Below are 540,133 nucleotides of genomic sequence, written 5' to 3' on the forward strand. Positions count from 1 at the left end.
TTACTGACCTGAGGTCATCTACATTAATGGTTAAAACCAGCATACACTGGTTTGTCTCTGCCCTGCTGTCCTCCTGTTGTTGGCCTCCACTTTCCCCCTTCATTCAGTTGCCTGTCCTGTTTGGTGATCCTCCTCTGCTGCTGTTCCTGGAAACATGGTCATCTTTATCTCTCTCTAGAATATCCTTTAGCACTCTCTGTAAGGCTGGTTTGGTAGTCATGAATAACTTCAGTTGTTCTTTATCATGGGAGTATCTTATTTTTCCATCAATTTTGAAAGATAGTTTTGCTACATAGATCAATCTGGGTTGGAAGTTGTTTTCTTTCAGGGTTTGAAACATCTCACTCCAAACTCTTCTTGATTGATGATTTGTTTTGACAAGTCTGCTGTGATTCTGATTAGTTTTCCTTTATAGGTGACCTGTCTCTTTTCTCTGAGAGCTTTTAATATTCTGTTCTTGTGCTGAATTTCTGGGATCTTGATTATTATATGTCTGGGTGTAGATTTACTTTGGTTATAGCTAGTTGGAGTCCTGTATGCCTCACTTATCTGCATGCCAGATCCTTTTCCCATGTTTTGAAAGTTTTCTTCTATTACGTCTCTTTTTTATTTTAAAGAGAAAAAAATAGCAATAAAACAGAGTTTCAAAACAGATTAGCAAGAGAGTTAAGATAATTAATATAGTGTGTATTGTTGCCTTCATAGTAGTTATTCAAAGTACAAGATACATGCATGACATCTGGTCCAAACAATATTAGCACACATCTTTCTTTTCAGTGAACTAAGAGAAACTAGCAGTATAATGATCTTTTAACTATTTTGTGTATAAATATATACTTTTTCCTTTTCCCTTTCTTCCTATCCCATTTCCCTCATCATAGTTTGTCTTTTCTTTTGAACGGTTTCTCCCCTATTCACAATATCTGTTGTATATTTTTTAAATTTTATTTAAAGAAAGACTAAACAAAACAGAAAATAGGTAGAAATAATGCATACATTCAGAGAAAAAAATAAACAGTAAGAAATCACTAGTTGATGTTTACATTTTGTTGTTTTACAAATAGTTGTTCAAGATACAAAAATGGAACATGTAAAGTGGGAATTCAAACAACGAGACCGCAAACAGTTCTGTTCAACTGTCCAACAAAAACTGAGTAACATGGTTGTCAATCCTATACACTTAAACATACATGCAGTTATCCATATTTTCATTTATATTTAGATTAAACAAACTAAAGCAGGTTAAAATCATTCTGAAAAAAGAATAATAGTATTGTTGGATTTCACATCATGACACTCCGTGATCAGCACTGGGTACTGTAGTGTCTTTTTTAAAATTTAATTTAAAGAAAGACTAAACAAAACAGAAAATGGGTAGAAATAATACATAATTTCAAAGAAAAAATAAACAGTAAGAAATCACTAGTTGATGATTATAGATTGTCTTCTTACAAATGGTTATTCAAGATACTAAAGTGGACCATATAAAGTAGGGATTCAAACAGTGAGATTGCAACCAGTTCTGTTGAACTATCCAACAAAAACTTAGAAATATGGTTATCAATCCTATACACTTAAACATACATGCAGTTATCCATATCTTCAATTATGTTGACATTGAATAAACCCAAGCAGGCTAATATCACTCTGAACAAAGAATAATACTATTGCTGGGTTTCACATTATGACACTCCAGGATCAGCACTGGGTATTTTAGTGTCTCTTTTTCTTCAAAGTATCTGTTCATTTCATCATGTGTCAAAAGATCAGTTCTTGTAAACTGTTTATAGAGTCTACACATGCATGAGTCTTAACATGTATTTCTATGCTTTCTATATTAGAGGGAGAAACAAAACAAAGCAAGGCAAAACAAAACATATTCCTATAAATCCATGAAATGAAAAAAACATATAAGACTGTTGTACAAAGAGTTCTACCATGGTTCCTGTGTTGTCTCTTGTTATCTCCAATAGAACTGGCTATATTATCAGACATAATATAATTGAATACATCAGTAAATAACAGTGTTAATAAAAACACAATTTTGTATATAGTGTAGAACTTCAAAAACCAGTAGTTATTAAACCAGAATGTGTATCATAGAGTCTTGTCATCTTCATTGTAGTTGCCTATACTCTCAGACTTGATACTATCAATCACACCAGTTTTGAATAAAATATTCTCTGCCTCATTTCTGTTGTGCTCTTTTTTGCCATCAGTTGTCTGCTTATCTTCTTCATTCTGTTTTCTGCTCCATTCATTGAGGCTTCTCTGCCACTGTTCCTGAAATCCTAGTACTTTTCTCTCTCTCTAGAATGCCCTGCAGTATTCTCCATAGAGTTGGATTGGTGGTTGAGAAATTCCCAAGTTCCTCTTTGTCTTAGAAGCATCTTGTTTCTCCATTAATTTTTAGAGACAGTTTAGCAGGGTATATCAATCTGGGATGGAGGTTATTTTCTTTCAGGGCTTGGAATATTTTGCTCCAGGCTTTTCTTGACTTGATGATTTGTGTTGAGAAGTCTGCCGTTATTCTGATGGGCCTTCCTTCATAGGTTATCTGTTTCTTGTCTCTAACTGCTTTTAATATTGTGTTCTTATATTGAATTTCTGGGATCTTTATTATATGCCTGTGTGTAGCTCTGTTTTGGTTGTAGGTGGCTGGAGTTGTGTATGCCTCATATATCAGAATATCATTTCCTTTTCCTATGTTTGGGAAGTTTTCCTTAATTATTTCTGTGAATAACCTTTGTGGTTCCTTTGTTTGTACCCCAGCTTCTTCATTCACATTCTTTATTTTCAAGTTATAGATCCTTTTGTCATCTTCTAGCCTTTGTATTGTTTGCTTGTTTCCTTGTTATTTTTAAAAAGTTTTCCCTTTCATAATCCCACATTGCAAAATTGTCCTCCAGTTTGGATAATCTATCCTTGGTTTCTTTCAAGCTGATTTGCCATCTTTCCATAGAGTTTTTAATTTCTTGGTAATCTCTTTGAATCTGCTTCATGTAGTCTATGTTTTTTATAATCTTCATCAAATGGTTCTCTCCTTTGTTTGAGCTCCTTCCTTCTTCCCTCTATGTGTCTGCTTGAGGAGTGCTTAGTATCTCTTCTATTAATCTTCTCATATCTTGCTTTATTTGGCTAAATATTTCACTTTTGAACTCATCTATGAGGTCCCAAATATTATCTCTTTATGTCCACTGGTGCTATGTCTGATATTGCATGTTTGCTGTCCTCATTCTCCTTTGTATTTACTTGTCCTGGGTCAATGTTCTCAGGTTGGGACTTGGGGACTTTTTGTTGTTGCTTCCTCTTCTCATCTTTTTTGCATCTTCCAGGAGGTCCTAGTTTCTTTCTTTGTTGGTTACAATTCTTCTGAAGCAAACTGGCTTGATGACCCTTCTCATTGCCATGTGCTAGTGAGTTGCAAACAGGGAAAGAGTATACTGGCCCTTCCCCTCCAGATCAGCCGAGCTGCTGTGGCCTGCACTGTATTACTGTGTGCCATCTCCCCTCTGGGTCAGTCAAACTTCTGAGACTTCACTGGGTTAGTGTGGTTAGTGTGCACCACCACTGTAGGGACTTGATTTTTGGATAACCTATTGGGTCTCAGCCAGGTCATTGACCCAGGCCTACCTCACTCCACCAATCTATTCAGGAAAGGAATAATTGACTGAAGTCACTGCTGCCCCTTGTACTTACCAGTCCTGCCCGGTCCCAGAATGTCATCCGCCAGAGCCCCCTTTTCTGTGAAATGGCTCCACTCCCGTCACTCACCACAGGTTGATGCAGACACCCCACCACCTCAGCTTTCTGTTCAGCTCGCCGACCCCAGAACTCAGTGTAACTGCATTTCCAGTGAGTCGAAGCAGCAGAACCTCAGACAGCTTGGCAAGTCGCAGTGGGACCTCGAATGGATGGCAAGTTGCCCACTGTGGCGAGAACACTGAACCTTTAGCTGTTCCAATAATAGCACCAGGATTGTATGTTTGGGTGGTTCTTCTCACCTTACTTTCTTCTTGGGACGAGAGAATTCATCTCCCTCTGTTCAAGGCTCCCCACTCGGTATTATATTGAATTCTAAATTGACGGTCTCAGGGAGCCTCTGTAGCCAGTTGTTATCTATCTACCATCTTTGCTCCTCCCTCTCTTCTATTACTTCTGTGAATATCCTTTTAATTTCATTTGTGTTGACCCCTGCTTCTTCATTGATACCTATCACTCTTTAATTATACTTCTTTGCCTCATCTTACAGCCATTGAAATGTTATTTCCTGATTCTGTGTTATTTTTAAGAGATCTTTCACAATCACTAGCTGCAATCCTGACTTCAAGGTTTGAAAGTCTATCTTCTGTCTCTTTCAAGTGGTTTTGCCAGCTTTCAATTGAATTTTTAATTTCCTGCATCTCTCTTTGAATCTGTCTCATGCATTGTAACTCCTTTCTACATTCATTCAAGGTTTCCATCATTTTCCTGTGCTCCTTTTTATTGTCTATGTCTTCTTTAGATCAGCTGAACAATTCTTTCAGTATGTTTGTGATTTCTCTTTTACCTGAGACATTATTTCTGATTTGACTGCTTTTACAATCTCATGAAGTTGTTTCCTTACTTCAGTTGCTGACCTCAGAGATTTCAGGCGCGTGATTTCCATTTTCTTCCATGACTGCATCTCCCAGACTTGTTCTGTGGGGGCTAGAGGTCTGAGTTTGCCTTTTGCTCCTTCATCTTGACATTCTCCTGGGTTCCTCCCAAGAAGCTGGCTGTGGGGTCCCAAGTATTTTTTATGCAGCAGTGTAGGGGATGGGACAGGCACCTGGGTTCCTCTAATTGCAGATTTACAGGGAGGTGGAAGGGTGTGGAGTGGGCTTCTCCAAACCTATGCAGCTACACTGGGGCTTCACAAATGATCAGGGTACATGAGGTGGGGCTGCTTCTCTCAGCCTGCGTGTCCGCACTGGGACTCCCACGATGGTGGCAGACACACAGGGGTGTGTTTGTCTGATTCTGCTAGTGGATGATGGCTGTCTGAGGGAACCAAGGGCTTCAGATGGTGGCCTATGGATGCACAGGGCTTACCTGGCTGTGTGTCCCTGCTCCTGCTGGCTGCCTGCAGGAAGGAGCCTTCTGCTGACAGCTCCCTGAAGGTGAAGGATCTGCTGGTTCTCCCTGCCCACACTGGCCACCTGTAGGATGTGACCTTTTGGTGATGGTGCACTGCAGGCAGAGGTGGATCTGTCTGTCTTCTTCGGCCGTGCTGGGAATGCAGAGAAAAGGGCCTCCTGATGCCAGCACCCGGCAGGCAGAGGTGAGTCTTCTCCTGGTTCTCTCTGCCAGTGCTCTCTGCTCATTGTTTTATACCAAATGATTTTTTCAAAAATGCTTTGAGGGTAAATACCATCAACTCCATTCTACACACAAGTACATGGGGGCTCCAGGGAGGGAAATCACTCTCCCAACTCATGGCAAGGCTAAACTGAGAATCTGAGCGTCCTGATTCTCACCCCAAACCTTCCTTCGTTCTTTCCCAGGAGCACTCAGAGGAGAAAGAGCCATGGACACCAACACCCAGAAGGGTATGCTATCCAGGGACATCCACCTGTCTTCATCACTTTTCTCATCACTGGGACAAAATACCCCAAACCCACAACTTTAGGAAAAAGAAGTTATTTTGGCTCATGTTCATCCATGTCTGCTGGCTTCAAGGCAGGACAACATGGCAGAGGGGCATGGCAAACAGTAAGCAGAGTGAGCCAAGGGAGGAGCCAGGAAGTGAGATATAACCTTCTGGGTCATGCCCACAATAACCCAGCTCTTTTGACCAGGCCCCATCTCCTAACAGCAAGTCAGCTATAAGCCCCACAATCTGATCATTTTCCAAAGGTCCCATCTATTATCTCAGAAGGTTTTAGGGAAACATCTAGATATAAACCATAACATTACCCTACCCACAACCCCAACTCAAGGCCCTTTCTGACCTGGCCCTCAAGGCCCTCAAAAAAATTCAAATGTTATGGCTTTTGTTTAAATGTCCCCTCAAAGTCTCATGCAGTCATAGGTGGAGCTCTTTCAGAGGTGCCTGGATCTAGAGTGTGTGATGCTGGAATAGATTCATGGTGCAATGCTAAGATCAAGGGCACTACGATTAAAGGTGCAAGTGTTGCCCACCCTAAGGAGCCTGGACAAGACTTAAAGGATGGAAAGACCTGTGGAGACCACTTACTTTCTCTGCTACCTTCTGCCCACCATGAACTGTTTCTCCTTTGCAAAACTTGTCTGCCATGCTACCCTGCCTTAGGGTCAGCCAATTACAGACTTTGTCTTTGTCTCTTTTCTCTCATTGCTAAAACAAAATAGCAACACTCAAAGTTGAAGGGGGAAAGATTTATTTAGCTCAAAGTTTGTAAAGGCTTTAGTCCATAATCAACTGGCTCCAAGGCAAGATGATGCATGGCAGAGGTGCAACAGTTCTTTGCAGAAGACAGAAAAAGCAACAAGAGAGGGAGACCAGCCTCTTTCCGTCCCCTTATACTGTATGCAGACAAGCTACATACCCCAGGGCAGGTACAGCACTCACACCCTTAATCCCAGCACTGCACTGTGAGTCAGTCACACACACACTAGATTCAGCTACCTCAGGAAAAAAACCCTATGACCTCATGAGGCTTTGGGGAGACAACTAGACACAAACCATGAGACTGAAAGCTCTACAAATGGTGAGATAAATAAACCTTTCCTCCTTTAACTTTGAGTATCAAGTAGCTTGTCTCAGCAATTAGAAAAGTAAACACCAAACTAAAACCAAAGAGAAACCAGGAGACACAAGTCTAAGTGTCTGTATGCCAAAGGACTCTATTTGTTTTTTCCTCCCACACCAATGAAAACAGTCATTGTAGCTATCATAAGCCCTTAGCCAGCTCTAAAGATATCCTCAAATGTCTCTTCCTCTGGGAAGCCCTCCCTGCTTTCTACCACCCTCTTTTCTGTGGCCACAGTCCTGGATTCATGTCTGCTAACATTGTATAATTTGTTTTGGCAATAATTTGTTTACAGGAGGCCTCTCCTATCAAACCACAAGCTCACCAGGCAGAATATTGGGTTAACATCCTAGGTCCTCTGAAAAGCAGGCCACAAATTCCTCTCCAGCCTCAGGCTGTGTATCCCGGTAGCCCTCTTAGAACCCTGATCTGCCATCTGCTATGGCATCTCCCTGGAGAGCTCAAGATCTGGAATGTGTCCCAGTTCTGCCCTGTAGCACATCTCCCAACATAAAGCCCTAAGTCCCCATGATGAGCCCACTGGATCTCAGGGACAACACAAGAAAGACCATACCATCTGTCAGTGCCACTCAGAGGACCATCTCCCATCTCGGACCTGTCAGCCAGTTCAAAATGATGACAGAGGCCCCTGTTAGGCTGTGTATTATAACAGGATTCTACCTGAATCTTTTCAAAGTCCAAGCAGACAAAGCACGTGTGTCTATCAGGGACCTCACCATTCAAGGTCAAAGGCAATCTGTGTTCCTAGGTGTGATGGATTGATAAATGGCAGTCAACTTGTGATATCAGCCAAACTGAATCAGCCTGGTATTGAGTGTGGATGGCCCACCTGAGGATTGTTGCTAAGATAAAAAGGCTGGAGAAGAAGAGGCAATGTTATTGGTTCTCTATGGTGTTGTTGGTTCTCCTGTTGCCGTTGGCTCTCCTGAAAGAGCCTGTCAAATTTCTTTCCTGATATGAACTCAGCTGTTCTCACATCAGAGGGGGCTTGGGACTTGTCATGGAGAATGGCTGTGGTTCACTTTGGGGGAGCTCTGGTCTTGTCTTTACTGCTTTCTCTCTCCAGAGTGGAGTGCTGCTCAGTCTCAGGGAGAAGCCTGTCACACTGGCTTCTTGATATGAACTCAGGTGTTCTCATCATCAGAAGAGCTCAGGACCTCATTGTCACTGAGGATGGCTGTGGTACTTTTGGGGGAGCTCTGGTCCTTACTTTGAGCATCACTTCCTGGCTCCAGTGCAATCTCTCAGGCTGCTGGCACAGATTCTTCGTCCCACTGATACAGACTTTCTAGCTTCCACTACTGACCCTTGGGCCTTCCCAGTGCAGATCCATGAAACAAACTTGCAGAGTCACTTTCCTGGGCTCTAGGCCTCCAGCTGGATTTGTGGGGGGCAGCGTCATGGGCTCTAGGTCTTCATTGGACTTATGCAGGACATTGTTGTGGGACCCAGGGCCTCAGTTACATTCCTTGGGTCTTAACGTATGAACAGATTTCCTGCACTTTCTTTGTATGTGACTCCTTGGATGGCCACTATAAATAATACTATAAATTATGTGTCTTGTATTGTCTTGTTCTCATTGTAAACCCTGACTGCAAAACTAGGCAAGGATGGAGACTTGATTATTGGCAAGTGACCCACACATAAATGATGCCCAATCTATGCATGTTTGACGCATGAATGAAGAATGAAAGAAATTCCTCCCCTGAGACCAGGCTGAGTGCTTCTGCAGTGGCCTGGCACCCAGAAAAAGAAGACAGACCCTGGGATTGGACAGAAGTGGCCCTGACCAGTGTAAGAACAAGAGCACTGCCTGGGCTTATTGGGCAATCAATAAGGAGGCAGACCCAGCCTGGGCAGGCTGACGCGCTGTATACGGGCCTTCCGCAAACACAATCATCTCCTCAGTTATTAATGGGCCATGCTCGCTGCCTCTTCATTAGTGCTCAAATATCAACAGAAAACCGTTTGCTTACCATGAGCTCCTGCTCGTGCCGAGCAAATTTGGACAGGGCTAGTCAAACAGGAAGCTTCTTGGGCTAATGACAGAGCCCAGTGTAAAGTTTAGCAGTAGCAGAAGCAGGCAGACAGGGTACCAGCCTGCACCTATCCCCAGGAGTAGCTGGCAAGAGCAGGGTGGAGGGGAGCTGTGCCAGGGAGAGGCTGTTAGGTAGTGCTTCACCTGAGTCAGGCTCTTGGGGGTGGGGGGCCCTGTCCCACAGCACCCTCCAGTGCTCTCTGCTGCAGCATGCAGCCCAAGAGCCCAAGGCTGCCCCAAAGATAGCATCCTGCCTGAGCTGCCCTGAACATTCAGAGTGAATCAGCCCAGGCTGACCACACCTGGGGACTCTCTCCACACTCCTTTGTCTGCTCTGTATCTCTGTGGAATGTGCTTTGAGAAGGGATCCTCAGGGTCACCTCTCCCATCTTCAGTCAGTCTTAGCCTCTCAGAAAGTCTCAGATCTCCCCATTACAGTCCATCTGTCAGCTGGGTGGAAGGAGCCTTGTAAACTTCCCAAGTGACCCAAGTCTGAGGTCCCTGTGCCTGGTAATCCAGGCTTGGGGAAGGTGCCACACCAGTTATTGCCCGGGCTGACATGGGTTCACCTGAAGTCTGGACGGTCACTCATTCAATATCTCCTCCTGGGGAAGCCAGAGGATCTCAAGCTGAGCCCAGCAGTCACCTGAACCTCTGAGCCCAAAGTCAGTGGGGCAGTGGTAAAGGAACAGAGTCCACTAGTCACCACCAGACCTCCATCACATGTCTGCTGTGAACCATAGCAGGCACCTCTTGGGGACCACAGTGCCCCCCATAGCAGGCCTGGGGAAACCAAGTAAAGCCTTGTCTCTGAGAAGCCTGAGACCACTTCAGGGAAATGCAGCAAACATAGCCACAGTGATCAGAAGACTACAGGCACCTGAAACAGGACCTCCAGGGGCAGGAACAAAGGAGGCCTTTGTTCTGCCTGGGGAGTTGAAGACTTCACAGAGCATGAATATTCAGCTGCTGCCTAGGAGGAGGAGAATAAGTAGCCAAACAAGGGAGAGAGGAGGAGGGCTGGCTGAGGGTGTAGAGTGGTAGGGCGCTCGCCTGCCCAGCACTGCAAAATAAAAAGAGAGAAAGGGCCTTTAAAACCACAACGAAAGCACATATACACGGGCAGCCATGAACAAATAGGCCACACCTACAAGACGGTGATGCTGGGGAGGCCTAACCCGGCCAGTTCTTGATGACCTGTGTACTGCACAAGATGGCCCTGGGTGGTAACCCATAGATGTGGGCAGCCAGCAGTGTTCATTCAGTCTCTGCCTGCCTCTGTGACCAGGAGCTCAGCCCTCATCAGCCAGGATGTTCTAGATCATGGTGCCCACAGCATGAAGCAATAACCCTACTGCCCCAAGACCCAAGCAGCTCTGGAGCAGCTCAGGAACTCAGGTCATGTATCAGTCACCCTACAGAGTATTTAGAGCCTGAGGTACCCTGCAGGGTATAAGGACTGGCCTTGCTCTCAGGGCACTGCCTGCTGCAGGGGCAGAAAGACACTATTCCTACACACAAATACACGCTGAGATGGTTTTCCATAGAGACGCCACTTCAAAGCAACAGAAGCATGTGCTGTAATGGAAAACACATGTGCAGGAGAGAGGACCATTCTTTTGACTGAAGTAATTAAAGAAGGTCTATCTGATGGGGAAAACATTGAATTTAAAGACAGAAGGAAAAAGTCAGGTATGTTGGTGCACACCTGTAATCCCAGCACTCTGGAAAGCTGAGGCAGGAGGATTGCAAGATCAAGCCCACCCTGGCCAATTTAGTAACCGAGGGGGGCCCTGTTTCAAAATTTTATAAAAGTTTGAAAGGGTTGGGGATGTAATTCAGTGCAAAGGCCCTGGGACTGATCCCAGCACCACTTAAAAAAAATTGGCAAGAAGAAGGAGAACTCCTGGGCTTGGTGCCTGGGAATCAGCATGCCTGACGCCCCTTCCTGTAATGGGGAAGGCTGGGTGGGCGGTAATGTGCAGGCCTCAGGGGCCTGCTCTCTAAGACGGCTATCTAATAATGGCTCAGCTCACTGGGAAACGGGCGTAAGTGAATGAGTGCCTGCCTGCACACACACTCGTGCACACCTGCCCGCTTCTCTCTTCGGTGTGCACACACACGCGCGCACACACACACACACACCTGCATATGGATCTTTCTCTGTGCATAATGAGTGCCCTTGGAAAGCTCACTCCTGCTGAGCCTGTTACCCTGACTTGTCATTCTCAGGCACAGAACAGCTCGGGCCCCTGAAACCCACTTACACGCGTGCTTCTGTTTTCTCTCGCATCCTCACACTCCACCCTCTGTCCTTGCTCATCCGCTTTTTTAACCTCAGCTAATGTGCGTATCCACCCCAGGGTGACGGGGCTGCATTTCTCTCTCAGGGGGAAGGAAATCTTGATGCCTAAGTCATTTGAATCTGTGGCACTAAAAGGTCTCCTGACCAGAAGGAACAAGAAAATGTCACTGGCTGATGGGGACGATTTTAATGCAAAATGCCACCTTCTAATGATTGTTACCTTTTGCTGCAGCTGCCAAAAGACACAGCCCTTTTCCAAGGGCCAGACTCTGTCAAACAGTTTTGTACCTCCCTCGGCCTTCCCTCCCCCAGGATCGGTCTCTTAGGACCAAGCTCTGGCTCCTCCGCACCAACCAAAGCTTCCTCCTGAGCGAAGATGAGACAGACCCAAGCAAGCACCTTTCAGGGGGCCTTCACGAGGGCCTCTGCCACTCATCAACCTCCAGCCCCCTGGGCACTTGCGGTTAACCTGTGTTAGGGCCCCACTTACGGCTCCCGTAACTCTGTACCCCCTCTTGTCACCGTATTGCCCTCTGCGTGGGTTCCGCTCCCCCACTTCATCTCTCCTTTCCCAGTGATAGAGGAGGTGGCCCACCTGCGCCCCGCTCTGTCCTCGGAGGATAGCATCAGCGGCCTCATCCGAGGTGCTCCCTGATAACTGCTGAGTGGATGAGGACCGACGGAGAGAGGGAAGAAAGGAACCCCATCCTCCTCAGGAAGGCAAAAGAGAAGAACATTTCTGCTTTTCCTAGATACTCTGGCCCAAAGGCCCCCAATGATGCCCCATTTCTCTCTTCCTGAGCACCCCAGGTGGTCATTCCCACCCTTCAACACCCACCGAGGACCCCCCGGGGAGCTTCAGCACCCCCAGCTGCCCTCAGCTTGCTTCCCCACTCACACGGCCCCCGCCCCACAGACAGCCCACCCAGCGCTAACAGGGCTCCCACCACCCCGTTACTTACACCTCCCCTCGCCTGTGCCTTTGTATCTAGGCTCTCTACCCCGAAACCCCCAGTCCCCATTCTAAGGACACTTCCCAAGGGAGGCAGATTTCCAAACCACCCCCCAAGATTCTCCATCCCTAGATTCAATCAAACACCAGCCTAGAGTCTACTGAAAGGAATCTGACAGGTGTATTTAAAGTCGCAAATCAGTTGATCATAAAAGAAATGATCCAGGTGGGCCTGAGCTATCTATTGAGCCCTTTAAAACCAAAATTTCTCAGCTGGGGTAGAGCTCAGAGGTAAAGCACTTGCCTCACATGTGCAAACCCCTGGGTGGGACCCAGTACCACAGTGATCAATCAGCGCAGTGCTTTTGTGGCTGATCTTAAAGCGAAACCAGAGATTGAATGAATAAGGATTCCACACCTCTTGCTGGCAAGCAGGGAGTGGGGTGCACCTGGTTCTGAGGGTAGCCTCTGGGAACTCCAAGTCACTGCCACCAACAGCCAGCAATCAAGCTGGAACCTCAGCCCGCAACCAGACACCAGGAATGAATTTAGAAAGGGATTTGTTTTCCAGAGCTTGCAAGCAGGAAGTGAGCCCCATGCCTGAGCCCTGCCGTGAAGGTACTCTTCATCCACCATGCCAAACCCCCAATTCCCAGAGCAGGAAGATCGTGAAAGGGTGTTGTGGGTAGTGTGGATACTGTTGTTTTCATTCTTTCTTTTTTAATTGTGGTTAAAAAAAAAAAAAACTAACTAAAATTTATCATCTTAAGCATTTTTAAATGCTTAAGCTCAGCAGCGTCAAATACATTCACGTTGTCACCCATCCATCATCACCACTCATCTCCAGGCTCTTTTTATCTTGCAAAACAAGCTACATTTACCAATTTGTTAAGCAGATATCCTGCGTTGTGATAAAACCCTCAACTCATGTATGTTCACCAAAAAATAGCTACATGGTCAAATACATAAGGAAAATGATTTAGAGCATGTTAGGTATCAAGCTCTGTATTTCTTATATTTGTTCTCATTTAAGCCCCCACTACCTTATTAGGTCAAAATTATGTATTAATGGTGGTGACACATGTCTGTAATTCCAACACTATAGGTGGCTGAGGCAGGAGGATTGTACAGTGAAATATGGGACCCCAAGGTAGGGTGAGAGTAAGAAACAGGCTCTTTTAGAGGGGAGGAAAAGAAACACAGCCTCTGTGAGTAATTAAAGTCCGTGAAGAGATAACCCTGGGCTCACTCTTGAAATTGCTCCCCTCAGAATGCAGGATATTTGAGCATCCTGCTCAAATTCTAAACTGAGTTGTAATTACTGTGAGTGTCACCACTGGATGACACTGGACCCTTAGCAATGAACCTGTTAACCAATGAAGTGCGGCCCCTCTGGGTGGGTGGGGCAGCCCCTACCCCATCAGACAGAAACACTGCCCTCTGCTGTGTTCAGCAGCCACCCGACTCCGGAGCGCCCCCTCTCTGTGTGGTTTTGAACTTCTGCAATAAACTGACTTTCTCTTTGCGCTGTGACTTCCGAGTCCTCCTCCTCCATCTGAGATGAGCCTGGGAAGTGTGAGTGTGGGCTGGTGATCCCCAGATCCACCGATGCAACAGCTGCAAGATTGAGGCCAAGACCGATGTAGCAAGACCACATCTCAAAGCAAAATTTAAAAGGGGAGGGGGCCGTTGGGGACACAGCTCAGGAGCAGCACACTTGCCTAGAATGGGTTCAGTTTCTAGGACCGCAACCAAAAAAGATAATGAAACAGACTCAAGGAGATTAAAAATAACACAGTAACTTGCCTGGGGTCAAGGCAGTGAGCAGCAAAACCCGGTCCTTACCCACCAGACTGAGCTCCACACTGCTCTACTGGAGACCGAGAGAACAAAGCTCAGAGGCCAGCAGGGCTGGAGGGGATGCTGGGGCTCTCTGGAGACCTGGCAGGACCAAGGGAGGATGCAGGGAGGGCGCTGCAGGGAGACCAGACCCTGAAACTCCATCCAACCAGATAGAGAAAAAAGAAAGGAGCCTAAAGGGGGGCTCAGCCCCCCACATCCTCACACTGCAGCACCCCGTTCCCTTCTTCAATCAGTCAACTTCTCGTTTACCTACTTTATATGTTGCCGTTCACTCAATAAGGTCGCATCTTTAAAAGAGGTTCTACTGCTAAAATAGTCTGAAAATCATTGATGGGTTCCAAGTCCTTCTGTTATAAAGGTGGATACCAACTGTAGAGGCTCTGAGAGGTAAGGTCACCTGCCTCCACTCACACGGCCTTCTGTGATCAAGCCAAGAGTAGACCACAGCCTTCTCTCCTATCTCCCTTTGGGTGACTGGGCAGATGACCAAGACCCCTAAGTCCCCTAGGGTCCCGTGCTAGTAGACTTGAAGCTACATGGAAGCCAAGAAGATTGGTGAACAATCTCCCCTCTCCTCCAGAGACTGAAGGCCAGTGTGGAGGTCAACACACTCTGCCCAGGTCCCAGATGTGTTCTTCTTCTGGTTCCCAGTTCCCCACCTAGGCAGGTGCAGGCTGGGCATCCCTGTGAGTTTCCCAGCACTGACAGCTGGGAAGCAGCTTGCCCAGGGCCGTGACTCAGCATTTCCTTCCTGCTCTCCACCGCCAGACCCCCACCCAAAGACGCTGGGAGACCCTCAAGTACAGAGCAGCCCCCAGCAGGGAACGTGGGGGCAAGGTACAGAGCCCGAGAAGTAAGCAGTGTCAGTATGGGAGGAAGTAATTTAATAAGAGCCCGCTTGGCAATTATATCACCCCGAATAATATAATAAACCCTAATTTACTCACATTCATCTCCCAGAGTTTTTTGGGGGGAAACGTAATCTTGCCTGCTCTACAGTGATGGATTAGCGCAATGGAAACTCCACCGGGAAATAAAAAAAATACATCTTGTAGCTTTGACGTGCTATTATTCAGTGTTATCTCATATACCTCATTCCAGGCCCATTACTCATGTTCACTTTTTTCTTTCTGGTGTGTGTTTTTTTTTCTCTCTCTCCCCTTCTTAAAAATCAGAGCCAAAAGCAGGCGCTTGGCATTTCTATGAAATCCACCAGCCAGCGGGACCCAGTGTCAGGATTTCTTAGGCTCAGCAAGGATGGAGGAGAAAGAGGTGACCCTTCAGGAAGACTCCCCAGTGCGGGGTGACGCTGCCAGCAGTGTACAGCGAGGAGGGCCCCCCTACAGCTGTGCCCCCTGCCCCGGAAGGCTGAAGGTCACTGGATTACACTTGTCCCCTGCTGACCACCAGTGCTGACCTCAGAATGGCTGAGGCTGGGCTTGCCTGAGGGCCTGGGGTAGGGAATCCTCCAGAAAGAGGGAGACGTCATTGTGATGAGAAGGGAGCCTAAGAGCCCACAGCCAGGCCTGCAAGGGGGTGGAGAGTTCACAGCAGGGAGCTGTTTTCCAGGTCTCTCTGGGGCCTCACATCCTCCTCCCCTCTCCCATCCTCACTATGGCTTCTCTCTTCTCCCTTTCTCTCTCTTTCTCTCTCTCTCCCTTTCTCTCTCTCTCTTTCTGGACACATCTATCTCTAGTGTGTTACTAGTTCCCCATCACCTGTGTAGCCCACCATCCAACTGACTGTGTCCCAATTTTCTATTTCCAGCCCAACAGGCGATGCAGCCTGGCCCAGGTAGCCATGGAGATGGAGTGAGGAGGTGAGTGGGCTGGAATCCTGTGGAATTTTCATGACAGTCAGGCCCAAGGCCTCAATGGGTATTCCATTCCTCCACACAGAGAAAAGCAGGCAGACACCCTGAGATTTCTGCTATCACTTAGCCTTTCAGGGCTCAGTCTTCTTGTCTGTAAAATGGGGGTGGTGGCAGGAGGAGAAGAGACAAAGAAAGCAGGATGTTTTGTCAGGGGCATCGCTCTGCAAGCATCCCCTGGGGACTTTCAATTTGCTTTAATGGTCAGTTCTGCCGTTGCCTCCCTCTGAGAATCGGACAACCCTCTTCAGTATGAAGCAAGGCCCGGCTCAGAAGGGAGCAGTGGGAGCCTCCTGTGGGGAAGAAAAGAAGCAAGCAGCCCTCCAATCTGCTCTCCCTGGGAGGAAGAAGAAAAGGGAGACTCCATGTGTAATTGCTAATAAGTAGGCATGACCGAGTCTTAACAATAATTAAAGTTACCAACTGAAAACTTGTCCATTTCAGGGTCTAATGGTTTTTCAGCACATTAAACATTAAAGGGGTAATCACCTCGCATGCACCGGTGCCCAGCTACCCTGTGTTCTGCCTGGTGCCGGCAGAGATCTATAGACAAAGCCCCAAGCAGAACCTGGAGCTCCCCCTACCCTGGGATCCAAGGCAAAATAGTCCAACCACCCTGTTACTGCCTGGAGAGCTGGCCTCAGCTAGGTCTGCAGGCTCCTAGGCCAGGAAAGCCCCCTCAGTCCCCTGGTTAGCCCTTCTGTGAGAATTTCCTCCAATAAGGGACTGTTCCCAACACTGCTTTTCTGGTATATCACTTCCCATAGAAACAGAACAGGTTTTGGACATCCACGGCAAACCAAATTCCCTCAGCTTGGTATAGCATGTTAAGTCATTTGCGTGTGTCCTTTTTAAAGCCACATAATTTAAGAGATAAGTTTTGTTGCCCTTCTTTTGCAGCTGAGAACTGATAGTCTCAGAGAAGCTGATTAGTTTGCCCTCGATCACCACAGCAACGAGAGGAGGTGCCCCCAGGTCAAATCCACATCCCTGAGCTCTGTAGAGAAGCCCACCCAGAGGCACTGGCCTAACTCCCCAGGTGTCATTTTGGGCCATAACTCAGAGGCTGCTCAATGACCAGCTTCATCTGAGGTGCAGTAAGGTACCCCTTGACCTGGAACTGACAGATCTGTTCCTCAAGTCTCATCTCAGATCCTACTAACAATACGACCTGGGGCAAGCTGTTGAATCTTCCTGTGCTTCTGCTTTCCCATCTGAGAAATGGAAACAATATGTTCTGCTTCACAGTACTTTTAGGAGGGATCAAAAGAGACAGTACATAAGACTGGGGGATTATCATGATCACCACCATCATCTCTGTTCCTAGACTTTGGAAGCCACCCAGTGATGACCAGCAGATAGAGGCTCTTATACATCCCTGTGCACGTTAGCAATGTGGATGCCCATGTGCGTTTATTCCCTCCCTCCTGATGTGTCCCTGGGTGTCTGTGTGACTCCTGTCACAAATTTCTCAACAATGGAGAGTCTACAGACCAACACTTCTGTACCCACCCCGCCCCAACATCCACAACAGGTTTTGCCAGAAGCGAAAATTTTGAAGCCAGTCCCACTCTGTCCCAACTGCAATTGGCCTTCTTTGCTGACCCCCAGATGCCACAGGGCCCCCTACTCTGGCACACTCCAGCCCATTCCTCCTGGGAGGTGGCCTTTGTTCCAGACCTTTCCAATCATCGCCCTCCGTCAAAATGCACCTGACCTGTGATGCTTCTCCTCTCAGTGACTGTGTTCACATTTTTCAGGGTCGTTAAGCTTGTCTCAGCCTCTCAAAAGAATGTGTCTTTGGGATGATGGGGTCAAAACAATCTGGAGCTCCCTAGAAGTACATCTGTTAACCCCCTCTGCTTGAGCAGATCTGTCTTCAAGCACAGCCGTCACAGAGCAGCCTAAGGGTCTGAGCTCAGCCTCATTTGTATCTCAAATTACATCACTTACAAACAACAGTGTCCGCTCCACAGGGCCTTGGGTTTTGGAAAGGTACTTTATTGGCAATAGCCCTAAATTCCAGCACATTTTCGGCCACTTGGACTTTGACCGGCGCCCTTGGCTCTGTCCATGGTGCCGATGTCACACCAGGTCCTTTCATGGGGACCAAAACCGCCACAATAAGAGGACCTATAAACCTTGAGCCTGCTCAGTCTGTGGATTGGGGATGAAAAAGACACAACTTACCTAACCTTAACTAATACTTAGATAACCGTTCGTGTTTCCCCCTGTGATGTGGGCATCTGCTCCATCATCGGGAGACTGGGCAACAGTTACCCCTGGACACAGGGCACACTGTGTCCACCCAGCACTGACTCAGCACTTTGCGTTACATTTACCTGATCCTTTTTTGTATTTTAAAATGAAAAAAGAATAAAAACAATGATACAGAATTTCAAAGCAAAATAATAGGAGATTAAGAATGATAAAAAAAATCAGTCCACCCCCCAAGTTCAACGTCATTGGTCATTCAATAAAAGCAAATTAAAGCAACAATGAGATTCCATCTCAGTCCAGGAACAATGGATATGATCAAGAAATCAACCATAACAAATGCTGGAGGGGCTGTGGGGAAAAAGGAATCCTTCTCCACTCTTGGTGGGAGTGTAGACTGGTGCAATCAGTGTGGAAATCAGTGTGGGGTTTGCTCAAAACACTAAAATAAAAGGTTCCATTTAACCCAGCTCTTTTCCTTCTGGGTATTTTCCCAGAAGAATTAAAAATATCAAAAAACAGCAATAAATGTGCACCCATATTTACAGCAATTGTACACAATCTGTATCAGCTAAATCTTGAAAGCAATCCAAATGCCATCAACTGCAGAATAAATAAAAAAGATGTGGTATTTTTATACAGTGGAGTACCACACAGCTAGAAAGAGGATAAAATTGAGGCTTTTATAGGTTAAATAGATGCAACCTGAGACCATACTTATAAGTGAAATAAATCAGACTTGCATGTGTAAGCATTGTATTGTCTCCCTAGTGTAAAAATCTGAAAGAGTAAATAAGATTCAGAATGTACAATAGATACTGTGAGAGTGAGTAAGGAGACTGCTCAGAAGGAAAGGCCAACTAGGTTGGGGGAAAGGAGAAGGAAGAGAAATGTGTATGTATGTGTGTGTGTGTGTACGTGTGTGTACATATATGAATATATATATGATAGATAATTGTACTGCTAATCCCTGTTGGTCATCAACAAGAACAGTTTGTGCTTTCACTGTTTGATCATTTTTCATGTCTATGTCTTATGACGAGCATCTATGGACTTCTCATTTGCTCTCCCTGCTGAGGTACTGAAGGCCAGGAGCTGAGTCTTACTTCTGTGCATGCCCACACTCTGAGTAAATAAGAGACGCATGAACACATGAGTCCAGAATTTTCCATCCAGCCCCACCACCTCCCTGCCACTGCTTTTGTCCCGTCCCTGCCTGTCTCAGCCTGTCTGTGCCAAGCCCCTCATTGACCACCACTGAAGGCTCAGCTACAGCTTTTCCCATCATAAAATACACACAATTTTAACTTTCTGTTGGGGGCTCTCAAGGAAGGTTTTAGTTCATAAATAGTACAGGTTGTCTTATAGATGCAATCCCACCAAGTCTACTCCTGCCATTTCTCATCCAACTTGCCCTTCTCCCAATGCCTACAGCCCTGTCCACATCCTTCCCTTGAACACTCTGCCTTCACTGTCTGATTGGGCTAGCTGCTCCTAGAGAAATTCCAGGCAGCCTCTGCATCCCTCCCCCAAATGGAGTAGCGGTTTTTGAGAAGAACACTTACTGTCTTAAGGCCTTCTGTAACCCAGTGCCTTAGACTGAGAATTTTGCAAACAACAGAAGTCTGCAGCTCACAACTGTGGAGGCTGAGAGTCTAAGATCAAGGCACCAGGAAGCTGGCTGTCTAGTGAAGACTGTTCCTCCTGGATGGTGACCTGTGGCTTCTTTCCCACATCATGCACGTGACAAACAAAAAGAAGCCAACATGTTCCCTCTAGTCTTTTATAAGGGCACTTATGCGTTTACAATGGTGGGGCCCCCTTGATTTAATCACCTCGCAAATATCCCACCTCTGTACACTATGATTTTTGAGACTAAGTTTCAAGGGGAGGATAGATACAAACTATAGCAGAAGCCTGGGGTTATACTGACTTCTGTGCAGGAAGGGACACATCAGAAAGCAGGCCCAGGGCATTCGGAGCCTCCTTGAAGTCTCTGGCAGGCAGAGCCACTGCAATGTCCTGGTGTCACCTCCCTTCACCTCAGCAAGCTCCCCTCAGCCTCTTCACTCTGTCTCTGTGACTCCCTGCGGCTGCCGCCACCCCTCCTGCTCACATGGACCCAGGTCAGTTAAGTCTTCTGCTCTGACCGCCTCCACCAGTCTCTGGCTGCCAGCCCTTCCCCCTGCATTCGTCCCCTCATCTCTCCCTCTCATGCAAAATCCCTGTCTTGCTCCCAATGCAGAAGTGGAATTATCCGCAAGGATTTGAAAGGACAAGTGTTCCAGGAGCCAAATGGCACAAGGCTCTCTTCTCTTTCCTTTGAAAAATTCTTCGCCTGATCCAGCAGTCTTTCAATTAGGTGGATTAAACTGTAACAGAGCATTTTAGGGGAGGGGACACACTGCTTGGGAGAGATAGGAAGCTCCTCGGGAATGAGCTGATCACTCCAAAGGAGGCCATCCCTTCTCAGGAGACTGGGCCACTAGCCCACGTCAGAGTCTCATGTCACCTCTTATGTACAGCATTTATAGCTTGCAATGTCCTTTGCACCGGTTGTTCTTAACTACAAACTATCTATCACTGTGCCTGTTTCATCAAAAATAAAAATGAGGCTCAGAAAGTAGGTGACTCACCCTAAGTCACACAGGAGAGCCTTGGCTCCATGCTGGGCATTTAGGGTACTCCCCATCCATCTCAGCAGCCCTACTACATAGGACACAGAAGTCCCAGGGCCAGGGAGAGTGGCGTGTCCAAGAACAGACCTGTCCTCTGGCATGAAAAATGGGATTTGGACAGATAATTCTATGAGGCTTGAGAAAAGAAGACATTTTTTTCAATAGAATTCTCAAGCAGTGAAGCCCTGGGCTTTGCAGAGAGGGTGTACCCAGACTCTAGTAGAGGGTACAGTCATAGTTGGCTGAAAAGTGGCTCATGACCTGCGCAGTGCAGCTGGCCATGTTGTGGAGAGGAATCTTTCCAATGTGCTCTAACCAGATCTTCATCAATGAGATTTCTGCCCAGAGAAGTGTCCCATGGGAGCAGATGACTGAGACAATTAGGTCACCACACCGGTTCTTGGTTTCTTTACTCTGTCTTCCTACACTCTCTACCCTGCAGCTCCTGCACTGACTCCTTCTTGGGGGTGGGGAAGAAGCTGTACTTCCTACCCTGGTGCCCCCAGAGCGAGGTTAGAGGAGTTCTGCCAGTGAGACCCTTGCTACAGCCCACCTTGCCCCCGCGGTGCCCCAAGGCTCTCCCCTACAGCCCAGCACAGAAGGACCAGGCGCACCTCTAAGACACCTTCCCCAGTTTCTATGTGCATAGTTAGCTTGTTCCTAAGGGGTGCACAGTGAAAGGGGATTCCCAGATGCAGATGACAAACTAGCAGAACCACAGTGAGCCCAGAGCGAGTGAGGCCTTGGGGGAGCTTGGCCGCAGCCAGGCAGAAGCCTGCAGGCTGGATTAACATCCTGAGCAGTCCCCCACCTTGCATGCATGCAAACTGAGGCCCAGAGCTGGAGAGTGACTTGCTCAGGCCAAAAAATGGAACCACTGAAGATCTGGAAACAGGATTCACATCATCCAGCATCCATGTAGGAGGCCAGCTTGGACTCTTCCAGGTGTCGGATCACCAGTGCATCCATCAGCTGTTGGGGCTCACTGCCAGGTTCTGGGGGAGGGAATCTCACTGAAGACCTGGGAGAGAAATCCTCAGGGGGTATCACTTAGTTGAGATCTTTTAAATACAACTTTATTAGATATAACGTCTCTTCCAGAATGGCAAGGACACTTAGTACTTAAATGTATTATTAATTTTAAAGCATTCATTGCATGCACAGTGCTGTCGCAAATATTATGAGAAGCACACGAAAAGAAAAACATTGTCTAGTCCTCACAAAGCTGACCCTCTAGATGCACACTTACGCACCCCCTAAGCAATGAGATTCTACCCTGTGGTGGCCCAGTGCATTGTCTGAGGGGTGCTGAGATGGCCACCATGTGTACACGAGCCCTGTTTTCAGATGCTGCCATCCCAGTGGACAATCAGAGCTTCTGAAGCACCCACTCTGCTCTGGAAATCCTGCCGAGTGTTTTACCTGTATTTATAGGATCTCGATAAGAGGCCAGCAAATGCTTACTTCACAAATGAGGAAACTGAGGTTCCACAACTCTAAAGCTGCTCCAGTTCAGTTGCTGCTTAGACCTGCTTGACTTCAAAGCCTGTGCTTTACTTGCTATGTTACTGCACAAGCAGCCACACACACCCCTCGCCCCTGGGCTGGCAGAGACCCTGGGGACCTGGCCAGCAGCAGCAAGCTGTCTCTCATCTATACGCCTGTCACATTCAAATTTGGCTTCAACCCTCCATGGTCCACTCTGCCTTTCTCCTTCATTGTTTTAATTGAGACTTTATTTAGGTAAAACTCAACTCTGCAAGCACAAGAGTACCCAAACCCTCCCTGATTCCTCTGTGTGCAACTACGGCTACAGAGTGACAGAAGCTGCAAGCTGTCCCAGAAGGGAGGGACTCACCCCTCCCCAAAGACAAATGGCCTTGTGTTCTGTGGAGACGGCTCTGATGCCCAGTGGCCTTTGGGTTAGTGAGTAAGAAGGATGCCCAGATAGGTCAGCGCTGTCAGGAGGAGGGACGGGGAGCACAGAGGCCCGGGTGGAGAGAGGTGACCTGTCACTGCAGGGGAACAAGCCTGTGACAGCAGTTCAGCAGATCTAATGAGCAGCCCAGCTCCCCCACGTCAGCCCTGACATCTCTGTTTCCCCAGGCAGCAGCACCTGTCCATCTACAAGCCAGGGCTACCCCTTTCCACCCCCCTCCCGGGCAGCCAGTGCCAAAGTGCCACACGGCCTGACAGGAGAGCGGAGGAGAGCAAAACTGGCCTGCCCTGCCACCTCTGCGCAGTGGTAAGACCATAGGGAAGGCTCAAGACAGAAGGCAAGGGTCGCCCTACTAAACCCACATTTCCCAAGGACCTATGACCTGACCTGTGAGTCCTGGGCCAGGCCACTTGGGGGACACAGGAATAAACAGAGCTCAGTCCAGCCCCTCAGATGCTCCAGTCTGTCGACAAGCTGAGACAACCACAGAGATAACAATTGTTCCAGGCAGATCCTGACAGCAGCGTTCAGCATGCCCCGGAAGTACGGAGGAGACGGGCACAGCTCCTGGGCTGGAGGTGCTGGGGAGGCTGCCGGGAAGGAGCAGTTTCAGATGACCCTGGAACAATGGAGAGAGTTTTGACAGGCAGGACAGAGGATCAGGGACTCCCCACTGAGGGAATCCTGGTGAAAAGGGAGATGTTTTGGAGTTCCAGAAATTAACTTTGCAAAACCCCAAGGTACAAGAAATTAAGAAGAGAAAGATAAACTGAGCCAGGTGTGGCAGCGCAGGCCTGTCATCCCAGCACTCAGGAGGCTGAGGCAGGAGGATCATTGCAAGTTCGAGACCAGTCTGAGCTACAAAGTGAGCTCAAGGCCAGCCTGAACTACATAGTGAGATCCTGTCTCAAGACCAAAAAAAAAGGTGAAACCTAGTGATGCAAGGTTTTAGATGTCAGGGGAAGGCACTTGATCTTTATCTAGAAAAACTGGGTATCTATTAAAGGTATTTGATTTGGGTGACCAGATAATCACAACCATGGGAACTTACAGGAGAATACAAGAGGCACACTAGAAGGTAGAGAACTGACTCTCTTGGCAAGGAGCAGAAAGAGGAGTGTATCAGTTAGGGTTAGAGACAGCTGAAGATAATACACATCTGAGATAAAGTGTCTCATGCCTAAATTTGCAAGTCTGCCGGAAGCCAGTCCAGGCCAGTCAGGCTCCTTTTCTGCTCTGTCATCCTACAGAATGGCGTCTATTCCCAAGATCACTCATGGACCAAAATAGCCACTGGAGCTCCTGCCATCATTTCTATAATTTAGCAGCAAAAGTAACAAAGTGTTTAATGAGCGGTTACACCTCACTAACCAGAATTTACACACTTGGCCTACATGCTAAATGCAAGGAAGGGCAGGAAATGTCTGTGCCCTGAATATGTTCAGACTTCATTAGCAAGGAGAAAGGAGGGACGGCTTTTGAACATCAAGCCTTATTCTCTGCTGCAAAGACTCAGAGACAAATCTGAGGCTGTGGAGGAAGTACCTACAAGGATAAGGAGTCGAACAGCAAAAAGCAGAAAGTCCAAGGAAAGAAGGGGTTTGGGGATAAACACGAAGCCTGGTGCTAACGCCAAGGAAAGAACCTCTGCTGCTCAGGCCCTGCCTCCCCAGCACCAGGGACCCCCAGCCCCCAGCCGTGGGAGCCAAAGCTTGGAAATACCCCTCAGCCACAGAAGGTGAGTGGAGAGGACAGAATAGATCCAGGGTGCATCATGTTGGTTAGAGAGTGGAGGGGACATAGATTGATACCACATGTCAAAGCCCATGGCAGCAGGAGGCAGGCCAACGGGCCTCTGGGGCCAGCGTCACTACTAAGGCAAAGACTGTGCACAGAATGGGAAGCTACATGTGGCCATTCCCACGCTTCCTCCAGGAAGCCTCAGAGCCTGCAGGTTGCTCTCCTGACTGATAAGGTGCCCACGGGGCAGCCTGGAAATCCCCCATCTCAGGACGCCAAGCGGGTCTCCCATGACAACCCACACGCCATCCCTACGGGGAAAACTGCGACGTGAAGAAGCAGAAGAATCCTGGGTAATCATTCTCACCTGCTCCCCTCTAGCCGGGGACCAAGATTCGCAAGTATCTTCCAGCAAGTGTGTTTTTCTAGCGTAAAAACCAGTATAATGAATGCCAGCTTCTCCAGTTCCCATTCGGATCGGCTACTTCTGATCCAGGGAAGGTCTCATCCTGAAATGTGTCTGCTGCCCTCCACAGCTTGGCTCACACCTCACATCTGGGTTTCCCGAAATGTCCTAACGCAGGGGTGAAGAGAAACAGACTTCATCTCACCAGCCAGGGCCAACAAGCTGGCTCTCTGGAATTCTGAGGATGCTTCTTGACTCAGTGGGAAAGAATATTCTAATCAATGTGTAACATCGGCCACGGGAAATCAGGAAAGGGAATGGAAGAAGCCTCAGCCAATTGCTGCCTCTGGCTGAGCAGCACACAGTAAGCTCCAGGTGTGTACTAACACATGAATCCCAGGGGCCATCCACTTCTGTCTAATGCTCTCTCCCTTTAGGGTCAGGAATGACCACCTACGGCACTGTCCTTCACAAACCATGGCCGGTGTCTAGGCAAGGTGATCTCTAGAAGGCTTTGGAGCCACACAAGCAGCACTCTCAGCAGACAGTTCATCTTGGTCCCTCTGAGAAGTTTCCTTCTTGTGATGAAGGCTCCAGAATTTCATGCCATGCTGGGGGAGACAAAGGACAAAAAAGGTGGTCACAAGGAAGGAAGGCAACGCGCCTCTGTGCCTGAAGTGAGGTGTCTCGGGAGCACACAACCTGCAGGTCCGGGAGGACCCCTCTGAGGACAGGTTAACTCCTGCATCCATATCTAGCTTGAAAAAGCTATTTAAAATATTGCCAGTTTGCCATTTGCTTTTCCCTAAAAGATTCCGAGAGAGATCCCACAGCCAGCAGGGTGCTGCTCCTCCACACCCCATGCTAGCCACCCACCTGTGTCATGGACGGAGTGTGGCTGGTCCTCTGGGACAGGCGGGCACACTCCTCACACTTCCCCAAGCCCCGAGACGTTAGCGAGCTAACGAGAACAGATCTGACAGAGCAGGATTACCCACTCAGAGGGAGCCGCGGTGATTGTGTTTACTCCCAAACCTGGCCCTGTTTAGTGGGCTGTGCGCATCATTAATCTTCTTCCACGATCCGTTCCCCATCTGCTCCCACTTTTTAATGAACTGCCACTTGTCGCACTCAATAAAATCAGTACTTTGCACGAATTTCAGCAACGATGGACGGACAGGAGAAGGCAAGAGACACCCAAAGAGGAGATGGGGGAAAATAGAGAGTCCTGAGCAGGGAAGCTGCAATAGAGATATCCCCGTGGGCTCGGGAACAGCCTCACACCTGCGCGGGCAAATGAATCACAGCACGCCTGGTGCTCTGGGCAGCCTTGGCCCCAAGCAAGGTATTAATAACCACATCAGATCAGGGTCCAGCAATTCCTACACTGCGCCGTGTCAGGCCGGGTTTGATCGGAGCCGGCCTGCTTTACACAATTATTTTTCTGATCGCGAATGGTGCAGGCTGCATGAGGATGGAGTTTTCCAGGCCTGGCTGCCAGCTCTGGGGATTCTTCCGCTACCAAGCTATTACCTTCTGATTACTTGAGTTGGCAGTCAACCCACTCTGAGCTGCAAATCAGCAGCAGGAAGGGTGCGTGGGGAAGCGAAGGCTTCAGATCGCCCTTTTCAGCCGTGTGTCGCCCCGAATCTATAGTGAAGGCTTCATCCAGGGCTCCAAAGATGGAGCAGAGCAGTGTGAGTGGACAAGGAGAGCTCGTCCTCCACTTGGGCACCTCAGGGCTAGACTTGGGTGCGGGTGCAACAGGGATCATCTAATTTGAGGTACAAAGGGGAAACTGAGGGCAAGCGTTTAAGGGCCTTCCCAGGATCATGCAGTGACACTCAGCATGGAGGGCCTTTGGGGAGGGGTTGAGCCCGGGACAGATCCTCTGGTCTGGAAAAAACCAGATGCCTTTCTAGGGAATCCTCTCTTCCAGGTAGGAAGCTCTGAGGGCCTCTACGTGTCCACCAAGCCTAGAGCTGCTATTCAGGGCCAAGCTGCTTCTGTCTCCTTTGGACAGTGAGTCAGGGGGTCCGTGCTCCAGTCTGAATACCTGCCGTACGGAAAGACACAGTATGTCTGTCAAAGTATTCTTTGCCCCTATTGAATCCGCGGTTCAAAGTATTTCCACTCCCAGAACTTCAGCTTCCCACCAGGACCAATGCCAGCCTTTCCCTAAGGAATAACATCCCGCTCCATGAACCCACCCATCCCCACAAAACACTGCATGAACCTGTCCTTCTCCATGAGTCCATCAGCTCCTCCGGTGATAGCAGAACCTCCCACACCCAGAATAGTTCCTGATGGAAGCTCTGTAAATACTGAACGAGCAGATGCACTCATGGATGAAACAAAGGTACAGAACCCCTCGCTTTGTACGGCATCTGCCTTTGGAGGCTCCTTCCTGCCCTCTCATTCCTTGGCATCTCAGGCTGCTCAATGCTTTTGTCCATGTCAAGAGATAAGCATGGGCAGGATAGGGAGAGTCCATTGGCCCAGCCATGACGTTGTATGCATCTCCCCTGCCCCTGCCTTCCTCAGGCCACTTTCTCTGCTGGCTGACCCACCAGTGTTCCTAAGGTCCCCGTCACTCAGGGCCAAGTCATCAGACATGGGACTGAAGAGTGACTCAAGCCTTTGCACTGGGTCCACTTTTCACAGCCCCCTTCCTGTGGCCACTCAGAAACTGTGTCCACCCCTAGAGGTTGTCCTTCCTGCAAAAGATAATCCATTTAAGGTGGAAAGGAAAGTCAGAATGCCACTTGCCCTTTGAGTAAGGTAAGTGAGCTGTCAGAGACCCGTGGCTCCCTCCCCAAGCGCCACCCTGGGAAGCAGGAGGGAGAAAGGCAAGCAAGAAGGACAAAGGTGACCGTGAATGGGTAGGGAAATGGCGGGCAGAGGAAGGAAACCTCTGGTCAGGTCAGCTTGTCTTTGGGCAGAAAACAACAGCACAAGTCCAAGGAAAATCAATCAGCAGAGTTCATCCGGGTAGAGAGGACCAGCCAGAACTTGCGAGCATCCAGCCTGCAGCCCAATATACCCCATCCCAACACACACACACACACTGTAATGGCTTGTTCCTACATGTCCCCCCAAAGCCTCATGCACTCACAGGTGGGGCTGTTCAGAGCTGGCTGGAGCTAGAATGTGATACCAGGATTAAGAGTGTGCGATAACTAAATTAGTCAGCTGATTGGAATTAGCATAGTTCTGTGAATAATGGAAGGGTGTGGGTGGTGTCAATCAATAGGCTTATAGCCTGATGGGACATAAAGGGAGCGCGGGAGTGAAGCCATTCTTCACGGCCTCCTGCCTGCCATGCCATGGACTGTTTCGTCTCCACAGTGCCCCTCTGCCGTGCCATCCTGCTTTGGAGCCAGTCAGCTATGCACTGAAACCTTTGCAAAATGAGTGAAATAAATTTTTCCTCCTTTAACTTTGGGTGCGGTGTATTTATCTCAGAAACAAGAAAAGTAACTCAGACACACATACACAAACACACATGCATGCACATCCATACTATGAAGACTAACACGACAATCTAAGGCAGCTTTCCTGAGGGTTAGGTCACCTCGTATAGTATAAAGGAAGGGGTGACAGGTTCCACCAGCAATGGTCGGACACCACAAAAGTCCTGCACACTGAGGCCCATGTAATCACTCCTACCAAAGAAATCCAAATTCATAGGAAGGGACATAAATTGAGCCCCAGAATTCATCTGGTCACCCTTAGTCTGTATAACAGCCCAGAAAGCTGACCCCTCTAGGGAGTATCCATACACAGGAAAAATAAAACATCTGAAGAGTATAGCCTTCATTTTAAAAAGATAAGAAATTTCAATCAACAAAAGTGGACTTGAAGAGCAAGAATTTAAAATAACTTTATAAAATAATGATCCTCAAATACATAAGGAGGATACTGGGACTCACAGTGGAAATGTGTAGATATAAAGAAGAGGCTGTTGGAAATTTCAGTATGGAAAATATCGTTGGGGAAAGAAAGAGTTCTATAGATGGGTACAACAGCATAAAGGTTATAACGGGTCAAGTCAAGAATCAGGTTGATGCAAAACAGTATTACATCATAGAAGAATAAAGAATTATACAAAAGCTAACCAGTATGATACACAGACGTAGCAATACCAATATAGGTTTAACAGAAACCCTAGAGGAGAAATGAACAGAGGAAAAAGACATGTCAAGGAATACTGACTGAGAACTCAAAATTTAAGTTGAAAGGCCTCAGACTGAAAAGGCTTGTATGTGTTAACAGAATGGACTTTTTTTAAACAGGATGGATGTTTAAATAGATAGATACATTATAAAGTAACCTAAGATCAAAAGGAATAGTAACATTTTTAAACTTCCAAAACAAAAGGCAGATAAACTACATTTCAGCAAGAATCAGATCAACAACAGACTTCTCAGTGATGAGCTTGAGACACACACACACACACACACACACACACACAAATGCAATAAAGCAGTATTTTCAGTGTTACAGGGAACTAAAACTTTATACGTAGAATTTTATATTCTAGTAAGCTGTATTTAAATATAAAACCAAAAACAAGATAATATGAGGTAGGGAAGATCTCAGAATATTCTCTCTGAGCATAGGATATTTTTTTTTCAGTGCTGAGGATCGAATCCAGGACCTTGGCCATGCCGGACAAGCACTCCACCCTGAGCTACACCCCCAAACTAGAATATTCTCTTTGAAACATCCTTGGAGGAAGTACTCTGGCAAAAAGATAAATAAATTAAGGAGTAGGCTGGGAAATATGTCAGTAAATAGGAAAAAATAAGAAATAAAAACAACAGTGCACCCACAGTAACAGGAACAAAGATTTTTAAACAGATACAACCTAGTGTGACACATTGAGAATCATCATGAAAATGAGAGGTCCATCTCTTAGTGACCACCAAGAATATAAAAACAGGACACGTTGCTTTGGCAGCTTACCCAAGGCTGCGTCCTGGTAACAAGCTGCCCATCTCAGGGCCTGGCAACAAAGGTCTATTTCTCATTCAGATGAGGCTACGAGCCAGTGACTGCAGATATGTTCTTGTGCCCTCTCATCCCACCACCTGGCTCGAGGAGCAGACCTTATCCCAGGCTGAGGGAAACAGGTGAAGAAGAACCCCATGATGGTCCCTGACGTTACCACAACGCAGACAGATCTTTTGACCTGTGTTCCATTTGTCTAGCAAATCTCAGGCCATGCGTCAATAGGGGCACACTGCAAGCCACATAGAAACAGGAAGCCAGGTACAGTCCGCTTGTGGGGAGGCTGGAACATCTCTCCTAAAAGAAACCTGACTCTGATTACTGAAACCCATAAAGGTGGAGAAGAAAATTATGAAATGTAGAATAAGATAGCAGAAAGGAATACTCATGTAAATCAAACTTCGAGACCAGAAAAATTGGGCACATACTGAATTTGCTTTAAAACTCCAGCAATGCATTTCCTGTATGACACACATTTAAAAACAAACCTCGGCTTCAGTCTGAACCACGTGGCGTCCTACCATTTGCTGCTACTCCACACGAACTGCAGCCATAAACCTATACTGCCAGAATTAATCAAAAGAGAACTCTGAAGTGTCCTAAGAAAACAAACTGACTTGTAGCGTAGGACCAGAGAAGCAAATACCAGAGTATCCTACACCCCGCTCTGCAATAAACAGTCACGTCATACAGACCTCAAACCCCAACCCAGCATTCGTACCCACAGCAGAGAAGTCCTGTGACAGCACCCTGTAGGATGACTAAAGGAACGTCTTCAAACAGAAAGAAAATGACAAAGGGACGTTGGAGCCTCAGGAAGGAAGAGAGAAAAATAAGACCAGAAAGTTGGTGCATATAAAAGACTCTTCTTTTCTCGTAAGCTTTATAAATCGTATTTAATGACTGACATAAAAACTACACTGCCTGATACTCAAGCTCCCAAGATGTGATTTTATTCAAACACCTAAAGAATAATTGACATCACTTTTACACACTCTTCCAAAACCAGAAGAGCAGGAAGGGTTTCCACACTTGTTTTAAGAAGCCAGAGCTATCCTGATAATAAAACCAGATAAGACAGCACAAAAAAAGGAAAGGTCCAGCATTTCTCACAAACGTAATAGAAAAAAAATTGTCAAAAAAAGAGTAACTTAGGGGCTGGGGATTTAGCTCAGTGGCATAAGCACCATTTGCAAGGTCATGAGTTCAATCTCCAGTACCAAAAAAAAAGTATCTCTGAATCCAAAAACATATGCAAAGAATTATAATCATGGTTAAGTGGGATTTATTCCAGGTATTTAAGACTGGTTCGACATTCAAAAATCAAGCAATGTAATCTACCATGCCTACGTTCATAAGCTAAAGGAAAAAAGCATTTTATCATCTCACTTGATTCTGAAAAAGCATTTCATAAAGCCCAACACCCACTCATTATAAAAATATTTGGCACTTTAGGAATAGAAGACAATTACTCAACCTGATAATAAGCATCTGCAAAAAAAAAAAAAAGTACAGCCAGCATCACATTCGGGGAAGTGGCTGGGTGTTCTCTCATAAAGAGCAGAACAGGCAAACATACCCACTATTATCACATTTATCCCCACAATGCTGGGAGCTCTATCCTTCACAATTAGGTAGGAGAAAGAAACAAGTGACACTCGGATTTAAGAGGAAGAAACAAAATTGCTGTCTCTATTTACAGATGACATGATTGCTTGTATAGAAAATCCCAAGGAATCTACAGAAGAAAAATTCCTACAACAATAAGTGAGTTTGGCAAAAACTGATAAGAGATAAAACACAAAAATCAATCATATTTTTATACACTTGCATGAATATGTAGAAACAAAAATTTACAACACGCTACCATTTATAATCACTCCAAAGAAAATGAAATATTTATGTATAAGCATAACAAAATATGTACAGGATTTTGTGAAGAATTACAAAATGCTGATGAAATAAATCACTGAATGCCTAAGTAACTGGAGACGCACACTGTGTTCAAGGCTAGGAGAGGTGACAGCAAAGATGTCAATCCTCCCACAACTGATCTATGAGCTTAATGCAATTCTCATCAAAATTCTGCCCAGGTTTTCACAAATGGAGACATATTAATCAGTGTTTTCCAAAGCAACAGAGCTAGTACAATCTCTAATTATAAGTCAGGGATTCCTTGGGAGGAATTGGCTTGCATGGTTACAGAGGCTGAGAAGTGCCCGTATCTGCAGTCAGCGAGCTTGAGACCCAGGAGGGCCAACAGTAAAGCTGATGTCTCAGCCCAAAGTCTGAGAAGGAGAGCGAAGGGTGTGAGTTCCTGCCTCGACGCAAAAGCCTGAGGATTAAGGAGTTGATAGCATATGATCTGCTCTGACTCGGCAGAGGAAGATAACTAACAGCCCAGTGTGAAGACAGCCAGTCTGAGAAAAAGCAAAAGCTCACTTGCTCTGCCTTTCTGTTCCATTTAGTGGATTGCATGACACCTGCACATACAACGGGGATGGGTGACCTTCATTATTCAGATGATGGACTCAAAAGTTAACCTTCCCTCAAAAAAAGTTAACTCCATCCAAAGCATCTTCACAGGCACAACCTGAACTTTTTTATCCGGTACCGGGGATCAAACTCATGACCTTGTACATACTGTGCAGGCATTTGTGTCACTGAACTAAATCCCTGGCCCCTAACAATTTTTAATAAAATGTTTGGTCACCTCATGACCCAGCCAAGCTGACACATAAAATTAATCATTGCAGTAGGCAAGCTTCTTCCACACTTAATACAGAAAAGTGCAGGCTACGAACGGGCAAAACAATTTTAACAAAGAAGACTAAGGTGGAAGAAACTGCTTCATCAGATATTAAAGCTTACTCTACTGTCTGAAGACATAGCTCAGCGGGACAAAACGGAAACCTGCAGAAATAGAGCTACACAAATAAGCTGATTTTTGAAAAGAAGCAACCCAAAGGAAGGAAAATAGTTTTCTCAGTAAATGATGCTGGAGCAATCGGATGTCTCTAAGCAAGACATGAACCTTGACTAACCCTCATGCACTGGTCTCAGAGTTACAAAAAAAATTAAGAAGGGTTGGGGAAGCAGCTCAAGGCAAAGGCCAGGGGTTCAGAGACCAACACTGGGGGGAACATCTCAACATGAGCCAGGAATGCAAGTATAAAATTATTAAAGTTTCAGGAAAAAGTGAATGCAGGAGCAAATTTTCTGGTATTGGCACTGTATAAAATGTTTTTAGGTTTAGTAGCAAAAGCACAATCCGTGAAAGAAAAACATCATAAGCTGGACTTCACAGAAATTTGAAACTTTTATTTTTAATGTGAAGAGCATGAAAAGATAAACTACAGAGTAGCAGGAATATTTGTAAACCACACATTCCAAAAAGGGTTAGTGCCTAGAACATGTAACCATTCTCAAAACAGTAAGAAATAAAAATTAAAAAATTATAAAAAGGAGACCATGAACAAACACTTACCAAAGAGGACAGACAGAAGTCAAATAAACGTGAAAAAGTGTCCAGTGTCATTAGCCATGAAGGAAACACAAATTAAGACCACACTACGATATCACCATACAGCCTTCTGAACGACTAAACTTAGAAAGGAAAAGAAAAAGATCACCAGAGGCAACACCAAATGCTAGTGAGGATGCAGAGAAATTGGATCGTGCGGCAACTGCCGATGGGGGTGTAAAATGGTACAGCCACTCTGTAAAACAGATATTTATAAAACTAAACATGCAGTTACAACACAATTACACTCCGGATACAATCCCGAAGAAGTGAAAACTTACCTTCGTAAAAAGTGTGCACATCAGTGTGCATATAAACATTATTCACAGTAATCAAAAACAGGAATCATCTTCAACAGGTGAACGGTTTACATACTGCAGCACATGCGTGCTGAGACACTACTCAGCAGGGAAGCAGGATGTGTGGACACAGACAGCTGGGTGGATCGCCAGGTAACTAGGAAAAAGTCCACCCAAAATGTTACATGTGGCCTGATTCCTCTTATATTACATTTTTAAAACAACAGCCTAAGGGTTGTCAGGTAGGATGCAGATAGGGATGGGAGCGGGTCACCAGAGGGCAAAGAGACTCTTGTGGTGACTGAACTATTTGGTATCTTGACTCATGGAGCGCACACAAACCCACACATGAGACAAAACTGCAGAGAACTACATATACGCACCTGCGTGCAAACACACATATGCGTGAGTGTATGATATTAATGTCTTGGGTTTTGCAAATGGTTACCATGCATTTGAATGTACAATTATGTCCATAAAATTTCTGATAAAAAAAAAACAAGATCTACAACAAAAGTTGAAAAAGGAGATAAGGCAGAGACAGGAAATTGGTTGGTGATATTCATTCTTCCTTTCTTCCGGAGAACACCATTTTTAGTTGGCTACATGGCTTCATAGAACAGGGACTACATTTCCCAAGCTCTCTTGCAGGCAAGAGTAGCCTCAACCTAAGCTCTAACCAGCATGATTTAAGCAGCAACTTCTAAGAAGTGCTCACAAAGAGCAGGGCATGCTCTTCCTCCTCCCCTTCTTCCTCCCTGATTGTTAAATTAAGAGGATAAAGAACACACACAGTTGAGAGCTGTGGAAGGATAATGTGGAAGTCCAGGGGACCCTTCAACCTGGTGGAGCTGCCCAAATAGCTCTTGTCTGCTGGGCCTTATTAAGAAGAAGTAAGTGTCCACCATGTTAAACCACACCCAACTAGACTTCTTCTGGACTTCGTCATAACTGCTATTTTATTTGGAACACAAGTATTTGGATTTTCTCCAATCAAAGTTGAATCCAAAGTTAACTAAGAGGAGTAGGAATGGCAATCCGTGTAAAAAATAAAACACAGTTTCATTATCAGGCCATGTGAAACTCCAGACCAAAAAGAAAACTACAAGGAACAAAGAAACAAACTATAAAAAGCAATAGATCAGGATGATGTAAGACCACAGATACACACGTGTTTAGTAATATAACCTCAAAGACCAGAAAGTAACTCCTGGCAGTGCCACAGAGGAAAAAAGACACACTAAAAACTGTAGTTACAGAGCTTACATACCCCTCTCCATACTGGTCAGGAAGGCAAAAGTGAGCGAGGATAGATGTGAGCAGCACAAGAATAATCTTCAACTGAAATACATTAAGGAACCACACCCAGGAAGACACGAGGGATATGTATTATTTTTAGCTTAGTTGGCGCATTCAAACCAATCCACTATGGACTGGGCTACAGAGGATGATTGGCCAACCATTTCCAAATGGTTGTAATACAAATAGGAATCTATAACAAAAAAGACAGGTTTTATTAACCCGAAGGAACAGAAGCTGAAAAACCAAGCTACGTAATAGGACTTGCATTAAAGAGGAAATCATCAGGGAAATTACAAATACGTAGAACTGAATGACAATAAAAACACTACATGTCAAAATTTGTGGGAACTGGCTGAAACAGGGCTGGAAAAATAGTGGTCTTAACTGTATTCATCAAAAAACAACAAAGATAGAAAAATAAGCTCAATGTTTCACTCAGGAACTTGGAAAGCAAATCACAGAACAAACCTAAAGAGAATAAAAGGGGTAGAGTCAATAAAATCAAGAATGAAGGTCATCCCAGCACTTGGGAGCTGAGATCATTACACATTCAAGGTCAGCCTGGGCGATATAGTGAATTCAGGGTAATTTGAGCCACACAGCTCAAAAAAAAAAAAAAAAAAAAAAAGAATAAAAATACATTATATTAAGATGCTACCATTTTAAATTCCAGTGAGTGAACTGACCTAGCCACTGATCATCAAGCTTAAGTAACTACTACGATCACTAAACGTGGGACGACCGGACATTGCACCCTGATATAAGGAAGAACACAACCCATTTATGAGATAGTCATTGCAGAAGTGCTCATCGAGACCTACTTCTAGCAGACTATATAGATGGGTATAGACACAGACCCCTGATTTGATCAAGCCTCTAGATTAAATTGCAAATTTATAGGAAATTCAATAAAATTTCAGTTATCTCTACATTCACTTGATATTCATCAATATTCTAGCCTTTTAGGAAATTCACAAATTAATTTCAAATTTTATATAAAAGAAAGTGAAGATTTAAAGTCCACAAATAACTAAATCAACTTGTTACGAAGAAGAACAAAATGTAGTTATTTGTGATACCTGCTATTAGAAGGTCAGAGCTTTATGATTGATAAATTTTGGTACTAACTAAAGAACAGATATATAAATCCAAAGGAACATCTCTGGGGAAGACATATATAATCTTGCTATATAACAATGGTGGCCCCACAAACTAATGGGGAAGCACTAAATACATTGATGGTTCATGCACCTAAAACGCATTAAAACTTTTCATACAAAGGTGAATTTCAAGATTAAAGAATTCCAGGTAATTTGAAGTAGAAATGACAGACCTAATAAAATGAAAATGCATAAAAACTCTTTGTAATCCTGAGCAGAAGTGAGTTTCACAGCAAAACCCAAACAGCAAGAACCACAAGACATAAAAAAAATGATTAAATATCTCTAATAATTGAAAGAATATTGTGTTAGATTTTTTTTGAGTTTTTTGTTTGTTTGTTTTTGTTTTGTTTTGTCTCTTTGCAAAGATCCTCCTGCCTCAGCCTCCTGAGTGCTAGAATTATACAAAGGCCCCACCACGCCTGCCTAATATTGTGTTAGTTTTGTAGAGCAGTTGTTAACAAGTACCACAGGCTGGATGATTTAAAACAACAGAAATTTATCCTCTCACAGTTCTGAGAGCTGAAGGTTCAAAATCAAGGTGTCTGCAGGGCCATTTTCCCTTTGGAGACTCAGGGGAAGAATCTGCTTTAGTTTTGGGTGGTCCCAGGCATTCCTTGGGTGTAGTGTATAAATTCCTTGGATGTGTAAATTTCCAAGGGCTACCATAACAAATGCCAGAAATTGGGTGGTTTAAAGCAGCAGAAATATATGATTTCACAAATCTAGAGGCTAGAAATCTAAAATCAAGGAATTAAGACCTGGACGTAAGAATCCTTTGCCAGCAGTCTTGACATTGTTTGGCTTGGAACTCCATCAGCCATGTCTTTACCTTCATCCTCATAAGGTCATTTTTTTCCCTAGTTCTCTTTTCCACTATAAGGATGTCAATCATGCTAGATTAAGGCAAATCTTAGAGACCTCATTTTACCCTGATCACATCTGCAAAGATCTTATTTCCAAATGAAGTCATAGTTACAGGAATATTAGTCATTTTTCCACCCATGGGACAAAATACCTGACACCCAAAATTTAAGGAGGAGAAGTGTGCTTTGGCTCACGGTTTCAGAGTGTTCAGTCCATGGACAGCTAGCTCTAGGGCAAAAACAGCATGATGGAAGGACACTGCAGAGGAAGACTGCCCAATCCATGGCATCCAGGAGGCAGGAAGAGCCAGACAGAGAGGTGCACTCTTCGAAGGGCCGTCTCTCACAACCCAGCTTCTCCAGGGGGCCCCACTCCAACAGCACATTCAGCTATGGAATCACCAGTGAATGCATCAGCGATGAGCATAATGCCCCAATCCAGTCACCAGTCACCTTACACAGGCTCCATCTCTGAACACATGAGACTTTTAGAGGACAATTTATATCCCAGCCATAACAACAGACACTGATATTAGGAGCGATATTTGCTCACTTTCACCAACCAGGTATCATTTCCAGTTTGATCCTCGAGATTCCTAGAGACCCCCTCAACCTCAGAGACATTCCTCGCATCTCATGTTCAGGAAGTAGGAAGTAGATTTGTAGAGACTGGAGGAGCCAGACAAGAAAGAGCAAAGCAGCTGGACATGCTAGGTACCACGCCTTGGACAGCCCAGCAAGTGCCCTACCCTGCTAGGGCCACCACCCCTTACCCACTAGGTCCCCACTCCTGTCCTTCTGCCCACTGGTCCTGGGGATGTAACATGGCACAGCCATGCTCCCTGGGGGCCAGATTGAATAACCTGGGTGTCAGGAAAGAATGCCAGAGAAACCATTTGCAAGGACACAGGTACTCTGTACACTTAGAGAAGAAGAGAAGGACCAAGGAAATGGATGAACAAAGAGAAAAGTGGAGAGATTCCGAGAGCTCCGCCCACTGACCACCACTCCTAACAAGCCTGGAGCACCCTTCAGGGCCCACCTCTTCTGTGGTGCCAACCCTGACCGCAGCCAGGACGGTTGGCAGCAAACCAAGGCTGAGGACCTTTATCTCTGTTCCACTGTCTTAGGAAGAGAACCTTGCAGTGGAAGTAACAAAGGCACAAGAAACTAAATCTGGGTTTTATCTCCATTCTGCCTTGCCTAGGTGAGTGACCCTGGACAAGATACTCATCCTGAACAAGCACAGCTACTCATCTGCCAGTTGTGACCTGATCAGGGGACCCCCTTCCAATATGGAGTGAGTTAAATATTTGTAAAGCCCCAGGGCCCAGGAGACTTTGATAAAAGTGCTTCTGCAGTAGTACTGCTTCGTTTTAAAGCACATGCCTCATCCTTACTTCATCTTTACCTGATGTCTCCTTACCTAGGTTGCAAGCTCCAGGAGGGAAGTTTTTTCCCAACACACTGGGACAGTTCCTAGCCTGTGCAGCTCAGTACGCACACCTTGGAAACAGCCATCCAGACAAGAGGCAGGCAAAGGAGGCAGGAGCCTGGGAAGGTGCAGTGACCCTCAGGCAGACACGAGGCTGAGGCTCACACTTCACATCGAGTTGTAAAGCGCCTGTGTTCATCATTTTAACAGTTATTCGTGATCAAACAACTTGGTGTTAATGTGGATCTAATGTATAAATCCATACGGGTCCCACAGTCGTTTAGCATTAATTAAACGAGGCCATTATAAGGCTGGGATTCCACTGGGTTTATTGTGCTTAGCAATTAATGACAATAACCACTTGCCCGTTATGCTTTCTGTTCCTGCTCCTGCCCTGTCCCTTCTACCTCAGGAGGGCAGAGGCAGAGTCAGCTCACCGCTGCCCTGGGGTGGAGACTGCAGCACGGGGAGACTCCTGCCTGGGGTGTGGAAAGATGGTGAGGAGGGGGCCTTTGGTGGAGCCCCAAATTTCCCAGGAGGAACTATACTTTGTAAGTAAGGGCTATACTGGCAGAGCATTAGCCTGAGAATCCAGATAACAGGGCTCTGGTCTGCTACTGCTGGCTCATTCTGCAGCTCTGCACAAGATATCAGTTCTCTGTTCTTTGTTAGTTAATTAAGGTGTGGATAAGCCAACTTTCTTCCCCCTGCCTGGAACACATCTCCTCTCCAGCATCTTTCAAAGACCAGCTCGTGTCAGCTCTTCCAACAGAAGCTAACCACCGTCTTGTGCTGTCCTGTCCCCACCATCCCGGGCACTCGCCAGCATCTTGGCTCCACTTCATCTTCTTCATGAAACTTACCACTGCCGAAACTGTCTGCCCTGGCGCTCCTTAGTTAACTTGTGTGTTATCTCTGTGCCCACCTTACTTCACCCATCTGATCCATCCACTTAACACCAGTTCCCAGAACAGTGCCTGGTCTGTGGTAGGAGCTCAAAAACTAATTTGCCCATCAACGGAATCATTGAAACCTCTCCACGATGGGCATGCACTTGCCCATGATGTCCAGAAAGCGAGGGCAGTGTTGGGGAACAGGTAGAGCCGAGTTCACCAGGAGGATGGGAAGGGGTATGCTAGGGCCCAGCCCTGAGGGACAGAGGAAAGCTGGCCTCGGGAAGAGGAAAAGGTGGTTACTGCAGCCTTGAGAAGTCAGACAGGAGCCACAGTGGCACCAAATTCTGAGGTTCAGCAGCGGCTGCACCTTCAAACTTCCACCCAAGTCACTTGGTGAAACTGTATTAATAGTTACCATGCAAGAATTCCTCGTGATTGCACACTTCCCCTTAGGGCTTGGCTCATCCTCCTGGCATCCTGTAGCTACCGGGCTGGAGGGGTGGGCCGCTTCTGCTTTTCTATGTATAAAACTAATAGCAAAACAATTAACTTGATAGCACATTTCAGTTTCTAGAACACACTTTCCCAGGTAAAAATGATAGTTTTTGTTTCTGTTTTGCAGAGAGTCAACGCACCCTTCTGACATGAGCAGTACAGTGCTAGCCCAAAGCTGGCCCTCGGTGACTGTCCGAGGCAGGACCAGGGCCTGCATGCAGACGGGCATAGCAGATCCAGAGTAGCATGTGGCTTTGGCGCTCAGCCTCTGTGTTGGGGGAACAGCAGGGGGTGCTGTGGCCTGAGACAAGCTGGGCCACCAACTCCTGCCTCTTGGGACTTAGAATTGCACCCAGGACTTCACACTGAGCTACGCTCCCCACTACTTTGTATTTTGAGATAGGGTCTCCCTAAGTCAGTAAATTACCCAGGCTGATCTCAAACTTGCAATCTTCCTGCATCAGCTACCCAAAGTGCTGGGATTACATATGCACACCATGTGCCTGGACAGCTCTTAGCATTTTTGGAAAAAGAACAGACATGTGAATCTCTGCTGGAAATTTTGGAGTTTTAAGTGTCAGCACTTAAACGTAAAGCACTGTATAGGCAAGCAAAATAAGCCTTACAGAAGGATTTTGCAGTTACTATATGCTTTATTGAGGTAATATTGATATACAAAGAACTGTATGTATTTAATAGGTATACTCTGATGAGTTTAGATACAACGAGCACCGAGACACCATCACCACAGTCAGGAATGGACATATCCAATTCCTCCCAAAGTGTGCTGTGTCTGTGTGTGTGTGTGTGTGTGTTTGTGTCTATGTGTGTGTGCCTGTGTGTTAAGAACACCTACATGAAACCTACCCTCTTAACACATTTTGAAGTGCCCAATACCACGTCATTAACTATGGGCATTGTGTTGCTTAGCAAAGCTCTAGAAATTTCTCAGCCAGTGTGACTGAAATTCTGTACCTCTGAATAATAATTCCCCATTTCTATAGCTCAGGCCCTGACAACTAGCTCCAAATTGGGTACAGCCAATTACACTCACTGCTTTTACGAATTTGCCTGTTGTATGTGTCTCATGTAGGTGGAATTATGTGGTATTTGTCTTTTTATTCCTGGCTTTCACTTAACACAATGTCCTATGGCTTCATTCACATTGTTACAAATGGCAGGATTTCCTACTTTTTCAAGGTTGAATAATATTCCTTTGTGCATATATACCACATTTTCTTTACCCACTAAGAGTAAGTTCCTATCTGCTGTCCATCAATTTGACACTTCTAGTTAAGTGAATAAATTAACCCTTTTCAAACCCTTTATTGTAAAGATGAGACAGACCAAAGACTTAAACCATGTCCTTGAGGTCACAGAGATCAGGGGTAAGTCTAGAGCCCAAGCTTCCCAATGTCCCACCTAGTTCTTAAAATGTTGTTCCAGGGTTCCAATGAGTGAGAGAAATGGTGCTGGGGACACAGAATTACATAGTTTTATGTTCTGAATCCACATGTTCTACCCAGTCCAGACTCTGACCCAAAAGTTAGCCCCACTCGGCTGAAAGGTCCCCACAGAATGTCATGGGAAGCCAGCCCCTCCTGCCCCCTCCATCCAAAGAACAAGAGCCCCTCAGCCCCCTGGACGCCTATCCTCAGGCCACTTAGCATGCAGTACCATCGCACAAGCCAGCTGTCACTTAGGCACTTACAGGCAGAGCCGTGGAAAAACCAAACCACTGTTATTACACTTAATAACCAGTTTCCACATCATCAACTCATTGGAGTCTGACAGGCACTGTTAGGGTGTCAGCTCCTTCGGCCTAACAAGTCAGCACTGGCAGGGGGCAGGGAGTCCCAGGCGGGGCTGGGCACCAGCCTCCAGGAGTTATCCCTTCCCCTTTCTGCCCTGCGTGCAGGGGACATGTCCCCAAAGACAGCAGAGCCTTTGACTGGCCTCTGCCCCACGTGCTCGGGTACCTCGCAGCTGCACCCCAGCAACCTGGGTTCAGAGCAGGGTCAGCATCCCAGAGAAGGGGGCTCAGGGACCTGACGGGTATGTGAACAGAAGAAAGTGTCCAGCCTGGCAGAACAATGACCAAGAGCTAGGAAGGACAGGAGGCCAGGGCAGGGGCTTCTGGGTGGACCCTAACTGTAACACATGACTTGGACTAAGTGACTGTCATCCCCAGCCTCAGTTTCCCTGTTAATAAGAGCTGGTGACTCAGAGGAACATTTATACAGCGCCAAGCATGTCATTTGCGCCCAGGAAACAGTAGGTACTTCTGAGCTCCTATGGAAGGGAAGGTCCAGAGGCTAAGGACCCCAAGGGACACTGGGACAGAACGAGCAGTGATTCGAAAGGGAGACCGCTGGCGGGTGCTTCCACACTGACTGATAATCCAGGGCAGTGGACGTCTTTCAGACTGTCATTAAAAGAAGCCAGTAATAATAAAACCTAGCACTATTCTCAAGGTTCCCCTTTCAGAGATGGAAACTCAGAGATGAAGTTACTTACCCAGTCGGTGGCACTGGGCTTGGAGGCCAGGCAGTGGGAACGTGGCCTGGGAGCTTTGCCACCTGGCTCTGCGGTCCCCTTCCAGCCTGTGTATCTACAAAGGTGGGCGTGAGCAGGAGGCCAAGCTCGGTTACCCCAAGGTCTTGAGTCCCAGGTGAGACTGCTCCTTGCAGGACAAAGGCCCGAACCTACAGTGGTCCACCTGTCACTTAAGGTCGAGATCTCAGAAGTCACACCATCCACTAGCCCACCCAAAGTCCCCAGAGACGTGGAGGAATAAGGCAGGTCCCCCAACCAGACGCCCGGCCACAAGTCTACCTGGCACCCCTCTTTGGGCAGCCCAGGCCTGAGGCAGTGTAGTGCTGCCATCTGTCGGCCACACTGTGCACTGCTTTCTGGCGGCGCAGGTGATGAACCCAGCCCTGGTCCCCAGGAGCGCCCGCAGCCAGCCTGTCCAGCCTGCGAGCCTGGCGGGGCCCACGAACCAACGCCAGCAGAGGCAGCCACCACCGAGTGGTCTTCTGCCCCTGGAAAGAGACCACATGCCATGACCCCAAAGGTTCCAGGGTGCCTGAGATTGCCCCCTTCCCTGGGCTGGGACGGCAGATCAGAGACAGGGAGACAGGTAAGCAGGAGATATGCTGCCTCGGCCACCACTCTGGAAATACCAAGAGCAGGTGTCCCTGAGAGGTGGGATTGTGGGTGGAATTGTGGGGAATTGCTAGGTTGTCTGATTGTTTGTTGTGAATATTCTCTTTTTCTCTCTTTTTTCTTTGTACTTAAATGGAGTTTCATATTTTTCTACAATGCCTATCTCAAGAAATAATTTATGTTTTTTAAATCTGTCAGAAAAAGCAAATTTGCTTTTAACAGAAACACCGTAATTCTAGAACACAAACAAAGCGTTCACGGATGAGAATCAGTTCAGAAATAGGTGATATGTCCAGTGTCACAGCGCAAGTTAGCAGTCAAGACGGGCCAGAACTTTCCCCCTCTGGACAGATGTCCAGACATCTTGAGAAGCCCTGGGCCCTTCCCTGACCCTCTGGCCTGATACTGGTCACTAGCAATACCTGATTTTCTGTCCGGTCTGTTTCTTCTACATGCCTCGCAGGGACAGATAGCTCACCCATCGTGCTCACTAAGATATTCCCAGTGTCCCTTGCAATGCATGACTCATGTCAGATACTCCACAAATGGAGGTAGCAAAGCTTCCAGGGAAATGAGGTGTACACTCCTTGTTGAGAAGGCAGTGGTACTGGATCAGTGGAGAAGCTCAGGCACATCCCAGAGAAGATGGAATGGCCTAGCGCCAACAGGCATTAAATATGCGCCCCAGAATACTTGTGGGCGAGGTGAGTGGCAGAAAGGCACTCTGGGACCAGGGAGGACCCCGTGAGAACTGCACCCCAGTCCAGCCTCCCTGAGCCTGGACCTGATGGTACTGGCAGAGGCCTGACTGGACTGGGCTGACCAGATCTGGCCAAGTCGAGCTGCACTGGGAGCCTCTTTCTTGTTCCTGAATTCAGGAGACCCCAGTACCTGTCATGACGGCTGAATTAGCAAGGTTCTAATCTAGAGATAGGTAGGGGAGAAAATCCAGAAATATTGAGTCTGAGAAAAACACGGGAGGGGCCCAAATTTATGCAAGGTCTTGTTTTAGCGCCCTCTACGTTGTCGCTGTTACTTTAGGGACACGGAGGTGCAATAGGATGTAATGATTATGCTAAAAGATGGAAGCCATTTACTATGTCCAGATACAGATATAAGAGTCTGAGAGAAAAACGGAATTTTGCAGCAGGGTGGGGTGGAAAAAACTCTTGAAAGGGAAAAATTCTTGTCTAAATTTTTTTTTAAGTCTCTCAAAAGATTCTTGGAGAAAAGCGTTATTTCCCTGAGAATGTTATGTAATATCTATTTGTCAAGGAGGCCCAGAGGCCTGGACGCCTCCCTGCAGCCCCCATCTGGGAGGAGACGCACTCACACTGAGCACCTGCTGGCTGCCAAGCTCTAGGCTGGCATCCTCGTGTGTATCAGCCGGAAGATTAAAAATAGGACCACCGGGGGCTGGGGGTTTAGCTCAGCGGCATAAGCGCCTGCCTTGAAAGCAGGCAGTCGTGAGTTCGATCCCCGGTACCGATAAAAAGGAAAAAGACAAAAAAAAAAAAAAAAAAAAAAAAATAGGACCACCTGTAGATGACAGGCACACCCAGCTGCGGAAAACCCAGCCCACCGACTGCATTCACCCAAACATCTGGGTGGCGGGGGTTCTCCTCAGGCCGGGCTTGTCTGTACAGGGCGCTGGACTGTCCTCAGACCTAGCAAGCGTTTGGAAAGTGGGGTACACACGCTACTGTACGGCCCCTTCTTCTCCCCGCCTCCGAGCACTCTGTGAATAACACTGAACAGAACTCAGCCCTGCACTGGGTTTCCCACCTTGTTCCCGCCTGCCAAACCCTAAAGAGTCAGTCAGGATGCTGGTGAGGGCGCCTGCAGGAACCGGGTCAGGGATAATCGTTTATTGTTTCCAAATGCATAACAAAATCCCGGGCACAGGGAGGGGCACTGCCGGAAGGGCTGGTGCAGCCCTCCATGGTCCAGGCTACCGGGATAGGAGGCGACCAAGGCCAGTGACTCGGATGAGCCGGGGGAGGGAAAAGAGACAAAAGGTGGTGGAAACAAGCCAGATAAAGGAGATTTTACTGAGAATGGGTTTCAGGAAGAGAGAGCAGGGGTGGGGTTAGAGTGGGGGGAGCCGGGAGGGAGGCGGGGAGGGGGCATCCCAGACAGCCACGCTGAAGGGAGGTGGGGTGGGAGGTCGGCAGCGCTGGGCGAGGGGCACAGGTGGAGATGGTCAGGGCACACCGACCCCCGGTGTGTGACCTGCTGGATTCAACCCGGAGGGCCCCACACCAGGTGAGGACACACAGCTGTGACTCTCAGCTTGCTGCTGGGCAAACTTGTTCACTCACTGGGGCCCACCTACTTGCTGTACTCCAGCTGTGTGCCAGGAACTGCACGGGCACCAAGAGACAAACACGTGCTACCATGGCACGTGTGAACTGATCAGGAAAACGTGGAACCTGCACGAACCTCACAGTCCAGGATCGCTCACAGCCAGCAGGAAGGACCCATCAAGGAAGCCAGTCCTTGGGGGCCATGCCCAAACCAAGTCCTGAAGACTGAGAGGGCTGAGACTGAGGGGGGCTCTTAGCAAGAGGGGGAGCAGCAGGAGCCCAGCAGAGGCAGAAGAGGGGAGTCTCATTTGAATCCTGGGTCTGCCACTGAGAAGCCACATGATCTTGATCAAGTCGCCTGGCCTTTCTGCACCTCTTTCCTCATTTTGCAGAATTTTCTAAGGATTAGGGATAATGTCTGTGTACTCCCTATCCCGTAACAGGTGCTTAATAAATAGTAGTTGTTGTTGTGGAGAAGTAGTACTCATGGGACAGAATAAAAGGAAATGGTTAAAATGAGCCGGGAAGTAGGTTTAACCCACAGCATAGAGGCCGGCAATGCCAGGAAGAGACGTACTATCGCTGGGCGAGCCTGCCCCCAAAACATTTGGCAGAGCCACAGATGAGATCTGATAGAGTTGGATGGCTTATTTTTACAAGAAAAATAGAATACTTCAGAGTGTGATGGTTTTTAATGTGTGCACATTTTCTTTTAAACAACTTCTCCTTTGATGAAGGAGGAGGAAGAGGAGGAGAAGGAGCTTATTCCTGACATCACAGCACTTTGGGAGGCTGAGGCAGGAGGGTTACAAATTCACATCTTGCTTAGGTACCTCCGTGACTTAGTTGAATCCAGTCTCAAATAAACAATAGAAGAGGGCTGGGGATGCAACTCAGTGTAAAAGCTCTAGGTTTCAATCTCTAATACCAAAGGGAAGAAAAAAAGCTTCAAAGTTCTAACAGGATAAATAAGTTCTGATGTTCTGACGTATAGTGGGTGACAAGAGCTAACAAGAATGTGTGTTTCAAAGCAGTGAAGAACCAGGCATAGAGGTGCACGCCTATAACCCCAGCATAGAGAGGCTGAAGCAGGAGGATCGCCGTGAGTTCGAGGCCAGCCTACACTACTTAGGGGAACCCTAGCCCTAACAAATAAACAAAACAAAACAAAGAACACTGAAGGGAAGTCTTTGAAAGCTCTTACCACAAAGAAATGAGAAGTGTGTAAGGTGACAGACATGCTGATCACTGATTTGGTCATTGGGCAGCATTTACATGTATGCAAAACATCACCTTGTGTCCTGCACGTATGTAGCATTCAAGGTGTCCATTAGACTCTGTATGTCATAAAGTTAAAATAACTTTTCTAAGTGAGCCTTCATTCTTCTTCACGAGTGGGACCAAATTTGTGACTCTAATAAAAAGCAGCAGAAGCAACGGGGTGAAGTCACCGGATCCTAGGCCACAGCAGACAGCGGCTCCTTCTGTGCTCCCCGCCGTGGCTCCCCATCTCTGGGGAAAGCCGTGTGCGTGGCGAGGATGCTCAGAGTACAGGGCACAGGCCTCCCTCACAGCCTGTACCAATGTGCAGACCAGGCAAGCAGCCGTCTTGGAGGTGGCTCCTGCGGCCACCGTCAGACCTTCAGATGCAACCACAGCCCCAGGCAACATCTCAGCTGCACCCTCCGAAGAGTCCCCAAGTCACAACCGTCTGGCAAAGCCATTCCTGAGTTCCTGTAAGCTGCTAAGTGCTGGGATAATTTACCACACTGTGGCTTGGAACTGGCTCTGAAGCCACATCTACCAACAGGGCCTCCCACCTCCCGGGAGCCCCTGCTAGGTACCAGCAGCTCTGAATGACCCCAGGCAGCCTGGTCGTGTGGGGCCAGGCAGGATCTGATGGCTGAGCACCCCAGGAAATGCAGCAGCACTGAGTGAGTCCTCCTTGCCTGACCCTGCCCACACTGACACAGCCATGCGGCTCGCCTAGGCCGGGGCAGTCCAGGATAGAAGAGCACACAGGTGGCGCGGACCTCGCCTGGCCTCAAGCCCCAGTCCCCCCTCACGGGGTCATCTTGCTTATGTGACCTCGACCCTCTGTGTCCACTGAGGTGCCTTTGCTCTGCTAATCTCTCCAAACCACGGTCTCTTCCTCTCTGAAACACGGCTAACTGTGAAACACTGGATCCATGCGAAATGGGATCACGGGGGCGATGGAGCTTCCAGCCCTCCTCAAATGTTCAGGACAGTTATGACAGTGAGGACGCTCTCACTGAGGGCTCAATATTAAATATGCTCTTGTAGTATTGAATTTAAACAACTCAAGGATCTCAATTTATTCTATAGAAGGAATTCCAATCTCTTTCTGAGGTCTTCTCATGAATTAATTGGTGTTTGTTTGTCTTTTTGAGACAGGGTCTCGCTATGCCTTCAGGCTGGCCTTGAGCTCACCTTGTAGCCCAGGCTGGTCTTGAACTTACAACGATCCTCCTGCCTCAGCCTCCTGAGTGCTGGGATTACAGGCATGAGCCACCATGCCCAGCTCTCATAAATTAATTGTGGGAAACCCCAAGAAAGACATTTTGGCACGGGGCAAAAATCCCTTCCTGTACACCTGCTACCTCGCTTCCTTCAGCATCCTTCATCCGGGTTCCCACCTGTGTCAGCCATGTCAGTGTCCTGTGCATGTACAGAAAGTGAAGGACACATTGGATGAGGGGAAAATGACGGGTGGATGGGTGCATAGCATATGAGTTAATGGATGAATGGATGCACCCCTGCATGTGTAGATCACATGTCGGACCGCACTCTAGACATCTCTGGGGCTCAGTGTAGACGAGACAATTCCTCTCGTGCAGAGAAAAACCATTTTACAAGTAATTCTCAAGGCATTCATCAATCTCACCTTGGCACCACCTCTGCCTCAGAGGATGCTGAGGGATGCTGAGCTGTTCTCCCAAGAAGGCAGGGCGAGAGGAGGCCTCGCCTGATCTAGAAGCCTACACTCTTCATGGTTCAGGGGCCAGCAATTGGAGGGGAGGATACAGCAGGGAAGCAGGCTCCTTCCACCATGCTCCTGGTGCCTCCAAAAGCTTAGGGTTTTCCGTGACGAGCACAAGGGATGGGGAAGAGGAACAAAGATTCTACCCAGGACTTCCCCAGCATCATCACCAACGCACCGCCCAACCTTCTATCTCAGAGGAAACAGCTGTGTAGGAGCCGGAAGATTATCCTGGGGTCACAAAAAGAGGCCTGCACATAAGTCAAAAGCTTTGGACTGAAGATTCAACTCTGACATCCCCTGGCTGTGTGACCTTGGGCAAGGTCATACATGACGTCATATAGGGAGGATATATTAGTGATATTATAAGATCCCTCTCATCTCTTAAGACTCATTTAGCCTAGAAGATGAGCTTCCAAGTCATGTAGGAACTTATGACCTACACATGGAGATTGAGTCAGGAAGATTCCACCCAGCAGCTAGCCACCCTGAGGGTCCTGGTGAGCCATGGAAGCCTCCTGGGACCCCTCCACAAGAGTATGACTGTGGTGTCAGAAAAGACCCTACAAAGCCCAGAGCCCCAGACCAGGGGCTAGGGTTGGCAAGGAGCCTGTGGCAATGGTGAGAGCCCTAAGCATGCTGTGTGCCCTGCCACAAGGCAGCTGCCCTGTGGGGAGCAGGTATCCTGCCCGTCCCAACGCTGCAAGGTGGAGAGCCAGAGCCACTGCCTTGTGCATCAAAGGGCTCACGGCCGCATCCTCACCACCCCAAAGCCTCAACAGCCCAGCAGATGCTCCAGCTAGAGGTGGGGCTGAGCTGCCTATCCTTCCCCAGCCACCACCTTGAACTCTGAACCCCATTATTCCTGCCGTGACGCCACCTGGTGAGCCAGGACAGCCTTGGCAGGTCCCCAGCATGGGCAGTGACTGGTGGTGCTTCAGCTCTGCCAGGCCAGACTCCAGGTCTCTGGACCAAAGCAGAGCCAGAGGAGAGAGAAGAAGGATGTGACTGCAGCCCTCACCTGCTGCCAAGTCCAGGGAAGGAAGAGGGCTGGCATCATGCGGGCGCTTTCTGAGAAGCATCCTAGAGACAGTCTCGGTGTGAAACTTTGCCCCAGTCTGGGCTGCAACCCAGCCCATGCACCCTGTAGTCAAAATCATCCCTGGTTTCCATCGATGGCTACGGCACCCGAAGTCAGCTCATTCTGCTGAGCTCAGCGAGGGAGACACCTTTCTCAAGCAGCAGCAGTGGAGGGTCATTCACAGCCGAGCTGTCCCGTGGCTCTAGGGTATTCAGACAGCAGAGGAGGCTCCAGGATCTGACCTCTGACTTCCCCTGGGGTTCTGCAGATCTTCACAGAACACCCCAAAAATGGAGGCCTGAGGACTTCTGGCTTATAGACTGGCTCCGCCTGTCCTCAGGATGTCCCCACCACTAATGTACCAAGTGACCTTCCAAGCAATCTGGCCCTTCTGGGTCTAGGTTGAAACAGGATCGTCTTTCTGGGAGGTGCGTGTGAGCAAATACTCTGCCTCATTACAGATGCCAGAGCTGCAAAGCAACCTGGACAGCAGCCACCCCAGCCGCCTGGTTTCACAGCTGAGGAAGTTTAGTGACATCCCCTAGGTCACACGGTTAGGTCCCACAGGAGGTAACTCAAACACCCATCACTGTGCAAATATAAAGTATTAACAACCGAAGCACTGTTTACAGAGCAGATGGTTGCACCAGTGATAATCTGATGAAATTTACAGACTCTCTCTGAAAAATACTCACACACATCAATATGTAGACTTCTCCAGGGGTCTAAAGGGCCTGACTCCCGAAGCCCATTCGTTGAGCAGCTGGTGGTCAAGGATTTCAGCCCTACCGCTGTGTGATCTTTGACAACATAGTTAACCTCTCTGTACCTCATTTCTTCAACTACCAAAGGAGACACTAGTAATACATACCTTGTAAATTGTTTCGAAGATTCAGGAGTTACATGTTAAATATTCAGAAAAATGCTTGCCACACAATAAATATTAAGTGAATGTTTGCTGTTATTACTCGCTGAAGAACCTCTTGACATCCTGGAAGTCCCAGGCGCCAAGGTAGGCATCCTGCAAGGGATCCTTTCAAATGTCCAGGTGTTTCAGCCAGACTCCAAGCTCCCAGATCCTCTTGGCCTGGGTCAGTGAATTCTGTGAGCTGAGGACCCCACACACCTCTGCCTCCCCCCACCACAAGGCAACTGCCCTCCCTCGAGCCTTGACCGTCCCCCCCCCCACTGCCCACTGTCCACCTAGCAGCTCCACCACAGTTCCAGGAAGCCAGCTCTCCTCCCTGCCCTGGCCTCCCCACTGCCCAGGAATCAATGCAATCCCCTAAAAGCTCATAACTCGGAGGTAATTATAAGAAGCATCAATTACCCAGCAATGTGGATTTCATGAATTCAATTAATTTGCATGGCGATCGATACGGGCGGATTCGCTAGGGTCCCCAGGGGAAGTTAGGACATTGTTCTGCACACTATTGATTTTACAATGTAAAACAAAACCTCTCTCCTCGAATTCATAGATGCCCATTCAGCCATATTAACTTTCAGATCATTTATTTTTGTATGTCTTTCAACTCTGTTTGTTGCTATCACACAAATGCAGAGTATTACATTGTAGGGAATAATTGAATCAATACAGTCGTGCTACGCCAGGCCTCCCCGCTCTAGAGGAGGAGCTGGCTGGCAAGCTGCTCTTCCTGCTCCTGCCCTCGGCCTCCGGGCCACCTGGCCCACCAACTCCAAGCCCAGACGGCCCCTGCCAGCCAGGCCGAAGTCTCCGCTCCCTTTCTCAGATCCAAGGACTTCATTCCAGGTAGACTTCAAGTGTAGCTGGTGAATGCGGTCAGACAGTAGGAATAACTGCTTTGCTGGCAGCTGGGAGCTTAAGGAAGGCTGCAGAAAATACGGTTTTGGGTAAGTCTGGAAAACCAAAAACTTCAAGCCAGATGACATTCAGTCAGTATTGCTGGCTCAGGGACTGCTCAGCAATCCTGGGTGGGGCATGAGGGTGTCTCCTTTCCCCTACAGCAGTAAAATTAGGGATGTGGCTTTTGCTAAAATTCACCTGCTCCCTTTCTCTCAGACAGTGCCAAGTTTAATGGGAGGAGTGGTCATCAAAAAAGTAAGGGCCCACAAACCACAGACAACCCTGGTGCCCAGCTTGGATATCCATTCCTGCTCTGTTCTCAGTCCTGCGCCCTGTTGACCCAGTCAGCTTTTCCTGGAGTCCCCTTGAGGCCACACTGTGCTCTAGACAGCATCAGAAACTTCTGCCCATGCACACACACGCACACGCACAGACACACACCAACACAGCAAGTATACAGAGCAGTCTAAATGCAAACCAGGACCACAGTCCAGCCAGTCTCACAAGATCTGGGACTACCCCACCTTCCCCCCTAATACCCATCTCAGCACAGCCCCTCAGCTCCCCACACCTGGAGAAGGGGAGAAACCTGTTTTAATTTGCCTTCCCCCGCCCATCAGGATATTAGACAGCTAAACAGTCCAGCGCCTGTTCCCTTCAGATAACCAGTTCCTGACGAGCCCCCTAATTGTCCCTGGAATCTCAGCGCCAGTGTATAGAGTAGGTCATTTAACCAACAGTACACACAACTAAATAAAAATCCATTTTCCAAGAGAAAATTCTATTCTTATCAGAGTTTTGCAAGAGGGTTGCAAGCGGCCCATGTTAATTGAAGCTTTGATGTTTGTAGGAGGAGGCCTCTAATCAACGCCACAAAGGAGGCTGATTCACTGCAGTGTGCCCCTTGGCCAACAGCAGACTCTGGGGAGCCAAGATGAGGGGCAGGGGACGCAGAGGGCCAGAGCTAGGACAGAGGACTCTGGCCAGCCACTAGGCACAAGATGCCTGAGAGGCAGGGAGCTGGGTTAGGAGGCCAAGAGCCCAGGGTGCACAGGAACCCAGGATCAAACCCACTGTCAGGATCCACCTAGAGATTTAGTCACTCGGCAACCTTGGGCAGCCACTTGATGTTATGAGCCTTAGTTTCTCCTCCGGATGACCATAATCTTCTTTAGCCACCCTGAAAAGCCATTAGATGGTGGCTAATTAAAAATAAAATCAGAACGTGAAGTTTAGCTTTCGAGAATGTTCTATGAGCCAGGCTACCGTCTAATCACGTCCCAACCAGCATAGCACAGTGCGTCCTGCACCTTTGACACTGCCTGCTGATGGCTTCACAATACTCTTTAGCTTACAGCATCTTCAAGACAGAGAACCTCTGCCTGTTTTGAATATAAGAAAACTGAATTTCAAAGCAGCTAAGTTTCTCGCTCAAAATGGGAAGGGACAGAGCTGGGACTCCACCCTGCTCTTAGATTCCAGCTCTCTAGGAGCTGTCTCTTAACTGAATTACTTTTCCCAAAATGAGGTGGGAGAGCCTGCCCAGCCCTTCCTACGCCCCCGCCCTAACTCTCATCATGATCAGCACCCGACACCCACAGTGTCCCATTTCCTTGGTCCTCACAGCAGTCTCCCAACAGGAAGTTTGGTACCTGGAGAGAAGAAGGGGGCCTCAGGAGTGCGTGGGGGTTGAGCAAGCTCCATGTGGGCCACCGCAGGCTCTCAGGAACAGGCAGCTCCAGCACTGGGATAGGAGGATGAGGATGCTGTTCAGCCCCTGCAGAGAAAAGGTGGGAGATGCCAGTGGTACAGTCATCGGTCCCATTCTCCACATGCAACACTGGAGCTCAGGGACCCTCAGAGACCCTCAGTGAGTTCCCAAGCTCTGGTCAGTGAGCAGCGGCCGTGGCAGGTTATGTTGAATGGAGCGATCAGTACCAAAACCATGACCAGTCCCTTGTGTCCCCATTCCCCTATGCTTTACAAAAGCCACCATTGAGTCGGTGGATTGGGACCGAGAGAGGGAAATCCAAACAAGGGGTGGCCAGGAAGCACTGACAGTACAGCTGTGGCACTCAGGGCCAGACACCTGGTCCCGGGCACCCCCCGGGATCCAGCAGTGGGACCTTCCCCTCAGCTCTCCCAGAGCCAGAAGCAGGCAGGAGGCCCCCTGGAAACTACAGGCCACCTCAGGCCCTGGCCACAGGGGCAATAATGGCTCTAGAGGGACAAGTGCCATGTAAACCTGGCCATGTCACTGCCTACTTGCATCCCCGTGCTTCTCACCGCCCTGGGGACAAAATGCACAGGCTGGGCTTATAGTTAAGGACCCTCCCTCATCTCCCCATGCAGGCCCGGCTGCTGAATCCCCGGGGGTGCCTGGGACCAGGTGTCTGGCCCCGAGTGCCACAAATGCACTGTCAGTGCTTCCTGGCCACCCCATGTTTGGATTTCCCTCCCTCGGTCCCAATCCAACCTGGGTACATAGCATTGTCACACGCCACTGAGACAGTGTAGATGTTCGTTATGAAGGGTACTGGGGGAGTAGCTGACTGATATGTCATTTAATGTGAATTATTTCTATCTACTTATCAGATCTCAGCTGAAATAGATGTCATGTCTTCTTGCAAGTCTACTCTGAACCTCTGCCCTCTTCCACAGTTCAGGGTTAGTTGCTTGCTGTAGTTTGAGTCTTGAATATGTCCCCAAACGCCCACATGGTCCCCAGCCCATGGTGGGATTAGGAAGTGGTGGGATCATTAGGAGGTGGGGCCTAGTGGAAGAAAGTTAGGTGATGGAGGCAGTGAACTTGAAGAGGATATTGAGAGTCCAGCTACAAGAGATGTGTATGTTCCTCTGCCATGAGGTGGTATTTCCACACAGACCCAACCAACCATGCACTAAAACCTCTGAAACACAAGCCAAAATAAACCTTTCTTCCTTTAAATTGATTGGGCCAGGCATTTTGTCACAGCAACGGGAGGCAGACTAACACTTTGCACACCTTGGCGATTCCACAGCAACAGCATTCACTGTTTCTGCAGCACTTGGCATCCACTGAATTATGGTTGCTGTTTCATTTCCCCGCCCCTCTCGCTGGGTTCTGAGCTGCATGAAGTCAAGGATTGAATATTATTCATAATTTCTGACACAGAGGAATATGTGGGAAGACTAATTGTGGAGCTGATCTGCTCTACAGAATGAAAGCAAAGAAGACATCTTATTTTTCCACCCCAGCTCTCTTCTGTCATGGAAAATGCAAAAGCAGGAAGAAGGTTGGTGTGGGCCCCTCACTTCCTGCCAGCCACCTGCACACACGCACACGCACACGCACGCACACGCACAACCTGAACCCACCCTTCCCGCCTGCACCTTCCTACTCGCCTGTTTGCTTGGTGACAGAGTATTTTTTGAACCACTTTGCTCCATCTTTCTGCAATATCCTCCAGCAAATCAAGCATCCCCTTCTTGGGATGTTTTCAATCTGTTTTATGTTGATTTTAATTAAAGAATTTGAAACTGAACAAACAGTTCCTAGCAGGTGGCCATACAAGTGTGAAATCAGCAAACTGTTTTATCTGCCACAAACTCTGCTAGTAAATTTCTTCAAATTAATCCCAGCCTCCGAGAGTCTGCTGATTCCAAGGAGAAAGCTAAGCAATCTCAGCCTCCAAATATTTGCTTTCGTTACAGCTCCTGGAGCAGTGACTGGTGGCGCCCCCTTTGCTCCGCCCTCGTCCGCCTTGTTTCCCAGGCCCATCTCTGCTACCCCATTGGCCCAAACCATCTGCCCAGCGCAAGGTCCAGGCAGTCCTCCCGTAGGGTGACCAGATGCCCAAGGAGAGGACCCAGCCTTTCTCCCGGGTACCGTCCTTCTGCACCCTAGCCTCCCCTCCCAACCAAGCCAGACCCATCTCGCTAATGCTCACACTCATCAGGCAAGAGCAGGCTTGGGGACCAAGACAAGGCTTGTGTCCCTTCCTCTGGTACAACTCATGGGCAAAAGGAGCCCTGGGAAAATACCACCCAGCCCTAACCACGGGGGTGAGGAAAAGGACCACCTCTGTCTCCTCTGATAACAGTGAAACACAGTCATTCTGAAGGGCAGTTTGTCAGTCCATATTAGTTTTGGAAATCTTACTTTCGGTCCCAAAACTCCACATGTAGGACTTCATTAAAAAAATTACCAGGGCCAGGGATATAGCTCAGTGGCACAAGTGTCTGCTTGGCAAGTACAAGGTCCTGAGTTCAATTCCCACTACCAAAAAGATATTAATGTACAAATGTAAACATTTACCTTTGCAACATTTACTTAACAGCAAAAACTGGGAATAATTTGTTTTTCAACAATAAGGAGTTGATTAAACAAATTATGGTTCCAACGTATAAAATATTATAAAACAATATTTAATAACATGAGAAGTAATCTTGTGATTTTAGTGATATCTTGTGATTTAATAAGATAGTTTATACAGCATGAATTCATTTTCTCATCAGTGTTTGATGTGATTATGTAGAATATATTATATTCTTTATATAGCATTATACATTCTTTATGTGGTATATATTCTACATTTATATGTATATCATTTTTCTTTGTAGCATACACACTCTATATATTTATATGTAAATATCTTACTTATAGTATTCTGCTATATGTAGCAAAATATTGCATGAGGATTATTCTAGATGTATAATGTGTGCACACATCAGAAAAAAGACTGAAAGTTTACAAATTAAAATGTTAACATTGGCTGCCTCTCTAGGTATTGGGAAGGTACTTCTTTTCCCCCTCTGTTTTCTTTTTAAATCATCATTTTGCTAGCTTCATAATTTTGAGAACCATGGCAGGGGAGAGAGGAGACCTTGGCTGTGATTAGCAGTGACACTGGTACACATAAGTATTAGGCCAGCTTCTAGCCTAACTCAAAAGCCAGCTGGAACTGTCCTCAGAGGACAGTGGTCCTTCTGGCTACATGTGGAACTGGAATCATATATGTTCCGTCCCAGCTAAGGTCCAGTTGGCTACTACCCCCTCGGCCAAGGCACCACCACTTCTCCGGTAGCCTCCCCACTGGTCCGCTTCACCCTCCGAGGCCAGCACTGCTCTCCGGCCGTAAGTGCCATACCTATATGGCAGCTGGCAGCAAGAGAGCAGAACATCTCTGTATCTGTTACAGGAACTTTAACTGCCTTGCGCATAAACACCTAAATCTCACTGGACTAACAGCAAAATTTCATCTCTCACAGCACAGTTCATAAGCTCGGTCTCCTTCCATCTGGTGGCTCCACCCTCCTTTAAGACTGTAGAGTCTGAAAAATAAAGGACTTGAACAAGGTTAGCAGCAGGGATGTTCTAAAGCGGCATAGCTGGAAGTGCCCATCACCTCTGCTTCCCTCCCATTGGCCAGGATTCAGTCACATGGTCACATCAAACTGCAAGAGGAGCTGGGAAATGTGGTCCAATGTGTGTGGCCAGGAAAGACGAGGCTGTGTGGGTTCTGGTGAGAAACAGCAGGCTCTGCCCCAACCTCGGTCGCCAATTTTTAGGTGCCTCTTGGAGGCATCTCAGGTGTGCTACCTCACACCAATACTATGTGCACTTTCTCATGTTGTGGCTCTTCCTTATCACCATGGCTACTTTCCCTGAGCTCCAGACAATCTTGGGGGTGAGGAGTGGCTAGGGATGGAGCATAACAAGGATCACAGTGGCCTCTCACAACCGCTGTCAAGAAATAAATAAAGGTCCCCTTAGTCTCTCCCAGAGAGACAGAAACTCTAGGGGTCACCAAAGACCATCAAATTGCCAGAGATGACAGCTTTGGGGCCACCTTTCTTCCGTGAACTTCTCCAAGGTGTCTGACACCAGTCACCTCCTAAAATGCTCTCCTCTCAGCTGCATGACCTTGTGCTTGCCAACCTTTCCTCTGTTTCCCTGACTCCCCTCTGCCTCCTGAGGGCGCCTTTCCTGATTCCATGACGGCTGCCTCATCCAGGCAGCAACTTGTACCCTCTCTTCCTTTCTTCTCATCCCTTCCACATCCTTCTCTGGGGCACTCACCTGTTCCCTGCCTCAGGTGCCACTTTTGGCCAGGGCCATACATTTCTCTGCTGGAGAGCTTGGACCTGCATTGCTAATGTCTGTGACCACGTGCACTGCCGAGTTCCCACCCGTCATGGACCTGCTCCCCTCTTCCTGAAATCTCCTTCCTGCCTTCCCACCATCCACCTGACCATGCGGTGAGAATCCTAGGCGTCCCAAAGTCCTGCTCTGCTTGACCTTACAACAAGGTCACAACACACCCCACCACGTGGGGCTCCCAGGAGCCTCTGGGCACCCCTTCTCCAGCGTCTCCTCCTCCTCTCTGCCTCCCGCCATCTCTCAGTCAGATTCCCATGAGACATCTCCCCAGTTCTTTTCCCAAGCTTTTCTAACTTCTCTCCAAAGAAGCCAAAATGCTCTTTCTAGAAACTTCTTTGCATCACTGCTTCCAAACGTGCAGGGTACAAGGACCTTAGAAAGGCCAACTCCTCAGACATGCAGGAAACACATCTCCCCTCTGCGCACCTCTCCTCCACTCTAACTCACCTCCAGCCCCCACACCCCAATATTCTGACCATGCCCTTGCTTGCACGCACACCTCCATGTCCGCATGTGAGACCCTCTCCTTCCTACCCAGAAGAATGTTCTACATCTTTCCTGAGCACATACTTCCCCCACCACCATCCAATAAAAACCATGGTGAAGTGCTCCCACCTCTGTGGCCTTTGAAATCCCGTTTTCCTCCCTGAGGCCACTCTGCCCACACCTTTTCATACCCACTAGTTTCTGTATGAATTGCTCCACCAGACAAGGGGCTCCTTGAGGCCCAGCACAGGGACTGGCACTTGTAAAGGCACAGAGGTTCCTTGGAGATCGGGTCCTCGCCCCTCCCCTCCTTAGGCATGGGCACTGCTGAGAGACTCACAGACTGAGAGACACAAGAAGCTCAGGTTTCCACACTGAGGTTCCCCGGTGGACCTGGTGGGGCCTGGCCAGCAGCCGTCTCTGCCAGCGTCTGTGCTCGAGCCAACTTGCCGGTAACCTTGAAGGCACAAGGCCAGCAAGATCCCTCTCCGCAGCAGCAGGTGCTGCATGCTGATGAGGCAGCAAAGGGGTGGGAGGGTCAGGTGGCTTCATGCGCCCCTCCTCGCCTGTGGGGAGATGGGAAGAAGGGGTCAGACAAAAGAAGTCCTTCCCCTTCTCTTCCCGATCTGTGTCTTCTCTCAGAGCTGCTTATCAGCATCTTGCAATGATCCCGCCACCACGGCTCTCCAGGAATCCCTCCCAGGCACAGTGGCGGCGTGAACTTGCAGCCAGATGCGCCACCTGTAGCGGGATTTCTGACTGCCTTCCAGCCAGCGGAGCCCAGGGCCTGCCAACCAGAGGGTAGGATTCTGCCTTTCTAACCCGGGGGGTCCACTGGGGCCCCAAGAGCTGCACAGGCACACAACATCACCCACTCACAGACACACGCTGGTCCCCAGATGCGGCCACTTCCTCCACTCGTGCAGAAACAGCATTCACAGAGGCAGATACACACTGCAGAGGTGATGCCGTCTGGCCACTGCGGGCAGTCGGGGGAGCCACTGTCTTTGGCTCCCTTTCCTTCTCACACCCTGCATCCCATCAAGAAGAGAGATCAGTGCTTGCTGTAGTCTAGCCCAGAGCTAGATCCAGGAAGCATAGCTCTAAGCCAGGGCAGTGAGATCCAAAGGAGAAGAAGAAAGTGGGTGGGAAGCAAGAGGGAGCCAGCGGGTGCACAGATGTGGCTAAGAGCAGAGATGGGGTGCTCACCCCCTTGCTCCTAAAATCTCTTCTCCACTCATTCAGGGACTCACCTGTTCCCCGCCATCCCTCACCCTTTCGTGGGGTGCTCCTGGGCCTCGACTGCCTTACCCTCCTCATGCTGGGCTGCAGGGCACTTCTCCTCCTCTCTCACTCAGGGCAGAGGACGGGGGCTTGCTCTCCAGAGAGTAAAACAGAAGTTCTCTGGAGCAGAGCCCATCGGCACAGCTGAGGGGCGAGAGCCAGACCACAAACCTGGAAATTAGTTAGTGTGTAACACTAAGCACAGAGCCTCTGACCTCACTGCCCGCTGGGCTTCACAAGTCTGGCAACCAGAACTGTATTCTTCAGGGAAGAGCTGGCTGTGCTGCGAATGTGACAGTCCGAGAGGAGAACCTCAGACCCTGACACCCCATTAAAGTGGCCAAAGGCACCCACGAGTTCAGACTTCTGCCCGCTCCCTGTTCTGCTGTTCAGCCCATGAACTGACAGTCAAGAATTATAAGGTACTTGAGGGAAGAAAGTCACTAACTTGGGAGACAGAAGGCAAAGCAAACCAGCAGGAAGAAGTAGCTTAAAGGGAAAAAAAATACATAGGGGGAAGAAAAAAATTGTTTTTAATTTAACATCCTCAGAATGATAAGCTTCTACATCCACAAAACAAAAATGGATAAAAAAAAAAAAGAAAAGAAACTCTAGGGAATTTATGATAGCAAAAATGAAAAACACAATAGAAAAGATATGAGATAAATTTCGGTAAATGTCCTAGAAAAGAGAGGAAAAAGTTAAAAATAGGAAAGAAAAATATTAACTAGCCCACTAGCTCAGGAAATGCAACATTGGAAAAGTAAGACCTGTGGCTCAGTGACATGGCAATTGTCCAGCATAGCAAAAGTCTTAGTTTCATTCCCCAAAAGTATGAAAAATAAAAAGGAGAGGAAGAAGAGGAGAACGAGAGGGAAACAAATCATCAGTAAAACCATTCATGAGATTGCCCCAAAATCTAAAGGAGAAAGGACATACCATGTGCTAAGCATAATTGAAGATAAATTTCCACTAAGATGCAACACTGTGGAACTTCAGAAGAATAAAATTAAAGAGAACATCTAAATAGAAAACAAGATAAGGATGGAGAAGTCTCAAAGAACCTAGAATTAGAACAGTTTTAGATCTTTCAGTGGCTGCTCTAACCTGAAGAAGGCAAACGAAGAAACGGATTTGAAACATTCTGGAGAGAAACAATTTACAAATGAGAACCCTGTATCAGTCAGGATGGACTTGGTTATGCTGCGGTAACAGACAACTCCACAAGTTCAGATGCTGTCAGTACAGCAGGTAACCAGACTTTTGAGGCTTCCAGTTATTTCTATAGTTGAAAAGAAAACACGAAAAATGTTTCACCAGCTCTTTCAAAACTTCTATCAGGAAGAGGCATACGTTTCCTCAGGCATAGTTAACTATGCAGACTTGCGTAATTTCTAGACAAGCGAAATTCTACCATGTACCTGATGGGATGGGTATGAATTATATATCTGCCTCTCCATACTCTGGTACCAAAAGATTTAACTCACTGTCCTTACCAAGCATCATACACTCACTTTCTTCCCCAAGCACAACAACCCAAAACTCCATCTAGTTAGAGCAACAAATGCAAAGATCAGGATTCCTGGCTGATGCGCCCTGGAGGATACACTAGCTCCGGATGTGGCTCTCTAAACCTGGGACCCTATCAGCTAAAAGTTTTCACAGCCAAGACACAGTGTGGAACAGGCACGGGATAACCACCCAGCCAGTTCCATTCAGAGAGAGGAACGGTGAGAGCACACGTAATCCCTGAGACGTAATCCCTGAGAGTGGAACGTCACCAGATGATGCTTCGGCTATGCTTCCTGGGTGCAGCTCCCCTCAGTGCCATCCCCTGCTGTGCCCGCTCTTTCCTCTGGGTACTCTCTGTTTTGCATCATTCTTTTTTACCATGTCTGAAGGGAACAGTACAATTGAGCTTTTTTCTTACCACTGCCTATTGATAGGTAGGGTCATTTTAGGTCTTGAATGCTCTGTCCAGTGCAGACTGGTGATTCTCTTAGAAACAGAACTTTCTCAGTATCTTGTCTTCTTATCTGTTAGTTCTTTCAACAATAGAATCCAGAAGTTGTATCTGTTTCTTATGGAGACATGATTCCCAGAACCATGTATGTGTAAGTTCTCATCCATCTTCTCTCTTCATCTAAAGATCAGAGTACCTTGAACCTATGAGCCTATAAGGGAATCCAACAGACTTGGCCTTGTCTTTGAGATGTTTGTCCTATTTAAAGGGACAACTGAATTTTATATTCCTAAAGACAGCTACTCTGAAACATATTATCCTATGTATAGTTTATAACATTTCCAAGAGGACCCTACCCTTATTTTGACCACAAAAATGAATCTGAAGCTGGCTGTTTAATTTTTTTTTTAATATATAGTTCGAGCTGACCTTAAACTCACTGTGTAGTCCAGGTTGGTCTCAAACTCACAGCAATCCTCCTGCCTCAGCCTCTGGAGTGCTGGGTTACAGACATGCACCACCATGCCTGGCCTGATGTTGGTCATTTAAAACCTTTCTCAATTTTATCTCCTACCATTTGGAATCTAAAATCATGGCTTTCCACAATATTTCAAGCCCCTAAAGTTTTGGAAAGTCTCTATTCACTTTCATTTCTGCTTGTATTCTGGCCAATTCCTTTCTGAACACAGTTCTTTTACTACCCTGCCAAACACAGTCAATAATCAAACATATGCTAACATACTGTTTTCTCATAATGTCATTTTGAGTTACAATTTCCTTAAGAATGTGATCTGACGCCCAGGAAATTTTAATGATACTTCCCACTTCATAATACAAGTTTCCACGTATACAATACCCAACGAATTTTTCCGCCATTCGCTACACAGCCCCAGGCTTTTTGTTTCATTCTGTATCGTTGTTCGTGGTCTATCTTGATATCAGTTGAGGTGAGCTAAGTTATGCAGTAACAAAAAAAACTCTAAATCTCAATGACTTATGACAATCAAAGTTTGTGTAATTGGGAAGGGTAGGTCCCCAGACATTTTCACTCAGAGATCTAGATTAATAGACTCCCCCAAATCTCAAGTATACTCACCATAGGAGCAGAAAGAAAACATACTAAATTACACACCATTTATTATAGCTTCCATCTAAGGAATATTTTTTTCATGCTCACATTTTGTGGGTCTCATCGTAATGCCTAACTTCACAAAGATGAGAGTGATAAAAAAAGATGAGGATATATAATCTCATCATGTGCCCAGAAAAAAAGAACTAGTAATATGACTGAATGACACAGACTAGCATCGATTCTATACCCAGCTAACCTATCTTAAATTATGCAGTAGAATAGACTTTTCAATTTTAAAAGATCACAAAAAGTTTATCTCCCCCATACTTTTTGTGAGGCTATCAAGCATGTCTTCCACCAAAATAAGAGAGTAATCCAAGAAGGGGAGGCATTGAGAGAAACTCCTACATGAAGATAACAAGAGGTTCCATAATGACAACTATTTATAACATATAAAAGACCACCAGTGGAGCACTGTCACTCAAGAAATAGAAATGCCATCACCAGGCTTCTGTATTTATACAAACAATGCAATGAAGCTATTGAAAGATGTATTTTACCAAAACACATAAGAAGAGACAAAGACATAAGGTTTGTAAACAAGAAATCCATGAGTTTTAGAAATAAGAGGAGAGGCAAGGGAAACCCAAGAATGGAAGCAAGGGAAAGCCCTGGGGTAGAGCCGTGCAGCAAGGCTCGGAAGCAATCAACCCTGGTAGAAGGAAACTGGATGTAAGGATTGGTGGCTCTAGTTTTTGTAAAAATGAAAATAACAGATTACCCCATGAAACTGATTTTGTGACAAGTCGTATTAAGAGGCTGTTAGGAGATATAGGAAAATTGTCAGTTATTATACATAAAACTGAGCAAATTAAAAACCAAGACAATTATTAACTTTAGAAAAAAAGGAAAATGTAGCAAATAATACATATGGCAATTGCTGAGTTATGAACATTTTCATTGGCATAACCAGGTAAAAATGGATGTCGGTATATCTCAAATGATAATGTAACTGCTGTACTGGGAGTTATGATAACTACATCCTGACCTCTCATAGGCAAAAACAGCTACCTGGACCTGATACTCAAAAGCTATGATACGTACTTACCAAAAGGTCCCAGTGTGTATACACTGTTTAGAATAATGGAGATAAGAGGTACTACGGCCACAAGAGCTAACGTGAAGTTTCCTCTGGGAACAGAGAGCAGGCAGAATGAAATCAAAGAGAAGAAACCACTGCATTTGTGACAGGCCACTGAGTATGCTTTGCACATATTCTAAGCAAATGTATATATGACCTTCAAGACAATAAAAATTAAAATAGTTTCCTAAGTGACTCTGATACTCAGGAAATTCTGTTATGGAGAACTCCTTGCTGTAACATTCCCTGAGAAGTGGTGTCCAACTGTAACTTGAATATCTCCACACTAAAGATTCACTAATGAGAGTACAACTCCTATTTCTTTGTAATTCTGGTTCTTATGATACATCATAACAGGTATTAGATGGTGAAAATGCAGACGTCCTCGGAGACTGTTCTGGCCCAGTCCACTCCGGGTAGGAAAGTAGTTGGAAATAAAAAATGTCTAATAATCCCCAGAAATGGGCAGCAGTCAAGAGGGTGACTCTCTTTACTGTGTTCCAGCCTACTGCCCTGGCAATCCCTGAGGAACAGATTCTCCCTCAAAGTGGAAGAGAAGGCTCAGAATCCCTGGGATCCTTCCTACCTCTAAGTCTCTCTCCCTGGTTTTGATCGGGGGCACCCCCTATGCCATCCTGGAGACAAACTGAAGTTGAGGTGGTCATTTCTCAGAAGAGAGGAAGCCAAGGAAAAGAGCCAAACACGTTGTACCAGGATTCTGAATCCAGATAAAATCATTTTTCTCAAGATTTGAGGCACATTTTTAAAGAATCATATCTTGTACTATATCCTCAGGCGGCCCACTCTGTCCCTGGAAGCCCTGTTAGAGAGTAAGAGAGTGTAATTAAAACTACTGACTTTCAATAGTGCAGATAAAACAAATTACATTTTTAAAAGTTCAATCCAAAAGAAACTAGAAAACTAGAAAAAAAGAACAGATACAACTAAGAAAACATAAAGCAAGGAGGTAAATTGAAACCCAAGCATGACAATAATTAAGTTAAATATAAATGGATTAAACACCCAAATTAAAAAACAGAGATGATCCAACTGGATTAAAATACAAGATCCAGATGGGCATGATGGCACATGCCTGTATCCCAGAACATTGAGAAGCTGAGGCAAGAAGATGCATGCTCAGGACCAGTCTAGACATCTTAGCAACTCAGCAATACCCTATTTCAAAATTTTAAAAAAATTTAAAGGACTGGGAATATAGCTGAGTAGAAGGTTCTGGGTTCAATCTGCAGTACTTAAAAGAAAAAGCATCCAATACTTGAAACATAAAGATACAGATTAAAAGTAAAAGAGTTGAAGATATATATCATGTTCAAAAGAAAGTAGTGATCTATTAATATTAGAAAAAGTAGTTTGGTTCCGGGAAAACATGGTGAACAAATAACAGCAGCCACGGAGGCTCTCTGAGATTACCAGCTTAGAATCCAGGAGCGGTGCCATGTGAGAAGTCCTAAGCAACGGGAGATGTACCCTGCTGACCCAGGAACAAACTAAGCTGAGAGAAACCAACTGGAAATGCAATCCTGATGCTATAACAGGAACAGATAAAATCTCAGTGCAGAAGCTGGATCCCAAGCCATTGGAAGCCGTGATTTGAATTTCCTGCTGCTGCTGCTGCTGCGTCCCAACCGGCACGGCAGGGAGAGAGACGCGCAAAAGCTCTGAGAGTGGGAATCAGCGAACCAAATGGCGTTGAGAGCGGGACTGGCAGGGAGCTCTGCATCAACCTGCGGTGAGTGAGAGAAATGGGGACCCTTGCAAAGACTAGGAGGCTCCACCAGAGGACATTCTGGGAACAGGCAGACTAGCCAGAACAGAGCCCTGCAGTGAATTTAGTCGCATATTCCCCTCTTAAGCGGGAGTGGTAGGGAGCGCTTGGCCTGGTGACGCCACGGACTAAGATCCTGTAGGCTAGACCAAATCAGGTCCCAGCACCTGGAGGTGCACCCTAGCAGTGAAACATTCAGTAGGCTGACCTGGAGGGGCGGGCCCAGCAGAGGCTGCCCAGGTCTGTGTCTCCCTAGTACACTGCAGTGGGCGGGAACACCTAGCCCGTAGATTCAAACAAACTGTAACAGACAAAGAGAAAAAAAAAAAAAAAACTGGGCCTCCTACATACACTTGTATGGAAGGAACAAAAAGTATGGGAAAAGGGAGCAACAAGAAAGGGTCCTCAGTCCCCAATCCTGAGAACACTGATCCAGGAAAGGTAAATGCAAAAGAGAATGAAGACAGAAAACATGTAATATCAGACACGGCACCAATAGACATAAAGCGATATCTCCAGAGCTTCATAGATGAGTTCAAAAATGAAGTATTTAATGAAATAAAGCAAGAAATAAGTAGAATAGTTAGAGAAATGCTAAGCACTGCCCAGGAAAAAACAGATGGTGGAATGGAAGAACAGAAAAAAAGGGGAGAATTGTTTGATGGAGAAAATAGAGAAAACATAGAATACGTGAAGCAGGTTCAAAGAGATTACCAGCAAACTAAAAACTCTACTGAAAGCTGGCATAACAGCTTGAAAGAAACTAAGGATAGATTATCAGAACTGGAGGACAGATTTGTAAGGTGGGAGCATGAGATGAAAAACTTCTTAAAAATAACAAGAAAACAAACAGCAATAATGCAAAGGCTAGAAGATGATAAGAGGATCTATAACTTAACAATTAAGAACATAAAAGAAGTAGGGACACAAACAAATGAACTACAAAAGCAATTCACAGAAATAATCCAGGAGAATTTCCCTAATTTAGCAAAAGATAAAGATACTCAGATGTATGAGGCATACAGGACCCCAGCCACCTACAATCCAAACAGAGCTACACCCAGGCATATAATAATCAAAATTCCAGAAATCCAATATAAGAACAGAATATTAAAAGCCATCAGACACAAGAAACAGATCACTTACAAGTGAACACCCATCAGAATTACAGCAGACTTCTTGGCACAAACCATCAAATCACAAAGAGCATGAGGGGAAATAATTCAAGCTTTGAAAGATAATAATCTCCAGCCAAGATTGATATATCCTGCACAACTGTCCCTAGAAATTGATGGAAAAACAAGGTGCTTCCAGGATAAAGAGGAACTAGGGGAATTTGCAACCACCAATTCAACTCTACAGAGATTACTGCAGGATATTCTAAAAATGAAAAATACCAAGATTCCAGAAACAGTGGCAGAGAGGCCACAATGAATGGAGTAGAAAGTGAAATGAAGAAGACAAACTGACAACTAATGACAGAAAAAGAGCTCAACAGAAATGAGGCAGAGAAGGCTGGATGGTAGGAACAGCTATTTTGGAGAAAACAAGACATCATAATAGGTAGTGCTGATTTAGTGTCATCTTGTTTTGAAGTCCCATCAAGCTTTTGTTCTTCTGTCTCCATCGGTTTTAACATGTTGTATCTTATTGGATTTTATTATATGTGATAATATAAACAAAAACTTTTATAGACAAGGAGATTATACAGAAACCATTGTTCATTTTCTGTTAGTTGATTCTAAATACCCTGAAATACTGTCATTCTCTTGAACGGTTTCACATTGTCTTGATATGTTTGATGCTACAGTATATGAAGTTATACCCAAAGATTTTAAGGGAAGAAACACTATGGTAACTACTTTTATGTCGAGATTATCTTGTGGTGAAACACTATTTTGCTTAAATGGCTATGTTTTGACCTGCGCTGTTTTGTTGTTATGCCCTCTTTTTTATCTCAATCTCCTTTTTATTATCTACTTTTTCATTTTTTTCCTTTTAATTAAGGGAAAAATAAAAAATAGCAGGATATATTATAGTAACCCACTTTGATTTCCTATTAACTTTTCCTATTAACTAACTGATTTCCCTCAGTCCACCCTGTATTGCTCTCACCATCTTGTTTTGACTGATTTTCCTCTATTCTGTTATGCTTGATAGTACCAAGTTTGAAAGTATAGGCAACAACTATGAAGACAATAAGATTCATTGTGATGCCCATTCTGGTTGACTATTATCTTCTTTTGAAGTCCTCTAATGTCTCCAATGTTTTGGTTTTATTGGTCTTGTTCTTTACTGTTTTGTTCAATTTTATTATAACTGATGATATAGGCAATTCTTTTTAAGATAGCAAGAGGCATTATGGTAACCATTGTTGATCACCTTGTATTTTGTTTTTACATTATCTATTATGTCCATCCTTTTGATTTGACTGACTCTGCCCTATTATGTCACATTTGGTTTTACTTTCTTCAAAAAAAAAAGTAATAAGAACTGTGGGAGTAATAAAACCCAAAATGTGTAATTGTCATTGTACAAAAGAAAGGAAAAGAAAGTGCTCTAAAGGATATAACTGCATGTATATTTAAGTGTATAAGATAGATAACCATATTACTGAGTTTTGTTGGATCATTGAACAGAACTGTTTTCAGTCTCACTGTTTTAAAGTCCCTTCTATATGCTTTAATTTTGTAACTTGAACAACTATTTCTAAGATGACAATATGTAATTAACTAGTGATTTCCTACTGTTTATTTTTTCTGAAATTCTGTATAACTTGTACCCTTTTTCTGTTTTTTTTTCTTTTTTCTCCTTAAATAAAATTTTTAAAAAAAGTAGTTTGTAGAACACAAGAGTACCATTTCATAATGATAAAGAGATCAATTATTGAAGAAAACATCTCATCCTAAACATGTATGCACCTAATAACAGAGCATCTAAATATATAAGACAAAGCTATCTTTTCACCATAAAACAAACTACAGGCAAAAATAATGTGATCACCTCAATAAGTATGGAAAAATCACTCAAAACTTATACATTTTATGATTTAAAAATTTTCAGCAAATTAGAGGAGAACATGCTTAACCCACTAAAGAGCTTTACTAAAACCTTGCTGCTACATCGTACTAGTGTAGAAGACTGAATTTCTTTCCCCTAAAGCTGGGAAAAAATAAAGATGTCTGCTCTCACCATTTCTGTTTAGCTTCACTGAGGTAGTCCTAATTAGTGCAAGAAGGAGAGAAAAAAATGATAAATATATTTGAAAGTGGTGGTAAAACTTTTTTATCACCCAACACAATGATCTCTACAATATTTCCAAAGAATCTACCAAAAGAAAGTGCTAGATCTAGTAAATAAGATACAAGTCTAGTGTCTCCAGTTTTACAGGGGTGGTGTTTTGCAGTACTAGGGACTGAACCTGGACCTTTTCACTAAACTGTATCCCCAGGTTTTTGTTTTTTGTTTTTTCTTCTGGGGAGAGTCTGGCTAAATCACTAAGTTTTTCCCACGTTGGGCTCCAGTTTGTAATCCTCTTCCCTCAGTCCACCACAGTGCTGGAATTAAGAGCTAGTATTTTTAACTGTATTTCTATATATTAGTAAAAAAATTTAGAAGTGAAATTTTAAATGAATAGCATTATAACAAAAAATAATAGTGGTTAAAAAAGCAATGATCAATTTAATAAAATTTATAAAAGGTTTATACACTGAAAATTACAAAACATTGCTAAACAGAGATGTGGCATGTTCATATATCAGAATGCTCCATATTAAGATATTAATGCTCTAAGAATTATCTATAGAGTCAATGAATAATCAAAAGAACAATACATTTTCTTTTTCTTTTATTTTATTTGCTTTCAAGAAATTGACACTAATTCTAAGGGAAACCGCATTTCCTTTAGAGGGGAGATGTTTAGAAGTGTCACACTCCTTAATTTTTTTTGGTGGGGTAGCAATTTTAAAACAGGGTCTCAGTATGTACCTCGGGCTAGCCTCCACCCACCAAGCTACAGTGATCATATCAGGGCAATACGATTAATGAAACAGAGGGATCCAGCAATACACTCAACATGTAACCATATCACACCAAATCAATCAACATGTTAGTAAATGATTTTGGTGAAGATTCCAAGGTAATTCAATGGGAAAGAGAAAATTTTTTCAGAAACTTGTAGTGGAAACTTGGATAACCTTATACAAAAAAAGGAAAGATTTTCAAACAGGTATCTTATAGTTTCTACAAAAAGTAACCTAAAATGAATCAGAGACCCAAATGGAAAAGCTCAAGCTGTGAACTTCTAGGAGAAAATGGTAGACGAGTTGACTACCTCCAATCAGGCTAAGTATTCTTCAGACACAAAATCTAAATCCCAAAAGACCATGTCCCACATGAACCAAGGCATGTTTTAGTGCATCCGGTTGACCGTCAGGCCCTGTGCTCTCCTGGGATGCCCCACTCTCCTGAGCCCAGGTCCTGAGGATGACCGCCTCTTAGGTATTTGTGCTGTGGCTCCTGCACCACTTCCTGCAGGAAGCCTGACACCTGCCCACTGCCCCTCCTGAGATTCCTGTCACTTCTCCATGTCAGCAACCAGCCCCGTCTACTGCAGTGGCCTCCGTCAACCCCGGCCAGGAACTGGGACGGGGTCTGACTTGTCCTCAGTAGATTTTATTAAATGAACAACTGTGTCCTCTCATCCATTACTCATTTCCACCAGGAATCAGGACCAGCCTGAGGGGCAAGACAGGGGAGAATCCCTGTTCTCTTTTTCAGATGAAGAATCCAAAGCTCACAGAAGTAAAGTGATCTTCTCAAAGCCACAAAGAATATCCTGGCTCCTGGCATACAAGGAGGCTGACTAGAGATCTAGTCTGTCTGTCTCTCTGTCTGTCTCTTTATGTCTGTGTCTCTGTCTTTCTCTGTGTCTCTGTCTCTGTCTCCGTCTCTCTGTCTGACTATCTGCCTGTCTCTCTCTCTCTCTCTCTCTCTGCAGATAAACCACTCTCACCTTTCTTAATTAATAGGAGGTCTAGAGGTGCAGTGATGCAGGCAGATGTGGTGGGTTTGAATCACACCACATTCACTGGCTGTGTGACCATACACAGGAGCTTTTATGAGTCTCTAAACTCTAAAATGGACCACAAATAGTGCTCAGCTCCAAGGGCACAGAAAGGATGTGGCACACATGTATGTGTGCATATCAGCTCTGGCTACCTGCTTTTACTATCAATCCGACACTCCCATCTTTCTGTCTTTCTGTCTTTCTGCTCCTTCTACCTTCTATTGGCCTGTCTGTCTTACTATGTCTGTCTGCCCATCCATCCATCCATCTGTCTGTCTGTCTGTCTACTTACCTCCAAAGCAAAGTCCCAGGCAAGGCGTGAGGGACCTTCAGGATTCCGGACAGATGGAAGAAAGGCCTGGGAAAGTTGGAGAGGGCGGAGGGGCTGAGGCTGGGGGTGAGGACAGTGCTGGAGGTCTCAGCCCAGGACGAGAAGACCAGTGACACGTGGCGGTCAGCACCCAGCACCAATGACCTGGCTCTGAGGCAGAAGCAGAGAGAACTTGGCCACTCCCCAAGGCTCCCATGGCAGACACTTATCAAGGTGTCTCCTGTGCCGGTTGACATCAGACAGGAAGACATAGGTGCCACCACTCACCAGTTCTGGGCGTCCTAGGCAGATGGACACCAAGTTCCTCTACAGATTGTATGGGAGCCAGGCCTGGTCTCGAACCTAGGTTTGAGAGACACGTGATCACATCTGGCCATATAATTTGGGAAAACATCCTATAACCCCTCTGAATCTAACTTCCTCTTTCATGAAATGTGGTCATACTATATGCCTACAAGCTTGTGTAAAAATTCAGTTTGACGGCTGGGGATTTAGCTCAGTGGCATAAGCGCCTGCCTTGCAAGTATGTGTTCCTGCGTTCAATCCCTGGTACCGGTAAAAATACAAAAAAAAAAAAAAATTCAGTTTGGAAACGCCAGGTAAAAAGGCTCTTGATAAAATTCAGGACTCTAGGGTGTGGAATGTGATGGGCACGGTCTGGATGGCAGAGCTTCCCCCAAATGGCCAGCCCACCCCTCCTCTCCGTGCCCCCACTGTCTGGGAATTCCTTCTCAATGGTCACTCCAGGATGGTAGGTAGACACTCCAACACAGACCAACAGCAGGGTCCCGCTGAGCCCACAACCACCTCACATTGTGACCTTGAGTTGTCCCCACCTTGGACTAAAGTCCCCTCTTCTTACTGAGAGGGACGGATCACAGTGCTACGTGTTCAGGATGTCCTGGGCCCATCAAACTTGTGTTGGTAGCTTGACATCAGCCACCATGGGAGTATTTACACCATCACCATAGGCCAAGCTGACAAATCAGGAGACCATGCCTGAGCTGATGTTCCCAATCTCCTCCCTCCAGTGGGCCACCAAGAATAAAGCAGCTGGCCCAACCAGATTGCTCACACGCTCCAGCCACCAGCTGCTTCCCAGGGTAATAAATATGGATGCACACCTGGCCAGCATCAGGCCCACACACTTTTTTTTTTTGTCTTTTTTGTTTTTATCAGTACCAGGGATCGAACTCACGACTGCCTGCTTGCAAGGCAGGCACTTATGCCACTGAGCTAAATCCCCAGCCCCCCCCCACACTCTTCATACACACACACACACACACACACACACACACACACACACACACATTGTGCCTGTGCCTGGTGGACCCCTGAGCACAGAGAGTGAAGGAAGGAGGCAACCTGTGTACCCAGCAATTACAGGGACAAGACTCCGGGCTTGAGTGTTACATGCCACCCCTCTTCCCGTATCTAGAAAACCTGTTGGGAAGGTTTTCCCAGTTGCTATACTTCAGGAGTATAGGGAGTCCTTAAAATACTAAAGGGAGGAAAATGGTGTTTTTTCCTTTAAATTTGGGCCTTAGTTGTTGTAGTCAGGGTTTACAAGGAAACAATTTAATATGAGACACATAATTTATAGGATTATTTTATAATATTTACCTAAAGAGACAGACAAGAGTCCACACTACAAACCCAAAGAATCCAGCTGAGGGCCTGAATTCCATGGCAACGTCCTGCATGAGTCCAGCTGAAGACCTAGAGCCCATGACAATGCCTCACGCAGGTCTGTATCAAGGATCTACTCTGGGAAGGCCCCAAAGTCAGTGGTAGAAACTAGGAAGCCTGCGCCAGTGGGATGGAGGATGGGAGCCAGCAGGCTGAGGGATCTGCACTGGAGCCGCGAAGGTAATTCAAGGTAAGGACCAGCCATCCTCGGTGACAGCAAGGATCCCAGCTCCTCTGAAGATGGGATCAGATGAGTTTGTATCAGAAAAACCGTCGCAACAAGCTTCTCCAGGAGAACCAACAGCACCATCTTCCCCTCCGGTTCTGTTTTTATGCCGCTGGCAACAATCCTCAGGTGAGCCTTCCACACCCAGCACTACGGTGACTCAGTGTAGCTGGGTGTCACAAGTTGACTGTCAGTTAATCCACCACAGTCTCTCCGTCTTAATCTAATGTGATTGCTTATCATAAGAATTACAGCGAGCACCTGCTCTATGCCAGACATGGCAGCATTGAGTCTTACAATAACCCTACGAGGTGTGTATTACAATCTGCTTTATGCCAACAGGACCACCGAGGCCAGAGATGTTAACCTGTTTAGTTTCACTCAGCAGCTAGGTAGAGACGCCGGGATGCCAAGCCGGCCACCTGGCCCCAGAACCTTCTGACCTTCATAACATGCACCAACCTTTTTCGTAAAAGGCACTAAGTATTGTACACATTAAATTTTTACATAAAATGCCTTTTACCCACGGCTTTAACATTTCAAGAGAGATTCGTTAACTTGGAACTAAAGGATTCTGGCACTAGCAGACCACGACACCGAGAAGGAGCAAAACAAGCCCCCGCGTTTCCTGTGCAAAGAACCCCTGCCCCACAGCTCCGCCCTGCTCCCCACTTCCATCCCCACCCATTTCCCCGGTCTTCCCTGGGCCCTTTGCTGAGCAGAAAAGAAACACGAGCCTGGACTGCCCTCTGGTGGGCGCGGGGCTAATACCAAGCAACACCACCCACCAGGGCCAGAGGAGCCTGAGCCCTAGGGAAGGGAGAACTTTTCTCTGCCTGCTGTGGGCACCCCTACTGTGTGCACAGACCCCCAAGTGTCAGGCACTTTCCCCAAGTGCTGGAGCTGAGAGGCGTGGACACTGTGGCCGGAAAGGGCTAAAACACCCGATCCAGTTCATCCCTCTCAGCTCACCCATCCCCGCCCTTCCCAGCAGAATCAGGAGGAAAATCCCCCTGGAAGGCAGGTGCTGGCCCTGGGTTCCTGGGCAGAACTCTGAGCAGATGTTCACTCCCCACACGTGGCCATGGCCTCCTCTCATCACCCACGCCTCTCCTGTGCACCCACAAGCCTCTCTGATCACCCTCCACACCCTCTGGAGGTGTACAGGGACCACTCTGTGGGCCCAAAACATTCCTCAGGGCTCTCAGACTTCCCCTCTCCCCCATAGCCCCTGAGCAGACGGAAAGCCCTGGGCCAAGGATTCCGCTGTAAGTGACTCCTGCCCACCTGCAGCATCTGGCCAGGCCAAGGCAGGAGCCTGCTCATCTTCTGGACCAAGTCCAGTGAGGCTCCACAGTGGCTCACATGGGAGGCCAGACCAGCACTGCCCTTGGCGAGTCTTCCTGTCCTCTCCTGCACCCACCCCTGCCCTGGGTGTCTGCAGTTGGCCCCAGGGCAAGACAGGGAAGACACCAGGGAATGTGCAGTTGCATTCTGAAGCCAGGGGAGGAGACGGCCTCCTAGAAGCAACACTGATGGCACGGTGAACACCCACAGGGCTCTCCACTGACAGGGCTGAGGTCTCCTGTGCCTGAAAGCCCCATCAGAGCTGAAGAACTGCAAGGTGGGACAGATCCCCTGGCCTCCTCCGCCATCCCCATCCCCACCTCAGAAGCTGGCGCGGGGTGTGGTTCTCCCCGCTGGCCGGAAGTCCCCTCAGAATCAAGCCCTCCTCCTGCTGCCCCTCCCCAAGGATCCAGTGCCTGAGCTGCCTTCAGCCTGTCAGGAGCAATTCCAAATGCCCCATTTATATTCCTAAGTAGAGGCCTTGTTGATATGGAGCCTGCCTCTGGGGAGCTGGGACTGTGCTGGGTGAAGGGGGACCAATCACGCACGGCCCACGGGCCAGGCTGAGAGCACTAATAATCACATCTCATTCTTCAAGCCCCTCACCAGCCACTGGTCCTGGGTACCACCGGGCCAAGCAGGTAGGCTAGAGCAGCTCCTTTGGGCTCCAAGAAACTCAGGTATGGACAGGGGGGTGGCAGAATACACTGTCTGCTGGCAAAGTTGAGAGCCCAGTACCAAGAGGGCCCCCAGCCCTATTCAACAAACAGGGCATGAGTGAGACCCAAACCAGAACCTTCCTTGAGACAAAACTATAACCTCCAGCTCTGGGCTGGAGAGAATCAAAGGCCCAGACCAGCATTGGGTTCACCTGGGCTGCACTCTGCCTCTGTCTGGAGGAGGGATCAGTCAGACCACTGAGCAGGGTGGCTCCTGCACTGGCTGCAGCCTGGAGGACAGGCTGAGGGACCTCCACACACGCACCCACACCCACACATCACAAGGCAGGAGCCCACACTGCCTCCTGCTGTGGTTGTGGCTGGGTCCTAGGCAGGCCGGGTGTGCAGCGTGAGTAATGGCGGGTGCGGATGCACCCGAATCCTGATAAGGGAGAATAATAACTTGTCAAAGATATATATGATATGTGTTTGCTTTCCCAACAGAATATCTATGGGGCTAATTCATCAAGCCAGCGGGCTGGCTGGAGACCCAGGGAAGGAAGCGAGGAGGAACACGTGACAGCCAGAGCCCGGCAGCAGTGTAGGAGCCAGTGTGGCCTGTGCAGGTCACCAGCCCCTCAGGCTGGAAAGTCTCCGATACCCTGGCAGACACTGAGCCCAGCCCTGCCCCTGGGGCTTAGCGGATCCAGCGTTCATCCTAGGCTCCAGGTAAGAGCAGGCGGCCTCCTCGTTCTCTTCCTCCGTCCTCTGACTACAGTCTATGCAAAGCCACTGCTTTGGGAGCTGGAGGAGAGCTACAGATCTCCCCTTAGTAAGACAAAGCTGACAGTGGCTTGCCCTGGTCCACACCTCTCTGTCAGTCTCATCCTGTCCCACAGTGTCTCCCAGATGCGGCCCAGTCCTCCTAGATCTCAGCAGAAGGTGGGAAGAAAGGAGACAGGCGGCCTGTAACCTAGACCCAGGTCATTGCAAGGGTCCGGAAGCCAGAACCTCACCTGGGAGCACTTGGAATCCTCAGGAGCCACAGGAAGGCCCTGCATCTCTCTGTGCCTTGATGACTGGTCATGGCATAAAAATGATTGTTTAATTGAAGTGCAGTGTCATAGGCCTCCCTTACATCTCCCTGGTACCCACACCCTGAGCCAGGGACCAACCCTCAGAAGGGCTCTCAAGATCCCAAAGTGTCTCCAGTGCACCCTCCCGGCACTGCCCACTTCCAGACTCTGCCCCCTTCATGGTTCCCTGGCCCCACAGGCCCTAGCTGGACATCTTCCCTCCGTGTGCACCAGACTCCCCCTGTCGGTGCCCCCTGACAGCTATGCCCTTACCCAGTCTGCTCCAGCAACAGTCACCGCCAACCTGACCTGCTCATCTGGCAAAGGGCAGAGCCCCTACAGCAATGCCAAGGACACACCAGTGAGCAGAGCCAAGGAGGAGCCCGCCCGGGCCCGTGTTGGTAGACTGCTGAAACCATCACCTGCTCCTCACTCCTCTGCCCTCTTCGGCCCAGTACTGGAAGGTTAACTCCCGGCACAGCTCAGAACCTAGGGCCCTGCCTGGTCCCCATCCCCGTCAGTCAGGGCTGGCGCCACACTGTGGTTAAATGCTTGACTCTTACCCCTGGATAGTACCTCTGTAAGTCCGTCTTGTGGGAATTGAAAGAGAGGGATCTGTGCAGAAGTTTCCATTGGCTCCCTTCCCCTCTCGCTCTCTTTCTTCCTTTCTGCCTTCTCTCCTTCTTTCCCTCCTGCCTTCCTCCCTTCCTTCCTTCTTTCCCCCCTCCTGCTCAAGGCCTCGTCTCTGTCTCAGCGTAGTACCCTCTCCCTGGCCTCAGGTCTGGGCACAAAGCTGGGAGACCCGCGGTGCTCACAGCCTCCCCATCCCCGCAGAGGCTGGCCTCTCCTGGATCCTAAAGGCCAGGACATAAGGAGACCAGCCTCTCCCCTCGCCCTTCTGACTCGTGCTCCCTAAAGGACACTGAAAGCCCACTCCCCTCTTTGCTGCCCCCACGCCCTCGCTGACCCCTGCACCACCCTGTGCACAGAGAGCCATGTGTCTCTGGGGCACTGGGCTGTAGGGCACAGGGAAAGGTAGAGGAAAGGGGGGGCAATGCCTCCTTCCAGTGCAGCCTGGAGCTGGAAGCAATTAACTTGGCATTTTCAAACAAGGGGCAGAGGAAGCGGGAGCCACAGGACTGAGTCAGCACATTGGAGAGGCAGGCGCCAGGCGGCTGGCTCAGCTCGTTAGCAGGATGGGCTGAGCCGACGGAGAAACAAGGTCAGCGGGATGGGGTGGGAGCCCCCAAATGGAGATGGAGTGGTGACAGAGTCAGAAAGATGGCTGCAGGCCTCTACCCACCCTCCCCTGCAGCTTGCCTGGAGACTGTCCTGAGAGCAGCTGCCAAGACAAGCCCGCACGCTCTCACTCCCCAGGGCCACCTCCACCCACCAATCAGCAAACGCTCCCACTAGCTGCTCCACTGTTGGGACTAACAGAGGAATCAGACTCACATCCCCCAACCGGGAGTTGGCCTATCAGGAAGCCAAGGCCCTGGTGCCTACGCAATAGTACAGAGCCAGGGGATGGGGGAGGAGGGCTCTCAGCAAGGAGAGACTTCACTGGGAGGGAGTCTTTCCAGCAGCTGTTTAAAGTAAGGTACGGACATCCCACTGTTTTCCAGAAAGAAGAAGCTGAATGCAGCCATCTGCTGAGTACTTGGCCAGATGCTGGGGACCCTGCGCACGCCATTCGTAATCCTCCAGCCTCACTCTAAACTCTTCTCCACCTCCACACACACCCCGTAAGGAACAGGATTAGGGGCGCTGGCAGAACTGTCTCACCCGAACTCACACACTAAGAGACAGCAGAGCTGAGATTTGCACTTGGGTCCATATTAGGAGCCCAGAGTCTGGGTTCCTTCTCACTGGGTGCTTCTGCAGGTAGGCTGAGACCCAGAGGAGTGTCGGAAGGAAGGAGCCAGCTAGAGCAGAGGCCCACGTGAGACAGGGAGTGAAGTGATTCCTGCAAGCAGGCTACACCCCAGCTGGCTGTGAGACTAAGCATGTCCCCAGCCCCTCAGCCCAAGACAGGCCCCCGTGCTCTGAGTGTGGCAGTGCTTCACGTGCATGCCACAGCTCTGGGGGAACCTCCTGAGCCACCCCATAAAGTATCCTTGCAGACAACAAAAATTTACCAGAACACCATACCAGCTCATCATGGAGAATGCCAATTCTGCTGGTCATCTGTTTTGTTTTGGTTTTTGTTTTGCTTTGCTTTGTTTCTTTTTTTTTATTTTTTTATTTTTTTTTTAAAGCCAGTCAAATTTAGCAGTGGGGGGGTGGTATACCAACTTTAGTGACACTAATGTTAATAAGTTCTGATAACCCACTGCCATCGGACCAGCCTTTGCTTTGTTTCTTTTCATTTTGGTTTGATTCCGTTTGGTTTTTCAGAATTGGAGATTGAAACCAAGGAACACCAAGCTATATTTCCAATTCTTAATTGGTTACGTTCAGGCAGGGATTCAATAACCGACCCAATCTGGCCTCAGACTCGAAACCCTCTTGTCCCAGCCTCCCAAGGAGCCAGGATTACAAGTGTATGTCACCATGCTTCATCTTTAATTAGTTCTTGACCTGGGAAGCACATTATTTTTTTTTCCTTGACACGGGGTCTCACTAGAGTTCATCCTGACCCAGGCTGGCCTCAAACTTGTGTTGATCCTCCTGCTTCAGACTCCCAAATGCTGGGATTATAGGTGTGCACCACCACACCAAATTTAGTTCTAGACCTTTGGAGAGGTCATGCGTGGTCGCCTTTGACTCTGATGTTACTATTCTCTTCTGAGCAAAGAATATTAGAGGAAGGCTCAGGGAAGGGGCTACAGGCTAGGGGCAAATGACAGTCAAGAACTCTGTAAAAGGGCTGGGGATTTAGCTCAGCAGCATAAGCGCTTGGCTTGCAAGCAGGCAGTCATGAGTTCGATCCCCAGGACCAATAAAAAGGAAAAAGACAAAAAAAAAAAAAAAAAAAAAAAGAACTCTGTAAAACTTGGAGTCATTAACATTAAGCCGAAGATACTGGCCCCCAGATGGGTTGAGGATAGTCCATGGAGAAAAGACATTCCTTGCTGTGCTGAATTCCTGACCTGAGTTTCCCATTAACATCAAACTCAGAAACCGCCTCCTCATGGGGCTGGGGATTTAGCTCAGCAGCATAAGCGTATGCCTTGCAAGCTTGTGGTCGTGAGTTCGATCCCTGGTACCGGTAAAAATACAAAAACAAAAAACAAAAAACAAAAAAAAAAAAAAGAAAGAAACCGCCTCCTCCCAGACCCCCAACCCAGCCCTGCTGCTGATGCCTCTGCAAACACCACTAGCCCTGGTCTCATGCTGTGACCTGCCCCCAGCCTCCCACTCCTGCTGATCTCAGTGCAGAGAGATTTTCCCTTTTCCTGGTGGCCTTCCCAAGCAAAGTTAGGACATTATGAGAGTGACTTTTATTCAAAAACAAACAATAGATAACAACTGGCTACAGAGGCTCCCTGAGACAGTCAACTTAGAATTCAACATAATACAGAGTGGGGAGCCCCAAACAGAGGGAGATGAATTCTCTCATTCCAAGAAGAAATTAAGGCGACTTGCCGACCATCCTGTCCTGTCGCGACTTGCCAAGGTCCTGTCCCGACTTGCTGAGGTCCCGCCGCGACTTGCCGAGCCATTGGAGATCCTGCCGCTTCGACTCACTGGAGGTACAGTTACATTGAGTTTGGGGGTCAGTGAGCCCCAACGGAGAGCTGAGTTGACAGGGTGTCTACATATACCTGTGGTGAGTGACAGGAGTGGAGCCATTCTATAAATAGAGGGGCTGCGGCAGAGGACATTCTGGAACTGGGCAGGACTGGCAAGTATAAGGGGCAGCAGTGACTTCAGTCAATTGTTCCCTTCCTGAACAGGATTGGTGGAGTGAGCTAGGCCTCGGTCACGTGACCTGGCTGAGACCCAATAGGTTATCCGAAATCAAGTCCCAACAGTGGTGGCACACACTAACCACACTAACCCAGTGAAGCCTCAGAAGTTTGACTGACCTGGAGGGGAGGGGCCAGCATATGCTGTCCCTGTCTGCAATTCACTAGCACACAGCAGTGGTGAAGGATCATCTAGCTAGCATGCTTCAGAAGAATTGTAACCAACAAAGAAAGAAACTGGGGCCTCCTGGAAGAAGCAAAAAAGATGGAAAGAGGAAGCAACAACAAAAAGTCCCCAGGTCCCAACCTGAGAACATTGACCCAGGACAGGTAAATACAAAGGAGAATGAGGACAGCAAACATGCAATATCAGACATGGCGCCAGTGGACATAAAGAGATATATTCATTATTTTCAAAAATAACAAGGAAACAAGCAGCAACAATACAAAGGCTAGAAGATGACAAAAGGATCTATAACTTGAGAATAAAGGATGTGAATGAAGAAGCTGGGGTACAAACAATGGAACTACAAAGATTATTCACAGAAATAATTAAAGAAAACTTCCCAAACATAGGAAAAGGAAATGATATTCTGATATATGAGGCATACACAACTCCAGCCACCTACAACCAAAACAGAGCTACACACAGGCATATAATAAAGATCCCAGAAATTTAATATAAGAACAAAATATTAAAAGCTGTTAGAGACAAGAAACAGATCATAGAGGAAGGTCCATCAGAATAACAGCAGACTTCTCGACACAAAACATTAAGTCAAGAAGAGCCTGGAACGAAATATTCCAAGCCCTGAAAGAAAATAATCTCCATCCCAGATTGATATACCCTGCTAAATTGTCTCTAGAAATTAATGGAGAAACAAGATGCTTCTAAGACAAAGAGGAACTTGGAAAATTCTCAACCACCAATCCAACTCTACAGAGGATACTGCAGGGCATTCTAGAGAGAGAGAAAAGTACTAGGATTTCAGGAACAGTGGCAGAGAGGCCTCAATAAATGGAGCAGAAAACAGAATGAAGAAGATAAGCAGACAACTGATGGCAAAAAAAGAGCACAATAGAAATGAGGCAGAGAAGATTTTATTCAAAACTGGTATGATTGATAGTATCAAGTCTGAGAGTATAGGCAACTACACTAAAGATGACAAGACTCTATGATACACATTCTGGTTTAATAACTGCTGGTTTTTGAAGTTCTATACTATATACAAAGTCGTGTTTTTATTAATACTGTTATGTACTGATATAGTCAATTATACTATGTCTGATGATATAGTCAGTTCTATTGAAGATAACAAGAGACAACACAGGAACCACAGTAGAACTCTTTGTACAACAGTCTTATATGTTTTTTTTGTTTGTTTGTTTCATGGGTTTATAGGAATATGTTTTGTTTTGCCTTGCTTTGTTTTGTTTCTCCCTCTAATATAGAAAGGATAGAAATACATGTTAAGACTCATGCATGTGTAGAATCTATAAAGAGTTTATGAGAACTGATCTTTTGACACATGATGAAATGAACAGATACTTTGAAGAAAAAGAGACACTAAAATATCCAGTGCTGATCTTAGAGTGTCATAATGTGAAACCCAGCAATAGTATTATTCTTTGTTCAGAGTGATATTAGCCTGCTTGGGTTTATTCAATCTCAACATAATTGAAGATATGGATAACAGCATATATGTTTAAGTGTATAGGATTGACAACCATATTTCTAAGTTTTGGTTGGATAGTTGAATAGAACTGGTTGTATTCTCACTGTTTGAATCCCCACTTATATGCTCCACTTTAGTATCCTGAATAACTATTTGTAAGAAGACAATCTGTAATCATTAACCAGTGATCTCTCACTGTTTATTTTTTTCTTTGGAATTATGTATTATTTCTACCCGTTTTCTGTTTTGTTTAGTCTTTCTTTAAATTTTTTTAAAAAAGACACTATAGTACCCAATGCTGATCTCGGAATGTCATGATGTGAAATCCAGTGATACTATTATTTTTTGTTCAGAATGATTTTAACTGCTTCAGTTTGTTTAATCTAAACATAAATGAAGATATGGATAACTGCATGTATGTTTAAGTGTATAGGATTGACAACCATGTTACTAAGTTTTTGTTGGACAGTTGAACAGAGAACTGTTTGCAGTCTCACTGTTTGAATTCCCACTTTACATGTTCCATTTTTGTATCTTGAACAACTATTGGTAAAATGATCTTATGTAAACATCAACTAGTGATTTCTTACTATTTATTTTTTTCTCTGAATGTATGTATTATTTCTACCTATTTTCTGTTTTGTTTAGTCTTTCCTTAAATAAAATTTTAAAAAAAAGAAAAGCTAAAAAAAACAGCAGATAAATGCAAAGCTATACAATGGACAGGAGCCCCAAAAAGGTTTGGTGGGTGATAAAAGTATCCCACCAGATTCCACTGGAGCATGTTCCTTGGAGACAGGTATTTTGATTTCTGCCTACTGCATCCCTGGTAGCTAGAACTGTGCCTGGCACATAATAGATGCTATGTAGATCTTTGTGGAATGAACAAATGGACGAAAGGATGAATGGGTCAAATGAATGTCCTGCCTGGTGCGCTCCTCTTCCCCAAAGCTCATCTTTCTCACGTTAGGCTCTGCACAGCAGTGACCAGATGAAATGCAACATAAGACTCCCTGCTGCCCTCAACAGCAAGCCTCCTTATGATTCCCCTCCTGTCCAGAGCCATCTCTCCACCCCTCTATCCTGCACTATGCCCCCCACCCTGCCAGCCACACCAACACACCAGATCTTGCTCCATTCCTGCTGCCAATGGCAGATAACTGGTGCGCGCTAAGCGTCCTGTGTGGGTGGTCTCATTGGACCCTCATGGTGCTGCACTCATGAAGAAACCACTGGAAATACAAGACTAGGACCCAGACCCCTAAGTGTCTGTTTCCAAAATGCAAGCTCTCTAACTTGGAGAGAGATGGTAGACCTCTGACACCCTCCTGGAGGCCTCCTAAGTACTTCATGAATCACCATTTTCAAAAATATCAATGACATTAAATTTAGATTTGCCCCAAAGGTGTTATTCAGTAAGTGCTGAGCACCGACTTTGTGTTCAGATCTTTTCCTGGGAGGTGGCATGGTCCTTAGGCTAGACATTAACTTTACCTGGCTCTGTGGTCTTTATTAAGCCCTTGCATCTCTAACTCTGAGTTCCATGCATCCAATAATATAGAGAAACCTCCTCTCCTTTGGTTTCCCAGGGACCCCAGGATCAGGTAGCCTGCAGTTTCCAGCTTTCTTGCAAAGCTTACCTGCCCTTTAGGCAAGTCCTACACTCTGAAAATAATCAAGAACAGGTAGTTTACCTGGTTTCCCTGGGGGCTCTTGAATGACTGATTGCCCAGGGGTCCCCCAGGGAGGTGGTATTCTGGAGCCCTAATGCTATACTCTTGCAACATCAAAAACATTTTACACACTTCAACAATGAGAAACACCATCCCCACCAAGCAAAGCAGTATGATTTCCTGACAAAGAAAATTCCTAAGTGATTACTGACACACCAGTCCCTACTTTAGAAACAAGACTAACTAAGACCTGGAGAGAAAGTTAGACTTATCCTCCTGCCTAAGAGATGGAGCCAGGATGGGGACCCAGCATTGCAAGTCCCTGGTCAAGGATTCTTTCCCTCACTACCATGTGCCTAAAGTGACAGTCAGGTCTGCAAGGGTGCTAGGGGCACAGCAGGGTGAGGCGAGGCCTCATCGTATTAAATAATATCCTGTTGGCACCCAAAAAGCCCTGACCAGGGCTATTCTAGCCCAGGGAAATTTTGAGAAAGTACTTCTGCACATCCCCAAAGTTGGCTTGCTTTGGACCTGCGTGATCTGTGAGGGATGGGAATGGAAGCCTCAGGCAGCCCAGGTGCACACGGTGATCTTTCCTTAAGGTCTGGGCCAGGCCAAGACCTGGGGAGGCAGCCTGGGTTATCAGGAGGAGCCCAAGGTCTTGAACATCAGGGTCCAGAGATCCCGCATGTCTCTAGGAGGTTGACAACAGCACCAGGAACCTTCTCTCCGCCTTTCCCTGCCCCTCCAAAGCTGAACAAACTGTCTCCTTCTTGGCCAGGCTGGCAGAGTTTCTCTTTTAACACTGAAAGACTCCTTCCTGACAACTGATCCGTACCCAGGGTCTCCCTTCCTGCTGTGATGGGATGCTGCTGCTCCCCAACACCTCCCAGCCCTTGCCCGCATGACACCCCACTTCTATCACTCCCTGCTTCCCAGTCCTAGCTAGGCAAAGTCTGGCCCATCTTCTAGGACCCAGTCAGAACCGCCCTCCTTCTCTGTCCCCGCCAGAAGTCTGTCTCACAGCACCCACACACACAGCCAGCATGTGATGAGCCCTGGACTTCGGGGATGGTTGTACTAACTTTTCCTAGCACAGTGGCTGGCACACATACAGCTCGAAATTGTGTCACCAAGAAGGAAAGTACGTCTGGGAGAGACTGCGTAGCCACCCCAAGTCACACAGCCAGGCTCCAGAACTCACTAAAATGTGAGCCCTGTCTTCTTTCCCTGATCCCACACCACCTGTTACCACCTGAATCAAGCCAGAGGCCATGAGCTCAGGACCAGTGATTTTATTAATTGCCATATGTACCATAAGCACAAGAATGTAAGGAAAAAATTATATGGAGATATATATAGATATAGATGAACAACAATCACCTATATCTGAACCACGAGGTCAAGACATCACATGTTACCCACCTATCCTTGAAATCTCCATTACCCGCTACATGCACACGCGCACACACAGCTGCTCACCCTCTCACCCCATCTCCCCAGAGTTCACCACTGTCCCCCTTTTGTGTTAATCACTGTCTCTTTGCTTCCATTTGGGCCACTTTCGTGTCTCCCTAGCAATACACTGCCCTTCGCTTACGCAGCTAGGTTTGTGCTTGTTGCTTGATTCTTCAGAACTAAACAGGATCTGTGGTCTCCTCGGTGCCTACCACTGTGATGTTCAAGTTTTCCCGGGGCAGGGAACTCTGAGCAGATGCCTATTAGAGAACCAGGCCAAAAATTATCCAGAGTCCTCCCATCAGATACCACCATCTCACTCCTAAAAGCCACTTTATTTTAGGTGCTGAATTAATAGTGTACAAATGACATGCACAATAACGTGGAATTAGCATATGTCTTGAATTTCTTTTCAGGAAGAGATTGTGTGTGTGTGTGTGAAGCAGTCAACGGCTCACGCCCTTTCTGACAGAGCTGTTTCAATCTAGCAGCCCTCAAGTTTGGAGGCAGAAAAGAGGCCCCAGGGGGGTATGAGAAGAAACAGGCTCAGAAGGTCCCCCAGATCCCTCCTCCTCCTCTCTTCCCCCTGGCCAGCCCGCACCACAGTGGCTTTGGCCCACAGCTGCCCTAGCCCAGGAATGGTGGCAGACAGAAGCAGACCTACTTTGGTTTCCATGGCAACTGCAGGCATCGGGAGGCTGGCTGAGTGAGCCCGGCCAACAAGGCAGCTGGTTTGAAGGGTGTTGATCTCTCTGCGGACCAGCAAGGCAGAACCACCAGGGACCTGTGGCAGCAGCCAAGCCAGGAAGAGCCACAAGAGCTGGGCCTGCGGAGTCCACTGGGACCTGTCCACACATCTCACCCACTCGCCTGCCACCTCTTTGGTGCACCCACCATGACAGAGGCACCTACTGAACAATGTGGTCCACACTTGGCTGTGAGCACACATTCACACCAGGCACACCCCAGATTTATATCTAGACCTGTTTTCATGTGCAGAAATGCAGACCCCTGCCAATAAATGCTCATTCACACTCAATGAATAAGATTTACGCCCAGAAAGGCCCACATTCTCCAAAACACACGCTCTTTTAGACACACCCACACGCAGACACACTACACAGGTGGTACACCGAGACACTCACCTCACCCTCACACAAACCTGTGTTTACCAGAGAAATGCACCACACTGCCACCTGTGACTCATGGTTCACCCCCAGACACACACACACACGCAGAACACAGCCCCGAATGCTAGGACTCAAGCTGAGGAGCCCGGGCTTGCAGAAACAGCTCAGGGGCCAGATGGTGGTTCCACTCCGGGCTGCGGCCCAATCACAAACCCAGCAACAACCTCCCTGGCTCGAGGCCTGTGGCCATGCCCACCGCGGAGGCCTTTAACTCCCTCCGCTTGTTTACTCGGAGGAGTTCTTTTTTGTGTTCTCCATAAATGCTAAAAGGACCACGGCCCAATAGTCCTTGTCATGTCATTTGGACTTGAAATTAAAAATTGTGATAAGGGACTCACAGAATCCCCACTCTTCCTCAGTTCCCCCAGAGGTGTCCCACACTCCTCAGCAGGCTCCGGTGTGTCCACTATCTGCTGTCCCCACAACACAAGGACAAGCAGCTTGCTTATCCTGCAAGCAGGGCCAACGCACAGAGCCTCGGGGTCACCCCACTCTTAATTCACTTTCCTCACGTGGCCCCTGTTACAGGTCATCTGGCGGGGACACTTGACAGGCTCAGGCTCCATCCACAGAAAAGTAAAGGTCACAGAGCACTTTGGGGGAGACATCTCATTCATTTCACTGAGAATCTCTTGAAGCGCATTTGAAGATTAATGACATTGTTTCAATATTGTCCTAATTGTAACTTGTTAATTAATGACAGAAATTGAAAGATGAATGTAGAGGCACACAAATGTGTCTCCAGGCCTGTTATGATAATAATGAGACTTAATGCTTTCCGGACACAAAAGGTCAACACATGTTAGCTATTGTTATTTTTGTACTTTCACGTTAATAATGAAAATAATGTAGAATTTAAAATTAGGAGGTTGTTGAGATGCACATGCTTTACCCCCTAGGGTTCAATTCACTAAGTTCTTTTCAGTTTTATCGGTATTAGCATTGCGAAGCACTTGATGAACGGATTTCACATGGGCCACCTCGTTTGCGTACCTGAGCATCTCCAATACGTGGGAGGATGCTAAGGGAGGGGACAGGTCATAGATTAATGTCTGTGTCCTGAAGAGCCATAGCCTGGGGAGGAAGTCCTGGGGGGCACACCGGAACTAAATACCACTTTCCGGGGTCATCACACAGGGCACACGGCAGGCACTGAAGACCAGGCATGAGTTACTCACTGACGGAGAACAATCAATCAGTTGACTTGGAAAATCAAAGAAAGCTTCGGGGGAAGTTGCATTTGAGCTAGGCTTAAAAGCACAAGTAGATTTAACCAAGCCTACTTCAAGGCTGCAGAAGGCCAGTGCAGTCAGGGCCACAGTGCAGACCAAAAGGTGGGGGGCTGTGTAGCTCCGGGAGGGAGCAGGAAGGAGCAGGGAGAGGTGAAGCCCAGAAGGTAGACTGAGGCCAGGTTCAGAAAGCCCTCGCACCACCAGCCAACGAGTTGACCCGAGACTGGCCAGGTGTGCGATCCATCAGGACATCTTGGGTAGTTCAGCCACTTCGGCTCCAAACAGAAGTTATGACTGCACCCTTGCAGGAATAGAGCCTGAGCCCTGGTCTAACCCCTGCGTCTAGCTGGGGGCCTGACCCACAGAGGGCTCTCCATAAATGTTTCCTGAGCAGAATGGCGCTGCGGGGCCACGTGAGGAAAGTGGAATTAAGAGTCGGGTGACCCCAAGGGCTAGTTCAGGCCCGCTATTGACTGAATGCAGGACCTTAGACTGGAGATTTAGCCTCTCCGGTTCTCGATTTCTAGGCTAGTAAAACGAATCCGATAATGCCCTGACCTCCCTCACTTAGCTGTAACAAGGCTTACCAGGGGCAGCAGACTGAAGGCCAAGAAAAGACGCAGGGGCCAGTCCAAGCAGAGAACCACGCGCTGCGCAGGCTCTGATTCCCACGCGTGCTGAGGACTCGCGAGGAGAGCTGGCTCAGCCATCAGCAGTTACCTGTGCTGCAAACCCAATGCCTGCACTCCACTTCTGCTCAGGCAGATGGTGCAACCCGGCTGCGCTATCCATGCCCCAAGGCCCCGTGCTGGGACAGCCCTGCGATGTCAGTGGCACACAGCCTGGCCAGAGGAGGCTGCACCCCAGAATGTCGGAGTCAGCTGTAGCCGTGGGGCCCCACACAGCGGATAAGACTGTTCCCAGCAGTCGGCGGCAAGAAGTGGGCTGCATTTCCCTTCCTGGAGCTCAGGGTAAAGACACTGGCTCCCTGCTTTCCACAAAAAGAAACTGGGCCTTAGGAACATTAGTGGACTTTCATGTTAAAAGACAGAGCCAGAAGGGCTGGGGACTTAGCTCAGCGGCATAAGTGCCTGCCTTGCAAGCAGGCAGTTGTGAGTTTGATCCCTGGTACCGATAAAAAAAAATTTTTTTTTAAGTTTTTAAAAAAGATAGAGCCAGATGAAAACCCAAGTTCCTCGGCCCCAAGTTCACTTTTTCTTCCATTTCCTGGAGCCACTGTGGTTCAAAGACCACTGTGGTAACAACAGGTAAAGAAGAATTCTTTGCAGGTGTGAACTCAGCCTCCCTCCACCCCAGCGGCCTGCCGCCCACCTCACACAACCAACGGTGAGTGAGGGGTGAGCCAAGCATAAATCAGGACAAAGTCGTGAAACACACACAGCGAGCACCTTAAAACATGCATGTATTATCTGACCCCCTACAACCACCCAGCTCTTCTCCCCCTTTCCAGGAAGGATGGGGCGCTGACTCTACCTCTCACAGAGTTTTAGACTTCCTACATGGAAAGAAGGGACTCTGAGGAACTCTGGTGTGAATGTCCCGTGGGGGGAGGTTGCCGTTTCCCCTTTGCCCAACACTGGCCATTAGAAAGCTCTCGATTCTCTTTAGCTAACTTCCGCACCCTCCGTAAGGGCCCTGCTGTCCCTGCTGGGGCCACGGAGCGTAAGTCAGATCTCCGCCTTTTCACCTTCAGCCTATGTTAGGGGGCAGCCCACGCCTTCCTAGGGGGCCAGTCCCTCCATCTTTCCTCACAAGTCCTCCTTTGGGTCTAGTCCCACGCTTCAGAGCTCTGCACAGCCCTGAGTTCTTCCTCTGAGTCAGGGCACCTACTGCCCGCCCTTCCCGTCTCGTGTCCTCCCTAAGCCACCTGAGGAAGGTGGATGCTTGTTAGTCCCTTCCCCAAGTGAGGATGCTGGGCAGGGCAGGATGAGGACGCCAGGGACCACCGCCACAGGGACAAAGGGCACATAAACTCTCCAGCCACACCCACTAGCCTGTTACCCCTGAAGTAGGGTTTCTGCCTTTCCCTCTTTTGACCGTGTATGGTAGGGTTCTTTCCCTTCCCTCCAACTCCTCAGACAGATTCTAAAGACCCGATGCACCATAAAAGCCAGTCTGCACCCCAAGGACTAACTGACCTCTGATCTCCATCGTACACAAGGAAAAAAATCCTTCAAACACCACACGCACAACCCGTGGAAAACTATCAAGCCTAGCTCTCTCTGGCAACGGGATAAAAAGTCTACCCCTTTCTCTGTCCTAGGAACAGCCGGATCACCCCCACTTTCTCCCCTCCTCCAATTATAGCTCTGTGCTCACTCCTGTCTGGGTTTGATTTCTATTGTCACCAAGTGAGACGATCCCTCTCCAGCACCAGGAACTTGCTAAGGGATACATAGCAGTGGCAGCGTGGGTTTTGTTCCTCTCTGCTGCCCTGCATGGGTGCAGGGGGGCAGGTGCGTTCCTACCCAGCAGCTCCAGCAGAGGGACAGGAGCACCGCATGGGGAGCCAAAACATCTGGCTTTGCATCCCACTTGACACTTGTTTATTATCTTGTGACCAGGCAAGCCAACTACCTCTGTCTCCTGGCCTGTGAAATGGGGATAATTATGGTGCTCAACACCTAGGCTGATGAGATGAAGACAGATTTGTCTGTGTGACCTTAGGCCCCCTGGAGGCGTCCCTTGGGACCCGATTCACAGGAACCACAGCAAGAAAAGGGCTTGAACCACACCCTAGGCCTAGAGGCTGGGGCACCTTCCAGGTCAGGAAGCCAGGTTCAAATCTTCAGGTCTCTCACCCAGCCTGGAGTCACTTTAAAATGATTTGTCAAGTGACAAGCAAAAATATACTACCAATTTAAGAGTGTGATTTGCCTGCAACTTTTTAATCCTCGGGCTGTTGTTGAATAGATTAAAGTGTCTGTTTTGATCCATGCATTTAGATGGAAACATAAATATAGCCATCACTTACTCTCGCAGCCTGCCAGGATGGGTGTCATCTTGCGTCACGCTGGCTTCCGACCCAGCTGGGGTAACGCACGAGAATGACCTTTTTGCCATTCAAATCCCTTTTGCATTTCAGGCCTGACTTCTCTGCTCCAGCCTGCTCCGAGCAGCTGCTTCCTAATTGGACCACAGCTCACGCTGGGAAATGGTCGCTAGGCAAAGAGCGAGGGCAGCGAGGTCGCCAGCGGTAGCCGCGGCCTCCCAGTCGCCGGTGCTGAGCACTGCCTCCAGCTCAGCAGAGCCCTGCAAGAATAAATCTCTGGAGAAATAGATTTTGAAGAGGAATTTGGTACATAGATCTTCTGTCAACGGAGCAGACTCCGGCTCAGCCGTTTTTTCAGGCTCGCTGCTTATCCTGAAATACATCTATTTTTACATGGCTCTCCGGTGAGATTTCCTCCTCCTTCGCGGGCTGGGAGGCGACCGTTGGGAGCCCTGGGCTTCCCGGGCCTTTCCCACCCCGGACCGTCCTCCCTCCTCGAGCTCCAGCCTCGTGGCACGCAGCCTCTCACACTGCTCTGACTCCCCAGCATGAAGTTCCTCGAGGGGCAGCACCTGGGCTGGGCTCGGCGGGGCTCAGGGGGGCTGTGACCGCCCCAGCCGTCCCCAGGTGACACCACTCAGCCCGGCTGCCCAGCTGCGCGCGGTCTGCTCCGGCTCTCCAACGGTGAGGCCCAGCTCTGCTGGACACACGCTGTGTGTTTGGTGCGCAATTAGACCTCCAACAATGCCAGCGAAATGTCTCAAGTGGTGGGAAGCAGATACACATGAGGCGTGAGCACGTGGAGGGGACGGAAATGACCCCGTGCTGATGGGCCGGCAGCACTAGGGACATGTTGGCTTGCTCCCGTAGACCGTTTTAGCGACCTGGACACCCATATGCGTCCTTTCCCCAAACTCCCTTGAAAAAAAAAATAACTTCTTTCTGTCCACTAATATCTGTGTTTCGGAGATCTAGCCCGCCAAGATAATCCCAGGAAAGAAAGTCCCATGACAGCAATGACCGTACAGCGGCTGGTCGGCTGCCGGACAGGCCTGGTCCCTCTGCCCCTGCCCCATAGACTATTGGCCTCCACCTGCCATGGCTTCCTGTGCTCAGGGCTCCGAAGTCCCCCGTTCTACTGAAGCGGCCAACCCTGCCCTGCCCTGCCCTGCCCTGCCCTGCCCTGCCCCACCCCTTCCCGTCTCCACCGGAGACTTCCAGCCAGGAAGCGCACTGAACCCAGGCACAGCCTCCACTCCACAGCCAGGTGCCGGGCCCTGCCGGAGATCAGCCCTACCGCCAGAGCACATGGATCTCCTGCAGCTCCACCCTCAGCCTGCTGCTCTGGGTTCCCCTCCCTTCCTTCCCACTCTGCTAATCTCTTCCTCTGCCCCCTTTTAAACAAGCCTTCTGCCCACATGCTCCCCGCAGGATGGCACGTCCCGTGGGCCCTGCTGAGACTCTGTCTTCTTGCTTGCTCCCTCCCTCCCTCCCTCCACACCACGTGTCTTCCCTCAGCCTCCCCCTGGGACAGACAGGCTGCCGGAGCCCTGCCTTCCTAACCCCAACGCCCGCCCTCCGGCCTCTCCCCCTTCCTGTGCTGGGCTTTCTCTCCTGGCTCTGCCTCCTCACCCTTGCTCATCCCTCAGGGCTCTGCCTAACTCTCCAACTGGTCAGGCGTTGCTGGTTACGTGTCCTCAGTGGCTCCTAAGCCATTCCAGGTTGGCAAGAACTCTGCTGTCAGCACGCTGTCACCACTGAGGCATCCTTCCTGAAACCCGTGTGGCATCTACCCTCAATAGCTAGCTTCTCTTCCTGCCATGACCAGTGAGCTTCTGCGTGTCGTTTCCTAGCCCTGATCCCAGACAAGTCCTCTTTCCCTTACGCCTGCCTGCCCCCACAGCCAAACCCCCTGGTCATCAGCCCATCAGTGAGCAGGCGCTGGTTTTCTTTGCAATGACTGGGCACCTCCACAACCTTTCGGTTCTAGTTCACCCCTGGTTCTAGCCCTTTCTCCATCTACAAGGTCTATGTAGGAACCAACTCTTCAGTCTGGCCCCATATAGCTGACAAAACAATGCCTCCTCTCAAGGATGTCTCAAAGGTCCCTGGAAACTGTGAGTGTGTTACTTTATAAACAGCTAAAGGGACTTCTCAGATGTGACTGACCTGATTGACCATAAGATAAAGAGACTATCTTGGATTTCTGAGTAGGGTCAGTTTGATATTGGCCCTTAAGAGCAGAGAACTTGTTCCAGTTTGTATGTGCAGCAAAAGAGAAAAGAGCAGAAAAGATGGGCAGAAGGGGAAGCCAGAGAGCTTTCGGCATGATGGAGGGCCGCAGGCCTGCAACCACACCAGCCCTGGAGGAACCTGGACACACTTTCTTCCCAGAGCCCCCCTGAAGGCCCAGCTAGCTGACTCTTGGTTTCAGTCTCACATAACAGGACAGAGAAACTAGTCAAGCCAACTTGAGTCTCTGACCTTTAATTCGTAGGATAATAAATTTGTGTCATCATAAGCTGTTAATTCTATGGTAATTTGTTACAGTAGCAATAGAAAACTAATTATCTTAGCCTTCAGCTGCTGTTATAACAAAAATACCTTGGACTGGTGAGCTAACGCAACAGGACTTTATTTCTCACAGCCTAGAAGCTGGGAAGCCCAAGACCAAGGTGCAGGCAGTCACAGAGTCTGGTGAGAGCTGCTTCTCATAGAGGCACCTTCTCTGGATCCCCAAGGGGCAGAAGGGCTGAGGGGCAGAAGGACAGAAGGGCAGAAGGGCAGAAAAGCAAACTAATCCCATTCATGAGGGCAAAGTCCTCATCACCTTGAGAGTTAAGTTCCAACAACTAAATACGGGGGAGGGACTCAACATTCACACCATAGCACTAATACACCCCATCATTACCCATTCAGAAAACTGCTGCTCTAAGATCAGCCTGGCATCCAGTGCTTCTCAGGATGCCCAGCTGCACAGCACATATACCCTCATCATGACCCTCAAGTCTGCCTCCAATTTTCCTTTCTAGCTTGTCTGCCATTGAAATCGCCACTTAACATATACAGGTAAAATACACCTTCCCAATCCCTCCAGCAGCCCACCTCCAGGTCTGCACTCCACAGCCTCATCTGGAATTCTCTCCTTTCTCCTCTTCTCTGCCAATCCAAATCTAAGCTCTGTCAAAGCCTCCCACCGATCCCTCCTGCAGGAAGCCTCCAGGACAACCGGTAGCCTGTACAGGTCTCTCCTACCTCACCCACCTGATACTCAGGGGACCCGGCCTTCTGTTAGATCCTGTCTCCCTCAAGCTTCCCAGTTTAAGGACAAAATCCAAAGCTTTTGTTTCTCTTGTCCCCCCCCCTCCCCCACTGTGCTAGCAGCACAGCTCTGAGTACAAAGAAAGGGGTCAGAAGAAACCTACAGGGTTACAAACAAAAGGAAAATGGTTTGCACCCACTGTCCTATCAAGCAGTAAGTCCCAAGTGTGAGAATCCCATCCAGCCTAGGCCCAGCTGCCAGGGGTCAGGAACCAGGAGATGGGCAGAGCCTCAGCCAGGAGGCCCCTCTGAGTGTGCTGAGGTGGTAAGGGGGGACAAACAACCCTGAACCCCACAGCAACAGAACATACAGAGCAGGGCCCTCTGAGCCAGGCCAGAAACAAACCTGGGGCTGGAGCAGGGAGGTCCAGGGAAGGAGAGGGCAGCAGAGGGAAGCTGAGGGAATGTCCAGCCTGGGCGCAGGCAGCAGGAAGGTTCTGCCAGGACCTCCAAAGCAGCCCTTCCCAGGCTCCTTGGCAGTGCACAGGGACAGTGCCAGTGCCCATGTCAGACGATCTGAGGATTTGGGGAAGGGCTGAGAGGAGGTGGAGATGGCAGGGAAAGAAGGCTGGAGGGGCGAGATAGGGGGTGTGAGGAGAGAGAAGGGGAGGGGAGGTAGGAATTCTTCTAGTGGCCACCCTGGAGTGTCAGTCCCTAGACTGCCCTTCGCCCACCGGGGTTAAGGTGAGGTGAAGATACCGCACCCCACCCCCATGGCTACCACAAAGAAATTATGTAGAGTAATTAATCAAAAGCTAATGAGAAATGTGTTTTTTCTCCGAGCCTAGCCCCACATCATATTCTTATTAGCTGAGGTTATTACAATAGTAATCACGCGTGCTCCAGGCGCAAATTGGGTTTTTTGCTCCACTGCCACCAATTTAGAAAACCATTAGTGGCAAGATAAAGGCCCATGGCTCACACCAGGCCATGCTGGGTGAACCTGCTGCTGATCCCTACTCTACCAGCAACAAATGATTGTCCAGGGGCACTCCCAGAGCACCCTAGAACTCTCCTGGGGGGACTGACAGGCCAAAGGGGCCACACAGCACTGGAGGGGTGGCAGGCACAGGCCTGGGCCGGGAACCTCAGATTCCATGGCTTCTCCCTTGCAGGCGCCAGGCAGAGCACAGCTCATGACATCATTCATAAAGCTGAGTTTGCCTCTAGGGTCCAAGGCACCCTGGTTTCTCTTAACCCCTCCCCTCAGAACCTGTCTCTGGAAGGAGATAGCTAACCCTGGCCTTACACACAGATTTGCAAACAGGAGCTAACCTTTAAAAAGTTCAGCTTATAAAAAGAAGGGGACCGTAGTAATCTCATTAAGCTAAATGTACTCGGCTTTAACCATGTTGTTAATCCTGAAACTGTCTCTCCTATTTTGTTTTATATACATACATGTGTGTCAGGTATGTGTGTGTATATATTTATGTTTATTTTTTAGTACACATATGAACTTACATAGTAATTACCCAGGTCTCTTCCAGTTAGAGGGGATGGATTTAAATTGCTATTGCAAAATTGGAGACGTGCTGTTTTGGCTAAGTAGGAGTTACAGAGGTAAAACCAGAAAGTCAAATAACGCCTCATTCCGCCTCTCTTTACACTGCCTTTGTCGTTTTTTACTGGGTTTGAGCTTCCTCCCTTGGTGTGTCGTGGGAGGAATGCCCTTCGGGTCATAGCCAAAGGCTGCTCTGGGCTTCCATTTTCCCTGGAGAGAGCTTTCCAGGCAGCAGTATCTTGCATCCCCTTCCACATCTGCCAACAGTCTGGAGCACGCTCTGACTGTCCACTTTGGTGACACTTCTGTCTTCCTCCCCGATCGGCACAAGGGAATAGAGTCCCAAAGGAAGTAGAGACATGGAACTAAAAGAGAAGAACAAAGGATGCTGGGGAGAGGAAGACGGCGGACATTGACTGACTGAGCTTTGCGACAGGGGGAGGCGGAATCAGGGATGCTTACCCTGAGTTCCCTTCCTCCTTCCCGTCGCAACTTCCTTTTTCCTTTCCCAGTGCGTGCAAAAAAAGTTCCAATCAGCTCCTTGCACCTCAGCAATGCCCACCCGCGGTCAGAGGTTACATCCCATTCCCCATGGTCCGCTCACTCGGAGGAAGCCAGGCCACCTGTGGTCATCAACTCCTCTCTGCATCCTTGAAATAAAGGCTACTTTTACTTTACATTTCATTCTTTTATCATGCTGAAAACTCTAACATTCATTACACCTGGAAAATCTAAGCAAATAAGATGTGCACCGTCCACTTGCCTCTGCAAAATTCTTTTCTGAAAGTCTTGGGCATAACTAGTCAAATGCTGGCTATCGGCAATGGGAAAGTTCATTTTGTCCAAATACCTCTTCCAGAATTCTCACAAGAATGAAGAAAGCCGCTGGTCCCTAAGTCAAGCAGTGAGTGAGCTCGGGACGTACACCTACCAGTCTCATTGGCTGAGCCAAACAGCAGAGTCCGTTACTGAAATTCTGCACTGAAAGCCAAATCAAAGCCTTGGTGCTGAGGGTACAGTCATTGGGCAGCAGTTCCTGTAAAGAGGCAAATTCCAAGGGACTCAAAGACCTGATAGAAATCCAGGGAAGAAATCTTATACACACTTCCAAAATACTTGGCTCTTTGGGCCTCATCGGCCTCAGTGTCAGCTCCTCCAAATCAGTAAGTGAGAAGTGCCCTGCACAGCCTTCCCACAGGGGCACAGGCTTGGTTATCGCTAGCATTTATTATTAGTCAGTTCTTTGAACCTGTTGTCCACAGTAATTGCCCCCTATAATAAACCGCCCCATCTGTAGAGAGAAGGATTTGAACAAAATGCATCCAGGTGCCAGGCCAGGCAGAAGGAGTCATGTTAACGGGTTGCCTGAGTGGTGGGGAAGAAGGCTCACTGCTAGAGGGTTGACAGGGGTGGGGAAGTCTTAGTGGATGAGGTTACTGCTCAGTCTGCAAAAATGGTTGCAAACTGATGAAGAAAGTAAGAGGCCTACAGGGGCGACGGCGCAGTCAAGAAGGCTAAGGTAGGAAGCCACCTCCCTGCATGTAGGGAAGGCCAGAACTGGAATAGCTTCCCTCGGGCCATCGGCCTCCTCTTCTGCTAGCATAGCGCTACCCTCTCTACCATGCACTTCTAGGTGCTTGTTACTTCAGGATGGCATGTGAACAGCCACAGGACCTCAGGACTTGTCCCTGGAGAAGCCTATGACACCCTCAGCAGGGCCGTTCATGTCATGTCCCCTCCTCCTGCCACCTCCCTTTATCTGCCTCTCCAGCTTGGCCAAGGCTCGGCGCTGCTAATTAACAGCAATCAGCTCAGCTCTCCCAGCCCCACCTCTGCCAGGACGAGGCTGATCACTGAGGCTTCCTTTCCCCCCTGCAGGGAAGGCACAGCAGGAAGCTGGAGGCAGGGGCCCAGGGAGAGAGCAGCAGCTCTGGGGGTTGGATGAGACGGAACAGAGAGGAAATGGAGGTGTCTGAGAGAACAGTGAAGCTCAAGGAGCTTTAGGCCTCTCTGGCTCCTGCTTGGGTGGAGCCTCTGCAATAACAAGAATTCCTAGCAAGAAACTGCTTGTAAAAGCCCTTTTCCCATAGTATCTCATTAGTTTAGGCCCTGAACAGCTGTGGCAAGCAGGTATCTGCAGCAGCGGCAGCAGCGGTTAATGTCTTTTCTCCTTGCTCAACTCTAAGACTCACAAAGGCAGGGACCGTGTCTATCTTGTCACTTTTGTGTATCCTCAGCATTACATAACGTGCCTGGCACGGAGGGGGCATTCAATAAACACCTGCTGGATGAGTGGGTGGATGGCAGGATAGGACAGGCAGATAGATAGATAGATAGATAGACAGACAGACAGATAGATAATTGATTATCCCGTTCTACAGATGAAGAAACTGAGGTAGAGAGAAAAAGTGACTTACCAAAGAGCAATCAGGCAGCCAGTAGCAGATCAGTACCAAGACCCACTTTACCACCTCCCCATCCGCCGCACCTCCCAACACCCAAAACCATCTCTCCCCTTTAACTTCTTAAACGTGCTCTGTCAAGAAAAGTCCATCCTGCTGCAGCTCTGATTGCCAGTGCAGCTCCCACCGTAAGAACAGCATCCCCAGAGCCCAGTGACCTCGGATGAGACACCAAGCAGCCTTATTTGGTCGTCAGCATTCTGAAACACCCTGATTACTGGCTGGAAAGAGAGGGGGTACCGAGGCATCTGAGCAGGAGCCCCACAGAAGACTGGTGTAGGGGCAGCCCAGGACGTGGAATCACATGGATGCTGACCAACAATCCCAGGTCCTTCCCTCCATGAGCCCTGCTTTTGCCCAGTGGTCAGTTTACTCAACTTCCCGCCTCTTCCTCCTCCTCCTCCTCCTCCTCCTCCTCCTCCTCCTCCTCCTCCTCCTCCTCCTCCTCCATGTCCAGCTTCCGGCTCTCCAGTCCCAGGGTCCTGTCACCGCATGGATGAATGTCGCAGACTACACATGTTCCTCTGGGGGTTCGATCACATGGACAGTGAGCAGAGCCCCAGCTTTATCCCAGGTCTCCCTGGACTCCCTGCCATCTCCAGTGCTCTGGAACCTGACCCCCCAGCGTAAACACACACCAGGTGCCAGTCAGGTCCCCTCCCACCCCAACTGGAAGTGTCCTTGCCACGGGCTCCCTGCTTCGCCTCCCACCGTGCCTACCCCTCGTGTAGGGCCAGGAGCTCTTCTGAGCACCTAGTTCTGCCTCCGCACTATGCCCAATGCCAACACCTTTACTCTTCCCAGCAAGTCCTGTCACCTCCCGGAGGCTGGTCTCAGGTCCCCCACACAGACCAGGCAGGCCATCTGGTCCCTGCTGCACCTGCTGTCCTCTTCCCTTCAGCTTTCTAAAACCCCAGACTTCTCTGCCCAATTCAAGCAGGGCTTTTACTTGCAGCCAGCAACCCCATGTAGCCCAAATACATTTCTGGATTTCAGGGAGCATGTGCATTTTTCAGAAAAGGACCCATAGCCAGAGGGGCCCCTGGGCTTGGGATGCTTGAAAGTCACTGCCTGGAGGTCCCATCCTACCTTCCAGCCTGCCTTTGACAGCCTCAGTCTACTGTGACTCAGTGTGAATTCTGATTCCTCCTGCCGGGGCGGCCATGGATATGAATTTCAAGGGCTTTGTCACTTCAGTCTCCTCAACATCATAGACTTCGGGCCCTTCCTCTTCAGCACAGGCATGGCCTCGTCACCGCACATCTCCCCAAGGAGCTTAGCATTCACCCAGGGACAGCCACTATCCGTCACGCCAGCCTCCTCCAAAGCAGCCTCCCCCTAGGCTGTGGCCTCGGTAGCCCTCACAGATATACTCAGTGACAGCCAGACGCTACACACAGAAGATGCCATGTGAGTGCCATGACCAGTTTGGGGTCAGAGAGCCTGCGGTCATGGAAGGTAGAACTGGGAACCCTGGTAAAAGTGGGGCTCCCCAGAATCCTAGAGTGAAGGGACCCAAAGAGACCATTTGATTCAGCCAGTGGTTCAAAAAACTACGGCTTTAGCCTCTTCCGGGGGAGATACAAAAAGAAGACACAGTCCCCTGCGGTGACATGAGATTCCCTCCACTCTGCAGAAAAGGCAGCTGATGCCAGGAAGGTTGGTGTCTAAGGTCAAACAGGTGGTAAATGCAGGAGCGGAACTAAATGAAACTCAAGTGCCCTGGCTTTTAGGTTGGTTGAAGTGTCCACCGCTGCGTATGCCTCAGTATAGTGGTCCCCAGTGTGAGTCCACAGGCCACCTCAAGGCTGACCTCTGTGTCCTCTAGAGGTGGCAGGAAGGACTGCCTGTGAGTAGGCAGACACTAGCTTTATCCTGTCTCCGTTTTGCCTGAGGCATATACAGGTTCCTAGCAGAGAAGCGGGGAGCCACAGCCTGTGCATGCAGATGAGGCAGCTACATAATTAATTAACATCAAACAGTTTCATTAAGAGATGGAGCTTTGCGGCTGTTTGTCTTAAAAAAGAAAAAAAACTGAAACAGCAGGAAGGGGACAGAGAATGAAGGTACAGACTCCTCAGGCCCAACTCAGAAGCTAACAGTTCTGCCCTCTGACAAGATCTGTTAGCAGAGGCGGTTTGAGATGGCTTCAGCCCCCATATTTCAGGCTTGGGCTTCCTGGGGCCCCTCTTAACCCTCCGGGCAGGGATGATGAGCCCAAAACTGTCAGCTCCCTAAGAACGGCACCAGCCACCTCCCTCTGGGCCTCTCCAAGAGCAGCAGCTTGGGGAGAAAGGTAGGCATCGTTAGCCCGAGCAGCAGGGCCAGAGCCACTGGGAACAGATTCTGGGCATTAGAGCAGTGGCTTCTCTAGGGAGGGGACAGGTGTTGTGTATAGTCCTGAAACTCAGAGGCTTTGCCTCCAAAATGGGCGCACAGCACTAGGGAACAGAGAAAATCTGTCTGGAAAACCAAACCAGGGGATCTGTTATCTCTTAGTCTCCAGCTGCAACCCTCCACCCTACTGTTTTTCTCTCAAATACAAAGCGGGAGGCAGGAGGATGGGGGTTCCTTGCTAGACCTTCTGGGACCTAATGCCACAGGCTGGAGCCCCTGGGGGTACCAGGCATGGGTGTGCCCCCGTACTTGTCCTGGCTAAGTTCCTATGGGCCAAAGAGTCAGCTCTCAGCAGAAATCCTGCCAACTCTTCGTGATCCAGCTCGCTTCTCCCTCTAGCCGTTCCCTGTACTCCAGCCGCAGCACCCTCTGCTCCCCAGAAGCCACGGCCTCTCACACCGCGGCAGGGATGGGCGGCCTCCTTGGCCTGTCTTACAATCCGGCACCTCCTCATTTTCAGTGCACACTGTAAAGCGCCCTCTGAGGTTCAGTCTTCCTTCCCCATCTCCTACCCTTCCTGCCTGTCCTCTCTACAAAACTAAGTATTTTCTTCCCCCATCACCTGTGTGGTCATTATGTTTCCTTGTCAGACTCTGGCAATAAAAATGCACTCCTTGGGGGCCGCTACGGAATCTTGCTGTATCTCTGTATCATTAAGACCCAGGCTAGACTTTAAAGTTTGTGATCACAAATACCTCATCCAAATGCCAAACTCTTGATAAATGTCTCAGTCATTCAGAACAAGAAATTTATTCTCTTCCTGAAAATATATCAGATCCCTGTGATAGACGTCAGGGGTGAGAGAAATGACCCTCAGTGGGCTGGGTTTTCAAGGTCATGAACCCAAGGACAAGTGCCAGTTCCCATGGGGATGATGCCTTAAACTGGGCAGCTGAGCACAGGGTACCCCACAGACTCAGGATACTGGGGTGAACCCCAGAATCCTCTTCCTGAGCTAATGGGTGCATTGTCCAGAACAGGGAGTGACCGAAGGGATCCTAGTGCTTCCAGACTTGCTACTCAAGGGCACCCCACCCCGATCCCGCGCTCAGCCAGCTTCTCCCCAGACCTGCCCTCTGGCCAGGAACCAGGAGGCACCAAGCCTCCACGCTCCGTCTGTCTAGCCAGGGCCTCTGCCCAGCACCCTCCCTCCCGCCCACCTGTCCTCTTCCTTCTTCCACACCTGCTGACCCTTGTGCCTCCTGTCTTCCCCGAGATGGCCTGAAGGGAGAGGATCTATTCTGAATTAACAAGGTTATTAGCAATTAATTACCTGAGGTATCATTGTAATTAAAAAGAAAAAGAAAGGAGGCTCATAAATGCTCCCATCCTCCCATTCTGCCTCCTGTTTCTGGGGAGGCAGTGAAAAAAAAATGCTCTCCCCCATACAAAACCCTGCCTGGACCATGTCTCTGCTCTGTCAGCTCTCTCTCTCTCTCTCTCTCTCTCTCTCTCTCTCTCTCTCTCACACACACACACACACACACACACACACACACACTCTTTCCTGGGGAGATCCAGCAGCTGAAACCAGACCCAAGGAAAGCCAGCTACACCTCCATGGACATTCCACAGAGGCTCAGCAGCAGCCATAAAGACACAGAGAGATTTATTTCATATTGGGATTGTGCAAGGTGCAGGAACAAATCTGAGACCTCACATCATTATTTTAGTGATTTTTATCTCAAATTGTCTTGTTATTCTACAATTAAGGATGGTGGGTGTATGTCAGCAATATTGATTTTTTTTTTAATACCAAATTTGCTGCCACCAGAGATACATGCAGTCAGGGACCATTCCCCTTTCCTCCCTTCCTGCCAAGGCTACAGACTTAACAAAGCACTGCTAGGTGTGTGATGTGAGCCACTGGCACTGGCAAGACAATGCACTGAGGGTGGGCTGAGAGTTCTGAATGAGCAGGACGCACCCAGCTGCTTCAAGTCTTGGAGGCGTGCCAACATCTGCCAGCCTCCAGCCACCCTTCCTGGACCCATCCCTGCCCCTCTCCTCTCCCTAGGCAAGGCCTGGCTTCCTCTGCCTCAAAAAAGGCCCTCTTTCCTGCTGCTACCCTGAGCAGTACCTGGGGGTGTTCCTAGGGTACTCTGGGAATTGGGGAGGGTGTGATGGAGTCACCTGGGGCCGTTTGGGACTACCAGCAGCTCCCTGCAGGGCACACATGGGTTCCACAACATGCTGCATTCCAGGTGGCTCTGCCTCTAACTTGGCCCATCTCTGCACTGCAGCTGAAATGCTCTTTCTGAAAATAATTCCAGTCTCCCAAGCCCCCTGCATAAAGCCCCTCCATCCCTCCTTCCATCCATCCTTCCTCCCTTCCTTTTCTTTCTTCCTTTTTTCTTTCTTTCTTCCTTCATTCCTTTCTTCTCTATTTTCTTTCTTCCTCAGGGCCTATAAAATAGTAGTAAAATCCCATGGAACAGAAGATGCTTCTTCCCTATCACCCTAGTACAGTCTACCTTCCCAAACTCATTGCCAGTCTCTGAATTTCTAGTCCGCTCCTCCTCTGGGCCTCTGTACACGCTGTTCCTCTCTCCATCCCAAAACAGCTCAAGCTCTTTGAGACCATCTGCAGCTTTGCATCCCTAGCACCCGGTGTGCAGAAATGATGCCTTGTGTGAATGGGTGGTGGAAAAGGGAAAGACAATTGAAAAATACCATCAGGTGAGGCAACTGGCCCACAGTCACACAGAATCAGCACCTGGATGCCTCAGAAGAGCTCCGGAAGACCCCAGCCAGAAGAAAGGAGAGAGTGAGGACCCAGGATTGGTCTGGGCGGCACAGGGCAGAAGCAAGCAGTGGCTGGAGAGAGGAGTGGGAGGAGGAAGTGATGGGGTCAGCACCCCTCGGGAAACAGCTCCCAGTGAATGAAGCCCCTCAGGCTCCAAGTCAGAGGGATGGACCTGATGGGCCTTGGGTCCTGGTGGAAAAGAACTTTACTCCTCTGGGAATCAGAATGGTGCTAGAGAAACCTTAGGCCTGACGTGAAGACAGGATACGGGTGAGCAGACCAGTGGCTATGCTGCTATGCTTTCCCGAAAGACTCCCATGGCAGTGGGGTGTCTTTTGGAAGGCGGTTAGATCATGACGTGCTACCCCACGGGGGACTCCCCCCGATGCGTTCACAGCTGACTGTGCCCTTAGGGGCAGACCCTGGTTGGGAGCACACTGCTGCTGAAGGGGTTTTCCTGGGGCTCTTTCTCTCTCTCCTCCTGCGTCCTGGCTGCCATGAGGTGAGTGGCTTTCGTTCACTATTCCCGGCCACCGTGACTTTTCTGCCGTGGAGCCAGCCTCCTATGAACTGAAACTACGAGCCAAAGTAAGCCTTTTCTTTTAAAACTGTGTCAGGTATTTCGCTCCAGAAGTAGGGAGATAACTAACACGCATGGTGACAAGGCTGCATGCAGGGCGGTGGGCCTGGGCGAAGTTTGTGACCCTGAAGCAGGAGCAGCCCTTTCTCATTCCCAGAAGCCACGCTGGGGGGAAAAACAATCACACGTCACAGTCTCAGGAACAGAAACTTGAGGACAAGGCCTTTGCACTACGAAAACCTCAGCTTTCTGTCCCTATTGGGAAAATCTGAGGTCCTTGGGGAGAAGAAAAAGGCACCGATAACCCTATTCTGCCTTGGCCATCTGTCCACAGCCCAGGGGACTACGGGAGATCAGGAAGGTAAGCTTTGCTGCATCAGCCACCTGGCCCTCATCTACACGGTCCCAGGGTTCAAGCACCTGGCAGGGTGTAGCTGGGCTGAGGGGCAGGTATGTCTTGTCAACAAGAGGATGTCAGCTGTTCCCCTACCACTCCCGGCAAGACCCAGTGTGGTTGCATGCCCTGGAATGTGCCAGAACAGCTGCTGGGCCAGAAGAGCTTGGCTTCCTCAGCCCACAGCCTTGCAGCAACCAAATCGACCCGAGCAGAAGCTGTTCCCTCACCTGCCCCGTCGTGGGAAGCCTGAAAGCAGACTAAGATAAAGACAAATCACCAGGCTCAGAACACTAAGCTACTCCATGTCCCCAGGAAACTCAGGTCTGGGGGAGCCAGGAGGCCCCAAGCAAGGTCCCAGCCCCGCGCACTCTCACTGTAAACTGGCAGCACCACGCAGGCTCCGTGTGTCCCTTCACCAGACCCCGAGGGATCTGCTTGCTGGACCGGGGTAACCCAGGGGCCTCCTCACCATGGCTCTGGCTGAGACCTGAGGACTCACTGACAGGTGGCAGCTGGTGAAAGCCAGTGGGAAGCAGTGGAATTTTGCCACCTGCCTTCAGAGTGACAGGCTTCCTCTCTCGACTCACCTCCTCCTGCCCAGGCAGCTCCAGCCCAGCCACAAGGCAGTGAGGAGGAGTGGAGAGGGACAGGGGATCCAGCACAGACGGCCTGGGCCTGGCCCCCACTCCTCCACCCCTGGCAGCATGAGCCCCATCATCAGACGCTAATTAAATCCCCCTAATGAGGAAATAAGGATGCAGGAGCCGGCTCTGCCATGGCCTCCCCGGCCCACCGCCCTCGCCTCTCCATCGGACTTATCACTCGTCACAGGATGTTTACAATAATTTTTAATTTGTGCAATTATTAATCACTTTTCTATCTGCCTCATTTGCATAATAATTAGTCATCTCGCTGTTTGGCATGCCTGTGAATGACAGTGTTTTAAATTGAATTAAGATTTTAATATTCTATTTTCCTGCTTTCTTCCCCTCCACACGCTAATCAAAGTCAGATTTGGCAGCCAGAGGGAGGGTGGGGAGGAGGTTGGCAGGCACCGGACTTGGCCCGCTCTGTGTGCTGAGAACCGTGCTGGGGAGCGGGCATGTGTGAGAAAGGCAACAGCAAGCTCCCCGCACCCCAAGCCCGGCGCTGACAGGTCAGGCAGCCGAGGTGACTGAGCTGAGGTGACGAGTGGGAGTGGGCAAAGGCACAGGGAACGGAGGGGTCACACCGGCTCGGCAGCACCAGGGATCAAGAGAAGTGCTTTCATTTACTGTCTTTCTCCAGATAAGCTGCCTTTTGCAAGGGGAAGTTATAAAGCACATTACAGGCCCGTAACTGATCCCCATTCCGGCTAGGCTAATCTTGATGGCTTCACGTTCCCCAGGTAGAAAGGCAGGCTGAAGCAGTCCAAAATCCACTGCGATTCCCTCGCTGTGTGAGAATACTAACGTCTGCAGGTGTGTGTGAGTCCTCTTGCCCTCCTCACACCACCAGGCCATCTGCCCAGGCTGGATGCCTCTCAGGCTGGTAACAGGAGTGAGGGCTCCCACTGACGAGGAGCAACAAGCAGGGACACACTGCCCCGTGCCGGGCAGGCCTGAGTCTCTGCATCTCTATTACCCTAAAGCCCCTCTTCCGACGTCCCCAGGAGTGCACTCCAGCCTGGAAAGGGCCCGCTCCAGCCTCCCTGCTGGTACTGCTGTATTGCCTCACATGTTGCCATGACAATCCCTGTGGCTACCCGGGATACCCAGGCTGCTCCAGAATTCTCTGCTCAGGCAGGGCAGCTCTCCCCGCAGCCTGCTGAAATATTTTCATATTGTCAGCAACACATAGCCTGCAAAGCCTGAGTCTGGCCTCCCCCTCCAGGTGAGTAGGGAAGGAAGACAGGAACAAGAGACTAGTGCTGGACAGATAACCTAGGGTCAGGCCATCTCCGTTTGGGGAGGTCACCAAGGCTTTCATTTAACCAGAGCAGGGAAGGACCCCATCCCAGGACAGAAATCCCTTTCTCCCACAAGGAGCATAGCCTCCCAACTCTGTACTTGGAGACTAAGAGAAAAAAATCCCCTAGATGGAGAAGAAAGTGGGTCTTACTGGCAGAGTTAGAATCTGGTGGCAAGAGGGAGGACTGGTGGTTTCCAGGAGCCTTTCTCCTTCAAAGGACCCCAAGGCTGGTGTGAGCGCACCACCTACAAGCCATTCAGCAAGTCAGGAAGAGAAGGTACTGGTATTCCTCAGGTCCCCTCTGACTCAGGGTGTAAGGCCGCCTGCCAAAGCATCCCAGAGCTGATGTGCCTCACAGGCATGCCCCACAAATCAAGTAGTTCTAGGAACCCATTTGCCTACACTTTGCCTGAAGGGACATTCACAAAAACTGTCAAAATTAAGAAAGTCAGTCCAATCCAAGAATGATGGTACTTCTGAGAAACCATGCCCCAGGAGTTATGGGCTGTTCCCAACCCAAACTACAGGAAGCCACAGCCTTCTGATCCCATCACAAGCCAGGCCCAGGGAGCCGAGACTACAGTCTCTGATACATCATGTCTCACAAAGGTCTCTCCTACCACCAACTTCAACCCCAGAGCCCTCTTCCTCCCATGGCCCCTGGATGGCAAAACGGGTCTTTTAGGTAATAAGAGACATAACTAACGCTGCAGCAGCCTCTGCTGGCCACCTTCTCCTCCCACATCTGACCTAGGGATGAAGAAAAGGCCGCGAGATCCCCCAAACTGTGCTTCCCGTGAGTTCTAGCTGACCTGTGACAATGCTTCTCTATACCTGCTGACCTGTCCTAATTACTAACACACACACTCAGAAGCATCCCAGTGAACGACAAGTTAAATGGCCTCCATCACAGCCAAGTTCAGAGTCTCAGAGAGCTCGGGAGAAGGCGGAGACACTGAGCGTGGATGTGAACTGCCCTCTCCCAGGGTGGAGTTCTCCTTTTAGCCAGAGCACAGAAGAGAATTCAGAGTCCTCTTCCTGGGCCAGGCCAGAGGTGTCTTGTCTGTCCCACCTGAGGAAAGAGGAAAGCAGATGTTGGGAAAAATATTTGACAGAAGGAACAAAACAAAGAAGATGGAAGAGCAGACGCAGGTTGGGGAGGAAGCCTCAGACGAGGTGCCGGCCTCCCCGTGTCCAGCAGACTATGGCAGCACCACGCAGCTGCCCGTCGCTGCACAGCAGGGCAGCCTCATCCAGCAGTGGCCCTGGGCGCGGTAGACATGGCTCCAGGTGTCCTGCAAAGCCCCTCTCCCTCTTCCTGCTTTCACATGCTTTCCTCCAGATGACTCCCTAGCCTAAGTTAGAAAAACCTCTCACATCAGGAGCCATCGGCTGGCATTTAGAGGTCCAGGATAGCAGCCACTGCCCCCTCCCTGCAGTCCTGTGACACAGTGAAAGGAGAGAACCCAGCTGGTCTAGACAGGTATTGCTGAACTGCCTTCCTCTCCCCTGCCCCTCCAGCAAAGAAGGGCCAGCCCCCGGGAGACCTAGGTTGTCACACCCTAAACTCAAGCAACTGCCATCTAGTTGATTGACTTTGGGGGCTCAGTCCCAGGCATCCTCCCAGATTGTCTCTCTGGGCTCATGCCAAGACTCTCCCCACACATAAGGCCAAGTTGACCCCCTTTGCCCCAGACCTAAGAAGATTACTATGAAAAGGAAAATTAAGGCCTATCAAGTCGTCAGGAGGATTTCCAACAGCCTCCTGCCTACCTCTGCACATGATTCCCAAGACAGATGCTACTGAGTCCTGGAAGTTTCCCTTCCCAGTTCTTACCTGCAATGAATCCTCAGCCTAGTGTTTAGCTGAATTCAACAAGTATTTAGTGAGTGTCTTGTATAGGGCAGGGTTTAGGGTGGACATTGCAGACTGGCCTCTGTCTTTAATAAACTCTGAATCTGGCAGGGAAAAGCCTATCACAGTTCACTGTGCTGGAGGGAGATCTGTAGTAGAGTCAGGATGTGCAAGTACTGTAGGCGTGAGCCCAAAGAGAAGGCATTTCGTTCTGCCATTCTGCCAGCTGCAAGGGACTGGGACTCCATGAAGAAAAGGACATTTGAGCTGGGCCTGGAAGTCTCTGCGAGCAAAAAGGAGGGATGGGGCAGAAACAGAGCCTTGCTGGACATGGTGGAGCTCACCAGTAATCTAGTTACTTGGGTGGCTAAGCCAGAAGAATCACAAGGTCAAGGCCACCCTGGGCAACTGAGTGAGCCCATGTTTCAGAATCAAATTTTAGAAAGGACTGGAGAAGTAACTCAGAGGGATAGTACTTGCCTGGAAGGTAGGAAGCCCTGTATACAATTCCCATTAACACAAAAAATTCTAAAAATGTAAAAGTGCAGAGACCTCAAAAAGTGGTGTTCTGCCAGGCCAGGTGTGAAGTTCGGACAGTGCAGAGAAGAGGCACATGCGGTGGCGTGTGAGGGCCTTGAGATGAAGCAAAGAACACATTCACACCGCAGAGAAGGGCTTTCCTCACACCGCTGGATGACACTCCTGTCCTCAGCTTCCCCCGCACCTCTAGGACAGCACACATCCCTCACCCTGTTCCTACAAAAAGCTAGACTCCCTGTCCCTGGGCCTGAATGAGATGGCTGGACATCTACCTGTCAGGAGAGTTCTATGCGTTAATGAAGCCTTCAGGTGGAATTGCAAATGTGACCATCAATTCGCCTGGCTGACTAAACAGCCTCTCGGGAGCTGGGTCTGTCTCCTCCTTCCCAGGGTAGAATAATCATCCCAGATCCCTGTGTTCATTTAGAGGAAAAAGTGCAGGCTTTGGTAGTTCTTTGGTCTTTAGCCTAAGGTTCCTCCTCTACAAAATGCCAATATTAGCAGCAAATTGTATTGTGATAAATCCGATGCATAGAGAGTACCTGTACCTCGTGCCCAGAATAGTGCTTAAAAAAAAAAATAGCTACCACTGGGCATGGTGGCACACACCTGTAATCTCAGCAATCAGGAAGCTAAGGCAGGAGGATCGTCACAAGTTCCAGGCCAGCCTGAGCTACACAGTAAGTTGAAGATCAGCCTGGACTACATAAGCAAGACTCTGTCTCAAAAAATAAAACAATCAGATTTTTAAAAAATGGCTATTAATTAGCCTTGGGCTTGAGGTTAGAGATCTGAGGAGTAGAGGAAGGTTGCTGGTCACAGGGTCTCATAACCCACAAAATAGCAAGATAAGTGTCTTCAGTGTGCCACAAAAGCTCAGGAAAAGGCTCCATCAGTAGCAGACCCTGCAGTGGGAGCAGCAGAAAGTTCCCAGTAGAACTGGGCAGACAGAGCCCCGCTGTAACCTGCCCTGTCCCCCTGCCTCAGATGGCTGCTTGAACAGTGGCTTCGTGCTGCCAACACTTCCTCTTCAGTTCACGTCTAGAGACGCTGCCAGCTGTAACGCAGAAGCTAAGAACTTTCTACCATGTTGGTCGGCTAATCTGAGCTCAGGAGAATGGGTCCCGGGAATCCTCACTGAAGACTCCTCTCATGCACCAAGAAAAACCAGGACACGATCCAACATTTTACCATGTTTAAAGTTGAAAAAGCATGGAAGGACAAGAAAGCAGGATTTCTAAAGGAGAAAGGTAACTACATGGGGTCCAAAACCAACTACACAGGAAACAGATGGGACCACAGGGCTGCGTGTCCTCTCTGTCTGTGGACAGGAGACAGCGGAAGCCATGACACAGTGAGAACCAGTGGTGTGACCTGGTCACCATGAAAGTGAGTTCAATCGCAAAACCCCTGCTCCAAACAGAAGTCAGGCAGATGGCTCAGAGCATCCTCAACATTATGGTCCAAGCTCTCTCTAACTGGAATTCTGTGAGTTAGAAGAGTTAGTTTGCTTTTTTAGCCTCAAGATGGATTACTGAGGGTCTAGGGATGGTTCTCAGTAGTAGGGAACTTACTTAACGTGCACAAGACCTGGGTTTCATCTCCAACACCACATGCAAAAATGATTTTTAAATTTTTAATTAAAAAAAAAAAGGTAGCTTCCCAGCATTTGGGAGGCTGAGGCAGGTGAACTGCTACAAGTTTGAGGCCAGCCTGGGCTATACAGAGTTCAGAGTTCAAGGTCTACCTAATCTATGTAGTGAGACCCTGCCTGGGGGAAAAAAAAAAACCAAGGTGGCTTATTCAGACAAATGGTGAAGCCACTGAGAAAATGGCTAGAATGGCTTAGGAGGGGAATATTCACGTCACAGAGAGCAACAGAGGGAGAAGTGTTCAAACACGGCAGGAATCGCACTAACGGAAGCTTGAATTACCAGGAGGTCCCAGTAAATTCCTTGTCCTTGGAGACCTTTGTTGGGGGTTGGGGTCAGGGCAGGAACTGATAAATCTCTGCAGGGCCAGCACCTGGGCAGCGTTCATCATGAGGCTGGCCGCACAGATAAGACTTGAGTGTTTCCACTGTCACCCACCCTTTCCCCAATGGTCACAGCAGTCTGTCGCTGGGCACATGGATGCTTCTACCTCATGCAGTGACTTTCACATTCACAGAAGGCCCACGGCAACCTGACTCTGACTTCAGAAGTGACGCTGCCGTTTGCCAAAGTGCAGGCACCAACTCAGAAGCTGAGAAAGGGGAACAGAACTGAGTGAGAAGCTACTGCCAACACAACCTAGGCCAGGGGCCAAAGTGCTGCCCTTCTGCCAGCTCCATGCACTCTGTACCTGTGGACAAGTGTCCCGTGGTCACCCTCCTACCCAGCATCTCCCTGGTTCCTCCCCTCTCCTCCTTCGAGTTCCTGGGGCTTTCCTCTTTCTAATGCGGGGTCAACGAGTAGAGGACGCAAGATGCTTCCTGTCTGGGACCTTGCTCAGGCCTCAGAGGCTCCAACGTGGCCCTTTCTACAGGCCCTTTCTACACTCCTCCCCACTAAAACACAGCCTCTCACATCCACAGCAGGTACATCAGCCCAGACCAGCTGCTGTCTCCTCCCTGGGGACGCTGCACTGTCACCTACTCCACTGCCTCCACCTGACAGGCAGCCAGTCAAAATGCCACTTTCTCCACCAGCCATCTGCCCATCCTCCCGATCGCGTGGCCTTGAACTTCAGACACCAAGTCTGGCTCTACTCAGGTCCCAGATGTGACCAGGTCAGAGGGCTGCCCTTTTCTCCAGCTCTATGCAGCACTGGAGGCGCCTTCTCGAGGCCCTGGGTGTACAGCCTTGAAACTTCGGAAGCAGGGAGGGTCAAACTCCTGACCCGGCTCTGTGTGCTCCTGGAGACTCTCCTTTCCCTGCCCAAGCCCCGTTAGGAGACATACAGGTTACCCGTGCGGGTGGGGAGGGAGAGACACCCTCCTGACTGGAGCTCCACCTGCTTACCCAGGAATCCACCACTGACCACCTTCATCACAAGCCTCTCTACCCCACCTCCATGCCCAAGCCCTATCCCAACCAGCAGTGCTTTCAAGAGCAAAAGAAACGTCAAAAAAGACTCAAGTGTAAGACCCCAGAGCTCAGTGCTGGGTTTGAAATGCCATGCAATACTGAATGCAGAGAACCATTCCCCAGTGCCAGTTATTACTGAGCTGGCCTCAAACAAGCTCTACGTGGGTCCTAGCCAGATGCCACCACCTGGCCCCTCTGCCCCTGGTGGGTGGGAGGTTAATGGGTAGGGAAGGCTGCCATGAGGCAAGCAGGCAAGAATCACTGGGCCAGGCAACCACTACTCTTTGCCCTGCTCTAGACACCCCCTCTCCTGGGGACAGAAGACCATACCAATTCTACTCTTCTTCAAATACTGCACCCTGCTGCGGGGGAAAAAGGAACTCTCCTGAGCTGTTGGTGGGAGTGTAGACTGGTGCAACCACTGTGGAGATCAGTCTGGAGGTTCCTCAAAAAGTTGGGATTGGGAATCCCATTTGACCCAGGTATCCCACTTCTGGGCATATTCCCAGAAGAACTGAAAACATCACACCACAGTGATATATGTGCACACATTTATAGCCACACATTTGTAATACCCAGATCGTGGAAACAAGCTAAGTGCCCATCAACTGAGGAATGGATAAAAAAGATACAGTATTTTTTTTACAATGGAGTACTATTCAGCTATAAAGAATGATCACATTGAGATATTTATAAATAAATGGATGTAACTTGACCCATACTCATAAGTGAAATAAATCAAACTCACATGGGTAAATACTGTATAGTCTCCCTAATATAAGAAATGGTAAGAGCATATAAGATTTTATGGTTATCATGGTTTCCTATTATATTGCTTTGAAGTCTTATGTTTTCATTCATTGGTTGAAATGGTTTTATTCTGTTTATTATGTGTGATGATATGAACAGCTACTTTGAAGAAACAAGACATCATGGCAACCAGTGCTGATTTACTACCATCCTGCTTTTAAGTGCTACCATGCTTTTGTTCTTCTGGTTTGATTGGCTCTATCCTGTTGTGTCTTACTAGATTTTATTATGTGTGAGAGTATAAACAAATTTTTAAGGAAAATGAGATATTACGGCAGCCATTGTTCATTTTCTGTTACTTGGTTTTGAAGCCCTGTAACGCTTTCATTCTCTTGAATGGTTTTATACTATTTTATTATGTTTGATATTACTGTGTGTGAAGGTATGCTCAACTATGTCACAGAAAACAGACATTATGGTAGCTACTGTTGCTGTTTGGTAGTCTTGTTGTGAAGTGCTGTGTTGCTTGCATTGTTCTGTTTTCATTTGCTTTGTTCTGTTCTCTTTTGTTTTATTCTCTTTAAAAAAAAAAAATACCGCAGCCCTGAATCCCACCCAGCAAGGAACTCTGGCTCCCCACACAGAGTATGACAACAGTGACCCTGGTGTTCAGGTAAGACGGCGGGTGCCACCGGTGCAAGAATCTCAAAATATCCTAGTATTTTAAGAAAAGACACTGTTTATTAAGCCCCTACTGTATACTAGCTATCATACTAGATTCATTTGGGATCTTCTCAATAACATCCCCAGAAAGGGATGTATTATCCTGATTTTACAAGTAAGGGAACCATAACTTGTTCCCCTGTTTAGTCCTCTGAACAAGTGAACTTCCCGCTAGCAGAAGTGGCAGCAGGGTTTGCTTTACAGAAGGCGGCCCAGGAGGAGATAGCCCCAGAAGATGTGAAATACCGCCTGGAGCCCCTCGTCAGGGCTCCACTCCAGATGCAACCCCCAAGATGCCCCAACCACTACTTCAAGACTCAGTGGCTCCCCTTCGGTACAACCTGCAGAGCGTTTTTCCAGCCCAGGAAGGGGCAGCCTGTGACGTACTATAGGATGAAACCTTCCCACTCAGGTGACACTTAGCCCAGCAGGGTACAAGTAACGGGACAGAGGAGTATCATTCTGCATAAAGCAAAATCTGAACCTTTGTTCCCTGCTCACTCCCTGTACCCATCCAGAGCCAGTCCTGTGCCCCAGACAGACCTCAGTGGTGGAAGCTTGCTGGCCAGCCCTGCAGTCTAGGCTTCCAAATTCAGGTGGTCCAAACAGGGCAGGGAGGCCATTCTGGGATTCTATACTAAAGGTCCTTTGATATGTATCTTGGAGAGGCAGCCCAGAAGAGTGACATGAAAAAATGTTGATATAGTTCGGCCTACTATCCCCAGTAGACACAAGGAGGAAGAAAGGTCTAGAAACAGGAAAAGGCTTCTTTACCCGGAGCTACCCAAGCAGGAGCCAAAGACTGGGGCTCAGATTCCTTACTGTAACTTGACTCCTCGCAAGGGGAGGCCCTCTGCATTCTTCCTCCCCTTAGGTGGCCACAACATGGACACTGCTCATCACACTTCCTTCCAAAGTCCTGTTCTTGGTCACTTGATACTTCCAGGTCACAAGCAGGGCAGAAAAACAGCACCAGTAGTGCACACGGGCCATGTGGCATATGTCAACCAGTGTCTGAGCAACTTCCAAACCCCAGTATGGAGTCAACTACTCACCCCCGGCTCAGACAAGGGGAGCCAGGGGATCAGGTGAGTAACCTGAACTGTCAGCGAGCCACCGGCTTCTGTGGGGGGTGGCAGGAAGAGGGTCTGATCTCTGAAGACAGAAGTAATCACTTCAGATCTTGGCTTCCCATCTATTTCCAAGACGTCACTCTGGAAGCGCAACTGCAGAGAACTAAGTGCTTTGAAATCTCCAGTTCCCCCAGCTCAGCTTTACTTCCCACCTCGCCTAACATTTGCGTAAATGCAAACTTCATGCTGTTCGTACTGGGGGTCAGGTGCTTCCTCTGTGCATCCATGGGAAATAAAACCCCAAGTGCAAGTCAGGAGGTGGAGGTGCCAGGTTTATCCACGCCCATGAAAACGTGGGGACTCTGGCCTTCCACTTGGCTGCCTGGGGCAAAATGACCCTACATCCTCTAACTCATTTCTATGCGGTTAGAATGCCCAGCTCAAACCCAAAGACAGAAATCTGTGCTCCACAAATATTTCAGGAACAGCAGTCCTAATTCAGAGTTACAGATAAAGAGAGAATCTTCATCCCAGTGACCAGGACACCATCCTAGTGACGGCGACAGCCACTCTCCTCACCAGCAAGCACACTTCCACATTCCTATTTCCCAAGAATTCTCTAGGCTACAGCACCTAGCTGTCTAGTAGAGTGTTTAAGAAACACCCTCCAGGCCCTGTCCTGTGGCTGCAGGTATCTCATCCTCTCTGCTGAGTTGCAGCATGATAACTGAAGAGTGAGAAAAGAAACAAGTAAAATAACAAAAATTTCAGAGAAGCACTAAAGAAATTTTAACTTCAAAGAATTTGAAAACACACAGCCTAGTTTAGGCAAACCCCCACATGCAGGCAAACCAGCAAGCTGAGGACATAGCGCCCTTCTGTTTAGTGACATGGACTGGCCCCAGGGGTAGATCCCAACCTACAGAGGTACTTGTCTCCATGCAGCAAATACCCCCAGGGGGTACAGAAGGAGCTGGCTCCACGCTGGCAGCCCGGTGCCCCAGTGCGTCAGGAGCTGAGCTGGTCAACGCAGGAGACGCAAGTGCAGGATGGGAAGAGCACCGTCAAGTCCGATGGAGACACGGTGACCACAGTAAAGTGCCCAAGCTCTCTGTCAAGAGGTTCAGCACAGGGCCCTAACCCCTTCTTCAGGGGACCAGGAACAAAGGAGAGACTTTACCCAAATCTCACTTTTCTTGGGAATCTCAGAATTTGACTTTCTCTAGTCTTCAGCAATTCTCCATCTCTGATGCACAGGAACTGTGAGTATGCACTTAACATGTACTTGACACATAATATTTAATAAAGAACAGCAAGTGAAATATTAGCATTTCCCCAAGCAGGCATTCCTCTCTTCCCAGATGTTCTCTCTACCTCTTCCCAACCCCCTGCTAGAAAGACTCAAGGGTAAGTACCGCTCTAACACGTTTGCCAAGCTCCAAACCCAAACTGCCAGGAAGCCGTTCTGCCAGGACTGGGGAGCTCAGCCCTGTGTGCACCGTGGACTTCATTCCAGACCCCATGGGAAGCCTCCGGTAAGAACTACAAGGGCAAAACGGTCCTCACATCTCCCCTTGCTACTAGCACGAGGATGGGCGGGGAGAACTCCAGGGAGAAGAATGAAGTTTAAATTCTTCCTTTCTCAGCTCAGCAAATTTTGAGCAGGTTTACTCTCTCCACACAAATGTTTCCTCTCCTGCCAAAAGAAAAGAAAGAAAACAGGCCTTGCTAAGAACCAGGGAATACAGTCTTACTGGGGACAGAAGTGACACTCCTTGTAATTTCTCAGCTGAATGTGACGTGCAGAGATGGGAGGGTAACTTACTTCATCAGCTGTTTGCACTCTGCCCCCTCCAAACTAGGTGGGTTCACAAGCACCAACTGAGGACCAAACCACCAGGACTACCTACATGCCCTTGTTTTCTGAAAAGGTGGAACTGTGTAAACCCAAGGTCAATGACATTCGGTTTGACACAGGCAGCTATTCAACTGAGCACAGGAAATCATTCAGGTACGAAAGAGAGAATGAGCCACTCCTCTGCATGGTAACTCAACATGTGTGGCAAACAAAAAACAAACAAACAAAAAATACCCATGGCATAAGCGAGATGTGGCTCACTCTAGCCCAGCACCACAACCTCTCTGCTTAATTTCACAGGGCGGCTCCAGAATGTGGGCTTCAAAAAAAGTACATCAAGGGAAAGACACTGCCCAAATAACTTCTGTAAAGATACACAGGTAAGAACACACATCTCCCAACTGAAGTCTCACAACAGCTCGCTTGGCTTAGCTCAACCTCCTCGGTGGGTTGCTCAGCTCCACCCTGACTCTGACCCTGCTGCTGGGGACACTAACTGGGCAAGGCTGGGTAACCACTTCGGAAGGAATGACACACTGTGTGTCCCAGGGGCCACTGTGTTCCAAGAGACCCTAGGGAAGAGGAGGACAGAGCAATTCCCTCTAACCAACAAGTCAATCCCAAGGCATGAAGGCTTCCTCAGCTACCACTAACAGTTATATTCTGTGTGAGCCAGAGTATCTGCTTTCTATTTTGCATTTTTAATCCAAATGTAATTCATATACCAAAGGGTTTACCCTTTTAACACATACAAGTCAGTGTCTCCCAGTTATTGCTCTCTCCTTAAGCCTAACCTGATAGTAGAGGAGAAGGCACAAGAAAAAGAGCCAAGGTGGTCTGAATTTGATCAAAAGAGAGAAAAAAACATCAGGTACAAAAGATTTCCAAAACCCAAGAAAGAGTAATTCTGATCAAAATCTAAATACATTATCTCTCTTGAAAATCTCTGCTACATTGGAGATAAGGCTGTGTCTGTGAATCTGAAGTGGAGACAGAAGAGGAGAGATATGCAACTGAATTTTGCCACCTATATCCTTAAGGGAGTCCAAGATCCACTATTTTGAAGTATGCACGTATAAATGTAGGCCCTGTTCTCCCGAGTTCAGAATAGCATGTCACACTGCCCTCTAGTGGCCACCATCGGGAACGACAGCCACAAACTGGACAGACCTGGGTCTGCCCTACAGGACTCGCCTTACTCGGAAAGGGAGAAAGCTGGAGGAAGACAGACTTCATGCGCTTTTACCTGGAATAGAATCCGTCGTCTTTCCTTACACCTCAGTCTCTGCTGGAAAATAGATAATGAAGTACTTCGCAAAGGAAAAAAAAAAGCAATTTAAGATTTCTAAAGTCCCTGAGCCTAAGAAATAGAATGGGAACCCAGAAAAATGAAGTTTAAAGCTGGGCCTCTAGGAAATCAAAACTTTCCGGTGCAGAGGGGTTGAATATACTTGCTTCCACTTCTGCTCAAGGCGAGACGCCAGCCTGCAAAGCAGCTTGCGATAGTACACTCTCAAAAGTACTAACAGCAGAATCCAGGGTCCAGCATCTCTGTTTCTTGGGCCATTTCTCAAAAATAAGATTTATTTAGTTAGAATAATTTTGTACTTATAGAAACTTAGAAAATAGTATAGTCCTCACTCAACTCCTTTAATGTTAACGTCTTATAAAGTACGGCACACGTGTATGTTTCTGAACGGCAGACAGTATCCGGATGTAACAGCTTCATTGTTGCCTAAGCTTCCTCCTGTCCCCCACTTGCCCCGTGGTACTGGGGACTGAACTGAGGAACTTCACACAGAGCTCGGTCCCAGCCCCACTTTTTTTTATCTTTTCATTTGGAAACAGCACCCAAAGGTCTCACTAAAGCATTCAGTTCTCCAGGCTGGGCTCAGACTTGCAATCCTCCTGCCTCAGCCCCCCAGCGTACTGGGACTACAGTATACACCACTCCACCCAGCTATTTTGGACCTTTAAAGCTTTCCAAAAAGAGAACAGAAGGCAAAAATGGAAACAAACCTTTTATAAATGAGGGGAAGCAGGGAGGGGAGCGGGAAAAGAAAGAAGCAAGATGTATCACCAAATTCCATGTGAAGGAAGGTCGCATTATATATATATATATATCTAAAATGTACTAATAAAAAATGTAAGTTACTGCAAAAAGTTTTTAGCAAGGAATAAAAGGACAAGCCATGCACATTTAAAAAACCCGCTAGGTTTTACACCCAGCTCTGTGAAGTGCTGACTGTGGGGTCTCAGTTTACTTTGAGCTCTTATTAAAGTGGGCTCTCCCACCTCACGAATACCAGCTCTACACACACCTCCCTCCAGGCCGATCTTTGCCTTCCCCTTCACTCTCCATTCTAGTCCTGTTCTTCCCCAGACCCTATTCTAGTCAGTTCACCCTTAAAACTCATGTTCCCATGCCCGGCTCAGTGGGTGGAAAGCTCACCTAGCATAAGTGAGGTCCTGGGGTCAGCCCACAGCACCCAAAAATAGTCATTTAGTGTTTGTTTTGTTGTTTGTGGTATTAACCCTCCTCACTGAGCTCACCTCAACCCTTTTTAACCTTTTAGACACTGCCTCACTGAGTTGCCCAGACTGGGCTCAAACTTGCCATCCTCCTGCCTCAGCCTGCCATTGCTGAGATTACAGAGGTGTGTGCCATCACGCCCAACTGTATTTGATCTACATAGCTGATTTTTGCTGTATTTTGTTCATCTCTAAGTCTATTGTGTCAGTAAGTTCCTAACAGTTTACATCTGACTTTAAAAAATAATACCACGATATATATGCCCATATAACATTTCAGTTATCATCCCTTAGTGATGGCTATCTGAGTTGTTGCTAGTTTCTTCTATCCATGAACATACTTATACATTACTTAGAGCTTGTATATGTTTCTCAGGGTATAGCCAGGATCTGCTTTGATATATTTTAGTTATATACTATGGTATAACATAATACCCTACCCTAAATGCAAATTATCTAAGAACTGTATAGGCTTAAAAACCATCAACAACTCAAGAATAAAAGAAAACACTTGCGGGGCTGGGGATTTAGCTCAGCGGCATAAGCGCCTGCCTTGCAAGCAGGCAGTCGTGAGTTCGATCCCCGGTACCGATAAAAAGGAAAAAGACAAAAAAAAAAAGAAAACACTTGCAAATCATGTATCTGGTAAGAGACTTGTCCTTGTATATAAAAGTTTTGTTTTTGGTACTGGGGCTCTAACTCAGGGCCTCACACATGCTAGACAAGCACTGTATCACTAGCTACATCCTCAGACTCATATAAAGAATTCTTCACATCTTCTGCCAAAAAATACATACATCAGGAAAAAAATTTTGTCTAAATATTTAAATACTGTTTATTGAGACAGCATAGGATTGATGCACGTTACCTTTGCTTCTGAAATTCTAAGGTGTTCACAGTGGTGCCCACCAGCTTCCAGACATTTACTAGTAAGACGAGTTGCTGTGTACTACATACACAGGCTTTGGGCAGGCTCCCCCCATAGGATGCATGACATACATGTGTGTGCCTATCAGCTTTTCATCCCCATGACAAAAGTTCCTAGGAAAGTAAACTCGGAGAAGGAAAGGTGTACCGGGCTGTTTCAGAGGCCGCCTGCGCACCGGCTGCTTCCACCGTTTCTGGGCCCGAGGTGTGGCAATGTATTGTGCCAGAAGGCTGTGCAGGAAGGAGCAAAGCTGCTCACCTCACAGCAGCCAGAAAACGGACAGCGCCTGAGCTGCATGTGCTTCCTCTTCCACCTCTGTCCATCTGAGCAGCCAGCCTCCTGGAGAGTGCGGCCTAACTCGGGACAAGGCCCCCAGAGGGCACTGTCCCGTGTGCCAGCTGGCAGTGGAAACACATTCAGAAGGGCCCTCAGTAACTTCACGGCTGTGTCTCAGTCCACTCAAGCTGACAACCAAGATTAACCATCACACAGTTGGGACGTCATGTGTACGAAAATGGGCAAATGATTGAGTAAGTAATAAAACACACAAAAATGCTCAACACATCATTAACCGTTTGGAAAGTGAAAACCAAAGCCACCATTGAGATACACAGTCACCTCCACCAAGACAGTGATAATCAAAAGTCAGATATAAAAGTCCTGGCAAAGACGGACAGAAAACTCTCAACGTACTTGGAACAGCCTGGCAATTCTTCGAAAAGTTAAACATAGGATTACATACAACTCAACAGTTCTACTCCTAGGTAGTGTATATACCCAAGAAAAACAAAAGCATATATCCAAAAACATGTACATGAATTGTTTATGGCAGCATTAATCATAATAACCAAAAAGTGGAAACAACTTATATGCCCACCACATTACGTATGGATAAATAGAATCTGTATATCCCCCCAAGGGAGTATCATTCAGTCATAAAAAAGGCAAGCAACACATATTACAACATGGATGAAACTGAAAACCTTACAAATTATCTGAAAGTTCAGCATGCATACATCTAGAGACAGACTGGCAGTTGTCTAGGGCTGGGGGAGATGGGGGGGGTTGCTAATGGTATTCACAAGGTGATGAATGTATCTTCACAGTAGTTGTGGTAAGCCGGGCGTGGTGGCTCATGCCTGTAATCCCAGCACTCAGGAGGCTGAGGCAGGAGGATCGTTGCAAGTTGGAGACCAGCCTGGGCTCCAAAGTGAGCTCAAGGCCAGCCTGAACTGCATAGAGACCCTGTCTCAAAAAGACAAAAAAAAAAGTAGTTGTGGTAATAAAACATCGAGAGAGAAAACAAGGGAACCCTTGCACATGAGAAGGGGGTCCAGGAGACAGGCGAGGGAAGGGGAAGTCAGAATTAAGATGCCCTGTGCTCAGGAACCTGGTACCTCCATAAACATGAGCACTATTCAGCGTACACATGAGGGAAGAATTCTAAGAATAACCAAGGCTGGAAAGGAGGACAGGTGGAGGGGGGTGTGAGCTACAGTAAACAAGAGGGACAAGCTGTAGCACGCACATGCATGCCCTCCCCAGACAAATGTACTACAAACATGCACTGATAAAGGAGAGCGGGGCTCCGCGGTGACAGCTGCACCTCTGACACACCGTTACACAGAGAGCTGTACACTTTAAAGGAGTGAACTGGATGCTGTGTGAATTGTACCTCAATGAGGCTGTTTTCAAAAACAAAAATACTAACCATGTCACCTCACAGTTTTTTGAGTCAAGCGTACCTGGGTGTTTCTGGCTCAGGCTCTCCCCGCAGGTTGTGGTCAGTGTTGCCGAGGGCTGCAAACATCTGAAGGGCTGAGCAGAGCCGAAGGACCCTTCCGAGGTGGCTCACTCGTGTTGGCTGTGGACCTCTCTGGGGCTGCTGGCTCTCCTCCGTACATGGAGTTTGGCTCCCTCCAAGTGAACGCTCAGGGAAGTAACGCGGCAGACACATCGGCATCTTCCATGACTCCGCTTGAGAAGTCACACAGCTCTAACACCTCGGCGGATACAAAGGCCAGCCCTGCTCACCACAGGAGAGGACTACACACGAGCTCAAATACCAGAGGGCAGGGGTCACGGGGCCACTCTGAACCTGGCTACCATACTCTGGGATAGTGCTAACATCAACAGCTAAGAGTTTTGTGACATTTAATGTGTTCTAAACTTACGATGAACCCACAGGACAATTATCTCTATGTCACAGATAAATAAACTAAGGCACAGAGAAGTTAAGATGCTTACCAAAGGTCACGCAGCTAGCAAATGATATAGCTGAGATGCAATTTCAGGCAGTATAGCTTGAGAGCTCACTCTTAAAAACTATACAATATTGTTTCCCAAATAATCCTTAATTTCTGTTAATCTTGCCAATTTGTACTCCAAAATAGACAAACCAGTAGAAACTTCTCCGTGAGTTTTCACACTCTATGAGAGTTCAGTCACTGTCTTTGCCAAACTAATAGTACTAAAATAGAAACTCAGTGTTTTAATTTTCATTTAATTACTAGTGAGGTACTATACTTACTAGGCTCTGGATTTCTCTTTTGATTTTTACCTATTCATATTTTTTGTATATTTTAATTTCATGTTATCTTTTTCTTTCTGATTTATAAGAGTTCTTTCTATATTCAATCCCTTATCAGGCAATCCCCAGTCAGTTTTAAATATTCCAAGTAATTTCTATTTTTTAATCTATGACTATAAACTGCTTTAATTATGAAACAGTCAAAGCAATCAGATCTTATGAATTGTAAAGAAATCCATCATCACCCTAAGGTCACAAACATCATCATAATTTGTTCTCACTAGCCTTACTTGATTTTTGTTTTCACTAGGGATCAAATTCAGGGCCTCATATACACTAGGCCCATGTCCATCACTGAACTACATCCCCAATCCCCTACTAATTTTACTAAGTTATATCACACTTAGGGCCTTAATTATGTTAGGGTTTTGTTTACATGGTATGAGGCAGGGACCCAGCTTTATTTTCATCCACACACTAAGCCAATTTTCTGAGCACCATTACCCGTCTCCTTCCCACTAATTGGTGACACCATCTTTATCACATACCATCTCTCCAATATTGCTGAATCTAGTTTAGTACTAATTCTTGTTTTCTCAGAAGATGACTGAGAAATTTTTCACTCATTACCAGCTAAATTAATCTATCATCATTCATTGGCCACAAGATCCCCAGGGAACCAATGTTAGCTGAAATTCTTCCCCAAACACAACACCCAGGAAGGAAATGACTTTAAAAAAATAAATGTATATTTATTAAAAACAGAAAAAGAAAGACCCTAGCCAAACAAACCTTGGAATTCAGAAATCACCACTTCCTGCAGAAACCAGCTACAGAGCCGTCACACTTCAGAAGTGCAGGTGCCTCAGTCCATAGAGCAGGTCTCAAGTATTCCTTTGTGGTCAAAACTGGCATTCACCAAGTTGCTAGTCTGTGAGGGCCCCAATTATTAGCACGGGCAAATGTACCCCAACCCACAGCCTCCGGGAGCTACATGTCTTCAACACTCCACTTGTAGGCAAGCTCCTCCACTGCCTTCTTGCTGGCAAGCCTGGCAAAGCGCTTCTGTTCAAACCCATTGGATCTGTAATCGAGGTGACATAATTATCAGTCAGAATCCTCCATTGCACATTTGTTTTAAAAGAAAGAGAACAGTTCACAATGAGCAGGGAGAAAAGACATATTTAAACTATATGCAAACAGAATCAAACTGTCGAAATACATAATTGTTCTTCTTAGTTGTTTCCTGGACCCTTCTTCCACTCTTTGACAACTATCAAACCCTCAGTAGTCTCTAAAGGCCCAACTAACTCGTAGCTGACGTTCACATCTGACATTTATCCACCCATTAAACAAATGTTTACTGAATTCTCGGTGGACACGAAGCATTGTGGTACACACTGTGGGAAAATTAAGTGTGACACAGTGCCTGTCCTAATGAATTCACAGGTAAGCAGAGCTGTTTAAAGAGACAGACAGCCAGTGTGGTGGAGCACGCCTGCAATCTCTGTACTCGGGAGGCTGAGGCAGGAGGATCACTGTGAGTTTGGGACTAGCCTGGGTTACAAAATGAACTCAAGGCCAGCCTGAACAGCATAGTAAAAACCTGTCTCAAAAAGACAAAAAAGAAGAGAGACAGAGATTTAAATAATAAAACAAAAGGCATAATCTACAGCAGAAATATGCACAGGGAATCACAGAACAGAATGGGGACTTCACTCTGCTTAGAGGAGGAATGGTAAAAAGATGGCATGACACATAGACAAGAATGATCAGGACAGGAGTCACAGGAGGGACCCTAAGCTAAATCTGAAACAAGAGTGACTTAACCAGAGGGATGGAGGTGACAGGCAGGGGACAGAAGGGTCAGGAAGTCATTTCAGCTCAGAGTACAACACGAAGGATAAAAGCAAAGGCCCAGAAACAAGAGTTATGCTGGTATACGCAGGGAACCAAAGGCAAACTCATGGGGCTACAACCTTAAGGATGACCAGAGTGGCCATGAGTCAAAAATGGAGAGGCCAATCTTAGTTTTTTAAGACATGGTAAAAAGTTTGATTTCATCCATAAAGGATGGGTTAAAAGCACAAGCATAAACCAAATTTCAGAGACTACTCTGGCAGATTACTCTGCACAGGCTGTGGCAACAGATGATAAAGGAAAAGGACAGCAAGAGGGATAACATGAAAGGCAAAACCAGTAGAACTTACTGACTGATTAGACAAAAGAACAAAGGAGAGTAAGTCTGCCTCACTGGTTAGTAATCTGAGTGAGCACATGAATGAGACTAGAGCAGCCAGCCAGGCTGGAGCAGAAGAGCAGCAGCAGACTTCTAATAGGAGAAGCAGTGAACGCAGGCTGGAGTACGCTGTATTTTAGAAATCTAGAGTACATAAGAGAAATTCATGGAGTTCGATGCCCCAAACTGAGCTGCAAAAACACTTGGAATCGGGTACATATTCTTCTAGAAGATAAATTTCAGTACACCAGGAATAGAAGGGAACTTCATTAAGTCAATAAAGGTATTTACAGAAGAGGGGGAAAAAAAACATTTGCATTTAATGGTAAAAAAAAAAAAATGAACGTTTTCCTGCTAAGATTAGGAAGATAGCAAAGATATCTGCTTTTACTGGTAGCTAATCCAACAGGGCAAGAAAATAAAAGGCATCCAGAAAGAAAGAAAGTAATCTGTATTTGTAGATGGCATAATCCTCTAAATATAAAATTTGATGGGATCTATAAAAAGAGACTGTGCAAAGTGAGTCTCTCTACCAATAAAAGGAAACAAATGACAATATTTGTTGCCAGGAATAAAGTTCAAGTTTTCAAGTATAAATGAGAATTCTGAAAAATTGTATGTATCACCATGAATTTGTCACCTTCCCATTATTTAAAGACTTTTGCAATAAAACCAGAGATGATATTATCAAAAGGAATTTCTTGGTATTATACAATTAAAATATATCAACATTCAGAAAGTCTGAAAAACTCAACAAACCAGTATTTTACAGATGAAAAGTTCTTTGATATGGTTTAACTAACCTGAAAGGAACTAGCACTTGTTTAAAGTTTTTCTATAGCATCAACAAATACACCACATCTTCTTTTTCTACTACCTATATATATGGCAGAATTTTTGTTCTACACTTCAGCTAACAATATTTCACAATAGACAGTTGCAGAATCCAGCTATTTACTACTAACCTAAACATTAAAGAGATATGCAAAAATGAAAATCAACATTGTTATGGTTTGTGCTTGGATGTCCCTCCACAGCCTCATGTGGTCATGTGGTCAGATGCTGCAGGCTTTTCAGAGGCAGCTGCATCCAGTTTGTTATTGGTTCGCTGTCTGTGCTGGGACTGGAGGTGTGAGTGCTACACCCGCCACAGGGCAGGTAGTCTGCATACAATATAAGGGACAGAAAGAGTCTTCTCTCCTTCTCTTCCCTCGCTTGCTTTTGCTGTCTTCCGCCACCCTAGCTGCCATGTTGCCCCTTTGCCCTGTGCCACCCTGCCTTGGAGCTAACCAATTATGGACCAGACGTCCACAAAATGTGAGCCAAATAAACCTTTCCTCCCTTAACTTTGGGGATTGAGTATTTTGTCTGAGCAATGAGAAAAGTAACTAAGACAAACATCATCCTTCTATTTTTTTGTTTGGAAAAGTTATTTTTCATTTAAAAAATCATAAACATAATAATGTAATGGCTCTATTATTTTGTAGAGTAAATTAATACTTTTTAAACATAGTTTAAGTTCCTCTATGGTAAATATTAATAGATATATACCATGTAAACAAAAGCTTTTTCTAGTACTTGGTTTTTAAAGTGTAAAAGGATCCTGAGATTAAAACCATTGACAACTACTGTGCTAGATGCAAGAACAAGAAAATTCTTTAGTAGGCAGAGATGCGACCCACTATGTGAGTAGAAGGCCTGACACTAAGTAGGAACAAATATATTTCATCCGCCCTAACAGACAGGAAGTTAGAGTATATGGGTGCAGACCCTGGTAGGTGGATGAGGTGGCAGGAATCTGCGAGATATTACCTGAGACTTACTCCAAAAACCAGGAAGAGAACTATGGTTCAAGCACATTTTAAACCAACAGAAGTCTCCAGATCACAACATATTACTCAACCCTTCCAAACTTTAGAAAATACTAAAAATGACCAATCTCCAAACACAAAGGGAACCCTATTTGGACCATGTCAGTTGTTTGTCTGGAGTAGGTGGCAAACCTATGACACACATGCCACAGTGGGCTGTTTGTAACATTAAAAGCTCTAAAAGGTTTGTCATTGCTGCCCCAGAGCTTTTGAAAGAGAAACAAAAAGAGGAGGAATAAAAGCAAAAAAAAAAAAAAAGCCAGGGATTTAGCTGAGTGGCATAAGTGATGCCTGTCAATAGCAAGGCTGTGAGTTTGATCCCCAGAAAAGCATGCTATTCACCTTATGATTGCAGCAGAAAAATCAATGTGGAGTAGTTTATGAATGGCAGTGAAGGTGAGGGTCAGAAGAAAGAAAGTGGGGAAAAAATGTAGGAAGCAGCCTTACCTGTCTACTCCATCCCAGCGATATCCAGGCCAAATATTGAATCTGTTTGGAGGAGGCGCTGGGCCATTGTATCGGGGTCTCACTAATGAGGGGAATGAAAAAAAACAAGTTACTTATGTAATTTATTCAGATATGGGTAGTGATGGGGGGAAGGTTTCTGTATTTTACCCCAGAAAGAATATCCACCATCAAGAACAATAAAAAGAAATGATGCAGGCAAGGCTGCAGGAGGGAAAAGGAACCCATCTACATTGTTGGTAAGAATGTAAACTAGGGGCTGGGGGTTTAGCTCAGCAGCATAAGCGCCTGCTTGGCAAACACAAAGTCTTGAGTTCCATCCCCAGTACCAAAAAAAAGAGAATGTAAACTAGTACAACCACAGTACAAGTCGGTATGGAGATTCCTCTAAAAACTAAAACTAGCAATTCCACTTGACTAATTGTCCTCTTTCTTGGTCTCTTCCTGAGTTAAAGACACCATATTACACATACACACCCAGCAGTATTTATAGCAGCACTATTCTTAACAGCTAAATCTTGGAAGCAGCCTACATGCCCACCAACAGATGAATGGATAAACGAAATGTGTTCTTTACATACAATGGAGTATTACTCTGCCATAAAGAAAGGTAAATGGGTCATCTTTAAGAAAATGTGTGCACCCTGAGATCGTAATGTGAATTAAATCAGACACACAAGCTTAAATATCAGTTTCTCCTATATAAGAAAAAAACCCAAAGTATAAGAGGAAAACAAAGGACAGGTAATAAGAAGTAGGGAGTAGATCTTTCTCAGTCAGGAAAGAGATCAAGAGATGGAGAGAGGAGGGAGGGGGGAAGGGAAAGGGGATGAAAACGGAGTTAAAGATGTGTTACGTACATGCACCAACTCCTCACAAGGAATATAAACTTACATACTGCAAACACATACTAATTTTAAAAATAGAAGAAATCCCTACCAGTTGAGCTCAAATCCCCAGATAAATACAAAGAGCTTTAACTGTATGGGAGCACCCTGTCGGCACCAGCTAAGTCTCTTCACTGAGCCAGCTCCGGCTCTGGGACTCCCGGTCTCACCTCTCTTGTTCTTGTTTTCCTTGGCCTTATTTTTCTTGATAAAGTTGGCCATCGGGTCTCCCTCTCTTTCCTGTTCTCTCAGCATCCGATCCAGATCCTCATCATCAATATAGCGGGCCAGAGGCTTCTGCATCTCCTTCATTGCGTCCTCCACATTCTGTTGCTGTTGCCGGCTCTGGGCAAGCCTGGGCAGAAAAAGAACATTGTTTGATGCTTTCACTCCTACATGGAGATGGACCACAATGCCACACTTAAAGAACCTCTTTCTGGCAGTGGCCTACGCCAAATGTTAAAAAGGGTGAAATCCCCAGAATGTCAAATACAGGATCTATCAGCTTTGCAAAAGAGACTCATAATACTGAATCTCCATTCCTAGTAACAGCTTTGAAGAAAAGCAGAGAAGCAACTTGTCCCAGACCCTGCAATCCTGCTTTCACTTCCAGGGAGGCCCTTACCCTTTGCCCCACTGGGCATACAGCTCTTCTCGTTCCGAGTCCTTCTCTGCTTTTCTCCTCTGCTCTAGACGTTCCAGTTTCAAATTTCTCTTACGACCAGACTTGTCACGAAACACAGTTTCAGCAAACTGGAATTCAGCTGTGAAAGAAAAAACTTTTTTAAGACAAATGCCTGAGATCAAAATCATAAATAATATTTTAACAGATGAAACCAACTGCCAGAGATTTTGATGGTGGATTAGGATATCTGCAGCCAGATCACAAGTAGTTCCTACCAACATTTAGGTGTCTATTGAGTAGGGGCCTACGAACTGACATTTTCAAGATGGAAAGAAACATCTCCTGAAAGATTAAAATGATGCCTAAACACTAGAGCTCGGATCTGACAGCAATTAAAAATTTAAATGATCAGGTACAATAAGCTACATTAAAAAGGAATGAAGCGACAGGAGGCTGGACTCCACCTTGCACGTCCATTTTTACCTTCAAAGGCCACGTTTTCTTGGTCCCGCTTTTTGAGCTCCTGCTGTTCTTGCTGTATGTCAGTTAGCACCAACTCAGTTTTAGCCCCAGAATACATGTGCGCAGCCTGTGCAATGGAAAGGAGCAGCCAACATCAATGAGACAATACAGCAACAGGCTCCGCGGGTCTACAGTTAGTTGCATTTTTGTCTGCAACAACCACACCACAAACACTGGCTTTTATTCTCTTATAGACCACAGGATTCACAACACAGAAAGACGGCAATCTAATTTCACAGCAAATATGATAGTACTACCCACCTTAGAAGTAAACAGAAACACATAGCCAACAGTTCAATAGAGGGAGAGCTAAGCACCTGCATTTTTGACTTTCCACACTGCACATAAGAAGACTCACTCTCTCAGATCCTCTCACTGGAAACCTGTATCTACCTCCAAGCCATCCACTAGAAGACCCAGTAGATAGACGATTTCATTTAAAGTGTAAATTTAAGCAAACTTCAGATCTTCAAATTGAGGACATGTAATATAGATAATAACAGAAGACATAACCATGTGAAAACTTTCCACAAATCTCCACTTTTTTTGGTTTTTTTGGGTTTTTTGGTTTGTTTCGGTACCAGGAATCAAACTTAGGACCTTGCACTTGCCAGGCACAAATCTCCACTTTGTATCAAGACAACAAACAAACCACAAACCATAAATGGAGTATATATTAAACTGCCCAAGGACTGCATGGGATACATAAACTGTCAAGGGGTCCAGTTACAACAGGGGTCTTACTCTTCAAGAGGGTTAGGGACAGGCTGGGTTATGCTGCCAGGAACAATCTTCTCACACCCTTCTCCATAAGACTTACCTGAGAGGTCTGCCTTGAAAAGAAACATGCTATCACAGGCTCTATTCTTCCACCCAACTCATGAGTAACATTCCTTTACTACTGCTTGTGTTCTTTATAATGTAATTACTCAGAGTTCATGTGTGTTTTTCTTTTGTCAATTCATCAAGCTTTATCACAGATTTAAAACAAAATACTATCATCCCAAACAATATAATTTGTAAAAATAATTTTATATTTTAAGTTCCTCTCTTTAGATTGTAGATACAGAAACCAATAGCTCAATTTATTTTATTTATTTATTTATTTATTTTATCGGTACCGGGGATCGAACTCACGACTGCCTGCTTGCAAGGCAGGCGCTTATGCCGCTGAGCTAATCCCCAGCCCCAATAGTTCAATTTATAATAAATCATTAATACCAAATGCCTACTTTGTACCACTTTGCTGTTTTAATTACACTAATTCATATTGTATTCTCACAAAAATCTGATAGAAACTAAATTTCTTCACATTTTACAGATGAACAAGAAGAGCCTTAGGAGATATCAAATGTCTTTCCTAAATCTCAGATACTATCAGAACTAGGATGCAAATCTGCATTCAGTATGACACACAGCTGTGCCCCTAAGCCCACAGTGCAAAGGACAGTCCTCAACTTGTTCTTTAAAAAACAAGTTTTCCTTCAATGATAAAGTATACCAGTGTGTACAAGAGTCTAATTCATAGCTGATTCTTGGAAGCAGCCTATATGTGTATAAACAGATGAAGGGATAAAAAGAGAATGTGGTCTTCATAAACAATAGAGTACTACCCTGCCACAAAGGATAAACCTGAGTCACCTGTAAGAAAATGGTTGCACCGGGCTGGGGATTTAGCTCAGCGGCATAAGCACCTGCCTTGCAAGCAGGCGGTCGTGAGTTCAAACCCTGGTACCGATAAAAAGTTAAAGTTAAAAAAAAAAAGAAAGAAAAAAGAAAATGGTTGCACCTTGAGACCATAATGTTAAATGAAATAAATGAGATACAAATGTTATATATTACATAGTTTTCTTATATGGGAAACCAAAATATAAATAAAGCACAAAATAACGATGAATAATATGAAATACAGCCAGGCATCATGGTGCACCCCCGTAACCCCAGCACTCCACAGGCTCAGGCAGGAGGATCACTGTGAGTCCAAGACCAGCCTGGGCTACCAAGTGAACTGAACTGCATAGTGAGACTATGTCTCAAAAAGACAAAAAATTAAAAAAAAAAAAAGGACCTAGGGAGACAGAATAGGAACTAGGGAGATAGATCTTTTCAAATGGGAAGGGGATCAAGATGTGGAGGAAAGAGATAAGAAAAACAGAAGAAAAAACAATTCAGATGTGTTAGGTACAACTCCCCAAAAAGGAATGCAATCATTTTGTTATGCAAATGTATACTAATAGAAAAAAGAAAAAAAAAAAAAAAACCAGAAACTTTTCTGGATATGTTAAAACATAATTAGTGGAATTATGAAGTTGTAAAGTAGAACCTCCTGTCAAATATGGTACAGGTTCAGCATCCCTAATCCAAAAGTCTGAATTCCAAAATTCTCCAAAATCTGAAACTTTTTGAGCACTAACACAATGTTCAAAAAGTTTCAGACATCAGACATCCCAAGCTTAAATATCGCATGATTCCTCTCACATGAGAAATCCAAAGTATAAATAAAGAGCACAATAAAAAACAATAGGAAATAGAGAGATCGATCTTTTGTGCAGAAAGGGAAGAACAAGAGACAGAGGGAAGGGAGAGGACCAAAGGGGATGAAAAAGAAGAGACACATTCTGTACATGGGCCAGTTCCCCACAATGAAGATAATCAATTTCAGGTTTTTTTTGTTTTGTTTTGTTTTGTTTTGTTTCTTTTTTTTTTTCATTTTTATCGGTACCGGGGATCGAACTCACGACCGCCTGCTTGCAAGGCAGGTGCTTATGCCGCTGAGCTAAATCCCCAGCCCCTCAATTTCAGGTTTTAATACGCACATACCCCAAAATACGTATGGAAGTCTATGCACATATTTCAAAATCCAAAACAAGCCTGATCTCAAGCATTCTTGGTAAGGGATATTCAACCAGCATTTGCAAGTCTATCTGTGCTGTTATAGCCAGCGCTGCCTTTACAGAGACAGCTCCAAAAGTCATTTTAACTAAGACTTAAGGTACTAGTGAGAGCTGCTTCCTACTCTTCTGGCTTGATTCTCAGGGATTTACATAAAGCTTAAGAGAAGGAGATGACACCTGAATATCTCTACCTTCTTCCCAGGAGGTTGACTCCTTCGAGGCGGAGACAGATCTGAATCAGAAGATTTGGTCCTCGGTTTTCTCCTTGGGGGAGAGAGGTCAGAATCGGAGCTCTGGCGTCTTGGTCTGTTCCTTGGAGGTGACAAATCTGAATCAGAAGCCTGATGCCCTGGACTCCGTTTACGCCGTGGAGGTGAAAGATCTGAATCAGAGGCTTTCTGGCAGTCACCTGGGGAGAAAGAGTCCATCATGTGACACTGACGTCTCCTAGATGAAAGGCCTGTAAGAAATATCCTATGGCTGGGGGAAGAGCCTAGAAATTAAAGAGTAAACAAGGACTGGGGGACATAGCTCAGTGGTATAGTGCTTGCCTAGCAAGTGTGAGGTCTTGATTCAATTTCCAGCATGGTTAAAAAATTAATTAATCCACTTACAACTTTCCACACAAAGTAGCACATCTGTTTAATCCTCCTGTGAAGAACAATCACTAACCCAATACAAGTATGGATGGCATGAGAGAACAGCAACGTCAGATCCAACTTTTACGCTACAGGCAGGATACGCAGGTTCTACTCCCTAATGACTAATGAACAGATGAGATGTCCACACACTAATCTATGTATAGTTACCTCCTCCTCTCCAGGACAACAGAATGGATAAAACAACTTGAAGTCAGCACTCTAATCTGTGGCACAACTCAGACACACCTAGAATACTGTATATTCTGATGTCTTCAGACAACAAGACAATAAAGTACTTTAACTTAAGAGTGCTTGGGAACAAAGGATGAGGCAAAAGGCTTATATTCTAGATCAAAAGATCACAAATCACCAGGATGTAGTATGCATTAATGGTCTCAAAACATCCACACCTTCTGAGCTAATAAATCAACTTCTTAGCTTTCTAGGAAACCCATATATAAGTAAAATTTCCAAGGACTCTTTAAAGAAACAGAACTGGAAATAACCCAAAATCAGGACAACAGCTTACATATAAAAATGTTCACTAAAAGAATTAAAAGCAGGACCAGAGATACAGCTCAGCAGCACAAGTGCCTGCACAAGATGCTGAGTTCAATTTCCAGAAACCACACCCTTAAAAAAAAAAAAAAGAATTAAAAACAAAAGCGCAGAAATAATCAAAAACATGTAATAGGGAGATGACTGAGGAAATTTTTGTAACCCAACATCATTAAAACTTATACTACTGGCCTTGAATCAAGCCCAGCAGTTTTCTGAAGCTGTTGGTTTCAATCAAGAGACTAAAGAGGTATTTTTCGATGGTCTGCGGGCCATCCGAGAACTTTAGAAATGTAACAGTCAATTCATTAGAAAAAAACAAGTATCCCTGTGAACCTGCTGCCAAGGACCTGCAGAAGCCACCTCCCCTGGTTAGCCTGCCACAGTGGGCCAGGGGAGGAGAGGCTGCACCCCTCCACTTCATGGGCCCAGAAGACAGGAAGTCATGCCCATGCTCCCAACCCTCCCACACAGCCAGAAGTGGCCTCTCTAGGCCCAAAGTAGAGAAAGCCACATCCCTGAGGTTCTGCCACCATTAGGGAAACATTGATGAGCTGCTGCCCTGCACCTCTGCCATCCCAGAAACCTCGGATCGGAGGAACCCAGGTCTGTCACCCAATACCCTGCATAGAAAACACCCACATCTCAGCAACCAGCTGAGTCAGAGGAACATAGGACAACGTCAAGATGAAGGAGCAGGGTGTAATCTCAGGCCTCCAGCCCACCCAGAATAAGTCCAGGAGACACTGACACAAAAGAAATTAGAAGTCACACACCTGAAATTTCTGAAATGACTGCAACTGAAGAGACAACTTAGTGCTTATAGTGTTTAATTAATTTTGCAAGCCTACATCTTACTCAGATTAAGTCCAGGAGACACAGACATAGAGGAAATTAGAAGCTACAAACCTGAAATTTCTAAGATGATGGCAAGTAAAGTAAAGAAACAACATAGTGCCTGTGCTGTCTGACTAACTTTGCATGCCTGTGTCTGGTGGTCTTAGCTTCTATTTAGAGAATAACAATATGCATAACATATGCAATAACAACATAGAGAGTAACTATGGTTGATTTCCTACTGTGTTGTTTTTGAAATTCAATACTGTTCCCATTGTTTTGTTTTGTTCTCTTTAAAATAAAAAATAATTTAAAAATAAATGAAAAAAATACTTAATGCTAAATAGAGGTGTTGGGCTGGGGATGTGGCTCAGTGGTAGAGTTCTTGCCTTGTGTGCACAAGGACCTGGGTTTGACCCCCTGCACTACAAAAAAGAAAAAAGTAAAACTAAACAGAGATGTTTTTAGAACTAAAAATTATGTGAAAAGGAAAGATTACACATATGGGAACACGTGTTCGGCATACTCAGGAGTCAACTCCATCAACAGCACATACCTAAGTGAGCTGAAGAACATTTGTGACAGCCCTAAGATGAACAGCTGAGTGGAGTTCGTTGTGCCACACTTTTTGTTCTTCATTATATGTACATTTCCATATAGTCTAAAGTTTTTGAAATAAACATGATCAAAAAATATGAATTTATGAAAGTAAAAGAGCACTGCCGCACTCCCTTAACGTACTTCCTCTCCCCTTGCTTCAGACACATTTATCTGATCTTTCCTGTCATTTTATGAAGCAGAACTAGAAGCTCTTTCGTGAGTGTCTAGTTGTGCTGTCAAGAATCCTTGATGTCCTGAATTGATTGAAAATGTTTACCTTTCATGGTCATTTTGACTTTGAGGAAAAACTAGAAATTGCACAGTGCCAAAGAAGAGATAAGAGGAAAAAAAAAGAATAGAAGAAAAGAAATGGAAACAAAACCTTTGTAAATAAGGAACAAAAGAGGGATAGAAAGGAGGGGAGAGAAATGGGGAAAAAGAAGCAAGATGTATCATGTACGGTGTACAGACACAGGGAATTTGCATGTGTTATCATTACATATACAAAAATGTACCAATAAAGGTAAAAAAGTAACAAAAAAGTTGTTGCACAGTGCAGATCCAATGAATAAGTGAGTAAGGACACACCATAATGTTTTTGACAGAAACTACAATTTGAATTGATTCAAAGCATCAAGTGAGGCATCGTGGCACACGCCTATAATCCCAGGACTCAAGAGGCTGAGGCAGGAGGATCACTGTGAGGTCAGGGCCACCCTGGGCTACAAAGTGAATTCAAGGCCAGCCTGAAATGCATAGTGAGACTCTGTCTCAAAAAGAAAACAAAAGGGCATCAAACAGCCATAAAAAAGACACTCACAAAAAATTTCTGGAACTGCTTCAGACAGTGGCATAAGTATATTCAAATGAGGGGGAGTATGTTAAGCGGGGGTTAATGACGATGTGTCTTCTTCTGGTCTTTTTCGTTTTTTTATCGGCACCAGGGATCGAACTCAAGACTGCCTGCTTGCAAGGCAGGCGCTTATGCCGCTGAGCTAAATCCCCAGCCCCTATGTGTCTTCTTCTGTAACAAATTTTAATTTAAATATTCACTGTGTGTTAATTCTCCCCTCTAGTATATTTTTACCTGGGGCAGGAAAGGTAAATACAGACATATAAAAACTTTCCTTCTTGCCACCGTAATTTTTAAATTCTGCTGAGCCCAGCCTTTCACTTGACAAAATTTTCCAAAGAAATTCATGTTCAACCCCTTATAAGCAAGTAAAGATCCCAAGGAAAGCTTCCAGAGATTAAGTCTCTCCCATTGTAGTTATAATGCTCACCTTTAGAATCAAGATGCTTCTTATCTACAAAATGGGATTTTGCTTGCTTTTTTCGTGCAGGAGAGAGGTCTGAGTCATATTCACTTTTGATGTTCTTCAGGAGGGACGGATGAGTGGGTCCCTTCCAGTGTGAAGAAGTCTTGGAGGAGGCTCTTTCTGGGGTTCTGCTACTTTTGGTTCTGGGCAATGAATGAGCAACATCAGGGGCCAAGTCAGAGGAGTCATGATGGCCCCTCCTGGGATGGTGTGTGTCTGAGGAGTCAAGAGTCCTCCTAGGTCGGGACGTGTCAGAGGAACTGCTATGAGGCCTTCTGGAGGAAGACACATCTGAGGAATCACAAGGAACTCTTCTGGGAGATACATCTGAAGAATTATGATGAGACTTCCTAAGGGGGAACGCATCTGAGGAGCCACGGCAGACCCTCCTGGAAAGAGATGTGTCAGAGTCTTGATGAGCCCTCCTGGGAGGAGACAGATCCGGGGTGTCATGACGGGCCCTCCTGGGAGGAGAGGGATCTGGGGTGTCGTGACGGGTTCGCCTGGGAGGAGACAGATCTGGGGTGTCATGACGGGCCCTCCTGGGAGAAGACAGATCCGGGGTGTCGTGACGGGCCTTTCTGGGAGGAGAGGGATCCGGGGTGTCGTGACGGGCCCTCCTGGGAGGAGATGGATCTGGGGTTTTGTGACGGGCCTTCCTGGGAGGAGACGGATCTGGGGTTTTATGACGGGCCCTCCGGGGAGGAGACGGATCTAGAGTTTTGTGATGGGCCCTCCTGGGAGGAGATGGATCCGGGGTGTCGTGACGGCCTCTCCTGGGAGGAGATGGATCTGGCGTGTCGTGACGTGTCCTCCTGGGAGGAGACGGATCTGGGGTTTCACGATGGGCCCTCCTGGGAGGAGATGGATCTGGGGTATCGTGACGGGTCCTCCTGGGAGGAGATGGATCTGGGGTATCGTGACGGGCCTTTCTGGGAGGTGATGGATCCGGGGTGTCGTGACGGGCCCTCCTGGGAGATAAATCTGGAGTATCATGATGGAAATGACTATGTAAGGGTGGGTCTTCACTGTGATCTATAAAGAACAAAGAGTCAAATTCCCATGAATGCTCTATCCACTCTTCGCACCCCAAATTTCATAAGATGCCCTAGCAGCACACACCTTAGGACCACTCAGAAAGCCCAAAGGTATACACAGCTCTCTTTTGTCTATGGGCAGCAACAGCATTCAGGAGTATCTTGAGAGTACTTCTTTGTCTGTTTGCAGAGCATCTTAAATACACCTTTCAGATTCCTGCTTATAGTAAACTCTCCCAAAAGTCCTGCCTTTATTCTAAGGCCTCTCCTATGCTGAGCCGGAAAGGAATGAATGCTGAAAGGACCCAACTGGGTCACTTTCTCACCTCAGAAACCCAAATGGAAGAATTAAGGGCAGAAGGGGCACCTGGATTGGAATTGCCTGTGCCCTCCCACTTCTGAAGAAGTTCTGAGTTCTTTTTCCCACTGTAGTTTTCAGTGACACACAGAAACAAACTATGCATTCTAAAAGAAAACCATAGAAAAGGACAACTTCTCTGTACTCGGAAATTCCGATCTCTCTGCTGCCAGAACTCACCTCCCAAAAGCTTCCATTTGGTGCTAGAACGAAAGGCCTCCATTTGCTTTACCTCTTCCGGCCGCTCGTCCACAAACTCCGCCACCTTTGAAAGGAGTAAGGACACTAAGCTGAGGAAGAACACAGCATCTAGCCAGGAAGCACTGCTGTCTAGAGAACGCGCAGCTACTTGCTATTACGAGTGGGAATGACTGCCAGCCATGAGGCTGCACACCTGTAATCTCAGCATTTGAGAGGCTGAGACAGGAAGACCACTGTGAGTTCAAAACCGCCATGGGCTACACAGTGATTTGGGGGTGTGTACCAGGGATTGAACTCACATCTCACACTTGCCAGGCAGGTGCCTGTACCACTGAGCTAGGTCTCCTAGCTCACACAGTGATCTTCAAGGCCAACCTAAACTACCTAACAAGAGCCTGTTTCAAAAAAAAAAAACAACAACAACCTAAGAACTGTCCTTCCTAATACACACAGGGCACACATACCCGGAGCAGCCGTGAAGAAGTATGCAACAGTCCTTAGTTACATTTGTTCCATAAAGCTCCGACTGGCACCACTAGCTCAACGGTAGATCTTTCTCTAACCAATCAACTTTTTAACAAAGACTAATTTCTTTCATTAGAAACCTTTCTTACTAACCCTTCAGCTATACAACCACCACTTCTAAGCTAAATTCCTTTTATAATTTACTTTTATATTCACAGTGAAAACATAAGCTGCCTTCCCGTCACACCTATCTCTCATCAAGGACTTTGGGCCCATGAAACCTTCTTTGTTGTAAACAGTAACAACGGTAAGTTTCTGGAATCCACCAAAGGGAGCAACTGAGATGGTCACAGACTCGTAGGGTCTTTCTTATTCTCCAAACTCCTAAACAAAGTAGTTTTACCTCCCACCCCATCCCCACAGTAGGGCTGGAACTGAACCCAAAGCCTCAGGCCGACCAGACAAGCATTCTCCCACTAAGCTACATCCTCAGCCCTGCAATCTCCTCTATAGCATCTCTAATAAATGATCACTCACCCAGTCCCTCCCTGACAAGGATCTCACTGACAGGGAACTCATTCTCCTACAAGGAAGCCTGCTGCATTTTTTGCAGTGCTAAAAATGTCTTAATACTACTGGACTCATGTTTACCTTCCTATAACGTCTTTCCTTCCATCCTAATTCTGACCTTTAATACAAAAGATCCCCTTTCTACATGACACTTTCAAAGATGCCTGGCATAATAAATTCTAGTTACAGAGTAGCAACTGTGTTACTGCGTTTTGTCCCTTACTTTTTATCTCTCAATCCTCACAACAATCCCCCCCCCCTAAAAAAAGACTGTAAGGTACTTATTTACCAGCAAACTGACTCAGAGAATTTAAATAGTTTCCTCAATGTCACAAGCTCTCATGCTGCAAAACTCTGGAATTCAAATCCAAGTTAAGTCCCCTCTACCACTTCTATTCTCCCAATATCTTATCATCAGTCTTCACACAATCTACTTCTGAGATCTCCCTCTGGGCACTGCATAGGATTTCACATACGATGAACTGAGATCCAAAACCCCAATTCTGCCAATCAGAACTGTGTGACCTTTGGCAAATCATTCTAAGCTTAGTTTCTTCATTGTAAAAGTCAGACTCAAAGGACTGCCATGAAAATTGAATGATACTATTCATGTAAGCTTAGGAGTGCTTGATACATGATAAATGCTCAACAAAATAAACTTATTAGTTATTGTTAGATCAACTATTATCATAATTATTTTTTTCATCATTACTTTGGTGATTATGGTAATTTTGCCATAACGATAATGTACTCAATATTCAAGATCAATTTTAATCACTGCCGAAAGCAATAGACCTAAAGCCTCTTTTGTTTAGGGTTTTGGACCATCACAAAAGCAAAAGATAGTATTGCAAAGGAAAATTAATAGGTTTGATTATATAAAAATTAAAATTTCTAAAAGATCAAAATTTGTAATAAGTGAAAAGGCAAATGACAAAACACACCCACAATATATAAAATGTGTGTACTCTTATCCTATAAATATCAAATAAAACAATGGAAAACATCAAAATCTCCTGTACTCTAAAACACTTGAAGCATACATGGAATATATCTTCAAACTTTATCTTATTGTTGAAATTATTTAAAATTTGTTCTCTTGTTCTGGGGTATAACCACCAGAGCACAGATAGTATCTTTTATTCATATCTATTCATCTCCAAATCTTAAAAGAGTATACATTATTTTTTTTTTTTTTTGCGGTACTGGAGATTGAACTCACGACCTTGTGCTTGCCAGGCCACTGAGCTAAATCCCTGGCAAGCATACAATTTTAAAGCTCAGTTAAATCAAAGGATAAAATGGGTTCTTAATAAGTTCCTTTCAGGGGGCTGGGGATTTAGCTCAGTGGCATAAATGCCTGCCTTACAAGCACATAGTCCTGAGTTCGATCCTCAGTATTGATTAAAAAAAAACAAAAAAGTTCCTTTCAGTTAAACTCAAACATTGTTTTTAAGGAAGATTCCACCAAAATGAACCATGAATAATTCTAATCATGGCTCAGTCACCGTGTTGAGGCATCTTGTCTTTGTTCTGATTTGCACACTGACAGATCCCTCCATACACAGAGATATCAACCAATGAATATTCCTCACATTATGGTGGGGATATACCCATTAAAATCATCATAAATAGAAAACATCACAAGCAAACATGTGTTTAATATGCCCAACATGGATCAGCCAGGAATGGTAGGGCAGGCCTGCAATCCTGGTGGTTGAAAGCTAAAGCAGGAAGATCACCTTGAGCTCAAGACCATCCTGGGCTACAGAGTGAGTTCCAGGACAGCCTGAAGTAGGGAGTGAGACCATGTTTTATACATGCATACAGTTTCACCTGAACACATATTTCTTTCACACTGCTGTAAAATACAAATTAAAAAATCAAAAATTAAACCATCAAGTCAAGACCATCTGTATAAGTATCATGAAAGAAAACAGCTCTTTAAAAGGTGTCACTTCTCTGTGCTCAGCTCTTCCTCTTACAAATTTATGCACTGGAAGTCAAGACTGAGAAGCTTGAGCCATCTCAAAGTTCTGACAACAGGACTATCCAAAAGATACCTACCACAGGCAAATCCCCATCATCTTCCTCCTCTTTTTCTGGTTTTGAGGTAGAGATAGCTGTCCAGCTCACGTCATCATCAACAATCCGCATTCTAAATGGGAACAATAAAATGATCAAAAAGGAAAAGAACACTTACATATTGGTTTAAAGGTGACACTAAAAGTCCTGGTCGGTCCGGTCTTTGTTTATAGGAACAAGCTCATCCCACACCACTCCCCTCTCAGTTCACCTTCAACGGTCAGCTCTGGGGGCCTGGAATGAGTCAAGCTCCTTACCACATCAGTTTGCTCCTTCAGTCTGCTGATCTACTTTTCCTCTCGTTCTTTATCAGGAGATTCTTACTCATCCTTCAGGTTCTAGCATAAATATGATAAATTCCTTGTACTTTCCTTGCCTACCCTCTCCCTAATCCCAGGATAAAGAACCCTGCAGCAGCACACTCTTGGAATACTTTCATTGTATCTATCACAGAACAATTAAATCAACTAGTTATACAATTAATTGTGTTAAGCTTATTAAACTATAAGCTCCATCAAAAAAGCAGTAAGTATTCTTGTTCAGAGAGGCATCCTTGATATCCTGCCATAACTAGCATGGAAAGTAGTCAGCCACCCACATCCGTGATTTCTGATGCATAGATTCGACCAACCACAGACTGAAAATATTCAGAGGGAACAAACTGTATCTGCATTAAACAGGTACAGACTCTGTCATTATTCCCCAAATAATACAGTATAAATACTGACAGAGCATTTATATTGTGGTAAGTATTATAAATAATCTAAACGTGATTTAGAAGATGAACATGAGTTATATACCAGTGCCATGCCATTTTATATATGAAACCCCAGGATCCACATTCTAATTCAGGGACCAATCCCTAAATTACTGAGGGGTGACTGTATTCAATAAATCTTTGTTATTGGACGAATGTTATATGAATAAAGTTATATAAAAAGCTAGAAGAACTTAAAACATCTCTGATCACAACCAAGCATTTAATACTGTTATGGTCTGTGTCTACATGTCCTCCCAAAACTTTAGGTAGTCATGAGGGATAGATAGGCTTCTCTGAGGTGGATGAATCTAGTCTGTGACTGATTCATGGTACAATGTTGGGATTAAGGCTGTGAGTGTTACCCCCACCCTAGGGAAGGTAGCACTACAAGAGACACAAAGAGGCTTGTCCTCTCTTGTTGCCTTTGCTGTCCTCCTTCACCATGAACTGTTAACCCCCCTGCCATGGAGCCAGCCAATTATAGACTAAAACTTACACAAACTTGGAGCTAAACAAACTTTTCCTTATTTAATTTAGGTTCCAGGTATTTTGTCTCAGCAATGAGAAAAAAACTAAGACACAATATGGTACCAGAGAAGTGGGGTGGTTGCTGTGACTATACCTGATCATGTGGTTCAAGAGCCTTTGGAAATGGTTTTTGGAAAGGTTTGGAGATCCCAGTTGAAAAAGTAGCACTGAAACACCTTAAGGTGAGCGATTCTGGTCAAAACACAGAAGACCAGAAGTCTAATAAAAACCCAGCTAGTAAAGACCAGGCACCAGGTTTTTGCTGGGAAGAAGACTACACTGGTTTTTGGACTCCAATGTGTGTTATGGTTAGGCAGAAAGTTTATCTGCATTTTGTTTATGTGGGACTTGGCCTGAGACTAAGATTAAGAGTGGCAGACTGTTATGGTTGAGACACTGTGTCAATTTGAGATGTTTAGAAGTCTGAGAAACTCAGCAGGGAGCCAGAGTCCTCTCTTTGTAGATTTCCTCATCCTGTGCAACAAGAGGGCCAGAGATTTCCTGCTAACTACATCCACTTGGAGAGGGGAGTGGCCTGTGTACAATATAAGGGAGGAGAAGAGGCTTGCTCTCCCCACTTTTCCTCCGGCTGCTTTTGCTAGCTGTTGCCTTGAAGGGTTGCCCCTCTGCCAGGCCACCCTGCCTTGGAGCCAGCTGACTACAGGCTGAAACCACCACAAACAGTAACATAAATCAATCTTTCTTTCCTTCATTTTGGGTGTGGAGTATTTTGTCCCAGCAACAAGAGAAAAATAACTAAGACACGGACTAACAAATCTGGTAGAAGAAATTTCAAGGCAGTCTAATATTGAAATGGTAGCATAGCTACTGTTGGGGCCTTTTAGCCATATTTATGTGGAGAATCAAGAGCAAAGAGTCCAGAAGAATGATTTAAAACATTGTGAGTTTGTTCAGAAAGGAAGTTCTGATAAAGCTGTGGACTGTAAAGACAGAGAAGAGATTTTGATTGCTAAAAACAGAATACAAAAGATGGCCTGGGGCATCACAAGCAGCAGCAGGACTCCACTCTTTATAGCCTCAAAACTACAAAAATAAAAGATCGCTTTGAGAAGAAAGCCCCACAGCACCATGTTTCAGGATGGTGGTAGCATAAATTCCTCAGAATTGGATTCAGAGTGCCCAGTGATCCTTGCAATTGACCCCTACAGCTTAAAGAGAGGGATGCTTGACTAATGCTCCAGTTAGCAGCAGATCTTGGCATCATCCACACGACACTGGTTTTAGGTGCATGCAGAATGGAAGAGTTGTGGGTAAGAAAGACTTCTATCAGATTTCAGAAGACCTGGGAGGTCAGGCAATGTGCCCCAAAGAGAGTAGTGTGCAAAGCTTTCAGTGTGAAGCAAAGATGCAGTGGAGACCCCAAAGTTTGGAGAAGCCAAGAACATGGATTATCTGAGGAAAACTGCAAGGAGGAGCAGAGTGGATCCAACAGAGAAGCCAAGGGAGCTACAAGCAGTGGAACTGCCCTAGGGGCAGAGCCACCCAAGTCCTTTGGAGTTCACCACTTCCCACAGATTGTCTCAGATGCTGCACATGGAACTATAGGACTTAATGCTTGTCCTGCTAGATTATGGATTTGCTCTGGTCCCATTCCTTTGTATCCCTGTTTGTAACTTTTGGAACGGAAATGTCTATCTTGTGCCACTGAATTTTAGAAATGTCTTTCTTTTCATTTGTACAGGAACTCACAGCTAAGAGTATGTCTTAAATCTCAGAGAAGACTAACTTGGACTATTCAGCAATGCTGAAACTGCTAGGACTTTGGTAACTCTTGGAGATGGACTAAATATCTTTTGCATAAAGGAATGTACATGAGTCTCTGGGAGAGCTAGGAACACAATGTTATGGTTCATACTGAGATGTGCCTTATGCAGTGATATGGAACAGGCTGGGGAAATGGCTGAATCTGAGTTTGTGACTGACTCATGGTTCAATGCTAGGATTAAGGCTATGAGTACTATACTACCCAAGGGCACATACCCTGCAAAAGAGACAGAAAAGAGACTTGTCCTCTGTCTCTCATTGCTTTTGCTGTATTTGGCCACCATAAACTGTTGTCCCACTGCCATGTGCCACCTGCCTTGGAGCCAGCCCATTACAGACTAAAACCTCTATAAACTGTGAGCTAAGTAAACTTCTCCTCCTTAACTTTGGGTGTCAGATATTTTGTTTCAGTAATGATAGAAAAGTAACTAAGACAAATACAAACACTACTGTTCAGCACTGGATGTTTCCTAGGGCTGCCTACAAAAAGTACCTCACTTTGAGTGGCTTCAAATGACAGAAGTATATTCTCTCACAGTTTAGGAGGGTAGAAACTGAAATCAAGGTATCTACAAGGCCATGCTCCATAAAAAGCCTGTTGGTGCTTTTTGTGTTTTTGTTTTGTTTTTTGAAGCAGGGTCTCACTAAGTCACTAAATTGCTCAAGTTTTGATTGAACTTGTCATTCTCCTGCCTCAGCCTCATAGTTTTATAACATTACGAACTTGCACCCTTGTACCACCTGTCTAGGCTCTTTCCTTGCCTCTTTTAGCTTCTTGCCTCTGGTGGCTCAGGGAAACCTTATCTGCAGCAGCATGAATCTAACTCAGTTTCCACCTACATATGGCAGTTTTCTCGGTGAAAATTTTCCTTCTTATAAGGACAATCACAGTCATATTAACTCCAGTACCCACCTTAATCAAGTATGATCTCATCTTAACCAGTTACATCCACAAAGATCTTATTTTCAGATAATATCATTCTGAAATTCTGAATAAGCAGGAATTTGGGGAAGGAGAGCACTTTTCAACTCAGGACACTGAGTTGTTAAGTATTCTCATTTGAAAAATGGGAACGATAATATCTATTTCATGGTATTGGGACGTTTTAATAAATTCATGTATAGTCAAAGTCCTCAGAAAGGACGCTGGCACACGACAAGAGCTGTATCAATGTTAGCTGTTATGGTCAGCAACAGTAGAAGTGACAGTCACAGGACACGTTCATGCATCTCTGGTTAAGGATCTGAGTTCCTGAATTTGGGAGCCGCAGGGGCTGATTCTGTACCCTAAAAATCTGCGCACAGAGGCTTTGAATTGCATTCCTTATTTTCGGGGCCCGAAAGTCTACCCCTGTGAGAGGACAAAGTCTACAAAAGTGGGGGGAAAGTAAGGAAAGTTACAGCCTGGCTTTGACACACGGTGCTGCTCAGAGGCTCCCCTCCTGAAGAGTGGAGACAGCAACAGTAAGCAGGAGCCTGGAGCGCTATGAACGGAAGAATGGCCGAGGCAGAGTCGGTGTAGCAAGCAGGGGAAGGAGCCTGACCCACCCGGAGAGCAAAGCCCGCAGCCGAGGGCGGAGTTCGAAGGGAGAGGGGCGGCGAGCCGCCACGGCCCCGCCCCCGCCCGGACCAACTCACCCCTTACCGCCGGCCCCTTCAGGCTTCGGCCGCTTTTTGCGCCGCTTGCGACCGGGCGCGGGTCCCCCGTCGACGATGGCATCCATCCCGGACAGGTAACGTTTCAAGTACTCGGCCTTGGAGAGCGGCGGGGCTGCCGCCATAGCAGCAAGGAAGGCGGGAAGACGGCTCGGCCTTGGGGACAAAAATTCTTAAACGCGAAACGGAAGTGGACAGTGGCATGGGCGGGGCCAGAGGCGGAAGTGGTGGAGGTTGCTCAGAAGCGGCGGAAATACTAGTGAGATTAGCTCGCAACGTGTTCGTACTTCCGCCGTCCGGTTTGCATTTGACGACGAGGCAATCACGTTTCTTCTTTGTCCATCGTCCAAGGTTCTTGACGCTGTACAAGCTGACCCAAAGAAGTCCCACGCCCTTAGCAGTTTCAGATCGCCAGTGTAAAACACAAAGTAGACTCGGGTTTTGTTTGGTTGGTTTTGATTTTTTGAAAACAGGTCTCCTCTGTAGGCCAGGCAGGCCTTAAACTTGCTGTGTAGCCCAGGCGGGCCTACAACTCGCGATCCTCCAGCCAGTCTCCAGAGTGCTGAGATTACAGGCATGCACCATATATTCTCTAGCTGTACAATCTCTAGTGAGGTTTTTTCTTTTTAAACAAACAAGAATAATAAATGGCACCTAACTTGGGATGGTTTCAAAGACTGAGATTACTGTACCACTCATTTTTTTTAAAAATCCATATAAACATCTTTAGATGGATGGGAATAGCTTTCTCTACACTCAAGACAGGAAGTCACGAATGCCAAATCCAATGACTATGACAAGCTGTAGGTTTCTCAAATCTGTAACTTCCTCGCACTTGATATTGCTGACATCCCCAAAGTTACCTACTGAAGGACACTTACGTAAAACGTTCCCAAGGAAATGGTCACAGATTTGTTTGCAGCATAACAGGAAGCTAGAGACAATTCCAGTATTGAAACTTTGGAGGAGAAAACTGGGGGACGAGGCAACAGTTTTAATAGTTTCATCTTACAATTTTAAGATAGATTTATTATCCTTACTTTATCAATGAGAAAACATGCACACTGCCAATTTGAAGTATATTTTTTTTCCTTTTTTTTTTTTTTGTTTTTTTGTTTTTTGTTTTTTTTTGTATTTTTACCAGTACCAGGGATCGAACTCACGACTGCCTGCTTGCAAGGCAGGCGCTTATGCCGCTAAGCTAAATCCCCAGCCCCTTGAAGTATATTTTTCAAATAGTCATTGTTGTACTGTATACCTTGGGATATATGCTCAAAGATTCTTACATACAAAATTCAGCTTTGAAGCATGCATTTTTTCAGTGCGGAGGAGTGAACCCAGGATCTTGTGCTCTACCACTGCACATAATTTTTAACCACTGGCTGCAGCACAAGCCAAGAAAACAAAAGTGTACTATCTCCAAGGGCTTATGAGAGGTACACACTGGGTGAAAAACAGGGTTTTTCCACTTGGAGGACTCCACAGGTGTCCAGTAAGTAACCCTGACTTGGTTTCTACTTCACACTGGTGTCAATGGGCAGTTAGGAAGGTTCATCGTTGCGCCCCAGTGAACATCAGTACAAGCTTACTGGCCCCCACTGGCCAAACTCCTAACTGTCCACCTTCAGTTTTATTCCCCCATTGAGGGCCTCAGCCTGACACTACCCAAACCACATCCCAACTCCATCACGAAGAGCAGGTAGGCAGAATCAGATGAGCATGTGCTCAGCGGATAGCCTGAGCTTTACCCTTTCCCTGGAGTTGCTATAACATGTATAGTAATTATGGGCTTGAGTTCAAAACACCCAGAGCTGGGCTGGGTTTGAAGCCTGCTCTGTAACTATATTTCCTTCTGGAAATTACCTAGCCTCTTTTTATTATTTCCTTATTACAAAATGAGGATAACTTATAAATTTTTCCCAGAAAGGATTTAAAGCAGAAACAGGCACTTCAGAATTTTTTGTGAGAATTCTGCAAGAAATTTTCACAGATCCCTTCCCAACATCACCCTCACAAAATTTCTACAAGTGATGCCACTAGTGATCCCATTTTACAAACCAGGAAACAGAGGCATTAGCGATGCCCAACTAAAGTCTGTGGACACCTAAGGAACAGCTCTGTTCTCTTCACAGATGAAAACTGTCATGTGCTGTAAGGAATATAAAATGTTTTTAAAATGAGAATAAAGCCAAGGAGTTTTAAATACCACTGCACTAAATCTAAGTACAGGCTCCCTTTCCTGCAGTGTGCCAACAGACCACTGACAGGCCACAGGTACACAGCATGGGAGAGCGTTATAACAAGTCTTCCTGTAACCAAAGCTTTGAGTCCTCCAGGTCAGCTGCCCCATCTCTCACCGTGACAGGTGTATGTGTATCCAAACACCTACCTGTGGTTCACAGGGCTAGTGTATTACCAAGCTTGGTAATGAAGCTTTAAGCAGGAGGCACAATCTTAGAAATGAACTCATAGTATAATCACAAAATTTTCTAATTCAATCTTATTTGCAAAGCTAGAACTATCTCCGTGTTCTCAGGCAAGCACTTTTGACTGTCTCACCTTCCCTAACCATAGAGCAGGACTTTTTTTTAACCTTATTACCTACATACATTACTTTCAGTGCCTTAACAGGGCTCTGTCCAAAACAGATGATCCATAATCTGGGGACAATTTTGTACTTTACAACAGGTTTTATTAGCCATATACCATACGCTAGGGACTGTAGGGGACGACAGCTAACCAGACACAAGCTCCCGTGCTAACAAGCTTTGAGAAATGAGAATGAGTTGAGAAATGCTTCAAGACAATGTTGTGAAATAAGGATCCCAGGCCCTGGCCCTGTCAAAGATCAGAAATCACCTTTGCTGGGTTATTCCCACTCTGGCTCTAGTCCTCAGGCTGTGCAGCTTCAGAAACTCAGGTTATCACTTCCTGGTAACTGGAGAGTGTCTGGCAGTTATAAAACAGTACCATTTTGTTCCTTCATAATGGGAAACCCAGCATCAGGGGTCATCTTCATAAAGCCAATGTCCCTCTGGGAAAACCCATTCAAAAGACCAAATGAAAGATTAGAAAGCTGTTCAATAAACTCAGATTCTCGAGTCAGGAACAAAGTCTCAAGTCTTAAAATGGACTATCCACACATAAGTCTAATTAGTCCTGTAGCTTTAAAGTTTATGACTTCCTAGCTAACCCAAGTCTCTCAACTTTTTGAAATACCTATTCTTTTTGAGTGTGTGTTTGAAATAGGATGTTGCCATGCAGTTCAGGCTGGCCTTGAGCTCGCACTGTAGCTAGGACTGGTCTTAAGGATCCTCCTGCCTCAGCCTCCCAAGTGCTGGGATTACAGGGGTGCACCACTACACCTGACTAAAACACCTACTCTTGAAACACCTTAACAAAAATTAGATGCACAGGTAAGGGAACTAGCCCTAAATGATAGTAAGATGTTAAACAATCCAAGATGGACAGGTACACGGAAGGAGAATCTTAGGAAATGAATACTTTTGAGGAACAGAGGTGGCAGATTGCAAATACGGAATGATCAAGGTGAAAAGAAAATCAAGAACTGAGGAAAGGGGTACAAAAGCTAGTACAATGAATTCAAGAGAAACACACTATTAACAATGACAACATTTTCCAAGTAGAAAATACCTTGAGACCTTGGTGTAAGAGTAATACATGACTGCCAAGTCATCTTGATAGTACCTCAGTTACGTGGCCTTTACTGCACACACACCGGCAGCCAGCACAGCAGGCTGAGCTCTGAGCCCTGGCCCCTCACGTCCTAGCACACAGCAGGTAGTCCCCAGCTTCTCAGACAGAAAAAGCATCATTTGCAGCTCAATGCCTGGAAATCTCTTCCTCTGGCTACATGGGTAAAGGACGCTTCCCTGACTTCCTCCACTGCTCTGCCTAAATGTCACAGTGCCACCTTAATGTGCTCCTCGCTGACGCGCCCAGTCAGTTCAAACACCCAGCCTCTCCTCCCCACCACCACCTATATCTCCTTGCCTTTCATTTCTCTGTAACTGAATCACACCTGACACACTCTTCTGCTTATCTTTTCACTCTCTCCCCCAGTTTTTAAATTCCATGAAAGCAGATTTATTTTGCGCACTGTTCTGTGATGTGCCTGGCATAAAGCAGGCAGCAAACACCTGTTGAACAACTGAGTTAAATGCTAGCTCCAATGCCCACATAGTGGTCACACTGGGGAAATTTTCCTTAGGAGGCTGAACTCCAACAGCATGATGTTTAACAAGACAGTGATTGAGAGCCCAGTGCTGCCTGAAACCCATACAATAACTTCTTCACCTGTGTGGACCTTTCCACTCAGAATTCCTTCGGAAAGACAGGACTCTGTATGCCCCAAACCAACTCCCAACCCCACCTTTAACTCTTCTTCATCTTTGCCAGCTTCAGAGTTCCAACCCCAGAGGACGGAACACTGCAGGGAAGGTGAAGAGTCGACAGAAAAGGGTGACGACAGGCTGCACGGTTCATTTCTGGGTTTCTTCCCAGACCAATTAGAAACCTCCAAAATAAGGTCAAGTAACACAACAGGCTTGCACTTGCATCACAAGTGGTTTAGAAAGTCTTCCTAGATCTCTGACACCAGCCAGGGGTGCTCCCCACCACGAGGAAGGGAGGGAGGACACTCCCAGCTTCACTCCACAGTAATAAACAGCCCTGCGGCATGAGCAGCACTGGAACCAGCGAGGAGCAGCCCGCTACCGCTGCGGGGACAGGCCTGCCTCATAGCCCTCCGTCTTCATGTCATTGAGCCCTAGCTCCTCATTCTGGTCAAAGGTGCGCTCGTAATGCTCCACCTTCATCTCTGGATCATCTTCAGGTGCATACACGTTCTGCAAGGCCAAGGGCAAACACGGTCAGTGCCTGCGCCATCCCGCCGCTCCCCCGCCCAAGGCAGCTGCCGACCGCTACTTTCCCGGGAACTCAGTGAGTTCTGTTCCCTCTTTCCCAGGGCCAGGCTGACCCAGTGGGGAGAACAGACTAGGACAGCATCAGGGAATAGTTATCGGTTATCCTAAAGCATTTTATAAGTGCACTTTTCTTAAGAAAAGTGTGACAACTGTCTTGTGTATTTACTTCACCCACAGTAAATCCTGACAAATGTTACAGTTACATCAGTCACTAGACTCTCTCTTCCGTCTGCTTAAGCCTCTCGGTTTTCCTGTCTCAGCCTCTGGACAGGATACCACTTCTTCCCATTTCACAGTCAGACTTGCGGAATGAAAACTCTAGAGCTTGAGTACAGAAACAAAGAGGCTCAGAGGGATGCTGCTTTTCCTTCTTCACACACACTTAAAATCCCTCCCACCCTGCCTCCTTTCTCCCTCCTCCTCTAACTTCTCCCAGAAATTCCCTGATGGAGAGCGCTCCATTCGGCCCCAATCCCTCCATTTCTGGGGATAATATGTTTGAGGAAGATCAAAAACTTGATTCTCCACGAACACTGGGAAGGGGGACCTTACCTGCAGGTAACTGTTTCCTGCCGGATCGTTCATAATGAAGTGGGCCTTGACGCTGCCCTCAATGATCTACAGGAGAAAGAAAACAAACGTTACAAAGAGGCTAGGACTGTCCAGGGCCACCCACCTCATCCTGCAGAATCCTCATGGTTTAAGAACTGGCAAAAATCGGATGCCACAGGAGAAAGGATACAATGTAAGCCTGTTCAAAAGCTGTTCAAGTAGCAATGCAACATCTTCAGTCTCATCCCCTTCTCCAAATGACCAACAATTTTTTGTTACTCTGAAGAAGTTACCACAGCAAGCTATGGACTGGGAGGCATTGGGCCAGCTGAGAGCAGAGAAACCAAGGACAGGGACACTGAGCAAGTGCACGTATGGGAAACAAGCCCTCTTTCCACACAGTTCCCAGGACAGTGCCAGCCACTCCTTCCTCGGGACAGAAAGGGAACAGCCACTGATGGAAATCTGACCAGCCCGAGGAAAGTCCTAACGGTGCTGGCACTTGGGCTTGAGTGGAGCTGCCTCAGCAGAACAGCTGAGCCAACACCCTGCTCAGTGAGGCCCATGCCAGCGAGATTCGTCCTCGCCGGGCTCTTCAGGCCTCTTCTTAACAATCAGTGACTGCCAGATATCTGGACAAGGTCCCAAGGACCCCAGGACTTCTAGAAAATCAAATGGGTTTAAAACAAAGGCAAATAACTTAAATGGAAACTGGCCAAGGAGAATGGAAGAAAATATATCAAAATAAAAACAAAACAAACAATCCAAAAAAATCCAACATGCAGAACACTGCATCTAAAAAAAGAATGCTATTTGAAAAGGGTATCGGGAGGATATTCAGAGACAAGGGGGAAAAGGTTCTTAGAAATAAAAACGTAGGGGCTGGGGATTCAGCTCAGCAGCATAAAGGCTTGCCCGGCAGGTGCCAAGCCGTGAGCTCAACCTCCAGTACCAAAAACTAAAAATGGAAAAATAAGTGAAAACAAAGTTGCAGAACTCTCCCAGACTAGAGTAAAATGCCTAGAAACTGAAACTGGTGTTAAAAAAACAAGGAGAAATTAGAAAAAAGGCGATCTTCAGGAGTAATGCAGGAAAGCTTATTAATTACTAAACTGATTCACATGAGTTCTCCAGACTGAACGAAGCCACCAGGTGCTTACACAGTAGTTGAAAACTCACACATATGAAGGCACATCTTCAGTTTCACAGAGGACAAAGAGGTCTTAAAAACAGATCACACACCAAAAAAAAAAAAAAAAAAAAAAAAAAAAAAACCAGATCACACAGGGGCTGGGGATTTAGCTCAGTGGCATAAGCACCTGCCCTGCAAGCAGGAGGTCGTGAGTTCGATCCCCGGTACCAGAAAAAAAGAAAAAACAAAAAAAAAACAGATCACACAGTAAAGGCAAGGAATCAAAATGGCTTTAGACACCTCAAAAGCCGCAATAAAAAGCAGACAGTAGTGTGTGCCTTCAAAGTTCTGATGAAAAATCATTTTTCTCCTATAATTGTAATTCCAGCCAGTCATCAATCTACTATGAGAACAGAATAAAGAAATTCAAGTAATACCATCACTCTGGGAGGCTCATGCAGGAGGATTACAAGTTCAAGCCCACCAAGATCCTATCTTAAAACAAAAATTTTAGAAGGGCAGGAAATGTAGCTCAATACAAAAGCTCTGAATTCTGGCCAGGAACATAACTCAGTGGCACAGTGCCTGCCTGGCAAGCATGAGGTCCCGAGTTTGATCAGTACAAAAAAAAAAAAATTTAAATTCAGTCTTCAGTAAAAAGAGATAGAGGCAGACAGAAAGGGAAAGGAAAAAGCAAAGAGATAAAAGAAATTTTCAGACACAGACCCTAAAAACTGTATTTCCCATGCACTCTTTCCCAGAAGGCAATCTGAGAAAACTAAGAAAAAGATGACAGGGTACCTAAGAAACCAAAAGCGCCCCCAGCATGAGCACTGGACGTTCAGAGCGGCAGGTGAGGGATTCATCGCCTTTTCACAGGCGCAAGGGGACAAGTACCACCTGACCAGTGTCCACTCACCTGGTCCAACTTCTGGCTAAATTCCTGCAATTTCTCCGACTGGCCAGGACTGGAACTGTCACCCAGTGTGAAAGGATTCTTGGTCACCTACAATAAGTAACATGCAAATTGCTAGAATACTGTACTGGCTTTACAGTTATTGAGTTTGACCACCAGGCAGGGAATGGCAGCGGACACCCAGCTGGAGAAGTCTGGCCTGCATTTACCCCATACAGCCTTGCTGACCTAGGCAGCCACTCTTGAGGAGGGCAACACTGCCAATGTGAAACAAAATCTAGAGAAGTACTCTTGCGATATCTAATTTAGAAAAAAAATGCAAAGAAAAAGTTTTTTTTAATGCTGATAATTAAATCAATTAAATGAAATTATTCATCAAAAAATTAAATACAGGGCTGGGGATGTAGCTCAGTGGCACAATGCCTGCCTGGTAAGTGTAAGGTCCTGAGTTCAATTCCTAGTACCAAAAAGAAAAAAGAAAAAAAAAAAAAATTAACTGTTCTAGGATACCAAATCCAGATACTTCCCAGATAGCTCCCAGATCTCAAAATCCATGAATGCTCAAGGCCCTTATATAAATGTCAAAGTATATACACAGAACCCAGACACCCTTCTGTATATTTTAAATCATCTCCGAATTACCCGTTAACACTGAATATACTGTAAATGCTATGTAAACAGGTTCAGTGATAATGACAAGGAAGTCAGTAGGTGTCAAGAGATGTGCTTTCAGGGGCTGGGGATTTAGCTCAGCAGCATAAGCGCCTGCCTTGCAAGCAGATAGTCGTGAGTTCGATTCCTAGTACCAATAAAAAAGAAAAAGACAAAAAAAAAAAAAAAAAAAAAGAGATGTGCTTTCTTTCTCTGATATTTTCAGTCTGTGGTTGGATATGCAGGGCCAACTCTACAGGCTAAGCGAGAACACACATGCATGTGTGTTAGGGAGTTTCAGGTGCAGAAAGGGCCCTAACCCCCTATTTTATAGAGAAGTAAGTGACTTATCCATTACCAGAAAATAACTACACTATCCAAGAGCTCTACCTGGGAATTTCCACTCAAAATTTCTCACCAACTCCTCATGATTCAAAGTAATATTTAAGTCTCAGAAGGCAGCTTTAAGGCAAAGAAACCTCTAGTTATCAGCACTAAAACCTAAGGTCTAAGACACGCGAGGTCTTCTAGCCTTCCCCACGGCGGAACTGCTGAAGGCAGCTGTGCACTAAGCCGGGACTCACCAGTTCCCGGATGTCTTTCAGGAGTCCTTCCAGCGTAGTGAACTTGCCCCCAAGGACAGCCATGCCCAGCTCGAATTCCAACTCTGGGATTTCCACACTACATGTTTCAGACTGCAAAAGGGAATGTCAAATTACGATTTAAGTCAGGGGCTGGAGGTATATGTAGCTCAGTGACACTTGTCAAACGTTCACAAGACGTTAGCTGTGGTCCCCGACATCACCAAGAAAAACAGAACAAGAAAAAAGGAAAGAGAAGAAGAAGAGAAGGAGAGGGAAACAGGAAAAAAGAAAATTAAATCAGGGACAAAGAAAGGCAATCCGAAAAATAAATGGGGGAATGGGAAAAGAAAGTCAGTCAGAGAGCTTCTGCCAAATTACCACCACCAGAGCCCCATAACAGGATGAGGACATCAGCTGTACCAGTTTTCTGACTCCCCAGGCAAAATCAGAGACTCACTCCTACCCATCTGAACCACCGAAATGAAATCAACTTAATAAAAAGAAATGCTGAGTCAAAGCCCCACACCATCAGGCAGCCTCTCAGAGGTCAGAGCAAAAGACCTGCGTAGTCACTGGAAGCCAAAAAGCTGCTAACTAATCAGTGAGAAGAGCCTTTGGGCTGCCTTCTGACTCTGCAAATCCAAGCACATATTAATCTACTCAAGGACCCTCAAACCCAGGAAAGTAGCTACCCTGTGTCCCTGGGTGTTAACTTCCCCCAGACAACTGTATGAGGACACTTTCCCCAGCAGGCTCTTACCTTGAGGAGGTCTCTGGTCATGTCTGAGGGATCTGTGATGTGGAGGGTGATCTTGGTCCCCAGGGGCTCCACTGCTCCTCCAGATTTCACCTGCGTAGACGACAGTCAGGAGCAGCAGCAGGGAAAGCACCCTGAGCCTCACCTGGTGCTAGGCAGCCCAGGGACTTCCACAGGCCTGGACCTCCTCCTTCACAGTTCTTTCAGCCTAAACCAACAGGGGTAGCAGGGACCCAAACCACAAATACGGAGAGCTGACAGGAGCAGAATGGCCAGCCCCTCAAGCGCGCCAAAACATAGCCCAAGAAACTCTGAACTTGTCTTTTTTTTTTTAATAGATTTTTTTTTTTTTTTGCGGTACCAGGGATTGAACTCATGACCTTGCATTTGCCAGGCAGGCGCTTATGCTGCTGAGCTAAATCCCCAGCCCCATCTGAACTTGTCTTTTAAAAAACAGTATGACTCTTACATGTTGCAAGACTTTTAAGCATTTACTGTACTCTATCCAATGCATTACCCATTCGAGCCAATGTATGGATCTCCTTTGTAACATTCTGATCCAAGAATTTAATCAGTTCATGCTCAAATACGTATCAGGAAAGCCCAATGTTCAGACAGCTCTATTAAATTCATTATGGAGTAAAAATATGCCTCCCTCAACTTCCACCCTCTGAGAAGTGGGACGAGGGCTTCCGTCTTCCACACGCCAACTTTTCACATGTCTAAATTAGTTCTGGTACCTCTGACCTTTCTTCCTTGGAGTAATTCTCAGTTCTTTCAAGGATTCCTCACCCTCACTAAGCCCAAGTGAAAGCCCCAGACCACCCCATTCCATCATCCTGAAGCAGACTTAGGAAGAAGGTACAAAGGGGTCACCTTTAAACCAGTCTTCTTTCCAAACGATGGCATTCACCCACCTCATTGGTCCGATGACCACAGTGCTCACAGATGGTGGCCATGATGACAACCTCCTTAAAGTGGGGAATTTCTGGAAGATGGAGTTAAGGAAATCTGCTTCTAGGATGGCAAGACCCCCTCAGGAAAAACAGTACCAAAACCCACACAAACATGCTGGTCCCAGACTGCAGGAAATGTATCACAAGGCATCCTAAATCTGAGAATTCTCTAGAAGACAGCTCTCTTCCTTGCTTATAGTAGCCTCTCTTTACAAATGTTTGAAGTCACAGTTCAGGGCACACACGAGCCTCAAGATCACAGCCTAGGTTTTTCATTGAACTCAACAGCTGAGATACATGGTCTAATCAAAGACAATTTCCTCCTAATCACAGGGAATAAAGCGTTGGCTCCGTTGAAAGGATGCTCCCAGCCTATATATAATCTCCATGCCTGAGTCAGAAGCAAGCAACTCAACTGCTTGACAAAAGATACGCACTAGCTTCATGTTGGTCTGAGCTGGGGCGTTGCATTCCGGGCAGTTTGTGTTGAACTGCAGCACCTGCGATATAATATGGGAACACACTATGAGCCCTCTCTGGCAGGACACTTAGGTTACAGGCATTCAGTTGGCATGCTGGTGGTCACCCATGCAGGTGATGACAAAGAGACACTGGCAAGCACCAGTCTCAGCCCACAACTCTGCTTCTTCCTCAACAGCAGCCAAGATGACTCACTTCATTTCTGAGATCTTCTTCTTCCAGTTTTTCTTCTGGTCCTTCGGCCTAAAAGAGCAGAAATGCAAATCACAAGCTGGCAGGTGAACCTCAGCACCCCCAACACCCTGTCCTAGAGTGGGAAAAACATCTTTGCTTAATTCTACAAGGTGTCATCTCATCGGCTACACAGAAAACCGAAAGCAATGCCCCAATCAAGCAAATAAGGCTCAAGACAGGATCAGAGCCACTGCCATCCTTTCGATGACCTTCACCCTATGTCCTGAAATGAGCTAGAAGGCAGATACAAACAGGCTGAGTGTTTGCACATAAATAGGGCAGGAACAGCAACTGAACAATGTTCCACTGGCTCCAAGTAACCCAGAGTGCAAGGTAGTTCTGAGCCACTCTTCCGGCTCTTTAGTCCACTTACTTGGAGCCCCAGCATCTCGTCCTGCTGTAGGGTCCGGCTGTAGTGTGTGATCACCAGGGAATCATCTTTCTGGGGAGCATGTGGATTTTCTACAAAGCTATTCCCCGAGGGGTCATCGATGATCTACACATGAGTGAACACATATTCACTGCAATAAGAACTCATGCACAAACATCTACCATCAGAACAGAGCACAAAAATCCCAGCAAGTCTCAGTTATCTCTGCCCACTTAAACCAAAAGCAACTACAGTCCCTCATTACTCACCAGAGTGAAAGGGGAGGCCACTTGCTTTAGCTCCTTCAGTTTGACAATGAACTCATCAATTCTTTCAGCTATGGCTTCTTCACTCGCCTGCCATAAACAGAATAAAAGTCTCCACCCTGGTTGTGTACATCATGCCCAAGCCCATCATGCCCATGTCAATTCCATCAGAAGGTCCCATGTCAATTCCATCAGAAGGCCAACACCTGTCTCAATGAGTGGAAACCAAGTACCTCAGGCTTCACAGACACAATAAACAAATCTGAAGAAGATGCCAGGAGAGCCTCATTTTCTCTTATTCTACCAGTTAAGCCCTGCACTCATGCCAAGTTAGGGGCATAAGCGTAAATAAAGCATAGCTTTTTAAGGGTGCTCCCTAGCCAGTTTGGAAAACAGATGACTAAACATGCAATGATATTATTTCTGTAATAATAAGTATCAAGACACAAATAGTGGAATATCCAGGAAGCACAGATTAGCCAAAGGGAATCAGGAAGAACTCTCTGGAGTTAATGTTACACTGACTGAGATGAGCCTGGATATACTCTTAGGGAAGGGAGAGTAAGTATATTTCTAACACCCTGGCAGCTATAAGACCACCATATTCTTTGCAGAAAAAAAAAAAATGCCCGACAGTCATTCAGACAGGAAAAGCTGAACACTCATTCAGGCACATAAGCTGTTGTAACGAAAAAGCCCAAGCCCAGCTCACCCTTCGTGTAGGCTGGTCCTGTTCCAGGCCAGAGATGGCGCGGGTTATCAAGCCTTCAACAGTAGTCAGAGCTTGTGAACAAGAACAAAAGACAAATGAGTCTTAGCTCTGCTATCCAGTGGCTGTATGACCCTGGGCAATTTACCTCAACTCTGGGCCCTGATTTTTTCATTTGTAATAGGAGGCCAGGCACTAGATTTAACTAAACTTTGATAACAGTGATGCTAAAATTCTAAATTATCTCAAGCTCTCTGCTCATGTTAAACCAATGAAAAGCTCTATGAGTATAGGGTCAAACCCATATGCGAGCCACTAGACCTGACACCAGGAGTTTTGCAAGAAAATGGGTAAGATTCCAGCTCTATGTGAATGGCTCAAATAATCTGACCTTAAACTTACCTCCCTTCTGGGTGAAAGCTGGAATTTCAAAGTCCAGCTCAGGGATCCTTGTAGTGGCAGAATCAGTCTTCACCACTTCTCTGTTCATGTCCTGAGCACAAAGGAAAACTGGTCCAAAGAGCTTCTCCTCAGGAACCAACCAGACATCTCCTCCTACCCATTACAACTCCATTCTGCCATTTCTCCCTCTCCCTTCTGGCGCATTTAGACGACTCTTTCAAAATAATACAGTTTGTATACTTTCCAAATGAATAGAGTATCCAAAGTAACTCCGGATCATTCCACAACCTCTGACAAAATTCACAAAGCACTTTAGCAAATCGTATCTCACTTGAGCAAATGACTCTTTGGAAACCCCATTTTACAAAGAAGGAAACTAGGGCTTAGCCATGGGTTCCGGCAGTCTGGACCAGAGAGGGATCTCAGGGGCACAGGAGCATCTGCTCTGGGCTCCTCTTACCTCCAGGCCCCTGACGGTCAGAGTGTAGCGCACTCCCTGGTCCTGGATCCTGCCTGCCGATTGGATCTCCGTGTTATTCCAGCCACAATGCTCGCAGGAAAAGGAGCTCACGATTATTTCCCTGAAGAAGGGGATCTTGGTGAGCAGGAGGCGCGTCGTGCCCTGGGGAAGCAAAAAAAAAAACCAGAGAAACAAAAACTATCAATGAAACTCTCGTTCCCTGTCCTAGTCCAAGAAGACCTGGGTGACCGACCCCAGCACCTTACCGCCTAAACCCTCCCTCCCGGCCGCCCCGGCCGCGACCCAGCCTTACATTGCGGTAACAGTTCATGCATAGTGACTCGATCTCGGTGGGCTGCTGTTCCTCGTCCTCGGCGCTGATGGGTCGGAACAAGTGCCCTGTGGCTGGCGGCTGAGCCGGGGCGGGTGGAGGAGCGGCTGCAGCCCCCAGAGGCCCGGCCTCTACCGCCCCACTGGCCGACATCGCCCCACGGGTAGCTCAGACCTCGGCTTCCGGCTGGCGCTGCTCTCGAGGTCCCGCCCCTTCCGCTGCTCTCGAGGTCCCGCCCCTTCCGCTGCTCTCGAGGTCCCGCCCCTTCCGCTGCTCTCGAGGTCCCGCCCCTTCCGCTGCTCTCGAGGTCCCGCCCCTTCCGCTGCTCTCGCGACCCTACTTCCGGCAGCTGCTGCCCCGCCCCTTCTTTAAAGGACTGTCGCCTCTGGACCTTCTCCAGACAGTATGTGGCAGGGGTGGTGCGACCTGGACATGCGTAGCCAGCCCAGCTTAGCCGTCACATCCCAGAGGACATGCTCTCAGATCCTGAGTTTTTTTGCACCTTTGCAATTGCTCCTCCGCACAGGAAACCTGACTTCGGTCCATAAATCTGTCTTTGACGGAAGGGGACTGAGGTGTCTGGGAATCCCAAGGAGGTGCTTCTGAACTAGGCTTGCTTTGGCCCACTGCTGTGCCAGGCGCTGTCGGGCTAGGTGGCCCTGTCCAGGTGGCTCAGCCCCTCTCTCTCCCGCCGCAGTCCCACAATCCATCTCTCCCTTTCAGTTTCCTGTTTCGTCCTCATAATCAACTCCCCAAATTCTACGTCAGATGCACAAGCCATATTTTTTACTCTCACTCTTCATTCCCATCACATCTGACCTCGGCTGATTCACCTTCCCCAGTTTCTAACAACAAGAACTCTGCTTCGATAAACTTTTCTTTCTCGTTCGTCCCCCACCTCCCAGCCACGATTCAATCCTGTCACTGAAAGGGGATAAATTCAGAGTGTCAGGAATGACCTGTCTTCAGGCATGAGAAGTCCAGATCCACTTGGAGTCTGTGCTACAGAAGGCCCAGAGGAGCCCGTGTAGCCCAGACGGAGCCCTCTGAGCTGGGGGACAGGACTGTCCAGAGGGAAAGGCGTGTGCTTACTTGTTCCTTTTCCTCCTACCCAGCACCAATTTCTGTTTCTAGGTGATTTTTTATGCCCCTCAGTGTGTGCAGGGTGATTTTGGGTCCCAAGAAAAGGCTAATCAAGAGTCTGAAATAGCAAGAACAAATGGAACAGGCCACTGCAGGAGTCTCAGGTCTGCCAGGCCACAGCTCCTCCAGAGAAGTGTGTGTCCTGTGCACACCATCTTGTACCCAAGCTGTGGGTACAAGATGGTGTGTATAGGACACACACTGTGGGTAAATAATATGGATGCAGATAAGGTTCACCCACACACACACACCTCGTGTGACAGACAGCTGTTGTGTAGCCAGGAGCCCTGAAGCAGAGTCCAGCCAGAGTCAGGTCTTTGTGACCAAGTAGCTGAGGGAGAGCAGCAGGGGACTGCAGTGGGTGGCGGGTGTGCTTTAGGGACAGTGGCCTTGTTCTCAGACAAATAAGAATCACACCAGGCAGAGAAGCTTCCATCATAAGCATCTATTTCATTTGGACGGAAGTCTAGACTTCAGCCTGGGAATCAGGAAGGAGAGGCTGGGGTGGGGAGGGCACCTTATGCTCCCCAAACAAGGACCTCCCACAGCTTGGAGGGCTTGGTTTCTTACTTAGGTGCATGGCTATATAAGGAAATATGGATCCTGCCCCGCCCAGCACTGTCCCCACCCTTCACACCCAGCATCAAGCCAGCAGGGATAGACACCTATCATCACATGTTCTCTCCATGTGTTTTCTTCCTTGATCTCTTCTGTTGGGCCAACAGAAGCTGTCATGGTGGCCCCAGAGAAACAAGAGCTTCTCCATATGGACCAGCTGTAGCAGTGACCATCAGGCATCCAGAAGCGACAGGAATCACACTTTGGGATAAAGTGGCACAGGCTTCCGGGACCATCCCACACAGATTTGCAGACATGGTCTTTCTCCCTCTCTATTTCTCCCACCCCTGAATATCCTGAGAGTGACCAAATGAGCACGGGAAGCTCGGTTTGCAAAGCCTGGTGAGTGGAAGGCATCCGGATGGGGGAGTTGAGGATGGTTATTCAGGCACAGCAGTCCCCTGGGTCTCACCTATCCTCTGCAGAACCCTCCACCCTAGCCCAGCTGGGTCTTGGGCCCCTCAGACCGGAAGCTAGGGAGTGAACCGGGACAAGTCAGCCCTCAGGCTTCTCCCAGATCGCTATGGCTCTGGTCCTGAAGGCTGTAGTTGATGTCTTCCCACAAGTCATTCAGACGCGCCTGTAGCTTGCTCAGGGCTTTGCCACGGTCCTCTAGAGAGAACTCAGGTGCGAAGGCGCTATGGCCTGGTGGGGGTGGCGCCAGCTGCTGCTGGATCTCCGCTGTCTCATGGTCGATGGCGCGTGTGAAGGCAGCGATTTGCACAAAGGTATCCTGGCGGAAAGCCTGGAGTCGCTGGCGAACCTCCTCAGAAAGCAACTGAGAGTCTAGGCTGCCCCCCTCCTCAGCCCCGTCTGCGCTGGTGTGGACAAAGGCACTGAGCCCTTTGCCTAGCTGGTCCAGATTCTGCTGGATGCCCGCGTGCAAAGCCGTGGCCTTGAGTGTGAGCTTCTGCGAGAGTGCTTGCACGCAGCGGCTGAGCCGGGCCGGGCTGGCAGCGGCATGAGGGGCCACACGGCGGTGCAGCTCCTGCACATGGTGTCCGATGCCGCTCACCAGGCGCTCGGCATAGGGGTGGAAAAAGTCTTTGACTCGGCCAGTGTGGTGCAGCACGCGACTGGGCATGTCTTGCAGCAGGCCCAGCGCCTCATCCATGCCACCCAGCACCTGGGCCTTTGTTCCTTCCCCAACCACACGCAACTGCTCCTGCAGTTCCTGGACGCGCGAGGCCACCTGCTCCATTAGCTCCACCGTGTAGGGCCTCAGCTGCTGCCGCAGCTCCTCCAAGTTCCAGCCCACCAGCCTGTGTACCTCCGCCATATAGGGCTGCAGGCGAGCCCGCACCTGCTCTAGCTCCTCCTGCAGCTGCTGCCGCATGTCCTCCTGGGTCAGAGGAGGAGGCTGTTTCCCCTGCCCACTCAGGGGGCCCAGCTTCTCCAGGAATTTGTTCATATCGCTGAGGTCCTGCTCTAGGCTGTCTTTCAGCCTCCTGGGGAAGAGGACAGACCATCAAACCGCTAACCCCATCATCTCTTTTTCCCTGGGGATCTCAGGCACTGATCTAGGGAAACTTAGCATATGGGGTTGGGCGGTGGCTCCCAGACCCAGCCTCTCTAGTCCTCACCCCACAGACAACAGCAAGTCCACATGGAGAAGCACAGACATTACAGGTGCACTACAGAGCTGGGGAGAATTGGAGCAGCTCCAGCCGGCAAGACAGCAGCCATAGGAAGAGCAGGTGGAGGGGCAGAAGCAGGGCTTGGGGCCCAGCTGTCTCCTCGCCCTCACCCCCCTCCTTGCCCTGGCTACTCACCCGTGGTCCTGGGCCTGCTTCTGCTGCTGGATCGGCCCCACCACACTCTTCTCCCTGCTGCTCTGGCTGAAGTAATCCCAGAAGCCTTTCTGTGCCTGGGTGGCTGAGCATGCTGTGGAGAGGGTGGGCTGCTCAGAGACCCTCAGGGCAATCGCCACCCACGTGCCCACATGCCCGTGTGGAAGTCAGGTTGTGGACTCACCTGAGAGCAGGGCCAGAGCCCAGGTGAGGACTGCAGCCATGTTTGCAGTATGGACTCTGAGAAGGAAGCTGAACGGAGGCCAAGTCAGAATGAAGAAGCAGAGGCAGGAATATATCTCAGTGTTACAATGCCTGTTGGTGAGCACAAGGTCCTGAGTTCGATTCCCAGTACCCCCCCCAAAAAAAAATGAAGAAGCAAATAAAAGAAGAAAAAACTTTTTGTAGGGGCCATTTGCCCCCAAATCCTGTTAACCCCTCCCTGAGGTGTAGGGAGCAGAAGATTATTGTTGCTCAGAGACTGACCTCGGTGGATCAACCTAGGTTGGAAAGGAAGAAGTGTCTTCCTCAAACATGGGGGCGGGAGCCTCTCCTTTCTCATCTCTGTCACAAAGCCGGGAGGATGGAGCTCCAACTGTCTTCCAATGCTCCCCCACCACTCTGCTCCCCAGAACCTAGAACCCAGATACCAGGATCAGCTCTCTTGGTACCTCACCTGTGTTCCTGCCTCCCATTTCATAGCCAGGAAAACTGAGGCCCATGGCAGGGAGCAATTCTGCCAAAGTCCTGAAGAGGATGCCTTAGTTCCCACCCCCAGCTTCCCGGAGGCCCCCTGCAGTCCCCTCCTTTAGGACTCCTGTCCCCACCCTCAGCGCTGGTGCTTACCTGCTCAGTTCTGGGTGCAAAGAGCAGATATTCGGCTTTATACTCCCGGGTACCAGCCTCTGGCAAGAGTTACTTTAAGCAAATACCTCCTATTTGCCACGTGGAGGTATTTGCCACGTGAAGGTTCAAAGAAGGATGACCTCAGTGGCCTCCCAAAACTTATCTCCTGCCCTTTTCTTGGCATCCTGAGGAGTAAGCAGTTCCCTGGTATCAAGCCCCTGTAGAGAAATGTTTCCTGGACTCTTTCCTAGGAATGGGGCTAACCTCACCCAGTTCCCCACAAACCCATGACCCCCAACCTCCTACTGACTTGCTATCCAGCCCACCAAGAGACACGAGGCTGTTTGTCTGCCAGGAGGCCCACTCTTACTCAACTCCCCAGAGCACTCTGTCCCAGCCAGCCAGAGGACAGCGCTCAGCTACCAGCCAGGCCCAAGGACTGCCTGACAGCTCCTGCACAGCTTCTAGGCAGAGCCAGCAGTTCTGGGGTTAAAGACTGTCCCATCTCCTGATTTAGGAAATCATTTTGGGTCTTGCAAAACAAGCCAAGCAGGGTAAAGATGTAAGCAATACATGGGCCCGGGACTGTGGGCCCAAGGGACTGAAGCAGAAGAGCTTCTCCCAGAGAAAAGACTGGGCTCTGAGGTGGGAGGCCCAAAGGCCCAGCCCCTTCCGTGATGACAGGCTGCATCCCCACACTTACAAAGCAGATTCCGAAGCTCCCCCTTCTCACTCCAGAGGTACCTTGAAGGATCCCTTCCCCTCCACTGCCACCACCACCACAGCCCAAGCTGCCCCTCTTGCTTGCTTAAACTCACTCATAATCCCCAAACGAGCTTCTCCCAGTCCTGCCATTCGTCCATCCTCTGCTGTTGCTCATCCCAACTCACTTCCAGTCTCCTCCCACTGGACAAAACCGTGGCGTTCCTCAAGTACACCACCTGTGCTCCGGCACACGGCGTTCCACCTGGTTGGAGTAGCCAACCTCATGATGGGATGCATTCATTTCTGCCAGACTTCATTTGTATTAGGGTTAGTTTCAGCTGTAAATGACAAAAAGGAGGTGGGATAACTTAAATAGACTGGAATCTCTGTCTCTCCCTCTGTCTCTCCCTCTGTCTCTCTCTCTCTGTCCCTCTCTGTCTAATGTGAGCTGGTGAAAGCTGCTTGTGTCTTACTGTACTATCTTTCTCAGCAAATGCTCATGTCCAAGTTCAAGCTGTTCCCCCTCTACCCATCATGGTCACGTCTCAGCCAGCAAGAAGGAGAACTAGGAGAAGGACATATTCCCTCCCACTGAACACATATCCCACATATGGCACTTACCACTTCTACTTACATTCCATTGGCTACAACTCAGTCACGTGGCTGCCTTTAGCCATACAGCGTCTGGGAAATGTAGTCTTTATTCTGTCCAGCTGTGTGCTCAGCTGAAAAGGACCTCTATCATTCAGGAAGAAGAAAGGAATGAATGCAGGGAGACAATAGTAGTCCTTGCTGCTCAGCTCCAAGATCATTGCTTGTTTTTGCAGTACTAGGGTGGTGGGCTTGGCACTGAGCTATATCCCCAGCCTCCTCCAATTTTTTTGAGCAAGGGTTTCAATAAATTGGTAAATTGTGCAGTGTAGGCTCAAACTTGTGCTCCTCCTGCCACCACCTGTAGTCTCAGAGTCCTGTGATTACAGGTATGTAGCACCTTGCCCAGATTCCAAGATCATTCTGAATACCTGTTTGGTCTGGAGCCTTCCCTGCTCTGGTGACAGATCGGTTCTGCATTAATCACATAACACTTAGTATATTACCGTATTGCTGCACTTAATCTCCCAGTAAAATAATTTGTTGACATGTTTGAGAGTTTTTTTGAGAGCAGAGAATTTGTCAAATTTATCTTTATATTCTCCACTTGGACACAAAGCTTACTATGCAGAAAGTTAAGAATTCAAATTCACTCATTCAATTGCTTAAGTAATCGAGGTTTGAGCAGATTAAGCGACTTGTCCATCATCACACAGGGCAGTTACCGCCAGAAGTGGACTCACGTATTCGGCTCTGGAAGCTCTGGGCAGCAGAAGATGAGGCTAGAGGGGAAGCAGACCATGTCCAGGTCATCAAGGACCTTGTGTGAACAGTCACTCAAAGGTACATGGTGCAAAGGCCCCCTGGGAGAGGCCAGAGAGACTGGACCAGGCGTCTCAGTGATTCCTCAGCGAGAGGCGATGAAGACCCGAAGTAAGTCATGCTGTAAGGCGGGAGAGGAAAATGTTTACTTGAAGGATACAAAAGTAGTAGAATCATAGCATTTGGTGACTGGTTGGATGGAGATAAAGTCAAGGAAGGATTCCCACCATTCCTAACTTTACAGGCAAGTAAGTGGATGATTTTTTCCCTTATCAACAGTGGGCGCTAAGGGCAAAGTGAACAATTTGGGACAGGAAGTGAGAGTTTGGGTGACTAGGAGTCCTGGCTGGAACCAAGGTGGGTTTTTGCAAGCACAGGACCACTTTTGCTAAGTGGCCTCCTGAGAGAAAAGGCATTGGAAAAGAAGGAAGCAGCAGGAGTCCCAAAACTTTAGTCATTGAAAGAAAAGGCAGGCTCAGTTTGGAGAAGAATGTATTTTCAGAGAATGGAAGACATTAGGAGAAAGACGCACTGGACTTTAGATTTGGTTATTATTTTACCCATCGGCTGGTGTGGCCTTGTGCCGGAGATGTTATGGCAGTTGGACACAGATATCAAGAGCTGAGGAGAAAAATCTAGGCTGGACAATGAGTTTGGGGTCACCTAGCAACAGTGGAGATCACCCAGGGGCGGTCCATGCAAAAAAGGAAAGAACCCAGGTCAGAAAACACTGCATTTATGGGAAACCTGAAGAGAAAAGATCTTTAGAGGAAAACCTTAACAGGAAAAAACTACTGGTCTCCAAAAGTCCAAGTATTTTCCTGCATTTCCCAACCTCTTTTACGATTATGTTGGAGCCATAGAACTCGTTCTGGCCAGTGGGCTGTGAGCAAGAATAAGCAGGTCATTCCTGGTGCAGAGCAACAGACACTAGATTTGAGCCAGGTACAGTAGTGTGCACCTCTAGTCTCAGCCCTTGCAAGCCTGAGTAGGAGGAGCACTTGGGCCCAGGGGTTCAAGACCAGTCTGGGCAACATAGCAAGACACTATCTCAAGAAAACAAAATAACAAAAGGGTATGTGTGAGCTCTCCATGCTTTTCATCCCCAAAAGCAGAAGCAAAGCCCTGTGCCAAAGATGGCAGTGTCTCAAGATGACAAGGTGGAACATCTGAGTCAGTGCTTGGAGAGGACTCTCTCACTAACCTGCATTAGATTTCGCATGAGTAAGAAATGAATCTCCATTGCCACTAAGATTTGGAGATTTGTTTGCTATGGCTTTTAACTGGAATGTCCCCCAAAACTCTTCTGTGCTCAATGGTGGGGCTTTGGAAGGTGATTGGACCATGGGCACCAATGGATTTGCCCATTGATGAGTTTATAGTTAAATTGAGGCCTGGTGAGAACAGAGGAGTCACTAGGGGTGTGATCTGTGAGGGTGTGTGTCTCCCTGCAGCTCTGCCCTTCTCTCTCTACTTCCTGGCTGCCGTAAAGTGAGCAGGCTTCCCGGCCAGCCTCTTCTGCCACGCTGTTCCCGTCTTGGAACCAGCTGACCGTGTGTGGACTGAGACCTGAAAGTGTGATCCAAAACACACCTCCCCTCCTTCAAAATGCAGGTGGGACACACTGTGTCTTGGCGACAGGCAAGTGACTCAGACACACTGTGTAGCTGAACTTATCTTTACCAATATTAAGGGAGCCTAAAAGGAGGCAGGCAGAAAACTGGAAATACAATCAGAAGACAGAAGGCTCACAGAAGGCAAGAACAGTCATTAAGGTATAAATTTGGCTCTGAGAGAGTTCCAGAACAACAGTGGATTAGAAACTACACGTTAGAAAGTTATTTCTCGCTCACTTAAAAGTCCCACTTAAAGCGAGAGGGACAGCACAGTCCTATGAAGGTTCCAGGCTCCAAATTCCTTCTGCGTGAAGTTCCTCTGCCCCTGTGTGCGCTCCTGGGCACATGGCCCCGTGCAGCTCACTGCTGTGTCCACATCCAGCCACTGGGCGGGCGGTGTACTGTCCTTTAAGTGAAAAATTTTAGCTTCGCTCATCCAGTTAGTCAGCTATCACACTAGCTGTAAGGGAGTCTGGGAAAGGTGAACTTGATTTTGAATAGCCATTACGGTGCTCCATTAAAAATCAAGAACTCTACCTTGCTGGTGGAAATGTAAAGTGTTTGAAAAAGGAGTCATCTAATGGTTAAATGTGGAGTTAGTCTATGACCCAGCAATTCCACTCCTGGGTATAAAGCCTAAAGAAACAAAAACACATGAAAACTGAGATCCTAAATAAACCTTTCTTCTTCTTCTAGGCTGTTTTTCTCAGGTATTTAGTCACAGTGATAAAGAGCTGACTAACACACGTATACATCACATTTCCTTCACTGTTTCATCTGTTGATGGACCTGTAGGTTGTTTCCATCTTTAAGTTACTTTTATTTTCTTTTGAGCTTAAGAGTAGGAGAATTTATTGGATAATAGGAATAGGGATGGGGAATAGGAATAGGAGAAACAGGAGGGGTCCCAAACAGGTACCAATGAGTCCACTACTCAAAGAAAGTTTCATAGAGCAAAATTATGAGGTAGGTACAAAGTGGGTCAAAATTATGACTGACCAATAAAATTGCAAGTATAGTTGCTAAGTAACATTGATCCAATGGTAGCAAGAATATATGAGTGACATTATTTAACATGGTCGATTTTCTATATAGTCTTGGCCTTGTCTTTAATCTTCAATCAAAGCCCATTAGGGGTTGCTCTAATATTGCATTTCAAAGATAACAAACCACAGCAGTCAAATAAGTCAAACAAGTAAAACCAGGAACACTAGTAAATTCAGCAACTAAGTCCAAAATACAGTATACACAGAACAAGAACAAAATGCCCCAAAGAAACAACAGAGTCTTCTCATGTTCTCAACTTAAATTTATCACAATTTTAACAAAAAACAATACATAAAAGAGACAAGGCCTAAGCAACTGGCAAAGACAAGGCATAAAATTCAAGGATGACAATGTTGATTATCTAAGCAAGTCACGATCCAGAATGTAGTCAAAATACATTAGAGGTGCCATAAAACAAAAGCAAGCTCTTACTTCCTTTCAAATATCTCGGTGGAACCCCGAGATGATCCTAAGGGAAGTGCTAGATGTCAAATACACCAAGTTTGTGTTCCCCGAAGTTGAAGAATGAATTCCAAGGTCCTGGCTTGGATTCTCACTATCAAAAAACAAAACAAACAATATAGATAGATAGATAGATAGATAGATAGATAGATAGATAGATAGATGGGTTATGTAATGCTGCTATGAACGTGGGTATATAAATATCTACTGCATTTCCTGGTTTCTAGTCATTTTATGTACACCAAGAAGCAGAATTGCTGGACTATATGGTAGTTCCATTTTTTCTTTTTCTTTTCTTTTTTTTAGTTTTTCAAGCAACCACACTACTGCTCACCAGAGGCAGCACCATCTTACGTTCTCACCAGACACCTTCCTTAGGATGCACAGGATGAACTCGGAAGTCCTTTCCTCGGGATTTTCTTCCCTCTGTGGGCCCAGGTTAGAGTCAGCCCTTATGAGATGAAGGAGAGAGGCCGTTGTTTTCCCTGCAGAGCTGACGGAAGCTTGGGTAAACACGGGGCTTACAGCAGCCTCTGTATCTCTGTATCCTGTTTCTTGCCCTCTCTGCTTCACGTGCCTGGGTACTGCAGACTGAGATAATCAGGGGGCTTCCCACTGGTAGCCAGTCAGAGCCAAACCTAAAAGGAATCAATCTGTCAGCACCGTAAGCCACCGTGGTCATTTTCTCCATCTTTTCCTATAGTTTTATAACATTTGAATTTTCTCCATCAAAGCTTTTTTTAAATAAGTATTGGCTTCTGTTTTCCTGAGCCCACACTAATGCAGTGACTAAATGTAAGGCATCCTCACACTTCCCTATTCCGTGGCATCTTAGAGTTTTGGTGTTTAACATGCTTGAGCTTATGGAGGTATGTGTTATATGCACTTATGAAATTAGTTTTTGCAAATAAAGATGGATAAAATAGTAACTTCCTGTGAGTCTAGTAAATGAAATATATGTGTGCAGTATAATCTCTCTGTGTTACAGTTGATACACTGTGTCATCTGGAATTTAAAAGTTTAACTGGGAGACTCAGCAGGGATGTTTACTTTGTAAATATCCTCACCCTGTGCAAAGGAGGGCAAGGAGATTTTTCTGAGCACTGCATCTGCCCTGGAACGGGTGGGGGGGTGGTCTGCATACATTCTACAAGAGACGAGGCGTGTTTCCCCCCTTTTTGCTCTGGTTGCCAACTTGAAGTGTTGCCCCTGTGCCATGCCACCCTGCCCGGGAGCCAGCTGATTATGGACTGAAACTTCTACAAACAGTGAGATAAACAAGTCTTTCCTGCCTTCATTTTGGGTGCCAGGTGTTTGTCCCAGCAACAAGAGAAAAGTAACCAAGATAGTCTGTTTAATTTGCTTTTATATTCCCAGTGCCTAGACTGTGCTTATAAAACAGCTATATATAGTATAAATGTCATTCACTTTAAAAATGTTATATACTATACATACACATGTATGTGGCTGAAGTGTACGGTGAATGCTTAAATTTCAAACATTTTAAATGCTTCAATTTTAGACATTTATTACAGTAAAGATCCCCTAAAACGCTCCGTCTCACTTTCAGACATTTAAACTTCTGTTCCGGAAGTCTTCTTGAGTGACCATTGTGGCTGACTTGATGTTTTGAATTAATTAAAAATGTTTACTTTTCTAGTTGTTGCGACTTTGGAGAAGAGTCACAGGTTGCACAACGCCACATCCAGGGAACAAGGCAGAGAAGGACACATTATAATGTTTGCATGAGCCTGACTTTCGATTGGATGGCGCTTGTCTGCAACAGTCACTGTATTTTTGATCACACCTCCGACAGGCACTCATGAAGAGGACTTCCAGAACTACTTCAAAAAGTACAAAAACAACGAGATAGCCAGAGATACAGCTCAGTGCAAAGTGCCCGCCTGGCAAGTGCAAGCCTTTGTTCAGTTCCCAGTACCAAAAAACCCAAACAAAGCAATGAGATAAAGGTGTTTAAAGCAAAGGGGGGATATTTGATAGACAGTTATTAGCAATGTGTTTTTTACCGTAAAACATTTTTAGTTTAAGTATTCACCTTTCATATTAATCACACCTCATAGAACTAGAGAGCTACGTACGTAGAGAGCTACTCATATAAAGAATATAGTTCTATACAGAGCTAGATGTAGATGGAGACTGACCACTGACTGTTTTGCACCTAGATATGATGGTGCATTCCTGAAATCCAGCCTTTTTTTTTTTTTTTTTTCTTTTTTGGTTCTGAGAATCAAATTCAGGACCTTGAGCCTGCCCGGTGCCACTGAGCTGTATCTCCAGCCTGGGACTGACTACTGTGAAAGCGGTGTCCGAAACCACTGGTAGCTAACATATTAGACCAAAATAACGTGGAAAGATGGAGGCAGTGGCGCACATCCGTTATCCCAGCCCTCTGGGAGGCTGAGCAGTGATTTAGCAAGACCCTGTCTCAAAATTAAAAAAGAAGAGCTGGAGATACAGCTCAGTACGAAGGCCTGGGTTCAGCTGTCAGTAGTGCGAGAAAGAGGAAAAGAAGTAACAGGAAACATGGAGAAGCAGAGATCAAAGTTAAAACATTGTATGGTCTATGCATTATCTATCAGGAAGAAAAGAGTGTCGATTACCTTTAGACTTGTTAGATAAAGTGAAAATATTAAAATTTTAAGAATGATCAAGAGTAAAGAAAGTGGATAACTTTCAAACTAGTATGGGGGGAAAGAGACTAAAAGGCATCAGATCGACTTTAGTAAAGGACAGTGGATTGATCGTACGCATTAGCTGCAAAAGTCCTGAAATGCCAATAAAATAACATTAAAGTGTACTTCTTAAAAAATGAATAAACCCACAAGCAAAGGAGAAAAGGAGAAAGAAAACAACAGTAATAACATTTTGGAAGCTGAAATTCTCTGCGCTGTTGAAAGGTAGGAACTGGGCACAGCTGAAAAGATGCCTTCAAACAGCAGCAGAGAAAGCCTAGTACCCCCTGACTTGCGCACCCAAACACCCCAAAAACTCAGCAACAGCGGCGACAAATTCTACTGGAGGCACAGATGACACTGGAGGTACAAATGGAGATTCGTTGAGTGTGTTTAAGAAACTGCTGTCCTTTTTGCTTAGTGGGGCCACTGTCCCTCCTCCCAAGCAACAGAAAACCAGAGGTACAGAGTGAGTGAACCTCTGGTCCATGGAAAGCAGTGTATTGCTGGAGATCAGAGTTCTTGTATTCAGAAAGAAAATTTTACACACCAAACTTTGAGAGCTTTCTCTCCACAATCTTTCCTGTCATCCAAAATGCCTACCAGTTAGACTTTGCCCTCTGGTGGTTCGTGTTGTTTGTCAGCTTGATTGGCCTGAGAGGTACCTAGCAGATTAGGCAAGCGTGCTGCCGGGTGGGTCGCGGGGTACTGACCCTGGGGGGGGGACTCTACCCTGCCCCAGGTCTCTTTCTCTGCTTTTTGCCTTTCTCTGCTTCCTCACTGGTATAGATAAGCAGCTTTCCTCCAAAATGCCTTCCTTCCATTGTGATATTTTGCCCTCACAAATGGTATAACAGCTGTGGGTAGACGGCTCAGTGGCACATCAGCCACCTGGCAAGCCCAAGGTCCTGGGTTCAATTCCTGATACCAAAAAAATAAAATAAAATGAAAGCAACGATGCCACCCAGCCACTGACTGCAACTTCTGACACCTTTCGTCCTTTAAATCGTTTGTCAGGTATTGTGATTCACGGTCAGAAAGCTGACTAATTCCGTCTCAGAGACAGAGGCTGGAAGAAACTTCCTCCTGGGAAGCTTGACTATTCCAAGAAAATGACTTACAGAAACAAACTTTTTGAGTGTTACCTGCAATTTGGTCATTCTCAAAACGACCCAGGGACTCCAGACTGCATATCATCTTCTTTTTTCTTCTACATTAGTATGAAATTTTTCAAAAATACAGAAAAGCTGAAAGAACATACACAGTACGATGATCACGGTTAGACTCACCACCCAGGTCTGTGATTGCTAATATAGGGCCGTGTTTGCACTCTGTCCCTATGTAAATATTTTAAATGTATTTCTAGTCATTTGGAAGTTGTAGATAGCACTCAGGTACATGCACATAATTTCAGTTTTCGCACCCTAAAAAGTATTCTTTTACAAAACCACAATGCCATTATACTAAGAACATTAACAATTCCATAACATCAAATACATAGTCTGTGTTCGACTTTCTCCATTTGTTATTTTAAACTTTCTGTTGTTCTAAAAGTATAATTACTAATGCATATGAACTGTGTTTCAAGGCTGGGGCTATCGCTCAGCAACACAGTGCCTGCCTAGCAAACCAGGTCCTGAGTTTGATTCTCAGTACTGTCCCCCCCTAAATTGGTGTGTTTCACTGTGACATTTGCACACGTGCGTAAATCATGCTTGGATCACGTCTGCCCTCGTATCTTCTCTTGCTCTTTCCTGCTCCTCCTTTTTTCCTTTTTTTCTATTACTCTGTCTTCTGTTTCTAGGTCTTTTTGTTTGTTTTGTTTTTATATATTAGAAAAAAACACTATACATGTCTTTCTGCATCTGTCTTATTTTGCCTAACATGATGTCCTACATTCCACCTGTTCTGCAAACGACATGATTTCATTCTTCTTTATGGAAAAAGTTGGGCTGGTTCACAGATTGCGTGCCATACACCGCAGCCTTACTAATCTCTGTATCATTCCAGTTTAGTGCGTGTGCTGTGAAAGAGCACATCTGCTAGTTTTTCTTTTGTTTTATTATCTATTTATTGTACTGCTGCTGCTCAAATCCAGAGCCTCACACGCTGCCAGGCAAGTGTCCTACCACTGAACTGCGTCTTTTTGAAATTACGATCTAATTAATGTTTGTGCATCCAGTTGGTTGTTAAACCACCACTACAAAGCATTCCTACGTTCTTTATTAATGACATTAACTTTTGGAAAAAGACCAGGTCAGGTGTCTTATAGAATGTTGCATACAATCAATTTGTCTGATTCTTTCTTTCTGTGTCATTCGCCTTAGCTCTCTGTCCTGTTTCTCATTGTTATGATTTAGGTGGGAAACGTTCCCCAAACACAGCTTGTGTCCTCAGAGTGTGCTCACGGAAGGCTGAAGGTGATCAGATCATGAGGTGTTACCTCTTCAGCAGATTAACCCACAAATGAGCCACAGCTGGAGGTGCTGTTGGGCGGTGAGGCGAAGTTCTTGTCTCTAGCGTCTTCCCCTCTTTCTCTTTGAAAAAGTCTCTTCATATTCTCTCTGCTTCTGGCTGCCACAGGGTCAGGGGCTTTCCTCTGCCATATTCCTCTACCATATCTGCACCCTAAACCACCCCCAAAAAAATCCTTCCCTCTCAGTCACATATCTCTTTTGAGATCTTCTCATGGGGTCTGGAAAGCAAATACTTCTGTGTTTTCCATGTTTTTTAGAATACACAAAGTGTATTTAGCATGGCAGGTACATTTTCCTGTTTACCTGTTTCATTTTTATACCTGTAAAATGAAGAAGGATTTGATGTATTTGGCACTATTCCATTCATAGCTGAGTCTTCTTTTTTCTTTCTTTTTCATTGCTCTGCTGGGGATTGAACCCAGGGCCTTTTCGTGGAGCCGGACCCCGGTGCTTTTTGATTTTTTTTCTTTTGAAACAGGGCCTTCCCGGTCCACTCAGGGGTCCAGTCTGTCCTTGAAGTTGTGATCCTCTTGCCTTGGCTTCCGGGAGTGCTGGGATTATGTAGCTTGAGTTTCAGGTCACATCGTACATTTGCATTTTGACTTACTCTGTCCCCTGAAATGAAGCGTGAGTCAGGCATTGTCCAGGCATTTTGTCTCAGCAGTGGAAAACTGATTAATTCACCCATAAACTGGGGTCAGTCCAGGTCTAACGACTCTATTGTGTTCAGGTTGTGTTTAAAGTATTTGTGGCAAGGCTAAGTTAAAGGTGAGTGTTGCATCTCTTCGGGAGGCACAGGAGGCTGCTGCTCCTGCTCTTAGGGACCCTACATTTTGGTACGACAGTCACAGTCAGATTCTTGATTGACAAGATACACTACTGCTCTATCATTTGTCAGTAACAGTATCGCGATCCCTTCATACCCTGACACGCCTTAGCAATCTAACAAATTAGGATACGAAAAGTGTTCTCACAGAAGCCTCCCTTACGTTCCCATCCCTCTCACTCTCTTTCCCCGGGCAGTGACTATTTCTATTCATTTCTAGTTTAACTTAGCCTTCCAGGAATTCTTTACCCCAAAATAAATAAATACCCAGATACATTTCCTTTCCTTACCCACACAAAAGATCAAATAGCATATATGATTTCTACATTTTCTTTCTCTCTCTCTCTCTCTCTCTCTCTCTCTCTCTCTCTCTCTTTTCTCTGTACTGGGAATTGAACCGAGGGCCTTTGCACTGAGTAACATCTCCAGATTTTTTTTAAATTTTGAGACAACTTCTCATTAGGTCACTAAATTACCAGATGAGGCTCAAACTTGAGCTCCTCCTATTTAACCTCCCAGAGCGCGGGGGTTACAAGCCTGTGCCACCATGTTCAACTACACTATCTTTTTCTTTTCATTTAAAACAGTATTTTGGTGATCACTCTATATCTGTTGAGAGCAATTTATTGCCAGACGATATGCCGTTGTGTGAAGGCAGAATAGTTTGTCTAGCCCTTCTTTTTTAGTGATGGCCACTGAGTTGTTTTCAATCACTTGCTATACACATGGACTGGTCACCTTTTTTGTTACTGTGACAAAATACCCAAGAGAATCCACTTTAAAGGCAGAAAGATGTATTTTGGCTCACGGTTTCTGAGGTTTCAGGCCATACTCACTTGGCCCTGTTGCTTTGGGCCAGTGGTAGAACAGTGTAACATGGCAGCAGCTCATGGCAGAGGAAATCTATCTGTAAAAAGCAAAAGAGAAAGAGGCGGGGGTCCCCAAGCCCCTCCAGTTCACACCATCAATGACTCGGTTTCCTTCAACAAGGCCCCACCTCCTGGAGGTTCTCCCACCTCCCAAGAGCTTCATGGGCCGGGACCAACCCCAGGCTCATGGGCATTCAGGGGGTATTTCTGATGCCAATTTAAAAAAGCAAACATGGTGTGCTATGTAAAGGAATATTTGCAGGGAGAAGAAAAAAAAATTTGGGGGTATCAGAAATTGAACTCAGGACCTCACGCTTGCCAGGCAGGCACCATGCCACTGAGCTATCTCCCCAAATGGAGGGGGGAAAAAAACAAAACAAACATAAGAGTAATGTAGGAATAAGCATTATAACTACGCAAGAAGAAGAAGCTCACACTTACCAGGCAGGTACTTGAGGCGCTGAGCTAAATCCTCAGCCTGTAAGATGCTCTCTTAAATGACAAAAAGAATGATCAAAGAAGAAAAAATGTTTTGAAATTAAAAGGCATGGGAGCAGAAACTGAGCACTTCACAACAAGAAATTCATAAGAAGGCCTAAAAAATAAAGTTTGAAAATAGGAGTGAAAATTAAAAGTCCAAGAAAAAAAGAGATAGGGGCTGGGGATTTAGCTCAGCGGCATAAGCACCTGCCTTGCTAGCAGGCGGTCGTGAGTTCGATCCCCAGTACCGATAAAAATGAAAAAGACAAAAAAAAAAAAAGAGACTACTAGGGTTCAAATAGTGATGGGTGGGAGGTGACTCCCTGTTTTCTGGGAACTAAAGAAAATGTGCTTCTAGATGGAAAGGCCCAAGATAGACCTTCAGGACCCAGCCCCAACATGAAAATAGACACCCACAAAGCACAGCGTGGCGACTTGTGGGAACCCCCAGGAGGAAAGAGGGGCCAAAGACCTTCTAGAGAGAATAGGGACAGCAGCAGTCGCAAAATCCTCACACAGAGAATAGCCTCAGTTCTCAAAGCAACGCTGGAGGCTCAGGTCAGTGTGAGTAGCGCTTTCCAAAATATGAGAGGAAATTTATTTTTAGCCTAAAATTCTATGCCACGGTACCCGTAAGAATGAGAAGAAAGATACTTTGAAAAATGCAAGACCTCAAAAAAACTGCCTCTGACCATCCTTGGTCAGAGAAAGTACAGGGTGTGCTCCACCAAAATAAGGGGGTAACTGTGGCAGAGGGTTTGCTGGGACTCAGGGCCCCGGCGATAGAGGGGTGAGACCTGGCTGGCTGTCAGCCACCAAGCCCCATCATGCAGTTTCATCCACCGGCACCTCTAGGAGCGTCTGTGACACTGAGGTCTGGAACCCAAGGCCTCGCAAACATATGACTGAGCTGTATTTCCTGCCAGACCTCTTGGATTTTATTTTAGCATTTTTATAATGAAATATTTTGAGTACACATTGATGTACATGTGAAAGTACAACTCACATCCATGTACCTGCTACCAGGACTTACCAAGTATTAGTAGTGTTTGACATTTGCATCCTGGAATCATTTTTTAAAGAAGTAAAATGTGACTGGTAGAATTCAAGCCTCCTCCCCTCTCTCCCCACTCGGCTCCTCCCCTCTGTGACCTGCTGAGGTCAGTGAGTCTCCAGGGCTTTCTTCTTTTATATATATATTTATGTAGATAAAATGATATATGATGATAGGTTGCATTACACTTTATAAAAATGTATATACAAAAAGCTGTATCCTTTGGCTTGGCTTTTTTTTCACTTTATGTTTTGGGGACCTATCCATCTACAAACTACCAAGTCTGCCTGTTCTTACCAGTTATGTGTTATTTCATGTTGTGAAATAATTTATCCACCAATGGGCAATATTTAAGAATTTTTGTTTGTGTGTTTGCTATTCAAGCAATACTCGGATTTCTTTGAAGCGAGTATGTGCTCAACAGTGGTAAATATTTTCTGTTTCCTAGAGTTCTCTATATATCGCTTGTTTGGTTTTGTTTTCAGACAGGGTCTCACTATGCAGCTCCAGCTGAACTGAACCTACTATGTGGCCCAGGGTGGCCTCAAGCTCAAGCTGATCCTCCTGCCTCAGCTCCCAAGAGCTGGGATTACAGGCATGCACCACCCTACCTGGCCTAAATATTAACTTTATTAGCTGTTGTTCAAATCTCTTATTTTTTCATGTGATTGTAGATGTTGAGAAAATAACATAAAAATCTCTCACCAAATTTATCAGATTGTCTCTGTGACTCCAGATCCTTTTGGTTTATATCTTTTGAGCTGTGTTGTTAGATGCAGAATTGTATCTTGGTGGTGAATTTTTCTTTTGTCATTGATTTTCTTTTGTGACTCGCTTTGTCTTTTTTTGTTTGTTTGTTTTTTGTTTTTTCTTTTTGAGACAGGGTCTCTGTGCAGTTCAGGCTGGCCTTGAGCTCACTTTGTAGCCCAGGCTGGTCTTGAACTCGCAACGATCCTCCTGCCTCAGCCTCCTGAGTGCTGGGATTACAGGCGTGAGCCACCACGCCTGGCCGCTTTATGCTTATTGATCTTTTGTACTCAAAGCTCATTTGTTTGGATGCCAGATAATTTACTTGCTACCTTTTCATTAATATTTGTCTGTTATGTCTTTTTTAAATTATTTTTTAAAGTCTCCCCCACCTCCTACTTTTTAGTTTTTTTACTGACATTATATTTTAGGTATGCCTTTTATAAATAGCAAAAAATGGAAGTTTTATACAATCTAACTTGACACAACAGTAAACTCATAGAGCAGCTACTATGTGTCAAACACTTCGTGTGCTTTTTAAAGCTATACCAAAGTGTTACTTTTCACGGACCCTTGAGGTGCGAACAGCCGTTATCCTTGCTTTACACATAAGGAGATGGAGGCACAAACACGTTAAATAACGTATCCAAAGCCATGGAGCTATGAGAGGCAGATTTTCAGCCCAGCAGTCTACTTTTCCGTGCTAATTTAATCTGTTTAAGCTCGCTGTGGTGACTGGCGTAACTGTGTCACACTGCTTCTTATTTTCTATTTACTGTGATATTTCTTTGCTTCTTGCATCTCCTTGCTGTCCTAGAACTGCTTTTCTGTTCCTTTGAAGAAAACAGTTATTTTGAAGTGCTGGTTATTGAATTCATCACTTCATGAATTGTACATGCTAGGCAAGTGTTGCCACCCTAAGCTGCAGCCCAGCCCTCTTTAAAATTTTGTTATTTTGAGACAGGGTCTCATCAGATTGTCCAGGCTGGACTTGAACTTGTAATTTTCCTGAGTGGGTGGGATTATGGACATACACTGCCATTGGAAGCCTGGGGTTCCATTTCTAGTATCATTAAAACAATCAAAGAAGGAAAGGTAAAAGATCACTGACATCAAATCTCTGGAGAAATAATGCTGGCTGCTGCACTCCAAAGACCCCGGGGGAGCTGCGGGAGCAGATGCAGCGCGTGGTGGCCATACACACTGCAGAGTGAGGAACTGGAGGAGAAATGAAGGCCGAGCTACTGAGACTGGGCCTGTCACAGGGCCGGGGCTTGGAGTGCGGAGGGACACATGGACCAGGTGTACCAGGCCCTAGCCACAGAGGTTAGAGACCTTGGATTTTAGTGACATAAATCAGACCATCATTTTCCCTAGCAAGGCTCCACTGAGTGAGGCCGAAAATGCAGAGGCCAGAGGCCTCCTGGTGAGAGTCTGGCGGTGAGCAGAAGGGAGGGACTGGGAGACGTGTGAGAGCCCTCTGGTCAGGAAGGTTCAAGGCGCATGTCCAGCGCAGGGAGGGAGAGGAAGAATGGGGCAGCCTGGGCCTAGGCCTGGGGAAGGAGAGGTCCGGCAGTGGGGTGCCGGAGGCGGAACCATCTGAGGCCTGCAGTGCACATGCGTATGCTGAATGGAGGCCAGAAGAGGGCCACTGACTGGAGTTAAGCGGCGAAGGGATGGGTGGTCTTTCCCTGTGGATTGTGAAGTCATTCTGGGAATGACAGTCATCAGGGAGACAAGAGAGGGGATCAGCCAGGAGCCAGAAGCCCAAGGCTTCAGTGAATACAAAGTCAGTATTATGGTTTGGATCTGGAGTCCCCCCCCCCCCAAGGCTCCATGTGCTAACAGGCAGGACTCCTGGGAGCCAGCTGGACCATTAGGGTTGATATAGGGCAGAGTCCGGTTGGAAGAGATAGGTCACTGTGGTGGGATCTGGAAGGGTTTGTCTCCCTCTCTGGCTGTTCCCCTCTCTCTCTCTTCCAGGTCATCATGACCTGAGCAGCTTTTCTCCCCCAGACTCCTCCACCATACGGGGTCTGCCTTGGAGCCAGCTGGCCACAGACTGAAACCGTGAGCCAAAATTAACATCTCCTCCTTGGGGTGTCAGTATTGCATCTCACAGCGACCAGGAGAGTGACTGGCAGGGGCAGCCAGGACAGGGAGGAACCAGCCTCTGATGGAGGGAGCAGGAGCGGCCAGAGCCCCGGCCAGGCCTGGGGAAGCCGGGAAATGGAACGAGGCGGAAAGTGCAGCGGAGTTAGTCCCAGAGCGCAGTGGGGAACCGGGGGAATAGACCTGAGGGGTACAGCACAGGGAGCAAATCAAAGGAGGACCAGGGACCGGGAGGGCGAGTCTTCCTGCTGGGCCTCCCGTCCTGGCACGCAGAATGACCAAGAAGGGAGGGCAGCAGCTTCAGATGAGAGGATCATGTTCCACTCGACGCCTCCGAAGCCCCCAAGGAGCTGAAGCCCATGTGGCTGAGACCTGGAGGGACGGGGCTCCTTACTGCAGCCTGGAGAGAAGGAAGATAAACCCTGGAAGGTGAGTGGCTCCACGAGGCGAGACTGTGGCAGGGAAGAGGTAAGCCGGGAAGGTGGCCTCAGGATTTCCCGAATCTCTCAGCCTTCCTGAATCCTGCCCAAGAGGAGCTAAAAAGACTGAATTACAATCATTTCTCTATTGAGCACCAACGGCATGCTGGCATTCACCTTTATGACTGTTGTCCTCTTTCACTGCCAGAGAAACTGAGGCTCAGAGAGGCTAGCATCTTACCCAAGACCTTGCTCTGGGCCAGTTCCAGGTCTGTCTGTCTCCACTGCCCACACTCAGAACACTGTATTATGCCCTGGAGCTAAGTAAGGATTCTGTCCTTGAGACCAGAGCCCCAACAAAACCTTCTTGGCTTCTTCCTGAGGGAAGCCAGGGGCCCACCATGCTCAGGAGGAAGTGGGGTCCTAGCCCTCCTCCCCCAGATTGTGTTTGTGGTTGGGGAGAGGAGGCAGGTGCAGGGCGGGACAGCCAGGTGTACGTATCGATTCATCTGGGCACAGAAACAGCAGGTCAGGGTCAGCTAAGGGATGGCCTGAGCGAGGTCCAGCTGCCGCGTCACTGGGGTGGAGGTCACCTCTCCCTCGTTCCCCAGCCTGTTCCTCAACATGACCCGCAGGGCCTCTGCATCAGTAGAACCAGCCTAAGGAAAGTCAGAACACAGCGTCCTCAGGTCCTGGGGCTTGTCGCTGTGCCCTGCCTGCCATGGTTCTTGGAAAGCACTCACACTCGCTGTTTGTGGAGGGACACCTGCCCGTGTCGCAATGCTGGGTGTGACCAGTGACATGGACCATAGCACCACGCCATGTCCTGACATGCTGAGTCAACACGGCGGTGTGCCAAGCCAGATAAGGACCGTGATTGTTTATTTATTCAGATTTTACTTCTGCAGGCCGTTGTCCCCGCCAAAGATTGGAAGCTGCTGGAAATGGAAATAAAAATAATGCCGAAAGGGAGAGGTGAGGGGAAGAGGGAGAACCTTAGGACCAGGGAGAATGAAAAAGAGAAGAAAAATATGACTGGGGAAACAACACGTTCATAAAAACAAGGAGAGAAGATAAAGTCACAAGAATTGACCTTCGTATTTCCTGGAAACCCACAAAGTGGTAAACCTGGTTATCTAACTGTTCTACTGAGAAAAGCGGAGGCTTGCTAGACTTACAGGGCAAACAGAGCTTCTCCAAACACTGAGCTGCAAAATAAACATCTCTGTGGCTGTGGCCAGGCTCACCCCCAAACTCCTGGACTCCAGCAATCCTCCTGCCTCAGCCTCCTGACTGATTAGGACTGCCGGCATGTGCTGTTGTGCGTGGCTCTCTGTGGGGCTTTATGTACAGGGTCCTCTGACTTATATTACAGTCACTGGCTGGAAATGCGGCTCGGCGGTGGAGCACATGCTTAGCAAGTACAAGGTCCTAGGTTCGACCCCAGTGCCAAATAGAGAGTCTCTGAGGGAAGGGAGTTTTGCAGAAGACCAAGATAAGGAAGCCCAATGGATAAGCGTCTGCCTGACAGGACCCGTGGACAGAATTATGCATGCCCAGCCATTTCGAGTATGAAGTCTCATTTATTAAAATATTAAATATTAACTAAAGTTTGTGTCTCTCTTTTTTTTTTATCGGTACCGGGGATCGAACTCACGACTGCCTGCTTGCAAGGCAGGTGCTTATGCCACTGAGCTAAATCCCCAGCCCCAATATTAACTAAAGTTAACAAATAGCTTTATATTTTTTCATATTAAAAATAATACAGTATAGAAAAAAACAAAAAAGAATACAATATAGAAAAAGTATAAAATGCAGATAGGCAAATAGAAAATAATCACCCATAATTTCACTATCAATACTTATATATTTGTCCACGTTATCTAGGCCTATTTTTACACACTCACATATGCATATATTTTTTTTCTTTATGTACTGGGACTTGAAACCAGGACATCTTCACTGGGTGTCCCCTGAGCCTTGCTTTTATCCCTTAAAAAAAGTAAAACAAACAAACAATGTCTTACAAAGTCACTAAGATGCCTCGGCTGAGTTTTGTTTCCATCCCCTAAAATGCTGAGGTCACTGGTATGCGCCATAATCCGGACAGCATACATTTATATGTTTTTATTTTTATTTATTTATTCTTTTGGTCTTTTTCGTTTTTATCGGTACCGGGGATCGAACTCACGACTTCCTGCTTGTAAGGCAGGCGCTTATGCTGCTGAGCTAAATCTCCAGCCCCCATTTATATGTTTTTTATAAATTTATTTTTATGGGATCATATGGCTCAGAAACCTAAATTATCACTTAAAGAGTATGTTATACATATACATTCATGTCAATAAATTTTCATTCACTTTATACTTTTAATGAATGATAACATGAATATATGGTGTTTTATGTAATAATGTCCTCCTCTTGTGTACTTTTTTTTGGTACTGGGAATCAAATTGAACTCACAACCTCGTGCTTGCCAGGCAGGCGCTGTGCTGCTGAGCTACATCCCCGGCCTTACGTTTCTAATGTTTAAGTTATAAATAAGACTGCAGTGACCATCCTTATAGCTAACAGCATGCATTCCATGTTACTTCCTTAAAATGACTAAGTGGAAGAACATCTTTCTGAACAAGCACATTCCTGTCCACAAACCCTCTGCCATAACACACAGACCTCCCAGGCCCTGGGGACTGGTGGCTCGGGGTCAGGGGAATGGCGACCCTTGCAGTCTTCGGCCACCTGTGCAGCCTTCTGCACTCTTCCAGACACACATAGCAGGTTGAACACATGTATTTTTTTTTTTATCAGTACCGGGGATCAAACTCACAACCGCCTGCTTGCAAGGCAGGTTCTTATGCCACTGAGCTAAATCCCCAGCCCCTGAATGCATGTATTAATTACACTTTTCTGAAACATTCCTATAGCGAAGTCCCCATAAGAGCAAGGAAAAAAGATTCACAGCAAAATTTCAGAAGCTAGAGAGCGGATGGACCAGTTACTACTAACTTAGCCAGGTTGCGGATGCTAGTCATAAGCTGGTAGCAGGAAGATGTGAGTTCCAATACGATTCATCCCACTGGATTCTCCACTGGACTCTCGATACCTCAAGGGCTTGTCGTAGAGCTGCTGCTAGCTCAGAGTGCACCTGTATCAGGATTATGAATAGCCTCCTTTCCCAACACGCTCTTTAGCTCAGTGTATTAGTTAGCTTTCGATGCATAACAAATCACCCCAAAAATTGGTATCTTAGAATAATGATAAATATTCATGATGTCTCACAATATCTGGAAGTCAGGAGCTCAGCTGTGTGTTTCCAGTTCCACCTGTTAGGTTGCAAACAGGATGTTGCCTGGAGCTACTGTTACCTGAAAGCTTGGCTGAGGAGGGAGAGCTTTTTCCAAGGCTGATCACTACCGGGCTGTCGGGTTGGTGTTAGCTATTGAGGAATCCACACCTCCGTTACTCCCCACCAGGGCCTTTCCACAGGGACAACATACCATGACTTCCATGGCAGGGATTTTTTTTTTTTTTTTTTTTTTTTTTTTTTTTTTTTTGCAGTGTAGCATTTAACCCAGGGCTGCTGAGCTACACTCCAAGACCCATTTTAATTATTTAATTTAATCAATTTGATTTTTACACAGGTTCTCACTAAGTTGTTGGGTTACCCAGGCTGATCTTGAACTTGCAATCTTCCTGCCTCAGCTTCCCAAGCATTGGGGTGGCAGGCAAATGCCACCACAACTCAGCACAAAATCGCTGGAGGAGGTCAGTCCTCAGTACAATGGAAATCACATAGCCTGTGAATACTAGAGGTGAGGATCCTGGGGCCATCTCAGAGGGCATCACCACACTGTGAAGACAATGGCGAGCAGATGATTGGACGGCCTGCACACTGGAGCTTGTCGGTCTTCAGTTGTGAGGACTCATTAGGTCACAGGAGCTGGGCAGAGAGTGAGACAGTTCCCTCCAACATCCCGTGATTCTCGTGGCACTGATCAGTCTCAGAGCCGGCAGCTCACGCCCTCCTCCCTGACCTGGTACTGCTGGAGTCTCGTGTCCTCTCCATTGTCAACTACTTGTCATCACATGGTAGGGCAGTCAAGACCCCACCCTACACTCTCCCAGACGTAGGGCTATAGAAGTCCCCAGCTAACACCAAGCTTGCTGTTTCTGTCCTGGGAGCCCAGGGTGCCCTGTGATAAGGGCAGAAAGACACAGTGTCACCACGCAGGGGCTGCTCCAGATCCTGCTGGGTAATCCCTCCAGAGCATTAAGATGCTTGGGCTCCCTCCCTTTGCCCTGATCAGGACCACTCGGGGACACCAGGACACCAGAGACCTTGGGGCAGACCTTGTGTTCTCAGAGGACTGCTGACCTTTGAGCTTGGGTGACAGGTGTGGGAGTGTGACCAGCACCTCATCTGACACAGCACCTCAGCTTGGGGACTCCTGGCACCCAGTCTCCCGCAGTGGCCCAGTGCTTCAGTCCTGCCTGTGGCAGGCTGCATCCAGGAGGAGCCCAGGTGGATACTTACTTACGGCTCTCTGGTTTTTAAAAGTAATGCTTTCCAGGTGGCTAACATTCAAAACAAAACAAAACCAGACAACAACAAGGCTTAGAGAGGACATAAGGAAATGGGCCCTTGTGCATTTCTGCTGGGGATGTCAAATGATAGAGCTGCTACAAAAAGGGCTCCTTTAAAAATCAGGCCTAGAATTATCACATGATCCAGCAATGCCACTCTGGATATAAACCTAACAGAATGGAAACCAAGGTGTGCAACAGACTTGTGCACAGCCAACTGGTAGCTGCATTATCCATGAAAATAGCTTAGTGAATCAGAGCTTTGGCTAGGGCTGATGAAACAGTTTCAGAACTATGTAGTGGTGTTGGTTGCACAATCTTGTGAATAGAACTAATGCCAGTGAATTGTGTGTAAACATGACTTAAATGATAAATTTATGATATACAGATATATGTCTACATGTCTATGTATCTCCACAATTGAAAAGTAATGCTAGCAGGTTGGAATGTGGCTCAGCAGTGCAGTGTGCACCTGGCTTGCCCAGGGCCCTGGGTTTCGTCCTCAGTGTGGGGAGAAAAAAACAGTAAGACTAGAAGATTTGTTCTTAAATCTCAACGCTGTATGACTATCTGCTGGCAAATGAAGCCCCCGCCTTCTGAGAGGGAGCCTGGTGCAGTGGCGGCCTGTGCTTGCCGATGTCTTTCTTATATGCAAACCAGATACTGCGATTCCAGGATGACCAGGCAGAGCCCCAGCCTGACCCCCTGCTCTGTGAGGGTTCCCGCTGTCGCAGATCAGGAGGTGAGGAAAGCCATGCAGCTGGATGGCTCAGGGTCAGGTCCCAACTCAGCTCTTGTTAGGTAAAGTCCCTCGCCATGCTGAACAGGCTCTCCCTCACCTACAGCGTTTAAGATGTCACAGCCTGCAGGAAAGATTACATGAATCTGAATCATCCTTATAATGTGTTTCTTACAGCAGCTCACACTAGAGAGTTTACATCAGCTTGATTGCCACAGCGAAGTTCTACGAGCCTGGCACTGGGCTGTCAGAAGGGAAAGGGGTCACACACTCCCCCTTCATCCTAGGCTTCCCCTTCTGTGACTCCGCCTCTCCCATTCTACAGATGCCTGAGCAGAGAACATTTCGTGGTCTCCCTGTCACCAGCTCCCGCCCTGTCAGGGTCCTCCCCAGGAGATACACAGGTCTGATTGTGCCAGGTGCCTCCGCACCTCCTGACATACTCACACACAAGTGTGCAATGCGTCTTCCTATTCCCAAAACAAATATCTGCAGTACATTAACTGAAAAGGAGCAAAAGTTTGTTTTGGTTCACAATTCCAGAAGTGTTGGTCTGGTTCGGTGGAGAAGCACATCCCGGTGGGAGCACACAGCAGAGGAAGCTGCTCCCTTCACAGCAAAAAAAGCACCGGGGAAGAGAGGAAGGAGTCAGGGGTCCAATATTATCTTCAAGGACGCATCCTCAGGGGTCGATCTCCGTCCACTAGCCCCACACTGTCCACCCTCCAGTAGCACTGCGAGCTGGGGCCAAGCCGAGCCAAGCTGTCAAATGCACCAGGATCTGAACTCTCACACAGCTGTGTACTCATCAGAACCTTGCTTTTTTTTTTTTTTAATCTCTTGGGCATTTTGTCATAAATTTGATAATAATAATAATAATGAATTTTTTAAAAACTCCTTGAACAAAATCAGGACATTTGCTTGACCTCAGGACCCCACAGGAGGGCTGAAAGAGGCTTTCAGAATGCCTCTGAAAATAGCGGGTGGGACTGGTCACTGCAGCAAGGACAGATAGTCCTTTCTCATCTCCTCAGCTGTCCCTTGATCTTCCCTGCTAGGGACGACCCTAAGCTTAACTGGGTCACAGGCAGCTGGAACGCAAAGGCTTAAAACAAGAAGGAAACTGTCTTTCCTGAGAGACAGGCCCAAAGTTAACGATGACAAAGAATGTCTCAGCCAGCTAGAGCAGCTCGGGGTAAGGGTGAGCCTTCCGAGGGCCAAGGCAGCGAAACTTCCCCAAGACACAAGGGCTGCCAGTCGAAGCTGTGAAGACCAGATACCTACTCTGGAAGATAAACACAGAAGCTGAATTTATTGAACTGTTTCCAGGAATTTCAAGAAAAGCTGGAGTACCTGGCTTGGAAAATAGGTAATAAGGGAACCTACAAAAGTAGACCAGTGGGGACAGCTGTGTCCCCACCACTGGGCCAGGAGAGCCCAGGCCGCCTAGTAGCCACTGCCAGGACTAAGCCATGGACAGAGGCTCCAGCCTGGTACAAACTGCCCGTCCCAGAAGGGACTCTCCACCAGCCCTGTTTCTTTACACCAGCGAGGAGAAGTTATGTCTAATTTGCTGAGCAGCAGCCCGGGACAATGGCTCAAGGAAAGTGAGGCTGTGTGGCAAGTGGCTGGCATTGTTAGAGTCTCTAATGGGGGGCAGCTTCTGACTCCCCTTAAAACTCACAAGGCAAGGAAGGTCCCGAAGCTCATGGCTGTCTGAATCCATTCAGCTTACGCTATCATGAACAGCGTGGCTTATAAACAGATTTATTTCTCATAGTCCTGGAGGCTGAGAAGTTCGTGATAAAGGCTCCAGCTACTCTGTGTAAGATGAGGGCAGCTTCTTAGCTCATGGATGGCCTTGTCCTCCCATATGAAAGGGTGAGAGGTCCCTCTGCGGCCTCTTGTTTAAGGACACTAATCCCATTTGTACAGGCTGTGCTCTCATGATCTGGTCACCTCCTAAGAGCCTTTCTGATAGTGTCATCTGGGGGGTTCAGATTTCAACAAATGAATTTGGGGGATGGAAATATTAATTCCACTGCCACAAGCAGCGTTGTTACCAGGAGACATCTTCCAGGTCAGTGACCCAGAAGACTGATGACCAGATGCGAGTAGATGATGACCAGATGTCCCATCCAGCTGGAGTAGGACCATGGCAGGACCCTAAGCGACTGTCCTGGAGTGGTGGGAAAGACTCGGGAGCCCCATCCAGGATTCATACTAAGAACCAAGCCCTGGGGCGCTCTGGGGGTCCTGGAAACTGTGCTCAAGCAGGTGGCCTTCAGGTGAGTCTTGCAGCACTTCTGAGCTTCCAGATCTGCTCAGAAACATACCCAGCCCCTGTCCAGCATCCTGGCAGTGCCTCCCTGCTCTGTGTGGCCCTGTCTTAAAGCAGCCAGTAAGCTCTGGGTTCTGCTGGGCTCACTGAGGTATGTTCACATGTAGAATCCTACCATGCCACTGACCAGGAGCAGAGGTGGCTGTGGCAGCCTCACCGACCTGGAGGGCAGGACTGAGGACGGCTGGAGACCACAGTTACTGGCATTGATTGTGCTACAGCAGTGTGAAGTAAATCAGCCATTGCGTGTCCACTCTACGCACAAGCCCCAGTGTCCCTAATCCCCAAGGATACATCCCTCCCAAGAGGCAGGCACCCAGGCTGGAGCTAGGAGCTAGAGCTTTTGCTGCCATCCTGAGAGAACCTGGAAAGGGAGAGATGGAGGAGGTCCCGAGACTCCCTGGAGGGGGCCTTGCCCACAGCAAATTCTAGGCCTCTTCCAGGGCTGCCTCCACTCTGGGGAGGAGAGAGCCAATGGCTGAACTCACAGACCTGGGTCAGAGCTAACAGTCAAGGGGCAGAGTCCTCCGGGCTAGTCCTCCTCTGAGTTTCCCTTCTGGGAAGAGTGTGAATCCCCCAGGTTGGAGGAGGAGCTCATTCCAGAGGCTGCAGCTGCCCAAGCTGGCTGTGCTGATGAAAGCACTCGGGCCCCTAAGCTCTTGCTCGGCCCATCACCTCACAACTGCAAGCTCCACCCTGACATGCAGGCAGAGCACCCTGGGGCTCCCTGGGCTCTGTTCCAGCCCTGCTCCCTAAATCTGTCCATATCTGAAGGTCTCGTTTCTCAGTTCTGGAGCCCATGAGTTTAGTCAGGAGTTAAGACACTCGTCAAACAGGCAGGAATCACTTTTGCAATGAGGGGCTGGGTTAAACCCAACTGTTCATAAAAAAGCGCAGGTGTTACAGGCCGGGTAAGGCTGGCTGCTGCACCGTACAGGGGGGATCACCTCTAGGTGTCCTGCTCACCTCTAGGTGTCCCTCTCAGTGTGAGGTGGCAGGGCCTGGCTTCAGGAAAGCTATTTGGTCATTGGTGTCTAGAACAATGTCTTGCACGCAAAGAGTGTCGGTAATTATTTGCTGCCTGAACAACTGCAGGGTTGCGTATTTTTGTCTTTAGAAGATGTGTGACACCTTTCTTTTTTTTAACCTCCTCTTAGAGTGCTCCCCAACACCCCCCTTCAACATACTGGTTCTCCCCCCTCACACAGTCACATGGCTCAGGCCTCAATGTCCCCCCAAGTGTTCTGCCAGAACCTGCTACATTTTGTCAATTAAAGTGTCTCCTCCCCAACAACCAAGAGTCCCATGACAACCACAGGGGCTAGTTTCTCAGCGACTGTATTGAGTATAGAGAAGGGGCATTACCACCCACTGGGCATGTGTCCTTGAGCTCATACAGGAAGTGCTTAGGGACTGAGGGGCAGACAGGGGGCAAGGCAGGGCAGATGTCGATGGTGATGGGGAGAGGACACCAGGGGCAGCTCAGTTCTCCAAAGGGGTGGGCTCCTGCTCCTGGAGCTGCTCCTGCAGCTGCTCCTGGGGCTCCTCCTGGGGTTCCTCCTGCAGCTGCTCCTGGGCCTCCTCCTGGGGCTCCTCCTGCAGCTGCTCCTGGGGCTCCTCCTGGGGCTCCTCCTGGGGCTCCTCCTGGGGCTCCTCCTGCAGCTGCTTCTGGGGCTGCTCCTGGGGCTCCTCCTGCAGCTGCTCCTGGGGCTGCTCCAGCCCTGCTCCAGGAGCAGCCTCCTCTGGGAGAACAAGGGCCAGGGGCTTGTCCTGGTTCTCCTCCAGGGTGCTGAAGAAGGAGCTGACCTGGTCCCGCAGGTCCTTCTCCAGGAAGCTCAAGTGGCCTTCTGCATCCCTCGCATGGGGGCCCAGCTTCTGTCTGAGCTGCTCCATTTGCTGCACCAGGGCTCTGTTGAAGGTCTCCTCGTAGGGCTTCATGTTGCGCTGGAACTCCTCCACCTGCTGGTCCAGATAGCTGCTCAGCTGCGCCACCGACTTCTGCAGGCCCTCGGTGTTGCTGATCAGCTTGCTGCGGACATCCTCCACCATGGGCATCAGCCTCTGCTGCAGTTCGTCGGCGTTGGTCGAGATCTTACCCTGGAACTCCTCTGCGTTCTTCTTCATCTGGACAGCCAGGCCCTCCAGTTGCAAGTTGAGCTTTGTCTGGGCGCCCTGTGCATAAGGGGCCAGGCTGCGGCGCAGCTCCTCCATGTTCTGGTCGATCTTGGCCTTGAGCCCCTCCACGTGGGGCATGAGGCGCCCTTTGAGCTCCTCCATGTTCTTGTCAAACTTGGCCTTGAAGTCGTCAGCATAAGGTATCAGGGAGGCCTGCAGGCTGTCCATGTTCTCCTGCAGCACGTTCTCCATGCGCTGCACATAGGGAGTCAGCTGGCTGCGCAGCTGCTCTGCCTGCTTGCTGACCTGGGAGTGCAGCTCCTTGGCGTAGGGCCCCAGGTGCTGCTGCAGCCCTCCCACGTGCTCCTCGATCTTCTGGCTCACTTCCTGGGCGTGGGGCAGCAGGCGGGCGCGCAGGTCCTCCAGCTCCTTTTGAATCTTCTCCTTGACCTTCCCCGAGTCCTTGGTCAGGCGCTCATAGAGCTTCGTGGCAAAGGGCAGAAGCTTCTTCTGCAGGCCTCTGGTGTAGGCTTTCGTATCCCTAACCTTGCCCTGGAAGAGGATGCTGCAGGGCAAGGGCACAGAGAGCCACCGTTATACACGTGGTAACACTCGCCTTCCACACACCTGCCCAGTTGGGGTGTTTGGGTGGGGGGCCCCAGCTCACCCAACCTTTTCCCTTTCTAGCTGGGGCCCTGATACAGGGAATAGTAACAGACTGTTACTACATCGCATTTGTAGCTCCGAATCTCCCATTGAGTTTGAGCATCAGTGCCCACCCATCTCAGGACCTCGAGCTGTCTGCTCTCCCTCTTGGGCTATAAAGAAGGGAGGTGGACTTGGAGCCACCCCCACGCACACACACATACCCCAGTCCCCAGCCTGGCTGTGCTGGGACAGAGGACCAGGCGTGTCTCAGAATGCTTTTGACCTCCGCAGCACAAGGTGCTAATTTCCCTGGGTGTGCCAGGAGCTTCCTAAGTACCCCCCCCCCGGCCCGCTCTGATTTCATGAGATTCCGTCTATAGAATGTATTAGAAGCCATGTGACATGTCCCTCCTTTCTTTTCTTTCATGAGCCTCAGTGATAGGATATGGTCAGACTCCAGAACATAAAGGCAGGAAGACGCCTTAGGGATTGTTTGGCACAGCCCCCTGCTTTCATCTGGATCCAGAAAGCCCAGGATCCCCCGTCAGCAGCGGGGCAGCGAGAATCCCAGCACCGCGCCCCGCCTCTGTGCTCCCCTCGCCAGTGCTCAGAAGGGTCTGTGAGGGGCCCTGCACTGTACACTGCACGGTGCACCCCGCCGCCTTACTTGAGTTCGTGGTTAATGTCTGACTTCCGCAGGTCTTCCACAGCCTCCTTGGCATTATTGCCCAGCTGGCTGAAATAGTTCCATACCACAGTAGCTACCTGGTCAGCACTGACGTCTTCCTGGGCACCTGCAGTAAAGAGACAGCGAATCACACACCCCAGTGTCTCCCCTGGCTCCTCAGCGCCAGCCCCAGGTACAGACTGGAAGACGGTGAGGGAAGCCAGCCTGATTTCCCTCTCGGGGCTTAGCCCAGTAACACCAACACTAGTGGACCTGTCTACTGCTGCGCATGTGCCAGCCCTCCTGCCAGCCATGTGGCAGCTGGGTAGTCCTTGTGTCCAGCCAGGGACTGACCGGTACTCTGAAGTACCTTCTGGCCTTGGCCAGGCCTCTCCACTCTGCCCGCACACTGACCCCGTCCAAATGCAGTTTCTACTCACTGGTGACAACCAGCAGGGCCAGGCCCAGCACCACAGCCTTCAGGAACATCCTGGGCCCCATGCTGGGCTGGGAGCTCCTTTGGCGTCAGCGGAGGACAGGTCCTTGGCTCAGCTGTGCTGCTGTGCGAACTGACCAGTGCTCAGTAGCAGCCAGGCATTTAAAGCTCCTTGGAGGTGCCCCCTCCGCCTCCCTCCCGTGTGATTCCACGCTGGAAGGTGACACATTCCCAGGAGGCCTCTTGGACTTTCCTGACCCTAAGATTACGTGGAAGCTGATGGCAGATGGAGGCTTTGGCAGCAGTGGGAAGTGGCCACCCTGGGCTGGCCCCACCCAGTGCAGAGGGCAGGTGGGGGGGGGCATGAGCTGTGGGAGAAATGTGGCCAAGAGGAGCCCCGAGAAGGTTGATGTCCCAGGGTCCCTGCAGCTGCCCTGGGGCTGAGCCAGGCTAGGGGGACAAGGTCCACATCTCTTTCTGTCTGGCCCAGTCGAGACAGTAAACCCCCCCCCACAGGTGCCACCTCCAGACTCGATCCCTGAGCAGCAGACTGGACTAGGCCCCTGCATGAGGCAGATGGCGTCCTGTGGGGCTGTATCTGGGAGGTGCCCGTGACAGCCTGTGGGCAGGGCTCTGTGCTGAAGGGGTTAATTATGAGTGTGTTGGTGCTCTACTGCCAAACTGTGCTGCCTTGGGCAGTTAACTCTTCCAAATCCCAAGCCTCAGTTTCCCCTCGGGGCAGTGATAGTGTTCCACACATTAAAGGAAGCGGGTGGTAGGTGTGGTGCCGGGCCCAGGGTAAGCTCTGGAAACTAATCCTGGATATTAATCCTCACGGTGTCTTCCTGATGGGGACCAAGACCTCAAGTGAAACAGAGGGCCCACCCTCTCTGAGGGTGACCAAGTGGGCTAGACGTAGGTGAGAGTGGAGTGGGGGGCGGCCTGAGGCCTGATTGCTGCCCCCGGTGACACCCCAGGCCTGTGCAGATGGTGAGACCTGAGGCCGCCTCCAGCCCCACCCTGGGATGGGGCATGGCGGTGCTTTGGGGTCTTCTGCAGCAATGTTTCCCGCATCTCTTGAGAGCAGGTCACACTGGTCACGCGGGGGCCCCATTGCAGTTCCCAGAAACGTGCGCCCCAATGACCAGATGAGAGCTCTGCTGTGCCGCACTGCGGGCTGCTGTGCGGGGCACCGTGCCAGGCCCAGGTGGGCACCACTGCTGTGCAAAACGAAGCCACCAGGGCGGAGAGCAGATGAGCTGGGCCCGATTTACCATTTGGCCTCCTCACCCCTCCCATTCTTTTCCCTTTCTTTCTTTTTAAAAAATTTATGTTCTTTTTTATTTTTTTTTAATAGCAGGAATAGAACTCACAACCTCCTGCTTGCAAGGCAGGTGCTGCACCACTGAGCTATATCCCTGGCCCTCTTCTTTTTTTCCCCCTCATGCTCTTCCCCTCATCCGCTCCTCTTCTTTTTCCTCTTCTTCTCTTCCTTTTCTTCCAATATTCCAGAAGTGGCTCAGTGTCTCATGAGGGTGAAGACATTAAGCTATTATCCCTTATGCTGCCCATATCACTGTGGTCACCTGTAGGCTAAGGAGGTTTTGAGTTCAGATTCTGGCATCTGAATCCCTCAGTCTGGGCTCCCCGTGTCTGCCTGTGTTGCCCTGGAGTCTCAGGTCCTCTCGTGGAAGGAACCCAGGACCTGCTTCCTGGGCTGTCAGGCCAGCGAGACGATCCACATAATACTCTCGATGGTGCCTGGTGCTTTTTAAGTGTTGACCGTTTTTACCCTCAACTTTCCTGTGACATTGACACATTGGGTCCATCGTGTTGCCAAATCAGGCCAGGTGCAGCCTGAGCTGGGAGACGAGGTCAGTGCTCAGAGCCCCGAGGTTGGGTGAGGTGGGCGTGAGTCACCAAGGACTGCTGACCTCACCTGCAGTCTGCTGATCTCCTGGACTTGCAGGCACTGCCAGCGTGCGACAGGTCCGGAGGTGCCTCTGTGTCACCCACTCGCCAGGTGTGCTCGAACCCAGAGGGCCTGGTTCACTGGAGCGTGCCTAAGAGTACTTGCCAGGGCGAGCAGAACGTGTGCAAACATCCAACTGCCTGCAGCACAAAGCTTGGGGTCAGGGCTGCTGCCACAGCTGTCTGCACACACCCACGGCCGGGAAAGTGGCCACCTTGAGCCCTGTACCCACCCCAGTGCCCAAATCTCCCAGGACTTAACCACCTTTCCTCTCCCCATCACCATGTCTGTTCCCAGGAAGTAGGCTGGGATGCATTGCTCCGTGGAGTGCGGGGCTGTTCAGTCTCTGGGAGTCTCACCCCTCCAGCCTGTCTGAGTGCTCCCAGCCTGGGTGTTGAAAGACCTGATTCCTGCCCTACCATTTCCAGCGATGTGCATGGGGGTGGGTCTCTTTGTATTTGGCTCTCACATTTCTTACCTGTAAAACGGAGTTAATGTTTAACCCACAGGGTTCTGACTACTTGCATTTTAACACAAAACAAAGTCTTCAGCAGCACAGGGTTCCCACTTTACAGAGGAGAATGTTGAGTTTCTGGAATTAGATTTCCAGCCATGAGTCTCACCAATAAGTGACAATATTGGAAGCTAGAATTTCCTGGCTCCAAAGACCCAGGAGCCAGAAGGAAATGTCCCCTGCTACGGTCATCCTTGCTGTGGCTCTCAGTGTGAGCTCTGGGAACATCTTAGCTCTAAGAAGATAGGGTGACACCTGCACCTAAAACCTCCTCTGTGCCTTCCCTGCCCTGGTCTGCCCCCACTACGCTCTTTCCAGAGCAACAGGCCAGAGCTGCAGGAGGAGCCTGCAGTCCGGGGAGGGGACTCTCCTGACCACCTGCTGGGAGCCCCACTCCTGCCCTGGGGATGTTATCAGTGGGTCCAGAGGACAAGGTGAGGGGCACAGGAGGAGGGGTGGACAGAGGCCTTGGGCTCAGAGTGCCCTTTGCCCTTCTGCAAGTCAACCCCTGCCCTGGATCGGCTGCTGGGAACACAGTGTGACAGAACTCTGAGGCAGGGGTGCTGGGCAGCCAAGTGTGCCTGGCTGTTGCCTCCCACGCAGGCCCTGCCCCTGCTCCATGCCATGCTGCACCCCAGCACCCCTGCTCCACCCTTTGGTGGCTCTCAGGTCTGAAGAAGCCCATCACTCGGCTCCAGGCTGCTGCGGGGAATGGTAGGGCGGCTGAAAACTTACATGTGAAGGGCTGAGGTGCTCGGGGGCCCCAACTCATCGCCCAAACCCTGTGCCTTCTCAGCAGCCTCCTGGGAGCCAGTCCGTGGGAAGGAGTGGGGTCTCCCGGGCCTGCTCCAGGACCTGGCCGTATGACCAGGCGGGAGGGTTAGGGTGAGCAGCGGGCATGGCCCCAGGATCCAGCTACCCTGGCGGCAGGTGCAGCTGCTAACCCTGCCTCAGGCCCTGCTCTCACCGTCAGCAGGTGACCTTTGCTCTGCTCACTGGCCCCTCTGAGTCTGCTGTCCAGCCCTGGGGACGGTATAAAACAGCTCAGCACCCTCCCGCCTGCCTGCTCAGTTCATTCTTAGAAGCAGCTACTCCAGGTAATGCCCTGGGGACCGGGAGGAGGGAAGAGGACAGGGGTGGCCAGGGAAGGCTCCAGCCAGCAGACCTAGAAGACAGCCCTCAGGAGCCCAGGAAGCCGTCGTCAGTGGCACAAGTGTCCCCCATCCCAGAGGCCCAGGAAGGGGAGGTCAATTGCCCAAAGCCACATAGAGGGTAGTGGCCACGCTGGACTGGAACTGGGCCCCACACTGTACATCTCTCCTCTCTGCTTGCTGAGGGCTTGAAGGAGCCTTGGACACCCAGCCCTGACCCAGACGGGAAACTGAGGCCTTCCTTCCCAGTCTGGAGGGTTTCTGTATATCCTGCCTGACCACCCCTGCTGATGGTCCATGTTAGGCTGACCCACCCTGAGGGCTCAGAGGTGGGGGGACGTGGAGTGGGAGATACGGAGTCCTCACAGGACTCTTCCCTGCAGGAACAGAGGTGTCATGCAGCCCCGGGTGCTCCTCGCTGTGACCCTCCTGGCACTCCTGGTCTCTGCCCGTAAGCACTTTCTGGGGACCGAGTTGGGGGCAATGTGGGAAGTGATTTGGGGCTCTCGTGCCTTGTGGGTGGTGGCCAAATGGGAACCAAGAGGACCCTGGGGGTCAAACCACCCCTGCTCAGCCCTGCTGTCCCTGCAGGAGCTGAGGAGATCCAGGAGTCCTCCCTCTTGGGGGTCATGAAAGATTACATGCAGCAGGCCTCCAAGACTGCCAACGAGATGCTGACCAAGGTGCAGGAGTCTCAGGTGGCCGAGAATGCCAGGTACGCCGCCGGGCCTCTCCTCCGTGCCTCTGTGCCAGCTCCCTGTATCCTAGCTGGTCTGCCCCCCTGGCAGGAGCGACTCCCAGCCCAGCCCGGGTCTGTGCCGCCCTGAGCCTCCCTGCACCCTCACAGGGCCAGAGCCCAAGGGAGAGGTGACAGAGGCAGGATCCCCTTCCTCACTGTCCTCTTTTTTCCCCAGGTGGCCCACCCGAGCCCTCACTGCCATTTTCTTCTCCTGGGGGGGCTGGAGGGTCGCCAGCTCCAGCCTGGAGGGAGGGATCGGCTTCACTTTGCCCCAGGCCCTGAGACCAGTGGAGGGGAAGTCTGTCCCGGCCTGTCCTACCCAAGAGTCCTCAGCTCTCTCTATTGCCTGGCTGGCTTTGTGTGGCAGAGGCCTTTGCAAATACTGCTAGGCCTCTGGATGGGCTGCGGAGTGGGCATTATTTCCCCCAATTTGCAGAAAAGAAATTTGAGGCTCAGAGAAGTTAGGGGGCCTGGCCCAGATTATATAGCTAGTCAATCCCCCGTTATTTTCCGATGGGAGGAAGCTGGCTTCCCTATCTCTGGGTGACCCCTGGGGTAGCAGCAGGGGACAGCATTTGCCAGGAAAGCAAGGCAGCCCCGACCTCACACATCTGCCACCATTTTGTGCCAGGGCCCTTGGGATGGTAGGAGTGGGGCTGGGACAAAGAGTCTGACCCAACCTGAAGAAATGCGGGCTGAGACTGTGCTGGCCGCCTCTGCATTTCTTCCGCTTGGGGTGGCAGCTGCTTGTGGTCTGCCTGAGGCCTCAGGGGCTCTGCTAGGTAATGGGGCTCTCACACCCAAATCTGTCCCTGCCTGTCTCTGATTCCCACAGGGAGTGGATGACTGAAAGCTTAGATTCCATGAAAGGCTACTGGACCTCCTTGATTGGCAGGCTGTCGGGGTTCTTGGACTCCACCCCGAGCTCCTAGGACAGCTGCGAGTTCAAGGTTCCAAGTGCCTGTCCACCCATCCCGCCAGCTCTCGGGGTCCTGTGATCCCCAGGGCCTCCCCCCGAATTTGCTTGAAAGGGACAATGCTCTCAGTGCCTCCCAGCCCTCCCCAGACCTGGCCACCTGCAATCTCGCTGCCTCCCAATAAAGCTGGATGAGAAGCTGCCGCCAGCTGTGTCCCTCCGCTGCCGCATGCGTGCGTGTGGGCAGGGGAAGAGGCTGGGGCCAGGAAGGGCTCGCTCGTCCTGCTGACCTTGGCAGGCTCCTGCGCAGGGGCACGCTGAGTGACAGCTTTGAGGACACTGTTATACACAGCCAAGTGCTGCGCAGTGTGACCTGAGTGTGCGCTCTCTGCTGAGCTGGCCCTGCCCACACACGTCATCGTCAGACTTGCGATTGTGTCTGTTCACCAACAGTGAGACGCTGACTCCAGTTCCCCAGGCCACAAGGCCCCTGAGCACCCCGGCTGACGGAAGTGGGATAGGGGGAGCGAGGTTCAACCGGGTTCGGCGTGGCTGCCTCACTTCGCATCAGCTTCAGTTTCTGAGCTGTCAAATGGGCACCATGATGCCCCTGAAGTCAGGAGTGATGCTACACAGCTGTTATGCCAGCCCTCAGGAGGTGGAGGCAGGAGGATCACAGGCTTAAGTCATCCTGGGCTACATAGTGAATTCAAGGGCAGTCTGGGCTTCCTCAAGAAACAAATTATAACAGTAATAATGATACCGCTCCCTCCACTGTGGGTTTGTGGTGGGAATACAATGGGGCAGTGTTCAAAAGCCTCTGCCAGAGATGCCTGATAAGGGATTGTCGGTGACAGCTGGCCTGATTGGCTGCCTAGGGACAGGACTGGAATGGGACCCACTATCCCGGGAACAGGGAAGGGAGACACAGTCACCCCAGCAGGGGTGTGTCCCCACCACTCCACAGATACACACAGCAGAGAGTTTCAGGACCACAAAGTGGCCCGACCTGCAGCGGAACTGACTGAGGTTCAGGGAGGCAAGGGTGGGTGCACAGTGTCACAGAGCAGGCAGGCCGAGCGGGAGCCCTCAAACCCTCGGGTCAGCGGCCCGAGCTGTTCAGCTGACACGGGAAGGAAAATCTGTGTGCTTCCTCGGCCAGCTGCCGGGCTCTCCTCCAGGTCCGGCGGCACTAGTAAGACCAGCTCCATCCGGGCTGCCTCCTCTTTGGGAATCCGCCTGCTTTCTCTTCCCGCCAACTACAGCCAGGGGTCTCAGGGCCCCACCCAAGGGTCATAAGACACCCTGGGGACAGGGAAGGGGCAGAGGCCTGCACCATGGGGAGAAAGGCCCTGCCGCTGGGGAGGGGAGAGGAGGTCTCTCTGGCTCTGGGGAAGACATGTACACGCACACAGGGACACACGGATGAGTGTGTGAAGAGGGAATGGCGCCAAGATGTGCACGTGAGTGTGCACACCTGAATGAATGTGAGTGCCTGGCCACACATTACAAAAAAGAAAAGTAATGGTAGGCCAGGCATGGTGGTGCGCACCTATAATCCCACTTGGGAGGCTGAGGCGGGAGTATCGCTGTACATTCAAAGACAGCCTGGGCTCCATACTGAACTAGGGCCGACCTGAACCACATAGGGAAACCCTATCCCACTCCCCCCAAATAATAATAGATGCCCATAGGTCTCACGTGAGTAACCCAGCCCGTCCTGCCTTCACTCAGCAGTGACTTCCCATCTCCAAGTTCTGCTTCACTATGGGGACCTGGGTCTAGTGACAGCTGACTCAGACTTGGGGAAGGACCCGCCCCCATCCTAGTCTGGGAAATGCAAGTATGTTAGATTCTTGCCAGAGGTGGCGCTTATGTTTCTGACTTGGGCCAGAGTTGGCAGAAGAGGGCTGGCAGCGCCTGGGGCCGCATGGGTACCGGGGTGGCTTCCAGAGCTGAGCCTGTTTAGCTGTCGGGGTGGTAGGAAGGGGGCTCTGCTCTTGTGAAAATGCTTAAGATTTCAAATTAATAAAGGAGGAAGGAGCAAGCGCCAAGCATGTCATTTGTACCCACCCAAATCCTTCAAGTTCCAGCGGCCCCTTGAGGTTCATTGCACGGGGCTTAGCGCCAGAAAGCTGGCCGAAGACCCTGTCTTATGCTCAGGTGGACGACTCCACCTCTGGGGCAAGGGACCACTTCTGCATGCAGAGGCAGGTTTGAACAGTTAGGAGTTGAACCTCACAGGCCCTTAGGATTAGAGGGACACATCAATTTGCCTGGTCCTGTCCCCTCCTTTTTATCAGAGCCACAGTGGGACCAGGGGTCTGCTCCTCGCTGCTAACCAGCCAGGGGCCCTGCAGGACCTCCACGGTGGATAAAGGCCCTGCAGAGGCTGAGCCTGGTTCACCCCTGCTGAGTCCAGCCAGGGAGGCCCTGCTGCGGGTGTGAAGTCTCCCACCCCATCCCAGCTCCCTTGTTTGTCCCCTCCAGGGCCCCCCACCCTATTTCCATTTCCCCCCAAAGAAAGAAGCTGTTTTCCACTTCAGAAACGTTTATTCTAAGGAAGTGAACGCTGGGGAGGGGATGAGGCAGCAGCAGCGGCGGGCACCTCACTGGGCGGCCAGCTGCTTGGAGGCCTGGTCGATGGAGCTCAGGATGCTGGCCTTCAAGTTCTCCAGCACGGGTAGCAGGCCCTGGCGAAGGTCCTCCAGCGCGGGCTTGGCCTTCTCGCCCAGCATTTTCAGGTGCTCACTGGCCTTGGCGTGGTAGTCGGCGAGGGTGGCGCTGTCCTTGAGCTCCTCCAGCCGTTTGGCCAGGCGCTGGCGCATTTCTTCGCTGAAGGGCGCCAGCTGCGTGCGCAGCACATCTACGTGCTCGCGCGTGCGGTCACGGAGGTCCTCGCCCAGCGGGGTCAGCTTCTCCTGCAGCTCCTGCAGCTTCTGGCGAGCACCGTCCCGCAGCTCGATGCCCAGCGGCCTCACTTTCTCGCGGTAGCGCTCCACCTCTTCCTGCACCTTCTTCTGGAAGTTCTCCAGGTAGGGCTGCACCTTGTGCTTTACGTCCTGCAGGTCCTCGCTCACTATCTGCTTCAGCCACTCTGTTTCTTTTTCCAAGGTGTCCCAGAACTCCTGGGTCGCCAGCCCAAAATCTGCCTGCAGCTTCGTGAGGATGGTGCTCAAGGTATCCCAGTTATCCGAAAGCCTCAGGCTGCGGTGGGAGAGAAGGCAGCCGGCTGAGGGGCAGGCGGCCTCCCAGGCACCTTGGACTGCCTGGGGTCTGCCAGCCCTGGCCTCAGCTGGGCTGGGTGTGCAACAGCTGTGTTTCTGGCTTTCCACATGCACACCTGAACCCAACACTCCCACCCTGTGTGTCATCGTACAGATGGCCTGAGTACAGAGAGGAGCTAGATGGAGCCCCAGCTGGGCTTGACACTCACCCTTGAAGGACACTCCCTTCCCTCCTAAGACAGCCAGCCCAGGGAGGTGCAAAAGGGCTGGGCTCACTACTCTGGCAGGCACAGTGTGGTGCTGGGGTTGCTGTGAACCTGCATGAGGACCCTGCATCTCCATCCACACACGTGCTCTAAGGCCCAGCACACTCAGTGACAGGGGAGGGTTTGGCCAGTCTGGCTATATCTTCCCGCAGGCCTTTCTGCCTCCTGGGCCTTCCCCTACCCCGAGCCCAGCCTAGGTCCTTACTTTAGCTGTTGGCCCAAGGAGGAGGCATCCAGCTGCTCCACGTAGCCTTTGCCACTCTCTTTGACTGCATCCACATACTTGTTAGCAAATTCTTTCACGACATCCCAGGAGGTCTTGGGGTCATCTTGCTGCCAGAAGTGCCGTGCCTGGCTCCCTGGGGCTGGAGAGGGGACCCAGGTCAGATGCCAGCTCTCTGCTGGCGTCTGGGACTAGGAGGGGGCAAGCGAGAAACTCTGCTCCCTAGACCCAGCAGGACAGGCCACGAGGGCCTAGGGCGAAGGCCCCGGTGGTTGATCCCGAGGGTAGGGGCACCTACCAGCCAGGAAGAGCGCAGCCACGACCAGCAGCACCGCTTTCATCCTGCAGTGTGGATGACCTGAAGGAGAAGAGGGCTTGGCTAAGGGGTGCCTCTAGCATGAGGAGCTTCGTGCTCCTCACACATTCCAGCCAGAGAGGAGGAGGAACCTGAGTGGGACAGGGTCGCAGGAACCCAGATCTCTGGCTGAACCCAGATCTCAGAGCCAAGCATCAGTTTCCTGGAGCTGGGGGGCCCGCAGAGCAGCCTGGCGCAGGGGGCCGCACTTACCTCCCTGGAGCCCTTAGGCAAGTCTCTGAGCTGGTCTGAGCCTGCTGCCCTTCCCTGGCCTATTTATGTCTCCAGGCAGGGGCTGGGCTGCCAGGCTGATAAGCCTGATGAGCCCTGTCACTGCTTGCTGGTTCTGGCGATGTGGAACTGAGGGTTCAAGGATCAGTTTTGTCCCTGGGGCCGGGCAAATAGAATGGGCAAACAGGAAACTGGGGGCTGCAAGGCAGGGGTCAAGGAAAGACAGGGTTGCAGGTTTGAGGGTCCCTATGGGGTCAGTCTGGGAAGCTGTACCCATCCCCCATCCCCGTGGGAGTACATGCCATTGTTCCTTGTGGTGGCAGCAGGGAGAGGACAAGGGACCTGGACTCCTCCACAGATCTCCTCCCCAGCTGACTTCTCGCATTCCAGGGAGGTCTATTGTTTTTTAGGTATCAGGCCCCGCCCTGCCCCTGCACCCAGTGGGGGGGAAGGAGTGGAGTGGACAGCTGTGAAAGGAGTGGGCGGCAGTGGCTGCAAAGATAAGAAATATAAAATATAAGTAACCTTTATTTCGGGAATGCGGGGAGAGACCCCCCCCCCCCCCCGGCCCTGGGGCGCAGCATCTCCACCCCGGGGCCGGCGGTCTCTCTCTGGAACACACCCTCCCTTTCTTCTTCTTCTTCTGTCCAACACGTGGAGTGAGGCCCATAAGTAGCCTCTGTCTGGGGTGGACCCCAAGGGGCATTAGGGATGCACAGGTATTTCATTGGCACACGTTTGGCGCCAGGGACAGGTTCTTAGGGATGGGGGTATAGGGTTACAGGTAAATCTATAGGGGTGGGGGAGGCAGGAGCCCCCTAACTTGGCTGTGGCTTTTCCTGGTTAAAGTGTCTGGTCTGGGCCAGCAACTCTTTCACCCTCCACAGGCTTCCCAAGCCCTAAGCCAGGGAAACTGGGGTGCCAGGGAGCTGCTGCTGGGGAGAACGCAGGCCAGAGGCTCAGACCACCAAACTGAGATCACAGACACTCACTTCAAAACAAATGCTAGAGACCAACATGGAGTGGCCAACTTTCAATTCTGTCCTGCAAAGATGGCATCCCTGTCTTGCCCCCAGGAGGACCTCGCCATGACCTCCGCTTCAAAAAAGACATCCAGCACCCAAAAAAGGCATCGTCCCTGATAGAACTGTGGGGGAGGACTGTCGGCGGCTGAAAAGGTAAGAAGTATGAAATATAAATAACCTTTATTTTGAGAATGCAGGGAGAGACACCCCCGACCCCCCTAGGGGCATGCCATCTCCACCCCGGGGTCTGCGATCTCTCCGATCTCTCTGTGGAACGCGTGGAGTGAGGCACATAAGTAGCCTCCGCCTGGGGTGGACCCTTAGGGGCATTAGGGATGCACAGGTAGCCCATTGGTCTTAGTTTGGCGCCAGAGGTAGATTCCTAAGGGAGGGGGAGATAAGAGCTCCTTGGCTTTACTGCTACACTATCCGGCTACACTATCCGGCCTGGGCCAGAACCCTTTCAGTCCCGGAGTAAGTAGTAAAGCACAGCACTTCGGCCTCTCAGCTGAAGACTTACGCATTTTCATGGTTTGTATGAACATCCGATCTCACACGGGCAGGTTAGATACCAGCCCCTGTGTGGGGAAGGACTCTGGTGGCAGGAGACTGGTGTTTTATTTCATTTTGCTGGCATCTTGGAGGTGGACCTGAGCAAGTTTTGTATTCTCTCTTAGACTCCATGTCCTCTCAGCAAAATAGACTCAAGAATGGTGGGTGGTTTTGGTGTCCCTGAGGGAGCCTGTGAATGGAAGGCGCTGTGTGCTGGTGGATGTTAGCTGCGCCATCTTGCAAAGTTTCTCTTTGAAAGCCGCCATCTTGCAAAGTTTCTCTTTGAAAGCCGGGGCACTCTCACCAGGTCACTGGCAGGACGACCTGGTCATGGAGTCTGTAAATGACCAAGCTGAAATTACTCGGGCTTGTCCCATCAGATGAGAAACTGAAGGGATTTTCTTCACATTTTCTTCCCAGGTCAGTAGCCTTGGAACCCAGGGCAGAATTGTGCCCCCCACCGTCTTTCCAGGAAACTCCCTGACTCTCTCTCTTGTCTGCCACGTCTGGGTGTGGCTGGCCTTCAGGCCTCTCCGCCTGCTGTTCTCATATCTTTTGTGTGTGTGTGTGTGTGTGTGTGTGTGTGTGTGTGTTTGTGTGTGTGTGTCTTTTTCCCTTTTATTGATACCGGGGATCGAACTCACGACTGCCTGCTTACAAGGCAGGTGCTTATGCCACTGAGCTAAAGCCCCAGCCCCTCTTTTGTGTGTTTTGATCAGAAAACCCCAGGTTTGAATCCTGGTCTGTGTGACGCTTATTAGCTATACAATCCTGGGCGAGTTACATAACCTCCCACATCTGCTTATCTGCTGAGATAATGACAGAACATGCCATGTCTTAAACTCGTAACAGGGAGTGTTGTGTGACAGGCAGAATGGCCCTGCAAAGATGTGCACATCCTAAGACTTGAAATCTGTGACTGTGATCTCATATGGCAAAAGGGTGTTTTGGTCAATGTGAGGAGGAGAGAGGCACGGGGGTCGCTGGAAGGGGCACAGCCGCGCTGCCCTAGAAGGTGGCAGAGGCAGAGGAAGGACCACACCTCCACTGACACCATGATTGTAGCCTAGCGGGACCCATTTTGGACCTCTGATCTCCAGAACCATAAGATAATAAATGTTTCGTGTCAAGCATGACATTTGAACGTGTATGCAGAATGTCAGAAAGGTAGTTGGGAGGGTACCTTTACCGGTTTACTAGGTAAAAAGTAACTATTCTGTATCCTGGGTCTTGCTTTCTGAACTTTTATTCCCTTGTTGCCACAAACTCTCTGCAAGACCTCAGCTGGCTGCCCGGGATCTCAACTCCCAGCAGCACGGGTCAGGGAAGGCAGGGAAGTCCACACTTCTGTCAGGCCTTGCTTGCAGGTGCCAAGATGCGGGACATCTTTCCCAGGAGGGAACCAGCCCCAGCTCTCTGTGGGACTGTGCCAAGAGGGAGGTGGCCTGCTGCTGGCTGTCAACCTGTCTGTGACTTACAGAGAGGCCCCAGAAGCTGACCTCCTATGGGCAGTTTGCTGGATCTCAGGCCAATAGTTTTGTCTCTTGAGGGTCAGCGCTCACCCCAGCAGTGTGTGGAGGACCTCAGCGGCTCACTCGGTTGACTATAGGACTATAGTCATATAACAAGTCATATAGTCATATGCTTTTACCTTCTCTTTGTCTTCCTATTGAAGATATTACGGCTAAGCTACCCAACGTTTGCCAAGACTCGGTGGCTTAAGCACTTTCAGTTACCGTCTGATGGTCCCGTAAGGCCAGGGGCCATTTCCACTTTGCTATTTTGGCTGTCATCAAAGTAGCTCCGAGCCACTAAGGCCTTCTGACATCCTTCAGCGGCTGGACTGGGTGCTGGCAAGGCTGGCAGCCAAAAGGCCTGCCTTCGGGTTCTTCGATGGTGGCCTGCTGGTCCGTTTACCTAGGGCTGTCTTCAAGAACATCATGGCTTCTTGGCTCAGGGGTTCTAAGGCACTAGTGGAGGGGAGCTGTGTGACAACAGCCTATTATCAAGCAGGAAGTGTCCTTTTTAAATATAATAAAAAATATGGCAGATACTAAAATTTAAAATTACAGGAAGAAGACATTGCCATTACTACCCCTCAAAGCATGCCATCTTCTTGAGTATATTTATCTCATCGCTCTTGCCACTTTCTGGGACAGTTCCAGAAGTCCCCTTTTGTGACTGTCTTTAGTTGCGCTCTTGGTGGCTAACTAGATGTCCTGAACTGATGGGAAACATTTGCCTCTGGTCAGTCTGACGTCAGAGACGAGCCAGAAAATGCTCGGTGCCAGCCAGACTCAGTGAATGCAGAGGCTGAGGACACAGCGCAGTTGTATGAGGCCGGCTCTGCGCTGGATGGCACCGGGCAGCAGCAGTCATTGGATATTTGATCGTATCTCATAAAGACACAAAAGAGGACTCCAGAGCTGCTTCGGAAGTAACAAGAACCAAGAGGTAAGTGTGTCTGAAGCAAAGCAAAGTGTTCGGAGGGGGATTAATGGGATGCGTCTTCTACTGTAAACCTCGAAAAGTTTAGACATTCACTGTGTGTTTTTGTCACCTCCTTCTCACTAGTACTGCTCCTTTTGATGTAAAATACTCAGTTTAAAGTCCTCCAACAACTGCTTTTCCATTGTTGAAAGGAAGGCTTCCAAGAGATGGAGGGAGAGGAGTGAACGAACTAAGATGCGTTATCTACAAGTGCCAGCTCTCCACGACGAGTATGTTTGTCCTGCAGATGGGTACCAATAAAAATTTTTTACAATTTTAATTAAGGGAGGCTTATGGAAAAACAACAAACCAGGCTCATCACGGAACCAGACTTTGGGTCCAACTACAGAGGTGTCAAGTGCCCAGGGATTGAGCTTACTGGACAGGGCCCATCCAGGTGACCCCATCTCCCGCTTTCCCCTAGCTTGAGCAACTCCAGAGCAACCGTTCCTTCCCTGGGTCACTGAGCACTGGTCCTAGATCTCCTGACATATGTGGAGGAGCTGGCAGCTGCTATGTGAGCGGACTTTGCTAGAATCACTGGCAACTATTTCACAACTTATGTCCCAACATACAGGCCAGGCTGCATTAGGAACTGTTTCTTGCTGGGCCCGGCACAGGACACCAAATATTTGCTCAATGCATGCGACACCGGCACACTAAAGGCAGGCTCCCCAGACTGGCAAAGGATTGCAGGAAGAAGACCTCAGGAGGCTCCAGACAGGAGTATTCGGTCTCGCACCAGATGCTTGGCAGAGCCCCAAGCAGCACCCAGGGTCAGGGTACTGACATCAACTGTGCATGACCCTCCTGCCCTCTTGCTCAGAAAGGTTAAGTCACAGCTCCTTTGACCAGCACGAGGGAAGCATGGCTCATCCTGGGTTCTTATCTTTGCAGCTGGGTTGGGGTGGGGCCTGGTACAAAGTCAGGATGAGGTCTGGTTAACGAGCAGTCACATAGCTTCTCCTTTTGGGAGCTGAGATCTGTTGGTCTAGACCCAGGAGGCGGTACTCTGGCTTCCTCCTGAAGCCCACACTGCCTCCCGTCCCGCAGCATCCTGGCTGACTTCAGGGGGGAGTCAAGAGGCACCTGGGTGGGTCACAGGTACGCATCCAGGACTCCCAGAAGGTTCTTGCTGGGCTAAACAGTCCCACACTGACTTGCCAGTCTTCTGTGGGTGCCACGGTTTCCCAAGTTCCCTCCTCTCACCCTTCCTCCTGCAGTCCGAGTAGTTCCAGCTTCGATAGCTGGAGTGGAAAAAGAAAATTCCTGGCTAAGTCCTCTTTTGGTCCTGTCACTTATTTGGACATGTCACCAGCCTCATGGGGACCCCAAAAAGGAGACAGTTGGTAGGAACTTCCTAAGACTCCTTTGTACCCCTCTTTTAGGAAGAACCTGCTTTCCACCCAATTCAGCAATATAAAGGCTCCCATCCAAGGATAGAGGCCAAGCTGGGTCTCCGGGGACACAGTGTGAGGCTGAGTTGATTTCGGGAGAAGGCCAGGTTCCTAAGGCAGAGCAGACAGTGACCTGCTCAGAGCCTCACGCTCGGCTTCGTGACCTCCCAGCCTCAGTGTTCCCGTTCCCACTCACCTGGATGCTTCTCCTGACTACACTCTGAACCATGAGGCAAATAACATGTCACCATGAGAACACGATCAGGTTTTATTTTCACAACCTCTTACCGTCCAGCCAAGTTACTAAGCTGTAAATGCCCCACACAAACAAGGACAAAAGGTCTTAGCAACTCGAGTCTAGAGATTTTGTAAAATCCTTTAGTTTAAGATAAATGAGAAAGAAAAAATACTTCTGACATTTTCAAAGAACAGAAATGGGAAAGTATATTCATATACATTCAACATAGATTGCAGGTGTTGGCTACTACAATACAAAGCAACAGTGTTTTTAGAAGACTCGTTTGCGAGATGGCACGTTAGCAGGCTCACTGGAGTTCGTCTGCACGGTTGCTGGAGGGGGATCTGCTTCTCGGTGAGACAGTTCCGCGTAAACAGACCAAGCGGAGTGCGTGCTAGCAGAGGGCGAGTCAGGGGACATCCAAGCGGGAAGCAGCCCCGGCAGTCAGCAACAGCTTCCAGGGCTCACTTGGTGAGTAAACTCCCTTCTAGTGAGCACTTGGCGATCCCTACAAGAGGAGGGGAGTCAGGGCCGTGGGAACGTGGGCAGATCTCCAGAAGGCTCTTGCATTGTAGAAATGCGCTTGAGGGACAGTGGGTGCTGGAGCTGAGTGCCGGTGTCAGCGGAGGACAACCTGCCCAGCGACCCTGCCAGCAGCGTCAGGATGGCGCCACGGGCACCCGCTTTCTTCTGTGCAAATTCAGGATAAAAGAAGCGGCGGCAGCGGCGCGGGACCTTTCACTCTCCTTCCCAGTAAAAGGGTCAAGAGTTACGACAGGCAACGTGTCTCTCTGGTTTTGAAGGAGATAACTCAGATCTGTTAGCCCCGGCCAGCAGAGAAGACTTTGGTTTCTAATGGTGAAGGGAAATAAAGGTAACGGGATAAACAAGAGCTACTGCATATGCGCTGCTTCAGCAGGGGGACGGGGCCACTGTATCTGCCACTGTCACTAAGGCGCGGCTCACGGTTACAAGGCCAGAAGAAAATGCTTTGAACAACAGGTGCAAGTCACAGCTCAGATAGAACAGAATCGGATTAAATATTCTCCTTTAAACAAAAATTCTTTTTGTCTTTAATAATAACAATAATATTGACATTTACCAAAAATAATCCCTACACGGTGAACTAAAGGGGTTGGAGGGTCGGGGAGAGGTTGAGTCAGGACCCACTGCAACCTCCTGTGACAAAAAGGCTGAAGGGAAGGCGTCCATGTCCAAAGCTCCTCTCTAGAGCACATCATAAAATGAGAATGAAAGATGACACAGAAAGCATAGTACACCAGCGTTGGGTTTCAGTCCAGGGTAAACCAGCAGGATGGAAAGGCGACCAACTCTGCAGGCTGCTGAAGGGGAGCTGCGTTATATGCCAGAGTGGTTCAAGCTGAGACCCAGGTGACAGCCTGTCGGCCAGGCCACCGTCGGCCTCGATGCTGGGCTGCGAGTGTTTGCGGTAGAGCCCAGCAGCAGAGCAGAGCTCCAGGTTCCAGACTTGGGCCGCTCTCAGTCTGTTCCTCTCCGCTCTCCTCTGCTAAGGGCCAGACACCATCACCTCTGCTCTTCTCCTTTTCGCTGCCACTGAGACTGTAGAACTGTTCTCTTCTGTTTGCACCCATGGAGGAGCAGGCAGGGGAACAGAGGGTGCTCAGATGAAGAGGGGTGCAGGGGGTGCGGCCCGAGGGGCCAGGCCACTGAACTAACTGCTGGCTTAATGTCTCAAAAGCAAAAAGAGACAGAGAGAGAGAGACGGAGAAGAAGGGGGGGGGGAGGGATGCAGAGAGGAGGGGAGAGAAGATAAGGAAGCCACAGATACATACATCCACAAAAGAAAGGAAGAAGCCAAGAGCGGCAGGGAGGGATGCGGAAGGGAAGCTACCACCTTCAAAAGACAGTACTGCAAACAGAGCAAAGCAAAAAATGCACAAACCCAAAAACCAAACAAACAGAAACACCCACCAACTCAAATACACCAAATACACTTTCACGAAAGATGGAGAACATGGATTTCCTGTTTATTTCCTTGGTGACTTGGTCATACAAGCAAACATGGCAGCCCCCTTCGGACCCCAAAGGACAGCATACTGATGCGTGGTAGGGCAGCGGCCATGGTGTTCCGGGTGGAGAGAAACACAATGGCAATTTGGCGCAGTGCTGCTAGATACTGTTGGTTTAAAATCAACCTTCTCATTCCCAAGTTGTACACAATCCTGCAACAAATCAGACAGAGCAGACTTAGTTTGCAAAGAGAGAGACTCAGTATCTCATTGATGCCCACTCCGCACAGTGGGGGTTGAGGTCAGGGCGTCTCCGTGGAGTGTTAGTGTTGCTGCTGCCTTTAATGCAACTCAAGCGCTTTTACCGAACACTTCAAGGTCTGCCTGCTGAGGCTGTCACACGGGTTGGCCTCGTGGCTTCCCCTCCATCAGGTCGTGGCTGTCTTTCCAAAACTAGACCCACCGAGACTGCCTGCCTCGCCTTCGAGCCACTCTGCCCAGGCCAGTCCGCGTACCCATTTTCTGTCCCTGGTCTCTCGTCACATTTCCCCTCCAGAACACCCTGCACTGCACCTGCTTTTTTTTTTTTTTTTGTAATTTCTTTTTTTTGTCTTTTTCATTTTTATCGGTACTGGGGATCGAACTCACGACTGCCTGCTTGCAAGGAAGGCATTTATGCTGCTGAGCTAAATCCCCAGCCCCTGCACCTGCTCTTTAAAAACGTGACTGGATGGGTGTCCTCAGAGGACTGAGCTGAAAGACCAGCCCCTCTCTTCTTAGCACGCTGGCCAGGGGTTCCCTGTTTTCGGAGCTGTACCTCTTTCTGTGAGGACTACAGCACCTGCAGCATGAGGCTTGTCCATCTGTCTCATCTCCCTCATTGAGCTTAGGGAAAATGTCACACACGTGCGTCCCCGTTCACCTTCCCCCAGACCAGCACGGTGCTTAACCAAAAGCAGGCAGAGGTGATGACGTAAAGGGAAGAGTGCCATGGCCGGCACACAATGCTTGACTCTCCTGCTGAGGTCAGGCGCTGCCAGCGGGCCCGAAGGCTGGCTGGCCCTGGTCAGGTGACACTCACTCTTGTTTCCTGTTACACGCCAGCCTGCTCCACGCTGAAGGAAACCTCAGGGTGCTTGTAGCTGAGCAGAATGTCTGTAATACACGTAGATGGATAGCAAGAGGAGTTTAAATGCTGGCTGCCATCATTCAGGTCTGGGTGCTCGTGACCTCCCAGACTCACCCCACATTCTGCAAGACCAAAGAAAATATGTGAGACAAGCCGGCAGCCCGTCTGGCGCTCCAGGGCCTGACCCGCGACCCTGCCCTTCGGCTCACAGTGGGCCCGACGGTTAGGAGTGCGCCTGGTTCTCCCTAGCCCTTGACTATGGTGTCTCCCACCCACCCGGGCAACTCAACGGGAGCGCATCTCGGGAGCGCATCTGAAAAAACCAAAGAGGGCTGGAGATGCAGCTCCCCACAAAGGCCCTGACTTCAGTCCCCACGCTGCAAGAAACAAAATACAAACAAAAACAAAACACAAACAGAAAAGTCTTGCTTCTTGGATGGTGAAGGGGATGACGCCGTGCTCGTAGGCACCCTTTCCTGGCACTCTCTGTTCTAGGAATCACGTGAAGCGCCCCATTCCCAGTAAGCTGGCAGCCCTCACAGCACAACCTAAGACACAGACTACCGCTTCTGCCACTTACAGACCAGCGCCTGGGGATCCCGAAAGGTTACATGGGCAGCCTGCAGCCCATGAGGGGCAGGTCTGCCACCCTAGACCCGAGCTGTGTGTGTGTTCTCACAGCCTTCCTGAACTAATTCTAAGGCGAGGTGGAGACGTTTCATTAGGACACACCCACTCCAATCAGAACCAGAAAGCCACTGTCACAGGTGTGTCCTCCCACAGTGTTAGGAACAGCTGTATGACCGGCCACGCACAGCTGTGCCCCTCCTCCATCCTATGTTCATATTCACAAGAGACACGTGGGGCAGGCTGCTGGGTCCTGTTCTGCCTCCCTGTGAATTCTCGGCACTGAACAGAGGAGTGGGCCCTGGCAAAGGCGGAGGGAGGCCCCCCAGGGACTTCAGTGGGGGTCCCAACAATAAGGCCCCTTACCCTCACTCTCCCCGTCCTGAAACTGCTGGCTGCCCGTGAGTGAAGACTGACTGAGAACTGCATCTGACATCCGGGCAGAGCTAAGTGCTTTCCCAGCCACAAGACTCATTCCTGGCAAGTTATCCAGCTGCACCTGCAGAGAACAATTTGGAAATGACATAAAGACGGCAGAGAATGTGACCCTCAGGACACACAGTCCTGCCAGTAAAGCTCAAGCAAATGGTGCCTGGGCACCACTCTTCAGACTCCCTCCTCCTCCACACCCTGGGAGTCCTTCAACAATGACAGTGTGGGAAGCTGCCTCAGGTTCCCGCGACACAAAAGTGGGAGCGCACAGTCAGACCTCCCTTGAGACCTACCCGTGTCCTTCTAATCCAGGTTCTGACCTATCAGCCCACCCCTAGGAATCAGCATTCAGATGGCACAGCTCAGGTGCATCTGATAGAACCTTCAAGACATAGTAGCTATTGGGTACTGTGCATGTACAGTGTGACCAGTACAACTGAGGGCCTAAGTGTGCACATTTTATTTCGGTAAATTTAAATTTGAATAGCCACATATGGCTAGTTGCTCCCATACAGTGCACCTCAGGAATGTGCCAAGACAAGAAAACTTGCTGAGCCCCATCGGCTCATACGTCCTATGTCAGGAAGTATAGGGGCTGGGGATTTAGCTCAGCGGCATAAACACCTGCTTTGCAAGCAGGCAGTGGTGAGTTTGATCCCTGGTACCGATAAAAAGGAAAAAGACAAAAAAAAAAAAAATCCATTGAGGAAGTATAATGTAGCTTCTGGAAATGTACCAACAGTCTAAGGATTCATCTGCTGGGCCTGGGTTTAGACTGAGGAGAGGTTTAATAACTAAGAATCCAGTTGGCAAGTATTTCTGAATCCAGAGGAATAAATCTACTAGGATTCTACTGGAGCAAAGGGCTAGTCTGCTAGGGTGATTCTCATAAATATTCTCATGGTCCCCAAAGTGCTGGGCTCAGCATGAGAAGAGCGGAGGGATGGATGCCACCCAATGTTACCACATTCTGTTTCAAGTAGGGACTGGTAGCATCCCACCTCCCAGAAGCAGGAAGGACCAACGTACATAAGCATCATCGCTGTTCTGGATTGTGTGGTGTCTCTGGAGGGTGCGGGGCCTGTGGTGCTCATTGACTGAGGACCGTGTGGGGTACCCGAGCCCATTGTGGTCTGGTAGCTCCATTGCTTGTCCTGGAGAACTTCTATCCATGCAGTTCCCTATGACAGACTCTGAGGAGACAGAGAGGAACAGGGTCAGCAGGTTGGTGGCGTCTCCCAGCCATGTCAACTACTATGAAGGAAATGAAATGTCTTGCAGGGACAGCAAGTGGGCTTAGGACCACGGCCGCAGTAACTGGCCATCCTTAGCCAGCCGGTCGTGGTGCTTAGAGGAACCTGATGAGCCCAAGTCCTACAAGAAAGGGTTTCTCAGTGGAGGCTGGCTGGATCACACTTCTCTCTTACCGTAATCGAGCCACGTTCCCAAACTATGACGCCCAGAAGGAGGAGTCTGAGAACTTTCAGGAACCTCTGGACTGGAAGGATGGCCAGAGGGCACCCACTGGCCCTCTCCTTGGCCTCCCCTTCCGTCCCACGGCAGCCTCTCCTTTCCTGTTGCTCTCCGACCTTCATTCTCCCTGGTCACTCTGGCAATAGCATCTGTGCTTCAACTACCTATCACAGCTCCAACTCCGCTGCCTTCATTTAAGCATTACTGGGGAAAAAGCTAACTGAAATGGTTTTTAGGCTACAGATCCTCATATCAAACTATTTACTAACATCTTTCTTTAGACACCTGACCAGCACTCACTATGAACAATTCCAAACCCACCGACTTCCCTGGGAAACTGCTACCCTTTCAGACACCCCTGACATGGTTTATGTCTGTGTCCCCCAGGCCTCATGCCTTTGCATTGTGCGTTTGTGATTGGTTCACTGTCTAGTGCTTGGATGGATGGTGTCAGTGCAACACCCACATAGGGGTGGAGCCAGGATGTGATGTAATGGCAGGCAGAAGGTGTGTCTTGCTCTTTTGCAGGTTTCTGCCTTGCTGTTTGCAGCCGCCATGAACTGCTGCCCCACCATGCCTGCCTGCCTGGGAGCCAACTGAGCGTGGACTGAAACCTCCAAAAACTGTAAGAAATAAACCTCTTTCCTTTCCCAACTTTGGGCTTCAAGTATTTTGTCTCAGTTGATGAGTAAACTAACCAAGATAGCCCTGCTTTGGCACCTAGTTTTCCGGGCAGCATAAGCTCTTGGGGTCGCTGCCGACTTTTTACTCCTGATTCCCCAACAGTTTTAAGTCTGAAGAATCTCTCCGTGCAATGGTGGACACTTCCGTCCCTATCTTTCCAACGTCACTGAAGCCCTATGGCCTCCTGTGTGGATTAACCCTCTCCACCCCCCCCCCACTATCCTGCAGATGTTAATCTTTCTCCAGAGTGACGCACAGGCGTCCCTTTTCTGTCCACACCTTCACGCCAGGCATGAAGCACTCCACGTGGGAGCTGCTTCCTCCCACACTTCCTTTTAACAACACTGCCCAGCTACTTTTCTACCTGCCTCTCAAACTTTGCTCCTCTACACAGGTTAAGCTCGAGTCAAATGGGCCCACTGAACTGTTTTCTACCCTCCACAATCCTATGCACCTTCCCTGCCATTCTTTCTTCCTGGAAATGCTGCTTTCAGCCTGCCAAGCCACATCAGCTCATCCTTCCAGGTCCTTCTCAAATATCGTCTCTCTCATAAATAGACTACTTTTTCCTTCAATTTTCAGGTGGTTCATCTGATTGCTCTAACACACGCTGACCTCCATGTCCCACTGTGCACTTTTCTCAGTCACCCATACTAATGCGATGTTGCATGAGGGTAAGAGTGTACATACTCTGTGGGCTTTCAGTGTTCCAGAACTTTTCCCATACCCAGTGTTTACTACTGTCTCTTTAACTGATGTCTCAATATATCTCGGCATCCTATCAGAGTCAAGGAATTCTATGGCCTGAGTTTAGAGCAAAGTGACTCTTCTTCCTCTTCCAGGCCAGCCACAGAGTATCAGGATTGTGTCTAAGGTGACAGGATCTTCCTGGTAGCACTTTGGCTTCTGTCTTTAAGCGTCTGGGACTTAAATGTATGTTCTGTTTGCTAGATTAGTTTTTTGAAGTAAAGCTCCTTGGCAACTAGGGGACTTATCTCACGAGCGGACTCTTGGCAAGACCAAGTTTTTAAAAACTTACTCTGAAACACAGTACCAATGCTAATGGTGCCACTCCAATATCTAAACAATAAAAGTAAACACACTGCCTGAGTGGTGGCTCTTTGTAAATGGTCTGTGGCAATCAAGGTGAGGCCCAAACTTAGAGGCTAAAGCAGGAGGGCTTGGGGAGGGAAGAAGTGACATGCGCATTACCACAAATGCAAAACTTTCAGGGGGACAGTGGGGCAGGGGAGGGGGAGGCCTCCCAGCTACCAAAGGTGAAAGCAAATGAGAGGTCTTTTGAAATGACTCTAAGTGAAGGGGTGGAAGTACAATCAGAAGCCAATTACTTTGCTACTGAAGGAACCAGCAAAGACAAGACAAAAGCAAACCTACGAAAGAAAAAGAAAATGGACTTGGGCCAAGCCCGTCTGGCAGGAAGTGGTGCAGCACTGGCTCTGTGGAAGCAGGAGCTGCTGGTCGCTCTATGGGGAAGCGAGACCAGGAGACCAGGAGACGCTTCTCATGTCACCCAAGTACTATCTAATGCTCGTGTCCTCTAGTTTGAGAGCCAACGCAATGCACGCAATCCCTTTGTGATGGTGGGGTCTTTTTCTCCTTTAAGGCTGGCTGCAAACTGATTTGCCTTATGTCACTGCTCCCCCAAAGAACAAATGCTTCTCTATTTAAAGATTTTAAAGGATCATTATCAAACACGATGAGATGGCATAACTAACAAAATGCATACGGCCTCAGTTCCTCATATTTACTGTCCCCTCTCCTAGCGGTCCTGATGTGTGTACTGGTTTTTCGCGTCTGTTTAGTCCCTCCCCACTTTCTCATTTTGAATTTGTTTTCATTCCTGAGAATGGCGTTTCTCCAAATCCAAACCCTTCCCTTTGCCTCTGGCTTTGGAAGGTGAGGTGGATTTCGTCTTCCTTCGTCTTCCTTCCGAGCTTTCATCTCTGATGCCAAAAGGACTGAGAACACTGAGACAGAACAAGGAATCGCTCGAGAGTCACACAACAAGCCTTGTGACGACCCGGGCGAGGGATCATCCTCAGTCAAGGAGAGCTGACACAGCAGACACCAGCTAAGTCTGCTCAGAAGGTGTAGATTTGAATCCTGGCTTAATCACTTGTTGAGCAGGGGCAATATGGGCAAGTTATCCAGGTTTCTGGGCCTCAACTTCTTCATCTATAACTCAGCACCTACTAACAGGTATACAGTGCACACAAAAGGAGTTTAGCAGAGACTGGTATTCACAGATCTTTTCTCTTTCTTTTCAAAACTTATTTTTATGTTTTTACTTTTGCAGTGTTGGAGACCAAAGTAAACTGCTCTACCCTGAGCTCTGAGTGGACAAAGACACAGAGTCAACTGACAAAAACAGTTTTATCACAGAGCCTTACTTGCAGAATTTTGCAGGGCAATTTTCTCATAAGTAAATGAACAGATGAGCTACTGAAACTTAAGTGTCCAAAGAAGCAGCCGCTGATTTTACAGACACAAATGTGGCTACAAACCAGATGAAGGGCTAGGAGTATGGGTGAGTGGTGGAGCCTGCATGCACAGGCCTCTGGTTTAATCTCTGGTAAGTGGAACAGAACAGAACCAGATAAAATAAATATATAGGAACTAGGCTCTGTCTGTTCAAACCAGGGCTTTATCTGTTCAAGTTTCAGAGTAACTGATGGGTCAGAGACCTGGAGAAACCACTGTCTTTCACATGGCAGTTGAGGTTGGAAGGTGCGGAGTCTTGGAGACGAGGAGGCTGCTGTGATCTGCAGTGAATGACCCCAGAAGGTTCATGTGCTACAGGCCCGGCCTCAGCCTGTGGTGGTTTTGGAAGGGGGTGGAAACTTTAGGAGGTGGATCTCTGGGACGGAAGGTAGGTACTGGGGGCATGTCCTTGACGGGGATTAGGCCTCCATCCCTCTTCTTACTCTTTTCCTGCCAAGCCACCACGAGGTGAGCAGTTGTCGCCCCACCATGCATTCTGGATGGTGAAGTTCTGGCTCATGATGGCCCCAAAAGGAACGGAACCAGCCCAACACAGGCTGAAACATCTGAAACCATGAGCCAGAAGAACCCTTTCTTCTTTGTCAATTGACTAGTTCAGCTGTTTTGTGCCAGCAATAGGAAGATGACTAACATTGAAACATGAAGGAAAGAAGACCAAAGAATCAGGAAACTTCAGACGAGGACCCAGCTCAAGTACCAAGAGAGTATGTAAATTTGGGCAGGTTGTTAAACTTCTCCTTACATTAAGTTCCCTAGCTGAAAAATGATAGTTGCTCGGGGATTCCAAAAATTAACATAAATGAGAGGGGCTTTGATAAATTAGGAAGGACTACACAAGTATTTTTAGTAAGAATGCTGAGCCCACAACTAGAAGTCCTCTGTGACACCCTGCAGGTGGACTTACTATCCCCTGTGGGGTGGTGAGCAGACGAACCCACTCAGCAGTAGCTATGGGCTTTAGGCTCAGATCTTTGGCATCCTTTACACCAGTCCAGCAGCTAGAGGAACAGCCAGGCTCACTGATATAAATAATGAAAAGGGGATGAGTTTCAAGAGGTCCACACACAAGTATTTACCAAGGTAAAGCTGAGAGAGTACAGTGGGTCGGATATTTGTCTGATCACACAAGCGGGAAAAATGCTCAAATGGACATGATGTATACCACCCCTACCTAGGGAACTCTGGGCAGCTTGCACAACTCAGTACTGACACTGTCAAAGTTGACTCATCTTTACACATTTACAGGGCTTTTAAGAGAAAAATGAGAGAAACGACATTCTTTCAAAGGCTCTGAAGGTAACCTCTCTCAGGCCCTCAGTGTCTCCCACCTCTCTGAAGCGTTAAGTAACAATGCTGAAGCTGACTGAGCTCAGAGAAGAGGCTGTCGTTTTCCTTGTGAGTTCAAACTGGTTATCTCGTTGTGTAAACTGGCTGCACTGGTGTATTTATTCATCTACAAAGTCAAAAGACCAAGTCTATGTGACACCATGGAAGGAAGACAGTCTTCATTTTTTACCTGTCAAGTGGCAACACAGAGGGTACAGGGAGCTCAGGGCAGGGACAACTCTGAAACTGCGTGCATTGCCAAGAGACCTTCGGCACGTTGCGTGGTCAGTGCTCAGGCAGTGCCTGGCCTCCCAACGGCTGGTGGCAGACAGCCATCCAGGAAATAGGAAACCACCGATGATACCATGGTGGCACCTCAGTTTCCTTGACTAATACCAAGATCTTTCTTCATCTATTTTCAAGAAATTCTAGCTGTTCTTTTTAATTAGACCTCTTGAAGCACTCATTACACAGCACTTCATGTTAAAGTTACTGGCTTGTTTTGCTTCCCTCAGTGGAACAGATGCTCCCTGAGGACAGATCCTTTATCTTTTCCTCTCTGAATCTCACCACACCTGTGATATGCAATAAACTGTATTGAATTTGCTCTACCACAGCAGTCACAGTTGAAGTTTGGAGGTTCATGTGTAACTCTGTAGCGATGGAGGGGTTAGTAAAGGAAACAGCAGACAGAAAGACAGGCTGAGCTCCCCACACTTGCCTGCAGGTCATAGGGACCGCACTGTAACCCTTTCTCAGCAAAAGATCTGAAGATTCTCTAGTAAAATAAAAATGCTAAACTTTTAAGTTTTTAAGGGTGAGGTGGTCAGGTCAAACCATTTCTACTGTAAAAAGAAATCTTAACATATACTTTGCAGGGTGGTTATGTGCCAGTGTACTGACGTGCACAGCAGGAGTAAAGGGTACAGCTAAGAAGACCTTTTATTAAAGGTTAGAGGGGAAAGATGGAGAAAAAGGAGGGGGACACCCAGCAAAACTGGCACGCTACAAGGTCAGGACAGGGTTACACAGACAGTCTGATAGAGATGTCTACAGAGGTAGTGGCAGTGACAGTGACGGTGACCTAAGAATGTAAGGAGAAGGGGGAGAGAAATGATGGTGGCCAATCAACTGGAGGAAAAAGTAGGACAGATTGGACGAAAGTACCACAACTACCAGGTACTGACCTAAAGCAAGTCCTCAGAGTTGAAAGGAGGGATCTCACAGGGACAATGATCTGTGAGTTGCTCTACAACTGCCAGGAGAGCAGTTTTGCAAGCGTACTACAATTCCTGTGGCACATCTGCAGCTGGATCTAGATAATATTGTGCAATAACCTCTCTTCCTGGCTTCTACTAATTTCTTTATGATCCTGCACTCCATACTAACCCTTCCCACTGGCCCCAAAACTTCCCCGAGACATTTACTCCTCCTCGTTCTTTCCTTATGCTTTTTCTCTAAACCCAAATGTCAAAATCCTCTCCATCCACCAAGATCCAACTCAGTGCCACTTAGCTGCTGGAAATGTACCCCATTCCCTGAGGTACAGCTGACCTCTCCCTCCTCTGTGGCCACCCCGGCACAAGCACAGATCCAGGTCTGCCTGCTGGTGGTAGTCAGCAGCCTGCTAGAGGGAGTTCTCCGGCCGCCAGGGCTCAGCGGCAAAGGTAAGCTCTCCAGCCTTTCTGTGCCAGCAGGCACACAGGAGGGACAGTAAAGCGAACGCCTGAGAAATGTTTCAAAAGATACTTAAAATATACAGTGGTCAAGGGCCAGGGAGGGACACAGGGTGACACCACACTCCCTTCGGCTTTTCCCACCTCAGTGCTCTGCAAACCAGGGCACGCTCGGACTCTGCGGAGTGACACGAGTAATGGGCTGCAGCTGCCACTTGCTCGCCCTTCATCTCGAGGCAATATCCCTATGACTCGGCTGTCTCACTGTAGAACGGAGACAGTGGGTTGTTCTAAGGATCAAATGAATTCGTTTGTTTGTTTTTGGGTTACCAGACAGGCTCTGTGCCGCTCAGCTACATCCTGGCCCCTCCGGTGAGTTTACATATGAATAGCACTTGGTGTCTGTACATGGAAAGTGCAATAGAAACATCAAGTATTTTCCTTTTAAGCCAGTTATAAGATGCTGATCTTAAAGCTTTCCCCACAAGCACCCCAAATTTGGTTTACCAAACACTTCCAAAAGGCAGCTTCTAGCCTGTTCTATAGAGATCTTGCAGACATCTTTGTAGGGGATGGAAATGTGCTACAACTTGTAACTTGACCTTGTTTCTACCCATCCCACAAACCAGAAAAGTCTAACCTCTTTGCACAGACGTGTTCCTCCTCCTCACTTACTCCTTCCTAACCTAAACACTGCCATGCCACATATGACCTGTCCTAAAAGCTGCTGCCTGTCTACGTGCAGCAGCCACAGGTGGTCATGACACATCAGCCAGGGAAGATCTCTAGGCTGGATGACGCACCCCGTTTGAAAGCCCAGGGTTTAACTGCGTTTTATGCAACTGTATTTCCCTCTTCTCAGAGCAGTGAGTGAGTACACCTAAAACCACCAAGCCTCTTTTACTTCCCCGGTTTGGTGCCAGGTGTTCTAACATGCTCTGTACTACAGGACCTAATCCCTCTTGGAGCTGAGTTTTGTGCACTGACTTTACTGGACAGGGGAGGAGATGCAAGTAAGGCCAGGGAGGGAAGGAAAAAAGAAATGCTCGGCTTCGGGGTTGGGTAGTTTATGTATAAATTTACTTCTATTCCTTTGCTGGCTATGGTGAAGAGTGTAAACTGCAAGGTCTATGCTGGCAAGACAGAAATTCCTATTGTCTAGGATGAATACTAAGATGCTAATGGAACTACTTTATTGAGGCAATCTTTTTGTCCTTGAGATGAAAATGAATGCACTCATTCATTATAAAGTGACACAAAATGAAACGGCATGGAGCCTCTCTGATAATGTAATTAGCACACTGATGAAATGCCAGAGTAATAACACTGTTTATACATTTATGCTGTACCTTTCAGAATAGCAAGTGTTTTCCTCATTTTTCCCATGCAAACATTATATATAAATGAAACCATTTGAACCATCACAAAACTTTGCAAAGGACCATTATTCCTCCTGCTCTTCTTTCACAGACAGAAAAATGATTAGGATAAACTGTTAGGATAGACACCAATGGGTCCATATGACTGGGATATCACACTCATGATAGAGGTAAGACCAGTACTAAAGTGCTTTATGACTTGGCCTTACTATTTATACTAAATTTCCATAATGCTGGCTAACTTTTTTCCTACTGTAGAAGCTATTTTGAAAACAGAATTTCTGGATTCCAAGAAATGATGGTATGAACAAATAGACACTATATCATACTGATTGTACTAGTTGTTACCTGTCTGTCACTACTGTTCTTGGAAAATGAACCCCTCACCCATCAATAACCATTTCTCCATGCTTGTCGCCAAATGGTCCAGGTCTTCTCAGGCATTCTTGCTCTCTTAGGAACACAGAGTATTAGCTGAAACAAACCGCCATTACTGGGTGACACAATGGACCAGGACTTTTACTGAGAGACTCTTACCTCGGCTGGGTGCCTTATTCCTATTGAACGCAGCAGTTGACTGATGTCCATAGGGATGTATCCCCAATTCTTGGGCATGACTCACAGTTCCTAGCAAAGATTCAGGATCCCCAGGTCCACCAGTACTCAAGAGTAGAGGGCTGTTATGGCAACCTTTGGTCAATGAACTTGAACTCTTGCTGTCCAGAAAGCCCTCCTTGGCGCCCTCACACGAGCAGTCCTCCTCCATGCTCTCTGAGTGCATGAGCGCCGGCTGCTGAGCATACCCATGGGCCGGGGCAGGCGAGGACACCTGGGAGATACATTCTTGCGCCCTGATTTGCAGAAGATGCTGGGGGCTGGTGTGGTGATGGTTATAGGAGTCAGACCTTTGATAGGATAAAGCCTGGTGCTCTGTCATACTCTGGCCCCCGAGGCTGGGGACCACACTCCCGGCATCCCCTTGGTTCATGTGCCTGAACAATTCTTGGTACTCTTGCTGCTGCTGCTGCTGCTGCTGTCGCTGCTGCTGCTGCCTTTTAATAAGCTGTGCAAACTCTGCTGGAGGCAGCCGAATGTCTGAGTGGCCAGTGAGCGAATGCCGGGGAGAGAGAAGTCCTTGAAGGATGTGGGGTACCTGCTGGTGTCTGGTGTAGTCTGGTGGTGTGGGGGACAGCAGGGCCTGCTGTAGTGCTGATGTGGTATAGTGTGGTGGCTGCTGATGTGCACTGGGAGGGAAGGTGGGGAGTTGGTCAAGTGGAGGGACCTTCAAGGCTTGGGTTGGAGGGAACCCCACTCCTGGTGAAGGGTTGTAGCTGCTGGGGGAACCCTGGGACTGGTCCGAAAACAGATGGGGATGTAAATGAGGCTGGTCGTAATTAGCAGGGGAGAACCGATTCACATTCAAGCTGCAAACACAAAAGGAAGTGAGTACCAGGCAACCTTAACAAATGTGCTAGACTTCCCCAGGAATAGCTACCGGTCTCCCTCACCAGGAAGCACCTGGCACAGAGAGCTGCAGTGTGACAATAGGGACACAGAGGCACCCGCTCTACCTGCCCCTCACACATCCAGCTCTTCCATGGGACTCAGCACACCACTAGCACCATTACCTCGAGGCAGCATCTGGCCTATCTTAAAATGCCACTTGAGGTATTAAAAGACATTAACCTCTTAGAAGACTGACAGAGAAAGACTCCTAAAAGAACAGACAGGAGAGCTGGTATTTCTGTACACTCTTCTAATAGGAGTTTTCTTTTTTGCAATTAGTGACGTTGTTTCAGCACTTCTCTGCTCATTTTAATTCCAGGTCTTTAACTTCGGTCACAAAGCTCATGCCAAACCCACCACCTGGACTTTAGAGAGTGTGAAATGAGTATCTTGGTCAGACCACTCTCAGTCCCTCTTCTCCCTTACACTGCTAAGGAGCTTCCTCCCCCACCAAACAGAGCCCGCATAGAAAGAGGGCTGGGTGACACGGGGCGGCCTTACCTATGGGCCTCTGCATTGTCAGCGCTGAGCTGCTTGGACAAGGGTCGGTGCCCATAGTTGAAGGTGGCCATCAGGTTGGAACGGTGCTGCATCTGAATCTGATTGGCACTGGGGCTGATAGAGATGCCCCGCCCGGTGGAGCCCACAGCCGTCCCTGGCATGTTGCTGAGCAAGTCAACTGGCTCTTGTACTTGGATGGTCACCTGCTGTGACTGGGTAGGCTGCTGGATGCCCAAGCAGGTTAGTGCCACACTGGGAGGAGGAGAACAGTTCTCAGGCTGCTGCTGGAAGATTGCACTGTGGGAGGGTAAGCCTTGGAACTGGGAGGGAGCTGCAGCACCTGGAGAGAAGGGACCTCAGAGTGACCAAGTGCCCAGGTTACATGCCAGCTTGAAGCAAGGAGCTAATGAGGAAACTCACATCAGATAGCACCAAAAACAGCCTTCTCAGACTTTGGGATGCATAAGGCATCCTAAGCCACAGAACCTGTTTCACCCAGATTCCCCACATCCTACCCACAGAGATCTGATTCAGTAGGTTAAGGTGGGTTCCCAAGAATTTGTATTTCCAAAAAGTTCTCCTAAAAGCTGGTCTATGGATTATACTTTGAGTACGTCAGATCTATGCAGTGCACCTCAAACTTGAATGTGCAATCAAATAACTTAGGGATCTGGTTAAGTGCACATTCTGATTTAGCAGGTCAGGGATAGGACCTGAAATTCTAGTGTGCCTGCTAATAATGCTCTTGTTCAGGGAAGCATACTTTAGGACAGGCCCAGATGCAAACTCTTCTCAGGAATGGGAAGAAAGGCTGATAAAGACCTGGACTCCGCCTCCATCTAACACTCGCTCCAGAGAGTGACCTGCACATACCATGGTAACCAGACTCAGGCGTGGCAATAGGGAAGTTCTGGCTGCAGAACCGTTATCTGGTAGGGCAGGGCGGGGGCGGGGGTTACTGATAAAAATATGAGTAACAGAACCTTTACTGGGAACTATTTGTGTCAGAGACTGTTCCTGGTGCTTTACAGATATATTCATTACCTATTGTTATTAATGAGACAGTGGAGGCCACAGAAGTTAAATAATTTACTTAAGGTACCAGAGACACGAAATTGGTGGAACCAGGGTTCAAACCAAGGTAGTCTGGCTCGAGAGCCCCTACCGCTAAATACTACCTTTCAAATGGCCAACAGCACTCAAAACTAACATGGTGAAGACAAGACAGAATGAAACCGAAAAAAGAAAGGAAAACGAAAAGAAAACAGCCAAAAGACCATGACAGGCATTTTGCTTGTGTGGCACATGGTTCCGCCCGGACCTCTCCACTCACCGTGAGACTGAATCATGGCACTGTTCATAGGGGGAGGGCTATTACTTGGTTGCCTGAAGAGATGGTTGTTGGGGTGGTTGGGGGGTGGGCTTGAAGGCTGGATCCGTAACCTTAAGAATGACAAGACGGATAAGCTTTCTGAAGTGACACAACAATCTGACATGTTAGTCATAAACACACGCAAGAACCACCTCCTTTTTATTTTGACAAGCCACCACAGTAGAAATGCATACATAAGTCATCCAACCCAGTCAACCAAGTATCTACCCACATCTGTCTCACCACATTTTCCCACCATGGAGGCACAGTCCACTGTAAGACTGCCTAACCTCCACTGGCAGGTGTCAGATTAGTTTGTTCTTGGGGCTAAGAAAATGAAGAGGCACAGGACATCAGGCTCTCAAACTTAAGGTGGTTTCTGTTTTTCAAGTAGATTCTTCCAAAACGAATGTTAAAGTTGATCAATTATCTCCTGTAAGAGTTAGGCCAAGGAGGACATGCTTTAGGACTAACAATTTCAGCACAAAGGCAGTGACTCATTACCTCTGGAGCTGGTGAGTGAGGAGGGCTGGCTGATTTTCACACGCAGCCTGAAGAGGCGGAGAAGGCTGAGGAGGACAGAGAGAGTCCTAAAACAGACATGGGAGAGAGAGAAAAGAACAACTGTGAGCTTGAAGACTCGTCAGAGCTATTCCCAGGCAGGGCAGAAACAGAAAGAACTGTTTGTGACTCAGATTTATGTTTTTGTTGTTCATCCAAAGGTTGGGTTACCTTTACTCAAATACGTCAGCCAAACACTTAACACAACTCCACTTTGTCCTGAGTGCTCTCCTCCAAAATGCATAGGCAAATCAGCCTGAAAACAAACTCCAAACAAGTTGGAGAAAACAAAGAGTAAAGCCTACTTGAATCTGCTGCTGGAGAATTTGATGGTGCTGTTCCTGCTGGTATAGCATATGCTGCTGCTGGGTCTTCTCCAGGGTTCTTTCATCAATCTGCCCTCCATACATCTTCTGCAACTGCTCACACTCCTGAAGGGAAAGTATTTAATACAGATGGGATGCAGCCAGGCCTGCCCCATGCCACGATCTCAGCAGATGCAGATCTGCTCAGGGTCTCATGGGCAGAAGGAACACAAAAGAACAACATCCTTGATGAATAGTTGGCCCACTTATACAGGTATCTGTATACTAAGTATCTTTACACTCTGCTCTGTGTGAACGAATGGGAAATACCAAGAATACACTAAAGCCTGTGTGTGCATGGTGTCCAATGAAAATCTTGTGTACAGAGCACTTGCCACTTGAGATGTGATCTGGAAAGCAGAAGGGAAAATTGGTCCTTTCTAGAAGTCTGCCTCAAAGAGCACCATTCCAAACCAAGTGGACAGTAAGACAAGGTGTAACCCAGCATTCTACATCATGCAGGAATGCCCAGCTTGCTTAGAAGTACCTTGCTTCCCACTCAAACCCAAGCCCTGAAATTCCTTTCCAAGGAACTACACAGCCAAGAGAAACACGCAGTCCTTTCATGGGGAAAGCAGGTTTGATCCTGGGGAGAGCTATGTCTAACGAGGAGTAAGGAAAGAGCATTAAGAAGCTACACTTTAACCAGTAAAACTGGCGCTGCTGGCATGAAGGGTCAGACACCACCCTAGTCTCCTGCAGTGTAAGTCTGCTACCCATGCTTCTACGGAGACGCCGGATACCTCTCCCATTACCTGCTGCAACTGTTTGATGCTGCTGTTGTTGCCCATTTTTTCCAGGTGAGCTTTGAAGGCCTGGATGCTTGCAGCCCCATCTGAGAACCGGCGCACAGGGGAGAAACGCTCCGTAGGGAGATGCAGGGTGTTGGAGTCCTTGTAGGTGGAGCTGAATATACGGGAAGAGAAGGTTAGGGCTAGGACTCAGGGGTTCTGACTGCTGGTGCAGATGACACAAAGACAGCTGACTACATGTGTAGCCCTGCATATTATGCTACCTCCATGTCACTTACAGAAGGTCACTTCTCTAGTCTGCTACCCCTTAGAGGCTCCGGGTATACATTTTCCATCTCCATGTACCTTCAGCTGGCCTACCTTCCAGGCCTGATGTCGTTCAGGGATCAAATAACCAGTTCTTATAAACCAGAGAGAAGCTCCTCAATACCCTCAGGACCAGCTGTTCAGGAGCTCTGGCTTTAAAAATCACACTTCCATATGGTGCTACTAGACACCTCACTGTCTGACACACTGTTTTCCCTGAGCAGTAATCTCCAAAGGACCAGAGTGAAACTACAGTCAGTTTTGTGGTCAAAGGTCTGGCCTGGGACTCACAGTTGTGTGCTAGAAAAGGGAGGGTGGAGGTAAAAGTGGGGGCGGGGGATGGGGACTTCTGATCCTAGGATGGCAATAGCACATTCTTAAGGCATGTGGGCCTCAAAATCCTGCATGTACCTTGAGACCACAAATGCAGTTACCCACTGTGAATACTAACTCCTTAGCACATCGGCGCCCGCCCGGCCTCCGATTGACAGAAGAATCATGTGCATTACCTTCAAAGACCCCGCTGCTCATTCAGAACACAGCCAGTATCTTACAGAAAGAAAGAACAAGCTAGTGATAAGGAATGCCTGAGACAGCACCAGGGTCAGAAGCGGACACCTTTACTCGTTCCCTACCCACACAGAGATGCTTATGGGTTGAGGCAAGCAGATAAAAGGCTGCCACGGCAGCATTCAGCAGCTGATGGGGAGGTCAGGGTTCCATGTCCAGGGCAGAGATGACGTCACACTGAGCTATGGGTGAAATCATGGCTCACCTTGCCAGTTACTCACTCTGGACTGAAGCAGAACCAGGCTAAGGAAGCGGGTTAATAAGCGAGTTCAAATACAATGCAGACAGAAAGGGACTCAAGGAGAAATGATGACTGCGCGGAGCTGGCGAAAGAATTGGGGCGGCAGATGAAAGCCCTCGTTCCTCCTTACTGACACTGACTTCTGCTTAGACTTTACCCGGACGGAGCGTGACAAGGAAGTGAGCTAATGAAATGAGTGTGAGCATGTATCTGCTTCAATGACACAAAGACACATGATTTGGGGGACATAATCCAGACATAGTGATCAGGAAAGCTGATTTCAGAAGCACGTTTCCAAAATTTTTCTTTTTTGTTTCTACTTCAGATTTGAGTTCAAGCAAGCAAGCATTTTCTCAAATTCGAGTCCTATGTTTTCAATATTTTGAGATAATGGAAACCTTATAATAGACGTTTCTGATGCATTAAGAAAGCTGCGTTCTTCAAGCAGTCAATGCAGGCTTTTTGCCATTTTCTTTCATCAGAGGAGTAACATCTCAGGTCCAGGTATTTCATGACTTTCAGAAGCTCAGGTGGTAAACAGACTGATTCCCAGCAAAGCAACTTGAGAGGAACAGTTCTGATAGCTGTTTATTTTAGAAGCACTGATGGTTTGTATTTTTCTTATCAATTGTGTTCAAACTCCAGAAAGCCTCACATTAAGTTATCCCCCACTCTACTCTTTAAACAGGACTTGGCTTCCCTGAATAGAATCCATCTTGTGTTAATTTATTTTAGTTACACTTACAAAATTTTAGGTCACACTTCTAGGAGTAGAAAGATTAAACAGACTCCTTTTCTGTCTCCAGGTTAGATTTCATCTACTGTACCAGTGCAGACGCACTGGGTTCAAGCACTCTCCCCTCCACACACAAAGAAGACACATACACTCTCTCTCTGATTGATCATTTCCTCCAGAATCTGAAAGGAATTCAATAATCTACTTGGGTCATCTATTTTCAGTGTCTTATGGTCTTGGAAAGTTTCTTTTTTTCTCTGAAGACTAACTTCAATCTCTTGTGTTGCATATTTGGATAGCAACTCCACCGAGAATGCGGAGTTTACACAAATGCCCTACTGTATCCAATCTGCCACTTATAAAGCATTCATTTGCTTCCAATTCAAACTGCGTTGGCCATCCAAGGAACACTCTACTAAGTGTTCATATGAAAACAGACAGTAGGTTTCTAGCAGGTGAACCTTGACAACAATGGGAGGCAGGGCGGATGTCACACATATGGAGCTATGGGTTCTCTAGCAACAAATGTCAACGTAGTAGAGAGTCTGTGACTAAGCCTAACAGGAAATGTGCTGATCTTCATTTCCCTGAAAGAATAACTTCTGAAAGACACCTAGAAATAAACAAAATACTTGAAGGACATAAGCTAACAGACCCTGATGAGGGCTAAAAAATTATCAAGCTTGGCAGAAAGAAAGACAGAGAAAGGAAAAAACAGAAGGCATCTGTTAGGTGACCAGCACAGAGCTCAAAGTGGAGAGTGGCTGCAGGAAAGTTATAGGGCGAGGATAGGGCAGCTCTTCGAGAATCAAAATGCTCTTTAATGTGCACAAGCAATGTCAGTCCTGGGAGACTTTTATTTGAAAAAGACTGTCTTTCTGTGCCAAAAGACTTTTCTTGAAAATCTTCATTCTTGCTAACAGACCATTTGTGTTAAACTATTCACAGTCATGTATAAAACCTTATCGTCCTCCTTGAGTGCCAACGTGGCACTAATCACGTCACAGTCTGCTCAGAGTTCACCTGTCTCTGCTGATTACATGATGCCCTGGGGAACTAGCACAATAAAAACATTGTGGCAAGCTTGCCTGTGTGAGCTGACTGCAGGACTTCCTAACAACACACATGTGATTTTTACTTCCTTAGAATCTACCTATTTTTTAATTTTCACAACTAGGAATGTTTGTCATTCCCCAAAATGGCTGAAATAAATTCTAGCCACTGATGGTGACTTTGGAGGGCGGGGGATGAGCCTGGAATAGCTTCAGAACAGATACAATTAAGATTTACAGTCATCAAGTTCTTCACTGAAGACAACCATCTTCTTATTCTAGCACAGTATCATTCTCCCTGCGTCTGGGCTAACTTACAGTCAATGAAGTTTTCCTGGTCAGGAAAGCTAAAACTTGTTTTTATTTCTTCAAGAGAATGAGTTAACAGTGTAACAGAGACCCAGGACAAGATTTTGCCATCAAACATGGAAAGAATGACTTTTCAAGCACATCACTCTAGAGGATGCAATATCCTTGTCCTACCCTCACAGCGCACAGACTTTCCTCCACATCAAATTGTTCAGCAGTAACATGACATGAGGTGCTCTTTCTTTTCCAAGACATAAAATCAAGTCTATTGTTACTGCTACAAGTCCTTTTGAGAACTTCACTTCCTTAAAGGTCTCAAGTTCAATTCACCTGAGTCAACATTCTGAATTAAGGGATCCAACTGCTAATACAAAGGTAACGGGGAAGAAGAATCTCACCCTGTTCTAGGGCCCAAGAGCTGAGAAGACGTGTGTTCAGGATGACGGGTGCTTTCTACATCAAGCTAGTCCCCAGCACTGGGAGACTAGTAAGAAGGGCGCCTGTTTGATAAGCCTCAAGAAGCGCACACTGCCACGTGGCTACTCACCGATGCTGATCAGGTGCCAGGTGAGGAGGCCAGACCCGGGCACGGAAAGGCTGCTGTCCTAGCTGCCGCTGTAGGTCCGGTGGGATCTCAGCTGTAGGGTTGGTCATAGCCAGTGTATGTCTTTTGGACCTATTTGCCAAGTACCTGCAACAAGCAGGAGCACATTTCATAGTAAAAAAGACAGACAGGAATATTCTTCCACAAGAAGCAGCAGATGTTAACCCAACACACTCAGTGAAACAGTGCCGGAGTCCCGAAAGGGCTCCACGACACACAGACCCCGGACTGGGGGGAAGCTACGAGCACTTCTAACTGGCCAACAAAAGCTGGCTTGTCACTGAAGCGGCTGCATTTGGAACCTGAGAGCAGTCACTGAAGAGGAGAGAGCGAGCAGATGATCTCACAAAGAGGAACAGTTTTCCTTATTTTGTTTCACTGAACGGAAGAACTTATTTTTCTACATGCTGATTTTATTGCTCCGTTGCCTCTACATTTCCAAAAGTAAGAGAAAACGAGCCCTAAGGCCTTTCTTAGACATAAGCCAAGGATTCTACCTATGTCTTCAGATCTGACAGGACCAGATTTTGAGGCTTACTACAGGTCACAGACAACGTTAAAGGATGGATGAGTTCCAGAACTACCTCCTCCCTCATGCCTGTGATTACAACCCAACCACGAGACAAGAAAAACCAATGCGGTCCCCGGGGAAGCAACATTCTGTCGAGTATGAAGAAATAAAACCACAGGTAAGATTTAGATTTTTAAAGGGAAAAAAAGCAAGGCCAAAGAATGGAAGAGTTTCAAAAGCCCAAGAGTTACATGCTGATGACTCTTCCGCTGAAGCTCTTCCAGACCCACACAGTCCACACCACCCCTAAGATACCAGTCGTTTTTATCTGGTAGATGAATTCCGTGCCAAGACTGCACTTCTAGGGCATGAACAAGAGAGGCTTTATTCCTTTCTGTACATTGAAATTGATGGACATTATAATGCTGGTCTAAAGAAGAAAGAAGAGCTGAAAGAAGTATGAGACAAAGAACATAAAACATTGCTGTCTCTTTTAAGGTAAGAAGGCATCAGTCTAACCTCTCATTTTTTCATGCTACCGTTAAGGACTCATCTAACAACCTTCTATATCTTGATGTAATTTATAAAAACAGCAGCATCAAGGGAAAAAAGTCGACACGATTTTCCTTCCATTGGCTAAGCTGTATGCGCGCTAGCCCACTTGCCACCACTCCCATTCACTATGTTTGTTGTCACTGTTGCTTTTCATATGGAATCAGCTTCTTTTTGAATAGCAGCTCTTACACAGAGCTCCTGGGGGTAGGCAGAGTCCTGCCAAGCAACTATCAAGTTCTTAAAAATAAGTCCTATTAACCACTTTATCCATTTAAGCTACAATTAGTGAACAGACTGTGGAGTAATTAGTGATATATAAACTTGCCAAAGAGTAAGACATTAGTGGTTTAATATCCATTTGATAAAGACACCCAAAATTTCCCCAAGAGCCCATGAAAACCATTTTATTTCAATTTCCCTCAAGGGAAAACATATAATCTTGATGAACACCTGTATTTCTGGGAAAATACATGCTAGATTCTGGTGAAATCCCCTCCCCCGAAAATAAAACAGCTTCCACAAGAGGGCATGCATGGAGCTGAGGACCACGGCTAATAAAACTGAAATCAAATGAACAGTGCGGCATGCCTGGTGGTTGCTGCCATTCTCTGGAATCAGGCATCGACCAGCAAGGTTCTGCAAACAACAGATATGCCCTGACCCAAATCCCATATTCTTTTGTTTTTGTTTTCTTTCTTTCAATATCCCTTTGTTGGTACAAAGGAGAGGAAGAAACACAGCAAACAGTACAAGAGGTATTCATTCTCCTGGAAAGGAAGAGTCCATGCCAGCGGTCCATGGCCAGACTAGCTAGGATCACTGTCATCCCAAATCTCCAATTCCTTTTCAGTAAACAGTTCTTGGCAGGTAGGAGCAGGCTTTGTGCCTTGTGAATACTATGATTACAATGTGAAGGCAGAGGGCAAGGAAAGAAGGAGGGAGAAGAGAAAAAGTTCTTATGGTTATTGCTTCACTTAGGGGACTTCCAATGGCGTTTATACAAATGGAACTTTCTGGGTAGTCTTCTGTTACTTCCATGTGGGGAGGAACATGCCATCAGGCTTGAGCAAAGAGACCACACACAGGTTGAAGCTGCACTGCACCACCTCCTTGGGCAGAGGCGACCTTTCGCTGGTTGCAGGGGGAGCCTGCCCAAGGACGTTCTGCAAGCACTGCCAGATGTCACATTACCTCTGCACAGCTTCCTGATCTGGCTCCCCATCTGAGCTCTCCTCGTCCACAGGGGTAACTGCTGGCACTGCCTGAAGAGAAACAGAGAAGAAAAGCTCAAGGTGGCAGCATATTCTTTGCCTCATCCTCTTGTAACAAGCCAGGCGTGGGGCAAGATTTGCTGTTAAACTTCCTTTTTACAAAACTTTTCTAGAACCTCTGGGTTACAACAATACTTTCATATACCTCTGTTTTCATTTTTACCTTGCTCAGGTGATCATAATTTGAATTTTTTTCTTTTTATTCATTCTCATTCATTGATTTATCCCATAAATACTGAATGCCAATTACGTTACAAGATAAAATATGAATTTACAGATATAGTCCTTGCCCTCTTTTTTAGTCTAGTAGAGAACAGCGATTAGCAAATAAACAATTACAAAAACATAACTAAATCTTTAAAGTCATTTAAAGCGGTTCTTGGGAAGTAGCAAAGCAATGTGAAGGAGGAACCTCCTAATCGAGACCTGAAGGACACTCGGGAGCTGGTTAGGCAAAGAGGAAAAGAATCACGGTTTTGTAGGCTACAGAAAAAAGAGAAACCCTGCAGGTGTTTAAGGACCTGGAAATATAGTAGAAAACTGTTTCCTAGAATGTCTAGGAACTGCTCTGGTTTCATATTAAAGTTATTTCCAGTGTTTAGATGTCTTAACTCCAGAAAGGCATACCCTGTTTTTGGAAGCACATTTTCATATATAACATATACTTGAGGAGTTGCAACTGCTGCCTTAAAATAGCAGTGACCCACCAGAACATGTAAGTCAAGTGAGAACCACCACAATGCATGCGTCACTGTGACGGCCTGTTCCAGCTACACGTCTGGTGGTTCACATAATCACCACACCTCGGGCACTAGGGTAAAATCACACTTGAACTACCACAAAAGAACATCTTTTAAAAATAGATGATAATTACAGGCCGTCACAGGAGACTAAGGCCGGAGGAAGGGCTCAGGAGAAAAGACAGGATAGAAGTAAGCCAGGTAGGAGGCAACTGTGACGATGCAGGCAAGGATGCCAGTGACGTGAGATAAGGTGGAGATGGGCAGAAGGCAGATGCTCAGTTCACAGGTGCTAGACAAGCGATTTGACGCAGAGAGTAAGAGAGAAGGAAAAGCTAAAGACTAACCTCCACATTCCTCACGAGGACAGCAACCAGGAGGACGACAGTACCATTCACTGTCCTCCAAGGGGAGGGGCGATTTCAGAGTCATGATGAATCTGTCTTACACTTAACTTGAATTAGAACTGTGAACACCTGTGACATAACCAGCTATATCTATCCCAGATACCCAGCTCTCAGAAGAGCATTCTGTGTGGAGAATCAACTGAAATTATGGGATGAATAAGCTCATCCAGAGACAGGATGTCAAGCAAGGCAGGAACAGGGCCTAAGACAAAACTCTGGGTTTTGTCAACTTCAAGGCACAAGCAGAAAGGAAATTTGAAAAGGAGACTAAAAAAGAAGGAGGAAGCCCAAAAAGGACAAGATTTTAAATCAGGGGAAAAGTCACCAGTGACTAATAGAGCTGGAGCATCCAAGAAGACAAAGATTTTAAAATGTCCATGGGACTGATCAACAAGCACTTGTTAATAACTGTGGCAGAAGCCTCCCAGTGGACAGAATAAATCACCCCATTTCCCATCATGTTCTGATGTCTCCTGTCCAATCCTGATCTTCCCTGTTCCCGAATGCCTCCGCCAGCTAACAGTCATGTTATTCACTGTGGCGCTTGATCTAACATGGTCTTTGACTAGCACTTTAAAGTTGAGCTTGTATTCCCGTATCATAAACTCAGTCTACCAACAACTGTGATATAAAATTCTGTAGTTTTATAGAAAGTATAGCGCATGAACTAATGCCAGTCCACTGGTGTTTTGTTATCAATCCATGATAAGATCAGTTATAGAAATCAAAAGGAAGCTTCTAGACACTTTTATGATAATAATTGTGTGGCGTAACCTTGTTGAACTGACTTTAAAATTAGCTTATGCTTTATGTTTTTAAAATTTCATTTTTGATTCACTTTGATTATAACTTACAGAAGTAGCAAACCACAATGGATTGAAGAGAGAAAAAGGGCCTCAGCTACAGACAATTTAAGAAGCATTGCCCTAAACATCTCATAAAGACTATGGATCTATGATTAGTATCCAGTCTTACAGTGAATTATGAGAACAAATGAATGATGTATGACAGAAAAAGAATCAGAAATAAGCAGAACCTGTCGGAGGAAAACAATCTTTAAATGTGACCATTACACATTATAAATCTTTGAATGTGATTGAAAGATAGCAATTAACTAGGCTTGAGCCAAATAATCAGGCAATTCAGGGTGTACCAAAAACGTCTAGCAGTGCTGATAATGGGGAGGACTTGGTGAGATGGTAATTTTGGAAACCAATCTAAAAAGTAACTCCAGAGAATACTGCTTGATTCAACTGCCTTCTGTCAGGGGAAAGTCCTCTGGAAGAAGCCTCCAGCTGGGGCCACTGCTGCCCGCCCTTACGCAGCAGGACTGCAGCTGTACTTAATCAAGAGGCCATACGTGGCCCGCTGAGGAGTGCTCTCCTAAACAGGGTCCTGAGGAGAACAGGCTTCTGAGGGGAAATGATCTGAAGAAATTGGTCAAAAATAAAGACTGGAAAAAACTGAAGACATGGGAAAATACTGAGCATGAAATTTTTGGAGAAAGAAGAAATTCAGACATTTAGGTTGGCCCTGGGTACCCAACTCTAGGCTCATGACCTCTTCACCAAAAACTTCTGAATGTCATCTGGATTCTGTGCTGCTACTCACTGGTGTCATGGTGACAAGTGGGGAGGGTCCCCGTGGGCGCTTCAGCAGTTGCTGTGCGTGGAGCTGGATGTTGGCTCCTCCATCTGATGCCCTCCGGCCAAGGGGGCCCATTCCATTCAGCAGCTGTAGAGTGGGCGGCTGTAGCAGAGACTGCTCCTGCCGGAGGAGAGCAGTGCAACAGACTGGTGAGGTGGAGGTCCGCAGGGGCCAACCTCAGCTCTCTCATCTACTGAAATCAAGGGCCTCTCTGGTTGTGATGTGGACTAATGTTTCCTTTCATTCCAGCTGCTCTGACAGTGAAATCTTGCTAAGGAAACCTTCAAGTCCCGAGATCCTGAAGGTCCTCCAAAACCTCTCAAAGGAAGCTCAAGTTTGTGTCTCGTTGGGGCAGTCCCTCTCCCACACCTGAGTACCTTGTACTCAAGCGGCCCAGTTGGCTGCAAGTTTTGCATGGGCAGCAAGTTGTGCATCAAGTTCACGTTCGGGGCCACCTGCAGGAACGGAGCCTGGGGGTTGACTCCAGGAAAGCCAGGTAGAAGCTTTTGCAGATCTTCCATAACTTCCGTGCTGATAGAAAACAGAAAGACAGAGAAGCGTGCTTAATATTCTTATGCAGAAGCGTTTAATCCTAAACCTGATGATACTGCTATGTTTAGGATGTTTATTTATCTTTACTTTTCTCCTACATTTGTATTTTTCTCTAAGATCACAAAGCAAAGCAGAAGCCTAATGTGTGGAATTGGTCTCTCCCACCATTTACTCTTTGGGTCTGGGAGTCACTGATAGTCACTGACCAAACACTAAAACCCAAAGCTCTGATCTAGAAGGAAACACTGGCTTTTGGCCAGTTCAGGTTTTCAAAGCCCCGAAGTGAACAGCAAGTTTCTGGACAGCGTGAGCCATCCCCTCAGAGAATGGCTGCCCAAAGTAACAACTGATTCACCAGGGAAAGAATGCAATTACTCCTCCAGTGCTGACAGGACAGATAAGCACTGGACGTACAGGGCTGTCATGCTACAAGAGCAGGTTTTACAGCAGACTTTAAAATAAGAGCTTTTCCACTTGCAGCAACTCAGGACTCCGCCCCTTTGCAGTTGACACATTCTGTGGAGCCAGAATGTTCCCCCTACTGCCCGTTTGATCAGAGTCTGAGAACAAGGAATCTAAAGGAAGCAAGGGGAGCCAGGGGAGTCTTTGTCTGAAATCCGCTCAGCAAAAAAAGATATAAGAAAACCAGCCTTGCCCCCAAACTGAACTCTCAGGAGAACTCTTGCCACAATCCTTCTCTATTCCACCAAAAAAATATTCAGAGAAGAGGTAGGCTGTTTTTAATGTTGGGAGTCTTTTGGAACAGAAATGGAGTCAGCTGTCCTTCAGTCCATTTCCCCATTAGGAGTGGCGCGGGAACACTGTGAAAGAGAGCTTTGTGGAGACACTTTGGGGAGCTGGAGGGTTTCTGGATTCCTGTTCACTAATTTCAACTGTTCAGACATTAAGTCATATCTTATCATCTGTCCTCTCTGCCTTGAAGAAACGTGGTAAACATCGTCTCTAAAAGTTGTCCAATTTAGGTGAATTTTAAGGGGTACTTCTGAGTGCCTGAGATTGGAAGACCTCAGTCTTTGTTGGGAAAAGGCCTCTCATACTCCTCACCAAGGTTCTGTGATTAATGGGGATGACTCTTGGCAATTCTTTTTTTTTTCAAAAAACAATGGCAAAGCTTATTTGGAAAAGTAAAGAGTAAGACCGAAACTGGCTCTGCAGAGTGAGCTTGGGTCTAGTAAAAGAGGGAGAAGCAAGATAAAAGAACCACCTGGAGAAAGCAGGGCAGGCTCTTCTGTAGAAAGACACAACAGCAAGCTCTTCTGGCACCTGTGTCTTCTTACAATGCCCAAATTAGAGGAAACCTGCGAGAATGTCTATACGTACAGGACCCGTGAGGTGTGCTGCGGTCCCAGGCTGCAGGCTGAGGGCAGGTCTAGGCCGTCCTACGGTTTTATTTATTTATTTATTTTTTGAGATAGGGTCTCACTTGGTAGTTCAGGCTGGCCTTGGACTCACAGCAATCCTCCTGCCTCAGTCTCCCAACTGCTGGGATTATAGGCATGCACCATCACACCCAGCTTTAGGCCATCTCACTGAAAACTTGCTTCAGTGTTTGTGAAAGTCTGTGCGTAGGGCTTTGGGAACCGTTCTGCACATGTGTCCCACATTCCTGTGTTTTTTTTTTTTTAACGCCAAGTACATTTATTAGGAAAGAAGAAAGTTATGAAATATCCTCATATCTTTCCTTAAGAAATTAGAAATAAAAGAATAAAACCAAAGACAAATAGAAAATAATAAAGATCAGAAAACACAATCCCTTATCAAAATGCCAACATAATTTTTCATAAAAATTAACTTTCTGATTACTGTATTTCTGTAAAAATACAAAAGACTCAGAATAGTCTAAACAACTCTGAAGTCCCCAAACAGGCACATAACAGACAATTGATTTTTGGCAAAGATTCAAAAGCAATTAAGTGGAGAAAGGATTGTACCTTCAATAAACATACTGAACAACTGGATATTCACATGTAAAAAAACCCAAACCATAGGGGTTGGGGATTTAGCTCAGCGGCATAAGCGCCTGCCTTGCAAGCAGGCAGTCGTGGGTTCGATCCCCAGTACCGATAAAAACAAAAAAAAAAGACAAAAACAAAAAACAACAACAACAAAAAAAACCCAAACCTTACAGCACATCAAAACTTTCTTAAGACATCCAAAAGCAAGCTCAAAATGGATCACACTGGGTTAGTTAAAGTAAAAGCAGGTGTGGGCAGAGTCCTGGCTGAGGTCACTCTCTGGGACAGAAAGTGTGGGACAAGATGTAGGAGGGAAGGCAGGACCTACAGAGGTGTGCAGTGAAGGGCACTGAATTGGCTTCTGAGCAGGCCATGGGGTGACAAAGGAGGCCACTATGCTTCTACTTATTTTCTTAGCTATCTTAACTATTTTTATATGCATATACATACACATATACTGCAATTCTTTAGTCAAATGAATTCCGATATATCGGGGTCCCTGATCGCTAAGGCTTGTCTCAGTCACTTAGTTGGAGCTTGTTTGGTAGATGGCATAAAGCAGGGGAATTCTTGGCCTTGGTACTGAGCAGAGCTGCTACCCAGATACTCACCGCGGGTCAGCCACACCCACTGTGTGCCTCCTCATTGACAGATAGCGGACCAAGGCCTCAGGAGAGGGCTCTTCACCCTCATCGCTGTCCAAGTTCAGTGTCCCATCCGGCTAAGGTGGAGGGAAACACAATGAATACAAACGAGAAGGAAGGAAAGAAAACGCAGCTGTGGGAGGCACGGATTTCAGCTGGTGACCAGCAGATGCTGCTACTTGCCTCCACAATCTGGTTCTCCGGATTGATTAGCTGCACCTGGGGAACACTGATGTTCATGGCCGTTCCGGCCTGCTCTGCCTGGAAAGGAGCAACATGCAGACGCACACAGTTAGACCCTTTAGGGAAATAATGTCTCTGGTTTTTTCCAAAGTAGTCTGGATTGCTAACGTCTTTGGTTCCTTTGCCCTTAGAAGCCACAATATAGAGGTGTTCTTTTTAGAAAGGGTAATGATTTGCAATTTCTTAAAAAGAAAGAAGAAACTAACAATTGTTGCTAGCCATCCTCTGTCAAAGAAAGACTTGATCTTGATTGGCCTCCAACAAAATCAAAGAGTTGGAAGAACACGAAACTTTGACTTGGGGATGGTGAACAGCAGCTAACCCTTACCCCCTGGTGTTACCTGTCCTGAACTAGGTCGCTGGAGGTATTGCCCACCTGGATATTGACTGGTGCTTGAAATGCCATGGCTCGGGGCATGCTAGGAAGTGCTCCGAGACGCAGGGTTTTATGTCTCTTATGTCGATCACACAGCAGGCTGTAGATTGCACTATAGTGATCATAGGCATCTGACCTTAATGACTACCAAGAGAGAAGGGAAAAAAAGTAAAAAACCCTGATGAAATGGCCTGACAATGACCAGAACCCTTTCAATAATAACATTAGAAGACCAAAGCACTTTCTATCCTTCCCAGGCCCAGGATGGGCAGAGGAAGAAGAAAAGAGAAGGAAGCAAAAAGACCCAAATTCTCAGGAAGAAGGAACAAGTCTAAAAGGCGGGAGAGGAAGGACTGCTACATTTCACACTCTCTCCACGCCTTCCTGGGTACCTGCAGTGTACGCTCTTTGTCTAGTCCCATGTCTTCCATGGCCAAGAGGACGTCTTCATTCAGGGGGTCTGTCTGTCTGTCTTCCTTCAGTTGTTGGCATTCAGCTATTAACTGTAACACGAAGTGCCAAGCTGTCAAATCACCGACTAACCATGCTGATATGCCATATCATACATAAGCTACCACGTTGTTCCAGCCTTTAGCTGAGCATGTTTTTGGCCTTAGTCTAAGTGAGATAGCTCTGATGAGCATGTTTCAGCAGACAACATTCCCATTTCCTTCATGGGTGCCTGAGATGGTCACAGGGGTTTAAATAAGCCACAGGACACACTGAACCAAGCACACTAAAACAAAAGGAGACATCTCCATGGTGGTGAGTGAGCTGCAGAACTGGAGGCTGTACTACCATAAAAACAAAAACAAAACAAAACATTATGCCTTAGAGATAAATGGCGGGCACCCACTACCACCATTCTCCAGCAAATCAGCTGGTCTTTACCGTCTTTTCTGCTGCTACAGTTTACACAAGTTTTTCTGATCAAGGCTGGATTACAATCACAAGCAAAACAGACTGAAGCAGCTCAAAGAAGAGTTCCTCAAGGCAAGAGACAGCTCACCCTGTCAAAGTTGGGATCGTCATCCCCTAGCTTCATCCACTTGTGCTTGCAGATCTGCTCCATCGAGAGGCGCTTACTTGGGTCTAACACCAGCATGTGGCGGATCAAGTGCTCGCATTCTGCAACAGACAAACAGCCTGCCCTCAGCATCTGGGGACGGGAGGGCCCAGTGTGGGGCTGAGATCACAGAAGCAAGGCCATCAGAGAGGTCAAGCCCCTGACTGCTAGTTCTGCTCTCAGTCCTCGCATCGTACCTTCTCGATACTTACTCCAGAAGACGCTGGGAAAAGCAGAGAGGTGGAGAGAGAAATTCAAATGTGGCAGTCTGATTAATGTTTTCACTATAAGTTTGATCAGAAAAATCTAAGAATAATTCATGGATCTCATGTATTTCTATTATGAATGGATTCACAATTAATGAAGACTACAATGTCCTCTAAAGAGATTACCTTATAAAGTTCTCAAGATACTCAGTTGTACCCTCCCACAGGTATCTTTATTATTACTTACATGTTAATGATTTTGGTTCAGGCGTGCAATACTTCTCAAAAATCAGGTAATTTGAAAATTCTGATAGCACAGAATGTTACAGGGAGGGAAAACAGCACAGGCCGCCTCTCTACCACACACTGGGATTCAGCTAGCTCCTCACTGAGCACTCTCTCAATATTCCCTACACATTCACAGGTAGGTGAAATTCAGGGGGCAGTAACAGATTTTGAGATCAACAGGTACTTTTCTCTGGGAACTCACACTCCAAGTTATATTGCAGAACAGATTCAAAATCAAGAAGTCCATATTCTGACCTCAAAGCTACTTTCCATTTCTATTGTAAGTTGTCCTCCCTATAAATTCAAGATACTGAGGATCACATGAAAATAGTAGTGGGGGTGGTTGGAGATAGCACAGCAATATTTACAAATCCCTCTGAGCATTTTGTGATTTTACTATCTCATTTAATCCTGAAGAAATCCTAAGGGGAATATTCTATCACTGTTCCCATTGTAGAAATGGCAAAATTAGACACAGAAAAGCTAAGAAATGTGTCCCTAGGCATACAGTTATCAATTCAGATTTCAAACCAGTCTGACTCTCTAGCTGGTGTTCTTAACCATGATGTTACACTGCCTCTACACTGCAGAGCTGATGGGAAAGCCAGTACTTGAACCATCAATCCAATGTGTTTATTTTTATTTTTTATTTATCTTGTTACTGGGACTTGAATTCATGACCTCGTGCTTGCCGGGCAGGCACTGTGCTCCTGAGCTACATCATGGCCCGATCCAGTGTGTGTACACAAGCCACCATCACTGTGTGCGCAGACAGCAAAACGTCTTTTCACTGGTCTTTCATTCTTGCTTCTTTACAATCTGTTTTGCATAGAAAAGCGAAAGGAATTTTCCTGAAATATAAGCGAGGGCCTATCCCTACCCTGCTCCTAAAACTCAACTCTTCTCCTATAGTCTTCAGAATGAAAACGCTACATCCCGGCCCTACAGGCTCCTGCCTGTCTCTGTGCACGCCAGCACAGCCCTGCCTCCTGGCCTTTCCACGGCCACTCCTCCAGTCTTCTTATGACTGGCTCTTTGTCATTTAGCTAGTTTTAATGTCCCGTCCTCAGGGAGCTCTTCCTGACCACCTACTCTGGAGCAGGCCTCCAGTCATTCTCCATTATGTCACATGTATTTTCTTCACATCAACGATTTCTTTGTGAACATTATCCTGTTATTTACCTGCTTACTGTCTAATGCCCTTCCTACACTGTAAGGTTCATGTCCTTTTTCTCACTGCTATATTCAGGATCCAATCTGTAATATCAAAATGGTTACTGTATCTACTAGAAGCTGAATAAGTATCTGTTGAACATGAATATTTGTTGAATACTCAAACAAGACTGTATTTGTGAAAATACTTTTTATATCATTTAATTTTTACAACAACCCTCAAATATGAAAACTAAACCTGACTATGAAAAGGTAATGTACACAGCACAGAGTGGTAACGGCATGCGTTGGTGGTGTACGCCTGTAAATCCCAGCACTCGGGAGGCTGAGGCCAGAGGATGGTTTGGAGTTTGAGACAGCACAGACTACAAAATGAGCTCAAGGCCAGCCTGAACCACATACTGAGACCCGGTTTCAAAAAGACAAAAAAAAGAAAGAAAAGTAATAACAAAAGCTGGGATTTCCAAGTTATGTGCCTACCCTGTAACGAATCTTCAGGTGGACATAAATTCTGTTTGATCTATTTTTCCAGGGCAAATTCAGCCCTGCAATTTCTGCAGCATTTGTAAACCCCACCCTGTATCTTTTATTAGAAGTAACACTAACAGTAATTAAAGTGAATGACTCTTAAATTTTAATGAAATTAAATTTTATAGAAAGTAAAATAAAGTCCTTAAATCAAAATGATATATCAGGTAGCAACTTGTTCTTTTGTTTCTTTGGTTGGTTGGGGGTTTTTTGTTGTTTTATTTTGTTTTTGTTTTAAGATACGATCTTGCTCTGTAATTCAGGCTGGCCTTATACTCACTATGTAGCCCAGACCAGCGACCTTTCTGTCTCAGCCTCCCAAGTGCTGGGAATACAGGTGTATATTACCACATCTGGCCAATTTGTCCTTGCAGTATAAATAAAAAAATATTGCAATGCAGTGTAGATTCAAAAAGAATACAGTTCCTCCATCCCTTCCTATGAAAGTGTAAATATCATCTACAACATCATGCTTTACTAAAATTGTATTTCAAGAGTAGCAAAGCTGAATTCCACAACTGTAGGGTCACTGACATATATGTCTACTGCGTGCAATTACTTAGGAGAAGGTTGGTTAAGAGCCTGGTAAAGGGCCAGGCTGCTCCACAGGTTCCCAGTCACTGTCAGCCAAGGCCTGCAGAGGGCACTCATCTGTTTTCCTTTGGCCTCCACACACACAGTAGTGAGCAAAATCAGATGACCAAGGCCAGGCAAAGCTCAGGTACAAGTTGCTTTAAAGCAGATTTTTTTTTCAAGGCAATGTCCTTCAACAACAACAAAAAGCGAATATCCACACAACATTGCCTTTAGTACTAATTAAAAGATGGATTTAGCACAATTACCATTATGTGGCCTCAGATACCCTGAAAAGAAATCTCAAGAAAAATTCATACAAGAAATTATACAAAAACCCATGCATAACATTTTCTGAGTAAGGAGCCAAAGAAGCTTGCCACAGGTGCCTGATTAGGAACTCCTAGGTACAGTGTCAGTGCCTCAAGGAAAGAGCTTTCATTCTGTCTGCCCTATATACTCTCCAACTTGCAAAGAAACAGAAAGCTAACACTTTTCGTCTGTTGAACAGACGGCAAGATGTGACAAAACGCAGAATGCTAGAGTGGCATCATCAATCCATACTTTCTCAGTGTCATACAGTTCATGAAATTACATGAAAATGAGATTGAAACCCACCACTCTCTGTAAAATACAGAAAGAGGCTGAAAACGAAGGGAAGACATGACCTTGAATCTAACAGCACAGTGAATCCCGGGATAGTCACTTCAAAAGAGGGGAAGGCGGACAGGACCGCAGATCAAAGAGTACAAAATGTCACTTTTCAGATGCCAAGGACTTTATTCTAATGCCTAAAGTGGCCCCACCACTTGTTCCATCTCGAAGGGCAGCACTCTGATGCTGAGTGAGACTGAAGGACTCTGGCAACACAGGAAAATACCACTCTGCCTGAATGCCAGAGAAGCAGCTCCCTGTGGAGCTGCCCTCATCTGCTCTGAGTAAGACGCCAAGTGGTCTCCGCAGTGAAACCATCGTGGGCCGTGCAACCCGATATACCAAGAGAATGCTAACCAGGGGATGCGCGGCAGCATGGCCCTGCCTGCTGCGAGGACAGGCACTTGGGAGGACCCTGAGGAGAGTGGGCTTCTGTGTGGGCAGGGGCCTAACGCGGCAACCAGGGCTGCTAGTATGATTCCACCTAAAAAGGGAACTTCTTTTTCTCTGTTTTGTCTTTGACAACTTTTTTTAAAGGGCTTGATGGGGAAAAGCATCGATGATGAGACTGGAGATTAACAACCAACTTCAAATTCACCAGAGATAGTTTCATAGGAGCTCTGCCTCCAGTGTCCAGTGTAGAGGAAGAAATGAAACAAGATTTCCCCAGTGAAAATTTGAAACATGCCACCTGCAGACACGGGGAAGGCCAGGCTGCCTTGGCAAAAAAGTGTGGTCCAGAAAGGGGTGCTGAGTGCCTTGCAAGCACCTCAAGTTTTACAAAGAACACAAAGCTGAATTGTACTATACTGTCTAAGAGTCTGAATTTAGAATAATTAGGAAGATCCAGGCTCAGTGTGGGGAAAAAAAATCTTTCTAATTAGCTGCTGACTTGATGAGAGCCCTAAGAGTCGAAGAAGGGGCCACTTAGGGAAGGAAGAGGGCGCAGGCCAGGAGGCAAGGCCACACTGGAGCATTCCAGGTTTATTCATCTGATAGGTCATTGTTCTAAGGAAGACTTCACTTGGAAAAGAAGTCCAGAAACAACTGCACAGAATGGACTCTTTGGTCCCTGCCCCTTAACTGCAAAGCCACATAACTGTGACAAGGGAATGGCTTGTCCCATGAGGTAGTAAACTGTTTGTGACTAGAAATGTTTAGTCCCAGGCTGACATGTGAGATGACATTAGAAGAGCCCCTAGTCTTGGCAGGAGGAAGTCTTGAAGCCCTTCAAGGAGGGCAACTGTGTTTTCCTAGTGCCTGACAAGGAAGGGCCCTCACAAAATGACACTTTAAATAAACAGTGAAACGAGATGACTGCTACAATCTTTTCTAACAACTTAGTATCCACAACAGAATAGGCATTTTCCACACTGTAAGCTAAAATAACCAGAAAATTAACATTTCACTTAAGGCTTAGATGTGGCGCTCTATGAGGTCAAAAAACTAGATGACTTTCAAGGACACCCCAGCCAGCTTCTTGTCACATGCAAGAGGTACTTTAACCAAAGATTTTTTTCTGAAGCTATACAAAGCAGTCTAAGCCAGCCCAGCACATTATCACCTGGGGAAAAGTTTGCATATGAGCATAACTCTAGGGGCAAGGTAATAACACCACAAGTCAGAGCAGTTCCTTAAGGTCAGCCTCCTTTACAAGCCACCCCATCAGCATTTGAGTAAAGAAAAGAGTAAGAAACAAAACAGGGATGGAGGGAATGAGACATGATACAGTAACTCATTAAAAACATTTATGTTTTTGCTCTTTATTTAGAGGTTCTCATTAAGAGAAGGCATGCATTATTTAAGCTCATGTGTCTGGTTTATTTCCTTGACATGGTCTCAAGGTGGATCCATTTTCCCACCAATGATTCAGGCTTGTCCTCCTTAATGGCACAGTAGTATTCACTGTGTCTAAATACCACATTTTCTTTATTCATTCTTAGGAAATAGGAAAACAGATTTGCAAAAGATAAAGAGACCAAGAGGGAGATGGGGATGAGAAAGAATTAAGATGTGTTATGTGCATGTACCAACTTTCCACAAGGAATGTAATCATTATGTACTATAAATGTATATCAAAAAATTAAAATTTAATGAAAGTATTATTTAATGAGTTACTAAAGTTTACTTGGCACATGATATGCAGAATGCTAAACTTTTAAATTTAACCATTTACTTTACATACCTACTCCTATTACTATCATTACTGTTTTGCAGATAAAAAAATTGAAAACCTGCAAAGAAACCTAACGAGATGAAGCTGGGCTCAGCACTATGTGCCTGATGTCCCAGCAGCAGAGAAGCTGAGGCTGGAAACGTGCTGTGCGTCCAAGGCCAGCCTGGGATGCATAGCGAGAGCCCGTCTCTGAAAACTGAAACAAGTAAGTAGAAACCTGACCAGATAAATTTTCGTCAGTCCTACTGCAGAGTTCTTAATCTAAATGATCATCTAATCTGTCATCCTCACGGAGTCACCCACAAACTGAGGACAAACGGTAACACTGGGGTGGAGCTCTGGGAGGCAGCGGGAAAATACCCCGGGGAGGTGTGCACAGAGGATGACAGGCTGGGTGGAAAGCGAGGGGAGGACGGAAAGCACATCTGCAGGGAGGAGGGTCACCCTACTAATACTTCCACACATGGCGTAGAAAAGCGGACTCGGTTGGCACACTCCAGCGACTAAAAGGTGATGAAGACTATGGTGGACTGCTAACAGGCACCCTGATCAAGGGTGGGCAGAAATTCAGGGCCTGGACCGTCAGAATCTTCAGGTTGATCTCTGACAGAAGAAAAGCCAGTTACCCATCAGATCTTCACCTGATACCCAAGTGCAGACATGGCAAAGCAGCCACTGTCAGCTCTGGGTAGAGGACTGGTCTCAAAGAAACTGTGTCAAGATTCTTCCAGGTCACAGAAAGCTGCTTTGAATTGGTGGAAACACAAGGCATCTGTGTGCCAACAGGCATGAGAAGGATGAACAAAACAGGATGAGCCGGGAAACAAGACCACCTAGAGGTGCCCGCGAGAAGGAGGTGTACGGGCCAGTTCCTCATGCACCCTGTACAGTCACACCAGCCAGGTTCAAAGGCCATTCCAAACACTCCGCCTAGCTCTTTATTTCCAATTATTTTAACACACTTCGTAGTGACGCTTACTTCTTAGAAAGGAACTGCTTCTAAAGTGATTATACTTTCAAAAAGGGCTCTGTTTTTCTAAACTGAAAAATCTAAAAAGGGGGCTGGGATTCAGCTCAGCAGCATAAGCGCCTGTCTAGCAAGTGCAAGATCGTGAGTTCATCCTGGGTGGTAAAAAAAAAAAAAAAAAAAAAAATCCAAAAAGATGCTGGCGACCACAAATTCACAGTGGTCCCCAACAAAAAACAAATAATTTGTTGGCTATTAACTGTCTAACACATCTGTTTCAATGGAAAATGAGAAGCTTTATAAAAATAAAATCTTAATGTTAAATGGCACTAAACTGTTAAGCATTTCCGAACAAGGATACTAGCAATGCACTGCCCGTTTGTTGCTCCCTCTGTCCAGCTCAGGCAGGGTACAGGGACGATTTGAGACTCTCACAGCAGACAAACGGAACACTGCTGACAAACAGCCTGCTGACAGTCTCGGGATGGAGCCGCGTGCGGTTTGGTAAGAGTCCATCGCCTCACTTTATATGCTCTGAACTTACAAATGTTTGTAACTCTGAGTCCCCCTTAATGCTGTTTACCTTTTCCAAAAAGAAAAACCACAGACAAAATAAAATGTTTTTGGCTTTTCTTCATGAAAAAAAAACAAAGTATGTCATAATATCCCATCTTTTCGCAATCATGGGTAGAACAGTGCATCCATTTTGCAAAGTTATGATCCTCACAGAAATTATTTAAATTACTTTTAAATTTAGTTTTTAAATGCTGTCAAGACTACAGAGAAAAAGGAACACTTCTCCACTCTTGGTGGGAGTGTAGACTGATGCAGCCACTGTGGAAATCAATGTGGAGATTCCTCAAAAAACTGGGATTGGAAGCTCCATTCAATCCAGCTATTCCTGGGTATTTTCCCAGAAAAAATTGAAAAGGTCATGTCACAGTGATATATGTGCACCCATGTTTATAGCTGTGCAATGTGTAATAGCTAAATCCTCGAAACAATTCAAATGCCTATAGAATGGATGAAAAAGATGTCATACTTTTATACAATGGAATATTATTCAACTATAAAAAGGATGGTCTTGAGGCTTTTATAGGTAAATGGAGACAACTTGAGACCATCCTCATAAGGGAAATAAATCACTCACATTTGTAAATATCATATTGTCTCTCTAGTATAAAAAATAATAATAGAAAACTGAAATAGTAGTAAGATCCAAAATGTGTAACAGACTTTGTGATAATGAAAGGGGAAGGAAGTGCTCTGAAGGATGTAACTGTATGTATGTTTAAGTGTGGAAGATAATCGTACTATTAACTTTTTGTTAGCTTACGAAGTTTTGTTAGTTTGTCATTGTTTGATTGTCCAATTTTTATGCTTTGATTTTGTGACTTGAACAACTACTTCTAAGATAACAATATGTAATTTATCAACTATTATTTTTTGAAATTCTGTACTATTTCTACCCTTTTTGTTTTGCTTTTTTTTCCTCTAAATTAAAAAAACTTAAGTTTTTAAATACCCGCCATGCCATCTTTCAGCAAGAAGTTGGCTAGAGCTGGCTTCTCACTTCACTTGTGTGCTGAACCCTAGAAATGAATTATTAGTATGTCCAGGGAAACTCTTGTCTTTAGCAACTGCCAAGTGTAATGAAAATTCTTTTATGTAATTGCTATTTTTAGTATTTATTATTAAATTTTTTTTTTAATCTTTTTGAGACAGGGTTTCGCTATGCAGTTCAGCCTGGCCTTGACCTCACTTTGTAGCACAGGCTGGTCTGGAATTTGCAAAGATTCTCCTGCCTCAGTCTCTGGAGTGCTGGGGTAACAGGTACGTGCTACCATATCCAGCTGATAGTTACTATTTTTAAAATCTAAGCAAAGTAGACAAACAGTCTTCAAATAAGATTTCTGTGTGCATAAATACATACAGCAGATTTAACTTGCCAACTAATAGGTATACTCAGATTGCATACAAGTTACATACAATCATAAAGATATAGGGGAAGAGAGATGACCCTGCTGTGGTGGCAAAGCAGCCATCGGCGCCCACATAGGCCTACACTACCTGGGTGATGCCTTGGTGGAGCCCCAACCCGCTGCACATGCCCAGCTTCCCTGAGCAGAGGGAGTGCGTGATGTTGGCCACACAGCAGATGAATGACGCGCAGCTCACGCTGTAGTCAACGCTGTAGCAGCGGGACTACTGCGTGCATCACCTCATCCGCCTGCTCAGGTGCGAGCACGACAGCTTCCCCGACTTCCTTCCGGGCCTGCAGGCTTGAGCAGCAACCCAGGACCACAGGGAGCACCTTGGACCACGGGGAGCACCCTGGACCACAGGGAGCACCTTGGACCACGGGGAGCACCTCGACTTCGTGCCACGGTGGGAGCAGCGCAAGGCGCAGGCGGCTCAGGCCCAGGGCGAGGGCGAGGTGGCCCTGTAGTGTCCACTGCAGGCTCCAATAAAGTCCGAAAAGCGCTCCTCCCCAAAATACAGGAGGAGTTCCACTAGCATAGCTAGTTAGCATTCAGTACTTGTGAAAAATACAGGGGTTTGTTTTTGTTGCAAATAAATTGTTGTTTTATATTCCCAGGACAATAGTGCCATAAAAAATAAGTACATCAATTTAAAAAACAATTGTTACAAGAATCTGAACACCTTTATTTTATAAATTAAATTTTGATATACTATAGCCATATTTGAGAGACCAAAGTCATAACTGAAATTAGCTATTTCTTAATCGAAAATTAAAGAATTAAGTCATTTAAAATAGTAATAAAGAATAATTAAAATACAATACTAGTAATGTTTAATGCTACAGTTCATATAACCAAATAAAACATAAATTAGCTGTAAAGGAACTTCATCTGAATCAATACTGCTTGTAGTAAATTTTGACTTATAGTAAATAAGTGTTGATATTAGTCCCTCTAACACAACGGCACCAAGGAAAAACACTGTTTTCAAACCATTTGATAATAAGAGGCCCATACAGCCAGAATATTTCAGTAAAACTTCAAAGGAATATGCTAACAACAGTAACAGATCAAACAGGAAAGTGCTGAGTTGTTTTATTTTTTTAAGTTGAAAACCTTTACTCCTCTTTTTAATTCCTTAAACTTTTATTAATCACCATCTGTCCACTAGGAGAAGCAGCCTTAGGATGTATTAGGAGAGCTCTTGAGTTACATGTAAACCTCAACACCACTGTTTCTGTAGATGTGATAAGAATATCCTGGAATAAAAATGAAGTTCTTCACAACTAACTCCTGGGAGACTTCAGCGGCTGAACACAGAACCCCTAGAGACACGGGCTGGAGTGATGCGGCAGCAGGGGTGGGACTGGAATTTTAGAAAGCTTCTATTAAAAAAAAAACAAACAGCATGAAGTGGTGGTGGTGCCCGTAAGTCCAGCGCTCGGAGGCTGAGCAGGAGGGTGGCCTCAAGTTTGAGGCCAGCCTGGGCTCCACAGTGAGTTCAAGGCCAGCTTGCATTCCATAGGGAGACTGTCTCAAAAACAAGCAAGCAAGCAAGCAAACAAAAAACCTCCAGAAGTTGAGAAGTTTCTTTCAACCTGATAGCCTACCAACCTGAGATAGAATACAAAGGGAAAAAAGTGGCCTGTGTATTGATATTCATTAGAAAAATAACCAATTTCTTTAATGTCTTTTTCTTTTTCTTGGTACTGGTGATCAAACACAGAGGCTCGCACATGCTAGGCATCCATCACACCCCTGAGCCACATCCCTGCCAGCCCCTCAAAATTTCACTTTGAGTTCAGTTCTTGCTGCGATGTCTGGGCTGGCCTTGAACTTGTGATCCTCGTGTTTCAGCCTCCTGAACAGCTGAGATTATAGGTGAGCACCACAATACTCAGCCACTTCTCTCTGCTTTTCTGTACAGGGTTACCACGCCAGGAGGCATCTGTATGAAAAGACTAATAATGAAAAAGGGAGTAGCAACACTTACCCCTCGTTTTCTTTTTTTAAACTTTTTTTTTTTTTTTGGTACCGGGGATCGAACTCACGACTGTGTGCTTGCAAGGCAGGTGCTTATGCTGCTGAGCTAAATCCCCAGCCCCTATTACCCCTCGTTTTCTAACTGTCAGTAAAATCATGGGGGTGGTCAGAGGAAGCCTGCTTGGCCCTGATGTAGGTCTAGCCTCTGCTACGATATCGTCTGGCTTTCTGCATTCTGTTAACACAAAAGCATGAGAGATTTTCTCCCTCGTGGGAGAGCCTTCCGTGTGGGGGTGGGGGGGTGAGCTACCGTCATTTCTGGTCCCAGTCTCTGCAAACAAAGTGCTTTTAAGCGGAGCACGCCTATCAGGGCAGCCTTGTTTGCTTGTAAGTGGAAGCTCTTTGGCAGCAGCTGCAGGGTATGCTCTCGTCAGAGGCGCTGTGCAAGCCTGGTCCTGCATTCCCGGAGATAAAATGCTTGTGCGGTATTATGACTAATTAAGTCACAATGAAGTCTAATCAATAAGGACTCAAACATATTGTCCACAGGAGATCTCAATGCATTTGCCATCACTGCAGCTTTTCACTGTAAATTAATTTTCCTTCAGTTAAAGGCTCTCACTATGTTTGCTAGCAGGTGGTAGAGCAGAAGGATATGGCAAACGGGGCTTTCAGAAGTCTGCTGCTGATGGTTTGTTTTTTAATATTGTTCCTGAATTAACCTGGTAGTCAAAAAATTTAAATTACTAGCTTTCCTCATTGAAAGGACAAGTCAGAAAATGCGTCAGGTGACATCTGTGCCCAGGTCAGGTCTCATCTTTTGTAACAGCTCAGGAAAACAGCAAGTCTCATTCTCTATTCCTTTTCTATTTAGGCGGGGGTTTACCTAAAGAACACTCTCTGGGGTACTTGGAGAAGAATAACCCAAAAATACTGATCTGGACCAAACATCTTTTAACTAAGACACAGACACCAACTGTATGTACAGCAAAACAGCTTTTAAGAACTAGCAGTCACTTGACCAGCTGCCCATCTACGTGATAACCCAAGCAGACCCTCTCTCCCTCTCCCTCTCCTCTCTCTGTTTCTCTCTCTCACCTATTACTTCAGTGACCCAGGAGTGTCATGTAAGATTCAACAGTAATGATTCACTTTTTCATTCAAAAATTATTCACTGAAAATTTACATCCTACCAACTGCTGTTAGGTTTTATAGAAGATGTTGCTATGCAAAACAGTACTGCTATCAAGGGGCTTACATTCTGGTGGGACGATGTGAGAAAGACACGCATGTAATTATAAAACTAGGCAGTATAAAACCCTTTCCGCCTAGAATACAGCTTTCAAGCTTATACCACTGCCATTCCAAGTTGAAAGCAGATGTTTTTGGTATGTTTCAGGGCATCTATGAAGGGAAGGCATAGACCAGGCATAGACAGATCCATCCACAACATGAAGACACTGAGTCCACAAATTACCAAGAATGAAGAGAGGCTTAAAATTCCTGTAACTTTATCCATTTGAAGAACATGGCCTCCTACACAGCTGGAGCTACTCTGGAATTCAACGTGATTAGAAGCTAGAGGATAGCTCTTTTCTTCGTCTCTAAGTGCTAATTTAGGAAACTGTATCAGCACACTCAACTCCAGTCTATGACAACAGCTTGAGCAGAGAAAGCATCATGCTCCTAAGGACTTCCCTGAGGCACACTGTCTTCTGCAGGGCGGTGACAGAGACCCGACAGGCTCTTCCTCAGGTTTAACTGTGCCGGAAATAGGAGCTGAAGCAAAAAGAGGGCTCAGGGGCAGAGTCTAGACTTCCTTTGCGTGAACCTGAAACTTCATGGGACTTGACAGTTATCTAAATTGAAAAGGAGAACAAACAACCTTACGGTTTTGTTTTCTCCTATGCATACCCTTTGGACAGTGTCCACTGATGGAGCTTGGTACTCAGACCTTCGAGGTCAGGCAATGCCAAATCATGCGTGTCCCTGAGAGCTGGAGAGATCTTACTGCTAAGTGGCAATGGCCAACTTATTTCTTACCTTGGGCTATTTCTCATTTTCTATATTTCATCTTATAAAATCTTTTATTCTTACTTAGACAATTAGACTGAAATTAAAGAGTGACTATATTTAGGACAGTCATGTTGGCTTTCTCTGAGTCTTTAAGCATTCATACCAATCTATACTACATTATAAATATTAGGTCTTTCAAAACCCTTAATGTTGCAAGTTTATTTCTAAGTACTAATCACCAGGATCCAGTCTCTGAAGCCAGCTTTGGGATGGCTTGAGCTTTTTTTTCTTCCTGGCCATGCTATGAGGGGGTGGGGGCAGAGGGCAGAGAAGATCCAAGTTGCTCACAGGAAGTACTGTGGACACTGGAAAAACAGAGGAAGTGGTTTATTTATCTTGCCCCGTTCTGTAACGGTGTGGTATGGCAAAACAAACACTGAATTTGAGTACGAAGTTACTTATTATCCATGTGGATTCAAGCAAGTCAACTAATATCCTTAAACTTCAGCTTCCTAAGCTTCATCAGCAAAATGATGCTGTTACCAATTCCAGAGTACAGTTATATCGCTCAAATTAGATCAAGTATAAGAAAATAATGTGCAAACTCTAAAACCCTCAGTAAATAGTTTAAGCTAGAAAATGATATGATCAGATTTTTGTGGGTGGTCTGTTTTGTGTATTTTTATATCTGTGTCCTGGAAAGATTACTCATCCAGTGACTTGGAGAATATTCTAGAAGGGACAATTCTGGAGCCAAGAATCCATACAGCTTATTATTGTTTAGGCACGAGGATGCTAATATGGTTTACAGAGGCAGCTACGGAACTGGAGAGCTGAATCCACAGTATTTGGTACCCAATCCCTATAGTGATGGTGCAAGAGGAGGACCGGAAGCTTATTTCTGCCTGGGTCAGATGGGGAAGCCGTTTACTGTTCAGGAGATGCTCATTAACAAAGTAGAGACTAAACTGCGGTATGTGCAGACAACAGAATGCTGTTCAGAGTAACAAGGAGTGAACTAGAAAGACACAGATAAGCCTCACACAACTATTACTAAGTGAAAGAAGACAAACCTGAAACAATTGCATACTGTAAGTTTCCAATGATACAGTATTTTGGAAAAGGCAAAACTTATAGGGGCAATAAAGGGAGAAGTGATGTGGGGAGGGTGATGGGGTGCAGCCCAGAGAATGTCTGGGGCAGTTCAACTGCCCTCTGAATGATACTGCGATGACAGACACACGACACTTCATCCGTCAAAATTCACAGAACGCACAACACGAGGGACCCCTTGGAAACGGTGACTTCTGGATGATAATGCGGTCCGCTTGGGCTTGTCAGCTGGGACAAACGTGTCCCTCTGTGGAGGATGGTGACACCAGGGCAGCTGTGGGGGGTGCAGGCAGAGGGAGTGTGGAAACTCCGCACGGCCTGCTCAGTTTCGCTGGGAATCTGATCTACTCTAAAGTACGACATCTATTTACAAGGTAGTAATGATGAAGTACCAGATATTCCGGGCAGCTGTTAACATAAAGCTAAGGACAGGCAGTCAGTTAATGACAAGATCACCGTAACGCTGACCACAGCAACCTGCCGGACCTCTTTTCCGCCTCTTTCTCTGGTGCAATCAGACAGGGCTGACTGAGACTACTCCCTCGGCCGGCCCTTCCCTGCTCCTCAGCCGCACCTCTGCACCGCAGGCCTTGCTCCAGCCACTGCAGCACAGCGCCCCTGAAGAAAGCAAAGACTTCAGGGTTCCAGGGAGCACACCAGCTCCCGGTCTTCTCCCCCGACTTAGCAGCGTTCGCTACAGCCCTCCCTCCCGCTTCCTTGGGGCATTTTCTTCAATTGTTCCTGAAGACAAAAGGCTTCGTGGCTCTCCTCACCAGCTATTCTGAGCTCACTCTTCACCTTCCTTCATCTTTAAACACTGGATATGTTCTGAGCCTTAATCCTCGAACCTCTTCCCTTAATAAAAAATAATCTCATAGTATAAAATGTACTTAATCTCTGCACTAATGATTCCCAAATATACTTGCTCATAACTCCCTCCTAAATTCAACTAGTACACAGTATCTCAAATTTAATGTCTAGGGGCCAGGGGTTTAGCTCAGTGGCACAAGCACCTGATTGGCAAGCACGAGGTTGTAAATTCAATCTCTGGTACAAAAGAAAAAAAAAAAATAGATGTCTAACTGGCCCCTCAAACTTGGCTGACCGGGTGTGGTGGTGCACACCTGTAATCTTAGTGCTTGGAAGGCTGAGGAGGATTATTACTAGTTGGAGGACACCCTGGGCTACACAGTGAGTTCGAAACCATTCTGAAATACATAGTGAGACCTTATTTTAAAAAACAAAAACAAAATAAAACTTTATATGTCTAAAACACCTCCACAAAATATAAGTATTCTTCCCTAGTTATCCCATTTGAGTTAGCAATAAATCTATCTTGTGTGCTCAGGCCAAAAGCTCTGGAGTTACTTTTTTGTTTGTTTGTTAAAGGCAGGGCCTCGCTGTGTAGTGCAGGCTGGCCTTGAAGTCACTATGTAGCCTTGGCTGTGAGAACTCATAGCAATCCTCCTGCCTCTGCCTCTCAAGTGCTGACAGCATCTCTGGCAAAGCCTTTACATTTCACACACAGTAAAAACTAAAGTCTTTACACTGACTATGTAGGTCCCCCACACAAGCCCCCTTACTGTTCTAACCTCATCTCTAACCTCTGCCACCCTCTCCTCTGGAGCACACGGGCCTCCTTCCTGTCCCTCAAACACTGAAGCAGGCTCCCTCCCTGGGGTTCCTGCCCACGTGGGGCCCTTTGCACCCTGTGCTGACCAAGGCTTCGTGTGTTCAGTCTTTCCAGGGACCTCCTGCTTATCCTAAACCCTTCTCTATCTTATTTTTCTCACAGAATTTATCATTATCTGATATATCAAGTCTTCAATTCTAAGAGACTTAAATCTAGTCCATGTTTCACCGACTTATTCTGAAATGCAATTCCAGTGTGCTTATATTTTGCTGCCAAAAGTGAACATATGTTGTTCCTTAAAATAAAAGGTGATTAAGTAAAACTACACTATTTTCTGTATTGTTTCTAAAATGCTCTCTTATATGCATATAAATGGTGACAAAAACTCCAGTTTCTCAGTATCTGGTATCTTTCCAGTGTTGAACTTTTCTAAGAGCTATTTACCTTACTGCCCACTCGTTTAAAAATATTTTTTATTTGAATCTTCAGGGTAACTGTCACAGAAGTAGGAAATGAAATAGCAGCAAGACTCAGATGCAAAGCCAGCTTTCTCCTTGGTATGTAAAACCACTCTAGGATAGGGCCCAGCAAATGGAACTTGCATATTATAATGAAAAAGAGGTGCAGACACACAGGTAAAGCCGCAGTATTTACTTCACTGCTACTATGTGATAGGCTGAATGACTACATACATCACTTAATTGAATCATTATAGTAGTAACAGCCTTCACAAAACTCTCAGCCAATCTACAGATGAGGAAACTAAAGAGCACACAGATTTTGTAATGTTCAAAGCCCAGATTTAAAAACAGGTAGGGCTATCCGATGCCAAAGCCAGTATACTCTGTTCTGAATGGATCCTTCCTTGTGGAGACACCAGGACAGCAAACTGGACCTTAGAAGCTTGTAAAATGGATCGTTGAATTCCTGGGGTAACTTAGCACCCTGACTTTCCATGAACCTGATCACAGCTGCGTGCTGGTGACCCCCTTACCTGTGGACATAAAAAATGGGATGCGAAACTTTCCACTCAGCACCCGGGCCCGCAGGTTCTGCAGTGTGCTCCCGTCAAACGGCAGCGCGCCGCACACCAGCACATAGAGGACAACTCCAAGACTCTGCAGCCCAAACAAAGAGTGTGAACAATTAATCACATCAGAGGAAACAAAACGGGCTATTACAGTGTGTGTGTGTGAAGATAATGTAAGCACACATTACAATATGCAAAATTTTTCTTCTTTTTTACAAGATTAATTGGAGTATTAACAAGCCAATCACCTTTGGAATAATTAACACTTTCCTCCAGACATGAATTTGAGGCAATAACTCTAATTCTCAGTATTTATCTTTAGGGCAAGGGAAGAATCTCTGTTCTTAGTGAGTGCACAAATCCATGCTGGCCTTGAGTAATTCCTGCAGATGCAAAGGACTGGCATGAAACTCAAGGCTCAGCCATAAGGTGAGCCTAGAGGGGCAGCTGCACAAAGGACTGGAACAGAAGAACAGGTGACCACACTCTCCGCCCACGGTGCAGCGCAGGCCTCTAGAGGAAGGAGAGCACCATCTGGTGGTGGGAGGCTGAGGTGTAAGTGAAGACGGTCACTTACCCAGATGTCCACTTTGGGCCCGTCATACTCCTTTCCTTCGAAGAGCTCTGGTGCAGCATAGGGAGGACTGCCACACCAGGTCTTCAGCAGCTGCCCAGGGGTGAAGAGGTTACTGAAGCCAAAATCTAGAAGGGCAAATGGACACAACTAATGTTATCAAACCCAGCAAGTACTAGGGTCTGGTCACTACAGTAAAGGTCCCAAACCATTAGGTCTGAATGTCATGTGCAAAAAGAGAATGCTTAGCAAGTATTTAGCCAGTCACTTGAATTTAAGTAAACAGTGAAACAGACACACAGATGAGCTGGAAGGCAAACGCTACTTGGATAGCTAAAGTAAACATGGCTGATTTACGTCAGCAAGACCAATACTGTCCTCTTCATAAGCCTAGGCAAAGTGAGATGAGTGTTTTTGTTCCTTTAAGCCCCAAATTGAAATTGGATGGCTCATGCGAAGAACACATCCGCGTCAGTATAGACAAAGTGAGATTATCTTTAAGATGGCATATTCAAAACAAAGAAATACAACCTTAGTCATAAACTGAACCATGAACATTTACATTTTCACTTCAACCCTTTCCCCTCATTATTCTAAGAGGGAGTGGATGAGAGGAGAGTGAATCACGGGAATACTAGGGAAATGAGCAAGGATGGAAATTCCTGACAAATAAATACTGTAATTTTATTTCTGAGTAATTCACGTGACAGGCTGGACTCCCTGCGTCCACAGGAATCCCTTCTTTCCCTGGGCATACCACTTCCTGCAACCAGCATCCCCCAAAGCTGAGCACCTACCACTCCCTAAAACTTTTATTTCCTTTCTAGTTTGACAAGTCTCCTGTTGACAAGTACCTGCTTTTGCTGATCCTCTTCCTACAAGACCTGTTTCATCTTTTTGTGTGCATTCTAACTGTGTTATGTAGGCTACTCTTAAACTCTGCATCTAAAGTGACCCTGTCTCAGCCTCCCAAGTCCTGGGACTGCAGGTACCAGGCATGCATCACCACAGCCAGCAACACAGAAGATATTTTGACGAAAACATCTGCTGGTCTTTGCTCCGTATTTCCTCAGGGTTAACTCTTCTGGTTCCAACAGCTTTCAATATCCTGTTAAATTCCTAGAATTAACTTCTAAAATGGTATCTACTGGTGGGCAGGGGTGGGGGGACAGGCTAGAAACCCACCATCTTCTAAAATCAGATCTGTTCTTCCCTCTTCATGAATGGCACTGTATCTCTTTACTAAGACACTGGTACCATTTTTAATTCCCTTTGCCTTCTCATTTCCTATTTCAAGTTGGTAACAGCACTCTTACAGCTTCTGGGATAGAATAGGGTGTGGGAAAGCTGGCTGAAGAAGATTACAAGGTCCCAGACATGTGCAGAACAGTTCCCAAAGCCCTGCATGAGAATTCAAGCCAGGTCTTCAATAGGATCGCCGAGATGTGACCTCAGCCCGAGACATAGAATCTCAGCACCCATATGTACAAGTTCTTGTGAGTTTCTTCGAGATTTAGACATTGTAGGAGGACACACTGCCCCCATGCGGGCCTTGCTATCACAGCTTTCCATGATGGCCCACCTGTGTTTCCCGGATGACGCGTGTACTTTCATCTTTGCTCTTGCCCTTTTTTCTATTTACGTGGCCCAAGCTCTCTCTTCAGAGCCAGTTTTTCTCCTACTCTTCATTTTTGCTTTCTTGAATAAACCTTGTCACTGCTTTTTGCCCTTTCCATTCAATTCTTTGCTTAAGGCAAGAACCTGGGATCCAGTTTCAAAGGAGAGGTGAGCTATCGGGAACCCAGTAACATTTAGCTGCAAGCTGCCTCGTGAGAAACAAGCTACCCAGGAACACTTGCGCCCCGGGTCGTGAATTCATCTTCTCATCTCCAGCTCTATTCCTACCACTGCAGTTCACACTCTTCTGATCTCTGACCTACACTAATGTTGTGTTTGCTGACTGTGTCATTTAATTCCCCTCTAAGCCATCCATTCACAGCACAGTAAATGTTACACAAATTATACCTTGTTACATCCTTCCTTGAAAATATCTAGAAGCTCCCTTCTGCGTGTAGAAGTCTTACTCTCTCCACGTTGAAGTACTTCATGATCTAGGCAGCCTTCCTTTCCAACTCATCCCCAGCCAGTCTAGTATCAATAGACTATTATATCCTGTGTTTATATGCCTTTCTTATGTTATTTCCTTTCTGCGCCAAGTCTTTTCCTTTATTTTCTGCCTCTAATCACTCATTTCCAAAGATCAGTCAAGTACTACTTCCTTTATGAAGCTTTCACTGATTTCCAGCAAAAAGTACCATTTCAATGGCTTCCTCTTCTGTGTTTCTAAATCTCTTTGTTTACACCTCTACATTCCAATTACCGTACCTTACTTGCATTATACCAAGAGCTAATGAATGGAACAGACACAGACAGTTTTATTTATTTTAGCTTCCTTACTGTGGTTTGAATATATAGCAGAAACTCAAGAAAGGGTCACAAAATTAACCTGCAATAAAATCACTGAGCCAGCCCTCTCACAGAATCTGGCTCCTGGCCCCTCTCATACTGACAGTGGCAGCCGACCTGCTGTTCCAACCTCTACCTCCCAAGGTTCTAAACTTAACTTACTGATCACAAGGGGCTGGAAGGGACAGACCACACTAGAATTACCACAGCTGTGAGAAAAGGAGCACTCCCATTCATCAACAAATGACACTTTTGTGAAGCCCTCCTGAATCCCTTATAAGAAGTATCTCCTGCTTTCTCTGGATTCCTCTGTTACTCTATTTCCCCTTTATATTTTTGTGTGTTTGTGTGTGTGTCCCACATTCAAGCAAAAAAAAAAAAATTATTATTCTCTACTATGGTATTTTCCCCCATTAAATGTATGTTCCCTCAATTAATGAGCCTAGGGTATACTAATTTTTTAATTTACCAAACCTAACAGATCTGGCTCACCTTCTCCTTTCAACATATTACAAATTAACAGTGGCCTTCTGTGTACTTCTATCTTATCTTCCCAAATAGTAGCTCTTTATAAGATAAAGTAGTGCATTAATCTTCTCTATTGCTGTCTGTCTTGGTGGTTGTTTTGTTTTGTTTCGTTTGGAGACTGTCTTGCTGGACAGTTCAGGTTGACCTTGGACTCCTGGCAATCCTCCTCCCTCAGCACCTCAGGTGCTAGGATTTCAGGCATGCACCTCCATGCCTACCTTGCATCTAGCTTGTAAGCTAAAATTCTGGCTAGTTCCTCATTCACTCAGCTATAATAACATCTTCCAAAAATTTAAGTTATCCATGCAGAAGTCTCGAATCATTAACATATACTAACATTACATTCACTTTGAAAGTTCTGTTCTTCCCAATCAATATTTCAAGGACTGAACAACGGGGATGGGGAGACTATCTCTGCTTTATTCTCTCATCTGCCTATCTTTGGGGCATTTTGTTACACATTTTAAAAGAACTGGAAGAAAAAAATAAAAGCAATTAAAACTCAGACTAACCTATTTTGGGTTTTGCTGGTAGTTAAGAGAAGCAGTGGGGGAATGCTGGGATGTGTGTAGGAAGCAGAGAGAGCCTGGGGTGGGTGGGCAACAGGCAGATACGGAAGAATTACTAAGAGTTTCGCTATTATTAGTTATCTATGGGCACAGACAGTTAAAAAAAAATGTAAAGATCACCCAAGTTAGAAATGGAAAGATTAAACTGATGGAGCAAAGAGAATGAGGAAGAATCTCCCTGGGCTGCATCAGAAGTACCAAAGAAGCAGCTACAGAAAGACTCAAAATCCCAGTTTGGTCTGTTACCTTACACCTAGAAAATCCTACTTCCACTCAAGGGCTGCACAACTTATTTCGGCTTTGGAGCTACTCTTATTTGTAGTATCTTTCATTATTTATTTAATAAAATTTCATATTTTCAATGTCTCTTTTGCAAGTATCTAAATAAGTGGGGGGGGGTCTTTTTGAGACAGTTCACACTGGTCTTGAGCTCTAAATAAGTGGGGGGGGGGGTCCTTTTTGAGACAGTTCACATTGGCCTTGAGCTCATTTTGTAGCCCAGGCTGGTCTCGAACTTGCAAGATCTCCTTGCCTCAGCTGCAAGTGCTGGCTGGAATTACAGGTGTGCCCTACCACACCCAGCTAAAAAGTTCGTCTTTTCCTTCATTCATTTAACATGCATGTATAGAACTCTTGCAGGGGTGCAGCAACGTACATATAAACAGACCAAAGGTATAAAAGACGTGAACTTAGAGAACAACTCCAGGCAGAACTTAGTTGAGTACCCAAGATTTGGAGCAGCAGGTGGAAGGGGATTTCTAATGGTGGGGGGCTAGGGAAAGCATAAACAAGGGCCTCACACAGAGCCAGACTGCTAAACTCAAGGGACAATACACAGACTGCCCTGGGTGTGATACCAGGCATCTAGGTTCCATGGCAGGAAGGTGCACAGTAGCCCTGGGCGGGAGTGGGGGGACGGTGCACACCTGTAATCCTAGCACTTGGAGGCCTAAAGCAGGAGGATCACTGCAAATTTGAGGTCAGCCTGCCGGGCTTACCAAGTGAGTTTAAGGCCAGTCTGAACTGCTTAGTGAAATCTTGTCAAAAAAAAAAAAAAAGTGCACAGTAGCATCAGGTCAGATGAGATGTAGATTTTTAGAATGAGGAACTTCAACTTCATTCTGCAGGCCTCTGTTTTTCTTTTCTTCCCCAAAATACAAATTAACAAGAAGCATTGGGTCTGGACACAATTTCAGCACTGTTCCACTCACAGACTGCTTTTATTTATGTTTTCCTCCACAGTCTTATTGAGATAAACAAACTATAATATATTTACACATTCCATTAAATTTACTCATTGAAATTATACTGTTAGTAGTTTTAATATATTCAGAGCTGTGCAAGTTGTAAGAATTCTGAACGTTTTTCTCACCTCAGAAGGAAATCCTGTGTCAATCAGCAGGCACTCCCTGTTTGTACCTACTCTGGTACCAGGCATTGGCATTCTCTCCTCTGCTTTCCATCTCTATGAACTTGTCTATTTTAGACATTTCACATGAGTGAATTCATGCAATATATGATTTTGGTTTTTTTGACATGGGTTTCACTATGTGGCTCAGGCTGGCCTTGAACTCACTATGGAACACAGGCAGGCCTGTATCTCGCAGCAATCCTACTGGCTCAGCCTTCTGAGTGCTGGGATTATAGGCATGCGCCACCATACCTGGTCTTTTGTGACTGGCTTCTTTCACTTATTGTAATGTTTTCAAGATTTATAATGTAGCAAAATGTATCAATATTTTATTTTTTATTTTTGAATAAAATTCCATGATATGGACACACCACATTATATTTGTTTATTGGACACCTTTCTACTCCTCGCCTGTATGAATAACACAGGTAAATTTTTTATGTAAAAGCATTTTAATTTCTCTTGGATATATACTTCGGAGTGCTTATATACTCAGGTGGTATGGTAACTCTATGCTTAATTTTCTGAGTTATTAAGCCATTCCAATGAGTATAAGTTGTATATATACATATACGTGTGTGTGTGTGTGTGTGTGTGTGTGTGTGTATTCTGGATATGTCTTTTATTAGAGACATGCATTTCAACCATTTTTTTTTATTCTATGAACTTTTTTTTTGCTTTCTTGTTAGTGTTTGTAGTTCAGCAAGTTTTAAAGTCCAATGAAGTGTAATTCTCTTTGATTTTCTTCTTTTTAGGTATTTAGTATCAATGTAAAGAAACATACAAAATATAAACTTTTCCGAATAAGTTTATAAGCGACACTTCGAGGAAATGAGGTTGGGACTTGTGGAGCAGACAGATGACATGAAAAAAATCCATCTGAGAACAGGATTAGCTTAGGTGATATGGATGTTGAAGGCCTGTGATAAAGTGGATTTATGAAAATAAGCACATTCAGGAGACATAACCTTTATATCAGATTACAGAGAGGGGACAAATAGCGCCACAGATACAGCTCAGCGGCACAGTGCCTACCTGGCAAGTGCAAGGTTGTGAGTTCAATTTCCGGTACCAAAAAACAGGGACAAGTAGAGAATACAGCTCTGTTGTGTGTGCATGAATGACAGACTTCAGAAAAGTATGAGTTGCTTTGGGAAGGAAAAAATATTACTTAAATTACATTTTCATATGTCTTGAGTTGAGTGGTAAAAATTTAGGTGGTGATATTCTGAGAAAGTTAAGGTAGCTAAAGTAGCTTTCAAAGAATAAATTTTAAAAGGGGATGGACAAGATTAAGGCTTAGATAGTTCCTACTCCATAGGTGCAAAAACAGAAAATAAATAAGGAAGTTTTTGTAAAATATTTCATTAAATAATAATAAAGTTTTTAGAAAATAGTAATAATGGCCTCAGGACGGGAGACATTCTTCAAAAACAAAAATGCACTAATCATAAAGGGGAAAGTGTTAATTACTATTTTATAAACATTTTATAGGTCTTTTACAAAAATTCCAGCATGAGAAAGTGTCTGCTACAATATAAAGAACAAAAGCAGTATATAAAAGTATGAATAGGCTGACTGTAATTATGGAAAATATACATAGGATAGCAAGATACAAGGAAACATTAAAACGATGACAGTCTTAGAGCTAGTTTCTGAATACTTAGAAATGTCTTCATGTGCAAAATTCCTATAGCATATGCCTAAATGAATTCATAATTAAACTTTACTTTAAATACAAAGATATTAAAATATCATCCTGAACATTAAGAACTAAAACAATGAGCACTCAATTTAAAAAGAGTTCTCAGGTAACAATGTTGATAAAAATACTTTATATCCTTTGTGTTTATTTGTTGGTAAAGGGAGAGAATTAGGACAACATTAAAATGATGAGAGTCTAAAAAGTTACAGGAGAACAGAGGAACAACAGAAGAAACTGGTTAAGGTGGATACTCGCCCACACAGTTGAAGCCATCTGCGTGGGGTTGTTCTCTTTATGTGGCCCCTGGTCATTTACTGCTGAACTCATAAGAGCTCTTAGCATAATTTGTTAGGCCTCTTTTCCAACCCCCAACACCCAGTTGCTGAGCGTTTGTCTCAGACTGAAATGACAGCTGAAATCCCCTCCTCTTAACACAGAGCTGAGGGCTTCAATTTGAACCATATGTCTGTCTTCCAGCACATTTTAAATGCCAGAGGTACTATCAATATTGAGAAATTCTTTGTTGTTGGCAAGATCAGTAGGCTGAGGCCATATAAAGTAATAATACTGCATCCCTAAAATTAAGTAATATCATCAACTAGATATGTGCAACATGGTACAGGAAAGAGGAAAGAACATGGCACTCATTTAAAAATCAAGACACCTGCAACAGGAAATTTTCTTATTTGGCCCACTACTTCAGAGCTACACCCTTGGTTTCTTTTCTGGCTGACCAAACAACAATCCAAAGCAGAAATAAATAGCTTGGGTTCAACCTTCAGTTGAGCATTGTCAGTGTTTCTAAGGCAACACAGAGGGTTACAGGGCTTCATGGCCGAACTATGTTTAAGTAAACAGCTTGGAAGTGGGGAGCAGGGTGAAAAATAAAGTAGGAACACATGTATCCTAAATGAAAACCTTGCCAAAAACACTGCGATAAGAGCCTTAATTTTTAGGAAAAGTCAGTGCCTCCTGAGGATCAGCCATGATGGGTCTGGGATGAACTGACCAAGAAACCAAGCAGCCAGCCTTTCTGTAAGCCCCCCAAGTCAGATAATGTCTCCCGGGAGCCAAACACCCCCCACCCCATAAGTGACGTGCTGGCTTGGAGGACAGGCTGAGTTGATAGCAACTCAGATACATAAAGCAACTAAATGCTGGTATTGTCTGGCTGATTTTGCAGGCCTGGGGCCAGCGGTCTGGGCATCTCTTGGGAAGATGACAGTATGCAATATAGCAAACATGGGGGATTTCCTTCGGTCCTGCCTGTGAAATCCAGTGTTGTTCTCACCATTTTGCTTTGTTCTGATTGTTTTGCCTTATTCAATATTCTGCTTTGATTGGTTTTATTCTGTTTTTTTTTTTTTGGGAGGGGGTTGATTTTGCTATATAACTGATGGAATGAAAAACTACCGTGAAAACAACAAGATCTACTTTGTTAACTACTGTTGTTTGCCTGGTATCCTGCTTTGAAGTTCTGTACCCATTTTGCTGCTTTGTTTTGATTGGCTTTGTTCTGTTTTGTTTTGTTGCATTTTCCTATCTTTAAAATAAAAAAAAAAAGGGGGGGTCTTTCATTTTTTAAAATACAAAAGCTGTTTAAGGATTCACAACTTCAATACTGCAACTACAATTAGAGACAAAGACAAAAAGAAATAATTCTGACTCTTGATTAATTTATTAATGGACTTAAAAGGGAAGGGGGTATGAATGAGACACAAGCTATTGGGTTTACCTCATAGAAACAACTCAAAGAACCAAAGGGCAATAGTGGCAGAAAATCATTACATATTGTCATGGTTTATGGGGGGGCAGGTCTCATGCATCTACATTATGCATCTGCGATTGGTTCACTGCCTACTGAGCCAGGATGTGATATAATGGCAGGATGAAGGTGTGTCTCGCTCTTTTTTGCCTGTTTTCTCCTTGTTGCTTGCAGCCACCATGAACAGCAGCCCCGCCATGCCACCCTGCTTTGGAGCCAACTAAGTGTGGACTAAAACCTCCAAAAACTGTAAGAAATAAACCTTTCCTTTCCCAACTTTGGTTATCAGGTATTTTGTCTCGGTGACCAGTAAAAAGTAACTGAGACATATATAAATGAGATTCAGGGGCTGAGGATTAGGCTCAGAAGCATAAATGCCTGCTTGGCAAGCACGAGCTCAAGCATGAGCTCAATCCCTGGAACCAAAAAAAAAAAAAAAAAAAAGATTTGGGTGGTTATATAGATTAATAAGATGGACTATGACACAGATAAAGAACTAATTCTGCTTTTTCAACACAATATTACTGTCCTAAGTTATATTTGAAATTGAACAAAACAAGAGGCAACTGTGTGGATCTCAGGATTATGGCAGCAATGAAAGAAGCATTTTAAAGTTCCTAGGAATCATAACATTAGTTTACTCTTAAAACTGGGTCTTGGAAAGTTATCAGCATTTCGCAGTCATTCCGACCCCTGGCTGAACTTCCTGACTAGAAGCTAATAAAGAAGCAATGCCAAAAACTACTTACTCACAGGCTGAGCCTACACACACAAAAGAAACTTCTTTGTGGGGGGAAAAAAAGTCAGGCTTTTTTTTTTTTTTTGGTGGTGGTGGGGATGACTGGCATTACACTGGTATTTCCAGTGAATGTCATATACTCTTCTTCCAACATACCTTAACAGGGAGAGTCACTCAACTCAGCTACTTTTAAATGAAGTAATGTCAATCTCCTTCACACTACTATAGATAGTACTACCCCAATCCTTTTGATAAAGCCAAGAACAAAAAATTCTTCTAACACAAGACCTTTACATAAAGGACCTTTATATAAAACACAGTACTGAGTAGATGCACAAAGGAAAGGACTGTAGTAAGATACTTTCTGTAAAACATGTAAATACTATTCACTGGAATTCTTACAAATAATAATATTATTATAGCTATAAATCTAATTGTTCCAAGTACAACAAAAGCTCAGTCCTTTAATCAGTAAGTTTCTAATACTGAAACAGAGCACACTCTACAAAATTTTAGGGTTCCTATTATATGTCATGATGAATCAAAGTCTCCTTAAATTTTCAAGAGAAACTAAAGATACCAAATGGAATTACAGTATATAGACACAACACAAATATTTTCCCAACTGAAAAATAAGAAATATGATCTGATAGGCAAAGTCTACTTTTGGAGAAAAGAATACATGATTGGCATTTAGGAAACTCTTAAGGTGTTACCTTAACAGGTATAAATGGATAAAAAAATATTTTTTATGCCAAAGCTAGTAGAATACACATAATTCAAATGAGAGCAGACATCTGGAAAGTAACCCATCTGAAACTGATGTATAAATACAGTAACAGGAATAGGCCACTCCCAATTTTCAGAGGGACCACAAGTGGGTTTTTCGCACAATGTAAACACGACAGACAGCCCGCCGTTACGGGAGTGAGTCCAGGAAGGGCAGTGCATATGGAACTAGCACACGTCTGTGCACTATAACCATCCTGCGAATTTAAGAAAAAGTTCAAGGGGGGCAATGGCAACCAAAAAAAAAGAGAACAGAGAATCCAAAGAAGATTCTACTAAAAGTTCAGAAAATCTCTCAATGTAACCAAGAAAACCAAAGTTACACTTGGATTACAATGTAAACAGTAAATCTGTTTAATCATACAGTTAACCAGTATTTTCCAACTTTTTGGACAGAGTCCTTCAAAGGAATAAATTATCTTAAAATCTCCCAAGAAGAACTTTCAAAAAATCATTTTGTTATTTTGCATCATTTATGGTGATTTATTTTACATTAGCATATTAATTAAAAACTGATACATAGCATCTATGAGTTTTTTTGCATCTATGAATTTTAAGGCAAATATTTATTTTCTCATTTTAAAAGTGACACTATTTAAATTATGTAAGTATGTTAATTTTAATTTGATAAATGTCATAGTTTGGAAACCACATATATTGAGTTTATGATACCCAAAATAGATGGGGACTTTTCGTGACTTTGTATTTAGAATGATGACATAATTTCAATCTAAAAATCAAACTTTATTTTTATTTATTTATTTTTTTTGATACAAGGGATTGAACTCATGACCTTGCGCTTGGTAGGCAGGTGCTTACGCTGCTGAGCTAAATCCCTGGGCCCTTTATGCTTTATTTTTAAATGATAAAATAGATTAGTAAATGGAAGGCCATTATAATCACTCTTCAATTAATCCAGGATGAATGTGGACTGTTCTTGCACCTTAAAAATCAAACTAGATATAACATATAAGTAGATATTGATAGGGATATACATGCATAAAAGTTTTGTTATGTATTATATAGAGTCCGCCAAAAAAATGTACACACATTTCAGGAAATGTATGATTTTTTAAAAATGGATGATGTTTTTTCAATAGATGGAGCTACCCCTGAATAGGGATTCTAAAGGATGCCATATATCACAGAAAACCCACTATACTGCTGGCCTTTGGAGACAAAACTGAAAATGCATGAGCACCAATCTCAGTGACCAAGGTCACCCAAGCAGTAGTTCGTCATACCCATAAATGTCTGGAAACTAACAGTTACCACTATCAGAGCCTCTTGAGATTACAGAGGTCAAAGGTAACTTGTATCAATCGCATATTTCAAAATTTAGTATTAAAATATTTATACAACTTCCTTTTCCTGAAGTATGCATACATTTGGTGGGGGCAGAAAGAGAGTAAGTGTGTTAATGTTTAGATATAATTTCTAGATTTTGGCTTTTGAGGCTTAGAAACATGTCTTCATGTGCTATCTAAAAACATAATCAAATGAAGATAATTTGTGAATTTGGTGGTTTGTTTTGATACACTACAGAATTATGAATTTTATCCTGTTAAATTTGAATTTCAACATTAGTGTTCTTTTGCTTTATGTAGTCCAGTGATTTATGATAGATGTAAATTTTAAAAAATACAATGAAAAACTGCACATTATAAAAACTACCACGGTAACCAACTACTTCAGCTGTATAATCATAGAATAACTGAGTCATAAGCATGCTCACTAGCTCCTTGCCAGCAGTCAGGCACACTCAATTTATACTCAGAGGCTCTCAAACTTTCGCATTTAAGGAGGGCAAGAGACTTAAGTAACTACTTTCTTTATTAACTCCCAAACAGTGGAAAGGGCAAGAGAAATCATTATCACAGGCCTGGGGCAAGAAGAGCTACATATCACACAGAGCAGAATGTTTGTGAAAGCCTACATACCCGTATCTACCACGGGCAAATTAACTTTTCTGTTTGACACTAAGAAAACAAATATGAATGTTATATTCATTCTTTCATGATAAAGTATATTTCAGGACTCAAAAATGAGAACCAGATTCTGTTCTACTGGGGATTACTAAAATTCTGTCACCTAGCAAAGGCTTGCCTAAGAAATCAGTCTCACTCTTTCTCTGGCATTCCTTTAAATTTCTGTCATGTTTTCCACGAAACAGGGAAGATTTCTTCCAAGACAGAGTGAAGGACCATGCTGGTCCCCAGTTAGTGCCTACCAATGCCAACCTGAAGTTCAGCAGTCCATGGTCCTACGGTTTTGTCCTTAAAAGAGTTGGGGAAACAAGGTCTGAGTACTCATAGTTCTCATAGTTTCTATATCCATAAATAACATTCGAAACACTCTAAATAGGAAAATGTCAATATTCTTTTAAAACATCTTAAATTAGGAACTATGGGTAAGTAGCAGAGATGCATGCCTGTAATCCCAGACCAGGGCTACAGAATGAGTTCAAGGCTAATCTGAACTGCACAGTGAGACCCTGTCTCAAGAAAGGAGGAAGGAAGGGAAGGAGGAAAGAAGGGAGAAAAAGAGGGAATGAAGGGAAAGGGAGAGGGAGAGGGGGAGGGGAGGGGAGGGAGGGAGGACACAGAAGGGAAAGGGACATTTATTTTTCACTGTTTCAGGTAGTCTTCGTAGACTCAGACCCTGTCTGACTTTATGGGTAGCTTTCTTTTTTCCTCCTGATCCTGGAGGCTGAACCCAGGAGCCTTCCTTCCGAGTTGCATCCGCAGTCCTTATTTATTTTTGAGGTAGGGCCTCACTAAGTTGCTCCGGTAGAACTTGAACTTGTGACTCTACTGCTAGGGATTAAAAGCAACGTTAGCTTTTGATCATTACTTATCCATGTTTTATTCATTTGTGTTTTTAGCCATGCAGGTATAACGTGGATGATTAAATCAAGTGAATTAAGTATGCAACCCCTCATATATTAATCTTTTAGTGACTGCCATGGTTCAGAGACAACAAGCGGGGCCAAGCGCACCCCGCTGTGCAGGACTCCCTCTCCCACAGCAGGGTGGCACCTCAGGCTCAGACTCTTTCCCAAGCTTCTTTTCTTTTGTCCAGTGCCTCAAAGCAAAGGTTTCCACTTCTTTTCTGTCCTCTGTCTTCCTCTCCTTTCTATTCTCCACTTCCAATTCCCTTGTTTTCAAACTAAACCCAAAATAAGTGACTTGTAACTAACAAATGCCACCACAGAAATGTACAAGAACTAAAAGGAATTCAGATTTGGGAAGACATTCTTTATTTCCAACATCTCAAACTGGCATGCATTATATGTCCTCAAGCACAACGTTTCAGTGCACCAAAAGTTGTAAAAACTATAGGCCAAAAAGAATGCATCTTGCTGGAATGTCAACATGTGTTCCCATGTTAAACTTCGTGACTTTAATACTAAAACAAATTAGACATGACACTGAGTAGAATGCAAAAAGTGTATGAATTTTTTAAAGTTGAAGCACATGATTAAAAGTATGTTTAAAGTGGGTCATTTCAGACCGTGTAATCAAATTCCCACTACCCCACCCTGCATAAGTTCACGCCCCTCTGCTGCTCAGAAAACCACAGTAGGAAAGTCTGAGAAGCGGTGCCTCTGCACTGGTAGCATAGTGATTACGTGAGGCTCTCTAAGCAGAAAATTTTTCTTCATATCAGCAGGATACAATCATTTTTCAAGCTCAGTAAGCCTCACTTACAACCTAGAACTATCAGTGATAAAATCTGCTAGTCTGGAGTATAATTTAGAAATTTTTCATACAAAATAAATCAACTGTGCAGCTGAAACACTTTTTTGAATAAAGGTACACGAATCTTTCATTTGTAAAGCTCCAGTCTTAGGACAGGATTCAGAACAGGTAATTTTTCCTATTTTGCTTTCCCCCTGGTCCACATACATCAAGCATCCTCTACTTGGTGGTCATACGCCATTTCAGGGAGACAACACAGCTGAAGGGATTAAAAGTCCTTGGCTCTATTAAAATTTGAAATCATAATGGTTCTCTGAGGTCCCAACTTATTAACCTTCCTATCAGGAAGGAGCACTGACTGATAAGCTAAGTTAACAGCATGAAATAAACCTGGTTCACACTGATGAATGCCGCGTAACTACTTCCTGGGAGACCCGTCAGGGACACTGGGACTGCAGTCACTCTGCTATGGGATGATCCTCAGAACTCTCGCATTTTCAACTTTGTTTTTCTTTATAATAGTGTTTATCTGGGCTGGGGATTTAGCTCAGCGGCATAAGTACCTGCCTTGCAAGCAGGTGGTCGTGAGTTCGATCCCCGGTACCGGTAAAAAGTTAAAAAAAAAAAAAATGGTGCTTATCCTAAGAGGAAAAGGTTTTGATTTACAAAATGTTTGGATTTCTCACTTTTATAAAAATGCGAGTCTTGCTCTCACTGCTCTAAGGTCAAAATTTTCCACAGTACCTTAAATCCATGTACTCTGAAAATTCTTTCCAAAATACTGGCTTTTCTGCAGTTGCTCATCAGAACTTTGCTCTCTGCTGATTGCCAAATAAAACAGTAACACGGGAGTGGAAACTGTCTCATGAAGACCATTCTGGGAGTCGACATTTAAAGAGAAAAGTTTCCAACTTCCTTAGGTTAAAAAAAAAAGTTTCCACAATTTTCAAAACATTCTCATAACGTCTGAATATTTGAAAGAACTTTTCTTCAGGGAGCAAGCCAGCTATATTTCAGTTTTTCTTACCCAAACTTTTTCTTTAAACATAGACATTTCTTTACTTACTCTCTGGAGACAGGATTAAACTTACTTTTAAATAACAGTGCATCAATCATTAAAAAAAAAAAAGACAACACCATTTTTCTTTGTTAGCTGAACATAATCTTCACTTCTAAACGTATCTTTAAAGCCCCCCGCTTCTTGGTGCAGATATCTGCCTGGTTCCCAATCCTGGAGCTTCTTGCCTGACGAGGCCTGACTGCCCACGGGACTGCAGACGTGCTGTGTGTGCAGTGCCGCTGCCTATGTGTCTCCAGCCAGCTTCCCACTGGAGCCAGAGCAAATCCCACATCCTCCCCACATATGGCTGGCCACTGCTCCCTCTCTCGGTCAGCTCCTTCAGCCTTCCCTCGTCCTATCGCCAGCCATCACGACCCTCTTCCTACCATCAAATAGGTCAGACTCAGCTTCTTAGTTGGTGTTGCTCCTCTTTCTGCATGGAAGGGCTTGAACATTTTGGTTAAAAACAGTATTTCTCCTGCAAGTCACAATACTCCAGAGTTCGCTTTCTTTACAGCCCTCATGAGAACTTACTTTCTTGTAGGTACTGTCTCACCCCTTCAGAGTATCAGTTCCAACGGCTACTTTACCCGCTGCATCTCTGGGCCTTCATCAGGATCTGCACACGGCAGGTGCCTTACACCAACATTTAGGGAGTGACTAAGCCTCTGGAATCTTTTGTTTTACCCTACTGATCCTATCTTGCTTTAAGTCGCACCTCAAATTTTACATCCTCAATAGGGTATTTATTTGTATGTCTCATCAGCACTGCCCTGAGGTTTAGGTCAACACCTAGACAGAAAAGGTATGCAAAAGTTGGTGGGGGGTAAAACCACAAACAGGGTACGGTGGAGTCCCTGTGGAATTCACAGTCTATCAAATGTTACATATTACAGTGGCTTCTTTATCCTCTAAAACACCACGGTAATTAGACCGTGCCATTAAAGTGGCAATGAGTCATGATACGCCTTGTAATCCTTCTGGTACTGTTCAACACACCATCACCAAGGATGCACACTGCACACTGCAGAGCCAGGTGGTGCTTCTGTAGCCTTCTGCAGAACCCCAGAGGAATGGAAACTGGAAGGTTAAAGATGACGGACATCCCCCACCACATGGCCACCGCTCCCAGCACGCGCGATTAAACTCAGGGCCTATATTCCCAACTCCTTGTCAATTTGAGACCAGGTCCTATTAAGTCACTAAATTGCAAGAGCTGGGCTGAAACCTGTGATCCTCCAGCCTCAGCCTCTGAAGAGTGCAGGATTACACATATGTGCTATCACGAGCAACTAGAATTCCTTCTTTTTTCCGCATTAGGACTCTCTACATGAAAGAAGTTTGCTCCATGTAAGAAATTCAAAGTTTTGGAGAGTGAAATATGTCAGAAGATGATAGGATTTTAATGTTTGTTAGTAAGCTACATTTACTTGCCAAGCATGATGAATTCAAGTGATACATGTATGTGAAAATACTCTGTGAAGGACTTTAAATCAAAATTCTGGTATAATTTTTCGGAGGTCTATACATTTTCTACTGGAATAGAGGACAGCAAACCCTGTGGGCAGGAGTCATGTTTCATGGTTCTGTTTGGTCTTCTGTGACTCGTCACTCAGCCCAGAACCTTAAACAGCTACTTAGATCTCAGACAGCCATGGCAAGGTCTTAGGTCCCAACCTGGCACCTATGCCTTTCCCAAAGAACATTTTTATTTTGAAAATGGTCAAGATGATGCTGGCTTACTAATATTAGCAACATTTTAAAAAACTTGTTAAAGCCGTTAAGAAATTTTAAATTATGAAATCTGGAAGAAAAGTTATTCTCTCTGCAAGTAGAACTAGAACAAAAGTTCTCAAGAATTTAAGCACAAAACTGTAAACCACAGAATGATGGCCGACTCTACAGCACCTACAAATGAAGTTTACCTCCACATGGAGGGTCACACATTCTTTCTAAGAGGCAAGCATGAGCATGGACACTTGTAGCAGTTAGATTTTTACAGTATCAGATACTGAACATAATTTGCCACATTAATTCATATAAAAAATGAAAGATAAATACAAACAAACATTCCCAGAAGAACTTATTCATCTTTTGTACTGAACACAAATACATGAACTTTCAAAATCAAAAACACATAAATATCGCCTAAGGAAAATGTAAATTTGTCACATTTCCTAATTTGAACTTGTATTAGTTCCAAGTTAATTTGCACTATGACATGTGTGATGACTTTATAATGAGCTGGTTAAGACTAACAGTATCTTAAATGAAAAAGCAAGAAAAGAAAAAGACTCATTTCTTTTTTTTTCTAGAGGGTACTAGGAATTAAACTCAGGACTTTACGCCTACCAGGCAGGCACTGCACTACTGAGCTAAATCCCCAGCCTTAGGCTCATTTTTTATGTGTTTATTTTGCACATAGTAGCTCTGTCTTACTGTGATTTAGAATACATTGTCAAAAAAAAATCACTAAAAATACCAGGAATCTGAAAGTTATTTTGGTTTTTAAAATTAAAGTTGAGCTCAATATCAACCTGACCTTATCTTGTCAAAATCATCCAACCTGCCCTTCCGTAATTACTCGTTTTCCACTTGGCTTCAATTGGAAGCATTTCTCCACTGGTGACTTAAGGTCAGAGGCGATCTGGCAAATGCGAATGAGGATTCTATCTAATTTATGTGCGGTACAGGCAGTGGAGTAACAGTGCCGTGGAAGAGAAAGGGTATGTGACAAACACAACAGCTACACAGCAGGTCACACAATGAGAGGTGCTCATTTACTCTTTGCTCTGAAAACAAATAATAAAAAAGTAAACTCTGGGTTAATAACATTAAAATTCTTGCTAAGGTGCATTATGAACACACAGAGAAGTTAAGGCTGGCTGCCAGAATACCAGAAATCTGCCATGCAGGAATCTGCAGTGACACACCAGTAGGTAAAGACTGCTTTTGTGACATCTTAGATTTGTCTTAACTACCAATGAAAGTTGGGTATGGTGGCACACCCCTTAATCCCAGCACTCAGGAGGCTGAGGCAGGAGGACTGTTGCAAATTTGAGACCACCTGGGTTACAAAGTGAGCCCAGGCCAGCTTGAACTCTATAGCATGACCCTATCTCAAAGACAAAAAAAAAAAAAAAAAAAGTTAAGTACTAATGAAGAAAAATATTTTAAAATCACCTTGCTGAAATAATTCAATGGTTTACCATTTCAATTATCAGTGACCTCTGCTTTTTATTCTTGGTTTCAGTGTAAAACCTAAAAAAAAAAATAGGAATTTTTCTTAACAGAATCAAAATGCTTCCAAGCTCAAAATCAAGCACCATCATTAGTGTGGCAAGCTGAAAGAAAAAAACACATGTATGTGTGTGTGTGCATGCATATAAAACATACGACAGGTATACTACTGATTTCTGAGTTTGCTGAAGAGAAAGATTTATACTGGTATTGTTCAGACAGTTGAATGCTGGTGTCCTGTGCTCTGGGTAAATGACTTGGGGATGACAATGCACATGTATAGTATCACTGTTGCCCCCTGATTGATGTGCTCTGAAACTTTGTTGCAGTTTTTTCTTCTGCTTTTTCTTTCTTCTTGTCCTTGAATAAAATGTATTTGGGGGAGGAAAAAAACCAAGAACCAAGGCAACATTTTTAAAAATTTAATTCTGAGTCACTGGTGGTAAAATAAAATACAGGATAGAAAAAAAGGCCACCTTGTAACTCACAGCCTTTGTCAATAACCTAGAGATCCTTGCAGTGACAACTACGGTGAGGCAAATATGCTCCTCTCAGTACAGTTCTAGCCCCGCTGTACTTGGGAATGTGTTAATTTACATGGCTTTTCAGAGGTTATTAAACAACTTTTGAGTTGACTAAAAATCTGAAAAGGGAGAGATTATCTGAGAGGGTTCAATGTGATCAAAAAGACAGAAGACAGAAGCTTCCTTGGAAGACAGAAGCAGGAGGACTGAGTTGGGAGTAAGAGATGCGACAAGAGCAGCAGGAGGCTGCAGTGACCAGAGAGACGGGCCACGGGCGAAGGTGCCCATCTCCAGAGGAGGAAAGCGGCAAGACGCGACACGCTCCCTTCTAAGCTGCCTTCTTCCAAGAGCCAGCCCTGCAATATTTTGTCTTCATCCCTAAAAAAATCACTCGGGACTACTGACTTCTAGAACTGTACCTTAAAAAATCGGTGTTGTTTCAAGTTGCTAAGTATAGTGATTTGTTACTGCAATAATAAGAAATTAATACAGTCTGTTACATTTTTAAGGATTGTGAAGCTGGGTGGATTTTATTACTATTAAACTGAAACTGCAACAAATAATTATAAAGGAAGGTTATGTGTAGGTTTGAAATTGCCAGGTCTTTCCATGCTACCCATCTCTGTGGGAACTGCTAAGAATCTAAATCTTTGGACAGAATAAAACAGACGTAAGGATAAAGGAAAGGGCCAGGGATTGGCTCAGTGGCATAAGCGCCTGCCTGACAAGCCTAAGGTCATGAGTTCAATCCTCAGTACCACACCCACCAAAAGAAAAAAAAAAAAAAGAGCAAAGAAAATATATAATTTATGTTTTTAATAAAGCCTTAATTTTTATCTACTATGTAGTAGTGAGTGTCAGACTCAATGAGCTTACAAAACTATGTGAAAGTTCTACGCCAGAGAACAGCCATAGCCTGAGACAAGGAAAAAACTAGTGACATTCCAAGTACGTAAAAGGGAACAGGTTTGCCTGTACAAAAGAAATAGTCAAAAGAACCAAAAGCCAGCAAAGGAAAACTTAGGTACTTTGACCTATAAAATGACATTAAACTTCAACTCAATTCCCCAACCTGTAGCATTTTCTATCTTGGCTTGTCAAAGCAATTATATTCTATTTCAGTTCTCTGTATGAAATGTCTTTTACATAAAAAAAAGAAGGGAAACAGAAAAACCACAGTCACTTTCCTCTAACAATAGGTAGTGAGCTGGTGCCTGTCAAGCAAAATGCTGATAGTTTAGTGCAAGTGAGGCAGGAGGAGGCTGAAGCAGTGAAGTATTTTTTAGGCTCTGTCAGATGGACACCCTGGTGAAATTCAAAGAGATAAAAAGCTGGACTGAAAAAAAGAATTATGTTAAAAGTAGCTGAGTATCATCTTAACAGGCTTATTGTAAGATCTGGACATAAATATTTATGTTGAAGGGAAAAAATAGAAAACTCATGAGAGGCTCTGAATTCTCCTATTAGCATCTCAGAGCTGAAGCAGCTTTTAATGAAATGTTGTATTTGGGGAACAAACATAAAAAGGTTGGACTGCCTGTAAGCCACTGTAAGATCTGTTTTTACTAAATTACCATAAAACCCAGTTTTTAAAAGAAGCACGCTCAAATAAAACAGGAAGTAGAATGGTAGCTACAGCTCAAGGGGAAGGAGCTCAAGAAATGGCAGGAGGGGGAGAAAGGACGGGGACAGGGTGTGAACACGAGTTAGGATGTGTGATGTAGCCCATCCACTCCACAGCAGGCACGTAAATAAACACTGTGTACTGCAAACGTGTTACACACACACACAACCCCAAGGCACAAAGGAGAGCAGTCAAGAGATGGATGGAGTGGAGCAGGAGGGAAGAGAAAACAGATGAAAAAGGAATTGAGATGCGTGACCCAGGCAGCCAGCTCCGGGCACGCACTGCAAGCACGTACTAATGAAAAAGGGAAACTACAGTAAGCATTCTGCATGCCAGCAGTGACCCAGCCTCCGCAGGGAAGACCCGAGGGTCTCCAATGTGAGAGGTTCTCCCTTCCACTTCTTAAAAAGTATTTAAAAAGGAATTGTCAACCAAACTAACACAATGTTTTAAATACCACATTTTCTCTTATTTCTTAGCCTACTTCCCACTAATATGACAGAAACAAAAGTATTTTGTTTTTGGTCTTTTGGTACCGGGGCTCGAACCCATGCTTGCCAGCCAGTGTTTATGCGCTGAGCTAAATCACCAGCAAGTGAGATATTCTGACAGTTTACCAATTCTCAGGCTATTTTTAAAAGCCTAATTTCCCTTACTTCTCCAATACTTCTCTGTGAATACATGAAAGTACACAACCCTTTAAGAATTCCAAAGAAAATCCGGCTGTTTCCCCTGTGCACCCTCAGCACACGTCTCACCTGCTATTTTGATGTTCAGATTGGCATCCAGAAGCAAATTTTCAGCTTTCAAATCGCGATGAACAATGTTCCGGCAGTGACAAAAATATACGGCTGTGACGATCTGCTTGAACTTGCGACGGGCTTCCTTCTCTGCCATTCTACCGTGGGCCACCAGGTGGTCTGTGCAGGAGAAGGGCACGGTCAGTTCTCGCTGTGGAAGCTGGTAAAACTCACAAGGTACACTTCATGGCTACCGAGACTCCCAACGAATGAGAGAATAAAAGAAGTGAAAACACAGTTGTGGTTTGTAGTTACAAAAACTCATTAGTAGTAAGAATCTAAGCTATCTTAAGTATAAATCCAGTTATGCACAAGTATGTCTGTGCTGCAGTAAGAAAAAAGTGGTCCAAGAGTTTAGTAATATTTTTAAGAACCTTAGCACAGAACACCTTCCTTTTCACCCCCATTACAAAACTGCATAAAAAAGCAGCCAACATGAATAAAGATAGTATCGGAGACGGTTCCTTTGTTAAAGGCTGAGTCAAAAAGCAGAGCCCTATTCATCCATCATCATGGCAAAGAGCAGAGACTGCCCAGGAGGAAAACTGCTTTATACAGTTTGTTTGGGCTAAAAGCATTGCTGTTTTCTTAAAGTTCTACAATTTAACAAATACTTCTTTGGTCACTTAGCAACATGAATACATCTTTATATCTGCACTTTTCAGGCTTACCAGACATTCTTAAATCTCTGTTAATAATTTTCACAGATAACAGCAAAAGAAAGCCAAGTAAATTTCTATCAACTTAAATGAGTCAATCATTTTCTTGGTTGGTTGTTAATAAGATACAGCAAAAGAATTTATGTACAATAAATTCTGTAGTACTGTAAACCAGGCTATCCTCAAAATTTAAGGAAAAATTGATTTGACAGACCTGGGAACAATGCAGCACGTTCTTCAAGTAACACCCAAAGTGGCCAGAAGGATAAACTTGAGGCTTTTATGGGTAAATACAGGCAACGTGAGACCATATTCATAAGTGAAATAAATCAAATTCACATTTGTAAACATCCTATTGCCTCCCTGGTGAATAAGGGTGAGGGGGAGAAAATGCTGAAAAGGAAAGGAACTAGGATGGGAAGAGAAAGAGAGGGGAAGCTCACGCGCACAGAGGGACACACACGATACCCTCATGATACACACATGACACACACACACACACACACACACACGCACGACAGGTAACCAGACTACTATTCTCTTTTAGTTCATCAAGAAGAACAGTTTTGCTTTCACTGATTTATCATTTTTTTCATACCTGAATCTTGTAACCTGAGCAACGACTCCTGGGATAACAATATGCAATGTATTAACTAGTGCTAATTTCCAACTATTTTTTAAAATTCTGTACTGTTTCTATTCTTTTCTTAGATTTTGTTTTCACTTTTTAAAATTAAAAAGAAAAACAAATAAACACCAAAATGGTTGTAGGCATCCAGTGAATCAATGACATACATATTTGTGACCTATCTATGAAACCAACAACACTTTCCGGTCAGGAACTGGTCAGAACTGTGAATTATGACACAGTATTTTCTGTTTGAAATTTCCTGTAGTTTAATCTTTTTTTCTTTTTTTTTTTGCAATGTCTTTTAATTAACCATTTTAGCTGGGAAAATATTTGCCATCCTAAGCACCTGAAATAGTAAGAAAGTAGGAACATAAATAAATGTACTGTTTATTGGCTATACAGTTCCATGAATAATGTCCAGTTGTTTTGGTGGGACACATCTCAGTCACCTACAGGATCAGTCAGAGATTATATATATCACAAAAAATGAAATTCAGATGTCCCAGGGAGAACCAGGCAGAAGCTGAACTCGCACCCATAGGCCAGCCAGAGTGTGCCCAGGGGGAACCAGGAAGGAAGCTGAGCGCCCGCCTGTGAGCCAGCTGGGCAGCAGGACTGTAGAGAACAGTCCGACCCCAGCCCCACCCCATAAGCAACCAGCTGATTCAGAGGAACTGTATTGTTTGATTGGCATTGCAAGCCCAAAGCCATTAGTCTCAACAATTTCTGAGGACAACAATATGCAATATAGTAGTAACCACTGTAGATTTCTTACTGTCTTATCACTGTTTCGATTTGTTTTATTGTTGTTTTATACTCTTTAAAATTAAATTAAAAAAGAAAGAAATCCATGGTAAAACATTATCACTAGTGCCAAGTCTAAGAGCATGGGGCAAGAAATGGGGGGAGAGGTAAAAAGAGAGAGCCAAATTGGCAATCCATGTACAGAGCAGCTTGAGAAATACTGCATTTTGACAACAATGTAATATTCTGGAGCACGAACACTAGAGTCAGTTTAAGAGTATGTCTTCTAAGTAGATGACAACTTATTGAGAAAGCTGTTGGGTATGGTGGCACACGCCTGCCATACCGTCACTCTGGAAGACTGAGCAGGAAGATCACAAGTTCAAGCCCAGGGTGGGCAACTTAGCAACTCAAAAAATAAATAAGAGGGAGGGTGTAACTCCAGGGAACAAAGGCCTGGGGTTCAAAGCCCAGTGGAAATGAGAAGGGGAGGAGGAAAGGGGAAGACCAAAAAGGACAGGGGAGAAGTAGGGAGGGAGGGGAGAGAGAGAAGATGGAAGAGGAGGAAGGGGGGGGGGGGACAAAAAAGAGAGCCAGCCCTCAGAGGAACTGTCAGGAGTTCATTTATCACAGGTAAGCTTTTATTCTCGCAGTACTGGAAACTGAACCCAGGGCCTTCACACCAAGCTACATCCCCAGCCCTTTACAATTTGTTTTTTTTTTTTAATTTTGAGACAGAGTCTCACCAAGTCACTACATTGCCCAGCTATGGTTGAACTTGCAATCTCCCTGCCTCAGCCTCCTAGAGTGCTGGGACTACAGGTGTGTACCATCATGCCTGGCTCAGGCATAAGATTTTTGAAGCATTTCCCTGTTATTCCCAAGTTATTGGAAACTACTGCTATTTCTAACTACTGTTATTGCTAACTTAATAGAAAAAAAAGGAAGAAGAGGAAAAAAGAAGTCTTCTGCTTGGAAACATAACGGGCTAGGACACAGCTTCCTGTGAGAATTTAGGGGCAGATAAAGGAGCTCACACTCTGATATGCTTAGGCCTCTGCTGAGATCAGTCACAGGGACTTTAAACAACACAAAGTCCCTGATTAAGGACAGGTGAACTGCTAAAGAACTGGACAGCCATCAAATTAGAATGCTTTGTTTTAAGAAGCTGTTCTCTAACAGTACCTGATTCTTCGAACCCCTATTTCTCATAAGAGGGGACTCATTATTCTAATAATATGTTTCAGTTGCTAAACTTTGTCTAATTAAAGAGCTTTGAAGAGACAGCTATTCTTGATGAGCATAAAAATAAACTCCTATGAAGGTTTACCAACAGAAGCTCATTTGGCCAAAGTCACCCATTAATTAAAATGCCCAAGAGACACTCATCTGGCAGTAAATACTAATTACCAGAACACATCAAAGTGCTTCTTAAAAGCGACAGAATGATTAATATTGTGATTTCCAAAATAAGGGATTTTCTTTTATTAAAAACAACTATTTATAAACTTCTGAGTACCTTGTTTTCCTAAAATGACTGGAAGTTCAAAATGGTTACAGAGGCCAGAAGCTGGCCGAGTACAGCCGAGCCCTGCTTATCTCTACAAGGACATGGTGTTGTCCTTCACAGACGTCCACCATCAACACCCTTGCCGCCTGATCTGCTAAATGGAAGTAATCTCTACTGTATGCCACAGCCGAAGACTAGGAATAAAGTTGTTCTTTTATTAAAAGTTCCTGTATATGACAAAACTTTAATTTTCAAAACTGTTTTTAAAAACTTTTTTAAAAAAAATGGTCCACTCTATACAAGGAATATTTAAACATTTTTAAATAGATCACAAAGTTCTTCAAGATGATGTGGTGCTTACAGGTAATAATTATATACATCAGTTTTGTCCACTAATAATTCTGGTTCAGAGGTGTTTGTGGCACTTGAATGGGTAAAACAATAATACTTAAACTACATACAGCTTAAACAATTGTTTTCTGCAAACTGATTTGCAGTAGTCCTACAGTTACACATATAAAGAAAATACACAAATTATATTTTAAAATGCTAACTACCAATATCTGATATTTCCTCCTACGTTTGGGGTCCAGGCTTGCTTCTCTTTAGTAGCGCTGCGCCCTTCCCCACCCAGGGCCGTGCCTCAGCCTCACCCACACCTTGCTCTCTGCTTTTACTTGTGCCCATCTGGTTTCCCCATCCTCCCTGTTAGTTTGCTTTCAGTGTAAACTCGGGGTCTGCTGGGTGTGTCAGGAAGCCAGCAGCCTGTAGAGGTTTTCAGTCCTGCTTGAAAACCGCCTTCAGTTGCCCTCTGACAAATGGCTGCTTTATATTCCTAGATGCACAAAAGGCAGACAGCAAAAGTTCAAGTTCAAAAGTAGTATTTAGCTCTAGTAAGGAATTCCAGAGTGTGAATCCAGCCTTGACTTAACACATGGTTACAACACTTGAATTAATATGGGGGTGCTTTCAGAAGATGATTAAAATAAAATGGTTCCTCAATCCACAGAATATTCAGAGTGAGGTGTATTTTGACCCTTGTTAGGATAAACTCTAGTTGCATGGAACTCTGAAGAGTTAACTCGTTTTCCAGGCATTCTGCGAGCAAGCTCTCCCAAGTCCTGAGTACAGCCACCTTCCAGCTTCTCAGTCTTCACCGCCCCACAGTGAGGCCATATTTCTGCTTTTTCTAGATTCTTGTCTTTCCCCTCAAACCTCCGCAAGACACTTGCCACACTATCAGTTAACTACTCTATCTATCTATCTATCTATCTATCAGTTTCTCACCATCAGTTCACTACTTATCTATTTAGGCCTGGGGAAAATTTAAAGTTTTCATCTAGCACAACTTCATCCCAACCAAGGGACTCTCAAATAAAAGGAGAAAATGGTTCTCGTTTCAAATTCTAATCAAAATAAAAAGACTGAGCTTTCTTCCTCATCTTTCAATTATCATAAATATTTGGCAATGGGCTAATTTAATCTGTACTTGCTCTTCCTCATGAAATAAAAAACTGACACATCCTTTGGGGTAAGCTGACTAGAACAGGGAATGAATTCTGCACTTACAGAAGTACTAGGCGTACCAGTATGTAAAAATTTCTCCCGAATTTACTATAAGTTTGTCCCAGTGTAACTCAGTAAGAACTATCTTGCGATACAGTTAGGTTCTAATCTTTCAAAGAGCAAAAACACACAGAAGCCAGTCTTTGCTCCCCTGGACCAGCTTCACAAGAGTGTCAGAGTATGGGAAAGTGGTGGGAGCTAACGTTTCTTAAAATCAGGCACTTTCCACTCTGACCAGACAGTGTCTCCATTTGTCTGCTAAGCCGACAACTCATAGCTGATGCAAAGCACTGCTGCAAAGAACAGACACTAACAGCAGCTCAAGCAATGGGCAGACACTTTGTGTTTCTCAAAATGAACAGCACTCAGTCCCGAGCTGACACAAGGCAGCACGTGTGCTAGCTTACGTGGCTACCTGAATTTCAGCCATTCCCAGCTAACCACGGCTAGCAGCTCTCCACTTTGCCACTCACTTCTATGTTTCTTCTTCCTACATCCATGGAAACGATTTCCTGTTTATCAAACAAATACTTCTTTCCAAAAGAGACAGGCAAGGCCAAACTCTGCTGCCCGTGGGCAGGCTACGACGTATGCTTGTTTTTCCTTCTTTCTCTTCCTTCCCTCCTTCTTCCCTTCCTTTCCTTCCCGCTATCTCTCCTTTTTTTTTTTTTCCTTTTTAAAGCCTACTCTCTTTTTAGTATTTAAACTGTCCTCTAACTTGCACGCCTGGGCTCCACCGACTAGGTTTGCCGTTTGTCTTCCTACCAAGAATCCCACTACCCACCTAGACTCCCCGATTCGCAGCTGCTTGTTACCATCCCTCATCCAGCTACCTAAAATAAGGAACTTGGGTCATCTCTCCTCTTCTGTTTCTCTCGGGATCAATCCGCTCCATCAGTCCACTCTTCCAGCTCCACCACCAAAATACACCCACTTGTCTCCTGCTCACTTGTCCTCATCCCATCTTCCTGCCACCAAACCTGACATTGCAACCTCCTAATATCCCTGCTTTTCACCTTTTGTTCTCTGTTCTCAAAAAATCACAGCCAGAGAGTTTGTAACAGCCGAGCACACATGCCCTTTAACTGATAAATGGATAAAGAAGGCATTTGGTGGGGTACCGGGTTTGAACTCACAACCTCGTGTTTGCCAAGCAGGCATTTACGCTGCTGAGCTAAACTCCCAGCCTGAGAAGACATTTTTACTACAATGGAGTACTACTCTGCCATAAAGAAGAGTAAGTTCAAGACCTTTCTAGGTAAATGGATACACCTTGAGGCCATACTCACACGTGAAATGAATTGGACACACTTGTAATTTGCTCCTCTGGTGTGAGAAACCAAAAGTGTAAATAAGGATCAAAATGTGTACAAGTATTGTAAAATAGATAGAAAATGTTCAGATGGGGATGGGAACATGGGAGCGGCAGAAGAAAGAAGGGAAAATGAAAAAAGAGAGAAAAGAAGTAAAAAATGGACCCAAAGCCTTTGTAAATGGGAAGGGGGAGAGGGCTGAAGGAAGGATAAGGGAATGGCGATAAAGACAAATAAGTTACATCATGTACAGGTACAAATCCTCTATGCTGAAGGTGATCATTACAGATATATCTAAAATGGACCAATAAAACCTGAGTTGGGGAAAAATCACATCCAGGGTAGTCTTTTCTTCTTAAAATAATTACAGATTCAGAGGGAGTTTCAAAGACAATACACAGTCTATGAATTCTACAAAGTTCCCCCAATGGTTAAATCTTACAGAATTATAAAACAGTGCCAAACCCAGACTCTGTCATGGATAAAAAGTGTGTATAGTTCTATGCTATGGTATCACTTGTGTAGCTTTAGGTCTAGCACTGCAAGCAGGAAACAGTAAAACCTGGAGGAACTCATTCCCGAGTGCTACCGTATAGATAAATCAAGAGTAAATAAACTCGGTCTGTTTTCCTGTTCCTCTGTACACCCTGTGTTTACACTAGCTCCTCTCCTCCCCACCATCCCCAACTCCTAAAAATACTAATATTTTTCATTTACAAATTTTTTGTCATTTTCTTATATAAATGGAGTCATATACTGATTTACTTTTTGAGACTGGCCCTTTTCATTCACCATGTCTGTAAGATCCAACAAAGTCATGCATATGTAAACCATTTGTCCCTGTTTATTGCTGAGCAGGACGGCATGACATAGATGTCTAATAAGCAGCTGCTTATCCAATCACCTACAACGAAGGGACATTTTGCTGGTTTCCAGCTTGGCTATTGAAAAGACAGGTGCTAGGAACAACTATGTACAAGTATGTGTATGAACAGAACTTGGCAGCTCTGTGACCCAGGGCAGTTCTTTAAAATCCTAAGTCACACCACGTCATCTTTCTGTCCGATCCTTCAGTGGGTCCCCAGCGTATCTCCTTTCCTCTCACGGGCCAATCTGTCCCCTTGCTGTACTGCAAACACAGTAGCACTACTCTTGCCTCAGGGTCTTTGCTACTTCTATTCTCATACCTGAACTGCCCTTCCCCCAGATGGTTAAATGCTGTATTTTACAAAAATATAATCTCACTGAGACCTTCCTTGACCACCCTTGTCTCGACTGTCAACCATCCCCTAATACTTTATATCACTTCCCCTTTACATTTTATCATGTTTAAGAAATTACACATTTTGCTTTGTGTACTGTTTGTCTCCCCCACTGGCAAGTAATTTCATGAGGGCAGAGAGTTTTTTCTGTCCTATCCACTGCTGTTTCCAGCACTCAGAACAGTATCTGGCACACAGAAGGCACTTACATATCCAAAGAGCAGAGCACGATTGAATGAATTCCTATTTTAGCTTCTTAAAACTATTTTCTAGACTTTGGACTTTTTTTAGCCAAATTAATTCTGAATCAAATATTTTTAAAGACTTAAAGGGATCTAAGTCCTCCCAAGGAATCCAAAGAGCGACACTGACACTTATAAACTATCTCCACTTACAACAGTCTATGCTGATATAAAGGCAAAAAGCACACTAAGTTTTCTGCCATCTTTTCTTTTGAGGAACCACAATTTCTTTGTGAGAGTATCTTATAATCCTCATTTGACATTTTTTGAACTAAAACTATTTCTTTCTTCTCTGCTTCTTTACTACTACACATGAAGAGTGCTGTGGATATGATGTGAGTTACAGATTTACTAAAGGGCTATCAAGCAGAGAAAAGATATGATCATCTTTATCACCTGCAGGGGTTGTTCTGATGAGCTGCTAGGACATAGGAATTCTCAAGTGGTCAAGCTCTTAAATCAAATTTGCATGTAATCTACGTACGATATTTGCACATAATCTATGTACCTTTATCAGTAATACCTAATACAAAGTAAATGCTACATAAATAGTTGTTATACTTTACTGCACAGGAAATAATAAGAAAAAGTGTGCATTCAGTACAGATACAACTTTTTTCAAATACTTTCAATCCTTGGCTGGCTGAATCAGTGGAGCAAAACCCACAGATACAGAGGCCTGACTGCGTCAGCTCTTCCAGAAACACACTGGCTTTTACTCTTTACTTCGCCACCAAACAGGATCTGTAAACTAGGTACTGTTACTACTGTCTTTATAAAACCCTTTTTATATCAAGTCCATTGTCATTAACATATAAGGGAAAATTTACTTACTGTAAGTCTTATAAATTTTTTTTAAAGAATATTTCTAAAATAAGCCATTTGCCCAGGCGGCCTGTGAAAAAGGAGCTATATACTTGGAAATATCTTTCAAGAATGCTGCTCACATTTTCCTGAGGCAGTGTGAATGGTTCTCATGCCACACTGACTTACTGGCAAGGGCTGGCTGGCTAACTCTTGACCCCTACGGTGCAGGAAAACAGGTGCACTGTGCTTCCATTTATGTAGGAAGGACGGGAACCCCAAGTACCATGTCTGCTTATAGTTTCCAAAAGAATTAATGTTAAATGCAAAACTTATAAAAATGGTTGTTTACAGAGGAATGGAAAATGGATGGACACTGTACCTCTCCAAATATAACCTATTTTATAGCTTTAACTTTGAAAATGAAATGTCTTACATTCGGAATCCAATAAAAACAATTCAGAATTTAATTAAAGGGAAGAAAAAGTAATTCTAAAAAAGTTAAAAACAAGTGGTAAAACAAAAACTGAACAAACTAAAGGCTGTGGCTATCGCTCATCAGGAAGGGCCTGGGCTCATTCCGGAGCAAGGGGACAACAGGACACCCAACTCAGTGGACTGAAGCAGACCAGATGTGCTGGCGTCCATGTAATCATAACTGTAGTAGGAAACCAGTAAGATCAAGCTTGCCAGCGGTCACGGTCTGTGTCTAGATGTCACGGGGGTGGGCTTTTTGGAGGTGCTGAACCTGGAGTGTGCAATGCTGGGAGTAAGGGCTCTGGGGTTTCTGGATCAGCGAACTGACTGGATTAGCACCTCCCTAAACCCAGCAGTCTGTAAGATAAAAGGGCAGACGGAGGCTCAGTTCCCCCTCACTGGTTCTTCTGTTGCCCTTCTTCCATGTGCCACCCTGCCTCGGAGTCAGCTGACTATGGAGGGAACTATTTACAAACTGTGAGCTAAGTAAACTTTTCCTCCTTTCACTTTGGATGTGGGGTGATTTTTGTCTCTGCAACAAGAAAAAATACCCAAGACATCACTGGAGATTGCTAAGGCACAAATTCATTATTTTAAAATGTGATGCATAAAAGAATGAAGCATTTACCCATCTTTAAGTTTTAAGTAGCTAGGGCCAGGATATAGCTCTGTGGAACAGCACTTGCCTGGCAAGTATGAGGTCCTAAGTTCGATTCCTGGCATCCCCCTCCCCAAAAAAAAGTTTTAAATAGCTGATATGACAAAATTATTTACAGAAAAATCACAGTTAATAAATATAAAACATACAAATTAAGACAAATTCATTGTTTTGCAGTATACCAAAATAATGCATTTTATACAACTAAATAGGAAGGGTGGCTAAAATATTCAGCTAAAAGTTGACAGCAAATTTTGTAACAGATGGATTACGTAAACAAGGTCTAGCCCTACATATGATTCTAAGTATCACTGAGAATGAGAAAAGTAGACAATTACAACATGCACAGTGATGCAACAGGAAACTATGAAGAATTTTCCTATCCCCGCTCCAATTTCAATCTTCAGTTACTCAACCAGTTTTCCAAATATGATAACCATTTTACAAGGAAGAGTAAGAGGAAAGATTATGTTGCACAATACGATAAAGACATAATTCTAACCAGCAAGGTGGTATGCCTGTAATCCTAGCACTCAGGAGGCAGAGGCAGGAGAATCACCATCAGTTTGAGGCACCCTGGACAATAGTGGGTGAAAAGACCAATCTGAACTACACAGTGAGACCTTGTCTCAAAAAAAAAAAAAAAAAAAAAAAAGCCAGGTGTGGTGGCACACACCTGTAATCTCAGCACTCCAGAAGCTGAGGCAAGTGGATCCTTGCAAATTCGAGACCAGTCTGGGCTACAAGCTCAAAGCCAGCCTGAACTACATAGTGAGACACTGTTTTTAAACAAAACAAAATAATATATATACACACACACACATGATTCTAAATCCAGAAAGTAAAAAATTTTGTAACAGTTTCTTAAACAAATAAATGGCACAGGAAAAAAAGTATATGTTGGAAGAGGAAGGAGATGGTTACAGATTATACAAAATTTAATTTATCAACTAGAATATAAGGATTTTATTGCACTATGATTTGCACAAACTAAAATTGCTATTCTGAGATGCCTACAGAAGACTCTGCTCTGCCTATCACAGGATAGTGACAAATGGCCACGAATGCTGTTTCTATGGTTTAGATCTAGAATGTCCCCCATCCAAAGCTTTGTGCGTTCAGAGGAGGGGATTGTGGAGGGGTGAATGGGTCACAGGTGCTATACTCGTCAGTGGATGAGTCCACTCATGTGCTCACTGCTGACTTGCTGTTAGGAGGCAGTTGGAGGTGGGTCACTGTGGGAAGTGGGATGGCCTGGAAGATTTATCTCCCTATCCAGCTCCTCCCTTCTTTCTCTGTTTCTGGGTCACCAGGGGATGAGTAGCTGTCCTCTGCCAGGCCCCTCCACCATGCCGTTTCTGCCCCAGAGCCAATATACCATGAAGTGAAAACTCTCGGGGGCAGGGGTACCAGGAATCAAACTCAGGACCTTGTGCTTGCCAGGCAAGTGCTGCACCACTGAACTGTATCCCTGGCCTCTGAAGTGAAAACATGAGCTAAAATAAATCTCTCCTCTTTTAAAGTGTGGTGTCAGATATTTTGTCCCAGAAACAAGTAAGTAACTACGACAGTTGCTGAGGGTAAGAAAGGTACAGAGATTTTACTTTTGGAAAGAATAGCTGATACTAGATTTGCTCTAACCAACTATAAAAGTCAGACCATTTGTAGATATTAGACAGTAATAAAAAGCTATAATCCTTCAGAGAAAGTACGAGAGGGAAGCCCACGCTGATCCTAAAACACCATCCTTAAGGAAAGGAATACAAGTGAAGAGAAGTAGGTTGGGGTAGAACAAATGAGCCAAGAATTAGGGGATACCATGACGGCACGGTAGACTTTGGGTAACAGGATATCAGAGAAAAGGAGCTTGGCACAGAAATCCCTCTCAGGAGTTGGCCAACTTGCTCTGCACATGTACAAACACTGCTGGGGGATGTGGGCTGAACAGAAATCTTCAGGGTTACATAGTACACTCAGAGGATGCTAGATTTCAGCTTCAGCTTGAAATGCACAGGTGAGAGGACAGAAAACTGTACCCTTGCAGTAACGGCCATGAGCATGGGCAAAGTACAATCACCCCAATAAATCCTAAAACCAAGCCACAGCAGGATCAAGGCGATCTGTTGGTAACAGAGCTGTCTGAGAGAACAAACTCAGCCCTATAGAAGGTAACAATCCAGAACCTCTACAACAATCGCTCTTCACGTCTAACATACAAAGAAAAGTCACTAAGCATGGAAAGAATCAGGAAAAGGGACCAATAAACAAGAGATTAAAGCCACTGAAAACAAAATCAGAAGTGATTCAGATACTGGAGCTAGCAAAGGAAAACTTCTTTCTAACTATGATAACTATGTTAAAGAAAACACACAACATATAAAAAAAGATGAAGACTTTTTCAAGGGAGAATTAGAATCTCTAAATTATATGTCATCTAGGGGCTGGGGATGCAGCTCAGCCTGCCTGCCAAGCATGAAGTTATGGGTTAGGTTCCTGGTACCAAAACACTGCTCCCTAAAAACAAACAAAATATGTAATTTATAAATGCACAGTACAGTACTTGAAATTAAGAAGTTATTAGGTAGGTTTAAAAGCTGAATAGCAAAAGAAAAAAGGGTTAGTGACCTTAATACAGGTGGTTTTTTTTAAAAAAAATTCCTCATATATAAGAGAAAATACAGAAGACTCAAATATTAAACAAAAAGACTTCTAGAGTAGGTCAGTAGCAAGATACAAAAAAATCAATAGCATCCCTACACAAATTATAAGTCCATAAAGAAATAAATCAGGAAAGCAATAGCATTCAAAATAGTTTGAAGAAAAATTAAATACTTAGGAATTAACAAAAGAAGCAAAAGACCTTCATAATGAAACTACTGTACTCTGAAAAAAGACATCAGAGCATATGAGAAAATGCAAAGATATTCCCTGTTCCTGGATAGCCAAAACCACTTCCAGAAGTGCTAGATACAATACAATCCCAGTCAAAACACAGAACCAGACAAAACTATCCTAAAATTTGTATGAAACCAGAAGAGATACAGAATAGAAAAGCAAATCTGGAGCTGGGCACAGTGACACAAGCCTATAATCCCAGCGTTCAGGAGGCGGAGGCAGGAGAAATGCTCGTTTGAGGCCAGCCTGGTCTATGTAAGTTCAAGGTCAGCCTGCACTGTATCGTAAAATAGGGTCTCAAAAAAACCAAAAATCTTTTTAAGTTAGAGAAGAGCAAAGCAACTCTGGTCAACAAGAGCAAACAAAAAGTCATTACAATCCTAGATTTCAAGTTACAGTCAAGGCTACAGTGACAAAAACAGCACTGACCCAAAAAACAAAACACACGGCTCAATGGAACAGAACAGAGGATGCGAAAACAACCGCAGACACATGCAGCCATCTAAGCCTTGACCGAGGGGCCACACGCTGCAGGAGAGGCAGCAACGGTGCTGCGGAAGCTAGCCACACGTATGCACAAAACTGACTCTGGGCCTGTATTTCACATGAACTAAACTAAACTCAGAGCGGATCAAAGATCTAAAGAGTAAAACAGAAACAATCTGCTGGAAGATGAAGACGTAAGTACAGGGCAAAGACTTTTTAAAGAAAACTCCAATTACACAAGGAATAACATCTACAATTAACAAGTGGGATTATATTAAATTATAAAGCTTCTGCAAATCAAACAAGACAACAAAATAAAGAGATTACCTAATGAATAGGAAAAATTGTTGCCAGCTATTCCTTGGACAGAGGACTAATATCTAGAAAATACAAAGAACTCTCCAAAAATAAGGCTTCCAAGTAGGGTACAGTGGCCAGCACCTCTGCCTCAGCACTTGGGAGACTGAGACAAGAGTATCACCATGAACTGAAGATGAACCTAGGCTCTGTAGCAAGATCCTATCTTAAAGAAGAAAAAGAAAAAAGAGGAGGATGCCTCCCACAATAAAACACCCAATCAAAAATGGACAACTGAAATTAACAGACCCTTGTCAGAAGTAGCGCAAATGGCCAATAAATACACAAAAAGTTTAACATCTCTGGCCACTAGAGAAATGCAAATTAAAACAAAACTGAGATTCCAGCTTACTTCAAGAAGAGTGGCCACCATCAAGAAATCAAATAACAGCAATTCCTGTGAGGCTGTGAGAGGAAAAAGAACTCTTCAAACATTGTTGGTGGGAGTGTAAACTAGTGCAACCACTATGGAGAACAATGTAGAGATTCCTCAAGAAATTAAAACTAGAAATTCCATTTATCCCAAGTGCTGCCCCGGGTAGGTATCTTCTCCAAAGAGTCAGAAACATTGTATTACAGTGATATACGCAAAATCCACATCTCTAATAGCACAACACATAATACCTAAATTTTAGAAGCTGCCTAAATATTCATCAACATATCAAAGAATAAAGAAAATGTGCTACTTAGATACAGTGGAGTACTACTCCTCCCAAAGAAGGGTAAACCTGAGTCACCTGTGGGAAACGGATGCATCCTGACACAGTAATGTTCAGTAAAACACATCAGGACACAGAGATTAAAAACCACACGGTTTCCTTTATATGAGAAACCCAAAGTCTAAATAATCTAAAGGGCAAAGTAAAGACAGGTAACAGGAAACAGGGAGCTAGATCTTTTGCAAAGGCAATTAAGGGATTGAGGGTGAGGGAATGAGAGAGAAGGAAAAACAAAAAGAATTAAGATGTGTTATGTACATGTACAAACTCCCCATAATGAAAACAATCATTACATACTGCAATCACGTACTAAAAAAATCTTTTTATAATTTTAAAAAGAGAAAATACTAAATATTTGAGAGAAGTCATGTAATGTCTTGAATTTGCTTTAGAATACTTCATCAGAGTAAACAAAGTTACCAGAAACAAAAACAGAAATACTGAATGATGAGCAAATTAGGGAACATAACATTATACTCTTTCCTCTTACATATTTGGAGATGCCTGTAGTAAAAATGAAATCTTCCATTTGTATACCCCCATTCTTCATAACGTTATTATATACAAGAGCCAAAATGTGGAAGCCCAAGGCCCCATAGAACAAATGCACAATCAGAACGTGGTATGCGTGTGCACCTGCACACATGCATATACACACGGTAATACTATGCAGCCTTACAGTACAGGGACTCTGCATGCTACAGTATGAGTACAGACACTGTGTTAAGTGAAATTAGCCAGTTACAAAAAGACAGTATATGATCCGACTCAGATAAAGCACTTAGAGCAGTCAAATAAGAGATCAAAGAAGAACGGTAATTGCTAGGAGCGGAGGAAGCAGGAATGCGGGGCTGTTTAACAGGCGTAGCGTTTCCACTTTACAAGACGGGAAGGACTGCCCTGGATAAATCGGTGGCGACTGCACCGAAAATGTGAATATACTTGATGTCACTGAAATATGAATTTTAAAATGGTTAAAATACTTTCGTGTTAGTATGTTACCAAAATGATTTTTAAACATGGAATCTCATACTCTCTTACACACACACACACACACACACACAATCTTCAGGACATCAAAGTTTAAAGTCACACTAAAATATAACATACTAATTCCAGTATGACATAATATCTCTATATAAATTAAAAATTTATAAAGGCTTTAAGAATCATTTTATTTTTCTATTTTTATTAGTCAACTTTCCCATCACAGAGAAAATATCCAAAAGCCTCAACTCAGGTTTGCCTCCGTTTCAATGGGTTCAGGCTATAGTCAGCAGGCTCCAACACAGAAAATGGGATGGTGAACATGCATGGCAGAGGTAGCTGCTCACCCATGGTGGCCAGGAAGCAGAGACAGAAAGGATCAGCCAGGGTCAAAAACACACCCTTTCCAGTCTCTTACCCCTGGCCGCCCAGCTCCAAAATTTTGGGGGACCCTGCAGAGTTAAACCATAACATTGCACTCTTAGTCCCTAAAAGGCTCATTCATATCCATCTCATTATGCGAAAGAGACACAAAAGTCTGAATGGTTCTAATATCACTGGAGAGTCTTAAAAAGTGCCAAGGCCAAAGCCTCCTCTAAGAGCCAAAGCGAACTTTTAACTATTAGGCTCTGTAAAAATCAAAAAGGAAGTTAAGTGCTCCGATGTACAGTGGCACAGGGGCAGAGAAAGGAACAGGTGAACAGAAAGGAAATGGAGCAAAGCAAGACTGAAGCCCAGCAGGACTAACCCTGAACACTGCGGCTTGCTGTCCCACACGGGGGCCGGGCTCAGAGTGGGGCCAGTGTCACCCAATGGCCTCTCTCTGGGCTGGCTCCGCTGCTTTCTGGTTTCCCTCAGCAGATGCTCCCATTTCTGACGTTTCCACAGTATCTGCAGCGTTACTGTCCCTGCGTCTCTCTTCTTAGCCCTCTCTTGGGCTCCCGGCAGGAACTATGACCCCATCACACATTTTTGCCTGGACTCTCAGGCCTTCTGAAATCTAGATTGGAAGCCTCTGTGATTCCATAACTATCAGTTTTCCTTAGGTAAACTGTATTTCCAAAAAGGTTTAAAAATTAGTTCAGAAAACCCTTAGGAAAAGTGTGACTACAGGAACCAAGCAAAAATATGTCCCCGGGACACGCACTCAACAGAGAGAAACTATTTGGCTGATTCTCTCTGGCATTCATTTTTAGGTCTTGGTAGAAATGTCAGGATCATCAGACACTAGGAAAGGGGGTCTGCAGCTAAGTGAGGCTAACGCGAGAGTGACCCTTCATACATCTTGAGTTGACTGCAAACATAAACGTTAGCTATGTCTGATGTGATGAAATATGACAAAATATAAAATAATGAAGGAGAAGCTAACTGGGGAACAAAATGGAAAATTAAGTGTTTGAACTCAGAGTAACTAGATAAAAACTCAAAGGTATGGTTATTTGCTTCTGTTAGGAAATCCTATAGTCAAAGGGAGTAACTAAGTGGAAAATAATTTAGTTTTAAAGATATAAATCATGTTGAGGACTAAATAAAAATAAGTGAACCTGGTATGACACCACACACCTGTAATCCTGCACTCCGGAGGCTAAGGCTGGTGTGGGCGACACGGCGAGTTCAAGGCCAGCCTGAACTACCTAATAACACCGTCTTTAAAAAATCTAAATAAATAGGTAAAAAATTTTAAAATCCCCCCAAATCAGTATATACTAGTGTGCTCAAATAAACATTGGTGTTCTTAAACACCCAACAGGTAACAAGTTAAGGTTGCCAAATGAAACACTTAACCTAGTATCTGGCACGTAACAGCTGAAGACTCAGTTTCTCCCATTCCTTGTGCTACTATTCTGTGTTTTGAGCGCTCCACGGTATAAATGGTTGGCTTTGCGAGTGGTTCTGAGTTTCTTGTATGTTGGCACCACAGAAAATGTTATTTTGAAGTGCTGGATTTATAAGTTCATGATCTTAAATACAAAGTTTGGGGATATCAATCTAGAGAAATCATATTACAGAAATTCTAAATTATGAGTTTAGTGGTTTAAAAAACTAAACAGTTCTCAATTCTGTTAGCATTACTACACAGGACCATGTGATATGCCTATTCCTTATACAGTACTAAGTAATATGCAGTAATCATCTCAATAAATCAACTGTATGAGTAATAAATGTTCACTTGATAACCACATAGTAAAACTACTACATTGCTTAGATTTCATAACTTGCAATGTATCTTTCTCTGCAGAGTTATGCAGGAAAAAAAAACAAGGTATTTTCTCTTCCAGGTTAAAAACTCACCCAATTCCATGGAATTCCATGCTTGGAATGAGTACCTATTATGTTATACACTGCATTAAACGATGAGGAACAGGTATAAAAGATTTAAGTGCTATAATCCACAAACTGCTGGCATTCATTCAGTCAGTCTTCCACTCAACTGATCAATAGGTATTTGTGTGGGATGATCCTAGGATTTAACAGGAATCAAAAATGACAGAAATCCTTACTTTTTTTTGTACCGGGGACTGAACTCATGACCTCATGTTGCCAGGCAGGTGCTTATGCTGCTGAGCTAAATCCTTGGCCCTAAAAACAAGTCCTTACTCTTATGTTTATGCTTTAGTAAGGTGACAGAAGAAGTAAATTAACTAATGCCAGCTGCACATAAACACCGAGAAGAAAAAATAAAGCAAAAAGGGGACAGTGGATTGATAGAAGAAAGAGATGTTTACAGTATCGCTAGCAAAGACCGCTTACTGATGCAGCTCTGGCCGAGACTCGAGAGGAGCAGGAGGGAGACTGGAAGGATCTGGGGAAGGACTGTGTCAGGAAGAACAAAGGGAGGCGTGCAGGCCTCAGTGTGGGGACACTGGGTGTCTCAACGAACAAGAATGTAAGAATCCAAGAAGGAGAGAGTACCCGGAGCTCCAGTCAGAAAGGGCAGCAGAGGTTAGGTCACCCGGAGTCTGAAACGTCACTAGAGGGCTTACAGATTTGTTCCAGGAAGATGGAAAGCCAGGAAAGTACGTGAGTGATCAGACCCACTGGCACACGCTGCGTGCCCTCGTCTGTCGGCCCTGAAGGCCGTTTCCCCCAGTCCTCCACCCACCTTCAACCTCTCCTCCCCACCCCATTCACCAAGCTTTAGTCCTGCTTTCCTTTCCCTTTTTTTCAGTTTTCCCTTCTTTCCTTTCCCTCTCCGTTTCGTGTTCTCCTCCCCATGTGAACATTTTCATCCTGTTTCAAAACACATTTTGGTCCCTATTTACAGTTCCAGTATCTCACAACAAGAAACAATGCAGTATTCACATGTGTGAAAGTTTTCACTCATGAGTGTAGACTCAAGATGCGTCCATTTTCCTAGGGATGTCTCAAGCATATCCTTCTTTATGGCAGAGTAGTACTCCATTGTTTTTGGGGGCGTTTTTTTAAGCCCCACATCATCTTCATCCATTCACCAGTTAACAGACACTTGGGTAATCTCCAAGATTTGGCCACTACAAACTGTGCTGCTACAAACATGGGGGCGCATATATCTCTGTGGTATGATGCTTTTAATTCTTTTGGGAAGATACCCAGGAGGGGAATGGCTGGTCAAATGGAACCTCTAGTCTTAGTTTTTTGAGGAAATCTCCACACTGATTTCCACAATGGCTGCACTAGTCTACACTCCCACCAACAGTGGCAAAGGGTTCCCATAACATCCCCAAGATTTGTTATTGGTTGATTTCTTGACAGTAACTTGTTATTGGTTGATTTCTTAACAATAACCATTCTTCCTAGGGTAAGATGAATCAGTACTGTTTCAATTTGTATCTCTCACATAACCAGTGATGTTAAATGGTTTTTTCATATATTTATTTGCTGTTTCTATTTCTTCTTCTAAGAAGTGTGCATTCATCTCAGAGGAGCATCTGATGCTTTTTGTTTTGTTTTGGTTTTTTGATACCGGAGATCGAACTCAGGACTGCGCTTGCAAGGCAGGCACTTATGCCACTGAGCTAAATCCCCAGCCCGAGTATCTGTTTTGAAATTAATTTTAACAAGAAAAAATTTTTGCAACAATATAAAAATACCCCTTTTTCCATATAAAATCTTCAAAATCCACTGTATTATACATTTATAGTATATTATAACTTGCATGCAAAGCGAAATCTAGTTTTACCAAAATAAGAAATACAAAAGCATTTGATGCTGTGTAGAGTGAAGAATTTGGCCTTGCTCAGACAGAAGATCTGACCTTCCTCACTGGCTTCTGGAGGTAACCTCTGGACTGCTAGAATGTTATGCCAGTAGGATTATCTCGGTTTCCTCGGAGTCCTGGTAATGCCAGAGAACTTAACAAAACCCATACAGCATTCAGAGTGGAGGCTGGCGATATTAGAAAGAGCCAGAAGATGACTCAGTGTACGCTTGGGGGCACAATTACCAGCTGATCTTGAAACACATCACTACAAGAGCAATCAGTCAGGTAATCAGGCCTGTTGGAAATAAAAATGCTGAGCGGGAAGGCTCAGGTGATCTTCCCTGGAGCATCCTCTGTGCATCAACAGGAGGACAGCAATACAGTTTGTCTCTGTGGGCACAGGACAGGGGAAACTGCAGGTCTGGTACTTCTGGCCCTTGCACTTCTTCCTTTGGCTGACTTTAACCTGTACTCTTTCCCTGTAGTAAACCATAACTATGAGTTACACAGCTTTTGGTGAGTTCTAAGTTCCAGCATTTATCAAATTTGAAAGTGATTTTGGGAATTTCTAAACTTGCAGTTAAGTATCAGAAATGAGGGTGATTTTGGAGAATGAGCTAACCTGTGGCTGGCCAACTCTGTCATCTTACCTAAAACTCTTACACAATATCTTGGTTTTTAATGTAAATGTAAGTTAAATTAAATTCAAAATTCGCTAGTTGCACTACCAATATTCCAAAGGTGCAAGAGCCAACGGCTACCAAATTGGGCAGCACAGTTTCAGACTTTGATCTCTCTCATCCTTCTAGGTCTAACACATTTGTTTTTCAATTTCATGGAGACTTTTGACATTCTCATGAGGACATCTGTCCTGGTTATACCTGTATCCTCTGTCCCACTTACCTCTAGGACCAAAGGCCCAAATACTAATTATATTATTGCTGGTAGTCGCCCCGTTCCTGTCTCGTCTTCTCTATTGTTCATGTCACAAACCCAAATGCTGGATCAACCCAATCGTCCGTCTTACCCCATTTACACACAGGTAGTTGAGTACTGTTAGGGAAAAAGCATTCACTCCCTATAATGAAACAAGCTCACGGTTTCCTCTCTAATGCTTTTAATCAACTATTTTGTTTCTTTTTGACTGTTCTCTTCTCATTTTTCCCAGCAGGTAATTTTACCTTCTCCATCCTGATGTAGGTCTCTATCCACTCTTCTTTAACTCCCAGTCCTAACCCAAATACAACATTAAAGCCAGGTATGATGGCACATGACTATAGTTTCAGTATTCTGGGAGGCTGAGACAGGAGGATGGTAAGTTTGAGCCCATCTTGGACAACTTATGTGCTTCAGCAAGACTCTGTCTCAGAATTTTTTAAAAAGGCATTGGATGAAGCGGGGTGTGGTGATATACACCTGTAATCCCAGCACTTAGGAGGCTGAGGCAGGAAGATCACTGTGAGTTCAAAACCAGCCTGGGCTACAAAGTAAGCTCAAGGCCAGCCTAAATTGCACAGTGAGACCCTGCCTCAAAAAGCCAAAGGGGGAAAAAAAAGGCGCTGGGAATGTAGCTCAGTGAGAAGGTTCCAGGTTCACTACTGTTAAAACAAACAAACAAACACTTTAGCTTACATTTTTCTGCCTAAGAAATTATCAACAGTCACATGTATCTTTTACTATTTATATGCAATAACTATAATTGAGTGCAGGGCCTTTGCACTGAGCTACATACCCAGATCTTTTTTTTAAATGTATGACACAGTATCACTGAATCACTAAGTTGCCCAGGCTGAGCTCAAGCCTGTCGGCCTCCCAGAGTGGTGGAGTTACAGTCCGAGGCACCCGCCTGGCTCATCCTCCCGTGCAAGGCCACTTCCTTGCAACTATGCTCACAGCTTAATCACGTCTTGCTGCACAGATTATGGCTTCCACTTTAATTGCTGTCAAACTCATTCTCTTCACTACTGCACATGAACCTAATTTATAACCAAGGCTCTTATCTAAACGTTTGACAACAAAACGTTTCCTTACTTCTTGTACTGAGAGAACCACATTCATGATAACAATTCAACCTGCCACAGTTGCACAGATACAGGCAGGAGATATGAGACTCCCTAGGTCACAGACAAAGGGTTTTGTTACTTAGGGCATCGTAAGCAGCATAAACGCAAACACATCTGCTTCAGGGCAGCAAGTCCCAGTTCCCCCAGGGCCAGGCAAGGCCAGCCAGGCGACACCTGCACACACCGCTGAGTGCATACGGGAGAGCAGTAAGTGAGGAGAACTCAAACCTTTCACTATCCAATAATCAGAGTTAAGTCTGAGCTCTTGGAAGACTCTTGCAATCTTCCAGGGTTCCACAAACATTCTCAAAGAGAAACTACAGGGCAGATGCCACCAATGCCCTGCTCCTAGGACATTAAGGAATGTGAGATACCACAGAGAATTCTCTTCCAACAACCTTGCTTACTGCTCAAATTATTATCTTTATCCGGCTTTCTTTAGGGCCATGCTTCTCAAAATGCTGGCATATCCAAAGACCTCCAAGTTATACTAGCTTAATTACAGTGATAGATTAAAATGTTATTCTTTCACAGCTTTGTTCTCTTCCTTTTGTTGTAGTATCTTATACATGTTGTACCTACCAATACTACAAACCAACAACAAATGGTTACGGCTATTACTTAACCATCTATAGTGATTTCCTCAGGCCAATACAATTTGTCTCCTATACACCTCCTTTGTGCTGTTACGACTGGGTATATTACAAATATCTTACATTAGAGGTCTAACAAATATATCATACACATTATTTCATACAGCTGCTTCTTAAGGGAAAAAGGAGAAAATATGTATCTATTTATTTTACATTTATTTATTTGAGACAGGGTCTCCCTACATAGTCCAAGCTACACGGCAATCCTCCTGTCTCAGCCTCCTGAGACAGGATTATAGACATACAAAACACGCCTGGCCTCATTTTACAATCACAAAATTATCCCTGCTGGTATACTTTTTGCTGTTGTTGGCTTGTTTTATTTTTATATCTTGTGGGTGAACTGCTTTCAGCCTGAAGAACTTTCTTTAGTGTTTCTTATAAGGTGATCTTCTGGCCGAAAGTTTAGTTCTGGTTATCTGAAAAGATGTTTACTTTACTTCCCTTTTAAAAAGGTAAGTGTGGGCTCACTAAGTCCGGTTAACAAACTGCTTTCCTCTGAGCACTCTGCTATGCTGTCTCGCCGCCTTCTGAAGTTTCCTTTATCTGCCATTTTTCTCTTTGTGCTTCAGTATTTGCTCCTGCCTTTCACTCTAATCACTTCCCATGAGTCACCTTTTTGTGATTCTCTGTTTATCATACTTGGATTGTTTTGAACTTCTAGGACATGCAGGTTATTGTTTTCTGACAAACTGGTTACATTTATCACCACAGTTTCCATACATTTCTCTCCCTCTAATACACACACATGTATATTAGATGTGCTTGATACTGCTCTATATTTCTCTAAGTCTCTGCTTTTTTGTTTTTCTTTTTAAAAAAAATCTCTGTTCTTCAGTTTGCATAGCCTCTTATCAATCTGTCTTTAAGTATGCTTTTTCTTTTAACCATTTCAAATTTCTGGTTAAGCTTATATAATAAATTTATTTTAATCTCAACTCCATAATTTTCACTTGGTCCTTTTTCATAATTTATTTTATTGATATTTTCTATTTCAAGTGATGTTATCACTACACCTTCTTAACTACTTTAATCATAAATTCCTTTATTTCTGTGAACATGATTATAATGACCTCTTAAGACTTTCCCCCCGATAAATCTAACATCTAGCCCTTCTAACATGAAATTTTAGTGCCTGAATTTGGTCTAGTATATAATTCATACTCTCCTATGTCTTTGTATGTCTTATGATTTTGCTGTTGAAAACTGGACGTTTTAGACAATAGGTACTAAATACCTCCCATTTTCAGAGGCTTGTTGCTATCTGCTTTCATTTTTAGTGGCTACCTAGATTCTTTCAATGAAGTGTAGTCCCCCATATGTAAAATATGGAGATATGATTCCTCTGAGAGACAAAGCTTTGGTATGCCCACAGCTGCCCTGGGGTCACAGTGGTTTTAGTAAAACTTTGTTTATCTTTTATTTTATTATTTTTTACTATTATTACTATTATGATTATTATTATTTTCTGAGAGAAGCTCTTGCTATGTAATTCAGGTTGGCCTTAAATGTATTATGTGAGGCCCCAAACTTGTAGCTGTCCTCCTGCCCCAGCCTGGGACAGAGTCCACCAAGTCCAGTTTCTCTTTCTTTCCTTTCTAGATCAAACCCAGGAGTTAACTTCATTAATTGCTGGCTAACTGCTCTATGGTTTTAAACAACATCCTGGGGGTATAAATCAATCCACATATAATAAAATCAAGGATCTCTTAAAGAAATGGTTTCTGAGAGCAATGTTTTATTTTTCTTCTGAGGTTTGTTCCTGGGAAGGAAAGACTTTCCCAGATAGTCTAAGTCCCTGGTTCTGTCCTGCAAACTAAGAGTCTGACAATTGTGCTGCTCTTGTGAATCTTCTCTCAAATGCCTTTTCCACAACTGCCAATGCGTAGAGCACAGTCAGGCTTGAACTTCTTCACCACTGGCAGCAAATAAAGCCAGTTCCTTCGGGAAGAAATAAGGAGCTATAGGTTTTATGGTCTGTTTTTCCCCAGCCAAAACCTCTGAGTCAGGACGCTGGAGCTAAAGGTGGGGACAAACGGTAACTTCTCACCAGAGGCTCCCCTCTCACACGAGGAGCCGAGAACTCCAGGCAGGGAGGAGGGACGCAGTGTGAAGTCCTCTCAGCTTGCCCGCCTGCCTCGGAACCACTGTTTCGCGTTCTGAGGTCAGAGTAACCCGGGTCCCAGTATTCTAACACACCGCAGTCCAATCCCACAAGTGGACTTGGGAAGCAAAGGGAGCCCTTTACCTCTCAACTGCGCTTCCCCAGGTCCTAGTGTCAAACACAGCCAACTAGGGAAAGGATAGCCAGTGCTGACATCCTGTTACGCCACAGAAGAAAATCATTCCTCTAGCTGCTGAGAGAGAGGAGACTTGGCAGCAAAAATTGGACAGGAGTCTTTCTCCACCTGGAAACAAAGTAGGAGCACTGCGTGGTTCAAAGCCCAAACACCGTCTCATTACTTACTGAAGTTTTTATCTGTTTTGAGAAAGTTTCTTCAGTTTCTGATTATCAGTCGGACCACTTCCCCAAACTTGAAAATGGTTTTATTTTGTTTTCTTTAAATAGTTGCAGCTAGCCAGGTGTGGTGGCACACACCTGTAATTCCAGCACTTGGGAGGCTGAGGCAGAAGGGCTGCCACTGAGTTCAAGGCCCACCTGTACTACACACTACATAGCGAGAGCCTGTGTTTTTAAACAAAACTCCACCCATTTCATTGAGCAACACAGCAGCAGAGTTCCTCACATGGTCATGTCAGAAGACGATCATTCTTTATAATATGAAGGTAAAAGCAAGCATGTTCTAGGGCTCTATACATTTCACCTTGGCCAATCACGAGGCAAATGTTATAGATCTTACAATTTACCAACTTTGATCTGGGTCCCAGAATCATTTAGTAATCTGTCCCAAATAAAAGAGCAATCACATAGTGGTAGAGATCTGATTCAAACCTACGTCTAACTAACCTAAAGGCCCACTTTCTTGATTAAGTTACTCCTTTCATTTTCCAGCTAGATACTTCCAAAAATCAGACCTTGTGAGACTGTTTTATTTTTGCACCATCTGAATGATTTCCTTAGACACTATTTCCTCTCTCATGTACAACTTTAAAAATATTAATAACACTAATAATCATGTATTTATTTACTTATACAACTATATTATATAGTGTCTCATCATATATAATTATGGTTTTTAAAATAGTATTACCAAATGTACATTCTTTTTGGCCACCTGTCTGCTTTATTCTCATAAGGAACCCTCGACCAGAGGACTGTTATCTTTCCTGTACTTTTTTTCTTTTTAGTTTGGGATAGGGTCTCACTATGTAGCCCAGGCTAGAATCAAACTCGAGGCAACCCTCCTAACTCAGCCTCCTGAGTACTGGGATTACAGGCATGCACCACCATGCCCAGCTCTTTCTTGCACTTTTGAAATCTACTTCTCTAAAGAGCAAGGTATATCTGATGTGTCCAGTGCTTGGTTCTTAGATTATTATGAACATTTAGATGACCTAGTCTCTTCTGAAATTACCATTGTTTCTCCATAAATAGATGTCTTTCTATGAGATAAAACAGTCAATGGGTAGCTCAGACTTGAAAGAAGTATTGCTTTTTACAGACCAAAACTTGTAAAAAGGTGTCTAGAAAAGGAAAGCTGTTGATGTACACATTTGCCATTTGAATCAAAGCGGTTTCATCATAGCATGTTCATGGCACGCCAGACCACAGTGCACTTCCCAGCAAGATGACTGCTATTTCACTTTCCAAATGCTGTCGACTTGCTATTTTCTGATTCCTGGAATTCCATATAACCACATCCTGCACGAGGACACCCATGATCTCAACAAATCCTGCACAAAGTCATCTGTGTTGCTGCTCGAACCTGCAGGCTCACAGTGTTGGTTCCCACGGGCCAGGCAACATGCTGATGCCATGTCTGTCTCCTACCACACTGCTCCACAGAGGGGAACCAGTATCTGAAGAGAGTCAGCATCTCCAAGAGACAGGATGACAGACACTCAAAACCTACTCATCTTCTCGATGTGTGATACTGTCCTTCACACCTTTTAATGCATTAGTTTCTTTGAAATAAAACACTCCCTTTGACACTATATTCTTAGTAGAAAGTTTACCATTAACTTCAGCATAAGCATACACACAAAACCAATTACAGATAAAACTAAGAAATGCTTAGTCTTTTTTTAAAAAGACCAGTACTTCTCCTGAAAATTGTTAAAGACACAAAAATACAGATTTCTAGGCAAAGTTACACACACACACACACACACACACACACACACACACACACACACAAAATCCCTTCAGAACAACAGTCCTGCTGCTAATAAGGATCCATGTATAAAATGATTCTATGCTTATAAATATACCTTAATCAGTAAGTGTTCCTATTTATAAGATTGAAAACAAATCTTAAAAAAATAAAGAAATTAGATAAACCTAAAATATATCAACAGATACCTCTCTCTGGCTGTCAGGAGAAAAAGGGGAAAAACAAGACACATGACCTTAATTGGGAAGTTCACGCTTTATCTCTGTTTGTCTCCATCACTGTTACCAGGGAAAATTCCTTTGCCAGTTTTTGCCACCTCAAAAAGTCACTTGCCAGTAACAAATTCTCCTGCTTATTTCTCATGCTGTGCTACAGCTGAGCATGAGAGAAAAAGTAGCTACTAAAGGCAAATGACAAGAATCATCAAAACGGGTCATAAACACATGACAAGGAACACAGTCTCACTCTAACCCTAACGCCAGATTGAGCAAGGCACTCGGGCAGTGCTGACGAACCTACGGCACGCATGCCGCAGAGGGCTGCGTGCATCACCAAACGCTCTAAAGGCTCAGCACCGCTGCATGAGGGCCGACTGTGTGCTCTAAGTGGTGCTCTAGAGCCCTAAGCCGGCCTGTCTGTCACACTTGGCAACCCCAATGAGAACCTGGCAACAGGTTCGCTCATGTGATCAGACGGAATGTTTGGTTTTGGGGGTCTTTAATCTCAATTGTAAACACTTGATTGAAAGAAACAAAACACCTTTGTCAAGGAAACAAATATACTAGAGGAATTTTACTAGATGAATTAAAAGACAAAATAAAAAATTTGATAGAAGAATAATAGTACTAGACATAAACCAAAAAGATTCTTACAAAAAAGACAGCAACGACATGAAGCTTTCTTTTCAAAGAACTAAGATGAACTAGTCGTACAAATGGAAGAGACTGGCATATATATTAAAATACATGTATTTTTAAAACAATGGAATTTGTAATTTGGGGTAATATTTGAACTTCTATTTCCAATTTATTTCTCTTCTACTGTGTTATTTATTTGTATATATAGTATATATAATAAACACTGGTATATGCATATGAAGATTCTCATAGAAGAGAAACAATGTGGTGTTTGAGCTTGTGGGTCTTATTTCACTTATCACCGTTCTCAAGTAATAACTACTACTATTACTATTTCCTAGGAGTTTTTTTGATTTTCTCATAAATCAACTTGCAAACTAAAAAACCTACTTTAGAACAGCATTGAGTGACAAGCCGCTCAATGACAAAAGCACTGGACAGTGATAGTGTGCTCAAGAACTGCTTGAAGAAGGCAATAAATTTACTTACCAAATATTTCCCCTCCGCTAGCATATTCTGTCACCAGATAAATCATCCGCTCTGTCTCCATAACCTGGTACAAAGACAGGAGAGTGACAATGACATAAATGACAGGCTGATACCACAAGGAAATCAATGACTCCTCTTTTGTCACTTGAAACATTAAAAATCATTACTGTTTGCCACTTAAAGGAAATTTAAAACATTTTGGAGGGAACAGATATGAATATCAAGAAACGGAAAACATAGATATTTCTCAAGTTTGGTTTTTTTTTTTTAAAGACAGGGTCTCACTATGCAGTTCAGGCTGGCCTTGAGCTCACATTGTAGCACAGGATGGTCTCAAACTCACAGCCACCCTCCTGCCTCAGCCTCCGGAGTGCTGGGATTACAGGCATGCACCACCACACCAGCTATATTTCTCAAATTTTAAAAGTAGAAAACACTTGCTACTTGAGAGACATGATCCTTTTGTTGTTCCGTGAAGTCTCTGCAACCTAGTTCCACACAAGTGAGGACCAGAGAAGCTGCTGAGAGCTTAAAAAGTTCAACACCAATGGTAAGAAAGTCAAAAAAGGTGCCTTTCCCAGTCCCAACCAAAACAAACAAGAACAGCTTTAAGGAAAGTAACAGGAACCACCTAAGAACTACACAGAATTACTTTGGCCTTTAAAAAAAAAAAAAAAAAAAAAAAAACACAAATGACACCTTTCCTTTCCATTGCCCAGGTATTAGAACACGCGCCAGGCACGGTAGTACACTGCAGTAATCCTAGATGGGACACTGAGGTGGGAGAATAGCCATGAGTTCAAGGCCAGCCTGAACTACACACTGAGACCCTGCTTGGGGTTAGGGAGGCCCAGGGAATAATAATTTAAACTATCAGCCCTTTAAGTAATCACTCATTTGCTGGGGATTTTGTTTGTTGGTTGGTTAGTTGGTTGGTTTTTTTGTTCTTTTTGAGACAGGGTCACACTATGCATTTCAGGCTGGTCTTAAGCTCACTACAAAGCCCAGGCTGGTCTTGAACTTGCAACAATCCTCCTGCCTCAACCTCCTGAGTGTTGGGATTACAGGCACGCACATGCCCGGCTTATATTCTGTGTTTTTAAAAATTCACTGTAGTGTGTTTTAAATCCTTTCTTCCTTTTTATCATTTTCATCATTTTTTTGAAAATACCTGAGAATGTATTGTATTTATTATAAACAGTTAAATATCTACTATATAAACAAAGGCCCAGTGTCCTCCATCTCACTCCTCCAGAGGAACACTGTTAATAATTTATTACATATTCTTCAACAGCAGTATTATACATTAAAAATATAATGTGATGTGTACATAAAATTAACTTTCCTAGTAGTCACATTTAAAAGTAAAAATGGAGAAAATGATTCTATTATTACTTACCAAGATTAGTTACCATAAATTTTATTACAATATGTCCAAAATAGTATCACTTCAATAATCTTAAACCACAGTCAACTGCTTGAGTTTTTATATTTAAATAAAATTTAAAATGTAGTTCTAGCCACATTTCAATACTCACCAGTTTCTTGTAGCTAGTGGCTATCACACTGGACAATACAATTCTAGACCTCTGTTATATTATACAATAATTATGAGTAATTATTTATAATAATTACTTATAATAATAAGTAATTATTTAACTAATTACTTTCCAATCATTTTCTTTTCTGTGTCTGTGGTAATGCCAGATGTGTGCAACATTTTGACACAGTGATCGATCTCTTCTTCACGGTTTCACATTGTATGAGCACATATTAAGTTAATTTTCATATCTATTAGTTATGCTGTTCTTTTTTGATCATTTTTCTTTATAGAAACTATATACTAAAAGTATCTCTCTACTGTTACACTTTCTGCTTCCAAGGGCTCTCTCCATATGTCCAGTTATGTGACAGAAAGTGCTCTAAATATATGCAGGTGTTTAGGGAAAAATTGTTAAATACAGCCAGACCGTACATTTTCTCTTTCTATTACCATCCCTCTAGTTAACTGAAAATGTTTTTCCATTAAACTTTTCAGATGTTCAAAAACTATGGCTTCTTACACAGTCACCTACATAGCATTTGCTCATGCTATGACCTTGATGAAACCAACCAGAAAACTATCTTGCTACCAATAGCAGACATCTGGTCATTCACCAGGGCAATGGGACTCTCTAATTAATGACACTACCTGCCAGAAAACAAAGCAAGAAGATTGAAAGAAGGTACTCACTGTTCAAAGCCAGGGCTAGAGAAGGAAAATTTCTGTAAGCTAGCAGAACCTTGGGTAAGACAGGTAAGCCTGCAGAATTCAGTTCTAACGTGAACTAACACCTGCAAATTTACCTTTTGAGAAAGGTTAGCCTAAGCCTCTTGACTGCTTTATGATGACTTATTTTAAAAGATGAAGTCAAGAACTTTATTCAGTCCACTAGGACAGGAAGGGAGCTGCGGTTAAGACACCCGTGAGCTCACAGGACAGGTCTTCAGGTAACACCAGAAGCTTTCACAAGCTCGCTTCTTAGGCAAAGTGTAAGTGTTGCTCAATATAATTTAGTCTGATAAATTTCAACAGGTCTGTTCCTGCTGGCCTAATTCATTTCATCATGTGAGCAACTGATGCCAGCAAAGTCTTCTAAAGTTATAGCCTTAACCACACGCACTAACAATACAACATGTTTTTCTCCCATCAAAATTAAGAGTCTACAAGAGCCTGCCCAATGTGCCATAAATGCGCTTTCTTATACACAGTCCCACAGCAGAGTCCCAAGCCATTTACTGCCAATTAACAGCAGCAAACAAACCAAGTGGGTGGCCACTTCCCTCAAGACTTGGGAGACGATGGTTCTGATGGAAAGCAGTGAGCAAAGCTGACCCTGAGTGCAGGCACAGCCTGCGGCTGCTGCCAACAATTCACAATTTGAGAAGCACCCCAAAGCCCCACCTCTCTCAAAATATCTCTTCTACCAGCTTGCAAAGGCAAGGTCCTTCCCTCCTATTTGCCTTGAAATTCTAGCCATTGGATTTACTGTTTTGCAATAAGACCAGGGAATCATTTTGATGAGGGCACGAAACAGGCATCTTTCTTAGGAAGATTTAAAAAATTTAAAAAAAAAAATCTTTCCCACGACGAAGAATTTCTCTCTGGATTATCAAAGTAATTAAATGCTATCTTGGAAAACTACATCCAGGACCACATTAGAGTAAAGTGATGCAAGAAACCATACTTACACTATCCTTTGTCATCACAATTCATAACAAGATCATAAGAATTAATTTCTAAATACCCTTTTACAAAAATAATATTTTACTCATTCCTAGCTTTTTATCTCTCTAAACTGTTTTCCTTTTTTTAAAAGGGTCTCCCATCTTGATTTCGGATTCTGACCTAAATAAAGTAAGTTCTTGTCATCTTCTGAGTACTTCTTGCTGAAAAAAAGTCATCAAGTTTTAAAGAACGCATTAAAACAACCCACCTGGGTAAAGCAGGTGTCACTAGTAAACAGCCAGGGGAAACAGAAAACTATTAAGAACTGAGTGAGGACGTGCAAGAAGTAAACAGGATACAAGGGAACAAAGGAAGTCTCTGGTACCCAGCCCCACGCCACCTGTCACCTACCTGGTACAGCCTGATGATGTGCGGGTGGCAAAGCATCTTCATAATCTGAACTTCCCGGAAAATCTTCTTCAAATTCTCCTCATCCAGCTGGGACTTATCTATGATCTTTATAGCAACCTGACAATAAAAGAAGACATTGTACTGTGAGGTACTATTAAAAAGCACTTTACTTAGGAAAAGTAAATCCGTTTTAAAATATATCACACCCAAAAAACCCATTATATTACACAAAATTAAAACTGCCAATATTGTGTTTTTGGACTATCAATGAGTAAAGTAAATGTACTCTTTTCAATAAAACAGAAAATGAATTCCCTGCAAATAAATATCAAAGGAAAGACTTTCATAAGCTAGTGGATTTTTTGCCATTTAAAAAAGTTGCTTATGGGCTGGGATTTAGCTCAGCCGCATAAGCACTGCCTTGCAAGTGCTCAGTCCTGAGTTTGATCCCCAGTACTAAAAAAAAAAAAAAAAACAAACTTGCTTATAAAGTAAAACTCCATGACAAAATACTATGTAACTGTACTGATACGGTTACAGACTTGGTCAATAATGCTTCAGATCAGAAAGTGAAATGCAAGGCCTTTTGTTAAGGCAAGAAGCTTATAAGACAGACACATTTTAGTAAGTGTTGGGAGCCGCAGCCCCGAGCCCGGTCGCCTCACTTGGCGGACGTGAGGCCTGTAGTAAAGAGTAAAGCCTGAGGTAGATTACCCCTCCCATCGAGCACGTTAGTTTCCTGCTTACCGCGTAAGCAACCCGCTCAACAATATAGTCTGCCTGGCAACTGATGATGTTAGCCAATCAGCTTGCCTTGCTCACTTTAACATGATTGGACACTGTATCCGTATATATACTGGTGCCACCCCTGGGGGGGAAGAAGAAGCCCGGAAGTAGAAGCCCAGAAGGAGCCGCGGGGAGCGGACCAGAGGAGGCTTCGGCTGGGAGCGATCCCAGGGCAGGCTGTACGGAGAGAAAAATAAAAGAAAAGGTTGTCCACTGCCAGACTTTGTCGTGTGTCCTTCCTGCCGGCCGGGAGCGGACATCGACATTTGGAGGCCCGCACGGGGACTGATCACCCCCGAGACGTGACAGCGGACAACGCTCCAGTACAGAGCTGCGAGACAGGTGAGTTGGGGATAAGCCTGGGCTCTGGGTGGCGCGCACCTACAGGGCTTTTAGACTCCCCTCAGGCTCACGCGTAAGTGGCGGATTCCTTGGGCCTCACGCGGTGAGTAACATATTAAAAAATGGGAAACATGCTAGGTAGTAACATTAAGAGCGAGGGTGGTTGTGGAGAAAGCTCTCAAGAGCTTACAAAAGTACGCAGGGTATTTGAGCAGGCCCAGTCGGGGAGCTCCCGAGAGGGGCCCGTCAAGGGGAACAAAGATGCTAAGGAGAAGGACGGGGCTCTAGCCTCGGAGTCGTCTGACTCCGAGGACGAGGGAAAGTTGAATGGCAAGGAGGCCAAAGAGACCAGCTGTCAGGAGCCTAAGTCGCTCGATAAGGAGTCGCAGGGTTCTTTACCTTGGGGGCTGTTCCCGGAAGCGATCCCTCGCCACGAGGCGGCTGCCCGGGAGCTCCCTTCCCCTTCGCCAGAACAGGAAGTGATGCACGGGCCCCCATTTTCCGCCCAATCACGGCCGCCGTCCTATGCTCCGCCGCCGGCGGGTCGGTATTTTTACAGGCGGCTTTGGCAGGGGGGACGTTTGTCTCATGAGGTACATCCACCACCTGGGATAGATAGTGGCCCCTACGGGACATTTCCTGTACAAGTAGCTATGGGCCAGGGACGTAATGCATGGGAGCCTTTTGAGATAAAGCAGATTAGAGAACTTAAAAATGCAGTTACAACCTTTGGGCCGACTGCGCCTTACACCATTGCCATGCTGGAGAACCTGTCTTCTGGGCCCCTCACCCCCGCGGACTGGATTCAGCTGGCAAAGGCGTGTCTGCCCTCGGGCAGTTACCTGGATTGGCGAGCCTGGTACGCAGAGTTCTCTGCAGAGCAGGCTGAGAGAAACGCCAATCGGGGAAACCGGGGGTGGAACAAGGAAATGCTTATGGGAGAAGGTCAGCACGCTGATGATCAGACTCAGTTCCCCGGCGCTGTCTATGAACAAATCAATGCCATAGGGCTCTGCGCCTGGAAGCAGGTGAGTGGTGCCGGAACAGCCTCCTTGTGTCTTTCAAAAATAATTCAGGGTACCACAGAGCCATTTGTTGACTTTGTGGCCCGAATGCAAGATGCTGCCGATAAGATATTTTCTGATCCGGGAGTGGCTCGACCGCTGGTAAGGCAGCTGATTTTTGAGCAATGTACAAAGGAGTGCAAGGCAGCGATAGCTCCTCATAAGAACAAGGACCTCAACGCCTGGATTAGGATATGCAGAGAGATAGGGGGGCCGCTCTCCAACTCGGGAGTGGCTGCTCTCCTGGCCGCGGCTGTACAGCAGAGGGGACCTCGCGGGTTAGAAGGGGAATGTAAGGCTAGAGGGTGTTTTGCCTGCGGGGAGCCAGGACACATTAAACGTCATTGCCCAAACAATGCAGATGCTAGGCCTCGCCCTAGGAATGAAGAACCATATGTTTGTGGGCGATGCAAGAGGGGATCACACAAAGCTGAGGAGTGTAGGTCGGTCTTTGATGCTCAGGGCAACCGTATTTGTGGACGAGATGCTAGAGGGCCAAAAAACGGCCAGAGGGGGCCCCCTTCACAGGCGGGCCCCCGCCCCAGAGACAGGACAGCTCAGGATGGCAGCCTTCAACAAGGGCCACTCCTGGGTCAGCAGGTGTGGACCTCAGTGTCGCCTCCAGACTTATACAGAAGGTCACCATTAGGACGGATGGCGTTAGGACCCTAAATGACATGCAAAAACTATTGGGAGACATTAATTGGATTAGGCCATATTTACATATACCAAATTCAGATCTCAAACCCCTGTTCGACCTTCTGAAGGGAGACCCAGATATAGCCTCCCACAGGAGGCTCACTCCTGAGGCAAGAGCTGCCTTACAGAGAGTGGAAAAAGCCTTAGGTGGGGCTACCTTACACAGAATTGAACCAGGGCGACCCTTTGATGTCTGTTTGCTACAGACTAGTCTACAGCCCACAGCGGTGATTTGGCAGAAAGGACCATTACTGTGGATACACCCTAAGGTCTCACCTGCAAAAGTCATAGAGCATTACCCGGAGGCAGTCGCTTCATTGGCCCTTGAAGCGCATGATAGAGCTGTCCAACATTTTGGCTCAGGACCACAAGCCATCCGAGTACCCTATACCGCCAGCCAGATCAAGACCCTGGCTGCCTGCATAGATACATGGGCCATTCTGAGATGTGTTTTCCATGGGGATATAAACAATCAATACCCTAAAGACCCTATCTTGTCATTTGTCACTCAGCACCCTATAATTTTTCCAAAGGTTACTGCCTCTGAGCCATTAGTCCCAGCAACTACAATATACACAGATGGCTCCAAGACGGGGATAGGCGCCTATGTGATCCTAGGCAAGCCCCCGGTTACCATACAATTTGAACCTGATCAGCCTCAGGTGGTGGAACTGCAGATCGTTAAAATGATTCTTGAACGGTTCTCAGAAGCCATTAATATTGTCTCCGATTCTAGGTATGTGGTCAATGCTATGCAAGTGCTTGAGACTGCCGGTTTAATTAGATCCACTTCCACAGTGGCTGGGCTGTTCCTGTCTATCCAGACATTGCTTCAGAACAGACACCATAAGGTCTTCACCACCCACATAAGAGCACATACATCCCTGCCAGGGCCTATGGCACAGGGGAATGCGGCTGCTGATACTGCCACTCGCCCGTTATGGATTTTTACCTTACTAACACCAATCGAGCGAGCCCGTGCCTTCCATGATAAGTTTCATGTCAATGCCAGGACACTAGCAAACCATTTCCATGTTTCCAGAGCAGATGCACGAGATATCGTGCGACTATGTGACTCCTGTGCCACATACAAACCTGCCATACCGATGGGAGTAAACCCTCGAGGTTTGATCCCTGGTGATGTTTGGCAGATGGACATCACACATATACAGGAGTTTGGGACTCTTAAATATGTTCATGTTTCCACAGACACCTGTTCTCACGTCATATTTGCAACAGCAGAAACAGGTGAAAAAGTGTCTAATGTGATCAATCATTGCCTGGAGGCTTGGGCCGCATGGGGCAAACCAAAAATATTAAAAACTGATAATGGACCAGCCTATATAGGCAAAGCCTTCAATGAGTTCTGCAAAATGATGGAGGTTCAATTAAAACATGGTATCCCATACAATCCCCAAGGTCAAGGAATCATTGAGAGGGCTCATAGAAGCCTCAAAGAAATTTTACAAAAACAAAAAGGGGGAGTAGGCCAAGGCCTGGCCCCAAAGGCACGATTATCCATGGCACTATTCACACACAATTTTTTAAATTTAAATAATGATAATTGCTCCCCAGCCGTGGAGCACTGCAACCCTTCCCCCAACCATAAAGGGTGGGTGAAGTGGAAAGATGTCCTGACAGGACAATGGATGGGCCCGGATCCAGTGGTCAGCTGGAACCGAGGCGCGGTTTGTGTTTTCCCACAGGAATCGGGACGAGAACCACTGTGGGTACCGGAGAGACTGACACGGGTGACAAAGCCCTCGACTGAAGATCAGACCTGCCCTACCGGAGATCCATCACAGACCAACCAACAAGATAAGTAAAAATAGCGGTAGCCCGAAATGGACAAGAAGATCCTCAGGCATATGCATGGCTCGCTCGCCTAGCCTACGACCGAGTCTAGGGACGGTGAGCTTCCCACACTCCTCCTCTAAAAAATTATGACATAGCTGGGTAGGAGAGTCAATGACGGGTAAGAGCGTACTCCCCCGGTGCGACTCAACCTAAGCCAGGCCCTACCCCATCCTGCACGTAAGCCGCTGGACTGTTAGATGCTGCCCAGGTCTAAATTTCTCTCCGAGGGGATTTCTTTACGGAGAGGAAATGAGTGCAAGCTTGTGTGCATCCAGGTTCCGTCCAGTTTGTGCCTGGCCCTAGAAAAAGGACGAGGGCCTCAGGGCCTTGGCAGACCATGGGACGGCCGACCAGGGTCTAAGCCAAGGACCTACGGTGGGCCTACGCATAGGGCATAAGCCTCTGCACCCAGTCCAGAAAGGGCTACGATGCGCACATTCATAAAAAATAAAAAAGGGGGAGATGTTGGGAGCCGCAGCCCCGAGCCCGGTCGCCTCACTTGGCGGACGTGAGGCCTGTAGTAAAGAGTAAAGCCTGAGGTAGATTACCCCTCCCATCGAGCACGTTAGTTTCCTGCTTACCGCGTAAGCAACCCGCTCAACAATATAGTCTGCCTGGCAACTGATGATGTTAGCCAATCAGCTTGCCTTGCTCACTTTAACATGATTGGACACTGTATCCGTATATATACTGGTGCCACCCCTGGGGGGGAAGAAGAAGCCGCGGGGAGCGGACCAGAGGAGGCTTCGGCTGGGAGCGATCCCAGGGAAGGCTGTACAGAGAGAAAAATAAAAGAAAAGGTTGTCCACTGCCAGACTTTGTCGTGTGTCCTTCCTGCCGGCCGGGAGCGGACATCGACAAGTAAGCATCTACCAGGACCTCTCAGGGACTTCCCATACCTTGCTAGGTCCAGTAAAACTCAGGGTTGCGGTAGTGGGGATGTGGTGTGGTGGAGATGGAGGCAGCACATTCAAAGTTTACTTGGATTCACCATTAATTCTTCGGGCTTTGTAATACTAACTCATTTAAACCTCTTTAAACCCATGTTATTGTGAACTTTATTTTACTAACACAGAAACTGAGGCATACAGGAATAAGTAATCCAAAATACAGTAACTAATGGTTAGTATGGGCCAGATCTAGGTTGTTCTGTGAGTAAATTTTCTTTGGGGGACAGGGGTCTTTTTGAGATAGGGTCTCACTATGCTGTAGGAGTTTCCCTGGAACTCACTTTGTAGCCCAGGTTGGTCCTCCTGCCCCAGCCTCTCAAGTGCTGGGATTACAGGCGTGCACCACCATGCTCTGTCTAAAATTCTTAATAATGTCATAAAAACAAAATCTTTCTGCACAGCACATACACAATGTTTATTCAGCATAAAACATTATCTTTGGGGGCTGGGGATTTAGCTCAGCGGCATAAGCCCCTGCCTTGCAAGCAGGCAGTCGTGAGTTCGATCCCTGGTACCGATAAAAACGAAAAAGACAAAAAAAAAAAAATAATAATAATAAATATAAAACATTATCTTTTCACCTGGCACATTATTTTGAAGACACCCAGTGGCACTTACATTTTATAACAATGAAAGATGAAGGACTTTATTTTAAGCTACTAAATCTAAATTTTCTCCTCATTTTCCGTAAAATAACTAAAATACTTGTCTTATCTGCAAAATATTTCCAAGTCTTAGTTTCAATTACTTGATCAGTAAATAGTCAATGTTAGATGAAAAACAGGGACCCTTCAATTCTTAAAATTCTAAGAATCCGTACACTGGGAGAAGGAAGGAAAACAAGAAGCTTAAGGGAAGCAAAATTTCCACAGCACAACGTTTAGCTCAGAAAAACGAAGACAGAACTATGTAAGTTAGACTGTTCAAACAGATCCATGACTGGCATGAAGGAAACTCTGTCTGGAATTATTTCAGAAGTGTCAGAATTAAGACTAACAGGAGAAAGGCACAAAGAGACAAACCCCAGTTCACTGCCGAGAGTGTTCAGGCCTTGCCTACTGATGGCCTGTGATGAACTATGTGTGGCTCAAGCTACAACAAGCCAATCAGATACAGCCTTAAATTCAAGGAATTCACAAACTAGTAGGGGAAAGGGGTGTGCGAAACAGATAATGCACCATCGCAAGCAGACAGTAACGCTGGGGAGAAAAGAGAAACACGGGGAACTCATTCACGAAGAAGACAGACCTGAGAGCAGAAGAAACTGGGACCGAGGCAGAGTTAACGAGGAGAAACGGCGACTCGGTAACGCCGGCTGCTTGACCTCATGTAAGCAGTCGCGAGCCTCACAATCTTTGACCACTAACATTTCTATTTCTTGTCACTGTGCCGGGTCACATATGAACCTTAAATCTCCTCCTGCATGTCTCAGAACAGCTCTCGAAACGAAAATATGATAAAACAACATCCTTCTGTAGAACAAGTATCTGGGCCTTAGTACAGTGGTGCCTCAGTTCACAAACACTTTTATTTGTGAAAAATTTGGTTCACCAACAAAAGCATTTGGAAAAGTTCTATTTTTGTTGGCAAACTCTACATCAGATGACAAACACAACCACAGCTATCTCTGCTACACAAACACAAATGTGGCTAGTCTTCTCCAAAAAATCACAGAACAAATTAAGTTTGTGAACTGAGACACCACTGTAATTTTTAAATATGAATAACAACTTATAGAATGTAGAGTTCTTTCATATACCAAATGGGCCCAGGAACTTACCACCTAACCGCACAGCACAACTTCCATGTGAAATGGCTTGTAAGTGACAATGGACTGTCCGGGGTCTCAGGGAGCCTCACTTTTTCACTTCAAAAGAAACACGATTTCCTAGAAGCGCCACAATGTGGAAAGGCTGAGAAGCATGTATCTTCTATAAAGGCTTCAATAGAGAGGCTTGGGCTTGAAGCACCCCACCACCCACGTACCCTACTAACACTAACTGACGGAGAGCAAGACTAACGCCAGGGAATGGAGGGTGCTTCAAGGCAAATTAACCAAATTGTTCACATTTTCACCCTCAAGAGAGCCCTAGGCGACGCAGTAATTGAGAAAGTCATACAGCGAGACCTCCATGATTCACAGCAAACTCACTCTAAAATTCCTTCACTTTCTCAGGCATGGGATCTTATAAAGTAAACAAAAAACAAAATCTCATCACCTGAGAACAAAATAGGCTATTAGGATCTCAATGTATACCATGTCATGTACCTAATAAAAATTTTAACAGTAAAGAGAAAGGTTTAATATAGATGTAGTTTTATATTTTATAACAACACATCTGACTTCACAAGAAGAAAACAGTGCTACATATTGAAATTTGTTCTCTTCTCTTGTGGAAAATGATGTTTGATACAAACTATTGTAGAAAATGGAAAGCAGAGAAGTTTTAATGTAGTAAAGCACCAGATTCCCATCTGCTCTTTAGTGCCAGGAGTTTTAAGACCACAAGAAATACTGAAAGGTAAAGCCTGCCTAGCAGATGAAGACAGCTCGAAAGCAAGGGTTCTGAAGCCACGCTGCCTGGACTCAGAATTTTGGAACTATTCTTTAATGCATAACATTGAACTAATTCTTTCATTTTTCTGAGGCTCCTTCTCTATAATACATGGGCAACAACGGAACCTTGTTTAGAGAGTGGCTGGTAATTAACTAAGCTAATGCATGCAGCCTGCTGAGTACAGTGCCCAGCACGCAGTAAACACGCAGCTCAGTAGTATTCATTGGCTTTATCTACTTTCATTTTCTACAGCTGTAACTGTAGTCTGAAACTGTTAAATGGAAAATACAAAAATGAACAATCTAATAGCTTTAAATTACACCCTACTCTGAACACCAGAAGAAACCTTGCTCCTTCCTAGTCCACCATGCCTGGGGTGGAAACACTGCCTTGTCCAGAGTGCCCACACCACACATGCTGTCCTGTTAGTCACCCAGTAGCCACCTGGTTACCAGATCAACCATCACAACATCCCAGTGCCTGTGCTCAAGTAACCCTTATTTTACTCCCAAATGGCCGTAAAGCACATGAGCACCAATGTTGGCAACCCACAGATGCCGAAGAGAAGCTGCAAAGTGCTTCTTACATGTGAAAAAAGTGAAAATTCTCATCTCAGTGTGGAAGTTGCTCAGACCTGTAGTATGATAGGTAAGATTTTGAGATAGCACTGATGTAAATTTTATCATATATTACTGTAAGTTCTCTATTTTATTATTAGTGATTTCAATCTCTTACTTTGTATGTTAAGCTTTATCATAGGTAATTATTAGGTGTTAGAATTTGGTAGTATCTACTCAGTTACCTACTAAAAGTCTTGAAATGTCTCACCCACAAATAAAGGGGAGACCACTGTACACACAATTGTAAGTACTAGTGTTGTTATTTCATTTCTTTCTGGAACTGGGCTTTCAATTTTAGACACTCTTTGGGACAGAGTACATCTGTTTCACTAAGCAACATAATTATGGATCCAAAACACAAATTCATTATTCAAGAAACAAGTTGGTAGGCCAAGAAGCAGAATAGCTAATAATTTGTGGTGACATTCGGAACAACTGACTGCTGCCAGCTGATGTGGAAAGAACATGGAAGGGACAGAGCTGAGGGAAGAGGGATCTGTTCCATTCAGGAAAGTCGCACTGAACCGCAGAATGGAACCTTCTGCCCCGAGAGCCGCGCCACAGACAGAGTGATTCACTTCTTCACAGGCAGGCCAGGCTCCCCTGGGGTCCCCATCAGGGAGCGAACACTCAGAGAAAGACACAGAACGCTACCTGGCAGGGGCACAAATGACTGGAGAAGGCAACTTCCTGAAGCTCGGCTCCTAACTAACCTGAAACTGGGAAGGAAGGTTTTCTTAAAAAGCAGGAAACTACCAACGGAACAGAAAGATCCGAAGTCAGTGAATAGTGGGGCTGATGGAAAGCCATTCCTCTTCTGGAAATACATGAACAGAATAATAATTTTCACACACACGGATTATTGGAAGGTATATGGTAAACTTTTTAGTTAATTAAACATGAGTGGTGGCACACCTGTAATCCTAGCACAAATTGAAATTGAAAAAAATGAAATAGTAATACTAGTACTTACAATTATGTATACAGTGGTCTCCCCTTTATTTGTGGGTGAGACATTTCAAGACTTTCTGTAGAGGCAGGAGGATCACAAATTCACGCTCAACCTGGGCAATTTAGCAACTTAGTGACAGCCTGTCTCAAAATAAAAAAGGGCTAGAGACATATGTAGTTCAGTGCTAAGGCCCCAGGTTCAATTCCTGGCACACCCCCCCACACACACACACACGAGATCAAACTACACACTTGTTGCTTGAAAAAGTGAGTATGTCAACCGCAAAAGTAAATTAGTAGGACCAGGTATATAGCTCAGTGGCACAGCACCTGCCTGGCAAGCACAAGGTCCTGAGTTTAATTTCAGATACAACAAAAAGTAAATCAGTAGATAAACAGAATATAAACTTTAAAAAAGTATGTTAATATCCGAAATAAAAATACTTGAATTACATAACATATATGAATATTACAAGTAAAAAATGAAACTTTGAACACATTGTAAGAGATCACATATTTCCTAAATTCACCTGTTCCACATAGAACTCTTTTATACGGCAAAGCACATAATTCTGTGAATTGACACTCTCATTTTAATTAAACATGGCACTGCATCAAATGTGTTGCTAAACAGATACAAATTGTAAAAGTCCTCAGGAATTTCCCCCCAAGACATTTCCCTTCAACCAACTCTTCTTTTTAAGTTAGCACATGGCAAGGAAAAAAAATTAAATTCAGAGACCATGCTCAAGTCATATAGTTCTTTATTATTCATTCTAGATGGGGGAAAATAGCCATTTCCCCTTTTTAGTTCTCACTTCTAAAAACCACAGTTCCTTCAACCCTTGCCTCATTTTTTGCAAGCATAATAATGCTTATTAGGAATGAAGTTTAAAAAAATAGTGCTCTCTTCACAACAGGCAACAATTTCCTTGCATATTCTGAGACGACTTCACAAGCAAAACAAGCTGACAGAATAAAAAGCCAATGAACCAAGGGAAAGCTCAGTATTAAAACTGAAACAAACCTCCCTTCTTCCTCACCGCTGCTCACCAGAAATAAGCCACTGAGAGCAGGGCTCATGGATACGCTTTGACAAATGGACTGTTTTAAAGATTATCTAGCCAGAGGTTTAGCTCAGTGGCATAAGCACCCGCCTGGCAAGTGTGAGGTCCCAAGTTCGATACCCGGCACAAAAAAAAAAATTATTTAGGAGAAAAACAAAAAGATCAGAAGGCCAGATTAGCTCCCTGCCCATATGGTCTCCAAATTGTGAATAAACTCATTTTCTCTTTTTTTGTGGGCTTTTCAAAGCAAAAACCACAAGAGCTAAAATTTCCCAAAGAGATGCATTCCCTTCAACTGGTCTGCAGATACACACACCATTTCACAGACACTACACAGACTGTACGCTTTTAGGAAGAAAAGCAAAGGCATGGTGACAGGTCAGAGAACTTAATATTTCTTCCCAATATTCTTTTAAGGAAAGAAGCTTATTTTTCAGTGATATGTCTTAAAATTCCAGCAGGTAAATAGTGGTGGTGGCGGTGATTTTCTGAGACTGGGTCTGACGACTACGTAGGTCAGGCTGGCCTTAAACTCGCGGCCACCCTCCAGGCACAGCCTCCCCAGCGCTAGGATTACAGCTGTGTGCCACCACACCTGGTCAGATAAATGTCTTCCCATTACAAATGTTTCCTCAGTGAAGTTTCATTTTCTTTTTTCTTTCTATTTTTTCCTCCTCTTTTGGTTTGTAGTTTAGGCTGGTCTCAAACTCAAGATACGGCTGCCTCAGTCTCCCAAGGGCTAGAATTATGAGCATGAGCCACCAAGCTCAGTTGATGCTACATTTTTATATTAACATTTAACAATTTTATTCTCTACTTCTATAACAGAGCTTGTTTACTCTAGATTATTCTAAACTCTATTCTAGAATTCTTTTGTGCAGTCTAATATAGCAGGAACCAGTCACATGTGACTAGTGAGCATTTAAAATATTGCTAGGTCACATAATTAGGATGTAAAATACATGCCACTGTGTATGACTTACTACTAAAAAAAATGTAAGCCATATCATTGATAAGTTTTTAAACTGATTATATGTGGAAATGGTAATATTTGGATAGTATGCTAAATAAAAGATATCATCAAAACCAATTTGCCTGTTTCTTTTTACTTTTTTAATGACTACCAGAAAACAGCATATAAAATGCGTTGTTTTTTATATTTCATATTCTTTCATATTATATAAAATTATGTGTGTTTGTATCCCTCATTCCATTGGATAGCACTAGACGAGATGACGCCAATAAGCCAGATAATTAACCTAATGGTTAAAGGAGGCAGTCCAGGAAAATGACTTTTGAAACAGTTGGCTTGGTACTGGGAACTGCCAGGTACCCACCTCATGGAAACTTGGCCCAAGTTACAAGGCACTAGGTGCACAAACATTGCCATGGGGCGAATCTCAAATATGGTCTCAAAAGTTCTATTCTAAGAACTCCATTTAATTCCATTAAAAACTGTTTATTGAGCATCTGGCTGTTTTACTGCTCTGCACCACCCCTGTGTCACGCCCTGGTAGCCTTTCTCGACAGGATCCTCTGGGGAAGAAAATCTCAGGGGCCTAAGACAGCAGTTCTCAAAGCTTTCTGATCTCAGGGCTCCTCCTAAAAGTCACTGAGGGAAAGAAGTTGCTGACAACACTGAAAGAACCATTATGATGGAATACACATGATCAGTTACTTAGAAATTAAATTAAAATCATAAATCGAATCAAAAATTTAAAAGCACACATTTCCTCAGCCAATGGAGGAATTACATCACGCATGATGCAACCTCTTGAAATCTCCACTTTATAATTGCAAGAGCAAGAATAAAAAATGAAAATCATGTCTTACCATTTTTGTGAAAACATTTCACCTTGAAGATCCATGGGAAGAATCTTAGTGACTCTGAGGTCCCTGAGAACTCCGAGAACAACTAAGCTATCCTGTATATAATGAATTAAAATCTATGCATCCAGAATGGTGGTCTCTTTGGGAGAACTGAAAAAACATTCAAACAAGTTTTTCTTCTGTAGGGAGTTAATTTTTTCACAAGACCAAGTTGGGAATAGCTGGACAGAAAAATAACTTAAATGCCTTTGAAATCAGCCTTAATGAAAAAATTTGTGTATGTGAGTGTTTTTTAGAAGATTACTAGGAAAAAAACAGGTTTTAAAACTCCAAAGCAATACAAACTACACAAGCTGGACTCCTGCTAAATTTGATAGGTACTAAATGATCATAATTAATAATCTGACAGGTACGAAATGATCACACAGCCAAGGTCAAAATACAAACAGACTGGCCACATTATTGGGAAGATTCTAAGCTTGGTCCTGGAACCAATTTCTTAACTGCAGTCTGTATTGAAGTTTGAAGCGAATGGCTAAATCAAACATTAATGGGCAAACCAAGGATGCATATTTGAAAGGACTGATTATTCTACTCATTTTACACACGAGTCACAACTGTTTCTGGGAGAATATGCAGCTGTCAAGCCTAAGGAATGGCTGGGATGCAAGGATGCTAGCCAACTCCAGGCAAGAAGACTCAACACGGCCAACAAAGATAAGGGTCAGTTAGTTTTCAATGAACTCTAAAGGAAGTAGTAACCGTAATTTAAAATATCTAGAATTTTTGGGGTTAAGTGGTTGATCTTTTGTTTTTCCGCAGTTCTCTGAGCTGCACTACATGGTGAATGTAAAAGAGTTCATGCATTTACAGTGTCTGCAGGAGAGACAAGAGAGATCTTACCGAAAGTGGCAAATATTAGGAAACGTATTATTCTTGGAAGCATTTCTGGGTTGGAACACGGAATATTGTGCAAAACTAATAAGTAGTATCTGAAGCAAAGGAAATTTTCTGGGGATTATTTGAAATTCAAGGCATAGAAGGGAAATTTTCAAAGACAAACAGAAGTGATTTCTCAGTTCCAATAATACCCATCTGGTTAACATTTACCGGCCTCAGAAAGAGGTCCCAGAAACCTCCCTAACATTATGGCAACTCTCCTGGGCATGCAGACATTAGTCCTGTTGTTTCCTTCTTTTTTCTTCTTCCTCTTCCTTTAAGAAATAGCCAACAACGTTTTGTATGACTTACAGACTATTAAATCCGTTTGGCCTGTATATTTAAATCAACTGGACAAAAGACTTTTTAAGTGGAGAAAAGGATGGAACTGACAATAATAAGGAAAGTCAGGTAATTTTATCCAAAATATTAGTTCAATTTTCCTTTTTTAGGTGTTCATTTCAGACTGATAAATCTCAGAAGTTTAAAAGAGATGTAAAACGAGATTGATAGCTCAACTCTGAGACTAAAAAGCTGCTGAAAATGAAGCCCGGAGCTCTGCAGGAAGAAAAGTGGAAAAAGGAAAAAAGCAAAATAAAGGCAAACAAAAATGTTCTCATTTTAGTCTTGGCAGTTCGTTCCCAATGAGCCACATCACCTGCCAAAGAGACACTCTGAATACAAAGGAAGGGTTAGACAGGAAAGTACCGCACATGAGATGGCGTAGCGTTAGAATTAAATGCTTTAACAAGCAAGTTCTCACAGTTCAAAGTGGAAATCAAAAAAAGTGTGGGCATCACTCTAGCACCTACACCTGCTGCATACCTACTGGTTGATCACAGTTTTGTCCCATCTCATACCCACCCTGTGCTTTGCCAATGGATCGATTCCACCTAAGCGACTACACTTGTAGTGTTACCGATTGACCTTAGTCCTGTCCTACCGTACTTAGGCCTGCCTCACCTCATGGCTTTGCGCAATAACACACCCTTGAGAAGCGGGGCCGGCAGGTGACCCACCTTCTGCTCCACTTTCAGAGTTTTCTTTCCATACAGTCTTCCTACTCTTAAAAAAAGTGACATAAAGAATCATCATAACAGAAACATTTTGAAATGAAAGAAATAAAATCACTCAAAGAAACTGTTAATCCCCTCCCCAAAATTTAACAGTCAGGGTAGCAAAGTATGCTATAAAAGATTAAATTTCAGTCCTAAAGAAGAAAGATTAGACAAACAATGAAAGAACGTGCCAAATGAAGGTGAAGAGAGGGAGAAAGCTGAACCAATTTCAGAATGAATATCCTTAATGAAGTACGTGTTACTCTTTCCTAGAGTGCCAACTCATAGGCCAAAATAATACTCACAGACTGATTCTGCTCTTCCCAAGAACAGTATTTGTGAGGAAACCTGAGCACCACTCAGTACGTTTACACTGAGCACCTAGAATACTCAAAATTTCTTAAAGCATCAGTTGAGAAGCAAGCCAGACTCAACTATCCTAACTTCCTTAAACTTCGGTATAGAAATGTATTACATCGGGTCTCTTGCTGCCCTTACAATGGTAACGTTGTTCACGGTGAATGAAAGGAGCAAAGGTTCCTGTGTTAAATTGTTTCGAATTATGTTAACATGCCCCCGAGGCCTAATAACATAGTCTGCAAGTAACAGCAGGAGCCCAAATAAACTAATGATAAACAGTTTCCCCCCTTTTTAAAAAGCCTTTTAATTTTTTTTTGGTGCTAAGGACAGAACTCAGGGTTTCTAGCTTGCTAGACAAGTGGTCTACTACTGAACTAAATCTCCAGCCCCTAAATCCCATATTTTGGACACCTCCCAATTATTCGATAATACGAATTAAATAAGAATGATCTCCACTATCAGCATTTGGGGGAGGTCTTTTGAGGTAAGGTCTCACTATGTAATTTAGGCTGCCTTGAATTCACTATGTAGCCTAGGCCGGCCTCCTCCTGCCTCAGCCTCCTCAGTGCCAGGATTACAGGCGTATGCCACCATGTCCAGTTTAGGTAGCATCTTAACTACTTGTTTCTGAAGTTCTTTTTACCACATCCTAAATGTGGCAAATCCTTAGAACTGTGAGCTAACTGCTTGTAAATAGGTGTGTGTTATCAACCATGTATTCTCGATCTGCTGCTGGACTGCGGGTTCGCCCACAGTTTAAAACTCAGCCTCCCTGTGTGCGTCGGGAACCTGACACCACTTCCTGAGAGGTTTTCCTAGCCACAGCTGCACACCAGCACAGCTGGCAGCTAATGCTTCTCCAGAATCCCATCGAAATGGAAATGTTTTGTGTGATGGTGTTTTATATTTATTCTAGCGTCAATGAGCTCCTTATATTTAGTAACCATCACATTTTCCAGTAAAACAAATTTGTTTCCATAATTCATGTTAGCATTTCAAGTGAACATCGTAACTTGCGTAATTTAAATCACCCCTGAGAGTTTGAGGAACAGTTAATTCTCAAAATTCTAATATTTATTTTAAAAATGGGAAAAGAACTATAGATAACACTGTCATAGGGAGGAAAACTGAAAAAAAATGGTTCCATTAAAATATAACTCATTATTACATGGATTAGACATGATCACAGTAAATGTCAGCACACAACTGCATACATACATGCTTAATATAATACACAACAGTTAGTAAGATTGTTTCTACTTTGCCTTTTCAGATAACTTGCACTGTAAAAATTGACCTGCAATGATAGACCTAAATTGACAGTACAGTATAAGTCTAAAATTTCAAAAGAAAAAAGAATTTTACTTATAAGTTACCATAATTGTAAATTACTTGGTTAATATAGCTCATAGTGAAGTATTTTTAAATACAGTTGGGGATATACCTCAGTGGGACAGTGCCTGCCTGGCAAGTGCAAGGTCCTGAGTTCAATTCCCAGTACAATAAATAAATAAATGTGCAATTTTAAAATTTTAATCCCTGTGTATCCTACCTGCAGAGGGGCAGCCAATATGGGAAGTACCTGGGCCCCACAACCAGCTTGTTGAGAGGGACCCAGAAGAATGTCAAAACAAAGGAGCAAAAGACAATCTCAGACTTGTAGCTCACACAGAACAAGTCTGGGAGATACAGTCATGGAAGAAAATTTAAGACACACACCCGAAATCTGAGAGGACAGCAACTGAAGTAAAGAAACAACTTCATGAGGTTGGAAAAGCAATCAAATCAGAAATAATGTCTCAGGTAAAAGAAAAAAAATCACAAACATAATGAAAGAAATACTGAGCATATCTAAAAGAAGACATAGATTAAAAAAAAAGAGGAGCATAGAAAAATGATGAAAACCCTGAATGGACAACATAGAGAGGAATTACAATACATGAAATAGATTCAAAGAGAGATCTAGGAAATTAAAAAGTCAATCAAAAGTTGGTAAAATGGCCTGAAAGAGACTAAAGGTAGATTTTCACACCTTGAAGACAGGATTGCAGGTAGCGACTGTGAAAGGAAAGATCTCTTAAAAATAACAAGGAATCAGGAAATCACAATCGAACGATGCGCCGTTTTGTTGTTATGCCCTCTTTTATCTCAATCTCCTTTTTTTAAATTATTTATGTTTTTATTTTTATCTTTTTAATTAAGGGAAAAATAAAAAAAAGCAGGATACATTATAGTAACCCACTTTGATTTCCTATTAACTTGATTTGAAACCCTGTATAGCCCTCACCATCTTGTTTTGACTGATTTTCCTCTATACTGCTTTGCTTGATAGTACCATGTTCGAAAGTATAGGCAACAACTCTAAAGACAGTAAGATTCATTATGACGCCCATTCCGGTTGACTCTTATCTTCTTTTAAAGTCCTGTAAAGTCTCCAATGTTTTGGTTTTATTCTTTACTGTTTTGTTCAATTTTATTATAACTGATGATATAGGCAATTCTTTTTAAGATAGCAAGAGGCAGTATGGTAACCATTGTTGATCACCTTGTATTTTGTTTTTACATTATGTATTATGTCCATCCTTTTGATTTGACTGACTCTGTCCTGTTAGGTCACATTTGGTTTTACTCTCTTCAAAAAAAAGTAATACGAACTGTGGGAGTAATAAAACCCAAAATGTGTAATTGTCATTGTACAAAAGAAAGGAAAAGAAACTGCTCTAAAGAATATAACTGCATATATATTTAAGTGTATAAGATAGATAACCATATTACTGAGTTTACTTCTACTCTTTTTCTGTTTTTTTTTTTTTTTTTTCTTTTTCTCCTTAAATAAAATTTTTTTAAAAAGTGATAGGGGAGGAAACATCTGGGAGGGAAAGGTAGTAACTGTTAATTTCTTATTGTCTTGTCTTAAACTCTTGTGTTTCTTTCACAGTTTTGTTAGGTTTGGCTTTGTTCTGTCTTGTTTTACTAGATTTTACTTTGCTTTATGGTATGGTCAGCTATTTTGAACATAATGGGATGTATTATGGTAATCATGGTTGATTTCCTATTATCTTGTTTTGAAGTCTTATAATGCTTTCATTCATTTAATTGGTTTTATTCTGTTTTGTTTGATTTTATTACGTGTGATAGTATGAACAGCAATTTTTAAGAAAAGGAGACATTATGGCAGCTATTGCTGATTTCCTATCATCTTTTTTTGAAGTCCTAGCATGCTTTTATTCTTTTGTCTTGATTGGTTCTATTCTGTTGTGTTTTGATTTTATTATGTGTGATAGTATGGACAACATTTTTTAAGAAAATGAGATATTATAGTAACCACTGTTTATTTCCTGTTATCTGGTTTTGAAGTCCTGTTAATGCTTTCACTCTTTTGACTGGCTCTATACTATTTTGTTATGTTTAATATTATTATGTATAAAGGTATGGTCAACTATTTTGAAGAAAACAAGAGACATTATACTAGCCATGTTGATATCCTGTTGTTTTGTTTTGTAGTCCTGTGTTTTTTGCGTTGTTCTGTTCTGATTTGCTTTGTTCTGTTTTATTCTCTTTAAAATAAAAAAAATTTTTTAAAATTTATCTATTGCCCCCTTTTAAATATTTTTTGGTTTTTTCTGTTTTTTTGAGACAGAGTCTTGCTATGCATCCGGTTTGGGCTGGCTCTGAACTCACTATATTGGCCTCCAACTCATGACAATCTTCCTGCTTCAGCCTGAGTGCTGAGATTACAGGCATATGACAACACTATTTTTAAAGCAAAATGACACGATCCCTAATTCATTGCCAAAGAGACTGAAGAGCACCTGTACGTATTACATATGCTTTCATTTGAGATAAACATATTTGCATAAGTACTGTTTTAGAAAACTGGTCACCACCTAGAAAAATCACAAGTATGAGGTTTAAGATGAGAAAATGAAGTGATGATCTAGACAAATGAGAAAAAAATGTTAATTGATAATAACTATGACTTCATACTGAAATAATTATCTCTCCAAATTTAAAAATCTTTTGAATTTTTCTGGGGTCATGGTCAACTTCTTTATAGATCAAGTTGGCATTTTCAGAAACAAAGTCAAAGATAATCTCCACAATAAATCAAATGTACTGAGTAGAAATGGCACCAAACAAGGAGCTCAGTGTAGACAGGATATAAAACCTATCACACACAACAGTAGAACATTTTACGCTCTGGACAAAACCACACACAAAACCCAAAATACATGAGACATAAAAGAGGATCTATTTTGATTAAACTTGAGTAGAAAGTTCAGAAATGGAGAGAACTTTTAGAAAATTAGCTCTGGGTACAGTTTGCAAATCACTGAGCCTGCGAAAAGAACAGTGGAGTGGGAATTTAGATTCAGACCTCTCTAGGTCTCAGTGTCCTCATCTAGTACATCAAAGTGTGCTTGTACTAGGCTTGAAAGCAAAGTTATCTAGTCAAGGTTCTACCTGTACCAGTTCTGAATTAGAACTCTGCAAGATTTTGATTTTATCTTTTTTAACTAATTTATTTAACTTCTAAAGCTCATTCACATAAACTAACTCAGAATCACTAGTCAAATAACTGTGAATGTTGGACAACTAAAGTATTCAAGCCAGGTAGTTTTATAGCCCTATGATGTAATACACAGCATGATATACTCACCCCATCTGAGACAGCGTTGGTGAATAAACACTTAAGTATTGTCTAGTATTACTTTCTTACTTAAACAGCAATTAATCACAAGCAAAACACACTTGAAAACAACGATAGCCATTAACTCTGTTTTTGTTGCTGTTCTTTGTTCTGTTTTTTGAGGCAGGCTCTAGCTTCACAGTACAGGCTGGCCTTGAATTCCCTATGTAAACCAAGCTGGCCTCCAACTCATGGTATCTCCTGCCTCGGCTTTCCACGTGTTGGGATTATAGATAGCCAAGTGCCACCACACCCCGCTGACAGCCATTAACTCTTAATCCAAACACCACCACTAAGAAACAGGTACTATTAATGTTTCCATCTTATAGATTTTTTGGAGGCATATACCAATGAAGTAGTTTACCCAGGTTATTCAACAATACAGTACCAGAGGCAGGATTTCAGCGTAGGCAATAGAGACCTGAGTCCTTAACTGTACCATTTTGTTGCTTCTCAAAACTGCTTTTATGGTAATGGTCTCTCAAATATAAACATAGAAAACTGACCAATAAAGGAATTAGAGGCAGCACTAGACATCAATAAAATCTTGAAATAGGGAAAATATGTAATAGCATTTCACCTATATTTCAATTTCTTTATTCATCTTTTGCTGTTATGTTCCACTGAACATCTCTCACCTATCTTCATTAAACCTAACACCAATTATTATGAAGTTTTTTTCTTTTCACTCAGCTCTATTAAATTAAACTGTATTTGGGACATACTCTGAGACTAATGCTCATCAAGCAGACTCACTATATATAATCCTATTCAAAATAAATATTCTGGGGCTGGGGATTTAGCTCAGCGGCATAAGAGCCTGACTGGCAAGTACAAGGTCATGAGTTCAATCCTTGGTACCAAAAAATAATAAATAAATAAACATTCCAACACAAGTCCCGCTGATGTTGTACAGACGGTCCCCCCCCTCGATTCCCACACATCCATACTGACACACACATTCACGCTCTGGGTCATGCTCTTCCTCTCCTTCAGGTGGTACTAGTGGGCTCAGTGAAGAAAGCAGCCAAGGGAGACAAACTGGGTGGCCTCAAAGATCCGCAGGCAGCTTCTATGGAACCAAGGGTGGACCCAACCAACAGCCAGCAAAAAGCTGGAGTCTTAGGTCACAAAGCCTCAAAAAAACACAGGCTACCAGTAAGCTGAAGGACCTTGCAAGTGGCTTTTTCCCCTGATGAAACAAATCCTGGCACAGTGTAATCCTTCTGAAGCTCTGAGCAGAGGACTGCACCACGCCAGGATTCATGACCATAGAAACGATGGACTAAGTTTTAAGCCACTACAAAGTAGTATTGTTATACAACAGTAGAAAATTAATGCCTTATAGGTGTTTTTTTTTTCAGATGGAAGCAATCCCTAAAAAATTGTAGACCAAATAAATTTCTTACGTATTTTATAGCACAAAACTATAGGAGTTGCCATTAGAGTTCCAGCATGTGAACAAAACTGAAATTCTCTCTTGAGAAAAGCTTTGGTCCTACTTACTATCCCAGCAAAGGCTTTCTGTGTGACACAGGTAAATTTTCCAACCAAAAAAGTAAGTATGTCAGGCTCAGCGCTTTGCAAAGTTACTTCTGCCAATGACAAAGATGCTAAGATAAATATGCACATCTAAAGACTTCATTCCAGATATTACAATACAGATAATGGGGTAAAGATCACTTTACAGTGGAGAAAGCCGGCAAACACTACCTAACTAGGTGATCAAGTCAGTATCAACAGTGATGCCATGTTGATGTAAGTGCCCTTGATATGATGTGCTAAAAGCAGTGCCAGGCCTCTGTTATCTTATTTCCAAAAACTATGGTCTCACTTTAATCATGACAATCCTCATATTCCAACTGCGGATCATTCTACAAAATACCTGACCAGGACTCCTCAAAGCTGTCCCGGTCATCAAAAATAAGGGAAGATGGATAAAGTACCACAGCCCAAAAGATCTAAGAACACATGATAACAAAATGCAATGTGGCACAAAGTAAGGACATTAGGTAAATTAAGAAAATCTGAATAAAGTGTGAGTTTTAGTCAGTAACATAATAATATTGGTCCATTAGTTATGATAAATGATGATACTACCGTAAGATAATAAAAGGAGAAATGGGTATAGGGTATTTGGGAATGCAGTACTGTATTTGCCACTCTCTGATAAATCAAAAACTGTCTGTCTTTCCGTCTGTATGATTGCAGACTGAACCTAGGCATTACATGTGCTATACTGTGCCACACCTCCACCTCTTAAAACCATTCTAACATTAATATTCAAGTTTACTAAAATTTAAAACAAAACCAATTCAAGTATCATAATAAAACAAGTATACTGTTTTGTCAGAAATTTTCTACTTAATGCCAGAGAGAACAGCCTGAAGACCAGCATGCCACTCTTTCTCAATTCTGGTGAGAAACCGTAATAAACTTAGTGATTTCCAGTGGACCTAATATTCAGAATCAAAGATTTCTAGGTAAGGCATATTTTGGATTAAAAACTTTACTATAAACAAATTATTTTTACTTTTTAACGTAATTTTGTCAACCTTTAGCAAGCCACAGACAATTAAGTTTTATTATACACTTCATTATACACAGCGCTAGGAAAGCTTCCTAAGAGTCTGTGCTCTCCTGACTGAGCTAGCCGGGCTAGAAAAGCTTTCTAAACTGAATCACTTCCTTGATGTTATGATTTAGATGTTAAATGTTTCCCAAAACTGCATGTGTTGAAGGTTTTTTCTGTCCAAAAAAAAAAAGTGAATTGTGGTATCTCTAAGTTACCCTGTTTTCTGATAAAATAACATTCACCTTTCTTCTCCTCTATTATTTGACTTCTATTTTAAATTTGTTTCAAAGCATTATTGATTGGTCTTTTACTAGAGATACATTAAATTTATTATTGTAATTTTGTTTTGTTTTTGTTTTGAGACAGGGTCCTGCTACAGAGACCAGGCTGGCCTTCAACTCACTATGTAGCTAAGGGTGGCCCCAAACATGTAAGGATCCTTCTGCCTCAGCCTCCCAATCCCTGGGATTACAGGCAGGCACTACCATGCCTGATTTAAAGTGTACTTTTTAAAAGTGCACATGGAGCCAAGTGTGGTGGAACACATCTGTGATCCCAGCACTCGGGAAGCTGAGATAGGAGGACTGCTGCAAGTTCAAGGCCAGCCCACACCAGATAGTGAAACCTTGTCTTAACCAAGTTTTTAAATTCACATTTAGGCAGATAAAGGATACTAAATTAATGAGATAATCACAGCTCTTCTTCCTTAGGAAAAAAATTTTCCTGCTTTCCTTGTATTCTAGTTTTTAGTTTTTAAAAAAACAACTTTATTGATGTATTGTTCAAGCACCATACAATTCACCAATTTACAGTGTGGAAAAAAGGCCAAATAACAGTCCCTTGTATAAATACACCCATCTTCATGATCCATTCATCAGCTGATGAGTGTTTGAGTTGTTTCCACTTGGGGCTGTTATGAATAATACTGCTGTAAACATTTACATAAAAAAATCTTATGGGCATGATTTTACTTTTGTACCCAGAAGCAGAGTGGCTAGGTCACAGGTAAAACTATACACTTAACAGCTTTTGAACAGCTAATGTGTGAAGAAGCGATGAAGTGGCTGTGTCATTTTAGGTTCTCACCAGTAATCCAGGCAGGCTCTCATTCCCCATCGCCTCACCAACAGCTGTTAGTGTCCACCTTTCTGTTAGCTGTGCTAACTAACGGCTGGGAAGCGGCACCTTGCTGTAGTTTTGATTTATATTTTCCTGATTACTACTAATGCTGAGTATCTTTTCATGTTTTTATTGACCATCTATATACATTCTCAGTAGAAACATATACCCAAATGTCTGGTCTTTTTTTTTAAACAGAGTTAATGGTCTTTTCATTTTGAGTTGTGAAAGTTTTTATATACTGTGGACCCAAGTGCATTACATAGTTTGCAAATATTTTCTCTGATTCTATGGGCTGTCTTCAGACTTTTTAAATTTGTAGGAGAGAAAGTTTGTAGTAGAAAAGAAAATATTTCATTTTAATCCAGTAATCCAATTTATCTAATTTTCCTTTGTCTTTTGTGTTTTTGGAGTCAGGCCTAACTTAAGATTAGAAGGGTTTAAAGCCCTATTTTTTCTTTTCTTTCTTTTTCTTTTTTTTTTTCCTTTTTTTGTTTGTTTGCTTGTTTTTGTTTTTGCGGGTTTTTTGGTACCAGGGATCAAACTCACGACTTTGCACTTGCCAAGAAGGCTCTTTTACCACTGAGCTAAACCCCCGCCCACTCCTGTTTTCTTTTAAGAGTTTAAGCTCATATATTTGTGTGTACAATGAATTTCTGAGTTGATTTTTGTACACTCTGTAAAGCAAGGAGCCAACTTAAATCCTTTGCATGTGCCTGCTTGCCCCTGACCTTTAGCTGAGAAGACTTGCCAAGCATGGTGGTGCACATCTGTAATCCCAGCATTTGGGAGCTGAGGCAGAAGGATCACTGTGAGTTCAAGGTCAGCCTGGGCTACACAGTGAGACTCTATCTAAAAAAAGAAAAAAGAAAACAAAAAGATAAGACTCTTATTTTTCCACTGAACTGTCTTGGTATTTCACTCAAAAATCAAATGACCCTCAGTGTAAAGTGTTATTTCTGAACTCAGATCTGTTTCATTAATGTGTATGTCTATCCTTATGCCTATGGGGCACTGTTCTGTCTCTTCTGGTTCTTTATATTCCAGGGATACTGACAGGTTATCTGTCATCTTCCTTGGTCAGCATTTGTGTTTACTACACAAAACAATGAGTTAGTAAAGTCAGAAGCAATCAGTACAGGATCTGGGCCTAAGCCTAGAACCCAACTGTAGTGTTGTAGCAACTGTTAATGAGCCAAGTAAAACAGATTTCTCCTTGTGATTTAGGGGGAAGCTTTTTTATTATTATTAAAATCATCAATGAATAATGCAAATACTAAAATCTGTTTTGGAAATAAAATACCAAATGAGTACAAGAACTACAAAGAGATAGCACTAAGATGTTAGCAGTAAGTTACCAAGCAGCCACAGCAGCACTAAGCGGGATGACTGCTCTGAACTGTCTTTTCAGCTGATGCCTCTTTAATGCGTATAGGGTGTAAGGTTACCTCCCAAACTATTACTTTACAAAAAGAAGGCAAGTATATAAAAAATGAAAAGTATAAAACAGAGTTGAAAATAAAAACAAACACCTTTCAACTATGTTTTCTTTAAGCCATAGTGCCCTGGGAAAGGTCCAGGGATCTTCAGAGCAGTGAACACACGAGGGCTGCACAGGGATCAAGTCCATCACGCTAAAAGCAACACACAGGGGACACACCGACATGTGGGAGAGGGACAAGCCGGCGTGGGCTCTCACACAGTACATACAGGAAGCTCTGGACCTCAAATTCTAAAATCTGCTTTGTATTCGAAAAAGGATGAAGAAAGCGAGGGTTTCTTTGTCCTCTGGTTCCTCCAAAGTAGGTCAGGTCTGAGTATGATTACTGGTTTCACATTACTTCAGAAAAGGAGATGTCAGGGGATAGAGGTTTTTAACAAATGACAGATTTGGCCTGGGAGAGACACAAAAATGAGCATGGTGTCTCTGCTGCTGACCTTAAATAAATAAACTAAGGAAGGTTTTTTTGTGTGTTTTTTGGTACTGGGGATCGAACTCGCAACCTCACTTTTGCCAAGCAGGCACTTATGCCGCTGAGCTAAATCCCCAGCCCCAAGAAAGTCTTTAAAAAAAAAAAAAAAAAGCAACAAGAAAGTCTTGATTTTTGACAATAGTAAGCAATTTTAAGACAGGTGAGCTAAGAGTCCTAATTTCTCATGCTAAGACTACAACTACTGAACTTGAAATTTTGAGGTGGGACCAGATAGCTTGAACTCATGACTTTGCACTTACCAATCAGGCACTTATGCCACTGAGCTAAATCCCCAGCCCCAGAACTTGAATGTGTGTGTGAATTTTCCTAGTTTTATCTTCTTCCTAGATATATACTCCATTTACTGAGGATGTTATACAGAATCTCTGGGGGAAAAAACTCAAAATAGATTGAAGGTTTTTATGCAAACAAACACATACTAAAAGATTGCCTAAGATAGGAGCGCCTCTATAATCTTAGCACTCAGGAGGCGAAGGCAGGAGGATTGCAGTGAGTTGGAGGTCAGCCTGGGCCCCACAATGAGGTCAAGCCCACCTGAATTGTAGAGCGAGACTTTGTCTTTAAAAAAAAGTGACTACTGAAAATTAATTAGCATTTGGCAGGACAAACGAGCACATGCCTATAATCCCAACACGTGGGATGCCAAGGCCAGAAAAATCACTTGAGCTCAAGAGAATTTAAGTTTGACAGCAACCTATGTAATATAGTGAGACACCCATCTCCCAAAAACATACACGAAAACAAAATGGGGATGTAGCTTCATGGTAAAATATGTGCCTGGCATGCACAAGGTCCAGGGTTTGATCCCAGCACTGCAAGAAAAAACAACAAGGGCTGGGGATTTAGCTCAGCGGCATAAGCGCCTGCCTTGCAAGCAGGCAGTCGTGAGTTCGATCCCTGGTACCGGTAAAAACAAAAAAGACAAAAAAAAAAAAAAAAGAAAGAAAAAACAACAAAAAAAACTAGTGTTTACATTACCAAAATTCTATTCTTAGAAAAAGAGCCACAACATGGTTCTTTTCAACAACACATAAAAATCTTTACTGTGCAGCAGTACACACACGAGCCACCGTTCTGTAGGCGCATCTTACTTCCCACAGCTCTGCCCCAGAAAGCAGGACGAGTGCATCCTTTCTTTTTCCTTGTGATTTTAACACATGCCACCTTCAACAGCACACATTTTAGATTTGCTTGTCTTTACACAGACAGACTCCTACCTATTACTTAACCACCTTTTTGATCTGTATTATATTTGTAAGATTCCTCTACAAAGATGCAGATAGTGGCACTTAATGCACCTCATACTAATATAGTCATCTTTTACAAATAAAAACAAGTGTATTTTCTGCTGTACAGCTCCTAGATATTGGAGTTGTTTGGATTTTTCACTAGTTTGAAAGTACAATAAATACTCCTCTCCATTCTCACAAGTCGAGGTGAAAAATAAATAAATGAATGAATGAATGAATGAATGAATGAATACTCCTTGTCTCTTCATCCATGAGTGTCTGAATTTCACGAGGGTATATACCTAGGAATCACTAAGGAAAGTCAAATGAGGCTCCAAAATGACTGTGCCCATCAGCAGCAGGACTGTTCCTACTGCTCCACACCATCCCAGACCACTGCTCTTTTATTTTAATTGTTCCCAGGGCCCGGGGTAAATAGAGAATACTAGTTCCTCTGTGTTTTAATTTCCTTTTCATTCATTACTAAAAAGGCTGAGCATCTTTGTGTGTTAGTGGACCACTGTTTCTGCTTCTGTGAAGCAAACGTGACTTCTATTTTTGTCTGCTACCCTTTCTTCTGAGTTATTTTATATTCTCCATCACAGGATATTTGCAGTATCGCCTCTCCTTTCAGTCTTTGTCATCTTTATAAACATTTTAAATTTTTATTAGTACATATTTATAGTATGTAATGATCACATTCATCATTGGAAGTCAATACGCATACGTAACACTTCTAAATTGTTTTTACTTCCCTTTCCCTCTCCTCCATCTCTAGAGCCCCTTTCCATTTGAATTGATCTATTTCCCTGTTCCCTAGTATCTACTTTTATTTTACTCCTTTTTCTTTAAAGAGAATAAAACAAAACACAACAGAACAAAGCAGATCAGAAGACAACAATGCAAGCAACACAGGATTTGAAAACAACCGGAAATCAGCTATGGCTACCACAATGTCTCCTGCTCTCCCCGAAACAGTTGTCCATGTTTTCACATACAATGAATTCAAACTGCAAAAAATAGTATAAAGCTAATCAAAAGAAAAGAATGAAAGCATTACTGGCCTTCAAAACCAGACAATAGGAAAATCAACCATGGCTATCATAATGTCTCTTGTTCTCTTCAAAATAGGGGTCCATACTTTCACACAGATTGAAATCAAGTAATAGAAAACAGATTAAAACAATCAAAACAAAGAATAAAAGCATTATTGGACTTCAAAACAAAACGACAGAAAATCAGCAATGGCTACCATAATGTCTCATTTTCTTAAAAGTAGCTGTTCATTCCAAGAAAGAGACATTATGGTAGTTACTGTGAATTACGGGTTGTCTTGTGGTAAAATGCTGTGTTACTTGCATTGTTCTGATTTGATCTGCTTTGTTATGTCCTCTTTTGTCTTAATAGATTTAAAATTAAAAAAAATTTTTTAAAGTAGCTGTTCATACCATTACACATAATAAAATCAATTCTTATAAATTCTTTAGGAGAAATTCTAGGCATGTATAAGCCTATACTTGTACATCTATCCTTTCTGTATTACATGGAAAAACAAAACAAGGCAATACACAAGAAACAACATAGACAAATAACAATAACAAAGAGCCCAACACAATAACAATATACACTTTCAAAACAAGGTGGTAGGAACATAACTAAGGTTGTTATTTGCATAGTTACCTTCAAAAGTGTTACTCAGATTACCAGAGATAAACATGCAAAATTTTTAATCCTATGAATGTTAACTGTTTTGTTTCAAGAATAGAGCTAGTTTTACAATCATCTTAGCTATCTTGGGTATATATATACAAATTTATATCTTTTTTCTTTTCTCTTCCTTCCTTTCTCCTTTTTCTTGAGGTAGTCTTTTCCCCTTTGAGCAGTTTCTTACCCTTTCACAATATTTATTGAAGATTTCATATCTTATTTACTCTTTCAGTTTCTTACATTGGGGAGAGAATAGATATTTACACTTGTGAGTTTGATTTATTTCACTTATGAGTATGGTCTCAAGTCCAATCCATTTACCCAAAAAAGCCTCAATGTTACCTTCTTTACAGCTGAGTGGTACTCCACTGCATAAAAACACCACATCTTTTTTATCCATTCCTCAGCTGACTGGCCTTTAGGCTGTTTCCAAGATTTGGCTATTACAAACTATGCTGCTATAAACATGGGTGCACATATATCACTGTGATATGATGCTTTCAATACTTCTGGGAATATGCCTAGAAGTGGAATAGCTAGTTCAAATGCGACTCCCAATCCCAGCTTTTTGAGGAATCTCTAGACTGACCACCACAGTGCTTGCACCAGTCTACACTCCCACCAACAGTGCAGAAGGGATCCTTTTCCCTCATAGCCTTTCCAGCATTTGTTACTGGTGATTTTATTGATCCTGGCCATTTTTGCTGGAATCAGATGGAGTCTCGGTGTTGTTTTAATTTGCATTTCTCTTATGACCAATGATGCTGAACATTTTTTCCACATATTTATTTGCCATTTGTATTTCTTCATTTGAGAAGCACGTGTTCATCTCAGATGCCCATTTTTGGATTGGGTCTTTGAATTTTGGGGGTCTGATTTTCACTCTTTATATGTTCTAGATACAAGTCCTTTGTCTGAGGACTAAGATTTTTTTTTCCCAATTCATGGGTTTTCTTTTCATTCTGTTGGAATATTTTACTCTTTTTTCTATCCTGGAGTTTCTTACATAAGACAAACCATGTGACATTTAAGCTTGTGGATCTTACTTATTTCACTGAACATTATGGTCTCAAGGTATATTCATTTTCCTATAAATGACTCAAATGCGTTCTTGTTTAGGGCAGAGCAATAATCCATTGTATATGAAATTTTAAAAGCTTTTATTGAACTAAATACACACATAAAAATGTGAGCAAGTTATAAATGTAACATGCATAAATAAAAGCAATTTGGTGTTCAAATTTGGATAATTTTTCAAGGCAAAAATAATTCTAAGATGTAAAAGTACGCCAGCCACCAAATCAAAAACTGGTGAACAGTTCCTCATTTTCTGCGAAGAAACTTCCCATATACCCCATCCCTTCTTTCACTGTACTAAACTCTAAACATTTTCTTCAGATTTATCTTTGAATCGACTATAGCAATTTATTCACGTATCAACTCTAACAAATCTGCATCATCTTTCCATTATATTTTCAACTAATTTTTCTTATCTAAAAGTTCTACTGAAAGCAATCTCTTTTTCATCTTCCTCATCAATTTTGAGAATCTCCTGATTATCTTATTACCCTCTTTTCTTTTTTCTTCGAGCATTTGTAGTGTTCCTGAGACTGACGGCTCTTCTGATGTTTTGGTTATCCATTTCTGTATCACTCACTTTCCTATCACCAGAACAAAATGCCAACACTCACAATTGAGAAGACAGCAGGTTTATGTCAGCTCACGGTCTTTAGAGAATTCAATCCCTGCCTGGCTAACTCCAAGGCAGGAAGGGCCTGTTGATGAAAGGTGCGCAGCCCGAGCTACCCCGAAAGCAGAGAAAGAGAGGAAGTGAGAGACAAGAATGCTCCCTTCCAGGTCACAAACCGTGACCCCCTCCAACTGGGCCCCACCTCCTGCCAGCATATTCCACTGCTACATTCATCACTGGATGAATCCACCACAGCCTCTAGGATCCAATCATGGGCCGCAATGGGACTCTGCGCACATTTTAGATCTAAACCACAACGATACCTGTGTAACTAACTACCATAAAATTAAGCAGATTAAAACAACAATAATCACATTTTTGCATACAAATTAACAATCTGTACAGAAAAGAGCTGGCCTCTCCTCCATGTGGAGTCACCTCAGCTCAGCTGCACAGGAGTACGGAAGATAAACTTTTAAATGGTTTAATTACAAAGCAGCACGCTACTCCTTGTCAGCTGGAAGCTGAGCTGCTACCACTGACCTGAGTGAGTTCCTTTCCACTGCGGTTCTCTCCATAGCTTCTTGGGGTGTAGGAAAGGCTCCAGGAACGTGCATCCCAAGTGAATAAAGAAGTCGGGGGGGTGGGGAGCCTGACTTCGCCTCGAGAGTCATGTATGACCACTTCTGTCCTATTTTGGTAGGAGCAGTTGCCAAAGCCTGCCCAGGTGGAATAGAAGATAGAGGCTTCTTCATGCTACACTAGCAAGGTTCCAAAGGAGCACACGACTCGGAATTACTCCTGCAGCCATACTTGGGAAACCTCATCTGCCTTGTCTGTTGTTTTCCTTTGTAAGTGCATATTTCTTGCAACTTAATCTATAAAACTCTGAGGTCTGTCGATAAAGTGTGCTTCTACAGAAATGTGAATCTGATTCTCCCCAACACTGGGATTCAAAACCAACTGAGAATATTTTTAACAAGGCTTTCAGCTCACAGATTTTCAGGGCTCAGAGGTAGTAAGAAACCTAGCTCAGATTCCTGTGGGCATGAGTGACTTCTCCACAGTTTCACAGGAGACTCCCCTCTCTGCCCAGAGAGGCTCAAGTCAATTGTAGTCAGAGTTTGCAAGGTAACAGATTTAATACAGGATAATTTATGATTATTTTATAATATTCACCCCAAAAGTCAAATGCCAAAAGCAAAAGAGATCTATCCACATACTAGAGACCCAAAGAATCCAACTGAGGACTTAGATCCCACAGCAACGCCCTCCACGACTCCAACTGGACAATGTCCAGCTCCATGACAATGTTTCCTGCAGGTCTGCATCAAGGATCTGCATTGGGAAGATCCAAAGGCCACTGATGGAAGCTAGAAAATCTGTGCCAGTGGAATGAAGGATCTGTGCCAGCAGGCGGTGGGATCTGCACCGGACCCAGGAAATGATGCTCAAGGTAAGGACCAGAGCTCCCCTGAAGAAAACCAAAACTTATCTTTCAAAATTAATGGAGCAATAAGATCCTTCCATAACAAAGAACAATTGAAGGAATTCACGACCACCAAACTAACCCTCCAAAGATTGCTAAAAGACATTCTAAAGAGAGATAAAGATAACCATGGTTCCAGGAACAGCAGCAGAGGGGGAGCATTGAGCAGGCCAGACAATTGAACGGTGGGGAAATGCTGGGGACCAGCTGCAGGAGGATAGCATGGCAGAGACGAGCCGGTACATGTTAGTCATAACCATCAATGTAGATAGCGTCAGTTCACCAATAAAGAGAAGTATGGGCCTGGTGGATCAGGAGACAGGATCCATCAATATGTTGTATACAAGTTTGACTTGAAAGGCAATTCATGGACTGAAAGTTGGAGGAGAGAAGACAATGCTCCATATGACAGGGACCCAGAAAAACGCGTATGTAGCTTACCCATCAGCCACAGAATGGATAAGAAAGATATGGCATTTTTATACAATGGAGTGCTACTCAGCTATAAAGAAGGATAATCTTGAGGCTCTTATAGGTGAGTGGGTGCAACTTGAGGTCATGTTCATGGGTGAAATGGTTCAACTCACATAGGTGAATGAATACTGTGTTGTCTGCCTAGCATTACAAACTGGAGGAGTTAGTGGGACCCAAAACGTACAATAGGTATTATGAGAGTGAAAGGGTTGTTTTCTTTCAGGACTTAAAATACTTTACTCCAAGCTCTGTTTGACTTGATGGTTTGTGTTGAGAAGTGTGCAGTGATTCTGATGGGTTTCCCTTTATAGGTAATCTGTTTCTTTGCTCTGACAACTTTTAATATTCTGTTCTTGTGCTGAATTTCTGGGACGTTGATTATTATACTTCTGGGTATAGCTTTATTTTGATTATGGTTAGTTTGAGTTTTATATGCCTTACTTATCTGTATGTCAGAAAAGTAAATGCTGGGAAAGTTTTCTGCTATTACATCTGTAAATAGTCTTTTTATGTCATTTGTGTTGACCCCTGCTTTTTCTCTGACACCTATCATTCTTTTTTTTTCCCCCACTATTCAGGTCTTTTTTATTGTGATACCACATAGTGATTACAATTTACCATTTAATTGCTGATTTTTTTAAAATATAGTAAGGTAAAATAGACATAAAATTTTCCATCTGAGCCATTTCTCCCCACCCCCAAATTCATTTTATTTCAAGGAGAGAAAAAAAGAAAAGAAAAAGAAAAAAACTAAAAATTTCAAAACATATCCATCAGGTGACAACAACAGTATAAACACTGTGCATTATCTTCCCCCAATCGTTCACCCAGAGCACAAGACATCTGCTTTCAATAATCTGAATAATGGCACACTGATCATTCTTAAACTATTTTTCTTTGCATCGTCTTGCAGTCATTGAATTGTCATTTTCTCGTCCCTTTATTTTTAAGGAGCTTTCTTTTCACGATTGTTAGCTAGAATCCTGTCTTCAAAGGTCTGAAAATCTATCTTCAGTTTCTTTCTAGCAGTTTTGCCAGCTTTCAATGAAGTTTTTAATTTTCTAGGTATCTCTTTGAATGTTTCATGCATTATATTCTTTCCTATTTGTTCATTCAAGGTTTCCATCATTTTTCTATGCTCCTCTTTTTTAATCTATGTTTTCTTTAGATATGCTCAGTAATTCTTTCATTGTCTGTCATTTCTTCTTTGACCTGAGATATTATTTCTGATCTGATTTCTCTTTTTTCTTTTTCCCCTCGCTGCCAGGGATAAAACTCACAACCTCACACTTAGCAGGCAAGCACTTCAGCTGCTGGCTAAATCCCCAGGCCCTCTGACGTGATTACTTTCACAGTCTCTGGAAGTTGCTTCTTTAGTTGCTATCCTTTCAGAAACTGCAAGTGTGGACCTTCCAGTGTTTTCCATGTCCGTGTCTCCTGGCCTTTTTCTGTGTAGGCTGCAGGTCTGAGATTGCCTTTTGCTCCTTCATCTAGACATTTTCCTCAGTTCCTCCGGACGAGCTAGTTGTAGGGTCCCAGGCGCTTCCTGTGCTGGCTGCCCAGCTGCAATATAGGGGAATGGGCCAGGCACTTGGCTTTCTGCTAGCCTGGGTTTCTGGGGAGGTGTGGGGCACAGGGCAGGCTTCTCCAGACATACGCAGCTACCCCAAGACTCCTCCGACAGCAGCTGGTGAGCTCACAGGAGCCTAGGTGGCTGCTTCTTCCGGCTCATGCTAGTTACTGGTCCCCTCATGCCTATATTTTTTAAATATTATTTATCACTTGAATAGAAATGTTTTTCAAAATGTCTTTAGTTAATAATACTCTTTCTATGAAGCAAATCTTGGGGAGCTTAAAATTACTATAGGCACTAACTTATGCTCTAGTTCTCCGTATCTTTTAAACACTGTTGGAGTTTGTGGCCCTGGAAATACTGGTAAGCATGAGGTAGAAATGCATTAAAACCCAAGAAAAAGGAATTTTTATTGACTTAAAGTAAAAGCAAAGGAGAAAAAATAAATTAGTTCTAAAAACAATGTCTTAAATTAAAAAACAAAAACAGACACGTGTGGTGGCACAGGCCTGTAATCACAGCACGTAGGAGACTGAGGTAGGATTGAAACAGGAGGCCAGCTTGGGCTTTACAGCAAGTCCAATGCCAGCCTGGACTAACAGCAAAGCCCTTCCCACCTCCCAGAATGAAGCTAATGCTTTGTGAGAATGGATAAGTTAAGATCTCACTGACAAAATGACAAGTCAGTGTATTTCTTAATATTCTCATGCATTTCTTTGAAGCAGCTGCAATGCAGCATTCACGGCTCAAAAGCAGCAGCAGCTCATGGGGTGAGGGGATGAGTAACTACTGAGGCAGGCAACACCCTGTAAACTGAACATCTCCTCGCTCATCTAACCGCTGTGTTCCTAAAAGATGACCGTCACAGGTACACCCCACAGGAGAAACGGCTATGATGTCTGTTAGCTCAACTGGCAATACAGGAGGCCTGGCACCAAGCTACTAAACAGGCTATTTATTGTTCTTTATCCTGTACAATATAAATTTTACAGTTCAGCCTGCAAAATATCAGTGGTCCATGTGGGGAAAATCTACATAGGCGCAAATTCCAAAATGTAACGGCCTACAGGCCCACATTTCCAGATTTCTTCACCCTACTTTTTATCCCACTCCCCCTCTGGATCATATCAGAACTTGGCAGATGTTAGAATCTGCTATGTATAAACTTTGGAGCCCAAATTAGAAAGTTCAGCAAAGTATACATTTGGCACAGGGCAAGAAATGGGTGGATTTTGTACTGATTTGGATTTGCTAACTTAGAATATATAATTTCAAAATCATGTCTTGGACTGTTGAAACCAAAAAAAAAAAAAATCAGGGGGGAAAAAAGCACATGTCACATACATCCCAAAGCTTAAAAGTCTTCTGAGATCATGCATCTCTCCGCACCAACAAAATACCAAAGTCATTATGCAATTTGTGGTTTTTCATAATTGAAGAAAGTAATAGCTTTGGATATGAAACTTGATACTCTACACTGAGACATTCCCTTAGCCTTGAATCTGTATGCATGGAGTCCAAAGTACCAGTTACCACACTCCCAAATGGCCTACACAAAGTTCTTTTCATTCACTGATTATCTAGCTCCATAGAAAAATTCAGAAGTATCTTTTGGGAAAGTTTTCTAAATGTAAGAATCTGCAACGTCTTCACTGTATAATAGTTTGTATTATCCAAGTTAACAATATTTAGCTATACTGTATTTCATCTCCTACTTCACAGATATTTTCCTAATGTTAAAACCAAACTGTTAGGCATCTTAACAAAGTAGTTAAGTTCACAAGATGCATTTAACCTAAAATGAGCTGGCACCAAGATGGAATTAAACCTGAAAGAGATAACTGCTCGAACTGAATCTTAACTGATCTGGCATGCAGATCTGGGGGACAAAGTTACATTCTCCAGTTTTAGCCAATCCATAACACAGGAAGTTTCCTATCTGGGTAATAAGGATATTCACATAAATTAATTATAGTCTAGAAATGACCTGATTTTACCTTTTTAACCTAATATGATACTTGCTTTGTCCATCTGAACAGTCAAATGCTAGTCAGAATGAAGCTCACTATAGCTCAACGTGTTCTGGTTTGCTTCACATAGAAATTTTCTAGCTTCTATTTGCCCACTTGTACCTTCAGAAAGAATCTTCATGTGTGTCAAATAAAGACAAACAAGAAACTGAGGCTTGCACTTAATATGAAAATATGAAAATTAGGCTCTTTTTCTAAACTTCACATTTACTTAGTATAATAATCAATGTGCATGAAGAGAGGCCATAGATTTATAAAAAATAAAAATGTTTATTGCTATGCTGCCCAGGCTGAGCTCAAGTGTGGTATCCTCCTGCCTCAGCCTCCCAAGTAACTTGAATTACAAGCACATGCCACCATAAATAGACTGAAGAATGAATTTAAAATTTATCTTAGGGCAGTGATGGCAAACCTTTTAGAGATGAGTGTCAAGCCTACAAACCAAAACTCACTTATGTATCACACTGCAATCAAACCTGAATACTGAGATTCTAGTGTAGAGGGGAAAAAACCAACTCACATTATCTTTCATCTTAAACCAAAAAACTGCACGCGTGCCACGGGTTCCTTCCCACTGCCCTAGAGGGAGGAAGGCGAGAAGGGGAATAAAAAGAATGAAGATGTCTTATGTACAAGCACCAGATCCCCACGATGAACGCGATCATCATGCACTATATTATGTACTAACAAATATTTTAGTAATTAAATTTACAGCTCAGGTATCTTGCTTGCAATGTCAGGTGGACACTCTCAATGCCATCTGCAGTGCAGAAAGAGCAAAGAGCCTGGACTCAGACCAAGAGAATGAACACAGAACCTACTCTACGACTTCTTTCCTTATCTGTTTAACAACCACTTTAACCACTTCCCAGTCCGATTACTTAAATACAGGACGACCAAAAACTGCATGTTCTTCATTAATTTTTGTAAGATAATGTAACAGTCAACATAGAATGACAGACCTGTTTCACAGGACACCTGCTCTAGTGACGCTGGGACAGACGGTAAATAAACGAATGTGCTGCCCGAGTGACGCTTGGAGGGAACCATGAAGCGGTTAATAGGGTTGCCATGAAAGTGCAAACGTGAAGCGACAAGCACAGGAGCTGGCAAGAAGACATAACCATAAATACTAACTGTTCTCACTGTGACAACCAGTGTACCACCACCATCGTCGTCACTAGGGATTGGGCCCCCACCATGCTTCCTGGTAACTTCAAATTTCTGTCACTTTCCTAAAGCCTTCTAATCAACCTCAGGCCTCTAGCTTTCAAAAGATGACCTGGCTCCGTACTTAATAGTGAAACAGACAAAAAGAACTCCCTCAAATTCCCTTATGTCTCTGTATCCCGCATTTCCAACTGTGCTTTTCTGTTTCATCACACAAGAAACACCTCTTTCCTCCCCCCTCCAAGAAGTGAGTGCCCTGCCAGCATCCATCATGAGCCACTGTCATCCTCACGCCCACATGAAAGGAGCAGCCGCTTCAAACTGCACCGCAGGAGGCAGATGCACTGGCACTGGCGACTCTAAGTGCTCATGCACTTCTAAGTGTGGCCATGGAGTTTGCCTGACTGTTCTGATCTTTAAATTCCACTTACCCAGAATAAATACTGTCACATTCTCACAAATAAGACAGACAGACAGACAAGCTGAAACTGATAGAAGGAAAATAAAATGATGATTACCAAAGGCCGGTGAAAGAGAAACTGAAGATTTGTTTTTTAATGGGTAGAGTTTCAGTTTTGCGATATGAAAAAGTTCTAGAGATTGCACAATACTGCAAATCCACTTGATAATACTGAAACGCACCTTTAAAATGGTTACAGTGGTACATTTTACATTATATGTATTTTACCACAAAATAAGTAAACAAATAAAACTGAACAAACTGGTACCAGCTCAGTGTCACCTCAATATAATTCACCCTAACATATGCCCTAACTTTATTCTCTGGAATTCTATTCAAATTAAGCTTAAAGCCAGGTGTGGTGGCTGTAAACCCACCTGTAAACCCAACACTTGGGAGGCTGAGGCAGGAGGACTGCCATAAGTTTGAGGCCAGCCTTGGCTAAATAGTGAGTTCAAGACCAATTTCAACTATACAGTGAGAGTGTCTCAGGAATATATACACATACTGTTATGGCCTGTGTTTAGATATCCCTGCAAAGCCTTATGTAGTATTAGGTGGGGCTTTTTCAGAGGTGCTGGATCTAGAGCAAGGACATTAGGACTGATTAGTGGAGCAATGCCGGGCTCAAGGGTACTAGGGTGAAGGGTGTGAGTGCACTCGCCCTGAGGAGCCTGGATAAGATAAACAGGGCAGAAAGATGCTGTCAAAGTTCTTGCTTGCTTGTTTTTGCTGTCTTCTGCTGGCCACGAGCTGTTTCTCTTCTGCAATCCCTCTCTGCCCAGCCACTCTGCCTTGCAGCCAGTCAGTTATAGACTGAACCTCTACACACTGTGCACTAAATAAGCTCTTTAACTTTGAGCATCACGTATTAATAAAAGATATGCTTTTGTGTTATGGGTAATAATGTCAATAAGATATCAGTGATGAGGGAGAGAGGATATGAGAATAAACCAATAAAACACGCCACCTACCCAAGCAGCTTAGCAGCAGGTTTCCAGCCCACAATGCCCAGCCAACAGCATCTTCCCCTCTTTGTTCATTTTCTGCACGTCCAAATGTTTCTCATGTAACATGTATTGCCATACAGTTTTCCATATTGGCTTTGAAAATCAGTAAGGTCTTTTAAAATACAAAGTAAACTTTGGAAACAATGTGTGCAGGCCAGAAACTAACATTATAACTTTACAGCTCACCACACACCTTACAGCACAACCTCGAACTCAGTATTGTGTCATTTTGCTTCTTGAAAAGAAGGATGTGGCTGGTCTGACACCAACACAAACTGTCCTTCTAAATAGCAGCAGCAGCCAGGCAGAAGCAAACCAGCCTTCTGAGACCTCCAGGTCAAAAAACTAAACAACCGCACTGTTTTAGTAAACTGCAAAAGAAAGTCAGTAAGTTAAAACGGCAACTCATGTGTTTTTTTTTTTTTTTAATTAGTATCTTAAGACATAAAGAAATGGTTGAATAAATTAAAATGAAAAATTATATTTCACCCTGTGGGACTAGTAACTTCCTACTGCGTGGCCTTCCAAAACAAAATTTCACGTGCAGATTTTGGCACAATCCGAATAAGGCAGAACAAAGAACAAAGGTGAATAATTTAGGCAAGATTCTTTCTGAAAGTTTAACTCAAAAGGGTAACTAGAAACACACGTAAGAGCTTTAGGTTTAACTCTACCACTGACAGGGAAGCAACTAAAATGTCTATTTGAATAGTTTCTGAGTCTCAAATTTTTATTACATAGGACCCAAAGCTGCTAAAATGTAAATTTCATTGAAAAAAATGGAGAAAGAATTTTTTTTTTCTCATTTAGAAAAAAGTAAACTAGAAACAGGAGACACCCTGTGATTAGGCAGTAAGGCATTCTGTGTCCTAGTGGTACAGACACATAAAGGAAAAGTCATGATTAAACATATTAAATATGCAAGCTTGATGGCAGGAATACAACAAGGTACTCAGCAACACCAATCACTGCAGTGATCCTGCAAGCCAATTAGCGGCAAATCTATACTGTGTTTACAATGCAGTGAGAACTTTCCTGAGTAAAACTACCACAGAGACCAAGAGTGTCTAGACTTAAGGGAGAAACCTGCCAACAGGAAAGTAGATTCCTGGTTCAAGAATGAATTTGTTTTCCCTTTGAGAGCCAACTGGCAAGAATGGTGCCAAAGAGGGCCCAAAGGCTGGAAGGCAAAACGGAACATGGGTACAACCCATACACATTAATGAGTAAAACAAAAACTCCCCACGCTGAATAGACAGCCTAATAGTAACAAATTATTTTATTGATAGTACAAAAAAAAGCATATTTTAAAAAACACACTAATTTATCTTGGTTCCTAGTTTCTTCAAGAATATACAGTATTAGTGAGCGACTATATTTCTAGATCAACAGCGACAGTCCCTTTGGCTCCCAACTCTCACACATTAGTGCTCTTTAAGCCTCTCTGCTGTGGCCACCACGCAGTCATCCCTCAAACCAGGCAGCTCGGCCAGAAAGCGAGCACATATCCGTGTAGCTGCGTCTTCCCAGTTTCATACTCCTAGCAGTCACCTGCCTGCTCTCAGCTCATCAGCTCTGAATTCCTATCACCTAAAAGAACGGTTTGGATAAAGCAATAACTTCATAATTAGTCCACTTACAAGAGCTCCTCCTCCACCTCCCCAAACCATTAATCCTCCACCTTCTGTTAATTTTCTTCTATAATGCAAGCCATTTCACAAAATATCACATTATTTACCACCTATGTTTACTTTGCATAAATGCTGTGCTTTGTATATATTATCTCATCCAACTCAATGCGCAGAGCACGTCTCTTGAGGAAGGCATTGTACCTGTTTCACAGACAATTCAAACAACACTTGAGGCTTAGCCAAGGTCAAAAAGAAAGCAAACTACTTAACATGAGACTGCGGGTCTGCTATCAGGTATTAACTCTTAGCCACTATATAGTTTCCTCATAAAGAATGCTTTAAAAAGAAAGAAAGAAAACTGAAGCACTGAGCCAGGAATAGAGGTGCACGCCTGTAATTCCAGCACATGGGAGGCAGCGGCAGGAGGATGCTGTGAGTTGGAGGCCAGCCTGGGCTACAAAATGAATCAAGGCCAGCCTGAACTGCACTTACTAGACCCTGTCTTTAAAACAAAACAAAACAAAACAAAAAAACCTGAGGGAATGGGCACGTCAGCTATAATTCTACTGTACTAATATTAAAATTATATTTATCATTATTATTTTTCATCATTTATCAAGTTTCAATCAAGAAGTATAATGCGCATGATTTTGTATTATTAGAGATCCTCTCATAACACAAATCTGACCCAAAAGATCTACCCAAAGAAAATGCCTAATGACAGTCAGTGTCTGACAATGTGCCTTCACGATCTTTTGACTGCATCTTCCCATATTCCCAGCCACTGGGCCTTCCCTAGCTCCACACATCTTTGTACTGACTACCATACAAGACTAGTATTTCTCATTCTATTTTGTTTGTCTTAAAGGTTGTTTTTTTGTTTTGTTTTGTTTTTGGGGGGGTTTTTTGTTTTGTTTTTTTGGAGACAAGGTCTCGCTATGTAGTCGAGGCTGGCCTTGAGCTCACCTTGTAGCCCAGGTTGGTCTCGAATTCACAATAATCCTCCTGCATCAGCCTCCTTAGAGCTGGAATTACAGGTGTGCGCCACCATGCCCAGCTGTGGCCATTAGTACTCTGAAGCTAAAAAGATCAAGGAAATGGGCTTCAAAAAGTACTACTAACGAACTAAATATAAGCAATAGCCAAATTTTCAGAACTTTACATGCTCTTCCCTTCCGATCCTAGCAGAAATGCTTTTCACAGACACAATTAATAAAAAGGAAAATCACAACATAAGCCTATCATAACCATTTGATATATGCACACAATTTCATACTGTTTTTCTCTCTATAGTATCTTACTTTCTACTTGGCTTAATCATATCAATTTAACTGAAAACTTTTCTTTCTGGGGAGACAGGGTCTCACCATGTAATTTTGGCTAGTCTTGACTCACTACAGGGTAGACTGGAACTTATGCAAGCCCCCTGCCTCAGCCTTCAAAGTGCTGGAATTACAGGTGTGTACCACCATGCCCAACTGCCAACATTTTCTTCAGTCCTGTTATTATTGATTAGTATTTAACTTTTTCAAAAGAATAGAATTAACTTAGCCCTTTTTGGCCAAAACTATTACAACTGACCCCAAATTAAAGGTTACTTCACTTCTTAAAGGATTTCTTTTTTGTTCCTATCATTCTAATACATTCTAAGAAGAATACAGGAACAAATATTAAGAAAACACATATACTCCTCTAATGCAGACCTAAAACAGGAACGGGGAAAACAAAACAAAATAAAGATACCTCAAGTAACTGGAGAATAGAGCAAAAGAAGGACAGAAAAGACGTCAGCAGGGCGCTCGGGGAGACCAGGTTGCCTAGGAAACCAAACAGAGAGGAATAAGAGGAAAAACCATTAATTGAAAAACCTCTGAGACGCTATCAAAGGAACTCGTCTCTTATCCTACAATATACACAGCAAAAAGACCAACAGTCAAAGTGACAAAGGGGACCCAGAGCACAGTGACTGCCAATCTACAAAACCACAAACACATCAATCAAAACGACCATGAACAAACTATAAATTGATAAATGCAAACAACCTAACCTCAATATAGACACTTGCATGCATTACATTTTAAAGGAGCTCCTGTCAGCTGAGAACTTAAAAGATAAAATGTAAAAATTATTCCTGCTTATATGATCTATGCACCAGACACACTGGTGCACATCTGAAACTCAGCCACTCAGGAGCCTGGCATAGGAGGTTCTTAGGGGCAAGCCCAGCCTTGGCAACTTAGTGAGAGTCTATCTCAAAATTAAAAGAAAAGAAAAAAAAACACAGCAGTAACTTTTAAGGGCTGAGGAGTGCTCAGCGGCACAGAGCATGCCTACCATGTGCAAGGCGCTGAGCTGACTCAAAGTATTACAAACTATAAACAAATTCAGGAACCCAGAAACATTCAGAAATCCAACAGCCTCTCCTCTAGCCTTAAAATTCAATGTAAAGTTGTTATCATTTATCATGGTTATGAAATTACAGAGTATTTTTAAAAGAAACCAGTATCTAGTTTTGAAAAGAATTCGAAGTGAACAATGTTTGAAATCCCCAAACCAAGCCTTTGTTCTAAAACACTAAATGAGGAAAAAATTTACATGTAAGGAAAGAATGTTAATCTTGCTTTGGCTGCAAACTCTTACTTTGTAAAAGAAAATCATTTTAGATTTACGAGCCTTAAGGCCCTGGCTTCCCAGGCCCAGCTCTACCCCTTGTTAGCTTTCTGACCCCTGGAGAGTTGCTCGCCCTGCTCTGCTTCAGTTCCCTCATTTGGGAAGGCAAGGGCAGTAACCGTCCCTAATCCCTAGCACAGCTGTCCAAATGGAATGAAGTAACAGGGAAACAGTGTTTGCTAAAGGTTCAATCCCTTAGAGATTGTCTAGTCAATCCCGCATTTGGCCATAATCTAATATATAATGCAAAGTACCCCCTATAACATCCTTTTAGACTTAACTTCCAAAAACACTCCTTTTATGATGCTGGGCATGATGGCACACTTCTGTAATCCCAGCACTCTGGAAGCTGAGGCAGGAGACTGCAAGTTCAAGGTCAGCCTGGGCTACATAGTGATTTCAAGACTAACCTGAACTACATGCCAAGACCCTGTCTCAAAACATACAATCAAATAGGCTTGCATGTGTGTGCGCACACACACACATATACACAGAGTCCCAAACTATGTATACACACGTCAGCTCTCCACGCTAATACATGTCCGGAAGCTAACAGCCACCATTTTAAGCACTTGTAATTGTATGTAGAAGCCAAGAATAACTTTTATTAATCTCATGATGCCTTAATAAATTTATACAATTTTTCTTATAAAATATTTATATAATTTTTCTTCTCCTGAAATGTGTATATAGTGCACCAAGAACCTGTGTTTACTGACACCGAACTCAACCTAGGGATCTGACTCTTAAAATCCTCTACAACCTATCGCCACCCATGCTGTGCAATTGCTAGCCTCAAACCAATCTATTTTAGACTTGCTGCTCTCCATTCTCCTTCACAAAACATGCAAGTTCTATTTCTTTCTTCGCAGCTATCACAATTTAAAAGGCCCACTTTCCAGACACTGACCTCTCCTACCTTCTGCCTGTATTAATCTAAATGCTTCCAGACACTAGAGTGTTGGGGAGGAGTCCAGTACTCTTGACACAGGAAATTAGAGCGTGGCAAAGAGGCTGCTGAAGAAGGTCTGACCCGTTAATTACCAGATCCAGACCCCCGTGCAGAACAGTTTCCAAAGCCCTGTACACGGACTTCTGGCAGTCAAGCAGGTCTTCAATAGGTTTCAACCTGGCCCTGATGTCAGCCCGAGGCCTGGGATCAAGCGCCGCCCCTAGGGCCCCTCTGTGGAAGCTCCCACAGGTTCCCTGCAGATCCCGGCAGGGTAGAAGGACACCAGCACCAAGAGGCTGCCATGCTGGCTTCCTCACGGTGGCCGCCTTGCTCCCTCCAGCTCTTCTCTCCTCCTGTCTGTTTCTCTGACTCTGCCCAGCTCTCTGCAGAGCCACTGCCCTCTCACTCTTCACTCTTACTTTTTCAACTAAACTTTGTCACTGCTTTTTGATCCTTTTGTTTAAGTCTCTGTTCAAACTGAGAAGAACCTGGAACCTAATTCCAGAAGGTGAAGTTGGCAACCCAGAACTCAGTAGCATTTACTTGGCAAACCACTTTTAGAAGGCGCTTTCCTGTAACATTCTGATACCCCAGGGATTACTTCTAAAACTCACAACCCAGCTCCTGAAATAAACTTGTACTGTACTCTAACTGCATCTGTCTGCTCTAACTTTACAAGGTAATAATCTCCTTCAAGGCAGGGAACTGTATCTTCTGTAAAACATTATCTACGGTAATATTCCTGGTTTCCAGACTTACATAACTATTGAGCTACCTCAAAAAGTTCTTGAAAGAAATACAGTTTTGCAAACACGGGAGAACCGAACTTGCCTGGAGTTTGACCACACAATTAAAAATCTTAGAACACTGCTGTTACTGTACATTCAAATCCAAAGTTTTGAAGTATTTTCTGGTCCTTATTGTTTCAAATATTCCACTTTTAGGCCTTTTACTTTTCACAGAGCCATACCAACAGGGAAATGTCTCATTATTTTAAGTCATACATGTTTGTTTTCCAGTTATGGCTCCAAAACTTAAACATTTGTAACTTTCCTAAAGTTGCAACTTAAATTCTTCTTAAAACTTTTATCTAAAATTTGACTCCAAGGACAATCATCAGTAAGTTTCAATTTCTGATATACTACTATTTAATTCAGAGGAACACATGCTCTGAAGCTCAACATATTACTATGTCTGAATAGATACTTTTTTCTTTTGGTTCTGGGAATCAAGCTCAGGACCGTGCTCTTGCAGGCAGGTGCGTGCCTCTGAGCTGTAGCCCTGACCCTAACAGATGCAACAGTCTTCTGAGACACAGAAGTCACAACAGTCGGCTCTTCCTAAAAATGTCTTCTAGTTGAAAAGTGTGCTTGATCTGAAGAAGCAACTGAGTAAAATGCTTCATCTTCCAATACCTAGCAATCTGATTTGATTAATGAATCTATACACTCTCAGTTTTTAGCCTTTTATGCCCTTCCCCAAGTCTCACAAACTAGCCATGACCAAAGGTATCAAATGAAAAAGATTCAGTAGTTTCATCATCACATCACATGGAATTAATTCTCTTAACTAGTTCACAACATAAACTCTCTCTCTCTGAGAATTCATTAAGTGCTGGAAAGCTGATTGCCTTTCGTATTTGGATTTGTGGTTAAGTATTTTTTAAAAATTATACAGTAACTCATACTTCTTGTAGAAAATTTAGAAAATACAGCTTTTCTTTAAAATTACTAATCTTACCACTCCTGAAACATAACCATAAAGATTTTAGTGAACAGTCTCTGTTACCTGGCTCAAAATTTCCACTTTACCCTTCCAATCTCCTCCACTACAGTAAGATCGCCTGCTTAACACGTAGCCCTATATCCCTGAGTATATTTGTACTTGTTTCCTATGTACATAATCTCTCCACACCAAAATGAAACTGTGCAGACATACCACTATGGAATATGGTTTTTACCATTTAAGAATACACAGTAAGCCGAGCGTGGTGGCTCACACCTGTAATCCCAGCACTCAGGAGGCTGAGGCAGGAGGATCATTGCGAGTTTGAGACCAACCTGGGCTACAAAGTGAGCTTAGCACAGCGAGACCCTGTCTCAAAAAGACAAAAAAAATACACAGTATATTTCAAGGTCTTAAATAGCTTCTTACAACATTATGAAAATGTTTCATAATTTTAAATTAATCAGTTTGAAATTCTGAACTGATTTTTTTTTTTCTTAAAACAGGTCTAGGTCTGTAATTCAGACTGGCCTCAAACTCACAATCTCCCTGCGTAGGCCTCCCAAGTGCTGAGATTACAAATTTGTATACCACATCCAGTTTGAAAACAGAAGATTTTGCAATCATTTTTATTCCCTCCTCATTCTAAACAATGTTGCAGTAAATACTCTTACGACTACATTCTTGCTTTGACCTATGACTGTTTCTATGAGACAGGCTCTTACAATGGAAACTAAGTAGCCAGATGTTAGTGCAAATCTGTAATCCCAGTTGTACAGGAGATGAAAAGAGGAGGGTTCCAAATTTGAATCCAATTTAGACATTTTAGGAAGACCCTGTCTCAAAAGAGAGGGAGAGGGATAGCAGTAGCTCACTGCAAAAACTTTGGATCTAAATCCTACTCATATGCGCCCGCAAGTTCATTCCTCATCACCAAAAACACCTGTGCCTACCTAGTCCCCTAACCCTAGAGCAACACTACTATATCTTTAAAATACATATATGTATATATATTAGGGCACAGTCATGAATTCGATCGCTGGTACCAAAAGGTACTGGAGATTAACTCATGACCTCACGCTTGCCAGGGCAGGCGCTTATGCTGCTGAGCTAAATCCCCAGCAATATTGCCATTTTTACAAGTAAATGAGAATGTATTTATAATTAGTATTTCTTTGATCATGATTACATATAAGGAATATATTTAATACTAGATACATGTATTAGCTAAAAATTTCTATCAGGTCACATTTAGCTCAGAAGCTCTTGCCTAACCTCTAAATTTTAGTTAAGCTTTATAAAAACAGAAAGTCCAACACAAAGTAATACTGTTCTGCTATTCCAGTCTTGGAAACTATTTCCTCCAACCTAGTGGTGGGCAGGTAACACCACCACTGCTAGCTCCAAGACAGGGTAAACACAGGACAGCTGACACAGTACTTCTGTTAATAAAATTTATTGACAATTTGCTACTTATTGCTACACTTTGTATTTAGATCAAATCCCATTTGGGATTTGTTTGTCTTTTAATTACTTTCTTAGACATTCCTTTTTAAATCTTAAGTACATTTTGATACAGAGTACTGTTATGGAGCCAGCAAATAATCAAAGAGGGAGAATGTCAACTCTAATGCTGTCAGATTAAAATATTAATGATAAAACATCATATTAAAGTGATATGTTATAAAACTAATATTATAACTCACTAAGTTACAATCATTTCATCTTGTTACCTCGCCCAAACCAAGCAAAATGACAGAGTAGCTTGCAGGATCAAGATTTTCTTCAACCTGTCTGACTCATTGAAGCATTTTAACATTAAGGCTAGTTCCAAAGTTATTATCTAATTTTTAACCCTAACCCTTATTCTTTAAAAAAACTATTTAGTTATTTCTTATGTTTGTTTTAACTAAGGGGAAAAATTTAAAAAATTAGGATATATAATAGTAACTCTTTTTGATTTCCTATTAACTTGTTTTGAAGCCCTGTAATACTCCCACGATCTTGTTTTGACTGATTAGACTCTGTTCCATTCTGTATGATAGTATCAAGTTTGAGGGTATAGGCAACTACTTTGAAGGCAATAAGATTCACTAAGATGCCCATTCTGGTTTGACTATTGTCTCCTTTGGAAGTCCTGTAATGTTTACAATGCCTAAGTTTTATTGGTCTTGTTCTCTACTGTTTTGTCCAACTTTATAATATCTAATGAGATAGACAATTCTTTTTAAGGAAACAAGAGACAACGTTGATAACCATTGTTGATAACCTTGTACTCTGTTCTACATCATGTGCTATGTCTATCCTTGGTTTTGACTGACAGCTTTGTTTTTGCCATATTTAACTTTATTCTCTCCCCCCCCCCCAAAAAAAAGTAATAAGAACTAAGGAGTAATAAAATCCAAAATGTGTAAATTTTGTTGTAAAAAAGAGAGGGGAAAAAAAAAAGAGCTCTAACGGATATAACAGCAAGTGTGTTTAGGGGTGTTAAATAGCTGACTATATTAATGTTTTTGGATCATTGAACACAGCTGTTTGCAGTCTCTCTGTTTGAATGTCCACTTTGTATTCTTTGATACTGTGATTTGAGCAACTATTTCCAAGATGATAATATGTAATCTATTAACAGGTGATTTCTTACTATTATGTTTTTTTTTTTTTGTAGCTCTGTATTACGTGTACCCTTACACCGCTTTGTTTTGTTTTGTGTTTTTCTCTTTTTCCTCTTAAATAAAATTTAAAAAAAAAAAAAAAAAAAAAAAAAAAAAGAACCCCAGTTCCCTGCGAGTCCCTTACACTTCTAAACTTCTCAACTGATGCAATGTATCAACCGTAACACTTTCCTTCTTTCTTTCTCTTTTTCCTTTTGGCACTAGAGGTTCAATTTGTGCTAGGAAAGCACTCCAGTAATGAGCCACATCCATAGGCCTTTTAAAATCATTGTGGAGATTCCTCAAAAAGCTAGGATTAGAGGGCCAGGGATGTACTATAGCTCAGTGGCACAAGCACCTGCCCGGCAAGCGCATGTGAGGTCGTGAGTTCACCCATTACTGGGAGGTGGGGGGAGCCTACAATTGTGGGAAGCCGCCTATGAATGGCGCCCATTTCCTGCTTCCGGGTTCTTCCCGGCCTGAACAAGCCCGCCAAATTGTCATATCTGCCCAGTTACCCGTGACGCTAGCCTATCAGCTTGTTAGGCGCGCTTCTCTGTGATTGGATACTGCTTCCCCTTATAAGAGGTTGTTCCTGCCCCCAACGGCGGAAGAGGAACCAACGTTGAGGGTGGCGGACCTTGTTAGGTCCGGTTCGCTGTACGTAATAAAGTTTGAGAGCTGATCCTGCTCGAGTTTGGCCTCCTGTCTTCCGCGGCTCCGGTCATCTGGTGGCCCCCGTACGGGGAATAAAAGACTCAGCGACGTGCCTCTTCGGCCGGGAGGTGCGATTGCTGTCGCCTGCGGTACGACGGAGGACCTGGCCCAATAACAACGGAAGGCCACGAGCGCCTCTTCTCTTCACCCTGATCAGCTACGTGAGATACAGCGGTTCCCGGGACAGGTGAGTACTGGGTCACCTGGGTTGGGTGGACGCACCTAACAGATTTTGAGCGCCACACGAGTGGACGCCGGTTTTTTTTTTTCTTTTCTTTTCCCTTTGCATCTGTTTTGCTTTCGCTTCGCTAATACAGCCCGACAGGCTTTTGATAGAGCTCGATCGGAATGCTCAGAGGAGCCCGGAGCCACTGCCGATTGTGGGTCTCCGGAGGACCCTCAGGGCTCTAATTCTGATTCTGATTCGGAAGGTTCAGAAGAGGAGGTTGTCTTCGCTAAACAGGACCCTCCTGCACAGCTTAAAGAGGAATTCAGGGCTCGGGAAGATAAAAAGGGGAACCAAACACCCACGATCACCCCCTTCAGGGCGCCAGGCCCCACTAAGCCCTTCCGCCCTTTGGCAAGTTCGCGACCCATGGTCGCTCCCTTCAGGGCGCCAGGCCCCACTGCACCGCCGTGGCCGGAAGAGGAGTTGCTCCCTGGGCTGCCACCACAACCTATGGCACCGCCCTGGTTAGAGGGAGAGCTACTTCCTGGGTTGCCTTCTGCGCCCCCATCTGGGGAGGGAGGAGGACGTTCCTTCCACCAGAGGGTATGGTCGCGGCTTCCCTTTGAGTGTTCCGGTCTCCATGCATTCCCGGTACAAGTAGGAGGCAGGGGAGGAGGAGGATATTATGAGCCCTTAGAAATTAAACAACTTAAAGCTATCAAGGACACAGTTTCAGCTTATGGGCCCAATGCGCCATTTACCATGGCGCTTTTAGAGGCATTGGCAGGTCTGCTTTTAACTCCTGGAGATTGGACCCAGCTGGCACGCGCCTGCCTCTCCCCCGGACAATATTTAGATTGGAAGTCCTGGAATGAGGAATTCTGTGTAGAGCAGGCGGCAGCCAACAGGGAAAATAACCAGAGAGAGTGGAACAGGGATATGCTATTAGGGCGAGGAACCTTTGAGGAAGATCAAACTCAATACCCTCGCCAGGTTTATGAACAAATTAGCCGCTGTGGCCTCCAGGCCTGGAGACGGCTGGCTGGAAAGGGAGAACATACGGGTCACCTTACAATGCTGAGGCGGCTCACCCTCTCATAAAACAATTGATTTTTGAACAGTGCACTAAGGAGTGCCGTGATGTCCTAAGAACTAACAAAAATAGGTCCTTAGAAGAGTGGACACGCCTGTGCCGTGAATTGGGTAGCCACGGCCTAACGCCCAAAGGAAGAATATCATTGGCACTCTTTACCATAAATTTTTTAAACCTTAATCAAAATAATCATTCCCCTGCCATGGAGCACAATAACCCGTCCCCGGCCGACAAAGGGCTGGTGAGATGGAAAGATGTCCTTACAGGACAATGGATGGGCCCGGATCCAGTGGTTAGCTGGACCCGAGGTGCGGTTTGTGTCTTCCCACAGGAACCAGGTCGCGAACCGCTGTGGGTCCCGGAAAGATTGACGCGAGCAGTAAACTCCCCACCAGTTCCTGATAAAGCACAGGAGGATAAGCCCGCAGACACAAGTCAACTCGACCCTTCTGGGACCGACGCTCAGCGCCTGAGACCATCTACAAACTAAAATGTCTGGTTTGGAGCTTTTTCTATTCTGTGGGTTCCTATTAATCACCCCTGTTCGCACAAATTTGACCAACACTGTTAAAAATATGACAGCTTGGCTGCAAGACACCTACCTATCCTGATTGCCGTGGCCATCCTAGTGGGGCTTGTGGTTATCGCCTCATACAAACTCAGCAGCAGGTTAAGATCACAGCTATGGCAGCCATGCAAATGGCAGCAGGTGGCCCATCAGGCCAGCAGGCCGCCGCATATCTCCTTCACATTGCAGAACATCAGCTATAAGAGCTGAGTGGGCAAGCCAATGACGGGTAAGACGGGAAAAGCCCTCCCGGTCAACCTAAGACAGGCTCCACTCAGATATACATGGCCTGTAAGGCCAGGGGTCCCTCCTGGAGCCAAATTATTGGCATTGAGATGCGAGACCAAGGGTACTGCAGTGCCATCCGCCCCAAAGGTTGGGGGGAAGGCAGGAATGAATGTCTATATGCATCCAGGTTCGGTTCACAAAAGCCTGGCCCTGCGAAAAAATGAACCACTCACCTTGAGCATGGTCCTGGCGCAAGGATATGCACAAAACAGGGTGATGCACAGCAGGGTATAGACCTCTACATTCTCTCATGCCTCGGCCTACAAGGTAGGCCCACTCCTAGGTGTCTAACAGCAACAAGGTCATAGACACCTTGGAGGGACCCACAGACCATCCTATTTTAATAAATAAAAAAGGGGGAGATGTGGGAAGCCGCCTATGAATGGCGCCCATTTCCTGCTTCCGGGTTCTTCCCGGCCTGAACAAGCCCGCCAAATTGTCATATCTGCCCAGTTACCCGTGACGCTAGCCTATCAGCTTGTTAGGCGCGCTTCTCTGTGATTGGATACTGCTTCCCCTTATAAGAGGTTGTTCCTGCCCCCAACGGCGGAAGAGGAACCAACGTTGAGGGTGGCGGACCTTGTTAGGTCCGGTTCGCTGTACGTAATAAAGTTTGAGAGCTGATCCTGCTCGAGTTTGGCCTCCTGTCTTCCGCGGCTCCGGTCATACAATTAGAGGTGCCATTCAACACAACTATTCATTCCCCTTCTGGGTATTTTTCCCAGGAGAATTAAAAATGTGGTACCACAGTAATAGATGTGTACTCATGTTGTTTTTGGGTTTTTTAGTACTGGGGACTGAACTCACAACCTTGCACTTGCCAGGCAGGTGCCTGTGCTGCTGAGCTAAATCCCTGGCTCTGCCCCATGTTTACAGCAGCACAATTTTTAATAGCTAAATCGTGGAAACAAATGTCCACCAATTAAGGAATGGATAAAAAGAGATGTATTTTTATATATTGGAGCACTACGCAGCTATAAAAAGATAATCTGGAGACTTCTATAGGTAAATGGTTGCAACAGAAGACCGTACTTACAGGTGAAATAAATCAAACTCATATGTGGAAGCATCACCTTGTTTCCCTAGGTGAGAAACAAAAAGTAAATAAGATACAAAAATCTGCGATGGGTACTGAGGAAGGGAAAGAAACTGTTCACAAAGAAGACAGGATGGGGAAAGGAGAAATGAAAGAAGAAAAAAAAAATATATATATATATATATATGATGCTGACTAACTTAGTTCAGTGAAAGATCAGTTGGTACTTACATTGGTTCATTAATTTTATATGCCTGTATCTTATAATCTGAGCAACTACTTTGAAGACAACAATATATTAACCATTGTTAATTTCTTATTATCCTGTTTAGAAACTATCATTGTTTTCATTTTTGCTTATTTTTCTCTTTAAAGTAAAATAAAATATAAATTTGAGACAGGATTTTATTAAACTGATCAGGCTGAACACTAAATTTGAGACCATAAGATACCACGTAGCTGGGCTTACGGAAAGTGCTTTCCACACCAGGTCTCAGTTAAGTTTTGATCTATATTAAAACTGAATTTGACATTAGGAGCATATACTGTACAAAGTAGCAAACTATTATTTGGACCACTCAGCCAGGACCTCTGAATGCACTGGAGTAAATGTGGTTGGCTAATCAAGTCTGACAACACAGAGACTAAAAATCTTACTCAGTTTTCTTCTAATCTTAAAAGAACTACCACAGAAGCATGGCAGCGCTTCTTCCTGTCAAGTTTTATTCCAAAAACTCTGGTTCACCTCTCCTCTCCTCTCCTCATCTCACTTTTAGCCAAGTATGGACAAATTCCTACAGGCAACAGGTAAATAAGAAAGGAAACGAGAAAAAGGCTGTAGCATAATAAAGGGTCTCCAAATCAAGGCTTTCTAGTTAGTTTACTGCCCCAGGACTTGAGAACCAGCACGTGAGTACTGGTCAGTGACATCTGGTCTTGCAATCAAAATAGGTAAGAAAATTTTAAGTTATCCAGTCTCATTCAGCTAGTTAATAGTAAAGCTAGCTAGGATTAGAACTCAAAGTCTTTATCTCCTAACAATGTTCTACTACAAAATCTGACATCATTTTTTGGAATACCATTGTCAATAACTTCTTTTCCATATTTTTCTGTATAATGCTAAGAAAAAAAAAAGCATGAAACAATGATTTAGCTACAGAAACAAAGAACATTAACAGCTAACATTTATTGAAAGCACATATATGTACCAAGCACTCCTATACATTAACTCCTTTAATCCTACAAGCAGGTACTAGTATCAGCGTCATTTTAGAGACAGAAGCTGCTAAGGCTGTGTCTACAGATCCCTCTCCCAAAAACTCATGTACGCGTAGGGAGGGCTTTGGGGAGTGACTGGACCGTGGGTGTGCTACTGGATTAGCAGTCCGCTGATTCGTGTGCCACAGTTCCGGGAGTGGGTGATGGAATTGCTGAAGAAGGAAGACCCTCCCTCCGTGAGTGGCACCGACCAATAAGTTTGTAGCCCAGATGGAATAAAAAGGGAAATAAGAGAATCTTGAGTCTTCCTCTCTGACAGGCCACAACTACTTCTCCTCTCTGTGCTGCTCTGCCCTGCCTCGGGACCAGCCCCGGACTGAGAGCTCTACAAACAGTGAACTGAAATAAACCTTTCCTCTCTGAGTTGTGTGTATGGGGTATTTTGTCTCGGCAATGAGAAAGTACCTAAGACAGAAGCTGATCGCATAATAAGGAATACAATGACCGGAGCTCGTCTAGCTGGGGGGACAGCTAGCAGTAGAGGCCTCGGAGCACTATGCAGTCCTGGTCAATCTCTCCCGCCAGCATGGGGCAGCAGGGATATAATCTAATCAACGTTCACAGAACACCCTTCCCTCCCCTTCAAGACACTGTATTGGGCCTTTTACTTTGATTTTAAGAGGTCAAATCTCAAGAGAAGGTTTCACACAGAATTAAGACCTTACTATAATTTTGCCACATCTACTAAATCGCTCAATATCTGCCTTCACTAAAGCTATAATAAAGAAAAGGCTAGCAAGACCCAAGTTATTGCTTTGTTGTCAGCCTACTGACCCAATTCTAATTTGACAAATGAAAACCAAAAGAATTTCTCTTACTAAAAGCAAAACCACACACACAGCGACATACTTTTTCTTTTACTGTCCTCCACTCAATTTACCTTTCTTTGGTTGACGTGTTTGTTCCCTGGCCAACAAATCTAATGACTGGTAGAGAGCTGCAATAAACAATTATCATTTAGAAATCTTAAGACCTTATGTCTGGTTCTTAAGTCCTCATCATGTAGACTTTTCCATTCAACTCAGAGAGATGCCAGCCCCACTTAGCAAAGCCCTCTGAAAGTGGAAATTTTCAGAATGCTGGCCATACCACAGTCCAACTGTAAGGCGTGTGGCACCACACACTTACTTATGTGAGCCAATAGTACAGTCCCAGGGAACGCTGGCCAGACTTGTTAATGAAGTGAGTTTCAAATTTAAAATGTCCTTTTAAAAAAGAGAACTATCCAATTATAAAGTTCAAGCTTGTGGGCAGTAAGATCTGATAAAAACGACTACCATCCTTGCCTTTTGGAAATTTGTTTACTAAACTGGCTTAAAGATTCTGTTTTCCAATTCCACCAAAATCAGTGACACTGAAATACCATAAGGTTACTATTTTCAAGGAAGCAGAGTACATACAAGGTGAAACATCAGTTTCACAGAAGTACTAGAACTATGCTCAATGAACAGGAGGTCAGTTCTTCTCAAGATAACAGGAAGAATGGGAAATACTTTAAAGTTGGGGAAAGGTCCTTAATTCAAAGAGTAACCTTAAAATAAGTCTGCAATAAAAATGAGCATTTTTCTGGGTGTGATGGTGCATACCTGTAATCTCAGCACTTGGAGGCTGAGGCAGGAGGATGCTTGCAAGTTCAAGGCCAGCCTGAGCTACACAGTTAGTTCAAGGCCAGCCTGAATTACATAATGCAACCCTGTCTCAACCCCTGCCAAGACCATTTTTAAATTTTATCAGTTTCCCATCTATAAAAATGGTGTATAACACAGCGTCAGTGGATTTTAAGAGGTCGTCTATTCCTGTTTCTAGAAAAAGTCATACCCAGAGCACTCTGGACACATATGCCTCTGAAAATACCTCCATCAATAACTTCAACAACCTGTCCACATACTTTGGATTGTAGGTCAACTTACTTTCTTTTTAAACACTTCTTGATAAGATCTCTCAAAAAGCTGTATATTTGAGGAATTTCATGTACCTATAATAGTTTTATTATAGTTTAAAAGTGCCTGATCCAAGATGCTTCACATATTTCTAGTTTTCAATCTTCTTTCCGCTAATACAGTGCTCTCAAAATGGAAGTGACTTAGTTTCAACTATGAGTGACCACCACACCACTGACCCTAATTTTGTTATGTCAATATTAAGAACTACTTTCAAATTATAATTTATGGGGCTGGGGATTTAGCTCAGCGGCTTAAGTGCTTTAGCTCAGTTGCAAGCAGGCGGTCTTGAGTTCAATCCCCGGTACCGATAAAAAGGAAAAAAACAAAAAACAAAAAAAATTATAATTTATGAACAGGAAAACTAGACACCATGTGGCTCAGAAATGAATCCTGAATTACAGGGCAGCATGGAGCCCTGCAAAGACTGAATGCTTCTGAACAAAACAGTGTAGTTCACTGGGTCAGTATCCAACAGGCTGGGTAGAGATCACTGAGCTAATTTTAAGTATGTCCCTGTCATGTTTGATACAGCCATACCACTTACTAGCTTTGGGGTTTAGTTTAACCATTCTCTTAATTTACTTGTCTCTAAACTGGAACACCATCTACTTTACAAAAAGAGAGTAATAGTATTTGGTCTGGTATTTATCAATTGTAATATAAATATTATTCTGCTGCTTTTGAAACTTATTCAAACAACAAATCAAAACAACCCTAGGAAAGATGGAAGCTATGGATGCAGGCTTTCTAGCACATTAAACACTCCATTCAAGCCAATGAACAAAAAGGCCACCCTGGAAAAATGCTTCTCCCATAGGTACAGGGGAAAGATACTCTCTACTGGAGAGCCAAGGTGAAAAGCATTAAGAACGCGAGAATAAACTCAGCAAGGAAGAATCAGGACCCCAGTAGACGTAAAGGAAAGAGGACAGAAAGCAAAGGCAATGAATAAACATGGCCTCCCTTATGCCTTGCTCAAGCTGAAGTAAGTAATCAGCTCTATGCTTTCATTCAGAGTTAACTACTAACGACTGTTTTTAAACAGAGGACAAGCAAGTTCACTACACTGTCAAGCTTTCTGATTTTCATCACTAAAAAACAAAACAAAAACATTGTCTTCTGTCCTTCTGAAACTTCAAATTTTTGTTTGTTTTTTGGGTTTTGTTTTCAACATTTCAGTAATTAAGATCTCACTCAGATTTAAAACTGGGAGGCTCTGGGAGTGTAGCTCAGTGTACCTGCTTACGAGTATGCCTATGGGCCAGAATAGACCTTCAGCAACACAAAAACTTTAACTAGATAAAATTTGGGGTGAAAAGCATATTAAAAAGTCTAATTTTGAAGAAAAATTCTGAAATATCATCATAAAACATGGATTACTTCCAAAGCAAGTAGGCAACCAGAACTTGAAGGCTAAATGAATGCCAAAGAAAAGTAAGACTTCTAAGGCTTATTGTAATAACACTGACATACATACTAAGCACTTTTTCCCCCTGATTTAGCCTCCACAGAAGCCTACAAAAATGAGCAATGTTATCCCATTTTACAGTGGAGGAATGTGAGATACAAAAGATTAAGTAACTTGTTCGACATCAAGTTAGAATTTGAACTTAAGATTCATTCTGAATTCTGTTCATATGAAAACAAAAGCAGAGTAAGAGGGTGAAATTTCTAAACTACAAAAAAAAAAAAAAAAAAAAACTCACATTCTCTATGGAGAGAAATCAAATCCTGTGTAGATATACATTTGATTAGAGCCTTTCCTATAGAAAAAAAGAGAAAGAAAAACCTAATCCCATATTCCATAATTGCTTCAAATGTTTGCTAGAAAGGTCCTTAATTCTAAATAATTGAGATAAGACATAAAGAAAGCATTTGAACAATGTTTTGTTACAATGTTTGGCTATAAAATGAAAATACAAATCCAACCAATATGGCTTCTAAACTGAAAAACCAAATTGCACATAGATTTCCATTTGGGGAAATAACTTTCCTCAAACACGCTGTGCAAACAACCCAGAGATAAGTTATTCCAAAATTATTCCATTCAAACAGAAAGATATTGGAAAAAAAGAAACTATGATTCATGAAGTCAAACTATTATTTAAAAAGTAACCATTTCACAAACATTATTTTAAAAATCACTATTGCCTTAAAGGCTACAAATTTCAGTATACTTACTAGTATGCTTTAACAAATATACCAGATCTATATTCGTTACAAATCTTCATTTCTAATAAAATAAATAAATAGTGCTTGAGTACTTCACTAACATGGGCCAGGGCTGGGTTTGATCTCAAGCAAAAGGAGATGATAGAAGACAGGGAAAAAAAGAAAGAATTCAATTCTTTAACATCTTCCTGAAATTTTTCTTTTTGAATGACCATTTTTATCCAACTGCATATTCAACTACTGTGCAAAAATATTTTTTCAGATACTCAGGAGGCTGAGACAAGAAGATCCCTTGAGCTCAGGAGGCCAATCTGGACAAGGTAGTTAGACTCCTTCCGTATTTGCATGTATTTTAAAGGCAAGGTCTCACTATGTAGTTCAGGCGGGTCTTGAATTCACTGTGTAGCCAAGGTTGGCCTTGAACACAGCGATCCTCCTACCTCAGCCTCCCAAGTGCTAGGATTATAAGCATACACCACCGTGTCCAGTTTTTCCTATAAATCAATTAATTAATTAATTCCCGTTAGCTGCTTTGTTTTAAGGCTGATACGGTACATGTTTGTTTCTGGTTTTTAGATCATCATTGACTAACCACACAAAACTTTGGCTGCCTACAGAATTCATATATTGAAGATTCTTGGGGGATATTATATTAAAATTAATTGTGGAAAAATCTAAATAACATTCATGACATTACCTCTTATTAGTTCATCACCAAAAACGTTGATTCAGGCTGTACAGCGGTATAGGTCACATTTGCATCAAGAGACAGAGGAAAGTGATTTCTTTGATATCCAGTCAGTCCCCCAAAAACCCTCTCCCAAACTGGCTCCCTGTCTTCCTTGTTCACCACTGACCTCTTCTTGTGGATGTAAGAGAGAAATGAAAGGAAAGTCAGCAAAATAAGGCTTCACTGCCCTGAGAGTTAGTCTTTCCTACTCCAAGAACAGGCGTTCTCTCCACAGAAGGTCTGGGGACTCCTCCCCAGAAGGATGGAGGGTGGGGAAGCAAGCCTAACTTCTCCAGTCCCGGAGGAAAAGCTGGACAAGAATGCCTGCCAGGGCAAGGCTGCCAAGCCAAGGCCTGGCCTGCGGGTCCCAGGGGCCGCCCGCTGAGAACACTGAAATAGGACGCCCCTTTTTCTCTCTCTAAACCCTTTGCTCTCTGGCCCCAAGAACTGTACCGATGACATCACCAGGGCTGTCCAGCTTACTGGGACTCTTCTCTGCTGGCGCACGAGGTCACACACCACCCACGTTCCCACTGTCAGTCCCTGAAAGCTCCGTCCTTTTCACTTTTCTTTAAACGTTTGTTATTTGTGTGGGAAAAGTCCAAGGTGGACACTCACTTCACTAAAATGACATTATATAAGTCAAGTCCTCAAAAATGATTATTTTATTTATAAGAAAAAAGTATAATAAATCCTGGCAACACAGTAAGACCCTGTCTGAAAAAGAAAAGCAAGAAGCAAAGGGGACATTTTAAAAATATTTACAGTTCACACTGAAAAGTACTGTCAGAAAAGAAATCTGAAATCTCCATATCCCTCTTTTTGATTTTCTCATCCCCTTCAAATAGAAGCTGCAAATGTTTTGTGCTACGAACGCTGCTGTGTAGCAAACAGCTTAGGCAGGCTGACCACCAAGGGGTTGCAGGAGTACAGAAAGAAGACAGGGCTGTCTGAGCATGTACACACCGTGTGGCTGTACTACGATTACAGTCTAACGCCACAAGATGGCCGGGGATGAGTCACTGTTTTGTACTGTGGAGAAAAAAGTTTTGTCCATTGTTACATATAATAGAGAGAGAGCTATTCCCAAATGAGTCTTTTCTATAAAAACTAAACTGATAAAATTCTTTCCCTCCCTCCACCCAGAACACAAATTTTGGTGCGATTTACAAAGCATTCTTAACTATTTTGTTTAGTACTAAGAAAAATTCCTCAGGATGTACTGAGGGTTCACTTGCAAATCAAACTCTGCACATGCTAGCTGAACAACTATCACTAAGAAAGGTTTCTTGCTTGGCAATCGGGTTGTCGATACAATCCCCAATGTCTGGTTAACACTCAAATTCACTTTAAACCAGACATGGTGGCACACGCCAGAAATCCCAGCACTCTGGAGGGTGGAGGTAAAAGAATCGAAAGTTCAAGTCCAGCCTGAACAATGTGGTAATGACTTAACAAAATAAAAATATAAAATAAAAAAGCCTCGGGGCTGGGGATTTAGCTTAGTGGCATAAGCGCCTATCTGGCAAGTGCATGGTTGTGAGTTCGATCCCGGGTACCGATTTTTAAAAAAGCCTCAAGACAGATAAATAAATAAAATAACAAAGAAAAAATAAAAAAAGTCTGGGGATAGATATGGCCTCTACATAAAAAATAAAAAAGCCTGAGGATATAGCTCATTGCAAAGGCCTCCAGTACTTTAAAAAAAGAAAAAAAAATTTTTTTATTTTGGTCTTTTGAGACAGGGTTTCACTGCACCATTCAGGCTGGCCTCAAACTCACAATGATTCTCCTGCCTCAGCCTACCAATTCTGGAATTACAGGTATGGTCCACTATGCCTGGTAAAGGAAAAAAATTTTTTTCTTTTGAGACAAGGTCTCACTATGCAGTTTGAACTGGCTTTAAACTCATTTTGTAGCCCAGCGTGGCCTCAAACTTGCAACAATCTCCTGCCTCAGCCTCCTGAGTGCTGGGATTACAGGTGCGCACCACCACACCTGGTCTGGTTTAAAAAAAAATTTTTTTTAATGAGTATTTTTAAAGGTTTTTCCCTAATGTTTACAAGAAAAAAAAGGTACCAGTACATTCGACTGAGAACGCAGAGGACACTGCCCAGGTTACAAAGGAGCGAGGCTTCTCCTCGCACCATCATACTGGAGCTGCCGGCTCCACCACCCCATCATACTCGGGCTGTTAACCTTTCCAGAACCGCTGCGTTTGGCCCTCTGTGTGAAAGCTTTTCATACTTTAGCTGAAACTACATTTTCATTATCTTCCAATGTTAAAATGATTCACTTGTTATTCCTAAAAATGACATGCACTTTCTATTTTCGTACCTTTGCTTACAGTGCTCTATCTACAATCCCTTCTTTCCTGTCTTCCCCCACAGAGCCCTTCCATAGCCCAGGCCTGGCTCACCCTGGTAGTTCAGCTTCTCTGACTGTCCCTAACCTAAAGCTATCTGCCCTCCTCACAGCCTCTGCCATCAGACGGCCATGTAGTGCAGCAAAACAGCCAATGCTAACTTCTCATGGACTCACAATGTTTTGCAATTAGAACAATCCTTTAAAATCAATAGAGCCAAGCATGGTGGCACACACCTGTAATCCCAGCATTCAGGAGGCTGAAGTAGGAGGATCTCCCATGAGTTCAGGGCCAGCCTGAGCTACATAGTGAGTTCAAGGCCAACCAGAAGCACACATTGAGATGCTACCTCAAAAAAAAAAAAAAAAAATCATTAGAATAGTAGGCGCCCAGCTTGTTTATCAGCAAGGACGGTTTCATTATTCAATACCTTCCCCCAGCTCCTTTGCACTATGCCATCTGTTCTTTCCTATTGAGCAGTTCCTTCCCTTTCACTTGAACATCTAGTGCGCATTTTGGATCTTATTTCTCTTTCAGTGTTTTACACAAGGGAGACAATACAATACTTATACATAAGTCTGATTTATTTCACTTATGAGTATAGACTCAGGTAGCATCCATTAACCTATAAAAGCCTGGTTTATCCTTCTTTATAGCTGAGTAATAGTTCATTATATAAAAATACTACATCTTTTTTATTTACTCCAAAGTTGATGGCCATTCGGACTGTTTCTAAGACTTAGCTATTACAAACTGTGCTGCTATAACATGAGTGCACATATATCCCAGTGACATGATGTTTTCAACTCTTCTGGGAGGATACCCAGAAGGGAAATAGCTGGATTGAAGGGACCACCAATCTCAGTTTTTTGAGGAATTTCCACACTGATTTCCACAGTGGGTGTACCAGTCTTACACTCCCACCAACAGTGTAGACAGGTTCCTTTTTCCCTACAGCCCCACCAGATATGTTAAAGTTTGATGGTCCTGTTTTGTAAAGCTTTATTTACTAGTAGTCATATTTTATTATATAAAACATTTACTTTTTAAAAAACAGTAAAGCTTTTTTACTGTAAATCAAAGCTGTTCAACTCAGTTCTAACAGAAAAAGCATATATTTCTTTATATATTTGTTTAAAAGCAAACATAGTTAATATGTTGGTGAACTTGTGCAGTCTTATCATACCTAAAAATGTGTAATTATTCTCAGTTGAAAAAAATAGCTTCCATTTCTACCTACTCAACTCTTACTTTGATAAAGCAAAATCAAGAACCACTGAATTTCCTTAATTTGAATATGGGTTAAGACTTAGACCCAGTGAGGGAAGTGTCTACCTGAAGTCACAATGTCAAAAGCCAGGTCCCCTGGAACAAACGTCAGCTCTCTAGCTGCTCGGGTCAGTGTCCTTCCCATCACACGATGCTGACGTTAAGGACTTCACAGGCCCAAACAGAATGAGGACTGCGTTAGAGCCGCGACCATATCTTACATGCTTCACTCTGCCACCAATGGATCTGTAATACCAGAGTTATAACAAATACTTACTTATTAATGATATGTAACCAACAAATACCAAGTGATCTAATAACAGGTTGCCTTCATAGTTTTACTTTATAAGTAAAGCACTAATTATACAGAAAAGTAATATTAAGTTTCACTATACTGAAATTAACTTGTTTATCAAAAGACACAAGAGTCAAAAGGACAACTATAGAGAAGAAAACTGTATCTTAATAAGCGTAACAAACAAGGAGAGGGGCCAGGGATTTAGCTCAGTGGCTAAGCACCTGCCTGGCAAGCCCAAGGTCGTGAGTTCAATCCCCAGCACCACAGGGGGATATATATATATATACACACACACACACACAAACACACAAACAAGGAGAAAAAGTGCATATCAAGCTTACATAAAGAAGCAGTTGCCTCGGGGGCTGGGGGTTTAGCTCAACAGCATAAGCACCTGCCTTGCAAGCAGGCGGTAGTGAGTTCGATCCCCGGTACCGATAAAAAAGGAAAAAGACAAAAAAAAAAAAAAAAAAAAAAAAAAAACTTCACTCTGTGTGTGTGTGTGTGTGTGTGCGCGCGCGCAGCAGAGACTGAATCACAAATGTTTGACAGAAAAAAAGTGGTTCTATTATTTATCAGGCAAACATGGAACTAAAAACTACCTCAGGATACTACAATAGTCCTACTACACAGAAATTTTAAATTTTCAAAATTTATATTTTAAAATTCATTTCTGGCGATAACAAGTGTTAAGGTATGTACAATGAGAACTGTGCTATACTGCTGGTAAGAATATAAACTGCTACAGCTACCTGAGAAAGAGGTAGGGCAGTAGCTAATCAATTGAAGATAAGGAAATTACAGGACCTGGAATAATCCATTTCTGATTTATCTTACTGACAAAAACATGTGCTAATATGTACCAGATTACATGTATAAGAATGCTCTTCATGTTAATTAGCTTCACTGCAGTAATTATTTCCAATGTGTATGTGTATCAAAACATTAGATGGCATACTTTGAAGACACAGAAGATTTATTTATAAAATTTACCTTAATTAAGCTGGGGGAAGGAAGGAATATTCTTAGCAAAGTCATAGAAGCTCTATCTTGGTTATTTTCTTTTCTTGAGACAAAAACACCTGACACCCAAAGTGAAGCAAGAAAAGGTTTATTTCTTACAGTCAGTGGAGGTTTCAGTGCATACTCAGCTGGCTCCAAGACAGAGTAGTGTGGCTAAGGGGCAACTGTTCACAGCGGCCACGGCCACGGCCACAAGTGCAAAGGGCAAAAGAGGAAGCATGCCTCCTTCCCTCCCCTATATTGTATGCCAGTCATCTGCCCCAGGCAGGTGCAGCACTCACACTACCAAGTCCAGCACTAGATAACAAACCAATCACAAATGCTAGATCCAGTCACCTCCATGACTGCATGAGGTTTTGGGGGGACATTTAAACAAAACATAACAAGCTCCAAACTGAAAACCACTGCAAATATCCACAAAATGCAGAATGTATAAACTGTCGATTACTAATACAACAAAATACTAGATAATATTAAAAGGAATGAAGTGTTAAATGTAACAATATACACAAAAGCCAGGCATGATGGCACACACCTATAGTCCCAGCACTCAGGAGCTTGAGGCAGGAGGACTACCATAAATTCAAGGGCAGCCTGAACTACATAGTGATAAATAAAACAAAAATAAAACTAGATACACAAACAGACAGACAGACAATATAAAATTTAGTATAGGGCTGGGGATTGAGTTCAGCGGCACTTGCCTGGCAAGGGTGAGGTCATGGGTTTGACTCTCCATACTCCACCCCCCAAAAAATTAAAATAAATAAAACAAAATTTAGTGTAAGGAGACAGACATAACAAAATATACATTATATAATTAAGAAAACCAAACATGAGTCAAACTATGTGACAGATTAACTTGTAACCCTCAGTTGAACTGAGTCAGCGTGATGCTGGGTGTGGAGGGCCCCCTGAGGACTGCTGTCCAACAGCATCAAAGCAGAACTGGAGGGGAAGATGGTGCTGGAGATTCTCCTGGAGAAGCTTGTCTTGCTGGTTTTCTGGATATAAACTGAGCTATTCTCAGTGACAGAGGACCTTGGATCCTCCCTGTCTCTTGTCGCTGAGGATGGCTACAGTTTTGGGGGAGCTCTGGTCCTTACCCTGAGTGTCGCTTCCTGGCTCCAGTGCAGATCCCTCAGCCTGCTGGCACAGAGCCTTCATCCCGCTGGCACTGACTTTGTGGCTTCCACCAGTGGCCTTCGGGCCTTCCCAGTGCATATCCTTGATACAGACCAACATGAGACATTGTTGTGGGCTCTAGGCCTCCAAATGGACTCGTGCAGGTTGTTGCCATGGGATCCAGGCCCTCAGTTGGATTCTTTGGGTCTCTAGCATGTGGACAGATCTCTTGCATTCTTTTTCTTTGACGAGGCGGATATTATAAAATAACACATTTATGTGTGCTATATTAAATCTATTCCCTTACATGCCTTGACTACAATAAACTGTACTATTTAAAGGTGACTATTTAGAAGGTAAAACTGCTTTTTTAAAAAGATACTAAGGCATGAACATCACAAAGTCTCTTGCCTGGAGGCAAAACCCAAGGCACTGGTTTCCAGGCACAAGAAAAACATCTCATTTCTTGGCCTGTGTGTTCTATTCATGGATATTTAAGAACAATTCATTAAGCTAGATAGTTTGTTTCATTGTGCACTTTTCAGTGTGTCTATTTCTTTCAAAGTAAAAAAGGTGTCGTTGTTTGAGGTTTTTTAATGTTTGTGTGTTGAGCACTGAACCCAAGACCTTGTGCGTACTAAACAAGCAATCTCACACCAAGCTCGGCTGACCCCACAAAACTCATTAGACCCCTGATTAAGAGTCAAGTCCTAGTGGAAAACAAGGGAGACTTACGTGTCTCCCTTGCAGCAAAGGAGATAAAACCTATAAATCCCATATCTGAGAAAGGCAGTGTAGATTTCAATGTTAGCTACTAGGACTCAGCAAAATTACTGAATCTCTCCAAAAGTCAGTTTCCTTAGCTGTTAAACTGTGAAAATATTTAATTGCTTAAAACTTATTATGAGTTTCAAATTAAACAATGTTTTTTAAAGCACTTTGTGAATGACAAAGTAGTAAATATGTGGTATTACTAATTACCTAGTATAGAAAAAATACCATGGAACCTGAAAATATGAATACTTCAAAAAAAGAGAAAATACGAACAGTTCATATCCTGACTCTTACTTTAAATGTGAGAAGAAATGATGCCTTTAAATTGTCATAAAATCTGAGGAGGTAAGAGGAGAAAGAATAAAATCCCAGATTAGTGTGAACTCAACAGTACCTTAGAGGACAATCTTCCGTTGACAGCTAAATCCCACAGTACTATATTTGCTAATTCTGACCAAATACCTTGACCCTAGATTGACTGTCTTTGACAGCAGGGTTAATCCTAATCATCTTTAATAAGACACTTCAAGTATAACACAAATGGTACAAGAAGGAAAGAGACTCTAATAAACTACAATCTACCACAAGTAAGCAAGTGTTTTCTGAGAGGAAAGAATTTTGAAATGCTACCGCCATATTACACAACAAATAAATTTGAAAAGTAAAAAAATGAGTTATTGTAACATCTTCAAGGAAATGGATAGATCACAGAATTTTTGAAACGGAGTGGATACCAGACATCATAATACAAGTCCTACTTTTACAAATGAAGAAATACCAGATCCCAAGAGTACAGCTGACCAACAGAAGATCACAATGGTAAGTGGCAGTTTTATGAATAAACAATTGCTAACTGAACTCAAAACAAAGTTCCACAGTAAACAGTTAAGACTCAGGCCCAGTTGAAACTCATTCGAAACTAACTCTGCCAGTACTTAAATTCAGAAGCTGATTCTTCAACCAATTACAAAGCACAGGTTTCAACCTCTCTTCAATCAAACTCTCAATTCTGATTTTATTCAAAACTTACTGGTAAGGTTTGCCTAAACTTAGAAAGGCCAACAGCAAGTGCTACAGTTTTCTAAATGTAGCCTGGTACACGGGCGCATACTTGTAATCCAAGCACTCAGGAAGCTGACACAGAAGGATCACTACAAGTTAAGAGGCCAGCGTACACAACATAGCAAAATCCTGTCTCAAACAGCAAAGATTCTGTCAAGGGTTATGGCACACACCTGTAGTCCCAGCACTCAGGAGGCTGAGGCAGGAGGATCCTTGCAAGTTTAACACCAGCCTGAGCTACAAAGCGAGCTTAAGGTTAGCCTGAACTGCACAGAGAGCCTCTGCCTCAAAAACACAAGAAAAGAAAAAAGAAAAACAAGGCCAAGATTTTCTAAAAAAATAAAACTTTCTTGATCATGATTTATATTTGAAATAACATTTTCTGAGTTAAAAAAAAAATCTAAGGCTTTAGTCACTGAGATTCCAAATGGAGATTATATCAAAAGACTGATACTCTGACAGGCACTGACAATGAAGAAGTATGAATCAAATTTAATTGGAAAATTGTAACTGTCAATTTACTTACCTTTAAAGTAGCAAAACTAGTAAAATGACTGAGGTAAATTTTGCTAACTGACACTTCAACTCTGAAATAATCCAAACAACAAGTAATCATGAATACTAAAGAAGTATTAAGGTTAGCCAGCAACGGTAGTGCACACCTGTAATCCTAGCATCCTGGGAGGCTGAGGCAGGAGAATCAAATGTTCCTAGCCTGAGTAACTTAGCAAATTACTGTCTAAAAAAACACAGTATTAAGCATCACACAGTACCACTTAGATACCACATAAACAAAACAGATGTTAAAAACCACAATTTCAGGAACACTGTTTTAAAGGTTGTGTCCATTCCTCTAAAACTCCTTTCAAATAATAAAGGGAAACCTGCTGTTGGAATGTAAGTGCTATTCAGCTTTCCAACAGACTGAGCCAATTAAACAGAAGCTCATTCAGAAGCTCCACACGACTCCCAGCATAGTGACCTGCAGATCACAGCCTTATGTAAGACACACTGACGTAAATTCCATTACCCTTGACACAGGATGAGGGCTAGGTGAGGAAGCCTACAGAACTTCATATCACATTTCCATTCTTATGCATTCATTCATTTTTATCATTCTGCTGTCACCTTGCTCTCCAAAGATATATAATACCAGAAACACACACATAATATTTATTAATCTATTATCCTAAAATTAGAATTTCAAGCTTAGCCCAGTGGAGGGTTAGCTGCTGTTTCATCCTTCCTTAATTAGAAATAAAAATAACTCCTCTAAATGTAGGTGAACAATACTAATAAACACTTTGTCCAAATTAGAAAATTCAAGAAATCATTTTGAATGAATAACATCAGTGTCACAGAATAAAATTATTTTTCGCCTTAATAAAAGAAGAAGAAATGAAACAGTTTACTGACACTAATGAGCCATTGGGGCTACACTATTTCCACTTGAAAGGGAATGGAAGTTCAAAGCTATTTCTTCTCAAGGAAAACCTCTATCTTAACCGCATCAATTAATAGTAGCTAAAATAAAAACAAACACCCAGGAATAAACAACCACCTCCCAAACCAAGGTTTTAACCAGAAAGCCAGAGAAAACTATATACTCATTTGTTCAGAAAAAATAAGTGTAACATTCAACCTAGTGGCTCCCACAAAGAACACAGGTCAGCAATGCCAATCTGGGCTGTTTCTATGCCAGAGGAGAAAGCCTATAGCATCCATAGTGAAAAATAAACATAAACTTCACAACTATTCACAATGGAAAAATGAAATTACAAGTCAGACAGGGAAAGCTTGGTGATTATCAAAGGTCAGTCACTTAGTACAAACTAGTTCAGTCACCTTGATCACAGCACAAGGACAGAATCCCACTCTACACACAGGATCTTCTACACATTAACCAAAGTCCACAGAGGCCTGCTGAGATAAATTAATTTTGCAAATGAGACGTAGCCTGGGAATATAAAGAAGTGAGAACCCTAGTGTTAGGCAGGATTGTGAATGCAAGAATAGCCTGTGCAAATTAGCAAGACCCTATCTCAATAAAAACTGAAAAACAGCTGAAGATGTATCTCAATGGTAGAGCACTTGCCTAGCATACAGGAAGCCCTGGTTCAATCCCCAGCACTACCAAAAAAAAGTAAGGATTTTTCTCTCTACTTTAGAATTGGTAAATAAAAACTTACTTGTTGCTGCCATTTACCACTTAATTAAGATAGCTGCTGTCAATTTCACATGTAAGGAATTGTGTGCTGTGTTGTGCTGTGCTGTGCTGTAAGGTGTTGTGTTGTGTCATGTTTGTTCACGGTGTTAGGGATCCAACCCAGGGCCTCACATACTCCAGACAAGCAATCTACCACTAAACTGTACTCCTAGCTCAGGGATTTTGTTTTAAAATTAAAATCAAGGCCAAAGACTTAGTTCAGTGCTACAAGTGCCTGCCTGGCAAGCATGAAGTCCTGAGGTCAATTCCCAGTACCAAAAAAATTTAAATTAAATTAAACTCTACACCAAAGGTTAGCAAGGCTTCAGTGCTTACAAAGGTCTTTGTTAAACACTATCAAAAATTCTATTAATTAATTAAGGAGTCAGCTTTTCAACATTGCTTGTATCAGGCCTGCCAGCAAAGGAAAAATTAGTTTCAATTAAGTTTTACTTGGGGTTATTTACACATCAGTTACTACAAAAACAAAGGTGTACTTTACACTCAAGTAAGCAGAAATCTTATCACACAAGTTAATCTGTCTAAGATTGACCAGAAAAAAGCATAAGGTAACTATTTGGATACCAGAAATTTTCTCTGTCTTGGTTAAGTTTCTTGGTTAAGGTTCTGGTTATGATGATTCATTGTATCTCCTAACTCTATAATTAAGATCTGTGCATTTCCTAGTACGTAATTTTACCTTTTAAAAAAAGAGACAGCAACAATTATTTAATAACCAAAACTTGGAGTTAGGAAGCAGCACGCATAGGAAACTTCATATTACACTGCTCTTTTTTTCCCGTGGTCCACATTTCTAACTTCTGTGTAATGATTAATTCTTTTTTCTTTTATCAGCACCAGGGATCGAACTCACAACCGCACACTTGCAAGGCAGGCGTTTATGCCACTGAGCTAATACTCCAACCCCGTAATAATTAATTCTTACAGAATTGAATACTCATGAGGTTTTCACAGTCTCCACTGAGTAGAAAACAAGGTCTCCGGGCAGTGTGGACACTTGTATCTGCCTAAACCGCATCTGCATAAACCACACGATCAACCAACCAGCTGCCTCATCTCAGCTAAAGCAAAATAAACCAACGTGGCAAAGGCATCATAGACTGATCGATCGCCCTGTTACCATCTGTAAGGCGCATTAAGAAAAGAAATGAAATTTCATTCATCACCTCATGACCCAAACTAGAGTATTATAATGATCAATAAAGGAAGAAATGTAAACTAGTACTAATATTTATAGCTAATGTTATAAATGCAAACTGCCACAAATCTGCCAGTAACTGTGCAAACCAACAAACAGGTCTGTTTAACTTAGACACACACGCGTATGTACATACATACATATACAAACGGAGGTTTTGAGGATTAATAAAATCACCCTTTCTGTGGAAGCAAAAAAAGCTCCTTGACAGACATTTCAGGTTCAGCCACTGACACCATAGAAAACACAAATGACACCCACGATGAGCGTAGGCTGAAGTACACGTTCACTCTTTTTTTTTGATGGGCGGCAGCAGACTGAACTCAGGACCTCGAGCTTGCCAGGCAGGCGCTGTGTCGCTCAGCTATATCCCCAGCACCAACTTGTTCACTTTTTAAAATAACGCCAGTGCAATTCCAAAGTCAGTCATTGAAACGTAATCATACATGCTCATTTTTGATGCTCTATCTCTCTTCTCTTAAGATTACTAAAAACAGCCACGTTTACAAATAAGAACAAAGAATATCTTGGAAGATAAATAGGGTTTCTATAGTGCCCTATAACTCTAAATTGATATACATCTGTGACATCTGTAAATTCACTATGGCTTACAGCCAGTTGTGGTGACACATACCTGTAATCCCAGCACTTGAGAGGCTGAGGCAGGAGGATCATTGCAAATTCGAGACTAGCCTGGACTACAAAATGAGCTGGAGGCCAGCTGAACTGCATAGTGAGACCCTGTCGCAAAAAGACAAAAAAACCCACTATGGCCTATCTCGTAACTCTACCAAATTTAAGGACATATATTACACAAAATCATAAACTGAAACCTGTCTTAGATACCAACTAGTGAAGTAGGTTTTCAAACTTGGGGGTAGGGAGCAGTACTGGGATTACCAGGGCCTTGCTAGGTCACTAAATTGCCGGGGCTGGGCTCAAACTTACACTCATCCTGCCTCAGTCCCCCAGAGTGCTGAGGCTCCCAGTGTGTACTGCCACTCCCGATGTCAAATATTTGTAAGTAACTGTGGAATCTATCCCACCTTCTTTAAAACAATACAAAACAAACTTTATATCAAATGTCTCTTCACCTTTTGACCACATCCTTGAATATAACACCAAATCACCCATCAATAATAACCGAAAGAGACCCTGCAATCATTTGGAAATGTGTAACACCACCTCATCCCTGTGTAGCCCCTCTTGCACCCGACTAAACAGCTTTCCTTATTCTGAATTTCAGTCTTCATTTCACAAGCAAACCCAGAGCCCACTCAGGAGAACCTAGGACTCTGGGTAAATGAAGCCGGAAAGTCAGTGGGCCCTCATTTTACAGTTTACCAATAAAGTCCAAATGAGGCATCATATGGCGTAACTGAACAGCAAACCTGCAGCGGAAGTCCATCCTGGGCACAGCCCCTGCCAGGTGGACAACCTTGAGCAACTCTCTTAAACTCTCTGGACTTTAGTTTCTCCATAATAAAATGGGAATGATCCTCCCTCTGCCCAATCCATATTCTATAAAAGTGCTTTGTAAACTGCAGTGAATTACATAAATTAAGGGGTTATTTTTACTGCTAGGTTATTTTTAACCTAGATGACATGGTCAAGCACACAGCCAGAACCAGAGCTCACGCACCCTGACTGCCTCTCCAAGGCTTTTTCACCATTTCCTACAAGAGGACATTCAACACTAAGCCACTGCTGAAAACTTCTCAAAGTTGGGTTTACAATAAACCCTCATATCAAGGGGAAAAATGATGCCGGGCACAAAACAAGAACTTTAATGTTACATAAAATAAGTGCAAGCAAAAGAATCAGTCTTTTTTTTCCTTTTTATTGGTACTGGGGGTCGAACTTACGACCACCTGCTTGCAAGGCAGGTGCTTATGACGCTGAGCTAAATTCCCAGCCCCAAAAGAATTCAGTCTTATCTACATAAACCAAAAGGTGGAGGAAAACGTCAGTAAGGGACAGAGTTGCTTTCTCCCACAGGACGTGTGATGAAGGGTCATTAAAGCACTAATGAAACAAGTCTGACCATCCTAAACTGTGGTGTGCAACTAATGTTTTGAGGACAAAAGAGAGCTACAAGGTAGCTGAATAATAACTTGAGAATGTACATACTGACCAGAACCCAACAGTGATTTAAAAATATGCTAAAGCAATACTTTGTTGAACCACCACATTAAATACAATTTTATAATGTAATCTAACCAAAACATGTATTTATATAAAACTAGATGAGCCAAGTGTAGTGGCACACCCTGTAATCCCAGCACTTGGAAGGCTGAAGCAGGAGGATCACTGCAAGTCTGAGGCCAGCATGGGCTATATACTGAGTTCAAGGCCAGGTTGAACTACAGTGAGATCCTGTCTCCAAAAAAAAAGAAAACAACAACAACAACAAAAAAAAACCCTCAATGGGTACATCTCGCCACAAGGGCTTCATGGTCAACAGTGAAAAGTTTGGGGGCCAGAAATGTAGGGATCCAGTGTGTCTCCCAGTGGTCCAGCTGCTGTCTTTTTAACTGATCTAAAATGTGACATGGCTGTTTCTACCCATCAGCAGGTCATAGAAAAACAGTAAAATTAAGGAACTTCATGGAAAAAATAAAGCCAAAAGTGTCATTAAAATGCAGTACCTGCACACGCTTATAATCCCAGCACTCAGGAGGCTGAGACTGGAGGATCGTTGCAAGTTTGAGACCAGCGTGGGCTACAAAGTGAGTGAAGGCCAGACTGAACTGCAGAGCCAGACCTGTCTCAAAAATACAAAAAATAAAAATAAAAAAGTAGTGCCTTTTAGTGATAGGGAGGCATATTATTCAAAAAAATTTCTATGGCTAATGAAAGCTTCTCATGAAAAATTTGGAAAATACTACCCGTATTATTTTTGCTTTAGAATGCAAGAATTTCTTATTTTAAAAATCTGTGTTTAAGCCAGCTATAATGGCACAATACCTGCAATTCCCAGCTAGCTGCTTGAGAGGATGAAACAGAAGGATCCCAAATGGAAGGCCAGCTTGGAAAACCTAGCAAGACTCTGTCTCAATAAAACAAAAGGGCCTGAGATACAGCTCAGCCTACCATACATGTGGCCCTGGGTTCAACTCCCAGTACCACAAAATTTTTTCTAAAAATGTGTTTATAAAAGCTCGTGCATATTTATAATGTGATTCGTTTGGTAGGAAGACAGTCATCCATATGCAATAGACAAAGCTCAAATTTAAACAATCTACCCATCAGACTTAAAGGTTATAGTAGCATTTCTTGAAAACATATTAGTCATCATTGTTCTAAATATATATCTCTGTAGAGAAAACAGGGTGGGCTAGTAGTACACAAGTACATCACCAGCAATAGTTAGAAAAGTCAAACCACATTAGAAAATAACACAGAACTCTGGTAACATCTGCATGGGTCATCATCCTGGAAATTCCACATCATAGACCGTAAGCACTATGGATGCCTTCCAAGGAAGGCTGTTTTCTAGAACTGACTCACCCTGACCTATCTTCAGTATCTGAACATGTGATGAAACAAGGCCACAGTTCAGCACTGGCTCAATAATGCCACCAAATTATCGCAAAACCAAGAGGACTAATCTTGTAATTGATGGGTCTGTCTACCCAAGTTTTAAGTCAATCGCCTCTCACTTCAGTGAAGACAGTGCATTACTCATGTGTGGCTTGTATACGCAGGATTCTTTTTAATGCTGATAAGAATATTAATTAGAATCTGGAGGATATCACTTAAAAAGCACTTTTATTACAGCACTTGTAACTACAATTCCTACTACTATAGCACCATTTTGCAAGAGTGAAGCTCAGAGAAGTGAAACAACTTGTCTAAAATTACATAGATACTTAAAAGACAGTGGTAGAACTGAATTCTTTTTTTTTTGGGGGGGGGGTCTTTTTCCTTTTTATCGGTACTGGGGATCGAACTCACGACTGCCTGCTTGCAAAGCAGGTGCTTATGCCGCTGAGCTAAATCCCCAGCCCCAGAACTGAATTCTTGTAACTTCAAATTCTGAGCTTTTTCCTTATCGTTAAACTCTCTTCCCATTTTTCAGCATGTGACCATTCTTTTATTCTTTCATTACTTTATCTAGTTAAGAAATGTTTATTAAACATTACCATGTCATGTACTATTTTCAAGAAAATAAGAAGGGTACACAGTTTCTGTCTCAGGTGTTTTTGAGAAGGTGTATTACAATTTAACAAACAGAAGCGGGGGGGGGTAGATGGACACGTAACACAGTGGAAACAAAAGAAGAGTGCATTTAACTTCCTATGGAGGGTTAGCTTTGCTAAGAATTAGACTGTACCCTGAATCTTGCTGTGTAGACAGAGAAAGAGAAAGCATGTCAGGCAGAAAAAAGAAATAAATAAAAGCATTAAGGCCAGAAAAAAAAAAGACTAATACAGAGAGGAAGCCAGCTTAGCACAACTCTGAAAGCTGCACCAGACATGGCCAGACGTGAAGTGGGAATATGGGCCGGAGCCTTGAAAATCAAGACCAGGTCCTACAAATGCCACACTAAGAAAAACGGACTTTGTCTTACAGGCAACAGCAGAAATGAAAGTAGTCAAATGCTGAAATTTATGTTTTCAAAAGTCAAATTGATTTCAGTGTACAAGCTAAAATAGTGAGAGAGGAGACTAGAAACAGGCACATCAGTGAGGACTCCAACGCAGCAGAGTGAACATGTGAGGGTCTAAACTATGACAGCTCAGGGGGAGGTGACATGCTGCAGTGCTACTTTGGAAGCAGAATCCTACAATCTAGTGACTGACAACAAGTGCTGTGCAAACTTCAAAGGTAAATGTATGCTAACTCCAAGAATTCCGGTGTTTACCCTTGTCATAGGTCATGCTGCCCTTTAGTGAAGACGGAAAGGCTGACTGGCTTTCAAAAATGAGTTAAGTTCGTGCTCAATATGCATCATAAGGTAAAGACATCTACTAAGCAGTCAGGTAGTGGGAGGTCTAGAGAAATGCAAATTAAAACAACACTGAGATTCTACCTTACTGTATAAAGAATGGCCATCACCAACAAATCAAACAGTTACAAATGCTAGAGGGGCTGTGAGGAAAAAGCAACCTTCTCCACTGTTGATGGGAATGCAGACTGCTACAATCACTGTAGAAATCAGTGTGGAAAGTCCTCAAAAACTTAGGATTGGAGGTCCCATTCAACCCAGCTATTCGCCTTCTGGGTATCTTCCCAAAAGAATTAAAAACGTCATACCACAGTGATATATGTGTACCCATATTTATAGCAGCATAGTTTGTAATAACCAGATCTTGGAAACAACCTAAATGCCCACTGACTGAGGGATAGATAAAAAATATGTGGTACTTTTACACAATGGAGTACCACTAAGTCATAAAGAATGATAAAATGGACACTTTTATAGGTAAATGGATGCACCTTGAGTCCACATTCATTAGTGAAATAAGTAAGACACATGTGTAAACATCATATTGTTTCATTCGTGGAACAACCTGAAAGAAAAAACATGTATATGTGTATGTATATGTATATAAAAATAGTTAACACGGTTATACTGATTTCTCTGTGTTCAATGAAGAAAAAGGTTTGTGCTGGTAGAGTTTGGACAACTGAAGGCAGATGTCTTGTGCTCTGGGTGAATGATTTAGGGATGACAATGCACAATGTATGTACCACTGTTACCCCCTGACTGATGTACTATAAAGCGTTCTTGTAGGTTTATTCTTCTTTTTCTTCTTCCTTTCTTTTTACCTATAAATAAAATGGATTTAAAAGAAATAGAAATAATAAAGTACCCTCCCCTTACACGTCAAGCTAACTGAGAGTAATCCCTGTCACTACAGGAAAATGCACGTTACAATCCTCCATCCAGGTCTAGTATTTGGTAAGCATTTGCTGGCGTACACTTTGACTGGTATTAGGCTTAGAAACTACTGACCCGGGCTGGGGATTTAGCTCAGCGGCATAAGCACCTGCCTTGCAAGCAGGCGGTCGTGAGTTCGATCCCCGGTACCGATAAAAATGAAAAAAGACAAAAAAAAAAAAAAGAAACTACTGACTCACACCAATCTGCTTAGTAAACGATGAGCCCAATGCTTAAATATTAGCTGTCGGTAGTTACAGAAACAAAACAAAAATTGTCTTTAGCCTATGGCTTCATCTTGTTTCTACCTGGAGTACAACCAAATTCCAGAGGGTAACAGGAAGGTGAGGAAAGGGTGCACTATAGGACTCTGAATTTCCTTTCATGTAAAAAAATGAAATTAATAAAACCTTCCTCATTAGGTTGTCAGACCCGTAACTGCTAGTTAGATACACAAAATAAAAAAATACAAGTTATAACATCATTTGATGAATTTTGACAAATATATGCACCCATGTAACCCTAACACCAAAGACACAACCCTGGAACCTGAGTATGGTGGCACAGCACACAGGAAGTTGTCTCAAAAACTGCCCCTCCCAAAACCAAATGGCCCTGGGTTCAAGTTCTACTACCACTTAGAGAGAAAAACAGACTTTCCTTTTACCCTTTTTCCATCAATTTCTTCATCAACCTTAAGGTATCACCACTGATTTAGTTTCATACATTCATACAAATGGATTTGTACAGCACATGCTCCTCCATTGCATCGTAAATCAAATCCAGTGTCATACACTTTAGAGCCAGTCGACTCTTAAAAAGCCCCACCTAATACCACATAAGGCTTTTGGAGGACATCTAGACACAAACCAGAATATTCTGCCCCTGTCCCCCCAGAAGACTCATCATGCATATTCATTTATGCAAAAGGCATTTAGTCCATCTCTAAGAGTTGCCAAAGTCCTAACAGCTTTGGCATTGCTGAAAAGGTCAAGTCCCAAATATCCTCTGAGATTTAAGGCAAACTGAAAGCTGGGAGTCCCTGTACACATAAAATGAAAGTTAAACAATTCCAACATTCAATGGCACAAGATAAATATTTCCATTTCAAAAGTTACAAATGAGGATAGCAAGGAATGAGAACCAAGTGAGACCAAATCCAGTAGGGCAAACATTCTATCCTACAATTCCAATTCCAGCATCCCCAGAAATCTGTGGGAAGCTGTGAACTCCAAAAGGCTGGGTGGCTCTACCCATATGGCACAGCCTGTGGTTACAGCTCCCGTGGCTTCTATCTGGGGTTGGCTCTGCTCCCTCTTTGCCATTTTCCTCACATGATCCATGTTTCTGACTTCTCCAAACTTCTGAGATCTCGACTATGAGCTCACACTCACAGCTTCACGCACTGTCCTCTCAGGACACACTGCCTGGCCTCCCAGGCCTTTTTCTTAAGTCTGAGTGGAAACCTTCCTGACCCCACAACTTTTACATTCTGTATGCACCCAAAACCATCACCACATGGATGATGCCAAGGTCTGCTGCCAGCCGGAGCAGTGGCTAGTCTTTCTTCTCTCTCGGCTGTAGGGGATCAAATGTCTACGACCAAATACTGAGAAACAACTTTCCCTGGCTGCTGCCATTCTGAGGCTGCAAAGGCTGGAATCCTGTTGATCGTGTAATGTCCTCAGGCTATCTTTTCTACTGTCATCTGAAATACCTGCTTTTTCCTTGCTAGTTTTCTTAGCAACCAATTTCTCCTCTGTTCATTCTTACAGGGTGTGACTTCCCTGGAGTTTCCTTTCTGGTCAAATTTTAAATGTTTTAAATCATTCTGCTGGGCTCTTTGCTCTTGATTCTCAACATAAATCTGGATAAAAGACACCATCAGTAGCCATGCTACTCCCTCAACATCAGACTGCCTTGAAATTTCTTCTGCCAGATTAATTAATCCATCACTCTTAGTCTCAGGCAAAGTCTCTGGAAATGAGAAAAATGCACTTTTTCCAAGGCATAACACACATTGTTTAGAGTCCAACAATCAATGCAGTCCTTCTTCTCATCAAAAATTTTGTGAGTCTGGTCTTTACCAGCAGAATTTCTATCAGCATTTTGGTCTTCTGAGCTATAACCTCCCATCAAATACAGCCTCAGATGTTCTGGCTCTACTTTTTCAGCCAGTATCTGCTGGTTGAAGTCTTACCTAACTCTTGTCCTTCCTACATGACAGCTCCAAAGGTTTCTAAACCACAAGGCCAGGTACGATGACAGCAACAACTCCACTTATCTGGTACCAAATTCTGTGTTATTTACTTTTTCCATTGTTGAGACAAAATACCTGACACCCAAAGTCAAAGGAGGCAAAGTTTATTTGGCTTCATGGATGTTCAGAGAGGTTTTGGTCCATAGTTGGCTGGCTCCAAGGCAGAGTGCCACACGGGAGAGGGGCATCACAGAGGAAAAAACAGTTTCTTGCAGGAAAAAGACAGCAAAAGGAAAGAAGGGCTTATTTACTCATAAAGTAACACTGTATTTCTGGTCAATATCCTTCAACTCCACAGAAGATAAGGAGACTCCTCGATACTATACATAAATTAAAATCCTGTACTTAAACATCAGGTTTCCATTCCAACACCATTTATCTGCCCTGTGTGATGGAAGGCTTTGACTTAATGGTCTTAGGCTCCAGTTCCTGATACACACTCTGAAAGATTTTCTGGCTAGAAGACAGTTCCCACTCATGCCCAGTATTACTGAGTATAGCCAAACATGTTAAACAGTATCTTTTAATGCTCAATAACAGGACAGAATACTGTTTTATGGGATTAGAAGGAAATAAGGCATTATTTCAAGGAATCTATCTGTTTAGTCATTCTTTATAGAGGAGAAGGAGTGTACTGGGTATTGAACCCAAAGCCTTCACACTAAGCTATATCCCCAGTCCTTTCTTCTTTGAGACAAAGGCTCGCTAAATTATCCAAGTGAAGCTGGGGATATAGCTCAGTGGCACAGCTTCTGCCTGGCAAGCGCGCAGTCGTGAGTTCAATCCCTAGTACCAACAAACAAACAAACTATAAATTGTCCAAGTTGAACTGGAACTTGTTATCACCCCTGTTATCATCCTGCTTCTCATGTCCTGGGATGACAGCCATGCTCTCCAACACCCACTGTTTAATCATTCTTAATTACTAAAATTTACACAGCCAAACTCAGGTTGTGGCAGATAATGCAACTTACTTCCATACAAACACATTCTCCATCAAACTAACTTTGGGCAGAGATCCTGCCTCATTTCTGAAGACCTCATCCTCCCTGAATCTGGAGAATGACTAGACGGGGGACTATTCATATTAAGATGGAAGTTTTCAAACTATGCCCACAAAACACAAGGTTTCGGGGATTTTGCAATCACATTTCTTTCATTCCTTAAATGTACAATTATTCTTAATGCAATAACAAAGACACACATCAATATTGTATATGACCATTTTGATACAATGGAGGCAATCTACAGGTAACTTACTCTGTGCAGAACCAAAACAAAGACTTTTCTTGCCACATCTATCCATCTGCGGAATATGAAATTCTTTACAGTCACTTCAGTCACTTTTTCACACGCCTTGAGTAAACTGGTCAAAACGTCTGAGAGCTGTACAGCAGTGGTGGTAAGAAAACAACAGGAAAACTGCAACAGCGACGAAAACAAGTGGGTCTCCCCAAGCTGGCGACTAGATGTGGTGTGAGTATCCGGCATGCTCAACAGAGAACCACGAGATGCTAGCTCGAGTCCAACACAATTCAGACTATGAGCCTTATGAAGGCACGGTCTTCACATTTCAAGTTTCACAATTACTTGTAATTATAATAGTGAGCTCCAGAATCTCTTCTATCTTGAAATTTCTTGGTTACCCAAAAGAAAACTACTGCAAACACTTCCAGTAACTCTGGCTGATAGATAGCTGCATAGAAAGAAGTGGGCGATGAAGTTTTTTATGACAAATAATATTTTATAAAACACAATGAAAATTTAAGTGAGCTGCGAAAGTGCTAAGCCATCAATCCAAACTAACCAACTCTGAATTAGGGAATACTGACGACACTACTTGAATATTAAAATTTCCTCCTACTTCATTTTAAAGCTTCTAAATCAGATTGCCTGAGAAGTTAAAGCAATACAAAGAAGCTCAGTGGTTAAGAGCACCAGATTTGGGCCCAGCTTGTTACTCTTTGTGAGTTCTGTGTTAGCTATTTAATTCACTGTGCTTCTGATTATTTTATTTGTAAAACAGACAAATATAACTACCTTCAACATAAGAACTGAGGAAATAATACATACAAAAGCTCTTAACAAGGGTCTAGAATGGACTAGGCACAGGTGGTTCACGTATGTAATCCCAGCTACTTGTGGGGCTGAGGCAGGGAATTACAAATTTGAAGCCAGCCTTCACAGGTCAGCAAGATCCTATCTCAAACTTCTATAAAAAATTTAAAAGGGCTGATGATATAGCTCAATGTTTTCTGGTACCAACCCCCAGTACTGCAAGAAAGGAAATGCAGAATCTAATATTCAGTACTCAAAAGCGTTAGTAAACTGTGCTATTGTTGCTAGCCCAAGTATTTCTAAAAATTATTACCACTTGCAAATATTTTTCTATGCAACTCAGAATTTTCTCGTTTTATTTAACTAAAGCAAAACACAAAAATGATGTAGATTTGTCTGAGCACAGGTTACCTCCCTTTCCATATTTATCAAAATTAGCTTACATTCTGACATTCTTTAAAATGTAGTAAATTTATAAAACAGACTTAAAACAGTTGGTCTGCTTTTATCGCTTTTACACTTAGTAGCTTAAGATGAAAATTTTGTTTGGAAAATCTCCACTTAGAAAAAAGAGCTCAAGACATAAATTTTCACTATAAAATATTTGAGAAACCAACACAACCAAAAGTGATCTTACCCTCATTCTCTCAGAGGTCTAACACAGGTAACAGTGCTAACTCACCCAGGCTCCAAAAACGAAGCTACATAGTGAATGTGTTTTCAACTGCTATATAAAAACATTTCCAAAAACGTTTTGAAATAAGGACAATGAATTGCTTTTATCTCTATCAATAACAAAAGCAAAGTATTTAGGAAATGTGAAGCTCACATATAAGAGTTAATTTCAGACAACAGAAGTAGCGAAGAAAAGCACAAGACTGAAAGAAAAATCAAAACTAAATATTATGTGTATTTTGGCATAATGGACATATTTTATTAAAAACTAAGCTTGTAATCCTAGCACTTTGAGAGACTTAGGCAAAAAAATTATAAATTTGAATCAAGCCTGGCAACTTAGAAAGATACTGTTTTAAAAAAAAAAAACAGGGATAGGGATGTGGCTTAGTGCGAAAGCCTTGGGTTCAATCCCCAATGCAGAAGGAAAAAAAAAAGTAAGTTTTCATTCTGCCCCATGAATAGCATATATGTACATTTCCTAAAACCCAAGATCCATTCTTTTGCAACAAGATAGAAATGTTTTAAACACTGTTAATGTAAGAAAATAAAATTTCTCATGTAACACAAAAAATATGTAACATATTTCCCTGAAATTTGAGATATTATAGTATGGAATAATTTTTTTAAAAAAGTAACCATAACAAAAGGAAATATAGAAATATGGATGCTACAGGGACAGCTCATGGGTTCCTACAAAGATGTAGAGAGGCTTGTCCTGGCTGTAAACTCAGAAGATGAGCCACATTTTTACTATGCTTACAGTAGTCAAAGCTCTTGGAGAAAGAAGCCTTGAAATTCAATACAGGCTGGTGGCACACACCCATAATCCCAGCTCTCAGAAGGTTGAGGCAGGAGGATCACCACCAATTAGAGGCCAGTCTGAACTGCATAGTGAGATCTTGTCTCAAACAGAACAAAAACCAGTATGGCCAGGTGTAGTAACATATGCCTGTAATCCCAGCACTCGGGAAGCTGCGGGCTGGAAGATCACAAGTTTGGAAGTCAGCCTGGGCTGTGTCTAATGCGTTCAAAACCATCCTGAATAATATAGTGAGACCCTGGGGGGGGGGTAGGACATGGGGGACGGACACAGAGTGGGAGAGAGACAGACAGACAGACAGACAGAGAGACAGACCAGGCATGGTGGTACACATCCACAATCCCAGCCCTTGGGAAACTGGGACTGGGCCACATAAGTGAGTTCAAGGCTGGTCTGCATTACATACAGAGATCCTGTCTCAAAAAAAGGAAAAAAAATAAAAATAAAAGAGAAAAGATAATCATCTTCACAGGAAATTTTTTTATTTATAAGAAATATCTCAAGATTTATACTTTATCTGTAATTTGTCAAAGGAGAAAAAAAAAAGATTTGAATATACCCTCTTCAAGAACTCAGAATAAAAGAGGGGAAAAAAAAAAAAACCTCAGAATAGCTCCTAAATTTTAGACTTATTTCCTCCAACAAAAATAAGAATATTTATTGTAATTATCCCACAATTTCGTTGTTGTTTGTTTTTTGAGACAGGGTAGCTGAGGCTGGTCCTGAACTCACTAATGCCTGCCTCACCCTCCAGGAGTGCTAAGATCACAGGTATGTCATCAACAACATCTAGCGTCCACTCCACAAGCCCCATACCCCTTGTCTGTCACAGTCAATTTATGTTGACATAATTGTCAGTTTCTCCAGAACTGTTAGATGTCAGCAACTCAAAACCACTATGAAAAATACATTAAATGACTCTGGAAAAATAAGGCTTCAAATAGCACAGTGGAAAACAAAACATGATTCAGATGAAAGTTGACATACTCATAATTGAAACTTTAGGGGTGGAGGGTGCACTCTGCCACCACGCTATACCTGCAGCCTGGAAACTCCTAATTTGAAACTCCAAATTAAAAAAAAAAAAAATCCCTTTGGACCTAGAGGTGTAGTTTAAGTGGTAAAGCATGTGCTTAACATGTACAAGGCCCAGGGTTTAATTCCACACACACACACACACACACACACACACACACACACACACACATTCCTTAAAGGAAACGCAACACCATATAAATCAAGTCCTTCAATTCTAACGTTACAGCATGGATACAGCAAAAATTCAAATGTGTTTTGAATACCAGTAATTGTCGTGCAAGATCAAAACATTTTGCTTGTTACCTGGCCCCATCACTAACTGCTGTATAATGTTTGTTTCCATTTTTTAAAATACTTGGTGGTAGAAATTAAGCTTAAGTAAAAAATATTGTTATTTCTTCCCAAGAAACTACTTAAGATATTTATCTAAAATGACTGTGGTACCTATCTTTACTAAAAATCTTGGGTCTGTTGAGGGGTGGGGACCATGGGAAACAAGACCATGGTCCATTTATCAAGGCCAGACACAAAACAGCATAGCCTGAAAAAGCTAAAGATTCCACAAGTTCTTACAAAATGTTAACACAAGCTCCTCCTGGGTTCAATCCCCAGCACCAACAAAAAAAAAAGAAGAAGAAGAAGAAGAAGAGGAGAAGGAGGTGGGAGAGGAGGAAGAAGAAGAAGAGGAAAAGGAATCAGCAGCAGCAGCAACACAGTCTCTCAAAATGGATCTAGGGAAAAACCAAGAGTCACTGTATGATACACAACAGCCTTGCCCTCAAGCGGTTTACATGAACAATAAAAGCCAACCACAAGAGATATCATAAAGCAATGCAAGATTAATGACCACATGACTCAGAGACAATTAGGCTATTTGAGTTCAAAGGAGGGAATGATCAACACAGCCAGAATAAGCTGAGAAAGCAGTCTATCAGGAGAGAGGAGTAGGATTTAGAATGAGGGACAGCAAAGTCAGGGTTAAACTCCTGTCCTGGTCCTTTCTTCAAAAAGGCAAAAGTGTGAATTTGACGCTTTTTATCAACATTAAGAGACAAATATTAAGGATTTGGCTCAGTGGTGTAAGTTCCTGCCTGACAAGCACCAGGTCGAGTTCAATCCCCGGTACAACCCAAAAAAAAAAAAAAAAAAAAAAAAAAGAAAGAAAGAAATATTAGTTAAGATAGGAAAATATGTAACAATTTCAGGTTTCTGCTACTCCCAAATAAAGAACCAAGCATCAAGACCTAAGGTGGGCAAAACAAATCTTAGTCACACGATTTAGGACCAACAACTGTAAATGGAAGTTTTGGTTAAACAAAACAATGACTAGATTGAATTTGCCTCCTACAGAAGTGGGGTGATTGCCCAAGACAAAGAGAAATCTTCCAAGGAAGGAAAAAAGATTCATCAGGAGAGAGTGAGAGGGCAAGAGACAGGGAGACAGAGAAAGGGAGAGAAAGGGAGGGATCTCGTTTCACAAGTTTTTATCCTTACACAATTCTGGTCACAAACTGGATCAAATTTCCCCAAAAGGTCAATATTGAACTTAACCACTGAATCTGATTCGGTTTGTGACCAGAACTTGGGAAAAATTAAGTGAATCAAGGTACCACTGTAGTGTGTGTGTGTGTGTACAATGATTCAAAGATTGGTTTCCCTAAGAAACAAGTTAATTCCTCTGCTAAACACCTTTCAACTAAAGTTTTTACAAGGTTTTTCAAATGCTGAATACATCAAGAAATCGCAAGATCATACCACTTCAAAAGTTCTGAAAAGTTTTCTGATGTTTCTTTTTTGTTGTGTGTTCTGGGGCAAAGAACTGTTTTGTCTTATTCCTGACTCAAAAGAAAGCAGAAACCTTTGCCAGAATCATTTACCCCAGATCTGTGAATTTAAGTATCAGACGATATTTTTAAAAGCAGAAATATCCTGTCGGGGCATGTTTCAGATGACTGGCCCATCTTGGCCTGAAGACCACCTTTTCTCCTCTTCCAAGCACAATCTTCTGGTTTTCTCAGCCTCATCTGAACCCACTCAGCCAAACGAAAGAACCACTCAAATAAAATTTCACAGCTGGGCTGGGAATTTAGCTCAGTGGCATAAGCACCTGCCTGGCAAGCACAAGGTCATGAGTTCGATTCCTGATACCAAAAAAAAAAAAAAAAAAATTCACAGCAAACCAAATGTAATGTTTAAAGCCACATTACACAACCCTGCTCTAGCATAGAATAAATTAGTAGATTCTTTATTTGCATGACCCTGCTGTTATATTTGCTAATAATCTTGGATTTCTTCTCTAGAGAAGCTAAGATTCTTGGAAATACTGTATCCTGCATTCATGCAGGATCCCTCAGGCCAGAATCACCTCAGCTCCACACTGAAACTTACAGGAATTCTCAGCACAGAAAGGGAGGAGCCTGACTCTTGAAAGTGTAGTTTAAGAGAAACAGCATAATTAATAAAACAGCAAGGCCCCGAGTTTGATTCCCAATACCAAAAAAATTCCCAAAAAAGAGTAATAATAATTAATAAATTTTATTTGTAAATTAAAGGCTACCTATCATCTTTCTTGCAAACATCAAAAACAAAGTTCAATAGTGAGAAAATATTCACAACAATGATTGATTCAGTCTTTTTTTTTTTTTTTTTACTGATTCAGTCTTAACCAGTTTGCTAATAATATGTGATGGTTATAGCATATACATGAAGCAATATAAACAAATTTTTGATACACATCATAAAGATATATTTTCTATTCTCATATTAAAATTTAACTTAGATCACTGTTTTAATTTAGAGTTTTCTTTTAAAAAGCAGTTTTTAATTATTTCAAAACATTAAAACTGCAACAAGACATAGGGCCTGCTTACCTAATAAAAGCCCTGAAAGTAACTGCTCTCAATGACCACAGCCACACGCTGGTAACATGTCCAGCCTTACTTGGAGAGAGTATAACGGACTAAATAGAAAAATGTTAGTACTAGGGGTCCCATTTTAGTGTTAATTTATTTGTTGTGGAATAGAGAATAAACAGGTATTTGGACTATCACCATCCCTACATTAGAAGAGAAAGTATTATGAAAACAAATCAAAATATATTTTTAAAACTTTAGCTGATTAAACTTCCAAGTTCAAAGGGCATGTTTTTTGAAAAGATGGGTGAATTTTTTCAAAGTAAAATCTATTATATTTTGAATACTGTTTGTTCAGGACTTAACTCAGAGTATGCACTATGCTAAATGCTTTAAGTGATTATCTTCTTTTTCTTAGGTTTTTGCAACAAGATCTCATTCCGCATCGTGGATTGGCCTCTAACCCTCGATATTCCTGTTGCAGCTACCTGGCTGCTGGATTTACAGACATGTGTCACCACGCCCAGTCTCTTGATAATCTTCTTTAACCTCGAAAAGACACTAAAAAAACAGTGCTATTGAGTGAGGTTTAGAACACTTTAGGAAATCTGTCTAAACTGCCAGTATGTGGAAGTCAAATGCCCAACCAGGTCTCTCTGACTCTGGAGTCTGGACCCACCACTATTCTTTCAATTTTAAAAGGAACAGTGATTGACGGATGAAATATAAGCACATCTCCACATACTCACCCACCATTCCTACAACCCTCCTGAGCTGTTACTGTTATTATTAACTGAAAACTCATTTTAAGGCTAGATAAACGTCAACTTCAAAAAATGGGGGTGAGGGATGCCTTCCCCACTAAATCACAGCCAACGGCCTCTTTGCTAAAGCCTTGTGTGCTCATTCATCCATTCAATACTAAGCATGTGTTACAGGGAGCAGTACTGTGTACTGGTGAAGAGCAGGAGATTGTCAGGTTCGAGCACTGGCTCCATTACAGACTTACTATGTGACTCTGCTAAATTAAGCTACTACTTACCCCCAGGATCAAGTGAGCCACTTAGAACAGTGCCTGGAACCTAGTAAACAAATGTTAGCCAGTATTATTACTTTGCATGAGGTAACAGTTAAGTTAGGAACTATGAGTACTACGGCATGGTATTCTCTCTTCTGAATCTTCAGCACATGCATAAATGACCATAAATCAATCTGTAAATAGCACTACAGGTGACTAAATAATACTACAGGTGTGCTGAGGTGTGCTAAAAGGTGCACTGTTAGCATAGAATCAGGGAGGGTTTCAGGATGCGGTCCCCCAAACTGGAGCATAATATGAAAAGGAAGAACATTATAAATAAAGGGTATAATGATGGGTAGTAAAGAAACAAAGTACAGGCAAAGAATTATGATGGAGGAATGGTAATGAATAAACCTAGAAATACAGGTAAGATTAGGGGGAAGTTAAACAAACCAGAAGATCCAAGTAAGAAATTCAGATATAAATGCCATAATCATATTTTTTCTTTTATATACATATATATGGAATCTTTAAAGTATATCAACATGATACTTTGACATTCTGCATAGTGAAAGTAATTATATTCAAGTAAATTAACATATCCATCATGTCACGTATCTACCTCTCCCAACCTTTTTCCACCAAGAGTACCTACCCATAAATCTACTCTCCTAGCAAAAATACCGAGTAAAATATATTAACTGAATGTAGTCTTCATCTTGTATATCTGTAAAATATATTTTTTAAAAAGCTGACATTAATATTCTCCCAAGTAGAAAAGACAGATGGAAATGGGAAAACTTTGAAAACCCACTTGGGAGAGGAAAGAGAAGAAAAACAAGTAAAGCCAATCAGAGAGGTGGACAGCCACGCACAGTGGGGGATGCAATTATAGGCACCAGCTTTTCTCCAACTATGGGCCAGTCAAATACATTTTAGAAAGACTACACGCCCGCTCACCTATCCCTTCAGGGCACACTGGCCTGAGTTCTTTCTGTTATTGTTTGGTTTTTGGATTTCCCCACAATGGTACTTTAAGACCTCTTAGGTCCTAACACATTTTTTTTTTTTATCTCATAAAGTCCCCAATTTAATTTTTTTTTTTTTTTTTTTTTTTGAGATGGGGTCTCACTCTGCAGTTCAGGCTGGTCTTGAGCTCACTTTGTAGCCCAGGCTGGTCTCGAACTCACAATAATCCTCCTGCCTCAGCCTCCCAAGTGCTGAGATTACAGGCGTGAACCACGACTTTCGGCTCCCAATTTAATTTTTTTTTTAAAAAGTTCTTCCTCCTAGAACAGATATCTAAACACTGAGGAATGCTGGGAAATTGTGATGCTAAAATATCTGGGGAAAGTATGATCCTCAAATGCAATGAGAGAGGAGGTATCATATAGCTGTATATTACCTTTTCTTAGAAAGACTTTTCAAACATTATGGGCAACACTGGAAGCCTCATTTTATTTTATCCCAAGTGGTAAAGGAAAACAAAAGATGAAAACACTGAAGGAATTCTATGCACAAATAGCTTTGTTTTCCACTTGACAACAAAGCTTTTCAGACTCTATTCTGACAATACAATTAATTTGCTTGTCCAAAACAGCCACAGGATTTCACAAAGAATTCTCCTTAACTGACCCGCAAAGGAGGCTTCCTGGGGAGGAGACTGGTGAAGCCCATTAGTCTTCACTTTTTTTTTTTTTTTTAAACCTTTTTCTTTTCAATTTACCATTTTCTATTCTCTACTTGCCACTTGGATGTAATCTTCCCTTTACTCACTCACTCTAGGGCTGGGGATTTAGCTCAGTAGCTTAAGCACTTACCTGGTAAGTGCAAGGTCATGAGGTGAAGTCCCAGAACTAAAAAAAAACCTCACCCACATGCCAGTAATCCCAGCACTCTAAAGGCTGATGCAGGAGAGGTGTTGTAAATTCACGAGCACCCTGGGCTACAACTTGAGTTCAAGGCCAGCCTGAGGTACATGGTGAGACCCTGTCTCAAAAAAACAAAAAACAAAACAAACAAACAAGTTGGTATCTGGCATTTGAAGTTCTTGAGACTCAGCACAGGCCTCAGCACAAATAAGGAGAAGCAAAAGCAAAGAAGATAAATTTAAAACAACCCTGAAACATTTACCTTTCAGTCCTCCTTCCATACTAACGGTGTTTTCAATAAGCACTTCAGAGTCAGATCTTTTTTTTTTTCTGGTACTGGGAATCAAACTCTGGTCCTTGCACTTGCCAGGCAGCAGCTTGTGCCGCTGCACTAAACCCCCAGACGGAGTTGGATTTTATTGAACGTGTGCTACCATCCTCATTAAGGAAAGCCAACTGGCTAAAATGCTGTTAGGGTGAATCACTCACTTAAAATATTATTAATATCATTCTCTGTTCAACTAAGGTACCAACAAAAATATAAGACTCATTCAAGGATGGCACATAAGTAAGCTAATTAAGATAAATTTTTAAAATTGTTTACTTAGTAGCCGCCAAATTCTATATGGAAACTAAATGTTGGTGTAATTAGGCAATTTTGTATCTCATTAGCTACCACAGTGGAAGATTATATATTGTGCAACAATATTTGTTGAGCCAATAAAATCAAAAGCTACTGTCAGAAAGCTGTATTTATATCCCCCTTAGCACATCAAATCTCATGTTTTTCTCTCTCAAACCAAGATACTATATGCCCACAGTGTTTCCAAAACAGTCTCTATATTCAAATTACCAAATTTTTTGGTTTTATTTTGTTTTTGTCTTTCTGAAACAGGGTTTCACTATGTGGCCAGACTGGCCTCCAACTCACAGCAATCCTCCTGCCTCAGCCTCCTAAGGGTTAGGACTACAGGCATGTACACCATATCCAGCTCAAATTACACTTATTCTCTTGGTCAGTTTGCTTATCCTATGAAGATGAAGCAGTACAATGGTTTGTGAGTCTGTAAAGGGTACATTACTCTCACTCCCATGGGGCCAAAAGACAACTCCATAGATCAAAGATAAGGAAAATTTAATACTAAAAGCAAAACAGAAAGGAAACAGGGCAGTTTCACACTACAACTCACTTCTACTTTCTCCATCTCAACATTAAAATCTGTAATTCAGCCGGGCGTGGTGGCTCACGCCTGTAATCCCAACACTCGGGAGGTTGAGACAGGAGGATCATCGTGAGTTCAAGGCCAGCCTGGGCTACAAAGTGAGCTCAAGCCCAGCCTGAACTGCATAGCGAGACCCTGTCTCAAAAAGACAAAAAAAAAAAAAAAAAAAAAAACAATATAAAATCTGTAATTCATCATGTAACAAAATTCCACTCTCTTTACACAAAAAAGTGAAAGATCGGTTCTGAGCCTAGATACCTGACATCACTCTCCATTATGTGAGCTTAAAGTAGAAGTTTTTTACAATCCTAAAATTTACCTAAAAATAAATAAATAAAACTCACTTAATATTTAATTCATACAGCTAAAGAGCAAAGGCACACTATCATTACAAAACTGCAGGTGACATTTTTGTTGCATTTTCCAAAAGTGTTGAACCCTTCATAATACAACTATACGAATGATATATCAACTATGCCTTAACGACGGCTTGAACATGACAAAGCTCCCTTCTACACGGTCACTATTAGGATGAACATTAACCTGAGCTGCGTGGTCAAAGGGCTGGTGTGTAACTATTCCACCACATCTTAGCCTCCAAATTTAATTTACATTTTTTCTGGTTCTAAACTTGTTTATTTTGCAACATTATTATATTTACTCCCTATCAGACGCCTCAAATCCTATGTGAATTAAAACACAATATAGATCATGTTTTACTGACCTTTGTAACCTAAGCATGCAGTGCAATGTACTTAAGATATGTGTTTAGTGGTACATAATTCTTAATTTATGTTTAATTGAAGATCACTTTCACAGGACAATAGTTCTAGATCAGTAAAATACGTACAGCAAATGACCATGGGACAATGAGCAATTCATTGAGGCAGATCAGAAGGCATGTGCCCTTAAACACTGTTCCCAACAGTATTTCTGTCAATGAGAAACAAAGGAATGCCCAAACTTGCTGTTTTATTTCTTGAATCATTTTAAAGGAAATATACATTTTTATATTAAAAATATAAAGAAATATACATAGATTGAAAGGCTTTTCTGATTAAAAAATTAGAATTCTTTTTACTTTTTTTTTTTTTGTCTTTTTCGTTTTTATTGGTACCGGGGATCGAACTCACGACTGCCTGCTTGCAAGGCAGGCGCTTATGCCGCTGAGCTAAAACCCTTAGCCCCTTTCTTTTTACTTTTTAAATTTTCCCTTCTAAACTTTTCTAGAGGGCAGCCAATAAACCCACTAAAATTCTTCTAGAGGAGCTTAGTGTTTATTAAAACCCCGTTCCGTAACCACCGCAGACCTACACCACTTTAACTCTACACATAACAAGGCACAGTATCTCTATACTGTAATTCTTGCTTACACAAGACTATGAGTCCCAGTGACTAAATTTTAATTATGACTCATTCAGACAGGTCAAGACATACTACTAAACAAAAAGTAAACTGCTGAGCTGGAGATACAATGATAGAAAAACACCATATATTTGGGCAGGAAATAGTGTTTCCCTCCTTGGCATCAAAAAGCACCAATCAGGAAAGAAGGAAGGAAGGAAGGAAGGAAGGAAGGAAGGAAGGAAGGAAGGAAGGAAGGAAGGAAGGAAGGCAGGCAGGCAGGCAGGCAGGCAGGCAGGCAGGCAGGCAGGCAGGCAGGCAGGCAAGAAAGCACCAGCCCTCTCACTTTAAAGATGGACCTCTTCAGTCTAAATATTCTGTCAACTAAAACAAAAAGTTAAGACCTTCAGCTGAGGGTGCAGCTGAGGGGAAGAACAGGTGTTCAGCACAGACAAGGCCCTAAGTTCAATTCCTTGCACCCCAAAACCCAACAAAAGTACTGTAGGGGCCAACCTAAGTTTCCAGATAAAGAAGGGAAGCCTTGGGGCTGGGGATTTAGCTCAGCGGCATAAACGCCTACCTTGCAAGCAGGCAGTCCTGAGTTTGATTCCCGGTACCGATAAAAAGGAAAAAGACAAAAAAAAAAAAAAAAAAAGAAAAAGAAAAGCCGTTCAAACTATCCAATATTGGCACTACCAAATGATGATAACACCTGCAAATCAGCCACAGAATCCATTTAATTACCTTTCCTGATCTAAAACAATGGAAGTAGGTTTCAAGAACAAACCCAGAAGATAAAGACTGATTAAACAAGTAAGAGTTGTAAAGTTAATTTACCACATATTAATTTTGCTCACTTCAGGGGCTGGGGGTTTAGCTCAGCAGCATAAGCACCTGCCTTGCAAGCAGGCGGTCGTGAGTTCGATCCCTGGTACCGATAAAAATGAAAAAGACAAAAAAAAAATTTTTTTTTGCTCACTTCATTGTTCTTAGTCTCCAAACGCCAGAAACAGAAATAAAGTCTAGTAGTCTAAAGATTGTTTAGAGAAGATCTGTCAATGTATAACCAAGTATCTGTTCCTGCCCGTAACAATCTCTGTTCACCAGCCAAGGAACTGTGTCCAGAATGAGAGCTGCACCTGGCACCTTCCGAGCTCTGCCCGATTCCACACTGGTCTGCAGTTATTCCTGTCCTCCAGAAGTATCAGTGTCACAGCGTGAGTGCGTGAGCCCAAGAGCCTTTCTGGGGGACCACTCCAGAGTGCCTCACTCGAGCCCGTAAAGAAGCCACCAGGCCCGTCTAGGACGAGAGTGGATCGCAGCGGCTCTGTTAGCTTCCTCCCTGACCTATAAAGATTAAACCTGTACTCTTGGAGTCCACAGGCCACTTTCACAGTCTGCTAGGATGAGGTAAGAACACGGCTTTCACTAGAGCCACTGGCACGAAGCGAAACCTGGAATTCTCAGGTACTGTAATTCTCTAAATTCTCCCCTTCTCTCCCTCCCTCCTTCTCTCCCTTTGTCTCTCCCTCCCCCTTCCCTGTCTCCTCCACTCTCTCCTCTCCTTCCTCTCCTTCTCCTTCCTCTTCTCCACCCAATACAATGGGCAGTCGTGAGACCCACGCGACTTAACACAGACAGAGTATCACACTGTGTTCACCACTGTTCGGACCTCCCAATAAACAGCAGTGCTAAGCTCCGCTCCGCACAGCATGTTATTCTGGCATCTATTTCCCAAAGTACACTACACGCCTGGCTTCTAAAATAATGTTCTATATAAAAATTTTTGAATTCAATTGATGGATTCCAAATTTCAGAGGAGCAAAAGTCATACACAATGCTAGGGATCAAATCCGCGGCCACAAGGAAACTGGTATGTCATGTGGCACATGGCAGTCTCAGGACAAGAGCTGGAGCATCCTGACTGCCCGTCTCATGATCACAGGAGCTGGACAACAAGAGAGAGTCCTACGATTTATCCGTGATAAGAGCAGTACACACTTTTTCCTCACCATCTGTCTTTTAAATATATAATCCCTCTCTATTCTACACAGTAGCTAATGTAACAACAGGCACACATGAGCTAAATCACTATTCAAGGGTCATTTAACAAGCATGGCACAGCAGTGAGGCACAACGTCCATGCTAAGAGGCAGCAAAATGCCATGCTATAACACATGCTTTGTTTTAACCAAACTATGTGTAAATGTCCCTGCTTCACCATTCAACTCAGGAGCCAGCTGGGGGCAGAAATTAGTGCCTTAGGATCTGAATATCCTTTACAACACTATAGGTCTAACGGAAAAAGAATTTGGAGAACTAAATTTTTTGGTTAATATCTATAATTTTTTATCAAAAACTTAAACCACTGCAAAAGTTATACTTTCATTCATATGTCAACATACAAGATGTGATCAAAAACTACTGTGACTTTTAAAACACTCCCGCTCGCGTCCCATGTTCCTTAGCAGTTCCGAAAGTCCTTGGGCATGTCTTCAGTTGTCAAGGCTGCCTTGAAGTCCTCAACTGATTCAAAATGTGGACCTTTCATGGTGCTTTGTTGTGTTGTTTTGATTTTTATCAGGGATTGAACCCACAACCTTTGCTTGCCAGGCAGGTGCTTGTGCCGCTGAGCTAAGTCCCTGACCCTTTTTTTTTTTTTAATTTTATTTAAGGAGAAAAAGAAAAGAAAAAAAAAGCAGAGAAAGGGTACAAGTTATACAGATTTACAGAAAAAAATGAACAGTAGGAAATCACTAGTTAATGGATTACATTTTGTCATCTCAGAAACAATTGTTCAAGTTACAAAATTAAAGCTTATAAAGTGGACATTCCAACAGTGAGACTGCAAACAGTTCTGTTCAATGATCCAACAAAACTCAGTAATATCATTATCTATCTTATACACTTAAATATACATGCAGTTATATCGTTTAGAGAACTTTCTTTTCCTCTCTTTTGTACAATGACAATTACATGTTTTGGGTTTTGTTTCTCCCACAGTTCTTATTACTTTTTTGGAAGAGAGTAGAACCAAATGTGACATAACAGAACAGTCAGTCAAATCAAAAGGGTGGACGTAATAGATAATGTAAAAGCATAATACTAGGTGATCAACAATGGTTACCATAATGCCTCCCGCTATCTCTAATAGAATTGCCTATATCATTAGTTATAATAAAATTGAACAAAACAGTAAAGAACAAAACCAACAAAACCAAAACATTGGAGACATTACAGGTCTTCAAAAGTAGATAATAGTCAACCAGAATGGGCATCATAATGAATCCTACTATCTTCACAGCTGTTGCCTAAACTTTCGAACCTGGTACTATCAAGCAAAACAGAATAGAGGAACATCAGTCAAAACAAGATGGTGAAAGCAATACAGGGCTTTAAATCAAGATAATGAAAGTCAAAGTGGGTTACTATAATATATCCTGCTATTTTTTAATTTATTTTTCCCTTAATTAAAAGGATAAAAAAAGTAAATAATAAAATGGAGATTGAGATAAAAGAGGGCATAACAGCAAATCAGCGCAGATCAAAACATAACCATTTAAGCAAAATAGTGTTTCACCACAAGATTATCCCGACATAAAATTAGTTACCATATTGTCTCTTTCCTTGAAATCTTTGAGCATAACTTCATATATTGTAGCATCACATATATCAAAACAATGTAAAACCATTCAAGAGAATGACAGTATTACAGGGTATTTAGAATCAACTAACAGAAAATAAACAATGGTTTCTGTATAATCTCCTTGTCTATAAAAGGTTTTGCTTATAGTATCATATATAATAAAATCCAATAAGATACCACCTGTTTAGACCAATGGATACAGAAGAACAAAAGCTTGATGAGACTTCAAAACAAGATGATACTAAATCAGTATTACCTCTTAAGACATCATTTTCTCCAAAATATCTGTTCCTATCATCCAATCTTCTCTGCCTCATTTCTGTTGAGCTTTTTTTCTGTCATTAGTTGTCAGTTTGTCTTCTTCATTTTGTTTTCTGCTCCATTCATTGTGGCCTCTCTGCAGCTACTTCTGGATTCTTCGTAGTTTTCTTTTTTAGAATATCTTGCAGTATTCTCTGTAGAGTTGAATTGGTGGTTGCATATTCCCCTAGTTCCTCTTTATCCTGGAAGCACCTTGTTTTTCCATCAATTTCCAGGGACAGTTGTGCAGGATATATCAATCTTGGCTGGAGATTATTATCTCTCAAAGCTTGAATTATTTCCCCTCATGCTCTTCATGATTTGATGGTTTGTGCGGAGAAGTCTGTTGTAATTCTGATGGGTGTTCCCTTGTAAGTGATCTGTTTCTTGTCTCTGACGGCTTTTAGTATTCTGTTCTTGTATTGGATTTCTGGAATTTTAATTATTATATTGCCTGGGTTTGCTCTGTTTGGGTTGTAGGTGGCTGGGGTCCTGTATGCCTCATACATCTGAGTATCTTTACCTTTTGCTAAATTAGGAAAATTCTCCCGGATTATTTCTGTGAGTAGCTTTTGTAGTTCATTTGTGTTCCTACTTCTTCTTTTATGTTCTTAATTCTTAAGTTATAGAACCTCTTATCATCTTCTAGTCTTTGTATTATTGCTGTTTGTTATTTTTAAGAAGTTTTTCATTTCATGCTCCCATATTACAAATCTGCCCTCCAGTTCAGATAATGTGTCCTTAGTTTCTTTCAAGCTGTTATGCCAGTTTTCAATAGACTTTTTAGTTTCCTGGTATTCTCTTTGAACCTGCTTCACGTATTCTATGTTTTCTCTATTTGCTCCATTAAACAATTCTCCCCTCTTTTTCTGTTCTTCCATTCCACCATCTGTTTTTTCTTGGGTGGTGCTTAGCATTTCTCTAACTATTCTGCTTATGTCTAGCTTCAGGTCATTAATAACTTCATTCCTGAACTTGTCTATGAGGCTCTCGAGATAGCGCTTTATGTCTATTGGTGCGGTGTCCGCTATTGCCTGTTTCTCAGGATTGGGGGCCGAGGACCCTTTCTTGTTGCTGCCTCTTCCCATATTCTTTGTTCCTTATATATGCAAGCGTATATAGGAGGCCCAGCTTCCTTCCCTGTCAGCCACAGTCTGATTGAATTGCGCCAGCTAGGTGTTCCCGCCCTCCGCAGCGCACCAGGAAGTTGCAGACCAGGCAGCCTACGCGGGGCCCGCCCCTCCAGGTCACCTTCAGGAGCTGGGACCTGGGCTGTGCTAGCCTACTGGGTCTCAGCCAGCAGTGTCACGTGGGCTAGGCACTGCTCACCAATCCCGCTTGAGAGGCGGGTTGGTGACTGAAGTCACTGCAGCGCCCTGTTCCGGCAAGTCTGCCCGGTCCCAGAATGTCCTCTGTTGGAGTCTCCTAGACGGTGGGGAAGAGACCCAGTTTTTCCTCACTCACCGGAGGTGCACAGCTCCCCGCCCGTCCAGCTCTCAACTCGTTCACCGATCCTGTTCTCAGAGCTTCCGCGCGTCTCTCTCCCTGCCGAGCTGACGCAGTCGCCACACGGCGAGAACCCCAAATTGCGGCTTCCAATGGCGCGGGCTCCAGCTTCCACGCTGAGGCTTTATCTATTCCTGTTATAGCACCAGGATTGCATTCCCAGTTGGTTTCTCTCAGCCCAATTCGTTCTTGGATCACCGGGGCATATCTCCTCTTGCTTATGATTCCTTCCTCAGCACCATTCCTGAATTCTAAGCTGGGTGTTTCAGAGAGCCTCCGTAGCTGCTGCTATCTGTCTGCCATGTTCTCCCGGCCCCTGACCCTTTTTCATGGTCATTTGTCTTTGGGGAAAAGCTAGGGGTCCCATGGTGCCAGGTCCAGGCTATGAGGTGGAAGAGGACACACCACAGTAATGTTTTAATGAGCCTGCCTTCTGTGGAACACCTGCAGCAGCATTTACCGTGTTTTTATACAGCTGGTGAAGACACAAGAAAAAGGATTTCTAGAATTGCTTCGGAAAGAGGCAATCACAATGGGAAAATGTAAGGGAGAGCGCTTCAGTGAAGATTAGTGACAATGTATCTTCTGTTCAAATTTTTTTTTTCTTTTTTTGAGACAGGGACTCATTACCTTGAATTCATTTTGTAGTCCAGGCTGAACTCAAACTTGCAAAGATCCTATCTCAGCTTCCTGAGTGCTGGGATTACAAGCATGCACTACCACACCTGGTTTTTGTTTGTTTGTTTTTTGGGTTTGTTTTTTTGTTTGTTTGTTTTTTGCAGTACTGGGGATTGAACTCATGACCTCGTGCTTGCCAAGCAGGCACTTATGCCACTGAGCTAAATCCCCAGCCCTCACACCTGGATTTTTGTAAAAAATATTTTAATCTAAACATTCACCATTTAATATGATCACATCTCATCGTTCTTCAAAACTGACATCTATTACACCATTAATTTTAATCCTATTGAAACTACTATATGGGGCTGGGGATTCAGCTCAGCGGCATAAGCGCCTGCCTTGCAAGCAGGCCGTCGTGAGTTTGATCCCTGGTACCAATAAGAAAAAGAAACTACTATATAACTCCAGTGAAATCTAACACCTGAGCAATTTGACATTCATCATCTTCCATTTTAAAACTACAATCAAACATTCATTTCCCATACTAAATACTGTATCATTTATTTTACCCCCTGGAAATTCCACAGTATTTAATTTTAATATAATTTCTTTAATACTTTCCTATAATGGAAATACAGTGTTTTTTTCATTTCCTTGAAAGTATTTTTTGACTGGGTGGTTACTATTAGCAGCACATAATTTATGAAGACAATGCAAACACATTACCACACATATATTTTTATATATAAATTGATATATGTGTATATATGTATTTTTTTGAGACAGGCTCTCACTATGTCGTCCAGGTCATGAAGACCCCCTCCTGTCTCCTGGCAGGTGTTCAGCACCATGCCTGCCTGCAGACGTGCTTCAGCAGCGGGGAAAACAATGGAGAAGGTGGCATATTCCTTGATAAAAGTCTTGGTGACAGAAAGTCCTCAGACATCAGTGTTTCGGCCCCTTTGTTGGAACCTCAAAGAAATCTAAACGGGTATAGTGCAAGCCAGGTAAAATGCATGGTTTTCTTCTGTCCATCTCTATTCTGTCCATCTCTGTTTTGAAGACGGCTGCTGCGAAACACAAAATTCAGTTTGCTTCCTGTGACTCAGCAAATAGTTCTGGCAATAAAACTGTCTTAGCAAAAAAGTCACTGAAAACACTACATTGGACTGCTCTCATTTTCTGTTCAAATGATGGTTTGAGTGAGGACTGAGATGAATGTAAAACATTAACAGTGCTTGGTGGATAATACTGACTGAGTGCATACTATCTGCCGTTCTTATTAATATTTACAAGCTTAGGCAAATCTTATTTTTTCTGTCTCACACAACTTCTTTACATAAAATTTAAGTCTCAGGAATAAAAAAAGGGGTGCAACAGCTGGGTTGGACCCGAGTACTGAGAAAAAATTTTTAAAACAATCTTATTCAAACTTCACAGCATGATTTTTTTTTTTTTGGTCTTTTTGAGACACGGTCTCAACTATATATAAGTGCTGTGCCTGCACCACCACACCTGGCTCGAGCATGATTTATTTTTAAAACACAAATACAGCTCAGTTTACCAAACAATGACTCAGGATACCTACCCACTTCATCTTGGTGTTATTTCAGAAAGCTCTCTGTGCAAATATGGAAAAAATAAGTTCGCCATGCCATTGATGAAAACCCTATTGTTGACACTTAAATGAAAACACAGATTTGTTTACCTTTAAAAATCAACAGAATGGCTGGGGATTTAGCCCAGGGGCAAAAGTGCCTGCCTTGCAAGCATGCAGTCGTGAGTTCAAGCCCCAGTATCCTCCCAAAAAAATCAATAGAAACACATTTGGCTCTACAGATAAAAGGTCTGTTAAAACTTTCACTATAACTTATTATGAGACTAAAGTATTTCTCCCAATATCTACCAAAAAAAGATCTACAAGGAATATAACCACAACAGAATTCCAGGACCTTGAGATTATTGAATTTTAACAGATTCAGAACTTGCTTCTTTTAAAATACTTTATGAGAGTTGCAGGCCATCAGGAGGAGAACAAAAAGTCAATTCTTTCCTGTGAGCCAGCACTGGTCATGGGCCCCCAGGAGAACAAGAAGCCAGCCCCTTCCTGTGAGCCAGCACCAGTCACAAAGCACAGGGAGGAGAGATCAAGAAGCCAATCCCTTCCTGTGGGCCGGCTGGTGCATGGGCTGGTAGATAATAAGCACCAACCCCCTCCCCCAAGCAACCAGCTGATTCAGAGAAACACAGACTGAGATGATGTTACTAGAGCTAAAAAAAAAAATTTAATGCTTGTAGTGTTTACTGTTTGATTGACTTTGCAAGCCTAAAGCCAGCAGTCTGATCATCTATTTAGAGGATAGTAATATGCAATACAGCAATTATGGGGGATCTCCTCAAAGTGGTAGCCACTGTTAATTTCCTATTATCTTGTTTTAAAGTCCTGTATCATTTTCATTGTTTTGCTTGGCTTGGTTCTATTCTATTTTGTTTTGTTTGATTTGTTATATCTGATAGCATGGGCAGCTATTTCAAAGATAAGATATACTTTTCCATTTTCCATTATCATGTTCTGAAGTCCTATACCACTTCCACTGTTTTGTTTTGACTGGTTGTATTCTGTTCTGTTTTACTCGATTTTATTAAGTCTGGTTGTGTGGGCAGCTATTTTGAAGACAAGAGGCATTATGGTAGCCATTGTTGATTTCTTATTATCTGGCTTTTGAAATACTGTATCACTTTCACTGTTTTGTTCTGAATGGCTTTATTCTGTTTGATTTTGCTCTGTTTTATTCTCTTTAAAATAAAATATTTTATGAATCCTCAATTAATGAATTTCCTTGAATCTAAAAAAATTTTAGGGCCAGGTATATGGCTCAGTGGCATAAGTACCAGCCTAGCAAGTATAAGGTCCTGAGTTAAAAAAAAAATGTGTGTGTGTGTGTGTGTGTGTGTGTGGATAAATATAGTCAATTTAATCATTTCCATAACTTCCTTATTTTAGAGGAAGAACTTTAGAGAAGTGTAGAAAGTTTCAAAAAAGGTATTTTCCAAGGTCTGTTTACCCGTGTTTACCCATCTGTTTACCCATGTCTACCTGAAGAAGGACAGTCATGCATATGTTAATGCATCTTTATCTGATGTCCTACGTCTCCTCTCTCCACCTTCTCACTGGGGTTACAGGGCACTGGGCAGTTAGCTTGTTCAAGCCTAAGTGACTCTCTTCTCCCACTAATGCTTGTCCTCACTTGGAGCTCAGAACGTAAGTCTTTCACACATGCCCCATCATGCCCAGTAAACAGTTCCAAACCACAACACAGTATGACACAAGGCCACTGGAGAATAAATGTATTTTTAGACATAATTCTCACACTATAAAATTTATCCTTTAAAAGTTTGTAACTGGGCCCAGCATGGTGGCTCACACTCATAACCTCAGCTACTTGGCGAGCTGAGACAGTCAGATCAAGTATTTGAGACCAGCCTGAGCAACTTAGTGAGACCCTAAAATGAACTGGGGATGTAGCTCAATAGTAATTTTCCAGGCATATGTGAGGCCCTGGGTTATATTCCCAGTATTATTTTAAGTATACAATTACGTAATTTTAGTACACTCAGAAAGTTGTTGGGAGTATTTTCATCACCCCGAAAAGAAATTCTGTGCCTACTGGCAAGCATTTCTCATTCCCTCCTCTTTCCTAGACCCTGGCAATCATTAACTTATTTTTTTCATCAATATGTGTTTGCCTGCTGTGAATAATTCTTCCAAATGGATCATAGAGTAGTATGCGGCTTTCTCTGTCCAGCTTCTCTCACTTAGCGTAAGGCTTCCAAGGTTCATCAGTGCTGTAAGCATTATCAGTACACTTCTTTTTATGGCTGCATAGTATTTCATTACATGGATGGGCCATCTGTTTAACTCAGTCATTCAACTGACAGATATCGAAGTTGTTCTTACTTTTTGACTGTTGTAAATAACACTGTTATGAACATTCATGTACACATTTTATGCAACTGTTTTCAATTTCTTGGGTATACATCTAAAGAGTAGAATTGTTGAATCTAGGCTGGGTGTGGTGGCTCCTATCTGTAATCCCAGCACTCAGGAGGCTGAGGCAAGAGGATTGCTGAGAGTTTGAGGCCAGCCTGGGCTACAAAGTGAGGTCAAGGCCAGCCTACACTGCACAGTGAAACCCTGTCTCAAAAAAAAAAAAAAAAAAAAAAAAAAAAGAATCGTTGGATCATATGTTAACTATGTTTAACTTCCTGAGGAACTAACTTTTCCAAAGTGCCTGTATCACTACATTCCCACCAGCAATGTACAAAGGATCCAATTTGGAGAATAAATGTCATTTTCCAAAATATCTTCCTTTACAAAATTTCTGCCTTCCTTTAAGATATAAGCAAATGGAAAATAAACCTTTTCCCCCACAAACTAGGCTATGTCTTATCTAGCCTAGTACATGAAAATATATTCTGTAGGAAGAACGTAATATTAAGAGAATGACTGTAAAATATTGAAACTAGCTTGATCAACATAGAGTATCCAGGGCCAGAGACACAGCTCAGTGCATAGCATCTGCCTGGCATGTGCAAGGTCCAAAGTTTGATTCCCACAACCAAAAAAAAACTAGTGTGCTCTAAATGAATACTCCTTCATTACTTAAGAAAGTGATGTCTGCAAGTAGCCCAGAAAAAAAGTTCATTCTAGGATAGCAGAAGATAAGGTAGAAAAAGGTGACCAGAGTCAGAATGTGAGAGACTATGATAAACAATCCTGTGCGTTAACCTGACTAGGTTATGGGAAAACCAGAGAACTGGTAAAATGTTTCTGGGTACGTTTATGAAGGTATTTCTAGGAAGGAACGGTATGTGAATCAGTAAACTAAAAGAAGATCTACTCTAACCCCTATGGTGGGCATCCTATAATCTGCTGTCCATCCTCCAAAAGAACACAAAACACAGGAAGGACAAATTACCTTTGTTTTTGTTTTGTTTCGTGGAGACAGGGTGCCATTATGTATTCAGGCTGGCCTTGAACCCACTATGTAGCTCGGGCTCCTTGTGCCTCAACTTCCCAAGGGATGGGATGGCAGCCACGTACCATTATAGCAGCTTTAAGTAAGATGGACACATTGGAGGCCTTTACCTCTGAGTGCTACAACCAACCAGAAGATTACCGAAATAATTCTGTCAAGGAAGAATAAAAAGCGAATGCATATAAACACATTTCTGAAACAGCCAAAAACTAGTTGCATGTGGTGAACAAAAAGAGAAGGCAAACAACACAAAAAGTATTTCTGGGGCTGGGGATTTAGCTCAGCGGCATAAGCACCTGCCTTGCAAGCAGGTAGTCATGAGTTCGATCCCCGGTACCGATAAAAAAGAAAAGAAAAAAAAAAAAAAGTATTTCTGAGGTTTCTGATCTAAGAAGAAGAGGACAATCAGAAGGATCATATTTGAAGAGTAACAGCAATAATAACAATAAAAGCTGACATTTCTGAAGCTCTCACCATATTCCTGTGCTATGTAAATACTGTTGTAAGAAACATGATGGAGGGATGAAGTTACAGACAGAGCACCTGCCTAACATGTACGGGGCCTGGGTTCCTCCCCAATACGGACTCTCAAACTGTCTCTTTTTTCAAAGTTGCCTTATTTAATAGTGATAAAATAAGTAACATTACCACCCTTTCAAAAATGAAGAGGTAGGGGCTGGGGATTTAGCTCAGCGGCATAAGCGCCTGCCTTGCAAGTAGGCGGTCGTGAGTTCGATCCCTGGTACCGATAAAAAGGAAAAAAACAAAAAAAAAAAAAAATGAAGAGATTTGCCAAACATGGTGGTACACATCTGTAATCCCAGCACTTGGGAGACTCAGGCAGGAGAATCACTGGAAGTTCAAGGGCAGCCTGGGCTACCACATGAATTCAATGCCAGTATAAACTGCACTGAGAGAGAGAGAGAGATTGTGGCTTAAATACAGTAAATAACTAATTCAAGACAATAGTCCCTAAGAACTAAAGCAAGAGAAAGACTTTGATTTTAGATAATTGAACTGAAGATGTAGGGTAAGTATCCAAATATGGATCTCTAACAGGCAGCTGAAAATTTTGCAGACTTTTGAGAGTTGAGAGTCCCAGATACAGTTATAATAACAGGACTGCACTATTCTTACTATTCTATTACTAGCATTTATCAAGCACTTGTTGTAAGCAAGACATAGTGTTAACTGTCTTAGACGCACTATTTCATGTAACCCACACAACCCCGAGGTGGGTACACTTTCCTTCATTCTTACAGAGAAAGGAACCGAAACAAGGTCCGTCAGTCCATGTCTCGCAGAGAAACTAACGAGCCAGATTCAAGCTGGTCTTTCTAGTTCGGAGGAGAGAAATGACAAAGCGGGAGTAGGGGGAGCTGGGAGGAAGACCCGACTGCACTTAGAATGTAAGGACTTCAAAAGCAGCCAAAGATCAGAGTAGCAACGGAGGGCAATAAGCAGAAAAGCAACTGTTAGTAAGAAAAAGCCCACAAGGCTCTCCAGCTTAGAGTGCTAAAAAGGAAAGGAAAATTTTAACAAGAAAGGGGTGGTCAACAGTGTCAAACATAACAAAGTTACATTAGATGCCTCGATTCAGTGACGACACTGGAAACACTTCCCGGCACAGCTGGAAGGGGCAGTGCTGGGACAGAAGATCACATCAGGTGGACAAGAGAAAAAGAGACGAAGAAATGGAAACCTGGTGCTAAATAAAAGGCATTAGCAGCAATCTGTGAGTCACATCTATTTTCTTTTTCTTTTCTTTTTTTTAAGGCTCCTTTAAAGATGTAAAAAACTGTTTTTGGCTGGAGATGGAGATATATAGAAGCTGGCAGGACTGCAGATCCTTCTTAGAGCATGGTAGTTAAAAGTACAAGCTCCAGAGCCAGACTGACTAAATTAATAGGCAGTTGTCTGGGTGACTTTGGGCAAGTCTCTTAACTTCTCCGTGTCTGTTCCCTCTCACGTAACCTGGACTAACAGGCAGTGTCCCAGAAGGCTCTTGTGAGGATAATTAGGCACACACACTTCACTTCTGTTGTGTAGCTTTGCAGCAATCCCAAACAATGTTTGCTGCCCAATATTCTGAAGCATATTCCCACCTCCTTCAAAAGTGCATCCTCTTCCCAGATCTCACATGTGAGGAGTTGGAAGGAAATTCTCCCTGCCCAAGGGCTTGTTACACCAAATCTTATCCAGCTCACCATGTGTGAGTTACTTACTGACCTCGGCTACCGGCCTTCAAAACACACGCAAACTCCAGAGACTGACAGATACTTTGAGCATTTAGACCGAGGTGGAGCTATGTTGGGTTGTTTCTCCAAAGACCAAGCATATGTGCTGTGACAGGTCACACTGTCAGCACCACTCTGTGGCAGGGTCACACTCTGTTGGCCTTGGTGCTAATCTCCAAGGTCTCACTGCCAACACCAGCAACCCCTATAGCACCAAGGGACCCTCTTGCTGCAGACCTCCACAGTGGTGGTCCAGCCAGCTTCTCAAAGAGCACACACATGAGGACGACACCTTGAGCTTCAACTAGACTTTACTCTCCAGAGGTCTGTCTCCACCCCAACTGAGTACATGAACTTTTATTTTTCAGTACTGAGGTCTTCATTCTGACCTTCCTCCCTAGCCCATTTTTATTTTAATAAACTGTCTAGGCTGGGCTCAAACTAGCACTCCTCCTGCCTCAGCCTCCATGAGTGCTGGGACCACAGGCCTGTGCCACTAAGCTCGCCTGCAAATAAACTTCAATATTTCAAATTCACCCATCACGTGCCTCATATGCCCAGTCTAACAAGACCCTGTGAGACTTGTCCACATTATTCTCTCCTACTTAAGCTTTGTGGACCCAAGAAAAATTATCTTCATATGGCAATTACCCATATGATTCATGAAATCATACTTTGATCATCTCCTGATCCTCCACCACATGCAACAATTTGAATGTCACCTCTAAAGTATCAGTGTAATGGTATCAAAAGACAGACCCTTTAAGACGGGAGGGACCCTTTGTTTGCAAAAGAGATCGGGTACCTTTACAAAAGAACCTGACAGAGGGAGCTCTCTCTTTTCCCCTTCCCTCTCCTGCCCTGTGAGGATACACCTTTCATTGCTGAAAGCACTCAAGCATTCCAGGGGCTGTCTTGGAAGAAGACACTGGGCCCTCATCACACAACAAACCTGACGGCAACTTGATCTTGGACTTTTCAGTCACCAAGTTGTAAGAAAATAAATGTTCTTCACAGGACTCTGTCCATTTCACCTGTGTTTTCCAGTCTCTGTGAGTAAAGATTTTGAAAGTAGGTATTTGTGATCTTCTGAATTTCCACAAGATCTGTAGTAATTCCACCTTTTTCATTCCTTATTGCATAAATGTTTTTTTCATTCTTTTTATTGGTAAGTCTGGCTACAGGTTTATCAACTTTGTTTAGTCTTTCAAAGAACCAACTCTTTGACTCATTAATTCTTTGCATCATTTTCTTAGTCTCAATTGTGTTAATTTCTGTTCTGATCTTTATAATTTCCTTCATTCTATGAGCTTTGGGCTTAACTTGCTCCTCTTTTGCTGGGAGCTTGAGGTACAGTATTAGACTGTTTACTTATGTTCATTCTGTTTTCCTGATGTGACAACTGATTCCTTATATTTCCCCCTTAGGACTGCCTTGAGTCCCACAGGTTTTGGTATGTTGTATCTGCATTTTCAATGAATTGTAGATATTATTTAATTTCTTCTTTAATTTCATCTGTAACTCAGTGGTGTTCGTGAGGTGTCATTTTATTTCCATGTGTTTATGTAGGTTTTGCAGTTTCTTGTATCATTAATTTCCAATTTCAGGGCACTATAGTCAAATAATATGTATGGGATAACTTCAATCCCTTTGCATCTACTTAAGCATGTTCTATGGGCTAATAGATGGTCTATTTTAGAGAATGTCCCATATGCAGGTGCAAAGAATGTGTATTCTGATGTTGTCAGGTGGAACACTCTGTAAATACCTAGTAAGTCCATTTGTTCATAGATTTAATTGAGTTGTTATTTCTTTGCTGACTTTTTGTCTTGTTGATCTATCTCTTTGTGACAATAGGGTATTAAAGTCCCCTGTTACAATTGTGTTACTGTACATTTGGTTTTTCATGTCTATTAGTATTTGTCTTATATAGTTGGGTGCTCCAGTATTTGGTGCATACATATTTCTCACTGTTATCTCTTCCTCTTGAATTCTTTCCCTAACAAATATGTAGGGACCTACTTGAATTCTTCCCCTAACAAGTATATAGTGATCTCTTTTGATCATATTTGGTTTGAAGTTCACATTGTCTGCAAACAAAACAGCTCTGCCTGTTTTTTTTTTTCTGGGTTTCTGTTGCATGGAGTATTGTTTTCCATCCTTTGGCTTTCAGTCTCTAGTTTCCTTTCAAATCTGATGTGTTTCTTCTATACAGCATATTGTTGAATCCTGCTTCTTGATCCATTCTGTCGACCTATTTCTTTTAATTGGTAATCGAGGTCATTTATATTGATGGATGTAACTGATACGTACTGGCTCGATTTTGTCATGTTGTTTTCCTGTTGCTAGTTCCCTGCTTTTCCCCCTTGATTAACTGCTTGCCCTGCCTGGTCGTTTCTTTCTGTTGTTTGTTCTGGAAATTGTGGTCATTTTTGTCTCTCTCTAGTATGTATTTCATATTGTTTCTAGGTTTGGTTGGGTGGACATGAATTTCTTTAGCTGTTCTTTGTCATGGAAATCTTTTATTTCTCCACTAATTTTCAAATAAAGTTGTGCAGGGTACATCAATCTGAGCTAAAAGTTGTGGGGTTTTTTTTGTTGTTTTGTTTTGTTTTCAGGGCTTGAAATACTTCAGTCCAAGCTCGTCCATACTTGAGGGTTTGTGCTGCAAAGTCTGCCATGATTCTAATGGGCTTTCCTTGATAGGTGAATTGGTCTGTTCTTTATAAATGAATTATCCAGCCTCAGATATTATTATCACAACACAAATGATTAAGATAGCCACTAAAGAAAAACTATATCAATCTGGAGGATTTAATAGAGAATGGGAAGACAGAAGAGAACCAACAGAGGAGATGCACAGTAAATGGAAAAGAACTAATTAATAAAACAAATTTCAAAAGAATCAGTGACAGGGTGGGATCCTGACAGCGCTGGTGAGTGCACAACACTTCTACCCTAACCCCTGAAGGAGAGTTAGCTGGTTTGGAGAGCAGCCTGCCAACATTTAGCAATATTTTAAACATGCCCATCTTTTCCATTCTCCTCTTCTAAAAACTTATCTGTGCATAGACCCTCTAGAAAGGATACAGACAGAGATGCAAAGCTCTTGCTCCTCAAGCAGTACCCAAAAAATGAAACAATTGAAGTAATTTAAAAGTCCATCAGTCAGGCGTGATGGCACATACCTGTAATCCCACCACTCAGGCAGCTGAGACAGGAGGATTGCCACAAATTTGAGGCCAGCCTGGGCTACATTAGTGAGTGCAAGGCCAGCTTGGACTACATTATGAGACTCCGTTACAAAAGAAAAAAGTCCATCAAATGGAAAAAGTAAATAGAAAAATCGTACCTATCTATACAATGAAACCTTATATAGCCATTCAAAAGGTATGTGAAGTCATAGCAGGATTTCTGTTAGTTATTAGTACCGAAAATCGAACTCATGACCTCACACTTGGCAGGTATAATTTATTTTTTAATTAAACTTCTTGAAAAACTGTATCACATGAACTTATAAAAAATAATACAGAGAGATATAGTGTACGTGGTACAATGCTTGCCTAGCATGCACAAGGCCCTGGGTTCAATCTCCAGTACTACCAAAAAGAATATCAACAGTAAACAGGGTTAGATTTTGGAATACAATAGTGACCAATTCTTTCAACAAAAAAGATTTAATATTTGGAAACTGTGACTGTTAATCCTAACCTGTCAACTTCACTGGACTAAGGAACACCGAGCAGATCAGAGTGTGTTCCTGGGTATGTCTGGGTGTGGTCTGGGTACCCCAACTGGTCCCTCCCTGTTCCTCTCCAGCACTGTCCCCTGCTCTGCCCCCTGACTGCCATGAACTAAACAGCTTTGCTCCATCGTGCCCTTCCCTTCCTTCCCGCCTGGATGTTCCTGTCTTGGAGTCACTGGACTAAGGGCTGAATTCCCCCAAACCGTGAGCTAATATTGGAATACTGAAAGTATCTATTCACTCAATGTGCCAAGCTCTGTCTCAGGCACTGGAGCATCAAAACTTAACCAGACCAGTGTGATTTAAAGAGTTTAGAAACTATCCAGGAAGGTGGACATTTATAGAAACAAAAGCAAAATCAGCAATTATAATCATCATTACAGTAAAGCACAGCGTTTTAGAACATGGGCTGGGCTATGAGTACCTGAGTTCAAATCCCAATTCTGCATTAAGCAACTATATGACTTTGGAGAAGGGGCTTAATACCCCTTACCTTCAATATCCTGATCTAAAAACTAGAGATAATCACAGGCCCTATTTACTTATCTGCCTATTTAACTCATCAAGTCCCTGTCTATAAAGACTAGAGCTAGATGTGGTGATGCAAGCCTGTAATTCCAGCACTTTGGGAGGCTGAGGAAGGAAAATCAAAACCAGAGAGCAGCCCAGGCAACCTGGCCACTTAGCAACATCCTGCTCAAAACTGAAAAAATGAAAACAGGGCTGCGGATATTTTTCGGTCTGAAGGCTCTGGGTTCAATTCCCAGGACCACAAAAACAAACAAAACAGAACAAACCCAAGCTAATCTCTGGCATACCATAAACACAAAAGAATTTGCTGTTAATACTGTTGTTATTCTCCTTACTATTATATCAAAGGAATTTGAGGCAAATTAAAGATCAGAAAATACTTCCTTGAAAAAGTGACGAATCAGTTAAGCCCCAAATACAAGCAAAAATTAAACACGTTAAGAGAAAAGGCATCTAACAGAGAGAACATAAGCAAAGACCTCTCCTAAATGAGCTGGGCATGTCAAAGATTGGAAAATAGACAGAAGCAGGGGCACTGACAGGAGATGAGGCTAGATAACCAGAAGGAATATGTTAACCCTAAGGACTTTATCTTTATCTGAATAATGATATGCATTATAAAGTAGATAGTACAATAGATTTGTTGTTTTTTCTTTCTGAAAGGTCACTGCTAAAGTGTTGAGCCAGCTGCGATGGAGGGAGGTGACACAAGCCTAAGTAAAATGGGTAAAGATTTAGAAAGAACAGTCCTTCTGGTGACAGAGAAATGAAATCAACTACAGACAAATGAGAAGACTACTAAACAGAATAACAAGCACAGATGTGACTAGAACTCATGAATCAGTAATAGAACAAATTAATATGATTAAATCATTTCTTTCGGCCCTAGAGCAGGACACAGAAAAAGGGCAGCATTGTTAAGCCACAGCTGGAGATCTGCACGGATTGCGGGAGAGAAGAACAAAGACACAGGAGAACTGAGGACATTCATGACTCACTGCCAGTGGCCAACCGTGGTGTCCATGGGAGATAAGCGATGCCAGGAAGACTCACAAACTCAGAATTAGGGGAGATATGAGGGGCTGGTGGCCGTGGTGAAATCAGGGGATAAATTCAACAAACAGCAGGACTCAAAGGACAAAAGTGGTGATCAGAGGTTGAATTTCCAATAATACTATTTCGGCGATGGAAGTTTGGTCATGAGACTAGACGGCTAGAGAAGTGGAAGGACACTTCTGAGACAGAGAAGATCCAAGTCAGAATGAGAACAAGACGGGGCAGGTAATCCGCGTGGGCACTGAAGGCACAGGAGAGCATGGGGGGAGTAAGAAGGATGAGCGATTTACAAGGATGAGCAGTTACATTCAATCACATTCTTCAAGGATGCAGTACACAGAATAAAACGGGGTGCCTTGCTTTGAAAAAAAGGGGGGAAAACACAATGTATTTGGTTTGCCAAATAATTCTCAAGGACTTCCCTAAATAGCCACTCCTGACAAAAGCTCTTAGAAGGACAAATAGAGAAGGAATTTTTGTTTGTTTGTTTTGTTGAGGTGAGGTCTTATTTTTTGCCTGCACTGGGCTCCAACGCACAACCCTCCTGCCTCAGCCTCAAGTGTGTCCCAATATACCAGCTGAGAAACTTTCTTGTCTTATCAGTCACAACTAGAAAACAAACATCACAACATAATGATAAAAACTAAAGGCACCCAGGCATGGTGACACCTGCCTATAATCCCCGCGTTCTGAGAGGCTGAGGTAGCAGGATGAGAAATTCAAGTCTAACCTGGGAAACTGAAAAATACACTATGACTTTATTTCAAAAATAACAACAACTAAGGATCAATATGTGCTATCTAAGGATCTGACTGCCTATCCTACTGAAAAACTAGTCTCTGATGGGACAGGTCAGTGATGGTGAACCTCTCAGAGCTTTTAGTGATAACAAACAGCCAGCTGTGGCACATGTGCCATGGGTTTGCCACCACTGACACAAATACAGATAAATACTGGAAGAAACCAGGCACGGTGCACACCTGTAATTCCAGAAGACTGTTGTGAGTTTGAGCCATTCTATACTACATGGCAAGACCCTGCCTCAAAAAACAAAACAAAACAAACAAAATCAAAGGAGAACTAAGTGTTGGCCTTGCTATAGCTATAGCATGTAAACTACAGAATCAAACAACCAGTTACTTTTTTAAAAAGGCTGGAAATGTAGCTGAGTGTGAGGGCCCTTGATTCAATCTCCAGTACCACATCCACACACACATACACGCATACATACACACTGATATCATATGTCATTAGAGAATTGCAAATTAAAAGGACAATGTGATAAATCTACACATATTAAAATAGCCAAAACTGGGCCAGGGATATAGCTCAGCGGCAGAGTGTCTGCCTGGCAATCAACAAAGTTCTGAGTTTGATTCCCTGTATCAAAAAAATAAAATAGCCGAAATCCAAAACACTGACATCAAATTCTGGTGAACAAGAACAAAGGTGACTATTATTCTTCATTGGCAAGCATGCAAAGTGGTACTGGCAGTTTCTTATAAACTAAAAATTGGCAGTTTCTTACAAAACTAAACAGCTGAACCAAAAAGAAGCCAAGCCCTCCCTGCGAGTCGGTGCCATGCATGGGTCACTGGGGGTAAAGCCAGACACCAGCCTTTTCCCATGAGTCGGCACCATTTGCAGACTGCAGGGGAGAAGAACAAGAAGCCAACAAGACGCTAAGCCCTCCCTGCCCATGGGTGCCAAGCTTGGGCTGATAACCAAATGCCAGCCGCTTCAGGCACACAGGCTGGGAGGCAGTAAGGCCAAGCCCCCTACACACAACACAGCTGACTGCAACACAGGCTGCGATGGCGGCTACTGGGGTAAAACACAACTTAATGTCTGTAATGCTTACTGCCCCACTGACCTTGCAGGCCTAAAGCTGGCAGTCTGGTCATCTATTCAGAGGATAACAGTACATAAAACATAGACTCGATGGGGATCTCCTTCTAAAGGTGGTAGCCACTGTTACTTCTCTATTTTCTTATTTTGAAGTCCTGTATTATTTTCATTGTTTTGTTCAGTTGAGTTTTATTCTGTTTTGTCTTTTATTTTATTATATTCAATGGCATGGGCAGTTATTTCAAAGATAATAAGATATATTATGGCAGCCACTGTGGATTTACTACTATCTTGTTTTGAAGTCCTTTATTGTGTTTATTGTTTTATTTTTATTAGTTCTATTCTGTTCTGTTTTGTTTGATTTTTACTGTCTGAAGTTATGGGCAGCAGTTTTGTTTTTTGTTTTTTTTTTATTTTAAAGAGGAAAAATAAAACAAAAAAATACAAGAAAAACAAGGATCAAAAGAGAGAAATAAACAATAACAAAAAACCCAAAACAATAACAATATAGGCTTTCAAAACAAGGTAGCAAGAACTTAACAAAGGGTATTATTTTGAATAGTTATCTTCAAATTACCAGATCTTCAAAATACCAAATCTCAGATTACCAGATAGACATGCAAAATTGATCTAATCCTATAAATGTTAACTGTTTTGCTCTAAGAATTAACAGAATTAGTTGTACAATCATCTTAGCTGTCTTAAGCGTATATATCCAAATTCTGGGCAGCAATTTTGAAGACAAGAGGCACTATGACAGCCATTGTTGATTTCCTACTATCTTGCTTTGAAGTTCTGTATCACTTACGCTGTTTTGTTTTGATTGCCTTTATTCTGTTTTATTTGGCTTGGTTTTACTCACTTCAAAATAAAAACTACAAAAAAAGAAAAGAAAGGTTCATGAGCCTACAAAGACATCAATTATAACAGTTAATAAAAGTTAATTAAAGCATCCAATGCAGGCCCACAGAAAATAAACAAAGAATATACATTAGTGGGAAGATCTAGGGAGAAGAGGAGAAGAAATGTGAAATAAAAAGGAGTAAGATGGAATATATACATGTAACAACTCCCCAAGATGAACACCCTCATTATGCACTATAAATATGTACTGTTAGCAAGCTCATTTCAGGTAAACGGGTAAATGATAAACTATTACGGGCTGAGGATTTAGCGATTTAGCTCAGTGGCCCAAGCGCCTGCCTGGCAAGTGCAAGATTGTGAGTTGGATACTCAGTACCAAAAAAAAAAAAAAAAGATAAAGTATAGGATACTTGGCTTTTGATTTTTTGAAAAGAAATCAGATTACTACCTCCTATTATACTGAAAACACACTCCCAGCAGATTATTAAATACTCTGCAGGGTGTGGCGGCATGTGCCTGTGGTCCCAGCTACTTGGGAGACTGAGGCAGGAGGACTGGAAGGACCTCTCAGAGCACCACAATTCAGGTCAGCCTAGGAACACAGTAAGACTCTCGTCTTAAAATGAATGAATAATTTAAAAATTTATAAAGTACTAGAAGAAAGTAGTTATTTAAAATATTGAGGCCAGCAACTAAATTCCTAAACATAGCATAAATCTGAGAAGCCATACCTACATTAAAAAAAAAACCTATGACAAAAGATACCACAAAAGTAACATACTAAGAAAAGTTATATCACATTTTAAAAAAGATTAATAACCAAATATTTCTTTTAAAGTTTATGTACTTTTTGTTGTTATTTTGTGGGGAGTTTTGTTTTGTTTGTGTTTGTTTGTTTTTGTACAAGGGATTGAACTTGTGATCCTACACTTGCCAGTCAGGTGCTAATGCGCTGAGCTAAATCCCCAGCCTAGTGATACACATTTTTAGAAAGCTAACAGAAGGCAAGCATGGTGGTGCATACCTGTAATCCCAATACTCTGAGAAACTGAGGCAGGAAGATCCCAAATTCAAGCATAGCCTGAGCAACTTAGACTTAGCCAAGACCCATCTCAAAATAACAAGTAAGGGTTGGGGAGTGTAGCTAAGTGCAAAGGGCCTAAATTCAATCCCAAATAGTTAAAAAGAACAAAGGAAGGAAGGAAGGAAGGAAGGAAGGAAGGAAGGAAGGAAGGAAGGAAGGAAGGAAGGAAGGAAAAGAAAGAAAGAAAGCAAGCAAGCAAGCAAGCAAGCTAACAGAAAACTTGGAAAACAGGAGTGGAAGAATCAAATTTTATATACTCATATGTTTCAAAAACTGCATTAGAACTAAATCAATTGCTCAAAATCAACTAAGGTTTTATGTGCACAGAAAAGGGTATAAAGAATACATATCAAAGGACAACAGTAGCCACTTCTAGAAGCTAAAACTGAAAATACGGCAAAATTGAAGATGATGACTGGAATAAAAAAAAAGAAGAAAATACGGCAAAGGACACAAGAGGTTTTCTCATTATTAAATGAAAATTTCACAAAGAATATGTTTATATAGAAACAGTGTTACACTGTATGTGTGTATATATATGTACATATATGTGTAAAGTACTATATATTTTCAGTAAAACAAAAATAGGCTAATATTTCAGTAGAATAATATTTTCAGTAGAAACCATAAGCTTCCCCATTTTCCCCTGACAATTATTAGGCCCCAAAATATTATGACATTTGGAAAATATATTCTCGTGTTATCAAAATTTCCCTAAGAATTTTTAAGTAAAAACATGCTGTTGTCATCTCCAAATGGAAAACAAATTCAATTTCCAATGGCCCTCTGATAAAAACCAGTTTCAGTACAAACGTGAGCTGCCTAAACCAGTCAAGTCAAGATATTTAATAACATGACACAAAATACTGGCCCAAATGGTGCCCTTATGCCCAAAATACGCTTCTTAATAATAACAGACTGCACTGTTCAAAAGTTAACTGCAAGGAAATATAGCAACTTACAATTCACTTCAGTTTCCAATTCTGAATCATTTCTCAGTCAGTAAAGCAGGAGGAAAAGGATTTGTTTTATTTTGTTTGGAACCATTTGTCACCTCTAACTAAATACAAGCTTCAGCCACCGAAAGCTAAGTGTGGAAAAACTGTACACCCCCAAGAAGACTGCCAATGGAAGGGTTTTCCCAGAAAATTTTTCACACACACAGCAAGAAAATCTTGTATAGGTACCCAAGCTACCAATTTAATGCAGTAAACTAATTTAGAAACTACTAGAAACAAGTGACCAAGATGTAAAACATGTAATGTAGGATTAAAAAAAAAAAATACTGAAAGCACATAATGTGGTTCCTTTTTGCTGAAGTCAGACTACTAAATTTTGTTCTAGATGAATCAAAAATTAGGTTTACAGGTTTCCTATAATGTGGCATTTAGAAATTTTTAGCTTCCAGGCGTGGGAGCTCAGGCCTATAATCCCAGCACTTGGGAGGCTGAGGCAGCTCTCACAATTCATGCAACAGATACTAGAGTATGTACTAGACTATCTTGGTTTCTAGAGCATCTAAATTCAGAACCACTGAAAATGACAGTCTCCCTCACCAATCTAAAGTCAGTTAGTTGGCAAGACAGTTACAATCAAAATGAAGGGGGTGACCTCTGGGAGAAGGTAAACAATCCCTCCAGACTGATTTATCAAAATGTGAGCAAAAAGAAATTGTCAGGAGGAGAGCATACCCAAGTTTTCATGTCTTAGAATTATAAATTAATGAAGTTTACGGTGTATCACCTTAAAAAAGAAAAGCTTTGGGCTGGGGATTTAGCTCAGCAGCATAAGCGCCTGCCTTGCAAGCGCGAGGTTGCGAGTTGAATCCCGAGTACTGAGTTAAAAAAAAAAAAAAAGAAAGAAAGAAAGAAAGAAAAGCTTTTAAAGATAAACTTTTAAACATAATATTATACCACGGCTTATAAATTATACATTGCCATGTTATGTTTTGTTTTGCTTTGCTTTTGAGACAGAGTCTCAGTATGCAGTCCAGGCTGGCCTTGAGCTCGGCCTGTAGTCCAGGCTCCCTCCAGAGTGCTGGGGTTACAGGTGTGGGCCACTGCATCTGTGCAGCTACATTCCACACCTTACATCCAGGCAGAAAAGCGCCAGCTCTTTAAGCACGGTAACTTTGATCATATGCTAATGACATAGCATCTGAGAGGCCTAGGAAAGGCGTGCCTGCAGAGGTAAAGCGTTAATGACACGCCAAGAGACTGGTCAGCAGAAAGGCAGGTTAAAAGCAGGGTGGAAAGACTTCAGTCCTTTAAGGTGGAGCTCACCACTGTGCTGACACTTACACTTACTCCTTAGTGCGTCTTACCGGTAGCTAGCCGGCCAGACGTACGAGACATTATTTATATGTTCACTAATTTTAGGGCTGGTGGAAAACCTGTGCTTCACATGCACAAGGCCCTGAATTCAATCTTTAGTACCAAAAAGTTGCTGTGATTATTTAGGGTTTATGTTATCCAATCTGTAACATACACCATTACTAGAGAAACACCAAAAATCCTACAACCCTACTACACATTGCTGATGCTCTCTTAAAGATACCTTTTTTCAAAACATAGCATACTACAGACTGCCTCCAACTCTTAAATCCTTTCTCTTCATTCCATGACTGCTGATTCTTCAAGCTTGAATAACAAACACTGATTCAGCATCTACAAGGCATTTCACCTTTAGCAGCAGTTCAATATTTAACCACAAAGATGGTTCTTTTTTGCTGATCAACACTGTCACAAATTAGAATTACAATTTAGCATGGGATCTAATCCACTTTATAATTAGTCACTAATCTAGATCTTTTTAGTCAACTGCTGTAATGGTCCTTTTTCTAAAAGGTACATTAAAACAAAGTTTAACTTCATTTTCTTTTCCACAGCAAAGTAGGGTAGTTAATAACTAAATAGTTTACAAAACGATTTCTCCTGAAGTATTCAAAAATATTACTGCAAAGCCACGCAGAGTGGCACAGACCAGTAAGCATGGCTATTTTGAACTAGGCAAGAGAATCACAAGCTCAAGATCAGCCTGGGTAACTTAGCAAGACCCTATTTCAAAAAGCAGCGTGGGTGCAGCCTGTAGCTTGGGGAAGTGAAAGTCTGGGTTGAATCCCTGCTCTCCACCCCACATACACACACACGCAATTAAAGATAATTAGTATAGCTGAAATACAGTTGACTAACTGCTAAAAACTGTAGTAGATAAAACTCAGGAACTGGGGCTGGGAAAGAAGAGCAGCGGAGCAGTGGAGATGATCAAAGTATGTTTGTTATACACGCACAAAAATGCCACAACCAAGCCCAATTTTTCTGTATAGTGGTCACTGAAAATAACCATTTTAAAATTCAGGAATTGGTCCCCAGCAAGTGATTTTCTTTACGGTGACTCTTACCAAAATAAAATGGATACAGCTTAACCTCTGGCCCTTACCTAATCACAAACTACTTTATTACTTTTTTAAAAATGCAGCATTACCCAGCAGGGTGCTGCATGCCTGTTTCCCAGCAAACAGGAGGGTCACCGAGTCTGAGCCAGCCTGAGTTACAAGGCAAGACTCTCTCCTCCCCTTTGTCCTCAGATAAAGATTGCATTTTTAAACTATTAACTATTTTAAAATAGGAGAATCAGGGTGGAGATACAGCTCAGTGGTAGGGAGCTTGCCTAGCATGTACGAGGTTTTCGGTTCTTCCCGTAGTACATTTAAAAAGTAAAAAAAAACTTAAAGAAGTAAAAACGTCTGGAATGGCCAGACTAAACTCATTAATAAAGGAAAACTGGTTTGCTGGGCGTGATGGCTCATGCCTGTAATTCCAGCACTCGGGAGGCTGAGGCAGGAGGATTTTTATGAGTTCAAGACCAGCCTGGGCTACAAAGTGAGTTCAAGGTCAACCTGAACTGCATAGTGAGAGCCCATCTCAAAAAGACCAAAAAAGAAAAAGAAAAAATTTAAATATAAACCTACCAAACATATGACACACCCATTCTACTCCAAAGTATTTACCTAAGAGAAAGAAAAATGTAAGCTAAGAGAAGTGAAAACACAGCTGCATGCCACGCTCATGAATTGTGCAGGCGCCTATTCTAATGGCCATATTCTAAATGAGCAATCTAAATGTTCATTAGATGAAGGGCTAAACAAATACTACTCCATCTATACAATGTAACACTACTCAGCAAGGAAAACTAACAAACTGGGCTTGCAGCCTATGAACCCAGAAGAAAGCCTGGCTGAACGCTGGAGTCAAAGGTCAGCCTGGGTATCCAGGATAATTAACAGAGCAAAACATTTGAAAATTGCAACAAGACCATAACAATAATAATAAATGAATTTTTTTTTTTTTTTTTTTTTTTTGAGACTAGATCCCACTACACAGGTCCAGGCTATCCTCACACGCACTATGTAGCCCAGGCTGGCCTCAAACTCATAGCAATCCTCCCGCCTCAGCCTCCCCACCAATGCTGGGATTACTGAATGTTAAACACAGGATGCTGAAGAAAACAGAACACACGCTGGATGAGACCATTCATATGAAATTCTGGAACAGACAGACTAACCTACACTACCAGCAAATCAATGATTTTTCTGGGAGTGGGAGAAGCCAGAAATAAATGAATCTGTTTTATTATGGAAATTTGCACATAAGTAAAAAGAAACAGTGTGCCTCCCCAAGCCATCAGCCAATCTAGACAATTATAAATAAACACACGGCTGCTCACATCCATAATCCTGATCACTCGCTCCCTCCCTCTGCGTGCCAGTCATCCTCGAGCACTTCAGAAGGTGTTTCTAAGAAGGACCTGTTCTTCTCAGTAAGACCACAGTGCTCACTCCACCTAAAATGACAGTATCATACCTGGTCAAGATTTGAACTTCTCCAATTATCATGTTAGCTCAGCTCATGATCTAAGGTTATTTCAAAATATTTAAAAGAAACCATCTTTTACCCCTTCAATTTCACACTCACTTTAATTTTTAGGTGTAGGCAGAATATTTCCTTCCTTCAGTATCCTCTAGTCTCCTGCTTAATAAAGAAAATATCCCTTCTAATTCCCAACACTGAAAGCTTGTTATTACCTCAGCTTTAACACACTCAGAAAAGCATTTACTTCAGTCACACAGCTTCCTTCCTTTACAATTAACTGCCATATTCACTTACTACTTAGAAAGTCTTCATTCCTACTGTAATAGCAATGTAAGTAATGTGACCCGTTAGAACATTATTTGCCATTCTTATTCATCTTCCTAAGGAGCCCAATTTTAAGTTATTATACTGTCAGCTTCCCTTTTAAGTGAGTTATTTTTTAACACTCCATAACCAAGTCACAGTTTTAGGCAAAAGCCCAGAAATGTTACAGCACGGTGCTGAAGGACCAACGGTAGCTTCGCTCCATTCCTCCCCAGGAAACGCAGCTGATCACCCCAGTCCAACCCTTTCACAGAAGGTAACTCAGCTGCAGAGGGGGCTCAGTGGGTCCCTTTCATTCATTTTCCGTGCAGATTAACAGAGGCAGACAGTAAATGGGTAGGAAACAACGAGAAGGAATCTGGGGACCTGATGCCCCCAAGTATGTGGTCTACCACTGAGCTATATCCCTGCCCCCTAACAGGGAAAAAAAAATTTTAAAGTAGATATAATCTGCAAAGCCAGGCACAGATCACAGTGAGTTCAAGGCCAGGATGAACTACATAGCAAGACCCTGTCTCAAAAAAAACCTCATTACTACGTCTAACCCTCAAAAACTTTAATTTATGCCATTTAGCAGGCAGAATGAGTCAAATGTTTTTGTTTTGTTTTGGTTCTTGTACTGGGAAGTAAACTCACAACCATATGCTTGCCAGGCAGGCACTGGCCACTGAGCTCTAACTCCGGCCCCACAAAACTTTTTGATTGCTCACTTGGGCTCAGAATTGTCCAGGTCAAAAACTAACAGCGAACTCTGCTCTAAGGAACTCGTACTCTTTCTTACCTGGTAAAATAACACCCTTCACTAGGCTCAGCAGCACACATCTGTGATTGCCACTCTCTGGGAGGCTGAGACAGGAGGGTTACAGCTTCAGCACAGCCACCTTAGTGATTTACCAAGATCCTGTCTCAAAACATCAAATAAGGGGTGGGGATGTAGCGCAGCACCAAGGCCCTTGGTTCAATCCCCAACACTGCCAAAAAAGGAATTAAACAATTAGTCCATACTCTGAGACATTTTACCCATAAGCACTAAACTATATATTATCAGATTTACAGCAGTCAATCCACGGAAGGGTAAGTCAACAAACTAAAAATGTCAAAGAGAACTACATGAAAAAAAGATTTTAATACACAAAATCCTATGAAATCAGAAAGAGAGACTGTGAACATCATACTTAAGTGAACCCTGAGGCCAGGCGGGACAGGAATAAGGAACACTAGAATGAACTATAAGCTCTGAAGAGCAGAGACTGCGCCTCTCTTGTTAACCACTCCCTCCTTAATGTCTGGCACAGTACCAAGACCATAGTAAAACTCAAGAATGTGTGGGTAAAACAGAAGGGTAGCTAGAAGGGGGCGGGTGGGCAGAAATGTTGCTTTTTTGTGGGGTTTTTTGGTACTGGGGATCAAACTCACAACCTCATGCTTGCCAGGCAGGCTCTTACACTGCTGAGCTTAATCTTTGGCCCCTCTTTTTTTTATTATTATTTGTAGTTTGACACTAGGTCTTGCTAAATTGTCCAGGCTGACTTCAAACATGTGATCCTAAGCCTCTCAAATAGCTTGGAAGATTTTTTTTTTAACATGAAAGGTTAAACGAGGTGATTTCATGAAATAGTGAAGAAACATGGAATGGTAGGAAATAAGGTAGAACAAACAGAATAAATCCAAACAGCACATGGTTTTAAAAGTCAGCCAACCTGTCATCACCTGTGATCCCAATACTCTGGAGGCTGAGGCAGGAGGATCTGCTACAAGGCCTGCTTAGGCTACACAGAGTTCAGGACCAGGCTGAACTAGAAAGCCAGGCCCTATCTCAAAACAAAACATTTATCCTATATTAAGCCCCAAAATGGACGCACCCAGAAAGCACATTCTGTTACACTGTCACCTCTAAGAACACTAACTAAGGCACATGCGCCTATCTTTCTTTGGAATATAATGGCACAACCCAGAAAATGTGTGAAATTTCTCCAGAGGAGAACCAGCATGGCCGGGTAATACACCTGACTCATTTGGCTCCCACAGTTACACTGTCTGTAAATGTGACTGGTCAGTTACAAAAGATCAGCTCTTTGGTACACACAATTAAGGCGGGGTATGCGAAAATAAAGCCTAGCGGAAAAACCAGTGAAGGAACACTAAACCAGCTTCCAGGTGATCCTTGCAAAGTCCCATTTTAACATTTCCCTGCAACGGCCGCTGGAAGAATATCAAATGTATTATCCAAAAAGTAAGGTCATTTTAAGCAACGAGAGCAACAAAACCTAATATTTAATATTCATAAGCCAAATTTGTTAGGTCCAGGACGCTTACCTCCTCAGACTTGAGAATGAAAAGACTCACGGCAACAGCACATGTCAGTGTACACCCTCCCTCCCGGCACCCTTCGCTCCACGCCAGCTTTTCCAGCAGCTGGCAGCCACCAGCTAGGGGAGCCGGCAGCATGCAATGTCTCCACAGGAGGACTTCAGGAAACACAGCTTCCCAGTGAGGGAAGACGGCCCTGGAAATGTTTTCTTAAAGCTACAGATGCACAGGCAAGTTCATTATTTTCCTTTAAATTGTATGAATATTGGCGTGAGTCTGGCCAGCTTTTAGGGTCTCCACTGCTAGTTTTCCTTAGCTTTCCTTCTCTTTCAGCACAAGTCGTCACAGCAGGCAAGCTGTCTGGCTGCATATTACACTTTTATACTGACTGATGAGATCCTGCCTACATACAGCTCAAATCAGAATTCAGTTTCATACCTAGTATCTGGTACCACAAAAAAAGCAAAAGCCTTGTAATCATGCAGACCTATTTACCTAGCTCAGCTCTGCTGCAAAGGCGTAGGGCTTCAGGTAAGTTACCTAACTTAACCTCAGGGTCACAATGGAAACTAAATACAGCTACTTTGCAAAGTTGTTGATGGGACTAGCAAGAACTACAGGCGGTGTCCAGAACATGGTAAGCACGTAGCTATGGTAATGAAGGCAGAAAGCTGATGACCAGGCCTACACTCAGGATGCCAGTTAGTACGCCACTTTTCGCCCCTCCGTGTCCAGTTGGGAGATGACTGCCTGAGCCTTGTAGAACGTCATTTGCCATCTAGAGGAAGAAAGCTCTTTCCCAGTCCTAACTTCAGCCAAAACTAGCTAGCAAGCCGTCTCCTTCTCACTATCAGCTATCACCCCCTTCCTGACTTGGAGGCTTCTAAGAAAATGCTCCTGCAAAACTCCTGTTTCATAGCCTGAGGCCAAAAGCATTCCCGTAACCAATATGGCTGGTTGGTTGGCTGGCTGACAGGGCCCCTTTACCCAGTTCAGGCTGGGCTTAACTGTGCATCCCAGGTGATCCCTCTCCTGCTCAACACGGCCACACCCGGGCTTCTGTCCTGTCATTCTTCCGTCTCCCCACCCACAGACCCACCCAGAATGTGTGCTGAGAGAAGTCAGAATGATACTCAGACACAATGCTTCTGACCTCTTCTATCACTGAACTTTAACAGAGGACCTGCTTTCTTCTTTATACAGTGCTGTGTTAGGACTGGGAATGCAGCTGAGTGGTAGTGCACTTGCCTCACACACACAAGGTCCTGGGTTCCATTCCCAGCACCACAAAACTAAAATATAACATGCTTACTTCACAGCATCATAGGACAGCTCAAATAAGACACCTTGGAACATGTTACACAGATCTGATTTAATGATAACAAGTTTCTATTATGACTTGATATTCACTTGTCAATATAAAATCCAAGCCAGGTGTGATGGCGCGTGCCTATTATCCCTGCACTCAGGAGGCTGAGGCAGGAGGATCATTGCCAAGTTTGAGACCAGCCTGACTACAAAGTGAGCGCAAGAGCAGCTGAGCTCCACAGTGAGATCCTGTCTCAAAAAGACAAAATATATATATAACAAATATTAAAAATTTCTTTTTATTAGCAAATGATTAAATACAGTAAGTCAATTTTCCCTTCCCATGAGCCAGCCTGAGAGGAGTAATAAGAAGCCAATTCATCCTTCCTGTGAGCTAGTGCAAGCCATGCAGGACCCCGGAGGAGAAACAAGCCAATTCACCTTTCCCAGGAGTCAGCGGAAGCCATGCTGGGCCTGGGAGGACTAACAAGGAGCCAATTCACCCTTCCCATGAGCCACCACTGGGCAGGCAGAGAGAGAAAACCATGGCCTCACCTTTCCCGCTCCCAGGAGCAAACTGCTGCCTCAGAGGACAGGCTGAGTTGATAGGTACTGAGGTACAAAAACAACTTAATGTTTCTACTGTTGGGCTGACTTTGTAGGGCTACAGCCAGCAGTCTGAGCATCTACTAAGAGGGTAACAACATGAAATATAGCAAGTATGCGACACTTCCTCCTGTCTTGTTTTTGAAATTCAACACTGTTCTCACAGTTTTGTTCTGTTCATTTTATTGTTTTGTTTTATTGTTTCATTTTGATTGGTTTTATTCTGTTCTATTCTCTTTGACTGTATTATGTCTGTTGGTACAGGCAGCAATTTTGAAGATAACAAGAGGCATTATGACAGCCACCGTTGATTGCCTATTATCTTGTTTTGAAATCCTGTATCACTTTCACTGTTTTGTTTTAATTGGCTTGATCGTTTTATTTTGCTTGGTTTTATTCTCTTTAAAATATGCTTTCATTCTTTTGTTTAGATAGGTTTTATTCTGTTTGATTTTATTATGTCTGATGGTATGGACAGCTATTTTGAAGAAAACAAGAGGCATTATGGTAGCCATTGTTGATTTCCTATTATCTTGTTTTGAAGTCCTGTATCACTTTCATTGTTCAGTTCTGATTAGCTTTATTCTGTTTGGTTTGGTTTGGTTTTATTCTCTTTAAAATAAAATAAAGCGGGGGCTGGGGATTTAGCTCAGCGGCATAAGCACCTGCCTTGCAAGCAGGCGGTCGTGAGTTCGATCCCCGGTACCGATAAAAAGGAAAAAGACAAAAAAATAAAATAAAATAAAATAAAGCAGCTGGAAATATAGCTCAATAGAGCAAGCACTTGCCTGGCAAGTATAAGGTCCTGAGTTCGCTTCCTAACAAAAAAATTAAGTCAAATTAAAATTTTAAAAGATTAAAAACAATCCAATGGTTAAATGACTAAAAAAGTTATGACATATAATTTCATTGGGATGATATGTACTATTTTTGTCTTAAAGTTCTTTATGTAGTTATATGTATACTCAAAATAAGAGTGAAGTTAAAGATGCAGATTAGTATATAACTGTTTTACAATCTTTTTTAAAAACAGTACAATAATATATACATATATTTATTTATATACACTTAAAATCTCCACATATATAAGATATTAATAACACCGACTGCCTTTGGGCAGGGGGATCTGAATGTTTACGTGGTATGTGATCAGGATACTTCTTACTATCTCCCATCCTTTTGTAGTTTTTAAATTTATAAATCCCCACTTCTCTAAATAGGAAGGGAAAATCAGCTTTTCACACAATTATAAATGTAAGAAACAATCTGAACCATTAGTGAAGATGACAAGCTCTCTGACATTTCCTGGCCAGAGCCAACATCACAATTACAAACACCTAAAACAATGTTCTCTTCCATGATCTCATTCCATCACGTGGCTGGTTAATTTATTCCTTCAAGTCCAACTTCCTGATTTGCTAATTATGTGTCTATGTGCTATGCATCTCCACATGCAGTGTTATTTTTAACTCCTAAAATGCACTGTGTTTTAGGATCTACTGCAATCCTTAAAGAGCTCTCTGAACCCTAACATCTGCTGCATTCAGGAAAAGCTACAGATCCAGTCAGTGATAACTTTCCTGAACCAAATATCAAGTTCTGCCTCTTCACCACTTAAGATTCACCATAAAACCCAGGCAAATTATTAATCTGAACTTCAAGGATTAGATGGAAATAATGCAGACCACTCAAATAGAGACAAGAATTTTCTCCAACCTGGAAGGAAGGTATTTCTCCCAAACACTTGCATAGCAGTCAATACACTTTACACTTTACTAAGGCAATACTCTCCCAAATCTGAATGTCTTCAATTTGTTTGCTTGCTTTTTGTCTGTAGCCCAGGCTGACCTCCCACTCCCAGCGAATCTCCTACCTCTGTCTCTGGAACTAGGATTACAAACATGTACCAACCACACCCTGAACAAACCTCAACTTTAAATGCTACTGCCTTAAACATAACTTTCGTCACACTGGAATAACTTAAAAGGACCTGAAACACTGCTCAAAGCAGCAGCACATGCTGCCTCCAGTTTTGCTCCCCTATGGTAAGCGGATTATTTTTGGAACTGGCCTATGAAGCAGCACTCTGTTGACTGTGAGTTTCATCTTCTGAATATTCCTTTCACATTCAACCTTGGTCCTCACTTTCTGGAACAGAACTCCAAACCTCAATGGAATACATAATGAAATGCTGGGTTACTTTAGGGCAAGAAAGTTAAGCTCCAAAAGCTTTCTAATTGAGAAATCACTTCCATGAAAGCATATAGAAATTTGCTGACTGGTTCTTTCCCCGTGTCTCTCATTCCAAGAGCTATTTGCTTTCTTTGCAACAAATCCTCCCTCAAACACAAAAGCCAACCACTTAAACAGGTGTTTTGCAAGCATGGTAACTCTCAAGAACAACAAATCAACATTCGATTACATCTACTAACAAGCTGCTTATTAGTGTACTGGGACAGTTAAGTGCCTAAAAAGCTCTCAGTTAAGACTAGCACTGAGAAAAATTAAAACTGCAACTGAAAGAAAAGCAAGTCCATTTTCTACCACAGAAAACTTGTGGAGGAAGAATTCACATAAGCCAGCCAGTACTGTCACATAAAACCCTTTATCCGAGAGTTCTTTTCAGTGGTACTTAACTTTAGGGTGGAAATTAAGGGTCCTGGGGAAGATTCTCTCCTTCACAATTCTAACTCCAAGCTGACTGTGCTGGCACATGCTTGCAGCCCTTGCTCCCAGGAAGATGAGGCGAAAAGAGAGGGTCATATGAAAATGGGAACTGGAGATCAGCCTGGGCCACAAAACTGAGAGTCCATCCCAAATACGTGGTATGTGATCAGGATACTTAAAATCCACGGTTAGGCTTATTAAAGAAAAATCTAAGCCAAGCGTGGTGGCACATGCATGTATGAGACATAGGATTGCCGTGAGTTCAGAACCAGCCAGGGCATCTGCATAGTGAGACCTGCCATGAAAAGACAAAGAGGAAAAAAAGGTCTGAGAGAGCATGCCAAAACTTACCTGTTTGTTTTTAAGACAACGGGTAGGGGGAAAGGAAGGGTTAAGATGTGTTATCGTGGGCGCTGGGGATTTAGCTCAGCAGCATAAGTGCCTGCCTTGTAAGCAGGTAGTCCTGAGTTTGATCCCCGGTACTGATAAAAAGGAAAAAGACAAAAAATATGTGTTATCGTATGTACCACCCCCTAGGATGAATATGAGCACTGCATACAGTAAACATGTAACATAAAAATATTTTTCAAGAAAATGAGCAACCAGGGGCTGGGGATTTAGCTCAGCGGCATAAGTGCCTGCCTTGTAATCAGGAAGTCGTGAGTTCGATCCCTGGTACCGATAAAAACGAAAAAGACAAAAAAAAAAAAATAAAAATAAAGAAAATGGGCAACCATATTACAATACTCTTGGTTATGTAGAATTAATTGACAGTTTCACTGACGCATTCTAGAATAACATTCCCATCAAAAAAGACAACACTTCAGGAGCCCCTTCGCCATTAGCTGTTTCCCAGACTCTATTCGGCGGCTGTTTTAAAATTCTCTAATACAAATCCTAAAGTTGATTCCCTTAGAAGACATTTCTTAAAATTGCAAGAGAATACTCTACTTCAGAGCTTTTAAATGTTTAATGCATTACAGAGAAAAGGGGACTACACCAACAAAAAAGAGAATGATTATGGAGCAATGTTTACTGAATTTCACCAAAGCCAGAGCCAGTGAATCAAGCCACCTAGCATGCCACGGGAAGGTAATGTGTTATGAATACTATGTTATAAAATCAAGCTAAACAGAGTTCTGTGCAACACTTAAAAATAGTATCTCTTCACTTTGATACCTGAATGCCAGCATAATTCTCTTGATGCCTTTTTTGGCACCTACCCCTGTGTATTGTACATAGAAAGGCTATGAGAAAAAGTGTTGTTCTTCTAGAAATTCCCAAAGTTATGAAATAAAAATTTTTACAAAGACACTTCAGAAATAAACCTAGAACTAAGTATGTTACAGAAATATAACTTATACTTAGTTTCTGCTGTACAAGCTGACACTTAGAATGGATTAAATATTTAATCAGTAACTGAAACAAGTGTTTCCTTATGAAATAGCATGACATTTTATAATGGGAGGTTACAGTTTTTCACAAATTGTGGCATCATGTTTAAGAGTGCTTAAGGCTGGCCTCTCAACATACAGTACTTTATTTAGCTTTAATAACAATTAGAACTCTACAATATCGAAACAAGTAAACCAGTACAATGAACTGAGTATTACAGAAATACGTCTAAGCATTTATGGGGCTTTTGTAAAGGGTAAGACAAATTTTTAAATCAAGCAGGAAAAGAGTGTGGTGGCGCGTCCCGATAACCCAATCACTCGGGAGGCTGAGGCACAAAGATCCTTGCAAGTTTGAGACCAGTCTGAGCTACAAAGTGAGCTCAAGGCCACCCTGAACTGCAGAGGGAGACCCTGCCTCAAAAAGACAAAAAACAAAAACAAAAAAAAATTCAAGCAGGAAAAGATGGTTCAGCACGGTGGTACAACCTTGCAATCCCAGCCATTTGGGAGGCTGAAGTCGGAGAATTACAAACTCAAAGCCACTCTGGACAATTTAGTGAGACTTTTTTTTTCAAAACAATAAAAGGTGGAGGGGAGGTAGCTGAGAGACACAGCACTTGCCCAGCTTTCTTGAGACCATGAGTTCAATCCCAGTAGGGCAAGAGTCAGGCAGAGACATAAGACAGAGAGAGAGCTGCAAGAGCGAAGGAGAGAAGACTGGAAACAGTTATCCAAAGAAAAACACAGGTTTGTTTATTGATTCAAAAAGGAGCCAGGCATGGGTGGTGCCACATGCCTGTGGTCAGCACTTGGGAGGCTGAGGCAGGAAGATTATTGCAAATTCCAGGCCAGCCTGGGCTACAAAGTGAGTTAAAGGCCAACCTAAACCGAATAATGAAACTCTGTCTCGAAAAGACAAAAAATAAACACAGGGCCTCAGACACTAAAAATAAGAAAAAGGAAAAAGAAGACTGACAATCCTTTGCCCCTGTGGAGCTTACAGTCAAGTAGGAGGAAGAAGCCATTAATAGTATAACTCCATCAAATTCTACAACTAATCTTTATCTCATTTGATTTATACTAAAATGTATCTCACACAAAGTAAAGATTCAATTTTTTTAAACAGCCATAAAAGTATTTGAACAAAAGTAAACTTTTTTTTGATTAGGCATGGTGACTCACACCTATAATCCTAGCTCTCCGGAGGCTGAGGCAGGAGGCTCACCATGAGTTCAAGGCCACCCAGAGTCACGTAGTGAGTTCACGGCCAGCCTGACACCAGCAAGATCCTGTGGCACTCAGGGTAGTGGGGGAATAAAAAAATTAAGAAGCCATAAAGAAAACAATCTGACCACAAAGTTTAAAATACTGACTTTTTCATATTTTAAGCATACATAGTCCTAAGCCAAAACAAAACCACAGAAAAATATCTGTGATTTTTGTTTGTTTTTTCTTTTATGAGACAGGGTCTCACTATGTTCCAGGCTGGCCTCGAACTCACCATGTACCCAAAGATGATCTTGAACTCAAGATCCTCCTGCCTTGACCGCAGAGTACAGATTACAGGTGTGTACTACCAGGCCCATCTCGCCCTCCTCTTTTTATTTTCCATAGTGTTGAGGATCAACCTCAAATCCTACACATGCTAAGCAAGTGCTCTACCACTGAGCTACCTTCCCTGTGAAATATCTTACAAGGTATCTAATTTCCCTGATATTCAAAAAGGTACTATAATGCAAAAAGGCCAAAAGTCCAACAGAAAAGTAGACAAAGTATACAGATAATTCCCAAAGAAAAAATACAAGTTGCCGATAAATAAAATGACATTCAAATGCATTAACAAATAACCAACATTTTAAAAGACATTTTTTTCACTTGTCAGACTTCAGTGAGAAAAGAACAAAAAACGAGTTGCCTGAGTTAAAGAGAACGGTAAAAGTATTGTCCTACACTAGGGATTCAAACTAGGGCCTCGCTCTAACCTGAGCCCTTTTTTTATTCCGAGACAGGGCTTCACTAAATTGCTAAACTGCCAAGGCTGACCTCAAATTCACTATCTTCTAGCCTTAGGCTTCCATGCCGAGCGTCACACAACCTTAACTTGAGCAAATTAGCATGGTCTTACTTGAAGGTTTGATTTGGAAACACCTTCAAACTTTTAAGACTCCTATTTGGACCTAGATATCCCACCTTAGTAAGTTGTTTCCTAACAACTACTGAGAAAATGAACGCTCTAGCTTGAAAAGATTCTAACGATGCAAATATCATCAATGCAAATATCATGAGAGAAAAACAATATTTAATTTTTAGGAAGTTTAAATCAGGCTGAACAATGTGTATTTTTAAAAACCTGAGTCTAGGAATCATGAGCACTAAGTACTACAACAGCACATAAATGGAGAATGACTGACCAGCGCAAAACAAAGGAGCAACACTAGCAATATTTTACTAAATAAGGAAGTAGCCAACTGGATGTGATATGATCCCTTCTTAAGAAAAAACATAAAATGTTAATGTATGAATAGAAAAATATCTGAGTTTTTTGTTGCTTTTTTCATTGTTTTTTGGTTTTTGTTTTTGATTTTGTTTTTTGGCAGGGAGGGTTTTGAGACAGGGTCTCATTAGGTAGTTCATGTAGTTCAACCTTGAACTCATGGGTATCCTCTTGTCTCAGCCTCCTGAGCTGGTTGCAAATACTAGCGATGTTTTTCCAGAAAAAAGAAAATTTTCACTTTCTTTGTTATATATTTTAAAGTTTTACATTTTATAAAAAGACACATTTATCAAATAGATACGTATTTTTAGTTTGTTTTATTTTAGGTTTGGTTTGGTTTGATTTATTGAGATAGGGATTCACTATGTGGCCTAGGCTGGCCTTAAATTTGCAGCAATCCCCCTGCCTCAGGTTCCTGAGTGCTGGGATTACAGGTCCTTGCCACCACGCCTGGCCAATAGATATTTTTAAGGTCTTTGACTAGAAAATGTTCTGGAAAAGTAAAAATTGTTAAAGTATAGGATGTAAGAAAAAAATGAGCACAGAGGAAAACAATCCGAATGGTATATATAATTTTAGACATAATAACTGTATAAACTAAGAAACTAAACAATCAAAATTTAAAATTTTTGTGCTGCAAACAAAACTACCAAGAAAGTAAAGTGACAACTCATGGACGGAAGAAAATAGAATCTGACAGGAAATCTGTATCTGAAACATATAAAGAACTTGTGAGCTCAGCGGCATAAGCGCCTGCCTTGCAAGCAGGCGGTCGTGAGTTCGATCCCCGGTATCGATAAAAATGAAAAAGACAAAAAAAAAAAAAGAACTTGTGGTATTTTTATGCAATGGAATACTACTCAGCCATAAAGAAGGACAGACTGAAGACTTATAAGTAAATGGATGCAACTTGAGAACATACTCATTAGTGAAATAAATCAGACATACACGTGTAAACATCGTATTACCTCAGTGTGAGAAGCTGAAAGAAACAACATGTATATACATGTGTATATATATATAAAAAAGTTAAAACAGTTATTTTACTTATTTCTCTGAGTTTACTGAAGAGAAAGATTTGTGCTGGTATTATTTGGGCAACTGAATGTAGATGTCTTGTGCTCTGGGTGAATGATTTGGGGATAACAATGCACAATGTATGTAACCACTGTTGCCTCCCGATTGATGTGCTTTAAAATTTTGTTTTAAGTTTTTTTTTTTGTTTTTCTCCTTAAAATAAAATGAAAAAACAAGCCAGGAAGCCAGGCACAGTGGTGTACTCCTGTAACCCCCAGCACTCAGGAGGCTGAGGCAGGCAAATCATTGCAAGTTCAAGACCAGCCTGGGTGACAAAGTGAGTCCAAGGCCAGCCTGAACTGCATATTGAGACCCTGTCTCAAAAAGCAAATAAAATAAGCCAGGTATGGTGGCACACACCTGAAATCCCAGCAGTCAGGAGGCTGAGGCAGGAGGATCACCCTGAGTTGAGGCCAGCCTGCACTACAGTGAGATCCTGTCTGTCTCAAAAGAAAAAAACAGGGCTGGGGATTTAGCTCAGTGGCGTGTACCTGTCTTGCAAGCAGGCAGTCATGAGTTCGATCCCTGGTACCCATAAAAACGAAAAAGACAAAAAATAAATAAATAAAATAAAATAAAAAAAGAAAAACCCCCCCCAAAGAAAGTAATAAGCACTAAGGAGTAATAAAATCCAAGATGTGTAAATTTTGTTGTAAAAAAAGAGAGGGAAAAAAAAAGAAAAAGAGCTCTAACGGATATAACAGCAAGTGTGTTTGGGGGTGTTAAATAGCTGACTTTATCAATGTTTTTGGAACATTGAACACAGCTGTTTGCAGTCTCCCTGTTTGAATGTCCACCTTGTGTTCTTTGATACTGTGATTTGAGGAACTATTTTCAAGAAGATAGTGTGTAATCTACTAGCAGGTGATTTCTTACTGTTACGTTTTTTTGTTTTGTTTTGTTTTGTTTTGTTTTGTTTTGTTTGTAGTTCTGTATTGCGTGTACCCTTACGCCGCTTTGGTTTGTTTTGTGTTTTTCTCTTTTTCCTCTTAAATAAATAAAAAAAAAAAAATTAAAAAAAAAAAAAAAACAGACAACCACCAAAAAACACTTTGACAATTTTAAAATGAGCAAAGGATAGATATTTTCTCCAAAAGAAATAGGTAAGTGATCATTAGCACATGAAAAAATCATCCACAACATTAATCATCAAGAAAACACAAAACTCAAAAGCACAATGCTTTGACCAGAAGTGGTGCATACACCTGTAACCCCAGCACTCAGTACACGAGGCAGGAGGATCGCTGCAAGGTTGAGGCCAGCATGGGCTACACAGGCCAGCCTGAACTGCACAGCCAAGAGCCTATCTCAAAAAAAAGGAAGCACAGTGAATGTCTGAGGCCGCGTTGGGAGAGTGGTGGGTCTGAGGTCAGCATGGGCAATGCAGCGAGACATCCCCCTCTTAAAAAGTAAAACGTACAGTGAGCTATCACTTCCTTTCCACTAGTTGACTAAAATCAAAATGAAAGCAAGATTTGCAGTGGAGAAACTACAACCCTCATGTGTTGCTGGTCAAAATGCAAAGGACAGCCACTTTGGAAAACACTGTGGCAATTCCTCAGAAAGTTAACCACCAAGTTACCTTATGACCAAGCAATTCCACTCACAGCTACATTCCCTCTCCTCAAAAAAAAGATAGCACACAACCTACAAATGTTTCTATGTGAATACTCAGAACAGTCAAAAAGTGCAAACAACACCAACGCCCATGAATTTGTGAAAGGACAAATGAGATGTCCCACATCCACACTCATAAAGAGGATCGAAATTACAACATCTGCTAGCTGAATGAAACCTCAAGAAATCACACGGTAAGTGAAAGCAGCAGATATAAACAGCTTGTATGATTCCACTTATAGGAAACGTCCAGAGCTGGCGAATCCACAGCAGCTGATTTGTGGTTGTAGAGGGCTGGAGGAAGAAAGGTGAAGGACTGGGCAGTGACCACTGACGAATCCACCCTTTCTTTTCAAGGGAAAGCAGTGTTCTAAAAGGTGTCACGGTAATGCTGCCTGAAGACGTTCAATTTGGCCATCCACACTGCATGTGAATTATACCTCAATAAAGCTGCAGGAAAAAACAATTTAAAAGCAACTGGAACACAAGTGTAGAGGCAGATCTGTAACCCCGCCCTCAGGAGCCAAAGACAGGAGGAACTCAAATTCAAGGCCAGCCAGGCAGCACAGTGATTTTCAAGGACAGCCTGGGCTACACAGGAAGACCATGTCTCAAGAAAAACAAAAACAGAAACAAAAGCAAAAAGAAAGAAACAGGATACTCCATGCAGTGACTTGTGCAAAGTCAAACAGCTAGCTACGAAAAAAATGGAAGTGAAAACACATTTCCCTAACTCTCCCCAGCACCTGGTTCATCACTATGTATGCACTGTAATGTATTTTGTGCTGCAATTTTGGTAAACACGAAGAGATCTGGGAAAGTAGGAAAGTACTGTTATAACGTAAGATGGAAGCGAGATTTAGGTAACACAACTGAAATGTGGTCTTAAAAATTTAAGGCGACTCCAAAATGGATTCTTGGCCCACAACTTTAACAATCACTGATGTAGGGGCTGGGGGTTTAGCTCAGCGGCATAAGCACCTGCTTTGCAAGCAGGCAGTCGTGAGTTCGATCCCTGGTACCGATAAAAAAAAATGAAAAAGACAAAAAAAAAAAACCAATCACTGATGTGTATACGTGCTTGTGATTCAGCTTAACAGAACCTCCTTTACTAACAGCTCGGCCCTGGTCGCAGCTGCTGATTCAAAAGCAAAGAGGAAAACAGATCAGAAGAGGCGGCAGGCTGAAATCATTGGCTACTCCTGTGCACGCATCAGAGCTGCATGAGTAACATTCTCCGACCAAGTTGCTTTATTCCTGAGGATTCTAAAACGCTGTAAGGGTATCCGAAAGTCCCAATATTTAATGACTTTCTAGAACTATGAGGTACACAGAGTTATTTAGGTACAACATACAAAAGTGGTATTTCTGCAACTGACTTGGACACAAACACCGCGGCTAGAATACAATCACCCCATTTGACTAGGATAACAATATCACTGTTGATGTAGAAAGAAAAAAAGCCAAGAACATACAATCGGTAAGAACATCATTTTGAGGATTTAAAAAAATGAGCTACTATAAAAACCCATCCAATTTGGAATGGATTGAAGGTCATTAAAAAAAAAACAAAAAAACCATCCATTGTCAGAACACTGCTTATGCAACATGAGAACGTTCTGACAGAGGGAAGGACAACAGGAGGCAGGAGGCAGGAAGCAGGAGGACAGAAGTAAGAAATCCTGCAGGTGCCCCACTAATCCTAACCAGAAACACACAGCTCTGCTCCTGTGCGCCACAATAAAAACAATTCTGTTCTTCATGCCATATGAATTAGGACTTCTTCTGCCAGAAAGAGAAAACAACTTACGGCATGAAAATGTCAACTTGTTCCATGGAACACTACCCTGACAGTGAACAGACACAAACCTCTGCAGCTAGAGTTCAGGATGTTTCCTCACCAAGCTTTCAACACCGTCGGCCCTTTATCAGATTCAGTTCAATGCACACAAACTCTAACACCAATAGACAAAAACACTACCCTGAAGTACACATTACAAATGACAGCAGGGCCACCCCAGCACTTGGGAGGGTGAGACAGGAGCATCACAGTAAGAGGAGGGCCAGCCTGGGCAACCCAGTGAGCTCACGGCCGGCCTGGACTGCACGGTGAAACACTGTCTCGAAAAACCAAAGTAAGTAAATAATTCTATGAAACACCTTGTCCTCAACTTTCTAACAGCTTTGGCTTCTTTGTAGTTATAAATTAATGCAAAAAATGATACATTAATGGAGAATCTTTCTTAATCCACTACCACTTACCCTGTCTTCCTCAATCAGTTCTCCTTTCTCCATTGAAACTGATGCCCTCCACACAAAACCTGCCCTGCAACTAAAATCTACTGTCTCTTTTCTCCATGATACTTCTCCCATTATTCAACGTTTGCTTTAGGAGGTCTTCTTTGTTTTTTTGGTTTTGAGACAGCCTGGCTATGTAGTTCAGGCTGGCCTTGAACTCGCAGCAATCCTCCTGCCTCAGTCTCTGAATACTGAGATTATAGCTGTGCATACCAGGCCCATCTTTCCATGAATATTTGTAAATAACTAGATTTTTTTTCAAAACCCATTTATATTAGTTGCTCTGGTTACTTTAGTCATTTATATTAAATGACTAATTAGTCAATTAAATACTAGGTAAGCTGATAAACAGGGAGAACAGAAAAACATGTTTCTGTGAAAACTAAATTGAATACCTTAAAAGACTTGATAAAGTGAAGTTAAATATCAATTAGAAAAGCATAAAAGACTGAGGAAGAGTATCAAAAATCAAGAGGGACTCTGTACTGATACTGTGTCAAAATGGCTTTATATTTAAACTGAGAATCACAGATAATGAATTAGAAGTGTGTTTAAAGGCAACAAGATGAAAGGATTATAATCAGAGCAAAAGGCCTTGGCCCTACATCAAATCATTAAAGCAGTTCTTAGATTGAAAGGAAAGAGTAACAGCTATAAAGGAAAATAAACTCTTTTTTTAAAAACCTTGACAGTGGTGTAAGCGCCTGCCTGGCAAGTGTGAGGTCGTAAGTTCGATCCCTGGTACCAAAAAAACCCTGAGACCAGTCAATTATAATGCATGGATTTTGTTAATACTGATTCAAATTAATAAATGATTTAAAATGATACACATAAGGCAAGGAAATTTTTAACACTGATTTGATATTTAACAATGCTAAGGAATTATTGTTAAGTTTTTAGGCTCAATGTTACTGTGGTTATAGTTCACTGACGAAGAACACACATCTAATTCAAGATGTATGTCAAAGTATTTAAAGACTTAATGATAGGACTCTAGAATTTGCCTCAAAATCTGGGGAGAGGAAGCAGGAAAAGACCCAGCTGAAGGGCTGGCCACGAGGTACTGTTTGTGTGAGCTGGGAAATGAATAGGTCAATGGAGGTTCGTTACACTATCCTATTTTATATTTGAAATTTCCTGTGATAAACAATTTTAAAGATTGGTGCATGAATATATACTTCTGATATCCTTGTTCCACCTTTTTCCCCTAATTAACAAAGCAAATTATAATGCAAATTTATTGTATAAAAGAGCTTCTATTGGAGATAAAAGATCATATGCTTAGATGTCCAAAACACAGGTAACTCCACAAAGCAGTGATAGCCCCAAAGTATTCTAACACTATCCCATAAACCATAAACAGTACCACATATGGCCCAACTACCCTTGAAAATCTGTTAAAGAACTAATAAAGTACAGTACATAAGTAAATCCAAACACGGCCAGGGGCTACATTAGCACAGGCCCACAATCACTCCTATCCCTGTAATCTCCTTCAATCTGTTCAACCTTTAAAAACAGGAAGAACCATTCACAATCACCCCCTAAACTCTGACATCCTCACTCCGATGTTCCAAAGGAGCCATTTAAAACTCAAAACTGCAGGTAAGCAGCGTCTGCTTTCCCATTAACCTTTCTTCCTTCTTTCCTTCAGCAACTTCTCCAGCACAGGCTTCTGCCCCTCTAGAAAAGATAAGCGGAGACTGCCCATTCATAAAAAGCAAGTGAGAGGTCACAGCCACACTTACTCAAGTCTCTCCTCTTCCAGGTTGGGTTAGGAAAAAGGATTAGGCAGCTGCAATTACATGCTTTTCAGAGCTGTTCTGTATCTGTGGCACTAACTTTGGAGGTGTGGTGGGGACCAAAGAGTCCCACACATGCCTGCCAATAAAGGCAAAAGCGAAAGGTAGGATAGAAAAGCCAGCCGGGGAGGCCTCGCCTTCACTTGGGGGAGGAGAAGCTGGCGCAATCTTTCTGGGAAGCATGTGGCAACATTTGTATCAGGTGTCTTTACAAGTAGTGTTCCCTCTGGTCCAGTCCATTCACTGGCAACAATCTACCTGGAGCAGAAAAAGAGAAATACATCAAAGGCTCACCCGCTATATGTCAGTACTCTTGGACGTGAGGCATACGGTCACCCTGAGTTAATCCCCAGTATCACAAAAAAAGAAGGAACGAAGAAGGGGACAGGGGAGCCTAAGTATTTTAAAATACACAGGTAGAAGTAAAAGTGTTTTACCATATTAATGACTATTGCCTCTGGGTGGCAGGATGGGTTTTTTTGTTTGTTTTTTTCTGGTTTCTTTTTTTTTTTTTTTTTTTTTGAGACAGAGTTATTATGCAGTTCAGTTGGGCTTGAACCCACTAGAGAGCCCAGGCTGGCCTCAAATTTATGATGATCCTCCTGACTCAGCCTCTCATGTGTTTCAGTATTTTATTGTTGTTTTTTACTTTTAATCACATCCAAGCCAGCTTCTTTATCTTTTTCCTTTTTATCGGTACCAGGGATCGAACTCACGACCGCCTGCTTGCAAGGCAGGCGCTTATGCTGCTGAGCTAAACCTCCAGCCCCAACCTGCTTCTTCATAATCTTTAGAATTTTCCCAAATTTCTTCCATAAGCACAAAGTTATTTTCATAATTTTTTTTAAAAAAGAACAAGGTGGGGCTGGGGATTTAGCTCAGCGGCATAAGCGCCTGCCTTACAAGCAGGCGGTCGTGAGTTCGATCCCTGGTACCGATAAAAATGAAAAAGACAAAAAAAAAGAACAAGATGATACAACAGAGCCAGTAAAAACAGACAGTGTGGCTGAGATAAAAGAATCTATGTACTCAACTTCTGTCTACTCAAGCTGCAAACACTCAACTTCTCCTTTAACTTAACCCTCGTCTACCCAGAATAAAAATCTGCCTTCTTGCCTTCTAACACCAGTAGTTGCTACTTTTTGCATACAGATGACTCAATAAATACTAGTTAATACATTAAAGGCCAATAAATAACAACACATTAAGTTCACTGGCCAATGACAAAAAATTTGGCTTTTGGTTGTTGTTTCGGTATTTTGTTGTTGTTTTATTTTACTTTTAATCAGATCACTTAAGAGTAAAGAAAAGGGTGGGGATTTAGCTCAACGGTGTAAGTGTCTGCCTAGCAAGCTCCAGGTCCTGAGTTTGAGCCCCGTACAAAAAAAAAGAGTAAAGCAAACAGCAAGAAGCAATTCAGCCAACAATCTGAAGTTCCTTGGGGACGCACCACCACAGCCTGAGAGTTTAGGAGGTCTCTAAGGAAACTGGAAGCGCTGACCACACCACCTACACTCAGGGTGTCACCGCAGGGAAGTCAGAGCCTGGACACAAAAGGCCTTCCATTCAAAATAAAGGATGGAGCCATGCACGGTGACGCACAAGTGAGAAGGTGAGACAGGACAAGGTCAAGTTTGAGAACAATCTAGGCAACTTAGCAACTCAGTGAGACCCTGCCTCAACAAGCTACAAAAAAAAAAAAAAAAAGTAGAAAACACCTGGGGCCAGGCATGGTGCCCCATGCCTGTAACCCCAGCACTCAGGAGACTGAGACAAGTTAGAGACCAGTCTGGGCTACACAGTGAGTTCAAAGCCAGCCCAAGCTACACAAAGAGACTTTGTCTCAAAAACATAAAAGTAAAATAGGGCTGGGGATTTAGCTCAGCAAAGTAAGCACCTCACCTACCTGGCAAGCACAAAGTTGTGGGTTCAATCCCAGGTACCACAAAAAAATTTTTAAAAAAAAGTAAAATTAAATTATACTAGAATTTTTAAAAAGCTGGGAAGGTAGCTCAGTATGAAGGTCCTTGGTCCAGTCCCAATTACTATACAAAACTGTCGCTGCTTCTGTTGATGCTAATGATGCATAAGAAAAAATAAAAAGATTTAGCAAAGCATTATAGTGCATATGTGCCAAGGATACAGTTCAGTGGCTGCCTGGCAAATGCAAGGTCCTAAGTTTGATTCCTGGTATCAAAAAAAAAGTACAGGGCACAGGTGTAGTCCCAGTTCCTCAGGAGGCTGTCTGGAAGATTTCCTGGGCCCAGTTTAAGGTCAGCCTGGCAAATGTCTCAAGGCCCCATATCAAAGAGGGAAAAAAATTAAAATAGTAGACATAGGAAAAAAAGAGAGAGAAACATGGGCTGGGATGTAGCTCAATGATAAAAGTATCTGTCCGGCACGCACAAGGCCCTGAGTTCAATCTGTGATACCACGAAGCAAACAAACAAAGGACCTGAATTTAATAACAGGATTTACTTTTCATACACTGAACTTCTCATAATGAAAGTCTGAGCTGAGCGTGGTGGCGCACACCTGTAATCCCAGTGCTTGCGAGACTCAGGCAGAGGACTGCTGCGAGTTGGAGACCAGCCAGGGCTACAAAGTGAGCTCAAGAAGGCCAGGCTGAACTGCACAGCAAGACTCTGTCTCAAAAAGAAAAAAAAAAAGTTTGAAATATAACAAAACTTATTTGTCCAGAAAAGTTGTGGAATCTTACCCAAAGATTTGAGAAAAAAGTAAAAAATTACTTTGCTTTTACATCCCTACTGGAGACGGGAATTCTAACTTTTAAAAAGTCTGAAAGTATTAAGAGCATAAAGACAAATTCAGCTCTTAACTTTTCCTTATGTTCAATCACTTGATGAATAAAATCGTATTAGGTTTTATGAATATAATTTATTACATTGTACTATGCCTGAGAATACAATATTTAATTAATTATATTGTGACATCCTATCAAGCAACTGAAATGAGATCATTTCTTTTTTTAATTCGAAGGAAAATGGTTTTTAGAAGTTTCAAGTATGTCAAAGGACTACTAAGAAACAAACTGCATCCAGCATTTAAGACTCATTCAAAAAATCCTTTAATGAATGTTTCCAACACGAGACTAAGCAGCTGTGCGGCTGAGGTGGGGTGCAGGCAGGAAGCCCTCTTTTGTTTCGGTATTCCTCTGCATCCTTTGAATTTTGCGCCATATGCTATACATTTCTTCCTGCCTGCCTTCCTTCCTTTTTTCAAAAACAGAATCTCACTTTGTAGCCCAGGCTAGCTTTAAACTCAAAATTCTTCTGCCTTGCCAGGCATGGTGGCTCACGCCTGTAATCCCAGCACTCAGGAGGCTGAGGCAGGAGGACCGTTGCGAGTTCAAGAACAGCCTAGGCTACAAAGTGAGCTCAAGGCCAGGCTGACCTGCACAGCGACCCTGTCTCAAAAAGACAAAAAAAAAAAAAAAAAAAAAATTCTCCTGCCTCAGGTTCCAAAGTTCTGTGATTAGAAGCAGGAGCCACCACTGGGCTTCTGTCTATATTTAACGAATAATTTAGCTCAGTGGGCTAAGTGCCTTCCCTGGTACCAAAAAATAGTAATTTTTCAAAAAATTTTGGATAGGGCCGGGGATTTAGCTCAGCAGCATAAGCGCCTGCCTTGCAAGCACATAGTTGTAAGTTGGATACCCATACCAAAAAAAAAAAAAAAAAATCTTGAAAAAAAATTTTTGGATAAATGGATGAAAATATCAAAATTTTTCTTCAAAGAATTTAATAAATATAAGTATTTAACCTAATACTTTTTCTCTCAAGATGGTCTCACTGCACCGTTTACATGGGCCTTAGAGTCACTATGTAGCCCAGGTTGGCTTCAAACTCACAGTGATCTTTCAGCCACATCCTGAGTGCTGGGACTACGGTATGTGTCACCACACAGGCCTTACCCTAAATTTTCACTGAATTTCCTCTAAGGAGGAAAGCACACTGCTAATGAGCGCTGGAGCTAATCACAGCTTCCTAGTGAAAATCTAAATTTGGTACAAATTCTCTATAATGAATGTGATCATTATGTGTATCTAAAATGTACCAATAAAATCTGATTGGAGGAAAAGTAAAATAAATACAGGGAGGTATGCACAGTGTAACAAGGTGCCTGTACATGTTACATTTTGCTTCTTTTTTTCCCACTTCCCTCCCCTTCCTCTGACTCTTCTTCCTTTATTTATTTACAAGTTCTTCCTTTGCATTTTTTCCTTTTGTTCTTTTTTTTTTCTTGTACCTTTTCTCCTTCTCTTCCTCCACCTTGTTTACCTTCTCATTTGAATAATTTCTAAATTTAGTTTAAATAACTGAAAGCCGGGCACGGTGGCTCAGGCCTGTAATCCCGGCACTGGAAGGCTGAGGCACAGGATCATCGTGCCTCATTGTGAGTTCGAGACCAGCCTGGGCTACAAAGTGAGCTCAAGGCCAGCCTGAACTGCATAGAGAGACCCTGTCTCAGAAAGACAAAAAAAAAAAAAGTTTACTTGTTTCTTTTTGTTTTTGGTCTTTTTCCTTTTTATCGGTACCAGGGATTGAACTCACGACTGCCTGCTTGCAAGGCAGGCGCTTATGCCGCTGAGCTAAATCCCCAGGCACCCCCCCCCAAAAAAAAAAGTTTAAATAACTGGCCAAAAGTATCCAACTGAATGAAGCCAGTTCATACCAACAAACTTAAATAAGCACTAGGTTTTCTTCTTCATTTTCTAGGAAATGTACCTAAGCATCTACAGTCTTGATTCCCACCTCCTGAAAAAGCCTAATTCTGAGATGAAAAACTTCATCAGGGGCAGATTCCTGTCTATTGTGGGTCTCTGACCTACTCCACAGAAGCACATCCCTAACGTGACTTCACGAGGCTCACGGGATTCTAATCTGAACAGATCCAAGAGGCCTTTCCAGCTAGGCCATCCCGGACTGCTGAGGCTTCTCCAAGAAGCTGCCCAGGGCTGGGGATTTAGCTCAGCGGCATAAGCACCTGCCTTGTAAGCAGGCGGTCGTGAGTTCGATACCTGGTACCGATAAAAATGAAAAAGACAAAAAAAAAAAAAAAAAAAAAAAAAGAAGCTGCCCAGGCCAGTGACGGCAAACCTCTTAAGCTTTCAGTGAGAACGAACAGCCCACTGCAGCACGTGGGCCACGGGTTTGCTGCTGCTGGCCTAGGCAACTTAGTTAGCAATTAGTTATGACACAACGACCAAAGCCCATGAGAATATATATAATTCTTATCGCCTGGGTGTTATCGGCCATTCAAAGGACACTATACTGTTACACCAGTCAGGGACCAAGTTATTCACTGGTAGGAGGGGCCAGGCCCTCACCTTTAGGTGAGCTCATTCATGTAGATAACAGCTGTAGCTCTCAGATGAGAAACACTAACCTAAGAGAAACCCAGGTAAGTGTTTCTTAGCCTTACCTGTATCCATCAAGGTCCGTTTGCAGGTCTCCATCCTCTTCCTGAGTCAGAGCATGGCACTAGCACCGGAAACTGCTAAGGACCTGGTCAGTGAGGAGTTTGTCTAGGGTTACCTTCAGGCCAGGGATTTAGTGCAGCGGTGTAAATGCCTGCCTGGCAAGCACAAGGTTGTGAGTTCGATTTCTGGTACCACAAAACAAATTCTTTTTTTTTTTTTTTTTTTTTTTTAATTGGTACCAGGGATCGAACTCACAACCACCTGCTTGCAAGGTAGGGGCTTATGCCGCTGAGCTAAATCCCCAGCCCCCCCCCCTTTTTTGGTCTTTTTCACAAAACAAACTCTTTAAAAAAACCTACCTTCAAAGATAGATCAGACAAACCCAAGAGTATGCCTGCCTACATTCCTCGTGATTCAGCTAGAGTGACACTGGCCTACAGTATTTATGGTCACTGTACTCCCGTGTTGTTTTCTTGTGTATTTCATTTTCTGTTTTATGGCTTATTTGCGCTCAGAGTGTTCCCACTGAGTGATATCCCCAGTCCTTTTCAAAATGTTTTATAGTGAGACAACATCTCACTAAATTGCCTAGCCTAGGCTCGAGCTTGAGATACTCCTGCCTCAGCCTCCCAGAGTGCTGAGCTAACAGACATGGCTACCACACTGCGTCTGTGTTTTCTGTTTTTTGTTTTATTTTTTGTGAGTTTTTCTTTTGGGAGGGGTTTGTAACAGGTAATACTATGCAGTTGAGGCTGGCCTTGAACTAACTCACTATGTAGCTGAGGCTGGCCTCAAACTCATGGCAATCCTCCTGCCTCAGCCTCCCAAGTACTGCATTATAGTCGTGCACTCACTACCCTTCCTCAGCATGGGTCTGTGTTTTCTGTCTATTTCTTGCCCTTGATTGCTTCCTCCCAGTCTGTCCCACTGACAGGGCACAAAGGATCTGGGGTACATGTTTAAAGGGAAAGCAATGGAGGACTGCAGGTAAGTGGGGAGCTAACCAAGTGCGAAATGACACAGGCCAAGTCAAGTATTACTCTTCCTCTCTAAATGGAACCGTTTCATGAAATACCACTACTAGAGTCTGCGTTTAGTGGAGAGGATAACTATCTTACACGAGGCACGTGCATCTTGTTTCTCTAATAAAAGAACAAAAGCTCAGAGGATGAAGGCAAAGGAAGAAACCTAAACTCCTATTCAGCTCCCCCACTAACTACCTCTAGAACCCTACAAAAAGAGGGTGGAGACAGAAAAGATGGCTATGAAACTAACAGGTGACTGGTTTAAGTGACTTCACTAGTGCATTAAAACCTGAGATTCTAATTTCTGTTAAATCCATCTTTCGAGTCACAGGGGGAAAAAGAAGAGCTTGACGAGAACATCTCTAAGGTTGTTTTGCTCCCAATAGGTCAACAAATGTCTGTTGATTAAGCATGTTTAACTTATGTGCAAAATGCACAGTATTCTTACAGTATAAAAAAAGTTAAGTTGTTAAAGTTGACCACTTCCCCATCTCAAGAAATGCATCAGAAAAAAAAAAAAAAAGCTTTTGATTTTAATCATAAAATAAGCAAAGGGAGTCTCTAGGAGCATAAATCAGATGTCAGTGCTCTGCTTTGATATTCCCTGATGTTGATCTGTTTCATGCCCAATTTATAAAACGGCCTACGAGCCCTACGAACCCTACGCCCTACGCCCTACGCCCTACGCCCTACACCCTACGCCCTACACCCTACGCCCTACACCCTACGCCCTACGTAGCCCAGCTGGTCCACCTACTGACCCTTTCCCTCACTACCCCATGCTGTGTTTACCAGGCACCAGGACACTCGACCTTGAGTCTAAGCCTTGGATAATCCAAGTTCACATCTGCCTCCCAAAGACCCTCTGTACCTGCCCTTCCTTCTGTGTGGCCTGCTGTCCGCCAGAACTTCCCAGGCTGCCTCTTCCTCCTGGTGCCAGACTCACTCAGACCTGGCCTTCACGCAAGGGCCTCCCTGAGCAGTCAAGCTGAAACAGCTCCCTCCCCAGATCGCTAGCCCATTGATTTTCTTCTTAGTATTCATCACTACTACAGTAAGTTTGGTGGGGGTTTTATTGTTGTTCTTGTTGTTCTGTTTTATTTTAACATATCTCTGTCTACCTCCACCCATTTAAAAGCAAGTTCCAAGAAAGTAGGTGGGATTTTTTTGTTGTTTTTTTTTTCCGGTCACCCTTCTTCACTGGTATATTCAAGAGCCCAGAATAGAACCTGACAAGTATGCATTCAGTAAATATATGCTGAATGAATGAAAAATTCCAACTCCTGACAGAAATTGTTTAGTTTTTTTTAATATAATTAGAGACTCATGTCTTTTCAAAGTGTTCATTTTGTTCTCTTTTATGCCATGATTCAGAAAACATTAGCCAGATTGATGCCTGGAAAATAAAAACAGCACTGCTGGCACAGAAATAACTAGTCCAGGCACCTCTGGCTTGAGCCAGATCTGTGACTTTCTAGGGAGTTGGCACCACAGTCAGACGGTAAAACAAGCATCTTTGATCTTGGAAGTGGAATGCGGGTATTCTGACTGGAAAGACTAGTTCTAATCAGAATTAGCTCCTCACAAAGTTTCAGCAAAGTTAGTGACCCCAGCACAACCACACCGAGACGGGCTTACTCACCTTTCGGCTGTTTCTGCCACACTGTCCAGGGGAGGACCACCTTCCTCAAATGTATCTAATGGAAATTTTGCTTTCAATTTCTTTTTGACATAATTCTTTCTACCGTTTGCCACTTGCTTTGCATTTGTTTTCAGTTTTCTAAGGGGCAAAAGCATTATCTCATCTGCTCTGCTCAACTCTTCCCTCAAGACACTGCTTTTAGTCCACTGTGAGTTGTTCTCACGACAATGAGCTTGCAGTGAAACACACAGCACAGTTCAACCCCCGATACCAAGAAAAAACCCGTACACAGCCAAGGGTCCTGACTGGTGGCTGTTCAAAATGAGGGTAAAGTGTTTTTCTCTGTGTAACATTTAAAGTTAAGCACCCTCACCTTGGCCTTCTAAGTAACACATGATGCATGCAAGTGCAAATGTTTTCTTAAGCTTGTAGGAACATTTTTACATATTTTCCACCAAATTTAAGTGATTCTCTGGAGGAAAGACTGCACTCAAAATGTTCAGTCATCAATGTGACAAAAGTTAGTTACACAAAACATAATGAAGCACTCAGGAGGCTGAGGCGCGAGTATCATGAGTTCTAGGCCAGTCTGGGCTACATAGTGAGTTCAGAGCCAGCCTGAACTAGAGAGTGGGACCTTGTCTCAGGAAAAAAAGAAAGACAGACAGACAGACAGAAAACTCGAGGCAGCTCAAAGCAAAGGCCAATGTTAGTTTTATCAGTTAACTCTCACAACTGTTTTTTAAAAAGTTTAATCAATGAAAACTTGCTTTAAATGCTAATTTTATGAGATTACCCAGTCCATATTCCATCCGCATTAAACCCAGGTATCTCTAAGTGGCCCCTGAAATAGCACCAAAACCCGTTCTTTTAAACCATAAAGTATATCATCAGGATGGCTACCTACACAAAATTGATGGCATCAGATCAGGTAGTAGGTATTTTCTGAACAGCCCCAAATAGTCCTAAACTCTTCCCAAAGGGTAAAATAAAGAGAAAGGGAATTATGGTCACTCATCTGGGCTACTCCAATGTGTGGTGATGATGATGATGGTAACACCTATTACACACTCATTGTGCATGAATAGCTTTACACATATTATCTCACAGTATTTAGCCTCCACAAAGCCCAACTTGTCATCCCATTTTACGGATGAGGAAAAAGTACAAAGAAGTTAAATACCTCCTCACAGCACAAAATCACCTTATTATTAAGCAACAAGATTCAAACTAAGCAGTCTCATTTAAAGCTGAAGCACCTACAGCAAACCAGTAATTTGGCATGCCATGTATTTGCTAAAATTCAGCTTTAAAATACTCGACCAAACACTTTTATAGACTTTTATATATACTTTTTTAAATGCACAGAAAATGTATCTGCTCTTCGTTCCTGTTAATCCAATTACTTTGAAGGTATAATTAGGCACAGGAAACAGAACACAATCTGAAAGCCAAAAAAAAAAAAAAAAAAACCCTCTATTTTAAAGTATCTTTAATTCTTTACAGTGTTTTACCAAAAGAACAGAGCCAGAGAATCTTAGAATACAAAAAAAAAAAAGAGGAAATCATAGCAGGCTGCACAAAGACAAGGTGAGCTGCTGATGGAAGTGTGTCACCGAGGAATCTGCTCCTGTGCACTGCTCTGCAGTGACGCCAGAAGCACTGCAGTGCTGCCAGGATCCGGTCTGAGCTCTCGAATCCTGTACCATAACAGTACCCAAAACACAAATATTCTCCTTCGCTTTACTGATTTTCCATAATTCCAGGGTCCTACTCTAGGAAGCTTGAGAGTTAACAGGATTTGGGAAAGGGCCAGCTTCACACTTACTGCTGGATGAGGTACAGAAGCTCAGTCAATAAGTGAAGTTTACTTTAGCCTCTTGGCCCTTGGAATGGGTCATGGAATAAAAGTGAGCAGAAAGAAAGAAAAAGAGAGAGGAGGACAGAGAAAGAAAGAGCGAGCTTAAGTATTTCTCCGACATTCAGAAAATACCTATTACCTGATCTCCTTCAGCCAACACAAGTATCATCTGAGTTACCTGAATGTGATTTTATATATGGTTACAGAAAAACCCAGAACACTGCGTGATTCACTGAGGTGGGGGGAGAAAGAAAAAACAATCACCCACCTCAAAAAGGTGAAACAAAAAATAATACATTGTAGAAACAGGGTAAGAATAACTTTGCTTCCAAATGCTTTGACTGCAGAAAAATCCTGCATTATACAGGGAGAAAAAGCTTCCTACCTGAGCAACTAAAGCAGCAGCTCCTGCAACTTCTAGTACCTCTGCACCTTCCCCACCATTATATAACCAAGCCCTGGCATTAATAGGCCATCATACGTTAACAGCTGCGAGGCACATCTAAGCCGTCAGCAACTGAGAACCCCTTCCAAAGTGCATTCAGATGAGCAAGAAGCAGGCCAAAATATGTTCATCATTCATCCCGAGCACATGACAACTCCTTGTGAAGAAAGCTTCACTCATGTCGTCAGAGAAATTTAAGCAGCAAAAGATGGGACACTTGTCACTGTAACTAGGAAATTGCACACTGCTACAGAAACGCAAACGAATGCTGGTGTGATCTCTTCACACATGCAACTCATTGTCCAAGCCATTTCCATCTCATTCAAGAGTTTGAATATTTCCATACATGGGAATTGCATAACCACGCACCACAAATGATCAAAGATAAAATCCAAATAAAGTGACACTCACTAATAAACAAGCCAATGTTTTAAATGCTATAGTCCTAAAGGACACCAAGGTCTCAGAGAAAAACTGTGAAACACACACACACAAGGATGCACACATGCACAGGGCACAAATTATAAAGTAGGCAGATCAGCCATAATTAGGCACTAGTTTGCTAACTACTGAGAACAGAAATGTCTTTCATAAAAACAAAAAAAAGCTGGGGATTTAGCTCAGCGGCATAAGCACCTGCCTTGTAAGCAGGCAGTCGTGAGTTCGATCCCCGGTATAAAGCCAAAAATCAACTGTTTGCAAGTGAATCCACAAAAACATTCAATCCCATCTGTCGCAAAGGTTTTTTCTTTCTTGATCAATAGTTTGGTATATTCAAGGGGTTGAAAATTCAAGTTTCTGGGGCTGGGGATTTAGCTCAGCGGCATAAGCGCCTGCCTTGGAAGCAGGCAGTCGTGAGTTCGATCCCTGGTACCAATAAAAATGAAAAAGACAAAAAAAAAAAAGAAAATTCAAGTTTCTTTAAATCATAGAGATCATAAACCAGGCAACCAATTAAGACATGAAACCCATTTCCCAGAGGTAGAGTAAAATAATCACAGAGCACAACATGATTACTTGGGAGAAAGGAGGCTAGCAAAACAAGGAACGACGCATATTGTTTATAAATATAAATTTGGTTTGGCTAACAGTAAACAAGTCTGCACACACTCCAGAGTAGAGTCTACTTCCCCTAAGGGTCTGAGGGTAACATCTGGGATTTAGGTATCTCATTCAGGCTCTGATCTCCAGACTTGAAGCTTTATGATAAAAACTGACAAAAGGCTGAAGAGGGCCCTTCACAGGAAGTGAAACTGATCAATCAATTCATCACAGCCACAAACACACAAACACACACACACACACACACACACACACACACACACACACACGTCACCCTGGCAAGAAGGGCCTCTGTAGACTTAGAGAGGGGCATTGGAAGGAACTTCTAGGCTGCAACTGAGCAGGACAGGAGGCCTAGATAAGCCACTCCTCTCTGAAAACAAGCCATAAAAGCAAAAACCAGGTAGGTCATGGCAAAGCCAAGGCTGAGGAGGTGAGGAGAACCGACATGGCTTTGGTGGAAAGCCGCAGCAGCCTAGAAGGGTTCTTCATTTGTCAGGCTGGAGGAAACACACACTGCAGTTTTAAACGTAATGAATGACTACATTGAAAATATTCGCTCAAATGACATATTGAGCAAAGAAAAACTGGGAGGTAAAATGGGTTTTGTGAGTTCCATTAAAACTAAACATTTCCCGATAGCTTAAATCACCATACTCCCAATAAAGACTATTATTTCCAATTTCCTCAAAAAAAAAAAAAAAAAAGACTATATATGTATACATATATGGCTTCCTAATTGACCTTGACCAATTTCTCTGCTACAGCTCCTCAAATCCCTTAGGAACCAAAGGGCCCAACAAGTATAATCCTCTGCGGTGCCTGGACTCCTCCTCGGTCAGAAGCTCTTCCCTCACCAGCAAAGCTCACCCCGAGTTCTTGTAAAGCCCACAATTCCAGACCCTCTAAAGACTAAAAATAACCGGCGACCTGACTCTTCCCAACAGTTTAACCCTTGGATTGCTAGGGCCCCCATAAACCTGGACCCTCCACCCCCACCCTGGGGTCTCTGTTCTTGGACCCGCACCCCAAACAATTTTTCCCTTTAGTTCCCCATTTCCTTCAATGCATCCTCCAATAACCGTGTCCCTCCTCAACCTTCCTCCATTCGCACCCTCTATCAGTTTTAAACGACCATATGCGGATTCCTGTGTGTCGTAAGGCACCGGGTTCCCCACACTTCCCGGTGCCCTGCACCCATCACACTCCCCAGTCCATGCCCAGCAGCGCCGGGGCCCCCGAGAAGCCCGGGTCGGCCAGCTGCGCCCGCTGCCCCTGTCCTCCGGATCCACATAGCACAGGCTCCTGCCTCATTCCCTCACCATTTCCTAACTGCTGGTTCCGGAGTCTTCTGGCTGTAGTCTGCCGGCCCCCGAGTCCCAGCCTCCCCTTCCAGCCACCCTTCCACTACCTCCGCACGGCCGAGGACCCCTTCCCTGCCCCGCGGCTCAGTTCCCGGGTCCCGGGCTCGGGTCCCCCGCCCGGAGCTGAGGAGTCTCCAGCGCGGGGCCGTGACGTCCCTGCCTTCACACGCCGCCACCCAGCCCGCCGGCCCCGACACGACCCCGCCGCTCCGCCGAGACGCGGACCCACTCGCTGCCCGACCGACCCGAGCCCCCGAGCGCGGACTCCCGGCGCCGCCGCACTCGGACGGTCCCGGGCTGCGCAAGCCCACGGCCGCGCGGCCCCGCGGCGCCGGTACCTTGGCCTTGGTGACGAGGTGCGTGGCCCGCTTGACCACGGCGAAGTTGCCCTTGCCGATGGTGCGGTCGATCTCGTAGTAGCCGATGCGCGCCGGCATCGGCCCGCGGGACGCTGGGGCTGCGGGACGCGGCTGGCCGGCCGCAGGGGCCACGGCAGCGGGGGCGGCCGGGGGCGCGGGCGCGGGCGGAGGCAGCAGGCGGCCCGCCGGGCCGGCTCCCCCTGCCGCGGCCCCGGCAGCCCCGCCAGCTCCGCTCGCCGCCGCCGCCGCCGCCGCCATCTTGTTGTGCAGTGAAACCTCCGGGTCCGCGGGGAGCCGGCTGAGGGGAGGGGGCGGGGGGCGGGAAAAGGAGGGGGGCTGCGCACGTCACCCGGGGGGCGGGGCTCCCGCGCCGCCGGGCGCCTGGCGCCATGGCAACCGCTGGTCACGTGCCGACGCGCGTCACTGCGCAGCGCCATGGCAACCGTGACCTCACGGACTGGCTCGACCTTCCCGCGTGGGCCGGGTTCCTTCGGCGCCTGCTCCCGGGTGCCCCGCTCTGGGGAGCGGGCAGCGGGAACCTGGAGTGTGTCAGCGACTTCGGTGCCTCCGCCGTCTCCCTCAGGCCTGACCCCGTGGCCCTGAAATCACAGCGTGACCCCTGCTGGGACCTCTGTTCCAGTTCCACAACCTCCCTGAGAAGTATTTCCTCGTCGCCAGAACTACCCTGCAGCCCTGGAGGCCACAAGGGCAGGCGCAGCTCTAGGATCTGAGCGACTGTAATCAAGTTGGTAGCAAGGTAGGGAACTGTTCAGTAAAATTCCTTCCTCTTACAAAATCCGTTTTGGAAAAATCAAATCCAGCTCACCTTGTAGAATTGATCTAATTATCACAGAATCTAGAAGAATGGCGAAACTAGGATCTGCGTGTTCCAGAGCGGAGAAACGAGCCCAACCACGCACTCCAGTCGCTGGGTGGGTGAGGGCCAGAGAGCATACGTCATTCTGCTTCCCACGCGCGCTCACACACACACACACACACACACACACCCGACACCGAGCTGTGCTGTAGCCAGGTGACTGTCAGAGTATCTGCGCAGCTTCTGTTATGTTTGTAACCCGGTGAAGCCGCCATGCACGTTATCTGGTGAGCAGTCGTGCTCAAAGATGAACAGTCCGTTTGGCAAAATAAATAAATAAAAATTCCATCCTTCCTAGCGACTCTCCAAGGACATTAATAAGCCATCAAATTAATAACTCCAGCAATAAAAACTCATCTCTTTTCCTTCCCTCTTCTATCATCTGACATTCCACACTCCACTAGCTCCCAGGTTTCCCCCTCTTCTCCCCTTTCTCGTTAAACAGATCGATTTAACTGCTTTACCTGGGGATTGGAGGTAGGAAAATGGACTGTCAGGGGAAGATAGCCTTTGAGGGGACAGGAAAGCAAGCAGTAAGACTGTGCATACTTGTAAACTAAAATGTATCCCTCTACTCTAGTCTTGATCCATCCTCTGCTCTCTCCGTGGCAGAACTGTATTTATTGTCAGGTCATTGAGTACAATATTTAAAAATGACACCCAACTTACTCTCTCTAACCGAAAGACCCCGAGTGCTCTGATGCCCCGCTGACTTTGAGCAGTGCCTAGAACCAAGATGGATGGGAAGGAGGGGTCATCCCTCAATTGCCTTGGCTCAGTTCCCTGGAGGCCGTTCTCAATTGCCAACACAATCAACACTAATTGGCTCCTTTACAAGCAATAAGGATTAGGATAAATAGGACATCTCCTGCACTTTCATCAGTTGAGCTCATTCAATCCCAGATAAATGATGGGATCCAGTCTGTCTTTCTGGCCATTTCATGGCCCTCCCCTACCTGTAGCAGGGATGGTAACTTCACTGCTGTGTCCCAGAGCCTTGGGGGGCTCACAGGGGACTCAGTAGAATTCTTAGCTGCCTGATACAATATAGCAAGGAAGAACTCTCACTCTGCAACCTGAAACCACTCTTGCTCGTGACTGTGTGTTTATGAGTATCATCCACTCACGGAGATAATTTGAACATCAAGTACAGTTACTTCTGCTGCTCTTGCAAAGGTATCAAAGGCAACACTGGGGAAGTCCTGGAAAATGAAGCATTGGTCTAATTTTCAAAGAGAAGAAACAGATCTCCCTTGTTCCCCAAAATAACCAAAATATAGCCACACAGTTTTTATATCGTTTATGCTCCCAGATTGTATGGAGTGAGACTTGTAGGTGGTATGTCCAATAAAGACTTTTTTGGACTTGATCTTGAGATCTCTTTTTTTTGTTTGTTTTTGTTTTTTGTCCTTTTGAGACAGGGTCTCTATGCAGTTCAGGTTGGCCTTGAGCTCACTTTGTAGCCCAGGCTGGTCTCAAACTCGCCAGGATCCTCCTGCCTCAGTCTCCCCAGTGCTGGGATTACAGGCATGAGCCACCACGCCCAGCTCTAGAGGTCTCTCTTAAGAGTCCTCTTTTGGGCCGGAAATTTAGCTCAGTGGCATAAACACCTGCTTGGCAAGTACTGGGTCATGAGTTTGATCTCCAGTACCAAACAGTCCTCTTTCACGAGAAGAATAAAGAAAATGGGAGTTAATCAAAAGAGATCATTGGAAGGAAAAGAAAATAGTTTACTTTTTGGTTTTGGTTTTGGTTTTTTTTTTGTTGTTTTTTGTTTTTTGTTTTTTGTTTTTTGGTTTTTTTTGGTACCGAGGATCAAATTCTCAGGACTGCACACTTGCAAGGCAGGTGCTCATGCCGCTGAGCTAAATCCCCAGCCCTTGTTTTGTTTTGTTGAAACAGAGTCTTGCTATATATTTCAAACTGGCCTTGAACTCACTATGTACCCAACGTGGTCTTGAATTCACAGCATCTTCCTGCCTTACCCTCCTGAGTGCTAGGAAAAGAAAAATAGTTTAGTTGTGTATATTTATTCTTTTTTTTTTTTTTTTATCCGTACCGGGTATCAAACTCACGACCACGCTCTTGCAAAGCAGGTGCTTATGGCTCTGAGCTAAATCCCCAGCCCCTTTGTATATTTATTAAGGATGTTTGCAATACCAAAGACTGAGGAGAGACTCACAGTCAATAATAACAGTTTAGGAGCTGTGATAAAGTACATTAACATCTTCAAAGCTCTGGGTTCAATCCCCAACACCACAAAATAATAATTACAAAATAACAACTTGCCAAGCACTATGCTACAAAGTTTACACTTGTGAATTCTCTAAAGCTGCACAAGAGATCCATGAGCTACATTTCATTATTATCCCTGTTCTGCAGATAAAACCAATGAGGTACGAAGGGATTAAGGGAATTGCCAAACTCACAGACCCAAAATGTGTACAGTAAAAGTGAAGCCCAAACACAGGCCGTCTACCTTTGCAGCCTAAGAACTTTCCCTAAGATAGTACAACCCCTGCCAAGGTAGGAGCCAAGGTAGGAAAAGTAGTTTCTTTGGAAGGAAGCCAGGGTAACGGATCTCGGTTTAGACACGCACGGTGCTTTGGTTTAGATGGGCAATGTCTCTAAGGCCTCTTGTGTTAAAAGAGTTGTCTCCCACCTGGTGCTGGTGGGAGACAATGGCCCTGTAAAGAGGTGTGGCCTCGTGGGAGATCTTCAGGTGACTGGAAAATGGCCTCAGAGGGGACTGTGTGGCCCACAACTCTGCCTCTCTTTCTCCCTTTCTTTCTCTGCAACCAAGAAGTGAACACTTTTGCTCCCCCCATGCATTCTTGCTCTGCTGTAAAACACAAGGCCCAAAACATCAGGGTGAACCCGTCAGAGACTCAATCTTGAACACTGTTAATCAAAATGAACCTTTTTAAGTTGATTAGCTCCCCTAATCAACTTAGTGATGGAAAGCTGGCTAAGGAGTACTTTGAGAGTTCCTGAAAGCAGGACAGGGCAGGAACGGAAACATGTGACTAAAAATCAGATTACAAAACTGGACAAAATACCTGGGATGGTGTCACTTGTAAATGGCACCCAATCATCACATTTGTGTAACAATGTCACAGCCCAAATGAGACTGGGCCAGTGGGTCTGTTCTGTCCTGGGATCCACTAAGAGGAGGAGGCTGCCTTCTCAGAGAGCCAGCACTCCAGGGGAAACACAGAGCCAGCCACCACCCAGCCCAATCAGCAACCAGGGCAAAATTCTTTTCTGAAAAAGTAAAACATAGATTCAAAGACAAGAAGTAGATGCTTTCCACATCATGTCACTATGTCTTGTTTCCAATTTGAAAAAAAACCAAAAAAACAAAAAACAAGATACTCTTGATAGAGATAGTAGAAAATTAGAAACTTTTAATTAAGAGTTATAAAACTAGAAGCTGGGGATTTAGCTCAGCCGCATAAGCACCTGCCTTGCAAGCAGGCGGTCGTGAGTTCAATCCCTGGTACCGATAAAAAGGAAAAAGACAAAAAAAAAAAAAAAAAAGAGAGAGAGAGAGAGATAAAACCCCGGGTGTAATGACTCATGCCTATAATCCCAGCACTCCAAAGGCAGAGGTAAGAGGAATGTTGCAAGTTGAAGACCTGCCTGGGTTACAGAGTGAGCTTAAGGCCAGCCTGAGCTGCATAGCCAGACCTAGTCTCAAAAAGAAAAAAGAGAGAGAGAGAGAAAGTCTAAGGACCCTTGCTAACCTGATAGGAATATAATAAAGAGTGGCATGTAGCACATTAACTCTTTGAGGTGTTTTCCCTCTTTAAGATTTTAAAGGCCTGCTTCATCTTTGCAGTTTATCAGCAAGCAGAAAGAAAGCTGCAGCCTTGCGATGTTGCTCTGTAGACCCTCAGAGTTATGCAGACCTTAAAGAAAGCCCAACTCTTTACTTTGACCCAATTCATTTCTGTGCTAAAACAAGCTGACATTATGCAAGCAATCATTTGATACACAAGCATTATTCAGAAATTCTGTAGGTCAAAAATTAACATCATAGAATGTTTTCATGCCACAAACAAAAATTCCTGGTGACTATAAATTCTGCCATCACGTAGAATCAGGGCACTGCTGGGCACACATTGTCTGAACACTCCAAATGCCCTGGTTCCCTGGGAGAGATGAATGTGTACCTGCTCTTTGTTAAAGCTCATTTTGCACCACCAGCTATGTGCTTTTGCTTCTTCTTTCTCCATCCTAGCTCAGCCTAGTTGTGTTCAAATGTTTTCCATGAGTGTGTAGAAACAGGTCTGATCAGATAAGAATAACTACCTCATTTCCTGCTCTAAAACATTTTGGGGAAGAGGCATAGAAGAAGCTAAACGACCTTCCCATTTCTCTTCAGTTTTTGTTTTGTTTTGTTTTCCAGGCTTTTGAGACAGGGTCTCACTGTACAGTTCAGGCTGGACTTGAACTCACTTTGTAGCCCAGGCTGACCTCAAACTCACAGCAATCTTCCTGCTCAGCCTCCCAAGTGCTGGGATTGCAGGCATGAACCACCCCACCTGGCTCTACCCATGTTTTTTAATCTAACTATTCAAACCACAACAGAAACAGTTGTGTACTTTTTGTTCATATTCTACAAAAGATTTTTCTTAAATATTCTTTAAGCCACTCCAAATATCTTTCAATGTGATTTGACTGTGGGAAAGAGGACAGTCTCACCATCTATGCCCAAGCTGACACCTAACTCCAGGACTCAATGGATCCTCCTGCCTACACTTTAAGGAATCTGGGACTACAGATGTTCTGCTGTGCCTGTTAGTTTTCTGCATTTGTACATGCGACTGCATTTATTTGCAAGCAGTATCTTTGTCAGATAAATACATCTTTAGGTTTCCTTTGTGTTTTGTTCTGGTTTTGGTCTTCTTTTATGGTTTCACTTTGTTACTGCAGCGCTGAGGCTTTAACCCAGAGCTTACATACTCTAGGCAAGTCCTCTACTACTGAACTACCCTACCAGCCTCCAAGTTTGCTTTTATAAGGAAAATCAATGAAGCAATACATTTAGTAGGAAAAAAAGTTTATCCAGGGTAACTTTCTTTTTTTTTTTTTTTTTTTTTCTTTTTCCTTTTTATTGGTACCAGGGATCAAACTCACGACCGCCTGCTTGCAAGGCAGGCGCTTTATGCCGCTGAGCTAAATCCCCAGTCCCCAGGGTAATTTTTTTCATGAAAGTACATGATCCTCATTGTGAGGTGCCCCTCATTACATGATCAATTCTCAAAAGCATTTTTTTTTTGTAATTTGCCTTTTTTTTCAAATAAAAATTGTGGTACTCAACAAATGTTTAACAAGATGTTGGCATATCTAGGTCCTTAAGTACACTTCTCTTGCTTATAGACGTGTACCTAAGAGTCTAGGAAGTCAGAATATTTCACAGAAAATAAAAGCCTATTTCAAAGTCTACATATTAATTGCTTTTTTCTCTGATATGAATACCTGACACCTGTAATTGAAAGGAAGAAAGTTTATTTTGGCTTGCAGTTTTTCAAAGATTCAATCCGCAGTGGGTTGGCTCCAAGGAAGAAATTGTATGGCAGAGGAAAAGCTGTTGAACCCACAGCAATCAGAAGCACAGGGAGACTGAGGCTCTGTAGAGGACAGGAATGCAACATTCCAGGTCATCTACCCAGTGACACAGACCCAGCTACGTGCCACCTCCTAACAGCACATTCAGCTACTTACAGTGGAACAAACCACAGATATGATACCAAATTCCGCACCAGTTTGAGCAGTAAGTAGGTCCCCTTGGACCATGGCGGCAGCAGCCTCTGAGTACCTGGATGCCTCAGCGCTGTGGTACCAGGTCCCTAGGCAGCCCTTCTCAAGCAGGGGCTCAAGGGCTCTCTTCTCAACTCAAAGGTTTACACTCTGCACATTTGATACTGCAGTGGATGGGGTCTTGTTGATTCCTGAGATGTCCTCATGGCCTCTTTCTTCTTATTCCCTTGAAAATACTTGGTCTCTTTTAATAGCATGAATCTCTTTAGCAGCCACACCCTTTTGACCCAGCTTTACACACAACTCATTTTTAGGTTTCTTCTTCTTCCTCTACTGCTGCTGATGCTCCTCCTCCTCCACTTCTCCTCTTCCTTCTCTTCCTCTTCCTCATCCTCCTCCTCCTTCTTTTTGTGACACAAGGTCTTGCTATGCAGTCCAGGTTAAACTCACTATGTAGCCAAGGCCTCAAACTTGTGTCAATCCTTCTGACTCAGCCTCCTGAGTGTTAGGATTTTAGGCATTCACCACCATACCCAGCCACAATTCATTTTTGGCCACCAGAAAAATTTTCTACATCATTTGGCTCCGCTTTTTGCTCCTGATCTTAACTATAAATTTGACTACAAGGAGCCAGCAGTAGCCATGACATAATTTAAATTCTGGAATGCCTTTAAATTTCCCCACCAGATTAATTAATCACCTTTAAATTCAGCTCCATATAAAACCTTAGGACATGGACAGAATGTAGACAAAGTTTTTGCCAGAATTAAACATGCCTGACCTCTAATCCACCTTCCAATATGGTCCCCATTCCCATCTGAAACCTCAAGGGCCTGGCCTTTTATGATCCACATTCTTATAAAGATTCAAGACTTGTGATATCTGACTAGAATCTCTCATCAGTCTCTGTTTACAGCATTATGAGGCTTCTCTAGCTATCTCTAAACCTTTTCAAACTCTTCCCAGAAACCACTTCCAAAGGTTTCTAAAGCGCATAGTAAAGTATAGCCATAGCAGTGACCCCAATCTTGGTACTAATTTTCTATAATAGACACTTTCCTGTTTCTGGGACAAAATATCCATGGCTGAAACTGCTGGAGGAGGGGTTTATTTTGGTTGAAAGATTTCAGAGGATTCAGTCCATAGTTGGTTAGTCCCAAGGAAGAAACAGCCTGGCAGAAGAAAGCTGCTCAGCCATGACAACCAGGGAAAGGGGAGAGAGAGAGAGAGAGAGAGAGAGAGAGAGAGAGAGAGAGAGAGAGAGAGACTGAGAACAAGAATTCATCCTTCCAGGTCACACCCTCAGTGACCTGCCTCCAACCAGCCACCTAGCAGACCATCCAACTACAGAACTCACCAATGGGTGAGTCCACTGATGGGTACTAATGCCCCATGAGCCAATCGCCTTCCCAACAGGCGAGACTTTGGGGGAACATTTTAGATCTGAATGATAACATTCTACGGAGGCTGGAAAGCTTCCTTTGTTTCGCTGGTTCTATTCCTACAAATTGCATCTTTCCTCTTTTCCTGTAACCTTCACTTTCCTTCTAATCAAAGAGCCTCCTCCCTGCAGCACCTGCGACAAAGGTTGCCTCTTGCTCCTAAATGCTCACCTTCAAACACCCTTCCACGCTCCTAAAGAATGTTCTGTCTGTACCAGTTTCTTGCATTAAGAATGATTTTTGCTTTTTTTCCCCTTTGTTTTGTTTGAGACAAGGTCTCACTACATAGTTCAAACTGGCCTTAATGGAGCCCAGGCTGGCCTTGAACTGACTCACAGCCGTTCTCCTGCCTCAGCCTCCCCAACGTTGGGATTATAGGCATGTGCCACCACACCTGGTTATTGCTCAGGTTTCTACCAAGATGTCCAATTGTTGCCTGAAAACAATTTATAGCACTGGCATTGGCTTCTGTAGGTAGCTGACTTACCGGGGGGGGGGGGGAATGTGCTTCATTTTGGCCCCAGTTTTTATTAAACTAGAAAATCCATCTTCCATGTTTTGAAGCCAGAAACAGCCCTCTCCCTTGTCTGCAGAGACATCTGCTGGTCAAAGATCAAAAGTACATGACACCTAACTCATTTCTACTGCACCAAGGCTTTCTGGTTCCACTTAAAGTATAGGAAATTGAAAACCACAAGCCCACTCAGGAGCCAGAAAGCTTGAGTCCAGATAAGAGACAGCTCCAGGAAGTTGGACTTTTGTGTGTGTGAAAAATTTTTTTTTTTATTTTAAGGAGAAAAAAGAAATAACAGAAAAATCAAGACGCAAATAAGTAAAAACAAGAATAAAGCGACACAACAACAATCGCTGTATAGGTTTTCAAAACAAGATGATAGGAATTTAACAATGATCGTTATATTATATATTATTATCTTCAAAATAGTTGCTCAAGTTACCAGATACAGGAATAAAACAAAAACAGTAAAATAGAATGAAACATTGGATTTCAAAAACAAGACAGGAAAGAAATACTGCACAGTTGCTACAATGTATATTGTTGTCCTCCAAATAGATGCTCAGACTACCAGTCTTAGGCCTGTGAAGTCAATCAAACAATACAAGCAACAATACAAGCATTAAGCTCCCCCACACACCCTTTTTTTTTTTTTTTACCATCTCAGCCTGAGTTTCTCTGAATCAGTCCTTTGCTTACAGGGGAGGGGGGACAGTGGCTCTTCTTGTCTCCCAGCCTACCTTCTGGATGGCTCACAGTCAAGCATGCTTTGGCTTCTTGATTCTCTTCTCATTCCCCATGGCAGCTGCTCCTGGCTCCGGGAAGCTGGATTTCTTCACAACCAAATGGAAAGTACAAACTAGATATAGTAGTGCATGCTTGTAATCCCAGCACTCTTGGAGGCTGAGGCAGGAGGACCACAGATTCAAGCCCAGTCGCAATTTAGTGACTTGGCAAGACTGCCTCAAAATAAAACATAAATAGACAAACGAAAGTTCGTGAGATATATCTCAGTGCAGAGTTCCTGGGTTCAATACCCAGCAGCACAAGAAAGAGAGCGAGAGACAGTGACAGAGAAAAAGAAAAGATAGAGGAAGAGAGAAAATAGTGATACATTAGTCCAGGTGACAGGCTATGCCTTGATTTTATGCCATGCAAGGGTGTTACTTAACCTTTTCCTTAGATTTCTTACAGCATTTTAAAAACTCTTAAAGATAAGATTATTTCCATTTATTTTTATTTTTAAAATAATATCAACGCTTGTAAAAAAAAAAAAAAAAAGCTAGCAAATTTGAAATGCAGAAATAGCAAAGTCACAATGTGATAAGCCTGTTTGGTATTTAGCCGGACAAAGTAGCACATTCCTGCAATCCCAGCACTCAGCAGGATAAGGCAGGATGACACATTCAAACCCAGCCTTGACTACATAGACAGACTCTGTCCCAAAAAGTCTGGTATAAACTGGGCATGGTGATGCACACCTTAGTCCCAGCACTCAGGAGGCTGAGGCAGGTGTGTCATTGCAAGTTCAAGACCACCCTGAGCTACAAAGTGAGCTCAAGGCCAGCCTGAGCTGCATAGTAAGATATTGTCTCAAAAAGACCAAAAAAAAAAGATCTGGTGTATACTATGTACTCAAATATGAATTTCCTCCTTGTAAATGCCAAAAGCAAGTGAATAATAATTCCAAATTATTTCCAAAATATCAAGTATAATTGAGAATACAGAGCCAGGAGTGATGGTGCATGCCTACGATCCCAGCCCTCGGGAGGCTGAGGCAGAAGGATCTCTATGACTTCGAGGCCAGACTGGACTATGTAGTGAATCCAACAAGACCAGCCTGAACTACCTAGCAAGGCCCTGTCTCACAAACAAAACAAATACTTGAAAATAGAAAATAGGCTGTAAAAATGAATTAACTTTGAAGCTAAAGGAAGAAAGTGATAACATTAACTATTTTGATTTGATTTTGTAAAAGTATGTAGCTCAGTCTTTGGAAGTTGGACATATTTGTGTCTGTGATGCAACTTGATGCCCAGCGAAAACATTATTCTCAAACGTCACACAGTAGATATTATTCCCCTTTACTGTGGGTCAAGTTATGTGATAGGAGCAAATAAGGAGTGAATCTGAGAAGCAATCCAAAGGAAGTTGATTTCTGGAGCCAAGTGTCTTTCCAAACTTTTTTTTTCCTTGTTGGGGACTGAACCTAGGGCTGTGCAGCCATCTGCTTTAGAAACTGGGCATGCCTAGCCAGGTACGGTGCATGCACCTATAATCCTGGCAGTCTGGAAGGCGGAGGTTCAAAAACCCAGCCTGGGCAATTAACAACTGAGAAGGACCCTGTTTCAAAACAAAAACTGAAAAGAAAGGCGGGTGATATAGCTCAGTACAGAGGCCCTGGGTTCAAGCCCCAGTTCAAAGAGAAAGAAAGGAAGGGAGGGAGGGAGAGAGGGAGGGGAAGGGAGTGGCAGGGAAGGAGAGGAGAGGAAAGAGGGAAGGAGAGAAGAGAGGAAAGGAGAGGAAAACAGAATTGTGTATCCAAAATTTTCTGCTTTGTGAAAAAACTGTAAGAACTCTATGAGAAAGATAAATCCAGTCTTAGTGGTAATTTGTCTTAAAATCATTTAAGATCGGGCTGGAGATTTAGCTCAGCGGCATAAGCGCCTGCCTTGCAAGCAGGCAGTCATGAGTTCGATCCCTGGTACCGATAAAAAGGAAAAAGACCAAAAAAAAAAAATCATTTAAGATCATACAGGTAAAAAATAAATAATAAGTCGGGGGTGGTGGCTCACACCTGTAATCCCAGAACTCAAGAGGCTGAGGCAGGAGGATCTTTGTGAGTTTGAGACCAGCCTGAACTGCATAGAGTGACCCAGTCTCAAAAGGACAAAAATCAATCAATCAATCATAAAATCATACAGGTAGAGGCTGGGGATTTAGCTCAACGGCATAAGTGCCTGCCTTGCAAGCAGGCAGTCGTGAGTTCAATCCCCGGTACCAGGAAAAAGACAAAAAAAAAAAAAAAAAAATCATACAGGTAAAAATAACAGTATAATAATGTTTTTATTTTATGTAATAATCTGCATTTTAATAAACTAGTTACTCACATGTGGTTTTCAAAATAAAACTAAAATACTTTAATTTCTTTCTTTCTTTCTTTCTTTTCTTTTTTCTTTTTTTCTTTTTTTTTTTTTTTGTGATCCTGCAACAAAAGCTATCTCACTGGGTGTAGTAGTTCATGCCTCTGATTCCAGCACTGGAAGCCAAGGCAGGAGGATTGCTGTGCGCTTGAGGCCAGCCTGAGCTAAAAAGTGGGTTTAAGGCTAACCTGAACTACATAGTGAGACTTTGCTTCAAAACAAACAAACAAACAAAAAAATCCAATTAAATAAATGCAGAAATATCTACACCAATTCTAAAAATACCTTTCTTGTACTACATATAGATATGGAAGGAAAGAGGCTTTTTATTGGGTGTCAGGAACCAGCCAAGAAAGAGTCCGGATTGTCAACCTCAAGAATGCGGCAAGACAAGAAATCCCTCCGGGGCTAAAAGTCACTGTCTCTGGAGCCGACCTCCCGCTCTCAAAGCAGCCACTATTTATTCCGGGTATATAGTGATGGGTGGGGCTCCCGAAGGTTAATTCCTCCAAAACTCTGACTCCAGAGGACACAGATAATCCTATGTTTAGAAGTATCTAGACCCAGAGTATAATCCAGGAATGGCAGCAGATGCCTCGGAAGGCTGAGGCAAGAGGATTATTGCAAATTTGAGACCAGCCTGAGCTAAAAAGTGAGGTCAAGTCCAGCCCAAACTGCATAACAAGACCCTGTGTCAAAAAGACAAAAAAAAAAAAAAAATCATATTTAAATTTGTGTATTTCAGGGGCTGGGGATTTAGCTCAGCGGCATAAGCGCCTGCCTTGCAAGCAGGGAGTCATGAGTTCGATCTCTGGTAATGATAAAAAGGAGAAAGACTAAATAAATAAGTAAATAAATAAATCAATCTGTGGGTTTGTTTTTTTTTTTTTTTGCACCAGGGATCAAAGTCATGACCTCATGCTTGTCAGGCAGGCACTTGTTTCAATGAGCTAAATCCCCAGAAAAAAATCATATTTAAAAACAGCAGGCTATTAAAGAAGGCTCAGATGATAAGTATAATGTTGAGATGACTTAAGAAGGCATAGATGATTTTATGCTTAGAAGAATCAATGGGAAATCCCAGATGGGTGGTACCAATAATCCTAATCCTCTTTTATCCCACAGGGAAATATGCAAATTTAGACATCGTGAATCTGTGGTCCCCATCAAAAGGGAAAACAATCCCCCAATAAACATAGGGCCAAAATTCTTCAACTTTCAGGAGCAATTCATCTTTTTAAGGAAAACACTACCAGAAGGATATAAGAACCTTGTCTCATTAAGAAATCAAAATGCCAGTGAGGAAGTCTGACTCACTGCACTAGGAGCACATTAGCCCTTTTTCCTTTTAAGGATCAATGCCCCTGGAATCTAAATACAGCACAGTGAAGACCAAGGGGCCAGGAGCCAAGATGACTCTAAGTGAGGACCCAGGTTAGAGTTAGGAAAAAGACTGTTTCTCCCACTGAGAAATGAAGTGGAAGGATGTTAAAGGCCTACAGGATTGATTTCACACAGAACCTAACGCCTCTCTCTCTCTAGACATCGTGGGTTAGGTTTTTGTGAGACTAGGTATAACTTCAGTGGCCTGACAAGTCTGTGAGACGTGCCTCCTTTTGTTCTTACAATCATCCGTGAAGGCCAAGGCCACTTTCATTGTTCAAACCTGTCCAAAGAAGTACTTACTCTGGTGAACACCAGCAAATAGCCTTCACTCAGGGAATATAAACCACTGTTAGTATTAATAAATGTCTTATCTTCGGGAGGCTGAGGCAGGAGGATTGCTGATAGTTAGAGGCCAATCAGGACTACAAAGTGAGTGAAGGCCAGACTGAACCGCGTAGTGAGACCCTGGCTCAAAACGACAAAAAAAAAAAAAAAAAAAAGCTTTATCTGACAGATAGAGGCATTTCCTATTTGATCTCAAAGAGCATAGATGTAATTAAAGATTTACCTAAGGGGCTGGGGATTCAGCACAGCGGTATAAGCGCCTGCCTTGCAAGTGTATGGTCATGAGCTCGATCCCAGTACTGATAAAAAAGAAAACAACTAAAAAAAAAACTTACCTAAACAAATTATTCTCTGGTTTGTCACGGTCACTTTGTAGCTGATACTGCAAAATGCAACTTTAAAAATTAGGGGTTTTTTTCCTTTTAGAGGAAGCATCTTCTCCAAACTTCCTCCTCCTGAGCACATAACCAATACTTCCTCTCCTCAGCCTAGCCCCAGAGAGGAAAGGAAGAGAATGAGCTGGAGGTGGCCGCAGGTGATAAAGTGAAAATGGACACCCTCCCCCTCTCCGTTCTCCTCTCCCTCGTCCCCTTACTATAAAAGAGCCAATATGTACCCAGTGAGATGGCAGCTTGGGGTATACGGAGCTCTCCATCTTCTTGAACCTAGATTTAGTCATATATTCGTTTCTTTATTTTTTGTTGTAGAACAATCTTTAAAATTTACTATTAAATGGAAAAAATAAAATAAAAGCAAGTTACAAAATGCTGTACATGGTATCCCAGCACTGCAGTATGAACCTAGTTCTAAATAAATCCTTTTTCTTTCTTTTTACCAAAACATGTGGCTTCCTCTGATTGGTGAGCAGTGAGCAAAGGAAACTCAGCATATGAACCCTAGAAGTAACAACTTCAGAGCAATAATGACCCCATCTCTCAAATAACACAGGAAATAGCAAAGGCCCTCAGCATAAAATGCTACTTATACTCTGCCTGAAAACCTCAGTCCTCAGGCAAAGTCAGAAGAGTCAATCAGACCTTGAAGTGTGTCCACTTTGGCCAGGGATAGAGCTCAAAGGCACAGCACCTGCCTAGCAAGCGCAAGGTCCTGAGTTTATTCCAAAAAGTGTGTCCCTAAACTCTGCCATGAGACTCAGCCCTGGCTCTAGTTGTTTCCAATAGTCCCACTACGGATCAGAAATACCCCCAGGACAAAATTAATGGAAGCCCTTGTGGAATGCTGTATGGGAAGCGCTTTCTAATCAGCGTCATGGTGACAGAACCACAAGCCACTCAGCTCCTTGCTCTTTACTAATTATGGTCAGGTTTTTTGTGTTGTTTGCTGGGTTTTTTTGTTGTTTTTTTTTTTTAACTTGGGTCAGTTTTAATAGGCCATCCGAGAATTCAGACCCCACATCCTGTCCAGCCCTAGTACCAGTAGAAAACAGCCTCCACCATAGAATCAAGTGCTCTTAAACTGGGCGTGGTGGCTCTTGCCTGTAATCCCAGCACTCAGGAGGCTGAGGCAGGAAGATCATTGCGGAGTTCAAGACCAGCCTGGGCTGCAAAGTGAGCTCAAGGCCAACCTGAACTGCATAGCGAGACCCTGTCTCAAAAAAAACAAAAAAATAAAATAAAATAATAATAATAAAAGAACCAAGTGCTCTTTAAAACTTGGAAAGAAGAGGCTCCTCTAGACCAATTAAAACCAAATAGAAAGGCCCCTTTTCAGTGGTCCTGCCATACCACTGCAGTAAAGGTATCAGGGATAAGTGGACTCATCTTTCTAGGATAAGACCTGCCCTACTTGAGCCACCTGAAGCAGAAGACCACCCCAAAGAAAAAAGTTATTCCTGTGAGCTTCTGGAAAACTGAGGCTCCTCTGTAAAAAGCAAGATTCCAAGTCCAGGCTTGGTATCACATGCCTAGAATCCCAGCACTCAGGAGGCTAAGACAGGAGGATCTCGGCAAATCTGAGGCCAGTCTGGACTACAAAGTGAGTTAAAGGACAGCCTGAGCTGTGTAGTGGAATCCTGTTCAAAAAGACAATAAATAAATTAATTTTTTTTTTTGTCTCTTTCTTTTTTATCGGTACCAGGGATCGAACTCACAACTGCCTGCTTGCAAGGCAGGTGCTAATGCCGCTGAGCTAAACCTCCAGCCCCTAATAAATTAATTTTTAAAAAGTAAATGAAAAACAAAAAGTAAGATTCTAATACTACTCTTGCTACAGACACGTAAAGCACTGATGACTCTTGATTCATACAACTTAAATGGGTACCTGTTTTAGGACTTCTATTTTAGCAGGCTAGATAATGTGGATAATCGTGCTCAGACTGCAGCTCTCAGGCTCTTAATAGTTCATCTAATAGCCTTCTTCATCATGGTTTCCTCTCCATAGAGAGCCTGGGAACAAAATCATTAGTAAACTTCTCCCAAATAATCACATGACAAAATAACCTCCCTAACTGCTGCATCTGTCCCAGTCCACCTTTTAAAACAGACCAGGAAATATTCTAACCTGTTCCTCAAGATGCCTTGATCCACAACTCAAGTGCAGTTGTTGTGAGATTAGATTTAGAGCCTAAATAACTATTCATGCTTCATGCTGAATTCATGCATAAATATCTCTGATTCCTAGGAACCTCTCACCTTTGCTTTTCAAACAATCACACTTTTTGCTCTTATGATATATGACAAGACCAACCTCAGTCGAAATGTTCCGTATCCCCATCTAGTCATCTGTCATTATGTTATGGATTGAGAACTGGTGGTCAACTTAATGCCAGCTGGATTACATCAGCATGCATTGAGAGAAGATGCTCCACCTGAGGAGGTTTGCCAGGATAACTAGGTGGAGAAGAAGGGAGGTGTTGAGGGTTGAGGCGTTAGGGAAGCATTGTGGGTTCTCCTATGAGTTGCCTTCTGAGCTGTTGGTTCTCCTGGAGAAGCTCTGGTCCTCACATCAAGCATCACTTCTTGGCTCTGGAGGGGAAGACATGTGCTGCTTGGTCTCCAGGATAAACTCGTCACGCTGCTTCCTGGCACATACCAGACTGTGCTTGTCTTTGGAGGAACTCGGGGTCTCTGTGTCGCTGAGGACAGCTGTGGTGCCTTTCAGGACAGCCCTGGTCTTTGTTGTGAGTGTGACTTCTCGGCTCCAGCGTAGAACCCTCATCCCACTAGCACAGCTCCTTCACCCCGCTGGCATGGACTTTCTGGCTTCCACCGCTGACCCTTGAGTCTTCCCAGCACGGATCCGTAAAAGAGACTGGCGTGTGTCCTTCTTGTGGGCTCTGGACCTCCAGTTGGACTCGTGGGAGGCATTGTCCTGAGCTCTGGATTTTTATCTGGACTCATGTGGGACATTGCTTTGGGGTTTAGGCTCTTGACTAAATAATCTATGTCTTTGGTGTTGTGGAGCGATTTCCTGCATTTTCCTGTGTTAACTTCTGGTGACCATTATAAAAATATTATAAACTCCATGTCCTAATCCTAGTTATTCTTGTGTACAACCCCTGATTACAACACATTAATAATATTTCAGCTATAGTGCCTTTGTTTAACCAAAAAAAAAAAAAAAAAACCCTACTGAGCTAATTATAGTCATTGGTGCCCAGGTCATTATGGTCTCCAGATGGAATAAGCCAATAAACGTTCTGCCTGGCAGGAGATAACCCAGGTCTCCTGGAAGATAAGATAAAATTACCCATTAGAATCCCAAGGATTACGGCCTCCTAACCACTATTACCAAGGAGGACTCGTACCTTCAGACTGCGACATCAGTAAGTGGGCTGAACTTTTTTTTTTTTTTTTTTGTCTTTTTCCTTTTCATCAGTACCGGGGATCGAACTCACGACTGCCTGCTCGCAAGGCAGGCGCTTTTGCCACTGAGTTAAATCCCCAGCCCCAGTGGGCTGAACTTTTAACTCAATACTTTAATACTACCGCAAGTTGGGGCTTCTATGAGTCCTGGGGGCCCATGTTCCTCTGTGAGCCTCATTCCCTTTATCAATAAGATTATGGCATACACATGCATATACAGTGTGCAGTATTTGAGACAGTGTATGCTGGGAGCCCTCCAATCCCCTGAACCATGAACACACTTTCAATCTCACCTGGATTAGGTCAAGGCCAGCACTCATCCTCACACTGAGCAGCAGAGGGGCCACAATGGCCACCTTCAGCCACTGAGTTAGATTTCCCTGTCATGGGGCCATACCAAGAACTGTAACATTAGCCATCGAGTTCTGGAAACACTCCAAGAATCTGGCTAATCAGTGTGAGACAATGGTCTAGCCCTTGGTCACCGGCTAACCTGTCGAGGAGGAGTTTGTGTGACTATCCGTAAGTCCTGTTGCACCTATGTAAATAAATCTGACATCCAAACTATTTATGAGCAGGTTACTTGGCTACACTGAAATCACTGGTTCCTTCCTCTCTTGTGGCCACTGGTGATCATCCTGCTCTTACTGTATTTGACCCCACCTCCTCCACCTGTGGTATTTTTCCAGTTAAGCCTTCAGAAAATCCACTGTCGGAGCTGGGGATTTAGCTCAGTGGCATAAGCGCCTGCCTTGCAAGCAGGCAGCCATGAGTTCGATCCCTGTTACCGGTAAAAAGGAAAAAGACAAAAAAAAAAAAGAAGATCCACTCTCAGATGACGGTCTAGCCTGTTGCTCACAATTCCCCGTCTCCTGACAAATTCTCCAAGTTCTCTCTTCTTGAACAGGCCAACCCAACAATTCCTGCCATACAGGTGCTCTTTCTTCATTGCCTTCTGACAGGTTCTCACTAGTTCAACTTCTCAACATAGTTAAAGAGCTCATGATCCTTGGTAGGTAGGGTTACAACCCTTTTCAGCAAAAAACAGCGATAGAAAAGAGACCTTCTCCCTCTCAGCATCCCGTAAAGTATAATGAGGATTACATCTCTTAGGGCCAAATGGGTTGGGAGGTTAGGGCTGGTGCAAAGTGGACAACAAATCAGGCCAGAAAAATCCATGGCTAACCAGTTGAGCAAGATGTTTTTCTAAAAAGAGAAGACACCTAAAGAACACAGGATGGCCCCCCCAAAAGAACACAAAATAAACGAAAAGAGGATAGGACCCAAAATGACTCTAGGTTTATGGCACCCCAGCACTGTTCACGGGAACAATCAGAAGATTCTATTCTTTTTTTTTTTTTTTTTTTTTTTTTTTAAGAGATTACAACCAAGCAAAATAAAACAGAACAAAACCAATTAAAACAAACCAGTGTGACACAGGACTTCACAACAATATGAAATCAACGATGGTTACCACAATGCTTCTTGTTGCCTTCAAAATAGCTGCAGATACCTTCAGACATAGCAAAAATGAAACAAACAGAGCAGAATAGAATAAAACAATGATTGCAACAAAGGACTTCAAAACAAGATAGTAAATCCAGAATGGCCACCATAATATACCTTGTATCTTTGAAATAGCTGCCCATGCTATCAGATACAACAAAATAACAAAATCCAACACAACAAAACAGAATATAACCCAACCTAACAAAACAATGAAATTAATACAGAATTTCAAAGCAAGCGAATAGGAAATTAACAATGTTTACCATCTTCAGAAGGAGATCCCCCATAGATGCAACACTGCATTCTGTGATCCTCTAAATAGGTGATCAGACTCCTGGCTCTAGATCTACAAAGTCAGTGAAACAATAAACACCACAAGAACTAAATTGCATTTCATCTCAATAGCTACTGTGGCAGCCTGTGTTGCTCTGATCAGCTGTTTGCTTATGGGGGTGGCAACCAGGGATAAGGGGGTTGGCTCTTCTTGTTTCCCAGCCCCTGTCCCAGAAAGGGCTGGGGTTTGGCTGTCCCCCAGTGCAGCGGCCTGTGCATGGCGCTGGTTCTCAGGGAGGGCTGGCTTCCTGTTGACTTCTTGTTCCCTTCCCCCGCAGTCCACAAAAGGTGTTGCCTTATGGAAAAAGGCTGGGGTCTAGAAGACTCTGCTCCTCATCCTTCATTTACCTATAGTCATGACCAATCAACAAACTCGTTCCTGATTCTTCGTTTACATCTGGTGTGAGACTAAGTAAAATTTTAATAGGACAGTCATTCCGATGCCATATCTACGTGAGGTGGAGCCAGTACAGGTATTTCAGATACCTATATATATCCTTGGGCTGCTGTGATCCTTCATCAACCCACTCTTTTTTTTTTTTTTTTTTTTTCTAGTTTCAATAAACCTGTACCTTCAACTGTCTTCTCTGTTTCGTATCCAATTCTTTGTTCAGGACACCAGGGACCCCATCTGGTCACAATCGTATATCTACTTTTTCCAGCTTCATCTGTTTCATTTCATTTTCCCACTCAAACTCTTCTCAGCCACGATGGCTGCAGGTTCTGAAACTATCAAAGTACATCATGTATTTACTCCAGCTCACCCATCTGTTACTTGAAGTTATAGCTTAGTTTAAGATATTTACAATCCATGTAAAAATTTGCCAGAGAGCTACAAAAGGGACTGCCCATTCCCTCTTTTACTTCCAAATAAAACCTATCAATGGATCCCTTTGGTATTTAGCACTATCTCACTATGGGTAGGCCATCTTCTCCAGCCCAGTAGACAAGACCACAGACTCCCACCACCCAAAACACATAAAAGATGTCCAATCCCAGCTGTATGGAACCTCATTTCTATGAGTACCCACACTGTACTCTTGAGTGTATCCTATATTTCTAACTAACCTTCCCATGTCTCTCTTACACTCATGAACTAAACATTATTCTTCTGCAGAGGAAGTCTGCAAAACTGCAAACTGACCGGCGCAGCCCCAATGAAACAGGAAACGCTTCAGGTGGTAACAGGAACTACCGCTTTATTTACGCGGGCTCTGGTTTATATATTCGACCGTGACCAATCACAGGCTGCCACGAGAAAGCAGGGCGGGAATGGGACACAGGCTCTGGCTAATATATCCAGCTGTGGCCAATCAGGGGTTGCCACAGAGTCGGCACGGGGCGAATACGGAGTGCGAGTGCGCACGGGTTGGCTAATTTAGAGAGGGACGTAGTGCATTGCGGAAGCTGACGTGGTCTTATCGTCCCGGGTGGGGTGTGTTGAGAGCCTGCGCCCGACAGCAAACTTATCTTTCGTTTGTTTTTGCATATATTTTTTTCTGCTGTTTCTTTGTTTTTTTAAGACAGGGTTTCACTATATAGTCCGGGCTGGTCTCAAACTCAAAGCAATCCCCCTTTCTCAGACCTTTGAGTGCAGAGATTGCAGGTGTGCACCACCATGCCTGTGCAAACAATATTTTTTGTTTGTTTGTTTTGTTGGTTCAGGGAATCAAACTCAGGAGCTTGTGCTTGCCAGGCAGGTGCTTATGCCACTAAGTCATATGGCCAGCCCTGCAAACTTATTTTATTTGGTACCAGGTCCAAGATGAGAACTCACAAGGCAGGCATGAGGTGGAATAGAACTGTGGTCAACCAATAAGATTACAAGTGTAATTGCTCAGGTAAGATAGATTAAATCAGGATTCAACAGGGAAGCGAGTTACGTGGCACTGGGAGGAACAGGTCTTGATCTATAAAAGCCCACAGAAAAGCAGAATCTTGGCAACTCACTTGGGACCCCCCACTTCCGTCTCTTTCCCTCAGACGGAAGCTTTCTTTCCCCCAATAAGTATATTCTGCTCTTAACCTCCATCATTCCTAAAATTCTTGTTTTTTTTGATTTTTGTCTTTTTCCTTTTTATCGGTACCAGGGATCGAACTCAGGACTGCCTGCTTGCCATACAGGCGCTTATGCCGCTGAGCTAAATCCCCAGCCCTTGTTCCTAAAATTCTTTGATTTTAGAGAACATGAACTCATAGGGGACATCTAGTAGGCTGAGAGTTTCTTCCTCTGTATCACTTTTGCTCTTGATGCTTTTGCTGTCTTCAGCTGCCTTGAAGTGTTGCCCCAGAGCCATGCCACCCTGCTTTGGAGCCAGCTGATTATGAACTGAAACCTCCACAAACTGAGAGCTAAATAAACCTTTCCTTCCTTAATTTTGAGAGTTGGGTATTTTGTCCCAGCAACAAGAGAAAAGTAACTGGGGCTGGGAATTTAGCTCAGTGGCATGAGTACCTGCCTTGCAAGTGGGCGGTTGTGAGTTTGAGCCCCGATACTGATTTAAAAAAAAGAGAGAGAGAGAGAAAAGTAACTAAGACAGTTCATAATTGGCTGGCTCCAAGGATGTGTTACTTGGTAGAGGGCCATCACAGAAGACAACATTTCAATAGTGCTCATGAGCTAACAAAAGCAACAAGGGAGGACGAGCAATCCTCTTTCTGTCCTTTATATATTGTATCTTGCCTGCTGGGATTATGGTGGTATAAAACCAGTAAGTGGACTGACTTAGTAATTTCCCATCCTTAGCCCTAAGACCTTTAATCCTAGCAATGTACCATGAACTCCAGATCCAACCGCCTCTGAAAAAGCCCCACCTAGAACTGCACTAGCAGTCCCAGCCTTTCAGGGGACATCTAGACTCAAGCCATAACCTTGGCTTTGCTGAATTTCTTCTGCTCATTTGACCTTATCAGAGCCTTATCTCTGGAATTTATCGGTTGGTTAGGAGAAGCCTTATAGACAAGGCAATTTAAAGTTAGTGATTAAGGGAAGGCCTGTTGTCCAGTGTCAATAACAATATAGTGACCCTAGAGAGGGTATACAGATAGATACTGTGGGAGACAACTCCAGTGAGTCCCTTTGAATCCAAAACAATTGCTGTGACTTTGATTATTTGGAGATTCATTTCCTTACTCTGATATGTAAAAAGCTGGCTGGGTATTTCCTTCTCTCTTCAGTTGGCTCTGAGCATTGCAAATAAGGCTAGCCAAGGTGCTAGTATGCAATCTCTATAGCCAACAGACAGTCCTGTTTCCTTGAATAGTGTTCTCTGTGTACAGGATTGAGCACGTGAGATGTTAGAGCAAATAGCTCCCGGAATGTCAACTGGGTAGGAGCCTCAAGATAAGAGGCTATGACTCCCCAAGGCACAAGAGTTTGCATATCAGAAACCAAAGCAATAGCCCCCCAAAACAATTCCCCTGCTACCCTAATTGGATTATGTAAAGTGATCCTTCTGCCTATCTTTATCTCTGCAATTTACAGAGATGCCCTGTGCACCTGGCCAGCCAGCTCAAGTTACTCAGGTAATTCCCTGCCATCCTCACTGTCACTCATCCCTGAGCCACCCCCCCCTCCTTCTTCACAAGGTAATAAATTCCAGGAGAGGCCTAGGATCAGGGCCTTTGTCCCCATGTCCTTACAGGGTTGGGATTTAGGACCCCTTGGCTGCCCTTAACTTGGAATATGTCTTGGTGTCTCTTGTCGTGGGTTGGATTGGTGGTGGTTAGATTGGAATTAACTTGCTGGGATTCCAATAACGTCTGAGTGGGATTACAAATATAACTTTTTGGATTGTGAGGAAAATTAGGAAGAGGATTACAATACGTGGATAACTGAACTTGGTATGTGGGTTTACAATAGATAGGTAGATAGATAGATAACAGATAGAGGGGTAATACTTTTATATACTAAATGAGAATTTTAAATTGAGTGACCACCCCTTTCCTCCTTTGTATTTTATTAAAGGTGGGTGGAGTTTTGCTTCTGGCTTCCTCCATGATTTATCAGCTCTTTCTCTGATAAATTCTTAATTGTGTGGGTGCTTTGTAGGTCTGGATTCTCTTTTTCTTTGTCCTTTTATGGCTCAAATCTAACCAGAGACACAAAAGCCACTTTTAGTAATATTTTCTATTAATTTCTTTAATAAACTCTAGTGAAGCCCTTTTATTGAGTTCTTTGGGTGCCTACAGACCCCATCCCTACAATATACCCCATAAAAGAGAATAAATAGTCTGAAGAATCAAGCGGAGATTGGTGGTGCATATCCATAACCGCAGCATTTGGGAGGCTAAGACAGAAGAATGGCAGAGAGTTTGTGTGGGTTGACAGCTGGTGGACAGCTTGTGACACCCAGCGGAACTCCATCAGCCTGGTGCTGGGTGAGGAGGGCCCACCTGAGGATTGTTGCCAACAGCAGAAGGAGAACTGGAGAGTTGTTGATTCTGTCAACACTGGTCCTGCTGGAAGAGTTTGCCAAGCTTTTTTCCTGGTATAAATGTGGCTTGGAACCTTGTTGTGGGTGAGCATGGCTACTGTTCACTTTGGGAGAGCTGTGATCCTTACTTTGAGCATCATTTTCGGGCTTCAGAGGAGAAGCCTGTCACACCGGCTTCCTGATATGAACTCAGCTGTTCTCATCATCGGAGGAGCTTGGGACTCATTGTCACTGAGGATGGCTGTGGTACTTTTGGGGGAGCTCTGGTCCTTACTTTGAGCATCGCTTCCTGCATCTAGTGCCAAACTCTCAATCTACTAGCAGAGTCTTCATTCCTCTGCACAGACTTTCTAGCTTCCACTGACCTTTGGGTCTTCCCAGTGCATGAGTCATTGTCGTGGGCTCTATGTCTTCAGCTGGACTCATGCAGGACGTTGCCATAGAATCCAGGCCCTCAGCTGAGTTCTTTGGGTCTCAGTGTATGGACAGATTTCCTGCACTTTCCTTTGTATTTGACTCTTTGGGTAACTATTGTTAGAGTTTTCTGGTGCAATAGAGAAGCAAAAAGTACAAAATGAACAGGTTTATTGAATTGAGGACGTGGAAAGGAGCACACAATCCATGGTGGCTGGGCTGTCTCCTTCGACCAGATACAGAGAGGCAGCGGGGTACATGACCTCTGATCAGAAGTGGTGCGTGGGGCAGACATTAATGATGTGTGAGGAACTGACTGGAATATTCTTTGCACACAAACAAGGAAGGGGCTGCAGTTAGGGCTGAAGGAGGAGGAAGTGGTAAGCTTCCCACTTTGGCCTTCCACCATGATAGATTGCTACCATAATTGTACAGTAATTTATACTAGGGTGAGAATCTTTCATTCCCATCTTTGTATTGTTAGGAAAAGGGTGAAGATCATCTCTTACTACTTTCTGCTGGACGGGAGCATCATTTTGGGGTTTAGGAGGTCCATGGGGTGATGATTGATGTTCATCTAGAGGCTGGTACTGGTGTTTCAGTCAGGACAAAGAGTTCTTTGTTGGTAAAGGCTCACATTCTCAATTGGAGAGATAGAAAGACAAGGTGCTATGAGGAGGCAGGACACTGTCATAATTAAAGGACCCAGGAGAGGTAGAAGGACAGGTGCCCTGGATCTGATGGAATGTGCTGTTCCATCCTCACTGTGTGAGGCTGAGCTTGGAGTTGGGAGTGCTGAAGTTGTGGGGGCCATTACTTCCCTGTCTGAAAAGGCAGAAGTAAACGTGTAGGGAGGACTTGTCCTTGGTCCAGGGGCTGAGCTGGAGAGAATGGGAAACATGAGGAAGGTCAGGGCTGATCGTGGAATCACATTTGGGAAATTATAAACTAAGGGTGGGGAGGGCTGTGCCTGCGTCACTCTAAGAGCCCAGACCCACAGGAGTCTCATGTTTAACTAAACAGCTGAGGATGGAGAGAACTAAGAGAGTTGTTACATAGAACAGTATGAAATAACTTTACATATAACTTGGGAGCCTTTAGGAAAGACTGCCCAGAGTCCTGTAGCAAAATAAAACAAAACAAAACAAAAAAAACCTAATAGTGTTAGGGATCAGGAACCAAATAGGATAACAAAACATGACCTAGCCTGAAAATTGCGGCTGTGGGCTCTTGGTGAGACAGGTGGGAGACAGGAGATGTGACGACCACTCATGATGTGTAGAGGCAGGGGAGCTAGGGTTAGGAAGGCACCGCTTAGCTTGAGTGACGCAGAACCAGAATGGCGGTCCAGTGACCTTGACCACCATTGGAGTTTCAGAAAAGACCCGGAAGGGGCCACTCCACTTTGGTTGTAATCCTGTTGAGTGATCTGAGAAATAAAGGCTAGACCAAACCTTGGAATGATTTCTTGTAACAGGACTTTAGTAACTACATCATCAGTGTCTCTGGCTGTGGGAAAGGCTTTTATCTATCCTGAAAAAGCACAGACAAAGGTAAGAAGATATTTAAGAGTTTTGTGGCAGGGCATGTGTGTAAAATCTGTCTGACCAGGTGTGTCCATGAAACTGATGAGTAGGAAAGGAAGGGGGTGATATGTGTCCCTGAGGAGAGGTTCTAACACAGCAATGACAGGTGTAAGTTGTTACAACCTGACAGTGTCTGGGTTATCCACATAAATGCAAAGGAATCCTGACAATCAGGGTATAGGGGGACGGTAAAAAAAAGAAAAGGCATCTTTAAAGTCTAGGACTATGAAGTGAGTGGTGGAGGGAGGAATATGAAAGAACATAGTACAAGGGTTTGGCACCACTAGGTGAACTGGGGTAACAGAGTCATTGATGACCCTAAGGTCTTGTACCAGATGATAGGACACATTAGGGTTGAGTACCAGGAGAATGGGAGTATTGCAGGGTGAACGGGCAGGTCTGAGAAAACCACTGTCTAAAAGATACGTGATTTTGGGGCTGGGGATTTAGCTCAGTGGCATAAGTGCCTTCCTGGCAAGCAGGCAGTCGTGAGTTTGATCCCTGGTACTGATTTAAAAAAAAAACAAAGATACGTGATTTTAGGTTTAAGCCCTCATAAATTTTGGGAGCTGTAGGATATTGGGGAACACAAGGAAAAATGGAAGGATCCCTGAGACAAATTAAAACAGGTATAGCATGGGTGGCATGGGTGAGGTTGGAGGGATCAACCGGGAATCAGCTGGGATCAACAAGGGAAGAGGGGAGAGATGGGTTTGCGGTGCATTTTGATGGTGTTTGGAGGATGAGAGCTGAGGGGAGGCAGAAGGTAAAGGGGAAGTTAAGCTTTTGGAGAAGATCCCTACCTAAAAGGGGTGTGAGACACGTCGAAATTACCAGAAAGCTATGAATAGTCTGGAACCTGCACGGAAGAGGTCCTGTTTGAAGAGGCTGCATAGGTTGGCTGTCACACCCACTGCAGAGACTGAGGACTTAATACAATGGCCTGCAAACTCAGAAAGAACACTATATGTTGCTTCCATGTCTACAAGTACAGAGAGTGTCTCCTTGAGACTTCCAGTGAGACTCAGGGCTCCGAGAAGGACACCTTAATGGGGGCTTTAGGCCCCGAACCCCATCAGTCTTCAGCAGCAAATCCAGGTAGATCAGCCAGTGATGAACCCAGTGGTGACGAGATCTCCTGTGAGGGCAGAGAGATAGAGGATGGCTTACCTGCTCTCTAGCAGCTAGGACAGTTGCTCTCCCAGTGGCCCTGGAGATTGCCAAGGGGACCAGGACCGAAAAGAACTCCTGGGTTGGGGCAGTCTCTTGCCCAGTGTCCTTCCATTTTGCACCTAAAGCATGGACCAGGAGGAGCTAAGGCATCTCCACTGTGCTTTGGTTTACCTGTCTTGGGAGCCACAAGTGTCACTGCTAAAAGATCAGAGTGCTATTTTTCCTCTTTTTGAGTTTTATCTCTGTTGTTGGACACATGAAAAACTATATTAAGAAGGTCTCTGTTGGTGTTTGAGGGCCAACTTTAGCCTTTTGTCTTAGGATCTGGCCCATAGCGGGAGATATCTGTCTCCTTTAAGGTCATAAGACATCTGGTCCTCTGTATTGGCTCCTATGAGGCCCAGACCTGTGTGACTGCCTATAATATTTTTAACTGACTCAGCTGCCTGTAACATTTTTCCCTCTGAAGAAATAACCCAAACTGCTGTGAGGGGTAATGGGTGATGACCGAGCTGTCTTCTTTAGGAAGAAGGGGGTTGAAGTTGCTGAACGGCGGTCAGGGATACTCTGCAGAGCTTTTAACTAGTGGCACTCAGTAGACAGCAGGCATTTTCTTTTCTTTTTTTTTTTTTGTCTTTTTCCTTTTTATCTGTACCGGGGATCGAACTCATGCCTGCCTGCTTGCAAGGCAGGCGCTTATGCTGCTGAGCTAAATTCCCGGCCCCCGACAGCAGGCATTTTCAACTTGTGTAGGTGTACAGCTTTAAGTCTAGAGGACACAAAGGCAAAGAATCAGTTAAGCATGCATGGGCCAAATAATAGAGTCAAAGGATAATTATGAGTATAGTCCTGGTAATGGCTTCCCAGAAGGAGGACAAGGATGAGGTACAGGGAGTTTGAGAAACTGGTATGTCACTCATTTGTCACACACATATTTAGTTTTTACAATTGCATAAGTACTTCCTGTGCTGTTAGAACGTCTAATGCCACCTGATTCTGCAGGATGGCCTGTTTTATTAGTTTTACCTTTTTATTTAGGAGAAAGATCAGCTGTGGTGTCATTTAAGGCCTGCTGAGTACAGCTAATTATGGCCTCAATGTGAGTCATACAACCTTTTCCTGGAAAAGATCTGGTGCACCTAAAAGGAATTTATAATTATCTCTAAATTTTGGTTGTTGAACATCCAGAAGAAAAGATAGATGACAGTACAGTGTGGTAGAGACAGTAAGCTTAACACAGAACATTAAAGAGAACTGGTATTTTCTGTTAACCACGGGTGTTTTAACATTTGAGATGATATTTTGTAACACGTGTCCTTTAAGAAGATGTTGCTGAAATTTGTGACATGGTTTGGACTGCTCAATATCTAAGCATCTCCAAGTACAGTGGCACATATATAACACACATTGCATAAACTTTCATTTAAAAATTACCATTTGACTGGTGACCTCATGTTGGTTTGACTTGAGTCTCCTGGCTAGAGCACAAGAAAAAGGCAGATGTCTGGATCTGAAAGAAAATATTTATCATCATTAACAATCTCAATTTTATATTTGAAGGTGTGCATATACCATAAGATCAGCAACAAAAGGGACTGGGGATTTAGCTCAGTGGCATAAGTGCCTGCCTTGCAAGCAGGCAGTTGTGAGTTCGATCCCTGGTACCGATAAAAAGGAAAAAGACAAAAAAAAAAAAAGATCAGCAACAATGAATTATCTTAGCCATATGAACATTAGTTGGGGTGTCTCCCATAAGGCTATCGAGACTACTGGGGCCTCCAATTAATGAATAAGAACTGGTTAAAGTTACCAGGCAGCCACTTTGTTATCCATCAGTTGAAGTCTTATCCAATCTCTCTTCACACCAAGGGATTTTGTTTAACCAATTTTAGCATTAGAGGCCACCAGCTGGCAACCTAGGTGAAAGCATGCTTTTTAAAATTTATAACCCAAATAAACTTTGATTAAATGATCTGAAGATGCAAAAGAAAAAGGAAAAGAGAAAAGATTGTTGAGCTCAAATAAAAAGAACAGCTGGGCTAGGGATTTAGCTCAGCAGTGTAAGTGCCTGCCTTGCAAGCATGGGGTCATGAGTTTGATCCCTGGTACCAATAAAGATTAAAAAAATAAAAAAGCAACAGCTGTTTACAGGCAGACAAGTGGACAAACATGGATAAATGACCTGTACAGTATAAACAGACTGAACATCCAGCAGCAAATCTGGTGAAAAAAATAATAAACAGACTGGACAAACAGACACCAGATACACAGACAGACTGACAAACATCTTACAAAATCAGAGTGCTCTCAAATATATTTGGCTAATTTGAACTATAAGTAGACTAGTGTGAACTTTTTGTAGGTTAATTAACAGAGATCTCTTGAAATAAGAAGAACAGACCCAGCCCTAGCCCTAGTAGTAGTGTTTGTTTTATGTTTATGATCGGCCCTTTTTTGAGCTGCTTGCCTTAGCTGAGCCCACTTTTGTGAGCTGAGAGTGGTGTTCAGGATCACATAAGCATCTTTGAAATGTAAATCATAACAATTAATTATAAATTTAAATTTTCTAATATAATTTTGTGGGCCAAAAGAAAAGGAACTTAATTTATGGTTAATCTGAGATAGGTCCATGAGAGAAAAGGAACATGGCCATTTGTCACCATGCAACAAGGCAACACAAGATGGCGACTGGTTATCATGTGACCCACAACAAGATGGCTGCTGCTGGTGACATGATGAGGAAGCACAAGATGGCAAGTGGTCATCATGTGACCTGCAACAAGATGGCAGCTGCTGATCCCCTGATGAGAGACTGCAAGATGGTGGCCATTTACCCTGTGACCGTCACAACATGGTGGAGGGCTGAAAAATGGTGGCTGTCCTCTATGTTAATTATAGCAAGATGGCTGCTGAGGACCATGTGGGAATAGGATTGCAAGATGGTGATCGAATACCGTGTGGCCTGCTAGGTGGTTGAATGCACGAGACCAAGTATGGTAAGCCGGCAGAGAGAATGGTGACACAGGCACAAGAGACAAAGAAGAGCCACCCAGTGGAATAGATGGCTCAGGAGGAGAGGACTGGGAAATCTGAGATGGGAGACAAGGTACGGAGAAGGTGAGAGGCCGCTGGGCTGAGGAAAGGGAAGAGAATGAAACAGGGGCTCAGAGACCTGAGGGGGCTGAAAGGGCCGAGGGGTTTAGACCTGGGGCTGTGCAGGAGGAGCAGTAAAGACAGGAGGCGCCTCATCTACGGGCTCTGCTGGGGAGGAAGGAGGGTCCTGGAGGAGCAGACAGCCAGAAGAATTTGGGCCACTGTACAGGACAGAAGGAGCGAAGAACTGTTAGGGTTTTTCAGCACAGTAAAGGATCAGAATCTAAAAGTAAAAGTGACCTTTATTCTAAGGACGTGGAGAGGAGCCCGTAACCGAGAGCTGGCTGGGTTTTTCCTCTGTCCTGGACATGGAGTCTGGGGTGTGGGGTATGGAGCAGAGGGGGTGGGTATATGTAACCTCTGGCCGGGGTGGTGCTTAGGGCGGGCATTGATGACAAGTGAGGAGCTGATTGAAACTTTTTTCACATGCACTGGGAAAGGAAAAAGGAAGTTGTAACAGGGGAAGGAGGAAGGGACCTCAGGGTAAGCATCCCCGATTTGGCCTTCCACCGCCAAGATGTCCTGTCATTTATTCTAGGGCCAAACTCTTTCATTACACGTCCTCAAAGTGAAAAATTCTTGAAAATAAGGGGTTTCTGCCAACTTGCTGCTGTTGTGACCAAAGTATAAATAGAAGATAAGCTTTTTGGTTTTTATAGCCTTCTTAAGCCCAAAAGCACCAAAATTATGAACCAGGCACCCAGAGGTATGTTTTTTGGGGGACAGGAAATGGTATTCCCCATGACCAGATTAGCGGTGGGGTAGGAGAACAACTTTGCCTCAGGGTGTAAGAGCTTTAGCTCTCTCCTCAAGGAATGTGAAAGCTGTCCTCGATCACACTTATCAAAAGAAGTCATCACCTGTTTTGAAAATGTGACACGGAAGGTCCCAACATCGGTTCTCATTGGGCATCACCGAGAGTGCAGGGTGGGGTCCCAGAGAACAAGAGGGTAGCAGTTTTGCCTCGAGCTGTCCTGCCCAAGGAACATGAAACTGCTATCTTTGTCCAGGGTTGGCAACAGATAGGTTTTCTGACGCAAGCTTGCAAATTTTTAAGGTTGAAAACAGCTCTGCCTCGGCAATGCAAGGAATGTGAAAGCTGTTATCCACCGAGGGACGAGGGACGAGGGACGGAAACCGAAAACCTGGGACGGGAGCTCACAGTGATGAAAGAGGGCTGGTGTGGGATGTGGGCTGGCAGTGGCAAATGAGCAGGTCCCAGAGGAAGGAAAAGTGGTTTGTAGGCCGGGGAGCTTGAACCGGGAGTGACACCCAGGAGCCAACGCATTCTGCCAGTCCGAGTTGCAAGGCACCAACATGTTAGAGTTTTCTGGCAAAATTGAGAAGCAAAAAGTAAAAAAAAAAAAAAGGAACCCATTTATTGAGGACGTGGAAAGGAGCATACAAACAGGAAGGGAGCTGCCGTTAGGGCTGGAGAAAGAGAAGGACGTGGTAAACGCTCCTGCTTGGCCTTCCACCATGGTAGATCACTACCATAATTGTACTGTAACTTATACTAGGGTGAGAACCTTTCAACTATCATAAAATAATTCTATAAGTTATGTGTCCTGTATTAAATTGTTTCCCTTGCAATCTCCAACTACAACAGAGTTCAAGGCCAGACTGGGCTACATAGTGAGTTCAAGAACATTTTGAACTACATAGCAAGATTTAGTCTCAAGAAAAAACAAACAGGCTGGGATTTAGCTCAGTGGCATAAGCACCTGCTTGGCAAGCACAAGGTCATGAGTTTGATCCCCAGTACCAAAGAAGAAGAAGAAGAAGAAGAAGAAGAAGAAGAAGAAGAAGAAGAAGAAGAAACAAACAAACAAAATGTACAGAATAAGAAATTTCATAAGAACAAAGTACAGTAGTGGTAGCCTAGGGCTTGAAGATTTGCCTGGTATGCAGTGATTACTCATGTATGTAGCATTTCCCTTTAGGGCGATGAAAATGTTGGAAACTTACATCATGGAGACAATCATACAAGCCCAGGAACTTGTACACTTTAAGTTGGTCAGTTTTATGGCTGTGAATTAAATCTTAATAAAAGTATTAAATTGAACATGTGACATACAAAATATTAAAAATTTTTAACTAGTGTAATTCACTAGAGGCCGTGACTTGTGGCACATTCCTATAATCCCAGTGTTTGGGAACTCAGGGCAGGAGGATCACCATGAGTTTGAGGATGTCCTAGGACTACATAGTGACTTCAAGCCCAGCCTGAGCTATATAGTGAGACCCTGTCTCAAAAAACAAGCAACAACTAATAATAAAATAAAATAACTCATTACAAAAAATCTCCTTCTTTTCCAGACTCAACTAAAGGGACGTCAATAAATCAGTGGCAAAATGCATATGTGTAATGTTTTATTTCTTGCTTGCTTTCTTTGTGGCGTGTAGATCAAACTCAGAGATTTATACATGCTAGGTATGTACTCCATGGTTGGGAACCACAATTTCATAATGGTTATTTTTTTCTTTTTTCCTTTTTTGAGGCAGGCTTTCACTATGCGTTTCAGGCTGGACTTAAACTCACTTTGTAGCCCAGGCTGGCCTCAAACTTGCAGCAATCCTCCTGTCTCAGCCTCCCGAGTGCTGGGACTACAGGTGTGCACCACCACACCTGGATCATAATGGTTAATTTTGCTTACTTCTTTAAGAGATAAATGGAGGTTTGGGATTATCGGTATCACCCTTTTGAGATTTCTCATTAACTCTTTTTTTTTTTTTTTGTCTTTTTGAGACAGTGTCATTATGGAGTTCAGGCTAGCCTTGAGCTCACTTTTTAACTCAGGCTGGTCTCTAATTCTTTTTTTTTTTTTATTGGTCTCTAATTCTTAAGGATCCTCCTGCTTCAGCCTCTAGAGTGCTGTGATTACAGGTGTGCTCCACCATGCGGCAGTCATACTAACTCTGTGGGGATGGGCCATTCTCTCCCACTCACTAAAACTAAACTATCTGTTGCCCACTGAGTCACAGGTCTCTGAGTCTTCCATGACCTTGAATCTTCTGCTAACCCCTCCTATCCTTTATACACCAATAAATGGTGGGTAGTTCAGAGTGTCTGTCTCTGCCTGTCCTGAGGCATTTGCCCCCCAGACCCCCTTCATGTATTACTAAATTTGTCTCTCTCTCTTTTTTTTATTTAAAGAGAAAGAAACCAAAAAAAAAAAAAATACATGGAGATAAAAGAGGGTAGAAATAATACAGAATTACAGAAAAATAAATGGTAAGAAATCACCAGTTGATAAGTTACATATTGTCATCTTAGACATAGCTGTTCAGGTTACAAAATTAAAGTATGTAAAATGACATTCAAATAGTGACACTGCCAACAGTTCTGCTCAATGATCTAACAAAAACTTGGTAATAGGGTTATCAGTCCTACACACTTGTTTTTTTACTTAGGATAAGATTAAACATATCAAAACAACAAAACTTCAAAAAAAAAAAAAAACAATTTAAAGAAATACAGATTTCAAAGCAAGTCCACTGCAGATCTTCACTGTTTATCTAATTGTCTCTAGTTTCTTCCAAATGGTTGTCCCCATCTTCACGCACATTAAATACATACTGCATATTACAGAACTAATCAAGTCACTACAGGATGATGAAGGCTTTTTAGGTCTTCAAGACCTGACATTGGGGAAGACACTAATGACTACCATAGTGTCTCTCATTCTCTTCGTGGTAGCTGTCCTTATCTTTACATATGCTGAAATTGAACTTATGTCTCTTTCTTTTTTGTGTTCTTTTTTTTTTTTTAGTTTTTTTCCTTTTTATCGGTACCAGGGATCAAACTCACGACCACCTGCTTGCAAGGCAGGTGCTTATGCCACTGAGCTAAATCCCCAGCCCCTTATGTCTCTTTCCTATTTCATCTTTTCTCTGTACCCATCATACAGGAAGTTGGGGATCCTGGCCAGGTCCCCAATATTCTACCACTGAACAGTATTTGTACATATATTTGTACATATGTGTGTGTGAATAAATATAAATATGTATGTATGCGTGTGTGCATATAATATTGTTTTATATATGCACAAAGGGAAGCCAGTGATGAGTGTTAAAGTGTACACTGTTCTTCAACACATAGAATTCAACTCAGAATCAGTTTCATTTGTGTAAAGTACAGATCACATCCCAGTAGGCTGGTGTATGCCTGTACTCCCCCTTGGTGGGTAACTAAGGCAGGAGTATAGCAAATTCAATCCCCTTCAGGGAATTTAGGGAGAGCGTCTCAAAACAAAAAATAAAAAGAGGGCTGGGCATTTAGCTCACTGTAAGGAAGGAGGCATATTTCAGGAGCATCTCAGGAAAGGAGGCTCTAGGAAAAAGGAGAAAAATTTCTCCCCTTTCTGAGCAAGATTTTACTAAGCAACAACCTCAAAGATACAAGCCTCTTTCCATATCTGGTGATTTCATGGGCCACACAGCCAACCTGATTCATTCTTAAGAAAACCAGCACCCCACCCTGGAATCCCTGAAGAACCGGCTCATGTTTATAAACAGCCCAGGTGGTTCACTAGTAATCACGTCTGTTATTTCTTGCCTATCCCTTGCTGATAGACCTCAAGGGTTGCCTATCGCAGTCCCATTTTGGAGGTGGTCTCATGGGCTGCTTTGTTTTCAGCTACTGTGTATTTGCCTAGTGCTGCTGACTTAGAGTGGGGCAGGAGCTGAGGACATACACATCTAAACCTGCTGTTCCGCAGCTGCACTGACGCAGCTAGGAGCCAGCTGTTCAGAGCCGTCTGGCAGACCTACTAGTAGATGCTGAATTACCTCCTCTGGATTGGCGTTTGAAGTGCACACTGAGGAAAGAACTCTACAATGATATAGTTTGGTTACTGCTCTACCCTGGTTGAAAAATGAGGGAAAGAGTTAATAGGGTTTCCAAAAAAGATGGTGCATGGCTGTGCACACTGTGCCAAAAGTGGGAGAAAGGAGAAACCCACAGCAAAACAAAACAGACAAATTGACCTCGGTTACACAAAGCTATGAGATGCAAATACCTCACATAGTACATAGGGGAACCGGATTCACCGAAATGAACTCCTTGTCTTCAAGATGCCGGGAAAGGGAAGTCAGTGGAGGAGAGGAAAGGGGAGGGGAGGAAAATTTACCAAGACAATGCATATTGCAGTTGATTCTATAGCAAAAATTCCTTTTCTCAGAAAAATAGCTTGGGTGTGTTTTAGGGTACCATACACAATATAAAGATAAGAGAGACAAAGGCTGGGGATATAGCTCAGCAGCTTAAATGCCTACCTGGCAAGTACAAGGTCCTGAGTTCAATTCCTGGTACAAAAAAAAGGTTAAAAAAATTTTTTTTTGTCTTTTTCGTTCTTATCGGTACCAGGGATCGAACTCACGACTGCCTGCTTGCAAGGCAGGTGCTTATGCCGCTGAGCTAAATCCCCAGCCCCTTCGTTAAAAAATTTTTAAACGTGAGTTTGATTCCCAGTACCAAAACAAAAATCAAATACATAAAAGAAGTAAGTGTTCTTATCTTCATATTGTTTTTCTCCAGGAATAGGTAGAAAAATAAAAAGTCTAGAAACCAGAAGACCCAAGTAGCAATGCAGAGTTCCCTCCCTTCCGTGATCAGAGCAGGCTGGACTCTGGAGTCAAAGGCTTGGGCAGGCACAGCACAATACCACAAACCAAGTGGCTTAAATGACAGAAATTTATTTCTTCAGTTCAAGAGTTTAGCAATCCAAAGTCAGTGCGGACCGACTCAGCTCACTTGTGGGAGCTGCTTCTGGCTTGCAGACTGCTACCTTCTTACTCTGTCCTCACATGTCAGGGACAGAGAACTCCGGTTTCTCTACCTCTTATTATAAGGACACTAATCATACCATGCAGAAGCCACTCTCATGATTCATCTCAATTTAAGTACCTTCCTAAGGCCCCACCTCCAGAAACTATCACTTTGGAGGCTAAGGTGTCAACAAATGGATTTTGGAGGCAATAACAAACATTCAACCCATAACAAGGTCTCATAGGCCCAAGCCGAAAAGACACCAAATTCAAGAAGGCGACTGGAAAAGTAAAAGGATAAGGAGGAAGTAAAACTGAGCTGTCAGTCCTCGTTTATGCTGTCTGCTGAGATTCGGGGAGTAAAGAAAGATTGCCACTGGGTTGGCGTACAAACTTTGCAGCAGCGGTGTAGCGCAACAGGATTCAAATGCTGAGTCGTTAGCAGCCATTCAAGGCTCGTTTTCCAACACTGAGTAGATTGGCGACCTTGCTTGACTTGCATTATCTCATCTAAAAGATCAGGACAATAATAACCTAACTGGCAATAGTGTTGTTGTAAAAACTAAATAAGGTAATATTTACAAACGTACTTCATAAGATTTGGGTGTGTGGCTCAGTGATACAGCACTTGCCTGGCACGTGCAAGGCCCTGGGTTCAGTCCCCAGCACCATCGAAACAACAATTACAAAGTACTTTGTAAATTATACATCATTATATAGGTTTATTTTGCTTAATGGTAGGATAATTCTGGGCATTGCAGACACAAAAGAAGTAGGAAATACAGTGTCTGATCTCAAGTATCTTATGATCCTATAGAGTTTTTGTTTCATTTTGTGTTTTGTTTTTTGAGACAGGGTCTCACTATGTAGTTCAGGCTGGCCTTGAACTCGTGGCAATCTTCCTGCTCAGATCCTGTAGGGTAGATAAGGCTAATGAACAGCACATGGTGCCCGAGTTGGGGTGGGAGTTCTCTTCTTGTCCACTGCAGTGACTCAGGAGTTCCTATGGGTGTCTGGCTGGTTGATGGGGTCCATAAGGAAGTCTGCTGGCAGGAAGGCAGGGCACCTCATTTGAGAGAACTCCTTCCGGAGAACAGAAGCCAAGCATAACAGGATTTGTTAGGAGCCGTTGCCTCCTCCTCAGAATGGAGTGTGGCCATTGTTACTCAAATGAACAGCCTGTAACTTTTAGCTGAAGATTCAGTGGCCATCAAAAGGCCAGTCTTATGAAGTATTGAAAAATCTCTTTTCCTAACTGTCACACACCAGCGTTCAAACACCATGTTTTGCGACCCCCTCCATGAGTGTGAAAATGTGAGGGAAATGATTCTACACTTTAACAGACCCTGTACTCCTTTGATGCCCACAAAGCTCCTAATGGAGCAGTGAGAGAGGCACAATGTGCCCAAGGAAAGGAGCAGAGTCACTACATGCCAGCTGGAAAAATCTACTTGAGTTCAGCGGTGTGTGTATTCTTTCCATCAGTGCAGTGACAGTCCCCAGCACAAACTGTGACTGGTACCATGGTGGCAGGCGGTGTTAAGGGAGTGTTTCGGATAAAGAGTAACTCTTGAGAAATCACTGGATATTGGGGGGATGAAGGATAGTAGCTTATGGAACTGCTAGGATTATTGCTGGTGGAGGAGCTGGTATTAGCTGGCCCTAAAGAGCCAACAAAAGTACATGTGACCCAGTCATTTCGGAAAACAGAAGGGTCTGCTGTAAATTGGAATCCCTGGCATTGCAGAAGAAGCAGTAATTGCCCTCCAAATAGATTTCTTATTGTTCTCTGTGACAGTAATTTTTTGTTTATATTTATTTATTTATTTATTTATTTTTAAACAGGATCTTTTTTTTTTTGGGTCTTTTTCAGTACCGGGGATCGAACTTACAACTGCCTGCTTGCAAAGCAGGCGCTTATGCCACTGAGCTAAATCCCCAGCCCCTTAAAACAGGATCTTGTTATGTAGCCCAGGCTGGCCTCAAACTTATGGCAATCCTCCTGTCTCAGCCTCCCAGATGCTAGAATTTCAGGTGTGTACCACCATGTCCCTGTGTGATGGTAAGTTTTATGTGTCAATTTTTGTGTACTAAGGAATGCTTGGATAGTTTGTAAAATATCATTTCTATAACTGTGATTATGAGGGTGTTTCTAGGTGAGATTTGCATTTGAAGTAGTGGGTTGGAAAAAGATCTGCTCTTCAAAAAAAAAAAAAAAGATCTGCTCTTGCCAATAAGAGTAGGTATTGTACAGTTGAGAGTACAAACAGAATGGAAAGGCAAAGAAAGAGCTGAGTTTTTGAGCTGGGACATCCTTTTTATGCTGCCCTCAAACACTGACGCACATGGGTCTTAGGCCTTTCTTCAGGGGCTGCAGCTACACCTCAAGCTTCCTAGGCCTCTAGCTGGCAGACGGCACACGGTGCTCAATCTCTGCAATCACTCATGATAAATCTGTGTGCACGCTGGGGATTTGGCTCAGCAGGCTCAAGTGCCCACTTTACAAGTGCAAGGTCATGAGTTCAATTCCTGGTACCCCCCCAATTGTGTGTGTGTGAGTGTCCTTTGTCCTTTGGTTCTCAATTTCTGGACTAATATTTTCACACATATGCCTAAAGTTGGAAGACTTCCTTCGCCCATAGGTTTTAGAGTAAATGTTCAACTATTAATTCTTCAACATCCAGAGGCACAAAAAGAGCTTGACTAGAGACTCTTTCACAGGCTATGTGCTGAGCAGCAAGTCCCCCAGGAGGTAGTTCTTGCAATTTGCCTATACTCAGAAAAACTTCAGCTGCGGTTGTGTTTTTCAAAGAAAACCTTCTTTGTGTCTTGCCTTGCCCCAGGGATCCAATGGAGACACAGAATCCTTAACTTGTTCCCTAGTGAATAGGGAGTCCCTTATGCAACCAAAGAAAAATCAGGAATAGATGGTAGCTGGGGATGCAAAAAAAAAAAAAAAAAAAAAAAATCGATCTCATTTGTAGCTTTTCCCCCGGAAGATTCCCTGCAAGTCAGTTGCTGGGGTTGGTCAGGGAACCTGTGTCAGTAACTCTCAAGTGGTGCTGTGGTTTCCATAGGCAACATTCTATCTACCCTGAAGACAAGAGACAGGTGCGCTCTTTGCATCTTTGATACATTGGCATTGAAAGTATTTACAGCCAAGGGAGAAGAGTGATTGTTCCTAATTGTGAATTCATTTTAAAGATGACTACTCAAAGAAATAGAAGCTGAATCTCTTTGGTTTTCCTAAGGCGGAAAGACTTTTCTTTTATTGGAGAGAGAGGTATCACCAGCAGTCCAGCTAGTTACATGATAAATAAAACAGATGGAAATTTCCAGGTCTGGAAGCTTGCTATTTAAATGTCATAAAAAAGAAGAGGTATGAACAGTGTCCATAAAAATCACCTACGGGTAAACAAACAAAAATCTTAAAAACAAAACAAAACAAAACATCATAATCACCTACGGATTTTGCCCTTGTAATTCTAATTCAATGAATCTGAATTGAGGCAGAGTTTTAAAAGAAAAAAAAATAGCAATCATAAGTGGGTTTAGGGACACACACTGATAATCCTAGGACTCTGAGAGACTGAAGTAGGAGGAGGATTACAAGTTTGAGCCCTGTCTAGGTGATTTAGTAAGTTAGTGTGACCCTGTTTCAAAATATAAAAAAGTGATGGGGATGTAGGTCAGTGTGAAAGCCCAGGTCCTAGCCTCAATCACACACACACACACACACACACACACACACACACACACACACACCCTTAAAAGGCAGCCTTATTTACTCTTCTTTGTACCACTGTCAAGAGTCTGTAAACGGGGCCTGGGGATTTAGCTCAGCAGTGTAAGTGCCTGCCTGGCAAATGCAAGGTCACAAGTTTGATCACTGGTACAAAAAAAAAAAAAATTAATTACAGATCAAAATATTGGCTGAGCTCAGCGGCATAAGCACCTGCCTTGCAAGCTGGCGGTCGTGAGTTCGATCCCTGGTACCGGGAAGAAAAAAAGAAGAATCTGTAAATGAAGTCAAGGATGGTGGCACACATCTGTAATCCCAGCACTCAGGAGGCTGAGGCAGGATGATTGCTGCAAGTTCAAGGCCAGCCTGGGCTACACAGTGAGTTCAAGGCCAGCCTGAACTGCATAGCAAGACCCGATTTCAAAAAAGGAAGCTGAGGGGGTATAGGTCTTACTGAGGGCTGGGCATGCACAAGTTGTGGTCCCTGCTCCCCCAGCCCAAAACAAACAAATAAACCAACAAACAAACAACCTGAACAAACAAACAAAGAACGTGAGAACAATTTATTCAACCTAATATTTGGAACCTACATCAGACTTGCTGGAATGACTGGGGGAAGTCTAGAAAGTTCATCAAAACAAAGAAACTGAAGCCCTGACTCTCCGTGGATGCTGGTCCTTTCACTAATAAACTCTAGTCTCAAAATACCATCCACGTTCACCACTTCCAAGGTCAGCACTGGGGCCCAGCTAGAGTGCTGCTGGCAGGATTTCACCAACGTGTTATTCCTACTGCTGCCATCTTTCTGCACGCTGGGCTGAAGACCCCAGAAATGGTGAAGGGGAGAAAGTCAGGGGTATCGAGCCTCTAAACCTATGGAAGTGAACATCGGGCTTCTGCTAGTGTGCCTCTGCCTTGATGCTCTTCAGGGCACAAAATCTCTGATCTGACTATAAGGCCACTTTTGACAACATTTCCCACTTGGTCTGTTACAGGTTGATTGCTTTATCCATTTATTAAAAATAATCTCAGAGTCCCATTTTTCCCAGAATACTCTTTACTCATTGTCTACTCTTATAAACTTTTTATTACTGACATTTCCAACACAGAAATGGAAAAAATACTGCAGCGATGCTCTCTTTTCCTATCACCCAAGTCAATTGACAAATCTTTTGCCCCTCCACAAGACAAGTTTCCACCCACACAGAAACGGTGTGGTTTGGCTCAGAACCAAGAAAAATACCTGGTTCATGGGCATAAATTGATAAACTGTTGCTGAATCAGTTCTCTATGAGGAAAATACTGGGCTGCTGTGGTAGATGCTGCAGAAGATAGCAAGATAAATAGGAACCAGCCCCTGTCCCCGACCAATTTATAATCTAGAGGGAAGCTAACATACCCAGCTCACAGTGGGCAAGATACACTGCCACAGGGAAGGTCAGGCTGCCCGCTCTTACACAGGGAATCTAGGTGTTCATTTTCCGGAGTACAGTTAGAACTCTATGCTGGTAGGCAGGTTACTGTTACCACTGGAAGAAAAGTCTCTTCACCCCTTCAAGATGCTTCTTCAAAACACAAAGAATTCAGGTAAGAGATTAGAACAGAAAGCTGCAGCGTCAGACAAATGCCAAGAGAACGCATTGGAGAGGGAACAGGCACTGTAAAGAAGCAGCCGTATGAGCAAACCTCTTCTGAAAAATACAACTAGCAGTTGGCTTAGAGAGGGCTTGAGCAATTGTGGTTGAGGAGCTGAATCCACAAACACTAGCAGAGATATTGATTCTAGAAGCCTACATTGGATGGGACTGAAAGTTTGTTCCATATTGTACTAAGACATATATACAGACAGATACAGGGTACAGGATACAGGCAGAGTATTTATTATCTCAGCGGAAGGGCAAATTTTTCTTTCAGCTGGTAGAATTAGGATAATTTTTTTTTTTTTTTGTCTTTTTCGTTTTTTACCGGTACCGGGGATCGAACTCACGACTGCCTGCTTGCAAGGCAGGCCCTTATGCTGTTAAGTTAAATCCCCAGCTTCTTCTCTTTTCTCGTGTCTTCTCTCTTTCTTTTCCTCCTCTTTTTCCCCCTCCTTTCTCTCTCTGTCTGTCTCTGTCTCTCTGTCTTTCTCTGTCTATCTCTGTCTGTCTCTTTGTCTCTGTCTCTCTCTGTCTGTCTCTGTCCTTTGTTTGTTTGTAGTGCTGGAGATGGAACTTGGGGCCTTGCGCATGCTAAGCCAACGCTTTACCACTGAACTACATCCCCAGATTCCTCAATTTTATTCATCTTTTGATTTGTTTGTTTGGGTTGGCTGTTTGGTTTTTTAATACAAACTTTGTACTACTTAGAAATTTATAAATTGTGCAAAATGAAGTGTGTACAGTGACTTTGATATCTGTCTCCATTTCTCTTCTTTTAGAAACTCGTAATAACCAGGGTGGCTAGGGGATGAGTTTGGCTAGGGTTCCAGGTCATCTGCATATCTTTTGTGGGCTTGTTTCCAGTGATGTTTTGTTTTGCAATACTGGATATTTAACCCAGAGCCCTCACACTGATCTGTATCCTTTTTGATTTTTTGTTTTGAGACAGGATCTTGCCAAGTTACCTAGGGAGGATTTGAACTTGTGATCCAGCTCAGCCTCCCTCAATGCTGGCATTATAGAGGTATATCACTGTGCCTGGCTGCCACCTTGTTTGAATATATATTTTCATAGATAAAGAAAGTGTGCTATAAGAAAAAAGATAAAGGGGCTGGAGGTTTAGCTCAGCGGCATAAGCGCCTGCCTTGCAAGCAGGCAGTCGTGAGTTCGATCCCCAGTACCGATAAAAAGGAAAAACATACACACATTAAAAAAAAAAAAAAAAGATAAAAAGGGCTAGGATGTAGCTCAGTATAGAAGTAAAGTCCATTCTTTACTTTAGGGTTTACTTACTGTTTGTATTCTATGGGTTTTAAAAATGCGTGTATAGGGCTGAGGATTTAGCTCAGTGGCCTAAACGCCAACCTGGCAAGCACAAAATTGTGAGTTCGAACATGCATATGTCTACTGTTACAGTAACATGCAGAATAATTTCACCTCCTGAGAATTCTACGTGTGTCACCTATTCATCCCTCTGTTCCTCCCCAGCCCAACCAGTGATCTTTTTACTATATGTTATAGTTTATATGTAGATGTCACCTCAAAGCTTCATGTGTGCAGAGGTGGGATTTGGGTAAGGTGATTGGATCACAGGGGTGCTATAATATCTGTGAATTAGTTCACTAATAATTTTTTTTTTTTTTGAGACAGGGTCTCACTATGTAATTCAGGCTGGTCTCAAACTTGCAACGATCCTCCTGCCTCAGCCTCCCAAGTGCTGGGATTACAGGAGTGTGCCACCATACCCGGCTCCACTGGTGAATTTATAGTAAACGTAGTATTAGGAAGTGGGGTCTGGGGAGCAGAGGTGAGTACCTGGGGCATGACCTTGACAGCTCTGTCTCCCTTCCTGGCTTCTCATTGGCTCTCCACATCCTAGATGCCATGAGACAAGCAGCTTTTCTCTGCCAGACCCCTTGCCGTGCCACCTGGCGCTGGAGCCAGCAGACTATGGACTGAAATGTGAGTCAAAATAAAACTGTTCCCCCTTTCAGTTACAGGAGTTGGATATTTTATCGCCAAAACAAGAAAAGTAACTAAGGCACTGTCTCAGTAGTTTTGAGTTTTCCAGAATGTCTCGCAACTGGAATCAAACAGTTTGAGACTTTTTCAGAATCACTTTTTTTTAAAAAATTTAAGAGGAAAAAAGACACAGAAAAGAAAAACAAAAAACAAAAGAGACAAACAAACAACAACAAACCCAAAGCCATAACAGTATAGGTTTACAAAACAAGATGATAGGAACTTGACAATGGTTGTAATATTGCAGGTCGTTACCTTTAAAAGGGTTGCTTAGATTACCAGATATAGACATGCAAACTTGATCTATTCATATGAGTACTAACTATTCTTTTCCAAAAACTAATAATTAGTAGTACAGTCATCTGAGCTACCTCATGTATACACACACAAATTTAAGTCTTTTCCTTTCCCTTCCTCCTTCCCTGTTTTCCCTACCCCAGTTACTTTTTCCCTTTGAGCAGTTTCTTACTCTTACACAGTGTTTATTGCAGACTTTGGATTGTATTTGCTCTTTAAGTGTCTTATACTAGGGAGACAATAGGAAACCTAGAATAGCAAAGGCAATTCTAAGCAGCAAAGGCAAGGCAGGAAGCATCACAATTCCTCACTTGAAATTACACTACAAAGATACTATGATAAAATCAGCATGGTACTAGAATAAAAACAGACCTGAAGATCAGTGGAATAGATGAGAAGATACAGCCACAACTGCAAACACACTCAGACACCTCATCTTTGAATAATTTCACCTCCTGAGAATTCTACGTGTGTCACCTATTCAGCCCTCTGTTCACGGGAAGGAAGATAGTTTCTCTAATTAGTGGTACTGGGAAAACTGACTTTTCATATGCTGAAAACTAAAACTAGACTCATGTCTATCACTATGCACTAAAGTAAAAAGGGATGAGAATCACTTTTTTCACTTAATAATGGGCATTTAAGTTTCCACTGTGTTTTCATGCTGCATAGTGCATTTCTTTTTAGTGTTATATAACACGCCATTGTGTGGATCTATCACAGTTCATTTACCCATTCACCCACTGACGAACATCTTGGTCGCTTCCAAGTTTTGGAAGTTATAAATAAAGCTGCTACAAACATCCATGTGCAAGGTTCTTGTGGACATAAGTTTTAAATTAAGTCAAGCAAGTACAAAGGAAAATCACTATTGAATCATATGGTAAGGGCCTGTTTTGCTCCTTCCAAAGTAGCTGATCATTTTTAAAACCATTTTACATTCCCACAAGCAATGAATGAGAGTTTCTATTGATCCATATTTACACCAGCAGAGTTTGAGATTTTGACTAAATAACAGTTGTGACGTGATACCATTGTTATTTGAATGTTTTTTAGAGACAGGGTCTTGCTATATAGTCCAGGCTCACCTCAAACCTGCAATCCCGCTCAGCCTCCTGAGTGCTATGGCACCACGCCCAGTGTTTTTTGTTTTTTTTTTCCTCCCAGTTTTACATTGTGTTGCTTGCTTTTATATTGTTGAGGGCTGTTTGTTGTTTTGGGATTTTTGTTTGTTTGTTGGTGTGAGACAGGGGTTCACTCTGTAGTCTTGAACTCACTATTTGGGTGAGGCTGGCCTTGAACTCAAAGTGAGCCTCCTGTCTCAGCCTCCTGAGTGTTGTGATTACAAGTGTGTGCCACCACTGCCAGCTGCTTTATATTTTAAAAATGAGATTGTGTTATGCCTGTTAATCTCTATCTTGCTTTACATTGTAGAAATCCTTCCTAATCAACTGGTATAGATCTAACTTTCTTTGTTATGGCTGTATAATATTTCATGACATATAGGAGTTCACAGTTTATCAAATATTTTCTGTGAATGGTTATTCTCCTTGCACCTAGCTTTTAGCCACAAACAGTGCCACAGTGTCCACCCTTGTGCTTACATCTTCGTACACTGGCACTTTTATTTTTTTTCCCTTTTTTCTGGTACCGGGGATCGAACTCACAACCACCTGCTTGCAAGGCAGGTGCTTATGCTGCTGAGCTAAATCCCCAGCCCTAACTTATTATCCAGTCACCTTGGGTGAATCACCCGATCTCTGTACCACAGGTTCTTCGTTGTTCCCTATAAAACAGACAGAATAATACTAACTCAAGGGGTTATTAAAAGAATTAAATGATAATATTTTATTGTGCATGGAGCAGAATCTGGCACAAAGTACATACTCAATAATGTTATTGGGGTTTTTTGTTTTTTGTTTTTTGGTCTTTTTTTTTTTTTTTTAAGACAGGGTCTCACTATGCAGTTCAGTCTACCCTTGAGCTCACTTTGTAGCCAGGGCTGACCTTGAACTCACATCAATCCTTCTGCCTCAGTCTCCTGAGTGCTTGGATTACAGGCATGCACCACCATGCCTTGCTTTCAATAATGTTATTGTATTGTTATGAGATAAATGCCTAGCAGTGGCTTGCTTGATTGGAGGGCACATGCATTTCAATTTTTTTTTTTTTTTTTTTGAGGCAGGTCTCACTATTTTTTTCGGTTAACCTCAGACTCTTAGGATCAAGCCCCCACCTCAGTCTTTCGAATAGCTGGAACTAAAAGGATGCACCACCACAACTTGGCCTGGGATGAAACAGTCTTCAAGGATGCTGGGCAATGCCCTTACCACTAAGTGAGGCCCAGATACATGTGTCGCTTGGTTTTGCTTTGGATTTTTCAGTACTCCTTAAGCACAGTTAACCCTCATTACAGATCTGAGTGACAACTTACAATTTTCACATTTTTTATAACTGAAAAGTCCCGTACTATGGCTGGGTTCTAAAAAATAGTAAGTCTCCTTGGATTTGATCCCTGCCACTGTATGTGGGGGGTATGGATTTCAAAGATCGTAAGAAATTACTTCATCAGTGAACTATTGAGGGTTCTGTTTGTTTGTAGACAGGGTTTGGCTTTGCAGGTCAAATTGGCCTTGACCCCACTATGGAGCCTAGATATGCTGGGATTACAGGCGTGCATCACCCCACCCAGCAGATGCTGAGTATTAAAATTGAGGAAATGCAGTGTTCTATGGATTTATCCCAGGAGAATAATTCAGGTGGTTTCTTTTGTCAGTAGATTTCTGGGTTACCTCTTTATAACCATCATTTGATTTCCTAAAAACAAATTCTTTTCAGTAAAACATTTCCTGAGTCCTTACTAGCGTACTGTACATGTGTGAATATCTGCAAGAGAGTTCTAAGGTAAACCAACGTAAAAATCATTTTTTATCACTACAAATTTGTTTTTGGATACATATGCCCGAGCTAACAGAATCTACTTAGTATCTCTTGACAACATAGGTGATGAGAAAAATTAACGTCTTGATCTTTAGGCTCCCAGGGTCTTACAGTATGGTTAATAGGGTTTGTCAGCAAAATAGGAATCTCTCCTTCAGCCTCAGAGTTCTGGAAGACTCTGCCTGTTCATCAACGTCGGTCTGCAAGAATTCTACCCCTCCTTAGAGTCAGCCGAGGTGCTGCTCCACCAAACGTTGCACTACTAAAAACCGAGCACGTCTTTTGCTTCTCCTCTCTGCTATCACAAATCCTGCATTTATTTGGCTGTTAGTATATATTACTGTCAATATCGTTTTCGTATGTCAAACTGCATGGCTCTTTAAGGAAGGCTGGGGCTCGCCATCTCTCTATTGTACCCCCTTCAGAGGCGGCCGCCCACAATTACCAGCCATCGCAGAAACATGTTCCACTCCTGGATGTATGGGACTGCCTCGATAACCTTGGGTTCCTATTTCCCTCCCACTTTCAGCAATCCAGTTTATTCTATGGGTGGAGAAGGAAGCCAGGTCGGCTGGGTGAGAAGGAATGGCGTCAGTGTGAGGTCACGGTACATTGTCCCGAGTGCCACGGAGGGGGCGTCCATCACCCCGCAGTGACAGGAACGCAGGGTTCAGGGATGCAGCTGTAGGAAAGACAGAGGCCCAAGAAGCATACAGTACAGGCAGAAGGGGGACGGGAGAGAGGACAAAGCAGGGAGCCCAGCGAGACGCAGCCGGACTGCAGAGCTCCAGCAGAGAGCGCCGGCCGAGAGTGAAAGTGAACAGCCGGAGGCGGGGCGGAGGCCTGCGGGCGGGGGCGGGACTTCCGGAAGCCATTTGCCTGAGTGGCAGGGGAACCGGAAGTGGAGGAGCTGCTGCTGGTGCTGGGGCCGGAGGAGGGACGCGCTGGAGCGGGGCCGCCGGGACTGAGCGAGCGACACACGCGCCACCCGCCGACTCCGCAGCCGCTTGGGGCCCGCCTGGACCCGCTACCTGAGTGAGTGCACTCAGGGTTGCGGGAACCCAGAGCTTAGGGGTGGGGACGGGAACGGGCAGCGAGATGTTATTGTGAGAGGCCCGCGGCCTCCCCTCCCCCACGCAGCCGGCCCCTCCCCCGCGCCATCACCCCCGCGGGCCCGTGGGGGGCCGCGCGCGCTCCAGCGACCCGGCGTTGGCCCCTCCCGCCCCGGCCGCCCGCCCGCCTTCCGCGTGGCTTTCCCAGCACCCCAACCCCGTACCTGTCGAGTTTTCTCAACCGCTGGCGGGTGCCTGCATCCCGTCTCTCTTGTGGAGGAGGAGTAGCGCGGCGGGGCGCAGCGCCCTGCCCACCCCTACACTAGGCCTCGGTGCACCTCATCCCTCGAGGCCTGTCGCTCTCTGCTGGAGGCGCTTTTCCAGCCTCCAGGCTCCCTTTCCTCTGTGTTACTAGGGTGGAACCTCTGACCCTTCTCTCCACCCGGCCCCTGCCGGATGCCGAAACGATTTACGTGTGTGTGTGTGTGTGTGTGTGTTGTGTGTGTGTGTGATCAATTACGTTTCCCCAGCCTCATTTGTTGAAATACTTGCATTCTTTAGAAACTTCTGTGTTGCCTCCTCTAATGTAGTCCAAAGATCCAGGTCATGACTCATAAGGGTTTCTTAGAAGGTTATGCAGTCCAGCACCTCCTTTCAGAGGTGAGGCCTAGAGACATTGGTGATTTGTCCAAACTCAGCCAGCTAGTTAAATCTGTCAGTGCCTAGATAGGTTATCTGGGGTGGTTTTGTTTTGTTTTATTTGGTCCACTTCCATTTACCAGATCAGAGCCTTGCGGTCTACAGGTTTGATTGAGTCCGTTGTGAGGTGACTCATTATTCTGCTTTCTGTAGCTGCCGGGTCGGTGTTGCTTTATATTATAATTTATGTGAATCTAAAGAAAATTCAATACTTAAAGCTTTGGCCCTTCATAATATAGAGTTTGCCATGGAAAAAGAAAGAGCATCTTGCTGGCCTTGATGGTGCGTGCCTGTAATCCCAGCACTCGGGAGGCAAAGAGAGGAGGATCGTTGCGAGTTCAAGACCAGTTTAAGACATAGTGAGCCCAAGGCCAGCCCGAACTGCATAGTGAGGCCCTGTCTCAAAAAGAAAACACAAAGGAAAAAGACCAAAAAAAAAAAAAAAAAAAAAAGCACCTGGACCCACAACATGATTTCACACAGTTTTAATTGGGGGAGAGGTTGGAGGAGAGGTAAATGTGTAGAGAATGAGAAAAGAGAAAATGCAGAAAATTCTTTGCCTTGCATGCGCCTTGTATCTTTAGGTTCTTGGGCACATTCATTGTTCAGACACAAAGGTTGCCTCCTTGTGGAGGAACTGGGAAGGAAATCATTGTGCATTAATTTGTTGGCCAGGGCATTGGATAATAAATTATGGATGCGCTGAAACTTAGGGATCCTCCCGCCAATCACTGAGGCAGGGTATTGTGGCCGAGGCTTGTCTCGGAATACCCTGTCAACTCCTACCGAAACAGATTGAAGAGGCGCAGGCCTAGAAGAAGTATTCTAAATCTTCATAGTTAAACTTTCTCCCTCCATCTGTTTTATGGCTCAGACTAACGAAAAATCCAGTTTGAGAATTTTTTTTTTTTTTTTTTGCAAGGCAGGATGTCACTATGCAGTTCAAGCTGGCATTGCAGCCCAGGCTGGTCTCGAACTCACAAGATCTTCCTGCCTCAGCCTCCCAAGTGCTGAGATTATAGGCATGCACTAGCATGCCTGTCTCATTTTTTTTTTTTTTTTGGTCTTTTTCATTTTTTATCGGTACCGGGGATCAAACCCACGACCGCCTGCTTGCAAAGCTGGTGCTTATGCCGCTGAGGTAAATCCCCAGCCCTGTGTGTCTCTTTTTTTTTTTTTGTCTTTTCCCTTTTTACTGGTACAAGGGATGGAACTCACGACTGCCTGCTTGCAAGGCAGGCACTTACGCCGCTGAGCTAAATCCCCAGCCCCCGTGTGTCTCATTTTGAGAGTTTATAATTCTTTGCTGGAACTGGTTTCAGCACTGTGCTGGTGGAAGTATATGGAAATTCTAGTGCATTGTGGTAATCCAAGTTAAATAGAGAAGATAGAAAGTGCAGGGAATTGTGCAAGTTGCTTACTCTTCATCTTCCAGAGAACTCGTTTTTATGGACAACTAAAGTTTTTTTGTAATGTAGTTCTTGTGGTAAATTAATTTTTGTTCTTCCCACCTTTTAACTCCATTTTGCTGGGCTTCCTAACTGAGCCTGCTGTTTGTGATCGCAGAAATTAATGACTTGCTGCATTGGGAGATGATTTGAATCAGTAAGGTAAGATGAAAGTCAGATCCCTTTCTGTTGGTTGGTTATTTGTGGTAGTAGGAATTGAACCCAGGACTTCCTGTGCTAGGCTAGTATGCAAGTGTGCTGCTGCTGAGCTGTATTCCTAGATCGCCTCCCCACAAGTTCTGGTTTTTTAAGTCTCTTTTCCGCTGTCTTTTGTTTCCCTTCCCATTTGAAAAGTATCTCCCTACTTCTATTACTGTCTTTTATTTTGCTCCTTGTTTATACTTTACATTTCTCATGTTCGAGAAACCATGAGACATTTAAATTTGTGTCTGATTTATTCACTTAACATTATGGTCTTTTTTTTTTTAATCAGTACTGAGGATCGAACTCATGACCATGTGCTTGCAAGGCAGGCGCTTATGCCTCTGAGCTAAATCCCCAGCCCCAACATTATGGTCTTGAGGTGTATCTGTTTACCTACAGATATCCTTCTTTATGACAGAGTAATACTCCGTTGTGTATAGCTACTGTTTCTTTATCCATTCATCTGACAATGGAGATACAGTCCATTTTCAAGATGTAGGTAATATAATTGTGCTGCTGTAAAGAGATATACATGTATTACTGGAATGTGATGAGTCTTTCAGAAGGATGCCGAGAAGTGGAATAGCGCTTCTATTCTAGGCTCAGTTGGAATTTCTGGTTTTAGTTTTTCGAGGAATCTCCATACCAATCTCCGTAGTGGTTGTGCTAGTTTACATTCCCACCCACCAAGCAGAAGAGTTCCTCCGCCTGCCCCTGTGCAGCTTTGTCAGCACTTGTTATTTGATTTTTTGATGGTAGCCATTCCTTCCGGAGTAAGACGGAATCTTGGTGGTGTTTCGATCTGCATTCCTCTAGTGGCCAGAGATATTGAACATTGTTTTACTTGTATATTGACCCTCTATACTTCTCAGAAGTGTCTTTCATTTCACCTGATCATTTTTTGATTGGGTCTTTCATTTTGGAGTAGTTCTTTTCTTTTTGAGACGTGGTCTTTTCTTTTTTTGAGATGTGCTCTGTAGGCAAACCTGTGGCCCACTGGTCACCGCCTCAGTGGATATACAAGCCCTCCCTGTTGGTGCACAAGCCAGGTCACTCCAGCGTTGTGTGACAGTTGTTTTTCCTAAACTGAAACCTCAGAATTCAGGTTTAATTGCAGTATTGGCAATTAATGTGATAAATAAGTGGGCTTTGGGTTACACTTTGGGCATGTGGTCTCTATAAGGTTTGCTAGGCAGTTCAGGCCAGCATTGAACTCACTTTGTAACCCTAGCTGGCCTCAAAGTCATGCCAGTCCTCCTGCCTCAACCTCTCTCGAGTGCTGGAAACACTCAGGAGTATACCACCACCCCCACCTGAGGGCTCTAGCCCTTGGGACAGAAGACTGATTTTGTCATCAAGGTACATAAACATGGGTCTGTTAGACCCATGTTTATTCTTTAGAATATTTGTATTGCTGAATTATTAATTTTATGAGTTTTATTGTATTAATGCATACTTAACAGGAAAAAGGATCACAAACATAAAAGCATTGAATTTTTAACGTTTATTGTTTATAAGATGTAACTTTTCAGTATCAGCTGTTTTTTGGTGTTCTAAGTATAAAAAAAAAAAACTCAAATTTTTATATGAACTGTAGTGAAAATACCAAAAACACTTTAACAGAGAAAATAATCTGCAGTTATATCTAAGGCAGTCTGCACACGACAGCAGCACATTCTGTACACACGTATCACTTACACAGACAGCATGTGTGTGTTGCTTTCCTGGCCTTTTGTAGGGACATACTTGACATCTCAGTGGTCTTACTGTTTTGTCAGGAAGTTCTTATTTTACTGTAAAATTAACAGGAATATAAACTAGCAATAAAATAAGGTACTAAATTCTTAATATGTATTATGTGTTTAAACATCAACATTTCATATCCCTTGTGTAATTGCTTATAAAACCTAGAAGGTAACATCAGAAATAAATTCCTACATGAACTATAGTGAAAATACCAATAAAGCTCTACCACACAAATAAGTGTTGCTTCAGTTGTCACACCCAAGGCAGTTTTTACACATGCCAGCTGTATGTTCCATGCACACGTGGCTTACACTGACAGCACGTGTGCTTTCCTATGTGGCATCTTGTCACTTTGCTTCCTCTTTTGTCAGGACCTTCCTATTATATTGTACAACATGCACTTAGGAAAATAAGATACCAATAAAATAAAATACTAGATATGTAATGAGTGCTTAGACTATACAGCAGCATTTTCGCATCAGCTGTCTACTTTCTTGCAAAAGCTAAAAGATAACATTAAGAATGCAAATCTATAAATTACAATGTAGGCACAAACAAAAGTCTACCACCAGGGCAGTGTTCACACCCAAGGCAGTCTTCACATGTGACAACTGCATTTTGTACACAAGTATTGCTTACACTGATAGTGTGTCCGTTTGTTTTCCTGTACTTTCTTGCAGGCTGCAGCTGACATTTTTGTTTTCCTGTTGTAGATCGTTGTGATGCCTGCCTGTTTCCTGTCCTCTCATCAGTGAGCGCCACAATTTTTTTGCATAGCTCCCTGGAAGACACATTTTTTTTTGTCTTTTTCATTTTTATCGGTACTGGGGATCGAACTCACGACTGCCTGCTTGCAAGGCAGGCACTTATGCCGCTGAGCTAAATCCCCAGCCCCCCACATTTTATTTTTCCTCGCTGTAAATGATATTTTAGGAGCTCCAGTCTCAATCCTCTGAGAAAATTTCTCTGTGGTATTAGGTACTTCTTATTTTCTTTGTAAACTACAAAACTTATAGCAGGCATGTTTAAGATGGAGTAAAACAGCCATTGATCAATGCTTTGTGTTCCAAGTGACAAAGTTAGCGTGTAACTATTCAGCAACCTCTATTCTGCCTTTGGTTTTGTTGTTGAAATTTTCTATCTGAGGCTTCCTTTTTTTGTCCAGGTTTTCCTATCAGTATTTCTATTGTTCTGTTTTCTTTGTGATATAGGAGGCCAATGTTATATCTTTCTGATATCCAAAGATTGTAGTGTATATTTGTTTGTTTTGAAATGACAACATTTCATATGGAATTTCTGCTTTGTTCCTGGGCACAGGTCCTGCACTGGTCAACTTGCATTCTGTTAGCAAATGTAACAAATGTAACATCAGTTGGAAACCAGTAAACCAATTGTCAAATGTCACATTCTTTTTTTTTTTTTTCCCTTTTGGTCACATTCTGATTAGTTTGGGAGATAGGAGCAACAAGTCTGTGCACATCGTCATTCTGTTTATTACTGTATGAAAAAGGACCTGATGACTAAGTTCCAGGATAAATATCTAGACTCAAAGCATGATAAGTCTTCACATCTACAGGGCATACATTTTTATGCCATATTTTGACCTGTCACTTTTCCATAAGTCTCTTACCTTCTTGTGATCACCATGAGAAATCTGTGCCAAGTACCACAGACATATAAATGCTTTCAGTTCAGCTAATGAGGTGCCAAATACATTTTTGATTATGGCTATTGGTACATACAGAAGGTTTTACTTGCATTTCAGCCTTTGTGTATTTCATAACATCTTGTAGCATTTCATCTGTTACAGTTTCCAATATTGAATGGCAGTGCTAGTATGCTGTCCAAAATGTTTCACCCTTCCAAGACCTTCTGTAAATTGTCTTGGACCTAGTTCTAACATTGGATTGTTCAGCATGCCTGTAATCCCAGTACTTGGGAGGCTGAGGCAGGAGGATCCTTGGGAGTTTGAGACCAGCCTTGGGCTACAAGTGAGCTCAAGGTCAATGTGAACTGCACAGTGAGAGCCTGTCTCAAAGACATCCCCCCCCCCAGCAGAAAAAAGCTAAAAAAAAAAAAAAAAATTGGATTGTTCTATTTGGTTTCATGCCATTTTGCAACATTTCAGTAGTCAAGTATATACTCATATTGCTGTTTTCTTTGTCATTTCAATGAAGGAGGTCTGCATACCATGTGTCTGTGTCAGTTGTGTTTTGCTGAATTCCACTGTCACAGGAACTTTGGCTTATATGGCCAGTGTCAGAGTTATTGTGGCTGGCCTTATCATCACCATCATCCATCCCCACCAGTCTTCTGTTATGAAAGCATGTATTTTACCATAATGGATCATCTTCATTATCCATGCATGAATGATCTGATGATTTGGATTTGACCTCCTCCAAAAGTTGCAAATCTGGTTTTTCATGTGCCATTGTACTGAATTGGGCTACTTCTTCCAGAAAAATAAAAAAAAATTTTTTTTAACAAATCCTGGAGTAGTGTGGGTCTGTTGGACCCTCTTTGATGCTTGGGTAAACATATGTAAAACAAAGTTACAGGAAGCATAGGGTGAGTAAAAATCCCATTTTGCCATGTTTGCACCCATGCACAGACCTTGCTTTTCATCTTACGGAGTGGAGAAACACATTGATTGCTTCCTGTATCCCTCGGGGAAAGGTACTGAGGCACACAGTTAGCTTCTATTATACTAAAGTACAAATAAACAGTAGAAAGTAAGGGGTGGGCCCACTAAATCCAGTTTTATGTATCTGGGGCTAGAGGTTAGTCATCCATTTGAGGAATAGTTGGCAAAAACATTTTTCCCCATTCTGTTTATTGTCCCTTTATACTCTGTTGGTTGTTGTCTTTACTGTACAGAAGCTTTTTAATTTGCTATGATCCTATATTATCAGTAGTATTTCTTGTGCCATTGGGATTCTGTTCTGAAAGCCCATGCCTATGCCAATCGCCTGTGTGTCTGAGAGTTTTACCTGTTTTTTCTGCTAGCAGATTGTTTCTGTGTTAAAATTTAGTTTTCTTGTCCATTTTGATTTTAAAGCCTGGTGAGGTATTATGAATCTTGACTCAGTCTTCTCATGTGGCTCTCTCACTGTGTAACTCAGGTTGACCTCGAACACTGATACCCCAGTACTGAGATTACAGGCACGCACCATTATACCTGGCCTGAACGGTTAGTTCTTAATAAACATTAATTATAATTGTTATTTTAGATTACCTGTAGAGATTCTGAAAATATATATCTTTAAATTGTGCCATAGGTTTAAAGAGAAGAGTTTATATGAAAATATATACACCCTTGGGATGCATAAGACGAGTCATTGGAATATAAGAAAAAACTCAACTTGTGTTTTAGCATTTTTTTTTTTTTTTAAATCGGTACCAGGGATCGAACTCACGACTGCCTGCTTGCAAGGCAGTGCTTATGCCACTAAGCTAAAGCCCCATTTTTCAGCATTTTTAATGGAAAAATGCAAAAAAAAAAAAAAAACTTTTAACAATTAAAATGCACATTATCAATCCACATAATTTGTACACAAATATATGTATATTGAAGTACATTTTTTTATATTGAGGTACATTTCAAAAAATTCTGAAGCATTCAAAAATGTTGGAATCCATTAATCTAGATCAGTCTTTACTCATATGTATGTTCACTTTATGCTTTCCTATTGCGTATTTATGTAGCCTGTCCTTGTATCTCCATTGAGGGATGTTTACTGTATGAGACAGATGATTCAGTTTATGGTTATATTTATTAGAAATTTACTGATGGGGCGTGATGGCTCCCGCCTGTAATCCTAGCACTTGGAGGCTGAGGCAGGAATATTGCCATGAGGACAAAGCCAGCCTGAACTGCATAGCAAGACTGTCTCAAAAAAAGAAAGAAATTTACCCCACCCTTTGAGTGTGGTGGCATATGCCTATAATCCTAGCACTTGGGCTGCAAGGCAGGAAGACAACAAGTTTGAAGTCAGCCTCATCTACATAGTGAGATCCTGGTCTCAAAAAAATTTAAAAAATGCTAATGAGAGATTCTTGATTTATATGAAAGAATGAGACTTCAGTGGAGGCTCAGGATGGAACCCGGGGCCTGATAGATCCATTTAGTTACTTTTCTCTCCTGTTGCTGATGCCCAAAATTAGGGAAGGAAAAGTTTATTTGCCTTACAGTTTGGGAGGTTTCAGTCATACTCAGTTGGCTCCAAGGAAAAATGACATGGCTGAGGGGCAGCAGTTCATAGCGGCTGCCGACAGCAAGTGTGAACAGCAAAAGAGGGAAAGACGTGGCTTCTTCCCGCCATTACAGTGTGCTGGCTCCACTTCTGGGCAGATGAAGCACTCACAGCACCAGTCCCAGTGCCAGACAATGAGCCAATCATGAATGCTAGATTCAGCCCTGTCCATGATTGCATGAGACTTGTGCGCGGGTGGATATTACATAAATCATAGCATCCAGTGAGCTATACCCTAGTCCTTAATATCTCCCTCTAATACTAGTGCTTAAGCCTTGGGCATGCCAGGCAAACTTTAGCAATGAGCTACAGGCCTCCAACCTTTAAATTTTTTATTTTATTTTTGACATAAAGACTTAAATTGCCCAAGCTGACCTCTGCCTCAGTTTCATACCATATCCAGCTGCAGAGTCCTTCCTATAGCAGATATAGAACAGTGATGGCGAGACTTTTTGAGATCAAGTGCCCAAACTGCAACTCAAAACCCACTTGTTTATTGCAGAGTGACAACACTGCCCGTGTGTGCTGCTATTCGATGCTGGCTCCTGGGGTGACTTGGCTGGCGTGCTGACAGAGTGAGCTCTACATGCCTGCTATGGCACACATGCCATAGGTTTACCACCGCTGGTATAGGGTGTTTTATTGAGTTTGCCGGGCATGGTGTCACATGCATATCTCAGCACTGGAGAGTCTGAGACGGAGTACTGCCACAAGTTCAAGACCAGCCATGACTATGTAGAGTTCAAGGCCAACTGAAACTATGTAACAAAACTCTTTACTTTTGTGTGTGAGGGGGTGGGTGGGTATCAGGAATCAAACTCAGGACCTTGCGCTTGCCAGGCAGGCACTTGTGCTGTTGAGCTATATCCCTGGCCCCAAAACCCTGTCTAGGGAGGGAAAAAAAAGTTTTATTGAGTTTAAAAACAAAAAGCAAGACCTCATATGTAAAAATTACATATATGGCAATATTTTGACTTAAGCGTTTTTTGTTTTCCTTTATGCTGTTTTTGTGCGCCTTTCTTAGATGATGAAACCCCAAGCAAATACCAGAGTCTGATAAGAGCTATACAGATTCATCTTACAGTTCTTCATGATTCTCGTATTTTGCATTGATGTTGCTTGCATGCCTCCTAGGTGAAATGGTTAGATACAAGTCTCTTGTTAGGGAGTCACCATGAATTGACTTGTGATCAGCAAGCCAGGTGTGACTTTCTTGGTATCAGGCAAACCTGATTTCAGGTCACATTCAGTCACTCACTGCACAGATTACCTAAAGTCTGTGGCCTTTGTGTTTTCCTCATTTTATAGTAGTTTTGTGAGGGTTGGAATGCTATTATAAAACATATAGGATATAGAGTCTTTTGTAGCTATTTTCTGATAGTTGCTAGGTGTAGTAGTCCAGATAAGCATGCCCACGATGTGAATGGTACTTGTATTTTCAGTCAGATGGGGTGCTTACCCTCACCCTGGTTGGGGTGTTTAGATCTAGTGTCATTGAGAGTTGAGGTAATTTATATAATTGGCGTTAATATTGTTTGCTTTTGCAATTTCTTTTTCCCAAGAAGGTACGCTTTTGTGTTTAGTAGAGGTTAGTACTTTGAGGTTCTAAAATCCACTACGTTTGGGTGGGCTTGTGGCCCATTAGTGCACTCATAAAGCGTAAGGCCCTGGGTTTGCCTCCCAGCCCTGAAAAAAAGAAAGAAAGAAAGAGAAAGAAAAAAAGACAGACTACTACCTTAGCACTCTGTTTTATATACTTTGTGTGTGTGTGTGTGTGTGTGTGTGTGTGTGTGTGTGTGTAATATATACATCACACTGTATATACCCTGTGTCTATGGATTCACATTTGTAGGGTGTCTTTCACAGAAGGGCTAGCTGTATTTGAGGATGTGATGGAAAAGAAAAAGCTTGCTTATATAGAGGATAGTCTTGTTATAAAAGGCCCAAGATCTTAGAGTTTTCTCTTTCTCACTGTCCTTTCTGTTTAGAATCTAATTCTTTACAACTGATTGAAAATCATTTGGTTTCCTATTTGTCTTTTTTTTAATATATATATATATATCAGTAATTGAACTCAGGACCTGCACTTGCCAGGCAGGTGTTTATACCACTGAGCTGAATCCCTGGTCCCTTGTTCCCTGGTCCCTTGTCTTTCTAAAAGATTAACATTTCTGCGGGGTTTTTTTGTTTGTTTGTTTTTATTTTTGTTTTTCCTTTTTATCGGTACAAGGATCGAACTCACGACTGCCTGCTTGCAAGGCAAGTGCTTATGCTGCTGAGCTAAATCCCAGTCCCCTTATTACCAAATGTTACATGATCATGAAAAGCTTATGTAGGTATAAAGTGTACACTACTTGGAGCTGGTTTTTTTAAATGTGGTGCGCTGTTTTCTAACTGATATTCAAACTTGTCTGCAAGATTAGTGATACTATATTTATGGAAGTTAAGAAGTCATGTCCTGGAATTCATCTCTTAAAAATAAACCTCGGTTTCATTTCTAGAAAAAAAAATACTATGAAACAAATTATTTAAAATCTGACATGTAGTATTAAGGAAGTGGTAGCAAACATTTCTGTTAATAAATGAAATATGACATAGACATTTTTTCTCAGGTGTAGAATGAGCCAAGGAGATTCAAACCCAGCAGCTATTCCACATGCAGCAGAGGATGTTCAAGGAGATGACAGGTGGATGTCTCAGGTAAAGAGAAGCACATCTTCACGTGAAGTGTGTCTTTTCATGTTTTTAAGCCCTTGTATCAGAGCTGGGAGGGGACAGTTTTTTTTTTTTTTTTTTTTTTCTTGCGGTACCAGGGATCGAACTCATGACCTCACACTTGCTAGGCAGGTGCTTATGCTGCTGAGCTAAGTCCCTAGCCCAGAGGGGACAGTTTTAATAGTCAATGTACATTTATTACTATACATATACATTTAAAAATCTAATGTTAGAAATGTCAAACCTGATCACCATTTTGAAGTTGAGGAATATTTTGATACCATAATAACTGTCTTCTGTTACTCTTTAAAGATAGCAGTGCCTTTACAGTATTAAAGGGATGCTTTTTGAAACCAGGTGTCACTGTGTAGTTTAGTCCGGCTTGAACTGCATAGCCCGGGTTGGTCTTGGTTGTTTTTTTTTTTTTTTTTTTTTTTGGCTTTTTTTCCTTTTTATCGGTACCAGGGATCGAACTCACGACTGCCTGCTTTCAAGGCAGGTGCTTATGCCGCTGAGCTAAATCCCCAGCCCCCCCCCCCCCCCCCCGGTTGGTCTTGAATTCACTTTATTCAGCCTTTTACCTCAGCCTCCTGACCTGAATGCTGGGATTCCAGGTGTACACCAACACATGTGGCATAATTTTTTAAAAATAAATTTCAAAATTGCACAAGTGTTAGAAAATTTTAGGAAGAATCCCCTATGTTCTTTCCCTAGACTTATCAGTTATTAATGTTTGCCATATCTGAACCGTCTGAGGTAAGTTGGACTCACCTTTTTTTTTTTAAAGATGAAGTCTCGCTATGTAGTTCAGGCTGGCCTTGAACTCACTGTGTAGTCCAAGATGGCCTCGGACATATGATAATCCTCCTGCCTTGGACTGCTGAGTGCTGGGATTACAGTGTGCAGCACTGTGCCAACTTACCATCATCTTTTATCCCTACCTAGAGTTCAGTTTTCTAAGAACAAAGACTTTTCATGTAACTAAAAGATGGTTATTAAAGTCAGGAAATTGGGCCGGGGATTTAGCTCAGCGGCATAAGCGCCTGCCTTGCAAGCAAGTAGTCGTGAGTTTGATCCCTGGTACCGATAAAAACAAAAAAGACAAATAAATAAATAAAGTCAGGAAATTTAGCGTTGATATAATTACCTACTTACCAGTCCAATTATGTAAATACAGGAGGACCAAAAGTTGCTTTTTTTTCATTGATTTTTAAATATTTATTTATTTATGTATTTATTTATTTATTGGTACCAGGGATCAAACTCAAAACGTCACATTTGCCAGGCAGGTGCTTATGCTGCTGAGCTAAATCCCCAGCCCCTTTTCATTAATTGATACTATAACAGGAAATACAAAAAGTGTAATTGTATCATTTATTCAATACAAGAATCAACTGATTGGCTGGGAGTGGTGTTGCATGCTTGTGATCCTAGCACTTGAGAGGCTGGGGCAGGAGAATTGTCTCAACTTGAAGGACCAGCCTGAACTACATAGCGAGACCCTGTCTCAAGAGCAAAACGAATTGAGTGGTTGAAATGACACCTGTCCTTTCAGTGCTAGGAAGAGTCAGTATATAAACAAAAGTGCTGTCCAAGTGATACATAGGGTACTGTTAATAGTTAATCAAAAAACTAATTCACATTTCTCCAGCTGTGCCAGGAGTGTTGTTTATAATTGACCTTCTTAGTCCAGCATTACACATTACATTCTGTTTTGTGGCTCTTTGTTCCCCTTGATCTGAAACATTTCTTGGTTTTTGTTTTTCATGACCTTGACAGTTTGGAAGAGTAAAAAAGCCTTTTTGAAAATTCAGGGCTTTTTGTTTTGTTTTGTTTTTCTTTTTTTGTAACAGGATCTCTACATGGTACAGGCTGACCCCGAACTCAGTTTGTACCCCACATTAGCCTTGAATTTATGCTGATCCTTCTGCTTCAGCCTTTTGAGTCTTGGGATTACAGGCGTGTGCCACCATGCCAAGCCAGGCCATTTATTTTAAACAATTCCACCAATTTGGGTTTGTCTGTTTTCCCATTACCAAGATTCAGATTATGCAACCAATAACAAATGCAGGAGGGGCTGTAGGGGAGAAGGAACCCTTCTCTATTGTTGGTGGTAGTGTAGACCAGTGTAAATACTAAGGAAATCAGTGTAGAGATGCCTCAAAAAACTAAGATTAGAGGTCCCATTCGACCCAGCTATTCTCGTTTTGAGTATCTTCCCAGGATTAAAAACATCGTACCATAGTAGTATATGTGCACCCATGTTTGTAGCAGCATAATTTGTAATAGCTAGACTTTGGAAACAACCTAAATGACCACTGACTGAAGAATGCATAGAAAAGATGTGATATTTTTATACAGTGGAGTACTACTCAGCCATAAAGAAGCGTAAACTGGAAACAGATAAATGGATGCAAATTTGAGATCATACTTGTAAGTGAAATAAATCAGCATGCAAGTGTAAACATTGTATTGTCTCACCAGTGTGAGAAGCTGAAAGAAATAATATATAATGTGTATACCATTGTTTCCCCCTAATTATTACGTTTTGAAATTTTGTTTTGTATTTTCTTCTTTAAAATAAAATAGATTTGAAAAGAATATATAAAATGGCTGCATCTGAACAGCCTTAACCCACCTAAAAAAGATTTAGATTATGAATTTTTGACAGGTTTTGTTATTTAATTCACATTTTTTGTTGTAACCAGTTCTTTGTGGTTGACTGATTGCATTTACTGGGAATTGAACCCAGAGCCTTTACAATGAGCCTCAAGGCCAGCCTGAATTGCAGAACAAAACTGTCTCAAAAAGACCAAAAAAGAGGGGCTGGGGATGTAGCTCAGCAGCACAGCTCCTGCCCAAAGCAAGCGTGAGATTGTGAGTTCAGTCCCCAGTACTAAAAAAATTTAAAACTTGCATGAAAAAGATGGACTGTCTTTATTAAGGCATCATATGCCCATACTTTTTTTTTTTAGCTCTTTGAGACAGGGTAGTTCAGACTGGCTTTGAATTCATCTGTGTTGCCCAGGCTGACCTTGAACTCACAGCAATTCCCCTGCCTCAGCCTCTCAAGTGCTGGGATTACAGGCACATACTGCCACATATCCGACCGTAAATACTGTTTTGCAGTGGAAAGAACCAGGAGTCCTTGGAGAGATGGTTGAGTCTGTAAGTGGCATGAGGAAAATGTACCTGGAATGAAGGATAGGCAGACCTGTGATCCCAGCATCCTGGGAGGTTTATGCAGGAGGCTTAGCCTGGCAGCCATCTCAAAATAAAAAAGGGCTGGGGATGTAGCTCCTCAGTGCTTCCAGGGAAGTGGAATGCTTGTAGTACTTTATAATGCAAAGAAGCAACAAAGTAATCCAAAGAGTAAAAGCAAGGTAGGTGGCAGGATTGTGTGTCCTCGTGCGTCACACAGCAGGCGTGTAATAGCTTTTCCTCCCTGAGAGCCAGCCTGAAAGGGCAACCAAAGTGTGAAGCAGAAAACTGGGGCAGTATAGTAAAAATAATCAAATAAATGGTTAAATGAACTGATAAATAGGAGAGAAGATACAAATCTTCATGGAAGAATGTAATACAGAAAGAAGAAGGGAAAACAAAAATCTTTAGACCACACAGAATAATTAGCATAGGCAGGATCCATTGATGAATATCAAAGTCGGTGAGCACAGCCTTGAAGAGAAACTTTATGTTGTTGTTCTATTCTCAAAAGTATTTCCCTCTATTTTTTGGTTTGTTTGTTTGTTTTATTTTTTGTACTAGGGATCAAGCTCGTGACCTCACACTTGCCAGGTGGGCACTTATGCCACTGAGCACCCTGCCCTTATCTCCCTCTAAATTACTTGGATATTTTTAATATGTGACCACAGGGTTTTGTTTTTGTTTTTGTAGTACTGAGGAATTGAACTCATGAGTGCTTACCACTGAACCACATCTTTAACTCTTTATTAGTTTTTTGCAGTTTTATCTTTTGGGCATGGGTTATTGCTAAATTGCCCAAACAGGATTTGAACCTGTGATCGTCCTGGTCAGTCTCCCTGTGTGCCGAGATTACAGAACTTTTAACACTAAATCCAATTTATTTTTGATATCCCTCCTTCCAGTAGTTGGCGCTTAATTCACCTGACCATCGGGTAGTCTGAGTTTAGTGTTCGGATTCTAACAAATAGAATAGGTTAAGGAAAAATAATAACTAACTACACTGGAGAAGTCTTGCAAGTGATCAGTTATAGCATTCCAGTAATAGTTTATGTTAATGTCATGTACCCTCTGCAACAAGTACATATCACCTCTGGTAGCGTTCCTAGAAATCTGTGACCTCAGCCTAGTCATGAGAAAATACCAGTCAAATTGAAGGGTGTCCTACAAAAGTAGCTGACTGCTACGCATCTGAAGTGTCGCTGAAGTCACATGAGGCTCCGGGTACCTATGATCCAGTCCTCTCAAGTTTGAGATCAGCCTTGACAGTTAGCAAAATGCTGGCTTAGGGTGCACTACAGTGAGCTGGGGATGTAGTTGGGCACTCGTGTGCTTCCCTGGCATGTGCGAGTCCCTCAGTTAGAACACTCCCAGAGGAAAAGAAAATGAAGAGATAAAGACTAAATGCAACGCAGTGTCCCGAGTTGATTCCAGAACAGGAGAAGGGTGCTAGGAAAAAAAAAGCAATCAGTAAGAGTTAGAGAATAAATTCCGGTTTAGTTGATACTATTCACTATTGATACTGTTACTATTTATTAGTTTTGATAAATGTACCATGTTTTTTCCCTTTGGCTTTTTTTTTTTTTTTTTTTTTTTTTTTTTGGTGGTACGGGGGATTGAACTCAAGACCTCGCACTTGCCAGGCAGGCGCTTATGCTGCTGAGCTAAATCCCCAGCCCACCTTTGGGTTTTTTGAGACAGAGTCTCTCTATGTAGTGCAGGCTGGTCTTGAACTTGCTTATGTAGACCAGACTGGCCAGAAACTCAGAGCAGTTCTCCTGCCTCAGCCTCCTTAGTGCTAGAATTAAAGGCAGATGTCACCACACCTGGCATGGACCATATTTATTACATATGCTAACGTTGGGGGAAGCAGAGGGAGTGGTATATGGAAATACTCTTTCTTTTTGCAATTCTTCGCCTCAAATTTCAAAGTAAAATATTTAATGTAAAATAATCATGACTAAGAATTGAGATGGTACACAATACTACCTAGGAAGTACTGTGTAGTTTTTCTTCTGTGTCCATAGAGGACTGGTCCCAGGACCTTGCCTGTGAAGCCAATCTCCAGAAATGGGCTTAAGTAAGCCGGGCATGGTGGCTCATGCCTATAATCCCAGCACTCGGGAGGCTGAGGCAGGAGGATCATTGCGAGCTCAAGGCCAGCCTGAACTGCATAGCGAGACCCTGTCTCAAAAATAAGAAATGGGCTTAAGTTCCTTTTCTAAGATGGCATAATGTTTGCATGTGACCTATACATTATTATCTTTAGATTATTTATAATACTCAGTGTAAGTGTATTTATAATACTCAGTGTAATGCTGTATGAATAAATTGTTTATTTTCTCGAGAATAATGAAAAGAATAGAGAATAAAGAAAAAAGGCTTGGTTTTTTTCGAGATAGGGTCTATGATGTTCAAATTTGTGTTGAACTTACTCTGTGGCCCAGACCAGCCTTGAACTTGTAGTGATTCAAGTACAGGGTTTATAGGTGTGTGCCACCATGCCTGATATATAAATATATATATGGAGATATATGTAGATGGATATACATCTATATACGTCTATATAGAGAGAGACATATAGGTAGATATAAATAGATAGATATAGATGGAGATACAGATACCCGTGCATGGTGGCATGTGCCTATAATTCTAGCACTGCAGGAGACGTAGGCAGGAGAATCACAAGTCACTCTGGGCAATTTAATGACTGTATGAGACCCTGTCTCAGAGCATAAAAAGGGCTGGGGGATGTAATTCTGTGCACAGGCCCAGGGTTCAATCCCTGGTGCCTCTAAAAAGGGGGGAATATCTACACAGAAAAATGTTTCTGATAGGATGCTGGATGCTCTCTCGGGCAGCCCATACACTGATAGGAAGCTGAGTGCAGCTGTAATGGCTGGCATCTTTTGAGTGCCTACTGTGGGCCAGACAATAGCCGAGTTGTTTCCCTTAAATTCTCATCTTCATTCTAAAACACAGTGGCCAGCAGATTGAAGACCAAGACTTAGATCCTGTACTTGCTTAAAGTCACAGAACTAGAAAGTAGTAAGCTAGAACTGAAATCTAGGTTTTTCTAGAAAAACCTAGCTGTGCCAGGATGTGCCAGGATGAAGAATTCGTGATGTAACACGTACAGGGGAGCAGGTAGCAGTGCACACCTATAATCCCAGCACTTAGGAAACTGAGGCAGGACTGTGTGTTTGAAGCCACAAACCACAAAGATAGGGTGGAGGTGACGCATGAAAAAAAGGCTAAGAAGAAAGTACCCCAAGCTGGTGCTAAGGGTTCGGTGATAGACGGCTCACAGGTGCTGTACTTTGGTCTCTTCTGTTTTTCTAGTCTTAGTACAACTACTTTATACCTTAAAAGAAAAGTAGGGCTGCGTGTGGTGCTGCACACTTGTGATCCCAGTACCCAGGACACTGAGGCACGAGCGTGGGTTCAAGGCCAGCCTAGACTATGTAACAGGACCGTATCCTTAAAAAAAAGAAAGAAAGAAATTATCAATTACTAGAACCTTTAGAACAGCAGTACTTAAATTCTGTCACATTTTTATATATTACGAGTATCAAAAAGTAGTTTTCAGGGCTGGGGATTTAGCTCAGCGCTGCAGAGCCTGCCTGCAAGTGCAAGGCCCTGAGTTTGGTTCCCAGAACCAAAAAAGAAAATAGTTAAAAAAGAAAGAAAGGTAGTTTTCTTCTTCCTCTTCCTCCTCCTACTCTTCTTCTTTTTTTAAAATAATGCACTGGAAATCAAACCCAGGGCCTTATGTGCACTAAGTAAGCACTGTGCCATTGGGTTATTCTTCTAGTGCCCGGAAAGTAATTATCCTTGTTTATTTTATCCCTTAATTTTAAAAATACTTCTTAGCCAGGTGTGGTGGCTCATGTCTGTAATCCCAGCATTCAGGAGGCTGAGGCAGGAGGAGTGCCATGAATTTGAGGCCATCCTGGGCTACATATACATAGTTCAAGGCCAGTCTGAACTATATAGCAAGACCCTGTCTCAATAACGTGTGTTAAAAAAAAAAAAACTTTTTTTCTTGAGCTCAAGGAAGAAATTCCAGCTACTTGGGAGAGTAAGGCAGGAAGATCACAAATTCAAGGCCTGCCTTGTCAACCTAGTTAGACATTGTCTCAAAAAGGTTGCAGATAGACTTCATTTGTTGCCTCCCTTGTTACCTCTGATCTGTTCCCAGTACTATAAAGAAATTATTTTAAAAATCTGACTTACTGAAATAATAGTATTTTTAAAGTAATGTTTATTGGCATAAAACATGGAAGCAAGTAGGTACTGTCTTAATGAAACTGTTGAATTATTTCTACTTTCAAATTGTTTTCTGATTTTCACTCATTATTCATTCCATTAAGTGGGTATCTGTTCTGCCACACTCTTCTCTGCATTGGTATTGTCAGCCGAAATACTTAACTAGTAACTCTGCCTTCATTCCTAAAACAAACAGCTGAACTGGAGTTTGAGACAGTGAAACTGTGTTTGTCCCATTTCTTGAAAAGACATTACAGATCTGTAGCCCAGACCATCCTGTAACTCTTTGTTTCTAATTTAAGTATAAAAGTTTGAACTATATCTTTAATGTTGATGGGTACGATCCTTTATTTTTTTAAATAGTAACAAAGTTTTATTAAAGGTAGGAAAAGTAACAGGCTCTGCAGTGACTTTGGGCTAGTAAAAGTAGGAAAAGAAAGGGGCTGGAGATTTAGCTCAGCGGCATAAGCGCCTGCTTTGCGAGCAGGCAGTCGTGAGTTCGATCCCCGGTACCGATAAAAAAAAAAAAGTAGGAAAAGAAGTACATCTGCTACAGTTGAGGGCAGGCCCGTGCAGGAGACGGCAGAATGGCTGTGGGCTTTTCTGTTTGTTTGTTTGTTTGTTTGTTTGGTACTGGGGATTGAACTCATGACTGTGCTCTTGCAAGGCAGGCGCTTATGCCGCCAAGCTAAATCCTCAGCCAGTGTTAGGGTTTCTGTGTATATTTAGGCTGGCTTTGAATTCACAGCAGTCCTGCTCCCCCCCTCCCCCCAATTATAAGCATGTGCTACCATGCTGGGCTTAAAATCTGTTTTTAAAAAGTGTCTTAGCTAGGTTCTCGTTCTCCTCTCCTCTCCTCTCCTATCCTCTCCTCTCCTGTCCTCTCCTGTCCTCTCCTCTCCTCTCCTCTCCTCTCCTCTCCTCTCCTCTCCTCTCCTCTCCTCTCCTATCCCCTCCTCTCCTGTCCTCTCCTCTCCTTTCCTCTCCTATCCTCTCCTCTCCTGTCCTCTCCTCTCTTCTCCCCCCGCCCCCATACTTTCAGCCTAAAAGAAATGTTTTGTTTTGAAAGACAAGTTGGTTTCAACTCCGTTTCAGTCAATAGTTAACTGGCTCCAACAGAGGAGCATGGCAGACAGAAAGCACGGAGAGAAGTAACGGGGACAGAGGTGTACCCTTCCAGTCCCCACCACTCTACTACCAGACTCCCACCTTCGCTATAACCCAGTCACCTTCCCAAAGCTCCTCCTATGAGTACGTGACAGTCTTGAGGGGTATCTAGATCTAAACCATAAATAACATTTCATCCCTGACCCCCAAAAGGTTCATGCATATCTCCAAGCAGAATGCATTTAGTCCATCTCCTAAGACTTGCCAAAGCCCTAACAATTTCAGCATTCCCTAGGCAGACCTTCTTGAGTGCAGTGACCTTTCCTCTGGCTTTCTTTTTGTGGGGTTTTTGTTTTTGTCCTTTTGAGACAGACTTTCACTATGCAGTTCAGGCTGGCCTTGAACTCACTATGTAAACCAGGTAGGCCTCCAACTCCCAGAGATCCTCCTGCCTCAGCCTCCCATGTGCTGGGATTACAGGCATGCACCACCGTACCCAGCTATGGGCTTTCTTAAAGCAAGTCTCATTTTTGCAGTTTGGTGGGGACTTGCTGCTTCTTCATGTCCTCAAGGCATTTTTCCTGTTGGCTTCTTTTTAATGTTCATCTTTTCAGCAACTCAGCTCTCCTCAGCTCTTCCTTTCTGAGGAAACTAAACACTTTTCAAATGGGCTATTTGCTCCTGATTTTCATTAAAAACCTGACTAAAAGCAACTAGCAGTAATCGTGGGGCAGCCAAATTTTCCTCACCAGTCTTGTTCATCTGCTGTCTGTAGTCTCAGGGTGTGGGCAGTTTAACTGCCCACGGGTAGCACACATGCCCTGGATTCCAAGCGTCAGTGGTCCTTTTTCCAAACTGACACCTCCTGAGCCCAGCCTCTGTTTGCTGCCTTTTTTGTTTTTGTTTTTGTTATTTTTGGAGCTATCATTGGACTCACTGTGTAGCCCAGGCTGGCTTTGAACTCACAATGATCCCTCTGCCTCATCCTCTGCAGTGCTGGGGTTATAGGCATGTGCCACCATATCAGTTGGCCATTTGCGTTTTTAATCTTTATTCTGATCTGCTAACCTGTGACCAGAATTTCCCATCAAGCTCAGCATGCAGCCTAGTAGGGGTGCTTCTACAGTCTGTATCTCCAAACCTTTCAAAGCCTTCCTATGAATCATTCCAGAGGTTTCTGAACCACATAGTCAGGTAGCATTACAGCTGTGACTACATTCTCTATACCAAAATTTGTTTTAGTCAACTTTCTTTGTCACTGGAGCAAAATACTTGACATCAGCAACTTAACGAAAGGGACGTTTAGTTTGGTTCACATTTTCAGACCATAGTTGGTTAAATCCAAGACGAAGAGGGCTTAATGGAAGGGCCTTGGCAGAGAAAAAGTACTTGTGTGTCACCGTGGCCGGGGATCATAAAAAGAATGTTTAACAGTATCTGCTTAGATGACAATTCTTTCTAGTCCAAGAGATCTCATAGGTTTCTAATTTTTCTTTCTTTTTCTAACTAGCACAACAGATTTGTCTTGGATTGTAAAGACAAAGAGCCTGATGTACTATTTGTGGGTGACTCCATGGTACAGTTAATGCAGCAGTACGAGGTAAAGGTGTAAGGGGGTGAGGGTGGTTCTTGGTACTAGAGTGTATGATAATTGCTGGCTTTGTTCTGAACTGACCTTCTGCAGGCCCATTCAGCAGACCCTTAGAGAAGCTCTAGTTCGAAATACAATGGAAATCAGACCTAACTAGTGGGATTCTGTTTGCCACCAAGCATGAGACAGAAAAAAATTTGCATTATTTTAAAATAAATTTTCTTTTTTGTTTTAGTTTCCAAAAAGCTAGATATTTGTTTATATTTTTCCTACTTATGAGTTCCATTATTTGTATTTTGCCATTTTCTTATATTTTTTTGTGATGAGTTACTCCAAATACTTTTTAAGAGTTAGGCTTTCTTCCAAAGGGAATTTAAAAGAAAAGATAGTTTTATTTATATATATATATATTTTTTTATATATATATATATATATATTATATATATATATATATATATATATATATATATATATTGGTCTTTTTCGTTTTTATTGGTACCTGGGATCAAACTCATGACTGCCTGCTTGCACGGCAGGCGCTTATGCTGCTAAGCTAAATCCCCAGCCCCAAGAGGAGAGTTTTTGAGTTGGCAACTGAGTTAAAAATATTGGTAGGGTGGGGACATCGTTCAGTGGTGTTACTATACCTAGCATGCATAAGGCCCTGGATTTGTCCCCCACCACTGACACACACACACCCCAGCCAAATAAAATGTTGTTGTCTCTGTTAGAGCATCAGATTGAGCTGTGACTGTTTCTAATGTTGTGTTACTAAGAACTGAGTAACAGTTTTTAATTGGAAAGAAAGAATGGAGTGCACAGACTTTACAGCCCTTTAAACAGTGTTAGGTTTGAATAAAGACAATGGGAATTGTTATTTCAGATGCCTCACAACGCATTGCAGTTTAAAGATTTCATTTTCCACTAATTTTAGCTTAATAACATGAACTTTTCCTCTTTAGATATGGCGAGAACTGTTCTCTCCACTTCATGCACTTAATTTTGGAATTGGGGGAGATACGACAAGACATGTTTTATGGAGACTAAAGAATGGAGAACTGGAGAACATTAAACCTAAGGTGAAATGAAACTCGCTTTTAAAAGAATGTCATTAATTTTGAGTCTTTTTCAAATAAATTTGTTAAATTATCTGAAACTGTAGTACAAATACATTCCTTTTGTAAAGCACTGTTTCATTACTGGCTTAACTTTGTGTCTCTTTAAGGTAAATGACATCGTCATTGCATCAGAAAGTACTAAGGACAGGGCTGGGGATCTAGCTCAGCGGCATACGTGCCTGCCTTGCAGGTGCTCAGTCATGAGTTCAAGCCCTGGTACCAAAAAAAAACCAAAAGTACTAAAGACACCAGGGTTGTGTTTGTAATTGTGATGATTACCTTCTTCTGTTGTAGGAAGAGACTTGGTACAAAGGATGTGTGTTATTCTGTGGAATTCATGGACCTTGGACATATGGGGGGCCGTACAGATGTAATGCAGATTTTATTTTTATACAGTTGACTTTTTTATGTGTTTTGTTGGGGGTGTTTTGTTTTGTTTTGTTTTGTTTTTATAGCTCCTGGAGTTTGAGAGAGTAGCTTCTTTCTTTCTTTTTGTGTGTGTGTGTGGTTTTTTTTTTTTTTTTATCGGTACCGGGGATCGAACTCACGACCGCCTGCTTGTGAGGCAGGTGCTTATGCCGCTGACCTAAATCCCCAGCCTCGAGAGAGTAGCTTCTTAACTCGCTAATGATAGAAGCCTCTTGTTTCCTCAGTACAGTTTTACCACTTAAATATTAATCTGCTTGGAGTATGTTTTGATCCATGATTTGAGCTGTAAGTCAGTGTTTCAGGGGTAAGTGCCCAGTTAAAGCTATTTAACACCATCTGAAAAATTCATCTTTCTTTGACTTTTTAAAATTTTATTTTAAACAAAAGTAAAACAATCTCAAAACAAGATGATTAGAGGGCAACAGTGGTTAATACATTGCGCATTGTTATCTTTAAATTAGTTACTCAGAGTACAAGATATCTTTTTTTTTTTTTTTTTTTTTTTCCGTCTTTTTTGAGACAGGGTCTCACTGTGCAGTTCAGGCTGGCCTTGGGCTCACTTTGTTGCCCAGGCTGGTCTAGAACTCATAACAATCCTCCCACCTCAGCCTCCCGAGTGCTGGGATTACAGGTGTGAGCCACCACGCTCAGCTCTCTTAACTATCTTTTATACATGTATATATCACACATACATATATTTCTTTTAGCTTCTCACATTAGGAAGGCAATATGATGTTTACATATACAAGCCTGATTTATTGAACTTATGAATATGGTCTCTAATTGCATCCATTTACCTACAGAAGTTTCTTTGACTTTCTTTTGTACTGAGAATTGAACTCAGGACCTTGTGCTTGCCAGACAGGTGCTGTGCTGCTAAGCTGTATCCCCAGGCCCTTTGATTTTTGAAGTAAGATTCTCATCTAAATGCTGGAATTCTTTATTCCTCAGTGTTTATCTTTTTTCTTCTTTTTTATTCTCTCAATTGTAGGTCATTGTTGTCTGGGTAGGAACAAACAACCATGAAAATACAGCAGAAGAGGTAGCAGGTGGCATCGAGGCCATTGTACAACTTATCAACACAAGACAGCCACAAGCCAAAATCATTGTATTGGTATGTAGTCTTTGGGTGGATGGAGACTTTAGTATCTTGGTGTCTGCTGAGGAATCTGTTTTGAAATGCAGTTCCTCATAAATACGGAGAATATTAGGTGGGTGTGGTTTATGATACTTGTGATCTATTCTCTGATATATCCCAAGCTCTAATTGATCTTATTATTCTGCTTACTAACTTTAGGGTCATCTTTTATCTGCTTATCCGCCTTTAAAAGTGTAGAAATCCTTTGTTCCTCAGATATCCCTTTTCATTCTTTTTACTTCTAGTAACAAAAAATTTGCACATAAGATTTGTTTGAACCTTGTGTCTTTTATTAGGCTTGGTTTAGCTTGGTGTCGATACATTGCTTTCTTCCACTGTTAGCATGTTGAAGGTGGGCCTGGTGTGTGGCACACTCCTGTCCTCCCAGTGCCTGGGAGACTGAGAAAGAAGGATCGAAAGTCTGAGACAAGTTAGCTGAGACTCTGTCTCAAAATAAAAAGTAAAGAGGGCTGAGATCTAGCTCAGTGTGAAGACTGGGTTCAGTCCCCAGTACTACCAAAAATGTATGTGGGTACATATGTATGTTAAAGGTGGTATATTTATTAAAAATCTTAGACTTTTCTAAAACATTAGAAGTTAATCAGTGGGAAAAGGGGCACTTAATAGTACCCTAAAGATTATTTTTTTATAAAATAAAAGTATTCTTTATGGTCTTAAAGATTAAACAGCTTTTTTTCCCCCAGTAGAGAAGTCTAGCTCTGAACCAGGCATGGTGGTACACACCTGTGATGCCATCACTTGGGAGGCTGAGGATGAGGATTGCCTCAAATTCAAGGCTAGCCTGAAATACAGAGTGAGACCCTGTCTCAAAAAATAAACAAAAAAGTGTCATAGTCACTGGTGTACAAGGCACTGCTGTAGATTCTGAGCATGTAAAAGTGAGTAGAATGTCATCTTTTAAGGAGCTCAGTCTGGTAGACGGAGACAGCCATACGGAGAGCTGCTGCTGAGAGTCGGGGAAGAGGAATGGGTGTAAGCGGGGAGTAGGAGTGTGTTTTACACAGAAAAGTGCACATTCAGTCTCAAACAAGTCACAGTCTCCAGACAGATGGGGGAAGGAATCAAGGTAGGGCATTACCGAGAAGGGTGGGGAGAGAAAAAAGGCCTGTGCATTATTTGTTTGTAGAATAAACAGAGAAGAATGTATAGAGTGTGAGGCTGGGATGTTAGGAAAAGGAGACCACAGGGAGTTTAGATTCTCACTTTACTTACTTATTGATGTAGCTGTTTATATTTTGCCTTATTCTAGAAAAGATTACACAGCATTGCCGTTCGGTCTACGTTTGAGCTGAGCATGGCAGCACATACCTGTAATCCCAGCCTCTCAGAAAGATAGTTTCAGGCCTTTTCTAAAAATAAAAAAAATGGAAGAAAAAAGTAAAAGGCCAGGGATGTAGCTCAGCAGCACAGCACCTGCCTGCTTTGCGAGGTCGTGAGTTCAGTCCTTGGTGCCCCCGCCCCCGCGCCCCCACCCAAAAAAAGATGTAGCTTGGTGATAGAGCAGTTGCCTAGCATTCACAAAGCTCTAGGTTCAGTGCCCAGTATTGCAAAGGGAGAAAAAAGTCCATTTCTGAAATATGGTAACGCACAAAGTGCATAAATGTTGCTAAGTACATTTTGTGTTCTTCATTCAACAGAGTCTCACTGTGTAGCCCATGCTGGCCTTTAACTCTGGTAGGCCTCCTGCCTCTGCGTTCCGAGTACTGGGATAATGGATGTGTGTCACCGTGTCTGATTAAGACACGTTTTGTCCTAGTAAATGTATGTGGCTGTGATTCATCAAGACAGCATTGGTTCATTCCTCTCTGTTGTAGTGTGCTATGGTATAGCATCCATGTACATTAATAGGTAGATATGTCTTTAAACTGGGTTGTTCTGATGGCTTTATGGAGTAGGGATTAAAGGAGGAACAACACTGGAGCTGGAAGACTGTTCAGGACATGTTCCATTAATTGAGGTGAATGATGACAAGACCTTGAGTGACAGCAATAGGGTAAAGAAAAGATAATACATCTCCTTGTTTGAGGCAGCGCTTTACTGCGTAGTTCAGGGTGACTTGGGGCTCACTATGTAGCCCAGATGCACCTCAAACTCATGACAGTGCTGCTTCAGCCTCCTGAGTGCTGGAATTACAGGAATGTACCATCACACAGCTAGCAAGATGATGGATCTGAAATCATAAATAAATAGAGAAAAACCAGTGGACCTTCACAGTTAATGTTCTTCTCTGCTCTGCCCCAGGGTTTATTACCTCGAGGTGAGAAGCCCAACCCTTTGAGGCAAAAGAATGCCAAGGTGAACCAACTTCTCAAGGTTTCTCTGCCAAAGCTCACCAATGTGCAGCTCCTGGATACAGATGGGGGTTTCGTGCACTCGGACGGTGCCATCTCCTGCCACGACATGTTTGATTTCCTGCATCTCACAGGAGGGGGCTATGCAAAAATCTGCAAACCCCTCCATGAACTGATCATGCAGTTGCTGGAGGAAACCCCGGAGGAGAAGCAGACCACCATTGCCTGACTGGCCTCGTCAGTGTTGATAGCGTCCCAGCTTCCTCAGATCAGTTATGTCACTGGCACTACAGAATCCTCTTTCTTAAGGCACTTTGCATTGTAGGATGTTCCTGGATGCTCATATCTAGTGTTTGAAGGGGAGGAGGGATTTAAACTGGTCGTGTATATAGAAGGGTTTTTGACACAGGAAAACAATTAGCCAAGAAGATTGTTGTTTAAATTCATTTGAAACCAGAAGGGGACTTTTTAGTTGTATGTGTGACACCTTCATTGAATTATCACTTTTTCCTAAAACTGCATCAGGCCCAAGTACTTAAAAAAACAAAGATTTTTTTCTTGGCCTTTTTCCCCCTGGATTGTGTTATATATAATCATTATCAGAATCACACCTACTTAGCTATATAACAAATTCTTTTTTCTGGTTTTTAAGGTTTATAATTCGGCCTTTTTTATTTTGTGTTACTTGTATGTGTGCTCAGTATTTTGTTAATGTACAGCATCAGATTAAACGTGCTTGTCATTCAAATATGGGAGATGCTATAGTGACACTCTTAAACTTTCCTGTGTTTAGCAGTGAGAAACAGGTTTACCCTCTCTGGGAACTCTTTGGAGGATGTTATTTTTATGCTGCTGAATATCATGGCTATAATAGAGCCGTGCTTGCAGCCTTTTCTTCCCTTTTCTCCTCCTCTGTTGTTGTTGTTTTGGGGTTGTTTGTTTGTTTGGTTTCCTTCCTTACCGATACTACTGTGTTTTACCGTATTTTTGACCTAGGACCTCAGTTGATGAAAGTGTAAGTCCCCAGCCAGTTGCTCTCATGATGTTACTATGCATGACTCCTCCTAGTGGGATCTGTGCGTGGAGTCTGTGTGGTGTTACACATATTAAGAGTTCTGGTGTGTTTTTCCATTAAAGCCCATTAACAGTTTTTAGCATATCTTTTTGGAAAAAAAGTCAGAACTCTGTTTCTCATTTCATAATATCTGACATTATTTCAGGCTTTATAGTATCTTAAGGTATGTGATTCTTTGTTTCTTTTCTTTTTTTTCCAATTTTGGGGACACACATACTAGGGAAGTACTCTGCCACTGAGCCTCACCCCCAGCCCTATATTTTATTTTTTTATTGGCTTAAATCGTATTGGTCAAAAAAGATTCGGCTTTTTCCATGGGGAAACAGTGAACCTGCTCTCAGAAAAGACGTTCTGTGTTTATTCCATCATTTTAGTTTTTTTTTGAAGATAGATCCATCTAACTTGTAAGGTTTCTTCCTAGTGTAGCTTCCCCTGAGAGTTTCTTTCAAAAGAAGTCCTTATAATCTTAATGGTTTTCTTGAGCCAAAAGAACTTCCATTTAGAATAACAATATAACAATAAATGGCTTATTATTGAACTATGAATTCTACAAACTGGATCTACAACATGTTTGAACTGGACCAGCTTGGGTATTGAAGTGACCCATCAAGTGTGCGCTGCAGTGGTTCTGTTTAATGTTCAAATTCAGTAACTAAACTGTATGCTTTACGTTCTGCTCACAAAGCAAATGGGGAGAGAGGCTTTGTGTATTGGAGTAAGGTTTATGGATTTGTTCTAAGACCCATTTCTGATTGGACTGTGTGTGTGTGTGTGTGTGTGTGTGTGTGTGTGTGTAGCCTCTTTCTAGGAGTTTGCTTTTGTTTTCTAGTTTTCTGAATATATCATGTCATTAACAGAGAATACACATGGTGTTTACTAAACTTTTTTACTATATTGAAATTTCCTTTTTATTTTTAGTATCCCACGTTCTTGAGTTTTTCAAAACAGATTTTTTTTTTTTTCCATAACTGAGGTATAGTTTCAAGAAGGAGAGTTAAGCCAGAATTTTGTGTGTAAAAGGACAGTCGCCTATCCAGGTCTTTCTGTGTCTTATCAGAAAGTAGGAGGATGGTCCAGAAAAACCCACTAGGTTACTCCTGTAGCATGCGCTTTAGCTTCTCTCTTGACTGCATATCAAAAACCCTTTGTGAGCTGTCCTACAGCTCCTTTGTTTATGTATATAAACCTCAGATGTTGCTACATTTTATATCTGCCAGAGCTCTTCAAGCAAAGTGTTTGAACCACTAGTCTTTTAAATAAAATTCTGCCCTATTGCCAATGTGCAGATACTAAGTCCACTTTCTCATTTTTTGCCAGATATCTTTGCAGTGTTTTAGGCAAAAAAGGTTAATCTGTTTTTCTTTGAATGACATCCCAGTTTGCTTTAACAGCAGAATTTACCGCTAAGTCTTTGTACTTTTTAAAAATGTATACATTTAATGCACTGTCCACGAGAACTGTCCTTGTTGTCCTTGTGGAAGGGCCAACTTCCCAGGAAGCTAGCAGAGGTGCCGCCCTGTTTCTTTCCTAGCAGATTTTAATCCCTTTGCCCATCCGTTCCTGCTACCGGGCACCCAGTGACCGAACTCTTGTGATCTCTGTGGTCATGTCTGGAAGGTGGTGGGTTGAAGGAAGATACACTGCCAAGAGCAGTCTCATGGGTTGTTCTGCTGCCCACATATTACAGACTGTGGTAGACAGTTCTGTGGCTACCACGGCTCTCTGAAAGTTGAGGACATCTGCTTAGACCTGAATCTTCATTCAAAACTCTAACCCAGCAAAACAAATCTTAAGTAGCTAATGCCCTGTTAAGAATTGTAATGTTAGTTGTTTAAAAACAAAAATTCTGACTTTTTAATTTTTTAACCTAGTCACTGTTTACAGTTGTATGCTAACCCTGAATTACTGTCTGTGCTGTGGTGTATGAACATTATCAATCTTATATTTATTGCAGTAAAGAAGAAACTAAAATATACAAAAAGGATGAGTGTGTCCAGGCTCCTGAAGCTGTGGGTGCATGTGGGAGCAGTGAGTGGGCACCTCCTAAAAGGAGGCCTTTTGGGGAGGTCCGCATGCTCCCCGTGGTACTCCTCTTAGAAAATCACTGCTGCTGGTGGACTGAACCTCCCCAAGGGGAGCTTGTGACTCTGCTTTGGCAAAGTTTCCTTGACTAGTAGAGATCATCTGTTTTAGTGCATATTTCAATATAAATGTCAACATTTCACTCAAACTTGTTTATGTCTTTGTTTCTTTTATCATTTTAGATTCCAGTGGGAAAAAAGGATTTTTTCTTGCCTTATCATAAGCAATTTGGATACATTAGTCATCCTGATGCCTTTCTGTGGAACTGAATGTAGCAAGCCAGCTGTTATCACTTGTGTTGTGGGAGTGAGGGCAGGGTGGTTGAATGGGGTGAGGAGGTATCAGAAATCCTGGGTAGATAAAGGGAAAAATTGTCAAATGTTTCAGATTGCTGAAGAGTATGTGGCGTTAGTAATGTTTCCACTATAAACTGACCCTTTTCCTTTTTTTTAAAGTTCAGCGTTGACAGTTTGTGCACATCAAATGTCATAGGTGACACTGTTTCTGCTTTCCTCACACTAAATCACCAGCTTGTGTGGTGTTTGTGTTACTTTTTCTAAACTTTGGAAAATCTCTCCACTATTTTCCTCAGTTTTAACTTTATCCTTCAAACAATTTGCTGTGTTCTAAGTTCTTGTGTCATCAAGGTTTTTTTTTTAAACCCTCAGGAGCCAGGTGTGATGGCACATAATCTGTGATCCCAGCACTCTGCAGAGCTAAGGCAAGCAGAATTCAAGTTGCAGCCCAGTTAAGGGCAGCTTAACAATTTAATGAGACCTTATCTCAAAAACTAAGGGCTAGGTATGGAGTTCAGTGTGAAGTTTATTTGTTTGTTTCTTTTTTTTGGAGGGGGGGATTGAATTCATGACTTCATGCTTGCCAGGCAGGTGCTCACACCACTGACTAAATCCCCGCTCAGTGTAAAGTTAAATGCCCATAGCTGCAAAAATAAAGCCTCAGGATATATCCTGTTAATCCCTAGGGCTATATGTAGGTGCGTCCCTGTATTGCTATTGACTGAGGGCCCTAGGGACTAGGTTGTACATCTTGTCATCTGACACAGTCAGTTGTGATGTTTAGTTGTTCCAGAATTTGAGCACAGCTTTTAACCGACCTCAGAGACCCTGCCTTTGCATTACTCATTCAACCTGAGGCATTTTGGCTCCAGAATTTGTGTCCTGAGTTCATTACAGATCCCCAGTTTCCTTTCGGTTGCAGGTGCTGGAATGAAATGACAGCCTTTCAACAACAACAAAGCCCTTCCCTTGAAACAAACTAACAGTTTCTTTTGTTTTTTTTGCAGCCATTATACTCTAAATTCTATCTGTTGTCATATTCTATCCATGTGGTTATAAGAACTATTAGATTATTTAAAAGCACTGCCTAGCCCATCCTCCTTTGTGAATTAAAATCTAAAAGACTAGTGATGTAGCTTGATGCTAGAGTTCTTGCCCAATAATTATGTTAAGAAATAATGGAGAGGCTGGGCATTTAGCTCAGCGGCATAAGCACCTGCTTTGTAAGCAGGCAGTCGTGAGTTTGATCCTCAGTACCAATAAAAAGGAAAAAGACCAAAAAAAAATCATGGAGGTTTAAGTTCTGTCAAAATACATTGTAGGATTACAGTATCCAGGCATGAGCTTGTAATTCCAGCATGCTGGAAGGCTGAGGCAGGAGGATCACAAGTTTAAGCTTAGCCTCAGCAATTTAGTAAGACCCTCTTTTTTCCTTAAATTTTATTAGTACAGATTTGCAGTACATAATGATCACATTCATGCAATGTCACACCTGTACATAATACATACTCTTTTTACACTCCCTTTCCCTTTCCCTCTGTGAGTCCTGTCTGTTGAAGAAGGCTGGGGATGTAGCCTAATACAAAGACCCTCATTCAATCTGTAGTAACACACTAATTAAATACTAAAAATAGGGACCAAGAATATAGCTCAGTGGTACAGCACCTACCTGGCAAGCGTGAGGTCCTAAATTCAACTTCCAGTATCCTCCAAAAACAATTTTTTTGTTCCTAAAATGTTTGTGTGTGTTTTTTTTTTTTTTTTTTTTTTTTTTGTCTTTTTCCTTTTATCGGTACTGGGGATTGAACTCATGACTGCCTGCTTGCAAGGCAGGTGCTTATGCCGCTGAGCTAAATCTCCAGCCCCTTGTGTGTGTATTTAATAGAAAAGTGAGGTATGAGAAAAACTCTAGACTGGTTCAGAGGAGTAAAGGTAATCAACTCTGAATATCTGAAGCACTGGGGTTATCCAAGAAGGTTGAGGTATATCCCAAGATGAGAACTAGAGAATAGAAGGGTACTTTCTACTGAGAACTTGGAGTAAGGACCTGGTAACTGCATGTACTCTGGATTCAGTCAAAAATGGGCAAAGTTCCTCCAATTTCATAAGCAGAGTTCCATGCTGCTTTAGAGTTGGAGGGGCTGCCCTTTGTTGTATTTGGTTTTTTGTTTGTTAGGGTTTTTGGTTTATATTTTGTTTTGTTCTGGGTACTGGGGAGAAAACCCTATTTGTATTCTAGCACTGAGCTACATCTCCAACTACATCACCCCTCTTTTTAAATTTTGCAATAAGGGCGCCGGGCGTGGTGGCTCATGCCTGTAATCCCAGCACTCGGGAGGCTGAGGCAGGAGGATCGTTGCGAGTTCGAGACCAGCCTGGGCTACAAAGTGCTCAAGGCCAGCCTGAACTGCATAGCGAGACCCCTGTCTCAAAAAAGACAAAAAAAAATTTTTTTTTTTTTTTTTTTTTTGCAATAAGGTTGCAGTAGGTAGCCCAGTCTGAGCTTGAATTTGTAAGGTTCTGGAGTAGCTGTCATTAGGTGCGAGCTGCTGTGTTAGGCATGGGCTGCCAGTGTTTATCAGTGATCTTTGGGGCACAGATTGAGTTGATCAATTATTTATCTGCCTGTTGCCTGTAACCTGATGACCAGCCCTATCTCCTGGAAAGCATTATACTGGTTCCATCACAGGGGAAGAGGGAAGCAGGGGAGGTGAGTGTGTTAGGGCACATGCCGGTGTGCCCGGAGAACGCCCAGTGTTAGGGGATGGAAAGTGACTGGTCCGTCTCTGGCAGAAGGTCCTGCCCACCTGGTCAGAGCTGCTTTCTCTCGTCTCTTCTTGTTTTCTAGACAGTAGCTTGGGGTGGTGAGCGTAGCCAAGCCCCATACCATTGTGCAGTATTTAATGCAGGGGGAATGAGAAGGCCTCAGAGTTCAGTCTGCCACGTCTCACATTGCAGGGTTTTAACTATTAGAACTTTTTGACATCAAAGTAATTATTTCTCTTGGGGTGTTGGAGATCCAACCTAGGTCTGCTCTAACACTGAACTTTACCCCCAGCTCTTTATTTTTTTAAATTTTAAAATGGTGGTGCTAAATTGCCCAGGCTAGTGGAATTTGTGATCCTCCTCCCTCAGCCTCTTGAGTAGTTGAATCAGCCCTCGCAGGCATGAACCACCATGACTTTACCTTATCTGCAGAATGGCAGGATAATTCCTCTATCATGACCTGATTCTTAGTCTGCCTTGCATCTATCTTCATAGTCCTTGAAAAAGAGATAACCAGGCACAAGGGAGGCCCCGAGACAGAATTTATCAAGGGAGAACTTGCCCGTGGCTGCTTTTACTCCAACAATTCTTGAGCTCCAGATGGATGCACTGAACCCTTTCTGTAGTCATGAGGTCCAGGAACCTCAGATCTGTTTCCTTTTGATGAGTTAGCTTTTTACCTGGGCGAGTTGTGCCACTGGTTCCTAAATTACATGCCTGGTTGGATTAGGTAATCCCCTGACTAATTCTCACTGTATCCTGCTCCTGGTGCAGCCTTCAGCACATTCTAACAATTCCCTTGAGCCAGTGGAAGGATCCTCACCGTCCTCTGCCCCACACTGCACGAATTCCTTGTGACTCAAAATGGAGCTGGGCCCAGTGTGGTCTGGGAGCCACGTTGGTTGCTTGGTGAATAGTCCATTTGTTTGACCATATGCCGCACCCGAGCTCAGAAAGGGTGGCCCAGAAAGGGGAAAGGAATCACCTGAGCCTCATGACCCCACCCTTCCCTTCTCAGAGCAGCTTGGGTTGAGCTTTTTATGTAACATGGCAGAGAATTCAGTGGGCCTGTGCAGAAAGCCGCAAGTGCTGCCCAAGACTCCATGTTCCCCGCTACACTCGCCAGTCTGGCTTTGAGGCCAGCTCTGCCCTTCTGTGCTGCTGCAGTCAACAAAAACGTCCTTCTCTCCTCTCTGCCAGGCCTCAGAAAGGGCCTATTCATAACTGAGCTGTACTGTTCCCTCGGAGGAGGTGGGGTGAGGAATGTCCTGCAGACCTGGGAACAGCTAGAAAACCTCAGGCTGCTGCCGTACCCCACCCTCTGAACAGCCGTATCCTGGGGATTCAGAGGTTAAGCCCCGAGACCTGCAGGAGTTCAGGATCCGTCTGGGTTTTTTAAAAGTGTGTTCCAAGATGCCAGGAAGAAGGATATTGCCGGTCAACAGTTGTGTAGCCCTACGGCAGTAGTTCACAGTCTATTGCCGAAGTTCCTGGAGTGCTCAGCTTGCTGCTGCATGCTTGTAATCCCAGAACTCGGGAGGCTGAGGCAAGAGGATTGCCACGAGTTCAAAGCTAGGCAGAACTACATAGCCAGACTCTGTCTGTCTGTCTCTCTCAAAAACAAAAAAAAAAACTACCCAATTTCCTGATTTGTTAAAATGGGGGGGGGGGTGCGTTACATATTGGAGTCACCTGTAATCCTAGCACTTTGCCTTTGTACTGAAGAGGCTGAGGCAGGAGGATCATGAGTTCAAAGCCATCCTGGGCTAAATAACAATTCCTTGTCTCAAATCAAACCAGCAGGTTTTGAAGTGCACTGTGTGATTCACTAAGTGTGGGACAGTGTAATAGAGCCCCAGATGTGAATGCCAGCCACGGGTCACATTGTGTCTCAAAGACAGGCCGACCTAGAATGCTTCTTGCCAGTCCCTATCCTGGCTTTAGGTAGTACAGCCGGGTACCAGCCGGCAGAAGCTGTGGCTCAGTGACCTTCAGTCTGTCTTCACAACACCCAGGGAAGTTCTGGCATATGGTGGAACATTTAAATTACATCAAGCTAAATTATCAGCATGGGAGTGATTCTTGGAGTTTGTTTATTTACTGGAAATGAGGCAGGGTAGAAGAAATAAAGATAGGAAAGAGAGAAAATCATAATTTAAACATTGTACTTTGAAGAAGCTTGAGATTTAAGGACATAAAGTTGCCCAAGGTATCTGTATCCTACTCCCTAGCTTCATTTATTCTTTGCCTCCAGGCCCAATCCAGTTAAAATCCCTTAAAGATATGTTAAGTCCATCCATTAGTTTAGTTGATAAAGGAGAGAGCAGAAACCTGACCTTAAAATAGTGAAACATAGTCAAAGTTTTCAAAAAATGTTTTTTGGGGAAATAGATCACTCATTTTAAAAAAGCAATGAAAAAGTCCCATGGACCAGGACTGTGCTTTTCTTCTGAAAAGTGGGCCATCATTTTTACCTATAAAATGAGCCCCTTTTTTTTTTTGAGACAGGGTCTCACTATGCAGTTGGGGTGGCCTTGAGCTCACTCCTGAGTGCTGGGATTACAGGCATGCACCACACACACCTGGTCTACCTATGACCATCACTACTTCTGTAAACCAAATCTAAACTTTTCTGTGGATTCACAAATTCCACGAACTTCCATTGCCAAAGTCCTACAAATAGGGTTTTTGGCATAATGCCTCTGTCTTCCTGGAAGGACTCCACTCTAGTTCTTTATGTGTATTTTTAAAAATGCCTAATAAATACCTTTATGTCTCTCACTAACTTGACCTAAAAGTCCTTTTTCTGTAATGGACATTTTTGAAACTGCAACCTGCCCTTTGGTTGGGCAAGACTAGGTTTCCCATTTCTGCTTTGGGAACCTCCTTGGACCCTGTTCTGTGACAGAAAGATGAATAGAGTCACCATGAGAAAATGAAGTTCATTTGGAATACAGAAATCATACATGGATTCCCCAAATGAGACAGCTGACTACATTTGTTTTTGAGACAAGGTTTCAGTATATAGTTCAGTCTGGCATTGAATATAGCCTTAAACAGCTCCTCCTGCTTCAGCCTCCTGAGTGCTAGGATTATAGGGATGTGCTGTCTCACCTGTCAAAGAGTTTTGTTTTTGCATGGCATTGAATATAGCCTTAAACAGCTCCTCCTGCTTCAGCCTCCTGAGCGCTAGGATTATAGGGATGTGCTGTCTCACCTGTCAAAGAGTTTTGTTTTTACATGGACGCACATGAAGATTCTGCTCGTTACCCTGAGAGACCTCTAATCCAAGTTTATCTAAGGTGCCAGCGACTTGAGGGCAGGGGCTGGGGTGTAGCTCAGTGGCACAGCACATGGTCAGCACATGTGAGGCCCTGGGTTTGAGCCCAGCACTTCCCCATCGCTATACACAGAAAAAGACACTGTGTGTAACAAGCTACTGATAAGCATTTTTTCTGGGGTTCATCATACCTGGTAAAGTGAGGAGTTGGGCAAGGAAACCCTAAGGTACTCTTGCAGCTGCCTTTTAAAGGCTTGCCTGTTGTTGCCTCTAGCTTTAGACTTCATCCTAAAGAATGCTGTTCTTGGAGCTGGAGGTTTAGCTCAGCGGCATAAGCGCCTGCCTTGCAAGCAGGCAGTCGTGAGTTCGATCCCCGGTACCAATAAAATGGAAAAAGAAAAAAAAAAAAAGAAAATGCTGTTCTTGGACTGGGCCAACTCTAATTCTCTCATTCACCATTTTCCCAAGAAGAGTAACTGGTCACATTGGTGGTTATTAAACATCTATTGCAGAAATGAATAAACCTTTATAACCGGTTATAGGGTAACTAGTCCTCACTGGAGCCATACCCTGATGGTAAGGCGGGGCAGCAGATGGGACTTGCAGTCTTCCACATGCACTCTTGCCTCATGAGAGAACTCTGACAATGTCCTGAGCCTTGGTGGCTTTAGCAGGGTGTCTGACAACTTTAGAAGTGGCCACATTTCTCTTCCTTTAAACATACTTAGCTTACCTAATAAGTGGAATATATACACATTGTAATAGATTTATACAATTTAATTTTGGTGCTTCCAGCATGCTAAACAAATGTTACCTGTTTTGAGACAGTTTCACAGTTTAGTTCAGGCTGGCCTTGAACTACGTAGCCTGGGTTAGCCTTGAAGGCATGGTGATCCTCCTGCCTCAGTCTGTGAAGTGCTGGTGCACCACCAAGCTGTGCTAAACACATGTTCTACATTTGTAAAATGTATAAAAAAGAAACTTTAGCTGAATGTGATGGTGTATGACTATAATCCCAGTACTTGGGAGCTCAAGTCAGGAGTACTGAGTTTTAGGCCAACCTGAACTACAGTGACATCTTATCCTAAAAACAAAAATGCCTACGATCCAGTGCTTTATATTGGTTTGGTATTTTTGTGCACTTTCACGTAGGTGGGGGGAGGGGGTATTTATTTGAGATAGGGTCCTATTATTTTGCCCAGGCTGGTCCTTTAAGGGATCTGATCTCCCTGCAGGTTCACATGTTTTGTTTTGTTTGTTGGTTTGGCTTGTGGGGGAGGGGGGATCTGTTTCAGACAGGGTCTCACTGTGCTTTCAGG

The 540,133-nt window shown here is 43.9% G+C and overlaps 8 protein-coding genes, 3 long non-coding RNA genes and 1 other non-coding gene across 17 annotated transcripts; 5 read left to right on the plus strand and 7 right to left on the minus strand.

The window, feature by feature from the left end:
* Window positions 1-15,382: 15,382 nt before the first annotated feature.
* On the plus strand, window positions 15,383-16,229 carry LOC134477527 (uncharacterized). The gene is made up of 3 exons (XR_010049551.1): window positions 15,383-15,500; window positions 15,699-15,750; window positions 16,010-16,229. It is a non-coding gene; the product is annotated as an uncharacterized LOC134477527 (long non-coding RNA).
* A 105,283-nt stretch (window positions 16,230-121,512) lies between these two features.
* Window positions 121,513-146,157, minus strand: Bud13 (BUD13 homolog). Its single transcript, XM_013155674.3, has 10 exons — window positions 143,671-146,157; window positions 138,942-139,032; window positions 135,819-135,903; window positions 134,208-135,278; window positions 130,480-130,697; window positions 127,356-127,461; window positions 126,873-127,011; window positions 126,418-126,602; window positions 125,343-125,424; window positions 121,513-121,869 (listed from the first exon to the last, which is right to left on the minus strand). Exons 1-10 carry the CDS (start codon window positions 143,811-143,813, stop codon window positions 121,776-121,778), a joined length of 2,214 nt encoding a protein of 737 aa, XP_013011128.2. The 5' UTR covers window positions 143,814-146,157; the 3' UTR covers window positions 121,513-121,775.
* Window positions 131,675-131,811, plus strand: LOC111757703 (small nucleolar RNA SNORA2/SNORA34 family). The gene has a single exon (XR_002791987.1). It is a non-coding gene; the product is annotated as a small nucleolar RNA SNORA2/SNORA34 family (small nucleolar RNA).
* A 2,099-nt stretch (window positions 146,158-148,256) lies between the features above and the next one.
* Zpr1 (ZPR1 zinc finger) lies at window positions 148,257-157,652 on the minus strand. Its single transcript, XM_013155605.3, has 14 exons — window positions 157,417-157,652; window positions 157,104-157,265; window positions 156,644-156,734; window positions 156,245-156,315; window positions 155,536-155,622; window positions 155,270-155,392; window positions 154,858-154,905; window positions 154,616-154,682; window positions 154,144-154,214; window positions 153,230-153,319; window positions 152,470-152,580; window positions 151,238-151,324; window positions 149,187-149,252; window positions 148,257-148,556 (listed from the first exon to the last, which is right to left on the minus strand). Exons 1-14 carry the CDS (start codon window positions 157,585-157,587, stop codon window positions 148,422-148,424), a joined length of 1,380 nt encoding a protein of 459 aa, XP_013011059.2. The 5' UTR covers window positions 157,588-157,652; the 3' UTR covers window positions 148,257-148,421.
* Window positions 157,653-159,007: 1,355 nt separating this feature from the next.
* Apoa5 (apolipoprotein A5) lies at window positions 159,008-162,646 on the minus strand. 3 transcript variants are annotated; one of them, XM_013155382.3, is made up of 6 exons: window positions 162,535-162,646; window positions 161,832-162,016; window positions 161,472-161,620; window positions 161,170-161,300; window positions 160,968-161,079; window positions 159,008-160,643 (listed from the first exon to the last, which is right to left on the minus strand). In XM_013155382.3, the coding sequence occupies exons 4-6, from the start codon at window positions 161,207-161,209 to the stop codon at window positions 159,698-159,700; spliced, it is 1,098 nt and encodes a 365-aa protein (XP_013010836.2). In that variant the 5' UTR covers window positions 161,210-161,300; window positions 161,472-161,620; window positions 161,832-162,016; window positions 162,535-162,646; the 3' UTR covers window positions 159,008-159,697. The 3 variants fall into 3 exon arrangements, with proteins under 3 accessions (XP_013010836.2, XP_063111884.1, XP_063111885.1); XM_063255814.1 differs by having other exon boundaries at window positions 161,832-162,588; XM_063255815.1 differs by lacking the exons at window positions 161,472-161,620; window positions 161,832-162,016; window positions 162,535-162,646 and adding an exon at window positions 161,662-161,808.
* A 25,091-nt stretch (window positions 162,647-187,737) lies between these two features.
* Apoa4 (apolipoprotein A4) lies at window positions 187,738-190,489 on the minus strand. Its single transcript, XM_013155385.3, has 3 exons — window positions 190,286-190,489; window positions 189,846-189,972; window positions 187,738-189,095 (listed from the first exon to the last, which is right to left on the minus strand). Exons 1-3 carry the CDS (start codon window positions 190,344-190,346, stop codon window positions 187,898-187,900), a joined length of 1,386 nt encoding a protein of 461 aa, XP_013010839.2. The 5' UTR covers window positions 190,347-190,489; the 3' UTR covers window positions 187,738-187,897.
* A 3,364-nt stretch (window positions 190,490-193,853) lies between these two features.
* Apoc3 (apolipoprotein C3) lies at window positions 193,854-195,773 on the plus strand. The gene is given in 4 exon segments (NM_001172915.1): window positions 193,854-193,864; window positions 194,302-194,369; window positions 194,510-194,633; window positions 195,493-195,773. Coding segments are annotated over 3 exon segments (276 nt in total). The 5' UTR covers window positions 193,854-193,864; window positions 194,302-194,314; the 3' UTR covers window positions 195,590-195,773.
* Window positions 195,774-198,106: 2,333 nt separating this feature from the next.
* Apoa1 (apolipoprotein A1) lies at window positions 198,107-199,971 on the minus strand. Its single transcript, XM_013155451.2, has 4 exons — window positions 199,858-199,971; window positions 199,588-199,647; window positions 199,272-199,431; window positions 198,107-198,780 (listed from the first exon to the last, which is right to left on the minus strand). Exons 2-4 carry the CDS (start codon window positions 199,628-199,630, stop codon window positions 198,183-198,185), a joined length of 801 nt encoding a protein of 266 aa, XP_013010905.2. The 5' UTR covers window positions 199,631-199,647; window positions 199,858-199,971; the 3' UTR covers window positions 198,107-198,182.
* Window positions 199,972-205,589: 5,618 nt separating this feature from the next.
* On the minus strand, window positions 205,590-455,959 carry Sik3 (SIK family kinase 3). Of its 3 annotated transcripts, none has more exons than XM_063255817.1 (25): window positions 455,702-455,959; window positions 306,967-307,083; window positions 303,348-303,411; window positions 275,459-275,620; window positions 254,580-254,704; window positions 253,967-254,090; window positions 237,624-237,742; window positions 237,007-237,117; window positions 236,615-236,758; window positions 236,179-236,256; window positions 235,963-236,072; window positions 233,201-233,354; window positions 232,788-232,943; window positions 229,950-230,020; window positions 227,636-227,779; window positions 223,878-224,028; window positions 223,063-223,188; window positions 222,701-222,786; window positions 222,158-222,267; window positions 220,825-221,164; window positions 219,355-220,241; window positions 210,786-210,949; window positions 209,691-209,823; window positions 208,650-208,723; window positions 205,590-207,781 (listed from the first exon to the last, which is right to left on the minus strand). In XM_063255817.1, exons 1-24 carry the CDS (start codon window positions 455,798-455,800, stop codon window positions 208,662-208,664), a joined length of 3,837 nt encoding a protein of 1,278 aa, XP_063111887.1. In that variant the 5' UTR covers window positions 455,801-455,959; the 3' UTR covers window positions 205,590-207,781; window positions 208,650-208,661. The 3 variants fall into 3 exon arrangements, with proteins under 3 accessions (XP_063111887.1, XP_063111886.1, XP_063111888.1); XM_063255816.1 differs by having other exon boundaries at window positions 208,650-208,819; window positions 455,702-455,957; XM_063255818.1 differs by lacking the exon at window positions 227,636-227,779 and having other exon boundaries at window positions 208,650-208,819; window positions 455,702-455,958.
* Window positions 455,960-456,112: 153 nt separating this feature from the next.
* Window positions 456,113-457,968, plus strand: LOC134477617 (uncharacterized). The gene is made up of 2 exons (XR_010049654.1): window positions 456,113-456,479; window positions 456,576-457,968. It is a non-coding gene; the product is annotated as an uncharacterized LOC134477617 (long non-coding RNA).
* Window positions 457,969-479,867: 21,899 nt separating this feature from the next.
* LOC134477618 (uncharacterized) lies at window positions 479,868-503,696 on the minus strand. Its single transcript, XR_010049656.1, has 3 exons — window positions 503,310-503,696; window positions 483,905-483,980; window positions 479,868-482,435 (listed from the first exon to the last, which is right to left on the minus strand). It is a non-coding gene; the product is annotated as an uncharacterized LOC134477618 (long non-coding RNA).
* Window positions 502,905-532,620, plus strand: Pafah1b2 (platelet activating factor acetylhydrolase 1b catalytic subunit 2). Of its 2 annotated transcripts, XM_063255820.1 has the most exons (6): window positions 502,905-503,068; window positions 514,048-514,135; window positions 524,238-524,327; window positions 525,281-525,397; window positions 526,857-526,979; window positions 529,266-532,620. In XM_063255820.1, exons 2-6 carry the CDS (start codon window positions 514,055-514,057, stop codon window positions 529,542-529,544), a joined length of 690 nt encoding a protein of 229 aa, XP_063111890.1. In that variant the 5' UTR covers window positions 502,905-503,068; window positions 514,048-514,054; the 3' UTR covers window positions 529,545-532,620. The 2 variants fall into 2 exon arrangements, with proteins under 2 accessions (XP_063111890.1, XP_023421984.1); XM_023566216.2 differs by lacking the exon at window positions 514,048-514,135 and having other exon boundaries at window positions 502,929-503,068.
* Window positions 532,621-540,133: the final 7,513 nt, after the last annotated feature.

The sequence above is a fragment of the Cavia porcellus genome, unplaced genomic scaffold (assembly GCF_034190915.1).
Source record: "Cavia porcellus strain 051 isolate PalLab524CR breed Dunkin Hartley unplaced genomic scaffold, mCavPor4.1 scaffold_9, whole genome shotgun sequence".
Lineage (NCBI taxonomy): Eukaryota > Metazoa > Chordata > Mammalia > Rodentia > Caviidae > Cavia > Cavia porcellus.

What these genes read in the sequence shown, in the direction of transcription:
- Apoa5 (XM_013155382.3), bottom strand. Translation starts at nt 161,209, where the DNA reads ATGGCTGCAGTCCTCACCTGGGCTCTGGCCCTGCTCTCAG. An exon ending in GGCTCTGGCCCTGCTCTCAG is followed by an intron (nt 161,080 to 161,169) that starts GTGAGTCCACAA and finishes CCCTCTCCACAG; the next exon opens with CATGCTCAGCCACCCAGGCA. An exon ending in AAGCAGGCCCAGGACCACGG is followed by an intron (nt 160,644 to 160,967) that starts GTGAGTAGCCAG and finishes CCTCTTCCCCAG; the next exon opens with GAGGCTGAAAGACAGCCTAG.
- Sik3 (XM_063255816.1), bottom strand. Translation starts at nt 455,800, where the DNA reads ATGCCGGCGCGCATCGGCTACTACGAGATCGACCGCACCATCGGCAAG. An exon ending in GTGGGTGTGGCTGACCCGCG is followed by an intron (nt 233,355 to 235,962) that starts GTGAGTATCTGG and finishes GTTTTCTATCAG; the next exon opens with CACGGAAGTTATGGAAGATC. An exon ending in CTCACTCACCAGCTCCAGAG is followed by an intron (nt 222,268 to 222,700) that starts GTAATGAGTCAC and finishes GTCATTCTTAAG; the next exon opens with GTTACGGATCCAGCCTTCAA.
- Apoa1 (XM_013155451.2), bottom strand. Translation starts at nt 199,630, where the DNA reads ATGAAAGCGGTGCTGCTGGTCGTGGCTGCGCTCTTCCTGGCTG. An exon ending in GGCTGCGCTCTTCCTGGCTG is followed by an intron (nt 199,432 to 199,587) that starts GTAGGTGCCCCT and finishes TCCCCTCTCCAG; the next exon opens with CCCCAGGGAGCCAGGCACGG. An exon ending in TCCTTGGGCCAACAGCTAAA is followed by an intron (nt 198,781 to 199,271) that starts GTAAGGACCTAG and finishes CTCCCACCGCAG; the next exon opens with CCTGAGGCTTTCGGATAACT.
- Bud13 (XM_013155674.3), bottom strand. Translation starts at nt 143,813, where the DNA reads ATGGCGGCAGCCCCGCCGCTCTCCAAGGCCGAGTACTTGAAACGTTAC. An exon ending in ATGATGGGGATTTGCCTGTG is followed by an intron (nt 135,904 to 138,941) that starts GTAGGTATCTTT and finishes CTCCTTTCAAAG; the next exon opens with GTGGCGGAGTTTGTGGACGA. An exon ending in CGCTGGGATGGAGTAGACAG is followed by an intron (nt 121,870 to 125,342) that starts GTAAGGCTGCTT and finishes CCTCGATTACAG; the next exon opens with ATCCAATGGGTTTGAACAGA.
- Zpr1 (XM_013155605.3), bottom strand. Translation starts at nt 157,587, where the DNA reads ATGTCGGCCAGTGGGGCGGTAGAGGCCGGGCCTCTGGGGGCTGCAGCC. An exon ending in ACGAGATGCTGGGGCTCCAA is followed by an intron (nt 154,906 to 155,269) that starts GTAAGTGGACTA and finishes CTGCTCTTTTAG; the next exon opens with GCCGAAGGACCAGAAGAAAA. An exon ending in CAGGAAACAGTTACCTGCAG is followed by an intron (nt 148,557 to 149,186) that starts GTAAGGTCCCCC and finishes TTGGCCTTGCAG; the next exon opens with AACGTGTATGCACCTGAAGA.
- Pafah1b2 (XM_063255820.1), top strand. Translation starts at nt 514,055, where the DNA reads ATGAGCCAAGGAGATTCAAACCCAGCAGCTATTCCACATGCAGCAGAG. An exon ending in AGTTAATGCAGCAGTACGAG is followed by an intron (nt 524,328 to 525,280) that starts GTAAAGGTGTAA and finishes TTTCCTCTTTAG; the next exon opens with ATATGGCGAGAACTGTTCTC. An exon ending in TGGAGAACATTAAACCTAAG is followed by an intron (nt 525,398 to 526,856) that starts GTGAAATGAAAC and finishes TCTCAATTGTAG; the next exon opens with GTCATTGTTGTCTGGGTAGG.
- Apoa4 (XM_013155385.3), bottom strand. Translation starts at nt 190,346, where the DNA reads ATGGGGCCCAGGATGTTCCTGAAGGCTGTGGTGCTGGGCCTGGCCCTG. An exon ending in GGCCCTGCTGGTTGTCACCA is followed by an intron (nt 189,973 to 190,285) that starts GTGAGTAGAAAC and finishes TCTTTACTGCAG; the next exon opens with GTGCCCAGGAAGACGTCAGT. An exon ending in GACATTAACCACGAACTCAA is followed by an intron (nt 189,096 to 189,845) that starts GTAAGGCGGCGG and finishes CTTGCCCTGCAG; the next exon opens with CATCCTCTTCCAGGGCAAGG.